The 521,763-nt window shown below is 42.9% G+C and overlaps 1 protein-coding gene and 1 long non-coding RNA gene across 2 annotated transcripts; both read left to right on the top strand.

Annotated features, from left to right (window-relative positions):
* Positions 1–75,620: 75,620 nt before the first annotated feature.
* On the top strand, positions 75,621–371,776 carry EBF2 (EBF transcription factor 2). Its single transcript, XM_030201831.1, has 16 exons — positions 75,621–75,836; positions 78,567–78,723; positions 79,914–79,977; positions 80,355–80,410; positions 80,776–80,849; positions 89,504–89,572; positions 310,924–311,005; positions 337,163–337,280; positions 341,736–341,866; positions 343,289–343,415; positions 351,833–351,921; positions 354,751–354,816; positions 355,870–356,047; positions 357,719–357,904; positions 361,033–361,200; positions 367,956–371,776. Exons 1-16 carry the CDS (start codon positions 75,706–75,708, stop codon positions 367,985–367,987), a joined length of 1,728 nt encoding a protein of 575 aa, XP_030057691.1. The 5' UTR covers positions 75,621–75,705; the 3' UTR covers positions 367,988–371,776.
* Positions 371,777–493,946: 122,170 nt separating this feature from the next.
* On the top strand, positions 493,947–516,505 carry LOC115468095. Its single transcript, XR_003941822.1, has 3 exons — positions 493,947–493,957; positions 502,944–502,953; positions 516,394–516,505. It is a non-coding gene; the product is annotated as an uncharacterized LOC115468095 (long non-coding RNA).
* Positions 516,506–521,763: the final 5,258 nt, after the last annotated feature.

Here is a 521,763-nt window from a genome sequence, read left to right as displayed (position 1 = left end):
TCAGCAATCCGCCCCGGGTGCCGTCGAGGGTAGGAACGCCACTGGTAGGCAGGCACTGATGGTTCTTCGAGTCTGTGTGGCTTTCAGGACTTATTGTTTTACTTTGCAGCTAGTCTTGCCTAATGGTTGGCCCAGCCCTGCTTTGCTTAAGTGCTTGGCTTTGACATTTCTAAGTCTATCACTCAGGGCCGGTCTTAGCAAGTGTGGGGCCCTGTGCAGACCAATTTGGTGGGGCCCCATCCTAGCCCCGCCCTGCCTTAGCCCTGCCCCACCCTAGCTCCGCCCTGCCCTAGCCCCACCCCATTGATACGATTATTCAATTTTTAGAAAAAGTTTTTATTTATGAAATTTCAAATAAAGACAAATAAAGCAAATTCCTTCCTAAGTTAATATCGAACTTTCACTTTAAGCAATCAATCATCCTCCCAACATTCCTTTCCCGGGACACGTGTGCAAAAAATTGAACAAGCCTTACACAGTGTAGTCTGCAAAATTGCTTCAGTCTTCTGCCTGGAGCAGACTAGAGCCCTTGAATGTCCACCCGGGTTCTTGTTTCTTTTAAACCTAGAATACTTGGAATTATCATAACTAAATGCATACTAATTGTTAGCATGCTGCATCCCTTTCTGTTATTCCCAGGCCTGCCTGACTCTGGAGAACAGGACAAGGTTCACTGTATGTGGTATATCAAATCAAAATGAACATGGACATGAATACAGTGCCAGAGCTGTGGCATTGGTGACCCACCTGAGATCAACCTCCCATAGGCGTCGCTATGGGGTGGCAAGTGCCATCCCTACCAGAGCCAGCACCGATAAGTTGCAGAGAAACACAATCCAGCGTATTCCCCTCTGTCTCAGCACCCCTTCTCCCCCAGCCTCAATCTGGCATCACCATCTCTCTTTCAAAAACCCCCATCCTCGATCCAGCGTCTCCTTTATGTGGCAAGGAATCCAGAATTTTGTATCCTGAAACAGAAAATGACAGTTGAAAAATACCATTTGCCCATCCGCAGCTCAGCTGTACAATCCCATCCTCTTCCTCAGCAATAATCAACAAGAAGACCACTTCATTTAAAAAGGTTCCTCTTATAAGAAAAAAAGCTATCATACATTACCTTGCCTTAATGGCACAAACTGTAGCCCTCCCTGTCTCTGTTGTTGCTCCACTGCACGCACTCCACAGCGATGGCTCACCTCGGACCAGGCTCCAGCTTTTCCCACTCAGTGACTCCCACCCGGCGCCTTCGCGGAAACAGGAAACACCTCATCAGAAGGTGGAGCATTGAGCGGGAAGTGAAAAGCTGGAGAGGTGAGCCGTCGGCGTCGCTGCAACTGTCTGTCGCTGCCGTCGCTGGTTCGGAATTGCTGCAAATGTTGTCAGGGTCCGGTCCGGGGAGCTCAGCTGACGGCGGGCCCAAGCGGGGGGTGGGCGCCGGTGGCGGGAGCGGAGCGGCCGACTGGACATGCGGAGCGGGATCATGATGATGTGCATTTGCAGCGGTCGTCCGAGTGGAGGTCGGAGACAGAGTTGAGGCGCGCCACGCGGGGCCTCCTTAGGTGCGAGGCCCTATGCGGCTGCCTCGGTCGCTTCTGCCTAAGACCGGCCCTGCTATCACTTGAACGTGTATTGTGCAGTTCCTAAAAACCACACCTGATTATAATATTCAAGGACTGGATTTTGCCATTCTTGGTACAGAAGAAAGTGAAGGGGCTCATTTTCAAAAGAGAAAGTCTAAAAAAAAAGGCATAAAGTGGTATCACAACTTTCAAAACTCAGATTTCAACTGCTTTCTCTGCAGTGGATGCAAATCACAAGGGGGCATGTTGGGAGCAGTATTTGGGTGTTCCCCAAACTTAAAGTTTTTCTGTCATAATGGAACAAAGCAAAAATGCCCGGAGCTAAAAGTTAGACTGTTTGGTCAAGGCCAGTTTCAATCACACCTAAGTCACATAAAGATGCCCTAAATGACCAGATGACCATTGGAGGGAATAAGGCATGACCCTCCCCCATAATCCCCCAGTGGTCACTGACCTCCTCCCATCCCCCAAAGATGTGAAACAAACAGTACATACCAGCCTCTATGACAGCTTCAGATGTTTTGGCCAGTCCTATTAGAGCAGCAAGCAGGTCCCTGGAGTAGTCTAGTAGTTAATGCAGTGCACTAAAAAAGAAGGAGACCCAGGCCCACATCCTACTCTAACTGGTACACTTGTGGTAGAATGGGTGAGCCCTCCAAAACCCATCCAAAACCTACTTTACACCACTACAGCAGGCCTTATGCCTACAGGTGTCACCTATATGTAGGTACAATAGGTTTTGGGTGGGTGTTGGAGGGTTCACCTTTTTCCACTGGATTCTATATAGTGCGCCTAGCATTCTGTGCTGAAATCCAAGCATATTCTGTAACAGCACGTGTAACTTAATTGGCTTAACAAGCCAGTGTTCTTAACAGCACTTAACAAGCAATAATGAGCACTACTTGGCAATAATTAGAATTTACACACATAACTTGCTAAGCGTATTCTGTAATGCACTGTGCCTAAATTCTAATATGTGCAGGCAAAAGGGGCATGGTTATGGGTGGGGAAATGGGTGTTTCATGAGTGTTCTAAAATGTATGCATGTTGTTATAGAATATGGCCCAAAGCACTGGGATTTTCGCCACATTTTCATTGGTGTAAATTAAGGCATGTAGGCAGTGGTGTGCTGGAGCCGGCTCGCACCGGCTCAGAAGAGCCGTTTGTTACATTTTTTAAGATCTTGCGAGCTGGTTGTTCTACAGGGTGAGTCAGCTCCGGTAAACGAGGTAAGCATGGCAGGAGGGCGCCACAAGCCATGCTTACCCCATTTACCTCACCTCCCACCACTGCCCTCGTTTGCCTGCACCGCCCTGGGGGGGGGGGGGGGAGTTAAATCATTTTTATTACCTCCGTCAAAGTAGCCATGTCATTGAAAGCCCTGCCCATCTCTAGCCTTCCCTTCGTGAGTTCATTCCCTCAGAGTCCCGCCTTCTGACGGCATTTCCTCTTTCCGCGAGGGCGGGATTCTGAGGGAACGAACTCGAAGGGAAGGCTAGAGACAGGCAGGGCTTTTAATGATGCGGCTGCTTCGACAGAGGTAATAAAAAAGATTTAAACCAACTGTGGCAGGAAGTAAAAGGGGGATGTTGGGGGGAGAAGAGGGCAGGTAGGTGGATATGAATGGGAGGGAGGATGGGTGCGAAGGAGAATCGCTGGACATGGATGGGAGTGGGAGGAGAGGGCATAGGAGAGAGGAGAATTGCTGGGTACGGCTGGATGGGGGGGGCAGGGGAGAGAAGAGAATCACTGTGTATGGATGGATGGAGGGGGGTAGGGGAGAGAAGAGAATCGCTGAGTATGGATGGCTGGGGGGGCAGGGGGAGAGAAGAGAATCACTGGGTATGGATGGCTGGAGGGGGGGCAGGGGAGAGAAGAGAATCGCTGGGTATGTCTGGCTGAGGGGGTTAGGGGAGAGAAGAGAATTGCTGGGTATGGATGGATAGAGGGGACAGGGGAGAGAAAAGAATTGCTGGATATGGATGGATGGAGGGGGGCAGGGGAGAGGAGAGTTGCTGGACATGGGTGGATGGAGGGGAGGACAGGAGAGAGGAGAGTTGCTGGACATGGGTGGATGGAGGGGAGGGCAGGGGAGAGGAGAGTTGCTGGACATGGGTGGATGGAGGGTAGGGCAGGGGAGAGGAAGGTTGCTGGACATGGGTGGATGGAGGGAAGGGCAGGGGAGAGGAGGGTTGCTGGACATGGATGGAGGAGAGGGAAGGGAGAGAGAAGAAATGCTGGACATGGATGGAGGGGAGGGAAGAGTAAGGAAGGAGATGAGATGAGGGAAAAGGAAGAGAGGAGAAAAACTGCATATGGATGAAGAAAATAGGCAGAAGCTGGATCCACTGGACAGTCAAGCCTGCAGAGGACCCAGCTTTTACTTACGGATGTAGGGCAAAAAATGAAGAAGAAAGGCGGAAAGTAAAGAAATAAATAGAAAGGAAGCCCTGGAAATGGAGTTAAGAGGATAGATAGCAGCAGAATCAGATACTGGGCCAGCATGATCAGAAAAACAAAGTCACCAGACAACAAAGGTAGAAAAAATAATTTTATTTTCATTATAGTGTTTGAAATATGCCACTTTGAGAATCAGGTGCTCATCATTAAAAGTTTATATTTATTTACTTATTTCTGGCATTTTATCCCACATTAAACATGAATTAGATTGGAACCTGGGATCATTTGTTTTTTTTTTCCTGGAGGGAGTAATGCATTGCCCCCCCCCCCAGGCTCTCTCCCCGGCTATAGCCAGCTCTGCAAGTTGGGGGGGGGGGCGCAGAGGTGGACGGGTGGGCGCAGAGGTGGACAGGGGATGCAGAGGTGAATGAGGGAGGCGCAGAGGTGGACCGGGGAGAGAGCCTGTTGTTAAACATTTACCAGCACACCACTGGCTAGATTCAACTTGGAACCTTACAGAACTGCATCTTTGACCCAGAAAGGCATATGTTATGATCAGAAAATAACCAAGCCTCGCATTATAAAAGACTCATCAGGCAGCAAAAATTCAAACCTTGTTACACATTAAAAACTGAGCTTGTCGTTGAATTAGCAACAGATAATGAGTCTGATAAACGATATGTAAAAAAAAAATGCTAAAAGGAGCTAAAATGAAAAAAGTGCATGGCATATTCATTCAATATACACGTATTGTTGTCTAGAACCACTTTTTGTAAGATTTATACATTTATGGTTATTTATTTGTTTGTATTAATATTCAATTGATTTTGGTATGTGATTGCCATTCCTTATTTTTATTTTTGTTGGATACAACAGCCTACTTTATTTATTTATTTATTTATCTATTTAATATTTTTTTTTATCATGTCTTACTAGATTTAGGTGATTATATATATATTTTTTTTATACATTATTAATATGTATATATGTTGTGCTATCATTGCAGAATTTTCTTGACTCCTGAGGCAGGTGCTTGTGGTGCCGAAATGCAGGAGTACATCGAGTCATTTTACTGTATAAAGTTGATTGACTGTTAATAAATATCTTGTGTTGGAGCAACAGCGGTGTACTCCCATCTTTTTTTAAACCTTTGTCTTCATTGCTTGTTTGGGAGACACTTCTGCTTGGTTGTGCTCTACCATGCCGCTGGCCATGACCCCTTTTGAGGTATGCACTATGGGGGTCTTTTACTAAGCTGCGGTAGAAATCAGCTGGTGGTAAACGCTTAGACAGCCATAGGAATATAGTGAGTGTGTCAGCGCTTACTGCTTACCACGGCTTAGTAAAAGACCCCCTATGGGATTTAGGCATGCAGAGTTATAGAATAGTGTGCAGAAAGATGCACATGCAAAATCTAATTGCTGTTAATTAATTGCATTGATTGTTGACATCAATTTAGCCTGGTATAGGGGAAAGTGGAATGCCTGCCTACCAAGAAAACATTCCATTCAAAATTCAGCCCATGGCGGTCAGTCTTTTTTAAAATACTAGCAGCCACAGGCTGATTTACGCTTGGATATTCAAGTGGTGGGTCATATCCAGCTACTGACACTGAATGTGAGGGTCATCTGTGGCTCCCAGAAGTTATCTGGGTACAGGGCCGCCGAGAGACTGAGTTGGGCCTGGGGCAGGGCTGCTACCGCTGCCTCCCCCCGTTCTCCGCCCCACAATCGCCACCGCCCCCCCCCCCCAGATCGTCGCCGCTCCTGCCCCCCAGGATCGCTGCAACTGAGGTATCTTGGGGCTGGTGGAGATCCCATGGCCCCGCCAGCGGAAGAATTCAGCGCTGCTCTTCACTCCATGCCTGCCCTGCCCCTGCAACTGCTTTTTTCTCTCATCATGCATGCTCGGTTTCAAAACCAAGCATGCGTCTGAGGGGGAAAAGCAGCCACTCAGCACGGTGGTAGAGGCGAGCGAAGAGCAGCGCTGGAAGGGGGCCTGGCACCGGAGGTTTCTCTCTCCTACTCCTGTTGGGACCCGATCACTCGGGGTCTGTCAGGAGCAGGAGAGAGAGAGAGACCCCAGTGCCGGGTCCCCTTTGGAGGCCGGGCTGGGGGAATTTTGCCCCCTCCGCCCCCCTCTCTGCGACCCTGTCTGGATACCAACAATATTCAGTGCCAGTGCAATCAGTATCCAGATAGCTATCCAGACAGATTAGGATTGCTATTTATGTAGTTCAACTTGCTCGATCAAATAGTTACAGAAACCTGGCACTGAATACTACTACTACTACTTAACATTTCTAGAGCGCTACTAGGGTTACGCAGCGCTGTACAATTTAACAAAGAGAGACAGTCCCTGCTCAAAGAGCTTACAATCTAATAGACAAGTGAACGGTCGGTCCGATAGGGGCAGTCAAATAGTGGCAGTGCCTAGGTAACTCCCCACTCCACCTATGCTTCACCCCTGGACCACCCTCATATTTATTTGGATTTTGCACACACCTTTTTCAGTAGTAGCTCAAGGTGAGTTACATTCAGGTACACTGGGCATTTCTCTGTCCCTGGAGGGCTCACAATCTAAGTTTGTACCTGAGGCAATGGTCAAGTAAAGTGCTGCTCTCTTGCATTTCAGGTACATTAAGTTCAGTAGGGGTTTTACAGTGAGAAAGCTTATATTGCAACTGCTGTCCGAAAAACTCCTAGCTGGACTCTTAACCTGGGTAATACACAATTCATCCCACCTGAGGTGAGAAGCAGTATGTCCATCCCACTGACTTGAAACCCTTTTCCAATGTGACCCCATTTTAGCACCTGAATGTTCATGTGAGGCCAGATGGTAATGAAAGCAAATTATTACTCAAACAACATAACAACAAGCAAAGTATCCATTATAGTCTTCAAGATCCAGTAACATATAAATATGCAAATCTAGGCCTTTTAAAGTAGTTATTATCTGATGTACTTACCATGCCTGAGACAGAGGCTTGCAAGTTGTAACACAGATTCTTAAACTGGGTCACTTGTCAGATCTGGGTGCAGCTTGTGTATATGTCATTGTGATTGTATGCAAGGCCTGGCACTTGCTGTCCTCAGGCTTAACCACTTTTCTCTCCCCCAGCCCACCTCCCCTATTCTCTTTTTTTCTAGGTTTAGTTCCTCTGACATCTCAGACTTACCTCACTGTCCACACTCACACTCACCCTCCTTTCTCTTCCTGCCCCCAGACTTGCTCTCAAAGCTGAATTCCCCTTCTCCATACAGTCAATTCCTGTCACCTTCCACCTCCTCTCCTACCAGCTCTTTTCAATATTGTCAGTCGAATCAACCGCTTAGTTGTATTTTTCAATGAGCGGTATATCAAGTATTAAATAAACCTGAAACTTGAGGGAAAGGAATCAGAACAGGACTTATTTCCCTACTGGTGCCAAAACAAACAGGATGCTGGGAATTATTAGGAAAGAGATTGTGAATAAGACCGAAAATACTATAATGCCTTTGTGTCGCTCCATGGTGCATCCACACCTTGAGTATTGCGTTCAGTTCTGGTTGCCGTATCTCAAAAAAGATATAGCAGAATTAGAAAAGGTTCAAAGAAGAGCAACCAAATTGATAAAGGGGATGGAACGCCTCTCGTATGAGGAAAGACTAAAGAGGTTAGGGCTCTTCAGCTTGGAAAAGAGACGGATGAGGGGAATATGATTGAGGTCTACAAAATCCTGAATGGTGTAAAACAAGTAGAAGTAAATCGATTTTTTTACTTGTTCCAAAAGTACAAAGACTAGGGGACATTCAAGGAAGTTACATGGAAATACTTGTAAAACAAATAGAAGGAAATATTTTTTCACTCAATGAATAATTAAGCTGTGGAACTCTTTGTCGGAGGATGTGGTAAGCGGTTAGCGTATCTGGGTTTAAAAAAGATTTGGACAAATTCCTGGAGGAAAAGTCCATAGTCTGCTATTGAGAAAGACATAGGAAGCAACTTCTTGCCCTGTGATTTGTAGTATGGAGTGTTGCCACAATTTGGGTTTCTGCCAGGTACTTGTGACCTGACTTGACCACTGTTTGGAAAACAGGATAGTGGGCTAGATGGACCACTGGTCTGACCCAGTATCCCAGTATGGCTACTCTTATGTTCTTATAGTGGTGATGGTGATATGTGTTTTGGAAGGAGGAGGGAACAGTGGTAATTGGCAGCAAAGCTGGTCTAGGGTTGTGATGAAAACAAGGTCAGGGTTTGAAGCTACAGTAAGCAGAAATAGTCCAGGGTGGTGGCTGTAAACAGAGAAGGCTTGGAGGTGGCAGCTGTGAGGTCATTAACAGCTGGTACCCCTTTTTCTTCTTCTTCTTCAAATAATGGTAGTTTTACAGTGCAAACATTTTTAAATGTGTGAAAATCTCAGGGTGATTACTCTAAAAAGTGTGTAACTTCACCAAGTTTACAGATAATCTCATTCCACTCAGCACATAAATGTAGATATTAACAACAAATTAAGCTGTAAAAGTTTATGTTTAAATTTCAAGCGGTTGCTGAGAAAACAGCAAAAAACTCTGGGGATTACTTTTTGTTGTCTCACCTTGTATATGTTATCTTTCATTCATCTATCCATGGGCAGAAATTTTCAGTCTTCTTGCAATCAACTGTTCCTTCATTTCCCAACTGCTAAAAAGGTCAGGTCATATAAGGAACTGATCTATTCTATAGTTCCGTTTTCTTGTGGTTCCTCTCTCTTCTATTCTGTATCAAGCTCCCTCTGTGTGGAATAACTTACCCATTTCTATTAGATGTGAGAGGAACTACCTGCAATTAGAAAATCTTTAAAAACCTTGCTTTTTCAGAAGTTTATTTAAACCTAATCTTAGCAGCTGTGTCACTGTTTCTGTTGGCTCTGTGCATTTCTAATGTTGACGTTTTCCTGGGAATTGTCCCAGTTATTGATTTTTGTAATCCACATTGAACTGTGCAGGTAAAGACGGAATTTAAGCTTTTAATGTAATGGTGAATGAAGGACAAGATTTTCAATTTAATTCTTCATATAATAGGGAGACAGCGTGAGACCAATAAGCCTGATGTTTCATGAAAAAATAGTAAAGATAAAATAGTCTTGTATCCCACTGGTTCCTCAAACAGTTCTAAGTGGGTAACACTATATTAAGAAATCAGAGACAAACCCTTGGGAATAAACAGAATATAATAAGAATCAAATCAAGATATAGACATTCTGCATTTTGAACCAACTAAGTAATTAGGCAATTCTATATATAGACTTCAATCAAGATAAATCCAGGGCCTGTAACAGTGATCTGAAATCTATTGGAGAAATATACAGGGCCAGTATTAAACATGCTGGGGCCTAGGGCAGAAATTGGAAAGAAGACCCCAAAGCCCACTAGCAGGCTGTATCTTCTTTAGGCAGGCTTGGGGTCATAGCATGGGGGCCCAGGGCAACTGCTCTTTCTGCATGCCCCTAATGTTGGCCCTGGAAATATACATAAGAATAGCCATACTGGGTTAGACTGATGGTCCATTTAGCCCAGTATCCTGTTTCCAACAGTGGCCAAGCCAGGTCAAAAGTACCTGGCAGAAACCCAAATAGTGGCAACATTCCATGTTATCAATCCCAGGGCAAGCAGTAGCTTCCTCCTGTCTGCAAAAGGCAAAATTTGAAGAAGGATCTCTATACCACCTCATTTATTTTGGGTTTCATAGATCAAGCATAATATAGAATCACACCTAGATTGTGTCACTCTAATGATAATTATATGCACTGTGAATCTAATTTTATCCTAGTCGGGAAACTAAAACTCTGTGAACAGCTTGGTTTCTAGATCTAGGCCTTAGGTGGTGTTGCATAAGGACATACTGGGATTTAGTAATAGTTCTGTCCTGTGGCCTACAGGCCTTGGTTACAGCTACAGAGGGAGGGGATTCATGAAATGGGTTGGGAGAGTCCTAGGATAAATATGTATCACAAAAAAAAGCCTTTCCTCTATTCAAAATATTTAAAATGCATTTATACAGGTGTAGTTCACAAAACTGACACTTCATCCACATTTTCATTCAGCCTGACACAAGGTAGGCAAGACCTGTTTAAACTTAACTGGCTATCTCCAAATATTAACTTACCCCCCCCCCCCCCCCCAAACACACCCGTTTTACAAAGCTGCGCTAGTAATGCTAACATAGCCCATTCACTTTGAATGGGCTGTGTTGGCAATGGCATTATCACACCGGGAACCGCTAATGCGGCTTTGTAAAAGGCGGGGGGTGGGGGGGGGGGGGGGAAGGTAGCTGGTTGTTTAAACTGGTCAAAAATAAACCAGATATTTAATTCCAGTCACCGGAAATGGCCCAGCTTTGAATATCCGGGCTGACCGCCGACCGCGGGAGTTAGTCTGAATATCGACCCCTAAAATTTCACAAGAGCTTTTACAATCAGTGCTTTTTACTGAATGCATTCAGGATCACAAAAGAAATAGTAGCTTGGATTAAATTTGGAAGCACAGACTAAGCCTGCAAAGCTCATGCCCCCTCGTACTATAACTTGGAGCTTTTAGAGCTTACTGTTAGATGTCAAGTATGCTCATAGTTTACAGATTGCTAGCATTTACAGAGGCACCAATAATTGGCACTATTCTATAAAGTATGTGCCAAAATCACTTACCTTCTTATTCTATATAGTGTGCCAAAGCATGAGTGCTGATTCGGTGTGTAACTTCTTCGCTAAATTGGTAGTTATGTGCCAAAATGGGGCTGAAACAGCAGGTATGTGTGTAAGTGAAATTAGGTGCTATTCTGTAATTTGATGCCTAAGTGTTCTAGCACATAACTACAAGAGGGGTGTTGATGTGGGAAGGGCGTGGACGGGTCATGGGCCTGTCTTCAAGGAATGTGCACAACTTATAGAATACTATCAATGGCATGTGCAGGATGACACATTTAGGCATGCACATTTACACATGCCTAGTGACACGGAGCAAGTGGATGCTTCTAAATGTTGGTGGTAATGGATTTGGCATGCAAGTTTGCCTTTATAGAATGCTAGCTTAGCACACAGATTTTGTCACCTAACTTTCAGCTATCTTTACAGAATTGGCTCCTCAGTGCATAACTGCAAGTAGGGCATAATATGGACAGATAATCAAACACGGCAAAGATGACAATTAAATCGTAATAAAGTCAGCAATGGTGCTGTGACAAATTTTATCCAAAACAAGGCACGACTTGACATGAGCCTGTGTTTCGGCCAACGGACCTGCATCAGGAGTCTAATGCCACTAGAGTTGTGGGATTCTATATCCTTGTGCAGTAATGGCGATCTCACTAAAAGCACACTCTCTGGACATCAGGCAGGTGGACCCAGGTCCATCCCCCCCTACCTGTTACGTTTGTGGAGGAAACAGTGAGCCCTCCAAAACCCACCAGAAACCCACTGTACCCACATCTAGGTGCCCCCTTCACCTGTAAGGACTATGGTAATGGTGTACAGTTGTGGGTAGTGGGTTTTAGGAGGGGTTTGGGGGGCTCAGCAAACAAGGTAAGGGAGCTATGTACCTGGGAGCAATTTATGAAGTCCACTGCAGTGCCCCCTAGGTTGCCCGGTTGGTGTCCTGGCATGTCAGGGGGACCAGTGCACTACAAATTCTGGCTCCTCCCATGATTTCTGAGATGGACGTCATTGGTTTCGATTATCGCCGAAAATCAAAAACGACCAAGTCTAGGGACGACCATCTCTAAGGACGACCAAATTTCAGGATTTGGGCGTCCCTGACCGTATTACCGAAATGAAAGATGGACGTCCATCTTGTTTCAAAAATACGGGTTTCCCCGCCCCTGGATGGGGATGTTTTGTGAGGACGTCCTCATCAAAACTTGGACGCCCTTTTCGAAAATGCCCCTCTGTAATGGCTTAGGCACATCCAAGTTCCATCCATTGTGGTGCCTACAGTATATCTTTGTGCCATGTTATAGTACCATAGCACAGTAACAAAGTAAATGTTGGTAGATAAAGACCTTTTTTTGTTGGGTAGATAAAGACCTGCAGGGTCCATCCAATTTGTCCAACAAGGTGACTAGAGTTGAATCTGGCACTCTACACAGGTTCCACTTCTTCATTAATCTCTTCTCTCCCTGCCAATTTTGGGGTACTGACCATTGACATCTGCCCAGCATTGGTCCCACTTCCTAACTAATGGAGCTGTTGTCGAAGCCCACTCCACTCCACTCTTGATCCTGATCTGTTTTTGCCATTTATGGGACCCAGTCTGTAGAAGTCTGCTCGGCATTGGTCTAACTGCTCAACCTCTGAAGCTGCTGTAAAAGCTCACTCCAGTTATGAGGTCATTTAAGTTTTGCTTTAATTGGATTCCATCCTTTTTCTATATAGTGTTCCTCTGTGCTTTTCCCACGCATTCTTGAATTCCATCACTGTTTTTGTCTTCACATAACCTCCCGTTGGAGAGCATTCCATGCATCCACTATCCTTTCTGTGAAAAAGTATTTCCTGATATTGCTCCTACCCTGCAACTCAATTCATGACCTCTAGTTTTACTGTTTTCTCCATTTCTGAAAAAGATTAGTTTCTATATTAATACCTTTTAAGTATTTAAATGTCTGCATCATATCCCCTCATCCCTCCTTCCCTCTAGAGTATACATATTGAGATCTTCAAGACTCTCTTTATATGTCCTGTGGCACAAGCCCCCATATCATTTTTATTGCCTCTGTCTGAACCACCTCAGGTCTTTTGATGTCCTTAGCGAGATATGGCCTCCAAAACTGAACACAATACTTCAAAAATGGGGCCTCACTAACAACTTGTACAAAGGCACCCCTCCCAAACCCCAAAGATGTGACTGTGACAGTACAGACCAGGCTCTGTGACAGCTTCAGATATTATGGTCCTTCCTATTAGAGCAGCAAGCTTGCCCCAGGAGTAGGCTAGTGGTCAGTGCAGTGGACTGTAGAGAAAGGGACCCAGGTCCATATCCCACTTTAACTAGTACACTTGTGGTGGAAATTGTGAGCCCTACAAAACCCACAAAATACCAACTGTACATATAAATAGGAGACATCTGCAGACCTGAGGGCTTTTGTAGTGGTGTACAGTTAGGTATAGTAGATTTTTAGGTATTCCTGGAGGGCTCACAATACAAAATAAGGGTGTTAAGGTGGGATTTGTACCTGGGTCCCTTTATGTGAAGTCCACTGTACTGACCACTAGGCTGCTCTTCTGCTCTGCTTGGATGTCTATGTGGCCAGTTTACTAGGAATGGTGCCACACAGCCATTCCTATGGCTTCTTTTTGTGCGTTTTTCTATAGGACCTTTTTTTTTTTTTCTGAATGGTACTTAAAGAAATACATAATGAGCACCAAAAAAATCTGGAAATTTAAATAATTTTGAAACAAAAAAGTAGATGTCTTTTTAGTTTGAACATTGTTCAGGATGAGATTTTTAGATGTTTCATCACCAAAACAAAAATGCTCCTCCGTGTTTCCAGCTGAAAATTCATCTTAATGTATGAGTTATAAATATAGGCCTGCCATTCATTTGCCTAAATTTATGAGTCTAATTTATGAGCTTATCCTGCTTATAATCGAATGAGAAAAACGCCCAAGTTCCGACCTAAATCGGGAGATGGACGTTTATCTCACAAAACCGAATAAAGCGGTATAATCGAAAGCCGATTTTTGGACGTTTTCAACTGCAATCCATCGCGGATGCGGACAAAGTTGATGGGGGGCGTGTCAGAGGTGTGGCGAAGGCGGAACTGGGGCGTGGTTATCTGCCGAACAGAGATGGGCGCATTTCACCGATAATGGGAAAAAAGTATGCGTTTTTAGCTAGAATTTAGGACACTTTTCCTGGACCCTGTTTTTTCACGAATAAGGCCCCAAAAAGTGCCCTAAATGACCAGATGACCACTGGAGGGAATCGGGGATGACCTCCCCTGACTCCCCCAGTGGTCACTAACCCCCTCCCACCACAAAAAATGAAGTTTCTCAACTTTTTATTTTCACCCTCAAATGTCATACCCAGCTCCCTGGCAGCAGTATGCAGGTCACTGGAGGAGTTGTTAGGGGGTGCAGTGGACTTCAGGCAGGTGGACCCAGGCCCATCCCCCCTACCTGTTACAATTGTGCTGCTTAATGCTTATTAGTCGTCCAACCCCCCCAAACCCACTGTACCCACATGTAGGTGCCCCCCTTCACCCCTTAAGGCTATAGTAATGGTGTAGACTTGTGGGCAGTGGGTTTTGAGGGGGATTTGGGGGGCTCAACACCCAAGGGAAGGGTGCTATGCACCTGGGAGCTCTTTTACCTTTTTGTTTGGTTTTGTAAAAGTGCCCCCTAGGGTGCCCGGTTGATGTTCTGGCATGTGAGGGGGACCAGTGCACTACGAATCCTGGCCCCTCCCACGAACAAAATGCCTTGGATTTATTCGTTTTTGAGCTGGGCGCTTTCATTTTCTATTATCGCTGAAAAACAAAAACGCCCAGCTCACACATTGTTGAATAAAACATGGGCGTCTATTTTTTCCCAAAATACGGTTCGGTCCGCCCCTTCACGGACCCGTTCTTGGAGATAAACGCCCATGGAGATAGGCGTTTTCGTTCAATTATGCCCCTCCATGGGTTCTTTTACTAAGGTGCGCTAGCATTTTTAGCTCATTCTAAAAATCATCTGGTGCTAAATGCTGAGATGCCCATAGGAATGCAATGGATGTCTTCGCGTTTAACACCAATATTGTTGCCACCCAGTTTTTACACTCCTAAATTAAAAAGTTTAATAAAATTATTGGGTCAATATTCATCAAGTGGCAGTGAATCATTTATATAAATGCTGACCACTGCCAGCTAGATAGGCCTGGATATTCAGTGTCAGGTCATATCCGAGCACTGGCACTGAATTTTCAGGTTATCATTGGTACCTGGAAGTTGCAGTATGTGAGCACAGCTGACATTCACAGTGCTCTATCTGCATAGCTAACCAGGCAAAGTTAGGTCTATTATTTAAGCCATCCTACTTGCCCAATTATCTACGCAGGCACCAGAACTGAATATCACCAGTGCTTACATAACTTCTGAGTCCACTCCAACTCCACCCTTGGACTACCCTGGCACTGCCTGGCTTCTGCCAGGGCAGTCAGAATAGATATTCAGTGGCACTGCTTAGATTGTGCCAGGGTAGTCAGTATAGATATTCAATGGCACTACCTGGGTTGTTTATTTTTGGCCGGTTTAAACCTAACCGGCCAAGTCAATATTCAGTGCTGGCCAGTTAAGTTTATACTGGCCGAGGATAGGTCTTCTACTTCGGCAGCTCGATTTGGCTGCCAAACTTAGCCGGAGCCAATTAAGCACTATTTAACCGGCCAGGAGCCGTTCCTGGCCGGTTAAATAGTGCTGAATATCAGGGGCTTTGAGTTTAAATGTAGGCATTCAGCCCTACTAAATTTTCTAAGAAACCAACATAACTCGCAACACTAGGAGCATAAATCCTTTGAATATTGGACCCTCTATTGCTTGTGGGGTGAATTGATAAATTGCTTTTGAATTATGTGATTGAATGTTTATTCTGCTACTGTGTATTGTATTTTTGATAGTTTGTAAGCCATCCTTAGTTGTTCTTTGGTAGATGAGAAAGGTAGAGTATAAAGAGAAAACTAATCACAACTAAGGATGGTCTGTGCTTATCCTGGGCCTTCCCGAATGTCACTGTAACAATAACATTTTGGTAGAATGACTCATAAGAAAAAAATAACCACACCTGAAAAAAACATAGTGAACTGCATTGGGGATGGTTTGTCATTTTAAAAAATATTTATTTATTTATTAGGATTTATTTACTGCCTTTTTGAAGGAATTCACTAAAGGCAGTATACAGTATACAGTAAGCCATAGACAATTACAGCAGTAAAAATATTCCAACAACAATACAAAGTATGGCATAGGATGCTACATTACAATGTCAGCACAATACACAATAAAACATTTTAATAGCATAGGGTGTAAGTAAAGATGGAATGTATAGATAGATAAGGTAGAGTAACAGGAGTAAGAAAATAAGGTACTAATTTAAAGAAAGTTACAAAAGAGGTCAGAAAAGTGCTTGAACATTATCTTAGCTAGGGTAGGAGTGGATAAACATGTACTGCTACAGAATATGTAGCCGGTGTCATACTTCTATTAATGGCCTGGTTGAAGAGCCAAAATTTCACCTGCCTCCTGAAGTAGAGAATGTCTTGTGTTAAGCGAAGTCTTTCAGGTAGTGCATTCCAGAGTGTGGGGGCTACTGCAGAGAAGGCTCGCTTGCGGGTATCACATCGTGTGCTGCCCTTTGGAGAGGGTATGGTTAGGGCAGTGGTGTGCTGGAGCCGGCTCGCACCGGCTCGCAAGAGCCGCTTGTTAAATTTTGACAGCTCTTGCGAGCCGGTTGTTGTTGGGGGCGAGCCGGCTCCATTGCGGGCGGTAAGCATGGCAGGAGGGCGCCATCACTGGCCATGCTTACCTCCCCTGCCGCTCCGAAGCATGTCCAACGATGTCCTTCGCCCCCACCCTCCCCTCTCGCTCCCCTCCGTCTTTTTTTAATTACCTCCGTCGAAGCGCCGCCATTTAAAGCCCTGCTGCATGCTGGCTGGCCGTCTCCAGGCTTCCCCTGCTTGCTTTGGATGATGTTCGTGCCTTAGTCCCGCCTTCATTCTGACGTCATTTCCTTTTTTCGCGAAGGCGGGACTAAGGCACGAACATCATCCAAAGCAAGCAGGGGAAGCCTGGAGACGGCCAGCCAGCATGCAGCAGGGCTTTAAATGGCTGCGCTTCGACGGAGGTAATTAAAAAAAGACGGAGGGGAGCGAGAGGGGAGGGTGGGGGCGAAGGCAAGGGAGAGAATTGCTGGCCATGGGTGGGCAGGGGAGAGAATTGCTGGGCACGGATGGGCAGGGGAGAGAACTGCTGGGCATGGATGGGCAGAGGGGGGCAGGGGAGAAAACTGCTGAGCATGGATGGGCAGAGGGAGGCAGGGGAGAGAATTGCTGACCATGGATGGGCAGGGGAGAGAATTGTTGGGCATGGATGGGCAGAGGGGGGCAGGGGAGAAAACTGCTGGGCATGGATGGGCAGAGGGGGGCAGAGGAGAGAACTTCTGGGCATGGATGGGCAGAGGGAGGCAGGGGAGAGAATTGCTGGGCATGGATGGGCAGAGGGGGGCAGGGGAGAGAATTGCTGGGCATGGATGGGCAGAGGGGGGCAGGGGAGAAAACTGCTGGGCATGGATGGGCAGAGGGAGGCAAGGGAGGAGAACAGCTGGGCATGGATGGGCAGAGGGAGGCAGGGGAGAGAATTGCTGGGCATGGATGGGCAGAGGGGGGCAGGGGAGAGAATTGCTGGGCACGGATGGGCAGGGGAGAGAACTGCTGGGCATGGATGGGCAGAGGGAGGCAGGGGAGAGAATTGCTGGGTATGGATGGGCAGATGAGAGAATTGCTGGGCAGAGGGGGCAGGGGAGAGAAGAGAATTGCTGGGTATGGATGGATAGAGAGGGGCAGGGGAGAGAGGAGAGTTTCAGGACATGAATGGCAGGGAGAGCAAGAGAAATTCTGGACATGGATGGAGGGGAGGGAAGGGAGAGAGAAGAAATGCTGGACATGGAGGGAAGATAGAGGAAGGAGATTAGATGAGGGAAAAGGAAGTGAGGAGAGAAACTGCACATGGATGGAGAAAATAGGCAGAAGCTGGATCCACTGTACAGTCAAGTATGCGGAGGACCAGAAATGAAGAAGAAAGGAGGAAAGAAAAGAAATAAATGGAAAGGAAGCCCTGGAAACGGAGTCAAGGGAACAGATAGAGAGCAGCAGAATCAGATACTGGACCAGCATGATCAGAGAAACAAAGTCACCAGACAACAAAGGTAGAAAAAAAATAATTTTATTTTCATTATAGTGTTTGGAATATGTCCACTTTGAGAATCAGGTGCTGAACGTTAAAAGTTTATGTTTATTTACTTATTTATGGCATTTTATCCCATATTAAACATGAATTAGATTGGAACCTGGGATCATTTAATTTTTTTTTTCCTGGAGAGAGTAATGTGTTGGCCGCTGCCACCCCCCCCCCCCGGGTATAGCCAGCTCTGCAATTTTTTTTGGGGGGGGGGGCGCAGAGGTGGACGGGGGGCGCAGAGGTGGATGGGGGGGCGCCGAGGTGGACCGGGGAGAGAGCCTGTTGTTAAAAATTTACCAGCACACCACTGGGTTAGGGATACTCCTCAGGAGGACCTTAGTGACCTTGGAGGTGTGTAGAGGGAGATCCTGTTCTTCAAGTACTCTGGGCCATTTCCTTTAAGGGCCTTGAAGGTTAAACATAGAATTTTAAATTTGGTCCTGTATTGTACTGGTAGCCAGTGAAGTTTGTGCAGAAATGGTGTGATGTGGTCATGCCATTTACAACCTTCTATGAGTCTTGCTGCAGTATTCTGAATCAAATGGAGCTGGTGCAGACCCTTTGTAGTCAGACCAGTGTAGAGTGCATTACAGTAATCCAGTCTTGATGTTTTCATGGCATACATAACTAAGACAAGGCTTGCTTTCTCAGTATAAGGAGACAGGCAGCATAGTTGTCGCAAGTGATAGAAGCTGCTTTTGAAGGTTGCTTGGATTTGGGGGATCAGAGTAAGTATTGAATTGAGCTGTATTCCAAGGTTCCTGACTTGTGATTTGAGGGGGAGTTCATATTTCCCCAAAAGAGATTTGATGTTAGGTATGTGCCTACTGGTGTTAGGGACCCATAGAAGCTTGGTTTTACTTAGATTCAGGTAAATTTTGTTGTTTTTAGCCCATCTTGAATTGATGTTAGACAGGTAGTCAGTTTATTCAGGGATGTGGGTAAGTCAGGTTCAATGGGTATGAGTAGCTGCACATCATTTGCATAGATGTAGAACTACGTGTCTATTGACCAAATCAGCTTGGCTAGTGGCTTGAAATAGATATTGAACAGAATAGGTAACAGTATTGATCCTTGTAGTATCCCACAGGTCAGTGCTCATGGTGGCTATAAGGTGCTGCTGAACACTATGGACTGTTGCCTGTCTGATAGATAGGATCTGAACCAGGCAAGTACTATTCCACTGACACCTATTTCTGCCAGTTGTGCTAACATAATATCATGGTCCACAGAGTCAAAAGCTGTTCTGAAATCTAGCAGTGCTAACACCGAGACAAATTCCCTGTCTTGGTTTCTGTGACTATCATCTAGTAGAGATACAAGGACTGTTTCTGTGGAATATGAGGGAAATCACAGTAGCATTTTTGTTTTTATGCCAATTTGCTTCTGAAACGGCAAAAAAAAAAAAAAAAAGGCAGAAATAAAACTAAACAAAAAACAAAACGGAATGAAAGTTTTTCTTATGCATAATACTAAGTTACATTGGTGGGAAGTGACACATCATGTTGGAATCCTCTGAGTGTGTTAGGCTTTTCTTCTGGAGGACGTAAATAAAATCTGTGGTTGTTACAGAGTACAACAGGTAAAGGAGAAGTGTCGACTAAGAGTTAAGTTTTGTAAGGATTGTGATGGGACTTTGGCCAGTCGCAGGGCTCTGTCATCTTGTGTGCAATTGTCCCTTTATTTTCACATAAAGTCTTCATGGACTTGGACAACAACTAGTGCGGCTTAGAAACTTCATATGCCTTCATTAAACCACAACAGTAGTTTAGTGGGTGCTCTGTAGGGGCTGTATGAATACTGCCTTTTATTTGGGGACTTTTGGAGGGTTGTGCTTTGTACTAGGGAAGTTTTGAATATGTGTGCTTTGTCTTGAGGAATGGGATTGGGGCAGTGAGTAAGGGAGAGATCAGGGTTGAGGAGCTGTGATTTGTGTCAAGGGGGTTTGTGTGAGTCTTGTAACAGACATTTTCCCCTCTAAGAGGTTTGCTGAGAGCATCAGGCCATAAACTACTGGCCTGATATTTGCGGGGAGGAAAGAAAGTGCTAGCTCAAAGTCATTATTATCATTCTACCTATAACACAGCTTACAAAGTCAAATGCAAGCTGCATTATTTAATTTACATGATGAGGTGCTTTGCATGGATTTGCATCCTTTACATCTCATTATTATTTACATGTTCAGAAGGAATGGATCCTCAGAAGCTTAGCGGAGATTGGGTGGCAGAGCCGGTGGTGGGGGGCGGGGCTGGTGGTTGGGGCTTCTACGGTCTGTGCCGTGAAAATGGCAGATACTAATCAAGCGCAGGCACAAAAGGGGTTCGAAGTTTCCACAAAAAGTACAACAAAAAAGAAGAAAGTAGTGGAAACACACAACTTCAAGAGATCAATCCGAGACAGGGGGTGAGATGCTCCAGGAAAACTTTATTAGGGACCCTACACGGTCCGTGTTTCGGCTTTTAAAAAAGCCTTCATCAGGGGTCGATCAGTAGTTGCACAGAATATACTGACAGACAAAGGAGCTCATAAAATCTTGTCTCAGAGTAAAATGAAATAGCACCATAGCCACGTACCAATGGTCCCTGGAACAGTTTTAGTGGGTGCAGTGCACTTCAGGCAGGCGGACCCAGACCCATCCCCCCCTACCTGTTACAATTCTGGTGGTAAATGTGAGCCCTTGAAAACCTGCCAGAAACCCACTGTACCCACATGTAGGTGCCCCCCTTCACCCCTTAGGGCTATGGTAGTGGTGTACAGTTGTGGGGAGTGGGTTTTGGAAGGGGGGGGTTGGGGGGGCTCAGCACACAAGGTAAGGGAGCTATGTACCTGGGAGCAATTTCTGAAGTCCACTGCAGTGCCCCCTAGATTGCCCGATTGGTGTCCTGGCATGTCAGGGGGTCCAGTGCACTACGAATGCTGGCTCCTCCCATGACCAAATGGCTTGCATTTGGTCGTTTCTGAGATGGGTGTCCTCGGTTTCCATTATCGCCGAAAATCATGGACGACCATCTCTAAGGACGACCTTCTCTAACGTCAACCTAAATTTTGTGATTTGGGCGTCCCCGACTGTATTATCGAAACAAAAGATGGACACCCATCTTATTTTGATAATACGGGTTTCCCCGCCCCTTTGCCGGGACGTCCTGCGAGGACGTCCTCAGGAAAACTTGGGCGCCCCTTTCGATTATGCCCCATTATGTTACATAATTTGACCATTTAGGACTAGATTTAGTAAATGGTGCTGAAAAATCGGTGCCTCAAAGATGAGCACTCAATATAGAATAGCATTCAGCACCAATTTCGGCACCCCAATTTTGGCACCAGGCTTTTGCCTGCTAGAACCAGGTGTAATTCCCAATTTGAGCATACATCCCTGGTATTCTATAATACTGTGTGCAAATTTTAGGAACACAACTGGCCCACTCTTGCACCTCCCATGGCCACACTCCTTTTTGGGTTGTGCGCTATAAATTTGGCTGCATATTGTTATAGAGTAGCGCATAGCAAGATGTGCACGCAAATTTAAATTGGTGCCAATTAGCACCCAATTATTGGCACTAATTGGATCACTAGCTGATTTAGATGGGTGTATATCTTGGATCAGCACCCAATATATAGAATTAGGAGGTTAATGTGTGTTATTTAGCAAAAAATCATGTGTTATTCCCTTAGGGATCAATTCTATAAATAGTGACTAAAAATCAGTGCTGAACCCCCCCCCCCCCCCCCCCACACACTTAAGCAGTGTTCTATAAGCCGTGCCTAAAATTCAGTGTGATTTATAGAATAACACTTGTGGAGAGGTTGTGTGCCTAAATTAACGCATGGAGCACCCATATTCTATAATTCTGTGTATAACTCAAAGCCACACCCCCAATCCACCCTGAAATGCCCATTACCCTGCCATTTCCATGCCTCTTTTTCCAGCCCGCACGTAAATTCCAATTAAAAAGCAAATTATTAGCACTGATGGGCTTGTTATTCTATTAAATTGTTTGCACGAATTGGGCACACACCTAAATTTGCGTGTACAATTTTGTCAACTTTTAGAGAATCAGGGAGTTAATGCACATCAGTAACTGGTCCTCTTAATTTAGTTTCAGTAATATCATGAAACATCATAAGCCATTTCTGCTGACCCCCATGAGGAGGAAGGGGGATTGTAATATTTACCACCTCAATAACTGTGTATGATGTTGACGCTGACTTTGGTAAGGCTCCATATAGGTGTAGGATGATTTGAGGCCTGCAGTGATGTCTTTCAGCATTATACCTAAAAGGAAGAAAACAAAATTGTTCTTTGGAAGAACAAATAAGGAACCATGTCATAGCTGCTTTTTGTATATATACATAAATAGTCTGTAGACAAAGAAAAAAAAATAAATGCTGAACTATCTTCAAAGAAATGTCTAAGATGAAGATTTTTTAAAAAGGCAGTTGGAGGCAGGACTGTGTCAGTGCTACTCAGAGAAACAGAAATATAGAAAAATGAAGGCTGATAACAACCATATGGCCTATCCAGTCTGCCAATCCATACCATCTACTATCCTTTCCTCTCCCTTACAAATCCTGTATACTTGCCCCAGGCTTTTTTTTTTAATTTAGATTCAGTTTTCGTCTCTACCACCTCCACTGGGAGGCCATTCCACGAATTCACCACCTTTTCCAAGAAATATTTCCTCAGGTTACTCCTTAGTCTGTACCCTTCCACCTTCATCCTATGCCCTCTCTCACTCCAGAGCTTCCTTTCAATTGAGATTCACCTCCTGTGCATTTATGCCACAAAAATATTTGAACATCTCTATCACATTATATCTCCCTTGTTTTTCTTCCATAGCATACATATTGAGGTCTTTTAAGTCTGTCCCCATACATTTTAATGTGAAGATCACTGATCATTTTAGTAGCCATCCTCTGGACCAAGTCTATCCTGTTTATTTTTGATTGAAGGTGCAGTCTCCAGTTACATACAGCACTCTACATAAACTCTCATCAGAGAATTATACAGAGGCATTATCATCTCCTTTATCCTGCTGGCCATTCCTCTCCTTAGGAAAGGGAATGACAACAGATCATAAGAATAAAGAAACAAATGGAGTGTCAAATAGGATTGCAATATAATGAGGGAGTTAAATAACAGAGCCTGAAGTGGCCACGTTTCACCCAAATAGGCTGCCTCAGGGGCAAATTGTTGATTAAACATAGAAATCACAATCGACAAATAAAACTCAGAATATAAAAATGTGCTGTTACTTCCAGAAGGAAGAGCTGTGCGGCTATTTCCTTCTGAGTGTGTGCCAGTGTAACTCTTTATGCACACTGATGTCACTTTTACTTGTTATTCTGTTTTCATCCTGACACAGTTTGAATCACCACAGCTCGATGTCTCTCATGTGGCTTATGTTAGCTTTTAATTTGCATGTAATTTTCATTCGTACCATTCTTATGACATTATTTTCACACTCAGTTTTATGGTGTGATGTTAATTATGTTGTTTATTTCGGATTGTGGTTCTGACACTACCACAGTTAGATGCCTTTGATTTGCTTATGATTTTCCAATATCAGTCTGTATAAATATAATATGTAATGTCAGTCTGCATGAATATTTGATTTGAATTTTACTGATATTATTTTTATATATTTGATTTTTATATTCTGAGTTTTGTTGATTATTTTTTTGGTTATTTTTATAATCTATGCCCCTGACACAACCTATTTGGGCAAAACATGGCCACGTCAGGCTGTGTTATTTAACTCTCTCATTATGTTACAATAATAAAATCCTATTTGACATTCCATATGTTTCTTCATTCTTGTGATCCGCTGTGATTCCCCTTCCACTGGAGTTTTGCAGATCTCAGTCTTTTGTACTTGCATCACTCTCCTTATGCACCCAAGCTCCTTTTTGCTTTCACTGGCACCTTTTCTACCTGTCTGGCCACCTTAAGATCATCACATATGATCACACCAAAGTCCCACTCCTCATGTACAAAAGTACTTCACCCCTAAACTGTTCTGCTTCCTCAGGTTGTTGCAGTCCAAATGCACAACCCTACAGTTTTTAGCATTAATTCTCAGCTGAAAAATTCTAGACTCTTATTTTGTGGATCAGGCACTTTTGCAAATCTACTAAGCAGGCATAGGCGGTCGGTGGCCCAACTGTTTGGGGAGGCTAAAGGGGGCGGGGTTAGGGGTGGGGCCAGGGGTGGAGCTTAAATCCATAGTTGTCTGATAACACGCAGAAAAAATAAATAAATAAAAATAAAAGTCACAATTAATATCTTTTATTAAATTTAGTTATTAGATATGTATCATATGTCAAAGAATAAAGTGGTTGCTCAAAGCATATTCTAACCACAATCACTCAACTGCAAAACACTATGCACAACTTTGTCCAAAAACACACTCAGAACCTTACTGTACCATAAATATTACACTGGGCAGACCTAATACACCAATATACCACCCATACGGAAAATGCAGACTGTCAACAATATGAAACAAGGGATCATATCATCACAGTTCTCATGTAGAGCCACAAAACACCCTAATTCATGTTTAATGTGGGGTAAAATGCCATAAATAAGTAAATAAATATAAACTTTTAATGTTGAGCACCTGATTCTCAAAGTGGACATATTCCAAACACTATAAAAGTCTGGTGACTTTTTCTGATCATGCTGGCCCAGTATCCATTCTGCTGCTATCTGTCCTCAGTGCAGGTCAGGAAGTCATCCTCCTTAAATATCTCCCTGGCAACCCAGGACACCTCCAGCTAACCCCCCCTGCTTTCCCAGCAGTAAGGTAAACAAACCATAAACCAATTTCTACAACTGCTAGAGGGCTTTCACTGCAGCTCCTGCTGTGAGGATGGAGGTAAATCAACAATTTAATCCCCTCAGAGCAGCTGGACTCCACAGTTGATCCATTCTGCTGCAGCAGGGGGGAGGCTTAGCCTCTCCAAGCCTCTTATACCAGGTGCCTATGTAAGCAGGTGAATTCATTTTGATATCAAAACCCACTCTTTTTCTGGAATACTCTCAATTTTGCCCCCAGAAATGTCTGAGACATTTCACTCTCTACTAGCAATAATGTTTGGCTACTCAATCCCTTTTATCATCTTCTGATCAAAAGCTAGAATATGCAAAAGGTGCAGAGAAAGTCAGGACATATGCTATCAGCCCTGGATTAACCATTAACAAAATAAGCACCTGCTTAGGGCACCAAAGGAAGGAGGGCATCACAGAGTATTTTTCCTCTAGCTATCATGCCCTTTACCCATTTACTGCTCTCTGCCACACCCATTATCTAACATAAATTTCAGTGTTTTTTTCTAATCATTATGAATATATATGATGTTTTATTTCATACAATAATGATGTTTTGTAGCACTTATTGAGTTTTAATGTCTTCTCAGTTAAGCAGTGGAAGGATTGAGGGGCACCTTTGTTATGCTGTGCTTAGGGCATCAGTTGGCCTTAATCCAGTCCCGTATGCTATAATTCTCATTAATAGCACCTTGCTTGCATACTTGCACAGTAACGTTCAGTGTAGTTTGTCTGATCCACTTCCAAACTTTGAGGTTTAATGGCGTCATTGTGCTCATTATATTCTGAATCATTGTGCTCGTCCATTCAGGGTTCTGCTGTCATCTGTGCCAGCATTTGAAATGCATGTGCTGTCTTTAGACTTAAAACATAAACACACAGAATGGCTGAAATTTCCTGGCTGTGAGGCCATGGGACAAACGTGACACTCGACTGGATGACCTCACTTTTGAAACCTCATGAGGCCTTCCCTAGTCAGGGATACTGCACCAAAGCCAACCCATATGAGTGTTAGTTCCTGAGCACATAGATCTCATGTACCCTGTGAATCTTATGGATTTGAGACTACACTGAGATTTGATTTATTTCATGGGCAATAAAGAAGGAACCCAAAGCAAAGTAAGGAAAACCCAGCATCAGTCTTACAGTAGCCGGCTAACGTCTTTTTTGAAATGGAGTGACCAGAATTGCACGCAGGACTCAAACTGAAATTGAAAAAGGGATTTACAGTGGTATTATGAGATCTTCACCTTTATTCTTTGCTGCTTTGAGTACGTTCTAACATTCTATTTGTTTTTTATTTTTCCCAACCCAATGGAATGTTTGAAAGAAATGACATATAATGGGTCAAAAAATTATATATAATGGCACAATAACTATCAAAAAATTTAAAGGGACCAAATTTGGTATGGGGTAAAGCCATGAAAAAACACTAGTTAAAAAATGGGTGAGGGTTACTGAGAAATATGGTCCCTGCCCCCCCCCCCCCCCCCACACACACACACAAATGGCCCACTGCATTTCTGTGCAAAAAGGAATTCCAAGACCTGCAGCATAGAAACACTGATACATTGAAATACAGTGATTAGGGAATTCCTTTTTTCAAACTGCATCTCCCTTCTCTCCAATCGCAAACAGACACAAAGACAACACAGACACACAAAAACACACATACAATAGAGCATACACACACACACACACACATGTATGTATGCACACATGAAACAGTGCACACTGTAAGGTGGCCCTAGATCAGAGCCCTTTTCCCTCCAGGAAAAGTTCTGAAGGGGAGGGATCACACTTCCCAGGCATAGAACTGTCCGTCACAGGTAGGGTTATCATATGGCTCCAGAAAAAGGAGGACGGATTGAGCCAGCCGGGTTTTACTTCCATTGCTAGGAAGGAGGGCACTTGGAGCTAGGAGCAGTCCTTAGGCTAACTAGAGAGGAGGAAGTAGAGGGGAGGGATAAATATCGGGGGGAGGGACTGGGGGAGGAAGAGGCAGAGCTCATAGAGTTGGAGCTTACAAACCTTCAGGTTGAGGAGGGCCCAGCAGAGATGAAGGAGGAAGGAACCAGTCAGAGTGAATTGGGAGGATTGGTTCCCACACTCTATTTTGACTTAAAGATTTTTGTAGAAGTTTTTTTAAAGTGGTTATGGCAGCGGTGGGCGGCCCAGTGTGAGAAAGTAAACATTGACAGGGAGGTGGCTGCCCAGCCCCAGTTAAGGCAGGACAGTGCTAGGGCTGTATTTGTCGATTTTGGACTGTGATGTTATTTAAGCTATTATGGCTCCTAGAACCAGATTTTGGAGTTAATCAAGACTAGTTAAGAAGGACCTTGAAGTACAGATCAAGGAAGCTGGGAGTGAAAGCTTTTTGATTGGGCAAAGGGGAAGGGGGAGGGGGGGGAGAGATTTGCACAGACTACAGGGGACTTGTGAAAGGGAAAGGACCCTGACTTCCCCCTGATTGTGAAATGGGAGAGAAGAAAGAGGGAAGGGCTCCCAACACACTCCTGTGGGAGGGTGCACAAAACTTTGAGGAGAGTACTGCAGTGAGAACAAACTTTCCTGGGACCAAGCTGTGTTTGCTGCTGAACTTACTCTCGTTTAGACTACTGCAATCTGCTTCTTGCTGGCCTCCCACTTAGTCACCTCTCCCCTCTCCAGTCGGTTCAAAACTCTGCTGCCCGTCTCATCTTCCGCCAGGGTCGCTTTACTCATACTACCCCTCTCCTCAAGACCCTTCACTGGCTCCCTATTCGTTTTCGCATCCTGTTCAAACTTCTTCTACTAACCTATAAATGTATTCACTCTGCTGCTCCCCAGTATCTCTCCACACTCGTCCTTCCCTACACCCCTTCCCGTGCACTCCGCTCCATGGATAAATCCTTCTTATCTGTTCCCTTCTCTACTACTGCCAACTCCAGACTTCGCGCCTTCTGTCTCGCTGCACTGTAATCCGGACCCCCTGCTCCGGGAAGCTTGATCTTCAGCTTTTAGGTGACAGAGTTCCCCTTTTTCCTGTAGTCGTGCCAGGAGAATGTCACCCACCCTGGAGCAAAGGGACAGGACACAGTTCACTATCCTCGTCCCAAGTCTATGCTAGAGATGGGAGGAAAAAAACTAATTTGTTAGGCTCGGTCAGATTTGAAAGAAGCAAGCCTTGGTGTTTACAATAAATTGGTTTTATTCAAGTTAAAAGTTAAACAAAACAGTGAAATATAACTCTTTCAAACCCTAAATTAAGACCCCTTATTTATGCTACAATATTCAATTGTTATGCTACAGCAATGTCAGTTTAACTTGTGTTTTTGTTGTCAATAGGTTAACCCTTCACCTCCCAGCTACAAGATATCAGATAAGTCTTTTCAGATTAACTAATACTTTTCAAAAGAAACGTGAAATAATGTTCTCTCAAATTCCCCAAGCTTTCAAGAATTGATACTTTGTGTTGACTTCCTTTATTTTTCAGAATCACCCGTCCCTCCCGTCAGATCCAGGTAAGTACCTCTCTTTTCTACCCTCTTTCTTTCCTTTTTGACAGTCACTTTCCTTTCAGTGCGTCGCTCAGTCTCACTTCTTGCTTCACACCAAAGGTCTTTCTTGCGTGGGGGCCCGTTGTTTTTTTCTTAGATGATGCAGCGTCCTCTGTATCTTCCTCCTAAACCTCTCTTAAATAACTTAAATAGGAGAAAAACCCTACCTCCTTACATATATTTTAGGATTTCTTTTTCTTACTAAAGGGATCTCTTTATTTAGAAAGACTGGGCCAACTAGCTTTAAAATCAAAATAATTAAATTTTCCTATGCTAGATCTCCTATGCTATGTTTTTCTTTATGTCCTATACTACTGAAGGAGTGACGCAAGATTTCAGGAACATAGATTCTTTTTCCAAACACACTTCAATGCAGTCAATCACTTCTTAATTTATAAACTTATCAGATAACACATAACCTATATCATATCATTCAAAACATTCAAAATATAAATTCCAACACTTTAAATCACACATTCAATTAATTCCCAATAATCTACACCCCAACAATTATATTTCCAATTCTAACTTAAATCCTAACTTTCCTAAAAATTCCCCTAAACTATTAGATGATAATACAATCACTCCTTTGCTTAATATAATCTTCCACTGAACTCCCTTTTTATTAATCACCACCCTTCCCAAATCCAATTTAATCTAACTATCTTTCCTCTACCTCACACAAAATCCACTCCACCAACACACATCTGCTCTCCTCGCTGTCCCAACTCCTTCTGCCAACCGCCAATGACTCCGTAACCAGGGATACGGAGCTTTCAGTCACATTCCAAGCCCTTCCCAACCAATCAGCCATCTCCCTCAACATTCCGAGCTTCACTGCTGACCGGCGGAATCTTGGCCAGCAGTGCTAAATCTCCATTTTAATTACTGATTTCCCATAGAAAATAATGGGAAATCAATAATTAAAATAAAAACCCAATTAAACATTTTCCAATCTACCCCAAAATTCCCATATTCACTAACCCTTTCATTCCCTATCTAGCTGTAATTTCAAAATTTAAATTTAACCCTTTTTAACCCATACCTCACTATTTTCCCCCAAAACCCCTTTTAAAAATCCCCAAAAAAATTCAAAAAATATCCCAAAAATTCAAACTCCCCCCTATAAACCTATCCTGTCGAATAAAAAAAATTAACTCTTTCAGAACCCCTTTAAACAGCACCCTACCAAAAACTCCCACTAAAAATATTCAAATTCAAAATCTAACCCGCCACAAAAATCCCCAAAAATTCCCCGACCCCAAAACTGAAAACCAAATTTAAAAAACTCAAAACCCCGAATTTTTAAAAATAAAAAACGCAATTTACACAAATTTAAAATCAACCAATTAACATTTTGGGTCAAGTGACCCCTTACCTGATCCAGGATTTTCTCCTTACCAAACGCCTGCCATCAGTTCCGGTCCCGGACGTCCTGGGGCGAAAACGGAGCTTAAAATAAAAAAGCACCGAAGCCGGCCCAAAATTTAGGCCCCGGCTTCGGCCTAGTCGCGAAGACGCGCGTTCGCGATTCGTGCATGAGGCGAACCGCCTCATGCACACTCTCACGTTACTCTCCCGACGTCCTCTCCACCGGCAGCCCTCTTCTCGGCACTTCCTTGCACTGCACGGGCCCGAAAAAAAATCTTCACTCCTGGGGATGCGCTCCATCGGCCCCCGGGAGTTTAAAAAAACGCCACTTCGCTTTCCTGTTCCCCTCCTCCGTACCGGAGCGCTCATCCAGCGCTCCGACTCAATTCTGCAGGCCCGGAGATGTGCCCAACATCCCCGGACCCCGAAAAACGCGACGCTGTACCGGGAGCACTGTTTCCCTTCCTCTGTGCTCCCGGTTTCCAAAACTCCGCCGCCAAACCCCTCAAGACCCAAAACGGACCCCAGCCACCAATGACCCCAGAAGCCTCCCAAAACTTTGCTGCCTGCTCCTGCAGCCATCGGAGACCCTCCAAAAACCTCCCAGGTAAGTATTTTTTTATTTTATTAATTTCTTTAACCCCAGGTTACATTACCCTGCACCTGGAATAAACTTCCTGAGCCCCTACGTCTTGCCCCATCCTTGGCCACCTTTAAATCTAGACTGAAAGCCCACCTCTTTAACATTGCTTTTGACTCGTAACCACTTGTAACCACTCGCCTCCACCTACCCTCCTCTCTTCCTTCCCGTTCACATTAATTGATTTGATTTGCTTACTTTATTTATTTTTTGTCTATTAGATTGTAAGCTCTCTGAGCAGAGACTGTCTTTCTTCTATGTTTGTGCAGCGCTGCGTATGCCTTGTAGCGCTATAGAAATGCTAAATAGTAGTAGTAGTAGTAGTATTTATACTGGAATCCTATCAGAGGCTCCTGTGAAGGGAGGTGGATTCTAAAATTATCCCAAAGAGGCCCTTTCTTCTCCTTATTTACTGACTTGTTTTAGTGGAAAGGCACTGTTTATTTGTAGAGCCCCAACCAGGACGAGCAAAGCGGGAGGATCAAACCTAGCACATGCTGCTCCCACTTCACTGTTCTTGCTGGACTGGTTCTTAGTGATTCAGATGTGTATTTCAATTTCTTAGGTGTAATTTCTACTGAGAAATCCAATGAATGAACCATAAATCTATCTTAATAGTTATGTACAGTGACGTCTAGTGACTGAACTGTGTTGCTACTGGTTGCTGTGTGTACTGTTTCCTCATGGTGAAGAGGCATGGCAATGCCTGCTGCCTTGTTATAGGGAACCTTGTGGTTTAAATGTAAAATGCATCCTTTCTTTCCAAACCAACAGAATGTTTTGGAGCTGCTCCATTCAAACTGCCTCTTCACTTCAGGTCTGAAACACACACACACACCAGGGGCGTAGCCAGACTTCAGCAGGAGGGGGGGACCAGAGCCCAAGGTGAGGGGGCACATTTCCCCCCCCCCCCCCGCGCCACCATCTTTGACCCCTCTCCCGGCGTCGCTAACCCTTCACCGTCGCCATCGCCATGGAGTACCTATGCTGGCGGGGGTCCCCAATCCCCGCCAGCCGAAGTTCTGTGTCTTCACTGAAGACTCTTCAGCCTGTCGCTGGGTAGGCGGGTTGCTGCAGCCTGCAGCAGCTGGTTTGATTCTGCAAGCGGGAAGCCGATTCTCTTTGCGTGGTATGAATCGTCCTGACGTCACGTCACGTCACGTCAGGACGATTCATACCACGCAAAGAGAATCGGCTTCCCGCTTGCAGAATCAAATCAGCTGCTGCAGGCTGCAGCAACACGCTGGCCCAGAGACGGGCTGAAGAGACAGAACTTTGGCTGGCGGGGATTGGGGACCCCCGCCAGCCCAGGTACTCGATGGCGATGGCGACGGGGGAGGGTTGGCGACGCCAAGGGAGGGGTCTAGGGCCAAATCTGATGGGGCCCAGGCCCCTCAGGCCCCACATAGCTACGCCACTGACACACACACACATAGACAACACTATATCATCATTTATCATTTATCATCATTTATTTATTTTATATACCATTTCTTATTGCTGTTGCAAAACAGAGCGATTTACATAAAAAAAAAAAAAAAAAAAAAATATATATATATATATATAACTCATACAAACAAACAATTAGGAACTCCAATCATTGATAGATAATACACTGAAACCTTCTGCTCAGTGTGCTGCTGCGGATAGGAAAGCGAATAGAATGCTGGGTATCATTAGGAAAGGTATGGAAAACAGGTGTGAGGATGTTCCAGAGTTTAATTACATGTTGAGTGAAGAAATATTTTCTCCGATTCGTTTTAAATTTACTACATTGTAGCTTCATCGCATGCCCCCTAGTCCTAGTATTTTTGGAAAGCGTAAACAGACGCTTCACATCTACCCATTCAACTCTACTCATTATTTTATAGACCTCTATCATATCTCCCCTCAGCCGCCTTTTCTCCAAGCTGAAGAGCCCTAGCCGCTTTAGCCTTTCCTCATAGAGAAGTCGTCCCATTCCCTTTATCATTTTCATCGCCCTTCTCTGTACCTTTTCTAATTCCACTATATCTTTTCTGAGATGTGGCGACCAGAATTGAACACAATATTCGAGGTGCGGTCGTACCATGGAGCGGTACAAAGGTATTATAACGTCCTTATTTTTGTTTTCCATTCCTTTCCTAATAATACCTAACATTCTATTTGCTTTCTTAGCCGCAGCAGCACACTGAGCAGAAGATTTCAACGTATCATCGACGACGACACCTAGAGATCCCTTTCTTGGTCTGTGACTTCTAATATAGAACCTTGCATTACATAACTATAATTCGGGTTCCTCTTTCCCACATGCATCACTTTGCACTTGCTCACATTAAACGTCATCTGCCATTTAGATGCCCAGTCTCCCAGTCTCGTAAGGTCCTCTTGTAAATTTTCACAATCCTCCAGTGATTTAACGACTTTGAATAACTTTGTGTAATCAGCAAATTTAATTACCTCACTAGTTACTCCCATCTCTAGGTCATTTATAAATATGTTAAAAAGCAACAGTCCCAGCACAGACCCCTGGGGAACCCCACTAACTACCCTTCTCCATTGAGAATACTGACCATTTAACCCTACTCTCTTTTCTATCTTTTAACCAGTTTTTAATCCACAATAGAACACTACGTCCTATCCCATGACTCTCCAATTTCCTATGGAGTCTTTTATGATGTACTTTGTCAAACGCCTTCTGAAAATCCAGATGCACAATATCAACCGGCTCACCTTTATCCACATGTTTGTTCACCCCTTCAAAGAAATGTAATAGATGCAAACATATATGCACATATATGGACATACACACAGGATTCCATTAGCCATGATTTTCATGCTTTCCCATTTTTTTTTTTTTACTATTGCTGGAAAATGAGCTTAAGATATCAATGTACTGTCCATGATGATTCCAATGTCCTTTTCCTCAGAAGTAACTCCTAATATTGAGTTCAGTATTGTGTGGACATATTTAGGATTATTTTTTCCTATGTGCATTTGCCCACCTTAAATTTTATGTGCCATTTGGATACCCAGGTCCTCCTTCAATTCCTCACATTTGGTTAGTATTTAAGTACTTTGAATGATATTGTGTTATCTGCATATTTGATCACCTCCCTTCATTCAGTGGAAAGGGAGAAAGCTTTCTGCATGGACATGTCTCTCTTTAAATTTGGATTTGTTTGACCAAACACCCCAGCTCAGCTTGGAAACACCTTGGAGTTTGTACTAGAGGGTTTTTTGCATTCCTGCATATGGATGAAGCAGAGTAGAGGGAGACCTTCCTTAAGACATTGATCCCAGAAGAATCTGTTCACTTCACAGAGACATTAGAAAGGATCTGTTCTACAGCTCAAATGTGAAATGTGACAGCGCTGCCACCTACTGAACGTCTGGGAGCACTACAGTGATAGTAAGAAACTTTTCATTAAGACTACTTTCATTCTCCTGAAGAAAATGACATGGAGACCTTTGTCCTGGTTCCCATGGGCTCTGTCCCTGTAACTTCCCCATCCAGCACTGTCTCCGTCCATGCCCCTTTCCCACAGGCTTTGTCCTTATCTGCAGAAGCCTATATAATCTAGAGATGGGAATAACTAGTATGGTAATTACATTTGCTGACAACACAAAGTTATCCAAAGTTGTTAAAATGCAAGAGGACCTTATGAGACTGGGAGACTGGGCATCCAAATTGCAGATGATATTTAATGTGAGCAAGTGCAAAGTGATGCATGTGGGAAAGGGGAACCCGAACTATAGCTACGTAATGCAAGGTTCCACATTAGGAGTCACTGACTAGGAAAGGGATCTAGGTGTCATCGTTGATGATATGTTGAAACCCTCTGCTCAGTGTGCAGCAGTGGCTGATCAAGCAAATAGAATGTTAGGTATTATTAGGAAAGAAATGGAAAAGAAAAACGAGGATGTTATGGTGCCTTTGTATTGCTCCATGGTGCGACTGCTCCTTGAATATTGTGTGCAATTCTGATCATTGAATCTCAAAAAAGATATAGGGGAATTAGAAAAGATACAGAGAAGAGCGATGAAAATGATGAAGGGGATGAAACGACTTCCCTATGAGAAAAGGCTAAAGCGGCTAGGGCTCTTCAGATTGGAGAAAAGACGGCTGAGGGGAGATATGATAGAGGTCTATAAAATAATGAATGGAATGGAACAGGTAGATGTGAATCGCTTGTTTACTTTTTCTAAAAATTGGACTGGGGGCTCGCAATTAAGCTATGAAGTAGTAAATTTAAAAGAAATCACAGAAATATTTCTTCACTCAATGTGTAATTAAACTCTGGAATTCATTGCCAGAAAATGTGGTAAAAGCAGTTAGCTTAGCAGGGTTTAAGAAAGGTTTGGCTAATTTCCTAAAAGAAAAGTCCATAAGTCATTATTAAGATGGACTTGGGGAAAATCCACTGCTTATTTCTAGAATGAGCAGCATAGCATGCATTGTACTGTTTTGGGATCTTGTCAGGTACTTGTAACCTGGATTGGCCACTGTTGGAAACAGGATACTGGACTTGATGGACCTTCGGTCTGTCCCAGTATGACAACACTTATGTACCTCTCGTCCTAGAGCCAATATCTTTCTCCCCTTGCCCCCTCCCTGCAGTCCAGCATCTCTCTTTGTATCTCCAACTCTTCCCCCACAAACCCACCATCCAGTCTCTCTCTTCTCCTTCTGCTCAACCCTTACCATCCCAAAATCTCTTTCTCTTTCATCCTTCCCTCAGTGGCACCAGCATATCTCTGCTGTCTTCCCCACCCCTTCATCTGATCTCTTGGTTCTCTCCACTCCACTTACCACATCCAGCATCTCTTCCGCAACCCCACCCTACCCCTGTGATCAGACATCTCTGTTTACCCCCCCCCCCCCCGCCGCCTGCAAGTTTGGCATCTCTCTCTCTCCTCCCTGTATAGCTGGCACCTTCTCTCTATTCCCTTTGTCTTCCCCTAGCAGTTTTCTAATCATTTGTACCTGAGGCAATGGAGGGTTAAGTGACTTGCCCAAGATCACAAGGAGCAGCAGTGGGATTTGAACCGGCCACCTCTGGATTGCAACACCGGTGCTCTAACCACTAGGCCACTCCTCCACTGTTATGCGCATTGGTATAGGAAGCTGAGTAAGTTTTTGATGTTGGGATCATATTGTTTTTCTAGGTGCAGGTTGATATCTCCCAGTAGCAGAATGTCAGAGAAGTTGGTGCATGTGTTTGCTATGAAATCTTTGAAATCATCTTGGGCGTTAGTCCAGTTTCCTAGAGGATGGTAGAATAGTGCAACATAGTGTGCCAGTTAGTGTTGCATCAGTTAGTTTGCATGCTAGGATTTCTATTTTGGGGGAGTAATGTTCATCTATCAGTTCCACTGTGAGGGAGGATTTGTAAATTACAGCTATTCCTCCGCCTTTCTTTTTAGTTCTAGTGATATATAATATCTTATTATCTGGTGGGCATAAGTCATTTAGTGCTGGGTCCTCCTTGAGACGCAACCACATTTCTGTTATAAATAGCAGGTCTAGTTGTTCATTTCAAGCCAGTCCCTTATAATCGTTGTTTTGTTTACTGCTGATCTAGCATTTATGTATCCTAAGTGAATAGAGGTGTATGTGTTGTTTTTTAATGTTATGGTGTTGTATTTTTTGTAACCATCTATGTGTTCTTGTCACGTGCACGAGGACCTTGGCACACTGTCAGGCTTCTTCCCCGGGAGCACTGGTTTCGTGAGTCCTTGGGCCACTACCGTGGAGCGGCAGTGGCAGGCAAGATCACCTACAAGGTAGAGATGAAACAAGACTAGACAGGAACCCCGGACTGGAGTTCTACACAGGAATACTCAGAACTGGAACGCACCGGACGGGTGCGCACTGGAGTGGGGACCGCTGCACTGGACACACTGGAGTGGCCCCACCGGACTGGAACATACAGGAGAGAAACCCGCTGGACTGGAACACACTGGAGCGGAACCCGCGGAACTGGAACACCCTGGACCTAGGCTTCACCTACACATGACTGCCCTCCCCCTCGGGTTGAGCCCTCAGGTTCTGGCAGCCGGTAGGACTTACAGGAACAGCAGGAATGAAGATCCAGGAGTGCCCCCTGGCACCTAGGCGATGGCAAGGCAGAGAATGTCTGGGTTCCGGCAGCAAGCAGATTCAAAGCAATGGTAAGGCAAGGAACAAAACTACGGCTGGAGCCTCAGGATCAAGGAGAATTGGCAACAGATAGAACAAGGGCAGAAGCTCCAGAAGCAAAAGAAACACACACGGAAAACCAGCAGGCTAAACACAAGAAGACTAGTCAACTGTACAAGCTAGAAGGAAAGCTATGCCCAAGCAAACCAGTCATACACACGAAACATACATAAAACAAAACACAGGAAAGCTGTACACAGGCTGACAATGCAAAGCAGTGCCCAAGCTACCAAGTCATACACTAGGAACAAACACAGAGAACTAGCAGAGCAAAGCACAGGCAACAAGCCAGACGGTGCCTAAGCTAGCTAGTCAAACAAAGAAACTCACACAGAGCAAACACTGAAACTGTGTACAGAGCACTAAACACAGAAGGGCTGGAAACCCACAAGCGATAAACACAGAAGGGCAGAAAACCCACAGCGCAATAAATACAGAAGGGCTGGAAACCCACAAAGCGATAAACACAGAAGGGCTGAAAACCCACAGCGCAATAAATACAGAAGGGCTGGAAACCCACAAAGCGATAAACACAGAAGGGCTGAAAACCCACAAAGCGATAAACACAGAAGGGCTGAAAACCCACAGAAGGGTAGGAGACCCACAGAACAAATAAATACAGAAGGGCTGGAAACCCACAAAGCGATAAACACAGAAGGGCTGAAAACCCACAGAAGGGTAGGAGACCCACAGAACAAAAAACTACAGAAGGGTAAGAAGCCCACAGAGCAAAAGACAAGGAAAGCAAAACGGTGCTAACAGCACACTAACCTCGGGACCTAAGGCACTGCGGAAGGAATGGCAATGCAAAGGCCAGGACTGTAGTTTCCAAGTCACTAATAAAGCCCTTCAACACCAGAGCCACAGGTGCAGCAATCACCTTGCAACCAAACAGAGGCTTGACACACAGAGCAGTCATCCCATAGGAAGGAACAGCGGGAGCCATCTTGGATACTGGCAAGGAGGAGGAAGCGGCAGCCATCTTGGAAGAGGCAAAGCCCACACAGGTGAGATTCAGTAGGGCAATCAGCACACAGAGCCAGAGAGAAACTAAGACAGAGACAGACACAGAGACAAGCAAAAGCCAGCACAGCCACTGACTCCCAGAAACAGGGTAAGTATGAGGGTGGTCACGGCCACAGACGTGACAGTTCTGTCTGTTTTTGATTTATGTTCATTTTGGTTATTGTTTGTTGTCGTCCTTCTGCTCTTGGTCATTATATTATTCTCTAGTTTGGTTTCCTGTTTAGTTAGGTGTTCCTCTAGTTGGCAATGTGATCATCGTCTGTTGTGTATTAGTGTAGGGATTTTATTCCATTCTTTTTGAGTTGTCGTATGGAGTCCCGTTATCCATAGTGTTATCAGATAGTAGGAGAACCAAGCTTTAAGTTGGCCATTTCAGGCATATAGGGTTTTTTTTTTTTTAGATAAATGAGCCCTGTGGTGAGGGTAACTGTTTTCCTTTTTGGTGTCTTCTTTAGAAGGGTTAAATTTGTCTGGAATTAGAGTTAGTTAAGTATTAGCACCTGTTTAGGCTTCAAGATTCTCTCTGTTTATCTTCTGGGTTATCTGGTGTGCTTGTTTGGACACCTAAGGATCGCACTGTGATGCTGAAGGGCTTCGGTGTCAACCCCTGGCTACTGAAGAACAGGTCATTCTGTGGTAGATTTTATTCTCCTGCTTGGGCTCCAGCTGCCCGCATGGCCCGGTTCTCTGTGGGTCCATTTCTTTTGTTCCAATGGTCCTCTTCTGTATGATAGTCTTGGTGTCCCGATTCCTTTACTCTGGATGCTTCTGCATTTGGGTTTCTCAGCCATTCTTTGCTCTCGTTGACTCCACGTGGGTGTCTGTTCTGGAGTGGTGCCTGGATCCGGGTTGTGGTATTCTACCCAATTCCAGGGCCGGGATCCCAAAGTGGTGTGGGATTTGTAGTGCTTGATCTTGCCCATTGAAATTAGTGTTGCAAGTCCCATTATAATCCAGGATGGGGATGGTCAGAAATCCAGGACTTTCTCAACCTCAACAGCCTGGAACTGGGCAACTTGTTTTTTCTGAGTGTAAATTGCATCAAGGTATGTAGTTGTACATCATCAAGTTTTGTGTGTGAAGATGATGTCCAGACTGGTGCATAATACTCGTCGACAGAGTAACAAATTGCCAGGGCTGACATAAGCTGCCAAGTTACTCATTTCCAGGAGTGAGACTTTTTGGTCAGTTCTGGTATTTATTTATTTTATTTAAAATATTTATATTCCGCTTAGTGCATTATTATTATTGGCATTTGTATAGCGCTACCAGATGCACACAGCGCTGAACACCTGATATGTGGTTGTTATAATCCCTGATTCTATCCATTGCAACCAGTGCTGCACATTCCATGATGCATCAAGTTGAGGTTGACAGAAATCCAGGACTGGTATAAAATCTCCCTCCTGGAACTGGATAACTTGGAAGTTCTGGTAAAGAGGCTGCACTGGCACCGCAAGAGGCGCCAGCCAGTATAGACAAACAATTATTGCAATTTTTCAAATTTCTCCATATCCTTTAAAATGTGTTCATGGTACATCAATGTTCAAAAAGAGGAACTTGATCCAGAAAGCACATGAAATACAAACCAGTGATATTTGGGAGGTGAGCGTTTCATTTTCTGCTGGTTTGGAAATGGTGGTCCTGCTAAGCTTCTGAGAGGCTAGGATGGTCACTTTCCCCTCTCTCCCTACCCTGATCAGTGGACAGATGCCCTTGGCTTCAGTTAAGGACAGGTACTATCTGCTCTTCCAAGCACCTTTCTTTCCTAAATAGCAGACTTCCCATCTCATGTCTCAACAGATACAGAATCACTGTGCACTCTAGAGGGAGGGTGAGGGAATTCTTGGTCATGTAATACCAAAAATAAAAAATCTATCTGCAGACGAGATTGGAAACTCAACACTGTTTCATGCTAGCAATTCAAAGCTGAATGATGGTTTCAACTCTGGGTAAATCTATAAAGAAATCCAATGCTGTTGTAATTTTATAATTTATTCTCACATTTCTTATAACATTAAACTCTTAGAGGTAAATATTCAGTGAGTGGGGTTGAGCCACTGCTGGCTTTATGATTGGATATTCAAATCCAGGCCATATCCTGGCACAAGAATTAAATATTCGAGTATATGCAGCAGGCCAGTACTTATCTGGTTAAGTTTCCAGCTCTTAACTGGATAAGTGAAACTGGACAAAGGATTGTGTTTTATGCGGTTTGATTTGTCTGGTTACCTTATGTAGGTAAGTGCAAAATATTGGTACTTAGCATAAGTGCAGAGTCCGCCCTGACTCTTCCCCTGGGCTGCCCACAACATAGCTGGTTTTGGCTTGGGGGGTAGAAGGGATAGTCAGTGACACTATCCATTAGGTGTGTGTGTGTGGGGGGGGGGGGGTAGAGGGGATAGTCAGTGACACTATCCATTAGGTGTTGCTGAATGTCCCTGGTTAGCCCCACACAGGCGATATAACTGTGCAGGAGAAAATCACTTTGAATATCAACCCTTTAACTGTTTGTTTTTGGCTGTTTGCTGAAAGTATGAACAGTTGCTTTCATTCTATGTCACTGAGGTTGCAGACTGCAGGCACTGAGGTATGCCTGTGTGTCTCTGGGAAATATGTGTGCAACACACCAAGAGCCTGACTTTCTGTGCTTTGCTTCTATGGACAGAGAATGGGAAAAAGCCTTATGAAGCTCAGCTGATAGTCTCTATTTAAACTAAAGCTGCCAACTGGATCCAGATTCGCAGGACAGGGTTAATCCAGTTCTGGGTTTACCCCATTGCATGCAGGGACTTGTAGTTCTGATTTCTCTTTTGCATTCCTTAAGAAAACAAGAATACAAGTCCCAGCATGCACTGGGGTAAACATAGGACTGGATCAACCCTGTGGAAGCCTTAATTTAAACAGAACTAAAAAAAAAGTCATGTAAGATGTACTTTAAAAAGAAAAAGATTCTGCCTGTTCCTCTTTACCCTCACCTCCCAAAAACTCTGCGCTGGGCTGTGCTATCTTCAAAAACACAAAACAATATCAACTAGCACAGGGCATCCTGTTTAAGTAATGCAATTAACAAAAAATGTTATTGAAGTCCATCCAGTGAATTACAAAGGACAGCCACTAGGTGGCAACCTTGGCCTGGTAAAGATGGTATTCTAATACTTGGATTGTAGCTTCCTCTCCTGAGGTGACACAGAGAGGTAGAATACGTATATTTTTTCCGGGGGAAGGGAAAAGCTCAGATTCCCGCTGCTTCTTTGGGTTTCAACTCGCTCAGGACTGGCCTCTGCCTGGGCATGGGGCTATGATGAGCCTTCATTTGCAACAACCCAGGGTTTTTTCCTGTCTAGGTACAATACTTAAAATGTGAGCCCACTAGGGACTGAAAAAGTACCTGCATATATAATAATTGTAAACTGCTTTAATTATACCACAGAAAGGCGGTTATATCAAATTCCCTTACCATTACCATGTCCTTCCCCCAAAGCTCCTAGCTCAGGCCCAGATGCATCAACCATACGTAAAAAAATTACAAACGTTAAAGTCCGAACCGAATTTAAAAAAACGAACAATGCTCAAAAAAAACAATTTGCACAAGTTCGGTGCGGATTTAAAAAGTACAATGTATCAATGCTGTTCGGTAATCGGCCCTTAAATCATGCGCAGAGCAGCCAAGCGTTATGCTGGTTGCTCTGCGCATGCCAGAACCGTCAGAACAACAACAACAACAACAAAACCCCCACAAACACGTGGCTCCCCGCTCCCCGCTGCATCCCTGAAAAATAAACATATCTTAAAAAAGGATCGGGAGGGGGCAAAGGCGCTCTTAAGAAGCGTCCTGTATGGACGGCCTTGCCCCCCCCCAGATCGCCGCTGTTCCATGCTTCCGCCCTTCACTAAATTAAAAACTGAAAATAAAAAGTTAAACTTTAGCAGCGCCGGGCCCCCCTCCCTTCCTGTGTTCATCTTCTTCTTTTCCCAACACTGCTCCGCCTCCCGCCATCCTCCGCCCCTTGCTCGGCCCCCCCCCCGAGTTCGTCGCCGCCGTTCCCCCCCTCCAAAGGACCCCCCTCCGCCTTACCGGCCGTGCAGCGCCTTTCACCTTTGTGTGAAGGCGCTGCACGAGATGAAACAACGGATCGTCGCTCCCTTCTGCCTCCACCGACGTCTCTCTCCTTCTTCCTCATGTGCACGCCCTCCTCTGATGTAAGTTTCCTATGTCAGAGGAGTACGTGCACAGGAAGAAGGAGAGAGACGTCGGTGGAGGCAGAAGGGAGCGACGATCCGTTGTTTCATCTCGTGCAGCACCTTCACACAAAGGTGACAGGCGCTGCACAGCCGGTAAGGCGGAGGGGGGTCCTTTGGAGGGGGGGAACGGCGGCGACGAACTCGGGGGGGGGGGCGGAGCAAGGGCGGAGGATGGCGGGAGGTGGAGCAGTGTTGGGAAAAGAAGAAGATGAACACAGGAAGGGAGGGGGGCCCGGCGCTGCTAAAGTTTAACTTTTTATTTTCAGTTTTTAATTTAGTGAAGGGCGGAAGCGTGGAACAGCGGCGATCTGGGGGGGGGGGCAAGGCCGTCCATACAGGACGCTTCTGAAGAGCGCCTTTGCCCCCTCCTGATCATTTTTTAAGGTATGTTAATTTTTCTAGTAATGCAGGGGAAAGCGGGGAGCCAGTGTTTGTGGTGTGTTTATTTTTTTTCTCACTTTTCATGTTTAAACATGCCAGCTTTGATTTTTCTGGTACAGGAGGCAGCGGGGAGATGACAGCTCAGGCCTTTATGACTGGTCTGACCACACGTTAAATATGTTGCGGAAAATGATTCGGTGTAATCGTCGGTATTTTTAGGGCATCCCGAATCGCCCACATTACAATGGTAGTTACTCCGTTTTCGTTAGCTGCTTGCTTTGTTGGAAAAAGACCTTTAATGCAAGCAATGGTTGGGAATTTCGTTCCTTAAAGGGTTGTTAGAGGGTCGTTAAGGTTTAGTGCATCTAGCCCTCAGTCTATTATGGTAACAGCTGTTGGAAGAGGCACAAGTCTCTGGAATCTGGCCACTAGGGCTTACTGTTGAGCAATGGCCAAAGCTTCCGTTCTCCCTGGGGGCTGTGAACACTGCCTCTGTTTTATCTTTAGCCGACTCAAGGAACAGTCCTTCTCTGGGAATCAAATTCAGAGTCTTCTGCATAGCAGCCTGCAGCATAAGTACATAAGTATTGCCATACTGCGAAAGACCAAAGGTCCATCGAGCCCAGCATCCTGTTTCCAATAGTGGCCAATCCAGGTCACAAATACCCGGCAAGATCCCCAAAATGTACAAAACATTTTATACTGCTTATCCCAGAAATAGTGGATTTTCCCCATGTCCATTTAATAACGGTCTATGGACTTTTCCTTTAGGAAGCCGTCCAAACCTTTTTAAAACTCCGCTAAGCTAACGAATTCCAGAGTTTAATTGCACGTTGAGTGAAGAAACATTTTCTCCGTTTTAAATTTACTACATTGTAGCTTCATCACATGCCCCCTAGTCCTAGTATTTTTGGAAAGCGTGAATAGACGCTTCACATCTACCCGTTCAACTCCACTCATTATTTTACAGACCTCTATCATATCTCCCCTTAGCCGCCTTTTCTCCAAGCTGAAAAGCCCTAGCTGCTTTAGCCTTTTCTCATAGGGAAGTTGCCCCATCCCCTTTATCATTTTCGTTGCCCTTCCCTGCACCTTTTCTAATTCCACTATATCTTTTTTGAGATGCGGCGACCAGAATTGAACACAATATTCGAGATGCGGTTGCACCATGGAGCGATACAAAGGCATTATAACATCCTCATTTTTGTTTTCCATTCCTTTCCTAATAATACCTAACATTCTATTTGCTTTTTTAGCCGCAGCAGCACACTGAGCAGAAGGTTTCAACGTATCATCAACGACGACACCTAGATCCCTTTCTTGGTCTGTGACTCCTAACGTAGAAGCTTGCATGATGTAGCTATAATTCGGGTTCCTCTTTCCCACATGCATCACTTTGCACTTGCTCACACTAAACGTCATCTGCCATTTAGACGCCCAGTCTCCCAGTCTCATAAGGTCCGCTTGTAATTTTTCACAATTCTCCCGCGATTTAACGACTTTGAATAACTTTGTGTCATCAGCAAATTTAATTACCTCACAGCACTAACAGTGACATTGACTGGAAGAGAGATATGATAGATACTTTTTAGCTGGGGTCCACATAGAACCAGGAGTGGTTGGGGAGATGCATTTTGAGAGGTGGGGGTCCCCCTAACTCAGCGGGGTTCAAGAGATAAGTAATGGATCCCATGTCAGTGGGGGGAGGGGTGTTAAGTTCAAACTTTTTATTCAAAGTTTTGAAAATTTACAAACTAAAACATCAATGAAAGATATCATCAAACTAAAATACCAGATGGTGTTAATTCACACAAACAAAACAAAGGTAACAACTTAAACAGTGAAGGTGAAAGATGTAATATTCCATACCATTGTTAATTTTATTTGATAATGGAGCTTAGCACCTACTGGTCAGTGTTGTATAGTAACTAAGTAAATGTAACTAGTTACTGTACTTCAGTAAAAGTTTTTTGTTACTTTTTACTTGTAAAGAAGTACAGGATAACATGATACTTTTACTTTTAGTGAAATAATAATTTCAATAATTTTTACTGCTTTTACTCAGTTATATATGATGCTTGCAGTTAAAAGTAAAAGTAGTGAGATGTAAATGAAGATTCCATAGTAAACCAAACAAAACAGCAAAACTGGGAACAGGATTTTGCTATTGCAAATCTCATCATACAGACAGTGGATCATCTTATCTTAAATATTGCTGTTCAGTGAATATATCCTATAAGAACAGTGGAGTTGCTTACTGATCTCCAGCCAAACAGAACAGTGATGAGTTGAGTCACTTTAAAGCAGGGGCGTAGCTACGTGGGGCCACGGGGGCATGGGCCCCCACAGATTACGCCCTGGCCCCCTCTACATTTGACCCCCCCCCCCCCCGCCGCTGCCACCCGGCCTGCCGGGGCTACATGCACGGTGCAGGACGTAAGGCATCAGAAACAGATGATCACACCACGAAGGTGCCGGAGTCGATCGGTGCTGAAGAAGACTCTTCAGCTGGCGGGGATTGGGGACCCCCACCAGCAAAGAAGGTACCTGATGTGGTGGTGGGGCAGGGGGCGGGCAGGTGGCGTTGGCGGTGGTGGCGGCAGGGGGGTTTGCAGTTGCGGTGGCAGGGGGGGTTGTGGTTGCGGCGGTGGGGGGAGTCAAAAGTGGCGGAGGGGGCGGCTAAACAGTGCCCCCCACCTCGGGCTCTGACCCCCTTCCCACGGAGGTCTGGCTATGCCCCTGCTTTAAAGTAAAGATGAAACTGATGTTTTTAGCAATTCTTGGTGAACAGACATATATCTTTACCACAACAGACTGCTGGTCACCCCATGGAAAATTTTACATTGGGGTGACTGTCCATTGGATTGATAGAGTCTATAGAGAGGATGTCTGCTTGCATCAGTTCTTGAAGATATTCAAATAGACTTTGCCATCAGAAGAAAAATTATTTAAAAACTTTGTGAAAGTTGTAGTTGGACAGCATGGCAATGATAGAGAAGATGAGGGTGAAGATGCAAGTGATGAATTATATAGCAGTATTTCTAATGCAGAAGATAATGACAATAGTGATGATAAAGTATTCTTTGTTACATGGAAGTCTAGTGTTTCAGAGATTCTCTCAATTAAAGACTGCACACCCCGTCAGAAGACATGGGCTGTCTCTTGAGGCAAGAGTTAAGTTCAAAGTGTTAATGCTGATTCACAGAAGTTGAAGAAGTATATCCTGCTATACTTACTACATTTAAGCCAGAAAGGGCAATTGATGATTCTGACAGTGGCTTAGGTTCCATTGGTGACAATCAGGAAAAAAGTCTTTTCTGTGATGGCCCCTTCATTGTGGAATCACTTGCCAGATGAGTTGGGAGGGCTGGAGGATTATCTGAAGTTTAGGCATGGGGTGAAGAACCTGGTTTATTTGGCAAGTGTTTGAAGGTTATGAGAAATGAGATGAGATAAGTCTTTGGTCACTGGAGACTGTGAGTAGTTGGGATGAGAAGACAAGACGGTTTGTAATAGAGACTTGTAGGAAGTTTTAAATGAGAGATGCAAGGGTTAGGGGTGAATGATTTTATTGTATATGTGATATTATTGTAAATCACCTTGGGTTGTTTTATAAATGAGGTGATGTTTAAATAAATAAATACACAAATAATACACCCATTGACATACACTTACACAGAGATGCTTAAAGATAGACATACACTAACCAAACAGACACATAAAAACAAACACCTTCAGAGATACAAAAAACATATACACACAGATACATAAGTAATACACACAAACAGACAGACATACAAATGGGGAACAACATTGCATCCTAGTGTAAAGATGAGGTTTGCATACTCTGTCTTCCTGTCAAAAGTTTGCCATCAGCGCTTTCTTTTACCTTTTTGGTAGCATCCACTGCTGATGTCTGGAGGACTCTTGGTTCAGCAGACGAATATTCCAGAGCTCTTTCATCATATGTCTTTGAACTCACAGAAGGAAGAACTGCTATAAAGGGGAGGGTGGAAGACCTGTCCACCTTGTGCTTGGAAACATTTCTCAGTTCCTGTGGGCATTATTTCTTCTCACTGCAGCTTGTGTCCATGCAATCCAAAGTGCTTGACTTGCAGCTCCATTGAAGTGTTGAGGAGTTTGTGTTGGCTGGTGGTGAAATGCCCAGTGCTGATACTATTTGACCAGAAAATTCAACACCACAGAGGGTAATGGAGCCTTCTGCTAAGGGAGCAGTGAGCATTGGAAGTCAAGAACATCAGATAGTGACTTCTCAAACCCTTGAATTGCAGTGTTCTGTCATGTTAATGACAGACAAACTTCCACTGGTGAGACTCCCTTAATGTCTGTTGCTTCTGTGGATACAATCATGTTCTTTGTTGCTGCTAGGGCTGCATGTTAATCGCAGTTAACTCTGTGATTAATGCATTATTAATCACGATGAAAAAATTTAAACACATCTTGTCTTCTCCAAACATCTGTTCTCTTCCCCTCCCAACCTCTGTCATCAGCGTGATCCAACATCTTTTCTCCCATCCATGATTCAACATCAAGCCCCTACCCCATGCCGGTCTATATTAAAGATGCTCTTCTGTTGGTCCCCAGCAGTGGCAGTGTTCAACATATGCTGCCTGTGGCCTGGTCTGAAGCTTTCCTTCTGACCCATCCTGCCCCTGCAGAAACAGGAAGTGATGCCAGAGGAGGTGGGATTGGCCAAAGGGAAAGCTTTGGAGCAAGCCACAGGCAGTGTATATGCAACAATGCTGCTGCTGCTGCTGGGGACCAACAGAAGGCCATCTGTAAGATAGACTGGTGAGGAGAGAGGCAGATGCAGGACAAGAGGTGGGGGAGGGGAGTAGCTGAAGACCCACAACCTGAACTGGAGGGGCCACCAGTGGAACCTATGGCCAAGGTGGTGAGCTCCAGCAGCCATGAGAAAAGCTTGGTGCTGCTCACCACCAAGTTTGACTCGCTGCTCAAGGGGGTGGAAGAGAGGGAGGGAGAGGTGCTGGACAATGGGAGGGAGAAAGGGAAGAAGGGGAGAGAGAGAATGGACCCCAGGAAAGGAAGAGAGATAATGGACCTGGGATTAGAGGAGAGGGAGGGAGGGAGGGAGGGAAGAAAGAGAAAGAGACAGATGTTGGACCTTGGGGTGGGAGGGAGGAAGATTATCAGTCTTTTAGGGAAGGGAAAGGGGATAGGATTTGATATACTAGCTTTCAGTGGTTACAATCAAAGTGGTTTACATATTATATACAGGTACTTATTTTATACCTGGGATTATGGACAGTCAAGTGACTTGCCTAGAGTCAAAAGAAGCTGAAGTGGGAAATAAATGAATGAATAAATAAAATACCATTAATTGTGTGATTAATCACAATTAAATTTTTTTAATCAAAATGCATCCCTAGTTGCTACTATTACCTTAGACATTCATGCAAGAGTAAAGGCTAAATAAGGTGAATAGTATGCCCTCTCCCACAGGGTCAGTACTTTGTAGGAGGGCACTGGGAGACTTAAAGCTACTCAAGCCTGCTGGTGCAGGAAAAGGGGGCTACTGTAAGGAAGACATAGAACCTAGAAAATCAATTAGAGACACAGCTTTCCCAAGACACACCTATTGTCTCCTACTGCTATCCGCTAGAAATGAATAGAAATAAAACAAAGTAAAACATGGAAAAGAAAATAAGATGATACCTTTTTTATTGGACATAACTTAATACATTTCTTGATTAGCTTTCGAAGGTTGAAATGTATTAAGTTATGTCCAATAAAAAAGGTATCATCTTATTTTCTTTTCCATGTTTTATTTTGTTTTATTTCTATTGATTACCTTTAAAAGTGGACTAACATGGCTACCACACCTCTCTACGCTAGAAATGAATAAAGGGTGTTCTCAAAATACCAACGCATGCTCTTCTTCTGTTTAGTAAAGTGTATTATTTGCCATCTAGGAATCAAAGGGAAAGAAGAGGAGAGGGTGTGATGGCATAGGAGCCACCTTTTCAAAATGATTGCGGGTGCTGAAAAGTTTTTTACAGGTGCTGCATTCCCCCCTCCCTCCCCGTCCCCCTCCTTCTCCACCTCCCCTGTCCCCCCGTCCCCCTCCCTCTCCCCCTCCCCTGTCCCTCTCCCTCATCCCCTCTCCCTCCCCTCTCTCTCTTCTTTCCCTCCCTCTCCCTCCGAGTTCCAGGGCCCCCCTGCCCCTGAGTTTCAGGGTCCCCCCTCCCTCCCTCCCTCCCTCTGAGTTCCAGGGTCCCCCTCCCTCCGAGTTCCAGGGTCGTCCCCCCTCCCTCCCGCCCTCTGAGTTCTAGGGTCGTCCCCCCTCCGAGTTCCAGGGTCGTCGCCCCTCCTTTCCTCCCTCTCTCCCTTCGAGTTCCAGGCCCCCTCATTCCGAATTTTAAAAGTCATCTTGACTTATCTCGTCGGGGTTATGGCGGCAGCAGCGGTAAAAAGCATGCAGGCTCGGCACTTAGTTCAGTTTTCTCTTCTCTCTCTCTCAGCTCTAGTCCTGTCCTTGCTGAAACAGGAAATGAGGGTGGGACCAAAGCTGAGAGAGAGAGAAGGGAAAACTGAACTAAGCACCGAGCCTGCATGCTTTTACCGCTGCTGCCGCTGTAACCCCGATGAGGTAAGTCAAGATGACTTTTAAAATTCGGAGGGATGGGGCCTGGAACTCGAAGGGAGGAGGGAGGGAGGGAGAGAACGAACTTCCGGTGGGTGAAATATTGGGGATGCTCGAGCACCCACAGGACCCACGGAGTCATTGCCTATGTGTGATGGGATTTGTTGTGGATCAGACTGTGGACAATTTGGATTTGTGTGCATTTTGAGAAAGATCAGAGGTGGAAGGTTCATTTTCTTTAAGGATCGAGACTGTCTCTTTTGCCTGTTCTTTAGCTATAAGGGTGTTCATTTTATGGAGGCAAAGTTTGGATTTATCTGGACCTTTGCAAAGCTACCCAGGATTGAAGGAAGAAATTTTTGGTTATGTGCCCTGATGCTGCAGCTCTTAGGGTTTCTTTTGTTTCACTTGACCCCTATAAATGTTTGCTCAGAATGAATGATGCTAAATATATTTTCTTTGTGCCCTCCCAATTGAAATGTTTTATTGATGCTAAGAAACTGCATGTCCAGACACCTACTTCTGTGACCTAAGGACATTTGAAAGAACTTTATGCCATTGGCCAAGTCACTTTTTGTTACTATTCTTGTTTTCCTGGGACTGAATGTCTCCACCTCCCTATCCCAGACATTAGGGTTTGACACAGTGATGTAATAATTGCCTATTGTTTTTGTTTGGTTGTAATGATTTGCCTGTATGTGCTTTTCTTCGTGAAGTGTTGTGATTGAGTGACATTTTAAACTTAATAAATAGAAAGTAAAAAAGCAGACAAACAAACACAGACATAAACAAACACATAACAGACACAAACAAAAACAAAACTCAAGACATATGCACACAAACATGAACACTTAGAAGCTCATTTTCAAAGTACATAGACTTACAAAGTTTTGTGAAGGCATATTTTCAAAGCACTTAGACTTACAAATTTACATAATTTAATCTATGGAACTTTGTAAGTCTATGTGCTTTGAAAATGAGCCTCATAGACACATATATGCATTAGAAAAAAATACCATGAGCGATGCTCCACCCACTTTCCCCACCAAGAACCCTACCACTGATGCTACACCAGTATTTCTGCTGGATGGGGACTTAGTGTAATTCATTTTCATTTTCTTTGTCATAAATCTTACTGTGAAACCTAGTGACTGAACTGTATAAACTTTCTTAATGTATAAAGCAATTAAGTACAATGACATCTAGGGGGTAATTCTATAAGGAGATGCCTAGATTTATGCCAGAACTCTAGTTATTTACATGTGTAAGTGGCCTCCTAGATGTGTAAATGACAATATTCTGTCTATACACTATTCTGTAAATGTGTACCAATCTTTGATGGTGTGCACCTTTTAAGAAGGGTGCTCACATGGGTTGGTTTTGGTCAGAGCATGGGTGGAAAACTACTACTATTACTTATCATTTCTATAGCGCTACTAGATGTACGGAGTGCTGTACACTTGAACATGAAGAGACAGTCCCTGCTCGACAGAGCTTACAATCTAATTAGGACAGACAAACAGGACAAACAAGAGATAAGGGAATATTAAAGTGAGGATGATAAAATAAGGGTTCTGAACAAGTGAATAATGGTTAGGAGTTAAAAGCAGCATCAAAAAGGTAGGCTTTTAGCTTAGATTTGAAGACGGCAAAAGATGGAGCTTGACGTACTGGCTCAGGAAGTCTATTCCAGGCATAAGGTGCAGCAAGATAAAAGAAACAGAGTCTGGGGTTAGCGGTGGAGGAGAAGGGTGCAGATAAGAGAGATTTACCCAGTGAATGGAGTTCCTGGGGAGGAATGTAGGGAGAGATGAGAGTGGAGAGGTACTGAGGAGCTGCAGAGTGAATGCACTTATAGATCAATAAGAGGAGTTTGAACTGTATGCGGAAATGGATAGGAAGCCAGTGAAGTGACTTGAGGGGAGGGCTAATATGAGCATAATGACACTGGCGGAATATTAGTCGTGCAGCAGAATTTTGAACAGATTGAAGAGGAGAGAGATGGCTAAGTGGGAGACCTGTGAGAAGCAAGTTGCAATAGTCTAAGCGAGAGGTGATAAGAGTGTGGATGAGGTTTCTGATAGTGTGCTCAGAAAGGAAAGGGCGAATTTTGGTGATAATATAGAGAAAGAAACGACAGGTTTTAGCAGTCTACTGAATATGTGCAGAGAAGGAGAGGGAGGAGTCGAAGATGACCCCAAGGTTATGAGCTGATGAGACAGGAAGGATGAGAGTGTTATCCACAGAAATAGAGAATGGGGGAGGAGGAGAGGTTGGTTTAGGGGGAAAGATAAGAAGCTCAGTCTTGGTCATGTTTAGTTTCAGATGGCGCTGAGACATCCAGGCAGCAATGTCAGACAGGCAGGCTGATACTTTGGCCTGGATTTCAGCTGAGATTTCTAGTGTGGAGAGGTAGATCTGGGAGTCATCAGCGTAAAGATGATACTGAAAACCATGGGATGAGGTCAGAGTACCAAGGGAAGAAGTATAGATGGAGAAAAGAAGAGGTCCCAGGACAGATCCCTGAGGTACACCAACTGACAGTGGGATAGAAGTAGAGGAGGATCCACTAGAGTATACACTAAAGGTATGCTGGAAGAGATAAGAAGAAAACCAGGAAAGAACAGAGCTCTGAAATCCAAGTGAGGACAGCGTATCAAGGAGTAGGCTGTGATCAACAGTGTCAAAAGCAGCAGATAGATCGAGAAGGATGAGGATAGAATATAATTTAGAGAATATTATAATTTACACTGTGAAAGTGATTTGCTTGGATAAAACAAAACATTTAATTCTTGCTGATTAACTAAATGTCTGCTTGTCCATTCCACAGCATTGGTACTTGGAGCTGAGTGATACACATGGGGAAAAAAATTCAGTTCATTTTTTGGTAATTTTCAAACTTTTTTCTTGATTCAAGTTTTATGGGTTTTACATATTAATTTTATTTTTAAAATATTGTAACGTGCATTAGAACTTTGTGATGCATGTTAATTCATAGGTTAATGTATGTTAAATGGATTTAACAGGCATTACATTTTTAAGTCTTGCTAATAAACAGAATACTAGCTAATGAACGCACATTCCTATTTTCGCCATATTTAGGGGAGGAAAATACAATAAATAGGTGACATTTTCAAATTTATGCTCACCTGTTTTTAAATAAAAACCTGCAAAACAAACAAACAAACAAAAACCCCAAACAGCTGCAAGTGCTGTGGGAAGTTTCAGAGCAAAACCTACAGGTAAAAAGAATGCACAGTCTTTGTCCCAAAATTGCTCTTATTATAAATAGTATAGTCAGTGGCGTTCCTAGGGTGGCTGACACCCGGGGCGGATCACCGATGCGCCCCTTCCCCAGGTGCAGCGCGACCCCACCCCCACCCCTGGCGAAAGGACACCTCCCCCCGGTGAAAGGACACCCCCCCCCGGGTGCATTTTTATCTGTTGGGGGTTGCCGCGCGTCTGTCGGCTTCGCTCGTTCCCTGCTCCCTCTGCCCCGGAACAGGAACCTGTTCCGGGGCAGAGGGAGCAAGGAATGAGCGAAGCCAACAGGCGCGTGGCACCCCCCAGCGGCGTGCACCTGGAGCGGACCGCCCCCACCTCCGCCCCCCCTTGGTACGCCACTGACTATAGTCTAGGGCTATCCCCAAACAGTCTGGTTTTGAGGGTATCTACAATGACTATGCGTGAGATGTATTTGCATACAATGAAAGCAGTACATGTAGACATATTGCATAGAGGTTCATTTTAGAGAGCTTGAAAACTAGGCTAATCCAGGGGTCCTCATAGAGAGGGCTGAGGACCATCAGCTGGGGTAGGGCTTCCTAATTTGTCCTGGTGACTCCACAGCCAGCCTGGTTGTCAGGATGTCTGCAATGGGTATGCAGGAGATCAACTTACATAAATGTAAATAGTCTCAGGTATATGTGTCATGGATATGCTGAAAACCAGATTGTCTGGGATTGGTTTAGGTAGATTTGGTCTTCCTCATCGGCATTCACTGAGTAACCTTGTGCAGGTCACTTAACTTTCCTTTGCTCAGACTTACCCTTTGGTTAAGGGATTTTCAAGCATTTTTATACAGCACTGGGAAAATATTGTACAAATATTATCTCCATGCCATTAAATAAGTCTGCTTTATTTATCAATCTGACTTTTTTTTGGTTAAATGCCAAACCCTTCCAAAAATATATTTTTGCTGTTAATTATGGAAAATAAAGAGTTTCTAAAAGGAGTCCAGTGGTACAAAAGCATCCCCTCACAGCTGGTGCAAGGGTGGAAAGTTCCCTAGGTGAACCTTCAGCTTTTTACCCCCTCTCACAATTAACTTTCAGGCTCATAGCCTGCAGTCCATCTCCCACATTTTGATAATGAAACTCACTAATACCAATACCAACATTCAATTATATTCTGCAAAAGCCATTCAAGTTCAATGCGGATTACAAGATAAGAAGACCAGACCGTCTCTGGAGAAAAAACAAACAATATCATCATATAAAACCTATAAAATGCAGGTTACACTGTGTTTTGGTATTTTTTAATGAACCAGAGCAATTGCGGGGTTTTGTACAGAGTCAGTCATCAAGCACACCAGTATGTAGGTTTGCTGGTAGTATGTAAGGAATTATAAGTTTAGGCTTGAGGTTAATCAATATTCATTCTTTTTGGACTAATAGTGCCTTGATACAGTTTTCTGACTTTTCTTATTCTTGGATCTTATGATAGAACAGTGTGTTTTAAGCCTGCGATAATTATTTTGATATTTTCCAGCAATGTATTTCTCTAGTTTGGCCAGCAGGTGGTGCAAGATTATGATTAAAGCAGTTACAGAGGACTGACCCTTCCTTCTTCAGGGCCCTTTTATTAAGCCATGGCAAAATGTAGCCTGCGGCAGTGTGAGCACGTCTTTTGGGCGCACGCTAGTCCAGTTTTTACCGCATCCTGGAAAAGGGCTTTTTTTTAAAGGGGCTGGAAAATGGATGTGCGGCAAAATAAAAACCAGTACACATGCATTTTCAGTCTGAGACCTTACTGCCACCCATTGACTTAGAGGTAAGGTCTCATGCGCTATGAAGGCAGTAGGCATGCAGTGTGTGCCTACTGCTGTTTACCTCTGTGTAAGCGCCACGTGGTAGAAAATAAAAATGATTTTCTACTGCGTGTTTTCAGTGCGTGCCAAATTCAGAATTATCACCCGGGGCACATGGTAGCTGGGCAGTAATGCCGATTTGCATGCTGGGCTCACTTAGGCCTTATGTGCCTTTGTAAAAGGGCTCCATAGTTAACACAGAGAAAGAGGAAATGTCTGCAGTGATGTAGCAGCTATTTTCAAATATTGTTATGGGCTCTGAATGGCATGGAGTTTGAAGTTACCCAGGAGCTACTGGCTTTTGCTCCAGTTTCAGCCCGGGAGAAGAGAGAGAGAGAGCGAGAGAGAGCATTTTGCTGAAGCCATTTAAAAACAGTTATATTTGATAACTGATGAGCAGCTATATGTCCTGATCTCCCCAGGTACTACTTAGATAATAAACAAATATTTAGTTAGTGTTATAATTGACCATATTTCAGTTACCTGTTATTGTTTTGCTGATTGCACTTTTTCTGTTTCACTGTTCAATTTTTCAAACAATAAACACTATTAGTTTATTGCCCCTGTTTGTCTGGAATGATTAAGAATTCTGGTGGTTTGTGTGTTGGGTCTGTGAGTGCTTTCTAGAAACTGTGGGGGTACTGGGAGTGTGGCCTCCAGTACCTAGAAATCACTGGGGATAATTTGAGAGTGGGAGACTCGCCCAGAGGTGGTTGCGACCCAGTCGATGGGAGGAGGGTGTTAGTGTAGAGCACAAGTGGCAGGTGCAGGCAGACCTGAGCTGTGCTGGGGATAGACCCTCTAAGTGGCCGCGAGGTAGCCCCAGTCGGATGGCTAGGCGTGTCGTGACAATTTTCCCACCTTTTTGCAGGCTCAATGTGGCTTACATATAACCATTAACGGCGTTAGCCGATTCTGGTCTGAACAAATACATGGTATGAATGAATACAAAGTGATATTGTGGTAGAATGAGGTTCATGTATGGTAGGTACAATTGGGGGGAACTTAGGGAGAGAAAGGGGGAAGAAGAGTCAGGTAATGTCCATTATGGTCTTTGGTTACGTGGTGTCGCAAGTGTTCAGGTATTTTTATGTTGGGTCGGTGGGGTATGCTCTTCTGAACAGGTCTGTCTTTAGTGCTTTCTGAAAATTTAGGTGGTCTAGCGTAGTTTTTACTGCATTTGGTAATGTGTTCCATAGTTGTGCGCTTAGGTAGGAAAAGCTGAATGCATAGGTGGATTTGTATTTGAGTCCTTTGCTGCTTGGGTAGTGGAGGTTTAGGTATGATCGTGCAGATTTTGTGGTGTTTCTGGTTGGCAGGTCGATAAGGTCTGTCATGTATCCCGGTGCTTCGCCGTAGATAATTTTATGGACAGTTGTGCAGATTTTGAAAGTGATACGTTCTGTGATTGGTAACCAATACAGTTTTTCTCGGAGTGGTTTGGCGCTGTCAAAACGTGTTTTTCCAAATACAAGCCTGGCTGTTGTGTTTTGGGTGGTCTGAAGTTTCTTTATGATTTGATCCTTGCATCCCGCATAGATTCCATTACAGTAATCTGTGTGGCTTAGTACCATTGACTGTACCATGTTACAAAATATTTCCCTCGGGAAGAATGGTTTCACGCGTTTGAGTTTCCACATTGAGAAAAACATTTTCTTTGTGGTGGAATTTGCTTGGGTCTCTAGTGATAGGTTACGGTCGATTGTTACTCCGAGAAATTTCAGACTGTCTGAGATAGGGAGGGTGTATCCTGGGGTGTTAATGTTTGTGGGTTTGTATGTATTGTACTGGGATGAGATGATGAGACAGTGTGTTTTTTCAGTATTGAGTTTTAGTTGGAATGCATTTGCCCATGAGTTCATGATGTTTAATCTTAGCTTGATTTCATTGGTGATTTCCGCCAGATCATGTTTGAAGGGGATGTATAATGTGATGTCATCAGCGTAGATAAATGGGTTAAGGCCTTGGGTGGATAAGGTTCTTGGCTAGTGAAGTCATCATGAGGTTGAAAAGGATCGGTGATAGTGGTGATCCTTGCTGTACTCCGCAGCCTGGTTTCCACGGTGACGATATGTTTGTTTTTGATTTCACTTGATATGTTCTTGTGGTTAGGAAACCCTTAATCCAATTGAGAGTGCCACCACTGATTCTGAAGTATACTAGGAGTCTTTGCAATATGTTATGGTTAACCATGTCAAATTGGAGGAGGGGAATGCTCTTACCTATTGCTATTTCCTGCTTGAATGTGTTTAGGAGAGTGAGTAGTACTGTTTCGGTGCTGTATAGGGGTCGAAATCCTGATTGTGACTCATGTAGTATAGTGAATTTGTTACTTCTTTTGATTCAAACTTCATGTCAAGATTTGTAAAGTCTTGAATATGTTACAAAGCCAATAAATATAAAGTTTTAAAAATACCTATGTGTTGGTGGTCCTTTGAGTTTGTGTGTCTGTCAAAACCTATTGTTTTGATTTGTCTGCAGCTCCTTTTGCTGCCCCCAAGAAGCTGCTGCCCTAGGTGGCAGCCTAGTCTTGTCTGATGGTTGAGCTGGTCCTACCTTCTCTTCTCCATTGCTCAGTGCTTCATTGTTCATGAGTATAATTGTGTGCTAGGGTTCACCTGTGCCATGAAACGCAGATTAGTGGTCATTCCTAGAGTTATGCACAGGAATGGGAACAACAGGAAACCCACAGAAATCCACGGGGATTTGGACAGAAAAAGTAATCACTACCGTGGGGACAGATCAAAAGTGAACCGGGACAGGAGGGGATGGATTGGAGGAGGATGGGGACCAGGTTATGTCCCTGTACACACCTCCACTCAGAAACATGACACTGACACCTCAGCTAATAGAGAATATTTATTGATTTGTTTTGAGCATTTTGGCAGAGTATAATCGCCACCAAGCTAGTCTCATCTATGAGACTGATAATGCAGCTAACATGAAAGCAGCATTTTGTGATGATGTCTGAATAGGTTATGCAGGTCAGAATCTCAGTCTTGTGCTATCTCATGGACTCCAGCCATCAAAAACTGAAGTTGATCCAAATGATCTCCCCAGTGAGGTAAGTGAGCTTATAACATTGTGCAAGGAGGTGGTTACACTCACTAAGGTGCTCATTTTTGAAACAGAAAAACATCCAAAATGGGATAAAAGTGGCAGATGGGCGTTTTTTGCAAAAACGTCTAAATTGTTATTTTCAAAATTCATTTTAAAGATGTTTTTCTATGCAGTGCATCTAAATCTCAAGGGGGTATGTTGTAGGTGTGTTTTGGGTGGGACTAGGGTGGGCTTATAATTTGGACTTTTTTCTGTGATTATGGAATTTGTAAAAAATACAATGTTTTTAGCTAGGCCTGTTTCAATAATGACTACGTGCCAAAAAGGTGCCCAAACTGACCAGATGACTACTGGAGAAATAAAGGCATGACCCCTCCCTTAATCCTCCAGTGGTCATTGATCCCTCCCACCCCTCTGTGAAAGTAACAGGCTCTATGACAGCTGCAGATATAATGGCCATTCCTCTTAGAGCAACAAGCGGGTTCCAAGAGTAACCTAGTGGTTGGCGTAATGGACTGTAGAGAAGGGGACCCCCCAGCCCATATCCCACTCTAACTGGTTCATTTGTGATAGAAAGTGTGAGCACACCTAAAACCACAAAATACCTACTGAACCCACATATAAGTACATAAGTAATGCCATACTGGGAAAAGACCAAGGGTCCATCGAGCCCAGCAGCCTGTCCACGACAGCGGCCAATCCAGGCCAAGGGTGATACCTGAATACATAAGAACTTTTGTAGTTGGGTACAGTGTACTTATATTACTATTCCTGGAGGGCTCACCATTCAATACAAGGAGGATATGATGTAAGGTAAGTGCAGTGCCCCCTAGGCTGCCCCACTGCTCTGCTGGGATGTCTGTGTGGCAAGTCTAGTAAGACTGTTGGCCCCCAGACATCCCAAAGGCTTGTTTTTCTGTATTTTTCCTTGGACGTTTTTTGTTTGAAAAAAGATGCACTGAGCACAAAAAACATCTAAAACAGGGTGATTTCTGAACAAAAAAGAGAAATGTTTTTCTGATTCATAAATGATCATGTTTGGCACTGGATTTTTGGACATTTTTTTTGCAAATTGTCCAAAATCAGATTTAGACGTCATATTGAAAATGCCCCTGTAAGCAAACAAAAGTCAACTGTTTACTGAAGACAATGCTTGAGCAGTGCATGTCAACTTGGTGGAACAGTGTTTTGCATTGAAATTGTGGTAGAGAATGGAGGAGCTGCATGCAATTGCCACTGAACCAGGTGCAAACAAGCAGTTCCTGACCAAATTGTATACAATTGATGACTCCTTGCTGGCAGAAGTTGATATGGTGTTGGAACCATTTGATAGGGCTGCAAACGAACTGTCAACAGATTCTAAGCCTACACTACATCTGATGGCCCCAACAAAATATCAGCTGAAATGGCATCTGACAATTGCAAGCTCAGACAGCCATGTGATAGCATCCTTAAAGTATCATGTTGTAGATCACTTGGAATGCTATTTTACAGTTACAGAGACAAACTTGGCAGCAGCGTTGCTGGATCCAAGGCTGAAGAGTCATTTAGATCTATGGTTCGAAACAGAGAAACAGAAAAATGAAGGCAGATAAAGACTATATGGCTATTCAGTCTGCCCATACATGTCATCTATAATCCCTTCCTCTTCATTAGAGATCCTATGTACTGGTCCCAAGCTCTCTTGAATTCAGATACAGTTTTTATCTCCACTCCACCAGGAGGTTGTTTCTCAAATTCACCACGCTTTTCGTGAAGAAGTATTTCCTCAAGTTACTTCTGAGTCTCTCCATTTCAACTTCATCCTTTACCCCCTCATTCCAGAGTCTCCTTTAATTTGAGAGAAACTCACTTCCTGTGCATTTATGCCAGGTATTTATTTATTTATTTTAGATTTTGCTCACACCTTTTTCAGTAGTAGCTCAAGGTGAGTTGCATTCAGGTACTCTAGATATTTCTCTGTCCCAGGAGGGCTCGGTAGGTATTTAAGCATTTCTATCATGGACTTCCCGAGCCTGTACGTCTAGCCCCGTCTTTAGCCGTTTTCAAGTCCAAACTCAAAACCCACCTCTTTACCACTGCTTTTGACTCCTAACTCACTTACCCTGTCCTTTGTCCTCACCTCTTTATTCCCTTACCCTTAATTGTTCTGTCTGTTTACCTGTCTTATCTAGATTGTAAGCTCTTTGAGCAGGGACTGTCTTCTGTGTATGGTGTGCAGCGCTGTGCTGCGTATGCCCTGTAGCGCTATAGAAATGATAAGTAGATAGATAGATCTCCCTTTTCCTGTCTTTCTTCCAAAGTATACATAGTGAGATCTTTGTTTGTCCCTATGTGCTTTATGATGAAGACCACTGACCATTTCACTAGACACCCTCTGGACCAACTTCATCCTGTTTATGTCTTTTTGAAGGTGCAATCTCCAGAATTATACACAGTATTCTAAATGAGGTTGCACCAGAGTCTTCTATAGAGGCATAATCACCTCCTTTTTCCTACTGGCCATTCCTTTCCTTATGCACCCAAGCATCCTTCTAGCTTTCACCATTGCCTTTTCTACCTGTTTGGTCACCTTAAGATTATCACATATAATCATTCCCAAGTATCGCTCCTCTTTTGTGCACAAAAGTTCTTCATCCCCTAAATTGTATCTTCCCCTTGGACTTTTGCAACCCAAATGCATGACCCTGCATTTTTAGCATTAAAACTTAGCTGCCAAACTCTAGACCACTCTTCAAGCATTGCTAGGTCCTTCCTCATGTTATCCACACCACCAGAGATGTCTACCCTATTAGTGATTTTGGTATCATCTACCATGAGGCAAATCTTACCAGACAGTCCTTCAGCAATATTGATAAAAATGTTAAAAAGAAGGGTGGAATAATGCCATAAATAGACCACAAACACTGACAGCAGATTGAGATGCAGTCAAGGTGCAGCCAATTGCTGAACCACCAACAAAACATCCAAAATGAGAAGAATCAGAGGCAGATTTTTTTTTGGAGACTTATGCAAGAGCCAGGAGATAAGTACATAAGTAATGCCATACTGGGAAAAGACCAAGGGTCCATCGAGCCCAGCATCTTGTCCACGACAGCGGCCAATCCAGGCCAAGGGCACCTGGCAAGCTTCCCAAATGTACAAACATTCTATACATGTTATTCCTGGGATTTTAGATTTTTCCAAGTCCGTTTAGTAGCGGTTTATGGACTTGTCCTTTAGGAAACCGTCCAACCCCTTTTTAAACTCTGCTAAGCTAACTGCCTTCACCACATTTTCTGGCAATGAATTCCAGAGTTTAATTACACGTTGGGTGAAGAAACATTTTCTCCAATTTGTTTTAAAGTTACTACACTGTAGTTTAATCGCATGCCCCCTAGTCCTAGTATTTTTGGAAAGCGTGAACAGTTGCTTCACATCCACCTGTTCCACTCCACTCATTATTTTATATACCTCTATCATGTCTCCCCTCAGCCGTCTCTTCTCCAAGCTGAATAGCCCTAGCCTCCTTAGTCTTTCTTCATAGGGAAGTCGTCCCATCCCCGCTATCATTTTAGTCACCCTTCGCTGCACCTTTTCCAATTCTACTATATCTTTCTTGAGATGCGGCGACCAGAATTGAACACAATACTCAAGGTGCGGTCGCACCATGGAGCGATACAACGGCATTATAACATCCTCACACCTGTTTTCCATACCTTTCCTAATAATACTCAACATTCTATTCGCTTTCCTAGCCGCAGCAGCACACTGAGCAGAAGGTTTCAGCGTGTTATCGACGACGACACCCAGATCCCTTTCTTGGTCCGTAACTCCTAATGTGGAACCTTGCATGACGTAGCTATAATTTGGGTTCTTTTTTCCCACATGCATCACCTTGCACTTGCTCACATTAAACGTCATCTGCCATTTAGCCGCCCAGTCTCCCAGTCTCGTAAGGTCCTCTTGTAATTTTTCACAATCCTGTCGCGAGTTAACGATGGCTTCAGTGATTGACAATGTGGATATATACATATATATTAAGCTCAGACAAGGAATTCTGCTCATCTCTTACTAGTAACAGAGGTCCCATGTGTGGCTGAAACTGACACGTTGCCTGCTCCATGCTTGGAACTCCTGCCACCAGCACATCATCAGAACGTTCTTGCAGGATGAACAATCGAGGAAAGTAGAATTAAACTGAGCGTTGGCCCTGTAGTTAGTTTATTAATTTTACATAGTTTGAAATTATTGTTTTCTTGCGGTCCATTTTAATAAATATTTTTCTTGCATATTCAACAAAGTTATGCCTATTGTTTTGTGTTAAATTTTAACAAGTTACAGGCAGTGTTGTTTAAAGTACTAGGTCAAAGTACTTAAGTAAAAGTAAAATAAATGTATATTTTAATGCTTAAGTAAATGTACAGTGAAGAGCACATTAAAAAATTTACTTAAGTGAAAGTAAAAAAAGTTATTGCCTAATATTGTACTTTTTGAGTAAAATGTAAAAGCACCGCAACTACACTGAATGCAACAAATAATATTTTTATCCAAACAACTATATTGCTCTACAATTCAATCCACTTTGCTTTTAGTAAAGCTACATTTTTGAAAATGACTGTCACTCATGCAAGTGTGCTTGTGAGTCATTAATCCAGCACAGCTAAAAAGGTGTTTAACAACCACACTAGCAGAAAGTAGATTGCTAAGTCTGATAAAACCTTTTTCAGATCAGGCCAGGTTGAAATATTGCTGATGTCTTCTGACTGGGTCTGCAGGTTTTGATCAAAGGAATCTCTGAAACACTTGACTTCAGTATAGCTAAGAATACTTTACCATCATTATTATCATCTGCATTAGCAATAGTGTTGTCTAATTCATCACTTGCATCCATTATCATACTAGCCATTTGCAAAGGTTTTAACAAAGTTTTTTTTTTTTTTTTTTAAATTGTGTTTTATTGATGATATAAACTTTACAATAAATCCGTACATTCAAAATGATTAATAACAGTAGCTTACCATGTGTCTTGATGCTATAGTCTTAACAGATTCTAAATATCATCATTACAGTTTCTTTTTTGTGTTCCCCCCCCCATACCCCCCCCTTTCCCCCCCCCCCCATTTCCCCTTCGCCAGGTTACTATATGTTGGTACAGTATTTATCCATTAAGTACTCTGCTACGCGCTTGTGGTGTCAAAGTATCTAGGAATGGTAACCAACATTGGAGATACTTCTCGCCCTTTGGAGTGGCTAAGTCTTGTACTGCCCTGCGTTCTAGGGCACTCAACGATATCATATATGCCCTCCATCCGTGGGCAGTGGGTTTTTCTTCTTGGATCCAAAGTTTTAGAATCGTTTTCTTCCCCATCAGTACAGCTCGGCGTTGGAAATAGCGGAGTCCTGCTTTAGGTGGTCCTTGGACCGTGAAGATATTAAATAAAAGCCCTGGGTGTCTGACCCATTGAACCTTCCACATCATAGAAACCTGTCTACAGACCATGGCCCAGAATCCTAGTATTGGGGGACAGTGCCAAAACATATGGCCTAGATGTGCTCCTCCCCCTGTGCATTTCAGGCAATCATCTGCTGGTCTTAAAGTAGCCCTGAATGCCCTATGAGGAGAAATAAATAGTCTCATCACAAATTTATACTGGGTTTCTTGTAATTCTGCACTCCCACTCTCTCTATAGCATGTTTGCAGGCATGTTTGTATCACATCTTCACCAATTGTCAACCCCAGGTCCCTCGCCCACGCCTGTGCCAGTTCCCGATATGGTGCTAGAGGCATAGCAGCTCGAATCTGCGCATGATAATACTTTAAGGGCACCGCCCGCTTTGCTTCCAAGTCAAAAATTTCTACCAACTTTACCTTCACTTCATCGTTAAGCGCTGCCCCGGGGAGAGCTTGTATATAATGCTGTATTTGTGCATAAGCTAAGAAATCTTTGATCTCTAACCCCTGGCGTCTCTGCAAAACCTCTCTTGGTTGTAATGTTCCATCTCTTTTAATAATCTGGAATAAGAAGAAAATCCCCACCGCTCCCCATTGTGCAAAAGTATGCGATGACCCGCCCACCGGGAAATCCACATTTCCTCTAATTGGCAGAAATGGGGAGACCTCTGCATCTAGCCCATACAGTCTGCAGACCCACTGCCACGCCCTCTTTAATGGTGTAAACAAGAACTTGATATGGTTTGGCGTTCTTATTTTACCTGGTCCCGCATGCAGCCAAGAGCTGAAATGTACATTCCCGAGCATCCGGCATTCTGCCTCTGGGTACGTGAAATGTCCTGTTCCTCTAAACCAGTCTCCTATGTGTCGCATGCAACCTGCGACAGATAGCCATTTGACACTCAGCACCCCCAGCCCTCCCTTATCTTTAGGTAGATATGTTTGTTTTAAGGATACCCGGGCCCTTTTCCCATTCCATAAAAATTGTTTTACTATCCTATGTAATGCTAATTCATCCCTACGGGTCAAGAGAAGTGACAGTACCTGTGTTATGTATGTCCACTTAGGAACAATTATCATATTATACACTGCTATTCTGCCCCACAGTGATAAGGTCAGCTTCCGCCACATTTGTAACGTTTCTTTTGTGGATTCCCAAAGCGGTGCCAAATTAGTTTGATGTAGTTGATCTAAGTTGATAGGGAGATATATTCCCAGGTATTTTATTTTTTCTTCTTTCCACTGCAGAGGGAATGGCCCTTGCCACTGTGACTTGATCCTTGATGTGGTTGGCAGGGCCACTGATTTGTGTCTATTTAAAGTGAACCCTGAATGATAGCCAAATTCATCTATCAACTCTAATAGACTTTGCAGTGAGTGTTGTGGTTGTGTTAATGTGAGTAAGATATCATCTGCGAAGGCCAGCACCTTCGTGGGAAGACTAGGGATGGCAACTCCTACTATTTCCGCGTTGTTCTCTACCGTTCGTAGGAACGGTTCTATGTATAGTAAGAATAAGAGTGGTGACAGTGGGCACCCTTGTCTCGTCCCCCTCTGCACCTGGAACGCTTGTGATGCCATTTTGTTTACTAATATACAAGCTTGTGGCTCCGTATATAGAGCTGTAACAGCACGCAAGTACCAGCCCCCCAGACCTACATATTTTAGTACTTCAAAAAGGTACCCCCATCTCACTTTGTCGAAGGCTTTTTCGGCATCCAGGCCTACAAGTAAAAGAGGGTCTCCGGCTTCCCGGCTGTGCGCTAAGGCTAGCAAAGCTCGCCGAACATTAAGACCTGGATGCCGGCCTCGTACAAACCCCACTTGGTGTGCCCCAACTACATGGGGGAGATGCTTTGCCAATCGGTCTGCTAGTATTCTTGCTAAAATTTTGAGGTCGACATTGAGGAGGGAAATTGGTCTGTATGCCTCTAGGCTTTCTGGGTCTTTCCCGGGCTTTGGTATCAAGGTTATGAGTGCCTCATTCACTCCTAGGGGAAATCGTTCCTGCTCTACCACTTCGTCAAAGTATTTAGCCAGAGGCACACATACTCTATGAGTCAACATCTTATAGTATTCTGTGGAAAATCCATCAGTTCCGGGGCTTGTGCCTCCCGAGAGCGATCCTATCACTTTTTGTATTTCCTGTGCATCTAGTGGGGCGTTAAGTTGTTCTCTCATTTCTAGTGTTAGACTTGGGATTCCTGAGTCTTCCAAATAATCCCGTATTGCTGTACTCTCAGACTCCGGCTCTGCCCTATACACCCCGGAAAAATAATCTCTGAATAGGTTCAACAGATCTAGGGGTCTATGCTTTCTGATTCCCGCCGGAGTCTTCAGCACAGAGATGTAGGAATTCCCTGTCCACACTCTAACTACCCGCGCCAGCAATTTCCCCGTGCGGTTTCCAAATTTAAAATATTGAAACCGTCTACTAAATAGGTATTTTCGTGTTTTTTCATGGATTAATGTGTTAAGTCCTGCTAGATTTGCCATCATTTGATCATAGTGAGCTGGAGATGGCCGGTGCTGGTGCTTCTGTTTTGATATTCTATACTGGCGTTCTAGTTGCACTATACCCTGTGTTAGCCTTTTATTTCTCGCCGCTACATAGCTATTGATTTCTCCCCGCAACACTGCCTTTGATGTTTCCCAAAATAGCCCAGGCGTGTCTTGATGTTGATCATTCATCTCTGCATAATATTCCCATTTTTGTTCTAAGTAAGCACGAAAATCTGGGTCTCCTGCTAGGTATGTAGGGAATCTCCAGCGCATATGATATTCCTCTGCTAGTCCCAATTCCATATCTACCCAGATTAGGGCATGATCGGATATTGCCATTGATCCTATCTCTGCTGTGTGTACAACTTCAAACAGAGTTTTTGTCACTAGTATATAGTCTATGCGGGACCACGTGTGATGTGCTTTAGATAAATGCGTGTATTCCCGGTGTGTTGGGTGCAGGAGGCGCCAGGGGTCTACCAATTCCAACATTTTGCAGAGATAATCTAACCCTGCACCTCTCCTGAGCGCTCCCCAGGCTGTATTGGATGACCTATCTAAATCCGGGTCTAGTACCTGATTAAAGTCTCCCAACAATATCCAGGGGGCCGTGTCATATTTTGTCCCTAGTTGTATTAATGATTGTAAAAATTGTGGGTCTCGCGTATTGGGCCCATATATCCCACAAATATAGTATTCCTTCCCTTGGTAACTTAAATGTATCAGCACAAATCGTCCGGCTGTATCTGTTTCTACCATGCGTGTTCGGCCCGCCAGGCCCTTTTTTATGAGAATGGCCACCCCTCCCCTGCGACCCTCCACCGAGGAAGAGGAGTAGCACTCTCCCACCCATTGCTGTTTTAGTTTCTGGTGCTCCTCCTCAGTGAGCTTTGTTTCTTGCAAACATGCTATAGATACCAGATTTCGTTTCAGATGGGCTAGTATCTTGGTCCGTTTAATTGGGGATGTTATCCCGGATACATTCCAAGATGCCATGCGCAATGGTAGTGGTTTAGCCATTGCTTCTCATATCATAGCTAAATTCAAAATTCTGATCTACTTTAGGGTTCTGGGTCTCCCAGCCTCGACCCGTCTCCCCCAAGAGTGGTATAAGTATGTTCATGGTGTCATCTATCTTGTTCATTGTGTAAATAACTTGAAAACCTGGCATAGGGTTAACCCCCCTCCCAGTCTCCCTCCCCCCTCCCCCCTGCCCCCTTCCACTCCCTCTGCTCCCTCTTTCCCGCTCCAGCTCGCTCTTTGCGGCAAGCGGGTCCGTTAAACACATCCAGAGCCCGCCTCCAACCCCCTTAAATATTATGTGAATCATTTCTTGCTCCCTTCAACAAAACACACTATATAACCTTTTAACAGTGCAAACTTACAGCCATTAACTTATAGAAATTTGTCCGTCATCATGTATCTTTGGCAATGTTGCTTGTCTCCGCCTTATCCCTGTTGTAAAGGCCATTATACTCCGCACTTACTTTCACCCCGGTGAGGAGGTTATCCATTCTTGGGCTAAGGCTGGAGTTGAAAAGTTCTTCCATCCAGTACTTGTTTGTATCCTTAAAGTGGCCGGGTATTGCAAGACAAATCTTTGTTTCTTTTCTGCCAGCTGGGTACAGATTGGTGTAAAGGCCCTTCTCCTTACTGATAGTGACGCTGAATAATCTTGGAATATTTTTATGGGCCTTCCTTCAAACTTGGCTTCTTCTTTATTAGCTTTATAAAGTCTGAGGACTGCTGCTTTCTGAGTATATCGGTGAAACTTTGCTATGATCACTCTGGGCCGATTTTCTCGAGGCGCTTTTTGGCCTATCCGATGTGCCCTGTCCAAGTGTATTTCACCTCCCTCACAGACTTCTGGGAATTGCGCTACCAGCCATGTTTCAAGGGTAGCCTTGATATTATTCTCTGCCAGCGTTTCTGGAAATCCCACAAACCTTAGATTTTCCCTCCGCGCACGGTTCTCGAGGTCATCCAGCTTTTCTTGGTATTCTTTTGTCAGCTGTTCCAGCCGTTCCATATTTGTTCCCTGCTCCGTTTGGATATCTTCCACTTCGGAGACTCTTGCTTCCAATTCACCGGTTCTTCGGCCCAACTCCGTTGTGACCGCCGTGATCCCGATAATTTGCTCTGATAGCTGTGTAAAGCGCGAATCAAGCGCTCGCACCACCGCGTCAGTGATTTCTGATACCAACAATTCACTTGGTTCTTGCACTCGCGGAGCCGGCGGTGTAGCGGGCGCCATTTTGTTTTCGGCTCCACGGAGCCTTTCGTCCTTTCTTTTTGCTGGCTTTACTGCTGCTGCCATGGCGTGCTGGATTACAAATTTGTCCATACACGCCTATCAGGTGAGTGAAACATCTCCCGTGGTGTTTCGCCTTCTGGGCTGAGTAAAATTCGGGTTTTAAAGCGGGCTCTGGAGCAGACGATGTATCACACGTCCACCGTCGCTCACTGCGTCACGTGACCCGTCAGGTTTTAACAAAGTTAAAATTATTGCTTATTGTGGCATTCATTTTTTATCTGATGGTTGAGATGATATGCTGTCTAACTTGAAGATGTAGACCAAATTTGTAGTCTGTTTGTATTCACCACCTACCCAAAAGCATTGGTCAATTCAGCAGTCCTTCTATTGTGTCTGATCAATACTCCAAGATAACTAACCTATAAAAACCTTTTGATAATAAGAACCCCCAAATTCAACATACCTTTCAACTCTCAAGTAGAAAATCACCAGCCTATAGGTTCCTTGGGTGGCATTGCTTCTGGGTCCTCTTAGTAGGTCCTCTTCTCTCTCAGGCTGAAATTCTTCAACTTCCAGGACACCCTTCCACTACACCTCAATTAAGTCTGAGGGGTTTCAGTCCTCTTCTCTAGACCCCGAGGGCCACTTGGTGTAGTTTTGCTTCTCCTAAGGCTTAAAATAAGTCCAGACTCCCAGATGTTCAGTGTAGGCAAATGAGTATGCTGATTAGTGTTCAAGTCACTTTCCCTTGTCCTCAGTTTCCCTAAAGATGCTGAAATGCTCGCCACTGCCTTTCTGGAATGGGTAAGCCCTTCCTTGCCACTCCCACATAGTCTTCACCACAGTACTGCCACCACCCCAAGTAGGGTCCCAGGGGGTTACCCTAAGTATGGTAGTATGGACTAAACCCAAATGGTCTTTTTATACTCAGCTACCATACTTGCTTTATTCTGGCAGATCTATTTTCTACTGGTAGGGTGTATGCTATGTTATTAAGATAAGTACTGTAAGAACATCAGCTATATGAAATCGCAAGGCAGTGGACAGTCACTTCAATGTAAGTTTTGCCATAGGATAACCACTAGGAGGCTGTGGCAGAGTTATATGTGTGTTTACCAAGAATTGCTTCAACAAACAGGCAACTCTAATGTTCTTATAGGCCATGTTCACTGAATAGCAAAATTTAAGATGAAGTCACTGTGTGGCCAGTTTGGCATAGCAAAATCCTGTTCCTAGTTTTGATGTTTCATTTACTTTACTGAGGAATTGTCATTTACATGTCACTTCCCTTTTTACTTTTAACTGCAAGCATCAGATGCAACTGAATAAAAGTAGTAAAAAAATTGGTGAAATTATTATTTCAGTAAGAGTAAAAGTAACAAATGTTATCCTGTATTACTTTACAAGTAGTGTCAAAACTTTTACTTAAGTACAATAACTAGTTGCATTTACTCAGTTACTGTACAACTTTGGTTATAGGATGCATTTTAATTTTTGCTGAATTTACAAGATCTTTTAAATGCAAGTTGTATATGGGGATGGGAAATAAAACTGTGGGGATGGTGAGGGGATGTAGCAACATAGGGTGGGAACAGAATAGAATTGACTGGGGATGGGTTGGGATGGGGATCAGATTATGTCCCCATGCACACCTCTAGTCCCTCCTGTTAGTGACCCATTTAATCCGCCATTGATCTCACAGGTTTATCCAAAAGTTCCACCAGCACATGCATCCAGTCCCTAGAAAACTGTACCTGAAGGTCTCACGCCCCAGCCCTCGCACACAATTGCAGAGCTAGCAAGGGAAATCTGAAGGCACTGGCTGGCAGAGATGAAATAATAATTGTCTAAAAGGAAGTCTTTAGCAACCACAGAGAAAGAGACACAGGAGCAACTCCTTATAGATAGTGAAGCAAACAGAAGAGACAGTGGATGTTTGAAATAAAAAATAGATACAGTAAATAGAAAGATAGGTGAAGGTAGACTAGAGAGATGGTCAATGAAGAGATGAATAGAAAAATACTCCCATAAATTACTACTACTACTACTACTATTTAGCATTTCTATAGCGCTACAAGGCATACGCAGCGCTGCACAAACATAGAAGAAAGACAGTCCCTGCTCAAAGAGCTTACAATCTAATAGACAAAAAATAAATAAAGTAAGCAAATCAAATCAATTAATGTGATTGGGAAGGAAGAGAGGAGGGTAGGTGGAGGCGAGTGGTTACGAGTCAAAAGCAATGTTAAAGAGGTGGGCTTTCAGTCTAGATTTAAAGGTGGCCAAGGATGGGGCAAGACGTAGGGGCTCAGGAAGTTTATTCCAGGCGTAGGGTGCAGCGAGACAGAAGGCGCGAAGTCTGGAGTTGGCAGTAGTGGAGAGTTGCTTTGGGGGTGAATCTCCACAGGGAGTCCTTATCTTCTATTTACAAGAGTTTTCCCCTTAACTCCCCTTAATCCAATAGAGACAAAATGAATTCTAATAGTATAACATTCGGAATCTGCCTGATGCAACATATGAAATACAAAAGCATTGAAATTAAGTATGTCGTGTAGTCTCATGTGATTAAAAAAAATGAATACAGTGTGGTCTCACAAGAGGTGGAAAAGCATCGTCCAGCATTATGCAAAACACTTTTTTAATAGGACAATGTATTCAAATTATCTAAGTAAAAAGAGGAGCGTCGTCCATAGATATCTCTTCTAAATGACCAAGAGTTTGTTATGGGGCAATAAGTCCATCAAGAGAGTCTGATCCCCCCCCCCCCCCCCACCTCCTCCGATGAGGGGTTAGGGCAGGTTCCCAAGGGTAGGGAACTATAAACCTTCCGCTTTGGAGTTATTAACCTGCAGTTTTCCTCATCACTTATTTAGTGACCTTTAGTATATAGCAAGCATCAATCTGAAATCTGTGAACCGGAGCGCCAGTTGTTAGGGATAAGACTACAACCCTTGCCGGGACTATTCATGCGTCGTTCATCCTTTACCTGTTAAAAAAAAACAACAACATATTACAGTAACTCATCTCTTGCTTTACAGCAGGGGTTTGGGCTGATAAAAAGGGGGTAGATTTGGTCCTTGAAAAGCTAAACTAAGACATTGAAGTGTGCAAGGGAAGGTGATCCAGAGGAGAAGTATGGGTGAGGGGTTGGAAGTGTAGGGCAAAAAGGCGCCAGTTGTCAGGGCTTCAACCCTAGCCATGATCATTCCATACGTCATTCATCCTTTCATTCAATCGGTCAATGCAACTGGTTTTCCTTTTTAAAAAGATGGTTCTGTTGTAAATGTATATGAAAGATGGAATGGCCAATAGCTAGGGTGAAGACTTGACTACTGGTGATAGTGTTCACAAAGTTTAAAATTTGGGCTAATGGAACCAGTTTTTTGTATATAATTTGAAACTCCGAGGAAACCAACAACTCTCTTTTTACTGCTTATTCATCCCACAAAACCAGAAAGCTTTCCAGGACTGCGACCAAGAGATCTGTAGTAGTATGATGTGATAACCAGTAGGGGACCCAATGGCAGTATCTGTTGCGTCATTATTAGCTGGATTGATAGAACAATCCCAAATTAGCCAATCAGATTACTCCATGATGAAGGCTTTTCCCCGGCAATTTCCCCCCGCCCCCTACTAAACAAAACAAAACCCCAAAACAGCGCAGAGTAGACCGCCTGGTACTGTTCAGATAAATGGTCTGAATCCACAGTACAGAGTAAGTGTGCATAGGAATGAGATAAAGCCCTATTTTTTCTCTAGCGTCTGTAAAATAGTCTATTTAGTCATTCATCACCACTTTCACTGTATTTCGTGCATTGCTTTTCTGCATCTCATTTTTGTTCCCAAAAATATGAAAAACTTTTATGCTTGCCTCATCTGCATCCTGACTTTTATAATATGTACTTCTTTATTTGCATGGTGCATCCACCCTGCTATTTTTCTGAGCGGGCTTTTAGGAATTTGGATACCTGGAATTATATACTTCTCAGAAGTGTACCAAGATACAGTTTAAGAAATATCATGTTCTTCATACCAAAATGAATAATACCCACACACACTTCTTTCTTTTTAATTTGAGAATGGTGTAACAAAGCCGAGTCTAAATTCATTTTCTCAGTTTTCCACGACTCCAGCTGGTCCTTACAGGTCTCATTCAATGGGTTTGCTATATAGATCCCCCGGTTCCACTTCACGGCATTATCTATCTATCTATCTATCTTTAAAAAAATCTGTATCGGTTGCAAGTTTTGGGCTTAGCTGGGATTCCCCAGATCCTCGATTTGTATCAATTTGCATGAACTACCACATAAAAAAGCAGATCTTCATAAAGTCAATTGATAGATAATTTGCCCGGTGGGGGTTTCAGCATTTTTTTTTTGTTTAGAATATTTAGTGGGACTCTACAATAGAAAAGGGAGGATCTTGCACTTCAATCCTAATTCATTAATTAGATGGAAAAAAAATAGTGATCGGGGATTATCACTCCTCACTCATTGTTGCTCTGTCCTTAAAATATACTTATCTATCACATTTCAGTACCAGTAATCAAAACCAAATGTATTTGCTTTTGTCTTATAAAACTCCTGACAATCTCCTATTCTAGTTTTTGTTTTCTTCAAAGTTACTCTGCTTTGCCTTCTTTGGAAATACGATAAATGTCTATAATTTTGAAGATTCTCTCGAAATATATTTGCCATTTTTATTAAAGTAGATAACAAGCCACATTGAACAATGATGTACATAAGTATGCATATACCCGTCTATCTATATATCTAGCTGTCGGTAGATAGGCAGATACAGAGGTAGATATTGCAGCTTCGCTTTATAGCTTAACATGAAAGTTGATACGAAGAGCTTTTTTGTAGCAATGGAAGACTGGTGAAGAAACAAGCATTCACTTCAACTCACAAGCTCTTAGCAAGTTTTGAAACAGCCAAATTAAGATATCATGTAATGTCGTTCTAGAAGTCTAAGATTCACCAGGTAATGTCTGAGCCGAAGACCGGAAGAACGACCTAAAGAGATTTTTCTAAGCGTCACAAGTTGAAAACGATGTATTTTTGAACCATATAAGCAGTTCTATGCGTCGCTTTTATGTTTAGATTAAAGAATGCTGATGTTGGTAACAAGATAACATCTGGCACTAAAGTAGCCCTATCAATCAATGGTTGATAAAATCCTTTAGCTCAGGCTGTGATCTCTCTGTGTGTAGCACATCATCTCCTCAAGTTCAATGAGTCCACTAGCATATTCATAAATTACCCTAAGCAGAGGCTTCTTAACTCTCCCGCTGCAGCTGAATAAAGGAGCCACAGAGTTACAGCATTCTGGAATGGGTTTTATTAATCAGGAGGACCTCAAGAATGGGTTTCATCGTTATTACTTCAGGTAATAGTAATGTGAGACGCTGCAATATGTGTGTGTCGCGGGGGGGGGGGGGGGGGGGCAAAAGCGTGTTAAAATTTTAGGTTATTAACGTTCAAATCCGAACCTACAAAAATATTCACAACTCAACTGAACTGCCAGCCGGTTGCATGAGATGGTTGGGAAAATACAGAGAAAACAGTAATAAAGAGAGGAAAAAAAAAAAAGTGCATCGTCCAGGCCCCTTTTTCGTAGAAACCTGTAGTCCATTATATCAAGGTGTTCCTGAAATGTCCATCTCAAGGCCTATACTTCCTGCCTGATAACAATGGTAATTTCACATTGTTTGTTTCTGGATTTCCATTGTAAAGCAGTGGATAAGTTAGTCCTTCAGTTTTCTGACAACTTTTTTATTTCAAGGGAAATTTGCTGCTACAATCTGGAAGAAAAAAGTTTCAATAAAACGCAATCAAGTGTGTGTGCTTTGGAGTTAGAGGGTTCGTAAGTGCTAAATTTTGGTAGCAGCTGTGGGGAGTAAGGGGGAGGGGACGGTGATGATGCCCCTGGCCTGAGGCATTACCCTCTGACCCCCCTTTCAATCCATAAAAGCCAGCCTCCCCGGGGACCGTGGCACACGATCCCGCTTTGTCCTAAGAGCTGGTACATTTACCCGTGCGCCCCCTGCTTGCCAAGCAAGCACTTAAGCCGTTCAAATTCCCCCAGATTTGCAACCTACTAGAGACTTATTCAGTCAGCAGTGGATTCATTTTTTAATGTATAACAATGACAAGAGCAAGTCAAACCCCTCTTTCATGAGACATTCAAGCAGGTTGTGGGATAATTCCCTTGTTCAGAAGATCTTCAGAGATCCAGAATCCTTGTTGCGTTATATTGTACATGAAGAGTTGTTCTACAGAATACACATTTTTTTTCTAAATCCGTCCAATAAGCCTATTATTTTTATGCACAATCTAGTTTCCAAAAAGTGGAAGCAGTGTACATAGCTAGAATTTATGGGCATTGTCTTGTGAAGCAAATGCAGGCCAGCCCTATTAATTGTTTTACTTCATAAGGAAGGAAAAGCAGTGATTTCCAAAGGGACAAATTTCACCACAGTGGCTGATTTTTCTTTTTTTGTTACATTTTTTAAAACAAAATGGGGGTCCTTTTACTATAAGCTGTGTTAGAAAATGGCCAGTGATAGTTAAAACAGTTGGGTTTCTCTGAACTCTGGCAACTTTTTAGCATGGCTCGAAAATGGCTGAATTTCATTTTTTTCTATTAATGACCATGTGCTAATTTCCAAATTACCATCTCCTAGAGGGAAACGGCAAGGGGCACAACCAAAACTATACCAGGATGCCTGGGCATACCGGATGGTAGACTGCTGTTTTTCTTTTTTTTTACCACAGGTCACCCCACGGGCCCCACTATGAATAATAACTGAAGTGCCCAATAATAAATATTGCCCAGAACTAATTATGATGATCCTAGGAGGCTAGGACCAGGACAGAATACAGAACACCGTCCTTTTTTAAGAGTCTTAACATAAGCACCACAAACGTTTTGGAAAGAAAATGTTATTATGTTCATGTCTGCTGAAAGAGAAAAAACCCCCGTTAAAAACCATCAGTTCGATCACTTTGAAATTAAGAAGGAAAAGTCTTGAGACAAAAGGGGTTTTGCGGATGCAAGATGGGTTTTATTTTGTTCTGTTTTCAGGGTTAAAGAACGCTATCAATAACATGGGAGGGGGAATCCCTCTTTCCCTTTAACCAAAGACCAGCTGATTCTCTTCAATGGCAGATGGTCTCAGAGTCCAGATTTGCATTCATTTGTCTTCAAATCTGCTTTCGCGTTCATGTTATAGGTTTCAGCAGCAGATCTATGCCTGGAATACAAAGGAACAAGAAAGGGACTAGAATGAATGCACCAGTGTGGTTTAACATACACCACTTTCTCCAGTTACTTTTCATTGTTGACAGATTAGTAAGGCGTCCTTTCTATTCTTACCGGTTTTCAGGGATACTATCATTTTATTGATTAAGAAACATTCTAGATGAGAAGTGAGATTAAAAAACAAACTGTAAACGAAATAGACAAATAGGGAATACTACACAACCCCCCTCCAAAAAAAAGTTCCATCTTAAAATCTTGTTCAATGTGTTTCATATATTGTGCACACCTGTATAAGGTTGGGAGTATTCCCCAAAGCTCTCTTTATCATACTCTACCTTCAGTTCTAATAAGCCTCCTACTGTCGCCTCTGACGGCGTCTTCCAAGTGAAAAAATGCTGGGTAAAAATTAGGTGTGTGTCTAAAGAGGAACAATATATTCAAGATTTCATTGATTAAAAAACAAAACAAAACTGGAAGACAGCACTTTTAATCTATAATTCTGCTAAAAGTTGTGTCTTCTTATTAATCCCCAAAGACTATAATTTGGGGATTGGGGGCGTGTTTGCGTGAGAGGTAGCTTTGGTTAACAAATTAAAAGACTGTTTTTTGTGACTTGCAGTGAAATAATTCGCTTTGCATACTCTCCTTGCCACTATTCTTCGCGCACCAGCCCCTTTTTTGGGTAATAACTCCTCCAGCAGCCTGCAATACAGTGGAAACAAATTCTCTGCCTGTACATAAACCGCCCGCAGTCAACCGATGGGCTGCGCCATGCAAATGAGCGCTCCTTGTATGGGTCCGGCCCCGCCTCTCGGCGTGTTTCTCCCCGCGCAGTAACTCATTCATGGAGAGTAGAATGCAGCGGGTGCCTCAGAGCTCTGCTCGTACTCTGTAGCTCGGATTTTTGAATTATTATTTTTTTTCTTTCTTCTTTTTTTTTTTCCTGTTCATGCTATCCGTCCTCCGATTTATAGGGCCCTGGCAGTTCCTTCGTCCTGTCCTACCATACAGACACACAGATACATACAGGGGATCCTTTCTGGGGGATCTGCTTTCTCTTTTGCTCCGGGATTCAAGGATGAGAGCTCAGGAGGAGGAGGAGGAGAAGAACAAATCAGCATAACTTAAAGGAGGAGAAAGGAGGTGGGGGGAAAAAACTTGGAAGGCAGAAATTACAACGTGCATTTACAGCAAAAAGAACTTTGGCTTTGTATCCGGCTGAGTCTGGCCGGTTTATTTGGGAATCGCCTGCATTTTCCAAGGACGTGGCTTACAAGTATTAATAGCACCTTTTTATTCTTTCTAAAGAGTACTCTTGATAGCGGATCATAGACCTTTTTAAATGTTTGGGATTCAAGATACTTTAGGAAGGGGACCCGTTCTGAAGGACAAATCTCTGAGCATCGAAATGGATTCAGTCAGGTCCTGGGTTAGAAATGTTGGGGTTGTGGACGCAAACGTGGCGGCGCAAAGGTAAGGGGCAATAAAATGGCCTTCATTCACAAAATCTGTCTGCTCTTCTCTTCCTTGTGGTGTGCCTGGATCCTGTGGTGTGATTGCATTAGGCTGGGCTTGCCTCAGTAGTGACAGTGATGCACAAGAAAGGAGGTGTCACTAGGGCTAATGCAGGGCTCACCTGTAGGGGATTAACTTTATTTTATAAAACAACCTCCGACCCCCTTCCTCCCAAAACAAACACAAACAAAACAGAAGTTACTAAGTTCTAGATGCTCTGTCACACTGTTTGGACTCAATTTAGGATATGTTTTGGAAGGCTGGGAATAGCATAGTCCCTCCTGCAGCATAACTGTGATTGAGTATCACCCAGCAAAGCGGGATAACTAACAGTACATATATGATATCGTAGTGTGCAAGGTACTGCGTGTTGTTAGGACTTGCTTTTCCTCAAGACTATTTACTAGCCTGGGTCAAGCAGACCAGAAGTGTAGCAATCAAGTTCGAAATCTTATTTAGGAAGCTCAGACTGCCTGCTTTAGAATGCAGAGGCAGATGTAATAATGCCCCTCCCCCATGTTTGTGTGTAGGATAAAAATACTTAATACGCCAGGCCCGTATAGATGCTAAAGTTTACTTCTAGCCACAAACGTCACGAAAAGTCAGAAAATTGCACCTTGCCCCAGTACTCAGGGACTCTAGACAGAAGGATATATAGAGTCCTGCAGGAAAGAGAGGGTCTCAAAACATTACATTAACTTAATGAGCGTTAAACGTTGAACTGTGGAGCCAGACTATACACAGAAAGTTGTTTTGATCTGGTGTAGGTTATTCTGAGGGTTGTTAAAATAACATTTCTTAGTCGTCCAGAATTCTTCTTGATTCTTTCTGCTCTTTTGATAAGAACATGCAAGTTTTCTAGGTGTTTCATTCTATTGCCATTAAAATCGTCAAGTTCTGGGTAAACCCCATCTTCCCGCAGGTGAATCACTGTTGCAGTTCCTACCAAAGCAATGGACAGTAGTCCCCAGTAAAACAACTAAGAAGAAACAAGGCATGTATCGTGTTGGCTCAGTCGACACAAAAAAAGAGAAAACAGAGGATAGCAGCAAGGTTAAAGAAAAACAAAATAAGCGATATGGCACACGCAAGTAGTACTTGGGAACACTTAAAGGTCGAAAATAGCCAAAAATGGCCCCAGAACAGCAGAGTTTCTGTTACGTGCTGGAAAATGAGTTCAGGTGTATTGACATTTGAAGTTAAGTTGTTCTGTTTCTTTCCTTCCTTCTACGTTATTGTCATTATGGTGATTTGTACAGTTCAATAAATATTTTAAAAGCCCCCGTACCTTCAGTGTCAAATTTACAACACAAGGGAGTAAATCTTCAGGCAAACACTGTTTCATGGTTTCCAAATGATCATAATTCGAAATGTGATGTGTGCTATAAACGGACTGGATGTAAATGAACATTTACAGCATATATGTGTAATTATGTTAGTGTCTTGTCCATGTGCGTTTGTGAAAGTTTAACACTTCATGATGCCCAAATAGGCGTTTTAGTTTTAGACATGTTTGATATAAAAAAAAAAAAAAACCAGAGCCCTTATCCAAGTACTGGTCAGAACTCCTTAAATAATAATAGGGTTCTAAACTGGAAAATGCATGCTAATGTTTTGGCAAAAAGTAAAGTTATCCGTCTTAGACATGACTTGATTAAATAAAGTGGTTTAAAATGTAAAATTTTAATTCAAAGTAATCTAAAAATTTGTTGGGATTTTAAAAAGTATGATCTTACATGGGCGAATGATTTGCTGTTAATTCATTTATTAATTCTGTATGAGAACTTTGTTACATATTGTTTGGATTTGTTCACACCTTTAAGTAGTAGCTCACCATTGCCACAATAATATATCCTCTAACTATCTATATATATCTCTGGCACAGTAATGAGAAGCTCTTAAAAGTAACTCTCTCTGTAGAACATGTGGAAGGACAGATATTGTTGGGCAAATTTGTAATTCATGTGATCTAAAAAATAAATCAGCCCTTGTCTGGCATTTTAAAGAAAGGGTTTAGCTGTTATGCAAATTATAACAATTAAAAAAAATCGATGTATACTTGCGCTAGATTATTTAGAGCTGAAAATAGACAGGTACAGATAAGTTTTATGGTTGTGCAGATGGACTGGACAGATGTATTGCCCCAAGTAAACCACTTGCCTTAAACAGAAAATTAACGCCCAGCGCACACAAATTACTTTAAAGAATGCTCTTAACGATTGCACTTTAGCGCTCCAAGATTGTAATTTTTAAAAAAAGCAGATGCAATGTCACACATTTATAACTTTATTGATTTTGATAACTCAAATGTGTGACCCAAATATGAAACTAAAAGAAAAAATCCGCGAAAAATATGGAGGCATCTAAGATGTTATATTATATAATATTCCTCATTGCAGACCCACTTTTTGTTGTGTTAGATCAATCTTCACAAACTCACGGATCACTTCAGGGAAAAATGTTTAAAACCTGTAACAATAAGATAAATGTTCTAACCCTTTGATATTGTTGACTATCTGACATGCCAATCTTAAAGTATATTTATCGTATTGATCTCATTGTAAGATTTAATCGAATGTTTCCTTTTTCTGGATAAATGCTCGCCTGAAGTGTTTTTTTGTTTGTTTTTAAAGATGACTAACTATGAAAAAGTATTCAGTAAGATCTCTCTGTGTTATGTTTTCACAGCGGAGTAGCTTTGTCCAGGGCTCACTTCGAAAAACAGCCTCCATCCAACCTGAGAAAATCCAATTTCTTTCACTTTGTCCTGGCTCTGTACGACAGACAGGGGCAGCCGGTGGAGATTGAACGCACTGTCTTTGCGGACTTTGTAGAGAATGACAAAGTAAGGTGGTTTTATTTGGTTTGCATTAAGTTTTTTTTTTTAATCTCCTAATTCTCTATTTCCAATGCAACTCCAGCCACTTATCTTCCACAGTTGGAACCTCGGGAAGGGTGCTCTGAAGGAGATTTTATTTTTCAGCCCACCTGTTCCAGGTATTTCATAGCCACCGCTTTCCCCTGACAAGCTTTTTCCCCCCTCGACTCAAACTACTTGCGCTCATTATTTTGCCCAAGGCTCTTCCAGCTGAAAGAATGGACGGAACTAAGGGAAGCATCCAAAACCATACCGGTTTCAAACAAATATTATTCCACACCAGCCAGACCTGTCAGTTTTTGTTAGGGTTACAAAATAATTCCGGACCGAAATGCAACATTTATTCCATCCTTTTCGCTGCCTCTTCCCTAAGAAAAATAATAATAATAATGTCAGTAGTTGGGGGAGACTGCGCCCGGGTTTCTTAGGAAGGGAAAGCTGCTTGCCGGATTTTAATTCCAAATCCAGCTGCTGAGCGGGTGGAAGAGTTTCTAAAATGTCCCCTATACACTGTATTTCCAGGATTATTGTGTGGGCTGAGGAAGAGGTGAAATATTCTTGCTATGATGGATTCAAATACCTGGCAATCGATGACTTGTCTTTGGTTAACAATTCAAACTAATCCTCAGCTAATGCCAGGAAAGTGGCAAATAGGTTAACTAGAATAGCATTCTGGCTGCTTTTCTTTGTAAAAATATAGATACAGATAGACAGAGACAAATATTTATGCATTGCTTTAGTACTTCACCTATCTGTGGGCGCGAACGCAGGTGTGTTGTATGTTAGAAAAGTGTTTTGAGTACATCGCAAGAATTCGTGTTTGTCACATTTTTTTCCACATTTTGTTTCACCTGTCAGGATTAATATTTTGACTATGTTAGAGGTGTGAATAAAGGCACCTAGAGGGAAATTCCTGGAAAAACAGGGGAGCGATCTGGCGGTGGTGGCGGCGAACTCTAGAAATATTACACTGCGTTTAACAAGTGTCCGTTCACTTAGGGTTGTCAGGGTCTGGGGTTCCCACTGGAGCACGTGAGAAGTTTTCATAAATACTTAAAAGTTACATCTTTGCAAAACTTGAAAGAAAACCCCGCCAACTTAAAATAATTAGTGCAAACCAAAAACAAATGTCCTTTATTTTTTTTTCTTTTCTTCAGGAACAGAGCAATGAAAAAACCAACAATGGCACACATTACAAGCTCCAACTTCTATACAGCAACGGTGAGTAACCGCAGCAAAGGCCACAACTGAAAGGCTGGTGAGGAGGTCAGCCCGGCTGGCCCTTTAACTGTATCCCTGTCGTTTCGCAGGGATGATTAATTGATAAATACAGACAGATTCGTTTCGGAAACACATTTAATGCTGACTTCTTGCAACTTCGGCTTTCCTGGAGGGGAGGGTGAGAATTTTATTTGGGATCCAGTATTTGTGGATCTACAGTCATTTAAATGACTGAGAAGGCATTGAACTGAAGATTAATAAGGCAAACGAGTTGCGGCTCTTTTACTTCGTCCCTATATCTAGATCTGTAGCTCTTTCTCTCTTTTCCCTAAATACTATTCAAAATTTAAAATCTTCTTTAAAATCGTCTCTTCTAGGTGTCCGAACAGAGCAGGACCTGTTTGTTAGACTTATCGATTCAGTTACGAAACAGGTAAGAAGGATCTGGGCTAGGCTAGATTTTCAGGGGACTTTGTCTCAGTCTACGTAAACAACCTGTATCCACCCAATGAAATAGTAATATCAGAAATTAAAGTAACACGTTGTAATTTACTTTGCACGTCACGTTAACGAAAACACGGAAAATTTATACATATTTTTTTTTAATTTTTAGCAGAAACTATTTAATTTTCCTACAGTAATCGTATAGTACTAATTCCATACTGTGAAAAAAAAGTGATTTTTTTCCCCCCCTAAGTGTAGTCTATTACTATTTGCTCCATATGCCTTGATTCTGCGGCTAGGACAATTTGACGAAAAATAGGCCACTAAATGCATGTTGAACCGTTCTCTTTGCAGCCCATTGCCTACGAGGGACAGAATAAGAATCCAGAAATGTGCCGAGTTCTATTGACTCACGAAATTATGTGCAGGTAAGATGATGGCTATCGCTGGGGATACAGTTTGCCCAGTCAAAATGTCATTTAACTGGTCTAGAGTTTTTAGCAAGTTTTCCCGGTGGCAGGTCTGAGAAAACAAAGTTTTCCAAGTGACACAAAAGTCCTACCCATGAAAAAACAAATTGCACTCTCCCTTCATTGGCATCGGAAAATTTCAAATCGAAGAGAAGAAACCCTTGAAAACTGAGTTTGGAAAATAGTCTAAACCTCTTAAAATGGAGATGTGAGGTTACTTTGCCTTCTTAATAGCCTTGTTGAGTCACTTATGGCAACGCTGAAAAAACTTACCCGTCCGCATTATTTCCAAAAAGGCATCTGATACTCATGCACACATGAATGAAGCTTAACAGTTAATAGTAACTTACAAGCGAGTCCTCGCTGCTTAGGCAGGCATATCAGATTGTGTGCGTTTCATTTAGACATAACCTTCCCCTCTCCATCTGCCTGTAATTAAAATGTTTAGGAGCAAATAAAAGTTAATTTGGACGGACAATGTTCTGACATTAAAACAAACACTTAATAAATTTCCGGCTTGCAAGGTGTACTACAGGCGCCTTCAGAACCACAAAGTCAGCACCAACTTTGGCTTTTTATTCCGTATAAAGTAGGGGATAGAAATGCTATTTTCTGGATTATGGTATCACAGTATTTCCAATCGCCTATAGCAAGTTGTTTAACGGTTATGAGAAATGATTTAATTAGATCTAGGCATCTGAATGAAAGGTATATTTGCAGTTTTCCAAAGGTTATTTACGCAGCTACCTGTAGTATAATTGAAATCTTATTACAAAAATAAAGTAGTTTTTTTTTTCTCAAGCAATGCATTACCGTTAGACTTCTCCCCCCTGCCTTTGGGGAACCAGTTGGAGTTTTGGGAGTTTTAATTGCGTTGCTTGCTTGTGATTGACTTCGGTCTCTGGATATGCATATATTATTACACACAGTCTCTAAGCTTCTCTGCAATGTTTATCCAAACATCCGGCTCAAGGCTTGCAGTGACAAAATGGCAGCTGAAACGCTAGCCAACATGTTTTCACCCCTTTCCCGTCAGAATGTGACTCTTAAGAAAACATAAACCAGTATCAAGAGTGTTTTCAACTTCATCTACCTATCGCTTAACAGGATAGGGCAATATCTATCTATCTATCTATCTATCTATCTATCTATCTATCTATCTATCGTGTGTGTTATAAATTACATAGGCCATAGGTTTAATTATGAAAGTATATAGTATACAAATGAAATACTACACCCGTTATACATATATATGAAATATTTAACGCAGAATAAATAAACCAATGTACAATAGCATTTACTGGTACCCAAGGGCCCTGGAGGAAGTGCTGGATGCACGAGGTAAACCTCTAACCCGAGACTTGCCCCTTCCTTATTACTCACTGGAGATCCGTACAGTCTCACCACCTGGGCTGGCGAAAGGAATTCAATCCGAGTGCCAACCAGTCAGATCGCTGGAAATGAAACCAAGTTTCTTTGAGAATCTTATTGCCAAGTACAGCAGACCCGCGTCTGCAAGTGCATTGAGAACCCAGACAGGACACTTCACAAAAATGTAATACAATCTGATTAATTTTCAAAAACATTTTTTTTAGATTTATTGGGAGTGATCACCAATATAAATGCAACTGTACACTTTACTTTCGGTAGCCATCATACACAAAACAAGCAAATAGTTGTAAAGTCCTTATGCAAACTACGTCCTGTTAAATGTGGAAGTACCAGAACATTGCACACCCCCACCCGGCGCACGTCGAGAAATCTGGTAAAAGATAACAGCACGGCAATACAAAATCTGCAATTATTAGTCTAGCCCAACTATTCTATTGCCCTGTAGGTTGGTAGATGGGGATCACTTTTTATAAGACAAGTTACCGAGCTCCTTTGGCAATGAAGCATTTTGACATGGAGATTAAATTAATTTCACACGCACCCCAAGTGCATCAAAAGCAAGGTGAGGCGACTTCCTGCTTTGCATCTTGCTTTCCCAATTACCCTGTAAGGCACATGGTTGTTAAGCTGCTGCCAGCAGCCTTCCCTGTGCCCCGAATGCTCAGAGGGTTAGGAGATATTACAATTTGAACAGAAGTAGTCTCAGGGCCTACAGCTGGCTAATAACAGAGTTGTATTGAGCGCAAGCGAGTCCCACAGCTGTGACTTTCGCCACAAGGCTCAGGCTAGACAGGAGTTCTAATCAGTTGGGCCAGCCGGCCACTGGGGCCTGGGCCTTTATCGGCCAGATGGTGTGAATTTAGACACTTTTGTTATGCAATCACCAGGAGGAGCCGGGAGGGAAAAAAAAATCAAAACAAAAGTTACCATGCTGTGCATTTATTTGAGTTTGAAATTAGAGACAGATTTTGGAAAGTTGAGGGGCTGCATTTTAAAAGGATTTTAGTGTGTGGAGGGGAGGAGGGGGTGGGGGAGAAGAGTGCGAGGGGAAAGGGAGAGGACATTAGCCTGGTGCCTTCTTTACGGAACATCCCCGTTGTGTAAATAAAGCTACCGGTAAACTTCGGGAGTTGCTAAGGAAATGTAGATTCTGCTCGAATGAATTTCTCTCTTGACTTCTTTTCTGCTTGCACTTCATATTTCTCTTTTATAGTTATTCTAGAGTAGGTTTTTTTCTTTCAAAAATAGGATGGTTACAGTGGGTTCCTTTAAGAACTCCTGTTTGGGGAAGCACTGATCATTTAAGATATTAAATACCAACATAAATTCCTACTTTTATAAAATAGTTTGGTCTTATTTATTTATTATATTCATAAAACTATTCAGCCACTGGCTTTTGGTTATTTTCCAACAGAAAAAAAAACTTGTGCTTATATATTGAACACAAGGTAACAAATGCAAAGTGGGAGTAGGGGTGGTGGGTGCATGGGTGGGAGGGTGGGTGGACGAATTGGTGCTAACACTCACAAGTTTCAAACTTGCCCTTACTAGGTCTTGAGGGCTGACATTAATGTTATAGTTTCATACTTGGGCAAACTGAATCTCGTTTTCACCAAAGAAAACAGCCCTATTTGCATACTATAGTGTCTTCCAACCTTCTAAGCAAGCAGTGGAGACAGGCCCCCACATGGTCTGGAACAGGGCCGCCGAGAGACTAAGCCGGGCACGCCCCTCCCCGATGCCACTGCAGTCCCTGGTCTCACCTGCCTGCTCTCAGCTCCGTCTGCCACCAGGCCCCCTGCATTAAAATCGACAGCGCCTCAGCTCCGTTTGGAAAGGCAGATTGCCTCCCTTCGGGCCTTCCCTCACCAATGTAACTTCTGGTTTCCGCGGGGGCGGGACACATGGAGGGCCCGAAGGGAGGTGATCTGCCTTTCCAAATGGAGCTGAGGCACTGCCAATTTTAACGCAAGGGGCCTGGTGGTGGACGGAGCTGAGAGCAGGCAGGTGAGACCGGGGACTGCAGCTCTGGCAGCCTGACCCTGGTGCCAGGCCCCCCTTGGAGGCCTGGGCCCGGGGAATTTTCTCCCCCCTGCCCCTCCTCTCAGCGGCCCTGATCTGGAAAACTCATGTACAACTTCTTTGAATATTGATTGCGTCAATGAAAATATCACTATAAACTTTCTAATTCAAGATCAAATGATTCTTTGCTATTCCAGCTACATTGTTTTTGCAAAATTGCAGATGAGAAACTTATGCAATAAGTCATAAAAAAGATAAGAATTTATCTCCCCCTCCCCAAGCCATAAGCAAGTAAACCCCATTTTATACTTTTTTTTTGCCCAAGGGAATTTTTATAACAAGCTGCAGGTATGCATATTAGTTATACCAGTTTTTAAAAGAAAAATATGCACATACTTTCCCTTTGAAATGGCCCTATGGAAAGTAAACACCCATATCTCTATACCTTCTGTTTAGCATGTATAACTTTCCTGGATTATGATATCTGCTGACAAGCATTTAGGGCTAGATTCTATATATGGTGCCTGAAAATTCCACACAGAAAATATATGCCTAGGCGTATTCTGTAAAGTATGCCTAGATTTTATAGAATACGCTTAGATTTCCATGTGGTATATAGAATAATGCCGAGTACTTTTCCATGCAACCAACTGTAGTCACGATCATTTATGCCATGTTTTATTTGGCATAAATCTCGATGCCTAAATTAGGAGCAGAGTGGGTGTATTATATAACAATACACATAGATTGTAGAAACACCCATGCCCCCTTTTCAACTATGCATCTTAGAATTTAGGCACACCACGTTACAGAATATGCTTAGCGAGCTGTGCGTATAAATCTTAATGTCAATTAGTGTTGCTAATTGCTCATTAACATCCAATTAACAGTACTGATTAACTAGTTAACCATTGTTATAGAATATGCTTCGATTTCTACACGGAAATTAAGGTGCCATATATAGAATCCCGGGGATAACCTTTGGACCTGGAACTGGTCTTGTGTGTCCTTTGACTCCCCTCCTCTCCTCCTCATCTTTTCTTCTACTCGTCCCTTAACTCATTAGCCTCTTACTTAACTTGTGTTATACAAAATCATTAGTGACACAGATTAGAAGTAAATAAGCCACAGCTTTGTTTATTAAAGCTAATAATTATAACTATAATAATAACCATACACAAGTTCTTCACCTCTGATAAAGTTACTTTCTTTGCACTGCCCCGCCATGACAGTTAGGGCATAAGGATATTGCATGGACCTCCATGCCTCTCCTTTCTGGGTCATGTGACCCACCTGCCAGTCTGGTCTTAGAGCCTTAAATTAATAGCTTATACCCCAATGAGCTAAAACCCCATAGCTCAGGTGTCCGCCTGCTGCAACACATCATTCACCCATATCCCCTTTCCACATATCCTACCTATCCTTCCCTCCCTACCAAAGGGGAGGAAGGGTGGGTAAGCTGCCTCCAAGGAGCAGGATGAAAGTCCTGCTACTCCAAGATGGCCTGCTTAAGTAACCTTGCCCCTGGGTCCACCTCCCTGGCCAACCACCCAATCCCTTTAGGGAATCCTGCCAGGAAAGTGTAAATTGAATCATTACTAGCCTATCCCCTGCCAGGGTCTTTTTCTCCTACCATCCCCTGTCCTCGCTGTAGCCCCTCACTCTCACCCCTCCCGCTGACCCTACTGGGGCTGCACATGCCCATCCATGTCAAATTTAAACGTCCCCATTGAGATGAGCTCTCAGACTCAAACTTTTATAAAGTATACAGATAGACTTTAACCCCATTCCAACCCCACCCTCTGGAATGCCTCTGCTGAGATTGGAGAAAGGTATGTGCATATTACGTACATTTTATAAAGAGCTATTTCTGTGCATAAAACACCATTTTATCGGCAGAACACCTTTCAAAATGCTCCTCAGAGGGGCATGAACTGTACTGAAGACAACCCCCCTCCACCAAAAAAACCTAGAAATTCTGAGACTTACTAAAACCTTATGACTCATGACATCAGCATTAAATAAACCCATAAAACACACACGACATCAAAGTATTAACGACTGAAATCTTTAAATCTTATCTGCCGCTTGCTGGTGTGATTTTGTTGAACTTGACGAATTCCATTAGTACCATATAATAAGTGAGAATGCAGAAGGTCACTGCTGAGGACTGTGTGAACACACTTGTGCCAACGTTCATTCTGTCTATGGTCTCTGTTTAAAAAATGCAGTTGGATATAGAGAAAGCGTCAGGTACCATGGGGCCTTCTTAAGGTATATAGTGGAGGAAGTGGTGGAGAAAGCATTCCACTGGCAAACTTACTTCATCAGGAGATAGTCATTTCTCCCTTAGACTGACTGTGCATAAATGAGATAGAAAAGACAGGGGAGAGAGATGCTGTATGGCACCAATGGAGGCGGAACATGCAAATCTCTTCATGAATATTCATTGTGATTAGCCTGAGAATCTGCTGCTGTTGTGTAAAATATACACAGCCCAGTGGAGGAGTAGCCTAGTGCAGTGGTTCCCAAACCTGGTCCTGGAGGCACCCCAGCCAGTCAGGTCTTCAGTATATCCACAATAAATATTCATGAGATAGAGTTGCATGCAGTGGAGGACAGTACATGCAAATCTCTCTCACGAATATTCATTGTGTGTATCCTGAAAACCTGACTGGCTGGGGTGCCTCCAGGACCAGGTTTGGGAACCACTGGCCTAGTGGTCAGAGCAGTGGACTGACTCTCAGGGAAAGCAGGATTAAAATTCCACTGCTGCTCCTTGTGATATTGGGCAAGTCACTTAGGGGGTTAACATGTAGAAACAGGCTACTCATGTGACTGTGATATGGGGCTTTGCAGTAATTTGCCTGTTGCTGTGCATAACTGAATTTTTTAGTTGGGGCAGGGGCATGGCACAGACAGACAGAGAGTGGGTTTGGAAGTGTTAGATAGCTAGAACGTTATAGGGAAATGGTAAGGAATTTGATATACTGCCTTTTTGTGGTACAACCAAAGTGGTTTACATATTACAAAAAGGTACTTTCTCTGTCCCTAGCAGGGGCGTAGCTAGGTGGGCCCCCGCAGATTTAGCCCTGGCCCCCCTGCTTTCACCCCCCCCGCCACTGACCCTCCCCAACCACATTTGACCCCCTCTCCCCCGCTGCCACTGCTAGGTACCTTTGCTGGCGGGGGTCCCCAACCCTCACCAGCCGAAGTCCTCTTCAGTGGCGCGTTGCTGATCTGGATTCTGTTTCTGTGAAACTTAAGATCCTGTTAGATACTGTACATAGACTGAAAGCCAATTCTAATCACCCAACATTGTTCCCTTGACCTAACTCAGTTTCCATAGTCACCCACATTTTAATGGGACAGTTCAGATGCTTCTCAAAGACCTTTGAAAACTGGCTCTTATTGACTGTTTAAAAAGCTCATGTTTATAGTGATTTTCTCCTTTAAACTATGATGTGATTTCTGGTAGTGCAGATTTATAGCAGCCATATTGGTTCTGAAGTCTTTGAAGGATGTTATGTACTGTGTTTTATTAGAACATGGGATCTCAAACCCAGTCCTCGGGACACACCAAACCAGTCTGGTTTTCAAGATATCCACAATGAATTTGCATGAAATAAATTTGCATGCACTGCCTCCAATGTATGCAAATCTATCTCATGCATATTCATTGTGAGTATCCTGAAAATCTGGGTGTGTCCCGAGGACTGGGTTGAGAACCCCTGTGTTAGACTGATATAAGAATTACCCAAGAGCTTGTAACATGAGTTGTTCCCTTCGTCAGATAAGTCAATCGATGATTATTTATGATAACTGGAGCTGCTTCACAATTTGGAGGATTTGTTTTCTACCAACACATGTCAAGGAAATGTTCCATTGTATCAGGAAGTTCACTGTAACACTATGCTGGTTAACTGAGCTGTACTGTACTGTACAGAGAAACAATAGGATGATGTGGGGTTTTTTTTTCCACTGAAAGAAATGCATCAATTGGAAATAGATGTTTTAAATCACTGGCATCTAACGTTAAGTAGAATGTGGCTTAACTCAAATCATCTGTTAAGTTGCACTTGTCAGGAAATATTCTTTCAGTGTTCCTGCATCATTGAAAGAAATCCCAGTGGAAATGAGCTGAACCCAGAATAACCAGGAGTTTTCAAAACATACAACCCTTATAAAGCCACTGCAAGTGAAATTAAACAGACCCTCTTGGAGAGACTATCACTGGGTATACATTTCTTATTTCAAAGCACTTTTGTATACATACTTCGAGTTGTGGAGTTCACATAGTGGGTAGGTTACAAATGTTTGTTTGCAATTATGACCACTTAAGCAAATATTTAGTGTAATCCCAGTAAGTTACTTTTGATAATGTGGATCATGCATGGAAATAATTTGAATATTACAGCCAATAATTATACAGTTTATTGGAGGCATGCTAACTTTAAAATGACTTGCAATTGGCCAGCCTGGTGGCTGAAAGGCAGTGGTGGGTATGGCCAGGGTGGAGGTCTGGGTTTGATTCCCATGTCCATTTCTATGACTAGTGATTAATGGAGTGTTCACAGCCCTGAAGGGAGGATTTTAGGACGTACACCTGCTGGGTTCTAGAAGGAGCTGCAGTCTGTGGTTCCTGTCACTGTGATGGCACAGCTGGATGGGGGTAGTAGTGAATGAAGTCTCATGACATCACAGCCCAAGAAATATCGGTTCTAGCTGAGATGGAAGCTCCGAGGAGCAGAAGGAAACTTTTTCAGGTTTCTCCCTTCTAAAAGTAGTATATTAAAACTTAGTAATGCCTAAGTCTTATTTGCCACTAAGCCCTGGGTAAGATAGTGAAATTAAAATTTCTGTTTCAGATTTATACAGTAGGCAAAAAAAAAAGTTGAACAAGTCATGCATGCAGGTGTCTGTAGATTGCAAAGTGATGTCAGCTCTTGAAAGATTTGACAGAATACACCGTGAAAGGAAGAATTTATACAAAACAGCAGGGTATGACAAATTCCTAGGAAGCACAGCAAAGTATCAGATGTGGCAGTGTGGTATTATGGGTGTCTGCTCCCTTTTTGTACGTGGGTGGAGAGAGGACACATGATCTGTATGTATGTGCCATGTTCTATAGTGCTTTATGTTTAGGTACATCTTCATAAACTGATTGTGTTATTTTGTTCTTGATTTTTCCACTTTAGCCGATGCTGTGAAAAGAAAAGTTGTGGGAACAGAAATGAGACCCCTTCAGATCCGGTCATCATCGACAGGTAGGAAATAGAGCACCTTTTCTCTCTCTAAGAAAACTTGGGGGCTCTTTTACTAAAGTGCAGTAAAGTTTTGCACCTGCCACACCGTGAGACCCTAAATTATTATCCAGTAAGTGCAAAATCTGTGTGGTAACTGTTGTTCCCAGCATCTTCCCCATACAGTCACCACATAGAAAAAATCCTTTACCTTGGGGTAAATTAATTGGTGGTTGAGGTGGTAAGTGCATCCAGGGCTGCTGAGAGGGAGGGTGAGGGGGTGGGGAAGATTTCCCCCGAGCCTGGCCTCCAAGGGGGACCCGGAACTGGGGTCTGTCTGTCTCCTGCTCCTGATGGGACCTGGGTGATTGCATTCTGACAGGAGCAAGCGAGAGAAAACTCCATTGCCAGGCCCCTCAGAGGCTGGGGAGGAGCAGACACAGGGCTTTGGGGCCTCTGGTTTGGCTGGTGGGGGTCCTTAAACCCTGCCAGTAGAAGTCTTCCTCCAGCACTGTTCGTCGCATGCGAAAGGCTTCTGTTGGAGGGGCTTGGGGAGTTGTGGCAAGGGCAGGGAGTTGTGGCAAAATGTCCCCCCCACACTTTGGGCTCCGGCCCCCTCAATTTTATAGTCTGGCTATGTGGCAGTCCGGGGGGGGGGGGGGGGGGGGTGGCAGCAGCAGCAGCGGTGGCCCTGCCCCAGGCCCAGCTCAGTCTCTCTTGGTGGCCCTGAGTGCATCCAGGTGATCTGCAACAGTGATGATGCACACTACAGTTTCCTGCCCATTTCCTGCCCCATAACAGGGTATGCACCTAATGTATGAATTAGTGCATGCTGTCATGCCAGTTCCGTGATGATTTCTGCAGCCATGTGATAACAGTTACCGTGCACTAATTCATATGCTAACTGCTTAGTGCACGTTTTTTAAAGGGTCCCCATAGTTTTTTTGCAGTCTCCCCTTCTGTTTCTTGGTGGCCCATGTGATGTATATTCGGTGCAATTCTATAAACTAAGTGCTAGCATTTACGAGGGCAGATTTGCTCAGGGGCAGAGCTTGGGCAGGGCTCCTACTTACACGCGTAAGTTACAGTCACTATAAGTTATGCTGGTGCTAACACTTACACCAGCTCTCTGGCCGATATAAGTGCTCATTCCTAAAGGTTAAGGGGAGGGATTCCATAAATGGTACCCAAAGTTAGGTACTAGGAAGATCCACTCTGCACGGAGCTGTGCCTAATTCGGACATGGCATTTATCACGTGCTGAAACCTGGTATAAATGCGGCACAGAACTAATGGCAGTTGGGCACTTACATGACCCTGTTCTATAACACGGTGCCTAATTTCTGTGAACATCCGTGACCTGCATATGCCCCTCCCATGGCCACACCCCCTTTTGAGTTATGTGCTATAAAATTTGGGCACACATTTTATAGGATAGAGAGCAGGGCAGATCTGCATGTAAACCCAAATGACTGCCAATAAACACCAATGATCGATTGCTGACGGCTCATTAATTAGCTTTCAAGCAGATTAGAGATCCATGCTCAAATTTGCGCACCCAACTTTGGGCAACCTATATAGAATCCAGGGGAAGGGTGAATATACTCAATTAGGCTAGCATTCTATAAAGGAAAATAGGCACTTATGTTCCTTTATGGAATACGCGTATACCGTGTGCCGTGCCCTATTAGAGAATTGCCCTAGCTGTGTCACTGCACTTTGCTTTCCTGTTCAGGGACAACACCTGAAATCTCTTTATAATTTTCTTTTTTCTTTTCTGTTTTTAAAGTCCTAAGTGCATTGTTATTGTACCAGCCTTGGTGTTATTCCTCGACTGCAACAGTCACTCACCCAATAGACCAGTGCTTCTCAACTCAGCCAGTTAGCCAGTCAGAATATCCACAATGAATGTGCATGAGAGAGATCTGCATATCAAGGAGACAGTGCATGCAAATCTATCAATGCATATTCATTGTGGATATCCTGAAAATCCAACTGGCTGGGTAGGCCCCAGGGCTGCTGAGAGGGGGGGGGGCAGGGGAGGCAAAATTCAGGGGGCCCGGCACCGGGGTCTTTGTCTCTCTCCTGCTCCTGATGGGACCTGAGTGATCACATCCCAACAGGAACAGGAGAGAGAAAACTCCGGCGCCAGGCCCCCCTTGGAGGCTGGGGAGGATCCAGAGCTTCCTCCACCGCTGCTCTTCTGCCGATTGCTGAACAGCTGCTTTTCCTCTCAGGCGTGCATGCTCCATTTTGAAAACGAGCATGCTCTGAGAGGAAAAGCAGCCGCAGAGGCAGGCAGTCAGCGCTGGAGGAAGATGTCTTTTGCTGTTGGGGCCTTGGGATCCCCGCCAGCCAAGGTATTTTAATCCTGTTGCAGGGGTGGCAGTGGCAGCAATCAGGGGCAGCAGCGGCAGCGATGGGGGGGGGGGGGGGGGGGGCAGCAGCAGCCCTACCCCGGGCCCGTTGGTGGCGGCCCTGCCCCGGGCCTGGTTCAGTCTCTCGGCAGCCCAGGTATGCCCTGATGACTGGGTTGAGAAGTACTGCAATAGATTGTCAGGGTACAATTCTGTAGAAAAATCAAATGCCTGGAAAAGTCACTGAGGGGAAAAAAAGGCTGAAATACCTCCCTGTTTGAAGTTCCTCCCATATTGCCCTGGACTGTTGCCTTGTCTGCAGCTCACGTGTTTACGGTCCTCCTTTATTAGAGGCTTTTTCCCATTCTGTGTCTATGGGAAAACATGAATGTGAACCAAGCCCTATGTTTTTGGATCTGTTTTCTCTCTCAGAGAGTCTCATAGGGTGTTGGTTGGATCAGAGTCCCTTTCCTTTGTCCTCACTGAAGAGTGAATGGGGAATTGAGGAGTTCAGATGTTCAGAGACAAGGCCAGCCCTTAAAACATACACGTTCCAGAAAAATGTTTCTCTGACCTGATGAATAGGAGTAAAACTTCGCAAAAGCAAGTTCAAAACATGTAAAGTTGGTCCAATAACCACAGCTCTTTTGATTACATTTATTTCAGAGAACCTGCGAATCTCTTGTGGTTGTTATGTAGTTCATAGGACAGCTTTCTGCGGGTTCCAGGTGGTTCAGGAAGGGTTCAGTTTTCTGAATAACCACACCATGGACACAGAATAGGAAAAGCCAGCCCTAGAATCCAAGTGAAAACTCAGAAATCCCAGATGCAACATGTTCTGGAGTATTCTTCCAGGGACGTGTTATGAACAGTACTGCAATTTTGAGCCTGTCCTTTCTAACTTGCAGGCCCATAGGTACCTCATATCTGCAGGCCCATGGGTTACTTTCTAAAGGGAGCAGCCCCCGATGCTGCAAAAATATGTTGACTGGATGGTGCATTGGGGATCTTTTAACCCACGTGCTTAGCAGGAGGAAAATTTGCAGGGTTAAGACTGCATCAAACTGAGATCCCGGCACATATTTCAGCTAGCCTGCCCTAGCCCTGATTCCAGCACTGCCTCCCCCCTCCCCCCCCCCCCGAAGAACCCATCACAATTTTCAAAGGGGCCTTTTCCATGGCTAAATACCTGTTTACCTGCAGAGAATCCTTTTAACAATCCCCCCTATATGTATTGTATATACTTGTTGGATTTATTCCAAATACTTACATTTCTGTTGTATCTTTTTTAAAATTGTGCTTTATTTAATATACTGTATATTTCTCTCTCTTTATATATCTAGATTGAGATCTATAGAGAGAGAGAGGATACCAGTGCAGCTCTCAAGATATTAAAACTGAAGTACATTACCTCTGACTGTTGCAATGTTAGAAATAGATTTTGAAGGCTTTATGTGTTCTAATAAGTTTTTGAAAAGCAGCTTGTTGCAACCCTTGTGGGGTTAATAGTACCCTCATCCGGTATTATAATGTTTATACTGATCCTGTGGGACCAAAACGTTTTTGCCTGGGGAACACTCATATCCTCTTTCAAGTGAAAAAAGGTTCACTGTGGGGGTTTTTTTGGAGGGGGTGGGGTGGAGGGGACAGCACTTTGAGCTGTGTTTGTAGGGGTTGATGCTCAGCTGGTTGGCTTTGGGTGATGAACATTATGGACAGCCTGATCGTCCTTTAGATTTGGTCCTGTTGAGTTCACGAGAGGAATAAATACATCAGGATGGGTGATTTTTCTTGGCTGAGGACAGCGTTCTCAAAAAGTTATGATTTCTGGAGTCTCAAGGAATGCAGTGATGCCTTCAGGAGAAATAATGGGTTTCATAGGGTGCATAGTAATCTGATAAAAATAAGCACTAATTGGTGCACATAAATGATTACAACACTGGCATACTCATGCTGATTCCAGTGTGTATCTCTGATTTTCATTACCCAACATGTCCAGAACTAGGGGTTAACACCAGCGTTAGCGACACCTGGGTTTCACAAGTACTGTATTTTAAGAGAAAAATGTGGCTTTGTTAAATGAAATGAATGAAAGTTTAATTTTCCCCAGTTGGTAATACTGGAGTTGGCAGAACTATTGCTGCGTATTTATTTCACTTCTTTTTTCTTTTGGATTCTAGCATTTATTAAAAATGATACAGATATTCAGATGTAGATATTACATTTTTAGCAGGTGTGGGGCATAGGATGTGTACGAGGTTACTAGGTTGTTTTGACTGTCTCTACACTCTGCCAAAATAAATAAAAATGCTATGTAAAAAAGGGATCTTTTCACATTCACATCTCCTTGATTGAGGGGTTGGGGAAATCAGTCATTGTGAAATGGTGACACTTAGGGGGGAATTCAGAAGAAATCATCAGGATGAGGCAGGTTAAGTGCGAATTCTATAACAGCAGTTCAACGCTGACCTGCCCTTAGGGGTCCTTTTACTAAGCTGCAGTAGGGCTTATGCATGGGTAGCATGCACCGAAACTGCACTACTGCCAGGGTAGCACAGGTTCATAAAATCATCTTTGGTGAAGCCCAGGGATACATAACAGACCTCATAGACCTCCCAACCAGAAACACAATAAGATCAGCACGATCATACCTAAACCTTCACTACCAAGCAGCAAAGGACTCAAATACAAATCAATGTATGCATCCAACTTTTCCTATTTAAATGCACAACTATGGAATGCACTGCCAAAAATATTAAAAACAACGTATGACTACCTAAATTTCCGGAAAGCACGAAAAACAAACCTGTTCAGAAAGGCATATCCAACTGACCCAACATAAAAGCCTGAACACATACAACTCAACTAAACCAAAGATCTGAATGGACACACCCTACTTCCCTCGTACTTCCTAAATACCCTATCATACCTACCTTACATGAACCTTATTCCACCAGAATAACACCTTGTATTTGTTCATACCGGAAATGGCGAATGCCACTATGGTAAAATGTAAGCCACATTGAGCCTGCAAATAGGTGGGAAAATGTGGGATACAAATGCAACAAATAAATAAAATAAATAAAATAATTCTGAATTTGGCGCACACTGTTTCCTGTGGTAGAAAATAATTTTCTATTTTCTACCGCGGGGGTGTTCTTGGCGGTAATCAGTAATGCGGTCACATTACCGCATAGTATCTGATTACCGCACGAGTAGCATGTGAGCCCTTACTGCCAAGTACGATAAGGGCTCAGGCAGTAAATAGCCACATGCTACTTTTAATTTTAGCGCATGATCATTTACTGCCCCATTAAAAAAAAGGCCCTTTTTACCCACCATGGTAAAAAATGGTCCAGCGCTCGCCAATTTCATACACCCACACTAGCACAGGCTACTTTTTACTGCAGCTTAGTAAAAGGGCCCCTTTATAGAATACTAGCTTAAGTCTGCATTTGTACACCTAACTTTAGGCCAGTGTCAATGTTGGTGTCAAAGTCCCAGTAGTTAGGTGCAGTAATGATAGTATTCTATAACCCTGCACCTAATTTCCAGGAATTCCCCTCCCATAGTAATGCCCATTGTGGATTTGAACACGATGGAAATTTGATGCTGGAGTTATAGAATAGGGCATAAGGCATTTCCACATGTAACATCTAATTGGATCCAATTTAACATTTGTTAAGGTGAATTGATCCTCAGCGCCAATTAAGAACCAATTAACCTATTTAGGGCCCTTTTTACCAAGCTGTGGCAAAAGAGGGCCTGCGTTGGCATTGGTGAATGTTTTTGACATGCATTGAGGCCCCCTTTTACCATAGTGGGTAAGGGAAAGGGAAATGGGACTTGATATACAGCCTTTCTGAGGTTTTTGCAACTACATTCAAAGTGGTTTACATATATTCAGGTACTTATTTTGTACCAGGGTCAATGGAGGGTTAAGTGACTTGCCCAGAGTCACAAGGAGCTACAGTGGGAATTGAACTCAGTTCCCCAGGATCAAAGTCCACTGCACTAACCACTAGGCTACGTCTTTCTTTTTTTCAGGAAATGGCCATGCATCAAGTGAAGCACTTGCTGTAGAGCCATTTCCATGGCGGTAAGGGCTTCCATGCTAACCCAGTGGTACCCAGGCAGTGCGCGGCACTGCCCAATTATCGCTGGGTACACACTGGTGCTACAAAAATAAAAATATTTTTCTAGCGCCAGATATGATGGCGAGCTGGGGGTGGGAACTACTGCCAGGCTGCTGCGGTAGCCCAGCGGTACTTCCTTTTTAGCGAGCGGTAAGCCCGCATTGGGCTTACTGCTGCTTTGTAAAAGGGGCCCTAAGTTACATGTGGAAATAGAACAGAATTCTGCATTATGTTTCTAACTTTGAGCACCATATGTACAGAACCTGGGGGTTAATGGCCAGATTTTTGAACCATGATGCATGAACCCCTGTTGAAGAATATCAGAGCTATAACCATTACAAAGACCGATACTTGTAGAAATAATATTGAGCGTCGATATACATGGTGTTTCTACTACTACTACTACTACTTAACATTTCTAGAGTGCTACTAGGGTTATGCAGCGCTGTACAAATTAACAATTAAGGACGGTCCCTGCTCGGAAGAGCTTACAATCTAAAGGACAAAATGTCAAATTGGGGTAGATAAGTTTTCTGAGAAGAGGTGTAGTGATTAGGAGCCGAAGGCGACATTGAAGAGGTGGGCTTTGAGCATTGATTTGAAGACGGGTAGGGAGGGGGCACGGCGTATGGGCTCAGGGAGTTTGTTCCAGGCATGGGGTTTCTCCTGATGAAGCAATTGTGAGACATGGTCCATGTTGGGGCTTGTGTTCAGTGACTTGGAAAGATATTTCTATGAAAGGAGTGCAAGTTTCACATTATATTTATTATAGTTAAAAATTCACTGCTGGTTGTACCTTTAAGAAAATTGGACTTATAAACATCGCACAAATATATTCATACTGAATTGATTCATTTTCAACCATTATGAGCACAAACACATTTTTTTATTAAGTAGTATCACCATTGGGTGTATTTTGGTGAGAGCTATAACTAGGTCAAGTGAATTGGGTGGGAATATGAAATTGCCGGGGGGAGGGGGAGGAGGATAGGGCAAGAGGGAAATCCAAGTTAATATGAGCTTTGCTGGGTGATGTGTACCATTTAATAGCAATGCTATTACAGAATTTAAAAAAAATAACCCGTGTAACACCTATTGGGCAGGATGTACAAAATCATTGTTCCCACTGGGGAAATGCTTAATACGGTTGGCACAATGTTTTCTGGTAAATCATCTGTAAATTTAGTATTTGTAGGTAGTTTATACAAAGGGAATGTTTTCCACTAATCTGCTCTGATAGTTCTCCCCACCACCATCTTGGTTCTGATGTTGAATGATCCAGCTCATGTTTGGTTTGACTAGTAGATTGTTATGCAGTGCTGTAGAATACCCATAAGAGAAAAACAAGAAAAGTTATTCCTTCTGAGACCAGCATTTTAATGGATTCTCACCACACTTCTGCTTGACCTTGAGGTGGAATTCCATTGTTTTTCCACACCCATCTAACTCTGGACCACTCAAAGTCGACTCATGTTGCTCTAAGCACCCCCTCCAACCCTCTATAAAAAGATATTGCCATAACCTTCATTCCATCTGAGGACCTACTTACTTTCTGTGAAGTTCAGAAAGATTTCTAGCAATTCCAACCTCTTTTTAAAGAAAGCCAAATAGATTTCTTTGAATTTTTGATTTTCCTTTAGCCAGCCACTATCATTTATTACCCCAACTTATGAATTTCCACAAGGGGACCCCTTATCTGCTGTCTCATCCTTTCTGGAGCCTCTAAACCTTTATGGTAGAGTTCTATTACAGGAACGAACTTTTCCTAAAAGCCTTGTCATCTTCCAGTCATCTGTCCTCAGAGTCCCTGGCTCCAAAGTACTCTGAATACTCAGACTTGAGTCTGACGATTACATCTTAAGAAAGGAGGGTGCAATTTTTAAAATACATGCACAGACTTATTAACAGCCTCATCTAGAGGATAAGGACCCTCACTTTAAGAAAGAAACCACACTTTCAACCCTGCATTATTTGTCTTTTTAGGGGCAGCCAATTGACTCACTCTCCAGCATGGACTCCTCCCCTTTTTGTTCTAGCTACCCTATGATTATTTTATCTTCTGCAAATCTCAAACAAGCAATGCAATAAAACCAAAGCCGTATCAGTTTGTTTTAAAAATAAACCAGGACCGGTGCAAGGATATTAAAACGCCCTAAGTGAAACTTCTGCATTGTGTCCCTCATTCACATTCAGGTCTATAGTAGAGAATGACATGGGGACAAAGTTTGTCTCCATTCCCGCAGGTTCTGTCCCCATCTCCACGGGCCCTATCTCCTGTCCCCACCCCACCCCTGCGGGCTCTGTCCTCATCTGTAGAAGCCTCAAACATAATTTTATATTTAAATCTTTTTATTAAAGTATCAAAAGGAAGAATATTCTGTGCAGACGTTGTTTATAAATCACAAATAGAAAACAAAAATAACAATGAGCAACTATAATACACCCCCACCCCCACCCCCACCCTCTACCCTTCCAACCCCAACAATAGCTGACTTCTACTACTCCATTGAACCCTAATCCACCCTGTTAAAATTCCAGGGGTACAAAATGCAAACTGGGCTGTATGCCCTAGCAGGGAAGAAATAAGCTCTACAAAGCACTGCTATGATTTTTTAATCTGTGGATGAATAATAAGTCATCAACAGTCTCAGGATTGTGTCTAGCTCTCTTGTCTTCCACAGTCCTTTCTGAATTAGAAAGTATCTCTCTTTTCACAAGATGTGCTGAGAGAGCATCCATGGCAGTGAACCAGAAGGGTTTAAACTTTCACAGGGGTAGCAGGGGGAGATGGAAGGGACCTGGATGCAAGTCAACCAGTCAAGTTTTCTTTTCTTTGTGCTTTTCATTTCGGTTTCTTTTTGTTATTTATTTATGCTTTTCAAATAAGTGATAAAAACAACAAATGAAAAAACAAACAAACCACAAAGCAAAAAAGAAATGGAATTAAAAAAAAAACACAATGAAAAAATGTTCAATGCAATGACTTACTAATGGGAGAGCCAGCATTCTGGTAACCTTTGTTTTTGGTTCTGTTTGACTGTCAAAATTATAAGCTTCCATGGGTATGGACTGTCCATAATCCCCTTCATTCTATACTCTTAGTGTTTCAATGTAAGCACCATTTGTGTGCTAAGATTATAGAATACTAGCATGTATGCGGGAAGTGCCAGTTGGGTGCTAAGATGGCATTCTACATGCTTACCCCTGGATTCTATATACATCACCCAGATTTGGGCACAGGTCTCAGATCTTAGCATAAATGAACCAGATAATGGTGCTAATTGGCACTCATTTGTGTTCACATGCAGATCTGCCCTGTGTCCTATTCTATAAAGCAGTGGTTCCTGGAGGCACCCCAGCCAGTCAGGCTTTCAGGAAATCCACAATGAATAGTCATGAGAGAGATTTGCATGCATTGCCTCTACTGCATGCAAATCTATATCATGAATACCTTTGCAGAATACCAGTTTACAGATCTTCCTGGCATCGAATTTTAGGGGACATTTCTAGACTTCTCCCCTTACCCCCGGATGGCATGGATGGGAAGACCGGAAAGGCCACATGGTCTTTATCTGCCTTCTTTTTTCTGTGTTTCTATAACTGAATCAATATCATCAGGAAGTCATAGAACAGGAAGCTGGAACTCAGTTTTTGGATTTTACGACCTGACTTTTAGCAGTGTAGAGAAACTTTAAAAACCCATGCGTTGGTGAAGAAACACACGGCTCTTTATATAGTGGATTGATTGTCGTGGTTTGACATCTATTCTCACTACGTAGCGTGGAAGCTCTCAGACTCAATCTCAATATTGCTAAATTTGGAGATGAGTAAAAATATCTTACACTGGAGTAATTTTCAACAAGACAGTGTCCCACAACCCTTCCTGAGTCGGCCCCAAATGCTGTTTTGCAGCATGAGAAGATGATGCTGTTGCTTGTATGCCTACAGGAATTTAGATATTTGACCAACTTTTAGAGAACTGAGGTCACTGTGGAGTGATCTGGTTGTCTTTGATGAAATGAAAAACTTTCTCAGTCACCTGACCATGGTGCTATCAGAGTAGGCCAATAAGGATGTGTATTCTTTCTGAAGTGAAAGTAAAAGGTGTGACGAAACAGGTTTTCTTTGTTGTAAAACAAAACTAAATTGGTTTTTGTTTTGTTTTCCAGTTCAGCACATGCTCTCTGCAAAGAATGAGCAATAAGTCAGAAAACAAAACGAATCCAAATAGAAAAGAAATCTATTAAAAGAAGCAACCTCACCCCCCCACCCCCACCCCAAATGCTGAAATGAGGCAAAGTCCCCTGGGGTGCACACCCTTGTAGGACAGAAAGAAGCGCCTTAAAAAGAATACAAATTTGGTAGATAAAGAGCATGATTGGCACTGTGTTTACTGCACCAGTAACACTACTTTGCCTCATGAGTTGTGAGTTTACTCTAACCCCCTTGATCTCCTGTAGTGAAGTTCTGTCTTACCACCTGGCAATCTATGAATTTTTTAGTGGCCTGGGATGTTCCAGGCATATGTGTAACCTCTTATCCAGAATCAGCAGCCACTGACAAGTATTTGCCTTGAAGTCTCTGAAAAGCTACCGTACTTTCATAACCTTGGTAATTTAAAGAAATAGAATGCGAAGAATAGAAAAAAAAGGGTAATCATCATTTGGGCTTTTAAGAAATATGAACATTTTGCTGCTGGATTTGTCATCTTGGCTATGAAGGAATTATGTGATTAGCAAATAGACTTGGCAGTGAACTGGGGAATCTGATGTTTGTTTCACCATAGGCGTTCTTCTTAAAGCTCTGCGCTGCTGGCATCTTATGCTTCAAGTCTAGTCTATTGTGCTTGTAAATTGTGCTGGATCACTGAGCCTCTAATGAGTCCTTAAAGTCCAAACAGTGCAAGTCAAGGAGGATTTCCTTCTTCATAAAGCAGCGTCCTCGGGGAGAGAGAGATGTTAGACATGCACTCTATTTAATATTTTCTCATGGCAGAAGGCAATCATTTTCAGATGCTTTAAACCATGATTTTTGGAATGTTTTTACATTTTGCAAAACTGTTTGCAGAGCAGATTGATTACAATTTCAGGGGCTGCAAGCAACCGGGCTCAGGTGAAGCTTGGCTTCGGTACATTGTAGGTAGCTGTCTTCTCACATGAGGCCTGAGTCACAGTAAAGGTGGAAGCACAGTCATTGTGGTCATGCTTTCCCTTCGCTTATGCATCTTTCTAGAAAAATAAATAACAGCAGTTGGGTTTGGGTTTTGCTCATACCTTTTCAGTCATATCTCAAGACTAGTTCTGTTTAAGTATGCTAAATATTTCCCTGGTAGTATTTTTGTTTATGTATTTTTTTAGGATATTATTATGATGAGATTCACCCAAGATAGTGTACTGGACATAGACAATTTAGTGTAGATTATAGAAACAGTCTAAGAATAACAAAATGATCTAATGTCAGCACCTAAACACCACTTTAATTCCTGAAGATTTTTACTATGGGTGCCACAATGGGGGTGCTGAGCGTCAATTCTATAATGGCATCTGTGTGAACAATATCGGTGTTACAAGAAATTATTTATTTTGGGGAAAATAGCTCTAGAGCAACTCGCCACTGCTTATAATTTAAGAGCAGGTGCTGTATTTATATTGATTTCTCCACCAATCACCAAAGGTGATAATTGCAATAAATTAAATAAATTAAGTATACTCAGAACACAAAGAGACCGTATTTTTAGCTTCAAAAAGATTGATTTAATATACAATTGCACACGAGAGGTAGGTTTTAAGAGATCTTTACAGGTAATCTGTACATAAAATAGAACAAAGTAGCAGGTAGGTTAACTTACAAGTCCTTGTTACAAGCATGCTGTGGTCCAGCTGATTGATGAGCACATGTTGAGGACAGGAGGGCTTCTGCAGCTGAAGAGAATCTGAGTTGCTTGCAGTGAAGAGAATCTTGCTTGCAGTTGAAGAGAATCTGAGTCTTGGGGAAACAGCTTTTGCTTTTATATCTTGCAAGCTGCAGGAGGATATGCCATGTGGATCTTTGTCCTGATTTCCTGGTTTCCACACGACCCCTGAGCATTTGCAAAGCATTGTGGTATCTTGGTCTCATGTCTGCACACGACCCCTGAGTCCTGGTATGATATCACGAGACTTACAGTCTGGATTTTCTTTTGATGTCCTGTTCAGTCTCTGGGGCAGATACACATTACAAGTCCTTCCTTTCTGCACATGTCTGGAAGCTGATGGGAGGGGCAGGTATACCTTTGACAAGCAAATGTTCTGTTTATGCTTCTCCTGAGTTCTTTGTTTTATTCAGGTGTCCACCTTAGTCCATCTTTTGTTAGGTGGGAGGGCAGAGGAAGCTCTTTTGTGTTTGTTAAGTGTTTGTGATTCCCTGCTCTCAGAAGTTCCCAGAAAAAGGAATGGAGAGAGAGGGGCTTGAAATGAAACTATTCTCTCTGCTGCACAAATATATATTTTTAAAAGATACACAAATATATTGGTGTATATATAATCCAGCAAATATGCTACATATTTCAGTAATAAACTGATACCATTACATCGGCTTAAGCTCAAAATGAGCGTACAATGGGGCCCTTTTACCAAGCTGTGGGGAAAAGGGCCCTGCGTTAGCAGCGGGGGACCATTTCTCCTTCGCGCAAGGGCCCTTTTTACTGCAGTGGGTAAAAAAGCCCCCAGCACACATGGCCATGTGGTAAGAGAACTCTTACCACATGGCCATGTGATGGGGAGCCCTTACTGTCACCCATTGAGGTGGCAATAAGGGCTCCCATGTTAACCCAGTGGTAACCAGACAGCCGAGTTAGCACAGCGCAAGTCATTTCCGGGGGGTTTCTTTTTCCCCAGTAATGGTGCACGCTCGGGGTGAGACTACCACCGGCAGCTGTGTTGGGCTGGCAACTGTCCCAAAAGAGCGAACGGTAAGCCTGCATTGGGCTTACCAGCACTCTGGAAAAGGGCCCCAATGTTAGGTGAACTCACACCAGGTCAGTGACAGTAGCAAAGTGCTATAGATCATGGACTAAATTCTATATAACAGCACCTAAAAAATCAGCACAGAAAAAGCATTTAGCGCTATTCTATGAATGGCGCTTAAAGCTAGGCGACATTTTAAGAATATCACTTAGCATCGGTGTAAATCTTTGCACCTAAATTAGGCATGAATCCCTGTTATTCTATAATAACGTGCATAAATTGTGGGAATGCCCCTGATCTGCCCATGACCCTAGTGCCCCCTTTTTGGACTTGCGCGTAAATTTTAATTAAATCCAATTAGCACCAAAAATTGCTTCTTAAGAAGCCAATTATTGGCACTAATTGGCTTCCTATTCAATTAAATTACATGTGCGCTCAAATTTGTGTGCACAATTTTTAGCAACTTTTATAGAATTTGGAGGCATGTGTGTAACTTAAAGTATTCTAGAACTTATGCACATGTATGGGATGCATGCCCTCCTACCCATGCAGTACCCATGTACGTGCCCTCTTACAGTTATGCATTAATGCACCTACACAATATTTTAAGCGCCAGTTATTTCAGCACTTACAGACATGTACGGATTCTATATATGATGCCCAAATTTATGTACTTGCCCAAGATGCACATGTAAATTAGTTGACAAACGAGTCAATTAACATCAATAATTGGGTGCTAACAACCAATTATTAATGCTAATTGGTATTCATGAAAATTTGCGCTCGCATCTGGCTGTGTGCTGTTCTATAAGGCTTAGCACTGAACTCTACTAGCGCGTAACTCAAAACAGGCCGTGGCCATAGGCATGTCAGGGGTGTTCCTAAAAGTTGCTTGCGGAACTATAGAATATGGTCTCAGTGCACCTAACTTAGGCACCTGCATTTACACTAGGTTTCAGCAGGCATAAGTCTGCTGTGTAAAGTTAGGTGTGGGAATTGGCGCTAAGTACAATTCTATAAAGGGTGACACAGAGGGGCATTTTCGAAAGAAACGTCTAAGTTAGAATTTGGATGTCTTTATAAAACATCCAAATTCAGAGGCGGGGAAAAGGTCATTTTTGAAAAAGATGGATGTCCATCTTTTGTGTTCAGAAATACCATGGACGTCCTAGAATTTGGATGTTTTGCAATTTGGATGACTTTGATTTTCAGCCATTTTCGAACACAAAGACGTCCAAGTCTAAAATGTCCAAAGTCGTCATTTGGACATGGGAGGAGCCAGCATTTGTAGTAGACTGGTCCCCCTGACATGCCAGGATAGCAATCGGGCACCCTAGGGGCACTGCAATGGACTTCATAAAATGCTCCCAGGAACACAGCTCCTTTACCTTGTGTACTGAGCCCTCCAAAACCCACTACCCCCAACTGTACACCACTACCATAGCCCTTACAGGTGAAGGGGGGCACCTATATGTGGGTACAGAGGGTTTCTGGTGGGTTTTGGAGGGCTCACTGTTTCCTCCACAAGTGTAACAAGGAGGGGGGATTGGGCCTGGGTCCACCTGTCTGAAGTGCACTGCACCTACTACTAAACTAGTGCAGGGACCTGCATTCGCTGTAATGGACCTGAGTATGATAACTGAGGCTGACATAGAGGCTGGGAGGGGGTTAGTGACCACTGGGGGAGTAAGGGGAGGTCATCCCCGATTCCTTCCAATGGTCATCTGGTCATTTCAGGCACCTTTTTGTGCCTTATTCGTAATAAAAACAGGTCTAGCTGAAAACGTCCAAGTTTTAGTCCTGGATGTCTTTGCTTTGTTCCATTATGGCTCAGACGTCCAAGTCTTAGGAACGCCCAAGTCCCACCTCAAACATGCCTCCAATACGCCCCCTTGAGATATGGACATCCTTGCAACGGACTTCTGATAAAGATGTCGAAAATGTGGTTTCGATTATATCGATTTGGACGTCTCTGTGAGAAGGACGTCCAAGTGCCGATTTATGTCACTTTTTGGACATCCATCTCTTTCGAAAATGAGCCTGATAGTAACATAGTATATGATGGAAGATAAAGACCTTTACGGTCTATCCAGTCTGCTCAACAAGATAAATTCATAGCATGAGGTACGATGTGATACTTTATACGTATACTTGATCTTGATTTGTCCTTACCATTTTCAGAGCACAGACCGTACAAGTCTGCCCGATCTTGTTCTCCAGCTTCTAAGTTGTCATCAAAACCGCACTCCAGCCCATCCAAATCTCTCCAGCTACGATCAGACTGTAGAAGCACTATTCCCTCTAAGTTGAGTGGGAGTCCTCCACCTATAGTCCTGCCAGTAGGGGGTGCTGCTTCACTATTACATTTTCAATAGTGAGGGACTAGCAAGCTGTGCAGGACTCCAGGGAATCTGCCTGTTTCTTTCAATTGAATACACAATATTGAAGCACCACCCCCTACTGGCAGCAATGCAATTGGAGGACTCCCACTCAGCTTAGAGTGAACAGTGCATAGAAGTCTGCTGGTACTGGCTTTGTTTTCCAGCGCCCTTTATAGAATTGTGCATAGCACCTATGTTTTATTTTTTTTTGGCACTGAATTTTGAGTGCCCTGTATTGAATCAAACCCATGATGTGCATAATTACGCATGTGTAGTTATAGAATTGCCCTTTATGAAAATAAGAGGTGCCATGCTGAGACAAATCAGTGGTCCATTGAACCCAGCATTCTGTCTCTGACAGTGACTATCTGATCTTAATGGACATTATTAAAAAAGAACATGTTGTGTTGTCTGTACATACAGCATTATACCCTGTGAACTCCAGAAGGAAACTCCTCTTGGTATAATGCAGGTTTTAAGATGAACTCCAGCAATACATGTGAGAGACTGAAGCATGCTCAAAACACTTTTGCAAAACACCAAAGGGCACTGATAAAATCCACACAGTCACACAAATCAAAACCAAAGAAGTGGAAGAAGCCAACCAAAATGTCCAGGATGAACAAAGAAAATGTCAGATTTTCAGGGTATCCCCAATGAATATGCATGATCTTGATTTGCATACACTGCCTCTATTATATGCAGATCTCTTTCATGCATACTGCATTTTGGATATCCTGAAATCCTGACTGGCAAGGGATACCAGTGACATAACGTAACCAAAGACCGTAACTGGACATATCTTAATCCTTCCTCTCCCTCTCTAAGTTCCCCCCAATGGTCTTTACCATACATGTACCTCAATATCACCTTGTTCATACCGGAATCGCCTAACACCGTTTACAGTACTATGTAAGCCACATTGAGCCTGCAAAAAGGTGGGAAAATGTGGGATACAAATGTAACAAATAAATAAATAAAGTTTATTCTTAACAAAAAAAAATGCTGATAGAACAACCCAACACGGGCCATGTTTTGACAAAGTCTTTGTCAGGGGAATCTTAATAAAAACAAGTAAACATAAATAAATAAAACAAATAAATACAAATAGAGTAATAATCCAACAGACATAAATTGAAATCATGATCCATGAAAAATCCCTAAAACACATACACAAGCAAAAACAGAACAAGTTTCTAAGTTATATAATACAGCATATACCTGTCAAATCAGTAAGCAGTATGTTGTCATATTGGAATTGCCATAACAGCATTCTCCTATAAAAAACAATTAACAAACATATTGTAAAAATGATAATGAGGCTCCAAAGATTACTGAATTTTCCATGAACTTAAAACAGGGCTGTCAAACCCTTACACCAATAGGTACTGTCATAACCACAAACATTGTAATTAGTGATAACTCCATATTTCAGCACTTACACAGTCGATGCTAAACATAAAACCCATAAAGGCTTTGTGAAAATATTCACAGTGGTGACAATGTTTAAAAAGGCTGTAATGAACAAAACTCATATAAACAGAAAACAAAAACCTAAATTCTAAAGCACAGACTCAAAATGGACAATAAAAAGAATGCATGTCAGTGAGGTTCATTACTGTCATGGAATGCGCAAAGCAATTCAATTTTGGAGATACTTCCACTTTAAGTCCTTTCCTCTGTGCTCACTCCCAGGCAGAGCCGTAGCGAGGGGAGCTGACACCCGGGGCGGGTCGCCGCTGCGCACCCCCCCACCCGGGTGCAGCACGGCGCACCCCCCCTGGAGCGCATACCTTCGGCGAGGGACGGGCGGGAGGGCCGATCCGCCCCGACTGCACGTTGCTGGGGTGTGTCGGCTCCGCGCTGATTCACTGCTCTCTCTGTCCCGGAACAGGAAGTAACCTGTTTCGGGGCAGAGAGGGCAGTGCACCAGCGTGGAGCCAACACCCCCCCAGCGGCGTGCACCCGGGGCGGACTGCCCCCCGCCCCCTTCCTACGCCACTGCTCCCAGGCATATGAAGCAGAGACACCCGTTTATATGATAAATGATGATTCTTTATGAGTCTGTCCTCCAAAAACTTATCCAGACATACTGTAACCCCAGTTATATCACTAGTTTTGACAAATTTTCTCTGGCAATAAAAATCCAATGTTTCAATATTCAGTAGCTGAAAAAAAATGCTTAAAGGCTTGATTTAAATCTGCTACTAGTTAGTTTCATGGATTAGTTCTGGTACTGTTTGCAAAAGTAAATAATTGTTCCCTATTAATTTGTTCTGTACTACTCATGATTTTGTAAACCTCTACCATGTCTTTTCCATGCTGAAGAGTGCTAGCTCATTGTCTTGCCTTGTAAGGAGGATGCTCTGTCCTCTTTATCATTTTGGGTGCTTTTCTCTGTACCTTTTCTAGGTCTGCTATATCTTTTTTGAGATTTTGTGACCAGAACCACTAGGGGTGGACTGACAGTGATCTTGACCCCTGGGCAGAAGGGGTTAGTGGGCCCTTGCCACTGCCCCCACTTTTGTTTCTAGCACCCCTCCTGCACACTACAGACCCCCCCCCCCCCCCGGGCCTACCTTGAAGAGCCCTGGTGGTCTAGTGGTCTCTTCATGGAGCAGGAAAGAACTCCACTCTTTCCTGCCCACTGCAGCTGCTCTACCCAGTGCCACTGCTTCTTCTTAATGGCTGTCACGACTTCCTGCAGCAGTGTCGGCAGTAATTTTGAAGATGCAGCGGTGCTGGAGAAAGCAGCGCAGCAGGCCTAGGAGGCAATTTTTCAAAACTAGTAAAAGAGGCCCGTTTCTGAGCAAATGAAACGGGCGCTAGCAAGAATTTCGTTGCCGACACCCCCCCTCCCTCCCTCCCTGGCCAACCCCTTTGTTGTTCTGCCATTGCTCCGCCCCCAACGTCATGACATTTGATGCGAGGGCGGGGCCCGGAGCGATTTCCCCCCCCCGCCTCCCTGCCTCCCTCCCTGCCAACCCCTTCGTTGTTCTGCCATAGCTCTGCCCTCAAGGGCGGGGCCCGGAGCGATTTTGGTGGCTTCACCACCACGAACCTTTGAACCTTTTTGAAGGAAGTCAGGGCTTGGCTTCACTGACGTCAGTGTCCTCAGAACGTTGAGGGTGAGTTTTATTATAGTAGATGATTAGGGTTGCTAAAATCAACAGAAATTACCTTAATATTGGGGGTTATCGAGCACCCACAGAGCTGGCTTCTATGGCAGCAGACAGGAAAAAGTGGGGTTCTTTCCTGCCCCCGAAGAGGCCAATAGACCACCAGGGCCCTTCAAACAAGGCTCGGGGGGGGGGGGGGGGGGGGCTGTACTGCGGGGGGGGGGGGGGGGGGGGAGGGAGGTGCTGTACTGCACAGAAACTGCTAGTGAGGCTTCATAAAAGAGGCCCCATATGTTCCATCTTTGCTTATACCCTATGCTGACTATTAAAAGGTTTTATTACGTATTGTGTTCACATTGCAAGTAGTATACCATGCCATACTTTGCATTGTTATTTGAATATTTTTACTGCTGTAATTGTCTACTGCTTATATGTGTCTTATTTTCGCAATACATCACCTTGAGTGAATTCCTTCAAAAAGGCGGTAAATAAATCCTAATAAATAAATAATGATCCCTAACATTCTATTTGCTTTTTTGGCCACTTCTGCGTATTGAGCTGATGATTTCAATGTGTTTTCCACAAGGACTGCATGATCTTTTTGTTGACTGGTAATTCCTAATATGGAATGCAAGATGTATTCATATAGTTAGAATTTTTTTCCTATGTGTATCCATTTGCACGTACCCACATTAAATTTCATCTGACATTTAGATGCTCAGTCATCCAGTCTCGTAAGAGCTTCCTGTAGTTCCTTGAATTTTTTTTCTACTTTGAATAATTTTGTGTCATCTGGAAATTTGATCGCTTTGGGCCTCTCTTATCAAGCCGCACTGGCGGTTCCCATGCGTCAATGCCGACGGAGCCCATTCAAAGTGAATGGGCTTTGTCAGCATTAGCGCACCGGGAGCTGCTAGCATGGCTTGATAAAAGAGGCCTTTAATGCATTGTTCCCTTTCCCAAGTTTGAATTTAGCTCTCTCTTTTCTCAGTATTTCAAAGTGAGTTACATTCAGGTACACTAGGTATTTTGCTGTCTCTTGAGGGCTCACAGTTTAAGGAGCCCTTTTAGTTTAGTTGCTAGCATGTGTCTAACACATGCACAAATGGCCTATTGCATGGGGTATTTATTTTCTCATTTTTTTGGAGAGGGCATGTCGAGGGTAGAAAGTATCACTCACAAAAGTAGGCAATATCAACTTGGCTTACGTGGGAGACTCCAACTATATATCTATATATCTCACTCACTTGACTCCCACTGTACATAATTACTTCCGCAATCTTATATGAGTGATTCACAAAAAATATTGTTTTATTAAATAGATCTCACTAATCTTGGTAACCTCAGCAGTGCCTCTTGCCTGTGAACTCCATTGGTTCACGCAAAAAAAAAAAAAAAAAATTATATATATAATGTTGCTTTCATTTGAAGTAAGAAAACTTATTAGATACTCATCTTAATATTGTCGGACTGGGGGCACTCTGTCCGACATGCACGTTTCGCCCTCCCAGGCTTTCTCAAGGACTGTCCCCTAAAAGAAACTATATTACTACTCCCAAAACAGATAAAACAGATATCATTCTAACTCTTCCCCTTCGCCGTCTCTAGCGCCAGCTTAGCTTATGGGATAAACCCTCACTAAGATGGCAACTGCGTCTTACTGCAAACTTTAAATCCCTCTTCCTGAACATGATGTCACTTCGCCTCCCACCAATGAAGAGGTATTTATTTATTGGGATTTATTAACCGCCTTTATGAAGAGATTCACCCAAAGCGGTATACAGCAGGTACAGTTTAACATAAAACTTACAATTTTGTGAACATAAGTACATAAGTACATAAGTAGTGCCATACTGGGAAAGACCAAAGGTCCATCTAGCCCAGCATCCTGTCACCGACAGTGGCCAATCCAGGTCAAGGGCACCTGGCACGCTCCCCAAACGTAAAAACATTCCAGACAAGTTATACCTAAAAATGCGGAATTTTTCCAAGTCCATTTAATAGCGGTCTATGGACTTGTCCTTTAGGAATCTATCTAACCCCTTTTTAAACTCCGTCAAGCTAACCGCCCGTACCACGTTCTCCGGCAACGAATTCCAGAGTCTAATTACACGTTGGGTGAAGAAAAATTTTCTCCGATTCGTTTTAAATTTACCACACTGTAGCTTCAACTCATGCCCTCTAGTCCTAGTATTTTTGGATAGCGTGAACAGTCGCTTCACATCCACCCGATCCATTCCACTCATTATTTTATACACTTCTATCATATCTCCCCTCAGCCGTCTCTTCTCCAAGCTGAAAAGCCCTAGCCTTCTCAGCCTCTCTTCATAGGAAAGTCGTCCCATCCCCACTATCATTTTCGTCGCCCTTCGCTGTACCTTTTCCAATTCTACTATATCTTTTTTGAGATACGGAGACCAGTACTGAACACAATACTCCAGGTGCGGTCGCACCATGGAGCGATACAACGGCATTATAACATCCGCACACCTGGACTCCATACCCTTCCTAATAACACCCAACATTCTATTCGCTTTCCTAGCAGCAGCAGCACACTGAGCAGAAGGTTTCAGCGTATCATCGACGACGACACCCAGATCCCTTTCTTGATCCGTAACTCCTAACGCGGAACCTTGCAAGACGTAGCTATAATTCGGGTTCCTCTTACCCACATGCATCACTTTGCACTTGTCAACATTGAACTTCATCTGCCACTTGCACGCCCATTCTCCCAGTCTCGCAAGGTCCTCCTGTAATCGTTCACATTCCTCCTGCGACTTGACGACCCTGAATAATTTTGTGTCATCGGCGAATTTAATTACCTCACTAGTTATTCACATCTCTAGGTCATTTATAAATACATTAAAAAGCAACGGACCCAGCACAGACCCCTGCGGGACCCCACTAACTACCCTCCTCCACTGAGAATACTGGCCACGCAATCCTACTCTCTGCTTCCTATCTTTCAACCAGTTCTTAATCCATAATAATACCCTACCTCCGATTCCATGACTCTGCAATTTCTTCAGGAGTCTTTCGTGCGGCACTTTGTCAAACGCCTTCTGAAAATCCAGTTATACAATATCAACCGGCTCCCCATTGTCCACATGTTTGCTTACCCCCTCAAAAAAATGCATTAGATTGGTGAGGCAAGACTTCCCTTCACTAAATCCGTGCTGACTTTGTCTCATCAGTCCATGTTTTTGTATATGCTCTGCAATTTTATTCTTAATAATAGCCTCCACCATCTTGCCCAGCACCGACGTCAGACTCACCGGTCTATAATTTCCCGGATCTCCTCTGGAACCCTTCTTAAAAATCGGAGTAACATTGGCTACCCTCCAGTCTTCCGGTACTACACTCGATTTTAGGGACAGATTGCATATTTCTAACAGTAGCTCCGCAAGTTCATTTTTTAGTTCTATTAATACTCTGGGATGAATACCATCAGGTCCCGGTGATTTACTACTCTTCAGCTTGCTGAACTGACCCATTACATCCTCCAAGGTTACAGAGAATTTGTTTAGTTTCTCCGACTCCCCCGCTTCAAATATTCTTTCCGGCACCGGTGTCCCCCCCAATAGTAAAAAAAAAAACCAAGAATAAACATAAATATAATAAAATAGGTAAACTTGAAAAAAGTAAACTGAAACCTAATAATAGAACTACCGTAAAACAGTATAAAAAATATGCACATTTAACAGCACTGGAATTCAAATACCAGAGACATAATGCAATGTTAGCATAATACTGATATAGATATGATGCTAAAGATTGTCTACATTTGTGATGAGGAGATTTCCCTGGTGCTGTATGTGCTGAGTATCTTGCTATTGTGAGTTCACAGGCAAGAGGCACTGCTGAGGTTACCAAGATTAGTGAGATCTATTTAATAAAACTGAATATTTGTTGTGAATCACTCATATAAGATTGCAGAGGGTAGAAAGTAGGCATGGATGCGCTAATCAGCTAGCATGCTGACGTTACCGCCATGCTAACTTGTTAGTGACATTTTTTGTGTGTTATCAAGGGTTGTTCTTCACTGTTTCTGTAGTGTTTGGAATATTTACAAATCGAAAAATCTCTAACAGATGGGAACCCTTACATAAGAGAATAGCTACAGCTTTATCCTGAGTGTGAGCAGGCTGGGTACATATTCAATGACTTCTTGCACTAAAAAACAGTAGGCTAATCAGTGAAAACATCTAGAACTGGAGACATCACGTGTGGTGATATGCAATCAGAAAACCCCCATTGCACCATACTGACCTCTTAATTGTGAGTCCTATCTATCTTGACTAGATTGTGTGCTCCCAGGAGGAGGAACTAGTTAGTGATTGTACAAATCAAGACAATAATAATTATATTCAATTCCATTGCCATGTCATAGAGTTCAGGATACCCCCTCCTGTGTGGAACTGCAGCACCCTCTACCAGGCCTTTCATTCGTCTCTGTACCCCCCACCCCCGGCTGGGGAATGGGTGACCAGAGCATGCCATTCTCTGATGAAATGTTTGGATTTATACTAAGCATTTCTGAGAGAAAGATGTTTGTTGTCTTCAGCAAATATAAAAAGTAAAATTGTGTGTTTATAAAAAGCACAGTTCAAATATGCATTTGGGGAAAAAAGTAAATGTGAAGGCTCATTTTGGATACAGGGGTCTCCTTTTACTAAGGTGTGCTGAAAAATGGGCTGCGCTAGTGTAGGCGCGTGTTTTGAGCACATGCATATCCATTTTTCAGCGCACCTGTAAAAAAGGCCTTTTAAAAATTGTTGCCGAAAATGGACGTGCGGCAAAATAAAAATTGGCACTCGTCCATTTTGGGTCTGAGACCTTACCGCCACCCATTGACTTAGCGGTAAGTTCTCACGCGGTAACCGTGCAGTAATTGTCTATGCATGTAGAATGACAATTGCCGCCTGGTTTCCGCCATGCGCAGGAATATACAAAATTATTTTCCGGTGTGCGTAGCGGACATGCGTAAAAAATGAAATTACTGCCCGGGTCCAGTTAAATGGCCGCATTTGCTGTATCCCCTATTAATGGCTACGTGCTAATTTCCCAATTAGCACATGGCAATTAGCATGGGCGCCCTTATCGCTACCTATTTATTTGGCGTTAAGGGCTCCTATCCTACTCCTGCAGTAATTGGGTAGCACCTGGCAATGTACCCACACTATGTGATTAACACAGGGCACGCTTACTGTCCACCCATGGGCATGCCTCCCATGCTGAAAATAAAAAATAGTGGCACACTACCACGGGATGCCTCAGCGCATCCTGTGGTAGCACTTTTTAGCATATGGTAGCCAGTGCTAGTTCTAATGTGGCTTAGTGAAAGGGCCCCATAGAAAGAAAGAAATACATCATGAACACAAATGTGTATGTCTGCAGTTTTTATTTTTACAGAATTCCAGGACCTATTTGCACAAAACTAGCTGTATGTCTTATTAACATCAAGCTAAATGAAAGAAAGCATAGGTGAGGCTGCTTGTTCATGAGCAGGGGCAGCTTTATGAATGAGCAGATAGGCAGTGCCTATGGGCAGCTGGAGGGAGTTATCTCTCTTACGTGATCAGCTGTGGCGCCATCTATCTGAAGAAGGTGTGGGGGCAGGTAGCTGTCTGAATGCCTAAGGGCAGCAGGGGGTATAAACTTGCCACCATTAGTGACCTCTCACCACGATCACAGAAGAAAAGTTAAATCATATAACTTCCCCCTGATGTTACATGGTAGCTAGCAATTAAGAGCTTGAGTTACCTCAGCAATGCAACGTAAGAAAAAAAGATTTTTTTTTTAGACAAAATCCACTGTTATAGTAAATAGATCTCACCTAGCTTGCAAAGCTGTTGATTCCCCAAAATGCTGAAAATACTTTGGGACAGCTAACTGGGGGTGTGGGGGTGGGGGAGATTGGAGAAATGAGTGCTTAATAAAAAAAAATCTCCATCCACCTTTGGGGTCTCCTTACAGAATCAAGAGCTACATTACCATTCTTTGGCAAGTATTGAGTAAGATACACTAAACTCCTTGTTCATTGGTCTTGGAAAGCCCCCGAATTCCTTTTGACATGCTTTCTTTGACTCTTTTTGCTTTATTTGGTGCTTCTCAGCCAATATTGAAAACATTCTAGCAAACACTCAGGCTGTCCATATGGCAATATCCTATCCCAAATGTAGGGATTCTTTTACTAAACTGCGGTAAAAAGGGTCCTGCACTAGCAGTGGGGGTCATTTTTGCTGCACGCTGAGGCCCTTTTTACTGCAGTGGGTAAAAAGGCTGAAAATAACCATGGCCATGTGGTCAGATTGCTCTTACTGTGTGGCCATGTGGGGAAGCACCTAGCGCCACCCATTGAGGTGGCAGTAAGCACTCCCGCACTAACCTGGCTGTAACCGGGTAGCACATGGCGCTGCCCGATTACTGTCGGGTTAGTGCCGCACTAAAAAATACGGGCTGATTTTCTCTAGCACAGGAAATGGCGTGTGCCGGGGGCTAGACCTACCGCTGATGCCCACATTGGACCGGTATTAGCTCCAGATTAGCATGTGATAAGCCCAGGTTGGGCTTACCGCCGCTTCGTAAAAGGGTCCTTTTAGGTCTTACTGAAGACACATTTGTTTACTGAATCTTGCTTCCTCCATATAATTCTCCCCCCGCCTCATGTATCTGCTTCCTGATTGCTTTTATATTGTAAACCGCATAGTCGCTGTATGGACAATTTGTGGAATATCATGCGCTGGAAATAAATAAAATAAGTAAATAAATAAATACCCCATCTTATATGCTAGCAATACTTGGTTTTCCAACCCTAGAGACAATAGAAACCCTTTACTTTTGCAATTTCTCACCCCTAGGGGGTTGCACTCTACAACAGCATTTTCAGCTAGCTTCACATATTTGGCAGCTCAGGATTGGGATGCTGTTCCTTCCCAGATTAGGACTCTTTAAAGGGGTACGTTTACTTCTAATGCGCCTTTAAATTTAAGACGTGTTAAACGCTAACGCGCCTATACATTTCTAGGGGGCATTAGCGTTTAATGCCCACAAACCATTTACGCGCATTACAAATGCTAACGCACCTATACCGCACCTTAGTAAACATAGGCGTTACTGGCTCTATCATATTTAGAAAGCATTTGAAAGCTTATTTTTTTGAGAAAATATTTTTAATATTAGTTTTAACTATAATTGTTTAGCAAATGTTAGTATTTCAGGGATTGCCGGAACTTCTTGAAGATTTTGTTATCCATATAGAACTTAAAGATAGCTGCGGAATATAAGAGAATATCAATATTGGTATTGGTCTATCTACCTATCTGAGCACATGAAAATTTCTTAGTTGGTGGTATAATCAGAACCAAATTGGGGAGTGGGGGAAGGGAGAGCATTGTTGTGGCACCTATCATTAAAAATAATCTTGTTCCGATCAGGGTGAAGTCCGTTCATCCCATTCAAGGCTGGAAAATTCCCGGAATGCATCCATAGCCATGGTTTTTCCTCACTGGTTTTCACATCAGAATACAACTTATTGGCAGAAAGAAAACACCAGTCCTTGGATGGCCTGCTATGTTCCAAATTCCCAGGGCTTAGGGAGAGAGGCTCAATTCCTCATAAAAAGGGAGAGCGTAAAAAAGTTATAGACTGCTACCCTTCTCTTCCCACTGCAAACTTCAGTCACTGGAGGAGAATGCATCTAACACACTGTCGCACTTTCTCCTAAGTTTCCTCTTTTTACTCTAATACACATATTTTTTTTCCCCCTGCAGTCACAAATTTCAGGCGTAAAGGGTTGTGCTGATTTTGAAAGGCAGAGCTGTTCTTTTTCTTTTTCCATTTTTTTTGACAACACAGCTGAACCCTTGGGGATATGAAGCCTCCAGAGGAGAGGCTGCTGTTTTCCCTCAGCTCAGCTCTCCTCTGCCTGAAGGAGAGAGGGTGAGATACTGCTATAAAGGCTGTTACACTTGGAAACTGATATCAAAACACATCAACATATATCAATTTGCTTTATTTATTACACTGGCAATCAAACAAATGTAATGGTAATGTGCATATGAAATGTTTAACTAGATTCTGATTTATGTAAACTCCAAAGCACTTATGTGCTTATAGGGTTATTGAGTTTGCTACACTATGTTTTATAACCAATAAAACTTATAACAAAAAAAAAAGAAATAAATAAAAAGCCAGAGGGCTATGGAGTAGAGCTGGCTGAATGACTGGGAGTGAGGAGGGACAGCAGAGAGGGTTTTATTTGTAGACAAAAATGAAGTGAACTGGGATGGAGGGCAAGATGAAGGGTGGAAGTGGAACTAGGGAGGGCAAGAACTGTCTCTTCCAAACCACCTACACACTTTCTCACCCTTTTGGAGCATTGGTAAGTGATGGCTGTCTGGGGGCTGTTAGGGTTAAATCACACCAATTTTTAATAATGACATATTTAAGGAAGCTATTCAGAGATATGGAGCTGTTTAGAATACATTGAGGGGCATAATCGAAAGGGGCGTCCAGGTTTTCCTGAGGATGTCCTTGCAGGACGTCCCGGCGAAGGGGCGGGGAAACCCATACAATCAAAACAAGATGGGTGTCCATCTTTCGTTTTGATAATACAGTCGGGGATGCCCAAATCGTCAAATTTAGGTCGACCTTAGAGATGGTCGTCCCCGATTTTCGGTGATAATGGAAACCGAGGACACCCATCTCAGAAATGACCAAATGCAAGCCATATGGTCATGGGAGGAGCCAGCATTCATAGTGCACTAGTCCCCCTGACATGCCAAGACACCAACTGGACACCCTAGGGGACACTGCAGTGGACTTTATAAATTGCTCCCAGGTGCATACCTCCCTTACCTTGGGTGCTGAGCCCCCCAAAGCCCCCCAAAACCCACTCCCCACAACTGTACACCACTACCATAGCCCTTATGGGTGAAGGGGGGCACCTACATGTGGGTACAGTGGGTTTCGGGTGGGTTTTGAAGGGCTCACATTTACCACCACAAGTGGGGGGATGAGCCTGGGTCCGCCTGCCTGAAGTGCACTGCACCCACTAAAACTGTTCCAGGGACCTGCATACTGCTGTCATGGAGCTGGGTATGACATTTCAGGCTGGCATAGAGGCTGACAAAAGAATGTTTTTAATTTTTCTTTTAGGGTGGGAGGGGGGTGGTGACCACTGGGGGAGTACGGGGAGGTCATCTTTTTAAGGCTAGGTCCTGAAAATAAATAGATCAAGTAAAGTCGGCCAAATGCTCGTCAGGGCCGCCCTTCTTTTTTCATTATCGGCCGAGGGTGCCCATGTGTTAACCATGCCCCCGCCCTGCGTTCGCTATGCCTCCGACACGCCCCCTTAAACTTTTGCCGCTCCTGCGACGGACTGAAGTTGAGGGCGGCCAAAATCGGCTTTCGACTATGTTGATTTGGCCGCACCTGAGAGAAGGGCGCCCATCTCCCGATTTGTGTCGGAAGATGAGCGCCCTTCTCCTTCGAAAATAATCAGGATAGTCTGTACTATCTAAACAAAATTAGTGTCTGATCTTAATTACCTTAGATTGAAAAAACCTTTGCCAGATTTTCTGCAGATGGTTTCAAATTTTTAGGAACTGACAATACATTATCAATTTTAACCAAACTATTAAAATTTTTAAACAATTGCTTAAGAGTTTTCAGCTTCCTGTGTGTTCCACTCATAATACCCTATCCCCCTTTCCTCCCCTCCCCTCTCCTCCGTGTCCAATATATCTTTCCTTCCCTATCTCCCCTCCCCGAGCTGTTCAGCTTCTCTTCCTTTCAGGTTCACTGTCTTCTGTTCTCTTCCCTTATCTAACTGAGGTGCTCAGCATTTCACTCCCACCGCTCCCCTTCAGGTGTTCAACGCTTTCCTTCCAATTCTACTCTCTTTCTGGGGCAGAGGTGACACTAGCGCAGTCAGTATGTCTATAGAAGACTTATTGCAATCGGCACAGGGTCTTGAGCATCTGTTGTAGACACCACGACTGTCAGGTTGGTCTTGTCCCTCAAATTTTACCACCCTAGGCAGAGGCCTAGTCTGCCAAAGGAGCCTTTAGTGTGTGCAAAATTGATTTAAGGGGAAAGGGAAATGGGACTTGATATACAGCCTTTCTCAGGTTTTTGCAACTACATTCAAAGCGGTTTACATATATTCAGGTACAGGGGCAATGGAGGGTGCTAACCTATGATTTAATGTACATACAATCAATCTACACATATTAAAAGTTCTAACACATGCAACCCCCCCTTTTTTTATTAAAATGAATGTGTGAAATGAACCAACCCCTTCCTCACTCCCAAAATTGGGCAGAAATCTGACAATGAACCAAACGTTTTTGCCTTTGCATATCACTAAACTTTATTGATACAGTGGGATGATATGGAGCAATGCTACACCTCACTTTCCTGATCCATTGAATGCACAGAAATAAAGTTAGTCCAGTAGAAAAGATATCATCTTATCAGTTTTTGTTTGTTCCCATTTATTTTCGGATTCCTGCTAAATGTGAAAGCAGCATCGGGCATCTCTGTAGTAGAGGCAGCCTCTGTGCATGCTTTGTTTCACCCTGCATGTCCCTGTGGCGGGACTTTCAGGTTTCATATCCATAGAAGTGAGAAGAGGATCTATTGCCTTTCTAGGATTTCCTGATGTAGCACATTTCATTTTTAAATGAAAGCACATGAGTTTCCACCATGAAGCAGGAAAGCAGGGACAGTGATATATCAGGGTAATACTAGTGAACTTTATGGCCAGGACACAGAGCTAGGCAAATGACATTCAAAATCAGCAAACAATGCACGTAATTAGCATTCTATCGCTGAGTTCATGTGGTATTTGCTTTAGGGTGGCAAAAATCAGGTGCAATGTCAGTCCAAATAACGAATTACATTGAGAAGGCAAATCTTATCCAATTGTTCTTCAAGGCCCTTAAAGGAAATGGCCCCGAGTACTTGAAGAACAGGATGACCCTCTACACACTTCCAAGGACAATAGGGCCAGATGCACTAAACCTTAATGACCCTCTAACAACCCTTTAATGAAGGAAATTCCTAACCGTTGCATGCATTAAAGGCCTTTTTCCGACGAAGCAAGCAGCTAACGAAAACGGAATACAAAAGAGTAACTACCATTGTAATGTGGACGATTCGGGATGCACTAACCATACCGACGATTGCACCGAATCATTTACCGCGATATATTTTATGTGTAGTCAGAGCTGTCCTTAAGGCCTGAGCTGTCAGACACGCCGCTACTTCCCCTGAGGTCATCGCCGCCGCTCTCCCCTCCACCGGGACCCCCATCTGCATTACCGGGCCCGTGCAGCGCCTCTCACCTCTGTCTGAAGGCGCTGCACGGGCAGGAAGAAGATCTGTTCATCGCCAAGTCTTCATGACGTCTCTCCTTTTCTGGCCTAGGCTCGCCCCCTTCTGACGTAAGTAACCTACGTAGTTACTTACGTCAGAAGGGAGTGGGCCTAGGCCAGAGAAGGAGAGACGTCATGAAGACTCGGCGATGAACAGATCTTCTTCCTGCCCGTGCAGCGCCTTCAGACAGAGGTGAGAGGCGCTGTGCGGGCCTGGTAATGCGGAGGGGGGTCCAGGTGGAGGGGGGGAGCGTCGGCGACAACCTCAGGGGGGTGGAGGGGGTGGGGCATGGGGGTGGAGGATGACGGGAGGCGGAGCTTTGGCAGAGAAAAGAGAGAAAGGAACAGGAAGGGAGGGGGACCGGGGCTGCTAAAATTAAGATTTTGGGGCTGCTAAAATTAAGATTTTTCGTGCAGGGGGAGCGGGGAGCAGCGGGGGAGGGCAAGGCCATCCATGCAGGATGCTCCTGACAAGCGCCCTAGCCCCCTCCCGATCTATTTCGATTTTTGTTTTACTTTCTTCTAGTACAGGGGGAAGCGGGGAGCCACGTGTTTGTGTTGTGGGTTTTTTTTTTGTTTTGACGTTTGTGGCATGCGAGAGCAGCCAGCATAACGCTTGGCTGCTCTGCGCATGCTTTTGGGGCCGATTACCGACGGGGATTACGAATGTTTAATACATTGTGCTTTTCAATACCGCACCGAATGTGTGCGACTTGTTTTTTTGGTGCATTTTACATTTTTTCAAATTCATTAGGACTTTTACGTATTAGTTTTTTTTAGCGTTTGATTGATGCATCTGGGCCTAAGTTCCTCCCAAGGGGTATCCCTAACTACACCCTCTCCAAAAGACATTACAGGATGTGATACCCATAAGTGAGCCTTCTCTGGAGTAGCCCCCCACACTCTGGAATGCACTCCCTGAAAGGCTTTGCTAACACAAAACTATCTCTACTTCAGAAAGCAGGTGAAAGCTTGGCTCTTCAACCAGGCCTTTAATGGAAGAAGTAACTAACTTCTTAGTCTCCCTCACATACACAAGGAGTGACACGGGCTGCACATACTGCAGCAGGACATGTTTATTCATTTCTAGCTGAGATAACATTTTATCATCTCTCTGATCTCATGAGCAACTTTCTTTAAATTAGTCCCCTTATTTTCTAAATCCTCTTACTCTTTTACTTATCTATATGCTCCATCTTTGCTTATACCCTACGCTGTCTATTAAAATGTTCTATTATATTGTGTTGACATTGTAAGTAGTATTCTATGCCGTATTTTGTATTGTTATTTGAATATTTTTACTGCTGTAATTGTCTATTGCTCATGTTTGATTTAGTCTTACTGTACACCGCCTTGAGTGAATTCTTTCAAAAAGGCAGTAAATAAAGCCTAATAAACAAATAAAAATAATATGTAAAGACATACAGATCAGCTCATTATGCAAAAGGATTAACACAACTGCACTAACCTTTCTAAGCTGTGTTATTCCAACTTTCCCCCTATAGTATTGGAACATTAACTTGCAAAGATTTAAAGGTGCCAACCTGCTCTTTTTGGTTTAAAAACCCCCTCCCCTTATAAAAATCCCTGATGAGGATAAAGAAATATTGGGGTCAACTGGTGCCTTTTTGGAAAATGACAGCAGAGGGTCAGGATAAATTGGTGATCACTACTTCTCCCACTATACCTCAGGGATGCCCTGGTAGGTATGGAAAAGGTTCAGAGGGTAGGGCTGGGTACCGATGGGGAGGGGGCAATTCTGGCTTATAAAAGGGAATGGCTTATGGGGGGGACTTTTAAAAAATCGACCCATCAGGACGGATCCAGGAAGGTGGGAGTGGATTGCAACTCTCAATACTATCCCACCAGATAGTGGTCCTAGAGTAGGGGAATTGCAATTTACTTTATTTTATTGGGATTTGTTAACCACCTTTACGAAGAGATTCACCCAAGACGATGTACAGGAGGTACAGTTTAACATCCAACTTACAATTTTGTTAACAACATAACAATAGTAAAATGAACAAGTATAGACATAGATAGAATGACAGCAGCAAAATGAGACCTATTAATAGGACTACCATGAAATAGGATCAAAAATATATGCATTTAATAGCACTGACATTCAAATAATACAATGTAAGCATAATAACAATGGAATATCTAATAAGCACACAATTAGAACATTCAAATAACATTGCTATGATATTAATGCTTTTCTACCATACAGCTTACCTTATAGCTGAGGGGCCAAGTGCAGATATATAGATGGGGACAAGATGCGTGGTATAGAGTCAGTTGGGATAAATAAATGGGTGACTAAACTAAATTTAATTGCAATTTAATGAATCCCATGGTAATTTTCCCATGGTAAAATGGTGTAGTAGCATAATGTTTTTCCACAGTTTAGTAAATAGGACTCAAAGTGCTTATTATCTATCAGCTACATACCAGAGTCTGAATTAAAATAGGTTGGGATCATGGTATCCAGCACCTTGTTTATTATTCTGTTTACACTGGGCTCCTTGCTAGTACAGTAGTTACGTCCCACCTTTCCTTAACTAAACACATGACTGCAGCTGAAGTTTCCTAAAGCATGTGATGGTACAAGCTAAAAATACCCAGGCTGGTGTGGGTTGTAGGCATGATTCAGCATAGTGCATTAAAAGCAGGGGGGGGGGGGTCATTTAAGCAGTAGAAAGCACCAAACTCTGGAGTCTAAAGCGGTCTTTTTATCAAAGTGGCCCACAGATCCCCCACCCTTCCTAATTAGTACTAATGGTAAGAGGTTACCTAAATATCACTGGAACTAGTGGGATTATGATGGGAGAGGTGGGGGGGGGGGGGGGGGGAGAGAGATTTTGAGCTGGACTGTAGCTAATCAAAGTTCTTAAGAAACAATAGTAAATAACAACATTGAGTGGCCTAGTGGTTAGCACACCAGTCTTGCAATCCAGAGGTGGCCAGTTCAAATCCTATTGCTGCTCCTTGTGATCTTGGGCAAGTCACTTAACCCTTCATTGCCTCAGGTACAAACTTAGATTGTGAGCCCTCCTGGGACAGAGAAATATCCAGTGTACCTGAATGTAACTCATCTTGAGCTACTACTGAAAAAGGTGTGAGCAAAATCTAAATAAATAAATGCACCATTTTAACTGCAAGGCTCAAAACATTTTACACTTAAGGGAAATTTTATGTATGGTGCCAAAAAAATGAGCGCTAAGCGCTATTCTATAAATGGTGCTTCAAGTTGGGTGCCATTTACAGCACCAGGATCCATACCTAACTTTTAGGCATGAGGATCTATACCAACTGAAACCTGGTGTAAATCCCGGTGCCTAAATTAGGTGCAGATCAGCACAAATTCTTGGAATGCCCATGACCCACCCATGCCCCTCCTATGGCCACGCCCATTTTCAGATCCACACTTCTTTATAGCATTGCGTCTAGGAAGATGTGCATGTAAATTCTAATTATTGCTAATTGATTATAGGTGATAATTGGTTAATTACTCAATTAAATTGTGCACGCACCCAAATTTGCACGCACAATTTTGTGCACCGTATCCAGAATTCAGGAGAATAAATGGAATAAAATAACACAATAGCTTTGCTCAGTACAAACTATATAAAAATTAACCGCAGTGAAGATTAATGTAGATATTTCACAAATAGCCAGGTTTTCAAACCTTTCTTAAATTTCAAATAATCATTTAGATTAACAGAGTTAGAAAAAAAATAAAGACTACGATCTATGTTTCAGTGAGTTCCTACTAGAAGGGAAATTTGGCAGTTTACATTTTGAGGAATAGTTCTTCTGAAGTGCCACCCAGGACTGAAGTTAGGCATAAACAACACAGGCAACTTGCCTGGGGCCAGATTTTAAAAACAACAAAAGAGAAGGTATTGGGCTAGAAGGCTATTGGTTAAAAAACCTCCCAACAATGCTTAGTCAAAAACCCTTTCAGGGGCAAATTGATATTTATTTTTTTATTTTTATTTATTTATTGCATTTGTATCCCACATTTTCCCACCTCTTTGCAGGCTCAATGTGGCTTACAATACATCATGTATGTAAATCAAAAACACTTATCTGGACTGCTCCCAGACCCAACAAGGCCTGTACTGGTGGAACCCTTGAGTCAGGGGTCATCACTATTGGCTAAAAGAAAATCTTTCAATAAGTGAAAGACGGATCCCACTGAAAATGATAAGAAACAGCATAAGGAATGGCATGTCAAATGCAAAATGCTGATAAGGAAGGCAAAGAGGGACTTTGAAAAAAAGATTGCGTTGGAGACAAAAATACATAGTAAAGATTTTTTTTAGGTATATTAAAAGCAGGAAGCCGGCAAAAGAATCAGTTGGACCACTAGATGACCAAGGCGTAAAAGGTCACAAATCAGAGTAATTAAAGTAATCAAAGAGGTATATGGGTAGAAAGATCTTATATACTAAAAGAATAATACAAAATTAAGAAAAATAATTTATAATGTGAAAGAGAGATTCTCAGAGTTGTAACTCACCCAAACAGAACAGTACCCAAAGGTAAAAACCTGTTCCTAAGGGTGGATAAGTCTCTCGATCGTTGAAAATTGCCAAATGAAATGTGAGCAAAACCTGTGCTCCCATTCCAAACCGTGACAAAATAATCACAAATGAAAAAGAATGAAGAATAATTTCTCCTAAATCTATCTATCCATATCCTCAATGAAAACAGCACTCACTCAAATTCTTTCACATAGACATACTAACACTTATAGATTTCCAGTCAAAATTATTTGACTCATACTACAAGCTCTGCTAATCTAGTTCATGAACACGCTATACTAAAAGCATTTGATGACATATATATATTCTAAACCTGAATATAACATGTCAAAAGATCCCAAGAGGGATATAAACTAAAGTAGTACTTCAAAGTATTATAAACAATACACTGCTATGATGTATCATTATTACATAGTGCTATACCCTCTATCATACTCATGCACTATATTCCTATAAAAATTGTTTTCAAAAATACAAAATAGAGCTTGTATGTTAAATCATTTCTTATAGTTAAATAAAGGGACACTTATTTCAGTGCCATTGGGTATGTGCACTACACCCAAAAGCAGCCACTTCTTTTGGTGTTAATCAGCTCTCTCCAAATTAGTCGGCAAACAAAGCACTCTCATGTAGCTGAACCCATCATGAGTTTGACTCTGCAGGGTTTCGAAAAATCTTCATCAGGAACTCGGATTCAAGGCTGCAATTATCTGAAAAGAAATAAAGTAGTGCCACAAATCTAATAATCAAATAATTGCAGCCTTGAATCCGAGTTCCTGACGAAGATTTACATAATTGATTTCTGCATGCCATAATAGTTTCCTTTCTGACCTACTATCCAAGATTACTTTCCCTTAACAACCAAAAACCACCCAGTCTCAACCCATTCCCTTGACATTCAGGAGGACAATTTGTGTAAGTTGTGCTAGGGAAGCTCAGAAATATTACCCAAACATTAGAGGACACCTGCGAGTCAATAGTTAGTTGGTGTGGCTGCAGCATTAAAAAAAAAAACAGATACAGGAAATTCAGGGGCCCTTTTACTAAGCTACGTAGGCGCCTATGAGTGCCCAATGCATGCCAGTTCAGAACTACTGCTCGGCTACCGCTTGGCCCGGGTGGTAATTTCATTTTTTACATATGTCCACTACACACGCTGGAAAATATATTTTATTTTCCGGTGCATGGCACTAACTGGGCAGTAATCGGCATTGTATGTGCACTGATGATTACTGCCCAGTTAACGTGTGAGACCTTACTGCTAAATGAACGGGTGGTGGTAAGATCTCAGGCCCAATTATCATTTTTGGGCTAAAAAAATGTCTTTTTTGCAGATGCCCTGAAAAATGGACCTGCGCACGCCCAATACACCAGCGCAGGCCACTTTTTGACGCACCTTAGTAAAAACACCCCTCAATGGCACTATCTAGTCAGAAGCTCTGAATATATGCGGAGACCAGTGCTGGCCACTACCAGCTCTGCGATGGCGCTCCTGAGGTTTTCCAGGCTGCCACAATACGACATCTAGCAGTGGGTTAGGTTCTTACCATGTAGGTTTCCAAAATGGCACACATGCATGTCTGTGTGTCGCCACTTCTATTTGTATGTTGCCATGTTGACCCTGTTGATACTTTAGATATTGACACTTGTAAAATGAATGTCCATTCCTGCATGTATTTTAGAAAAGATTCTATATCAATAGATCCTTATCTAAAATACTAGCGGATACTGACTTGTTCTGACCTGGACGCCTCAGTTCCTATCTAAAATTGAGTTCAAATGAATACGTCCTTTTGAATATCCAGTCAACAGTATCTACTCTTTAGCATCCTGCCAGGTACTTGTGATCTCGATTGGCTTAGTTGATCAATTCAGTATGGCTGTTGTTATGATAGCAAACGATCAATTAAACTATCCAGTCTGTCCAGGAATCCAAAAAATGTTTATGGATTTAAGCTTGGGGTGAAAGGCCTAGAAAGGGGCATTTTCAATATGACGTCTAAGTCCAACTTTGGACATTTTGCTAAAAACGTCCAAAATTCAAGTGGGGAATATAGCCATTTTCAAAACAGAAAAGCGCCTATCTTTTTTTTTTTTTTTTCAGAAAATGGCTATTTGCTAGATGTTTTTGTGCTCTGTGCATTTATTTTTTTGGTCCATTTTCAAAAGAAAAACTGTCCAAGAGAAAGACGCACAAAATCAAGCCAGCATTCTTAGTAGACTGGCTACACAGACATCCCAGGAGAGCAATGGGGCACTGGAGTGGATTTCAAATAAATACTCCCAGGTACACATCTCACTGTTGCTCCTTTATCTTGTCTGCTGAGCCCCCCAAAACCCACCCAAAACCCACTACCCCCAACTGTACACCACTACAATAGTCCTTATGGCCAAAGGGGGCACCTATATGTGGGTACAGTAGATTTCTGGTGAGTTTTGGAGGACTCACAGTTTCCACCACTAGTGTAAGAGGTAGGGAGAGGTATGGGCCTGGGTCCACCTGTCTGCAGCGCACTGCACCCACCACTACAGTACTCTAGGTACCTGCATGCTACTCCAGTGGACCTGAGTATAACATCTGAGGCTGGCATAGAGGCTGGTGAATAATGTTGTTAATCACATTTTGGGGTGGGAGGGGGTTAGAGATCACAGGGGGAGACAATCCCTGATCCTCTCCAGTGGTCAACTGGTCATTTAGGGTACTTTTTTATGGCTTATTTGGTAATGAAACAGGTCTTGAAAATGAGCCCTAGTGTTATTGAGACGACTTCTGGGAGAAAAATTGCTTTTACATCAGATTTATGCTACAAATACAGTAGAACTGGGCAAGAAAATGAATGGGTAGCTGGTTTTCAAGATGGATTTTCCAGGCACAAAACATGGATGAGTTGTTCACACATGGATGAGTTGGGGGTAAGGAGAGGTTGTTTTAGGGGGAAATAGTTTTGACCAAAGCCCTTGAATTTGAACCTAAATGTTTTACTGCAAAAAAATGTTTTAATCTGTAGCAGCTTTGGGGGTCAATATTCAAAGGGGTTTAACCGGGCAGGAGAGGTTACTGCCTGGTTAAACTCCGTTGTGTGTTCTCATCCGCACTTAACGAGATAGTGCTGATGAATATCTCTGCTAACCAGCCATTCCCTAACCAACTCAGGGGTCCTTTTACTAAGGTGCGCTGAAAATGGCCTGCGGTAGTGTAGGTGCGGGTTTGGGGCAGGCGCAGATCCATTTTTCAGCGCTCCTGTAAAAATGCATTTTTAAAATTTTTGCCGAAAATGGACATGTGGCAAAATAAAAACTGGTACCCGGCCATTTTGGGTCTGAGACCTTACCGCCAGCCATTGACTTAGCGGTAAGGTCTCTCGCATTAACCATGCGGTAATCACCTACGCATGTTGATTTGGAGTTACCGCCCGATTTTCACCGCACACCAGACAATAAAATATATTTTCTAGCACTTGTAGTGGACGTGCATAAAAAATGAAATTACCACACAGGCCACGTGGTAGCCGGGCAGTAACTCTGAATTGGCACCCGTTGGGTGTGCATAGTGCCTATGCGGCTTAGTAAAAGCACCTCTAGGTTAGGGGCAGTCTAGGGGTGGAGCTTGGGCAGAGCCACAAGTTAGCTGTGTAGTGGTAATAGTCAGTCTATTAACTGTCTATATAAGCGCATAAAGCTCGGAGAACAAAAAGACTGCTAACTTGTACACTGAGTTAAGCAGACACTGGTGTGAAATATTGTCTGGCGCCTGGTTAACTTCCGAGTCAGCACACTTACCCAGATATTCAGTGTCGGGAGCTACGCATGCCCTGATGGTGGATGCTTGGAATGCCCTCCCACAGGAGGTGGTGGAGAGGAAAACGGTAACGGAATTCAAACATGCGTGGGATAAACATAAAGGAATCTTGTTCTGAGGGAATGGATCCTCAGAAGCTTAGCTGAGATTGGGTGGCATAGCCAGTGGTGGGAGGCGGGGCTGCTGGTTGGGAGGCGGGGATAGTGCTGGGCAGACTTATACAGTCTGTGCCAGAGCCGGTGGTGGGAGTTCAGGGCTGGTGGTTGGGAGGCGGGGATAGTGCTGGGCAGACTTACACGGTCTGTGCCCTGAAAAGGACAGGTACAAATCAAGGTAAGGTATACACAAAAAGCAGAACATATGAGTTTATCTTGTTGGGCAGACTGGATGGACCATGCAGGTCTTTTTCTGCCGTCATCTACTATGTTACTATGTATTTTCCACTTCAGGCTGAAATTACCGCTTTTGACGAGTTATATAACTGCTTGTATTTGTGTAGACTCTGCTCGACTTCCAAAGGGGAAAGTATGCTTGGATGCGCACTTTCAAAAACTGCTCCTAGAAAACAATATGCTCAGATTTACATTTGTTGCTGGTGATGTATTGGAAAAAATACATGCATACCTCTGAAAGTTCAACACTGTGTTCATATGTCTCTGTTTGCTGTAGTTTTATGCCTAGCTTTACTTGAATGGGGGGGGGGGGGGGCAGTTTTATAAAAATGCCCATTTCTATGGGTAAAACACTGCTTTAGCTTTACCTATGGAAATAGCTTTGAAAATTACACTGGAAATGAAATCACCCTACTTGGTTTGTCCAGTTTGGTCACTTGCAAAAGAATCAATGCAGAAGAAATCCAGGCGAGAAATGTCTTCCGTGGTTGGGTCATTTCAAACTTCATCCTATTTTTTTTTTCAGTTAAAAAACTGAGATACAGTGTTGTGTCAGCATCATTTGTTGACAGTGGGCCTCATAGTTATCCTCTGAGACATCACTTGCTTAACCCCCCCCCCCTTTCCCTTCCCTTTATCCTAAGTATTTCCCAGCATTCGCTGTAAACATCTGGTTCTTCCATTTTCTTTCTGACTTCTGTGCCTTCACACAGGAAAAGAAAAAAGATCCTTCTGTCAGTTTTTTACCACTTAGCTAAGGAACTTGAGTTGAGTGATGGCCCTGGTGATAACTTGTCTGTAGAATAGCTGACCCTCAAATCTGCAGGGCCTTAACTGTTTCACTGCTTTACTGTTTTGATTCTGCTTTTTTACACGTGTCTGTGCTAACTTAAGTTTGGCTTTGGTGGCATAAGAGAATTAGTGAAGAAATATTTGTACTGGTATTGCTATAAATCCCTTAATTACTACCTTCCCAGTCCTGTCAGTGCCACGGCCTCCATAACTGGTGCTCCATTCACCTTACATTTGAAACAAGAGTTACGCATTTATAGACAACAAAAAGATACCTCTGAGATGCTAGATTGAGCAGGTGAACCCTCTAGAAATTGCTTGTTTGGGTCTCTGAGAGCTTTGAGGGTTCACCTTTATCTGTGACTGTGGGACATATTGGGTTATTCTGAGGAGGGTAGACCAGTGCCAAAATGGGCTAGGTGACTACCAGATTATTTGGGGGAAGAGAAATTGCCACTCTGGTAATCTCCAAGAATTATCTGGCTGTGAACATGAGAGATCCAAGATGGCGGATTGAACCTGTCGTGATACTCTGCGTTCCTCATACTTGTTTGCAATGCCGAAGCATAGGGGGAAGTCGGCAGCCATTGCGACCCCTGGCCGGTCACCCACCTTGACGGTTGGTCCTCTTGATCCATTTTTGTGGAGGTCCGGAATGTCAGTTGGTTCGGAAGGCGACACGTTTGCGGTGCCCAGAGGGAATGGAGACTCTGGAATGCCGCTGGTGTTGGAGGTTACTCTAAGCCCCAGAGTGCTAGCTCTCCAAAGTCAGCGTCGCTCTCTCTGCAATCAGGAAGTGAAGCTGGAAGGGAACGACGGGAGGTCCAGGAACAACTACTGGAGAGAGCGAGGAAGAATGAGCTCTGGAGGGGACAACTAATTCTGCGGAGTTTCACTTGACTACAAGAGAGGAGATTGAAGGTGTTAAAACATCACCCGACAAGGTACAAGCTTTGAATTTTCTGACTTTTTTTAGAGGAAAAGCCAGCTGAAGTAAATCTTGACAATCTTTGGGCTTTAATTGTTAACTTGGGTAAGGTATTATGCCCTCAAACCCAGACTTTAGAGGCCCGATTGAGAAAACTAGAAGAGGAAGTGAAAATGGCAGATTCTGATATGAAAAAAACTTTGGCAAAATTAGGAACCCAGGAGGAAGAACTTGTAAAGACTCAAACAATTCAAACAACTATTATAAAAGCTACAACTAATATGCAACAAAAAATTGAATCTTTGGAAAATTCTCTGAGAACAAATAATTTAAGATTTGTGAATTTTCCCAACGTGATATTGGTAAAACCCAGGGAGATGATGAATAGATATATTAAGGAAATATTTGCGGTTACGGATGAAGCTCTTCCCCCTTTCTCTCAAGTATACTATATACCAAGTAAGCCAACAGAAGGCCAATTGACTGCACAACAAGCTGAACCTTCTTTGAATGTGTCAGCAATTTTGGAAGCTTCAGATACAGATTTGGTTTCTTCATCTACGTTATTGGCAACTGTGGCTTTAACTTTGGATAAAGTGTGGTTTATGAAAATGTTCTTTAAGAACAAAGATAAGGAATTTTTAGGTCTTAAAACACGTGTATTTCCAGACGTATGTAAAGAAACTCAGAAAAGATGATGGCAATTTTTGTTACTAAAGTTAGGAGTCCTTCAGATTGGTGCAACCTTTTACCTGCGTTACCCATGTAAATGCATAGTTTGTTACCAGTCGGTTAAATATGTATTTTATGAACCATCATATCTTATGGAATTCCTTGTGGCTAAAAGATCATTGGAGTAGAATGTAAATGATTTAATTATATTTACTTTTGAGCTCTGTTAATGAAAGACATTCAATTGTTAGACAGGTTCTATTATTTCCTGAAAAAACATTTCTTCTAAAATAGACATATATATGTAATCTTGGATCAATATTAGGGGACTTGAGTGTATCTATTGTGTTTTTTTTCCTATATATTTGTATGTTGAATACCTTTCTGTAGAAGTTTATCGCTTGAAAAATGTGAAATGATTAAAGATAAAACAAAGAATTATCTGGCTGCACCTACTGAATAAAGATAATTGAGCACTGAGAGCAAAGAGAGAATTCAGAATTGGAGGCTCAATAATAGTGCTATGTGCCACCATATGTGTATAGAGGAGGGAGGGGAACTGGATATGGGTTCAATTCCCAACTCCATGGGTCGGCTGGGGCTGTAGATGGTGTAGAGCAGTGCTTCTCAACACAGTCCTTGGGACACAATAAGCCAGTCTGGTTTAAAAAATATCCATAATGACTGCTTGAGAGAGATGATCTCAGTGGAGGCAGTGCATGCAAATTTATCTCATGCATTTTCATTATGAGTATCCTGATATCCTGACTGCCTGGGTGTGTCCCAAGGATTGAGTTGAGAATTCCTGGTGTAGAGGCAGCACTCACAGACCCTGGCAAGGAGGGTGTTCAAATCATCACATAATGATGATGGCAGGTGGGGAATTCAGGGCCTATGATTGCAGTGCAGGAGCATCACAAGCCTCAAATGCATTCTGTATGACAACCCCCCCCCCCCAAATGCTTCTGCCCCACCCACTAGCGATGTACCAGAAGGGAAGCCAATGGACAGGGTGCAAGTTAAGCACCCCGACTTCCCTTGTGCCCCAGGCCCTCTACTTATCTCAAAAGATTTAATTTAATTTAGTGCCCAGGCTTCCCTTGTGTCCCAGGGCCCTGTGTAACATGCCCCCAAATGCTTCCACTCCACCCACTAGCGACATACCAGCAAGGGAAGTCAATGTACAGGGTGCGAGTTTAGTGCCCCAGCTAGCAATGTACCAGCCCCTCCACATAGCTAGCTACAGCCCTGTTGAAGAATGCTGGAAGGATCCTTGTTGCCTGTTCCCTGGCTGAGATTCTCACTGCAATGAGGGCCTTTAAAAGAGGAAGAAATCCCTTAGACATTGTCAATGAGAGTTCATAGTGGCAGATCCTATCCCCAATTGTGATTGAACTGGAAGCAAAAGAAATAGGAGAAACCTGCCCCCCCCCCCCCCCGAAAAAAAAAAACTTTCGAGAGACCGGTTGGTGCAGCAGATTTATGTGTTGACCTTTCACCTGAAGAAATAAGTCTGTAGGTAGAGGAATTAATGTGTCGCTCTTGGTCCCCTACGGATAGTGGTCCACATCGTTAAAGCTAAATATAAACCAGAAAGAGGGAAGAATGATTGGCAGCCAGTGAGCTTAAGGAGGTCCCAAACTGACAGATAATGTATGAGCCACCATGTCCCCTGAGAGGGCAGAGGGAGGACCTGCATATTGGCAGCATAGAGTAGGAATTGTCCGGTAGTAACTGGGCAGACATTCTGCTGTACCAGCCCCACTTTACTCCAGATTCAAGGAAGCACCCCTACCTGATCTTCATAAATCTTTCCAGTCCCCAGGCTACAGAAATTAGAACCTTACATTAGCCCTGAAAACCAAATTTCAGAAAGTACCTTTAGGAAATGCTTTATTTATTTTAGAAATTTTTTTGTCATAGATAAACTCTTTGGTCAGGGCACATGGTGGGAATTTTGTTGTGGTTAGATATCATTTCTTAAGACTGGCTCACGTCTTCCTCTGCCACCTGCTTCAGTACTTTAACTGTGCCTGGTCAGTGGGCTTATTATAGGTTTGAGATAAAGAGAGAAAAGAATGAGACAATTGTAGGGAAAAAAGTGAGCTACAAAAATAAGACCCCCTAAGTAAAGAATTCCTAGAAAAAACAAAGAGGTGGACGGAATCAGAAGCAGAAAAATAAGGAATTTGTGAACAGAAAGCAAAGTATCACTAGCTAAATTTAACTGTTGGCATAACTATGTTTATTTGCAATATTAACATAGCTTGATGTGATTATTCCTCAATAATACAACTTCATTGGGCTTTGCAACACGTCCAAAAGACAAAGATGTCAGTGTTTCACACCTACCGAGTCTGGCATCACAATTGTTTCACTGTGGTTACTGTTTTTGTTAAATAGCTTTTTTTCTAGCCAAGGGGTGGGGGTCACCATTGTTTTCTTAGCCCACCCACCGCAAAACAGAGGTCACGTCAACGTGACCTTTTACTGGTGGCACAGCCGGCTAAATAATTCACGTGACCCGCTTGATATCGGGGGGTCCACATTTGTTTTCTGTGCTCCGGCAATCAGGAGGCTCATTTAATTCCATTCCAGCACCTGTTCAGCAATTAACACCCTACGATTTGCATCCTACCCTGACATTTGCTATTTTTCCAATTAGTTTATTTTTATCGGTATAATTAGGCAGGGTTATTGCAGTGCATCAGGCGAGGGTGTGCGGGTATTCCCCAGGCTTTAAGCTCCTTCCCAGATTTGTTTAGGATAAATGGTTGATTAGGATCAGTGTTTTTCTTCCTCATTCAGATCAGGAGAAAACTGTTTCCCCATGCGACTCATCAAAGCTAGGAGATGTCAGGCTGTAGGAAGGAACACTGCCTTTTCCATTGCTTGCTGGTACCTAGAGAGAGGATTTTCAGTAGTGTGTACCCCACTTCCAGTGGGTGGCATACAGTAAGCTCTGTAAGATGGGTTAAGCTTTTAATTATGACTTCTGTGAACAATGAGCTTTGGAAGTTATAAAGATATTTAATCCATGGAAGGCAGGGCAGAATGAATTCAGTTTCTCGCATGTGCAATCAGAGCTTCAGTTCATTTTTATTTCAGAGATTTATTGCTCCGCAGAAAAAGGAAGCAAAGCCTTCCAAATGTACATAAGTGGAATTGATAACACTATGTTTTGGAGTGGAGGAGTAGCCTAGTGGTTAGTGCAGTGGACTTTGATCCTGAGGACCTAGGTTCAATTCCCCCCACAGCTTCTTAAGACTCTGGACAAGTCACCGAACCCTCCACAGTCCCAGGTACAAATAAGTACCTGTATATAATATGTAAACCAATTTAAATGTAGTTGTAAAAACCACAGACAGGCTGTATATCAAGTCCCATCCCTTCTCTTTACAAAGAGAAGGCCCTGCAATCCTTTCCACTTAAAAAGCATTTCCATATTTGTATGCATGATTAACAAAAACTTAAGGGTTCATTTTACTAAGCTGTGGTGAGAAATAGCCATAAAGTCCTTTTACAAGGGTGCGCTAGTGTTTTTAGTGTGCACCAGGGGCGTAGCCAGACTTCGGCGGGAAGGGGGTCCAGAGCCCAAGGTGAGGGGGCACATTTTAGCCCCCCCCCCGGCGCCACTGACCCCCCCCCCGCCATTGCCGCCGACACCGCCCGCCAGTCATTGTCGACCGCGCCACCACCAACTTTGCCCCCCCTCCTGCCCGCCGCCAACCCGACGTCACCTACCTTTGGTGGCGGGGGACCCCAACCCCCCACCAGTCGAAGTCCTCCTCGCAAAAGGCTTCCTTCTGCTTCTGACGTCCTGCACATTGTACAAGGACCTCGGCGACGGTGGGTTGGCGGCAGGCGGAGGGGGGGGGGTCGAGCGGGTCATTGGCATGGGGGTCCAGGGCCAAATCTACGGGAGCCCAAGCCCCCCCAGGCCCCACATAGCTACGCCACTGGTGTGCACTAAATGCTGGAGACTCCCATATATTCCTATGAGCGTCTCTAGTGTTTAGCACATGCTAAAAACGCTAGCGCACCTTTGTAAAAGACCCCCTTAGTGCTCCCTTATGTTGGTCTTTCCAGTGCACATAGGTCATTTTTCCACAGCCATGAAAAAGTGCTATTTTCCACTGTATCAATAAGAGGCCAAGTGCTAAGGTTAGCATTAGCATGCAGCCATTTACAAAAATTACTCCGGGAGCACTTACAGCTGCCTGTTTTGGAGGTGGTAAGGGCTGCCTCATTAACCATGTGCTAAGCAGTTAGCCTGTGGTAATGTAAATGTGCTAACTTGTTAATGCAGGAGTACTCACTCTCTGCCCCTGACATTGCCCCCTCATATAATAAAAGAAAAAAAATAACTACCACATGCTTAGCGCAAGCAAATGACAAAACTAACGTGGATCGCTTTAGCACATCCCACTTTACACCCTTTTTGTTGCATTAGGTGCTGGTTAGTGCTTAATGCAGCTTACTAAAAAGACCCCCTAAGGGGTCCTTTTATTAAGGTGTGATAACAGACATAGTACACGCTAAATGATAAGGCGCCCATAGGAATATAATGGGCAACTTATTTAGTGCATGCTAATCATTAGCATGCGTTAACCCCCAGATTCTACATACCGTGCCTAGAGATCAATACCAAAATCCAGGTGTATTCTATAACAACATACATAACTTAATTGGCTGAGGGGTTCTTTTACTAACGCATGCTAGCGTGTTTAGCGCGTGCTAAAAATAGGTATGCGCTAAATGCTAGAGATGCCCATAGGAATACATTGGTGTCTCTAGCATTTAGCATGCACCTATTTTTGGCGTGCGCTAAAAACGCTAGCACATCTTAGTAAAAGACCCCCTAAACAAGCTAATCAGCATTCACAACAACACTTAACAATCAATAATGAGCACTAATTGGCAATAATTAGAATTTATGCGCACAACTCGCTAAGCTCATTTAGTAATGATCTACATCTAAATTCTAATGTGCATAGTTCAAAAGGAGCATGGCTATGGGCGGGGAAATAGGCATTTCATGGGCGTTCAAAAATTTACATAGAATATGACTCAGTGAGTGAAAATCTATGCCAAAGGGATTTACACCACATTTTGTTGGTGTAAATGCAGGCACCTAGTTTTAGACGCTGGGATATCAACTAATGCCTACGTTTACTAAGGTGCGGAATGGGTGCGTTAAGAGTTTTTAACGCACGTAAATGGCTTACGCGCATTAAACGCTAACACGCCCATAGAAATGTATAGGCATGTTAGCATTAACACGCCTTAAATTTAAAGGTGTGTTAGAAACATACCCCTTAGCATATTCTATATACCGCGCCATAGAATACGCTTAGGCGAAAATGTGTATGGTGCAGATTTTTTAGGCACCTTAGGTAGAATCTGGCCCTAAATCCATTAGTTCACCTTAGTAAAATCCAAAAGTAAAAATTTAGCTGATCCCCAGGGTTCTTATGATTTGCTGTCAGATGCCTGTAGCTGTTGTTTTTAAGGATGGCGGGCCTCATTCCAAAAGGACTTTTTCCCATTCAGTGCCTATGGGAAATAATCTTTCTGCATGAGACCCTCTGCTTTCTTTGTACAACCTAGAAGATCATGCTGTAATTCCTTGGAACAATCAAGCTTTTCTAGTAATGCAGATCTTTCGCTTCTAACGTTATGATCCTGACTTACTCGCGGCTTTCTCTGCTCCGCTTGGATATTGTTTCCCGAGCACTTAGAATGCAAAAATCCTAGGGCCTCAGAAGAAATGTTGACTGCCTAGGGAAAATGAACGAAAGGATTTTACTTTTGAAAAAAGGTGGCAGTTAACATAGCTGAAAATAGTTTGCCTTTGCCACATAGATCCACTGTAATTTTTTTTTTTGTTTTTAAATGATGATAAAAGAAGTTAAATGAATTGCAGCTTGAAAACAAAATGTCCATTCGTATATGTTGTGTGGATCTTTTTCTTCATAATATGTATTATGAGATTAAATGTTTGTACCTACACGCCACCGTGAGTGCATACCTCCTTTTGGGGGAAAAGACAGGTTACAAATGGCTTAAATCAAATTAAATCTTCTGAGATAAGCAAAAGGATCCTTGGATGTGAAGAAGTGAGTGGAAAGTCAGGGATCCACTACAGTCTTGGCACGGCACCAGGACTGAACCTGGGCAGACTAGTTAGACTGTCCTGTCCTTATCTATTAGTGCTACTATTAAACAATAATATAGTTCTACATAGCTCCTGCAGTGCTTTACAGACACCTAGGACAGTCCTTGCTCAGTGGGGCTTAATGTCTAGATGACAGGGGGAAAGTGAGTTGAAAAACAGTGAAAAGGAAACCTGGATCCTGACACGTACTCAGGGTTTTAGGTCTGGATTTTCCTCCTCTTCTGTCAGATTTTATGTTTCTATGGTTAACGATCTTTTCCGTGAGTGCTGAAAATTGATCAGACACTGGAAACACAGGGCCCTGTAAGTTGAGTGCCACGGGGGGGGGGGTTGTGGTGGCTAATATGTGAAATTATATTTTAGCCGTGATGTCATGATATGCTCACTAGATCACAAAGCGGAGGCACAGTTTATTACCTGATTTTGTACGGAGAAGAGGAACAAGTGCTCAAAGCACTTACATGTCATGTGAGCTCTTGTCGAATCTGGCATGATGTGGAATCCGATCTGTAACCTGTGATTTCCAAATACATAGGGGAGATATGATAGAGGTCTATAAAATAATGAGTGGAGTTGAACAGGTAGTTGTGAAGCGTCTGTTCACGCTTTCCAAAAATACTAGGACTAGGGGGCATGCGATGAAGCTACAATGTAGTAAATTTAAAACGAGTCGGAGAAAACGTTTCTTCACTCAACGTGTAATTAAACTCTGGAATTCATTGCCAGAGAATGTGGTAAAGGCAGTTAGCTTAGCGGAGTTTTAAAAAAGTTTGGACGACTTCGTAAAGGAAAAGTCAATAGACCATTATTAAATGGACTTGGGGAAAATCCACTATTTCTGGGATAAGCAGTATAAGATGTTTTGTACATTTTTGAGACCTTGCTGGGTATTTGTGACCTGGATTGGCCACTGTTGGAAACAGGATGCTGGGCTCGATGGACCTTTGGTCTTTCCCAGTATGGCAAGACTTATGTACTCTTACTAAACCGCACTAGCAATTTCCGGTGCGGCAATGTCGACAAAGCCCATTCACTTTGAATGGACTTCGTCAGCATTGCCGTGCGGGAATCACTAGCACAGTTTGGTAAAAGAGGCCCAGAATGAATTGTCAGGATCCACTACATCCCATGTGATGGAGGATATGTATGTGGGTTAGCACATGAAATATATATGACATACATAATGCACCTCATTTACAGGGACTTGTATGCTATATGCCATGATGGCTGCTGCACATACATGCATACGGGTTTAGCCATGCAGTTTGAACTGAGGCTTGTATCGTCTTAAATTTGGGTGTAAAAGTTTTAAGTCTCCCGCAGTTAATTTTATAAAGGGTTTTTTTTCACATGTATGTGCACGCACAATGCTATTTATAAACTTATCTCATGTGCACGACTGTGCATGATAACAACGATGAACACACTGGTGCACAGTTCAGGAGTTGGGGAGGATTGCAGAGTCACTATTAAATGCATTTTGTATAAAATATGTGCGATCAATTATACTGCACACTCTACTTTTGCACCAGCTCCCGTGCGATCGTAATCGCACGGGAGCTGGTGCAAAAGTAGAGTGTGCAGTATAATTGATTGCACATATTTTATACAAAATGCATTTAATAGTGACTCTGCAATCCTCCCCAACTCCTGAACTGTGCACCAGTGTGTTCATCGTTGTTATCATGCACAGTCGTAATGTAATGTTATCATGCACAGTCGTAATGTAATGTAATCGTAATGTTAAGCCACAGTTTGAACACTTTTGCAAAAACATATAGAAGCTCATTTTCAAAGCACTTAGACTTACTAAGTTACATGGAGGAGCATTTTTGATAGTGCATCTAAGTTGGAGTTTGGATGTTTTGCGCTAAACATACCAAATCTGAATAGGAAATATACCCATTTTTGAAAAAAGAAAAACATCTATTTTTTTTTTTTGAAAATACCATTTTGAACAAGGTTTGTGCTTTGTGCATTTATCTTTTTAGGCCATTAAAAAAAACCCCTGCACAAGTTAAAAATGCACAAAATCAAGCCATTGGGATGTAGGAGGGGCCAACATTTTTAGCAGACTGGTTCCCCAGACATCCCAGAGAACCCTAGGGGGCACTACTGTGGACTTCATAGAAATTCTCCCAGGTACACATCTCACTGTTGCTCCCTTATCTTGTCTGCTGAGCCCTCCAACCCCCCCCCCCAAAAAAAAATAAATTACTACCCCCAACTGTACACCACTACAATAGCCCTTATGGGTGAAGGAGGTATCTATATGTGGATACAATGGGTTTCTGGTGAGTTTTGGAGAGCTCACAGTTTCCAACACAAGTGTAATAGGTAGGAGGATGTATGTGATTGAGTCCACCTGTGTCTACAGAGGAGCAGCTGTGAAGGTCACAAATTTATATCAGGTGTGGATGCAGTTCAAAAATAACATTATGGAAGCCCAGGACAAATATATTCCATGTATTAAAAAAGGAGAAAGGAAAACCAAACGACAGCCAGCACGATTAAAAAGTGAGATGAAGGAAGCTATTAGAGCTAAAAGAAAATCCTTCAAAAAATGGAAGAAGGATCTGAGCGAAAATAATAAGAAATAGTTTTAGGTATATTAAAAGCAAGAAGCCGGCAAAAGAATTGGTTGGACCGCTAAATGATTGAGGGGTAAAAGGGGCACTCAGGGAAGACAAAGCCATAGCAGAGAGATTAAATGAATTCTTTGCTTCGGTCTTCACCGATGAAGATTTGGGAGAGATACTGGTGCCAGAAATGATATTCAAAGTTGACGAGTCAGAGAAACTGACTGAAATCTCTATAAATCTGGAAGATGTAATGGTGTAATTTGACAAATGAGTAGCAAATCACATGGACTGGATGGTATTTATCCCAGAGTACTGATAGGCTTGAAAAATGAACTTGCAAAACTATTGTTAGTAATACTTAATTTATCTTTAAAATCAAGCATGGTACCGGAAGATTGGAGGGTGACCAATGTAACGCCGATTTTTAAAAAAGGATCCAGAGGTGATCCAGGAAATTATAGACTTGTGACCCTGACGTCTGTGTCGGGCAGAATGGTAGAGACTATTATAAAGAACAAAATTGCAGAGCACATTCAAAAGCATGGATTAATGAAACAAAGCCAACATGGATTTAGTGAAGGGAAATCTTGCCTTATCATTTCTTTGAAGGGGTGAACAAACATATGGATAAAGGTGAGCTGGACGGATTTTCAAAAGGCATTTGACAAAGTACCTCATCAAAGACTCCAGAGGAAATTGAAGAGTCATGGGATAAGAGATAGTGTACTATTGTGGATTCAAAACTGGTTAAAAGATAGAAAACAGAAAGTAAGGTTAAATGATCAGTATTCTCAATGGAGAAGGATAAATAATGGGGTTCCTCAGGGGTCTGTTCTGGGACCGTTGCTTTTTAGCATATTTATAAATGATCTAAAGATGGGAGGTAATTAAATTTGCTGACAACACAAAGTTATTCAAAGTAGTTAAATCGCAAGAGGATTGTGAAAAATTGCAAGAGGACCTTACGAGACTGTGAGACTGGGCATCCAAATGGCAGATGACGTTTAATGTGAGCAAGTGCAAAGTGATGCAGGTGGGAAAGAGGAACCCAAACTATAGCTACGTAATGCAAGGTTGCAGCTTAGGAGACACCGACCAGGAAAAGGATCCAGGTGTCATCGTTGATGATATGTTGGAACCCTCTGCTCAGTGTGCGGCGGCGGCTAAGAAAGCAAATAAAATGTTAGGTATTATTAGGAAAGGAATGGAAAACAACATTGAGGACCGCACCTCAAATACAGAGAAGGGTGACAAAAATGAGAAAGGGGATGGGATGACTTCCCTAAGAGGAAAGGCTAAAGCAGCTGGGGCTCTTCAGCTTGGAGAAAATATGGCTGAGGAGAGATATGATAGAGGTCTATAAAATAATGTGTGGAGTGGAACGGGTAGACGTGAATTGCTTGTTTACTCTTTTCAAAAATAGTAGGACTAGGGGGCACTCAATGAAGCTACAAAGTAGTAAATTTAAAAAGAATCAGAGAAAATGATTCTTTACTCAACATATAATTAAACTCTGAAATTTGTTGCCAGAGAATGTAGTAAAAGCAGTTAGCTTCACGGGGTTTTAAAAAGGTTTGGATAGCTTCCTATAAGAAAGTCCATAAGTGATTATTAAAATGGACTTGGGGAAAATCCACTGCTAATTTCTAGGAAAACCAGCATAAAATGTATTGTACTGTTTTGGGATCTTGCCAGGTACTTGTAACTTGGACTGGCCACCGTTGGAAACAGGATTCTGGGCTTGATGGACCTTCGGTCTGTCCCAGTATGGCAACACTTATGTTCTTATATTCACTACACTACTCTGAGGATCTGCATGCTAGCCGGTTATCTTTAAACTGGCTAAAGATATTCCACGTTTTCACAAGGCCAAATATGGCTGCCAAACAGGCTTTAAAAATTGGTGGATAGACGGTTATATCAGGCAATATAACCAGTTATCTGCTAACGATGTATTATTTGGCGTTGCGGTTCCTGGCTGGTTAAATAGTTTTGAATCTTGGGGGGCATATATTTATGTATATCAAACAGAAATACAGTCAGATTTTAGTCATTATGATTTTTTATCTGGTCTTGAAGTATGAATCATATATCCATGGGGTTATGGCTCTAGAAGAAAGAAAAAGTTGTTTCCTTTGAAGTATGTTCTCCCAGTCTCCCTTCAGAGTCTGCACACTGGTGAGGGGCTTTAGAGGACTACATTATAGCTAAAAAAAATACCTTAGTAGAGGACCTAGAGGTTTTTACAGCTATTCACTCTTTCTACAGTACTAGGATAGGGGACATTCCATGAGCAGATATTTTTTTGGACAATGCACAATTAAGCTGTGGAATTTGATGCCAGAGGATGTGATCAAGGTTAATAGTAAACATGGGTTTGGACAAGTTCCTGGAAAAAAGGTCCTTCATAAAGTCAACCAGAGGTGGGCACTTCCACCTGTTACTTCTGGGAGTGAGCAACAGTAAATGGCTCTCACCCTTAGGATCATTTCAATACTTGCAAGTGACCTGGACAGGAGTCAGGAAGCTAGGCTCGATATCTGTAATTATTTTCATTCTTATGTTTAGTAAATGAAATGTATCATGGTCCACAAAAAATTCAATTAAAAAGAAAGAAATGTCAGGTCAGTGGGCCTTGTAAGGTAAGAGTTTTCAGCTTGTGTGTGTCTAGTCCTACTGATGAGCCCTGAAAGACATACGTGTTGGCTCAGCTAAAGTTCTTTCTGCAGGTGCTTATGTAGGAAAACCCATGAAGGATAATTCTATAATGTTAGACACCAATAATACACACATATTTATGGAGTAATAGTAGTTGCATGTGATTGGTGCCAGTAATTGGCAGTCGCGTGCATAAGCACGGGGCGCTTTTCTATACAATGTGCTCTTGAGTCTCTTGGAGGGAATTCTATCAATGGTGCTCAAAATTGGTACTAAGCACTACTCTATAAAGGACACACTTAGAGCAATTCCTGTACCCAACGCTGGGCACCAGCGTTATGCCAGCTGAAACTTGATGTAAATCCTGGCGCGCAAGTTGGGTACGGATCCCCCCATATTCTATAACACTGCGCCAAACTTTTCAGAACATCCATGACCTGCCCATGCCTCTCCCATGGCCACACCCTATTTTGGGTTGCATGCTATGAGATTTGGGCACCCAGTGTTATAGAATAGCACACAGCCAGATACACACACATATCCGAATTGCTGCAGATTAAAGTCAATAATTGGTTGTTAGCCTCCAATTATTACTTGCTAATGGCTCATTATCCAATAGTTGCATGCACATCTTGGATCAGTGCCCAAATTTGGGCACCATATATGGAATCCAGGAGGTAGTGCATGGGGAGGGGGTGTTAATGTGAGTGAAGCATAGGCATGTCATGGGCATTTGACCTAATACCGTGTGCAATTTATAGAATAATATTTACATTGTGCAGGTGGCATGGCTCACTTAGGAGTGTCCACTTACACCTGCCATTGAGTTGACATAAGTGGCTGTGCACCAATGCCAACTTACTACTGTATTTAATTCTCTCATCTGCTGACCTTGGATTGACATAACTCCTTCAATTGTATTAACATGATCTTCAAGTCTTCTTAAGGAAGCCTCCAAATTGTTAACTCTTCTACTCACAACATTCTCCAAAGCTGCCAAAGCAATCCAAATCGAGTCCAGATTAATAACATAACATAACATAACATAACAAAAGAAAACAAAACATAACAATACAATTTCTATTCCACATTCAAATTTCTGGTTCTACACAGATAACCAAAACACAAGAGACTAGATAATCACCAGGAAGTACAAAAGAAAATAACTAACAACAAAGCCTAAAATTGTCTATAGTTGGAATACATAGATTAGTCAGATCTTACTAGACTATTATCCTCTAGAATTCAACACATATTTCCTAAAGAAAGATGTTTATAAATTGTTTTCTAAAAGACATAATTAGTAGTAGACAGTAATAAAGTAAGTACCTCTTTATTTAATCTTGCAGCTTGAAATGACAATTAAGTCCCCTTAATTTTTAACCTCTAATTTTTTAAAGATGGGTAGATAAATGGATGAACTTTTCTGGTAGGTTTAGCAAGTTCCCCCTAAGCTGTATCTTCTGGGGGTCATGCTGGGCTAGAATGTCATGTTTGCCCAGTTTCTCCTTCATGCACCGCTAACAGGCTAACTCTACTCTCGTATTGATGCACACCTACATTGGAACTATAGCAGCTTCCGAGGTCAGGTAAAAGGGCCACCGAAGAGGCAAAGCCATTTTAGGCAGGAACACATCTACCTTGCTTGATACCAACTGCACTCTCAAGCTTCCTAGCTGTTAAGATAGAAACTCCTGCTTGAGGTGGAGGTTTTTGGTTTTCATGACTCATTGAAGCCTGAAGCTGGGATGACGCTCTTTCACTGTTCCTGGCAGCAAGAATCGCACCTGAAGTCAATGCTGGCAACGGAGTTCTCATTATCTGTAGCAAAGTTGGTTAAGCCATTGGAGGGGGCAGGGGGCACTGGATCTCAGCTTGGAGCCACCCTTCCTCTTCACCATTGTGAAGCAAGTTCCAACAAGAAAAGGGAAGAAACAATGACAGCTTCTGCCAGTGGGGTTCACTCTGCCACTGGCATCTTAGATCTCCCTGCACAAAGACAAATCTGACAATCACTGCACCACAAATCCTCCAGAGTCTCCCCAAACCAAGTTGGAAGGAGGAAATCCCTTATGTCCTCCTGCCTTGATGTCTGTGATTACCGTGACAGCCATGAACTCCAAATTGGGAGGAGTTAAGGGCAGCTCCTTCTTCCAAGTAAGCTTGAAGAGGGTTTGGGGGGGGGGGGGGGCCTAATGGAGCATGGAAAAATGGGGAGGGGGGGATTCTGCCAAGGGGCTAGTAATGGCTATTGGATTCTCTCCTTTGCTGCTCTTTCTTGAATGCAGGAGGCTGGGGGATAAGAGGCTTTTTGATCCCTCCACTCTACTCTACTTTTATTTTCATTGAGATGGAGGGGGAATCTGACCAACCACAGTTAGGCCTGCTTTTGGCTAGTGCTGAGAATCACTGCTAGGCATGACACCTAATTTCTCCCCATCTTACCTCACCACTGGACCCACTTAGAATTTGACCATCTAACTCTAGCCACTTAGTGAAATTTGGCTGTTTAAAGTTAGTGAGATGGCCTGAAATTTTCAAAGGGTTTGATCTACTTTTTGGGTTCAGCTGTGTGCCTGTGACCTGGACTGGCCATTGTTGGGGACAGGATGCTGGGCTCCACTGACCTTGGTCTGACTCATCTTTTTCTTATGATCTAGTTGCCAAGTCTTTTTTTGGTATCTTGATCCCCAAAGTAAGTAAATACTGTTGTATGCAAGGAAAGAGAAAACGGGTAGGGGTGTGCAGCTCAAACATTTTCCTCTTGTGTTTATGGGAATTTGTTTTGGGGGGGGGGGAGTTTTTTGGCACTTTTTTTTGTTATTTATTTATTTTATTTATGGTTCATTTGTATCCCACATTTTCCCACACATGCAGGCACAATGTGGCTTACAGAAAAATTAGGAAAAATTACAAATTGAGAAAATACAGTTAAAGTTGACAAAGGATAGACAAGGGGAGAAGTAGCTAACAATGGGGAACTAAGCAGGATGGGGGAGTGCGGTGGAAATATTAATCATTAGAGGAACTAGGGGAGTACGTTTTAACAAAGAAGTAAGTTTTTAGAAACTCATGTGAGAGATTCATATCTTGAAGAGTGCACACTAGCTGCAAAGAGGGTGCATTCTTTCCCTACAGTGCACACATATATACTCTATTCACACATGAATGATGGTTTGTGAATGCGCACACTGTTGGGAAAAACTGTGCACTCTTTGCAAATACTGCATGCTCTGCAAAAGTGCACACTTTCAGAACAGTGCACATTCCTTCAGAAGAGTGAGCACTATTAAGGACACACAAAAAACTCCCTTGAAATTTCATGCTTTTTCTTACTGTTTCATTTGAAAAAGACATATTTAAATTTATCATGTCCTTTCAAACGAATGCATGTCCCTAAAAAAGGCTGATATGGGAACGAGAAAGAGAGTGCAAGAGAGAGCCTCTTTGTATACTGTGTGAGTGGAGTGGAGGAATAGCCTAATGATTCATGCAGAGGCCTAAGAAACAGAGGAACTAGGTTCAAATCCCACTGCATCTCTTTGTGATTCTGGGCAAGTCACTTAACCCTCCATTGCCCCCAGGTACAAAATAAGTACCTGTGCATAATATGTAAATCACTTTGATTGTAAGCACAGAAAAGCAGTATATCAGCTCCCCTTTGTTTCTAAACCTTTTAATTTTTAACTGAAATATTCAAAATGTTGGAGGGCTTTTATTAAAACTGAATTCTACTGGCCATAGTAGCTGTTGTAGTAGGGACTCTTGGCAATCCATCCTCTTCCTCCTCTTCCCACTGACACTGCTGGAGAGTTTTCTGCTGGTTGATGGGCAGCCCTCTCTTGCAAGCTGCTATTAGCCGCTGCTGGTTTTGTTGAAGGCTGGCCTCTGCATGGCTGCATTTTAACACCTTTTCTGCTAAGTAGGAGGCCAGCGCAGGGTGCTAAATTCCTGTCTGTGAAATAAATCTGCCTGCAGCCCAGTTCCAGCCTGTCAGGCAGGGTTTGCACTGATGGGTTCTGAGCCGGTTTCCTCTCTGTGTGTGAAGCAGCTAGTAGCCACTAGGGAGCCGTCTTCAGCTCAAATTTCAGAGTTAGCTCATTAGGCTACTAACGGCAGACAGCTTAAACTTATCCACCAAGTTATGCAGTGAAAAGCCGCAAGTACTTCTAATATTCTACTTTTCCCAAACCTCCTGTACTGGCCCTGCAGTTGAAACAGGCCCTTTCCCAGTGAGGCCTCTGTTTGGCCTAGACAAGGATAGCTGTGTTTGGTATAGCAGGTCTTTCTGTTTTGCTACCATACTTGGAATAGAGCTTCTTACACCTCTCTCTGCCTTCTGTCATCACAGGATCTGGTCAATCAAATGCTTTATACTTCATATATAGGGTGGCTGTATTGCTCCAGGAAAAGGGGAGATCAACATAGCTAGTCCTGAATTTTTTTTTTATCTCATTCCATGAATGAAGATTAGAATTCCTGCTTGTATTACAGAGTTTGATAGGGAAATCAGCAGGCCCGCTGAGAGACAGAGCCAGGTCTGGGGCAGGGCTGCTGCAGCTGCTCCCCCCAACTCGGGACTCAGCCACCACCCCTTGTTTGCTTGGGCCACCACCCCTTGTTTGCTTGGGCCCCCCCCCCCCCCCCCCCCGCCACTCCCTACCTTCCTGTGTCAGTGCATCTGCTCTTCCCTGGGTCCGGTGCTGGGGTCTGTCTCTCTTCTACTCCTGTGTGCCGGGACCAGGTTATTGTGCAGGAGAGAGACAAACACTGGCGCAGGGCCCCCCCTTGGAGGCCCTGGCCTGTGGAATTTTGCCCCTCCCAACCCCCCCCCCCCCTCTCTGTGGCTCTGGAAATCAGAACTGTATCTTTCTACACGCGGTGGATGAAACCAGGACCAATTTGGCTTGACACAGTGCTATGTACTTATGTATTTATATGTATAATCCTATTCACAAGCTTCCATTACTTGCTTACAAATGTTGGTCAGACTCAGATCAGATAGCTCCATGGGTAAGAACTAGGCTGAAGCAATACTAGGCAGCTTCTTCAACAGAGACTTGATCTTCAGGAAGTGACATCACTGTCTGTTGGCTAGGCCCTCACACTTTTTTTTTCTGGCCTCTTATTTTTGAGTAGAGAGTCAGGGCAGAGGACAGTCATATAATTGAGTTTCTGTTGCCACTCTTTCTCTCTCTTTGCCTGAAGTCAATCTCTCTTCCTGAGTATATGAGTGTGCTTCTATAAGCTCAATGCAGAAAATGGCAACACAATTCTGTCGCGTTGACCTTTACCCAACTAGATATATTTTTTGCTCATTTGGCTTATTGACAGTTTCATTTTTAGGATAAATATATATTTATTACTTAAATCAGAGTAAGAAATATTACATTACAGTCTGGATCTGTTAAATATCCTCCCAATCCCAGGAATAGCTGTAAAATTCATGCCCCTAGGTTTCACTCACACCTATTTCTGGGTGTGCATTTTCCTGATGGTTATCTTTTCTGTATATTTAAGCTGTCCACCCTGGACAATGCCCAGTGCTCTGTAATTTTACAGGAACTGCAGAACTACAAGCCCAGACATGCAATGGGGTAAATGCCCAGCAGAATGACAACAGCCCAAGGAAGCTAATTAGTGGGACAACAATGCAACACATAAATAACATATTTATTGCCTTAAGGAGAAAAAGGAGATAGACAGGAGGAGTCCTGCCGATATTGAATGGACAGAGATATGAGGGGGAATAAGCATTGAGAGAAATGCAATTAGTATTCTTGTAGGGAACTATTGAATTTTATGATGGTGATACACAAGAGAGAGATGCAGATGGTATACTAACATTATTAAAGATCTGAAGCACAAATTACTCAACAGTGGGGTTTTTAAGATGTTCATTTAGTGAATGCCTTACTGTGCCATTTTTGAGACTGAGGCGTTGCGTGATTTTAGGATGTGAGGACTGTTTCTTTTTCTACCTACTGCAAATTCACTAATTCGGTTCTGGAATTGATATTGAAAATGTTCCCTTACACTGTATTACAGTAACATGGACCTACTCACTGCCCCTGTACTCCTTTTTATTTATTTATTTATTTATTATTTTCATTTAATAATTCACACAGCAATGTGATAATACAACTCACATTTGAAATTACAAAAGAAATTCTTTTCAAAAAGAGATGAGGAAACAAAAAACATTTTTTTTTCCGTCCACTACTAAGGAAAAACAATTCCAAGAAAAGGAAAAAAGAAAATTAAAAGAAACATCAGATTATTAATGCACACAAGCTATCTCTAAATTCAGACTCCAGCCTGCAATGTAGGAGGGCATATAACAGTCACTTCAACTCTAGCATCTAGGAAATCTTTAAGCTGTTTAGGGTCTACAAATTGAAATTGTTTACCCTCAAGCATAACAGTACATATACAAGGAAAACGTAAAACAAAATTAGCTTTCAAGGCTTCTACCCTGGGACGGAGTTCCAAAAAGGCCCTACGTCTCATTTGTGTCGGCCTAGAAAGGTCAGGAAAAATCCTAATTTTGGAACCCATAAACAGATCGTCTAAATGTCTCAGGGAAAGTCTTAACACAGCATTCCGATCAGGTTCTAGCACAAAAGTGACTAACATTGTAGTCCTGTAGGTAATCACATCCAGTGAACTTTCCAGGAAGGAAGTAAGGTTCATTTCTTCACCCATTTCTCGTCTAGGGGGATCTCCCAATGTCCCCTTAATATTCCAGATGTAATAGGCTCGGGTTATGGGAGGCAATGATTCTTTATCCATTCCCAGAATGTCAATCATATATTTTTTCACCATCTCCGTTGAGGAAATTAAAGGAGATTTGGGGAAATTAAGAAACCGAAGGTTAAGTCTCCGAGACTGATTTTCGAGGTATTCCAAACGTTTGTGTAAGAAATTATTGTCCTTAACCAAAACGGATTCCAAAGACCCCATTTCTTGAATCTTAGTGTCTAATTTTTCAATCTTAGAGGACTGCTGTGCTGTCACCTGTGCCTGGATCAGAACTGCTTCTGAAAGAGTTTTTATATCTTTAGTATTTTCTTTTAACATAGCTTGCATGGAGGAGTGAGTATTATGTACCATATCCCACAGTGACTCTAATGTCACAATAGAGGGTTTACTTATTCCACTCGTTGGCAAAAGGGAGTGTGGTGGGGTCTCGGTGGAAGTAAGTCTATTAACAATAGCTTGTGGTAATACCTTTAAGGCCAAATCGGCCGAAAACGTAGAATCCGGGTCCCACTCAGTTTTGCCGCTGTCCTCCCCTCTGGCAGCTCCGAATTCACCCCTTCGGTTTCGGGTACTGCCTGGTCTGCGGCAAATTGAACACTTCCTGGCTGTGGAGGTTCCCTGCGGTCTTCGGGGCTCAAGGAAACCCCGTCTCCGCTATCCATCGACGTCGTCACGTCGACAATGGCAGAGGGAGTCGATGAACATAGAGGTCCCGGCGGCGTCCTGGGAAACTGTAAGGTAGTTTGCCTCAACATCATCGAAGGTCCAGGAACTGAGGGAGGCTCCCTAACCTTCCCCCTCCGTTTCCCCATCGCTAACGACGGGGCGAGGGAGTCAAAAGAGGAAATAATTCACAGCGTCCTCCAGGAGCTCAAACAGGTGCGTGTGTGCGAAGCGCCATCTTGGAATCACCCCGCCCCTGTACTCCTAGTAGGGACTGTTTGGCGTTAACCCGTTTGGAGCTCAGGATTTCTGCTCCCCTTCTTTTCCTTCCCCCACAGTCATTGTAAAATCCACAGAATTCTCACCAACACCTGCTGCAAATATTTTGGCAAAAAATGCAAATTTGTCAGATTGCTCGGCAATGAGGATTCAATTTTTCACACATCCTTCTACATATTGTCCCTGTGATTGCTTTTTTTAAAAATTTTTTTAAAGTTTTCTCAGAAGCAGGACTCTTATTGTTAATTAACTTGGTACCAACTGGCCCAATCCAGTTGGTGCCAGCAGTTGGAGAAACCTTTGACTTACTTTTCCAGCTCTGGCTGGATAATGCAGGTGGGATATCCATTCAGAAGCAATAGGCAGAATCCCAGGATCAGACCAGCTACTAGGTGGACTAGGCAAATGCCTAGGGCAACAGCATGGGGGGGGGGGGGGGGGAAACAAGAGAGTAGATTCCTCTCCCCTTCCCCTTAGCATCTCCCCCTTCCCTGCCCCCGCCACTCTTCCTGGACCCAAGCACAGCTGCATCCTGCCTACCTCTGACAGAAACTCCTGTGTTGGGATTGGGGGGGGAGGTTTGGGACATTGCAGTTCTTGAGTGTGGATCTGTGTTTAAAGGGCTCATGATAGAGCTGAGTCTGCTTTAAACTTCTGCCTCAGTCCAGGAAGAGGTAGGGCAGCAGCAGGGGTGAGGAAGTGGGGGAGGTGCTGGACACAGGACAAGGGGGCATTGGGAAGGAGAGAGGAGATGGATGGTGATAGGCAGTTGAAATGTGGATGCTGGCCACTTGGGTGAAGGGTAAAGAGAGGAATGGGAGATGCTGAATTATGGGGTAAGGGAAGGGTGATGCTGAACTATGGAAAGGGAAAGGAAAGGGAGGTGCTGGACCATAAGGAGGTAGGGCCTTGAGCCATCCCATGGGATCGGGAGGAGCATGTCTGAAGATTTACCTAGGGCATCAGATGGGCCAGTCCTAGGGAGCCTATTTCTTTACAGGGAAGAGCTCCTTTCCACATATGTCATAGGGAGTATGAAAACAGCCCATGCCCATGTCCTAAAGGAGTCAGAGCACCTACATTCTGTAGAGGAGGAGGGTTGGTTGGTACCTCCATTCTGAAGGTGCTAATGGAGAGGGAAATTAATTATTTCCATTCTCATGCTCACCTCCTTTGAAAAGATGGGAAAGGCTGGAGGCTCTGCTTAAAGAGGAACCTTTACTGCATCTGTGTCCTGGAGGAAAGGGGAGGAGCCTGGGAGTCTCTCTCCCACAGATGTTTTCAGTTTCCTGCATTTTCTCCAGCTCTCGCATGAGTAGGGATTTTGATTCTAAATGATTGATTGCTGGTGCTTAGCAGAAGCGAGAGCAGAAGCTCAGAGGTTTTGGGGTCAGAGCTCTCTGCCACCTGATCATCTGTTCTCCTAAAGGGGCTCAGGCTCAGGAACAAACAGGAAACTGAGTGTCTAGGTCAGATTGGATGCTCACAGAGTGAGAGGGACAGTGGGTGTGATGCATGTGTGTCAAGGTAACAAAGAATATAGAGATCCTGTCCAGAGAACAAGCAGGGAAGATAGGAGTGTGAATTTACCAAAAAGAGATCACAAACAGAGGAGCCTATTTACTAAGCCACAATAAAACTGGACATTAACCAAGACTGTAGAATATTCAGTTTCATCTTTTTCCTCAGCCACTAACATGTGTGTAGGAGGAAAGAGAGCACTGGATCAGCTGATGCCATTTTGAGCATTGGCACAAGTGGGGCAGAAGTATGTGGGTATCACTCCTGCCTCAAAATCCCTTTCCATGACATTGGATTGGTAGACAAAGATGGAGGGACCTGGTTGGAAGGAAGGATGTGGGATTGGGTAGGAGGGAGGATTTTGGGGATGGAGCCTTTTAAGTCATTTGGGACGGACATAGGAAGTGATCTTGAGGCAGGTAGCTCTTTCTCAGCTTTTGGTACTTGGGAAGAGAGATGTGGTAGCTGTGTTAGTCCACTTTTAAAGGTAATCAATAGAAATACAAGAAAAGAAAACATAGAAAAGAAAATAAGATGATACCCTTTTTATTGGACTAACAATACATTTTTTTCATTAGCTTTCGAAGGTAACCCTTCCGATCTGATGAAGAAGGGTTACCTTCGAAAGCTAATCATAAAATGTATTTAGTTAGTCCAATAAAAAGGTATGTGGGAAGGGAAGGGAAAGAGGGCAGAACCAGCCAGAGGTAGATGTCTTGGAATGCAGAAGGTGGGGGGAAATGACAGCGAGGTCCTGATGGACTAGCTTAGCCTCTGAGTGCTGGATGTATGTGAATTAGTCACAGATTTCACGATGCTACATGTGGGAGACCCCACTGTAATAATAAAACTTAACAAGTAATAAGAGAACAAGAAGCTGTGTTTTTCCTTCTGAAAACATTCTAAACATGATGAAGTTGGCAGAAGTTTGGCTTGAAAGCTGGTAAGTAAATAGTATGATATTTCAACATGGCAGCAGAGGGAAAGACTAGCACAGCACAGCCTGAGCTTGTGGAACAGAATTTTACCACAAAAGCACATTGTAAATAGTGTAATCTCAGATAAACATGTGGCACCCAGTAACATACAGTAGTAGGTAGCAGCAAAGATCAACTCGCCATCCACTTTACCCAGTTATACCGTTTTATGCTGCTAAGAGTATATCCAGCAACGTAGACCAGAAAGGATGATCTTTATCTGCTATCATCTCCTATGTCACTGTATGCCACAATAATCCAGTGAAAGGACAGCTGGAGAGACACTGATTCTGTGGTCAGGTCTTGCACAATGGTGACACCTACATATTTCGGTGCCACTTACATATTTGAATGTACATAATACCTGCATGCTCACAGGTAACTGGCAGTAAAACAGTTAATCGCTATTCTGTAAGGGCACGGGTAAGTGGCACAGTGCATAAATCCAAGGGGGTATTCACATGGGCAGGGCATAGGTGGTGGTACTGCAACTTACATGTGCCACTTACAGAATAGCGTGAGTTACGAGTGCCCTTGCTGCACTTAGGAGTCTGCAGTTATACTGGGTCTATGGCTGCTGTAACTACGCATGCCTAGATTTTAGGCATCCTGATACTAGTATCCTACAATGGAATCTAGGCACCCAGGTGTTGATATATAATAAGCTGTCACTGCACAGCATTATGGGGCCTACTCATAAAATAACCTCCCTAGTGACTAGCTTCAGGGACTGCAATTGCAGAGTCCCAGAACCAGATCTGGTTCATGGCCTTTGGTTAAGGACTGTTGCAGAGATAACTGGCCAGATGAGTTGGGAGGAGATATAAAAAGAGAGAATAAATCCCTAGCAAATTGTGAATGGCGCTGTAGCTCAACATAAGCCAACTGAGCAGGGAGACCAAAAGAGCAGGAGGGAAACAAATGCACATAAATTAGGGTCAGTGGTTGAACAAGGCATACCACAAAGACCAACAAATGTGAACTCCTCTACACATATCCAGAATTGTCTTATAATATTTGACTGTTATACTAATATCTTGCTTTATCATTATCATGCTACCCAAGATCTTTCTGTAATACTAAATGTCTATTTCTTATACATCTCCACCATTCGTGATGTATTGTAAGCCACATTGAGCCTGCAAAGAGGTGGGAAAATGTGGGATACAAATGCAATAAATAAATAAACAAACAAATGGATATAATGATAGATATGGGCAGATACAGGCAGTGAACAGGTGGATGCGGTGAATGGATGAACAGATATAGTCACATATAGAGAGGTCATTTTTGTAGATGGGGCCTACACATGTGAAAACATGCAAAACATCCCAAATGTGCAAAAACACCAGTATTTGGGATTTTGTGCATAGTCTACTTGAAAAACATTTGCCCTATTGTCCCTTTGCAAACAGTAGATTTCACATGTGGTCTGTTATATGTAAAAATTTACTGAACATGCAAAACAGAATTGAGTGAAAACTGGTGCATAGAGATATCTTCTTGGGCTACTTTTCATAGAAGTTTGCTACAAGGCTCATTGATATCTATTTGCTGAAGTGGGTCACTAACCTGCGGGAATGGAAATATTGCAGCTTAGCATATTAGCCTCATGAACTGAACAAGGGAATGGCCTTAACACACCACAGTTTTCTTTCTGTTTTAATTGCCCAGCTGAAAGAATAATAATGCTAACAATCAGAGTAATTGTAATCACCATAAGTGTCGGATGTTCCTGTAAATTCCTTCTCTCTGGTTCTCAGTCAATCTCAGGGGAGGAGATGGTATAATAGTTGGGAAGAAGGAGAACTCGTCATGTCTTTGTTCTGAGAAAACCTTAGCATTTGAGAATTAGGTTCTGATCTTAAAGAACTGTTAGGTGTGAGAAGCAGTATAGTGTCTCATGGTTTGATGCTATTAAGCTCTTTCGTTAGTGAAAGGATCCTAATGTCACAGTTGCTGATGGCAGCTGTGGTGTCATTAAAGAATGGAGCAGGCATAGAATCGCTCAGACCTGGGCATTTGCTTGAAAGCTACAGCTGCCACAGTTTACACACCTTACATAATTCACAGCACATGTCTCAGCTACAAAAGGCGTTTGGTAGACAGGCCGCTGCCTGCCTCTCAGTAGGCCTGCTGTGAGTGTGTCAGCAGCACTGTTAACCATGATAAAGTGCGTCATTGATAATTTTGACAGTAATATTGAAGCGGCAATAGAATCTTGCATGCTCTTGAACACCTATGTTTTAAAACAATGCATGAAAGAAAAGAATGGGACTCAATCTGTAGGGTCTATAGACTCCATACCATTCATTTCACTCTGCATACCCTCCAACTAGGCCTGTTTTCAGTTACCCTATCTGTGGTGTCTTGCCTTACATCTAATCATTGGCCACTGTGTACTAGTGTTGGACAATCTAGAGATGGCACAAGTTAAGTACATAAGTACATAAGTAATGCCATACTGGGAAAAGACCAAGGGTCCATCGAGCCCAGCATCTTGTCCATGACAGCGGCCAATCCAGGCCAAGGGCACCTGGCAAGCTTCCCAAACGTACAAACATTCTATACATGTTATTCCTGGGATTTTGGATTTTTCCAAGTCCGTTTAGTAGCGGTTTATGGACTTGTCCTTTAGGAAGCCGTCCAACCCCTTTTTAAACTCTGCTAAGCTAACCGCCTTCACCACATTTTCCAGCAATGAATTCCAGAGTTTAATTACACGTTGGGTGAAGAAAAATTTTCTCCGATTTGTTTTAAATTTACTACACTGTAGTTTAATCGCATGCCCCCTAGTCCTAGTATTTTTGGGAAAGCGTGAACAGACGCTTCACATCCACCTGTTCCACTCCACTCATTATTTTATATACCTCTATCATGTCTCCCCTCAGCCGTCTCTTCTCCAAGCTGAATAGCCCTAGCCTCCTTAGTCTTTCTTCATAGGGAAGTCGTCCCATCCCCGCTATCATTTTAGTTGCCATTCGCTGCACCTTTTCCAATTCTACTATATCTTTCTTGAGATGCGGCGACCAGAATTGAACACAATACTCAAGGTGCGGTCGCACCATGGAGCGATACAACGGCATTATAACATCCTCACACCTGTTTTCCATACCTTTCCTAATAATACCCAACATTCTATTCGCTTTCCTAGCCGCAGCAGCACACTGAGCAGAAGGTTTCAGTGTATTATCAACGACGACACCTAGATCCCTTTCTTGGTCCGTAACTCCTAACATGGAACCTTGCATGACGTAGCTATAATTTGGGTTCTTTTTTCCCACATGCATTACCTTGAACTTGCTCACATTAAACGTCATCTGCCATTTAGCCGCCCAGTCTCCCAGTCTCGTAAGGTCCTCTTGTAATTTTTCACAATCTTGTCGCGAGTTAACGACTTTGAATAACTTTGTGTCATCAGCAAATTTAATTACCTCACTAGTTACTCCCATCTCTAAATCATTTATAAATATATTAAAAAGCAGCGGTCCTAGCACAGACCCCTGAGGAACCCCACTAACTACCCTTCTCCATTGTGAATACTGCCCATTTAACCCCACTCTCTGTTTTCTATAACTCTGGGAGTTATGTCTTTCATCAGAGACTGCCTCCCAAATGTGGAAGAATAGCTTAGTGGTTAGAGTAACAACAGTTTGAGAACCTGGGAAGCTGGATACAAATCCCACTGCTGCTCATTGTGATCTTGGGCAAGTTACTCCACCATCCACTGCCTTAGGTAAAAACCTAGGTGTAGATTTTCAAAGGGGTTTAAGTGGGCGGAGGAGGCTCCTGCATGCATAAACCCTGATCAGTGGGCCATCCCTGGATAGTCAGTGGCATTTAATTTCACAAAGTCATTGAATATGCCCTCTAACTGCTGTGGCACTATGGAGTCAGGGAGGAGCCATGCAAAAACTGGTGAAATCTGCAGGGCAGAAGTGTCTGTATTTCCTGTCTGTAAAATTAGTAAGATCTTCAACAATATGAGAGCATATGTTTGCAATTGCTGGGATGGTCAAGTGGAATACCTTGCCAAGTGAACTATGTATTATGCAAACATTATCCTTGTGATATTCAAATACATTTAACTGACCAGGATCGGCACCTGTCCAGTTAAATGCTCAATAACCAGCTATCCGCCCATTGTCAGCTAAATTTGGAACTGGGTAACTTGGCATTTCTGTACAATGAATATTCATGAGATTGATTTGCATGCATGGCTCTTTGGTATGCAAATCTATCTCATACGTATTCATTGTGGATATTCTAAAAACCTGATTGGCTGTGGTTCTCCCAGAGCAGGTTTAGGAATCATTGGTTTAAGCAGGCATTTTCTATTGATTCTTTCTGGTTATAGAACCATTGACTGAACCGGTTTATTAAAAAAAGGTTTAGGGCCCCACTTCAGGCCAACTGAACAAGATGATCCAGTTTTGGTTTTGTCCCATTGCATGCATTGATCTGTAGGTCATTGGGAACTCAATAGAAGAATCAGGAGTACAAAATCAGGCCTGCATCTCGCTCTTCAGCAGGATATGCTTTTCTGAGACCATGTTAGCCCATTCCTTTGATGTTTCTTTTTTATGTGGCCTGGAACACTCATGTACAGTGATTGAAGGTCCTTTCTGTGATGGTCATCTCGGTAGGGAAGAGCACAGATCTGGAACCTGAAAACTGTGCTGATTATCCCAGTGGAGATATTTGGAACATCAAATATTTCAGCTGTTGTTCTTATAACAAGCCAAATCAATCTGTGGTGCAATGTCAGGTAGGAGAACTTTTAATTGCCCTCTTGAAATGTATTAGCCAGGTGATAATAGTTTGAGTTATCTCTCTCTTAACCTTTACACGGCCAATAACAAATTAAACATCATTACTGGAGTTTAAAATAGATTGTAAATCTCCAGACCCAGTAATACTCATACTAACAGCCAGACGGTTGTGGAATGACATTTAATGACACTAGAATCACAACCCAGAATGTTGCTTTAAGTAAAAGGGAAGATAACAGGGCAATTATGAATTCTACCTATAGACCTACAGTTTGTGTTAAGCTCTTTTAATGGGGCTGAGTTTTTGTATGGTCTCGTCCTGAGAATTCTTTGTTTGCAGACAAATTTCAGAGCAGAAAGTTTGGGCTGATACTTGAATTGTTGACCCTAAGCCCAGCTTTAAGTGAGTTCCTTTATGCACTTTTCTTCCCACCTCGTATTAAGTAATCTACCCGGTTGCACTTGGCTTTTTTGATGATTACCTCATTATTTTATTTTCGTTTATAAAATTTATATAGTACCCTATCTGAATCAGTTATCATTCAAAGCGCTCTACAATGATATCAGGAAAATACAATATAAACTATCATAAATTAAATAACAACTAAAACAGACATACCCTAATTTGTCAGCAGAACCCTTAGAAGTAGTATCGGACACTACTGCTTGGGGTTCACTGGTGCCATTTTGAACCTGGGCACAGGAGCAATGGGATCGCTCCTGCTTGAGCACTAGACACCAGGGAAGCTGTCAGTAGGTGTTGTAGAGTGGAGGGGGGACTTAGATTGTGAGCCCTCCAGGGACAGGGAATACCCAGTGTACCTGAATGTAACTCACATTGAGCTGCTATTGAAAAAGGTGTGAGCAAAATACAAATAAATAAATAAATAAATTTAGGGCACTAACCTGGGTTATTTGCCCCTTAATGCATGTTAAAGGGTTCTAACACTGGTTATGGACTAATGCAGTGATAGTTAAGTCACCCTGCATTAATAATAATCAGATGTAAAGCAGCTTCATTACTATGTAAATACTATAACATGGCTTGTAGTTGTGTTGAGCATCAGATGCACACACAAGCTGCTGTATAGCTGATAGAATAACCCCAGCTACAGTCCTGGGCTATTTTACTGTCTCGGAGCATTGAGCCATCAAGCCACAGGCTGATGCTCCCAGTCTACATGTTAAAAGGGCCAGCACCCTTAAGCAATCATAGTGTCCAGAGTGCTCCTCCATAGTGCTTCCCCAACCATAGCGCCTTCCCCCCCAATCTGAAGAGCCACCGCATCCCCCACATGGAAGTGTCCCACTTCCTACTAGAAGATTTTCCCCAAGGCATTAACTCCCTTCCAAGGTCCCTTCACTCACCTGAAGGCCCCCCCAGGGCCTTAGTCAAATCCCTAGTGTCTAGTGGTCCAGGTAGGACTGATCCCTAGTCACTCTTGCCCTTGCCAGCATCTTTGTCCAAAATGGTGTGGGTGATCTGTATATGGGTCATGGTTTGATGGTCCAATGTTCCTGAGCCAATGGAATAATGCTAAATGAATTTACCACAAGAGTCAGCATGGTAACTTTTGTTGTGGTAAATCAAGATGCGATAAAAGCCTACCTTTTACCACACCTTGATACCCTCTCCCCTTTAGGGAGGTATCCTCTGTGTGTTTTACAGTAAACTTTAGAAAGAATGTACAAATCTGAATTGGAATATCTAGGTTGGGACGTGTCAGTTTTTGTTAGTATTTTAGAAAGGATCTGTCGACACAGAGCCTTTTCTACAATACATACAGGAATGGGCATGTACAGGAGCATTCATTCAACAACTGTCAACATCAAAAATATCAATGGGGGTCAACCCTGAAACAGAGAGATATAAGTGCTGGTATAGATGTGTATGTCTGCCATTTTAGAACCCTACATGTCTATGATTCCCCAAGCTGTCACAGAGCCCAATATCGTTATCCAATAGAATGCTTCAAACACGAGCACCTTTACATAACCTAGGTGTCCCCAACAGCAGGTATAAATCTCAGCCTTGATCTCAGGGGACATAAATGTGCATGCATATATGTATGTGTGTGTGTGTATATATATATATATATATATATATATATATATATATATATATATATATATATATATATTAGTCCCACCCTAGTCCCCTGCAATATGCATGTATTCACAATTTGGATGTGTATATCCTAGCTTTCTGAAATTGGGATTTAAATGTGTATGCAATAGACATTTTTATATGGAGTGGAATAGTCTAATGGTTAGTGCAGCAGCCTAAGAACCAGGGGGACTGGGTTGGATTCCCACTGCAGGTCTTTGTGACTTTGGGTAAGTCACTTAACTCTCAACATTGCCCCAAGTACAAAATAAATACCTGTATATAATATGTAAACCACTTTGATTATAACCACAGAAACGCGGTATATCAAATCCCATCCCCTATACCTATTCCTAAATGACTGTTTACATATGTCCAGATAACTAATAGGGCTTCTAAAACAACCACCTACTGTAAATGCGCAAATCCATTCCCTGATTTTATTAACAAAATGATCTTTATTTTATTTGTTGCATTTGTATCCCACATTTTCCCACCTATTTGCAGGCTCAATGTGGCTTACATAGTACCGTATCGGCTTTCGCCAATTCCGGTATGAACAAATACAAGGTAATGTTGTGGTAGAATAAGGTTCATGTGTGACAGATACATTAGGGGATCTTAGAGAGGAAGAGTTAAGTTAACATTAATTCAGCTTTCAGAGCTTCATTATTCATCTCTCCATTCTCCTTCCTTACTTCCAGCAGGGTTTAGCTACCTTAACCATTTCCCTGGCTTATTGGTTGCTGCATCCCAGGAAACAATTTTTCTATGTATCTCTTAATAACATAGGATGGCTGCTCAGTCCTTTCCTTATTACAAAGCGATATCATAACGTGTTGACCTTTTGTGCAGAACACCCTTGTGTGTTCCACGAAACCAGCACAGCCTCGGTGCTCTCTGCCGTAGGCTGCAGTGGGAGATGCTTTTTGTGTGGAAGGCAGATAAGGGCAAAACACTTTCATTCCATAACATCTTGACTGTTTTTTTAAAAAAATTGAAAACAGAAGGGAGTAATTGTAAATGTGGCATTAACGGTGAAGTCTGCCACAATGCTTTTGTTTCTGATAAAAGATGTTCTTGTTATTTTCTATGCTGAAACAATATGGAGAAGTAGATTTAATTTTGTGAATATTTTTTGCAAAGGCAAGATACCACAAATAGTTTCACGTGACTAAGGTCCTGATGGATTAAAACTTGTTCTTCATAGATACAGTACATTGGTCTCTATGTCACTAGTCTTGATCATGGGTTCTCAGTCCAGACCTTGGGACACACCTACCCGGTCAGATTTTCAGGATACCCACAATGAATATGATGGTCAGATTTTCAGGATACCCTCAATGAATATGCATGAGATAGATTTGCAAGTCCTACCTCCATTGTTTACAAATTTATCTCATGCATATTCATTGTGGGTATCCTGAAAACTACTACTACTAGTTATCATTTCTAAAGCACTACTAGACGTACGCAGTGCTGTACACTTGAACATGAAGAGACAGTCCCTGCTGGACAGAGCTTACAATCTAATTAGGACAGCCAAACAGGACAAACAAGAGATAAGGGAATATTAAAGTGAGGATGATAAAATAAGGGTTCTGCCTGACTGCCTAGGTGTGTCCCAAGGACTGGGTTGAAATCCCTGGTCTAGAGTGATGTTAGGGTTCTATTAGCACATCACTTAATTTCAGAGTGAATGTATTGATAATGTGTTGTCACTATTGTGCTAATACAGTCTTAGCAAGATATATATAAACATCTCTGAGTGGGTGTGACTATCTGTCTTGCTATATACTGTAGCTAGAGGTAGACAGCATTACTTCGTTGCAATGTTAATTTTAAGGCTACATACAGTATTTTGGCGCTGATGCAGTGTAATTTATTGCATCCTGAGATATACAAACTAGGGGGTCCTTTTACTAACATGTGCTAATGAACTTAGCATGTGCTAATGATTAGTGCGCGCTAAATACTAAGAAGCCCATTTTATACCTGTGGGCTTCTTAGCCTTTAGTGTATGCTAAATCCGTTAACGCAGCTAAGTAAAAGGACCCCTCATTTTGTAAGTCAGCTTACCTGGAATTAATAGTGAAAATGATAACCTTTCCACTCTGGTAGTACATACTCCAGTCTCATAGGCTGTTCTAGTATCTATCGTTGCACTGTGCACACTCACGCTGCTTCACAGATGTTTTTCCTATTGTACAAAGATGTGCTCATGTGTAGGAGTGAGTAATCTGCTGCTGTACTCATGCTCCTTACCTCAAAATGACTGGCACTGTCACCCAAGCATAATTATCAGACACCACATACTCCCAGTCAGTCCTACAGCAGAATGATTTTACATGATGGAAAACAAGCAAACAACCTTAATCATTTTTTCCTTGTGTTGGAGGCGGTGTTCAGTTATTCAATTGCTTAGTTACCTCAAAACTTGAAGAGGTTAAGGTTGTGTGAGTTCGCTGCTTTGCTGTTTCTGCTGTGTCTCTTTTGGAAATTAAATGTTTGCATCCATTTCTCTGACAGAATGTTAATAGCACCGAGAAACCATAGGCAGGAGAAATGACTTGCTAAAACTTTAGTTTGAATGGTTTATTAAAAACATGTTTCCCTGTAAATGTGTAGCACAATTTAATTCTGAAAAGTTTGTGTTTTTTAAAAATTTCTTCTCAACTGTATGCATTTTTACCCATTAAGAGGATTTCCAGTGAGGCGTCTCGGGATGTTGTAGTTAGAGACATGGATTAAATAGTTCTTTTTATGAAATGACTGGGGCTGCACAGATTTCATTTTGTCTTGTCTTTTTCTTTAATTATGTTTTTTTATTCTCTTCAGTAACCTTGAAACCCTCAAACTATGGCTTATATTGAGTAATGAGAGTATATATAATTTTCCTTTATTAGTTGTAATGTTTACGAGTTTAATTACGTTCTCTCATTCCTATTTCTGTGCGTTTCAATTGCTTGATTTGTTAAAACAGAATTTGCATGAATAAAAGTTTCTCCAATGGTTGGGTCCAATTCATTAAGGAAGTTTTCAATGTCGGTGTTGTTCTGAGGTAGCATGTTGCGTAGGTTTACAATTTTTTCATTGAAATACTTCGCAAGTTTATCTGCAGATGGGATGTCTGTATTCGTGGTAGTGACCAAGTTGGTATCTAGGAGTTTGTTCACAAGTTGGTATAATTTCTTCATGTCTTTGTAATCTGTCCCTATTTTGGTTTTATAGTATGCTCTTTTGGCCTGTCTTATTGCGTATTTGTATTTTCATTGTATTTGTTTCCATGTGTTGAGTGTATGTTCATCTTTTGTTTTATTCCATGCTCATTCGAGTTTCCTGGTTTGTGTTTTTAACTTTTTCAGTTCATCGTTGAACCATGGTGTTGAGTTATGCTTGCATGAGGTTCTTGTTCGTAAAGGTGCAATTTCATCTAGTATGCTTTTGCATTTTTTGTCCCATTCTATGAGGTAGTATATGGAGTCTGTTTGTGTTGCCCATTTGTTATTGTATATTAGTTGCCAGAATGTTTTCGTGTCTACTTGACCTCTTGTGCTGTAGGATGTGTGTTCTAGTATTCATTGTATACCCTTCTTCCGCCAATGTAGGCATAAGTTTAGTTTGTAGTGGTCGGTCCAGGGTGTCTCTGTCCATTTTGTATTTGTTATTGTTAGATTCTAGTCTGTTGAGAGTTTGTGTGAGATGAGATCAGGTGTGTGCCCTTTGATGTGGGTTGCTTGCATTTGTGGCCATTTGAGCTCGCATAAATGGAGAAATTCCTTACATTCTTGTGCGTTGATAGAGTTTGGGTTTTCTAAGTGAAGGCTAATGTCTCCTAGTACTAGTGTATTGGAGTTGGTTACACATGTGTTTGAAATGAAGTCCATGAAGTGGTCTGGCCTTCGTTCCAATTACCTGGAGGTTCTGAAAAACAAGACACAATTCAAATGATCGCGTAGGTTTTGTTGTGGATTCTGATTGAGGCAATTTCAACTTGAGATGTTAAGAACTCGGCAGTGGTTTCGGTGGTTAAAGTGGGACCGATAGATTAGTGCTATGCCTCCGCCTCTCTTTCTTTTCTGGTCCAGTGTGTGATTTTGTATCCTGGAGGGCACAGGTCTAGGATTATACGGTCCTTTTGGTCATGGATCCAAGTTGCAGTGAGGAAGAGGTTGAGGTTTTCTGACATGATCCAGTCTGTTAGTATTGCTGTTTTATTTACAGCAGACCTGGCACTGACGTAGCCCACTTGGATTGTTTGGAATGGGTCTTCTGTATTTGGTGTTAAGTGGACTTTTGTTAGTTGTCATTTCTTTGTTGAGGTGAGTTTGTTTGGGCCCTTCTTTCCCTTCTATTGTGGTTGTTCGCATGTAAATGTTCTTCCTTTGTTTAGGTTATCAGTTTGGTGAGGTGTGGTGTATTTGATCAATCTATGATGATTGTGTAGTATGGGTATGATGTTGTTTTCTGCAAGTGGGATGGTTAGTGTTAAGTGAATCAGTGTTAAGGAGTAGATTATTAGGAGTAGTTTGAGGGTATTCATTATGGTATATATTTCCTGTGGTTACTATTAAGACCGTGTTGCCCCAATCTGCTCTCTTCAGAAGCCTGCCTTCTCCGGTTGATCAAATGCAGTGCAAAAGGCTCCTTCTCAAGCACGCCCATCCTGCTGCAGGTGTCTTCACTTCACTAGCAATTATTCAGTTTTTACTTTGGTTTTTACTGTCAGGCCTTTCAAGCCTTGTCAGTTGTAAAGTCTCAATATCTTGAAATATAATAGGCACTTTACTCATGGTCTGGTGATCGGACGCGGTGCCCAGGGCACAGAGACTCTGCAACCCTGGGAGCTGTGTCTATGTTGGAGGTAGACACCAGAGGGGGAGCAGCAGCCTCAGGCTGCTGCTACTGCTTTGCTCTGAGCCCCTTGGAGTCTGTCTCCGGGGCCTCCGCCGCATTGCCCCTTCTCCTCTTGTCACTGCTGCTGCTGCTCTGGTCTTGGTGCTGTCGACTGAGCCCTCGGCGGTTCCCTCTGAGAGCGTCCTCACGCCTCCATAACTCCCATGCTCCTGGGGCAGCTCCACCGGACAGTGCTCCTCTTTCCTGCTGCCGTCTGAGGAACCGACGGGCGGGCGAGGAGGCAGAGCCGAGTTCACGACCACTTCCACATAGCCCGTGCGGTCCCCCGTGGGAGAGGCTCGATCATCTCTCCCTGCTCTGTGTGGGCGGGTGGGTGAGGAGGCAGAGTCGGGCGCGCAGTCGCTGTCTCGTGAGCCTCGTGCAGTCCACCGTGGGGAGAGGTTCGGATGCCTCTTCCTGCTCCGAGGGCGACAGTGGTGCCGTTCGCCGGACCCGCACGGGCTCCCCGAGCGCCATCTGCTGTCTCATGCGGTCCCCCGTGGGGGGGAAATTCAGACTGGTGCCCGATTAACTCAGCACAGTTAGGGCAGCTGTTTTGCTTAACTTTATGCAATGCACATTTTTTGTGTCAGAAATTAGGCAAAATTTCACTGGATGGCACTGCTGTCCACTCTGTGGAGTTCACAGTCTTACTAGTTGGCAAATGCAGGCTAAGGCTTTAAGTATTCTGAAAGAAGCAGACCTTTTTAAAGTTGTAAATTCAGATCAGGGGTGTGAGATCAAAGGCTTCTAGCAGCAGAGGAAAGCAAATGGCTGCACACATAGCCAGTGGCGTTTCTAGGCTGGCTGACACCCAGCGCAGCCCCCCCCGGCGAAAGTACGCGACCCCCCCGGCAAAATTACACCCCCCCCCCGGGTGCAGAGCAACCCCCCCAGGTGCATTTTTACCTGCTGGGGGGGGGGGTGCCGCACACCTGTCAGCTCCGAGTCCGCTCGTTCCCTGCTGCTCCCTCTGACCCGGAACAGGAAGTAACCTGTTCTGCGCAGAGGGAGCAGCAGGGAGGGAACGAGCGGACTCGGCCAACATGCCACACGGCACCCCCCCTAGCGACGTGCACCCGGGGCGGACCGCCCCCACCGACCCCCTTGGTACGCCACTGCACTTAGCACTTCTATGTCTATGTGAATTGCTTTGTAGAGGGGATTGATGATATTTGCCTTTAATTTTAAGGAATAGTTTTAGAAATACAGTTAAAATAAAGTTTTGACTCATGGATTGAAGGTATGAATTTTAGAGTTTCTGGTTCTGATATCCCTGGATAGTCCAATTGATGGTCCAATTGATGCAGATTGCTGTCGGCTTTTTCTTTGTTGTCCAGGAGGGTTATATGTAAATAAGGATCCAGCTCCGATCACAGGGCATGAGGAGAGTTATTTTAAATGTGAAGGGAAGATAACATTTCCTTTCTCCATCCAAAATAAATGGAAGAAGTTCAAAGTAATATTGACGACTGGTTCCTGAAGACAGACTGAGTAGCAGTCGATAAAAGTTTGGGTTGTAAATAGGCAGAAAATGTCATTATTTAATCTAAGTTGCAGTGCCTGATGTGAACCCAGCCAGCCAGCCAACTAGCCAGCATATCCAATGAGTGCCCTTGGTATGGGTCCTGAAATGACTGACCAGGTTAGAAACGGGTTAATTGTGAGGTGACAAAGGGTAATGGTAAATGGAGTTCACTTTGAGGATAAGGGTGATGCTGGTGGTGTGCTGTAGGGTTTAGTCCTCAGTCCCATTCTTTTTGTGAGTAATATTGCAGACAGGTTATTGGATAAGGTTTGTCTCTTTGCAGATGGTGTCAAGCTCTACACCCTAGAAGATGTGGATAACATGAGGAGGGATCTAGCAAAACTAGGATGGTCTAGAACAGTGCTGCTCAACCCAGTCCTCAGGGCACATCTAGCCAATTCAGTTTTCAGGATTACCATAATGAATATGCATGAAATAGATTTACATGCACTCCCTCTGTCTTATCAATATGCAAGAGATAGCTTTGCATTATGGATGTCCTGAAAACCTGATTGGTTGAGTGTGTCCCAAGGACTGAGTTGAGAACCACAGGTCTAGAATTTGGCAGCTAAAATTTAATGCTAAAATTTTAGGGTTATTAATTTTGGCTGCACAAATCCAAGTGAGTGGTATAGTATTTATTTATTTGTTACATTTGTATGGCACATTTTCCCACCTATTTGCAGGCTCAATGTGACTTACATAGTATCGTAAGGCGTTCGCCATGCCGGTAAAGAACAAATACAAAGTGGTATTATGGTAGAATAAGGTTCATGTGTTACAGACACATTTGGGAAATCATAGAGAGGAAGAGTTGCGTTATGTCCATTACTAGCTTAAGTTTCCTTGTGTAGCAGGTTTCAGGCATTTAAGTTGGGTCAGTAGGGTATGCCTTCTTGAATAAGTACTTCTCTGCATGAAAGAAGAGCGGGACAAAGGGGTGATTGCATCAGGTAGAAAAGGCGACAGTAAAAGTCAGAAGGATGCATGGTTGTATAGGGAAAGGAATGGCCAAGAGGAAAAGAAGGTGAGCGTGCCTCTGTATAAGTTTCTGGTGAGATGGGGGGGGGGGGGGTGTACTGTGTACATATTTGGAGACCACACCTTCAGAAAGATGGAGTCAGTCTAGTGGGTGGCTTCTACAATGGTCAGTGGTCTTTATCATAAAGTGATTAGAGACATACTTAAAGCTCTCAATATGTATACTTTGGAAGAAATATGGGAGAGGGGAGATATGATAGAGACGTTTAAATACCTTCATAAATGCACAGGAGGTGAGTCTCTTTCAACTGAAGGAAGTGCTGGAATAAGGGTGCATAAGATGATGGGTGAAAGAGGACAGAATCAGGAATAACCTAAGGAAATACTTCTTTTATGGAAAGGGTGGTGGATTTATTTATTTTCAGCACTTGATATATTGCAAGTGATCCCTGAAGCGACTATTGGGCTCATTTTTGAAAGAGAAGGGAGCCCATCTTTCGACACAAATCGGGAGATGGCTTGCATGGTGGTAATCCAGAGGTAATCGGGCATCGTTGTGTGCTGACCAGTTACCGCTGGGTTAGCACGGGTGCCCTTACTGCCACCTCAGTGCATGGCAGTAAGGGCTCCCCATCACATGGCCATGCGGTAAGAGTTCTCTTACCGCATGGTCATGTGTGCCTGGGGTCTTTTTATTTGCTGTGGTAAAAAGGGCCCTGGCATGTGGGAAAAATGGCCCCTGCCACTAGTGCAGGGCCCTTTTTCCCGCAGCTTGGTAAAATGACCCCTGAGATTGCAAGCCCAGTAGAGATAGAGAATACCTATATATAATAGATAAACTGCTTTGGTTCTACCACAAAAAAGCAGTATGTCAAATGTATGATCCATATATGGGCCACATGTTTGCAGGTTGCTTAATTACATTAGCCTATTACAGCCTGATTTTACTCATCAAAATATGTGAGTCTTTTTTCAAATTGTGATTTCATATCCGAAGGTCAGGCAGGCCACACTTGGCCCCTGGTCCACACACAGGACATCGCTGATCTAGATACTAAAATATTACTACGTAATTATCCCTATTGTTTTTTTTTTAAATACCAATCTTCAGCAGACATAATATTTATGTCTGATTTGGAAACAATACAATTGTATGTTTCAGTTTCTGACAAAACGTCGCTATGTTGGCTTCAAATGATGCTTAGAATCAAAACCAACAGTCTGTGGAAGAGCAGCAGTTTCCCAGGAATATATTAAATGCAGATGAATGCCTTCCCTGCAAATGTTTGGAAGTGCCTAGACCTCTTCTAGCCTATGGTCTCATTATCTTGTAAGCCTGCTATAGACCAGGCACAGGGCTAGCTTGACATCTGCCACATTCGTAGGCTCAAAATCTTCCGTGCCTTTGTCCCCACTATGAGGTGAGAGAGGGAAAAAGATTGTGTTTGGTGGAGGGGGGAGCGAAGGTATGAGGAATGTGCCACTGTGATGTACAGTGCGGTTAGGCATGGACTTTCTGTGCCAAATAGGAAATCCGGCCCTGATTGAGTAAGATCTAGAAAATTCAGGCAGTCTTTAAAGGAAAAAATCTCATGCAAGCAGGCTTTTAAAATATCAACGTAACTAGACCTTTCTATTTATTTATTTAGATTTTGCTCACACCTTTTTCAGTAGTAGCTCAAGGTGAGTTACATTCAGGTACTCTAGATCTATTCTAGATCTGCACACTATAAAAAATATATCTATTTAAGAAAAGTATGATACTATCCCACCTGTAAAATATGTGTAAACTTGCACACATGTACCCTGTTACATCCTATTGGATCAGTCATGCAAACTTTTTTACTCCAGCTGACAGTCCATATTTTGCTCTTGCACTTTAACTTACTTGGTTATATTTTCCCCCAGAAACATCTAATGTATTTACTTCATTCTGTACTTTTGTCATGTGTGTGTAGTTATGCCGAGGTGCTGCTCCTCCTGATGTCGGTGAACCGGTCAGAGGTCAGTGATCTTGAAAGTGACACAGTTGACCCATTCCCTGGCCTTCTCGGCTATGGAGTCTGGAGCGAGTTCCCCTCCTCCTCCTCTTTCCAACTCTGAGGGGTAGAGGGTGGGGGCACATTACAGGGTGGAAGCTAAACCCTCAACCCTTTTTTCCCTTGAGGTGTATAACTCGATATTTACAGCCTCTTTCTCCAACAAGGTCTACAGCACCTCAGGGACCCATTCTGGAAAGAATGCTGATTCTCTTTATGAATTTTTGATGGTGTGGGAGGAGTGTTAGAGGTCACCGGGTGGTGCTGGGAGTGAGGGGGGGGGGGGGGAGAAGGCTTGTGATATGTTAGCAGTGTTTCTGGCTTTTCTAACAACTGACCTCTCTCACTGCATTTTTACAAGAAGATGTTGCTCCACTGGCATTTCTTATACTTAAGAGAACATGCATGTGTGTGCCACTGAGCAAAGGAAAGGGAAAACTGCTTGCCATTCTCCTGCACCAATTGTGATGGTCTGAGAAAGAGGGATACAAGGGAATTTGGGGAGCAAGGAAGACTGGGGACACTGCCAATAGATGGGTGAATCAGCAGGTTCCTTCTACCAAGCCCAGGAACTGCTTCTCCAGCCTGTGTACTCTGTGGAGCTAAGTGCTTGTTTTCATTTCCGAAAGAGAAAATTTCACCAGACCATCAGAAAACTCAACCACAGTTTCCTTCCTGAGGATTCCTCGTTTCATAGGGACTGGAACATGTTGCAGTCCATGGGAGAATTGTCTTTCAGGCATCCCATGCCTGCAGTGAGAATTCCACCCTGTCTTTAGTTTTTTTCTTAGCATATGGCACATCAGATCATAAAAAAGATATGAACTGTTTAGATTTAATGGACGTGACAGGGACCATCAGTGTTTTGAAAGGACAGATGTGTCTGTGGCTTTCTTTCTTAAGGATGGGGCAGGGTGGAAAGGTGACTTTTGGATTTTTAAATTTTGCGGAGGTGATGGGGCGTGTTTGCGCTGGCACAACATAAAGGAAGAGGACTTTAAGCAGAAGAGATGTCATATAAGAGAAATGTCAATTGTAAAGCTACAGCATACTGCCTATTCACATGTGTTAGTGGAAAGGCTCCGTTGAATATTATGGAAGTCCCAGTAAATAACATGTGTTATCAGGTGGTAATGCAGTAGCATACTTTAATGAATATGGCTATATTTAAAAATACTACTCCCCTAACAAGGCTCATATATGATTTTAACCTCCACCTTAACCATATATCATATAGAGATCATTCATATGTTTTTTATGTTTTTTATCGCCTCAGCAGTGCACATGGCCAACTTCACTCTTTTATTGGACATTCAACAGCACCCAAATCCTCACTGGCGATAATATTTTATTAAACTGTTTCTTCATTTACTTATTTAACTGTTCATTTTACTTTTTAATTTTTAATCTCTAAGTTACTTACAAGCAATACTTAACTTGCACTGAACGGTCAGACCAGGGGTTCAACAATGCCCGACATGCATTTTTCGCCCTAAAAGGCTGTGTCAAGGGCTCCCCCTTAGCCGTTCTTAGTACCAGCCTCGCAATGTTTTCTTTCTGGATTTCCTCCTGCTATATTTAAAAATAAACATTTTTATTCTGATTATCAAAAAATGTCCGCCCTAAAATTGCAAAGCATTTGGATTAGTTTCTATATCTCATTTTATATTTTATTTTATTTGTTTGAGAAAACAATGAGCATGTAGTCCTTGCGGAAAAGCCACGCTGGGCATCATTGAGGCCTGGCGAAAAAATAAAGCAAAAACAAAGAGATACATTCTTATTTACCTAGCTGAGAGACAAACTCCTTATTTACCATCTGGAAAAAGATTCAATATATAGATATTTTATTTTATGTCATATGTTTCAGCACTGTTGCTGCAATGATTGGACTAGATGGGAGAGGGGGATTGTTGCGAACTCTGTGTTTGTGTGTGTGTGTGGGGGGGGGGGGGGGGGGGGACCCCTGAGTAATTGGAAATGAAGGCTTGTGGTGCCATAGTCCAGGATGTACTGTTTCTGATTGAACTGGAAATTGAAAGGATCAGAAAGAAACACCCTTCTCACCAATCACTGAAAAAGACTTGAGTCTTTAAAAATGGATGCCTTCCACATTGTTTGCCTCTTTCCCAATTAACCAAGGTAAACTCGAACAGGCTGTATGATTCCTGATTCTCAGAAACAACAAAGGTGACAACAAGAGTCCCAAAACAATGATGTGGTGCATAATTTTATTGATTGATGTAGATGACTCAACACGAGTCATCTTTCGGCTGTAAGGCCTGCCTCAGGAGTCTACGAAAAATGATAAAAACATATTTATGTATGCAAGCAATAGATAAACAAGTAGTACATGAAAAAAGAAAATATATATATATATGTATACAATAATAAAAAATTGTATATTTGATATAAATATAATATCAAATGAAATAAATAATGAAATAATACTACTCTTAATCACAAAAACCAAGGAAAAAAATCAATACATACCAGTACCAGCAAATGCACAAAGGTTATAATCGTGTAATGCAAAGAAACACACTGCATTACATGACTATAACATTTGTGTATTTGCTGGTACTGGTATGTATTGATTTTTTTTCCTTGGTTTTTGTGATTAAGAATAGTATTATTTCATTTATATTGTATTTATATATTTTTTAATTATGTATTTTTGGATGTTCTACAATTTTTTATTATATATAATGTACTACTTGATTATCTATTGCTTGAATACTTATATGTTTTTATTATTTTTCATAGACTCCTGAGGCAGGCCTTACTGCTGAAACATGGCTTGTGTTGAATCATTTATACCAATCAATTCTGCACCACACCATTTTTTTGGGACTCATGTTGTCACCTTTGCTGTTTGTGTGTTTGTCCTGCTTTGTGCAAAGGTTGTTTTTCCCCCGTTTTTCATTTCTTCAACTCATTCCTGACTCAGCCACTTCAGGCATGAAAATGTAGTCAGACCTTTCTTATGGAAATCAGAACTACAAGTTCCTGTTTGCACTAGCTGAGAATCTGGACAAGATCAGCCTGTGTAGGTTGACTTGTTTGAGGTGTGAAGTCAACTGTCACCACCAGGTAGGAGTTCACAGACCTGTACTGGTGATCCTATCGTCATTTTGGGTTTTCCTGATAGCAATAATAAATATAAATCTGTATAAAATGGACATGCTGAAGAACTGAATGGCTGCAGGATCATTTGGCAGGTTTGGGAAGCTCTGACCTAGGTGGTCTCAAAATGCTTCTGCTGCCAAATCGCAAAACAGCTGGAGAAGATCATGGGTAGGGCTCCTCAGCAGAATAGGAGGCAGCTGCAAGGAGATTATTACCCATGGTCAGGGATAGGTAATTTCCATCCTCAAATTCTACAAGCCAGACTAGTTTTCAGGATATCCACAATGAATATGCATAAGATGTCTCTGTATACACAATGGAGACAGTGCACGCAAATGCATCTCATGTACATTCAGGACCTGACATTTTGGGTGGGCCCAGAGCTAATATGGGTGGGCACTAGGTGTGAGTAGTGTTTCTTGGGATACTCCTTAATAATGCCTTAGAGTGCACTGGATGATGGATTTCTAAGTAAACAGTCTGTGCAACAGCTCTCCTGCATTAACACAAACCACATACCTGGTTCATGGAACACCAACATTTTTAAATATAGTGATTTTATCCCATATCTTAAACTTGACCAAATATGACTGCTATAAGGCAAACATGTCAATGGCACATATCCTTCAAACTTTGCTTTGTAACAAATGCAAATGCCTGATTAAGCTGTATTCATAAAACAGGTAAATTCTGAAACTGACATTCCCAATTAAAAAGCCAGAGAAGTTAGACTCATATAGATCCCCACAAAGAACCTTTTAATCGGTCACAGGCAGAACACAGACCACCCCTTACCAACTGCAGAATAAAAGACAAAAAATTAGAAATCGCAGCGATGCCAAGAACACAGACCACCCCTTACAAATTGCAGAATAAAACACAAAAAATTAGAAATCAGAGAGATGGCAAATTACCCAGTTCCAGGCTTGAGATTTTGTGCAGTCCTGGTTTAAACTTTATAATGTACAATACCACCGTACTCATTTTTTATTCTTATCACAATGACGTTTTAATCATCATTATAACATATACATACATGCATCTAAATCAATCCTGATATCTAAGGAACTCACTCATTCAAGCTTTTCATATCACTATCAAGCCCCCCCGCACCCTATTTCCAATATGTAATCCAGTATATCTAAACAAATGTGATCATATACTGCAATTGCTTCCACTTTAGTCCATTTGGCAAGCTCAGGACAGTTTCTCAAAATCAAAAATAGTCCTTTTAGAATGTCATATCCCCTGTGCTGTTTCGCCTCTGTATAGCAATGGTTTCAAAAAGCAATTTTTCCACAATTTTTCCTCTGTTGTAAAGGGTCAAAGTGGGATAGCTCAATAGCAAAGCACAGCTTGAAGAGAGCTTCCGTAGAATATCACCACGCTCTCAGCAGCTGATTTCACTTTAGCTCCTCAATGCGAGACCGCATTTCGTGTTGCCCTTCATCAGGAGGAGCAACTCCCGAGATCTTCGGGACCAAATGTCCACAGTGGGAACCTCTGCTGACCTGCTTGTCATGTCGGCCCTTCCTTCACTGTGTCCCGCCCTCTGATGTAACTTCCTATTTCTGCGAGGGCGGGACACAGTGAAGGAAGGGCTGACGCGACAAGGCGATTTGCTTGCTTTACAGCTGCAGCAGAGCAGAGCAGACGCGAGGCACTTCACCAAATTTTTTTTTTTAAGGCTGGGAGCTGGGTGGCAGGAGAATCGTCTGTCCGTTGACGGAGGTGGTAAGCAGGTGGGGACTGCGGCACCAGCGGAGCACCCCCCACCTGCTGACACCCAGGGCAGGGCGGGGCAGGGCGGACCGCCCCGCCCTTGGTACGAGAATGTTGGCTGGGTGGGCCTGGAGGGAAAGTGGCTGGGCCTCGGCCCGTCCAGGCCCGCCCGTGGCTACGCCCCTGGGACATATCTTGAAAACTTGGTTTGTGAAACTTGAGGACTTGAATTGGCTACTTCTACTCTAAGTAAAAAAAAAGTTTTAAAAGACTGGCCAAAAGACATAGTAGGAGTGCAGAACATGGCGATTCAGAATCTCCTTCATTTGATCTCTGAGTTGGATTTGCTGGTCTCCAGGTCATCTGGAGCTAGGGATGGGGATACTGCAGAGACAGTGACCACATTCCTTGGGGGGGGAGGAGGAAAGAGGGACTTATGGCCACTTAAACTAAGTGGCTGGCCTAGTGGTGTAAATTCTGACCATGCACCTCCACACTGCAGGGGAGGGGGGTCCCAGTGAAGAAGGGGTCCAGTGACCCCACAATGAGGCAGTGAAGGCAGAGCAAAGCAAACATAATAACTTCTTTTCAAAAAGTTGACCTGCTTCCCTCAACGACAGCATTCACTGTTCTGTTCCAGGGCTATCATTGCAATGATTTTCACTAGGTATACTGTAGGGGAGAACATCCCTTGGTAGGTTCAAATGGAGGCTGATGGTACAAGATTCCAGCTGTGGTTCTGACTGAGCTGGAAGTACATTGGAAGAGGAAGAAACTATTATTTCCTCTTTCTTATTGACTTAACAAAGAGTGAACAGTTAGGGCCATTAATGTCATGCTACATGATTGCCAAAATAATGAGCTGCTTTACATGTATTTACATCTGATGCAGCTCATTGTTTTTAATCTGAATTGTACCTGATTTATTTGCTGTTAAATCCCTAAATAACGCCCATCATCAGCAAATCATGCATATGAATTAGGAAATAACTTGCAGTTTAGTAAGTGGATCACCAAGTGAGTTCCAAGATTTAATGGAGGAACTCAACTTTCCACCCAGCTCTCAGTCTGGCCTTTCTGCTTACCCCAGAAGCAAAATGCAGTTCAGGCCCGAGGATACTGTCTACTTCTCAGGATCAACCATCCCTATTGATAGTGGTGAAGGGCCACGTTTAGCTCCCTATTAATATTTTAGTTGTATTTGTTGTATGTTGTATTATATATTTTAATTAATTTTTGTATACCTCTTTGGGTTGTTCTTCAGTTCAAGGCAGATTAAATAGATATCTACAGATTGTATAGATATGTAAATAAAGAGCCCTTATGGAACCAACACTATAGTTTCAGTCTGATCTTTTTTGGGTAAGAGTCATTCTTCCCTGAAGGATAAGAGACTAATAGCCCTCTGAGTAACCTATTGAATCTGAGCAGAGCTTGACCAATCTTCAGAGGGGTCTAGTCATCTCTAACCAGTGAGTGTTTTATCTTGGGTGGTCTATTACACCATCTGTTCAGCGAAAACTACAGAATCCAGTAACCCAGGTGAAGATTGGAACCCACATACTGCATAAGGGACACAATTATATGTAGGCCAATGATTGCATATTTTTGGTAGGTGCTAAGTCTGTACCTAATGCATCAGTGCAGGCCAGGCAGGACTCATAAAAACATAAGAATAGCCATAGTGGGTCAGACCAATGGTCCATCTAACCTAGTATCCTGCTTCCAACAGTGGCCAATCCAGGTCACAAGTACCTCAAATAGTAGCAACATTCCATGCTACCAATCTCAGTGCAAAACGTGGCTTCCCCATATTTATCTCAATAGCAGACTAAGGACTTTTTCTCCAGAAAATTGTCCAAACCTTTTTTAAAACCAGATATGCTAACCACTATTGCCACATTCTCTGGCAATGAGTTCCAGAGCTTAACTATTCTTTGAGTGAAAAAAATATTTCCTCCTATTTGTTTTAAAAGTATTTCTATGTCACTTCAATGAGTGTCCCCTAGACTTTGTACTTTTTGAAAGAGTAAAAAATAGATTCACGTGTACCCGTTCTACATCATTCAGGATTTTGTAGACCTCAATCATATTCCCCCTTGGCTGTGTCTTTTCCAAGCTGAAAAGCCCTAAACTCTTTAGCTTTTCCTTATATGGGTGACTGGCAGGATATGTTTTCACATCATAAGCACAGGGCAGACACCAGTTATTGCAGTAAGTCTACTGGAGAATTTCACAGCTAGTAATGAGTAGAATTGGCAAGAGAGATACAATTTTTTTCATCCTGGGGAGAGCTCAGGGGCAGTCTCCTCTTGTTCATTCTTTCTGTAGGGTCTGCCAGAGCCAGTGTGAAACAAAAAAATCCCCAGGCTCCAAGCACTGCAGAGTGAAAAATCACCATTCAAGATCCTCCCCATTTTTTGAAAGCTGTTTCTGTCCCTTTTTTTTTTAATAAAAATTCTTTTTATTCCAAATTAACAAATTTCCAAATCCTAACCTTTTATTGGAAATATTGGCTGAATTTCATGAGTCTGACAAGTAGTCCAGTAAATTGTTCATTCATGCAAAGCTGCTTCTAGTAATATTACTATTGACTCATAATATTCAACTGGATTTTGAAAAAGGATCATCAGTGGGAAAGTATGGGAGATGTGTTCATTTCTATGTCTCCTTCTTCCCTTGACTCACATGCATGCACACGCACACGCACACGCACACACATACCCACCCATCATGAGGCTCTTTTACTAAACTGCAGTAAGTTTTGCACTTACCACCAAGGATTTATTTATTTATTGCATTTGTATCCCACATTTTCCCACTTTTTTGCAGGCTCAATGTGGCTTACAATGTATCGTTCTTAGTAGATAATAGATTGGAAGATAACAATTAGTGTTACACAAAGGCCGTGAATGACATAGTAGAAAATTGAACAAGCAGATATAAGAAAAAAAACCAGTTCTGATTATAGGTAAGGTGGAGATGTGTTATATTTACAATTGCTGATCTTTGTGGTATGCCTTGTTGAAGAGGTGGGTCTTCAGAGATTTGCGAAAGTTAGTTCATAAATAGCTTTTAAGTTGTGTGGCAATGCGTTCCATAATTGTGTACTCAGGTAAGAAAAGCTTGACACATGCGTTAGTTTGTATTTTAAACCTTTACAACTGGGGAAGTGAAGATTGAGGAATGTGCGGGATGATCTTTTAGCGTTCCTGGGTGGCAAGTCTACCAGGTCTGACATGTAGGCTGGGGCATCTCCGTGAATGATTTTATGAACTACAGAACATACCTTGAACATGATACGTTCTTTGAGAGGAAGCCAGTGTAACTTTTCCCTTAGGGGTTTAGCACTTTCATGTAACCAGTAGTCCATTTTTTTGGGCAGGGGCAAACATTTCCTCTCCTCCCCTCCCCCCGCTGTGTTAAAAATAATACCTTTGCTGGCAGAGATGCAGAAGCCCCACCAGCCAAAGAGCCGCCCCTCCCACTCATGCTGCTTCAGGAGCGAGAAAGTCGGTGGCATGCCTCGTGAATACTTCCAAGTCCTTCCTCCCCATGGCTATGCCACTGCTTACTGCATACTTAAAGCAAAAAAATAACATACAGTAAGTGTAAAACCTGTGCAGTAAATGTAGGGGATGTGCCCTGCATCTGCACTACATTTACTGCACAACCCAGACAGTTATTGTGTGGCCACTGTGTTACACGCAGTGCCTGATAGTGCGGGTGCTCCCACGCTATCAGGCACTGCATATAATGCTGTGTAGGTCTGCTGACAATAAATAAGAGCCATTGCAGCAGCATAAGTACATAAGTGCATAACTATTGCCACACTGGGACAGACCGAAGGTCCATCAAGCCCAGTATCTTGTTTCCAACAGTGGCAAGATGCCAAAAAATTCAGTACATTTTATGCTGTTTATCCCAGAAATACCAGTGGATTTTCCCCAAGTCAATTTAATAATGGTCTATGGACTTTTCCTTTAGGAAGCCGTCCAGACCTTTTTAAAACCCCGCTAAGCTAACCACCTTTACTACATTCTCTGGCAACGAATTCCAGAGTTTAATTACATGTTGAGTGAAGAAACATTTTCTACAATTAGTTTTAAATTTACTACTTTGTAGCTTCATCGCATGGCCCCTAGTCCTAGTATTTTTGGAAAGAATAAACAAATGATTCACGTCTATCCGTTCCACTCCACTCATTATTTTATAGACCTCTATCATATCTCCCCTCACCCTTCCGCATCTCATGATTTAATTCCTCCGGTCACACCCCCACAGAACCTGATCATACCTCTGAATGCCCCCACCCATAGTGACAGCTCCTAATCTCCCCCACAGAAGGTGTCAGCCTCCAATCCCCCACACACAGCAACAACCCCTACTCATCCCCCACTCACATAATAGCAAGATCCCCTGTTCCTGTCCTTTCAACACACCAAGTCAAAACCCTACCTCTATAGTTCTATCCTCTTCCACCCCGATCCCTCCCAGGTCTTATCTGGGGACTTCTTCAGTTGTTAAGGGGGTCCCAAGTGGAAGTGGTGATTCTGCTGCTGCCTGGATTAGCACCGTCATCCAAAATGGCAGACCTACTGCTAGGGGTCATCCTTTCATATAATGTTGAGGGGCAGGGTTTATTGCAGGGTGTGGGTTTGGTGTGATGGGGGGATTGGTACTTCAAGGGGGGCTGTCAGAGGGGCCAGACTATGTAGGGGATTGGAAGTTGTTGTTATGCATGTATGTATGAGGGGAGGGATCGAGGGTTGTCACCAATATGTGGGGTGGGGGGAGTGGGGTCTGTTGCCTTATATGTGGGGGGAAGGAGATTGGGGGCTATTGCCGTGTGGGGGTGGGAATCAGAGGCTGTTGGGGGAAGCACTACTAAACCTACATTTCCAGTGTGCTGTGTTACCGGACAGTCTTGTGAGTTGGCAGTAAGTTCAGCTGCAGTATCAGCAGTCATGGCAACTGCTGTACAGTGCCAGCCTGTGATCTAGCTGTCACAGCTAGCCAATCCTTCACCCGCCCACATCATGCCATCTTCCATCTCCTCCCATGTTCCGCTAGCGTGGGATTTTTGGTACACAGGACACAATAGCAGGGGCTCACACTACTGTCTACCAGAGTGGTTAGTGGTTAGAGCACCGGTCTTGCAATCCAGAGGTGGCCAGTTTAAATCCCACTGCTGCTCTTTGTGATCTTGGGAAAGTCACTTAACCCTCCATTGCCTCAGGTACAAACTTAGATTGTGAGCCCTCCTGGGACAGAAAAAAATCCAGTGTACCTGAATGTAACTCACCTTGAGCTACTACTGAAAAAGGTGTGAGCAAAATTGAAATAAATAAATATGGTAAAACCTATAGCTTAGTAAAAGAGTCCCTATATAACAACAAAAGGTTAACAAATAATATCTATAAATATAGGCTCTTCCTCCCCCCTCTAGATAACATTTCTTTGTAGCCCATGCTTATTTTTCCTCAAAATTTCTCTCAACTACTTATGAACTCAAACTTCCAGGCATAGGGGTTCTGTTAAACTTTAATATATGGAAGGCCACAGAATTCCATGTATTCAATAGGCAATTTCATGCTTTTGAAAGCCAACATAACAATAATAGTAACAGCATGAGGCATGATACTGTCCCAGTTTCAAAAGAGGAATTACAATATTTGGAAGTAAGTTATTTCCATTGTTGTATTTTTCATTCCAGGTTGTTGCATGGATCGAGCCCTCTGGGTAAGAAGTCAATTGAAGTCTTTCCTCAGCCTCAATATACTGAAAGCCTGAAATTTTAGACAACCGTAATTGCCTCTGCTGTCTGCCCCATCCTCCCCCCCTTGTCCCCTCTAGTGAATGCGTGCCTGTTGTTGTGCCCATGAGCACAGCAGGAAGTTGCCAGTGAGTGGATTTGTGTGAGTTGGCTCAGCAAGGGTTCCTGGTTGAGGGGGTGGGATGGAGGCTTGGAAATAAGCTGCCCTGTGCTCCCTAATCAGATCCCAGTCAGATAAGAGTTCAGATCTGAGAACTGGAGATTTTAATGTGAAGTGAATTAGAGCCCTGAGACTGAAGCCTGTCACCATGCCTCATCTGGAATCACTTAGCAAGGGAGGACCTTCCCTCCATGTGGCAGACTTAGTCCTGTATTGTTTTTGAAAGGAGACACACCGTGAAATCCTCCTAATATCCAAACACCCTGATGAAGGCAAATTCCCTGCAGCCAAATGTAGTCTAGTTTAAAAAAATAACAACACAAAAACTTCCATTAATGACACTGTTAGACAAAGCTTTTACTATTAAGGTCATTTTTTTCAGGACCCTGAGGTTGCCTGAGAAAAGAAACCTTTATATTCCTGAAAGCCTGAATTATTATACACATGTCAAAAAGACATGTTCAGGTAGTTAAATCCACTTGAAGTAATTAGATAATGAGAGATAACTGCATAATCAGAACCCTCTTAATGGTAAAAAAAAAATATGCCTAACATATACTGTATAATGAACTGACAGCAATAATGCTAAAATGTTCTAAATAAGGTGGACATTTTGGTTGGGAATTTGAGTAGGATATTGTTTCTGCCCTCAGATGTCTATCAGTCTTGAAGTAAAGTATAGACTTATGCCCTTTCTCTTCTCACCCCCACTGTCATATGATTTAAGATTTACAACAAATCTTCTTCTGCAATTTACTGATGTAGATGGGTGTTTCATTGTATAGGATTACATAATAATTCATAATTGATTGCAAGAAACTAATTTGTTAACAGGGAAGTTGCTCATTCAGGCCTTTAGGATTGCCAGACAAAGTAGTATGCTCCCAGCCCACTGTGGGATGCAGCCATCTTTGAGTAGCAGAGAAGTCTGGGTAGTTTAGAGAGGAGTAAGAGGAGAATGTGAGGCTGCTCAGAGAGTCCCCTTCTCAGGCCCTTGTCATTGCTGATTATATCCTGATGAGAACAATTGGAGACTGAGCCAGATATATTTGTGGACTCCTGATGTCTTCTATGAAATCATATGTGGACTTTGTTGGGGTCATGAGATGACACCACCTAGGTGTTTCACTCACAATTTTAAAAAGTGACTGGGGAGTACTTCTGATGTACAGGATCAGAGCAAGGAAATTGGATAACATAAGCCAGCCATCAGCCCTGTACCTCCTCCCCCCATTAACCTTTAGACTATTTGGCTTCCCCAACAATCACAATCACCTCAAAATCACCCTCCCAAAATTGTGTGACCAAATAGGCTATTTGAAAACCACCTAAGCTCCTAGTGGTAAAAGTACCTCCTGTTGTTTCTTTGAGTCCTGACCTATTGTTTTGCTTTGATTATAGCTGCTGTTTGGTGCCCTCCCCACCTTCCCCCAAGAAGTTGCTGCCCTAGTCCTGTCTAATGGTTGGGTCAGCCTAATGGTGACTGCCAAGCCTTGCCTAATGATCAGGCTGGTCTAATAGTGACTGTTTAGTCTGGCCTAATGGTTGGATCAGCCTAATGGTGACTGCCAAGCCTTGCCTAATGATCAGGCTGGTCTAATAGTGACTGTTTAGTCTGGCCTAATGGTTGGATCAGCCTAATGGTGACTGCTTAGCCTTGCCTAATGATCAGGCTGATCTAATGGTGACTGCTTAGTCTGGTCTAATGGTTGGGATTGTCTAATAGAGACTGCCTAGTCTTGTGTAATGGTTGGGTTGGCCCTGTTGATGTGGCAATCCATGTAAAACATAGAAAAACCTGTTCCTAGATATTACCATTGTTTTCTTTCTGACAGACCCCAGTCATCTCCATGTCCTTTTCCTAAAACTTAACCCAAAATGTTATGAAAGTTGCTTAAATTGTTGAACAGTAATCCAGCCTCTGGAGTACCAAATAGCACATTTTAGGAAACAGAAAACTTCATGAGCGAGAGAGAGAGAGAGAGAGAGAGAGAGAGAGAGAGAGAGCGCACTGCAGTTTGTCAAACCAGATCTATCAAGGGCCTGTCTGCAGTGTGAAAGAATGTGGAAATGCTTCCTCCTTATATCCAATAATGATTTATTATTCTCATTATTTGGATAGTACATACCAAATGTATGCAGTGCTGCATATAGACACATGAAGTAATTTTATAACTACCAGCATTAGTGAAAATTAACCCAAGGTGCATATTTGTACCTGCTATTTGCCATGCATATATCCTTGACCTTTTATTTCCATGCTTTCAAGAGATGAGATATCCAGATATTCCCTAATCAGATCATCTGACTTTCAGGACTGAAATTCTAACTAGGATTAACCATATTCTGTCAGTTCAGAAAACCCCTATTTGAGGGAACATAGAGGTGAGAGACTTTGTTTCTAGTTAGAAAACAAGCATTGACAGTGGAAAGAGGAGGACCACTGGGGCCAAGGCCCGACCAAAAGTTTGCTCAACACAGCATCAGCAATTAGAGGGCTTGGGATAGGGCCAGAGATTGATTTGTTTGGCCCCTCCAGCCAAAAAAGGTGTTCCACTAACCCTGAAAACAGGTCAAGAAATAACCAGCCTCACAGATCCCATGGATATGGTGGGGCTGTGGAAGTCTTCTCTGAAGACTGTCTTAGAGTTTGGTGACTCTAATCAGACATTGAGATCAATTGCATGGTTTTCATATGAACGATTTCAAAGGGAAAGGAAAGGGAAAAGGGAGGGGATTTGAAATACTACCTTTCTGTGGTTACAATCAAAACAGTTTTACATATAGGTACTTATTTTGTACCTAGGGCAGTGGAGGGTTAAGTAACTTGCCCAGAGTCATAAGGAGCTGCAGTGGGAATTGAACCTAGTCCCTCCGGTTCGTACACTGCTGCACTAACCATTAGGTTATTCAAGCTGAGAGAAAAGTGAGAAAAGCAGAGCAATGGTGGAAAAAAAATCCTTTGCTAAATAATAATCTTTAGTGACTTATCATCTTCTAAGGCTAAATTTAAGGAATAAAAAGTGCACTTTGTTTACCATTAAGATTCAGAATTCTATAAATCATCCCAAAGAATTGTTTACTTTGGTTAAAAAGTTGACAAGTCATTCAGACAAGAATACAGAATTGGATACACCCACTCCTGCCAAGTTAGCTACCTTTTTTTCTGGATAAGGTCAAAGAGTTTTGTCTAACTCTAGTGGTATCATTATTATATATCTTAATGAGGGAGTTTGAAGAGTCACAGGCAGTGGCGTCGCGAGGGCAGCTGACACCTGGGGCGGGTCGCCGCTGCGCACCCCCCCGGGTGCAGCGTGACGCACCCTCCCCCCTCTGTAGCGCAACCCCCCCCCGAGAGAACATACTTGGAAGGCGGTGAGGGGCGGGCGGGAGAGCCAATCCGCTGAGTGCACGCCGCTGGGGGGTGTCGGCGCCTCGCTGGTTCCTTGCTCTCTCTGCCCCAGAACAGGAAGTAACCTGTTCCGGGGCAGAGAGAGCAAGGAACCAGCGAGGCGCCGACACCCCCCAGCGGCGTGCACCCGGGGTGGACCGCCCCCCTTTCCTACGCCACTGGTCACAGGTTAGGATGGGTGAAGCGACACGTGTTTAGTGAGATCTCTGTGGACATCTTGTTTATGACATTGTCACAAGTGATGAACCACGGTTATACTCTTGATTCCTGTCTGATTTTATTAATACATATAGCATCTGATATTATTGGTCCATCAGTTTCTAAAATGGTGAATGTCTTGTCTTCTTGTGAAGTGCCCATAGTAATGAAACAGTTGATAATAATCCTACATCAAAACATCCTTCTTTAAATCCAAAGAATCCGATCAAGTATTGACCCATTTTTCAATTGAAAATGCATTTTACATAGAGTGGAAGAACTTTTGGATGAGCATTATCTGCCATGATAGCGGTAATGACTTGCGCAGTAACTACAAAACGCAGTCCTCACTCATTCCATCTCCGTTCCATGCTCTCCAATTATAATTTTCCACTTTAGGGGGTAATTCTATGGGATAGATGGCCACATAAACCTGGATATTCAGTGATAGTGCCCAGATATCTAGGCACTGGATATTCAGGCATAACAGTGATGGTGGCCAAAAACATGCTGGCTACCACTGGCTGAATAGTTACCCCTTAGATTGTAAGCTCTTTGACACAGGGGGAATGTTATCAACATGGGCTTCCATTAAGATATGTTATTTTGATGTTGAGAAAGTTTCTAAGGTTTTAGGAGTCTACTTGGATACTTCATTGTCTTTTTTGTGGTCAAGTGAGTTTTCTTTAAACTTCATCAGTTGAGAATTGTCCATTTTTTATTGTCACAAAAGCATTTTGTAATCTTGGTCCAGCCATTAATCTTGTCATATTTAGATTATTGTAAAAGTTTAAATTGTTTCTCATCGTCTACTGTATTGTCTCGGATACAAGTTTTATAGAATACTGCAGCCAAATTAAATTTTGGTAAGAAATGAAACTCCTTGTCTTAAGAACTTGTACTGGCTTCCAGTAACTACTTGGGTCTCTTTTAAGTTGGCATGTCTGATTTATAAAATATTTGAAGGTTTTTGTCCAGAGTATTTGGTAAAACTGTTTGCATTTCCATTGCCACCCTCTTCTTCTAGATCAGGAATGTCTCGACTTCTCTATTTTCCATCGTTAGTGGATATCAGATATAAGAAGTCTTTAGAACCATCTTTTCCTTATCAGGCAGTTAAGCTGTGGTGTTCCTTACTTTTTTCTCTTAGAACAATGACAACATATTTAACTTTTCGCAAGAATTTGAAGACTTATCTGTTCCAAAAATATTATTGTTAGTTTCATGTTTTTCATTTCTGTTTATCTTTTAATAGTGTAATCCGCTTTGAACCATAATTTTGGGAGTTGGTTGGTTATAAGAACCATGTCATATCATATCACATTATTCACTAGGCCTCATTGCGTAAAATGGGACCGGTGCTAAAACAGCGCCAGTTAGTGGTAAAATAACACGTCTTAACAGCAGCCCATGTAGATAACTACAGCCCCTGATTGTCCCTGACAGATGTTTTAAACTACCTTGAGCTAAATTGGAAAGACAATCTAGAACTACAAAATTATTATTTGCAAAGAATTTCCAAAGCTGTCTTTCTTAAATCCCAGATGACATTTTAACAAAGAGGAAAAAAAACATTCAGCTTGTAGAGGAAAGGTAGGGAAAATATCTTTATTTTCCAATTTTATGGGATCGTTCTGTGCACTGGTGTCAGGCCTGGTAACAAGGGGGAGAGGGAGGAGTGCAGGCAGGAGCTGACTGTTCTGGATGAACTAGCCGGGTTCCCCCGGGGAGTACTGGTACCCTGACCTCTATGACCTTCAAAGTGCTGAGTGTTGGAAACGGGAAGTCTCCATGGACCACCTTCTATATGCATGTGATTTCAAAAAAAAATGCAGTTGTCAGAGGCCTATGCCACTTCTTTTAAAGGTCACATTGCTTGGTCAACATTACAGTAGATTGTCAACCTTTTTTTAAAAGTTTGGGTTTCATGCCTTACCTACTTTACTTCCTCCCTCCCCTCTCCCTGACTTTTTCTTTTGCATCTACCCTAGAACTACAAGAACGAGTTTATATGAGGGGTCATTTTCACAGCAAAACCTTTGTACCCTTTGACTTGCAGTATAGCTTTAATCATACTCAGAATTCACTTGTGCCTGCTTTATTAAATGTTTGCTTATAAATGACTGTTGGACTATAATTCAGGAAAATGAGTTTTGAGTCAGGTGTCTCTATACATAATAGAAGAAGGGATTTGTCCTGTCTTTACAGGTGGGCCATGCATATGTACATTAGTGAACATATTTACCCTGCCCAGTGCATTTTTTCTATCGAAAAAGGTGCCGGTACTCAAATGCCAGGCCACTATTCAGGGGTGGGGTGATCACTGAGGGACCCATCCCACAATAGCCAGGCCCCCTGCAACCAGTCACAGAATCTATGACAAGGCAGTATTGGTGTGTAGAGCCTGAGCTCTGTCATTAAAACTTGGGGTCCATGGGTCAATTTTAGCAGACAATGGAAAAGGTGCTGGTACTCAGTACCCCAGAGTACCCCCTCAAAAAAAGCCCTGACCCTGCCACACTCGAACTCTAAGTCATGGCTGAAGAAGGTGCAAGTGGCAGAACCTAACCAGCCTTTCGGGGGGGGGGGGGGGGGGCACAGCTGACTAACCCCAGAGTGAAAAATTACAGTAGATATATCTCCAAGTCACTGACAGCACATCATGTGTGGGGATAAGGGCTCCTGTGCTAACCCAATGGTAATCAGGCAATGGTGCACGCTGCCCGGTTACCACTGGGTACACACTGGTGCCACAAAAATATTTTTGTAGTGCCAGATATGATGTGCGCTGGGGGTGGGAACTACCGCTGGGCTGCTGCGGTAGTCCGGCGGTACTCCGCTTTTAGCGAGCGGTAAGCCCGCGTTGAGCTTACCGCTGCTTTGTAAAAGGGGCCCTAAATGATGCTTCTGAATCTTAATCACAGTTGTTCTTTTTTGTATTTATGAATATCTGTACCTGAATTAAGATCCATCCTCATATTCAAATATGTAAGGAGTAGGGGCAGCTGACCACTGGGACAATAGGGTAGTGAACGGGGGCCCATTCTCCTGTAGCCTCTAATCAATTTTTTTTGATAGGTGGTTAGGGGCCTATGATCCTTAATGTCCGGGGGCCCAGATCACTGTCAGTCCACCCCTGGTAGGCAGGGCCGCCGAGAGCCGGGACAGGGCCCGGGACAAGACCGCCCCCGGGCCCCCACACCCGAGATTGCGTCGCGCCCCCCCCCCCCCACCCGAAGTCGCCGGGTCCCCCCTCCACCCGCTGCTGGGCCCTCTCTGAACTAACCTGAAGCACTTTCACCTTCGGAGCAACCAGCAGCAGCAGCGCAGACCTCTCCTTCCTTCCGTGCCCCACCCTCGCGGACGTTACGTCAGGCAAGGGCGGGACACGGAAGGAAGGAGAGGTCTTCCCTGCTGCTGCTGGTTGCTCCGAAGGTGAAAGCGCTTCAGGTTAGTTCCGGGAGCGACGGTGGGCTGGCCAGACTGCAGTGGCGCCGGGCACCCCCCCCCCCCCCCGGAAGCCCAGGCACAGGGACTTTTGTCCCCCCCTCTCGGCGGCCCTGCTGGTAGGTGACCATGAATTACCTAATCAGGAGTCAGAATTCCTTTTGTCTTCTCACTCTGTCACTGAGTATTACTTTAGTCTTTAAAAATATTGCGTTTAATTCCGGGCTAAGAAAGAAAGTAATGATACAGCCTAATACTTCATAAGATCCCACATACATGTGACACATTGTTCACTAAGCTATAAATATGAGTGAGTGATTTGCAAATCCAGCCTACATGTGTATCCAATAATTTTTAGTTGTAAACTACTTTCTTTAGATTTTCCCAGACCGGCAGAGTTCAGGGCAGATAAATCAGGATACACTGTGGCTCAGAGCTAGGCAGTGCTGGAATGGATTCACCATCTCTTGCACAGCAAAGCCTAAAAGACAGAAGAAGGGGGAGGTGAGGGTGAGGAAGAGAGAGAAAGCAGGACAGCAAGAAAGAAGATGAAGAGAGGAAGAGAAATGAAAGTGGGTGAAAGGGACAGAGAAAGAGTCTGGGAGGAAAGAAGCAAGAAAAGAGTGAAGGAGGGGTGAGAGCAAGGGCAGGAGGAGGGTCAGAAGGAGGAGAGAAGAGGGGAGGAGGGAAAGGATGAGAGCAGAAGGGACCTACCTATTTGAGGCTACTTTTAAATCTTAAATAGTCTAATTATGGCCTTATTGATTTCAATATATTTTTCAAAAATTAATCAGAGTCCCTGGAGTGTTTTGTTTGCTGTGTCTTCTTGCCCTGACTAGACTGTAAGCTCCACAGAGCTGGGACTGTCTCTTATTTGTATCTTACAATAAGGATAAAAGCTGGGGAACAAAAGAAACAGACCTTTTGGGGGAATTACAGTTGGGTAGGGACTGGAATGCTCGGTGTCATTGTCTGACATCATTAGCTGTGCTGCTGCTGGAAGATCCTTTCAAAGAATACCAAACCTGCTGAGACCTGAGGCTGGAGAGGAGAAGGTACCTGCCGGGGCCATCTGGAGGAGCTACCTATGTTGCGTGGGGACCGAAATGCTGGACTGTGGTGTCTGATGTCATCAGCTGTGCCACCAGCAGAAGATCCTCAACAGAATGGCATACGGCTGCAGGCTTGGTACTTCCCCCCTTGTATGTATGATACTTGTGCTGGGAACATGGGTAAGCACAAGAGAAAATCTAAGTTTAGGACTTCTAGCTCCCCCAGGGTTATTGGCCCCATTGATAGATATTTTGTGGAAGCTCATCCCTCCTCCCTACTGAGTGGTTCTTCCATCCCAGGAGCTTCTCTGATTTCAGAGTGTTGTCCCACCTTATCTCTTCCTAAATCATTTCTTCATACTGAAATGGTTGGACTGTCTCCAGTGGTATCTTCTGTTAAGACTTTCATTTGAATCAGTTAAGTCTCCACCTATACCTCTGCATATTCCAGTTTCCTGTATGAATGTTTTAAAGTACAGACAATGAGCCTAAGCAAGAGGTTTCTTCACAATGTTTTGGAGAGTGGTCTCTAGAACTGAGGAATGACTCATCTTTGATTCCTCAACTATATACTTTCTCCAAGCAGATGATGGACAAATTTGCAGATTAGTTCCTTTGACACAAGACTGTCATATTATGAGTCTCAGAATGTTAAATATCAGGTAGTTACTTGTTCTTCAATAAAGGGCAGTTAGCACCCGTGCTAATTTAAAGAAACTCCAAGTAATCCAGAAGGCGTTTGACAAAGTACCTCATGAAAGACTCCAGAGGAAATTGGAGAGTCATGGGATAGGAGGTAGTGTTCTATTGTGGATTAAAAACTGGTTAAAAGATAGAAAACAGAGAGTAGGGTTAAATGGTCAGTATTCTCAATGGAGAAGGGTAGTTAGTGGGGTTTCCCAGGTGTCTGTGCTGGGACCGCTGCTTTTTAACATATTTATAAATGACCTAGAGATGGGAGTAACTAGTAAGGTAATTAAATTTGCTGATGACACAAAATTATTCAACATCGTTAAATCGCGGGAGGATTGTGAAAAATTACAAGAGGACCTTACGAGACTGGGAGACTGGGCGTCTAAATGGCAGATGACGTTTAATGTGAGCAAGTGCAATGTGATGCATGTGGGAAAGAGGAACCTGAATTATAGCTATGTCATGCAAGGTTCCACGTTAGGAGTCACAGACCAAGAAAGGGATCTAGGTGTCGTCATTGATGATACGTTGAAACCTTCTGCTCAGTGTGCTTCGGCTAAGAAAGCAAATAGAATGTTAGGTATTATTAGGAAAGAAATGGAAAACAAAAATGAGGATGTTATAATGCCTTTTTATCGCACCATGGTGCGACCGCACCTCGAATATTGTGTTCAATTCTGGTTGCCATATCTCAAAAAAGATAGTGGAATTAGAAAAGGTGCAGAGAAGGGCGACGAAAATGATAAAGGGGATGGCACGACTTCCCTATGAGGAAAGGCTAAAGTGGCTAGGGATCTTCAGCTTGGAGAAAAGGCGGCTGAGGGGAGATATGATAGAGGTCTATAAAATAATGAGTGGAGTGGAGTAGATTTGAAGCGTCTGTTTACGCTTTCCAAAAATACTAGGATTAGGGGGCATGCAATGAAGCTACAATGTAGTATATTTAAAACAAATCGGAGAAGAGTTTTCTTCACTCAACGTGTAACTAAACTCTGGAATTCGTTTCCAGAGAATGTGGTAAAGGCGGTTAGCTTAGCGGAGCTTAAAAAAAGGTTTGGACGGCTTCCTAGAGAAAAAGTCCATAAACATTATTAAATGGACTTGGGGAAAATCCACTATTTCTGGGATAAGCAGTATAGAATGTTTTGTACTTTTTTGGGATCTTGCCAGGTATTTGTGACCTGGATTGGCCACTGTTGGAAACAGGATGCTGGGCTTGATGGACCTTTGGTCCTTCCCAGTATGGCAATACTTATGTACTTATGTAACACCGCTATTAAATTGATCTGTCACTGAAAGACGTACAATCATGTCACTCCCCTTCTACAAAAATTCCATTGGCTTCCCTTAGACCAGCGAATTGTCTATAAACTTTTTATACTTACTTTCATAGCCTTTAGACTCAGTCTGCCTGACTACTTAGCCTCTTTAACTATTCCCTATTCTCCTATCAATAATTTCCACCTGATCCATCCAGGCCCAAAAGTTGCCCAACTCGAATCCACTCATCACTGTGCTTTTTTAATTTGCTGATCCTTTCTCATTGAACTCCCTCCACATTTTGGTCAGGGCTGCGTCACCTTTCAAAAAATTCAAGACTGCAATAAACACTTGGCTTTTTCATCAGGCCTACAATATGAGTTCCTGAGTTTTGGTGCTCTCATTGGGTTATCATTGTTTTCCTTACCCTCCCCCTCCCTTTCCCCTTTGTATCCCTTACTCTTTTGTCCCTATTTGTTTATCTGTTTTATGCTACTCCTATACAGTATGATTGTTGAGTTCCCTTTGCTCATATGGAATGAATGTAGATTATATTTTCTATTTTGCAATGGAGTTCCTTTCCATCCTTTTTGATTTTATTTCATTATTGTACACCACTCAGGTCTCCCAGTTAGTATGAGCAGTATATTAAATGTTAATAAACATAAACATCTTGAAAATAGTAACAGATCAAAAACTTTACGCTTGTTAAATTTTCCCATTTGTCAGCTTTTGTCTGCTGAAATTTTGTTTCAAAGATACTTGGAGGAAGAATTGCTTCTTGATATTGCTGATTCACATTAAGAAATCTCTAATGAATACCGATAGGCAGGGTCAGCTTAAACTATGGACCAGGTGAGGCTCTGGCCCCGGGTGCCAGAGAAAAAGGGCACCAAACACCTGAGCCTGTGATGTCACTGGCCCTATAGGTTAAGCTGGTCCAGAGCTTACCTGGTGGCACTGAGTGTGCAGGAAAAAAAGAAGAGCCGGCAACCCCCTTCCTCTCTCTGTCTCAGGCCACCATCCCCCATCTACCTTTAAAGGCAAGTTTCACCTAACGCTACCTGCATCAACCCCAGTATCTTCCATCTGCCTCACCCTGGCCCCTCCTTTGACATAACTTCCTGTTTCCTCAGGGGCACGGCAGAAGGAAAAGGCAGGGTCTGATGCGAGTAGTGTTAGGTGAAATGCTATTGGTGTTCAGGAGGGGAAAACTGCCTTTAAAGGTAAGCTGGGGGTGGGGAGAAGATGGCCTGGGGGGGCATGCCGATGGGAGAATGCCAAACTAAAATTAGCTCAGGGCACCACAGTCCCTTGAGCCGGCCCTGCTGATGGGGTCCATGGTGAAGTGCAGAGGGTTAGCAGAGTCATTCCTCAGGGAGGAGTGAGAGAAGTTGCTGAGACTGAGTTGCTGAGTTGCTGAGTTGCTGAGACTGAGGAGAGGGGGAAGACTGGAGGGGTTCTTTTTCAGGAGAATGGGGGCAAACCACCCCCCCCAAAGATATGCGGATCCTTGCTGATATTCAGTGCTGGAGTCCACATAGCTAAGCAGATGAAGTTAGGTCCCATATAACCCCTGACTCCTCCTTAGCGCCAACCCCTGTATTGCCCCCGACCGTCCCAATTTTCTGGAGTTGGGTAAAGGCAATATTCAGCAGAATTGCCTGCTGCAGTGCTGCTAAATATCGGGGTTCGGCTTAAATTGCTTGGGATATTGGCCTGACAATTTATTTAAATTAATAAAAGAGCATAATTATTCTGGGTCAAAGAATATATATCTTGATCCTAAGTTATTTATCAAATATTTGCAGGGATGACTCAAGAAAAAAAATGTAGCAGTGAGATATATTTATTTTGAACAGTTTTTTGGTTGTGAAAGAAACTGTAGAAGGAGAGGAATATGGGATATTGGGCAGGTTGATTGTGGATTTTGTTTATCCTGATTCTTGTTGATAGAATTCCTTTTTTGTTTTTCCTTAGGTTTCTTGATGTGGACTTTGTTTATTTCTATTGTGAAAACAAACAATACCCCCCCCCCAGAAAAACAAACAAATAAAAAACCAATAGGGTTGTGCATTCATTAGTATCCATTTGGTTTGTTAGCACACCTTAAAATATATGGAGGCTCACTTTCAAAGCACATAGACTTACAAAGTTACATACTCTGTTTCCCCGAAAATAAGACATCCCCTGAAAATAAGACCTAGTAGAGGTTTTGCTGAATTGCTAAATATAAGGCCTCCCCCCGAAAGTAAGACCTAGCAAAGTTTTTGTTTGGCCCCGATGGGCAGGGCTGTGCCAACATGGTAAGCGGGGTAAGCACCGCAGGGGGGCACCGACCTCTGGAGGCCGCCGCCCGCCATGCTTACCCTCACCGCTTACCTGGACAAAAACGGCGCCTATTTTTGCTACGGACCCACTCCCTTCTCTGGCCTGTCTTCCTCCTTCATCTTTTACAGCTTTCAAGTTCGGCGGAAGAACAGGCCCGCCCGCCCACCCAACATCCCTCGGTGTTGGTGCTCCTGCCATGACGGTTCTGTTCCGGCGTCCCTCCAACTACTGTGCGATCACTGCGATGTATCGCTTTCCCTCCTCGCCGCCCGCCCGCTCTGCAGGCCTTTAAACTTCCAGACCTCCAGCAGCGTGCATCAGTGACATAAGCGCTGCTTTTGGCCAGCCCCGGAAGTCTCCTCTGTACAACGTCCCGCCTACGCGGGAAGCTGTACAGAGAAAGCTTCTGGGGCAGGCTAAAGGCAGCTCTTACATACCGTAGCTGATGCTGCGTGTCAGTGGAGCTGGAAAGCTTGGAGGCCTGCAGAGCTGGGTAGGGGTGGAGAGAGCTGAACAACCCCCCCCCCCCCCCCCGCATTATCCAGAGCCAAGTCAGTGCACAGAGACCCTCCCTCCCAAAAGAAAAGACGAAAAACGAGCACAACCCTTCCTCACCGCTTCCCGCCAAAGGGGTATGATTGTCATTGAATAAATCTTGCTTTGTGTTCATAAATATCGGGATCGGTAAATGTACCATAGATTGTTGTACATGGAAATAATGGTAGTAACAAGAAATTCTTGATAGGATTCACAGTTTGTCTGGTTATGCTGGTTTGTGATGACACTTACTGTACAGTATATAGTAAATGTTCATTTTTTTGTTCAACAATAAATGTGAATTCTTCTTCTTGAAAAAATAAGACATCTTCTGAAAATAAGACCTAGCGCATCTTTGGGAGCAAAAATTAATATAAGACACTGTCGTATTTTCGGGGAAACAGGGTAGTTTACTCACGGGGCTCATTTTCGAAAAAGAAAAACATCCAAAAAGTGTCAAAAAGCACCATTTGGACAGATTTCTTCTCAAAACATCCAAACTGGTATTTTTGAAACCTGTTTTATAGATGTTTACCTATGCACTTTGTCTGCAATGTCTCCAAACCACAAGGAGGTGTGTTGGGGGGCATTGCAAAGGTGGGATTAGGGCAGGCTTAGGGCATGCCTAACACTTGGATGTTTTACAGCCATAATGGGACAAAACGAAAACATCTAGGGTGAAAACGTCAATGTTTTGATCTAGACCTGTTTTCAGAACGAAGGCACAAAATTGTGCCCTAAATGATCAGATGACCACTGGAATCAGGAATGACCCCCCTCACTCCCCCAGTGGTCACTGACCCCTTCACTTCCCTCAAAAATGTGACTATAGTACTTACCAGCCTCTGTGACAGCCTCAGATGTTATAATAGCCAGGTCCATTAGAGCAGCATGCAGGTCCCCAGAGTAGTGTAGTGGTGGACTCTAGTGTACCAAGGGTGGGGTGGTGGGGGCAGCAAGGGGGTGCATGGAGTAGTCGCATGGCTGTCAGCTCTGCTAGTTCCCTTCCCCTCTGATGTTACTTCCTGTTCCGGGGCAGGGGACCAGTAGAGCTGACTGCTCTGTGCATCCCCAGGTGGTGAGGATGATGTACTTCAAGGGGGAGGTGGGTGATGTGCCGAGGGGGGTGATGCTCTTGGGGAGGGGTAGGCGTAGTGGTGATCCACCCTGGGTGGCAGCCAACCTAGGTACACCACTGTTGATGGATGCAGTGCACTGTAGACCGGTGGACCCAGACCCATACCTCCCCCTACATATTACACTTGTGGTGGAAACTGTGAGCCCTCCAAAACTCACTAAAAACACACTATACCCACATATAGGTATATAGGTGCCCCCTTCACCCATAAGGACTATTATAGTGGTGTACAGTTGGGAGTAGTGGGTTTTGAGTGGGGTTTGGAGGGCTTAGCAGACAAGATAACATGACAAGGTGAGATGTGTATCTTGGAGCATTTATAAGAAATCCATAGCAGTGCCCTCTAGGGTACCCCACTGTTCTCCTGGGATGTTTGAGGGACCAGTCTGCTAATAATGCTGGCCCCTCCTACATCACAATGGCTTGATTTTCTATGTTTTTCACTTTTTTTCAAAAATGGCCTGGAAAGATAAATGCACAGAGCACAAAACCTTGTTACAAATGATATTTTCAGAAAAAAAAAAAGATTGACATTTTGTTTTTTCGAAAATGGTTAATTTCCTATTCGGATTTTGGAGGTTTAGAGCAAAACATCCAAAGTCTGACTTAGACGTCATATCAAAAATGTCCCTCTATGTAACTTTGTATGTCTATTTGCTTAGTTCACACTAAATCACAAATAGATGTGTGAAATTGATTGAGTAAAACATTCTCAAATCAGGGGAAAAGCCTAAATGAGTCAAACAAGAACTACAATCTGCTACCTTGTACACATCCCTATAGCACAATAGAAGTAATTAGTAGTAGTTGTAGGGAAGGTAAGAGAGGGAAAGCAGGATCATGGCACCCCATATGACCAGCAGGGTGGCCCCCTCCAATGTTGAGGCTGCCTGGGGGAGGGACACTCCCATGAAAGTTGTAGCCAATCCAGAGAAGGTCTTCCATGCTTGAGCTTATTTCTGCTAAAGTAATGGCAGCAGTAGCATAGAGCAGTTGTCCTCTGCCCTGTGGGGATCCACCTTGCCAGCCTTTTGTAATGGTTCTGAGTACAGAGGAAGGCAAGAGTGGGAGACAGTGAGTGAGTGGGGGGGAGGGGGGGGAGGAAAGCTTGTTTGGTACTTTTGGCACTCCAGTAGAATCCAAGGACATTTTCACATGCATAGTATTGTACTGGGGCAGTGAAAGTCTGTTGGCAGAGAGCCTGGAAGTGCCATTGTTAATCTGTGGTCAGTAGCTGCTCCTGGTTTAAGACTAGTATCAGTGGCTCACTGCATGCCACTGTGGATTTGTGGATACCATGAGGATGTTTTCAGCCTTCTGTGGGCTATTTCAGTCAAACCAATGGTATCCCATCTTTGGTCACCTGCCACTTATTGGACTCAGTACCCCAAATTATTTTTCCATTTTTCCCCAATAGATTTTGGCATCCTATGGAGCAATTTATGTCCATGAGTTCTTTTGCATTCTTTGACTTCTCAGAGACTTGAAGAGTGATGTTCTTCTCTTGCACTGGTGCTCCTGATGCACCCAACTCCTTGTCTCTGTAGGCAGCCTTAAAAGCCCCCTCCAAAACAAAAACAAACTACTGTTCTGTCTCTAGGTTTTATTCTCCTACAGATCAAATAGCAAGTCTGAATTCCCCTCTTCCCACCCCCCACCCCCGACACTAAAACTATGCCCAACCTCCTCGTCTTCACTGCAAAATCATTTCCCAGCTCTAACATCCTCCTCCCCCGACTGCGGAACCTCATTCCCACACCCACACACAGAGCAAACATTTTAGGATTACTTTGGTCTTGTAAATCCACAGATAACACATTTGCTGTTTCACAGGAAATTAATGGAGATCACATATGAGGAGATGGGAGGGGAGTCACCTAATAGCTCTCCAGTTATTAATATGATGTTTGTGGTATTGCTGTTACCTTGCTGGAGTGGGAACCACTGTCCGAACGACTGAGATCTGGTGTTTCGTGATAGCTGCAGGATGAAATATGTCAGCGAGAGCTTTAATGTTGCTGAGCAAAATATGTTACACTGGATCTTTCCAGACCTTGCAAGTATGTTGCATTCCAACAGAAGAAACCAAAGTAAATGTTTCTCTTAAGGGAAATAAAATTCCATGTGGTTAGGGCAGAAGTATGATTAATTCAGCGGCAGCAAAAACACCATGAGAAATATAGTAAAGTTATTGAGTGCGTCTGGTGAAACAATTTAATGTCCGGAAAAAAAAAAGAGGTTTAATGCTGGGGAGAAAATCTAGAAGCCAATTGTATGATCTTCAGTTGGAAACCGATTCATGGTTGTTTTGCTGTCAAAAAGGCATGGATTATTAAGCGCAGAATATTCTACAAAATCCTGAGTGGTGTAGAAAAAGTATAAGTAAATCGATTTTTTACTCATTCCAAAAGTACAAAGACTAGGGGACACTCGAGGAAGTTACATGGAAATATTTTTTCACTCAACAAATAATTAAGCTCTGGAACTCTTTGTCAGAGGATGTAGTAACAGTGCGGTTACTGTATCTGGGTTTAAAAAAGGGTTGGACAAATTCCTGGAAGAAAAGTCCATAGTCTGCTATCGAGGCAGACATGGGAAGCAACTGCTTGCCCTGGGATTTGTAGTATGGAGTGATGCCATGATTTGGGTTTCTGCCAGGTACTTGTGACCTGTCTTGGCCACTGTTTGGAAAACAGGATACTGGGCTAGATGGACCATTGGTCTGAACCAGTATGGCTAATCTTATGTTCTTATGCAGTTGTAGGTTAGATGCAGGGTAATTAATGTAGCTCAGTGTGGTTCAGTTTTATTCCTGGTATTGGCAGTGATGGAGTGATGAAATCCAGGTAAATCAGGTGTGCTGCTATTCTGATCACCTGCTGAATTCCACCAGGCAAGTGTCCTGAGGATACATAGCATAAACGGCTAAACAGTGATCCAAGATTTTTTGAAAAAGAAAACATGTAGGAAGAATACAAGACTTTGTTTCTTTGAACTTCCAGGAAGGAAATCATGAAAGCGTAATTTAGACAGGATTTGTCTTTATTGCTGTATTATATTTTTGGTTCTAGGTCAGTTCCCACCTGTACAGTTCCTACTGGACAGTTTTCACTCATCAATTCCCATCTGGAAAATTGCCACCTAGGACAAATCACCTAACCAATTCTCACCGCTCCAAGGAGGACAAATCCCACCCTTAACAATCAAGAAGCATTACAGTCCGAAATTGATCTCCTTCACTTTCCCCTTCCAGATCATTGTGGGGGGGGGGGGGGGCAATGCCCCCCACACCCCAAACATTACCTTTAACATGCCACACCAAAACAAAATAAACCAAAATCCAAATTAATAAATAGCATAAAATATTATATATAAATATATATATAAACTTACGCAAAATATTACCAACACATCCACACAACACAACAACACTTCTAATAAAAAATATGATACATAAGAACCCCCCCCCCCCAACAGAACACCAACACAAGAAAAAACAACAAAAATTACATGCCAGTAAGAAATAGCCAGGGGGGAACAGTCTTAGGAGGGAATTGCTTGGTGGGAACTGTCTGGGTGGCAACTAGCATGCTACAATATTTTTATGTTCTCTTAAATCCATTTTGGGCTAGGTTCAGTAAATGGTGCTCAAAAATCAGCACCTCAAAAAATCAGCGCTGAATGCTATTCAAAGTTGCTCAAATTTGGATGCCAAGTTGAAATCAGGTGTCATTTGACTGGCACCCAATTTCTCTACACATTCCCTGTATTCTATAATACTGTGTGCAAATTTTAGGAACTCCCCTATGCACCTCTCATGGCTGTGTGCTATAAGGAAAATGGGACTTGATATACTGCCTTTCTGAGGTTTTTTTTATTTTTTTGCAACTACATTCAAAGTGGTTTATATATATTCAGGTACTTATTTTGTACCAGGGGCAATGGAGGGTTAAGTGACTTTTCTCAGAGTCATAGGGAGCTGCAGTGGAAATTGAACTCAGGTACCCAGAATCAAAGTCCACGGCACTAACCACTAGGCTACTCCTCCACTATAAGAGTTGGGCCCACATTGTTATAGATTAGCGTGTAGCAAGATGTGTGTGCAAATTTAAATTGGTACCAATTAGTGCCAATTATCTCCAAATTATTGGCACTAATTGGCTCAATAGGTGATTTAGGGGCCCTTTTACAAAACGGCAGTAAGCCCAATGTGGGCTTACCACATGCTATACTGGAACTACCGCTGGCCCAGCGCAGCTGCCGGAAGTAGTTCTGGTTTTAGCGTGTGCCATTTCCGGTGCTCCAGGAAATTTTTTTTTGTAGCTCGGCACTAACCCGGCGGTAATCGACATCGCCGCACGCTGCCTGCTTACTTCCAGGTTACTGCGGGAGCGCTTACCACCACCTCAATGGGTAGTGGTAAGAGTTATCTTACTACATGGCCATTTTTTTTTTGGGGGGGGGGGCATTTTATCCACTGTGGTAAAAAGGGCCCTGGTGCACAGGAAAAATGGCCCCCACTGCTACCGCAGGGCCCTTTTTCCCATTAGTTGGCTACATATCTTAGATTCATGCCCAAATATCAGCACCCAATTTTGAGTGCCATATATAAAATCTGTGGGAGGGGTTTATGCTTATTGTGATTGTGTCTTACCTTATGTAGGATTGTTTCTTGAAAAGGCAGACAGTAAATTGATCGATTAAATTAAACATGAGAAATAACAAAAGGAGACTTGGGAGTAAGACCAGAAAGATCAACCTGATCCTGTGTTTGGGAAAATTCAGGTGGTACCATTTCTTTAACAAAATGAGACAGTTGGACGAAAGCCTGGTGTGAAATTGCTTGTTCATTTTCAACTTTAAATGCTTTTTAATGTCCTGCATATGGTTTTATGGTCTCGAGCCTCCTTGCTGTCTGTGAATGAACAAGGGCTTTCTATTGTGATGACCTGTGGACCATGGCCAGGACACCCACTTACTTCCCTATGTATCAAACAAGGGGCACTCCTATGAAATATGTAAACCCTCTCCAGGGATTCCAATTGTTCTGGCTAATCCAGGCCTGTTTCCTTCCATCAGATCAGGATTGAGTAGGCTGCATTGTTCCCATACATTCTTCTTTTAATTAAATGCAGCACATGTGTAATATCAGTGAAATACACCAGGATATATATATATATATTTTTTTACATCTGTGTTCGCTATTCTGTTCCCACTGCACTGCTCTTGTTTTTTTTTTTTTAAGACTATCAGTGTAAAATGCTGTATTGGGGTCTTGGCCTAATACACTGAGGCTGATGCAGAAAACCATATGGTGGGAGTTATGTGTGGATGTCTAAGCGCATGGCTTCTACCATGAACACAACATCATGCCATGCAGAAAGCTAAGTATATCCAAATTTTATGCATGCAGAGATTGCGTGCTAATCGGGGGAAGCCTGCCAAATGCATGTGTTCGTATCAGAAGAAGAACATTGGTGCCTGTTCTTCTGCGTACAAATATCAAGCCTTGCAAAAATTTCTAGCACATAAAGCAGAAAAAAAGGTGCCGACTTGCAAATTGGGGGAAAGGACATAAGACATAAGCATCACCATGCTGGCACAGACCAAGGGTCCATCGAGCCCAGCACCCTGTCTCCGACAGCGGCTAAAAGAACAAGCATTTCTTCCCACCTATCCCAGAAATAGTGGATTATTCCTACGTCCATTCAATAACATTCTATGTCCTTTTCCTCCAGGATGCCGTCTAACTTTTTTTTAAACTCCGCTAAGCCAACCGCCCCAACCACCTTATCCGGCAATGAATTCCAGAGTCTAACCAAGCGTTGAGTGAAGAAAAACTTCCTCTGATTCATTTTAAATTTACAACACTGCAGCTTCATCGCATGCCTCCTTGTCCTAGTATTTTTGGAAAGCGTAAACAGACGCTCCACATCAACCCGTTCCATTCCACTCATTATCTTATAGACCTCTATCATATCTCCCCTCAGCCGCCTTTTCTCCAAGCTGAAGAGCCCCAGCCTCTTCAGCCATTTCTCATAGGGAAGTCGTTCCATCCCCTGAATCATTTTTGTCACCCTTCTCTGCATCTTTTCCAATTCCACTATATCTTTTTTAAGGTGCGACGACCAGAATTGAACTCAATACTCGAGGTGTGGTTGCACCATGGAGCGATACAATGGCATAATAATATCCTCATTTTTGTTTTCCATCCCTTTCCTAATAATACCCAACATTCTATTTGCTTTCCTAGCCGCAGCAGCACATTGAGCAGAATATTTCAATGTAACATCTCGGTCCGTGACTCCCAACACGGAACCTTGCATGGGTTCCTCTTTCCCACATGCATCACTTTGCTCTTGCTCACATTAAACATCATCTGCCATCTAGATGCCCAGTCTCCCAGTCTCGTAAGGTCCTCTTGTAATTTTTCACAATTCTCCTGTGATTTAACAACGTTGAATAACTTTGTGTCATCAGCAAATTTAATTTTCTTACTAGTTACTCCCATCTCTAGGTCATTTATAAATATGTTAAAAAGCAGCGGTCCCAGCACAGACCCATGGGGAACCCCACTAACTACCCTTCTCCATTGAGAATACTGACCATTTAACCCTACTCTCTGTTTTCTATCTGTTAACCAATTTTTAATCCACAATAGAACCCTACCTCCTATCCCATGACTCTCCAATTTCCTCTGGAGTCTTTCATGAGGTACTTTGTCAAACGCCTTCTGAAAATCCAGATACACAATATCAACCAGAGAGCTCTGAATTTAAAGTAATATATTTGTGGGGTGGGGAAGGGAGAGGGGCCGTCATATGGTTCTTGCTTAAACTTGCTAATTGCCCTCTTAGCCTGTCTCTAAATATATATTTATTACAATATATTACATTATAAATATTATTAACATTTTTACTTTTCACAGATGTGGGGATGTGGGGATGTTGGGGCCCTTAAGATTGCCCTGGGCCCAACTTTGTTTCTCAGCGGCCTTGGTGCTGACCCTTTTTTGTTTTTCTTCCAACATGCGCGCAAACTCTGGGCCCTGTTTACTAAGACACACTAGCGTTTTTAGTGTGCTTAGTAAACAGGGCCCTCTGTTATTTCCTGTCAGTCTTTTCAACTTGGAAGCATTTCATTCTGGTTGCAGAAGAAGACAAAGCCGCAATTAAATCTTAAAAACTCTCTACTAACCCTTCTACACCGCCTTGGATCTGGCAAAAAAATCTCTTGCATTGTCTGTGCATCAGAAGTCACTGCTTCCTTCTCTGCATTGCCGTGGAATATGTGGAGGGGCATAATCGAAAGGGACACCCAAGTTTTGTTGAGGAAGTCCTCGCAAAACGTCCTGATGGAGGGGCTGGGAAACCTGTATTATCGATTATACCGATTTGGATGACCCTGGGAGAAGGATGCCCATCTTCTGATTTGTGTCAAAAGATGGGCGTCCTTCTCTTTCGAAAATGAGCCTGTTAATGGCCTTACTACCATACATTTTAACGCAATGTGTTTTCAGCCATGTTTTCAGCCATGTGCAGCCATGTTTTCAGCGCAAGTTAACACCCATGCTGAACCATTAATGTGTGCGTACAACCCTTGATAACCCTGCGGTTAGGCTTGTGGTAGCTTTCTCCACTGACCTCAGGGTTAGCATACATTGCCAAAAGAATTAATGGTCAGAATCTCCTAACTTTCTGGAGCCTGTGCAAGGAAGCCCTGGTGTTACCATCTCTTGTTGGGAGCTTTTGCTCAGATATCTCTAAGGCAGGTTTATGCTGTGCCCTCTAGGAGGAGGATGAATAACAAAGGTGGTTAATAAATCTTCATAAAGGCGGTTAATAAATCCCAATAAATAAACAACCTTTAAGAACATCCTTTCCTATGGAGTTCTTCCTGTCTCCCTGTATTTAGTGACTGTGATTAGTTCATTTTTCTGACTTGAGGAAAGACCCTGAGTGCTGGAGTTCCTTAGTCATTACTGGGATTTTTGTCTACTTTTAGTGCTACTAGTCAGCTCATGGCGATAGGCACTCTAGTGACCTGGGGAGAGCTTCTGAGTCTGGATCACCAGTCCCAGAAAGCAATGCATCATGGGATGCCTGTTCCTATTTTTGATGTAACTCAAGAAATAAGTATATCTGCCTCTGAATACCTATGGATAGGACTGTTGTGAATAATTCACTTTCCACTAAATAAATTGACTTGTATTTGGATCCATGTGAGCTGAAGTGGTCTAAACTCATTGGGCCCGATATTCAGCCAGCAGCAGGCAGCACTTTTGCTGTCCACTGCTGGCATTAAACCTTGATATTCAATGTTGGGCTGTTTCCGGTGATCGGCATTGAATATCTGGGGGGGGGGGGGGGGGGGGGGGGTTAACCACCAAAACGTTAACCGGTTATGCTGATACTCAGAGCTAACCAGTTAACTTTTTAGTGTTCAAAGACAGGATGGCTATTTATGCGGTTGCTAAACTAATTTGGTTAGGCACTGAATATCGGCGCCTAACCGGCTAAGTTGTGCAATATATCAGGTTAGCAGTTAGCCATTAACACAACAAAACTAAAGTACGGAATGGACATAACACAACTCTTCTGCTGTACGATTCCCTAATGTGGCTGTGCCCAATGAACTTTATCTTACCACAACATCACTTTGTATTTGTTCACATTGGAGTCAGCAAACGCCTCTCCGGTACTATGTAAGCCACATTGAGCCTACAAATAGGTGGGGAAATGTGGGATACAAATGTAACAAATAAATAAAATTAATTAATTAATTAACCACGAATATTCAGTGGAGATCTCCGATTATCCACGGTTAGGTGCTAAAACGTTATTTAACTGGCCTGTTAAATCATTTTGAATATTGGCCAGAATGTGTTTGCTTTCAACCTGCCTGAAGGAATATTATAGATATGTGGGGAAAGGGTCCAAGTTCCAATCCCACAGCAGCTCTTTGTAGGCTGGGCAAGTCACTTAGGGGTCCTTTTACTAAGGTGCACCGAAAAATGGCCTGCGCTGGTGTAGATGCATGTATTGGACACATGCAGGTCCATTTTTCAGTGCGTCTGCAAAAAAGGCCTCTTTTTTTTGGCCGAAAATGGACGTGCAGCAAAATAAAAATTGGCATGTGTCCATTTTGGGCCTGAGACCTTACCGCCACCCGTTTATTTTTTTATTTATTTGTTACATTTGTATCCCACATTTTCCCACCTAGCAGTAAGGTCTCACACGTTAACCAGGCGGTAATGGTCTACGTGCCTACAATGCCGATTACCGCTTGGTTAGCACTGCATGCTGGAAATTTTCTGGCGCGCTTAGTGGACGCACATAAAAAATGAAATTACTGCCCAGGCCACATGGTAGCTGGTCAGTAGTTTAAAATTGACACAAGTAGTGCTTACGCGCCTATGCGGCTTAGTAAAAGGGCCCCTTAACTTTCCATGCCTCAAGAGAAAGCAATGGCAAACCACTTCTATATTATGCCAAAAAATCCAGAAAGAAGGTACCTCATTATGTGCTCACCAGGAGTCAGTTTGACTTGAAACCACATCTGGATCTGGTGGAAAAATTGATTGGTGAGGGATTTTTTGTGTGTGTGTTATTTCATTTCAGTTAGGCTTTGTTTGTTTTAGTGTGTACTATTTTCCAATAGCGTTCCCTAAGATGTGGTCATCATTCCTATACAAATTGAAGCCAATATATCCACCCAATGTCTTACCCTACCCCTGGGGTCTGGAGAGGGCAGGAGTGATCTAAAGAGGCATCAGCAGGACAGGAGCAGGTGAGGATCACTGCTACCCCCCTTTGGATCCATAGATAGGGTAACATGTGGGGAAGATGTTCAGGAGGGGTTTCGTTCATCTGGTGGCAGAGAATGATGGTCTTGTTTGTAAACAAAGTTAAAATGAGCAACATTTTGTTTGGCTTTTTAAAAATTTTGTTTTGTTTGTCAGTTATTATTTCGTTTGGCACAGAAGCTTAGCTCTAGTGAATATGGAAGTGGTGTTCAAAATCCAGAAGTTCAAACCACCCAAATATCCCCAGAAGATGTAGGTATAATTTGAGGGCATAAGGTGAAGAAGTCATAGTGGCTGTGAGAAAAGTACTACTACTACTTATCATTTCTATAGCGCTACCGGACATACACAGTGCTTCACACTTGAACATGGAGAGACAGCCCCTGCTCAATAGAGCTTACAATCTAATTATGACAGACATACAGGACAAGTAAGGGATAAGGGTTAGGACAGACAGGACATATCAGGGATAGGGGACAGTTGAAGGTTTAGGTTCCCGGGGAGGAGTGTAGGGAGAGATGAGAGTGGAGAGGTATTGAGGAGCTGCAGAGTGAATGCATTTATAAGTCAGTAAGAGGAGTTTGAACTGAATGCGGAAACGGATAGGGAGCCAATGAAGTAACTTGAGGAGAGGGCTAATATGAGCATAACGACACTGGCGGAATATTAGTCGTGCAGCAGAATTTTGAACAGATTGAAGAGGAGAGAGATGGATCAGTGGGAGACCTGTGAGAAGCAAGTTGCAGTAGTCTAAGCGGGAGGTGATAAGAGTGTGGATGAGGGTTCTGGTTGCATACTCAGAAAGGAAAGGGCGAATTTTGGTGATGTTATAGAGGAAGAAACGATAGGTTTTAGCAGTCTGTTGAATATGTGTAGGATAATTAAACATTTGGAGGAGAATGAATGGTCCTCTCAGTGGGGGAGGAGGGGTTTGATGCAGTTCCATGCCCACCCCACTCTATATCCATGCCAGAATGGTTTGGTCAGACCCCAGCACATTGCTTCACTTTACTAGTCCATTACCATCTGGTTTCCCATGACTTTTTAGGATCCCCAAAAGCCCCTGTGTATGGATTGTATCATAAGCAGGGATTATATTAAGTCAGAGATCTTTTGTCTTTCTTCTAAATTACCAGTGCTTTATATATTCTTAACAGTAGAAATTTGCCTGTTTTCTTTGATCTGTTGGCCTTCCTCCTGATTCACCACTCTCGTTTTAGACTAGGTTCTTTCTGTCACTAGACCAACACAAAAATGATCCAAAGTAGCCCATGTGCATGCGTTTTCTGCAAAACATTGGTCATGTCTTGAAATGGCTTCTTTGTTGTCCAAATTAATTTTCATTATTATACTTTGACATTTTTGGAAGTAACATACATATTCTTTTCAAAAGCCATGCTTTCTATGTTTAAATATCTCTTCCCTTTGAAGTCTTGTGCAGCTTCTCATGCTGTCTTAGGTTTTCAATATATTTATTTAATTATTAGGATTTATTTACCACCTCTTTGAAGGAGTTCAAGTAAGACATTTTGCAGCAAGAATAAGTCAAACATAAACAATAGACAATTACAACAGTAAAAATATTCAAATAGCAATACAAAGTATAGCACAGTATTCTACATTACAACATCCCTTCAATTTATATGCTGGGATCAGCAAATTAGGAATAGCTGCTAAAGATATCAAACATTTATTTCATCTCTGAACAAAATCAAAACTGAAAAGGAATCTTGAGCTGACCCAGTAGCTTTAGTTCACACTGCTGTAAGGGAAACCTAGATTGGGTTCTTGGACCTGTCTCCTGCTGCCTATTCTGGAGCTGCTCTGGGATGCAGGGCAGTCCAATCATGGATTAATAGTGACACCTACTGGCTGGTTCAAGATTGCATTGGTAGGAAGTTCCATGGTCTGTGTTGCTCATTCCTGTAACTGTGGCTAGGATAACTGGGCTAGATAGAAAAAGGGGAGTGAGATTAAATATAGGGGATGGGAGTCCCCTAGGCAATTGTGAATGAAGCTTCATAGTAGCCTAGCTGCTGCTGGAGCAGATTCTGATAGGACTGGAAACCCAAAGGAGCAGGAAAAAATTAAGAGGGATAATTTGATTTTAAGTATTAAACTTAATAACCCGTTTTCTGTTAAAGCATTAAGCTAATTTACATAATCAAATGCAACAGTAAAAATTATACATAATAATTTTTTTAAAAAATTTGTTTACCTGTAGGAAACCCCCCTTTGAAAATGTCCTGGTCCTTTGTGTGGAAAGTAAAACTATTTACCTCTAGCAGGCGCTCTTTCAGGACAGGAGAATATGAAACCTCACAGATGAGTGATGTCATCAGACAGAGCCTGGTCAAAGAGACAAAGTGCTCCAATCTTACAGAGATTCCAGAGTGGCCAACCAGATGTGTGTTGGCATTGCATGGGGTCACCTCAATTTGTATTTAGCTAAAAAGTTGGAAGAAGCCAGATTCACATGGAACTGGGTGGATATTGTAAGGACCCCTAACTTGCTGTCCTTGGAGAACACCTACTACAGGTAAGTAAATTTGCATTCTCTAAGGACAAGCATGATACTTTGCCCTGACAGATGGGAATCCCTGAGATTCTTCATTTATCTCCACAAGATATATCCTCCATGTATACTATTTGCCAGGAAAAATGGCATAGTCTATCCAGGGAGGAAGAAGATCTTATGGTAGATTCATTGGAATCATCTCAAAATATTGAACCTGGCTCTGAAATATTTAGAGCAACTTTGGTGGTAATTTTTAATAATACCAAATAATAGTTTAGGAATAGAGGAAGGCCCTTTTTGGTTTCTAACAATGGTATTTCCTGATGTGAGTCGTGAGACACAGAGAAGATGAAAGCAATTTCTTTTGCTTCATCCTGGGGTTATTCAACTAGGAGCTCCCCTCTATTTGAAATTCCCATGCAAATGTATAATAAAGTTCCAGTCTGTTAAAAATGTTTCTTGCAATCCCTCTCACCTGACCTCACTTCTAGCCACCAGGTGAATTTCTGGATTAGAAAACCTAGGGTAATTTGAGGGATAACACCCTTTCTTCAGTATGCCTCAGTCAGGTATGTCTGGTGGATGTGGATGGCATGCCTGAAGAGGCTGCTGAGAGGGTCTGAAGTGTTGCCCAGTGTTGCTTTTTTATTTGATCCACTGCTTCCTTGACGATCTGAAGAGAGTATCTACCTTGTTGGGGAATCTGCAGGCCTTTCATGAATGTCATATCTCTGGTCTGAGGCCTGGAGTCCTGCAAGTTTGCAGGAACCAAAACCCATTTCAAAGGCTCTTGGTGCTGATTCAGGAAGATCATAGGTCAACTTGACCAGATTTTTAAAAAACATTTCCTACCCCTTTTTGCAGCTTGCTCTGAGTTTGTCTTGTTTCTCTTGAGTGAGAGAATCTCACATCTGTTAACTTGCCCAAAATGGCTTCCATGTTTTGACCATGAAGAGCTGATATGCAGCATGGCATTTGGAAAAACCTGTTTCCCAGGAAGATCCAATCATTTATCATTTCTTCAACTTGATATACCGCACACCTTGTTAACAAATTGAGGTGGTTTGCTCAGCTTTCTGTTGCTAGTTATTTTTTCCCACTGTCTATCCTCCGTCTCCTCTGCACTGTATTTCTGCTTGGTTGTATATTTGCCTAATTTTTGTAAGCCACATTTTGCCTGCATGAGTGGGAAAATGTGAGATATAAATGAACAATAAATAAATAAATAAAATCAAAAATTTAAAAGAAAGAAAGGAGTGCCAATAAAAACTTATAGGAAAGATACACCAACCACACCATACAAAAGATAGACAAGGTTAAGTAGACCAACCAATCACAAAATTACACTCACAAGAAACATCCAAATTCGCCTGAAAAGATTGATCCAGTCCTGGATTTACTCTACTACTACTACTACTACTACTACTTAACAGTTCTGATTTTCCCATAACATTCCCTAAGAAAAGCAAGACTACAAGTCCCTGCATGCAATGGGGTAAACCCAGGACTAGGTCAACCCTGTCAGGTGAATCTGAATCCAGTTGGCAACCTTAGTCTTAGAAAAGGAGCACAGCTTTTGATTTTATGGTAGGCTTACTCTTGGAAGATTTAGGTAATGATTGAGAAATTTAAAACATAATGCCAGAGGTGCCAAAGCACACAGTGACTCACTTTCTTGTACAGGCTGTCCCACCATAGCCAGGAGACCACACAGATGCTGTTCTTGCATCACTGTCCATCTCTTCTGTTCTTACTTTAGCTATCAGCAGTCCTTAGCACCCAGAGCCTGATACCAAAGCAAGTTCAGGTCAAAACCATTTACTGATACTATCAGGTCACTTAGGCAGTTGCATTTCCTCCTATCAGACACAGTTTGGCCATGATCTCTATTGCCTCTACTAGAAGCTGCAAGAGATTTCCAGGTCAAATGTTCACATATATCACACTAGTCTAGTGTGATGTCTGTGAACTTTTGATCTGGAAAGCTCTTGCAGTTTCTAGAAACCAGGGCCAATCCTTCTGCCTAGCAGCAGTGGAGAACCCCTGTGGAGGGAAACTAAGGGCCTATAAATGCCAAGCCCATGGGAGTGGCCTTGTCTTTGGCTTCTGCTCCCCGACCACTGCACCATTATGGATGGGGGAGCTTATGACTGACAGCCAGTGCAGAAGTGAGGGAAGTAGTGAAGGAAACAGGGACAGAACATACCGCTGCACTGATTTCAAGATGTTTTTGGAATGAGGACCAGATCACCACACTACTTTCAGAGGAGGAAATAAGGAAATGAGCAGCTGAAAAATAGCCACAATGAAATCAAATGATGCAATGGTAAAATGAAATTGATACTCTTCGATGCATCAATATCTGCGCAGATCATGGTCGTAGCATAAAAAGAGAGAAAACTTTGAAATGAAAAATCTAACTAAAGGAATTCTAGAAGGGGAAAATAGCAAGGGTTTGAGGTGTCATTCCGGCATAAAGGGAAAACAGCTGTTACAAAGTTTACCTCAGTGGAGAATTGCAAGAAAAATGCGTCACTCAGACTCCCCGGAGAAATAGAGCCAAGCAATGTCCCATGTGATGCCACATATGCATGGGGGGGGGGGGGGGGGGGGGGGGTGGACATTCTGAAAATCTCTGTAAAGCTAGAGAGCTTTATTTGCCCCTTTCCACAGAGGGATCCATCTGATAAAGTCTGAGGATGAAGTATCCTGCTTGCTCTTATTGAAAAGTATGTGCACTGCCAGCACCAAGCATATGTCTTCCCATAGGAGAAAGGAGTGAAGCTGGGTGAGACTGGGGCAGGTTGGTAGAAGTACACATGAGGATTTATTTTTGAAATTCCTATACCTGCTTCTTCTACCGTTCCCTGTACCATTTCTGTGGCACTGGCTGGATAGACAGCCAATTTGAGCTTGAAAGGTCTCAACATAGCTGTTTCTATAAATATTTTTGTTCTAATGGATCCAAGACCAACCTAAGCAGCCGCAGCTCCATTGCCGTAATGGAGTTAGCAACCAAAATTCTCATACTTAAGTCATTCCTACCACTGTAAATCTGTTGATCTGGAACACCAGAATTCCTCCTTCCCATCTCTTCTCTGCTCCCTGCCCACCACCACCATTGCCATCACACCACATGCACCCACACATATAAATAAGGCATGAGCATCTGAAGAGTGAAATAATGATAGTTGGAGATGGAAGGGAGGATTAAGCAGGAGGAAATGCTAAGAAGAATAAGGACACATATAAAGTGAGGTATACTAGGACAAAAGCCAGACTCATGAACAGAACAATGTCTCTTTCTCCACATCTGCAAACTAGCATTGTTGCTTTTGCTCCAAACGCGCTTTTGGTCCAAACGCACTTTTGCTGAAGGGCATGGACTTTTTAATTGCGTGAATGATTTTACCCTCGATTGTGTCGTCATTACGTGAGATTGCCCAGGAATAGCTTCATGCAGTGCAGGTTCATCAGTTCAGGAAACTGATATGCCTTGAAGAGCCCTATTCACCAATTATTGTTTAAAATTGCTAGACTAACTGTCTGGCAAACCACAAGAGGTTAACGCAGAGCCCTATTATAGGGCTACTACAAGTAAACATTATTAATTACAAACAATTCCCTAAATTAGATTTTTTTTCACACCTGCTTCTTCCTTAATTAGCTTCCAGCCCACATACTTGAAGCAGTGGAAACTCTTCAGCATTTATTCAAGCTGGCTTGGTATGAACACACTATTTGATGTTTAATATCCACATTTTTTTTTTCAAATTGAACCACATGACAGCAAATGCTGTTCTCTGAAAAAATCAGAGGGTCGGCTGCCTGTGCCAGGCTGAATTCATAGCAATGAACTGGTGGCAGATTTAAAGGGGGGGGGGGGGGGTTGGAAGAGTAGAAGGCAGGGACTTATCTGTCAAGGAGGTAATCTGGGGCTCTTTAGAATACTTGTAATGACCTGGCAGTAGGCAGCTCCTACGAGACACACACTGAGAGCTTTGCAATATGGTTAGAGAGGGGGACCAATCCAAGGGCTCCAGAAAGAAATTACTCTAGTACATACATGCCATTTTTAATATCGAGGAGGGCAGTTCTATAACAGGGCACCCCGATAACATGGGAGAGGAGCTTATTCCAGGTAACCCAGTATTGACACACCTACACCAGCCATAGACTTGGCATAACCATGGGCACCTAAATGCAGCAGAGTCTTGCTAACTTACAATATTCAATAGGACAGCTTATTCTTGAGCGGGAGCTACTTTGTATCAATATTCTCTATATCCCATTGCTCAAATTTAATACCATATGGAGGCTCCAACATATAATATATATAAATTGTATTACCTACCTCAGAAGCGAATCATTTCACACAAGGTACTCTGCCTCATGGCTTGCTTTAATCTCCATCATTCTCACCTTGTTTTCTTCTAAATCTCATCTTACTATTCTTAGTTTTTAATTATTATTTTGAAGATATTTTAAGAACTTATCTGCATAAGACCCAGGCTGACATGGGCCATGTTTCGCTCTGCTGCGTTAGGGCTGGTTCTTACTATTCTTTGAATGGTAATGTGGTGGAGCCTCTATATGGTATTAACTTACAGTATTCAGCAAGTTATGCACAGAGGGCTCGTTTTACTAAGTCATTGGCCTATTTTTTAATTTAGGATTTTGCTCACACCTTTTTTAGTAGTACATTCAGGTAACACTGGTTATTTCTCTGTCACTGCAGGGCTCACAATTAATTTTGTACCTGAGGCAATGGAGGGTTAAGTGAATTGCCCAAGATCACAAGGAGCAGCAGTGGGATTTGAACTGGCCACCTCTGGATGTCAAGACTGGTGCTCTAACCACTAGGCTACTGCTCCACTCTTATGGTAGTGTAGGCGTGTGTATTGGGTGTGCACTGGGCCAGTTTTTACAGTGTCTGCAAAAAAATGGCTTTTTTTAATGGGACGGGAAAAGGGCATACTGTAAAACTAAAACTGGTGCATGTCCAAAACCGGCCTGAGCCCTTCATGCTACCCATTAATCTAGTGGTAAGGGCTCACATGCTACACACACAGCATACAGCATGTACCAAAATCAGAATTACCGCTGGGCACATGAGCTACCCCAGTGGTAGTGCCGATTCAGCACACGCTACCTGTGCATTAGCTCTCCTGTGCCTTTGTAAAAGGGCCCCTTAGTGACCTTGAGGGTCACGTACCTTTTCATCTTTGTTGTTCTGACTACTTTCCCAGCTTCTCATACACTTGCCAGATATTGTTGGCTGTTTTTCTCTTTCTTTGATTGCATGTAGAATATAAAAACTAACCTTTTTTCCCCTTACCCTTTTCACCTATTTCCACAGAGTCAGTGGCTCACATATTTGGATAGGCTGAGGCAAAGAGGTTGGATGGGGCAGTGCAAGGCAGGCATAGACAGCGTCTTCCAATGATGTGACTATGGTGGGCAATATTAAAAGGGATAAAACTTTGCCATATACTCATGTTCTTTTACCACTGTCCCACCTATGACTATTAATTCACAAAACTTTACAGAAAAGAAATAAACCAATCAGTACAGAATTCAGCTCTACAACACAACTGATTTTTTAAACTTCATTTGCACTGATTTATAATCGATGTACAAAAGCAGAAATGCACAAATATACCTTCATGAGGGGAGTACAATGTATAAAATATACAAATTCCTGTGTCACTTCTGTTAACAGCAACTCATTTTCCACTAGAAAGTAGTTTGAAGTAACCAAACCCTGCAACCCCCCACCCAAAAAACAAACAAACGAAAAACAGAACAACCCCCTCCACACACACACACATACACACACACACACACACACACATTTCAGATCTATATAACTTTGAAGTCAGAATGATTAAATATTTTGACACCCACCAGACAGGACTTAACAAAGATCTGGGTTTTCTAGCCCATCATAAAATTGTACTGCTTTGTCACCCTCTTATCACCATGCATATCTCCCTGTCCCTCATCCACCTGGCCCTCCCTGTCGCTCACCTAACCCACCCTCACCCTGTTAGACTGTCACAGAAATGCTTTGATGTTTCACTTATATATACTGTCATCTATCAACATTTGCTTGTTTCTGATCTGAATAAGGGCTACCTTCGAAAGTCAATCAAAAAATGTATTAATTTAGTCCAATAAAAAAGGTATCACCTTATTTTCTTTTCCATATTTTATTTTATTCTATTTCTATTGATTACCTTTAACAGTGGACTAACACGGCTACCACATCTCTCTACTCAGATCTATATAGAAAACCAGTCATAATGAAACAGCACTAATGTCCAGGACTCAAATAGCAACAACCCTACCTATAAAAAGCAGCACCTTAGAACACCAATATACTTCCTGCTGGAAAAGCAGAACAATTCAGACAGCCACAAATTGCTACAGAGAAATTAAAATTAGCAGAATACATCACATCTGTTAGTCCTACAGAATACAGAAAGAGCCTTAAGCACAGAAGCCAATCACAAACTAGAAACAGGAAGTCTGCATGTAGTGTAACACTGGAGAAACAGAAATGCTTCTCCTTCTGTACTGTGCAAAATATGAACTTATCAGGGTTGCACATTTCAAGAGCTGATAAATATCGCTCACATAACTGAAAATAAAACATGTTCCACCTTTGTCTGAGCATTTTACTGTCCTAATTGAGTTGGTCTCAGTCTTTCTTTTCCACTTTTCTCATGTCAGTCTTCATCCAATTTATTTTTTAGAATCTTATTTTCAGTTCTTTCTTCTCCTATCTTCCCTTTCTCTCCACATCTGTCCCTCACATGGTTTTTCTCCCATCTGGGCATCTACACTGACAGCTAGATTTTAACCTTCATTCTCCCCTTCTCTCACTCTGAAGTTCTCAAACTCCCTCTTTTCACAACTCACCTACCTACAGTCTTTCCATTTTCTACTCTCGCCCCCTCCCCAGCCATCGTTTATTTTCCTCACTAGCCCCAGCTCCTCATCTCTTACTGGATCCCTGTGACATACAGCTCTTTTCTTCTTTCTCTTACCTGCTACCCAGTTTCCCCATTGCCTTCTCTCACCCCCTTTAAAGATCTGTCCTTTTCATCTATGTTATTTTCATTAGGATTTTCTGTACTGCTTGGTTTCTGCAGGTCACACTGGTTTACAATTGTATAAAATTACATTAAAAAAAATCATATAAAGAAACTACAATAAAAATAGAAAAGACCTACACATTTGTTCTAAACATAATGAAGAGAGAGAAATGAAGAAAAAAGGTTGCAGCAAACTAATTACAGACAGGAGCCAACTTTAAACACCAGGATTCCCAAATGCTAAATAAAAATCATAGGTTTGTAATAAACTCTTAGATTTAGTTCAAGAAGATTCACCTTTTATGGGAGCAGGGAGTCAGTTCTAAAGGCTAGGCAGAAGCCAAAAGAATACACTTTCTCTTATCTCCCAATGGCCCTCTCAACCTTTATCCAGCTCCTTCAGGTCCTTCACACTATCTCTCCTCACTCCCACCAGACACTCTTCCCTTTTCTCACCCTTTGCCTCTTTCTCTCCCTGCCTCCAATCTTCCCTCTTCTTACCCATCCCTCCTTCCACACGCTCACTTTTTCCACTTCACATCCCTATTTTTTCCAATCTGAATCCTTCTCACCATCACCCTCCAAACACTCTGATCCCTTTCCTCCACTCTAACACTTCTCTCTTTCATTCCATTCTATTCCCTTCTCATCTTTTCCCTCTTGTCCACTCTACTCTATCTCCCTTCCTTTCTTCTTGCAATCTCAGCCCCTTGTTACCCTTTGCCTCATCCCATCACCCATCTCAGACTCAGCATCAGCCCTCAGCTCCTTCTTCCAAGTCCCAGCCCCCTTATTTCACATGCCCCCTTGTCATGCCCCTTCTCTCAGGCCCAGCATTAGACCCTCCTCCCATTGTCATTCCTTACCATCTGCTCTTTTGCCCAGCCCCAGCCACTGTGTTGGCTCTGATCCACCTCCTTCCAGGTCCAGCATCAGACCCTTCTCCCAGCCTTAGCATCAGCTTCTTCTTGCCACCCCCATCATCTGCCAACATCAGCCTACATCTGCCATCCCCAGCTTTCATGTCATCCCCCAGCTCCCTTCTTTCACCCCCAGCCCTATGTAATACCTCTGCCCCAGCATCAGATCCTTCTCCATGACCTATCACCAGCATCCTTCTCCACTGGTCCAGTACCTTTAAATCAGAGCAGTTATTTTGCTCCTGCTGCTGTCTGTTCTCTGCTGATTCTGGCCACTGGTATCATGTGGGAGTTGAAATCCTGCATGCATAGAGGAAGTACTTGCTTTCTGATTTCAGTGGCTACCGTAACTATCACTGCAGCTGGTCTCTGTAAGAACAGGTCAGGGGGGGGGGGGGGGGGAAAGAATCAGGAAAGGGGAATTCTTTTGCAATCAGGAAGTTGTCATATGACAGAAATCTGATACAGTCAGTTTTTTGGTCATACTGGCTGCTAGCCTGCCTTGAAGAAAACCATCTAGGTTGGCAGCGTAGGTGCCTACGTGCACCCAATGCGCACCAATTCATAACTACCACCTGGCTACTGCATGACCTGGGCAGTAATTTCATTTTTTACGCTTGCCCACTACGTGAGCCGGAAAATTTTCGGCATGCCGCACTAACTGGGCGGTAATTGTCATTGTATGCACGCAGATGATTACCACCCAGTTAATGCGTGAGACCTTACCACTAAGTCAATGGGTGGCAGTAAGGTCTCAGGCCCAAAATGGATGCACACCAATTTTCATTTTGCCGCACATCCATTTTTGGCCCCAAAATCCCCCACCTTTTTTGCAGGTGCACTGAAAAATAAACCTGTGCACGTCCAATACACACGTCTACACCAGCGCAGGTCACTTTTCGGCGTACCTTAGTAAAAGGACCCTGGAGTTTGTAAGTACCCTTTCTGAGAGAAGCTTTCACATATATCACAGATGTACTGGTACAGATTCATAATCACAGACAATCATATTCTAGCTATCAGAACAGATATTCTGCTATTTGAAAAATTTCATATGGTGGGGGTTGATGGATATTGCTGTACCACCCAGCAGCAAGGTGCAAAGAATGCAAATGGAAAGGATACACAAATATATGTGAAACCATCAGAAGGACTGAAGTCTATCAACGTCAGCTCCATCAGTCATTTGGTGAGTGAAGTAGGCCTTTACACACTTGTCAAACATCTTAAGAGGCTGGAAATTCATTATAAGTTGGCATCAACGCAGAAAGCAGTGTTGCTGGATATTGGTCACATAACTAGAAAAATCATATTCCAGTAATAGGCAGCTGTGATATATTTGGCTTATGCCCATATGCTTTTAATTTTGTATCAGAGTTGATCTGAGAATTACATTAAAAAAATGAATACATGATAATAATAGTTCAAGCATATAGCATTTTCTTCCAGCTACCTTTAAATACTTGGGAAACATACAGTGGGGGAAATAAGTATTTGATCCCTTGCTGATTTTGTAAGTTTGCCCACTGACAAAGACATGAGCAGCCCATAATTGAAGGGTAGGTTATTGGTAACAGTGAGAGATAGCACATCACAAATTAAATCCGGAAAATCACATTGTGGAAAGTATATGAATTTATTTGCATTCTGCAGAGGGAAATAAGTATTTGATCCCTCTGGCAAACAAGACCTAATACTTGGTGGCAAAACCCTTGTTGGCAAGCACAGCGGTCAGACGTCTTCTGTAGTTGATGATGAGGTTTGCACACATGTCAGGAGGAATTTTGGTCCACTCCTCTTTGCAGATCATCTCTAAATCATTAAGAGTTCTGGGCTGTCGCTTGGCAACTCGCAGCTTCAGCTCCCTCCATAAGTTTTCAATGGGATTAAGGTCTGGTGACTGGCTAGGCCACTCCATGACCCTAATGTGCTTCTTCCTGAGCCACTCCTTTGTTGCCTTGGCTGTATGTTTTGGGTCATTGTCATGCTGGAAGACCCAGCCACGACCCATTTTTAAGGCCCTGGCGGAGGGAAGGAGGTTGTCACTCAGAATTGTACGGTACATGGCCCCATCCATTCTCCCATTGATGCGGTGAAGTAGTCCTGTGCCCTTAGCAGAGAAACACCCCCAAAACATAACATTTCCACCTCCATGCTTGACAGTGGGGACGGTGTTCTTTGGGTCATAGGCAGCATTTCTCTTCCTCCAAACACGGCGAGTTGAGTTCATGCCAAAGAGCTCAATTTTTGTCTCATCTGACCACAGCACCTTCTCCCAATCACTCTCGGCATCATCCAGGTGTTCACTGGCAAACTTCAGACGGGCCGTCACATGTGCCTTCCGGAGCAGGGGGACCTTGCGGGCACTGCAGGATTGCAATCCGTTATGTCGTAATGTGTTACCAATGGTTTTCGTGGTGACAGTGGTCCCAGCTGCCTTGAGATCATTGACAAGTTCCCCCCTTGTAGTTGTAGGCTGATTTCTAACCTTCCTCATGATCAAGGATACCCCACGAGGTGAGATTTTGCGTGGAGCCCCAGATCTTTGTCGATTGACAGTCATTTTGTACTTCTTCCATTTTCTTACTATGGCACCAACAGTTGTCTCCTTCTCGCCCAGCGTCTTACTGATGGTTTTGTAGCCCATTCCAGCCTTGTGCAGGTGTATGATCTTGTCCCTGACATCCTTAGACAGCTCCTTGCTCTTGGCCATTTTGTAGAGGTTAGAGTCTGACTGATTCACTGAGTCTGTGGACAGGTGTCTTTCATACAGGTGACCATTGCCGACAGCTGTCTGTCATGCAGGTAACGAGTTGATTTGGAGCATCTACCTGGTCTGTAGGGGCCAGATCTCTTACTGGTTGGTGGGGGATCAAATACTTATTTCCCTCTGCAGAATGCAAATAAATTCATATACTTTCCACAATGTGATTTTCCGGATTTAATTTGTGATGTGCTATCTCTCACTGTTACCAATAACCTACCCTTCAATTATGGGCTGCTCATGTCTTTGTCAGTGGGCAAACTTACAAAATCAGCAAGGGATCAAATACTTATTTCCCCCACTGTACATACTTGAAGTGACGTCTAGAAGGAGCAGCCTAGATGCATTCTGTCTGCCTGCAAGATTCTAATGGGGACCGGGAAAGAGGAACCAAGTTATTAGAATTTCCCATGGGCCAATGCTCAGAACTCCTGCGATAAAGCCAACAGCGCAGAACCCATACCACTAGAACAGTGCAGAAAACTAGCTCACCAATGCTCAAAGGAAATGGTATTCAAATTATATGTACACTGTAAAAGCGAAAGCAAAGGAAGGAGGAATGTGCTTGGTTTCATGGCAAGCTCAGCTCTTGTGCACATGCACTGGGCAAATTAGAAAGTGAATTAAACATTAGCGCCTCTTTTCTGTGCCTTTGGGTGCTTTCCCTTTTGAGTTTGCTCTGACTCGCACACATTCGTCTCTCACTACCAGCATTTAGGGGCTTGCATTGAGCTTCATTCTCCTTCAAACATCCTAACGCCTACTCTGAGCTGGCGTTAGATTTTCAGTGGTAAGTGCACCATTCTCTGAGCATTGGGAGGGAATAGGAAATGACCTCATTAAGATCCATTTGACTACATTAGCATGCTATTTGCGCTCATCTTTGATGTGCACATTATCTCCCACACTAGAGCCCTCTGAGCATTTTACACTCACTAATGCCAGCGCTAATTGTTTCTAGCGCCGGCGTTACCTTTTGATCATCGGCCTGCTAGTTAGGTGAAGTAAGGCACTGGGATATTTATAAGTCATTTACAAAGGCCTTTATGTGGATAAAAGTCTATTTACCTGTGAAGATGAGTGTTTTCATTATTGCTAACCCTCTAGAAGAGTAAAAGTATATGTGTACATAAACAACATTAGAGTTTTTACTATGGAGCCCCCAGCCTTGCATTCCCCATCACTTTCACCTTTGTCAGCCTCTTATTTCCCAGTCTTTCACTAACTCTCTCCCCTCTCACTCTCCCCCATCCAGCTTCTCCCCTTTCTCTTCTCTCATCCCATCTCTCCCTTCACTTGCCCCATCCAGCATATCCACATTCTCTCTGCCTTTATCCCCCTGTCCAGCATTCTCCAGCCCCCCTCTTTATCCTCCATCCAATATCTTCCCTCTTCTATCCTTCCATCCTGCATAACCCCATTCTTTCTCTTCACCTCCACCTAGTATCTCTTCCCTCTCTTCTTCCTCCTCAGTTTAGTCCAGCATCTTCCCTTTCTCTTTACCTCTCCTTCTGCAGTTCAGCATCTTTCCCACTGTCTTCTCTTCTCCTCCCCTTTTTTTTTTTTTTTTGTTACATTTGTACCCCGCGCTTTCCCACTCATGGCAGGCTCAATGCGGCTTACATGGGGCAATGGAGGGTTAAGTGACTTGCCCAGAGTCACAAGGAGCTGCCTGTGCCTGAAGTGGGAATTGAACTCAGTTCCTCAGTTCCCCAGGACCAAAGTCAACCACCCTAACCACTAGGCTACTCCTCCACTCCCCCTCCTTTCCCAATCCAGCATCTCTCTCTTCCCCTTCTCCCTTGCTGCCACTACAGCATCTTTCCTGGCCTACAGCACAAACTCTATGAAAAGGAAGCTGGTCCTTTGAACCTATGTGCCTGCTTTTGTCCCTCCGTCTTCTGGCACAGGCTTCCTGTTAAACAAGGGGTGAGGATGGAGCAGGTCCATGAGCATGCGCATGGGCTCAGAGGCCACCTGCTTTATTTTGTTTATGATGCCACTTCTTTGCTCAGCTCCAGCTATTCCTTCATCACCCCCCCCTCAACTGGTGCCAGGGCCCATGGTTCCCTCATTACACCACTAGACAGGATATTGAATTTAATGTTGGCCTATTGCCCTATCATGTCTTAACTACTGTAATTCTTTGTTTCATGGTTAACCACAGTCCCAACACAGGTTTCAGCTTATTCAAAATACTTCTAGTAGGTTATATTTTGGTAAGATGATTAATGGCGGTGATAATAGTGTACATCAGTTGTATTCAATTGTGAATGCCCTTTCTGGCAGAAAGTCCGTTATATTATCTAAGCAGGCTCCTAGCCTAGAGGCTATTGGAAATTATTTTCAAACTAAGATAAATGATCTTTGTTTAAATGCCCTCCATGCAGTATCAGTTGATAGTGATTTGGTTGAAGTAATCCCAGAGAGAATATTGAAGACAAGATTCAGTAATTTTGAACCATGTACTTTAATTTCTTTATCTCAAGTGGTTGGTAAAATAAGGAACATTAAGGGCCTCTTTACAAAGCCGCGCTACCGATTCTCGGTGCGGCAAATGAGAGGAAGACTTATTCAATTCCTATGGGCTTCCTTTCATTGGCCACGCGGGAATCACTAGTGTGGCTTTGTAAAAGAAGCCCTGTCTACTCTATCCAGTTCCACTTAAATGGATCAAGATGGATAGACATGGTTTGGTTCCTTTGTTGTTACAAATGGTCAATGAGAGTCTTTCAATGAGATTGGTTCTCCCTAAGTAGTATTTTTCTTATATATGTCCAATTTTGAAATCTCAGAAATTAGATCCTGCAGATGTAAAACATTATAGACCTATTTCTTGAATTTGTGCTTTCTGGCAAAAGAATTAGAGCAGATTGTTTTGAGGCAATTACAAGATTTTATTGTAAAAACTAATGTCCTGCATCTTAGACTAGCAGGATTTTGTGCTGGTAATAGCACTGAAACAATTATCACATTTCCTTAGTGAAACTTACGAGATACTGGATGGTGGAGATGTTGCCATGGCCGTTGCTTTAGCTTTGGTATTGGCTTTTGATTTGATAGATTATAGGCTGTTGATTAAAAGGTTGTAAGAGATTGGTTTAACATCCACTGTTTTGTCCTGATTTGTTTGTTTTTTTAGCTGATAGAAGGTATAGATTGTCAGACGGATGCCTTACCTGCAAAATCTTTAATACTTCATGTGGCATGCCCCAGAGCTCTGCTCTGTTGCCTGTGTTGTTTAAATATTTGTATTGTCCCTTTACTGACTATTGTACAGGAATAGGGTGTACAGGTTTATTGTTATGCTGATGATTTGCTGCTGGTGGCTAAAGTGAATCCACTTTGTCCAGATCTTTACCATATTACAAAATTATTTATCTGCTATGGCTAGCTGATTAGATGAGAATGGACTGTTCGTAATTATCGACAAAACACAAACTTGTTGGATTAGTGGGCAAGCGGATAGTGCAAATTTAACACCTAATCTGTTGGGAAATTGATTCCACCAATAGACAATGTTAGGTATTTAGGGGTCATTATTGATTCACATTTATCATTTGATAAGCAGATCTCCTTAGTTTTACAGAACGGTTTTTATACCTTATGGTTGTTACGATCAATTAAATATTGTTTGGATGAAAAGACCGTACATATCCTGCTGCATGCTCTTTTTATAACATTTAGAGCTGGTGGGGGGAGGCGGGGCTGGTGGTTGGGAGGCGAGGATATTGCTGGGCAGACTTATACGGTCTGTGCCCTGAAAATGACAGATACAAATCAAGGTAAGGTATACACAAAAAGTAGCACATATGAGTTTATCTTGTTGGACAGACTGGATGGACCATGCAGGTCTTTTTCTGCCGTCTTCTACTACTACTACTACTATGTAGATTATGGTAATGTGACGTATTCTGGTATATCTATTTGTAATCTAAAAAGACTGCAGACAATGCAAGATGTAGTTATAAGGCTTTTAGGAAATTTAAGAAAGTTTGATCATGTAACTCTTGTTTTTGAAATTTCATTGGTCACCAATAGCATTTAGGATACAGTTGAAATTGATATTAACGCATAGAGTGTATTATGATCATTTACCGAGGGGTCCTTTTTCAAATGCATGCTAGTGTTTTTAGCAAGCACTATTGATTAACACATACTAAATGGTAGAGATGCTCATAGGAATATTGGGGTGTCTCTAGCATTTAATATGTGCTTATTTTTAGCATGCGCTAAAAATGCTAGCGTGCGCCCTTGTAAAAGGACCCCCTAATTATTTGCTTTCTTTTGTAATTCCATATACACCTACTAGTGTGCTAAGATCTTTACAGGATTATAGATTAGTCTTGCCACCTCTGGTATGAGGTAAATGGGAATCAACTTGTTCAAGATATTTTTATTGGTTGGCACCAACGTTGTGTAATCTTCCAAAGAATTAAGAGCAGAAGCAAGTTTTAAAAAATTTAAGATATTATTAAAAACTTATTTTTTTAGACAAACATTTAGGGTTCATCTGGTTATTGAGGAGGGATGCACTAGAAAATCTGAAAAATATATTTTTGTGTATGCTAAGATTTAGACTCTGTAATATAGGTTTTGGATTGATTGAGTCTTGGATGTGTGACGTATCTTTCCTAACTGAACTTTAGTTATTTTTATTATTGATTATTTTTAATTGTTAACCACTATGTACTATAAAGATTTAGTAGTATATCAAGTTTTAATAAAACATAAACATACTATATGGAGCAAAAAATACAATGGGGTTTCACCCCTTCTCTCTAGTGAACACTGGCTTCTCATAGTGTTTCATATTCCATTCAAGATTCTTATTTTTGCCCATAGGGCTTTCTACTCTATGTTCCTCCATTTCTATATAATACTCTTGTACCCTACACCCTTTTTTGCTGTCTCCGATCCTCTTAGCATCATTTATCAGTGGTCCCTGCTCATTTGCAGATCTGTCTTGAAATTGTTCATCACTCTTGTTTTCAAGCTATGGCACCTGTACTATGGAGTGGACTCCCACTGTATATTTGTTCTCTTTGGTTTGATTGAAATCAGATTTTAAAACTTTTTACCTTTTCTGTGCATTTTTCCATTGAAGAGATGGGGTGGAGTGAAGGGTTTTGCAGTTCAGTGGGAGAATTTCCTGCCTGCTTCTTTTTCTGGTTTCTTTTCTCATATATAGTCAATGATGTTATTTTACATTGCTGTTATTTGTAACTGCTTTGATGCAATGTGAATGGAGGTTATGCATTTTATTATACTTCTATCATTTCTTACTTCCCTTCTTTTGTATGTGTTTCAATACCCTATAATTATAGATTTTTAATTTTCTTGATTGCTTTGACTGTACATTTATATTTATTGAACTATAGCATGCCCTATGTATTTCCCTAGTTGGTATGCCTAGCCACTTTCTTTTAAGTTAAATTTTATTGGAAACCACTTGCATATTTGTGCTGATTTTTTCAATATATCAAATAAATATGATGATAATGATGATGACGACCACTACAATAAAAGTTTCTGGGCAAGCATGGGACTGATAGAGAGGACAACGATTGGAAAAGCCATGGGGTTGAGGATCTGGTGTAAGGTTTGTTCATCTATCCAAACTGGAGGAACTAGAGCTGGGCAGACTGTATGGGCAATTTAGTTCTCTTCTGCTGCTATTTACTCTGCTATTATGCAAGTTGTCTTGTTACTTTCTACTACTACTACAACAACTAGTATTAAACATTTTATAGTGCTACAGTACTCTACAGACACATTGAAGACAGAGTTACCACTCAGTGGAGCATACAGTCTAATCAACAGGTAAACAGTGAGGACAGATGGGCAGTAAGGAGCAGAATGCATCATGGAGTGTAGTCAGGATGTTGTGTAATAAATACAATGCAGTTTCTTTATTCTATTGGAGTACTTTTTAATATGTTCCATATATCATTGCTATTCCTGTTGACCCATCTGAAAACAAGGCTGTTGTCTGAAGTTGAATCTTTTAGGTAACAAGATTGAAATGAACATTTAAAGAATGATATAATAGTTGAAGAGAATTTGGTCATGGCTTTGTAAACTTTCCACCTACAGAACCCTGCCAGCTGTAGACTTGTAGGCAATAATTTAAAATACCATCTACCCTGTGTTTCACACCAGGTTTCAAGTTATGGGTGTTGTGGAACCCCCTTGTTTTCAGAACTGGGTAGAATGTCAAAATAACATCCACCAGAACTTCCACTTTTATTCCTTTCTCTAATTACTCCTGTGATGATAATTAATAAACTGTTGGTGGTACTGTATTTACCTAAAGCAGAATACACCTTGGCCTGTACTTACATTTTACATGCATGCCCATCACTATTACACTAGTGAATCCAATCTAATGCATATTTGAAATGAGGACAGAAATGAAAAGCAGAAGTTGATCTATCCTGTTGATTTTGGCTGACGGCCTTACTAGCTGATGAGTTCAGTCACACAGCTGTCACCCTTTTTTTTTTCCTGGAGAACATCATTTACAATATGAGTTTGATCAAAAACTGTCTATAAATTATTTTGATGAGAACTGGTCACAGCCTGTGCACGGGATTCAAGCCATATTATAAATCTATTGGATTAATATCATGCAGATCTAAGTGATCTTATCCTTGTCACTTTTGATGTTTGAATCCCTGTATACTAATATTCCTCAAAATGTGGCACTGAACATCCTTAGCAAGAGGAGTAACAATCTTAGGATGCCTACCTCCTTAATGACTCAATTAGGCACTCTGGCCCTTAAGGAAAATTCTTTAAAAATATCAAGGGGACAGCAATGGGGGCCATCATGGCACCCGAGGTTGCTATTTTATATTTGGCTAATTTTGAAGCTCAGTTCTTGGAGACACATCTTTCTCAAGTGAAATTAAATTCTGGTGTCGATATATTGATGATATATTGATGTTGTGGAAAGGTAGTGTCAACTGTTTACAAGAATTTTACAGTTGGCTCAATATGCAAAACTAATTTCATATTCAATCTTCTTCCTCATATTATTCTTTTTGTAAGAATTAAAAAACTTATTTATTCAAAAAGTGTGTGGTCTGATTGTTTTTGGAACTGTTTTCATTTCTTTTGTTCTTTTTTATTATCAGTCTTTTATTATCTGCTTTGAGCCACGGTTTTTTTTTAGGAGTTACCAGGCTACAAGAACCATATTACATTACATTACATAATTTGAAATTCACTATGCATTATAATTTTCAGAAAATTGCATTTTTGGATATTTTAATTATAAATGGTAAATATGGTTTTGAAACCATTATATATAGAAAACCAATAGAAAAGAAATAGTTTTTGCACTTTGAAATTTTCCATATAAGAAAATTGAAAGAGAATTTACCTTATTCACAATTCCTGAGACAAAGATGTAGTAACTTTCGTGATTTTTGACCATCATTCAGTCCCTATGGCACATAGATTTTTAGAGAGAGGGGCTTTCCAGTAGAATGCATGACTACTAGGCTAAATAGGGAGAAGGCAGCAAACAGAGATAACCTTCTCAAACCATGTCAAAAGAAAATTCTAATCTATCTAGAGACATACAGAAAATTTTGAGACGACACTGGCGTATATTGAAAAACCACATAGGTTTCAAATTAAAAAAAAAAAGATATTTGCTCACTCAAGTACTTATTGCACCCTCTGCCCTACCTGAACCTTTCACACAAAATATTGCCAATCATGGTCATTTTCCTTGTGGTTCATGTTCTGTCTGTTCTTCTTCATTATCAGCTACTGAGTTTGTCCATTTCTGCACTGGCAGGGTTTATCCTTTATAACATCATTTCGATTGTAATACACAAAATGTAAACATAGAAACAGAGAAAACGGTAGGCAGATAAAGACCATATGGCCTTTCCAGTCTGCTCATCCATGCTATCTATTCTCCCTATCAGTCCCTTAGAGATCCTATGTACTTGTCCCAAGCTCTCTTGAATGCAGATACTGTTTTCTTCTCTACCACTTCCACCAGGAGGTTGTTCCATGAATTCACCACCCTGTCCATGAAGAGTATTTCCTGAGGTTACTTCTGAGTCTATCCCCTTTCACCTTCATCCTATGCCCCCTCATTCCAGAGCTTCCTTTCAATTGAAAGATACTTGCCTCCTGTGCATTTCTGACACATAGGTATTTAAATGTCTCTATCTTATCCTCCCTCTCCTACCTTTTTTCCAAAGTATATATATTGTGATCTTTAAGTCTGTCCCCAAAGCAGAATGATAGAACACAGAAGGCAAAATATGAATGCCCCCTTGGCTCAACATTGCTTATCTTTTAAACATACATTTGAAGATCTAAAATTTGTGGTCTTCAAGGTCATCAGTGTTTCATAGTGTGGAGGTAATTGTGGTTCTTTATTACTTCAAGAAGAGCAAAGACTGATTTTTGAATTTGACACAGTTACACCAGCAGGATTAAATAATGAAATAGACTTTTCTGTATTCCTGTGAAACATTTCATTATGTTAATCTTAATTCTAGTATTATATTGTTAAGAGTTTTCTAAACCGTATTGTTATAATTTGTATTTTTAGACATGCAGTTTTGTATGAGCTGCTCTGATTGTGGACACTGAGGACCCTGTGGACACTTCTCTCCCCATCTATCACCCTCCCCCACTCCCTGTTTCTGCAGTCTCCCTTTCCCAGGGCATGTCTAGTAGTGTTGGCACCACAGCACCTGTCAGCCTTGCATATAAGGAAATGAGCACATTTTTTTACAGAGTGGAGACAGACCTTCATGTGCAAGCAAATCTAAACATTATATTTATAACAATAAAACACTCTAAACTATATACAGTAGCGATGGTCCATTGGCATCATTGTATCTGCTCCTCATGGAGCATCCTTAGCTTTGCCACAATCTGGCTCAGTATTTCTCATTGGGCCACAGCTCCTGCTGCAAGTCTCTGTGCATGGCTGAGATTTGCAGCAGGAGCTAGACTAGGGTGTCTGGTTGGATGGGCCCACCAGCAGGTGTGGTAGATGTTACATGGTGGGGCTCAGCTGCTGTACCCTCCAGCATAGCTGCTGGGGGGGGGGGGCTCTGTTCCAGAGCCCCTGCTTCACCCGCCAATGGTGGCAGATCTCTCCAGGGGTTCTCCCCATCATTGGCCTCCAGATGTTCGGGGGAAGTGGCACTTCTCGGGGCCCAAGTTCCATTACAACATCCTCCCATACTCTCTCAGGGAGCCCTGATTTGAGGTGACCTGATATGGGGTATCCTGGTCTTGGGCGGCTTGATCTGTGGCATGCTGGTCCTGGGTGGCCCGATCTGGGGCGTGCTGGTCCTGAGCAGCCTGATCCAGGGCAGCCTGGCCCTGGACAGGCTGTTCAGCAGCTGGAGGGTGCACTGTTTGTGTAAAAGGTTTGCAAATGAGATCAACACATCCAATATAGCTTGCATAGTGGTGCAGCTGGCTATTGGGAGGCAGGAACAGGGATAACTGGGGCAGTTGTTGTTACCTGGGAGCCATATCTGAGGTGTGGCACCAACGAGATGACATAGGAGAGAACCTTGGAGGCAATCATATTAGAGCTGTTTGTCCCCTGAGACGGTTCTCTGGCTATGGGTTCTGGCTCTGCTGGAAGGTCCTGGGTAAGCAGGCTGTGGCTGCGAAGTATTATGGCACTGTGCTGTTGCATGGATGGGATCGTTGTTACCATTTTTGCCAGGGTTGTGGGTGTGAATGCGTCCGTATGCCTATGTGTCCTACAGCTGTTTGGGAAATGGCAGGGGACCGTGTCGGAGCTGCCCATTCTTCTGGCCACCTCTGCTGGGATCCTCAGGAGAAAGACAGTTTGCAGACATCAAGGTGGGAAACCTAGGATTGGGAGCATCTATCTATGGAGTACTCATGCTAGCTGTTTTAGGGCCCTCACTAATGACAGTGGCTGAACCTCCATGCTTTGGAAGTGCCCAGGGAGAAGGCAAAGTGTATACATAGGTGGGAGTTTCTGTAAGGGGGTTGGGGGGCCACTATAATGTGGAGATTTCAGGGCCCCCAGCTTGGATCTTGAGTGATGTCTCACAGGGAAACATACTGAACTTTGGAGTCAACAATGGTATATCTAATGAGCGTGGATTAGGGCATTGGAGCCGACTCTGTGGGTGCTGTGGGTGCTTGAGCACCCCCAATATTGAGAAAATTCCTTGTATGTGTCCAGGGAGGGATTATTTCCATTGGGCTTAGCACCCCCAATAATTTTGAAAAGTTGGCTCCTATGGATTAGGGGACATGACAGCTAGACAGGTGTGTGTGACATGCTGGGCACTTTTGTACTGGTCGTTGGAGGATGTTGTCCAAAGGGCTTCCCCCTCCCCCCTTCCTTTCCATGTAACCTCATAGATTTGGGGTTGGCTGTAACATATTCTACTAGATATGGGGGTTGTGGGCACACTGTTACAAGGGGTAGCTGCGTACTTAGGCCTTGATTGGGGACAGAGCTGTTACAGGGGTGCTATGTCTGTGGTACTTGTGTCAGACCCTGAGGCGCTCCCTCATGCACTGGGGCAGGGGTTTTTGCGGATCTGCTTGTACTGGCACTGGAGCGACTCAAGGGCCTGGTGGATCCTGAAGCATCTGCAAAACACAAGTTGGTGGAAACAGGGTTCAGGTGATGGGCCTTCTTGGCGTCACATGCATATTATTATTTTTTACCACATATTGTGCACTGCTCCTCACATAGACTAGACAGATGGCAACAATCAGATTTTTTTGGGAGGGTCTAAGGGGGTGGGTATGCATTACACAGGCACAGGTACAGTGTGAGGCGAGGTAAACATGGGGACAGAGGATGATATGGTGGCCTTTCTGTGGAGCATGTGTACTGTAGCTGGAAGGTAAGAATGGGCAGTGGGGTAAAGCAGGTATGCCTTTGGGTGGCTCAATGTACTTTGGTGAGCTGCTGCCAATGTTCCAATCAGTATGTAGGCATGAGACAGGATGTTGGGGGGGGGGGGGGGGGGGGGAACGGGGGTCCAGATATGTGCAGTCCCTCATTTTAGCATTTAATGTTTAGTGGAGGGGGATCTATAATTACTTGGCATTTGATATTCTGTACATTCTGATTTCAGCAGTGTTTTGTTATTCTTTCTTTTGAAAAATCAGTAACATGTATTGCAACAACAAAGGGACCTCACTGTATATGACCCTGCCTATGTATGCTGTTTGCATATGAGCAGTGCAGTGATCCTAGGGGGCAATGCTTCACACTCACCTTACCAAGGTGCCTCTGATGAATCTCCATGCCCTCCTGGAGTTGTTGTGGGGGGAGGCAAAGGAGGACCAGAAGCTCTGTCTCTGGCAGCGTGAAATTTGACTTCCTTCGCCAGAGACATGTGCACACTGAGGAACGTATATATGCACATTTTGCACTTGGAGGGAACATCCTGCTGTCGCTGCAAACGTTTTCTTCATTCGGGGACCAGTACCACCATTGCACATTTTGCACAGTGTATTTTCTATTGGCGGAAACGTTTATCTCCAAATGTCTATGACGTATGCAGTACATTCTTTTTCTAACGTTTTTTTTCTATAATTTTGAATATTGGAAAACATATAGTTCTTTCTTCCATTATGGACTTGTGCTTTTAGAAGTTTTCCGATAAACATTTATTTCGCCATTTGAATGTCATATCGAAAATGCCCCTCCACATCTATTAATCGTATGTAGTTTTATTTATGAATAGTTCTTAATGCAACACTTTGTTAATGTTTAAGCTGTCCTAGCACCATAAATCATATTGTGTATATGAATTACACCAATTAGTGATAATGATGAAATTCATCATTATAAGTCCATCTACATATTTAGCAACAAATCATATATTCATATTTCATTGATAGTATTTATATATACATATGTTTTATTTAAAACATTTAATCATTTTTTTGGATACAACAACTTAATTGATTTCATTGACTATCAGGCTTATTTTCGAAAGAGAAGGGTGGCCATCTTTCGACACAAAACTGGATATGGGCGTCCTTCTCTCAGGGTCGCCCAATTCGGCATGATCGAAACCCAGTTTTGGGCATCCTCAACTGCTTCCTGTCATGGGGACGACCACAGTTCCCAGGGGCGTGTCGGAGGCGTAGCGAAGGTGGGACTGGGGCGTGCCTAATAGATGGGCGTCCTCGAGCGATAATGTAAAAAAGTAGGGCGTCCCTGACGAGCACTTGGCCGACTTTACTTGGTCCATTTTTTCTTATGACCAAGCAGTGAAAAGGTGCCCGAACTGACCAGATGACCACGGGAGAGAATTGGGGATGACCTCCCCTGACTCCCCCAGTGGTGATTAACCCCCTCCCACCCTGAAAAAAACAACTTTAAAAACTTTTTTTGCCAGCCTCAAATATCATACTCAGGTCCATCGCAGCAGTATGCTGGGGGGGGGGGGGGGGGGAGGTGTGTGTGTGTCAGCGGAGGCATAGCAAAGGCATGGACATCCTTCTTTCAAACATTTTGGATGTCCTGAACTGCCCCCCCCCCCACAGGGATGGCCAAATTTCAAGGGAGTGGAGTGGAGGAGTGGCCTAGTGGTTAGAGTACTGGTCTTACAATCCAGAGGTGGCCAGTTCAAATCCCACTGCTGTTAGTGATCCAAAATCCAAATAAATAAATAAAGGGGATGTCAGAGGCATAGCCAAGGGCCAGATGCCCTTCTCACAGAAACATCCACATTTTGGACATCCTCAACTACCCAACGCAGGGACAGAGGCATAGCAAAGGCGCCTAACACTCGGACGTCCTTCACCCATACTAAAAAAAGACATCCCTGACAAGCACTTGGACATTTTCACCTGCACTTGTGTTTTTTAAAGTTTGTAGACAGCAATTTATTTAAGGTTGTAGACGGCTATTATACACGCAGCTTGTCTGCATGTATGAAGCCGTCTTTGGCATGCGCAGAGCAGCCACGCATAACGCATGGCTGCTCTGCACTGGCGTCCCCTCCTTAGGAAGGAAATCATGTGCAAATGAGCTAACAGCAAGCAGCTCATTTGCATGTGATTTCCTTCATGCATGCCCATTCCTTTCCGAATCGCTAAGGGATCGGTAAAAGAAGGGTTTTTTTTTCCGTTCAATTAGTGCATCAGTCCACTGGGACCAGTGCACTACGAATGCTGGCTCCTCCCACACCCAAATGAGTTGGATTTGGTCATTTTTGAGATGGGCGTCCTCGGTTTCCATTATCGCCGAAAACCGGGGACGACCATCTCTAAGGTCGACCATCTCAACCTAAATGTTGAGATTTGGCCATCCTCGACCGTATTATTGAAACAAAAGATGGATGCCCATCTTGTTTCGATAATATGGGTTTCTCCGCCCCTTTATGGAGCTGTCCTGCCAGGACGGCCCCAGGAAAACTTGGGCGCCCCGTTCGATTATGCCCCTCCACATATTTTTTATTACTGGCAAGATGTCTCAGCATTTTAAGAACATTCACTCTTTCGATCTGATAAATCACTTTTATTTATTCTATTTTGCCAAGTTTCTAACACTGTCATTTTCATTTATAGTTCAATATCTTTGCACTCACTAATTTTAACTTTAGTGTAGCGGTTCACAGGTGATGTCAAATACTATCGTATTTTAAACACATACTTTATTTTTACCAGTTCTTTCTTTTTAGCTCACTTGCAATGTTTACCTTCTTTCACATTCACTCTCTAGCATTTATTCACTTTGATTCTCGAGGCTTTCAAGTTATGTCAGTTGTTACATCATAATTATTCTTACATGCACACTTAAATTGGCACTCTGCATGCACATGCAGTGTTTTTTTCACTGGTTAAGTATTTGCTTTTGATGACTGAACGTCAGTTCATCAGCTCGGTTAAGTTCTAATTTTATCATTTTTTCTTTTCTGTTCTTATAGTATCATGTATTTTTTTTTTTTTTTAAGTTCTATTCTATTAAGCACTTATTTGAAATTATTTCTTCGGCACATATTACCAGTGATTTGGTTTAGCCTAGTGGCTCATTTTTTCACAGTTATATTGATAGCACATTTTTTTGCTCTGCACTTCTGATCAAATCTGCTTTAGGTTTTCTGTTTATCTTGAAAACACTTTCAGCTTTTTTTACTTGCGACACTTCGTGCATAGTTTCACTTTTTAAATAACATCCAGTGGGCTCTTAATTCTTCATTAGTGCATGTCATTTGCAACATTTTTTCATGCCATTTTCTTTTCAAACATGTTTTTGTTTAAAAACCTTTAGTATATTTCACTGATACGATCACTCTGAAATCTAACATGGCTATAAGCTTTCACAACTACTCATTTGTTTATTACATTTTACTTCAATGACAAAGTTTGTTTTCTAATAGATTATTGACTGAATGTAGTGATCCATTCACTGAATTACTGTTTACTGGTAAGGTTTTATCCATCTTATTGATCGGTTGTTCTCAAATATATAAACCTTTATTTTATTGATTTGTAGTCGTATCTTCTAAGGTTCTTCATTTGTTAATTCTATATAACAAATAGATTCATTTATCTGCAGTTTTGTGGTTGTTAGCTTTCATTTTTAGTTTATTCAATTCTTTGATGCTTACTAGATTAATTCATTTCTGTTTTTATGATTGTCAATTGTTAACTTTAATTTTTAATTTCTAATTTATTGATATATGCCTTTTTGTGATTTTCTGTTTGTTCTTATGTTCAATGTTTTCATTCAAAAGCATTTATATTTGCTGTTGATTACTGAGGAGATAGACCAGCTTATAATCGAAAGTAATCGCCGGCTATTTCCCGACACAAATCGGGATATGGCTGGTGATTTCGCAAAAGCGGCGAAAAGCGTATAATCAAAAGCTACATTTGTGATAGCTTCGCCGCTTTCCCTTCGCCTCGCCGGCGAAAGTTCAAAGGGGCGTGTTGGCGGCGAAGCAAAGGCGGGACATGGGCAGGCTTGGGCGTGGCTACCAGATGGCCGGCTTTCGCAGATAATGGAAAAATAAAACCCGGCGATAAGCAGTATTTTGCCGGGTTTACTTGGGCCTTTTATTTTCACGACCAAGCCTCAAAAAGGTGCCCCAACTGACCAGATGACCACCGGAGGGAATGGGGGATGACCTCCCCTTACTCCCCCAGTGGTCGCCAACCCCCTCCCACACTAAAATTATTAAAATACAAACCTTTTTTGCCAGCCTCAAATGTCATACCCAGCACCCTGACAGCAGTATGCAGGTCCCTGGAACAGTTGTTGGTTTCAGTGGACTGCAGAAAGGCAGAGCCAGGCCCATCCCCACCCCTACCTGTACCACTTGTGGTGGGTAATGTTGAGCCCTCCCAAACTCCCCAAAACCCACTGTACCCACATGTAGGTGCCCCCCTTCAGCCCTTAGGGCTAGGGTAATGGTGCACACTTGTGGGCAGTGGGTTTGGGGGGTGGATTTGGGGGACTCAGCACACAAGGGAAGGGTGCTATGCACCTGGAAGCTAATTTGGTTGTTTATAAAAGATGTTTGAAGTGCCTCCTAGGGTGCCCAGTTGGTGTCCTGGCATGTGAGGGGGACCATTGCACTACAAATGCTGGCTCCTCCCACGGCCAAATACCTTGGATTTCGCCGGGTTTGAGATCGCCGGCAGTTTTTTCCATTATCACGGAAAAAGAAAACTGGCGATCTCAAACCCGGTGAAATCCAAGGCATTTCGCCGGCCCACACCGTATTATCGAAAAAAAAATGGCTGGCCATCTTTTTTGAAAATATGGTTCCGGCCAGCTGTTGCGCCGCCGCCAAAATAGATCGTCGGCGACCTATTTCGCCGGCGACGTTCTATTATTCCCCTGAGTCTCTCTCATACAGTATGCATGGTACTTTACATGCTGCTTTATTTAATTCACAGTTGACACCACCTTTTATGTATAAACACAATGTCTGAAATTTTTTTGAATGTTTTAATTTTTATTTATATTTGTTTGTAATTTATTTATATGTTTTTATTAGACTCCTGATGCAGGCATTTGCCAAAATACAGCCTGTGTCAGGTCCTTCAATAAACTTGTGACGCGTCCCAATCTTTGGCGTAGCTATGTGGGACCTGAGGGGCCTGGGCCCCCGTAGATTTGGCCCTGGCCCCCTGCTGACGATCCCCTTGAATCCCCCTTCCACCACCAACCCTCCCCCACTGTCACCACCCGCCCCGCCGCCGCATCAGATAACTTGTTTGCTGGCGGGGGTCCCCGAACTCTGCCAACCGAAGAGAGTCTTCTTCAGCGCTGGAGTAGCGCCTTCGTTCAATGAAGTTCCTGGTGCGATCAGCTGTTTTGACGCCTTAAGTCCTGCACCATGCATGTAGCCCCGTACAGGACGTAAGGCGTCGAAACAGCTGATCGCACCAGAAACTTCGTTGAATGAAGGCACTACTCCGGCGCTGAAGAAGACTTTCTTCGGCTGGCGGGGTTCGGGGACCCCCGCCAGCAAACAAGGTATCTGATGCGGCAGCGGGGCGGGCGGCAACGGCGGGGGAGGGTTGGTGGCGGGAGGGGGGGGTTCAAGGGGGTCGTTGGTAGGCTGGCAGGGGGGTCCAATATGGCGGGGCGGCTCGGGGGGGTGGCGGGGGAGGGGGGCTAAACAGTGCCCCCCACCTCGGGCTTTGGCCCCCCTCCCGGTGAGGGCTGGCTACGCCCCTGGTCCCAATCCTGAAGGCTCTTCATGCTTTTTGTATACATTGCCATTATGCCATGATCACTAAGGGTCCTGTTTACTAAGGTAAGCTAGCATTTTTAGTGTATGCTAAAAATTAGAATGTGCTGTGTAGATGCCTATAGGAATATTATGGGCATCTATATGGTTAGCACGTGCTAAAGACGCTAATGCGCCTCTAGCACAGCTTAGTAAACAGCGCCCTAAGTCTTTCAGTCTGATGGTAGTGCTTCCTCTTTGTCTGAAACCACAAAATCCATGGTTTTCAACAAAATCAAATTTTTTTCAGTGTTCCTCCTCTTGGATTCTTTCAAAACTATGGAAATGTGGACTGGCTTATTATGTCAATGCATAATAGTGTGGAAACATATGTGCCAGATGTACTAAAAATGTTTTCCAATTTTGTGCCAATGGGAAAAATGTTGAGGCTCTTCCTCTTCCCTTCCCAAAATATATCATTTTTGAAAGTATTATAAATAAGGGCTGGTCTTAAAGTGTTTTGGGAGATTTGAATCAAATTAATGCTTGACTGTGCCATATTTTCAAGGTACCACTAATGAATATTCATGAGCTATGTGCAGATCTATCCAATATATATATATATATTCATTAGGGATATCCTCAAAACCTAACTGGCTAGGAGAAACTCAAGGAGCTATTTGGCATCACTGATCCATGCAAACTGCAATAAAGGGGAATCTACTATTAGTAACTACTACTAATCATTTTTATAACACTACAAGATGTACGCATCGCTGTACATGATATATATGCAGGTACTTTCTCTGTCCCTAGAGGGCTCACAATCTACGTTTTTTGTACTTGGGGCAATGGAGGATTAAGAGACTTGCCCAAGGTCACAAGGAGCTGCAGTGGGAATTGGATCCAGGTTGCCAGGATCAAAGTCCGCAGCACTAACCATTACGCTAGTCCTCCAGAAAAACCATGTGTTAGGTCAGGCTAAGACTGTCTAAGCCAGCACATTGTCTCCTGTTGTGGCAAGTAGCAGATTCCTAGAAGAAGAAATGTAATTGTAACTCCTTTTTCCTGGGCTCTCAGAATTTAGCAGTACATTTAGGACTGGTGGTTCAAGAAGACCCCCTATGCTTCTTGGGTTCCTTGTGATTGGGGAGAAAGAAAATCTTTCAAGACCTTAATGTCTTTGGAGTCATCATTGTGCAAAATCCCAATTGAACAATACACCTCATGGTAAGAAGCAGGGAAACCAGGGTTCAAATCCTGCTTCTCCCACTGACACTTCTTGTGAACTCAAGGAAGTCACTTATCTCCTCATTGCCTCAGGCACAAAACATTGGGTCCGATATTCAGCCAGCGGCAATCAATGTTTTGCTGACCGCCACCGGTGTTACATCCAAAAATTTAATGCTGGGCCATGCCTGGACACTGACATTGCATTTCTGAGTTTCCAGAGCCAGCTAACAGCTAGCACTTAACTGGCTTTGGGCTACTGCGTAAGGATAGGTCTGACTTTTATATGGTCCTATTTATATTTCAATATTTTTATTATACATTACATGTATACACCAAGAACACCTCTTGTACAACTTAGGAGAACAGTACACACACTTTTATACTAAACACAACCCCCGATTCAAAATCCCGCCTCCTACTTTAGTCCCCATCAAGGCTGACCAAACCACATTCCTGGGAAAAGAATAATGAAAAAACCCCCTTACGAAAAAGGGAGACAAAAATAAACCCGACTCTGAAGGGAGATGCGGGAGATTATTATACTTGAGGTGCTGATCTCATCTCAGCTCCAGGTGATGGAGGAGGAGCCCCCTCGCCCCCCCTGGAGTCCAGGAACGCTTTCAACTGCATAGGTTCAAAAAACACATATTTTACAGCCTCCATCTTTACTACACATTTACAGGGATAATTGAGCCAAAACAGGCCCCCCAACTGAAACACAGTAGGCCGCAGCTTCAGAAAAGCTTGCCGCCTCTTCTGTGTTACCTTGGTCACATCAGGATACATCCTAACTTGAACATTCAAAAACTTTTCCTTCCGACTTTTAAAGAACAACTTCAAAATCCGGTCTCTATCAAAATGAGAAACAAATGTCACAATAAGAGTGGCTCGCTCCTGCCGCCCCTCTTCGCCCTCCAGCTCCCTGATAAAGTCCAAGGTGTCAAACCGCACAGCAGACTCACCAACACCAGCCTGCTCGCCATGCGCCACCCGCCTAAAAGGCTGCAAGTAATATATCTGCGAGATTGGTGGGCATGCCAGTTCCGGCACCTTTAACACTTCCAAGAGATATTTTTTAAAAGTCAGAATCGGTGCAGTCAGTTGTTGTTTAGGAAAATTGATCACTCGCAGAGTATTAGCCCTCTGCCGATTTTCAAGAGCCTCAATCTTCCCATGCAACCATTTATTTTCTTTAATCATGGAAGCTTGCACCGATTGCACTGACTTAATGGCCACCTCATGGGCCTCAGATCTTTCTCCAACCACCTTCAATTGCTGTCCCATATTTGAAACAGTCTCAATTGGGAGCTGAGAGGCTTGTGACAAAAGCAACATTTTCTTAGAAAGAGAAGTTTCCAATGTCAGCAACGCCTCCCATATAGTTTCCAAAGTAAAGTTCGGCGGTTTAGGCAAGAGTGAAGACTTACACAATGCTTCAGCACTCCTCTCAGATCCCAGGGAGAAACTGGCTTCCTCCTCCAGCCGTCTGCCCTCCGGAGCTCCGCCTCCCTGCACACCGAACCTTCTCCCGTCCGGAATATGCTGCTCTCTCCTAGCTGTTCCAGGTCCTGTCCCAGGGCCCTCCGCCCCCTCCTCGGAGGCCAGGAGACCCTGTCCGTTTGCCGCTCGCACCGACGCCGGCATGGGAGGCGGTTCCCTCACCTCCGGGCTGAGCTCCGTCTCTAGCGGCAGGGACGCTTCGCCTCTCTCCGCCCCTCCCGACAACAAGGCTCCCGAGCTCAGCTGACTTCCTCCCACTGTAACGAAGCGGTCCATCGCGCCTGAAGCGGGTCCCGCGGGCGCCACCGAACCAGGCACCCGCTTGCCTTTTCGCTTCGGCATTCCTCCAGGTAAATTTTAAGGCAAACAAAAAACGCCTCTGAGCTGCCTCGCTACTCTCCCTTCAGGCCGCCATCTTGGTCCCCAGCACATGGCCATTTAAAAAAAGTTAGCCTATATGGTCCTATTTATGTGGTTAACCTGACCCGTTCCTGTATTAAGATGCTGTTTAGACCCATCATGGAGATAACCTTTGCTTTGGCTATCTGTGAAACTTTGACAAGAAAGAAATATTATTTATTGAATCACTGAAAGATTGCCAAACTTTATCCCAAACTGATAGAAGCAAACCAATGCCCAGATTGTTTTATCTACTGCAAGCATCTTTTTTAAAGAGGCTACTTCAGATTCTGCAGAAATAATGAAAACAGACCCAATGGGTCAGCATATGTGGAGGGAAGTTCTCATGGGCCCTAGAATACACACTTAAATAGTGAAACAAAGCAAAGGAAAAATGCTGTAATACGGTAACTGTTGTTAGGGTGCATCAACAATGGCCAGCCATTGGCGTTGAACAGAAGATCAAGTTGCAATAGCACTCAACAGGGAACCTTCCTTAAAGAATTAAAAGAAGCTGGGCTGGAGCTAGTCCATGCTGAGAACAGCACAAGAAGCAAAAACAAGAGTAAATGAATGGAAATTAAGCAGCAGGAAATGGGGATTTGGCAGAGGGCTGGAATTTGAAACTGTGGAGAGGTGTTAGTGATAAGGTTGGATAGAGTTTCTGGCCAAAAAGGGAGAAAGAATGCAGATGTGTTCATTGAATAGAGTACAGATGTAGAAAAAAAAGTAAAACAAATCCCCCCCCCCCCCAAAGGGGGAAATATTAAGAGTAAGAATGAGCGTATGTGGGTTGTATTATTTCCCACACCGCCTTTATATCTGATAAAAAAATTCAAGGTTTGGGTATATTACCGACTGCTTTTCTAGGGCTAACCCAGTAGCTTAGAAGCAGAATTGAGCACTGCTATACCATGTGGAGGATCTAGTGTTAACTTCCAAGGCAGGGCTTTAATTTTTCTCTCTAGACCTTATAAAAGGATAAGAGTTCCACAGTGACACCTAGTGGATGGATAGAGATTCATATAATCCAGGTTCAAGAGGAAGCTGGGCTCTGTGGCCCTGGCTGAGGGCTGTTACTAAGATTTCTGTTTTTTGTTTGGAGAAGAATATATAAAACTAGGGAACATCCCATGGATAGTTGTGAGTGAAGACTCTTGCTGCCATAGTCAGTAGAGACTGGGTCTAATTCTAATGACTTATGACTTACAGCCATGCACTGAAACTCAGCCCATGGTTTCCTAGTGCATGTATAACAAACATTTTCTGCCAGAATCTCTATAGTGCGCCTAGAGTTCCACGCAGTTCTGCATGTAAATCTAGGCGTATTCTATAACTACACATGAGGATTAATTGTTTTATCAAGCTGTTAAGCATTGTTAACAGCTCTTATCAAGCAATAACGAGCACTAATTGGCACAAATTAGAATTTATGCGCGTACATTGCTAAGTGAATTCTGAAATGTACTGCGCCTAAATTCTAACGTGTGCAGGCAAAAAAGGGGCGTGCTTAGGGGTGTGGAAATGGGCATTTCATGGGCATTCCAAAATCTATGTGCGTTGTTATAAAATATGGGCCAGTGTGTGTAAATCTATGCACAGGGATTTACAACAGCTTTTTGTTGGTGTAAATGGATGCGTTTAGATTTAGTCGCAAGAACTACACCTAAGCATATTCTAAATACTGCATGTAGACTTACATTCAGTATTTAGAATATGCTTAGGCATAATTGCCTAAAGCGTGTTAATTTTAGGCGCCATATAGAATTGGGCTCTTTGTGTCCAAATCATCTGCAAATAATTTGCATGTAAAAAATGCATATGCAAAAACAGGAGAGCATGCTGGTCACCATGGAAACATGCACACATAGAGGTACGTAACCGCTTAGACTCTGTATTGATATTAGCAGGATGTAAATACCTTGAATAGAATAGAATCAATATTTTGCATGATTGTGTCAGCACATGGAAAAGTTGCATGTACATCAACTCAAGAGAGGCAGTCGTGATCCACAGGATGTAGTTGCGAAGAACAACAATAGATCAAAGAGGTTAAAATAAAGCACACTTTTATAAAAATTGCCCAACTCGCTCCTGTCCATGCTGGTTTCAATCACAAAATGGCTGCCTCTGCTCCTGCTCCATCACAATAGTGCCGAGACTTTCTGCGGCAGCCTCGCATGACTGCTGCAGGAAGTCTCGGCAGCCATTGCGAGTGGTGTTTGTTCTTGCCCCTGAAGATGTCACTAGACCACCAGGCCTTCCTCAGGTAGACCCAAGGAGGACCTACAAGTGGGGGGGGGGGGGGGATGGAGGGGGGAAGTGATTGCAGTAGGGGGTGTGAGCCTGCAAAGAGGTGTGAGCCTGCAAAGAGGTGGGATAATGTGGGATACAAATGCAATAAATAAATAAAATAAATTGTGAGCAGGGATGGGTGCATTTTCAGCTGAAACCTGAATATGGATTGCAGTCTGGTTTCTGTGCAAAAACCGAAATGTGGTCAGCTTCTACACAGAAGGACTGTAAAAGAAATCCTGATGTTGTTTCCTATTGCTTTTCAACACACACTATCAAGATGTCATGAAAAAAGTATAATTTAGAGGCAGGCAGTAAATGGACTGGATTTGTGTGGATAATTTTCACTTTTGCCCCAATTTTTGGAAACCTACCTCATGCTGAGCTTCTAAGAACTAGTAATAAGAAATTGGCACCTAAAATTAACGTATTTCTACTGTTTCCCATGAAAGAGTCCTATAGACATGGTACTAGTAGATATAATTATTTGTTTTGTTTTCGGCAGTGTGCAGTCTCCAGTGTAGTCCCAGCTCTTTTCTGCCTCCCTTTTTGTGGTCTCTAAATACAGCAGTACCCTTCTGTTGCCAATAGAGAACACAGAGCCCCTTTTACTAAGGCGCGCTCATGTTTTTAGCGTGAACTAAAATTGGGCACGCGCTAAATGTTAGAGATGCCAATGCATTCCTATGGGCATCTCTAACGTTTAGCGCGTGCCCAATTTTAGTGCGCGCCTTAGTTGTTAAACTTGTGCAGCGCTGCGTAACCCTAGTAGCACTATAGAAATGCTAAGTAGTAGTAGTAGTAGTAAAAGACCCCCACAGTACTCCTGGGAGCTGCATCCAGTGCTGTTCTTTGGTTTGCCACCAGGGGTCACTGTAAGAACTGTACCTGGCTTTCACCAGAATGGTAAAAAATAGCTCTTGAGACGTAGTATTACTAACTTAAAAAGGGACCATAGCAAATTTAGAGACTCAGTTGACCTCTTAATTCCCACCACACTGCTGTTGATTAAAACCCAGTGGTTATTTTGATTTTTATGGCCTCCATCAGTTAAAGGATTCCTGCCACGGTATCTCTGAAGCTTGGAGGTCATATGGCCACATACTAAATAAAATACATCCAACCCACTTCCAACAGAGCAGCAGGAACCTGGCAGAGAATTCCACTCCTACGCTTGCTCCAATGAAGAGTTGATTTTTTAACCATCAAGGTTACTTTAATATCAGGTCTCAGTTGTTAGCGTTCCAGTTCTTGTTTGCAAGCAGACACCCAGGTTACAGTGTATAAAACAATACTATGGAGGTTTCAGAAACAGGTGCGCTAACATAGTGCCTGAGGGTTACACATGTCTGTGAGATTGAGTTGCAGGGGCTGAAGCCAAGAGCTGAGCGCATTAATGCTCAATTAAGATGACTTTTTGGGATCCAAACAATGTGATTTTTCCCTTCTCTCACTCTCTAGAAACTTCCTGTCTTGCCAGAAAGATAGATACAATAACATAACTTCAGAATTTTTCTCATGCACTAAGTTGCTACATTAAAAAAGGTATAACCTTACATTATTTTTTTGTTTTCTGATTTTTTATTTCCTTATATACACAAAGGGCCAGGTTCTATATATGGCGGCTAAAACATCCACACGGTAAAGATTTCTGGCTAAGCATATTCTATAAGCAGCACCTAGATTTAGGCACGGTGTATATAGAATACATTTAGGTGGAAATCCTAGTGCCTAAAACTACACACATCCATTTAGGCCAATGAAAATGTGGCCTAAATCCCTGCATGTAGATTTACACGCACTGGGCCATATTCTATAACTGCACGTGTAAATTTTGGAAAGCCCACAAAATGGCCATTTCCCTGCCTATAGCTACGTACCTTTTGAACTGCGAGCATTAGAATTTAGGAGCAGGTCATTACAGAATACACTTAGGGGCCGTTTTACTTAGGCGTGCCCAAAAGTGGCCTGCGCTGGAAAAAAGGCATTTTTTTCTGTGCCGGACAATGGACGTGCGACAAAATGAAAACAAGCATGTGTCCATTTTCAGCCTGAGATCTTACTGCCACCCATTAACTTAGTGGTAAAGTCTCATGTGCAAATCGGGTGGTAAGCGTCCAGCATGTGTCAACTGCCAATTACCACTGGGTAAGCCCCACGTGGTGGACAATAGAAAATATTTTTTACCACGTGTTTTGGTTGTGCACCAAAAATAGAATTACCACCCGGGACATGCAGTAGCCAAGCAGTAATGCCAATTTGAAGTGCGTTGGACACACATAGGTGCCTACGCGCCTTTGTAAAAGGGCCCCTTAGCGAGTAAATTCTAATTATTGCCAATTAGTGCTCATAATTGCTTGTTAAGTGCTGCTATCAATGCTGATTAGCTTGTTAAGCCTATTAAATTATGTGCATTGTTATAGAATATGCATAGATTTTGGTGCGGATCTCTAGATGCCCTATAGATAAACCAGGGGAAAGGGAGCAATTCTATAACCTAAGTGTTCAAATTTGCCTGAGTGTTAGGCACATAGATGTTTACAGCTCCACTGTAGACAGGTCATAGAAATTGGAATTGAGATGTGAAGGTCAGTGTGTCTCAAGTTTCATCAGTAAGGGGTCTTAATCAATCTCAGGTGTAGCAGTGTAAAGAAATACACCGATGAGAATTTATGCTCAATTATTAAGCAATACAATGCCTCCTTCAATCTCTTCTCCGTGGAAAAACTACACCTGAGATTGATTAAGACCCCTGAGGCAGGCCTTTGGGCCAAAACACGCCTGTGTCGGGTCGTTTCTTGAAAATCCTTAATAAAGTTTTGGTATTCCTCCTTGGTTTATCCTCACTTTTTTTCTATATCTCACGGTGCGTGAGGTCTTTTACCTCCTTTTTTGTTGATTCTAACTCGCTAGAGGTATATTTTCAAAGCACTTAGCCTTCCAAAGTTCCATAGGTTTCTATGGAACTTTGGAATGCTAAGTGCTTTGAAAATATGCCTCAACATATGTCCATACTTGCTACACAAGTTACATAGTAACATAGTAGATGACAGCAGAAAAAGACCTGCATGGTCCATTTAGTCTGCCCAACAAGATAAACTCATATGTGTATACCTTACCTTGATTTGTACCTGCCTTTTTCAGGGCACAGACCATACAAGTCTGCCCAGCAGTATTTCCCGCCTCCCAACCACCAGTCCCGCCTCCCATCACTGGCTCTGCCCCAGACCGTATAAGTCTGCCCTCCACTATCCTCGCCTCCCAACCACCAACCTCTCTTCCCCCACCTGCTCCGCCACCCAATTTTGGCTAAGCTTCTGAGGATTCATTCCTACTGCACAGGATTCCTTTATGCATATCCCACGCATGTTTGAATTCCGTTACCGTTTTCATCTCCACCACCTCCTGCGGGAGGGCATTCCAAGCATCCACCACCCTTTCCGTGAAAAAAATACTTCCTGACATCTTTTTTGAGTCTGCCCCCCTTCAATCTCATTTCATGTCCTCTCGTTCTACCGTCTTCCCATCTCCGGAAAAGATTTGTTTGCGGATTAATACCTTCCAAATATTTGAACGTCTGTATCATATCACCCCAGTTCCTCCTTTCCTCCAGGGTATAGATGTTCAGGTCAGCAAGTCTCTCCTCATATGTCTTGGAACGCAAATCCCATACCATTCTCGTAGCTTTTCTTTGCACCGCTTCCATTTTTTTTACATCCTGCAAACCCTGTTGCTGTGTCTTTAAAAGTGATGGTTCCAGTACTCCAACAGCCATTGTGATCTTCCCTCCTCCTTCCCCAGACTTTTTGCTAGCTCTGAATCTTTAACATTTCCAGCAACACTTCTGGATAGGCATAATTCCCTGTGGATCATTTGGACTTTAAATGTATCTGCTGCCTGCTATTACCTGTTTTACATCTAGTAACAGAACTGCCAATATACATTGCACAGGCAGGATTCAGGTTGGACTGTCACCGGTACTTTACTCAAAGTAGCGCTCTGACTTATACACCAGAAAGATAGAGTTTTAAGTGCCACAGATTTTTAAAGCTTAGTTAATTTCTATTTTAGAACAAGAGAAACCTTAAGATGTTCAGAAATCAAGATTAATAACAACAAAAAAAGCAAAAATGTTGAGGTGATTAGCTTTTTATTGGACTAACGTAATGCATTTCTTGACTATCTTTTGGAGTTAACAATTTGGAAAACTAGTTAAGAAATGTATTAAGCTAGCTTTTTATTGGACAATCACCATCTTTTGGGCCTGATATTCAAAACCATTTATTTGGATAGCAGGTGCTGATCAGGGTTGGTGTTAGATAGGCAGGGGCCCAGGGCAGAAACTGGGAATGAACTCTAAAGTTCATCTTCACCACTTCAGTAGCTATCAGGCTTGTAGGCAGTTTAATAATAATAATGGGCCAATATTCAAAGCAATTTAGCCAGCTGCTGACCAGTTAAATCACTTGGTCTAGGTCACATATTGACTCATGACTATTGGAGATATATGCTATTGTAGATTCTCAGTCTGAGGATCAACTTGCTGTATTTCCTAAGAATGTGGCCTGATTTCCCATTAGCAGAGACATTTTGAAGGGTTTCCAAGTATGCTGGAAAGCTACACATTTACATAAGTCGCTTGTCCTGGCTGTTTGCTGCTATCCGTTCTATCACCATTAATAATAGATATTGCTCAGAGTTTTATCTGGAGATAACCATAATGCAGTTTTTGGCTATGAGCAAGCTGTTCTGAATGGAAAAGGCTTAATATTTATTTATGTTCATGAGATTGGATGTTTGGTCAAAGATGTAGAGCATTAGGGATATGGGGTTATTTGGCATCTTATTGAGGCACTGAACAACCTGGCTCCAAAAATTAGAACGCATTGAAGAGGACCAGACATGGTGCAAATAAATGTCATTTAGCACAAGATTCAGTGTTGCTAATAAATACTTAATTTAAACGCCTTTGCTAGGTGAATGCAAAACTGTTGTAGCATTTTATTCTGGAATGATCACAACAGAATATTACTTGTGATTATTTGGGATTTCTCTAGATCAGTGGTTCTTGATGCAGTTTTAGGGGAACACCCAGCCAATCAGGATATCCACAAGAAATATGAAAGAGCTAGATTTGCATGCACCGCCTCTTTTGTATAATGAAGGCAGTGTAAGCAAATCTAGCTCTTTCATATTATATGAAGACATCCTGTAAACCAGACTGGCTAGGTGTATCCAGAGCACTGAGTTGAGAACCCCTGCTCTAGTGGGTTGCGGATTTATAGGAAGGTCACCAAGGACATTTTGAGCAAAGAATGCACCATAGTGAGATCCCCCTCCCCCCACTTTTTACTGCAGCTTTTGGCGTTGAGAAGATCCAGAACTAGTGATTTTTTCTGAATTCCTGGTGGCCCGTATCTCCCCATTCTAGGAAATAATTGCCCGGCAGCAAGAGGCCAGTAACAGAAATGTCACCTTTTAGGAAGTTCCTGAAGCCCATTGATAGGATGAATTTCAGTGTAAGAAGCTCTGCTTATACCCCTCTCATGCTCTGACCCTGTGTACTGCCTTGCAAACAGGCACTATGCAAGTTAAGTGGGTATATTCAGAATAGCACTTAGGGCTCCCTTTACTAGGCGGCAGTAAGCCCAACGTGAGCTTATCGCTCACTATAAAGGAAGTACCGCCTTCCCACCCTTAACACACTGTCATTTCTGGTGCTACAAAAATTTATTTTTCTAGCGCCTGCTGGTACTTGGCGGTAATTGGAAGTGCTGTGCGCTGCCCGGTTACCACTGGGCTAATGGAGGAGCCCTTACCGCATTATGCCCTTACCTCAATGGGTACTGGTAAGGGCTCCGCCCCCCCCAAAATGGCCACGCAGCAAGTGCTTTATTTGCCACACAGCCATTTCCTGCAGGAAGGGGAAACTTCCCTTTTACCAGCTGCAGTAAAAGGGGGCCTTGGCACGCATGTAAAACACGCACTGATGCCAGCGCCGACCCCCTTTTGCCGCAGCTTGATAAAAGGGGCCCTAGGAGAGCACGCTTGTGTGTATTTGAGCTTAGTTTAGAGAATTACCTCACCAGTGGATAGTGTTGCTGGAGGTTCTTACATAGGGTTACTATATGTCTGGATTTACCCTGACATGTCCTCTTTTTGAGGACATGTCCGGGCAACTGGGTGGGTTTTGCCAATCTGCCCATTTGTCCGGATTTCTGGACAAACGGGCAGGCTGGTGGGCGGGCTGTCCTAGGACGGCCCGCCCACCAGCCTGCCCGTTTGTCCAGAAATCCGGACAAACGGGCCAATGGCTAGCCTCCCCTCCCCTTACTTACTACTGCCCTGGTGGTCTAGTGACCTCTTCCGCCTTCGCGGCAGGAAAGAGCCCCCTCTTTCCTGCCTGGAGTGCTGCCCTGCATGCATCCTTCCTGTTCGTGAGCTCGGCGCTGATTCAAAATGGCCGCCGAGAGTTGAAGTGACCCCGCAAGACTTCAGCTCTCGGCCGCCATTTTGAATCGGTGCCGAGATCACGAACAGGAAGGATGCATGCAGGGCAGCGTTCTGGGCAGGAAAGAGGGGGCTCTCTCCTGCCCCGAAGAGGTCACTAGAGGACCAGGGCAGTAGTAAGGTAAGGGGAGGGGGGGTGACAGGGAGGGGAAGTGATGGGGTGTGTGACAGGGGGCGGAGCGAGGGCATCAAAGGGGGCGGTGGGGTGTGAAAGGGGGTGGGGCATGTGTCCTACTTTTGGGGGGGACAAAATATGGTAACCCTATTCTTACAGAACATCCTTTCATTAACTGGACAGTGCCAGGGCAGACTTAGGGTGAAACACAGGTGGTGTAGGGATTTTGGGCACCCTACTTCCTTTCTGTGGTTACAATCAAAGCAATTTGCATATTATATACATGTATTCATTTTGTACCTGGGGTAATAGAGGGTTAAGTGATTTGTCTGGAGTCACAATGAGCTGCAGTGGGAATCAAACCCAGTTCACCTGGTTCTGAGGCCTCTGCACTAACATTAGGCTACTCCTGCACCCTAGATCAACCTGTTGACCTTATACCCCTCCCCCTTAACTTTCTGGCTCAAAATCTGCTCCCCTCCCCCTAAGACATCATGCTTTTGAATAGTAAAGTGTGTGTGTGTAAATATATTGCCACTGCACATAGGGATTGATTATATGTATAGTGGCACTGAATACAGGTATTTTTTTTTAAATGCTACAGTCAGCATTTTAAAATAATGTGGTGGTCCACTGAGGTACTGCCCATTTGAGATTTGTTTAGCAAATACATTGTTTACCTAATTAACTAGTACACATGATTTTTAAGACTTACACAGCTATTGAACAGAAATGAAGTCACAATATTAGAAGAGATTTTCAGAGTTTGCTGAGTATGTATCATGCTATAACAGGATAAAAAATTAATGTGGTCTGCATACATATGGATTACTGATCATGTGGCCAACTATAAAAAATTAATATGGTGTTCAACCATTTGGATTTTGAATCATGTGACTGAGTTTTGAAAGAATTTGGACACTCCAGAGTATATATATAATATATGGGAAGGTAGAAAGAGATGGTGTTTATTTATTTCAATGTAATTAAAGTGAATCATAAAAATACCAATTACATAAAGAAATACTAAGAGCACTGGAGAATTACTGGGAGACAAAAATAGTACCTCAAGATGTACTGAAATATTTTAGGGAATTAGGGAATTCTGATCTCCTGCACATAAAGAGAAAATGAAGAAAAAAAAAAGAAAAAAGAAAATTAATATTAAAGACAAGCTGTGAGTTTCCATCTGGTCTTGCCGCTTTCCACTCCCGCTTCCATGACGGAACGCATCTGTCTGTCAACTGTCAAAAAATCTCCCATCATGAAATCCCAGGGCACCCCCTCGGCAGCCCATGCCGCTCACAGATATTCCAAGCTATAGATTATTCCAAATTCTGAGCTAGTTCAGATCTCAGCAGTAGGGGATACAAATCCTGGAGAGGGGGGCGGGGGAGAGAAGTTGGGGTGGGTAGTGGAGGGCAAAGAGTTGGTTTACAAGGAGTTGGTTTTGGTTTACAATCTGTATGGTGGAGAGAGAGAGAGGACATTTTTGGAGAATATTGGAGCATTCCAAGTTATCTGGAGATATGTACCCATCAAAATCTTGCTCATATCCAATGCTGGCTCCTTCCATCCCCCCTCACCCCACCCCACTTCTTTTATTGCTGTCTAAGAACAGACAGCCCACATCTGTTAAAAAAAAAACACCAAGCAATTCTGAAGTGTGAGCTCTCTACCGTTTAATATAACTACATGACTATTTAATGTACACAGCGATGGGATCACCTCAGAATGCCAAAGTGCTGCAGCGTGCCTGATGGACATAAATAAACACAGTATATTGTGATTTATAGTAACAGAGCACATCTACCACCACAGGCCATGCACAGGACAGCTACATGTCCAAGGTGGCAGTCAGCCAAAAGGTAAAAACTTGCACTCATTTCTGTCTTTTTATGCAAACATGAGAGCACAGCAGAATGTGCTAACCTTCCCTCGCCCCCCTCCCACCTGCACAAGTAAAAACATAGAACAAAATGCAGTGATTCTATAAAAACAGAATCACCATGGACAATAGCAGGCACATGTACAGGACAATTTTTAAATACATTAACCAGGCTAGAGTGCCCAGGTTGAAAATTGTGTATGCTGGGCTTTCACAACACGCATACTTTAAACTGGATTAAAATGAAGGGCTCCCAGGGGTCTGTTTAGGTCTGGGGAAGAAAAGGCATGCTTAGATCTGAGTTTCAGATGTATGCACACTGCTTTACCGCCAGTTGGCTTTGCAGCTTGTAGCCAGTTTTCAAAGGGAAAGGACCTATGTAGCTTTCTTTCTATCTTTTTCTTAAGCGTGTGGATACCCTGCAATGGTGCAGGTGAAGGAACTTCCTCTCACGGACTGTAAAAGAAGAGATTATTGGGCCCCTGCCGCTGTCCCCACCTTTGTTTTCAGCACCTCCCCTGCACACTACGGCCCTCAGGGTCTACCTTGAAGGGCCCTGATGGTCTAATGGCCTCTTTGGGGGGGGGGGGGGGGGGGGGGGGGGGAGGGGCAGGAAACATGCATGATGCTGAACAAACAAAACCTTATGCACACAAAAGAGACATAAAACTGTCCCACAAGTTCTGCATGGTTCACTTTGTCTCCATGTCTCCATCTTTACTGTACCTTGTTCTTCAGGAAAGCCTTTAATACAGTTGGGTCCTCAAAAGATTTGCTAATATTGTTTAGGGTGACATGTATCCTCACCAGGAAGAACGGGCCATATTTCGCTTTTGCTGTCTTCAAAAGTGGCTTTATTACTAGGAGTTGTTTCCTGCATTGTGTATTTTTATTGATGTCCAGGACAAATAGAAATTTCTGTCTAGTACATTTCACAGGGCCTCGAGTTCTTACTGTCTCTAGTATTGTAAGAGCCTTTTGGTAACACAAGACGTTGATGACCATTGGTCTTAAATAATGTGCAGTTACCACTTAATGAGAGGTCCCATTCTACCTCAAATAGGTGGTCAGAGCTCAGATCTAGACATTTCAGGAGCAGCTCCTCCGAGAATCTAATTGGGTCTGGCCCATCTGCTCCTACCAAGTCAAAAATCTGGAAGTTGTTTGTGTGGCAGTGAAGATTTAATTCTTTGTAATTGGACTCCTAACTTTACATATGGCCCAGTGAAAGTAACTGAGTGTCATATGCCTTCAAGCCAGTCTGCTATCTGTGGTTATATAGCTTGACAAACCTGACAACTTGATGTTTCATCATAATGACCTCTTCCTTAAGTTCTGATAAGTTCCGCAGTTGTTTTTTAACAGGTTTTTGACCTGTAATAGTTCTTGCATCAGTGATTGCAGAGTAACATCAGAGTCCTTCCCTACCTCTGGTTTACAGGGGGAGGGAGGTTCATGTTTGTTACATTTGATCCCTTGTATTTGTGTACTTCCAAAATCCAATTTAGTTGGCTTTGTCCCTGCCATTATGTCCAACAGTTGGGAGCACAAAAAGTTTAGAAAACAAATGTTTTGATCTATTTAAATTTAGGTTCAGCAGGAGAAAGTTTCCTAAGCTACCATGGTCTCCTTTTCTGATATCTCTTCCACCTTCCTATCTTCCCCATCTCCACCTTTCCTCACATTTTGGCCACTCATCACTTGTCCGTCCTTCCTTAGCCCTGAATACGTCCTTCACATATAGGATCCTCTGTTCCCTCCTCGTCTTTTTTCTCATAGCCTCCCTACCCCTCATGCCATGTTCAGTCTTCCCTGTCCTCATGGCCTAGAAAACTCTTCCCCAGAGTCCTTGTCTCCTCATCTTCAGAAGTCCCTCCATCCATCCTCTTCCCTCCCCGCCTCATTTTCCTTATTCCTAAAGTATCCCACCCCAACACTCTTACCATTATAGCCAGCCTTTGTACTCTCTCCCCAGGAGACTGATAGGAGGAGCATTACTTCATAGCCTAAGCTTCTTGAGCAGTGAGGCATCATGGGATTTGCTGTAAGATCAACAGGAGCCCATGGGCTTATACTGCAAAACTAGCCACAGATGGCTTAGGAAGCTTAGTCTGTACCAAAGACTGCCATTCTTGTTGGATGAGTTGGAGAAGAAAAAGATTTCCTGAGATGTGTGATGATTGTATGTCTTGACAGTCACTCTTTTGCTCGCTCTGGGGGTGGAAGAACCTGACTGCATACCTGCTATCATGGAGCAATTTAGCACCAAACTGGAGGGCTTAACCCACTCTCCCCCCGCTCTCTCCAATCTCCACCTGTGCTAAAGCTGATAATTTAGGAGGTGTTTCTGTCCCTCCCACCCCTCCAAATTCCATCTATACTGAAGATGGAAGGAGATATAGATGGGTATTTTCAATGTGACATCTAAATCCAATTTTGGATGTTTTGTGAAAAATATCCAGAAATCCAGTAGTGAACATGGCCATTTTCAAACCAGTAAAACGTCTAACTTTTTGTTTTGAAAATGGCCATTTGCTAGACATTTTTGTACTCAGTGCACTTATTGGTTAGGACCATTTTCAAAGAAAAAAAGTCTAAGGGAAAAATTCACAAAAACAAGCCAGTGAGATGTATGGAGGGCCAGCATTCTTAGTAGACCACACAGACATCCCAGTAGAGCAGTGGGGCACCCTAGGGGGCACTGTAGTGAACTTCAAATAAAAGGTCCCACATCTCACCATTACCCTCTTATAATGTATGGAGAGTCCTCCAAAACCCACCAAAAACGTAGTGTACCCAACTGTACAACACTACAATAGCCCTTAGATATCACCTATATGTGGGTACAGTATGTTTTTGGTGGGGTTTGGAGGGCTCACACTTTCCACCCCAAGTGTACCAGTTAGAGTGAGATATAGGCCTGGGTCCTCTTCTCTACAGTCCACTACACCAACCACTAGGCTACTCCAAGGACCTGCTTGCTGATCTAATAGGACTAGCCATAATATCTGAAGCTGTCATAGAGGCTGGTGTGTAATGTTCCTTTTACATCTTTGGGGGGATGGGAGGGGGTCAGTGACCACTGAGGGAGTAATGACCTACAGTGGTCATTTCATTATTCAGGTCATCTTTTTGACTTAGGCATGATTGAAACAGGTCTAGACCAAAACATTTAACTTTTAGCTCGGGACATTTATGCATTGTTCCATTATGGCAGAAAAACGTCCAAGTTTTGTGAACACCCAGATCCTACCCCCAACATGCCCCCTTATGATTTGGATACACTGCAGAAAAAAATGTCTGAAATCCAAGTTTCAAAAATTGCAAGTTGGATGTGTTTTGGAGAAAAACATCCAAAGGCTACTCTATACCATTTTTGAAATGTTTTTCTCTTTTGAAAATGAGCCCCATAGTGCATTTGAGATCTGAGCAGAGTTATTTTGGTTTTACAGCTCCATCAGCTCTGTGGTATGATCACCATGATTCATAGCCATTCTACCCTCCTTTCAGTACCCTTCTCCACCACCGCCAACTCCAGGCTCGGCCCTTTCTGCCTCGCCTCACCCCACGCATGGAACAAACTCCCCGAGCCCATACGCCAGGCCCCCTCCCTGCCCATCTTCAAATCTCTGCTTAAAGCCCACCTCTTCAAGGTCGCCTTTGGCACCTAACCTCTACACCTCTACCCAAGAAATCTAGACTGCCCCAACTTGACATTTCGTTCTTTAGATTGTAAGCTCCTTTGAGCAGGGACCGTCCTTTTTGTTTATGTTTGTACAGCGCTGCGTAACCCTAGTAGCGCTCTAGAAATGTTAAGTAGTAGTAGTAGTACCTACCCCTTCCAAAAAAACCCACACATATTATTTTCATTCATCTTCACAGTATTAGTTGGACAACTGCAAAACATTTCAGTCTTTACTACCCTACGTACATCTTTGTCACATTTATTATAATATTGTTCTAGATTGGAATTTTCTAGCAAAATTATTCCCTACAGCCACTGATGATCAATCTGATTGAAGGATTTTACCTTTGACTGTGAATTGGATCCAGTTATAACCCTGTATAATCCTTGATCCAAGAACAGACTGTACATGTGAGGAATGTGTGGGAATAAAAGTAGTTCATAGGGACCAGACATGGCACAGGGGTCACCTCAGGACTCACAAGTACAACATTCATTATCACAGTTTGCAGGGAAAAATCACCTCAGGCTTTACAGACACAGCAGTCACCATATGGTCCACAGGCACATGTTATTGATTGGAAGAGCAAAAGTGTTGCCCTACTGAGTCAGATGAAGGATCCAGTAACCCAGTATTCTGTTCCAATAGTGGCCCAACCAGGTCACAAGTACCTGATAAAAAGTAGCAAGATTTCATGCTACTTAACCCCAGGATTAAGAAGTGGCTTTCCCCAGGTTGGCCTTAAGTTTATTGACATTTCATCCATAGGAGCCAACTTTTCAAAATTATTGGGGGTGCTAAGCCCAGTGGAAATAACCCTTCCTTGGACACATACAAGGAATTTTCTCAATATTGGGGGTGCTCAAGCACCCAGAGTCGGCGCCCTATGGTTTCATCCAGGAATGTATCTAAACCTTTTTTAAATCCAGCTACATTAACTGTTTTTACCACTTGGCAGCAATGAGTTTCAGAGCTTAACTATACGTTGGGTGAAAAACTATTTTCTCCTATTTATTTTAAATGTGCTACTAGGTAACTTCATGGAGTGTCCCTTAGTCTTTGTACAGTCTGAAAACAGTAAAAATTGATTCACGTTTACCTGTTCCACTTCATTTAGAATTTTATAGACCTCTGGTATATCTCCCCTCTGCCATCTCTCTTTCCTTTGCTTATGTATTAAAAAAGGATGGCTGCAGAGGGAAATGGGGGGGGGGGGGGGGGGGGGGGTGGAGGGGGAACAAGACTTGCAAAAATGCTTCTGTCACTGTCAGATCCCAGCTTTTACTGCAGCTGCTGATACTGGTACACTCTCATGCCTTAAGACTGTTTCCTCTCCCAGGGGCCAGAGTATTAAGCAATGCTATCCTTTAGCACAGTGGTTTGCTTTTGATTTCCCACTTTAAACTTTCTCCCTATGTAGTAAGAGTTTTAGGGCCTCTTTTATCAAGCTGCGCTAGCGGTTCCCACGTGGCAATGCCGACGGAGCCCATAGGCTTTGTCAGCATTACCGCACTGGGAGCCACTAGCTCAGCTTGTTAAAAGACGCCCTTGGTGAGGAAAATCTGCAGTTACACCATTTTGCTAAAGGACAGTAGGGTGTGCATGTAAATTACATGCAAACCTGCTGAACTGGAAGTCCTGCACTAGATGTAAAAAAAAACCACACACACTAAATTTTGGAAGGTTTTTTTCCCTTTCCCTTTAGTAAAGATCCCATGAGGGAGCAGCAAGGACATCTGAGGTAAAGTATGACACTTTATCTCTGAATGTTTTGGCATGAGTAGGCTGGTAGCCACCCTATGCCTGAGATTATCTGACCCAGAGCACCACTAGCTCAGGAACCCTTTACCAGGGCATCCCTGAACCAGGCACCCTTGGATAGACACTCAGCATAGGAAATCCCTCAGCCAGAGTGCCTCTATGCTGCTGGACCTCCTTGGACCAAGAATACCCTTGCCTGGTCTGAGGAGACATCTAGCAGTGGCCTCCTCTTTCTGATGCCATCTTGGAAAATGGCGGCGCCTGACCCCTAGCGGTGCATCAGGATGCCCCATTAGGGGTCAGTGTCAAATATGGCAATTCTTTCCAATAAAAAAGGCAATCTTATATTTGCCAGACTGACACCTAGAGGTACTACTCAAGCCACCACTAGGAGCTAGGTACTGCTATGTTCCAATACGGCAGTGGGGAAGAGAAGGACAGCACTGGGTGCTTCCTCAGAGCAGGTATTATTGATTTGGAAAGGATAGGGGGAGGGAGTGTTTAATCCAGCAATATGATGGCTTTCTAGTTGAAGGCCTCCCAGTGCTGGATCAACAGTCCAGGGATATCATTATCTGGGGTGCCCTGGACCAGAAGTCCTGTGGGAGTCAGGGTCCGCTGGATCACCAATAAACTTTTGCAGGGTAAACGATGGGGCTTGGGCCTCACTAGGTCACGGGGGAATTTTTAAGGGATTGGGGGCAGAGATTGAAGTTTAGGGAGCCTGGTCTTTTCTTTTTATATCTCCTGTGGATTACAGTGATTTTTTTTTTGTTACATTTGTACCCCGTGCTTTCCCACTCATGGCAGGCTCAATGCGGCTTACATGAGGCAATGGAGGGTTAACTGACTTGCCCAGAGTCACAAGGAGCTGCCTGTGCCTGAAGTGGGAATTGAGCTCAGTTCCTCAGGACCAAAGTCCACCACCCTAACCACTAGGGCACTCCTCCACAGTGATGGTGTGCACTGTTTTATTTTTAACACTGTGATAATGTTCATGTCATTAGTTTACTACCAGGGTTCTTAACCTTTTTTGGTTCCCGCATCCCTTTAACTGATCAATGAGAAGTCCTCACACCCCCTTCTTAAACCACATGTCCACAGAAGCATAGCCACAGGGGACCTTGAGGGCCTGGCTCCCCCCCCCCCCACCTTGGGCTCAGACCCCCTCCAAACCAGCAGCACCTGTTAAATGACTGACAGGGCTGTCGAAGACCCACTAGCCAGAGAGATTCACTGCCCATGATTCTTTTGCGAACTGGTATCAGTAGCTGGAGGCATGCCACTGACTTTCTCTTTACTGCAGCAGCACGAAGCAGAGGGGAGCAGCTGGGTAGTGAATTTCTTTGTTTGGCAGGGCTTCGGCAGTCCCAATGAGCAAAGGTAATATTTGTAATGCATGAGGGTGGGGAGGGGGGGGGGGGGGGTGGAAGAAATGCATTGCCCCCAGATCACCCCTGGGATCCCCCCCCCCAAAATGGAGGATTGGCTACGCCCTAGGTGACCACTGACAACTACATTTGTCACTAACTGTTAGCCGCTAACAGTGCTGCTAACATGTCACTAAAATTACAGTAGTACACTGTTATACTACCAATAACTGTCCTAATAACTGTATTCACTCTGTCTAGAAAGTTTCAATAAATTGCCTCTGATTTCAAAACCCTCCATACCCTGTTTGACCTTTTCCTGCACTCCTTGGGGATGTGGGCACCACTGGTTAAGAACCCCTGATTTACTGTATCAGAAGTAAAAGATTTTTTCAGCTCGTGTGTCAGAACGTTGGGTGCTGAAACTTAACACACCATTTTAACACATGGCTTACAACATCATCCTCTAGGCTGGAATGCTAGATAGGCCCCCTGTAAGAGCATGCTTTCAAATTGTACAGGGCTTCTGGCAATGAAGCAGTTTCTCAACCGTGTCATTTTTGTTCCATCCTCATATTTTTGGCATATCTAGAAGAGAAAGTTAGAAATCAAGCTTCAAGTGTGCATTCCATCTCACTGTTTTCATCCAGAGCTGGCAACTTGTGGCTTCTGACACTTTATCACTCAGCGGACCTGAATCCAGTATCTTGCATTTGTCTGCGATAATGACAATTAGCTTTCACTAATGAAATATTAAGCAAAAAAACTCCTCAGAACAGGTGCCTCTTCAGAAACCTAAAGGAAAACAATCCACCCAGTGCTGTAATAAAGAAAGAATTCCAAGATAAAGTTTTCAGCATGTCCTGGATGGGAACACCCTTCATGGAGTTAGAAAAATATGTGTTGGAGAGGAACATATCCAGAAAACCCAAAGGTTATATGCGTTCAGTGCAGTCCCAGCACCATCTCAAGCACATATTTTTAAATCTCTTTGGCAGAAAGCAAAACGATTTCCTGCCAGAATTCAGTATTTCTGTTTCCCAGAAAATAAATCATTTTGAGGAACAAATCTGCAACAGGAGTCCAAAAAAAATTCCTCATCTTCAGAAAGTCCTACTAGGTAGATTTACTTTTTCGTAATCTTAAAACTTTTTTTTATATTTTATTACTCTTCTGAGAGTCTGTTCCCTCTAAAGAACCAGAGTTAAGCATCAAGCAAAATGAAAGCAAGAAAGAGAGGGGGGAAAGCTGATGTGTTTCAAAACAGCTACTTTTCTACCCAGGGATTTTAATTCCTGGGAGGAAAAATCCACAGAAAAAATCCACATGCAAAAACCTGTAAAAAAGGCATGCATGACTTTAACATATGATGGTTAAATTCACCGAAACAGCCAAGTTTTCCACAGTGCTTTCCGGAGTTGTTTTCTTTTGTTTGTAAAATTTTTACCTGTAAAATAATTTTCCCTTCCAGAAGGAAAAGGATATGAAAGATCTGGGCAAAAGGCCCCAAAATGCACATTTTATTAACCCACACTTCCTTTGCCTCTATTAATGTACTATTAACGGTGAACGAGTCTAGTACCTTGGGTAGCATTATTTATGACCAGGATTTTGTGACTGTGCACGCAAACTAGAATTCTTGCCTACTTGCCAGCATTTCAGAAGTCTCATGTGGCAGATTACATGGAATGAGGACAGGTCTTATTTTCACACTGAAATGTAATGAATGCGTCATGGGCTATTTAGGAAGAAGATGAGAAAATCTACAATATGTCTTTCCAGAGAAGAGGACGTCTCTCAGTTCTTTTTAAGCAGGAAAAGTTTTAAACCATCTGCTGAAGCTCAGTCCTGCAGTAAATATCAGGATCTAATTAATGTTGATTCTTTTGAGAACCCTATACGTTGGTATATGGACAACCAGATCTCATGCTGTATTTTATAGAATGCTCTTTGGAGAAATGGAAGTAAGCATACAAGTTCATATTTCAAATCTAAGACAAGGTGGAACGAATGATGCATTAATGGAGTACTAGAGTCTGAGGATAGAGGTGCAGGGGAAAGATGGCCACTCACAGTCTTTGCCTAGAACAGTGGTTCCCTAAATTAGTCCTGGAGACACCCCAGCCAGTCAGGTTTTCAGGATGCCCAGAATGAATATTCGTGAGAGAGATTTGCATGCACTACCTCCACTGCATGCAAATCTATGTCATGAATATTCATTCTGGGTATCCTGAAAACCTGACTGGCTGGGGTGCCTCCAGGATCAGGTTTGGGAATCACTGGCCTAGAAGGATGGCTGATAGAAAAGTCACTACCAGGATTCTAACTCGACTGCTGCTCACCTGAATATTTGGATCCCATTTCCTGACTAGGATGAGTAAAGTAGAGTTCAGAAAGAAGAGCACACAGTCTGGCACTTTTCTCTTGGGCAAGAACTGCTGGTTGACCATCAGAGAAACACATTACAGTGGTGAAGGAAGAGGAAGAAGTATGGCTCGGCAAATTAAAAACAAACAAACATTTTCATTCTAGGTAGCAAAGATTTGGTGCATGCCTAGCAATGATTCCTGGGGCTGCTGCATCCTCTTTCCTTCTCTAAACATAGCTGCAGAGTCCAGAGGTGCAGAGGAGGCTCAGCCTTTTCCATATGACACAGGGCTCTTTCAGCACTTCAGGTGTGGTATTGATGGTGATGAGGGAGTTTAGAATGGTCTCCTTATAGAGAAAAAAAAACAGAGGTTTGGTGTAGATGAATTAAGATGACTGATGAAAACAATGGTTAAAAGGATAAGGTGATACTTTCTTATTGGACTAGCTTCCTATATTTCTTAGCTAGCTTTTGGGAATTGATGCTAAACCTTGGAGCTGGGACCCGTTCAACCCACCTTCCCCCCCTTCCCCCTTCCCTCTCCAAGCCCCACCAGAATAATTTTCTTGAAACCAAAATTGGGTAACCATAGGCCACAGCTTGCTTTATTAACAATTTATCTTTTAATTAACTTATGTTACATGTGTACCCCGCGCTTTCCCACTCATGGCAGGCTCAATGCGGCTTACATATTGTATGCAGGTACTTATTTGTACCTGGGGTAATGGAGGGTTAAGTGACTTGCCCAGAGTCACAAGGAGCTGCCTGTGCCTGAAGTGGAAATCGAACTCAGTTCCTCAGGACCAAAGTCCACCACCCTAACCACTAGGCCACTCCTCCACTACCTTTGATGCCCTGGCTCAGCCCCCATGAGCCAGAGCTCCTGTAGCTTGGGGTTTGGTTGTTTGTTTTTGCCACAGAGGGGAGGCCTATGCATCTGCGCAGGCCCCCCTCCCCCCCAAGCATGCTGCAGCCTACCTAGACCCGGTCCCCCAACATTGCTCTAAACAGTCCTTAATATCCAGCAAAAACAAGTCCAAGCCCACTTCGGACAAATGTACCCGATCCCTTGCAAATAGACCCGCACAGCTTGTGTCCACCCAGTCATGCTTAATTTGGAACCCCCCCCCCCCCCCCCCGGCCCTGACCCACACGCCAACCTGCCGGTTCACCTTACTCAAACCCCAGTGCCACTTATGGGCCTGGAGGCAAGCCGGCCGAGGGATAATATCTGACCACACTACTTGGGTAGAAGGGAACCAGTCCATTACCAAGCACAAGTCCTCTTTCACCATGTCGATGAGCTGCTTGCCCGTCCACCTATCGACATCGTTGCCCCCCCAGGTGCAGCAAGAATAGCTGAGGGTGCCGACGTCTGTCCCGCAGCTGATGCATCAGTGGCATGAGATGGGTCCATTGCATTCCGCGCTCGCCCAGCCAGGAAATTTGGATCCCTCGCCACGCCAATCCCAAGTGGATCCCTCCTGGACGCTTCGTCGCTCTAGCACTGGCCCAGTGGACAAAGGAATGGCCGATCCACCAGCATCTACAACAGGGGAAGGCCGACCAAGAATTGACAAGCATGACCTCCCAGCCAAACCAGAGCCCCCCCCCCCCAGTGACCGCCAGGCAAACAGCCGCTGCACACAGATAAGCATCCACAAGCGAAGACATTACACATCTAATCTCCCCACCCTTCAAGAAGGCTTGGTATAACTCCGATAAGCCCCAGACGCCCACCTGCCAATATTTCTGATGGCCACTGCCCCTAGGCCTGTGTGACTTGCACTAGTCGCTGCCCCAATTCTGAACGAGTGAGTACCGAAATGACTCGGATTTTCACCCACACAAACGAGACACCGGCGAAGCACCGCTGCAAACTGATATCTCGTTAACATCTGCATGCACAAATAGGGGTAAGGGGTCCAACGGCCGAACCGTGAAATAGTCTTCCAACAAAGACACCGGACAGTAGGCCATGCCTGGAACCCCTGACAAGACTCTCGTGCGCCCTACCCATCTCTGATCCATTTTTGACCATAACAGCTTGACATGCAGCACCCCGCGCTGTATGCAGACATGCTCGCGCAACAGGCCAGAAAAAACCTCCACTGACCAGCGCCACTCCACCAACTCCCCTACCTGAAAAGCTCTGTAGAAGGCCAAAACAAAGGCTGCTCGAAAGAGCTGCACTTCGAAACCCGACCGAGTCACCCGCTCCAAAACCTCCAGCAGGCGCACTAGCAAGCCATGAGTAATAGTCCGGTGCCCGTACCCCACCGCCAGGACCGACCTGCCCCATCCCTATAAGGCACTACCCACTAAGAAACGGGAACTCAGTGGGCCCCATCCAAAGGCCTTACTGAAAAACGCAAATCCCGCCAAATGCCGCTGAACCATACTGCGTGAACACCCTTGTTCTTTTGCTGCGGCGATATACACCGCTAGCAGCTCGTCAGAAGCCCGATCCTCCAACCAACCCTCGCCCCTAAGGAAGCCAGTCACCCTTTCATAACCGCAGACATAGGCTGACCACGTAGCCGGTGCTACCAAGGCCTCAGCATCTTCCACACCTCTGGTCTCCGAGTCGCCAAAGCTGCTCCAGCATCTGCTGTCCGACCTGATCCGCCTCTGGCACTAGTGCCCTGAAGGTCTGAAATTGAAAGCAAGAGAGCACATCAGCAACTCGATTTTCCATTCCTGGTATATGCTGAGCCCGAAAATCCACATTCAAACGCAAACAACGCAGCACCAACTCCCGAATCAAGGAGTGAACCATCAAACAACGCGCTGTCTGTTTATTCACCACCGCCACCACTCCTTGGTTATTACACCACACCAATATACTCTTGTTCCGCAGCCGGCCCAACCATAGCTCCTCCCCCAATTTCCTGCGCACCACCTCTCCTAATCTTGAAACCAACACTGAATTCCGAACCCAATTAGAAACCACCCGTCCCTGGTATGGAATCAGAAACCCCTCGGTAAAACCCCTCCCCAGCATCTCTGCCACCCTACGCGCCGGCACCCCCTGCTCCTATTTTTGGACATTTGACTGTGGCATGCCCCTGCCCGCACGCGGAACAGGTGTGCCGAAACTTGCTGTCTGGGAACAAACATGCAGCTCTGTTAAACCGCCAACAGACGTCCGCAGGTGAGTGGGGCCTGCCCCCCGCTGCCCCGCTCTCCCCCCTACCCACGGCTTGAAAGGGCTGCACCCTCGCCGCCGGAAGAAGCCCCCCATGTCCCATCCCCCCAGCCGCCACGGGGCAAGGGGCCATATGAACCAGCCACAGGTTAATATCCTGTGTCCCCCAAGTCATATGCAGGTTCTCCTCCATCTTATCTCGAAAGGCTTCATCGTAGTTCAACCAAGCCCAACCGCCAAAGCGCTGAAATGCGTCAAAACGGAATCCACATATGCTAGCAACAGGCCATACTGACCCGGGTCCCCCCGGCCCCAGACACTAGCCAGGCGCAAAAAGGAACGCATCCAGTTGACTACTGTCTTGGCGACCTTGCGCTCCTTCGCACTCTCGGCCCCCGTCTTGTCGTGCTTCTTACTCTTTCGCCGCCTCCTACCCTCCAATAAACGAAATATGTCTATACACTTCCGCTGCCTAATCCTCCTTTGCAACAAGCGCGGGACCTGCTCCCACAGCTCAGAAAACGCCACCAAAGCCGGTGGCCCTCTTGAACTCTCCTCTGCCGACGTTGCCGAATCCACCCGCAATGCCTCCACCCCCCTACAAGAAGAAGAGGAGGAGGAAGTGGATGCAGAAGAGGAGGAGACAGATGACGAGGAAGAGTCCCTACCTCGCTTGCCCCTCCCTCTCCGCTTGCGCCGCGTGCCCCTGCCATGCCCCCAGAAGAGCCCCCTATATTACCCGCTCCCGTCTCGCCAGCACCGGGCACCAACATCAATACTGCCGCTGGGCCATGTCCCATCACTCCGTCCAGTTGCGTTGCAGCCACCGTGCTCAGCAAGGTCTGCTCCTGACCCGCCATTCTCCTGCTCGCATAGTCTTCCGCCGCTGACGTCGAGGGGTGCTCCAAATTCTGCTCCACCCGGTCTGTCCTCCGGGATCCACCGCCATCCACCGCACTGCGCACCTGCAACGACAAAGGGGGGGGGGAAGCAGCAGGACCAGCCCATCTGGTGCCCCACCCTGTCTCACGTGCGACCACGCCCCCTCCCCCTGGGGACTCCCACCTTGGATCACCCGCAGCAGGGGGTCCCGACCATGGGGCCGCCCACGTGTAAGCGGCCTGGGCAGCCCATGGGGGCCACCCGAAAGAAGGCCACACTCCCCACTGATAAGGACCCCACCCTGTACTGGCCCCCGCTGCACCGAGGGGAACCCCTCACTGAAAACTCCTGGCACCGAAACCGCGGACGTGGGGAGGCCGACACCCGCGGCCCCACTTACCAGGCTGACTCCCCCCACCGCTTGCGCACTCACTTGCTGCCCTAACGTTCCCTCCAGTCCCGCATCTCTCTGTCTGTCAACTCTCTCCGCCTGTAAAAGCCCCCCTCCACCTAACCCTCAACGCCTACTGAACACGCTCGCGGCACCCCTGTCTCCACCTGAGCCGAATCAGTACCTCTCCGCGACTCCCCCTTTCCAGGCTTCCCTGCTCTGTGCCTGCCCGGGCTAAGATGCTGTGTTTTTTTGAGCCGTTTTTTTCCCATTGTCCCCCGCATCTTCTGCTGCTATAGCAGTCCGTGCAATTTCCTTTGATCGCCTAGGGCCCACTAGTGCCCCCCCCCCATACTCACTTGCTCGGGGCTCCCCTCTAATGAATCGCTGGCATAAAAAGACAGCTCTGCCCCCCCAACCTCCTCTCCCATTTCTCTCTCTCCTGCCATGATGCAAACGCCTCCGAGGATCAGCAGGAACGCCCTGAATACTTCACCCTCCTTCAGCCTTATCCTCACCTCACTCCACCCCCTAACCACCCTCTCCTCCAATGGCCAGTCCCCCAGCCACCCTGAACCGCCTCTCCCTTCAAATCAGCCAATTACCTAGGGTAACGCCTTCCCCCACGCTACGTGGACGCTGCTCATGCTACCCCCCCTCCTGCTGCCCAGCCCCTAGAGCTTTCTCAAACAGGCCCAGCCCTCGTTTAATTGGGTCCTTCGAGACAAGCTCTCGGACCCCTGTTCCTTAGGTCAGAACAGAACCAGCGAAAGATAGCATTTACCAGAAAATATAAGTGAATTACAAAGAGTATTCCAGTGATAGTCTGAAGTGGAAAAGTGAGGGCAGGGAAGTTGAAGGGTGAACAGAAGGTGACTGGCAGTAACATTTTATGGCTCATAATGAGTTCAGAAGCCCAGATCTTTCATGATTCCTTTTCTTCTTTTGAGGTGTCTGATTGAGTGGACGAGCAAATTTCTCCATTTATTGATAGGGAAGTACTTATCCAGGGTGGCAAAGACACAAGATAGAGAATTCCATCTTGGGCCACCATGAAAGTGCACTTGTCTGATCTCTGCCTTACTTCTTTCCAACATCCTGTATCCAGCGCTTGTGAACTACCTCAGTACAAAATACTATCATTACTAATCTCCTATTCTTTTTATTGGAATTTACTTTGAGACAAATTTTTTTTTTAATATTGCAGCTTAGCAAACCACCCTGGATTTTACAGACCTGTTCCCCCTCCCAATAAGGAATACATAACATTCAAGATCCTGTCATCCGTTAAAGCTCATCAATCGGGATTTTAATTAAAATGCAGGACAACAACATCTCTACTTTAGTCCTCAAAGTGCATAATGAAATTGTTCGTCGGGAGACTCTCTGGCTTTCAGCATTCTTCAGTGTATGCTCCCTAAGACGGGGACGGGAGGGGGATGGGGAGATTAAAAAGTGTACTGCATATGCAAATACCAAACAAATAAGACCTCTGATAGGCCTGGCTTGACATGTGTCAACCCCTGTCATCGCGGGGACAAGAGAGGCAATGTGCCCAGACAATGAGAAGGGCGTACCCCGTACACGCGGGCACTGCCTGACCCACGCGACCGAGCTTTGTCGAGCAGATGCTGCCTGGCATTGTCCCTGCTTCTCCCCCTGCACCGTCCCCCCTTCCCCCAACAGCCCCTGACAACAGCCACTGCCGCTGGCATTCCACCCTGACATCTGTTCAGCTTTACTGATGCAGTCCTGGAGGAATTCCCAGTGTAAACAAGGAATCCTCCAAGGGAAAGCCCCTGTCGGGCGGAGAGCAGGCAAAGACTTAACCGCCATTTAAAGGTGTGGAACTTTATTTTCTGATTTATTCAAAAGGCTTTATACATTCTGACACCTGGGTAGTCCCCAAAGAAGAAAGCAGGCAATTTGCTGTAGAAATGGCAAAAGACCGTTAGGGACAACAGCGCCCCATTCAGCCCAGCAACACTCTTGCTAGGAGCAGGGTTGAAGGGAACTCTGCACTCTCCCCCCCCCCCCCATGCGACCCCCCTTGGCTAATATTTCAACTGGAGTCAATTTCTCCGTTCCGCCTCCTCCTTTATGTGTGAGAAACAGTGAATTATATTGAGCAGCGCTTCCTACTGAGGCGGGCCGTTGACTCTCTGTAGACAGATTTGAAGTGAATAGCTGCAGCAGGGGGAATTGTGCTTTTGTAAATTAAGAGTGTCCCAGAGAGGAAGCAGTGCCTTCCACTGCACAAAACCGGTTCTTGCCAAGTCAAATTTGTATTTCTTAGGAGTTCACTAAACTAAATTAACAGCGCCTCTCACATTCTGAATTTTCTAAGTCTCACATGAAACGGACAAAGGAGATTCAGTCTTGAACTATGTGGAATAGTCTCAGAGATCTTGCTATAGATGCATATTAGGCTCTCCTTGGGCGCCTTTCTGAAGTTGTTCAGGGCTTTATCTCCCTGGCACTTTGGCTGTAGAATGGACTGGTGGTTCGTCTTTGTTACTGTTTTTCACAGTTCTTACGGCCAATTGTTAAACTATTACTATTTATTAAAACTGAACACTGCATATAAAAAGCAACTTCTAAAGCAAAAATAAAATCAAGGCTCCAGTCTGGAAACATTTTCATTATTTGTTCTCATGGGGGGGGGGGGGGTAGGGGGAGTGATGAATGTCTTAGAATATTTTGCAGAAAAGCAATGAGGGAGGAGTGCAGAATCCTACAGGGTTTAACTGGCTGGGTAGCACAAAGACATCTTTAGGGACAGGGGATGGGGGAAAGAATGGAATGTGAATCTTAATAAAATGTAAAGCACTGTAAATGTTGTAAGATGTGACTATTTGTTGACTGAGAGCCTGACGTAGGAGAAAAATGCTTTGTACACCTGGACCTGGCTTCAGAGCTGTGAAGAAGAGACCTCATAAACCTTTTCAAGTCATTTAAAATAATAATAATAATAATAATAAAGTTTATTATAGACCTGAACATGTGTGGTCAGCTAATGATTATTACCCATAATTATTTCGCCGAAAAATCTAAATCTTTGTGGCTGACGGACGGGAACAGAAGAATGTTCAGTTTGCAGAGGTTTTTCTAGTTTCATGCTTGCTGCATTAGGTTTGAGTATGATGTCCCTTCTCAGAAATGGAATAATTATTTATAGCCATGGAATCTGGCAGATATGGGACCCAAGGTGTATTGAGACTGCCCAGTATCAATTCTGGTACAATAAACTCTAGTTGGTCTCTGGGTCTCTCCTCACTTCTTTGCAATTAAGAATCTTCTGTGTTTATTCCAGGTCTTCTTGTATTCCTTTAGGTTTTAAAATTGTTCAAAATAAATTTACTGAATTCATTTATATGTATGTGATATAGCAAGCGTTATTATAAGTTTGACTTTTATTTTCAATTTGCTAGTGGAGTCAGGCAATAAAAAAAACAGCAGCCCTGCATCTGATCTTTTCTCCCCCCTTAATCGGTGCTCTCATTTTGCTAATATTCTAACGACTGTCAATTTAGTTCCGTGCTGCCATTTGCAGAATTTTCCAATTAGCAGCAAACCTGTTCCACCTTCTCCCGTAATTACAGGGGACGCGCTTCTCGTCAGCTGTGGCCAGGCAGCATCTGATGCACTTGCCAAAATTTGAGCACTCTGTGTGGGATTTTTTTTTAACCTTTGCATGGCCCAACACAACTTGAATCAACCTGGTTTTTTTTAGTGCATCCGAGTGGGAAAATAATCTGAAACCAGCAGATGATTGCAAAAATTGCACGTGTCGGCCTCTGCAATCCATCTGCTTAAAAATCTCTCCCTCCTACTTCCAGCCTTTTCTCTCAGCATCTGTAACATCTGGTAGATTGAGTGAATGGGTAATATTCCTACCATACTTTGGGACCCTTTTACAAAGGCGCGGTAGGGCGAGCCAAATCAGCCTTACCACCGGGGTACGCAGGAGCCCAGCAGTAGGTCAGAAGTTGGCATGCGCGGTTTCCTGCAGTAGAAAATGATTTTCTACTTTCTAGCACGTGGAACATTCCCAGCAGTAATTGGCAGTGCGGCAACATTGCCACATGCTGCCTGATTACCGTGAGGTTAGCACATGAGCCCTTATAACCAAGTCAATAGGAGGTGGTAAGGGCTCACACGGTAAATGGCCAGTTGATAATTTGGTGCTTAGCGCCTGGCCATTATTGCCGAAAACAGAAATTCAGCTTTTTGGCAGATGCGCTAAGAGGTGGCTTGAGCATGCGGGGAAATCACCCGCTAAAAGTAGTGCAGGACACTTTTTAGGGTGCCTTTGTAAAAGGGCCTCTATGAGGGTAATTCCATGAGGAAGTGCCTAGATTTAGGTGCTGGGAAAGTGTTTGTTTGAGGCCTATTCCAGTGGCGTAGCTACATGGGGCCAGGGGGGACCTGGGCCCTTGTAGATTTGGCCCTGGATCCCCTGCTGACTACCCGCCCAACCTCCCCTCCCACCGTCGCCGTCCTTTGCTGGCGGGGGACTCCAACCCCCGTCAGCCAAGGTCCTCTTCTTCTCGCAAAAGGCTTCCTTCTGTTTCTGACGTCAGAAACAGAAGGAAGCCTTTTGCGAGAAGAAAAGGACCTCGTCTAGCAGGGTTGAGGTCCCCCATCAGCAAAGGTAGGCGACGGCGGGTTGGCAGCAGGAGGGGGGTTCAGAAGGTCGGCGGCAGGGGGGGCAAAGTCGGTAATGGCGGGGTGGGGGGGGCTAAAATGTGTCCCCTCACCTCAGGCTCTGGACCTCCCCTCCCACCGAAGTCTGGCTACGCCCCTGGCCTATTCTACAAAGAAACGTTGGCACCTGTTTTTCTGTATAGAATATTAGTGTAAGCGGCTGAAAATGTTCCTATATTGAAGGTGTGAACACTTACTTCAGCTGTAGACCTGGTATAAATGCTTGTGTCTAGTTTACAAAACATCACATGTAGATAACGTTTTAGAATTTACATGTATAATTATGGGGCCCTTTTACAAAGGCACGGTAGGTCTACGTGCGTGCAGCATGCACCAAAACGAGACTACGGCCAGGCTAGCACACCCCCTGGTGGTAATTTCGAATTTGGTGTGCACCTATAATGCCAGGGCAAATTATTTTTTTATTTCCTACAGCTTGTGGCATTTCTGCCATTAATCGGCAGTTGGCGTGTGCTGACCAGTCACAGTGCATGTAGCATGTGAGCCCTTGCTGCCAGGTCAATGGGTGGCGGTCATGGACACGTGTTGGTTTCTATTTTAGTGCACATCCATTTTCCGGCCCCTGAAAAAAGGCCCTTTTTCCTAGACGCGCTAGCACTACCTCAGGCCACTTTTTCATGGCTTAGTAAATGGACCTTTGCCCAAACTCCACTTTTCAAACAGTATTCAAATGCTACAAGTCTTAAATACCTTTTAGAATTCCAACTCTTCTCCAGCTGTCAACATACAGGTCTTGATACTTCTCAGGCTTTCTCTCCATACTCTCATCTTGGCAGGATTTTTCTCTTAGGACTTCTCTGCATATCCTTCTTCTAGATCTGGGTTTGGGCTTCCTTACAATCCTCCCCCTATTCCTCCCTTTGTTACTCATCTAAGGGAAGTATAAATAATCCTCAGGGAATTAATCTCTCTCCATCCCCTTTCTTGGGATTGGCCATTTCCTTCAACATTCATGGAGATAAGATTTGTCATCAATAAGCTTGAGTAACCCAGCCCTGTAGCTCTCACCAGTTTCTTCCTTTAGCTTTCCTTTTCTTCTGTCACCTACCACCCTGGATTATCTTTAGGGCATTCCAACACTAGAGAGCAGTATGCACTTCTTTAGTTTGTCCTAACCTCCCTCTTAAGGGATTCTGACCCTGTGATAGGCACCTTAGAGTCTCTTGGGTCTGTTGCAAGTCATAATCCTAACTGAACCTTAAGTAGCCAGAAAATGCGATGACACTCATATAGGTTGCTGTCTCCCTGGGGTATAGTATACCATCTCCTGTTCCTTCCTCCCAGTCTTGTGGTCCCCTCTTCCTAACTTTTGGGGTTGAGCATCTCATCTTTTGTTTCCTCCCCAGGTCCCTTGACCAGCATCTTCTCTCCATCCCTTCTCCATGTAGCCTCTGTCAGTCTACCTCTTCCAGTGCTGCTCCAAAAGGACTTTGTGCTAACATGGGGTCTTCCTCTGACAGGAAATGTATCACAAGAGCTCTCATGATGCATTTCCTGTTGGGGTGAGGGCAGAAAGTAGTAGTGCATGAGCGCTGGCCTCAGTGGCATTCCTAGGAGCACTGACACCCGGGGCAGATCGCCGATGTGCCCCACCCCCCGGGTGCAGCGCCCCCCCCCCCCCCCCCCGTGCAGCACGACCCTTCCCCGGCAAAAGGACACCCCCCCACCCCGGTGAAAGAACCCCTCCCCCCTGGGTGCATGCCGCTGGGGGGGTGCCGCGCGCCGCATTCATTTCCATGCTCCCTCTGCCCCGGAACAGGTCCTGTTCCGGGGCAGAGGGAGCATGGAAACAAACGACGCTGACCGGCGTGCGGCACCCCCCCCCAGTGGCGTGCACCCGGGGCGGACCTCCCCCACCGCCCACCCTTGGTACGCCACTGGCTGGCCTCTACTGGAAGGCCCCACATAGGCACAGAGCACCTTTCCAACCATTCTGGAAGAAGTAGAGTGACAGTGACTGTATGGTGAAGGGAAGGGGGAGAAGATGCTGGCCATGGGACCAGGGGACAGAATGGGAGATGAGACACAAGACTTCCAGGAGAAACAGGGAGGGGAAGGGGAGATGCTGAACCCATGTGTATAGGTTGCCTCTCTGACTTCTACTTTTCAAACAAGTCATAAATTTTGCAATCTATACATGAGTATCTATGGTAGTTAGGGGCATTTAGGCATTTATATTTCCAAAATGGCAACATACATGTCTATGTGTCAGCACTTACACATCTGTGTTCCTGAAATACCAATTAGACCTGTAAATGCCAACACTTAAATGTGACAACTCTGCAGCAAAAACGTTGGTAGGTGATAATCATGAACTATATATAAACCAAAAAGATCACCCACAAATCAATATATATTCAAAAAGCTATACAAAAGTTCTTGAATTTTTTTTTTTTTTACCTCAGCAATGCAACTCAATGATCTCATCTTTCAACATTGAGCATTATACATTTTGTCTTCACTGGTCGATTTTTAACTTTATATTTCCATTTATATTTAAAAAGATTTTCAAAATTTTATACTCATCTGATTTCAGAAAAAGGAGTCGGCTAGGGGATCTTATTCCGATATAACATGTTTCGCTGTTGCTGTATCAAGGAAACCCCTTTATCAGCCAGACCGAGCCATCTTCGCTATATTCTGCAGTCAAATCAAATGGAACATTGCCAAGCTGCTTCCATTGTTGTTTTAGACATTATCATATTTAAATTTGTTGCTCCTGCTGCACATAGCTCATATGTACACATGCATTCCTATATGTATTTTTGAAAAGGCTTTACATCAGCAGATTAAATACGTCTGGAATTGCAAACGTCCCAACCTGGATGTCTGAATTCCGATCTCTACATTCTTAACCCAGGGGATTTAGGTGCTTACCTTCATCCCTGCTCTCTTCCATGTGTTGTTTGATTTGCATATTTTTATAAACATGTCCATCAATACAAACCCTGACCCAATCCCTTCCCCTGGAATGTCTTCAGACTTTGGGTAAAGTTACAGTTCTACAGACTGTACATGTACAACTTGATTTGTATATCAGGTGTGCAATTTTATAAAAGCACATTTCTGCACATAAAGCGCTGCTTTACCTGTGAAAATGCTTTTGAAAATCAGTCTTATCTCTTTGTATGTGTGTATTTCTATCTATATAGCTATAATATATAATAAAATTAGCAATAAGCTTATTGATTTTTTTCCTGCGTCTCTCTACTACCTAAAATGATGTGAAGTTGTATGTTTGAGTTGCTGGTGGGGGTTATGAATTAAATATGGTGGCTTCTCCTTGAGGGATGCATGTCAATGCAAGAAGGATTGAAGATCCATGCACTTCTCCCTCTCCCCAACTAGCAGCTTCCCCTAGCACAGGCATTGGCAGGTCCAAGATCCAGACCAAAAATAAATCCCATCCATCACTGTTTATTAAGTGTTGCTACTTGAAGGTAAACGAGGTAGTGAACAGTTTATAAATTTTAAGGAATGTAGTTAGACATGGCACTGATGGTAATATTAGGCCTCTGATAAATTTCCTTCCTTCTTCAGCATTTATCAAAGTTGTGGTCTGGAGAGATTTATACTCAACACTCTTCAAACCGATTTTTCATTTTTTTTAATGCTTGTTTATTAAGGATCATCTGGTAATAAACATGTATCCTTCTGGTTAATGCTTTCAGGTTGTGCCGCAGAGGGCTTTTATTTCTTTCCCAACTGTGGCATTTGTCTCTGATCGAAAGACTGTATTATAGACACGGATGTAACTCATTCATTTTTATTAGGAGGGATTAGCAATCTTTTTATTGTGGAAGTCTGTTGTGACACCAATGCTGTCAAAGACAACACATTTTTTAAACTTTTATTTTTGAGTTTAATTGCATATTTGAACTGAAATGGGCAGAATCATTTGCTGACAGTAACAATAACTAGTTCACACAGGCCATATTTAAGGATAAAGGCAAAAATAAAGGATCTAAAAAAAACCCCATAAAAAAACTTGTCAACTTGTTCGTGGAACGTTCAAACAGAATATTCTTTTGCTAAGACTTAAATGTTTGGCCATGTCTAGGAACAGAAAAATTCTCCAGCAAAAACTGTGCAAAAGAAAAGCCTTATACAAAAGGGGCTGAGGAACTCTTCTTCCTGATCTTTAAATTTATCCCGCAGGAGTAAATTTGTAAAATAGATTCTGCCAGGAGAATCTGTCCTGGGAAATATCACCAACTGAAGACTTTTTTATTGATATCGCCATGGTTCTTAGGAAGTTTTACTGAAAGAGAAGCTGCTCCACTGATGTGTGCTTGCTGAGGTAGAGAGAATTAGAAGGGGAGATAATAAGATCAGTAAGAGGCAAATGGATTTCACCAGGAAATTTTTATAAAACTATATTCAGCAGTATAAATACAGAGAGTAATTTTCAAAGGGTCTGATATTCAAAGGATTTATGCTCCTAACTTTGGGCCCTTTTACTAAAACTTAGTGCATGGTAATGGACATTTCTATACACAGCGACTAAAGTTCTGCACGCAAATCAGCATGCATAGCTGATTTGTGCGTGGAACTTAATTGGGTAACAAGCCAATCAGCGTTGATAATTGGATGTTAAAAAGCAATTATTGGTACTAATTGGCACTAATTAGAATTTACGCTCATGCGTAAAACAGACCATGTGGATCTCAAAAGGGGGTATGGCCATGGGAGGGGCATGGGCGGGTCATGGACATTCCTTAAATTGATGCACAGTGTTATAGAACATGCCCGATCCATGCCTAAATTAGTCATATTCTTATATACCAGGTTTTAGTTGGCGTAAATGGCCATGACTAAATTTAGCCATAGGAATGGGTGCTACACGTATTCTAGTGTATTTTTCATTGGCGCCAATTTTTTAAGTGCCATATATAGAATGAAGTCCTAAATGCTGTGCATCCTATTTTATATCTATGGGCCACGTAGCACTTAGTACACATCAATGTCTTTTAGCACGTGCTAAGCTTTAGTAAAAGAGCCCCTTTGAGAGTTCTGCTCATAAGTTGGCCTCTTTGAAAATTTACCATGGCTGAGTGCATACATTTTTAATCAAAATTTCACTAAACTCTTTACATTTGGGAGCATTAATATTGAATCGCAACAGGGGTCGATTTAGGGTATGGAAAAGAAGGTACAAGCATTTGGTGATCATGGTGTGGTAGGGGCACAGATCAGTTGGTTGATGACCCCTTCTAACTACAAAGTTGTTCTGCCACCCTTAGAACATGACATGTACCTTACTTTCTGTAGAATGATTGCTAGCAGGCACATTTTTAAATATTTCATTGCCCTTCTTGTTGCAATCTGGTCCTGTTTGGTCTTTTTATTTACATTTATTGGGGGTAATTCTATAAAAGGTACTAAAAGTTCTGCACCCAAAATCTAGGCGATAAGCTAATATTGTATAATAGCAAATTTGTACGTCTAATGTGGTGTAGGATACTAACATTAAGCTACCAATTAAATTTAGGCATCACCTCTTACGCTTGCACTATGTCAAGTGTAAATGGACACATCTAAATGCAGCAGGTTGTAGGCTCTAACTGACAGTATTCAATAAATTGTGCGCTTAAATAGTTGGAACACCACATGAGTTGCCCATGCCCCTAGCATGTGAACACCCCCTTTGTAGTTACTTGCTAGGTGGCCCTTTTACTAAGGCATGCCGAAAAGTGGCCTGTGGTGGTGTAGGTTTGTGTTTTGGACACGTGCAGGTTAATGTTTCAGCGCGCCTGGAAAAAAGGCATTTTTTTTGTGGCCAAAAATGGACATGCAGCAAAATTAAAACCAGCTTGCATCCATTTTCAGGATGAGACCTTACCGCCACCCGTTGACTTAGTGGTAAGGTCTCATGCGAGAACCGGGCGGTAAGCAGCCAGCGTGTATACACTGCCGATTACCACCAGGTAAGCGCCACGAAGTAGAAAATAGAAAATATTTCTATAGAGTGTGTTGGACACGCATCAAAAATGGAATTACCGCCCGTGGCATGCGGTAGCTGGGTGGTAGTTCCAATTTGGTGCATGTTGGACATGCGCAGGACCCTGCACGCCTTAGTAGAATAGTTCCTCAGTGCATAAGGAGCCTAACTACTCTTTCACCCCCATTTTGGCACTTAATTTCTCTTTGGGTGCCAAACGTTAGAGGCCTACTTTGTATCTAACTTGTGGTGCACCATATAAAATTAGGGGGTTGTGTTTAATTTCTTATAGTTTATCCTTATAATTCCACAACACAGGAATCTGCAGTGATTATTTTTGTGGTAGGTTATTCTCAGCAAAGTCATTTCTAGATAGTCAGCAGGAGAGGCTGACTCAGAGGATCTTCTGAAACTCTAAAGCTGGAATTTGAACTGTATTCCTCCATGATAACAACTTAGGACTGAGCCAATGACTCAGTGGTAGTGCTGCACATCTGTATAGGGGACCTAGGTACAATTCACAAGCTTAGGGCTCCTTTTACTAAGTGGTGATAAGCCCAACCAACTGCTCATTATATAGGCGGTACCACCGGGCTATCGCAGCAGCCCAGCGGTACTTCCCACCCCTAGTGCGCCATCATTTCTGGCGCTACAGAGTGTACCCGGTGGTAATTGGGCAGCGCCATGTGCTGCCCGGTTACTGCCAGGTTAATGCGGGAGCCCTTACCACCACCTCAATGGGTGGCGGTAAGGGCTCCCCTTGAAATGGCGGTCGCCATTTCCTGCAGGAAGGCGAGACTTCCCTTTTTCCAGCTGCAGTAAAAGGGGGCTTTGGCAACACCAGCACGGCTCCCTTTTGCCGCAACTTGGCAAAAGAGACCCTTAGAATCCATTCCCTGAGATGCCCAAGGTCAGGGAATACTGTGGAGGCAGCATTCATCACACTCCTTTTACTTTCCTTTACTTTACCAGGTGCTTATATTCTGCTAACACCTTGAGAGGTTCGGAGCGGATTACAGAGTAAAGAGAATCAGCAAGATTACATTGGGAAGACAAGTTTCATAGCAGATTACAGAGCGGAATAGCAAGTAGATAAGTCAGACTAATGCATAGATGCAGAGAAAGGGACTTCAGTTTGATGTTAGATGTATTAAAAATGTCATGTTGGGGAACCAGATTTACAAGGGGTTTGGTAAAATGTATTTCTTGAATAGAACAGATTAGTCTATGCTATTTACATACTGTCTTCTGGAGGTGGCCAGGTTCACTGATGCCTAACTGAGGATTGTCATTGCCATGGCAAGACTAGAAGGGATAGGGTGAAAGGGTTAAAGATGGCAAAATCTAGCTTCGGATAGTTGTGAATGAAGGCTTAAGCCACTGTAGTCCCAGTAGAGAACGACTCCAACTGAGGTGGAAGCTCAAAGGATTAAGATGAAACTGCAAGGCTCTAAAATAAATGAATGTGATTGCTTCTTGGCTCTGATGCACCCTATTTTCCTTTTCTTCCTAAATCTCCTTTCTTCTTATGCTGTTTTATTTCTTATGAACTTCTACATATTTGGGGGATACAATTTCTTCTTTTTTTTTTTTTGTTATGGCCTGCAGCAGTCGGCGCCTTTTGCCAGCCACCAGCGTCCTGCCAAGTGACATTTTGCGCATTTAGGTTACTACCCCCCGGTTACCATGTGATACTTTACTGCTAGGTCAATGGCTGGTGGTAAGGTCTCAGACTCAGAATGGACACACAGCAATTTCGATTTTGCCACACATCCATTTTCGGCAAAAATTAAAAAGGGCTTTTTTTTATAGGTGCGCTGAAAAATGGATTGGCACACGCCCAAAACCCGCGCCTACACTACTGCAAACCCCTGACTGAACTACAATAAATTAGAAGGAGTTATAGAACAAGCAAAGAAATTCCTGAGTAGCTGCAAACAAAAGCTTAAGACACCAGAACCCAGCTGCCATAGAGAAAATCAGAAAAGCACTGAGGAACTCATTAGTTTTCTCTGTTTTGTCTGCCAGTATTGAATTCTGTTTAGCTAAATCTGCTGCCCTCGAATATATATTTTACCTCAGAAATTGGAAAATAAGGACCATATGGGAAAAAGAAGAGAAACACACATAGTTTTTTTTTCTGTTGAATCCAACCTTTGGCTACTACTTCTTCTTTAAATAGTAGCCTTAGACTTATTTACCATTCCCGTTTTAAACCTAGACCGGAGACTGGTCCATTCTCACAGTGACCACTACACAGTTCAGAAAATGCCTAAGAAATTGAACACGAGAGATGTGTTTGTCTTTTGCTAGATCAAACACAGCATGGAAAAATAAATAAATACAGCTGGATATGTACATAAACACACTCAAACATATGCAACCATCTAATTACAAGGAATGCTACCCAATAAGTTATGTAAAGCAGCTATTTAAGTGCTTAGGTGGCATCATTTACTCCCCCTCCCCTAATCCGTTGGGTCAAGAATACATTTGAATGCCTTAATTAGGCTAAAGGTAGGTGGTTTTGCATGTCTCAAGTACTGCTCTGTGGGTTCATCATTTTCGGGGATATTTCCTGTGTTCCAAAGCTAAATTGCTGATAACATAGGGCTAGATTCAGTAAATAGCACTCAAAAAAACTGGCGCGAAGAAATCAGTGCTCATTGCTTTTCTGTAATGGGTACTCAAAGATGAGCATTAATAGCATTGAGTGCAGATTTTGGCACACAAATGTGGGCACCAGGACTTACACCTGCTGAAACCAGGTGTAATTCCCAGTACCCAATTTGGGCGCAGATTCCCAGTATTCTATGACACTGTAAGCAAATTTTAGGAATGTCCCAGACTTGCCCATGCACCTTGCATGGCCACACCCCCTTTTGGGTTCTACACTATCGCTAGATTCTGTATACAGCGCCTGAAAAATCCACGCAGAAAACATTTACCCCTAGGCGTATTCTCTAAAGCACGCCTACATTTTCTAGAATAGACTTACATTTTCACACGGTATATAGAATTCGCCGAGTGGCTTTCAAACGTGACTAAATTTGGTCATGTCCATTTAGGCCACATCTTACTTGGTGTAAAACCCAGCGCCTAAATTAGGTGCAGATCGGGTGTATTCTATAATAATGCGCATAGATTTTAGAAATGCCCATGCCCTGCCTATGGCCACACCCCCTTTTCAACTATGTGACTTAGAATTGAGGCAGACCACATTATAGAATACACTTAGCGAATTGTGTGCGTAGATCTCAATGCCAGTTAGTGCTGATTAGCTAATTAACCAATTAAGTTATGTGCATTGTTATAGAATATGTCTCAGTATCCGAGCGGATTTTCAGGCACCATATATAGAATCCGGGGGTATGCACCCAGATTGAAATTAGTGCCAACTCAATTGACACTAATTAGCCAATTTAGTTGGGCGCACATCTTAGACCCGCACCCAAATATTGGCGTCCAATTTTGCGCACCATATATAGAATCTGGGGATATGGTCTGCCTCCTCATAAAACAAGATTTATGCAACAACCCGTGTGACCACACAGGGCACCTCCATTTTCTCCCATATGAAATAAATGCCAGGCTCCTTGTGTGACCCAGCGATACAGGCCCAAGAAATGAAAGAGCTTCTTGTTTGAGTTAACTGCTGAGCCATCCTTAGCATGTCTTCTGGATAAGCAGGAGATGAAAACATATACAGTAAGAATTAAAAAGAAAAACAAAACAAGATAAAAAAAAAACATTTTCAGAACAGCAGTAAAATGCATTTTAACTGAGCCATTTGCTTTCCTCAGGTTACCCCAAACTTTCGGCATAGGTAGTTTATACTGTTGCAACACTACCATCACTGGTAGCCTCTAATGACAATCCCATCTGAAAATACACATGTTTCCCCTCAAGATTTAACTGTCAAGCCATAATGAATTGCAGATGTCCCATTTGTGCTATGGTTAAGTTTTAAAGGAACACACTTGAGACAAAAAAGGAAGTGTGCAGAAAGGTGACAGTCCAATGGAAGCTGGTAGCATCAGGCCACAGTATTTAGTGTGGTTGAAGGTTTTTGGGGGTTTTTTTTTTTTTTAGTTTAAAATTGATTAGTTTCTAATGAAAAGTTATGTAAAACATTTTCCCATGACAAGACTTCTCAAATCTGTCCTGGGGATCCTATAAGGTATAAAAGAAAACAACCCTTCACAGCATACCCAATATGACCATGTTTTGCTTAGTTGCCCAAATCAGGGGTCCATAAAACTCATGTTCACCAAGCAGTTCTCCCCATAGACAGAAAAACATATTAAGATTATATCATATCATACTATAACCACTAACTTGCCCAGTGGTTTAGTTTAAGTAAATTTAAATAGATGTAGAGAGGTGAGGCCTGGGACCAGCTTGAGCCGGGAGACTCATGGCACAATAATCTACTCACTCAGCACATGCAGTCCAGACCATAATTTAAATTCTGAACAAAGGGTTTACTTAAACTTGCATTTTTCAGGCAGCATAAACTATATGTAGGTAGAGGTAATTAGAAAACATATTTCAGTCACTTACAGTAGGTCTCTTTTATGCACTATCTTTAAAAGAGGTACCTGGTAAAAGACCTTTACAGCATTTTTCATGTTCAAGTGTACAGCGCTGCGTACGTCCAGTAGCACTACAGAAACAATAAGTAGAAAGTAGTACTTTCTCTGGAAGCCCCTCTCCCCAGAGGGAAAACTTCTCTGTAAATTCTTTATGAGTTAGGTAGGGGTGTCTGAGCCTTTAAGTATAAGTCCTTAGGTGGGAATTCAGCAACTGGGGTTCTTTATCTTTGTGGATCTTCAGGGATTCTGCTCTGTGCCTTTCCTGTTCTTTAAGGCCTGATCTTTCATCCCTTCTCCCTTTGTAAGTTTGTGAGGGTGGGCCATTTCCCCATTCCAGCTATCCATTGTGACCAATGCAGCAGTTTTTCTGCTCTTCACTCTTTCTCTCTCCAGGTGCAGTGGCTGTGATAGCCACAGACCCTCTTTCCTTAAAAATAACGGTGCAGTGACCAGGAAATCAGGAGCCAAAGACACTGGATTCAAACTGTGCTGAGGTTTTTATATAGTAGCAGTTTCCCTCCAAGTGGTTCCTCTTCCTACCATTGTCAGTTACTGGCAGGATAGCCAGCCTTGTTCCAGAAGCTGTGAGGGTATTTACAAGTCAAACACAATTGCAATAGTAGAGCCATTAGTGGTCTCTGCAGTTCCTTAAGGAGCAGCACCTTAAGGTCTCTGGAATATATTTATTTATTTTTTACATTTGTATCCCACATTTTCGCACCTATTTGCAGGCTCAATGTGGCTTACAATAGTACCGTAGAGGCGTTCGCCAATTCCGGTATAAACAGTTACACAGTGATGTTATGGTAGAATAGGGTTCATGTGGAACAAACAAACATATTAGGGAATCATATAGAGGAAGAGTTACGTTATGTCTATTACATTCTTTGGTTTCGTCGTGTTGCTGGGTTCAGGTATTTAAGTAGGCTCGGTATATTCAGCAAAACCTCCATGATTGAAACAGCTCCATCATTGAAAAGAAACACATGCATATACTGTAAATTGGAAGAGCCCACAATAATAAAGGATAAGTGAATAACAAATTTAAAAAAATATGCGTATATGTTTTAACAAAAAATGTTTATGCAAATTCATCCATGTATGCAGGGCACTGTGCCAGATAGAGAAGTGTTAAACAAATATTTGAACTCTGGGATTTGAAGGTCAATTTAAGCTAATTGCTAATAAAATTGTGAGCCATTTAGCAATGCGATTGTTGAAAGGAAAAGACTGAAATATGTGGAGCACTTTCAGAAAATAGATTTCAGCCTAAGGTTAGCTGCATTCAACAGATCTGTCAGTGGACTGCAGTGTCACAAGGCATACTCATAGTCATGAACCATCCATTCATTTAAGTAGGCCAGTCTCACATGGGGTATGTTATCCACAAATTCTGGAACTGGAAACATTTCTAGCTGGATGTTTTTCTTGGACTTCAGTTGGGTAGGGATCCTCAGGTGGACGGACCCCTTATGGTGGCAGTCTCTGGGGCTACACAAACAAAGAAAAAGGAGATGGGTCCCAATTGAGTTATCCTGCAAATAACCTTTTGCAGCTTGGATAAAATAAAATAAGTCCACTGCACACCAGGACAGGTAATTTTAACTCAATTTAATACTGACCCAATGACATGACAGTCTTAACAGTTCAAATGGGAAAACCAGGATATGTTCCTGCTGAAATTCCCTCTAGTAGTCTCTCTTTCTCCTCTCCTTACTGTCAGGAGTTCTCCCTTGCAAGACCCTGTCTACCTTTTTTTTCTCTTTGTCTCCCATACCTTTGAGTGCAGAGACTCAACTGGATGGGCTATATCATCCTCCAGACTAGACTGGTAGAAAAAAAGATACCCTTCCAAAATGGCTGTTTCTACAGTGCCTGTGATTCCTGTGGTATAACTGAGCTTAGTCAGTATCCTAAACAGCTTGCGGAATTCATTTATCTGTTTTCCCAGCATCTCTGCTTCTTTGGAGAAAGTGGGCTTCCCTTCCAGTATCTGTCACCTTATTCAAGCAAGCAGAGCGTATAGCTTTCTGCTTCAGGGAAAAGCTAGGTTCACTCCCCAGGTTCTGGAAAAAGATATTTTCTCCTCCCAAACCAGAAGAATTTATACAATATCCACAATGAATATTCATGAGAGAGATTTGCATGTGGTTTATCCTGAAAACCTGACTGGCTGAGGTGCGTCCAGGACTAGGTTTGTGAACCACTGTCCCAGAGGATAACTTCCCAGTGCCTCCCATGTGTTTTGTCTACATTTCTCCTTTCATATAAATGTATCATCTATGGATGCATGCTGTTGATAGAGAATACCTTCTCTGCCCCTCTCGCAGCATACTTTTTATACAAGGGAACACCAGACTTAGTGACACCTGGAAGATGGCCCCTCTCACCCATGTTTAGAAGCCCAACATGTCTTGGACTTGTCATCTAGCTGTTTGCTAAATAAAGACTGCTCTTGAGAACAAATTAGTGTACAAGTGTCTAGTGTTGGAAGATCTATTCCTCTGGTACTTCCATTACTTACATTGTCCACTAGTCATCTATCACCTCCTGCATGATACCTGCTCCCTGTTCACCTTCTATTTCCCTTCATGTCCAAGCAAGGGGCATTAGAGAAGTGTGAGAACTCTGCCACTACTGGTATTGCCAGAAAAGTTGAGGAAGGATGCAAAGCTTTCTCAGGCCTCTGATGAGAGAAGGATTCACTGCAACAGCCTACACTGCAACTTCTCTTCCCGCGTCTCCTGTTTCTCCCAAGAGGAAAGGTGGGCCAAAAGATCCTATACAACAGTCATATCTGGAGTATAATCTAAAGCGATTATTGGATTCTGAGGGGAAGTGTGTGGAATGACAGTAAGCTTACCAGGGTATGTACTTTTCTCATAACTCAGGTGAATCAGTGGGCTCAGCTTGTAGCTTTGCTATATGTAGTCATGATCTGCAAGAGACTACCCTGTGGTCTGTACATCATACCTGTGGGGTACATTTGTCAGCCTTGAAGGCAGTGATAACGTCCTTTAAAAAATAAACATACCAGGTCACACTCCAGTTGCAAAGAGGATATGGAAGCAAGTTCATAAAGGTTCTAGGTCAGCAACTTGGCATGACCTGACTAAAAAGCCACAGAGCATTAGAAAATGAATGAGCACAAGTTTGAAATTTGTGAGCAAATATCATCAAGGCTTCAACCTCTGTCTTCCTTAAGTACCCTGAGTAAATGACTTCTCCAGACCCTTGCTCAGAAATCTTTTTATTGTGTCCCCCAAAATGCCACTGATCTTTGTATCTGCTCATTTTCGGCTTTGCCTGGATCCTTGTAGCTTGCCCAGGACTGGTCAACTACTTGAAACAAGAATACGTCAACTGAAATTGTTATTTCATAACAACAAAAGAGTCAAACATAATATTCTCATCACAAATAATAATTAATAGAACAAGTGGAAAAATGTATATGGAGCATAAGGCATGTGGACAATAACTTTGATAATAATTATTATAGGGAGCATCAGAAGCATAGTAAATAAAGGTCACAGGGCATAACACAGGGAAAACCTTTAAATGGTGCCCAGACCTTTTATTATATATATATACCATACATGCCCCCATGCTCACCATTAAATGCTGACACACGGTTTGCACCTTGATGCAGCCTGTTTGGCGAAACTTTGACCACGGTGGGTGCCTGTTACAAGTGGAAGCAGGGTCGCATGAGTGCTAAATTTAAGCTTGATTTTCTACATTGCCATGTTTTTTTTGACCCATTAAAGCTGGTTTCACTGGATTTATAGTAAATCGTTTCTCAACGGTTTTTGTTTTACCCTCATCAATCCTACCATACGTTTTCTAATATATAGAAGTGGAAGGAAGGGTTCTGAGGCTTTTCCCCCTTTGAGTTTTTGCACTCCAGTGACAGTTTGATATTTGAAAATATTGCAGGCTATTTTAGAAAGAATTGAGTCAATATTGTCTGTAGTGTCTCTTTCTTCCTCTGTCATTATCGAATATTTTAGCATACTAAAAATCACTTGCAACATTCTCTAAAAATCATTCATAAAAAATAAAAACATGCATTGTAAAAATAACAATAATAATAATAAACTAACATATACACAAGATAAATGATAGAGATGGGTAAACTAAATGAAATAAATGGAACAAAATTATTTTTTTATGCATACCTTTAGCAAGAGATAGACCAAGCAGTAATTGATATCAGTCCACAATCTTTCTTCACCTTCCAGGTCCATATCTATCTACTGCATTGCATATCCCTGCCCCCTAGCTCTAAGATCCAGGGGATTTGACAGAGGTTTACTTATTTTCTGGAATTTGCTTACACGCTCATTCAGAGGAACCCAGAACAATATAACAGTACAAATTACATACAATAATAAAAACAAATGAGTAATTTAACATTTTAAAAACCTGTTCAACTCTATTCCCTAGATGTAACACTATAGTGCTCATTTTCGAAGCAGATGGATGTCTCAAAATGGCCAAAAAAGGTCCACCTGCCGAAAATGTCCTGATTGTGATTTTTTATAATGTATAATTTGGACCTTCTATGCTGCAGTTCATCCAAATAGCAAAGGGAGGGGGTTGGAGATGTGTTTTGGGTGAAACTAGGGCGGGCTAGGATTTTTTTTAGTGATAATGGAACGGGAAGAAATGTCTAAGGCAAAAAAGAAGGATGTTTTTATCTAGATCAGTTTCAATCACATCTAGGGTACAAAAAAGCAGCCCTGATTGAGCAGCTGACCACTGGAGGGATGAAGGCATGACCCCTCCTTAATCTCCCAGTGGTTACTCCCTTCAGAAGTGAAAGAAACTGTGGATGCCAGGCTTTATGACAGCTTTGGGCATCATGGCCATTCCTAACAGAGCAGCAAGCAAGTGTAATGAGTAGCCTAGTGGTCAGTCCAGTGGACTTTGAACAACAGGATCCAGGTGTTCCCATTTTAACTCTTTTATTTCTATTTATTTTATTTTTAACTCCCACTTAACTCTTTATTTCTGTACAAATATGTGAGCCTTCCTGGAATATAGAAATACTAACTGAACCTGAATTTATAAGACACCTGCAAGCATGATGGCTACTGTAGTGGTGCACCTTTAGGAACAGTAGGTTTTTATCTGTTCTTGGAGGGTTCACAATAATACATAAATAAATTAAGGTGCGATTTCTACTTGGGTCCCATTGTTTAAAGTCCACTGCATAGACTACTAGGCTGCCCTTCCTACTTCTCTGCAGAGGATACTCTCTCTGGGTTTAAAACTATGTTGAAGACCCATTTATTTTGTTCAGCTTTTACTACATGATTTAGGTCTATTTAGGTAATCAAAAGAGTAGTGTAGTCAACAGGACACATCCAAAAACACAAGGGAGATAATTGCAAACTTGGAAACTTGGAATTCTGACATGGACTTTCTTTCAAAAATGCCCCTCCACGTATACCCACTAAAACTATGTATGGTAAAAGGTTTGTAGGATTAGTGATTGGAAAGAGGGGCAGGGCCTTTTTTCCCTTTTTCCCTATGCTATTTTACTTCATCTTGTACCCCCTCCCACTCCGCTTACTTTTATTTAATTTACATCCTGGTTCTCTAATGTTTCTTTCTTTCTTTTTGGAGGCTCTTATAGAAACATGGAAGCATAAAAAATGATGCCAAATAAGGACCTTATGGCCAATAAGGGGGGAAGTTATCAGCATGGGCTACCTTTAAGATATGTTATTTTACTGTTAATCCCAGTTATTAGTAACTAGGTCTCATTTCATAAAAAGAGGCTTGTGCTAAAATAACACATTAGTGGTAAAATAACACATCTTAATGTTAGCCCATGCTGATAACTATTCTGCTAAGTCTCTGTTACTTCCTTTCCTGTCACTTTTTCACAGCTAGGGATCCTATGCATTACTGTTTTCTTCTCTACTATATCTCCTTATCCTCTTTACCGTCAGAGACTATCTTGCACTGGTCCCTGCTATAGAGAACAAGCAAATTACCGACTGCCCTGTTTGCGATACCAGGGCTTAATCATGAAGGACTGTAGCCTGCATGTTGTGGCAGATGCGGCTCTGACCACCTTGTTGGGCAGACTAAGACTGTGCAGATAATTTTATACACCCTGTCAACCTAAAAAAAACTCAGGATGGTTTACAGTTCAACCTAATCAATTAACCCAATACAAAGTTAAATTCTAATCCATAGGGAGGAAGTTATCAATGTGGACTTTTCTTAGTAACTAGACTTCATTGCATTAATGGGGCCTGTGCTAAAACAGCATGAGTTACTGGTAAAATAACGTCTTAATGGCAGCCCACTTTGATACCTGTGGCCCTTAGTAACCCTTCCTGTGTCTGCTCCTCCCTCAGTCTGTCATCTCCTGCTCTTATGTGCCGGGACCTGGGTTATCGCATTAACGCAATCATCTGGATCCTGGCAGCAGAAGCGTAGCCAGGTTAAGGGCGCAGGAGGAGCAGAAAGTGGACTGCTGATGGCGCTGGTGTATATTTTAAATGCGACAGATCGTGTGAAAAATAGGTGCTGGCACCATCGGAAATCTGCTTGCGGGATTGGCCGCTCCCCTGGTGAGCCCCCTAGTTATGCCTTTGCCTGGCACACAGGAGCAGGAGAAAGAAAGACCGGGAATCAGGCAAGCAGGAAGGAAGTAGCTTCTGCTCCCTTGAAACCTTACCAGCGCCGCTGCCCCCCCCCCCCCCCCCCCCCCCCCGTTAGAGGCTGGACCAGGGGAATCTTCCCCCCTACCCCCCTCCTTGGCGGCCCTGATTACCAATAGATGTGGCATTTGTAAAAAAATAAAAAAAACAGTGCAGTACAACCACAAAAATCAAAATAGCTGTATTAAATGTGCAGCAAAAAAACTGAAAGGGAATTCAGTTCATACTGTTTGCAAAGCGCATGCTTGGAGAATTGTAAAGGGCCTCATCATTAAGCTGTGTTAACTGTTAATAAGGCAGATAATGTCACCTCAGTAAGGGGCCCTTTTACTAAAATATGGCAAGCCCCACCGTAGGCTTGCTGTGCAGCAATCTGGCGCTACTGGCGGGTTACCGGAGGAGCCTGGCAGTAGTGCTTGCCCCCACCGTGCACCATTTCCAGTGCTTCAAAAATATTTTAAAAAAGTTTAGCTCCAGGAGCTTACCCAGTGGTAATCAGGCAGCTTCACACTGCCTTGTTACTGTTGGGTTAGCGCAGGAGCCTTTACCACCTCCTAAATAGATGGCAGTAAGGGATCTCCCTGGAAATGGCTGCATGGCAATTGTTTAACTTACTTACATAAGTACATAAGTAATGCCACACTGGGAAAAGACCAAGGGTCCATCGAGCCCAGCATCCTGTCCACGACAGCGGCCAATCCAGGCCAAGGGCACCTGGTGAGCTTCCCAAATGTACAAACATTCTATACATGTTATTCCTGGAATTGTGGATTTTTCCCAAGTCCATTTAGTAGTGGTTTACGGACTTGTCCTTTAGGAAACCGTCTAACCCCTTTTTAAACTCTGCTAAGCTAACCGCCTTCACCATGTTCTCCGGCAAAGAATTCCAGAGTTTAATTATGCGTTGGGTGAAGAAAGATTTTCTCCGATTTGTTTTAAATTTACTACACTGTAGTTTCATCGCATGCCCCCTAGTCCTAGTATTTTTGGAAAGCGTGAACAGATGCTTCACATCCACCTGTTCCACTCCACTCATTATTTTATATGCCTCTATCATGTCTCCCCTCAGCCATCTCTTCTCCAAACTTCATGGCCATTTTCATTTTTTTAAAGTCTTTTACCCGCTGCGGTAGAAGGGTGCCTTGGTGCGCAGCAAATCCATGCGCTAATGCCACTGCATGGCCCTTTTTACCACAGCTTGCTAAAAGGAACTCTAGGTATGGCCAACAGCACTGCATCACCTGCCAGTCAGTTAAAATGCAGTAAAGGACTTTTCTCTGTGTTAACTGAATGGCAAAATATTGGGAGCACCTCCATGGAGGAGGCTTGGCATTTACCACTTGTTAATTTTGGCCACAATAACTGTAAACTCAATCTTACTGCACTGTAGTAATTAGACCCCTAAGAGTTAAAAATGTTTCCTTAACATGTAATGTGAGTTTCATGGATCTGGCCTCACTCATGCCAGACCTGCACCACCTGCAGCAGGATCCTATATAATAATTCTCACCTCCAACAGGATGTGCTTGGGACCAGTGCCTGCCGGAAGTGGTCTGCTAGGCAGGCACGCAGACAATTGTCAGTGACAGACAATTTGGCAAAGCAAAACAATTTGAGTGCTGGCCATTAGGACACAGGGTTGATAGGAGAGTTTTAAAAGACTGAAGGAATCCTATATAATAATTCTCACCTCCAACAGGATGTGCTTGTGCCTGCTGGAAGTGGTCTGCTAGGCAGGCACGCACTGACCTCAGTGACAGACAATTTGGCAAAGCAAAACAATCTGAGTGCTGGCCATTAGGACACAGGGTTGATAGGAGAGTTTTAAAAGACTGAAGGAACTGAAAGTGTTAAATGGGGGGAGGGGGGAGTTGTGAATGACTGAAAGACATGCAAATTTGGGACAGGAAAACAATCTCAATGCTGGCCATTAGCACACAGGGTACATAGGACAGTTTTAAAAGACTGAAGGAACCAAAAGTGTTCGGGGGGGGGGGGGGGGGGGGAGTTCTGAATGAATGAAAGAAATGAAAATTTACGAGACGAACACAATCTGAATGCCGGGCATTTGTACACAGGGTAGATAGGACACTTTTTTTTTTAAATGGAGGACATGAAAGTATTACATCTTGGGGGAGGGGTGAGGAGGAAAGCGGTGGGGTATCCGGATACTGGGCGTTAGGGCCACTGGGGTACATAGACTTTTGAAAGCCTTAAGGAACCCAAAGTGTGGGAAGAAGGAGGAAAAGGAGGGGAGGGAACGGGGTGAGAGGCATTAGGAACAGGTGAGGGGGCCCTGTCACACACTCTCATTCTCACACACACACTGTCACACAGACAGTCTCACTCTGTCACACACCCGCACATTCACTCTGGCTCTCTCTCTCAAACATACACACTCCCAGGAAAACCTTGCTAGCGCCCGTTTCATTCGTTCCAGGAACGGGCCTTTTTTACTAGTATTATATATTTGTGCCTGAGGTTTGCAGACAGCGAATAAGAAACATACATGAATGGGTATTTGTGGGCATGTCTGTGGGTGGAGTGGAGAGCAGTAATGAAGAACCTATTGTAGCTTTCTTCTCCTCCTACACACTCCATATAAATGGCCATTTCATTCCCATATTTCCACATATCTACTGAATATTTGTTTGTATGGCAGTAACTGTTCAGGACTTTTGAGGGTGTAGAGGGTGAGGGTGTCTGAGTGTTCCAGATATTCCCTTTCCAGAAGGCTGATGAAAGAATTTAGACAAATTCAGCCTATGATGTTGTGCTTCAAAGGCCAGGAGAGCAGTTTTAGCCGCACTCCAAGCTCCAAAAGACGTCCAGTGAAAAGGCTTAAAACCTAGGGAAACATACCGGAAAATGTGGAGCAGATGCTGTTCATTACTGCTGTACTGAAGCATGAAACATCTGGAGCCATGGCACAGCCTTATCCCAATGACAATAAAAGGAACTCAAGGACTCTACTTGCCTTCTTTAATGACCTGATGTGAATTGCCCTCCCCCACCACCATGTCACTTGGGCATGAGACATTCTGCAAAATGTTTTCTTCAGGCCACAGAAAGGTGATTAGAGCTGAAGCAATTGCAATGTTGGATGCAAATGACCATTGGTATAAACAATGAAGCTTTTCTAGGATAATCTGAATGATAAAAAAGGGACTTTCAAACAGATAACGAAACTACATGTGGCATGTTGTCCACCAGCTAAAGCAACCCATTTATTTCATCTGATTACTGTCTGCACTATTTATTTTAAAAACGAAAAATTTTTAACACGTGTACAAAATGTAGTAAAAAAAAATCTGATGATTCTGGTTGTCTTTACCCCCCCCCCCCCCCACCTCCCCCCTCAGGTCTAATTTGTAAAAATATATAGCATGATACATGCTTGTCATGCTGGAAATACAAACTCTCTATACCTCTGTGATCAAAAAGCAATCGAAAATGAAAGAAGTCATGCACAGTAAATAGATATAACTTAACAACACTGTACCTTCACCTACCTATACAGCTAAGTCCTATATCCCATACCATAGCAAAGTCCCCTGTCCCCTCTCCATCCCCCTATACTTATAATCACAAGAACATAAGCAGTGCCATACTTGGACAGATCAAAAGTCCATCGTGCCCAGTATCCTGTTACCAACAGTGATCCGGGTCACAAGTACTTGGCAGGATCCCAAAAGAGTAGAACAGATTTTATGCTGCTTATCCTAGAAATAAGCAGTGGATTTTCCCAAGTTCACCTTAATAATGGCTTATGAACTTCTTTTAGGAAATTAGCCAAATGTTTTTTAAACCCTGCTAAGCTAGCTGCTTTTACCACATTCTCTGGCAACAATTCCAGAGTTTAATTATATGTTGAGTGAAGAAATATTTTCTCTGGTTTGTTTTGAATTTATTACTTACTAGCTTCATTGCATGCCCCCTTAGTCCTAGTATTTTTGGAAAGAGTAAACAAGCAATTCATGTCTACTCACTCCACTCCACTCAGTATTTTATAGATATCTATCATATCTCCCCTCACCCATCTCTTCTCCAAGCTGAAGCGCCCTAGCTGCTTTAGCTTTTCCTCATAGGGAAATCATCCTATCCCCTTTATTATTTTTGTTGCCCTTCGTTGTACCTTTCTAATACTGCTATATTCTTTTGGAGATGCGGTGACCAGAATTGCACACAGTATTCAAGGTATGGTGACTCCTAATGTGGAATCTTGCATCACACATTTATAGTTTGGGGTCCGCTTTCCCACATGCATCATTTTGCACTCACTTACATTAAACATCATCCGCCATTGGGATGCCCAGTCTCTTGGTCTCATAAGGTCCTCTTGCAATTTTTCACAAGCCTCTTCTGATTTAACAACTTTGAATAACTTTGTGTCATCAGCAAATTTAATTACCTCACTAGTTATTCCCATCTCTAGATCATTTATAAATATGTTAAAAAGCAGTGGTCCTAGCACAGACCCCTGGGAAACTCCACTATCTACCCTTCTCCGTTGAGAATACTGACCATTTAACCTTACTCTCTGTGTTCTGTCTTTTAACCCATTTGTAATCCACAATAGGACATTATCTCCTATCCCATGACATTCTAATTTCCTCTGGAGTCTTTCATGAGGTACTTTGTCAAATGCCTTTTGAAAATCTAGATACACGATATTGACCAGTTCACCTTTATCCACATGTTTATTCACTCCTTCAAAGAAATGCAGTAGATCGGTGAGGCAAAATTTCCCTTGACTAAATCCATGTTGGCTTTGTCTCATTAATCCATGCTTATATATATGCTCTGCAATTTTGTTCTTTATAATAGTCTCTACCATTTTGCTCAGCACTGACATCAAGCTCACTGGTCTATAATCTCCCAGATCCCCTCTGGACCCCCTTTTAAAAATTGGTGTTACATTGGTCACCCTCCAATCTTCCAGTACCATACTTGATTTTAAAGATAAATTATATATTACTAACAATACACCTTATTCTGAACCAGGCACTTTTGAGCGATTGTCTGCCTTCCCCCAGTTTCTAGTTTAAAAGCTGCTCTCTTTTTAAAATGTTGATGCCAGCAGCTTGGCTCCACCCATCTTTCTGGAATAGGCTCTCCCTTCCCCAGAATGTTGCCCAGTTCCTAACAAATCTAAAACCTTCATCCCTGCACTATCACCTCATCCACACATTGAGACTTCGGAGCTCTGCTTGTCTCTTTGGTCCTGCATGTGGAACAGGGAGCACTTCTGAAAATGCCACCCTGGAAGTTCTGGATTTCAGCTTTCTACCTAAGAGCCTAAGTTTGGCTTCCAGAACCTCCCTCCCTCCCACATTTTCCTATGTGATTGGTACCCATATATATCAAGACAGCAGGCTCCTCCCAAGTACTGTCTAAAATCTTATCTAGGTGATGTGTGAGGTCCGCCACCTATGCACCAGGCAGGCAAGTGACCAAGCAATCCTCCTGTCCACCAGCCACCCAGCTATCTATATGCCTAATGATCATATCTTCTACTACAATGACCGTCCTAACCCTTCCCTCTTGGGCAGACGCTCCTGGATACACATCCTCAGTGTGAGAGGATATTTCATCCCCTAGAGGGCAGGTCCTGGCTACAGGATTGCTTCCTGCATCTCCACAGTGATGCTCTCCCTTCAGGAAACCTTTCTCCTCCATGGCAGCACAGAGGTTGCCAGACTAGAGGTGGGATTTCTCTACTATGTTCTTGTAGGCCTCCTCTATAAACCTCTCTGTCTGCCTCAGCTCCTCCAAATCTGCAAGTCTAGCCTCCAGAGATCGGACCAGTTCCCTGAGTGCTAGGAGCTCTTTGCACCGAGTCCACACATATGACTTCTCACCAACTGGGAGATAACCAACATGTGACACTCAGTGCAAAAGACTATATAATGCAGGTCTGATGAGGTCCACACCTGTAAGATGCATTTCCTTCCCAATAAGGTCAGATTATGAGCTAACAGTATGAATCACTTTCCTACCACATTCAATTGCCCCTGAAAGTAAGGCCTCTGGGGTATTATTAACTTGTTGTCCCAACAGTTGAAACAGATATTCTCTCACTTCTTGCCAGAAAACCTGAAACAGACATGGAAAGCAACTGCTTGCCCTGGGATTTGTAGTATGGAGTGTTGCCACGATTTGGGTTTCTGCCAGGTATTTGTGACCTGGCTTGGCCACTGTTTGGAAAACAGGATACTGGGCTAGATGAACCATTGGTCTGACCCAGTATGGCTACTCTTATGTTCGTATGTAATCTTCCAGCAGCTCTAAAAGGAATGTTAAAAACTACTTCTGGACACACTACATTTTATGCAAGTATCAGTATGCAACTGTCTTGCTTTATAAAGTTGTGCTTGAATATAATAAGCTGTATACAGTGTCTTCACTATGTACTAATTGTAGGATGTCTCTGATACCAGTCCCCACATTCCAAGTTTCTAAGGTGACCCCCATCTCCCCTTCTTATCTCTGTTTTAAAGCAGAGAAATCTTTGGGTCTTTCATACTGGCTGCATTATATTAGAGAACAATATATTTAAATGCAAGATCAAAACACCTCTTTTCTCTCATCAGGTCTCACTTGTAACCTCATTCAGATATTGCTTAGCATGCCAATGCTATGACTGCCTCTCAAAGCAGTTCCACCATTGTTCTTTATATTATGAGACAAAATGGTAAATGAATATGGATTAAATTTGTTGGGCAAGAAAGCTAAATTAGGACAAATGACATGTTTTCAAATGGGTCTCAGAAACACAGGGGGATTTTATAAAGATCACAAAGATAGTCAGTGGTAGGCAGATAGACATCTTGAACTCCAATGATATCTCCAATATTCAGATCTGTTCTTTCCAGATCAGATAACTCTTCGATACTATGCTGATCATGTTGATGGTTTTCTTTACCCACCACTTAAAAGTTCAGATGCACCATGTTGAACTTGTACATCTGCCATGCATAAGCCCCTGCAGTTCTTCTGATTTCTGAAGCGACATACCACGATTACCTAGGGGGTTCAAATTCTGACCCTATTCCTTAAGGGGTCCTTTTACTAAGTGTGCTGAAAAATGGCTTGCGGTAATGTAGGTGCGGGTTTTCGGCGCGTGCCGATCCATTTTTCAGCTCGCCTGTAAAAAAGGCCTTTTTAAATTTTTGCCAAAAATGTATATGTAGCAAAATGAAAATTGCTGCATGTCCATTTTGACCTAGTGGTAAAGACTGATGTGGCACCAAATGCCATTCGCCCGAAAATAAAAAATATTTTTCAGACGTGCGTATCGGACACGCACCAAAAATGAAACTACCGCAAGAGCCACGCAGTAGTCGGGCAGTACATGTTGGGCTCGCGTAGACGTTTACGTGGCTTAGTAAAAGAGCCCCTAAGTGTATAATATCTGCACAATATTATTGAGCCATCTTGGGGACATTTGGATTTAATCATTTGCATTTTTTGTACAGTCTTAAATTGTGTAGAATACATTAAAAATCATTTAAATAACCCTCTTCTTTAAAAAAAAAAAATAGTAGCTTCCAAGTGAACTCCTGATTTACTAAACAGACATTCTATTGCACAGACAAAATAATGGAATATGTGAGTTTTGTACCAAATGGAGGACTAGTTCATAAGTACAATATGAATTATATGTGATAGGAAAATACAAGTGTGAACATTTCCAACTCAGACAAAACCTGTATAAAGAAAGTAAGCATAGTGTCCAGGAGAACAGGGTGAGCCAGTTCAGCTTTTTGCTTCATTGCATGCAGGAAGATGTATTTTCCTTTCTTAAACAGATCAGTTGAGAAATAAGAACTACATCCCCCTGCATGCAATAGAACAATAACAGGAACTGGCCTTCCTTGTCCTCCTTGACATGGAGCTATTTGGTTGCCCTACCTATAATGCTCTTTTGCTGGTTTTTAGACCCATAGACGCCTATGTGTTTTTATAAATTACTAGCCTAAGCAGCGTAAGTTGCACCTACCTCACAGATTTGGACATTTACACTTGCTCTTGGGCAGGTGTAAATGTCCATTCTGTTTATTCACCACCCACACTCTGCTCAACCTCCGCCCTATAAATGGCCACTGGCAAAGTACGCATCATTATATCAAAGCAGTTAGACCAGTTAATATTTATAAAAGGCCAATTTATATGACATCATAAAATTATCCCCATTAAGTTTAGAAGGTATGATAATTATTTTAAATATATTTTTTTTAGATTTCAAAAATCTATAACATCTTAAAAGTTCTCATCACATGATCCAGGGTTAACCTAAAACAAAAATAAACAGGAGGAATTTGCAGCCCATATTACAGAAAACAATATATTGTAGTTGCCAAATGGAATGGGAAAAAAAAGAGTAGGGACTGTTTCCAGACCTGCTGGTGCTCAAATTCCTCAGCTAGAGAGCATAAGAACATAAGTGTTGCCATACTAGGACAGACCGAAGGTCCATGAAGCCCAGTATCCTGTTTCCAACATTGGCCAATCCAGTTCACAAGTACCTGGCAAGATCCCAAAACACTACAATACATTTTATGCTGCTTATCCTAGAAATAACCATTGGATTTTCCCAAGTCCATCTTAATAAAGGCTAAAAAATCTACTTGGAAAACATTTACGCCTAAGCGTATTCTATAAGTGGCACCTAGATGTAGGTACGGGATATAGAATACACTTATTTGATATCGCAGAACCTAAAACTACATGCATCCATTTAGACAATGAAACTATGGCATAAATCCTGGCATGTAGATTTAGGTGCAGAGGGCCATATTCTATAACTACACGTGTAAATTTCAGACTACCTATGAAATGATCATTTTGCCACCCATAACCATGCCCCTTTTTGTCTGCATGCATTAGAAGCTAGGTGCAGTGCATTACAGAATACACTTAGCGAGTTGTGCGTGTACATTCTAATTTTTGCCAATTAGTGCTCATTATTGCTTGTTAAGAGCTGTTAAGCAAATGAACTTGTTACGCCAATTAAATTATGCACGTTGTTATAGAATCCGCCTGGATTTCGGTGCGTATCTGTAGGCGTGCTATATAGAATCCGGGGGAAAGTGTGTGTCACAGAAAAGCCATCCTTAGAGTCAATTCTATAATGGTGCTTAGGCATGCCTAAGCTATTTCTAGAATATAGGCATACGGTGGCATTGTTGCCCAAAATTTAGATAAAGGGTAAAGGGTCATGAACTTGATATACTGCCTTTCTGTGGAGTAACCAAAGCAGTTTACATATTCTTTGCAGGCACTTTCTCTGTCCCTTCCGGGCTCACAATCAGCCACTTATGTCAACCTAATGACAGGTGTAAGTGGGCATGCCTAAGTATGTCATAAGTTGTGCGCATCATTAGGTGAAACACTCATGCAGTGGTGTACCAAGGGAGGGGCGGTGGGGGCGGTCTGCCCAGGTGCACACTGCAAGGGGGTGCAGGGATCGGCAGCGCAGCTGCTCCCTGCACCCCCCAGGAGGTGATGCGCCAGGGGATGGAGCTGCCTGGAGGTGATGTGCTGGGGGAGGGGGTGATGCACCAGGGGGGGTGCACAGTGGTGATCCACCCTGGGTGGCTACCAACCTAGGAATGCCACTGCACTCATGCCATGCCTATGCTCTGCTGACATTAACAACCCCATGCAGTTGTGTCCTAAGAGACTTAAGTGTACATTTTATAGAATAGCACCCTGAACTTATTGCGTAAACTGCACGTGCATACATGCTATTATTCTATAAATATGTGTGCATTATTGGCACCTAAATTTAGGCTCACCTTATGGAATTTGCTGTTTACATTTTTGTGACAATACATGTTCATGCATGTTTTTGAGAGACTCGTTCCTGCAGCATTACAAAGAGACCCTTCACTGTGATCATTACCAAATGGATCTCATACTGATGGTGCCTAATTGTTTCAGAGGAAGATTTCAACTGTGTTTGGGAGCCAAGGCAAATTATGCTTCCAAAGAGCACCAGCGGACCTTCCAGACAGAAAGTGAATTCAGAAGGGGGGACTCAGTGCAGAGAGGAGCTTTAATACAATCTTATCTCTTAATAAAACATACGGTCGCCTAATCATTCGCTGTTTCTGTGATCTCTTAAAATCCTTAGGGTAAAAGGAAACAAGAGAATACAGTATGTATCAGATATATTGAAACAGAGGACAGCTTTAGCCCTCATGCCTGAAATAGCATTAAATATAACAGATCTGAGGGTTTGCTTGCAACATATAATAGAGGGAACACATTCTTTTCTTGAAAAGCTATTTGCTAGTTTGACTTTTTCTTTTCTGTATTTTTTTTTTATTTTAAGCGACATTAAACATACCTTTTTGCATATGTTCCTTCCAGATTTTTTTAACACTTACTTAGCAGTTTATAGAGGCGAGTGAATGATCGCATGAAGCAGCTTTACAAATTAAAAAAAAAAAGCAAAACCTGTGCTTATTAATTATGCAGGATTAGTCTAATTATAATTCAGCAAATTAATTAGCGACAGAAGGTGTTCTGAAACATTGGAGTACATTTGCATGTTAAATGGAGAGGGTAGTCTGTAATGTATGCAAATGTATGCGCGGTTTCATACTTTAATTTAAAAATTTGCAGCTGCATATGGTATGGTGGCAGGTGAAAAGTCAGTTTTAGTTTAATGATGGTAACAAACATTGGATGGTGTCCTGTCTCAGGGACAACTGTAACTGTATGCCATATCTGCCAGTCTGTCAGCTAGCAGAGGAATATAAGATTATACCAGTGCTTGGGTTCAAGGGCATTACTGAGTCACCTCATAGGTGTAAGAAGGGCTGACCCGACATAGTTTTTGTGGGAATCCAAAACATTGAGTTCTATCCATTTGTACTGTAGAACTAGATTTAGACCAGCACTAGACAAAAATCAGTCGTAGCCTATTAAACATAAGACAAGGATGCTACTTGGGTTCAATGCACCCATATGTCAACCTCTACATCAGTGTTTCCTCAGAGGTGCATAGGAGACTATTGACAGCCTTTCCTCTGCTAGATGGGCTCCAGCCATGCAATGGCTTAAATTTTGGAAGGCTGGCAGCTCCTGCAAGAACTACAGGTCTCCCTCCTTCCATGGTTTAAATGATGAGATGGCTGGGCTAGAGCAAGCTGATGCACAGAATGTTGTTGCAATCTTCTGGCATAGTAGAAGGACTCTGTACATATCCCATGTTTTTATTGTACTTGCTGCTTACCATTCTGGTACCAGAGGCTGGATGCTGGGTCAGGGAGACTATTCATCTCTCCCAGAATGGCATTTCTTAAGTTTGGACTTTTTTTTTTTTTAATTACTGAATGCATTCACATTTATACTGTCACAAAATGGGAGAGAGACCCCCTTCTGACCCGCATATGCACCATCAGGTTTAAATTAGGGATTCAGCCTCAGTTCTGCTTCCAAATACTAACCCAGGCTCTTCATTTCCATTACCTTTGGGTGGTGATGTGGGGACAATGGTGGGGAGGGGATTGGAGGCTGGAGGTATCATTACATTTTGCACTGATCTGAGTCAGGGGGTGGGAAATGGGTATGAAGCAATAGGGGTTTTGCACATGCTGGCCTCTGCCATCTGGTAAAAGAGTAAACCCAGAGAACCAGTCATTAGCAGCCAGTTGTTGGTTGAAGGGGTGATTAACCCAGAGAGGATCAATTTTCAGGAAAATTCCAGAGGTAAATGGGAATTGTTTGACAGACAGCTGACAAACAGAAGTGATTTTTCTTGCTTTCAGAGTATTAGCCGGTGCACTGGGTTTATGTTTAAATGATTGAGATGATAGTACTGTACCTTAACGGCTATGCACAGTTCATTTTGAAAATAACTCTCTTTGATGAAGAGGAGGGGTGAGGCACAAGCACAGAAGGGTGGGGGGAGGAGAAAGTGATCATTTGCCCATGATGAGCTCTCAAAAATTGCTTTCAATTTTGCTCATGACTTTAAATTTTATTTTTTATTAATCTAATTTAATTTAATATGGATGCTTATATCTTGCTAACTGCCAAATAGCTCAAAGCAGGTAACAAAAGAGGAAAATCAGTCAGAATGAAGAAGTTCACAGTCAGAAAAATGTAACCAAAACTTATAGCTTACATAAATGCTGTTCCTAAAAATATATAAAATAAGAACGCTTTTACTGCAAAAAAGATCATTCCCTATAAATCTATACTCTACTAGTAAGTTATTCCACTCAAAGGATGATGTATAAGGAAAAGATCTTTCAAATAATTTCTTTCATTGAATACTTTTTTTCTTTTTTTGGGGGGGGGGGGGGTTATCAGGCTGTGTTAGGGTACTAAGATATGTTATTTGTCTCTTAATATATATTAAATGTGCAGTAATTATTAGATAGATTACTGTAATCTATGAGTTTATGTTGTTGGGCACACTGGATAGGCCATGCTGGACTTTATCTGCCATCATCTGCTATGCTACTGTGTAATGCAATGCTATTTAAGTCACCATGGGGTACATAGTAAGGAGATGCAAAACATGTAAATGCACAAAAAGCAGCTAATTACTATGTAATTTTTGGCACCATGGCTTTGGTGTGCACTGGGTGAACACTGCAATTCACAATATTGCCAGTAAAATAACTCCAGCTAAAAACTGTGACTGCCTGGGCTATCTGTTAAAGGGGCCAGCTGCAGAAGTGGTGGGCGTAGGGCCCCCGCTCCCACTAAGCTGAAGCTCCCTCTAGTGACCCCCCCATCAAAGTGCCCCCCCACCCAGACCCCCTCTAATGTCAAAAGCTCCCAGAGCAGTCAACTTCCACAGAAGGAGGTCATCCCCAATGAAAGCCCCCTGACATGACACCCCCTCCCCAAGGCCCTCCCCCATGTGTACCTTATGCAAAAATCTCTGGTGTCTACTGGTTGAGCCGGAGCAATGCCAAGCCACTCCTGCCATTGCCATTGCTGTCATCCAAAATGGGTGACTACCACTAGGGGTTGCCAGTAACATTTTGAATGATGACACCAGCAAGGGCAGGAGTGACTGCACATTATTCCTGTTCAACTACTAGACTTTTGCATAAGGCAGGCCCTGTGTGAGCTCTGCATTTTATTTGGAGGAACATATCACACACACAATTTCGGAAATCATCATCCTTTTGAAATTAGTCTGTTGAAGCCTCCTTTGTCATTGGTGTGACCCCTGACGCAGGTGCGGTAGCGCCAAAACACGGCCCGTGTCGGGTCTTCCTTCAATCAAAGTTCACTACTAAAAAGGTTTTTTTTTTTTTATGAAAGAACATTGTTCCCTTTCATTTTTAAAGGCCCTTTGTGCTGTTTTTTTTTGCTGGGACTTTTTCTGTACTTGGTTCCCTCTCTCTGTTACTCAACTTATCCCCAACATGCCCCCTTGTGATTTGGACATTCTACAGACGAATTGCATTGATAAACATCTGCAAAATAGGTTTCTAAAATACCAATTTGTCAATTTTGAGAAGAAATATGTCTAAATGCTGCTATATGACACTGGATATTTTTCTCTTTCGAAAATGAGCCCCGTAGTGACTTTTTGAAACTGATTTTTATGTATAAAAAGAGAAGCCAGTGCTGAGGCATACCAGTGCAATCCCCTCTCATTATCTTCCAAACTTAATGTTCTGAATAGAAAACAATTGGATACTTGCTGCAAGTGAGAGGTTTAATACCCTTATACGGGTGTCTGAATTAATCCAAAGGGGTCAATATTCAAAGTGATTTAACTGGGCAGGAGAGGGTCCTGCCTGGTTAAATTGCTTGTGAGGGGCTATCTACTGATATTCAGTGGCATTTAACTGGGTAGTGCCATTGAATATCAACACTAACCATCTAACCCAAAACTCGGGATGGAGTCAGCACTTAACTGAAAATTCAGCCCTTAAACTGTTAAATTAGCTGTCCAAATAGGACTGCATAAATAGCTGTTTCTGTCTTTAGCTGGTTTAACTTAACCAGTTAAGGATGAATATAAGCCATCCACACATACCTGGATATCCAATGCTGCTGTCCGGACATGGCCTGGCATTGAATAATTGGGCATAAAGTTGGCAGCAGTGAAAAAAATCGCTGACTGCCACTGGCTGAATATTAACCCCAAAGGCAGCAGGTAGACAATCTCTTCTGAGAAAACAGTGCATATTCTAGATTACGCAGCATAAAATCTGTTTTACTGTTCTGGGATTGGCCACTATTAGAAACAGGATACTGGGCTTGATGGACCTTCGGTCTATCCCAGAATGGCAATGCTTATGTTCTTATCCCATTTATATTGAAACTAAAGGGATCTCAATATTCAATGGTTTGCAGACACCTACATTGCATAGTCTGGTACAAGTCCAAAGACTGGAGTGGCTTATAGAGCAGTGGGATAGGGTGAACCGCCCAAGAGCTCAATGGCACAGACCCACCTGGAAAGCTATTCTAGCAAAAATTCTTGATTATCTTCCTACAACAGGTTCTGTTGACCAAATGGACTCTGAAAAGTGAAATGAGACATCATTCCTACACTGTGAGGCCAGCGTCAGCCTTGCTATGCATCCATAACTGTTTCTATTTATTTTTAAATAAATTAAGAGCAGATTTTTTATGAACTGCTATAGATGAATAGTATCCCTATTTGTCAGCCTGCCAGAACTCACCCCTCCCCTGTGACCTTTAGCCTCCCGTACATTGCTAAATATTTGGATTCCACATGACCTATGACATTCAGGGTCATATCACCTTCATTTTCTGCTTCAAAATCTTTTTCTGTGCTCTGTTCTCAGCCTCCTAATTCCCCGCACTCCCCTCTTCCTGCTCATGACATCACCAGGCCTCCATTATTAACCTTGTGGCATGTAAACAAGGAGCACACCTATGCAGCCTGAGCTTTAGAAAATACTTTCACTGAACAACAACAAAGCCAGCAGAAAAAGGACAAAAAAAAATTTCAGCTAAGAAATGAGCATATATGACTAAGAAGTGATCATCAGGCAGACACATGGGAGACATATGTTACATTTTTACAAAGGGTCATTTACTAGTGTAGTGTTAAAAATCATTGAGATATTATGAACATGCTATATGTTCATAATATCTCAATGATATTATAACAACACTATTTAAAGAAATGAGGAATAAGCAGTCTCTCTACAACCTGTTCTACAAGTCTATTCTTTATCATTCTTATTAATGTGTATAGTGCTGTTAATTGAAAGTCTTTATAGTTGGATCAATGAGAGAAACACTTAGTAGAATGAGAAAAAGATTTTTCTAAGCCTAATTTAGTTCCTTGTACAGGATGAATTTTGGGAGGCCCAAATGTACAACCTAGCTGGAATTTATCCATGACCCCATTGGTATTAACATGTCGACATCTGGAAAACATGCTCTGAGATCTTTAATGTGCAGGAAGCAGGTCTCTAGTTTAATGTCTGCTCTGATAGACAGCACCCTTGGAAGCCTAATGTGATGTCTCCTAGTAGAGTGCTGGGGTATTTGTTCAGTTGTGGTTCAGAGGGAGGAGCACACCCTATGGAGCCACCATGCCTCACAGCAGCCATTGTTCCCTGAAGGTCTTCAATCAAATTACAGAACAGCACCAACCCAGCTTCTTCACTTTTACCAAACCCTGGGAATGAACAACTAAGTTTTAGGACGATGGAAATGACTTCTCTTATGTCTGTTTTCTGTTGATGAATAGTTTACTTAACATCCATACTTTTTTGGTGGCTAACACATACAAACATAATGTTGGAACTGGTAGATTTTGTGGCCAGCATGGGTTTTTCTGTAGTCATCCATCTGATACTAAGAGGAATAGAGTGATAATGAAACCAACCACACAGCCTCAGTTTTTAGACTGGACATAGATGTCAAGATGTGCTGAAAAAATACTAGTTTCATTTTTCAAAATAAGGGGACTTTTTACTAAACTGCATTAAGACTAAGGCCCTGATGCTCAAAACTCTAGAGATGTACTCAACAGTGCCAGAGAAATACCGCCAGAACAGCACCCCAGAACAACTTCCTAAAGTTCTACACTAATGAGATGCAAATTTAGGTGTGCTCATAGCAGAATGAGGGAAGGAATCCTAGTCCCTACTCCTTCTTCACAGTACAAAGAGGTTGGGTTGGGGGGGCCACTGCTAGACCACCAGGGCTTGTCTATGGGGGAGTCCTGCCAGGGGTCCCACTGGACCACCAGAGTTTTATTTATCTTCGGGGGGGGGGGGTCTAGGCTACCAGGCCCTAATATCTTTGAGGAGGGTTCTGGGGTCCACCACACCACCAGGCCCATACATATTTGGGGGTTCTGGGGTCCATTGGGCCACTAGGTATTTTCATTGCCAGCAGCACCAGTCTCCCTATTCCTCCCATGCATGGCACAACCCTAACGGCAACTCCGAGCTGGTATAAGATTTGCTGCGGGAAGAGCACTCTTGTTTGGTGCGCTGCCCACTGAGTATTGAGGAGGAATGCAGGAGGCGCTCTTTTGCATGCATCTGCATTCTCATTGCACCCAGAGTCAGTGAGCTCATTGTTTGACGCACTTGTCAGTTCTGAGCATTCGGCAGGATCAAATACAGGTGCTAGTCTGGTGCTAATGGCCTCTAGAGCCTGTATTTGCTTCTGACATTGGGGCCAAGCACAGTTTACTGCATTGTAATATCTAACAAACAATCACATAAATGGTCTTTGCAATATTTTTGCAGTCGCCGAGCAACAAACTGCACATTATCCCCAGGATTCTATATATGGCATATATAGGTATGTTCCTCAGATGTGTGTGCAACTTAATTGGCTAATGAGCCCTAAACCATCAATATTTGGATGCTAACAGCCAATTATTGATGTTAATTGGCATTGATTAGGATAAGAAGCATAAAATGTATTGTACTTTTTTGGGATCTTGCCAGGTACTTCTGACCTGGATTGGCCACTGTTGGAAACAGGATGCGAGCTTGATGGACCTTCGGTCTGTCACAGTATGGCAACACTTATGTACTTATCTGGCCTCGTGCTATTCTATAATGCTGTGTGCCTAAATCCCATAGCGCACAACCCTAAACAGGGCATGGCCATGGGTGGGGCACGGGCAGGTCGGGGTGTTCCATAAAGTTACGCACAGTACTATAGAATAATGAGTCAGTGCACTCAACTTGGGAGCCAGGATTTACACCAGGTTCAGCAGGCATAAGCCTGGCATCCACAGAACTGATGCTAAGCACTTTTTTTTTTAAATAAAGGGCATATGCCCCTTATAGAACAACACTTAGCACTGATCATTTCCAGTGCCCATTTTTGAGCGCTATTTATAGAATCCCTCTTTAAGTGTTTTTTGTGTTAGGGGTGTGTGTCATGGGTGGAGAATGGGCATGGAAGGTGTTTTGTAGTTACTGCGCTGCAAATACCACATGATAATCAGCACTTTTGCAATTAGCATGGTACCACTTACTGCCACCTAAATACTGCGTGTTCTGTGCCATTTTAACATGGGGAAAGCCCACAATAGTTGCCATATTGAATTTGCAGTTACCGCGTGGTAAAGTCTCATGTTAAGCAGCAGTAACTGCAAATTTTACAGTGGTTTAGTAAAAGTGCTCGAAGGGACCCATTTACCAAAGAGCAGTAAAAAGTGCCTTTAGTGTGCCCTTTCGCGGGTCATTACTGCCGAAGTTAAATGGCCGATTTTCCAATTTTTCATATTAATGGCTATGTTCTAATTTTCCCATTAGCATGTGAACCCCTACTGACACCTGTTTTGTAGGTGGTAGGGACTCACACGCTAAACCTGCGCTAATTGGTTAACGCTTGGCGCTGCCCATATACTAACCGATTAGCACAAAACACACCACTATCTGCCCCCAGCGCTAACAAATATATTTTATTTTTTTAGTACATGAGTAACACGCACACATCCCAAACTTAATGCAGGATGCCTCAGCACAAGCCACGGTAAGCATGTTAGTGCTTACCACAGCTATGTAAAAGGACCCCTAAGATTGCAAACATTTCACAATATTTCCAAATTTGTAACACATTTGCCATAGTTTCTAGTAGGGGAATTTCCAATTACAAGGCAAAAAAAAAAAAAAAGACCTGGAAAGTAATATAAAAGGGCACCTAGTTTTAGGCACCAAGAACACATCTATGTGAAACCAATTTTATAAAGAAAATGGAGGTGTCTACTTTTCGTTATAGAATATTAGTGTAACAGGTTAAATACATGTGTATATTGGAGGTGTGAGCAGTTACACAAGCCATAGAGCTGGTGTGAATGCTGGCACTTAGCTTGGGAAAGAAGGTGCACAGATTATATCTTATTATAATCTGTATGCATAAATGTGCACTCTATCCAAACCCCGCCTATGTGAATGCTCACCTTTTAAAATATGCACCATTGAATATTGGTGCATACTTACAGAACATCGGGCAGCCAGAAACTGCACATTTATGCACACATATGTATTTCCATATGTGTGTAAATGATGAGGATATCAGCATTTACATGCATTCTGGCCACCTAAATCTAGGTGGCTCCTTATAGAATTACACACCAAATCATTCATTGTAGCATCACGTGAGCTAGTTGCTTGTGGCTGCAATAGTGGGTATCATGAATCCAGGCTCTAGGTAACCTCCGGTCCAAGAGACTACTCTAGGCTTCCTTCTTTGGCCAATGATCTCAGTGGCACTTGCTCTAAAACCGCTGTCCTTGGCCACAAGCCATAAAAGTTGAGTCATTTTTTTCTCCACTATTTGACTCGAGATTGAACAGAGTTCACACAGATCGCTAACTGTTCTACTCTGTTCCCCACAGCACTTTCGAGCTTCACAATAGCTTGGCATAAGGGTTTCTCTAACCTCTGAACTCTTCAACTGTCATGATCTTCCTGCTAATGATTCTGTGTTGGTAATCCTCCCATCTTCTGTTCCACTAAGGAAACAATGCTTTCACTGGAGTAGGGTATCAGGTCCGACTAATAGCCTTGCTGTGGGAAATCTCTTCTAGCATTCACACCAGTTTCTCTCTGCAACATCGACTCACATGTCTCTTCTGGCCTCAAATTATGGGATTATAGCATCATTCTCCAGCTCCTGCACTGCAGCTGCTCCCATTATTGAGGAGTTTGTAGCTGGAGCTAGCAGAGGAAACCAACATTAGGGTTCAACAATAGATCTTCCAGATAGGGCAGGCTTCCTTTCTCTGATCCACCAAGGAGGAATGTTTCAGCTGTTCCAGTCACACCAGATAGCATTATGAAGTGCCAAATAGAAGGCTGACCAGAAGAAGAGGTAACTGGGTACTTTTCCCTTCCTCTTGCCCATACTCAGAAATAGTTTCTTAAAAGAAATCACATTATTTCATGGAGTCAGCTGAAGAGAGCCTCTTCATACATCTGATGCTGACACCATATTGTCTTTTCAAAACATGGAACTGAATGTACATGGAAAAGGTGCTCATGTATTTTGTATTCCGGGGCTAGTACTCATTCTCCCTTAGCTGTTGCAAGTTGTATACTGGGCTAGATGGACCATTGGTCTGACCCAAGATGGCTATTCTTATGTTCCTATGTACAAAGTTCCATAGTAACGTATGGAACTTTGTAAGTCTAAGGGGGTCTTTTACTAAGGTTTGCTAGCATTTTTAGCGTGCATTGTAAATTAGAGTGCTCTAAATGCTAAGATGCCCATTATATTCCTATAGGAGTCTTGGTGTTTAGTGCACACTAATTTTTAATGCACGCTAAAACGCTAGCGCACCTAAGTGCTTTGAAAATTAGTCCCATTGTATCTTAACTTTTAGTTTTATGATATTCTAAAATATATGCACATATTTGACTTGTTACATGAAATCGTTCCTCTCAGCAAGCAAGATTAAATGTAAGCAAGGCTCCTTTTACTAAGTAGCATTAAGCCCAGCACAGGCTAACCACTCGCTAAACATGAAGTACTGCCGGGCTACTGCAGCAGTCCTGCGGTACTTCCTACCCCTACTGCATCATCATATCTGACGCTACAAAAACACTGGAGCAGAGAGGACTGGTTACCATGGCATGCAGCATATTGCGCTCCAGTGTTTTAATGGTTATTACCATTTACATTCTCTGTGAAGCTGATTTATCTGAACCATCTCGACCCCTGAGGAAGGCATTGCGCCGAAACACGGCCCATGTAGGGTCTTTTGGGTCAGTTTACTTTGGCAAATAAACTTTTGGATGCTCTTACTCCTTGTTTGCCATGATCATTTGGAATTTTCCTCACTTTCACCCCTGTTGTTTTTGCATTTTTTTTTAGTAGTTAGTGCTCACATGGTAATTTTTTTAATGGCCACTCACTAATGGCAACATTAGCACATGGCCATTAATACGACAAAAAATAGAAAAATCAGTTATTTTATGGCTTCATTAAAATGGCCTTAGCTCATGGGAAAAACCCACACAAGGGCACACTAAGGCCACTTTTACTGCAGCTTAGTAAAAGGACCCCAAAATTAAGTGCATACTTCCTTTGAATATTGGATCTCTAATGACTTGCAAGATAGTCAGATTTTGATGTGCTTCCAATCACTACTTCGATTCAAATTCTGAAGTTTGCAAGTCAGAGACAACAAGTCTGTTCTTTCAGGTTTGGATGACAGTCTCATGTTCAAAAGTTGAACCAATAATAGCACCTCATTTATTAACATATAAATAAAGATTTTGGAAATCAATTAGTTCTTACCTTTTAAGTTTATTTAAGACTAGCGGAGGGTACCTGTCATTGTACAGGAGATCTGATATTGTATCCAATTGCATTTTGAGGCACATGGTCCACTGAGCACCCTCGAGAACACCTAGATACATGTTTTGGGCTTGTTGACAACATGTTGCTAAATAGCTCTGTGATACCTTCGAAAGCCGCAGTCTCATTGGTCAGATAAATAGGTGGCTGTTGCAGGCTGGAGCCAATGTTTTTCAACCAAAAGTAGTCCTCCTGGATGAGAGGATAGTTCCTGCAAAGTTTCATTGTCTTTGTTTGTACCATGAAGAACAAATAAACAAGATAACTTTCTTCATTATGTATATAGATAACCTTTGTACTAGTGCCTGGCACTAGCTGAAGCTTCCTTTGAAGCAAGCTGCTATCAGAAATACAGTATATGAGTTCAGAAGCTCATTGGTGGCACTGCTGTGTGGCAGGAATCAGGTTCAATTCTCAATCCAGTTCTTCCAGCCCTTGTGTTGACTGGAGTTGGGGATATAGAGGCAATGTTCACAGCTCCTGGGGTGGGGATGGAAGTCACAGCCATTGCACAAAAGCAACACCTAGTGGCCAGAGTTAGGGCCTATGATTGCCGGGTTTCATAAAGAGCACTGTGGCATGTACCCAAGAGATAGTTACTGTGATAACTGGGTCAAGTGACCTGGAAGACAGGGTTGGCTTCTAGGGTGTGCATCATTATGTCATTCTACAGCATGTGATTTGGGTAAAGAGGGGGTGGATAGTGCTGGGGAAGAGAGAAGGGCATGTTAGGTGAAAGAAGAGAGGAAGGGGAATTTTGTGTTGGAGCCATTATTACACAGTGCCAGAGATAACACCTCCAGAGGGGAGGGGGGTCTACCAATTTCACACAGGCTACCAGTTGGCCTACAATTAGCAAGTACAGAGAGAGCGGGTATAAAATGGTACCATCTTCTCCTCATTCCCCCCAGAAAAGAGGGCATCACAAATACAAATCCTAAATGTAAGGACTTGAGAACTGATAAAAACACATATAAATAAGGAACTTTACAGGCAGAGTAAAGAACTTCCATAATGAAAGACAAATCCGAAACATAAATTAGGATAAAATATTGTTCCAGCTGAGGAAAGTCGAAAAAAGACAACGTGCAACAGAAAAGCAAAAAAGCGCATGCATTGTGTGAACTGCGATTACAACATGCTCTTAATAAAATGCAGCTCCACTACTATGGTGAAACGCACCATGGATTTTTGTGCATTTATGCTGAGGAAGTAGATTCTTATTGTGAATGTGCCTAGTGGTACAGGATTGGTACTGAGCTGCACATTGACATTAAGGGCCCTGTTTACTAAGGTGCACTAACGTTTTTAGTGTGCGCTAATGCTAGAGACACCCATAGGAATATATGAGTGTCTCTAGCATTAGTGTGCACTAATTTTTAGCGCACACTAAAAACGCTAGCATGCCTACAGCATGGCTTAGTAAACAGGGCCCTAAGCATTTGATTCGTTACACCTGTGTGAATTCATAATACAAATTTACAATACAAATAAACTTTATTAGTGTTCTGAAGATAACATGGAACAAAAAAAAGTGAGGGATGGAAGAAAGAGAAAGAAGATGAAGGGGAGGGAGAGACATTGAAGAAAGAGAGAAAGAGAGTGAATGAATAAAAAGAGGTGAAGAGGGAGAGATAGAAATAGAGTGAGAGTGTAGATGAGACATTCTGAACATTATTATTTTCTACAAAGATACAGAGAGCCTAGAAGTACTTCTGTAGAAATATGAGCGGAAGAGAGAGAGAGAGAGATGTGACAGAGAAAGAGCAGAAGAGAGATGATGGGGAGAGAGAAGTGGGGAGGAAAGACAGAGGTGAGGAGGAAGAGAGAGGAAGAGAAAGTAAGCGAGAGAGAAGAAAGGGGAAGAAAACGGTAGAGAGAGAAAGATAGTGACCAAGGGACAATTTTTTAAATAAACCTTTCACTTACTTGAACAGTTTTCAACATATACTTACTAGCACTGTATATATTGGGACTTATGCTTTCCTTGATAAGTTTAAAATAAAGAAGAGGCATATTTAGCACTACTGGACATAGCTAAAACACTTTTTCATTGATGCTCGCCTTCTCATCATGTATTTTCCTGAGTCTAAATCAGCACAGTTCAAGATTATTTGCATACACATGTAATATATTTTAACAGAATATGGTGTTAAATGATATTTTTGGTTAGTGGTTGAAAATTCTTTTTTTGTTGTTGTTTGTCTTGTTAGTGAATCTCGGAAAACATCTTTTCCTTTAAAGTTCTAATTCAAGGCATGAATGTGTGAGTTCTGAAGGGACTTTGGGACTGCGGTAAAATTTGGTTGTCATAGTAACAGAAAGGGAACTAGGCCCGAGCTCACCTGGGACTTCTAACTTACTGCAAAAGCTGTTTTTCTTTTTTTCTTTTTTGAAGAAAGCACTCGGCGAGTAAAACAGATAAATTTAAAAATAACTCCACTTCATTTTATTGTATGCCCAGCTCTTCCATCACGTGCTGCAAAATTTAAATTTGTAAGGAAATGCACAGGTTTTGTTTCAGTGAAAACAATTTATTTCATTTTATTCTTATTTTTCTGTTTTGTTTTTAAATTAAAGTGGACACTGCCACAACTGGGAATGTTTATCAAATATTTATTAGTGATGAACTTTCTTTGCAGCAACTCATCATGTTGCTCGAGCGTGAACGGGTTTCACAAAAATTGGAAGGGATGACTCCATACGCACTGCTGCCTATACTTACACAGCATTGTGTGCCACATGGTGATTGCTGAAATTCACCTTTTTAGATGTACAGGGTGATAAAACTGATGGGATACATTTGAGAAGTTATTATCCTTTGCCACAGCTTTTCCACAGAGGCTGCATCCTAAAAGTGCCAAGAATGTTTATTTAACATTTTTTAAAGTGCAAACATTTCTTGATTTTATAAAAGCAGAGAAGCTACACGGTTCTTTGTGCAATAAGCCTCTAAAAGGGATGAATTTTATTTTTCATGCGGTATGGCAAAAAGAAAACAACGACCTAGTTAAAGATTTATTTCTGAACCTAGTCAAAGATTTTTTTAAAAAAAGAACTTGTATGGTACCAGATGTTGATATACTGATCATAAAGGAATATATTGATGAAAATGAACAATGCTTCAAACCAGGGCACACAGTGGTTTGTAGTATAGCTGAATTGTATTAATGTAATGCCTCTTTAGGGGAAAGCCTGATAAGAGACTTGTATTTGTTTTTTTCAATTCGATAAAGGCGATAAAACTAACAAAAATCTACTGACTGAGAAATGCAAACCAATGCATCCAATAATGCTAATCATTCACTATTAGCTTAATAACCATCAAAATGCCTTCATAACTTCCTTCATAAACAGAGGGCTACATTTTCAGCTACATAGTCACCAGGTTAAGTGCTGATACTGCACTTTGGGGTCCTTTTACTAAGCTGCACTAAAAAGTGGCCGGTGCTGCTGTCAGCATGTGAATTTCTTGGGCGCTGCGGCCACTTTTAGCGCAGCAATGCAAGGGTCATGTTCAGTTTTTTTGTAATAGCTGCGGGGACAAGTCACAAAGGAGTCCTTTTACTAAAGCACGGCAAAAGTGGCCTGCGGTAGTATGGGCCTGTGTTTCTGGTGCTCGACGGGCCAGTTTTTACCGCATCTTGGGAAAAATGGCTTTTTTTTCAGTGGGCTGGAAAAAGGGCCTGCGGTAAAATTGAAACCATCTCACACCTATTTACAGTCTGAGCCCTTAATGCCACCCATTGATCTAGTGATAAGGGCTCTCACGTGGTGATGGGTCAGCACATGCCAACTGCCGATTAACGCTGGAAATGTCACGCCCGGTATAAAATAAAAAAATAATTTGTCCCGGTGGTATGGGCACAATCCAAATCTGAAATTACTGCCATGTCTGACGGTAGTCGTGGCGCACGCTACATGCACGTAGAGCCTACCAAGCCTTTGTAAAAAGCCCCTTAACCCTCTATTGCTTCAGCTACAAACTTAGGGAGTCTTTTACTAAAGATTATCATATATTGTCTGCCATAGGACCATTTGATTCCTATGGACCCTGATGCAGATAACATGCAATAATCTTTAGTTAGAGACCCCTTACCTCTAGGGACAGGGAAATACCTACTGTAAGTTATTTTCAGCTACAATCTGAAAAGGTATGAGTCAAATCCAAATAAGTAGCTATTCAGTGCCATAATCCCTAAAGGCAGCAGTGCTGAGTATACAGATTTACTAGTGACCACAAAAGCACTTAATTTAGGGGCCCTTTTACTAATCTGTGGTAAGAAACGGGCTTAGAGTGCCCTTAAGCGGTTCTTTCCCACATGCTAAGTACCTTTCTAGTGCAGCCATAAAATCAATGCTTTTCTCTTCTGCTTTTTTGGGAGCTATGGGGGAGATTCTATATATGGCGCCTACAAAATTGGCGCTGAAATCAGTGCTCACTAAGCGTATTCTATAATCGGCGCCTAGATTTATGTGCCGATTATAGAATAAGCTTAGTTGATATCTCAGTGCCTAAAATTATGCGCATCCATTTACACCAATGAAAATGTGGTGTAAATCCCAGCATGTAGATTTACGTGCACTGGGCCGTATTCTATAACTACGCACATAAATTTCAGAATGCCCACGAAACGCCCATTTCCCCCCCTACAACCATGCTCCTTTTTGCCTGCACGTGTTAGAAGTTCAGTGCACTTCATTAAAGAATATGCTTAGCGAGCTGTGCGCATAAATTCTAATCATTGCCAATTAGTGCTCATTAATCAGCGCTCATTATTTATTTATTTATTTGTGCATTCTTGTATCCCATTGTTATCCAAAAACAGATTTCGGTTCAAAGTGGCTTACAGTTCCCATTTATGTGAAATTACATTACTGTTTTACATTTAGGGCTCCTTTTACTAAACAGCGGTAAGCCCAACATGGGCTGGAAATGGCGCACACTCAAGGCAGAACTACTGCCAGCAGCAGCGTAGGGCAGGTGGTAGTTCCAGGTTAGGTGTACAGTCTGTGGAAATGACTGATTATAAAGAAATGGGCTGAAGTGGCTTCTCATAGTCCAGTAGAGCGACATCATAGATAGCTTGGGGGCAAGTCTTCAAAGAAGAGGGCCTGTTCTAATGGTTTGACACTTGAGTTGGGAGACAGCAGACCACAGCTCAAATTCTGTTTTATCCTTCTGAAGCAGGGAAAAAACAGGGTTTGCTGTTAAACATATTAAAAATAGAAAAAAGTTACCCTAAGAATGCTGGTGAAATTCAATGTGAAAATTAATAAAATATACGAAAAACTAACAACTAATTAATTTAGGGATGGGAGCCCTCAGAATCCCTACCACCTCCATCTTAAAAGGAGGAAAACCAGAGAAGATTACACAATATGGGGGAGATTCTGCGCGCCGAAATCCAGGTGCATTCTAAAACTACATGCGTAACTTAATTGGCTCAGCAAGCCAATCAGCGTTTTTAATAGCACTTAACAAGCAACTCGGTAAACGCATTCTATAATGAACTGTACCTAAATGGTGAAGTGCACATTTCAAAATAAATGCACGCAGTTCAAAAGGGGCACGCTTATGGGTGTGTTTATGGGTATTTTGTGGGCGTTCCAAAATGTATGCGTCTAGTTATAGAATACGGCCGAGTCCACCTAAATCTACGCAATGGGATTTACGGCAGGTTTTCGTTGGTGTAAATGGCACGTGCAGATTTAGGCGTGATGATATCAACTAAATGTATTTTATATACCGCGTGTAAATCTTATAGAATATGCTTAGACAAAACTAAGTTCCATGTGCATTTTTTAAGCGCCATATATAGAATCTGACCCTATAAGTCTAAACCTATCAATCAGTGGGAAACAATGTAACCCTTAACAAAGGCAGGTAACCCCCTGTGTATATCAATTTTTACACCATCATAGGTATTCCCAATGTGTTCTATTGAAATCAATTAAGTGCAAAAATACACATACACACATTAAATCTCATCAACACTCATAAAAAATCGCTCAAAACAGAAGCAAAATCTGAATGGACTGAAATCTTCTAAGAATCACATATCATGAAAAGTCCAACAAACACACTTATCTTGTGTAGATAAAGTGTTCAATTTATAATTCAAACTGCTGCCATTACAGCTGGGCTCATGTTAAAGCATTTTGCGGTAATTTGCCTGTCGTTGTGCGCTATTTTTTTTTTAATTTTCAGGAGAAGGTATATCAAGGGCAGGGAATGGGTGTGGAAGCATTATCCAGTTAGCATGTTCGCATTAATGTGTGCTATCTCAATAATGCTGACTTAACGGGGAAGCACTTACCACCTCCTAAATAGGAGGTGGTAAGTGTTCTCTAATATTTTTGTGATTCTCGCACGCTATTGGAAAACTTAGCATGAGACCTGCAAAAAGAAAAAAAGCCCTATTTTAGGGACGGGCTGGAAATGGGCTTAGCGCATGGGAAAGTCCGGCGTTAAAACATACAAAGCCCATTTCTTAGTGCATCTTAGTAAAAGGGCTCCTTTGTTTACTAAGGCACCCATTTATACTGTAAGCCCTTTGGGACAGGGTTTCATTCACACCCAGGTTTAGGACACTGGGCGGGAAGGTCCTTTTCCAAAGGCGTTCTACTGTTTTTAGTGCGCGCTAATGATTAGCACATTCTTAACGCTAGAGATGCCCATAGAAATATATGGTCGTCTAACGTTTAGCACGTACTTATTTTTAGCGTGCGCTAAAAACGCTAGTGCGCCTTTGTAAAAGGATCCCTGGGTAAATGCACAAGTATCCATTTTGAAAATATTTCTGACCAGAATACAACATGAAGAGGAATAAATATTTATTACTTTGACCTGAGAAATCCACAGTAGCATGTTAAAACACTCAGGTGCATCAATGCAGTAAGCAGCAGTAGTAACAGAAATTAGGAACAGAAAATGCATTAAATAACAGTAGATATTTCAACACAAGTATCACATTGCCTTCTGCCTTAAATCCATATAAAGCAAGAACCTAATTGAAGGTTGATTTCTTTTTCCTTTGCAGATTCTTTTTGAAGTTCTTCCTAAAATGTAATCAAAACTGTTTGAAGACGGCAGGAAACCCACGAGATATGCGACGATTCCAGGTAAGAGTTGGGGGCTTATCATCTATGTCATTTGGGCCTGCCTGGTGGCTCAGTGGCAGGGTTACCAACTGCCTCCAGATTCGCCTGATAGGAATGATTCAATCCAGGTTTTACCCCACTACATGCAGATTTTCAAATTGGATTCCCTAAGAAAAGCAAGACTAGAAGTCTCTGCATGCAATAGGGTAAAACTTGAACTGGATCAATACTGTCAGGCAAATCCAGAGCCAGTTGGCAACCCTACTTCAGTGACTGCTGTGTACTGTCATGCAGAGAGAATCCAGTTTGATCCCCAAGTCGAATCTTCTGGTCTTTGGGGGGGGGGGGGGGGGTCTTTTACTAAAGCTTAGCTCGTGTTATCTGCAGCAGGGCCCATAGGAATAACATGGGCCCTGCTGCAGATAACTCAAGCTAAGCTTTAGTAATAGTCCCCCTGGGTTTGCTGGGATGAGGAGGAGGCCATGATTAGCACTCAGGGTATCCACCTACTGGTTAAACTCAGGGCCCATATTTATAGGGTATTGGAAGGAGCCCTAGTGCATGGCCACCAGACCAGGAACATCAAGGAAATGCCCAAATTGGGTAAGCCTGGGAAGACAGGGTTTATGAAACAGGAGAAAAATCCCCAGGTAATTGCAAATGAACACTTATTGCACCAGATCCCAGCCAAAGGAGCATAAGGAAACTACTGGGTCAAAGCCAGAATTTAAAATGCTATCATTCCTTTGCCTTGCACCACTCATTCTACTTTACTACATTTCTAAAATACAAAGAGATTTTGTTAAATGTCTTTTCAGTTTGTAGCATTTATCCTAAGCTCTCAGGAGAGCAGAGGTTGGGGGTGGAAGGGAAGATGTGCAAGCGACATGCTAGATGTTTGATTTGAGTCCCTCAGGCAAGAATTTGCACGTACAGCTGCCCGCAGCAGGAATCATGCTCTCAATACATAACTGTCTTGGGATTTTGCAAAGTACGTGCATGTATATTACACAAGCAAGTCCCCCTCCCCCACCCTCTCTGCTTCATTTTCTTAACCACTTTACATTTGCTTCCACACATTAAATAAAGTAAGCCAGTGCCATAGTTTGGCTGTGTTCTGTTTTGCCATATGAGTGATTCTGTCCATTTTTTTACCCTAAGCTCGGTATTCTGCTTTTGACAGCAGCAAGCGGCGGGTGTTTGCAGGAAGTGTTGCATAAGTTGTCCATCCATTTTCATATTCTCACATTTTCCAGCAGTCATGGTTCAGGGGTGCAAGAAACCTAAGGTGACAACCCCAGCTATTATGAGTAATACGCAGATGATCTATGTTCCATAAATATTTTGAACCCACATATTATTTGCCTTTAGATGAAGAGCTCCACAGGCTAACTCTACAATGTGTGAAGAAATTTTTCTCTTTGACATTTTCCTTTCTCCACCTCAGTCAAAACCAGTGCTTGGATCCTGGTGCTATAAGCCCCCCTTTGCAACCATGTAGGGACTTTTAATAGACTCAAGATTCTCACTGTTCCTTCTCTTGATGCTGCAACGGAGGTTCTGAGGTCAGGCATCATGCACTGAAGCTCCTTCTGGGTCCCTGTATAATAGGCTTTGCATAAGAATATAAGAACATAAGAATAGCATACTGGTTCAGACCAGTGGTCCATCTAGTCCAGTATCCTGCTTCCAACAGTGGCCAGTTCAGGTCACAAGTACCTTACAGAATCCCAAATAGTAGCAAGATTCATGCTACTGATCCCAGCAGTGACTTTTTCCATGTCTATCTCAATAACAGCCTTTGAACTTTTCCTCCAGGAACTTGTCCAAATCTTTTTTGAACCCAGATACACTAACCACTGATACCACATCCTCTGGCAATGAGTTCTAGAGGTTAACTATTAGTTGAGTGAAAAAATATTTGCTCCTGTTCGTGTTAAAACTAGTACCGTATAAAGTCCTTGAATGTCCCCTAGTCTTTGTACTTTTAGAAAGTGTAAACAATTGATTTACTTTTACCCATTCTACACCACTCAGTATCTTGTAGACCTCTATCATATCCCCCTCAACCATCTCTTTTACAAGCTGAAGAGTCCTAAGCTCTTAAGCCTTTCCTCGTATGGATCATTTTGGGCAGCTATGGTTGGGAGAGAAGAAATATCTGGACTGCTAAAGATACCGTACTGCTTGTTGCATACCGAAACTGTATGAACAGATAATTCTTACGATCAACAGGACTGGATTTTAATATCCACAATGAAATGCGACTTTCAGAACACATAACAGAAAACATGTTTTGGCAGTAAACTTTCAACTGATAAGCACACCCACTAGGTATTGCCCTAATAGGTCATCACAATTCCTCTCCCCCACAGGGTCTCTGAATGCTGCCTTCACAGTAGACCCAGTCCCATTCGACATCAGATCCAGGAACTGCACCCACCTCCCCCCAGTGAGCCACCAGGTGGCATCCTTCATTTTCTTTGTTTTAAATTCTGTACCTGATGGTTTTATGAGTTATCATTTCTCTAGCACTACTAGATGTAAGCTGTGACATATAAGAGCATTAGATGTGACATGCTGAGTCAGAACAAGGTCCATTGAGCCCAGCATCCTGTCTCTGACAGTAGCCCGTCCAGATCACAAATATCAAGCAGATCCCAAAAAGTAGATCTATGTCTTCTAGCTTATATTCAACGATAAATGATTAATTTTCTTAGCATATATTTTAAGAGGCAGTCCCTGCTCTGTACAGCTATCAATGTATTCAAGACAGACAAGCAGGAAAACTAAGAGTTAAGGGGTTTCATTTTTATGGGAAATGATTAAAAACAATATGAGTACAAACAGAAAAATAAGGGGTTAAAATTTAAAAGCAGCCTAAAAAAAGTGTGCTTTTCAGCTGAATTTGAATAAGACCAGAGAGGGAGCATGATATCCTGACTCAGGAAATCTATTACAGGTGTACAGCGCAGCAAGCTTCAAAGAACAGAGTCCCCAGTCCCGTGCCATTAACAAACAAAAACTAGCAGAAAAAAATACATTTTGGAGGGAATTTACCCCCTGCTTTCTAAGCCACACTAGCGGTTGCTGTGCGCAAATGCCAACATAGCCCATTCACTTTGAATGGGCTGTGTCGGCATTGCCGGGCGGCTTAGTAAACAGGGGGGTTAATAAATGACACCCAGTGTTGCATCCCAAAAGAATTGAGCGCTAAGTGCTATTCTATAAAGGGAGCACGCCCTTTATAGAATAGATTTTGGTGCAGATCCGCTGCCTAACTTTTGGGTGCCATGCTTTGCCTGCAAAAACAGGTGTAAATGCCAGTTCCCAACTTAGACATGCTCCAGGTGAAATCTATAATTCTGCACGCAGTTTTTTGAAAATCTCCAACACGCCCCCTAGCCATGCCTCCTTTTCAGATGTCAGGGCAGCACATCCTTGTTTCACTGTGGTTTGATGCTTTATGGTTATCCTCATATTGGTTTGATATCTTTCAATCTTCTACATCCAACACAATAGTAGACGCCTGAAGAAGGCTTGTTCGGCCAAAGCATGGTCCGTGTTGGGTCTCGCCTATTTTTGTTCTTGAGGTTTAACCATGCTGTATGAATAAATATGATGGATTTTTAAAACTAATAGTCTTCAAAAGACTTCTTTCATCTTGATCATCATATTTTTTTGTGACTTTCACTTTTTTTAATTTTCTTGTGCATTTTCTGTGGAAGACTTTTTTGTTTTCCTCCTTTTCTGGTGGGGTCCTTTTCAGATATGCCTTATAAGAGTTAGGTGCCAAGCCTTATAGAATAGCGCATAGCCAGTTGTGCATGCAACTTCTAGTTAATGCCAATTAACTGCAATACGTAATTGGTTGTTAGTGCCCAGTTATTGCTAGTTAAGGATTTGTTGAATTAAATTTAACACACAACTTGGGCATGTGCCCAAATTTGGCATGCTATTTTGAGCGTCATATATAGAATTCATGGGTTTGTGTTTTTCCATTTGCCGTTAATAGGTTCCTTTTTTGCAAACATTGCACCCTCTTAACAACATTGTTCCCGTAATGATAAAATGGCCAAGATTGAGTTTAGTTAAACTAGAATTATGAATAATATTTTTTTCCTTTATACTTCCTCTCGGGTTATGGCGTATTGGTCAGTCCTCCCTCTTTCTTTTGTGGACTAATGCCTGTACTGCTTTGTATAAAGGGAATTTTTCCCTAACTTTTTCTGATGTATTTCTTGGCAATTTACTTGACAAAGTTATCTTTGATGAATATTGTAATTTCTATAAATAAATATTTTTCTAAATGGCCAAGAAAATCTGAATAAAATGAACATTCCTAGAAACCAAAACGACACAAAACAAAGATTTTCCAGTTGCAATGGGAGAAAAGCTTTAGCAAATAATAGTGTAGCCCAGGTTTCACGTTACACCCTGCTTGGGCTAGCTCAAGGTTCCACCTGGGCCCACAAAGCAACAGCAAAATAGTTCAAACCACACTCTCACTAACTCTGATGCTTAATTTCCCCTTCCAGTCTCCAGTTCAACTCTTCTTCATCATTTGCTCCTTGTCGGGCATCTGTTTTGTGTAACCCGGGTCTCGTCTTTTCTCGGTCCCCTCAGTCTGGTTCTGGGGTACCAAGATGATCTAGGTTACACTTACCAGGGCTCTATTCAACCTTTGCCCCTCACATGACTCATATAATCACAACTTCCAAACAGCGAGCTTAGGAGGGGTTCAGTGGTCCGGAATAGTGATCCAGGGTGTTGGGAATCTATGGGGAACACCAGGGAGTCTCTTCTCTCTAAGTCCAGGCACTCTTTGTTCCTTGCTCTCCAAAGACCACTCAGTGCTTCAAAGTTTTATTAAAATGCAACTCTAAATTTACTGTAGCTTTTGTAATCACGTAGTAACATGCCAACTCTTGAATATTTAGAGTTCCATTCGCCCACTGGTGGAATAAAACAATCTACTTCACCTCACTTTCTAATTTGCTTCACACTGTACATATTTACTGAACCTCATGTCCATCACCCATCTTTTCATAACAGGAATAAATTCCAGGCTATATCTTATACTCCTCATCCCATTCACTCCTTTACAGGCACAGTTCCTTTTGGCTGTCCTCTCCTCCAGCAATGCACATCTCTGGGCTACTCTCTGGCCACCCGGGCAGGCTCCCTCTTGTCCCTGTCCTGCTCCCAGGCTGGGCTCCCTTTGTCCACCTGAAGCTTAACTCCTTTACAAGTTGCCACTTATAGGGGCAGCAACCACTCCTGTAGCCAGTCTATATTTTTGCTTCCTTCACTCCAGGACCCCCAATACTCCCAAGGGTCCCGGCAGGGGTACAGGCAAACAAAGATCTCTTGTACCTCCTAATAACTTCTTTTATCAAACCCAAACTTCACCCCCTGCTGTCACTCTCCACAGGGGAACTACATTCTGTCTGCATTTTATTCCAATACACTTCCCTTCGACTGGACTTCCTCCCACCCTGGGACATGGGAGCCAACTTTTCAAAATTATTGGGGGTGCTAAGCCCAATGGAAATAACCCCTCCCTAGACACATACAAGCAATTTTCTCAATATTGGGGGTGCTCAAGCACCCACAGCACCCACAGAGTCAGCTCCTATGCCCTGGGACATCCCAACAGTCCAGCCCACTAGCAGGGACCTCCCTCCCCCCAGAGCTTTGGAAAAATCTATCAACTCTAGTAATACCCATTCCATGGGATATTACACTAGCATCTGTCTCTTGCTATTCCATTGCCCCCAGCATCTCCCTTTGGCCTCCATTCCACTGGTGTCACCACACTCACCTGTCCCCCATGCTCTCCCTGCTTGCTCCTTACTTGTTTAGTGGCACAGACAATACTGCTACTTCTCCTGTTCAAAACTCAAGGGCCTCCACTTCCTGCATGCTAATGTCATGAAGCAAGAAATCAGCATACAGGAAGTGCCAGCCTGTGAGTTTTAAACATGCTGGCACAGACGGGGATGAGTGTCAATAGTAAAAGAATGAGCTAACATAGTTCCTCCCACTGTGCCACTGAGGCCAGGCTGATTAAGGGGCCTTGATCAGCTGTACATGTGTATACCTCAGGGAACACTGGTGGTGCTGAATCTGGCTAGTAGTGCCCCTCGCTGCATGGTGCTCCAGGCTACTCCCTTGGTAGCCTTACCAGAAAGCTGGCACTACAACTAAGAACTGATCCTTCAGGGCAGAAATTCAGATCATTTAAGATTGAACAGCTCACACAAACACATTTTTAAAAAATACATTTTAAATCTCTTTGCTAGAAACAATAATCACATGAGGAAGTTTTAAAAATACAGTGGGTTACAAGTACAAACCAGGGCAGGGTATCCCTTTCCAAAATAAAAAGCAAACCAAAAGATTAAAACCAAAATAATAAAACTGAAAAAAAACCCCCCAAATAACATTGATCTGTAAAAACCCCAGCTGTAATTGTTGTGAGCACTTTGAGATTCTGCTTAGCAACAGGTCTCCTGGGACAGTGACCCAGCTGCTCTGCACGTAAATCTGGTTTCATCAGACTTCTCACTTCTGTATGGAGAATTATGAGATAATAATAAAGACAGGGAATACAATTTTCCCTCCCCCCAGCCCTGAGAGTGCTGATGTTGTATAGTTAAATCTCTCCACCACCCCCTTCCATTTCCTAATGAAACTCTCAGCACACCTGAATGATCCCACCTTCCAGGGCTTCAGGCAGCCTTCCCTCAGAAGCAAGTACATTTTATTTAAACTGATCCCACAAAAGAAATATGGAAAATTCTTTAAACATAGCCTCAGAAAGTGGAACAAGATGATGGTTGAAGTTTATTATTTTTCCCCTCACTGGAGATGTCTTTTTCTTTATTTTGGCTCATGAATTTTCTTGAAATTTTAATAATTATACTTAATACAACACCTCAGTATCTCCAACTATTTGATCTCAGAATAGGAGGTGATCCTCAGGAAGCGGGTCCCAGCTGTGTATTCCGTGTAATGCCTGGTGTTTAAAGTAGGATACAGTTTTATTTGAAGCAGTGTCATACCTCATGGAATACAAATGACAAAAACACAAAATATGAAACAGAAACTTCAAGGACTATCCAGCTTGTCCATGTTCACTGCCTGCTCTAGAACTACAGAATCTGTTTGGTATTAGGCTTTCCTCAGACTTCTTTACCACCAATAACAAGATGGCTAATTTTGGGTGGGCTTGAGCCCAGAGTTGGTGGGCACAACATTTTCTCACTGTCCCCGCCTTTCCCTTAGCAAAAATTTAAATACCTGAGCTGGTGGGGATCCCCAAGCCCCATCAGTTGAAGACCTCAACGAACAACACCACAACATTTTACAAGCATGGTAGCTGGCAGCAGTATTCACAAGCTGCCACCGTTGCTGGCTCTGGCCCCTCTGCACATGCTCAGTTTGCACACATGTACAAAAACTAAGCATGCACCAAGGGGGGTGGGGGAAGCTAGCAGCGGTGGCTCCTAAGCATAGAAAAATTGTGGCTGCTATTGAAGAAGGTCTTCAGCTGGCAGGGCTTGGGGATCTCTGCCAGCTACAGAAAAGGTTCTTCAATTTTGGGTGAGCCAGAGTCCAAGTGGGTGGGCCCCTGCCTACCTGGGCCCACTCATGGCTATGCCACTACCCACCACTAAATTTCCTTTGTTGTGGTCCCAGGCCTTCTTAAATTATCTTAAACATTTTTTCCCTACCACCACCACCACCACCACCACCACCACCATTGGGAGCCTATTCCATATATCCATTACATATCTAGTAAAGAAATGCTTCCTGGCCAAAACCTGGCTCAATGCACCTTTAAGGACCTCTTTCCCTAGTAACCCTGCCTCCAAGGTTTTCAGCATCTCCCCTTATCCTCTAACCCCCCCCCCCCCATTTGTTTAGCATCTCATCTCCCTTCCTCTACCACCATCTAATGTCTGTCTCTCCCCCCTCCATGCCACTATCAATGCCCCCTGCCTCCTGCCACACTGAGCCTGAGCTTAAAAAGATAGAGCACTGCACAGGCCTGCTCTGTAGCACAAAATTATCCTGCCCTCCTCTGACAGAGTCTGCCTTGCAGGGGGGGGGGGCAGGATAAGTAATGCTACAGTGTGGGTTTGTGCTTACAAGGCCCACACAGTGCTCTATTGCCTCTGGACTGGTGAAGGAGGAGGTGGGTGGTGGCAGTGGTAGGCCCAATATGGGGAAGTCTTTTGCACACACTGGAGCTGCACCACCACCACCCCCAAATTCTGCTAAACCAGGCAGTTACCTAGTCTACCCAGTGGGAGGACCAGCCCTGCCTCCACTGGGAAACTGTCCTTGCATTCACCATGCTTTCTGTAAAGAAGTATAGTCTTAGATTACTCCTGAGTCAATCCCCTTTTATTCTCATCCAAAGACTCCTCATTCTACATCTTTCTTTCAATTTAAAAAAGCCCACTTCCTGTACATTTATAGCATGGAGGCATTTAAGTGTCTATCATATCTCCTCTTTCTTGCCAGAGCTACAAATTGTGCTAGGAGATTTCAAAATGAAATCTCCACACATACAGTATTTTCACTCCTTCTCAAATTGTCCCTATGCACTTTTTATATGAGTAAAAGTACTTGTGTGGGTGGCATACATAGTAGGTGCAATAAACCATTGGCCTGAGATTCAGAGCAATTTAAGCAAGCAGGAAAAGCACCTGCCCCCTTAAATCCTACTCAGTAGGCTAGCCACCTATATTCAGCAGCACTTAACTGGCAGTGCCACTGAATACTGGCACTAACCAGCCATTTTGAAAGTGGGCAGGAGAGGGTTGTTCCGAAGGTTGAGTCAGGAGGCACTGGAAGCTATGTGGGTGCCAGAAATATTCAGTGCCAGTGCGCACATAGCTAAGCAACGAAATAGAATCACATAAAAAGCAGACCTAACTTTGGTTGCTTAGCTATGTGGATGCTGGCACGGAATATCAGCCGGCACCCATATAAGTACTGGGTAGTGGCCTGTAGCAGAGCCCCCCGCTCTCCCCTGATATCACTCCAATCCCTCCACTTGCCCCCAACCACTTCAATACCTCTCCCACCACTTGCAAATCACAGCAGGCCCCCCAGGCCTACTTGAAGAGGCCTGGTGGTCTAGTGGTTGTTGAGGCAGGTGCAAACCCCACTTGCTCCTTCCCCTTGTGGCTTCTGATAGAAAATGGCCTCCATAACCTCTAGTAGTAGTCTTGGGATATTATTTCTAGGGGATCAGCCTCGAGAAGCAAGAGTAAGTGGGGTTCACTCCTGCCTCGACAACTAATAGACCATCAGCACTCTTCAGGTAGAACCGGGGGGGGGGGGGGGGGCGCTACTGTGAATTGGGGGAGAGGGGGATCAGATTAATATTAGAGGGGTGGGGAGGGGGATTGGAGTGATGTTAGGGGGTAGAGGGGGACTGCAGTAATGTTGGGGGAGGCAGAAGGGAGGGCATATGGATTCCTCATCCAGGTCCCAGTCAATATTCAGGCAGGGCCCACATAACTCCTCATGGCCAGCACATGTCCAGTGAGAGCCAGATATTCAATTCCAGTGCCTGGACTTGGCTCTTCATTGAGTATTCAGAGCTAATTTAGAAAAAATATTGACCACTATTGGCTGAATATTGACCGGCACATTTTTACTCAGGTAAACATTATTACTGCCCCATTTATCACTTACTTTTGACAGAAAACCTGAAACCTCATTGGTTTAAGTCAATTATAAACAGGGCTTCTGATTGTAGGTTTTCAGTCAGTAAGCACTGATAAAACACCCCCCTAAAAAAAGATGCATAATAATAAGAGTAAAGTTGGTGTTTCTTTAAACACTGGAAAAACATAACTTTCCCCTAGCACTATTCCTGTGGCTCCACTCCATTTGTGTGCCTATTCTGCATTGATGACTCCTAAATGACATGAAAGGTGTACAGCAATTGTACCTGAGGCATGAAACACCAATAAATACAATTTTTTGTACCCCCCCCCCCCGAAAAAAAAATAACCAGCCCTCAATTTTTCAGAAAATAAGCACTTGAATATAGAAATACCTGAGAATAGAAGCCCTCATCATAAGATACTTCTGTCTCCTTGACTGAGGGCTGAATCATAAAGCTAGCACAGAGAGCATGATGTCTGCACACAATTTTCTGAGAACATGATGCAGAACAGGGTTTTGCGCAGAAGCTAAACCTGCACAAATCTTTACATTAGTGACAAGTGCACAGCATATTAAAATCAAGGGTAATGAGACTATTAGCTATTCCGCTCTGATGCAGAGAACTGAGCAGAAGACTTTAAGGTGAGCACAACACAGGAACTTAGACACCAGGTCTGAGGAGGTCTAGAAAAGTTAGCTTATTCTTCTGCAGTAGCATCTGTTTTAATGCCTGTTTTTTCTTTTTACTGTGAGCATATCAGTACTGCCAACTTTTTTGTGGCCTCCATGAAGAACGTGGGTTAAAAAAACAAAACAGGAGATGCGGCAGCTCTGCACACAGATCTGAGCAGATAAAAACTGCATCTGTGCATCTGCTGGAATGTTGTTAGAGCCGTACTGGGGCAGACCGATGGTCCATCTAACCCATTGTCCTGCTTCCAACAGTGGCCAATCCAAGTCACAAGTACCTGGCAGAATCCCAAATAGCAGAAAGATTCCATGCTACAAATCCCAGGGCAAGCAGTGGCTTCCCCCATTTCTATCTCAATAGCAGACTATGGACAAGTTCCTCCTCCAGGAACTTGTACAAACCTTTTTTAAACCCAAATATGCTGTTACCACATCCTTTGGTAATAAATTCCAGAGCTTAAGTATCACCATGTAACTTCATTGAGTGTCCCCTAGCCTTATTACTTTTTGAATACTTAAACAATTGATTCACATTTACCCATTCTGCTCCACTCAGAATTCTGTAGCTTTCTATCATATCCCCTTGCCCCGTGAGCTGTCTCTTTTCCAAGTTGCAGAGCCCTAACCTCAGGCTTTTCCTGATATGAGAAGAATTTCATCCCTTTTATCATTTTGGTGAACCTTTCCTAATTCTGCTATACCTTTTTTGAGATACACACAATACTCAAGGTGAGGTCGCATAAATATTGGCATCACAATAATTTTGTGTGTGTTGATAGCTTCTTTTTGCTCGAAGACGCACACAGTACTAGCTGCTCTTACTGCAAAACCCTGTGTGCACGCATCTGGCGTGCTCACCCTGATTAGGGCACATGGTCTGTGTGCATCAGATTTGCCTATAATTTGCTTAGTCCATCTGTGAGCAAAAATTGAGTGTTATGTTTGCATTAGAAGCCATGTACTTAGCCATCAGCACCTGGCTCTAATGCAGACTTTCTGAATGCCTTAAGCTTATGTCAAACTCAAAGGAGAAACTAGAGCTGGCTCTATTCCTTCCTGCAATCTCTACCACTAAATATAATAAATAATGGCTCTATTCCAGAATGATTAACAGCAGTGTTCAACCTCAGTTGCAAGCTTAGTAGCCTCTGTATTAGACCAACAGCATTTCCAGATGTGCAACCACAGTGACTGAAATAATCCTTGAGCAGTTTTTAGCTGTTTAGAAGGGTAAAGGTGTCAATCTGCTCACTTTTCATGCAGTGCAGCCAAAGCTTTTGTTGATGGGGCAGTTTAGGCCAGGTTTGGAAGCATCTTTGGTCAGTCTTGTTGAGCAAACATTGCCTGTTTCTATTCAGAGAGAATCTGTTCAGCTCATCCGCAGCTGGATTCTGCAAGAAGGGAAACAGATGGCCTTGTTCAACAGATGCACCTTTTTCAAATACCACCAGAGACCAAAATCCACAGGACCTTTTCTTTTTGTGGGAAAATAAAAATAACAAGCAATTTTACAGGTATCAGGACATCCAGATTTCAATGTTATTTCCAGATGTGTGATGCTGACCAAACTTTTCCCATACTGGGTTAGCAGGAATTGAATTCTATGCAGATGTTTGAGTATTTATAATATCAGTCTGTAATATCTCAATATCCTCTCACACTGAGCATGTGTCTCCAGGGGCTTCTGCCCAAGAGGGAAGGGCTAGGATGGCTGTTGTAGTTGGATTTGATCATTAGGCATGTAGATAACTGGGTGGCTGGTGGACATGAGGATCTCTTGATCACTTGCCTGCCTGGTACAAAGGTGGCAAACCTCACACAGCACCTAAATAAGATTTTAGACAGTACTGGGGAGGAGCCTGCTATCTTGATACATGTGGGTACCAATGACATGGGAAAATGTGGGAGGGATGTTCTGGAAGCCAAATTTAGGCTGTTAACATGTTCAGAAGTGCTCCCTGTTCCACACGTAGGACCCAAGAGATAAGCAGAGCTCTGGAGTCTCAATGCATAGATGAGGCAATGGCACAGGGATGAGGATTGTAGATTTGTTAAGAACTGGGCAACATTCTGAGGAAGAGGGAGCCTATTCTGGAAAGATGGGCTCCACCTTAACCAGGGTGGAATCAGGTGGCTGGCATCAACATTTAAAAAGGAGATAGAGCAGCTTTTAAACTAGAAACTGGGGAAGGCCGACAGTCGCTCAAAAGTGCATGTTCGGAACAAGGTATCTTTAAAGATATCACCAAAACGGGGAAGACAGGACATCCTGATAGCAAGGTTGCAATAGAGACCATAGTAGACCAGGTGTCTTTAAATACAGAGCAGATAGATTTTAAAGATTGCAAATTATCACTGTCAACTGCTGAGCAAGATGTAAATAGGAACAACAAACATTGTTTGAAATGTCTGTATGCAAATGCCAGAAGCCTAAGAAATAAGATGCGGGGGTTAGAATATATTGTAGTAAGGGCCTCTTTAATCAAGCTGCACGGCAATGCTGACGAAGTCCATTCAAAGTAAATGAGCTTTGTTGGCATTACCGCACTGGGACCGCTAACGTGGTTTGATAAAAGAGGCCCTAAATGAAAAGATAGAAATAATAGGCATTTCTGAGTCCTGGTGGAAAGAAGATAACCAATGGGACATGACACTGTAATACCAGAGTACAAATTATATTGCAGTGATAGGGTGGACCAAATTGGTGGAGGGGTAGCATTGTATGTTAAGGAGGGCCTTGAATCGAATAGACTAAAATTTCTGCAGAACACGAAACACATCTTGAAATCCCATTGGATAGAAATTCCATGTGTAAAGGGGAAAAGGATAGTGATAGGAGTGTACTACCATCCACCCGGCCAGGATGAACAGACAGATACAGCCATGTTATCAGAAATTAGGGAGGCTAACAAACTGGGGAATACAATAGCAATGGATGATTTCAATTACCTCAATATTGACTGGGTAAACGTAACATCAGGGCATGCTAGGGAGGTAAAATTCCTTGATGAGTCTTCAGGCCACACATTCACTTCCTGGACCTCACTGACCAGGAATGCCTGACTAGATTCTGTTTTGACAGGGCTGCCATACAGCACCTCTGTGACCAGCTACAACCCCTCCTCCAGCCCAGGACACACAGGAATAATCCTGTACCAGATTACCTGATGGTCACTGCCTCCCTTGTCTTTCTGGCCACTAGCACCTTCCAAACAGTGTTAGTAGTCAATGCAGGCCACTATCTCCAACTGCTTTGCCCACACCTCACATTATATTACCTTCCCCACTATCGCCCAGGCACTTCAGAACAACATGGCTCAGTTCTTCGCCATAGACCACTTCCCTCAGTCATAGGCGTCATCGACTGCATACACATTGCACTCAGACCCTCCGGGCACACAAGGACAGGGCCGTGCCAACACGGTAAGCGGGGTAAGCACCGCAGGGGGGCGCCGACCTCTGGAGGGCGCCCGCGCTATGCTTACCTTCGTCGCTTACTCCCTGTCAGTGTTTTCACTCTCATGCACAGGGATCTCTCAGCCCGGTGCCCAGTGGAGCCCTTCGTGGTGCAGGGTGACCTGCCATACACCCCCTCCTTTCCCGGGGAGCGAAATATCTGACCCTTCTGCCCACTCACCCGCCGCTCATCACAGTCGCCACTTTCTGAGCGCCGCCATTTTGCCTGCAGTGATGTAATCGGTCCGTTCTGATTAGTGGTTACTTACCGCACTTCTCGAGTTTTGCGGCACAAAGGTTCCAGCAGGGGGCGGTCCTTGGTACAGACTTTGCCTGTCGTGCCCGCCCCCTACCTTTCCTATCCACTGATTGGATACCATATGGGAGGAGGCGGGGAAAGCGGTGTCCTTACAGGGTCTTAGGCCCGCCCATCCTTCACCCTATAAGTCTTATCAAATCCTTCTTGCTGTTGACTCCAGTCCTTTCCCATGCAATGATTGGATATCATAGGGGAGGAGGCGGGGCAAGCAGCGCCCTTGTTCTCCCAGGCCTGCCCCTTCACTGTATAGTATGAATGCACCCTGTATCTCCACCCCTCTCCCTCTCCTGTGCTCTATTGGTTATGGAGGAAAAAAGAGGAGGGGCATAGCACACCCGAAGACTCTCGGGTTCACCAGCGTGGCGGGGGGGGGGGGGGGGTTCTTCATGATCAGGATGAATCAGCCACACGAACCCAACCACTTTCCCCTGCAAGAAGGGCCCTTTTCAAGCTTTGCAGAGCTAATCGATTCAGGGCACCATTGAATTACTCACTTATCATGCTGTGTAGAGAGAACCTCCATTATAGGTAAGTAAACTCACAATTTCAGTCTAAAACAGCTAACCTGGGTGAGGGAGGGGGACCTTCAGAGGACCACAGCACATAATACCTCTTTGTTTAGTCCATCCCCAGTGCCCCAGAGTTTGCCCCCAGCATTACTCCCTGCCACCAGTCAATCCAGGCACAGCCAGTCTAATCACAGATACAGTGCTTAAAGGCTGTTTTTAAAACATATTTAAGAGGGACATGGATGGGAGGGCAGGGCCCAGGGAGAGGACAAATTGCTGGAAATGGAGGGGAGGGGAGAGAGGAGAATTGCTGGATATGGATGGAGGAGGGAAGGGCAGAGAGGGACAAGGATGATGGGAGGGCAGGGCCCAGGGAAAGGAGAAATTGCTTGAAATGGAGGGGAGGGGAGAGAGGAGAATTGCTGAACATGTATGGAGGGGAGGGAAGGGAAAACAGAGGAAGGAGATGCACATGGATGGAGGGGAAGGGAGAGAGAAGAAATGCTGGGCATAGATGGAGGGGAAGGAAGAGAGAGGAAGGAGATGAGATGAGGGGAAAGGAAGAGAGGAGAAAAACTGCACATGGAGAAAATACAGTCAAGTCTGCGGAGGACCCAGCTTTTACTTATGGATATAGAGCAAGAAATGAAGAAGAAAGGAGGAAAGTAAAGAAATAAATAAATGGAAAGGAAGCCCTGGAAAGGGAGTTAAGAGGACAGATAGCAGCAGAATCAGATACTGGGCCAGCATGATCAGAAAAAGAAAGTCACCAGACAACAAAGGTAGAAAAAAAATCATTTTATTTTCATTTTAGTGTTTGGAATATGTCCACTTTGAGAATTTACATCTGCTATCTTATTTTGCAATGTATAGCAATTTGTTTCTAAGAATATTGCTGACAATTCCTGTTTCCTTTGCATCTCGTGTCACACGGGGGGGGGGGGGGGGGGGGGGGGGGGGGGTGCCAACTGATGGTCTGCAGGGGGGCACCAGAGACCCTAGGCACGGCCCTGCACAAGGAGACCTATAGAAATAGAAAATCATTTCACTCTATGAACATGCAGGTCATGTGTGTTGCCCATGGGAGATTGTGGATATGTGTGCCTGCTACCCAGGCTCCATACACGATGCCTATATCCGTCAGCATTCAGGAATCTACAGTAGATTTGACCAAGGGGAGATAACCAGCATCTGGCTCCTAAGTAAGCAGTATAGAGATTGCAAAACTCCATACTCCCTCCCCCCCCTAACCTTCAATATCCTCCCTCTAGATGCCCCTACAAATCCTAACCATTACCCCACCTCCACAAGGTCACCATACCAGCCAGTACACACCCATGTCTGTGATTCTGCTTCCTTCCACTGGTGACTGAGGCTACCCCCAGCATATCTGGCTCATGGCTTCCATAGTCCACCCCCAAAATGAGGCAGAGGAGAAGGCATAAGAGCACCTGACCCTTATAGAATGCACCTTTGGTCAGTTCCAGAATAGAATCTGATGTCTGGACCATTCTGGAGGGGAGCTTCTCTACAGCCCTGAAAAGATGGCCAAAATTTTGATTTTGCTCACATCTTTTTCAGTAGTAGCTCAAGATGAGTTACATTCAGGTACACTGGATATTTCTCTGTCCCAGGAGGGCTCACAATCTAAGTTTGTACCTGAGGCAATGGAGGGTTAAGTGACTTGCCCAAGATCACAAAGAGCAGCAGTGGGATTTGAACCAGCTACCTCTGCATTTCAAGACCAGTGTTCTAACCACTAGGCCACTCCTCCACTATAGGCACACAGGATGGGTTCTGAGACTGCTGGAGGGCCTTGGGTGAGCAGGTACTGGCTGGGAGGTAGTATGGCACTGTGCTGTTTCACAAAATGGGCCATTGTTAGCATTTTTGTCAGGGATGTGAGTGTGTGTATGTCCCCATGCCTATGTGTCCTACAGCTGGGTGGGAGATGGCAGGGGACCCTGTCAGAGCCATCGATCCTTTTGGCCACCTCTGCTGGGGCTCCCAGAAGAAAGGCAGTTTCCAGATGTCAAGGTGGGAAACCTAGGTTTGGGGGCATCTATCTGTGGTGTACTGATGCTAGCTGTTTTAGGGCCCTTGCTGATGGCAGTGGCTGCACATCACCCCCATGACTCATGCCCATACTTTAGGAGTTTCCACACCAGGGTTCAGGGGACCCTAGCTTGGGCCTTGAGGGATGTCTCACAGGTCAGCATACTGACCTTTGGAGTAGACAATGGCATATCCAATGAGTGTGGGTTAGGGGGCATGAGAGAAAATCCATTTTGGGGGGCAACTTATACTGTGAAAACTCTCTCTGGTTAGTGTACTGTCCTCCTTGAACACTCCTTTGTCAGATGCTTGGTTGACATAGGGGTTAGAGCTGTGTTCCCCCAATCCATGGGATGAGGTTTAGTTCCCACTGTGGGTGTTTGGGGTTACTGTTTTATTTCCCCTGCCATGGCAGCTGCAATGTGCTAGGTAGGTGTGTGTGACACGGTGGCCACTTTTCTATTGGTTGCTGGAGAATGGTGTCCAAAGGGCTTCCCCTCTCCTCCTTTCCTTTCCATGTCATCTCATAGGTTGGGGATTGGCTGCAACACATTCTAGTAGATATGAAGGTTGTGGGCACACTGTAAGGAGGGTAGCTGCATACTCAGGCCTTGATCGGGGACAGATGGCAATAGGCAGATTGGGGGGGGGGGGAGGTTGAGGGGGGTGGATATGCATTACACAGGCACAGGTGCTGTGTGAGCTGAGGTGGTCATGGGGACAGAGGGTGGCATGGTGGCCTTTCTCTGGAGCATGTGTACTGTTGCTGGGAGGTGGGGATAGGCAGTGGTGTAAAGCAGGTGTGCCTTTGGGCAGCTCAATATACTGTAGTGAGCTGCTGACAACATTCCCATCACTATGTAGGCATGGACCAGGATGGGGGGCGGGGAGGGTTAGGGGGTCCAGATATGTGCAGTCCCTCATTTAAGCATTGAATGATGAGTGAAGGGGGCCCCATAATTAGTTGTCATTGGATAATCTGTGCATTCTGATTTCAACAATGTTTTATTTTTCTTTCTTATAAAAAAAGCAATAACATGTATTGCAACAACAAAGAGACCTCAGTGCATCTGATTCTGCCTATGTATGGTGCTTGCACATGAGCAGTGCTGTGATCCTGGGGGGAAATGCTTCACACTCACCTTTCTAGGCTGCTCCTTATAGATCTCCATGCCCTCATGGAGACTTTGTGTGGGGGTGGTGTTTCATTATTTGTCTCCAGGAGGAGCAGTAGCTCTATCCCCAACACAGAGAAATTTGGTTCCCTTCTCAGAGACATAGCTGGGCATTCTGATGAACATTCCTTCGCATGCAGAGGTATACACGCATGTTTTGCATGTGGAGGGAACGTCTTGCCACTGCTGTTGATATTTTATCGATGCGAGGACCAGTACTGTCATTGCACGTTTTGCATAGTGTATTTTTGATTGGCAGAAACATTTATCTCCAAATATCTAGGAAGTTTTCTTTGTGTCCTCTCAAAACGTTTTTTTTTTGTGTGTGTATTTTTGAATATCGGAAAATATTTATTTACTTCTACCATTATGGAAATGGTTTTTAAATGCTTGCTAATAAACGTTTATTTCGCCATTTGGACGTCATATCGAAAATGCCCTTCCTTATCAGTTTAGTCAGAGAGAGAGAGAGAGAGAGAGAGAGAGAAATCTATCAGCCATGGATCTGGTAAAGTTTGGTACAAATTTCCAGCCTGGAAGATCCATATCAGATCTCCTTGGGAAGAAGTTACTGGCTTTTTTTTTTTCTCTGGGAGTAGAGGAGTGTGGTAGCCATGTTAGTCCACTCTTAAGGTTATCAATAGAAATCAAACAAAATAAAAACATGGAAAAGAAAATAAGATGATACCTTTTTTATTGGACATAACTTAATACATTTCTTGATTAGCTTTCGAAGGTTGCCCTTCGTCAGATCGGAAATAAGCAAATGTGCTAGCTGACAGTGTAGCACATTTGCTTATTTCCGATCTGACGAAGAAGGGCAACCTTCGAAAGCTAATCAAGAAATGTATTAAGTTATGTCCAATAAAAAAGGTATCATCTTATTTTCTTTTCCATGTTTTTATTTTGTTTGATTTCTATTGATAACCTTTTTCTCTGGGGAAATCCACAGAATTTTCCATACTCAGTCCAGGCTAAAATCCTCTTGGTTCGAGTTTGACATGGCAAATTTTGTGGAATCCTATTGATGCAAGAATAAGTTGCATTAATTCCCCTTTCCATCCCACACATATTTGATAACTGTCCTGAGCAATGCCTCAATTTCAGGGTCTTTGAAAAACAAGTGATATGGATTGATATTTAGTACGTTCAGAACATTGGCAAAAATGCATGCAAATAGTTAACAAGTTAAAGGTAAGCAGTATTGACCTTGATTTGTTTGGCTAAGATGTAAAGATTTTTGAAGGTCAAAGGTGCCCTTGTGTAGTGTTTCAGAGTCTAACTGTGCCTGACCCACTAACATGAAGCTGCTGTGGCCTGCAGTTTTGAAGAGAGAAACAAACCAGGGGGGAAGGGGGAAAGGGAAAAGGGGAGAGAACAGGAAATGGAATGAGGTGTTTCAGGAAGTTGTCAGGAGTTGACTGATTGATTCCAGACGGTGAGGGTCAGCCTCCATGACCCAGGAAATACTCACTGGGGAAAGCTGTTGGCTTGTGCAAAGGGGGAGGGTCCAGGGAGTTAGAGACTGTGGTGAGATTCACATTCCACTTCCTTTCTCCCAGTAATATTCATTTTTAACTCTTACATATAAACAGAATTTCATGGTTGCCACAGTTTGCTCAAAGTGACATGAATTTCAGAGCACCAAACAAGAAGATATATCAAGAAGAAGAAGAAGCTATTTATTTCTGCATGTCACTTATTCAGTTATGCTAAAAAAAAAATCTATTAAAACAATGCATTCTAAAAATGTATTCTATTCTTTGCCCACTGTAGTGTGGAGTTTAAATTTCCATTCAGAACTCTTTGTCATAAATATTAAGGTTACTAGATTTATGGTGGGCATGTCTAAGATACTTGCAGGTGCATTTTTGAAAGAGAAGGGCGCCCATCTTCCGACGCAAATCGGGAGATGGGCGTCCTTCTCGCAAGGTCGCCCAAATCGGCATAATCGAAAGCCGATTTTGGGTGCCCTCAAATGCTTTCCGTTGTGGGGACGACCAAAGTTCACGGGGGGGGGGGGGGGGGGGGGGGGGGGGGGGGGTGTCGGCAGTGTAGCGAAGGCGGAAGGCGGGACTGGGGCGTGCTTAGGAGATGGGCATCCTCGGTCGATAATGGAAAAAAGAAGGGTGTCCCTGATGAACACTTGGCCGACTTTACTTGGTCCATTTTTTTTCACGACCAAGCATCAAAAAGATACCCGAACTGACCAGATGACCATCAGAGGAAATCAGGGATCACTTCCCCTTACTCCCCCAGTGGTCACTAACCCCCTCCCACTCTAAAAAAATCTTTAAAAATATTTTTTTGCCAGCCTCAAATGCCATACTCAGGTCCATCACAGCAGTAGGCAGGTACCTGGAGCAGTTGTAGTGGGTGCAGTGTACTTCAGGCAGGCAGGCAGACCCAGGCCCATCCCCCCTACCTGTTACACTTGTGGTAAATGTGAGCCACCCAAACCTCACCAGAAACCCACTGTACTCACATGTAAGTGCCCCCCTTCATCCCTAAGGGCTATGGTAGTGGTGTACAGTTTTGGGTTTTGGGGGCGGGGTTGGGGGGCTCAGCACCCAAGGTAAAGGAACTATGCACCTAGGACCTTTTTCTGAAGTCCACCAGTGCCCCCTAGGGTGCCCGGTTGGTGTCCTGGCATGTCAGGGGGACTAGGGCCCTACGAATTCTGGCTCCTTCCATGACAAAATGGCTTGTATTTGGTTGTTTTTGAGATGGGCATCCTCGGTTTCCATTATCGCCGAAAACCAGGGATGACCATCTCAAAAACAACCTAAGAATGACCATCTCTAAGGTTGACCTAAATTTCATGATTTGGGCGTCCCTGACCGTATTATCGAAACGAAAGATGGACGCCCATCTTGTTTCGATAATACGGGTTGTCCCGCCCCTTTAAGGGGCTGTCCTGCGAGGACACCCTCATGAAAACTTGGGCGCCCCTTTCAATTATGCCCCTCTTGTTCTCCCAATGGGAGGAAGATCATCTTCTGAGATCCCAGAATGAGAAGCAGGGGGTAGGGGGCCATTCCAGCCCTGAGCAGAACTATTACTTCCAGGTGGACATTCAGAACAGTGATTATCATCATAAGACAGGTGGAGGCAACCTGCAGGCCATAGTTATAAGAGATCCAAGGAAGTTTCTCTTTTGATCATCAAATGTCAATGTATAGAATTTTCTGACACAAATATGTTAACAATCCAATTTAGCTATCTGGGCTATGTCCTGTGTAGAAGGGAAATCAACACCAGAAAGAATCAAATCAGCCAATCATATTCAGCTTTGTTTAGAACATAAACATTCTTTTTCCATGGGACATAAATTTTTTATTACATTTGTACCCTGTGTTTTCCCACTCATGGCAGGCTCAATGCAGCTTACATGGGGCAATGGAGGATTAAGTGACTTGCCCAGAGTCACAAGGAGCTGTCTGTGCCTGAAGTGGGAATTGAACTCAGTTCCCCAGGACCAAAGTCCACCACCCTAACCACTAGGCCACTCCTCCACTTTAGGGGGGGGGGGGGGGGGGCAATTCTAGAACCTACAAGTTTGGTGCCTCAATGCTGTGTGCTGAGCTCCAATTCTATAATGGCATCTTGGCACCAAGATTCTGTTATGGAATAGTAGTGTAAGTTAGAATCGATGCGCCTACATTTAGCTGTGCTCACTTATGACAGACAGGTCTATGACTGTCATAAGCTAGTGTGCCTAAGTGCGCCATGCAGTGTACGCAAAATATAGTACTCTATAAGGGACACATATAAGTAGAAGACATACCCATGTCCCACCTATGCACCACCCACAGGTACGCGCCACCTGCAGTTACGGGTTATAGACTTATGCACTTTATTATAGAATAGTGCTTAGTGTACTTAACTGCATAAGTGCCAATTAAGGTGCCACTTCTATGCACAACTTACATCTAACTGCACAGTTGGATTCTTTGGATACAGTCCCAAGATTCCTTATATTGCTCACTTTATTTATTTAGACTTATGACTTGCATCTTCTATATGTTTAATGCAATGTACAGAATTATGGGGGTGATACAGAAAAGTACGTAAATGGTCAGCATGAGGTGCTAAGTGTATAAGTATTTTTCTTTGAATTTTTCAGGCCATGAAAATGACAACAGGAGACATATTCATTTGAAAAATCAATTTATATGTTCTCTCCAAAAAATAGTTTTACAGTCAAGCTCAGTATCTTGCTTCTCGTTTTTGTTACTCACCTCCATCTGGTGTCCTTCCTTTTTCTGTTCTATTTCATTTCTCTCTGCCTTTTGTTTCTTTCTTTCAGAATGGATATTTTAATATTTTTCTGCTCTCTTCTGCTTCCCAGTTCTTCCTTCTTTTCTCATCTATTATTCTACTTTTTCTTCAGATTCCTTCCCCCCCTCCTCCATCCTTCTCTACAATCCAGGGCCATATCTCTCACCTCTCATCTCCATTTCTATCTATCTCCATCATTTCTGGTCCTCCTTTCTTCTTCTCTAGTTATCTTCTCGATCACAAGTTTTTCTTTCCTCTCATTCTCCTCCATTCTTCTCCATGTCCAGGGTTCTTTCTCTCAATTAATTCTTAGTCCTCCTTCTCTCTCCTTCCTGTCCTTATCCATCCTCTCTCCTTCCTGATCTCTAGTAATCTACCTGATGTCGCCTCCTCTCTTCCCTCTCTCTTCTTCATGGGTCCTTTCTTTCTCTGATCAAAACATGAGCCTCTTGACTTTTCCATTGTTATGTCTCTTCTCTATGCTCTTCCTGCCCCTTCCCCCATCCTGGCTCTTCATACATTCAGTCTTTTGTTCTGCTTTCCTTCTGTCCCCCATTTCCAGTCACATGACTCTCTCTCTCTCCTTCCATCATAGGTCCCTATCTCTTCTTTCTCCATCCAACATTCATATCTGTAATCCTCTCTGTCTACCCAGAATTCTCTCTCTCTTTGAATGCTACCCGACACCTACATTAATAAAATCTTTCCGTCCTCTCTCCCTTTGTTCTCAGTCCTTTCTCCCAAGGTCCTCTGCCCCTTTGTCCTCAGTTCTTTCTTACTGTCTCTTTCTGGTATCTCAGGTCCTGTCTTCCAAATGTCCTTCTATCTCCCTCCCTCACATACCATATTTTTCCATCCAAGGAATATTCTCTCCACATCCTCCCACCAGCTCTGTTCTTCGGTTAGGCAATCCTCACATCTTCATGTTACAACAGCCATCACCATTACAAGGCTAATTGCAGTCACCCATTCCTAATACCCTCTGTTCCTATCCCTCCTATGTCCTCAGTGTGACTTGGCTTCCCCATGGTGAGATCCTCTCTTCCCAACATTCCCTATTACAACCTGCCATGTTTGTCACTCATCTCTTGTTTACTTTCAGGAAAGTAGTGAAATGGCACTTAACATAGCATCAACTTCCTGTGTTGGTGTGGGGTCACCTTCTGCAGGGGGGGTGGAGCTTCCATAAACATACAAACTCAGAAAACCATCAATGCTTTCTCTTAGCTGTTTAATATTAAAATGCATGATCTTCAATTATACATTTTTACAGGATCCTTCAGGGATGAATGGCATTGGGATAATTATGATAATTGAGTTTTAATTATTAAAATCTTGTGTTTGTGTTGGGAGGGGGCTAGAAATCTGAAAAACAATTAAAAGGGGGGGGGGGTTCAAGGATGAAGTTTTGCCAGGGGTACTTAATTCCGTAGTACCAACGTTGTTCTATTTGTAGTCTTCTTGATAACTTGCTCAAGCGACTTTCCTCTATGACACAGTTCTATACCATTTAGACTAAGCAAATGTGGTCTATGCTGGTCTTCCATCCTATCTCCTTAAGTGTCTTCAAGCAGTTCGAAATACAGCTATTTGCATTCTATCTATCTCCTGCCAGCAAACTTGATCATATAAGTCCCTAATTCATACAACATCATTGGCTAAAAGTTTCATACCACATTCAGTTCAAAGTTAGTTTGTAAGTTCACAAAGCTCTTTATTGTAACTGTCTTCCCTGTTTAGCCACTCTTTTGTTTCCTTTTGTGACTCCTAACGTTCTTTGAACATCTAATGGGCATCAGTTAGTTCATCCCGCCCCCCCCCCCCCCCCCCCCCCCCGTTTACTCAGCTCATTTAGAATCTATTAGAAATCGAGCCTTTGTTTCTTAGGTCCCCTCTTCTGGAACTCCTTGTCTCCTGAAATTCTACATGGCTCCTTTTTCCCTAAGTGCAAGACGGCTTTAAAACTCATTTTTTCAATTTGGCATATGGAGATGGGGTATGGGTCTGTCCTTCAGTGCACGTTAATCTCTTGCTACCCTTCTTTTCTCTGTCCTGTCAAAATTATAGTATTCTTTTCTGATTAATATCCTATGTTTTTAATTTTGATTGTACACCACCTTGTTTTTATAAGAAAGACAGTTTATAAAATTGTGAGAAACCATAAACCATAAGTGCATGTGTAGATTTGGTTTTCAAAACTATGCCCATTTTTAAAAAAAATTTTTTCAGCCAATACAACAGGCAGGTAGAAATCTGCACAAACTGGACATGGGAGGGAGGGTGGTGCCCCTAAATGTTGTGGGTGCTAATGCTAAATTGGTCCTTCTCTTTCCTCCTTCCGTTGCCGATAAGACTCCCCCCAGAGTGAGCAGGCAAACTACACTGATGCTTTTAAGCCTAAATAATTCATAGGCAGTTCTCTTTTAAACCTGTACCCAGGTAAGTTTGCATTCAAAATGACCCCCTATCTCTTCAAAATGCATGTTGGTAGGAGATTTGTTGAAAATTGTCAGCTTGCCAACTTTCTCTGTATGTCTGGTCTCTCTTAACTAACACAGTTGGAATATTCTGATATCAAGGAAATGAAATGACAACTTCAAACATTCTTTTTTGTTGTTGTTACTCTGTGAGATTTTTAAGAATGTGGATGTTTTCATTTGGTTTTATCCACAATTTTACCTTACCTAGAAGTAAGAGTAGATGGTCCATTGGAAACAGTTCCACATGTTTAAGCTCCTATGGGCCACGTGAGCCACTGTACACTGAGCAGAAGGAAGATCCTTGCACTGAAAGCTTGCAGGACAGTAGTAAATTGGCATTCTTGGTCAAAGAGAGCTGAGACTAATACGCCTGATATTTAAAACCATGTAGGACCCTGTTTACTAAGGCACGTTAGCATTTTTAACATGCCTACAATTAGCGCATGCGCTAACCGTGTAGGTGCCTATAGAGATATTGAAGACACGTACACGGTTAACACATGTACATGGTTAATGCAAGTTAAAGACGCTAACGCGCCTATAACACGGCTTAGTAAACAGGGCCCTTAACCAGTTATCTGGCAATATTCAGCAGGGGATTGCTGGCTATCTCCCTCTGAATGTTGCCAGTTAGCACTTTGCAGATAACTAGTTATATTGCACAATATAACTGGCTATCTGCTAATATTCAACACATCACTGGCTAAGTTTGGTGACCAAATTAGGCCGCTGAAATAGCAGCTTATCTTTGGCTGGTTTAAACTTAACTGGCCAGCACTGAATATTGACTTGGCTGGTTAAGTTGAAACCAGCCAAAAATAAACCAGATATTCAATGCCGGTCACAGTAAACGACACGGCATTGAATATCCTGGCTCAGCGCCAATTGCGGGAGGCAGGCCGGCTACCTCTCATGGTCTGAATATTGGCCCCAATATGTTCCAAATGGATAGCTCCAAAGGTAGAACCTCAAAGAACTCAGTTATCCTAAAATGTCTTCAACCAGCTGCACCACAAAAAAGGCAATGAATTAATTCTTGCTTCCTGGTCCTCACCTGAATTTAACAAACCCTTTTAAAATTGTTGGCTATGCACAAATTTGGGGCTTTAATGTAGTTTTATTGTTCTGTGATGTGTGTGTATTGATTTTTTTTATTTATTTTTATTAATCAACCAGCAATACAGACTGAATTGTTTATATTTTATAATTGGTATTTTTATTGTAATCCTTGCTATTGTAAATGGTCCACAGCATATTTGATTGGCTAGAGATAATTTGAATAAATAAATTGATGAGTCATTATCAAAAATACTACTACTACTACTTATCATTTCTATAGCACTACTAGATGTACACAACGCTGTACACTTGCACATGAAGAGATAGTCTCTGCTCAACAGGCAAAAGTATGAATACTGTAGCATTTCATGTTAAAATAATTTATTCATGTGACTGTCTTCTGCACCAAGTTGGGTATTGAAAAAAGAATTAAGATCCTTTCTATATGTGTTCTTTTTCAGGTTGTGTTATCGACGACAGTGAATGTTGATGGACATGTGCTGGCAGTATCTGACAACATGTTTGTTCACAATAATTCCAAACATGGACGGAGGGCAAGACGACTTGACCCCTCTGAAGGTATGGCCCCTCATCTAGAGTATGGGATCCAAATGAATGTAAAAATTCGCTGTAGGCGTTCCTGCTTTCCTTTTTAATCCTTTTCTGGAAAGCAGTGGCAGACTGACCAGTCTATTACAGGGCTGCCATGAGACTGAACCGGGCCCGGGGCAGGGCCGCTGCCACTCCCCCCCCCCCCCCCCCCCCCCCGATTGCTGCCACTACTGAAATACCTTGGCTGGCAGGGATCTCAGGCCCTGCCAGCAGAAGATGTCTTCTTCCTCCAGCGCTGACTGCCTGCTTCTGCGGCTGCTTTTCCTCTCAGGGCATGCTCGGTTTCAAAACCGAACATGCGCACCTGAGAGGAGCGCTCAGCAATAGGCAGAAGAGCAGTGCTGGAGGAAGCTCCGGGTCTTCCCCAGCCTCCAAGGGAGGGCCCGGTGCCGGAGTTTTCTCTTCCCTGCTCCTGGCAGGATGTGATCACTTGGGTCCCTTCAGGAGCAGTAGAGAGAGAGAGAAAGAGAGAGAGAGAGACCCTGGCACTGGGCACCCCTTGGAGTCCTCGACCCAGGGAATTTTGCGCCCCCCCCCCCCCCCGCCGCCCCCTTTCGGCGGTCCTGGTCTGTCAATAGGGCAGTGCCTAAGGACCCACAGCAGTAGGGGGCCCACTTTACCCCACCCAGTAACAGACAGTAATATATGTCAGATGGATGGTTAAGTGTCTAAGGTTCTTATTGCCTGGGAGTCCAGAGCACTGTAAAGACTCTCTTTATCTTCCTTACCATTCATCATTACTAATGTAAATTAAGTGTAACACAAGGTGTATGACATGGGCAATATATGCATCCATAGCGGTAAGAGTATGGTCTTTAGTACCAATGGAATCTTCTTTAAGAAATGATTTACATCAAAGCAATGGCGGTCCTAGGGGGGCGGACACCCGGGACGGCGCCCCGCCCACCCGGGTGCAGCACCCCCCCCCCCCCCCCGATGCAGCGCGGACCCCCCCGGGTGCATTACCACCCCCCCGGGTGCACGCCGCTGGGGGGGGTACCGCAGCGCGCGCCTGCTCAGAGTTCCCTGACTTCACGCATTCACTGGAGCTCCCTCTGACCCGGAACAGGAAGTAACCTGTTCCAGGGCAGAGGGAGCTGCAGCGAACGTGCGAAGTCAGCGAACTCAGAGCAGGCGCGTGCCTCAGCATCCCCCAGCGGCGTGCACCCGGGGCGGACCGCCCCCACCGCCCCCCTTGGTACGCCACTGCATCAAAGAGCTCATTGTTATTTATAGTATGCCCATTGCACATTTAAGGGACCCTAATTATTCAGTGGTAGATGTTCCAACCCCATTCAGTAAGCTATCCTCAGATATACAACAACATTTAGCCACACAATGCTGCTGAATATCCCCTCTGACCACAGTGGCACTGTGTGGTTAGTGCCACTGTGTGGTTAGTGCCAGGGAGGTATGTGGGTGGAGTCACAGAGAAACTAGCAGTTATGCCAGTACTGGCCATATTCCTATCTTTGCCTGCTTGGCTGTGTAGGTGCCACCCATGAAGTTGGTCCAGCACCCACATAAATTCCTGGTTGGCAGCTGACCTGGATATTCAGTGCAGGTGCCCATACATGTTTCCAGCATTGAGTATCTGTTAAATTCAGCCTGTGATTAGGAGCTTTAAAAAAGCTGACCATCATAGACTGAATATCAGAGAGTAAGCATTTTTCCCCATAGACATCCAATGAGAGAAAACCTTTAGTAAAAAGGCCTCTTAGTTGCTCATAAAGGCACTTCCTACATTAGAAGCTACATAAGACAAAGGCCTTGTCATGCTTCTCAGGTTGATGAGGTTGGATATCCTGCAGAAAGTATCCGAGCCTCTGGGGAAAGAGTGTTCCAGCAGTCACTCAAGAGAGACAACTGCTGGCCTTCTTCTAGACACACGTGTTCTAGGTTCCAGAGTGAAGCATGTTTTCTAGAGCCTTGCCAAGACTTGTCACTACAATGGCTGTATTGTAAGGGAGAGTTCAAAAACTGAAGGAACAATCCCAAGTGGTTTGTAAATGAAGGATCCTGGCACCATAGCCCTAGTAGGGGCTAGCTCTGATTGAGCTGGAAGCCTAGAGGAATCAATGCAAAGTGCTAGATTCAATGAAACAGAATGTAATAGGATCTTCCTCCAAAGTCCCCTCACTTCGGTCTCAGAAGTTTATTACCAATTGCCTACTAATTGTACTCCAGCTGCCTTGTATAAGCAAAGCAATGTAAGGGTGAGCAGTGCAATGCTGTTCTCGCTGGGGCACTGACTTCAGATCATTTGTATGGACATCCCCATTTTAGAAAGGACGTATAAGCTGGAATGGAGACGTCCAGGTCAGGATGTCTCGGGCTTCACAAGTATTTTAGAACAGAGTCTGCTGATGTAGAGGCTATTCTAAAATACAGTAGAAATGAATGTTAATGCACTGAATGCACACAGTATAAACATTCATTTTCGAAAAGAAATATAGAAAACTTCAACAGGTTGAATCCAGCACATACATGGTTATGTTGTAGAATTGCAATGTAATACATATGTGTCAGCACACACATGGTTATCTTAGCCAGCTTGTAAATATAAACATGTATGTTCCTGATGCTGTCAAGAGACCAGTATCCGTTACTTATTTGGCTTTTTGGGGGCACAAAAACCACCAGGGATTAAGGAGGCAACCTCCCCTAATCCCTCCAATGCAGTGCTGCTCAATCGTAGCAGTTTGCCAAAACCTAAACATGCTTGGTAGCAGGTATAAATCCTGATGTCGATCTTATGGGACATAGACATTTGTTCCCCTTCTGGAGAATACATGTGTATTTTCTGGACACACCTTAATCCCACCCAAAACATGCTCAGACCATGCCCCCTCATTTGCATGCTTGTAGATTTTTGACTTGCATAGTCCTGGTTTGTAAAATAGGAATGTTGTTTATGCAAGATAAAATTTTAAGTACTGGTTTATGCACAGCTCAAACACAAATAGCCTTTCTAAAATGACCACCCTAGTGTCCTATAGTCCTAGAAGACATTTAAACAAAAATCTTTCCGTACCTCAAATCTAACATTTCAAAGCCCATATGAGTAAAACATGGTGGTGATGGGATTAAAAATAGAGAGGTCTGATGCCAATTAAAATACTTTAGTGTGAGAAATGGTTCTGAAGAAAAGGTAGAAAATGGTACCTTTATTGACCTGCTAGAAAGGGAGTCTCCGTCCTGAGCAGCCAGAACTGGAAACTTGCTTTGAGGGTTGCTTAATGAAACAGCCGTGACACGTACAAGAAATGTAAGGATAAGCAGGTCAGTGTTTCTTAAACATAACTACTGCAAGAAATAACACAGCAGTCAGACTGAAGCTGACACTAATTGATTATGTTTGTTTGGTCAAGTCAGAATCACAGCCCGCTCTGAACCCTCCCTAGGACAGGACTGCAACTTAGCAATTACATGCTTTGTATTGTTGAACAGCCACAGGAAAAGAAAAGAAATACCTTGCATAATCCATTCTCCGTCCCCCTCCCCTCTGCAAGTGAGAAGACCTTCTGATGTTAGCAGAGTAGGCAAAATAAGTTATTTTGCTATATTTTGTTGCCCCTTTTAAAATCTGGCCTATATCAACCAAAAAAAAAATATAGAGAGAGAGAATTAATGAACTGGAAGAAAATGATTGAATCAGTAAAGAATTTGCGGTGGTGTTAATTTCCCCCAGCGGGCAGTGAAATGGTAGAAGAAAGTCCCAGGATTCTGAGCTAGGAAGCTGTCCAGTTTTTCCTTGACTGATTGGATGTGATTGACTGACTGTTCAAAGTAGGCTCATGTTTTTGGAGTCCTGCCAAAATTCTCCTGCACCTTTGACCTTGTCAACATTGAGAATAGAGTGATGGATTGACTTTGCTTATGGCCTGGAAACCATATTGGGTTCTTGATGATATATAGTGCAGAGGCCTACACATGTGGAAGAGGAAAATAAATCTCATACAGTTAACCAAATTGTTAGAAGATTCTTGATAGTGAGAAAAGCAATCTGTTAATACCCTCTTTAATTTGGGATTACTTAAAGAGTTCACTGATGCTGGAGAATGGAACAGATCCATGCAACCTTTTCTTGGCGATCATCTTACAAAATATAATAATGGCACAGGATTTTTAAAAACATCTTCAACATGTCCATTAAATAGACACATTTCTACTCAACATTATATTTTGGGCTTGCTCACAATATAACGAGACTACATTAAGTGCTAGCAATGAACTGTCAGCTAATTAATTGAAGCAAATTCAAATCCCCCATATTTTTACTTCCTCAGACTAGGGTGATAGATTTGGAAAGTTTTGCTCAGCCTCTTCCCTCCCCGTATCCCTTGCAACTGTATGACTAAACACAGAATATTTACAAAGCCAAAGTGAAGCTCTAATGTAACAAAAAATTATTTTGTTTAGCCACTCCTTGTATCAAAGCTATTAGCCCAAGTGAAGGCTGGACTACTGGAGGCGCCATGGTCATTATTATAGGAGACAACTTTTTCGACGGTCTGCAAGTTGTGTTCGGGACAATGCTGGTATGGAGTGAGGTAAGCCGATGTAAAATGCTAACACTGCAACTCATCCTCTTCCAAGATGATTACATCAATGAGTCTTCTAAATGGTGAAATAACATACCTAGATAGCAGTACTTCTCAACTGTCTCCTGGAGGCATACCTAACCAATTGGGTTTTCAAGATTACCACACTGACTGCCTGAGGTTAATCAACATATATTGGAAACTGTTTTGCAAATACTTGCTTAACCTACATAGTGCTGTTCTTGCAAGGGGGAATACAAGGGGCAGAACATAGACAGGACTCCCAATTAGACACATAGGGGGAGATTCTATATATATGGTGCCTGGAAAATCCACGTGGAAATCATCTTCACCTAAGCATGTTCGATAAGAGTTAGGCATGGTATATATAAAGTGGTATTATTTTATTTTCTATATTTGTTTTATTTCTATTTGTTAATTTGTAAAGTGGTGATTGGTATTTGTTAGTTTTTTTCAAATTTACATCTGCTGTCTTTATATTTTGCACAGCACTAGGGGACATTTTCTGTTTCTATGGTGTTGCATTGTATGCAGAGTCTGGCATCTTGGGGGTTCAGTTTAATTTTTGTCTAAATAGAAAGTTTATGATTACTTATTCTATAGTGGATTAGGGTGTATCTGTGTTTGTGAAAAAGACATGGCTTTCAGTTGGCATTGACTGTGCAGGATCGACGATCTGTACTAGTCTGTCTGGTTTCATTTTACAATAGGTGAATTAATGTTCTAGTGCTCACTGTAGTGTTTAAGATGCTTTCCATTTCCTTGTGTGACTCGTAGAAATGACTGCTTATGGTATGGTATGGTATGGTATGGTATGGTATGGTATGGTATGGTATGGTATGGTATGGTATGGTACAGTAGAATTGCTCTATAGGTCCTGAGTGTTTTGTGTTCTTGGTAAGCCTAGTACTGTATTTTGGAGGGGGGTGTTAAAAAATGGCCAGCCCCGGGTATCAACTACCCTAGGTATGCCACTGCTTCCAGGTGTGTTAAAACACATTCCTAATGTAAAAAAAAAACATGTCCATGTTGCATATCTTTGTGTTTAAGCCTATGGATCCATCATGGGACTCATTGGACTAATGGGAGCAAGAGAAATAGATGATATTACAACCATATCACAGTATTGTTGATCAAGTATCTCGGTGGGAAAATTACAGTTTATAAACAAGGTTCAGTTTTGCAAATGCTGATGCAGTGTTGCTAATCTAAAGTGCATGAAATACTGCGATATTTTTAGTATATTTCACTGCACTCTGGGTCTGTTGCTTCTGCTGAAGTCTGAACTGGAGTGAAGTCAGAATGCTAGAGCTCATGACAACATAAAGTTAGACTGACCACAGTTCTAACATTTGAATGAGAAAGCATTACCATCGAGCCCCTTGATTTTTTTTTCTTATTTTTCTTCAGCTGATAACGCCTCATGCCATTCGAGTCCAGACTCCTCCACGTCACATCCCCGGTGTGGTAGAGGTAACATTATCGTACAAATCCAAACAGTTTTGCAAAGGAGCCCCTGGTCGCTTTATTTATACAGGTGAGTAAAGAGTATTAAAATGGTCTGGCCTTGGTTGCCATTGTTATTCATAAATGCATGTGTGCCCAATGCACAGAGCATGGAGGGCTCCTCAAACCTGCTATACACATATTGTTCACATATGGCATACAGGAGGGGTGATCATGGGGGTCATTACAAATACTGGTGAAGTGAAGGGCAGCTGTCACAATGAAGTTATTGGAATTCCAATTAACTATCAGGCAGGTATTCAAAAGGGCATATTTGGTGAGTAGAACCTGATGTCTGGATAAGTCTCTGTGAGCACAGTATTCAGTGGCACAATCTGGATAGTGCGCTGAATATTTCTTCTAATCACCAAGGCACTATCTGGATAGTGGTCCATAGGTGGAGCTAGGGAGGAGCTGGAATTTATCTGGATAGCTGTGAATTTCAGGCTGTTTTCTGAGTAACTAGCCACGTAACTTAGGACAGAAAAAAAGCTGCCTAAATGTATGCGGATTGGCTATCTGAATAACGGTTTAATATCATCACTCTTTGGATAGCCACAAACACCAGATATTCAGTGGTAGCCCACTGTGTGGGCAGTTCTATAACTTGGATTCTCCATTTAAGTGCCCTGAGGGTGGGTGGGAGGAGCCAGATTTATAACAGAAACTAGGCTCATACATTCTGTTACCTAGCTTTACCCAGTTGAGTGGAGGAGTAGACTAATGGCTAGAGCAGTGGACTGAGAACCAGGAGAAACTGGGTTCTCAGTCCACTGCAATTCATTGTGACCCTGGCCAAGTCACTTAACCCTCCATTGCCCTGTTTATAATATAAAAACTGCTTTGATTGTAACCCCAGAAGGGTGGTATACCTACCTGGTGTAACTGCCGGTAGTTAGGGAATGGGAAAGGAAATGGAACTTGATATACCACCTTTCTGTGGTTTTTGCAACTACATTCAATGCAGTTTACATAGCATATACTGATACTTATTTGTACCTGGGACAGTGGAGGGTTAAGTGACTTGCCCAGAGTCACAAAGAGCTATAAGAGTGCTGTTTCTGTTCCTTGGTGTGATATTTGGCCTCTTTTCTTTTTGGACTTCTGTTAGTTTAAATGGTCAGTATCTTTTGCCTAGAGCATGTATACAGGGGTGCACAATCAAGCAGAATGCTTGAACATGTTTTGGAGTTGCCTGTTTCTCCTGCACTAACCATGCGGTAGGGCTTAATGCCCTTTAGTGAAAGGGCCCCTTAGAAAGCTGCTATTCAAAGATGTACATCCGCAGCATGAACAGTTTCCAAGGGTGTGTTTTTTAGGTGTTATTTGGGCAGATCAGAGAAGTATGTTTGTATTTCCAGTTTTACAACAGCAATACACAGAAAAACACCTGGATGTCAGCATTTGCATCTGCTCCGAGCAGACATAAATGTTAGTTAAGCGCTCGCTCGTTTGGAGTAAAGAGAATAAAGCTGTTGTGTATACTACAGTACATATGTAAAAGAAACCATAATGACCTTTTGCTGCTATTCATCTTGATTGGTGACTGTTCTTGAACTTTGACCTCATTGGGTTACTGTTACTTGACTCTGTGTGGAGTGAACTTATTTCTGGGAGCATCCCTATTGAGAAGGTCAAGACACAGTAACCAGGAATCACAAGATCAATAAGAGTCCCTAACACTTGGACGTTTTTCTGCCATAATGGAACAAAACAAAAACATCCAGGCTTTAAGTTGCACATTTTGGTCTAGATCTGTTTTATTAATGAATAAACATTTTAGAAGCTCTTATTTCTAGTTTGCCTGTGTCTTTCGGAACTTTTCTTTTCTTCCACCCTTGTTCTGTACTTTGTTTTTTTGTGGAAGCTGTGCAGTCCCCCCTTTTTTTGCCTTTATTAATGAATAAGCCACAAAAAAGTGCCCTTAATGACAAGATGACCATTGCAGGAATAAAGGAATGACACCCCCTTACTCTTCAGTAGTCACTGACCCCCTCCCACCCTGCAAAGATGTAAATGAAACAGTACATACCAGCCTCTATGACAGCTTCAGATGTTATGGCCAGTCCTATTAGAGCAGCAAGCAGGTTCCTGCAGTAGCCTAGTGGTCAATGCAGTGCACTCTAGAGAAGGTGACCCAGGCCTATAATCCACTATTACACTTGTGGTGAAAAGTGTCAGTCCCCCCCCCCCCCAAAAGCCCCTAAAACCTACTGTACCCACATACAGGTGACACCTGCAGTCATAATGGCTATTGTAATGGTGTATAGGTGGGTGCAGAAGGTTTCTTGTGCGTTTTGAGGGGCTCACCATACTATATATATATATATATATATATATATATATATATATATATATATATATATATATATATATATAATATACACAGAGAGAGAGAGACAGGACAAGATAAGATGGGTAGAACAAAGTCAATTGGGATAAATAAAATAGGAAGGCAGATTATATGTACAGTTCCATAGTGTAGGCGCTACTTCTGAAAAGGCTTGTTGGTTGGTATCAAATCATATAATTTCTTTTGACGAGGGTACAGATAGTGAAGCTTGTGAGATACCTCGATGGTGCTTGCCCTGGGATTTGTAGTATGGAGTGCTGCTACATTTTGGGTTTCTGCCAGGTACTTGTGACCTGGCTTGGCCACTGTTTGGAAAACAAGATACTGGGCTAGATGGACCATTGGTCTGACCCAGTATGGCTACTCTTATGTTCTTATGTTATGTTCTAATTTGTTCTTTCAGTATTCTGGACCATTTTTTCTGAGGATTTTGAAAATCAAAGTTAGAGTTCTAAATTTGGCCCTATAAGACACTGGTAACCAGTGTAGTTTTTGCAGGAAGGATGTGATGTGCTTACTTTTACCCACACAAAAATAGTCAACGTTAGCTCAGGAGAGTGAAAGTATACACAGAGGCTTAGGGGTAGATATTCAGCCATGACGTTGAATGATTATTTTTAATTGCCAATTGATATTATCCCCAGATATTCAATGCTGGGCTCTGTATGGACATGAATACCCAGGTTTATGCAGCAGGTTGTCTCTTTTGCAGCTAAGTACAATATTCAGCACAACTCCTAAGCAACACTGCATAAAGAGAGTGGCACTAACCAATTAAGTGCACCTGAATATCAGTGGATAGCCCTGCACAGGTGATTTAAGTGGCCATGGGCCTCTCCTGGCCTCTTAAATCGCTTTGAATATCGACCCCTTAATTTTTAAATCTCCACGCATGGCGTTTCCCCTTGCTGAATCAGCACCATGCGAAACAAGGCCCATGTCGAGGAAGAGAATTGAGATTGGGATGCTTAATTTCGTGGTGTTTTGTATCTACACTAGTAAGTGAGAGGGGATGGTGGATTCAAAGCTGTGCTGCAAATGACGCATTGGATTCGCTATGAAGTCGTCTTGCAGAGAACGTATGTGAATCATCTTGAAGCTAAGTAACTCTGCGAGTCTTTTTACTAGTAGTGTGAGAAGATAAGCTTGAAAATAATATTTTGTTGCATTTAATTTTGATTATTTGATTTGTATTTTGGGACCATTTAGTATTGATTTTTGATCGTGCATGGCAAATATATAAATTTGATATTGTTAATACCTGAATATCGAGAGTTTTTTTTCAGTCAGTGAGTTTTTTCTTGAAAAATATTTTTGCAAGGTTTTTTCTCACTGGCTGGGTTTCCTCCTGGTTAATGCTCAGGGAACCTAAGATAGGAGTGGACTCCACTGCAGGCGTTAGTCAAAAGTAGGATGACCTGAGAAATTCAAGGCTCACTGTTATTTAATTACTTTTATTATCAGTGTATGATGGCAGTGTACAATCAATATTTGCCAAAGTACCTTGACCTATAGCTGTTTTCTGGTAAATAACATTTCTGAATATTCCCATTAGAATCTTTACTTAAATATATTTACAAAAAATGTGTTTTACACCAATTTGCAGGGAAGAAACCATGAATTAGAATGAAAGTCACAAAGCAATCAGACACATAGTGGCAATGGACCTCAGGAGGACTGGCAGAAATTCTCAAGATGCAATAAAACCTTTTACCAAAGCAGCCCCGAATGGTATTTAGATTCACTGGCAGTTGAGTCCTGCACATTACTGAGCTCCTTCAGCAAGTCCTGGTCTAGTTCCCAACGGAGAGTTAATATCTTCTAAGTATAGCCAAGACTAAATTCTCAGATCTGGTCCTTCTCTGCCAAAGTCCCCTGTGGCTTGCTTCTCTAATACTCAGTTTCATGCCAGGCTCTAATTATTTAATACAAAGTAAACAGAAAAATGCATTTCGGCAGGGGATGTGACCTCTTCCATTAATTCTATTTTGCTGAAAGAAGACATACATAAATGTAATAATTCTGTTTCACTCTTTGTTTTATCTGTGACACTCTCTGTTATGCTGACAAAAGGAAACAGGTGAAAATGGGATTTTGACACAGTCAGTTGGATTGTGATTGTTCCAAGCATTACTGAGTCTTTCCTAGTTTAAGACTAGCAGGAGGAAAGCTGTGGTCTGCTAGGTGGAATTTTGATCCCAAAGTGAAGAATTCTAGGATTCTTACTGACCCAGTGTTCACAGAACATGAACTTAGATAGGCACATATTTTCTACATGCCTCAGTTTACCCAACTGTAGTGATAATGATATTGTAACTGCTCTAATACACAAGTCCTAGCCTGGTTTTTTTTTTCAGTTTTGTGAAAATTCAAGCACTGGGCCCGATATTTAGCTGGTGGTGGCCAGCGTATTTGCTGTCTGCCACCAGCATGAAACCCAGATATTCAATACTGGCTGTTTCCAGTGACCAGCACTGAATATCCAGGTTTATTTTGGCCACTAAAAAGTTAGCCTTCTATACCGATATTCAGCGCTAACTGGCTAACTTTTTAGTGGTCAAAGATAGGTCTGCTATTTAAGTGGCCTATTTTTACTACTCAACATAGCCATTTTGGCGCTGAATGTCCATGCCTAACTGGCTATGTCGTGTGATATAGCTGGTTATCTCCCACTGAATATCCACGGTTAGGCACTTAAACACTAATTAACCAGCCAGGAACCATTCCTTGCCAGTTAAATAGTTTTTGAATATTGAGGGGATTGATATCAAAACCTGGCTAATATACACATTGTGGGGGATAATTTTCTAACTCTCCATGTTAATGAAAAGTATACTTTTTTTTTCACTGTGTGGCCTCTGCTTGCTTTCAAATCAAAAGTGCAGGTGTACGTTTATTTCAAAAATTACCCCAAAGAAACTATACACATACATTTTCATTTACTATTTGGCATGCATAGGTTTTCTGGGTTAAAATATATATAAAGTATATTTTTGAATTTTCAGAAGTTTATGTTTAAGTACAAACTTCATCCCAACTCCACCTTTAGCAACACATCCACAAACTGCTGATAAAGTTGAACACATATAGTTTGTATACAATAACGTGTAGGGAATTAATTCCGTAAAAAGCCCATTTTTTTTACCAACCTGCCAGACTAGTTCACACATGTGGGTTATGCTGCCCCCTGCCAGCAGATGGAGACAAAGAACCACTTGTTTCCCCCAATGTTCTTGTCACTGATATAGCAGATGGTGTAGCTGAGAGAAACAGCCAGTGTTCTCTATCTTCTGCAGATAGTTGATATGTCTTGGACTAGTGGAGCAGGACATCTTCTTTTCACTGTCAGGGCAGTAACTTCTGAGTTCACTTCCGTAGCAGGGTAAAGGGAGGTAGAAGGGCCAGCTGGAGGGCAGATCTGTTATCCTTTGAGCCACCAAACATCTGATTCTGAGTAAGCTACCCAGTGCTGGTATCACTGATTTTCCATCCTGCACCTGACTGCCTCTAACCATCCTCTTCTTTCCAATGACCAGGAGTTTCAGGCAAGCCAGTAAAGCTTAAAGTTGTAAAGTAAATGAGGCTGGGCTTTTTCCTTGTGGCTTTACATTATTAGCATGTGGAGATACTGTTGGACTCAGCATGGTTGAACATGGGAGGCAATGACAGGGGTGGGGTGGGGTGGCTGCAGGAGCCAACACTTGTCTAGCAAAACAGACTCCTTTTGCTCAAAATGCAACAGTGCCATCAGAGTAGGCTCTTGGGGAGCCACAGTGGTGATAGTTCTAGTTCCAGCCCTGCAGATGGACAATTGCCGGTAATCCATTTACTTTGTGTTCCATAAGAAGGAAGGGAAGTTTCATCTGATCCTCAGTGAATGTCTTCAGATCCACATCCCAGATGGTGATGTCACATCACCATAGTAACCATGAGCAAAGGGGAGTTTCTCACCTCTCTGGCTGTCTAAGATGAACTTGCATATTCCCATCAAGGAGGATCATCAGAAGTTTCAGTGCTTCACAGATAACATTATAGGTTCATGGCTTTCCTTTTTTGGGCTGGCCATAGACCCAGAACCTTTGGCGTTTTCTGCCTTTTTGCACAGAGAAGGAATCATGGTTCTCTCATATCTAACTGGCTCATCCAAGGCAATTCCAAAGTGGAAGAAAAAAGTCTAAAGATATGAGGCCCTTGTGTCCAGGTGGTTTCCTACCTCTCAGAACTATGTGAGGCCTCTCCCTATTCCATAGGAAATCAGGGGAGGCCTGAGGTAGTGGTTGAATCTAGACAACTTGTTCAAGGGTATGGACTTAACCTCTTGCTTAAGTCACACTCATTTCAAATTTAGATATTTCAGCTTCTGGAGGAGCACACAGGAACCCTGGACACAGGAAGAAGTGCTTTGGTTAGTAAACAGGCTCATGTCTAGAACTACTTGTCTGTCTCTGATAACCTTTCTACTCTGGATTTGGGGAGCAGATGACCAAGTGTTATGTGACAATGTGACAGCTGTAGCATAGGTCAACAAGCAGGATGGCACCAGAAACTCACAGGTTGTCTAGAAGTGGCAAGGCTGCTCATCTAGGACAGAAAACAAAAGGAAATTAGCAAGTGCATAACATTTCACCTTTTATGGGTAAAGAACTGCTTTACCCACAGAAATAGCATTAGAAATTACCCTCTTTATGTTGTAAATTTTGCTGTACTAAGAGTATGTGCATTTAATTACTTATATGGCTCTGCATCTAAAATGCCTTAAAGTGGTATAGTAGACTGCAGCTGACTTCAATAGTCTAGGTGGCCTGTACTCAAGGTATAGATGGATAGATAACGTTTATTAAAGGACAGTGTTAGGCATTCTAATTTGAAGAGAGGTTGTTCAGTTTGGGCCAGTGTGATGATTCTTGATTTGTGATTGATGATTTGTGGGCTATGACTGTACTTCCAGTGCCATCGAAGGTTGCAGATTTTGTGGAGTGGGTGTTCATTTTACCTGCTGTCCCTAAATGGTGATACCTAGAAACTAGGCTTGGAGATAATGTTATAACTGTGCAGATGAATAAGTAATACAGTGTACTTTCCTCTGTGCTTACTTCTGCTTTGAAAATTATCCCCGGGAACTTATGTGCATATATTCACATCTGCTCTTTTGCAAGCAAGATTTTCCTGGGTTAATTTAAGGGCATATTTTGGAAAGTCTGTGCCTCTCTAACCCTGCCATTGGGAATGTCTGTGCTCAATCCAGGTAAACTTATGTGCACAAGTTTACACACATACTGGGAAATCATTTTAGAGACAAGCCTATCTCTGCACATGGTAAACCACTCTACCTGCAGAAATGTCTTGTAAAATTTCCCTCTTAGGGTCTATGTTGATCTAATTCTGCAGGGAAATGAAGTTTGTGACCCCAAGCAATGGACTGTCACTGCAATGGCTGGTTTGAGTTTAGAGGGGGAATTTAAAACTAGGGTGAGAATACCCCAGGCCCTGTAGCTCAACAGAGGCTGGCTCCAATTGAGCTGGAAGCCCACAACAGCAGAAGAAACCATTGGGGTAAAAAGTGTTTTCTGCTGAGGGCAGTGGTAAGCCTGTATTAGGCATAGGCAACATAGACAACTGCTTGGAGTGCCGAATTTTAAAGGCACCAAATATCAGGGTTAAACAGGTGTTTGATCCTACTTGCTTTAGGGTCTTGCTCTATGAACTATGGGGGGAAGCTTCCATCCTCACACTGTTGCCTCTAAGCTGAGCGGGAGTCCTCCACCTATAGTCCTGCCAGTTGGGGGTGCTGTTTCACTAGCACATTTTCAATAATGAGGAACAGGTAAGCTCTGCAGGACTGCAGGAAACCTGCCTGTTCCTAGTGATTGAAAACACTGTATTGAAGCAACACCCCCCCCCCCCCCAACTGGCAGCAGTGCAGTTGGATGACTCCCACTCAGCTTAGAAGGAATAATGCATCCTCACCACTCTTGTGTCCTTCTTATGACCACTAGCATTTTAAATCTGTCCCTGGACAATGGAAGGCATCATTCTCTACTTGCCTTTTATCCAGCTGTTTAATATGATTGACCCTAGATTAACATGTTTTTCAGCCTTGAATGAGCCCACCATAGATTACGGATTCCAAAGGCTTCAGAAAGTCATCCCAAGACATCCAGGGGATCCAGAAAGATTAGCCAAGGTGCGTATACCTTTCAGTAGAAGCAAGTATAGATCCCACTTGTGCTTACATCATTTCTGATGATTTTTATAATATAGTATATATGGTACATATAGAAAACATCTTGTCCATCTTTATAAACATGCTGATACATATAGTATTTTTTATTTTTCTTACATTTGTACCCCGCACTTTCCCACTCATAGCAGGTTCAATGCGGCTTACATATTATATACAGGTACTTATTTGTACCTGGCAATGGAGGGTTGTGACTTGCCCAGAGTCACAAGGAGCTGCCTGTGCCTGCAGTGGTACATCAGTAATAAAGCATATTGTTTTCTGCATTCAAGTGGACTCTTCGCCCAGGGGTATCCATGTATCTATTTTATGCCTGTTTAGAAAGGCAACATAGGCATCAAATTGCCTTTCTAAAATAGGTTTTACAATGATTCCCAGCAGCGCACAAATCCTCTCACACAAATTTATACCCACTCCAAAGATGCATATATGTACATGCACATTTTTTTATAAAGTATATGTGTGCATTGCAGTAACAACCCAGCTCCACCCAGACTACACCCCCAGGAAAACAGTCACTGTCTTGTGGTGTGCAAGCTCATCAGCAAAGTATATGTGTACATTCATTTGCAATTTAAAAAATGAGCAGTTTTTGCATGGAAAATGCTTAATAAAATATTCCCATATCATATATTTTTATATGGTATGGACTAGAGTCAGTAAATGACACCTAAATTTGGGCGCTGATAAAAATCCGTACGGACTGCTGTTCTATAAATGGTGCTCCGAGTTGCGTGTCATGTATAGAATAGCACTGAGAGCCAATTTCTTTGCCAAAGTTTCTGCACGAGGATTTACACTAACTGAAACCTGATGTAAATCCTGGAGTGTAAGTTAAGTGCGGATCTCCGGTGTTCAATAATACTGTGCCCATCTTTAGTGAATGTCCCTGACCCACCCATGCTTCTCCCATGGCCACACCCCCTTTTCAATTGCACGCTAAAAGATCTGTGCATGCATCTTTATAGAATGGCGTTTAGCAAGATGGGCATGCAAATTCTAATTGGATCCAATTAACTGCAATACTTGATTGGTAGTGCCCAATTATTGCTAGTTATTGGTTCATTACACAATTAAGATGCTTGTGCAACTTGGGCACACATCCAAATTTTGGGGAGCACAAATAAAATCTGAAGGTATATGCATAGGATATCCCAGGGGTGGAGGATTAGAAATTATGCAGATAGTTTATAAAATAGACACTTTCTGACACATGATTACATCTGTCTGAGTGCAAGTAAAAATATGTGTTCCTACTTTCCCTGGGGTAATTGCATGAAGCCATTAGACACATATCTGGCTGATACTCAGTCTGCAGGAGGCAGCCTGCCTAAGTGCAGTGATTGGTGCTGACCCTGGATATTCAATGGCAGGTCATTTCCAGTGACTGGCATTAAATATCCATTTTCCTTTGATTGGCTCAAACTTAACTGGCTATGTCAGTATTCAGCACTGGCTAGTTAACTTTATAGTGGCCAAAGATAGGACTGCTATTTAGGTGGTCCTATTTGGTCACTAAACTTAGCTGGTGAAGTGCTAAATATTTACAGCTAGCCAGTAAGCCGCTATGCACTAAGCATTGATATTTAGTGGAGATAACTGGCTATCTTATGCCAAATATTAGTGCTTAGCTGGCTAAGTACCAGCCAGGAGCCATTCCTGGCTGGTTAAGTAGCACTGAATATTGGCCAGATATGTTTCTGTGTTGAACATGTGGGAAATAGCTGTAATAAAAAATGCATGATGCTATACAATGGGGGTCCTGAAATCCAGTCCTTGAGGTCCACAGCACAGCCAGGTTTTTAGGATTTCCACAATGAATATGGTTATCAATAGAAATCAAACAAAATAAAACATGGAAAAGAAAATAAGATGATACCTTTTTTATTGGACATAACTTAATACATTTCTTGATTAGCTTTCGAAGGTTGCCCTTCTTGAAAGCTAATCAAGAAATGTATTAAGTTATGTCCAATAAAAAAGGTATCATCTTATTTTCTTTTCCATGTTTTATTTTGTTTGCTTTCTATTGATAACCTTAAGAATGGACTAACACGGCTACCACACTCCTCCACAATGAATATGTATGAGATCTGTTTGCATTCACTACTTCCATTGTATGCAAATAGATCTCACACATACTCATTATGGAAATCCTGGGTTGTGGACCTCAAGGACTGGATTTTGAAGACCCCTGTTCTACAAGCATAAAACTATTCATGGTAACAATATTGCACATATTTTTATGCAGACCATGTGCAGATATTCCTGGGGATGATATTTGGGTGGTGTTCTGAGGTATGCATGTACTTTGTTAAATGTGTGTTTCTATGCATAGAGTACATATATCTTGTAGCTGATATAAATTTGTGTCGGGCTTATTGTAGGAGCCTAATTTATAAACCCACAAAGGTGGGTTTATAAATTTTGTAGGTTTCCAATTATAAAATTACTACCTTAAAGGCTTTTGGTATCCTGAATAGAAGTCAAATGGTTTCAGGACTATGGACAGCTCTCTATGAGCAGGATTAAGTGCAATTTAAGATTCAGATAACTTTATTGAGATGACAATCATTCAAGCCTTCTGTCTACAGATAAGGACCACCTGTTTTCGTATTTGCTCTTAACCAGTATTTCTAAAGACTGTACCTGATTAGGGTTAGTCTCCTCTCACATGTATGCATTGCTTTACTTTTCTTTCATCCTTCAGTGAAAAATGACAATGTCTCATAAAATGGATTTAAATTGAATAATAATATTTTTTTTAAATAGGAAATGTTATTGAAAAGAGCTGCTGACCTTGTTGAAGCACTTTATGGAACACCACATAATAATCAGGTGACTATCTAACGAGTGTGGAATGGGGAGGGAAGGATGAATGAGGCAGGTGGATGGATGGGGAGGGGGGAGTGAATCATGACAGTGAAATAATATGTCTTCAGTGTGTCACATGTGAGTTCAGATCAACGATGTGGTCAAATGGTATTGTGAAAACCTGATACACAAGCATTTCTAGCTTCTTTAGAATGAAAATAATGTGATTATCATTAGAAAAGGCATCTCTTCCATCTTTCAGGGGTCGATGCAGAAAGCCATGCAGTAGAGCTGCGCACAGATGGTTGAGCACGCAGCTTCTACCATGAGTAGAAGCTGTGCCATACAGAAAGCTAATTCTATGCAAATTTTATGCACACAGAACTTGCACACTAATCAAGGATGCCTGCCAGATGCATGCGCACAAAGATTCAGCAGTAAATGTGGTTTCTTATGCGCATGTCCAAAGAAAGTGAAAGTGCTAGCACACATCTGCAGATGCTCTTCCACACATATATATTAGCCTCATAAAAATTTCTTGCACATGGAAAGTTTTTTAAGGCTAATGTTTATACAAAGAACAGTCACAGATGTCTGCTAACACTTCCATTTTTGTTTAGACACACATACATTATTGCTGTTACTTCCTATCTGGGATTTAAAGTTGCAGATACTATTCTGGCTGGAGAAAAAAAAAAAAGAAAAATAGAGCCTTTTAAATTGCAAAAAGGGCATAAAATTCACTTTTCCAAACCTTCTACACTGCTCTGGTCCTGGCAAAACATTTCTTGCGTTGTTCACATGTCAAAAGCCATTGCAGCAGAATATTTGATGTCCTCATTACCATTCGGTTTAATATAGTGTGCACTCATGTCTTCCACACAAGTTAATACTCACACTCAATCCGTCTCTGCATTTCTCGGCCAGTAATGTGCACTGTGGTAACGCATTTAGGCTCACGGCTGCTTTCTGCATCTGCCTGAGTTGTTTTTTGTTGAAGAGGTTTCTTCCTTCTAAACAGTGACTAGGTAGTATGATACAGAGTGAAATTCTAAGTGCCTTTCTGTGTTATGGTAGGATATTATTCTGAAGCGAGCAGCAGACATTGCAGAAGCGCTGTATAGTGTCCCAAGGAACCCCGGCCAGATCCCAACACTGTCCAGCTCCCCCGCTCACAGCACAATGATGGGAATCAATTCATATGGCAGCCAACTAGGGGTCAGCATCTCAGACACTGCACAGGGGAACAACCAAGGTAAATAGTCACATGAAAATTTAAAAAGAAAGAGAAGAATGATATGAACCATGAAAGTGCCTTTGCTAAAATTTTTATCCTATGGTACACAAAGAGAGAAGTGCTATTGAAACATATTAAGACTATTCATTATTAGCAAACACATCAATGCATTTCTAGTATTATTACTATGTTATCACCCATATTAGACCTTCTGATTGCATTATCCATTCCCATACAAGCTTATCCTAAAGAAGAAGTAACCTGCTGTGAGTCACAACTTGAGCCTACCCAGAGCCTGCACTGCTAGTTCTGACTTTCGTGAATTAGTGTCAGACTGGACTAACCCAATCCAGTAGATACATGCACCTTACTGGTCTATATAGTGCTCATCCCTAGCTCTGGGTTAAAATAGCTTTCCCAGAGGAATGAAGTCAGAGACTAGGTCTGTCTAATAAGGGTTTACAGTTTGCCAGTAGGGGAACAGGGAGAAAATCTTTTTACTATTTGGAGAACTCTGTATAGGTTATTAGAATATTGATTATCATGTAGCTTTTGTGTTTATGTAGATGGCTACAAAACCCAGTATAACCCTAAAGTAGGTAATTTGATAAAGTATTTTCTTCATGTAAATTATGTTTTAGGTGCAGAAAATGTTCTTATTAAATTTCACAGGTGCATATGCGCATTCAAGGATACAGGTTTACAAGAGCATGTGTATTTTAACAGGGACGGTACATAAACATTCCCAGGAGCATAGTCTGGGTGAAGCTAGGATAGAGTTGTGATGTATGTGCATACTTTATGAAGGTGTACTTTATGCACACCTTTACACCTATGTGGGGAGCATTTGTGCTGTATGTGGAGTTATTCTATGAGCTTGTTTTATAAAGGCACATATTATATGTATGTTACATTTACAAAATAAGCATAAAGGCCTAGATTCTGTATATGGGGCTAGATTCTATATACGGCGCCTTGCAGGCCATGTTTCACTTGGCGTAAATCCCGATGCCTATGTTAGGTGCAGAGCGGGTGTATTCTATAATAATGCACACAGATTTTAGAAATGCTCATGCCATGCCCGTAACCATGCACCCTTTTTAACTGTGTGACTTGGAATTTACATGCACCACGTTACAGAATACGCTTAGCGAGTTGTGCGCATAAATCATAATTAATGCTAACTAGTGCTGATACTTGCTTGTTAACATCCAATTGACAGCACTGGTTAGCTAGTTAACCAATTAAGTTATGCACATTGTTATAGAATACACTTCAATTTCCACGCAGAAATTAAGGTGCAATATATAGAATTTGGGGAAAAGTAGATAGCTTGTTTAAAAATGTTATATGCAGTCTCTTATCAAATTACCCCAAAATGGAGTGTATATTTAACTCTATTGTTTTATTGAGAGGTGGTATCCAAGCAGTTTTCCCTGCCTTCTATGATGGCTGAGGACATATCAAGGACAGTTCTAAAATGGGGCACTTACATTTGCCCATGTGTAAATACTGTGTGCCTGCTGAATTTAGTTATCCCACCTCTATGGCTGGTGTAATCTGGGTATGTAAATGTTAGATGTGCCGATACCAGGTTAGCTTAGTATTTTATAATGAAACCTGAGGATCATGCCATGTGTATGTTCAGTTATATAGAGAAGTGATCAAAAGTTGCCTTGTTCTAATCAGGATACATTCGGAATACAAGCAGCATCTCTCCTCGAGGATATTCTTCCAGTTCAACACCTCAACAGTCAAACTACAGCACCCCAAGCAACAGCATGAATGGCTACAGCAACGTGCCTATGTCAAACCTGGGCGTCCCGGGATCACCAGGATTCATCAATGGCTCTCCAACAAGTTCTCCCTATGGAAGTAAGTAGGGCTTTCTCTAGTACATAGAGTTAAGGCTGGGAGACTAGCTTGCAGGAAAAGTCACATCTACATTCACCTAACACTATAGGTAATGTAGCTCCTGGTGGCTTACTACTTAGTATTGCCTAAGTTGAAAAAAAAAAAACCAGACCATGCATGTCCTCAATCTCAAAGTTGAGAAATGGCAATGAATTATTTTTTTTAAACTTGTGCTGAAAAATTTGTATGCGTGCTAAAATTGCAATTTATGTCTCATTCACTAAACTTTAGCTAACACACACAAACATACTTGACTCAGCGTGATCACATGTTATTTGCATACATGGCAACAAAAAAGAGTTTAGCTGGCAGGCAAAACATCATGAAATTCACTGTGCTGATCATATTAAAATTTCAGGATCAATTATCATGGGTGACTTTATCCTATCCCTTATTGAGTGCACCCGTCAAACCAAAGGTCTCATTCATACATCACAGCAGCTCTTAGCTCACACCATTTTAGTGGTAGAGTTACATTCAGGTACAGTAAGTATTGCACTTTTCCAGTCAGGTATAATATGTATTTTCCTGTTCCCAGCAGGCTTATATTCTAACTGGGCAGTATTCAGCTGGCATGGTCAGTGGATCCTTGATTTGGATATTCCCATCACAGACAATTTGTCATGCCAGTTTGATCCCCCCTCCCCCAAATGCTGATCCTTCCTCCACCTGATCCCCCTTGTCATCAGCTGCATCAAAAACCGTTGCTGCTGATCCTCCCTCTCCTCCAATCTGGATTCTGATTCCACCCCCACCCCTTGTATCCTCAACCTTACCCTCTTCCCACTCCCTTGTATCCCCACCACTACCCCTTGGACTTACCGGGAGATGATCCCTGGTGATTAACGGGCCAGGGGAGGAGCAACCTCTCCACTTCTATCCCATCTGGCTCTAGATTCAAATTAGACTTCAGCTATGGGTCAGCTCCACCATTTTTGAACCTGGAGCCAGATGGGCTGTGAAAGGAGGGAGACCACTCCTGGCATGGCTCGCTAGACATCAGCGATCATGTCTGGATAATACCTCACTATAACTGCATGTCCACCAATACCACACTAGTACTGCGTGCACACTAATACCACACTATTATTGTATGCCTTCTTACACCACACTGTCACTGCAGGCCCACCACTTCCTTTGCATGCGATGTTTCCTCACATACATGCAGCTATGCACTGATTTTAGCATATAACTTACCCTGATTTCATGGACTCACTGGAGCTTTAGAAGGCAATTTCTAAACTGCCCACATTACTATAAGGTCCATGGAAACTTTTTACTCAGCCTTTGCATTAATTTTGTAAATGAAAGTGTGTGTGCACTTTTACTGTAACTTAAATGCTCATATTTGCATTCTCGTTATCCCCCTGATTCTACATATGATGCCAAGATTTGGGCATGATCTCGAGATGCATGCGAACCTTAATTGGCTAATGAGCCATTAATGAGCAATAATTGGCTGCAAACAACCAATTATTTGATGTTAATTGACACCAATTAGGATTTGTGCATGCATCTGGCTATGTGCTATTCTGTAACATTTGGTTCCATACCCCATAGCGTGCAACTCAAAAGGGGGTGTGGCCATGGGAGGGGCATGGGCATGTCAGGGGAGTTCTGAAAAGTGACAGCCTGGGCTGTGTGTATTTACCCTTACCTGGGGGGGGGGAGGACACGAAAGGAGCGGGAGGACATCTGACCAATAAGGTTTGGCACTGCTTCTATCTTCTTAACCTTAATGCCAGCTCTGAGCTGGCATAGAGTTAAGGCGGTAGGAGTGCCAGATATCAGACAGCAGTTCTCCGAGCATGAGGGGGAATATGAAATTGGCTCATTTAAATATCATTTAAATAAGCTCTGCGGTATTCCTTGGTGCACTCATTGTCAGCTGTGCTAGAGCCTGCTGAGCATTTTGTGCAGGTAAATGCGGGTGCTAGTCCAGCGATAGTGGCCTCTTGCACCTGCATTTACCTTTGATCATCTTCCCTTGGGCTTGTCTGGCTCTTAGATTCTATTTTGCTTTGACTGCAACCAGTGGCGTACCAAGGGGGGGGGGGTGGGGGGGGGTCCGCCCCGGGTGCACGCCGCTGGGGGGGTGCCATGCGCCAGCCAGTGTTGTTCGTTTCCATGCTCCCTCTGCCCCGGAACAGGTTACAGCGGAGTGCACCCAGGGGGAAGGGGGTTCTTTCGCCGGGGTGGGGGTGTCCTTTCGCCAGGGGGGGGGTCGCGCTGCACGGGGGGGGCACTGCACCCGGGGGGGGTGGGGCGCATCAGCGATCCACCCTGGGTGTCAGCGCCCCTAGGAACGCCACTGACTTCAACTGCTCTGATGCCCTCCCCCCCCCCAGTAGGTGTCACTCTAGGTGATTGCCTAGTTGCATACTGATTAAGCCAGCCCTTCAGATAGCACTAGAAAGGGTAAAAGTATGATCAGGTTTCTTTACCAAGATCCAATTCTTTTCAAATGATTTTGATTTTTACTTGAAAGTCAAACAAAATTCTCTGGAATGCATACTATACTCATAAACATTTGAGACATTAATTATGGGGAGGACGATTTTCAACAACCATTTATGTAGGTAAAAAGCTACTTACCCGTGCATTTTGGCTTCAGAAAATTGACTACCTTCCCCATGGGTAAAAGTATGTGCACTGATTTACAAAGCATATACCTTTACGTGTATTCAAGAGAGGAATTTTACGAAACCGAGTTCATTGTTTCAAAGGGGTAAAGTATCTGCAGCTCTCAAAGGGAAAGTACCCACAGACTTTACAAGTGCCTACATCATTCTAGAATTGCCCCAAAACTCTAAATGAGTTTTAGTTGTTTTCTCGTGTTTGTACATTCAGCAGTACTATTTTATGTTTTTTTGAGTGAAACCCTATAATGTCTTAAAAAATGTAAATCATTTGTGAACTTTTAAGGAACAGTGGAGTTGTTGTCACCCCTTAGCAGTGCTCCTAATCAATAATAAAGATGAATTTTAATTGTCCTCAGTCTTTGCAAGCCAGATGAAGATAGCATGCATCAATCACTAGTCTCAAACATGCACTCTTATTCTGAAGACACACTTGCTTTCTCGTTTTAGTAATGCCTTCAAGCCCAACAGTTGGTTCTTCTGGCACTTCATCCATCCTCCCATTCTCCTCCTCTGTCTTTCCTTCTGTGAAACAGAAGAGTGCCTTCGCTCCTGTCATCAGACCACAAGGATCACCGTCCCCTGCCTGCTCCAGTGGCAATGGTAATGGATTCCGAGGTGAGAGAATGCAGATATGGCTCTTAGAAATGTAGGAGTAATCAAATGTGATACAAAAATCAGTTGCATCTACTGTCTCATTTTAGATTTATATGGTATGCTACAGTATAAAATTGCACATTAGAGTAGGATAAGAGACATGAAGGTAGATTCAAGAAAGAGTGCCAAAAGTTAGGGGTGTGAAAAATATGGGCACTAAGAGCTGGATTCAGTAAATGGCGTCTAAAATGTATGCGTGTTGGAATAATGTGTGTAGCACTATTCTATAAACCACATCTACAGTAAGACATAGTTTATAGAATAGCGCATGGGCCGGGTGAACATGCCTACATTTAGGCGTGGCCATTTATGGCACTGAAAACCTGGTGTAAATACTCATGCCTAAATGTAGGTGCATTCCCTGAAATTCTATAACAACGCACGTAAATTTCAGTAATGCCCCAAACACACCTACACTCCTCCCGTGGCCACACCCCCTTTTAAGCTATGCGCATTGAAATTTACATGCACCTCTTTTTGGAATGCGCCTAAAAAGAAGCGCACGTAAATTCCAATTTTTGCCAATTAGTGATGATAATTGGTTGTTATCGGCCAATTATCATCACTGATTGGCTCTTTACTCAATTGAGTACTGCACATAAATTGGCTACGTGCACAATTTAATATATGCTACTCACTGTGCCTTATATAGAATCTGGGGGTAAACGTCAATTCTAGAATGGCAATTGTGCACAAATTTGCCATTACAGAATAGAGCATAAGTTAGCATTCACACACCAACTATAGATGTGAGCATTTACACCATGTCAATGTCAATGGTTGCACCTCGAGTTGGCAGTTGCATGTGTAAATAATAGTTTTCTATAACTGAAATGCACAACCTCAAGACACACCCTTGACCTGCTTATGTGCACATTTCCTTTGTAGTTGCATGCTATAGCACTTAGGCATTAAGGGATTGATAGTCAAAGCAATTTAACCTGCCCAAAATGGCTCCTAGCTGGTTAAATTACTTGTTCTGGGCTAACTGGTCATTTTTAATAGCATTTTACTGGTTAGCACTGCTAGGAATAACCAGTTAGTACCTAACCCAAAACCGGCTATTTTGGGGGCATTCCGGGGTAAAGTCAACACTTGTTATGTGCCGATATTCAGCACTTAACCAGACAAGGTCACCGCATAAATAGGACCACATAAAAGTCAGTCTCGTCTTTATGCAGTGCCCCATAACCAGTTATGTGCTGAATATCACACTTAACCGGCTATGGTGTAGCTGGCACCGTAAACCTGGAAATTCAGTGCTGGAGTCCGGACATGGCTCAGAACTGAATTTCCAGGCAAAACGCCAGTGACGGTCAGCAAAACACTGAGCACCGCAGGCTGAATATCAACCCCCTAAGTTTGTAGAATAGTGCCTAAGTTTAGTTATGCACATAACTGCAAATTAGTTCCAAATAGCACCATTTCATGCCACATTTTTAACCCCTTAGTACTACTTTGTCCTGCCCTCCATCCTAGTTACTCCCTCTTCCCACCCCACTTTGTTGGTTTCCCTTAGACTTTAGTCTCTTTGTTGACTTCTTGGTTTCTTTCCTATTGAATTGCAATTCCTTTCTTCTTTTTAAGTTTACATTTTTAAATTTATAAACCGCCCAGATCTGCCAGTCAACTAGGGAGGTATAGAAAGTTTTAATAAACATAAACATCAGTAATACTTAAGGCCAATAGGCACCTAATTTAACAATTAACCCCCCCCCCCCCCCTGTTTACTAAGCATGGCAGCACGGCTTAGTAAACAGGGTGGTAAGTTAGGTGCACAACTAGCACTGTGCACACCCAAATGTGTGCACTAGTCAGAAGTTTGGATGCACAAGTTTCTAGAATCCAGGGGATGGTTGCATGTCATTGATGAGAATTTAGATTTTAAGCTGGGTCAAGGCGAGGGCTTCTTTCTCCAAAAGAAAATCAGCACTGACCCTTTAAAATTGACTTTTGCATGGGGGAATTTATCCAGTGTTTAAAAATAGGAAGCTCTTTCAAATATTTTTTAGGGTTACATAATGGTTGCCGTGAGTAAAGGGAGATATTTATGGAAGCCCCCTGAAACTTTCATCTAATGGGCAACTCTTATATATTTTGCTTTTTTAAAATGGCATCAAGTTGACTCCTAAAGTTGTCACTTCAACACACTGGAACATGCCCTCTACAGAAATGAGAGCAGGTGTTTAATCTGAAACAGAGTTACAATCCATTGCATTTGTCATGTGTCCCATCACACTGGCTCCTATGTGGTGCCGTGTAACACGATGTGACAGGGAGTCACACGACATGATGGCTACAAGAGCATCTTAATCAGGGGATGGAAAGTGGTGTTTGTAGAAGAGCAACATTAAAAAAGGGACAGTAAGTCTCCTCGCTTTTCTTATTCTCTGATTCAGCCGACAACAACTAGGGACCTTCTTAGTGTGAAAGAACAAGTGGTCTCTGCTTTGGAGAGTACACCATATATTGTGACAAAGGATGCATATAATTATTAGCATTATTGATAATATTGATTTATAGAGCTCCTTGCATCCACACTGAATCTCGGTGTATAATATGGATGCGCTGTCAATTTAGCATGAGATGGAAGTTTCCCTTGATATGCAATATAATGTCCTAGACATTTATCACAACACATTTCTTATGCCCAGATTATATAAACCTTAATGCACGGTTTTCATCGTTCTCGTAGTTTGAGACTAGTCTTGTGTAAAAGAATATATATGTGACCCGCTGAGGGAAAAGGTACCAAAAATGGGGTTAGGAACCAAATGGTGGAACTCCTTATTACCCAAAATAAGAAATATAGAGGAATATACTAGATTCTGCAAAATCCTCAAATCGTTCCTATTAAAACAAACCCTCACAAAGAATGATCATATCTCTAACAATTAATTATTACCTGAATTGGTTATTACTCTATTTACCATTAACTTTCTCTTTGTTTCACGTACAATTTCTCATTCATAATAGATTTTCTAAGTGTTAAACATCCATAGCTATCCCAGTATGTTTATGATATTGTATTGTAAAATTGGATTCTTATGACAAATTACTTTCTTATGCATTATTCTTTGTTATGTATCCTATACTGTTTATTGTAAGCCACATTGAACTCAAACTTGTTTGGGATAATGTGGGATATAAATGTCACAAATAAATAAATAAATATTTGTACCACAAGATAGAGGGATATCAACTGTATAATCCCACAAAATTTCAGCCTCAAGGAATAGCAGTGTAGAACATGAAAAACATAAAAATTGTGAGAAAAATATTGCATAGTCCCTTTCTATTCCTCCACACTTGAATACCCTTTATCTCTGTTTTTATAACCCTACTATTGGTACCTTTTCGCTCAGCGGGTTGCATATAATTTTGCATATAGTATAGGTGCAGTGACAGAGGTCTACTACAGGGTTGGGACACAAATAAGCAGTGGATTTTCCCCAAGTCCATTTTAATAATGGTCTATGGCCTTTTCCTTTAGGAAGCCATCCAAACCTTTTTTAAACCCTGCTACGCTAACTGTTTTTACTACTTCTCTCTCTCTCTCTCTCTCTCTCTCTCTCTCTCTCTCTCTCTCTCTCTCTCTCTCTCTCTCTCTCTCTCTCTCTCTCTCTCTCTATATATATATATATATATATATAAAGTAAATTTGTCTTTTATGGTATTATTAAATGTATCTGAAGAATTTCTTTTGTTCTTTTGCTTTTGGTGGTGACATAGGTTCTTCTGCACCCCCATTTATGAACCAGATATACAGTATCTTTTCTCCAGGTTTCCCCCCTGCCAAATTAGATCCCATTCTGTTCTGTTGCATTTTGGAAACTTATTTTGCATGGACAGATACCTAAGGAATCCTTTTACTAAGGTGCACCAAAAAGTGGCCTGCGCTGGTGTAGACGCATGTATTGGATGGGCGCAGGTCCATTTTTCAGCACACCTGCAAAAAAGGCTTTTTTTGGGCCGAAAATAGACATGTGGCAAAATAAAAATTGGCACGCATCCATTTTGGGCCTGAGACCTTACTACCACCCATTGACTTTGCGGTAAGATCTCACACGTTAACCGGGCGGTAATCGTCAGTGCATATACACTGCTGATTACCACCTGGTTAACGCCACGTGGTAGAAAACAAAAAAATATTTTCTGCCACACAAATTGGATGAATTACCACCCAGGGCTCGTGGTACCGGGTGGTATTTCCAAATTGACGTGCATTGCATGTGTGTATGCGCCTATGCGCCTTAGAAAAAGGGCCCCTAAGAAAGTGGAATATAATGGAGTAAGATGGCAAACACTGGTGGTCATGCCATATGACTTGATAGTTGGGATGTTTCCTTGGCAATGTAGACTGGAATAATCAGGTTATTGTATAGGGTTGTTGATTCTTCTGTGCCATCATGTACTATATTACTATGATCTGTATTATTGCCCAGGCCTCTTTTAAGATAGTAATTCAGTGGTTCTCAACTTGATTCTCATGGTCTCCTGGACAGTTTGGTTATCAGTATATGTACAATGAATAAGCATGAGCTACATTTACTAATAGCTTATATTATATATATACTGTTTATTGAAAGCTGAACTGGCTGGGTGGGTCTAAAAGACTGGGTTGAGAATCACAGATTTAAATCAAACCAGCTTTACATAACAATAGTTTCAATATTGCTTTATTCTCAAGAAAGACTGGGTGCTGTGGGAATGCCTTGCCATCCATTAGAAGAAGCTGGAGGCGCTCAAGCTATAATTCTTTTATTGGACCAGCCTATAGATCTTTTTCATACATCTGGTTTCAAGACTGCAAATGCCTCTTCCTTCAGATGTCAGACTCAGTTGCCTTAACATTTTAAGAGGAATATTTGCAGTCTCCCCCCTCCACTAGTCCAATAATAATTCAGAGTGGTGTGAAAAGTGAAAGACTTTACTCTCCTTCCTTCATACCCCTTCATCCCTACCTTTTACACCACTCACATTCCAGTATCAAAAGGAAAAAACCCAAGGCTTCCCTAGATGACACTAAGATATAAGAGGGTTGAAGGTGTAATGTATTTAGAGATGTGGAAAAGAAGGAGGAAACCTGAGAATTTGGAGACCTTGGGCCCTGCTGTATCTTGTTAGTATATCCTATAAGCCTTTCAACAAGTTCCTCCTGTGACTCCTGTGGGTCTCAGAAGAATCTGGCTCAAGCATCAGGAAACACTATGCTCTTTTTTTAAATTTCAACAATAAAATTTAAATAAAAAAGAAATGCTTACTGAAATGCCAAGAAAGATTTTAATCATGCTTTTTTTGATAGTTGGCTGCATGTTCTGCAGTATTTTTCACTGTCTCTATGTATACCCTCGTCTCTCCAAGAGGCATTGCTAATAATTATTGTGGGATATCTATTCACTGATCATTGTGGAATGTCTTTTGACCGAAAAATGTAGTTATGGCAACAGACAAAAAATTATTGGTTAATTGCAGCCCTCTGTGGCTATTCTACAAACCAACAGTGATTGTACTCTGTACGGAAACACATTTTAACTTCATTATAATGAAGTAAGTTAGACATAGGAGTTGTTTTACTGAGCTGCGGAACAATCTGGGCTTAACATGGGACTTTCTTAGATGCTAAGTCCAGATTGATCACAGCATTTTTAGGGCTTTTCCTGTTTTAATTGCAGGTCATGCACTGATGTTTCCATTAGTATGTGGAGCCTGCAAATAATTAATGCGGAAATACTTACTACCTCCTATTTGCGAGGTGCTAATGCCCTGATGCTGGAAAGCAAATGCGGGCGCTAGAGGGCAATCTACGCACCGGGGTTTACACCAGCTTTTCATTGGCGTAAATGGATGCGTGTAGATTCAGTTGCATAAACTATGCCTAAGCATATTCTAAATACCATGTGTAGTTTTACATGCGGTATATAGAGTATGCTTAGGCATGATTGCCTACCCGCATTCTTTTAGGCGCCATATATAGAGTCGGGTCCCAAATATGTTAGGAGGAGATGGTTTCTGATGCAACTAATTTTAAAGATTTATCCCACCTGGAAGTCTTTCTTTACATGAAAACATTTCTCTAGTTACCAGATGTGAGCAGCAACACATTGTTCTCTAGTCTTTTTATTTAATTTGTTTTACTTATTTATTTATTGTGTTTATTTTATGTCTTGTTTCAGGCTGTGCTATGATTTGCCATCTTTGGCCTCCATAATGATTTTGTTGTACTAGATAGAATACTCTATGATGTTTAATAAGACCATGCAGCAGTGGCGTAGCTATGGGAGGCCATGGGGTCCTGCCTCCCCCCAATTAGCTCTGGGGCCCCCAGTTTGGCTGGAAGGGGTCCCCAACCCCCGCCAGCCAAGGTTCCTTTGCAGTGGTAGTGCGGGGGGGAGCGGCGGCAGGAGGGCGGCGGCGGGGAGGCGATAGCGGCTGCGGGGGTGGTGGAAGTGGCAGCAGGAGGGCAGCGCCAGGGAGGCAGTGGCAGCAGTGGAGGGGCGGAAGTGGTGGCGGGAGGGTGGTGGTGGGGAGGCAGGCCAAAATGTGCCCCCCTCACCTTGGGTTCTAGCCCCCACTCCTGTCGAGATCTGGCTACGCCCCTGCCATGCAGCAGAATGTTTTTCAGTGCATAGCAAACTCTCCTTTCACCCACTTCCCAAAATGAACTATTCCAACTATATAACAGTGCTATTTCTTTTGCTTTGTTTCTGTTACAGCCATGACTGGTCTGGTGGTTCCCCCGATGTAAGTAGACAAATCTCCACTTCCATACAGGACAGAACTAATTATTCTGAAGGATCACTTGAGAAAAGTACATCAGCTTTTTCGGAAAGGAACAATTTGTATGGACAATGGCAAGAAAACTGAAGTCCTTTCTGTTTCCAGTTTTGTTGGATGTGGCTACCATTGCTCCATTAAAAAAAAAAAACAAAGCAAAACAATATAGACATGAAACCCTCAAGGAATGGAAAGGAACTGCCATCCTTGGACAGTGCAGGGGGCAGGAGGTCCATTCTTTCCTTATGGATGTCACAACACAACACAACATTAAAAAAAAAAAATCCTTCTTATCTTTGTAAAATACAAAATTTGCAAAACAGTTTGGCCTGATATTTTGGATATGCTTTGTTTCTTTGTAGAAGAAAAAATAACAAATGATGAAGTTTCTATTTTCTATGAAGCCTTTCAAAATACCAGTTTCGTTTACAGAAACGAAAAACAACAAAAACAAACAAAAAAAAACAAAACAGGGTACCAGCAAGCAGAAATTCCTAACACAAACTGAAAATCGCGTGGTGTATGTCTGTGCTTATTGTTTAACCTTTAAAAAGAAATTAAAATGTTTTACATTATTTAAATGAATAAACTTGTAACTTATTGTATTTAGACATAGTAAAGAATAAAAAAAAATCTTCGGGGGTGGAGGGGGTTGTTTTTCTTTCTTATGTACAATGTAATGCATTGCTAATACTTTGTGTTTCTATTGTCTGGCTCCTGATTTCACTCCCACTCATATGTCTTCTCCTTCCCACAAGCATTACCAACCAACTCCCTGGGATACAAATGTCTACTTTGGCTTTCTGGAACTCCACAACAAGCATGCATGAGATAGGTTTGCATGAACTGCTTCCATCGTATGCAGATCCATCTCATGAATATTCATTGTGGATATTCTGAAAACTCATCTGTCCTTGTGTATCCTAAGCTCTGGTTTTAGAACCACTGACTTGAAGCTGGGCAATGAAAGTGTACATTATCCCTCAGGTTTAAAAAAAATGTGCACACATCCAGAACTGCACACAGTCAGAACATGTTGACAGAACATAAACCTGCATTAGGCAATCTATGTCAAGATTTATGGGTCATATCCAATAAAGATTAGGGAAAGAATGTGAAAGGGGAGTCCTTTTTTGAATAAAGCTCTCAGAGACTGTGGTTACAGGGTTATGTAGACCCAGAAATGAATTTGGACTCATGAATAAGAGAGATATACTTAATCTTTAATTGATGCTAAATAAGGGCGCAAGTTCATAGTTCTGCTAGTTTTGTAGCTACATAGGGGTTGATATTCAGCCAGTGGCCATCAGCATTTTTATGACTGCCACTGACTTTATTTCCAGATATTCTGTTCCAGGCCATGTCCAGGCACTGGCATTGAGTATCTGGGATTAATGCGACCGGCTGAAACATAGCCGGTGAAGAGCGATATTCAGCATTTAACCGGATACAATGTGTGGTTATCCTAGCCAGTTAAGTGCTGACTCCGCCCACAAATTAGCTGGTTTCAGCTTAGATGCTAGCTAGGCATTTTCAACGGCACTATCCGGTTAACCTTGGACATGCGATTTAAATGGCCATTTCTGGCCATTTAAATCATTTTGAATGTCGACCCCATAGTGTCAAAATGAGACTGAATGCTCATAGCCAGCAGGTTTTGTGTACTTTAACAAAGTAGTTGTACTTTTGACCAAGATAAAATGTGAAGGCTGATCTTGAAGGAGAAGGGAGTGGTTAATGTGGGGAAGAAATAGTCTGACCTGAAAAATGTATGCATAGCATAGTATATGCATGCATGCATGCATGCATCCAAACTACATAAAGTGGAATTTTGCATTTTTATAGGATTTTTTTCAATTTCAGTTTATAAACTGGGGCCCTGACTCTGAGCACAGTTCCTTTTGATCCAAATGTCAGTCACTGCAGATTATCATGGATTGCATAACAATAGTTCCCTTAGTTATAGGTCTCTAGCCTGCAAGATAGTATATGTCCCCTCAGTCAGAACTATGTGCATTTTCTGAAATCTTGTTTGCTTCTCACTCCCACCAGTTATCCTTTCATTGTCAGCATAAATTGGATAGAGTGCCTCTTCTATGGCCATCTTCTCTTTCTAGATTTGTGTGAACTTCCTGGGGACTTTATGTACGAGAAAAGGCCTGCTGACCTTCTGTAGTATGTAAGTTCTCCCTTTCTGCAGAAGTCATGTGGTTCTAGGCAGCACATGTGAATTTCTCTCCCCCAGCTGGTTTGTCTTACCATAGTTTTATCCACCACACTAAACTTCGCAGAAAAGCAACAGCTCATTAGCAGTCTGAGTTAGACAAACCGTCAAAGAGAACTCTGGTTTGAAACAGCTTCCTAGATTGTACAGCCCTTTCTGTGGTATGGCCTTAAGTGATGTCTTTCAACTGTGCTATTAAAATTCTTAAGTGATAGGAAAGGTGGCTTGCATTAGTCGCCGTCACATAGACTGTAATGGCCCTCTTGGATGGGAGTCTGTGCCTCTGTCTATTGAGGCTTTATCTAGAGTCAAACCAGACCAGCAATGCAGTTTAATAATGGGATCAATTTATCATTAATAAGTAGAAACCTTGACACAAACTCAAATTTGGCACACAGGATATAAACAGGTAAAAAATGGAGCTCACTTTTATCCCATAGTTCTCTACACTTTCTGAGGAGAAGCAACTGGGACTGAAGGAGCTGAAAAATAAAGATTACAAATATAAATGTTATCTGAGGACCAAGCTAAATGAAAGAACAGTCTAGAATAGATTCTTGAATTCAGTCACCTGCACATCCAAGTGCTTACAGATTGTCCTGCACCTCCACTGTATGGCCTGGGTCTACCACAAAATCCAAGATTCGGGAGAGGCAGGGCATAGATTTCTGGAGAGGGCCTTGCCAGCACATGGCAAGACTACAGTGGCCAAAGAAATTAGAAGTAGGGACAAGTAACTTTTTTTTGCGGATGAATTGCAAACGGTGTGGAAAAGCAGAGTTGGCACCATCTGAGAGAAATAACCAGCAAAGAAGGGTGCTAGGCTTAGAATATCTCAACCATGACTAAAGGAAACAAATGCAACTTGAACTGGCAGTGATTGTTTATTTTTTTTTTTTATAATTACTCGTGCATGGAACTCAGTACTATTTTCAAAATGACTGGAGACTACTTAATTTGTCTTGCACACACACTAAAGCTCTCTGTACATACTCAGCAACCCTTAGCCTGCAGAGCTGTATCTGCAGCCAGAGTACATAATATTTCAATGTACAAACTTTTGTAAGGAGTTTATGTAACTAATGAAAAGCATTCTTAGTAACATAGTAAATGACGGCAGACAAACACCAGCATGCCCCTTCCTATTCTCATTTGGTTTTATTCTTGTCATTTACTTGATCTCCACCAGTTTGTAATCCCTCTTTTGCTCATCAGAATTATTTGTGCTTTCTGGAATATAGGTTTTTCAACAGGTAAGTACCTTTCTTTTGTGACCCTGAATATTTTTAATTGGTTTTGTTTGAAAAGGGACTGTATTATTTCATTGCTGATTTCGCAATTGTAAAACTCCTTTCCTCTCTTTTCTGTTGTACAGTTTGAAATGCATGGTTTTACAGGTGTAATAAACCATCCTCCTTTTTGTAAAATCAGGTCTCCCTTCTGGAAATCTTTGGTCCATCTTTTCGACTTGCTATGGTAGAAAGTTGTTATGCACAGAACATTTTTTTTTATTGTAAAGATAACGGCTTTTAATGGTCATACTTATAGAAGAACAAAATTCTCATGTTTGTAAAATGAATCTGTCTCCTTTGGTTTCAAATTTTAAGTTATGCTAAGAAATGAAACAAAACAAATCATAATAAAAATTTTGTACTGTAGAAGTTTATTGTCCAAGAAAAATGTGAAGTAGGAAATATATGAACTGCTTCCAGCTAAAATAGCTTTAATTATATGGTTTGTCATTCTTTTTCTAACTCTGGTATTCGTGGTAACTGTTTTCCATTCTTGAGGGGGTGGAAAGGGTTCATGTTTATTTCATATTTTTGAAAGAAGTGGAATTCTCTAAATCAGTTTGAAAGATGTGTGTGTTGCCACATGCCTATTTTGATTTGTGTAAATGACTGCAGTGATGCACAGAGAATTCAAGGGCCCAGTCTATTAAATCTGGAGTTTGCTGTTATGGTTTAGAAAGGGAACTACCCCAGTAAAGATGTGTGACATAAAAAGCATTCACAAACCAATTCATGGAAACCCTAAGGAATAAGCAGTATTCATTGAATTAGTTCACTAAAGTTTAAAAACAAAGAGATCGATATTCAAAGTGATTTAACTGGCCAGTGACGGCTCCTGGCTGGTTAACTTGCCTGTTTGGGGCTAACTACTAACATTCAGTGGCTATTAAACAGTTAATGGCGCTGAAAATAATAGATTAGCTCCAAACTGAAAACCGGCTATTTTGGGGGTATTGTCAGCAATTGGCCAGTTGAGCGCCAATATTCAGCACTTAACCAGCTAGGTTAACTGTATAAATAAGACTGCATAAAAGTCAGTCCTATCTCTATGCAGTAACATAAGGGCCCTTTTACTAAGCCGTGTAAGCGTCTACGCGCCCCCAACACGCGCCAAAATGGAGTTACCACACGGCTACCACATGGCTCTTCTAGTAATTTCATTTTTGCCACATGACCAATATGCACGGCTGAATTTTTTTATTTTGGCCACGCATATCGGATGCGCGCCAAGTGGCATTTGGTGCGTATAGGTCATTACTGCCCAGTTACCGCATGAGACTTTACCGCTAGGTCAATGGCTTGCAGTAAGGTCGCAGACACAAAATTGACGCGCAACAATTTTGATTTTGCCGCACGTCCATTTTCAGCAAAAATAAAGAAAGGGCTTTTTTTACCGGCGCGCTGAAAAATGGATTGGCGCGTGCCCAAAAATCTGCTCCTACACTACCGCAAGGCATTTTTCAGCACACCTTAGTAGAAGGGCCCCATAGCTGGTTAAGTACTACATATCACACTTAGGGGTCCTTTTATGAAGGCACGCTAGTGTTTTTACTGTGTGCTAATGATTAGCGTGCGCTAAATGCTAGAGATGCCCATAGAAATATATGGGCGTCTGTAACGTTTAGCATTTGCTTATTTTTAGTGCATGTTAAAAAGGTTAGCATGCCTTTGTACAAGGACCCCTCAACTGTCTATGCATTATCCAGCTCCGTATACCTGTAAATTCAATGCTGGTGCCCAGACATGGCCCAGCATTGAATTTCTGGGTTTAATGTCGGCAGCAGTCAGCAAGATGCTGATCACCGCTGGTTGAATATTGGGCCAAAAAATAACATATTCCTATTAGGGTAACTTTTGAACAGGCTGACTAACACCCCCCCCCCCCCCCCTTTTACAAAGCCGTGCTCGTAGATGTTGGTGCAGTAATGCCGACACAGCCCATTCAAAGTAAATGGGCTGTGTCGGCTTTGCTGTGTGGCTTTATAAAGGGAGGGGGGAGTTGGAGAGTAAGCAGACATCCAGTTTTAGCCTAATATATGAAAACACATAGGGCCCCTTGTACTAAAGTGTAAAGTGACTTAGCAAAAGTGGACTTTGCATAGGAAATAGCACAAAACATCTGGAAACACACACAAAGAAAAGGCCAAAGTGCAAGGGGTTTGTGTTATTTTTTATATAACATGCAATTTTGCAAAATGAATTCTTAAAATTACATCTGCAACTGTAAATTTTTATACAAAAATTTATCTAACTATCACATTTATCTAAATTTCACATTAATATACTGCTCAGAAGTCAGATCCTGCAAAGCAACTCATTAATGCAAAAAAGAAAGTGAAAAAGTGTGCATAAAAGGCTTCACAGGCCTGTTTTCACAGAAAAAAATAGCTACAGCTCAAGAGCATGATCCTCGTCTGACCCCCCAGCTGTAATACTGTGAGTTTATTGCTAGGGGTCAGCAGCAATTTTGATGGGGCTGGAGAGATTGAGATTTGCATTGCTCCTGCCCCCATCACCCCTTGGATCCCTTAGGCAGAGTTAGAGTCCTAGAAGGGTATCCCACAGTACTAGTGGTCTAAAAGCAGTCTTCTAACATACCTGTTGTAGGATATGTTTGGCGAGTAGACACACACAAACCCAAAACTGAAATCTGGGATGCCGGGGTTACCCCAAGACCTAGATTCTATACTCAACTTTCTTTTCTTTCTTGTCAGTTATGTAAGTTTGCTTCCTTTCCCCATCTCTCCTTTTCTTTCCTACTAATTTACATTTTTTAGATTTATTTTATTGTAAACAATTGAGATGGTACTCTAATTAGTGATATATCATAAGTACATAAGTAATGCCACACTGGGAAAGACCAAGGGTCCATCGAGCCCAGCATTCTGTCCATGACAGCAGCCAATCCAGGCCAAGGGCACCTGGCAAGCTTCTCAAACGTACAAACATTCTATACATGTTATTCCTGGAATTGTGGATTTTTCCCAAGTCCATTTAGTAGTGGTTTATGGACTTGTCCTTTAGGAAACCGTCTAACCCCTTTTTAAACCCTGCTAAGCTAACCGCCTTCACCATGTTCTCCGGCAACGAATTCCAGAGTTTAATTATGCATTGGGTGAAGAAATATTTTCTCCGATTTGTTTTAAATTTACTACACTGTGGTTTCGTCGCATGCCCCCTATTTCCAGTATTTTTGGAAAGCATGAACAGACACTTCACATCCACCTGTTCCATTCCACTCATTATTTTATATACCTCTATCATGTCTCCCCTCAGCCGTCTCTTCTCCAAGCTGAAAGAAGAGACGGCTGAGGGGAGACATGATAGAGGTATATAAAATATCAAATTTTAATAAACCTGAAGGGGCAAGGTTTCAAGGAGGGATGGGGCTTTTATAAATTTTTATCTTATGTTGGGACTATGGTATCAGGCCTACTGGGTTCAGAGGTCACCCTCAGGGAAGAGAACCGGGGCCATCCATTTGGACTGGTAGGCCCTTTCATTTTGGGCAGGCTGATGTCATGTGAATGTTATCTTTTTTTTTCACCTGTTGCCACAGCCTAGAACACACAAAGTTCCTGGCTGTGGCAACACATGAAAAAGTCCTTGTGAAATTTAGCTAGGGATGCAAATGAGCTAAGATCTCATTTGAATCTCTTAGCTGAATTTTGCAGAAATGAATACTAACCTGTAAAGTCAGAAATGTCGTCATATTAACCCCTGGATTCTATATAAGATGTGGTGAGTTGCGTGTCTTAAATTGGGCATGCTTCTGATCGGTGGTAATTGGGCACAAGCCAATCAGTGATAATTGGCTGATAGCCAATTATCAGCACTAATTGGCAATAACTGGAATTTAGACGTGCATCTTTTTAGGCGTATTCTAAAAGAAGGTGCACATAAATACTAACATGCTGGGAGGAGTGTGGGCATGTTGGGGACATTCCACAAATTTACGCGCATGGTTATAGAATTCAAGGGAACATGCCTACATTTAGGCGCAGGTATTTACATCAGGTTTTCAGTGGCATGTGGCATAAATGGCCACACCTTAATGCAGGTGCATTCCACAGCCCTATGCGTTATTCTATAAACCAAACATAACTTTAAGTGTGTTGTATAGCACTAAGCGCTATTTCTGGACGCGCCTGTTCAATCTGGCCCTAGGAGTGTGACACATGCATCTGGCCCATTTCTGCAGTTCACATGCCAAAGCACACTCCTCTCATGCATTGGCTCCCTGGCCCTGCCCACCCCCTTGCAATCTTGCATTTCTGTCTTTCTCTTTCTCACTCTATTCCCCCCTCCCTATGGTCCAGCATCACTCTTTCTGTCTGCCTCCCCCCCCCCCCCCCCCCCCCGCAGCTCTATAAACTTGCTGTAGGTCAGCAGCAGTGGCAGTGCTGCCTCGGGCTGGCCAAAGGGGCCTTCCCTTTACTGTGTCCCAGCCCCTCTAAAGCAATTTCCTGTTTCGGGCAAAGGAAAATTTCTGCAGGGAAGCCACCACAGGCAGCCTGTCTGGAGCGATGGCACTGCTGGCAATCTACAGCAAGTTAAAGGAAATGATGTCAGAGGTGGGAAGGAAATGAGGCCGGGACTGCAGAGGCAACAGTAAGAGGGAAAGATATTAGACTTGTGGGGAGTGGGGGAGGGTAACAGGAGAGAGTTGACAAGGGGACACTTGTTGGAGTACCTTGGGTGGGGCGGGGGGTAGGAGGAAGGAAAGGGATAGGGAGAAATACTAAACCCTAGGGAGGGCCATTCTGAAACATCTCTGAGCTTTGAAAATGAGCCCCACAGGGATTTTTCCCCCAAGAATGCTGTCACTGAGCTGGTAACCTTCACTGAGCTGGTAACCCTAAGCTCCAAAGAACTAAATTCTTCATCCTTTTCATTAACTCAGAACTCACAGATTTGTAGCCTATGACTAATACAAAATTTAGAGAAATATTTACTAAAGATTAGCACGCACTAACGTAATAGTATGCACTATTACCACCGTACCTATAGGAACAGCATAGGCACAGCAGTAGATAGCTCATGCTAATAGGAAAAATGCTCTTTAGTTCATTATTTGTTTTATTATAATCTGATTAACTACTAATCTAAAGGAAAAACAAAGCAGTTCACAGTAAATTAATTATTGTTATTTTCTATTAAAATGCATATTTCTCAAAGCTAAGAAAATAAACCCCTTACTTTTGGTGGATTATATTACAACTTGAAAGTGTAAATATATATAAACACTCTGGGCATCATTTAAAGCAATACTTTGGTATTCTGGACATGTGCTGTCTAAGTAGCAATAATAATCAGTAATGTTTGTAGTGTACCCTAACCACAACAGTCTTAGGGGCAGGGGCGTAGCCAGACTTCAGCGGGAGGGGGGTCCAGAGCCCAAGGTGAGGGGGCACATTTTAGCCCCCCCCCCCAACGCCGCCACCCCCCCCCCCCGCAATTGCCGATTTTGCCCCTCCTGCCGCCGACCCTCTCGATCCCCCCCCACCGTCAACCCGCCGTCGCCTACCTTTGCTAGCAGGGGACTCCAACCCCCGCCAGCCGAGGTCCTCTTCTTCTCGCAAAAGGCTTCCTTCTGTTTCTGGCGTCCTGCACGTTGTACAGCCTTTTGCGAGAAGAAGAGGACCTCGGCTGGCGGGGGTTGGGGACCCCCGCCAGCAAAGGCAGGCGACGGTGACGGCAGATTGGCGGCGGGAGGGGGGTTGGGCGGGTCATCGGCAGGGGGGTCCAGGGCCAAATCTACGGGGGCCCAGGCCCCATGTAGTAACGCCACTGCTTAAGGGACCTTAGTAAAAGTGTGATAGAGTTTTGCACTTACCACACAAAAATTAACAAGCAGTAAATGCAACGCCTGCGAGGAAGATGAAAGGAGCGTGCCCTACATTTACTGCACAGGGCAGACAGTGCACAGGCGCCATGTTACATGCAGTGGCAGATAACACTGATGCTCCCACACTAGCTGCTGCATATAATGTGGTGTTGCCCCCCTGAAAAATAAATAATGAAAAATCAAAGAACTGCTGCAGTGCCCCCCCGACATCTCTTTCCCAATCTGATCCTCTCAAAGTCATATTTCCCATTCCTCCTCCCCCATATGATCCCCCCTAAATCCTGCCTGTAGTCAAAAACTTCACACCCTGGGTATAATCATCTCCCCTAAAACTCGGCTCTCCTTCCAACCCTTCCCCCCAACACCACTGGGACTTACACAGAGATCACCATAGGTGGTTCCAGTAGGCCCAGGCAGCAGTCTCCGCTCCCATCCGGGACTGCACCAGGATCCAAAATGGCACCGATGACCCCTAATGGTAGTCTCATGATACCACCGCTAAGGGAATCCTTCCACATAAGGAGCTTTTTCTTGGCAAAAGATGCTCAGTGTATGGCATTAGTGCACCTAAATGGAGACACCAAGTTAAAGAGTTGCCCCCTTAATCCTTATTTTCCATTATTTATCATGTTAATATATCTTTTGTTGAGTGCGATTGTTCCAAGAAAAAATGTTTCAAGCAATCCCTGCAGTGCACAAGATAATGGGGCTTTCTTGGTGATTAAAATTTGGAAGATCCTTGTGGTGTGGATTCATCTGTACAGTGCTGAGTACACTGTGAGCATTATGTAAAATTAACTAAACTACTTAATGAGAAACACACGGGGTTCTGACAGTCCTGATATCCCTATATTCTCTTTCCCATCCTCTGGTGTAAAGATTATTGCCTGGAAGAAATAATCTATTGTGCAGCCCAGTATTCTGGTTCCAGCATCCCCGTTAAGCACCTCTGTTGACTGTTCTCTACCTGAAAATAAGTAATTGCTTTTCCCGTCTCACTATAACACTTAAACTGGAGCATTGTTTCTTTTTTTATTGTTATCTTCATATTATTGCTTTTGTTTTTCTTCATTTTCCCTACCGCTAGTCTTAGATTTGTGGTCCTACAGCCCATCATCCTTATTCTGGTCTTTTCCCATGTGAGTCTATGGCTGCCCCACTCTTTAAATAGTGTTTTTCACACTAATGTCCCCAGGTGTCCTATTCACCCTCTTCTCACAGCTGACATATGTGTGACAGATAGTGTAAATGGCCTGTTGCACCATATGCCTGCTTTGTTCAGTGCAGAAATAATAATAATAAAAACTGTATCCAGACTGGTGATGTTGTTTTATTGGTCATGCATGATGTTTTTGCAATGCTTGCTTATAGATACTGACTTACGGTGACTTAAAGTCCAGGGTTCACTCTGTACCCTGTTTTTTCTCGCTCCATTCCTTGTTTTCTCTCTTTTGCCTGTCACTATCTGTGTGAGACACATTAAAATTCCATTGTAGCCCAGTGGCGTTCCTAGGGGGGGCGGACACCCGGGGCGGTGCCCCGCCCCCCCCCCCGGGTGCAGCACCCCCCCCCCCCGATGCAGCGCGGAACCCCCCCGGGTGCAGCACACCCCCCCCAATGCAGCGCGGACCCCCGCCCGGGTGCACGCCACTGGGGGGGTGTGCCGCAGTGCGCGCCTGCTCAGAGTTCCCTGACTTTGCGTATTCGCTGCAGCTCCCTCTGACCCGGAACAGGAAGTAACCTGTTCCAGGGCAGAGGGAGCTGCAGCGAACGCGCGAAGTCAATGAACTCAGAGCAGGCACGCGCTGCGGCACCCCTCAGCGGCGTGCACCCGGGGCGGACCACCCCCCCTTGGTACGCCACTGTTCTAGCCTTCTCCTTCCCGGTTCACATTCATGTCATGGTCCTCTTCACTGACTTAAACTTGGGGCATTATAATCAAGCTAGTGGACCTACTGCTACTACTATTACTGGAGCTGTCGTCTGGAATGAATGTTGCCCACCAATAAAAAGGTGCACTATGGGAACATAGGAGGGGTGTAGCCAGAACTCAATTTTGGGGGTTTCCAGGGGTGGAATGGGGAGCCCAGGTATTTCCTGTCATTTCTCCCCCTCCCCCGTCTCCCCATATCATACCTTTGCTGGCAGGAATGCTCAAGCCCCACCAGCAGAAGAGATTCTCTGCCAGAACCACGCCCATTGAAGCAGTGAGGAAGCCAGCAGGCCGCTGTATCTTCTGACACCAGTGCTTCTGCACATGATCAGTTCAATGTGTAAGTTGAGCTCGCATGGAAGTGCCAGCACTGGCAGCTGGAGCACCCTGCCGGCTTCCTCACTGCTTCAGCAGTACAGGCACAGCTCTGGCAGAGAATCTATTTGACTGGGGGGGCTTGGCCATTCCCACCAGCCATGCATCCAGTGCCACAATTTTGAAGAGGACCTTAGCCCAAAATGGGGGGGGGGGGGGGGGGGCGGATCCCCAAGGCCATGCCATTGGCACATAATGCACGCTCTCCTTAAAGAGTACATGCTATTTACAAGTAGTATGTGCTCTTTCCCAATAGAATATACAAGTGCAATGGCTCATACAGGTGCATCTGTTGGGAAAGAGCATGCAATACATGTACTCTCCAAAGAAAGTGTGCACTATTCCCCAAATTCTATAAATGGTTCTCAGAGGAGCCCTTTTACTAAAGGGTTGCCAGATGGCAACACAGAACCATTGCCAGCCCAATGTGGCTGCCGGCAGTAGTTCCTCCTTGAGCGTGTGCCATTTCTGGCACTACGGAAAATAATCCCGTAATTTCTAGCTAACCTGGTGGTAATCAAGCACTAACTTGATATCACGCATGTAACAGACTTACACCCCTATTCTGTAAACAGCACACCTAAAATTTCTCACACACAAATGCAAAGAGGGCATTAATGTGGGAGGGGCATGGGTGTGTCAGGGGCATCCCAACTATTTTTGCACACACTGTATAGGATAGTTGCATTTACGTGCCCAACTGCCACATTTAGGTGCCACCCATTATGCCAGTCAAAAACAGAGTGTAAGTGGTCACGCCTAAAGTTTGGTGTGTAACTGTGTACTTACGCTAAACTTCTATAACCAATTTGGCGTGCATCTCTGCCATTATAGAATACAAGTTTACTGCCCAGTTTTTTGGCACTTAACTTTTAGTGACCTTACATTAAATTTCATGCTCTTAACGACATTCATTTCCACACAATAAAACCATATAAACATGAAGCAAAATCTTTCTGGGTCCTCGTCCCTAACTATTACTTCGGTTATTACTGTGACCATTTAACAGTTCTGTAACATATAGGCCTGGATTCAGAACATGGTGCTGGAGAATTCTAGGTTGAGTGAGCTTTAAGAATAGCTCTTAGAGCCGATTCCCCAACCCAAATTTGGGCACTGGCATTTATGCCAACTGAAACATGGTGTAAATGCCAGCATCTAACACTTTCATAATTGTCCCAGGCATATATATCCTTATACATAGTGCAGCAACACAATTCACATTTCAAAATCCCTTCATTTGCTTCTCCAACTGTTTTACAAAATTTTATAGCAACTTTTCAACATATTTAATATTGTTCTTATAAGGATCATCACAGTTCACAGAATCAACATTGCTTTAACCGGACTTTCCAGAACAACGATGTGCAAATCTTCATCGATCCATCATATTTACTTTTCACTTCAACCTTCAACTTAGTAATTCACCCTTCACCTTGATAACTGGCTTTTTGTTAAATGTTATCAAATTTTGTAGATTTTACTTTAAAAACAGTCCAAAAACTTTCAGCACTTATTTAAAAATATAATAGTGCCACTGAAGGGATTTTGAAATGTCAATAATTCTGTTGCTGCATTGTGTTTAAGGATATATATGCCTGGTACAATTATCAAGGTATTTTATATGTCCCTGCATAGTAATTAATTTGGTCCTACTTATTGGAGGCACCCAATTCTTGGCATTTGGGTGCAGGAATAGCGGTAATCCATAACTCCATGCACAAATTTTTAGGAATGCCCCTACCATACCCCTGGCCATGCCCCCTTTTCAAGTTGCGCACTAGGGGATTTAGGTACACAGGGTTATAGAACAGTGCACAGGAAGATGTGTGCACAAAATCTAATTAATGCCAATTAACTGCAATAATTGATTATTAACATCAATTTATTGCTAGTTAATGGCTTGTTAGCTAATTAATTTGCACGCACATCTTTGATTCACGTGCAAATTTTGGCACCCAAATTTGGGTGCCATATATAGAATCTGGGGGATACAGTGCTGTACAAATACTCTGTAATTTATTTTTATGTTAATTGAATTTAAGAGATTTGTACGCTGCTCTGCCACATTTCTGGGCAGTATACCACCAACATTCAGAAGTAGTACAGACATACCTTAGCATCAAATGATTAACCAACAAATCTTTTCTTTCGATCCTGCTATCTTACAATTGCACTATGGTGGCAATTCTATAAATTGGCATTAGGAGTTAGGTGCCCCAGTGCCATGCATAGTGCCAATTCTATAGCAGAATCGTGGCTGCACGATGCCACTATAGAATACTCCTGTAAGTTGGTTTTGGTGCACCTAAAGTTAGGCACAGTTACACCAGTCAATGACTGTCGTATGTGTAACCTATAGTATCTATAAGGTATGCACCTATCTCAGAGACAAACTTGTAACCTGCCCGTACTTGTCATGTGTTAATGGAGAGGAGGAGTAGCCTAGTGGTTAGTGCAGTGGACTTTGATCCTGGGGAACTGAGTTCAATTCCCATTGCAGCTCCTTGTGACTCTGGAAAGTCACTTAACCCTCCATTGCCCCTGGTACAAAATAAGTACCTGAATATATGTAAACCACTTTGAATGTAGTTGCAAAAACCTCAGAAAGGTGGTATATCAAGTCCCATTTCCCTTTCCCCCTTTCCCCTCACACGTAAACACTAAGCAGTTTTGGCACATATATTATAAAATAGCACCTAGTACTTTGGTGCATAAATTCCAATCAATGGTGCCAATCATGATGCCTAAGTGCTAGTTTTCCATAACTCATGCACACAGGCCCCGATGCTCAGAAGCAAATGTGGACACTAGAGGCCAGTAATGCCAGACTATCGCCCATATTTGCTAGCGCTGAATGTTCTGAGGGCTCTAGCGCAGGGATTAACAAAAAGCATGATAATCGCATTTACCTTAGGTCACTTGCGATTCACACCGATGCTCAAAGAAGAACGCCTTGAACAAGGGTGCCCTTATCGCTGGGAACCTAATACCAGCTTGGAGCTGGCATTAGGGTTGTTGAAGAGAGGATTCTCTGCTTCTGAGGGATGTGCGACTGTCACACCTGCATAAACACTTACCAGACAGCCAGAAAAACAATCAGGAGATTTCAACCCAGGAGCGCCTCCTGTGACTATACTCCGGGCTGCCTCCAGTGTAGGAACTGGTTATGCAGACTCCATGCTGCTGCTATAACAACACTGCGTAGGGGCATGCAGACTGCACACAGCTCCCAGCACTTACACTGTACAAGAAGCAAGCACAAATTCCTGTGCCCTACTCTAATACAGAGCCATGTATTGGAAGAATGGAAGAGGGGAACAGTAAGTGGTACAACAGCTGTATCCAGAAAGAATACCGCTGACGTAGAAGCAAGATGACTTCCTTACTGAGGAGCTCCCAGGTGCATAAAGGAATTTCACTAACCGGCAACCGGCACCTCTTCCTTCTCCTTTCCTTCCCCCCTCTGGCATTCTCAGCATGTGCAGAAGAACTGTGCTTAATGCACAACTCTTGAGTGCATGCGCCAGGCACCTAACTTCCAAACAACTCCCTAATGCTCAACACTATGAGGGTGCCTATATTTGCATCTCATTAGCGTTGAGAATTAGGGAGTCATTCAGATGCACTGTTTTCGTGATATTTCTCCAGCGCTGCTCAGTACAGCGCCGGAGTTTTGAGCATCGGGGCCACAGTTGCCTGTACAATAGATTACCTGCCACACCACTATCTCCAGTTAAAATCAGCTGTTCTCCCAAGGATATAAAAGACTTCCGTAATTTATTAAGGCAAGGGTAAAGTCACTGAGACTGTGAGTAGAACAGATAGGGTTCAAAGTTAAATCAGACTCAAAAAGGTAACTCCCCGATATCCAGCATGTAGCAGTCAATGATTTTTTTAAAAATGCCAACCACCATGACCTTTTTATACCTGGATCTTCAGTGCTGGTATCTGAATACCAGCCTGCTCTCAATATCCAGAAGGAGATTGGCAGCGCTACCCATCTGTATACAAATGATATACAGACCAGTACCTGGAAACGTAACCAGATAAAGATAGGCCAGCATTTTATGAGGGAAATTACCCAGCTAGTGGACCCCTGGATCCACCCAAGCTCCATCCCCAGACCACCCTGGCACTATCCAGATAGTGCCAAATCATTCTGAATGAATATTCAGTGGTATTATGTGGATAATGCTGCTGAAAGTCTGAATACGGGCCCAGTCTGTGGGAATTATCTGAGTAGCAGTCATTCCTACCCAAGTAAGTCCCACTGAATATTAGACCCTATGTTTTTAGACTGAATTTTAATAAGGCAAGAGAAGGGGCATGATGCACTAACTCAGGAAGTCTATTTCATGCAAGCAGTGGGCAGAATTAGGCCCCAATATTCAATGCCAGGCCATATCCAGGCCCCTGCCGATAGAAGAGGAGAAAGGCCACCTCACTCCTTCAACGAAGGTAGAGGGTGGGGAAGGGCCACTAGACCACCAGGTGGGGGGGAGGGGATTGATCCGCGGACCACCATTGACATCTGAGGGGATGCTAGGAGGGGTTAGGGGGGCTGGAGACCCACCGGATATCCAGCCCCCTCTGAACCTGTGTCGGGAGGTCAGGGGGACTGAAGGTCCACCGGACCTCCAGCCCCCGTGTCACTGGGGGGAGTCGGGTTGGGGTTCCTGCGGGAGGCTGATGCTCCATTGGGGGAATGGGGGGCCTGCTAGCATGCAAATGCCTGCTGGACAGGGCTCACTTTTACTCCCCAATGGCCTGCAAACCCTCATGCCAGCTCCAAGCTGGCATAGGGTTTGCCACAGACAGCACGCCAAAGTTTGGCATGCTGCAAGCTGATCATTGGGGAGGAATACATTTAGCATGCATTTGCATGCTACTTGTGCTAACAGCCCTGTTTTGTATGCATTTACATGCTAGTTGCATTCAGAGCCCACAAGCGCGTTGTTTCACATGCTCAGGGGCTCTGATCATAGGGTAGTAGCAAACACGGGCGCTAGTATGGTGTTAACAGCCTCTAGCACCTGCGTTTGCTTCTGATCATCAGTCCTTGAATAGTGGAGGAAAGACCAAGTCACTGAATCTGAATACCGGAGCCCAAGCGTGACTGTGATGCCAGAGGTCATATAATGAAATAATACTTGTTTTAAAAAAGGTTAACTGTCATTATATTTGGTTTATTATATTTGCTAAAGAAAGCCCAGAGCAATACTACTACTACTGCTACTACTACTACTAATCATTTCTATAGCGCTACTAGATGTACGCAGCGCTGTACACATTATATGCAGGTACTTTCTCTGTCCCTAGAGGGCTCACAATCTAAGTCTTTGGACCTGGGGCAATGGAGGGTTGAGTGACTTGCCCAAGGTCACAAGGAGTTGTAGTGGGAATTGAACAGAGGTTGCTAGGATTAAAGCCCGCTGCACTACTGAATAATGGTATATGTGCATAGATTTGTGTAAATAGTTAAATAAAACGTATTTAATTTATTAGCCAGCCCTGTTCACAGCATTTTTTATTATTGTTCCTCGGGTGGGGGAAGGGTGGAGAAGAGGGTAATCCCTACCTATCAACACTTTTCTTCCCTAGGTGGAGGCACCAAGCGCCAAATATGGGATCAGCGAAGAATGCCTTCCGGAGGCTCTTCCTGGTCAGACCCCAAATCCAGGAGTGCCCAGTAAGGGGGTATTATACCCATAAAACCCTTCTCCTGCTTGGATTTCCTGTGGTCAGACCCCAGATTTTGAGTGGACTTACCCAGTGTTTTTTTTGTAGGAAAAAAGGTGCCGGTACTCATGCAGAGCCAACTTTTATGGTAGTACAGTAAACAGGGCTTTTTTTTTTTTTCAGTTGGATAGGTTGTATGCAGCCATGTGACCCGGAATAGTTCTACCTGGCTGCCTCTGACTCTGCAGGTCACACTCCATACCGGTGTGTACCAGCTGACAAAATCCCCCAGGCTTACCACTAAAATGGGTGGGCACAGTGACCACTGACTCTTTTACTGCTCACTCAGTCTTGTGTACTTCCTCCTCCTACCCTCTGAACTGTGGAGTCCCCCAGGGATCTACCTTCACATCTCTTAATATTTTTATTAGTCCTTTGGCTACACTAATCCAGCCCCACAATATTAAATTATTTATTTATACAGATGACATTTTACTGTTTTTTCCTGTCTCTCCTCTTAACATCAATCTCCAGCCTCTCCAGGATTGCTTATCAGCCCTTGCCTCATGGCTTTCTTCTAGTAAATTAATTTTAAATCCTGATGTGTTGCCTGCTGGGTTACGGAATCTTTACCCCAACCTCCTCAGGTTTCTATTGTTTTTGGACTTACTATTTCTCCTGTAAACAGTTTTTGTTACTTAGGGATCTGGTTTGACTCACATCTCACTTTCACAAAGCAGATCTCAGGGGTTCTTAATTCTGGCTTTGCTGCTTTACACAGGCTCCATTACTTGATTTCACATCTTTTTATACTGCTCTACACACGTTTTTCTAGTGCCCTGGCTCAACTATTATAATCCTGTTTATGCCAGTCTTCCCTCTTCACAAATAAAGCATCTTCAGATCCTTCAGAATTACGCTGCTAGGCTCCTTTATAGAACCAAAATATATGGTCATGTCTTTCCTGTTCCTTTGCCTGCACCGGCTTCCTATTCAGTTCCGAATTCTCTTTAAGGTGTTGACGCTTACTCATACAGCCTATCATTTGGGTACCCCCATCAAACTATCCCTTACACACTCTCTCATAACTTTCATTCTCTACACTCTAACCAGATGATTTTTTCCCATCCTAAACAGGCCCATCTTGATTCCACCAGGTGTTCAGCAGTCTAGTTTTTTATCTCCTAAATTGTGAAATCACCTTCCCACTTACATGTGTAATGAACAGTCTTTCTCTAAATTCAAGTCTCTGCTTAAGACTCGTTTTTTCCAATTAGCCTTCAAGGAATGTCAAGTCAAATGCACAGCGCTGATAAGGAAGGCTAAGAGGGACTTCAAAAAAAAGATTGCGTTGGAGGCAAAAACACATAGTAAAATTTTTTTAAATTATATTAAAAGCAGGAAGCCGGCAAAAGAATCGGTTGGACTGCTAGATGACCGAGGAGTAAAAGGGGCAATCAGGGAAGACAAAGCCGTAGCAGAGAGATTAAATGAATTCTTTGCTTCAGTCTTCACCGAGGAAGATTTGGGAGTGATACTGGTGTCGGAAATGGTTTTCGAAGCTGACGAGTCGGAGAAAGTTAATGAATTCTCTGTAAACCTGGAGGATGTAATGGGGTAGTTCTACAAACTGAAGAGTAGCAAATCTCCCGGACCGGATGGTATTCATCCCAGAGTACTGATAGAACTGAAAAATGAGCTTGCAGAGCTATTATTAGAAATATGTAATTTATCCTTAAAATCGAGTGTGGTACCGGAAGACTGGAGGGTGGCCAATGTAACACCGATTTCTAAAAAACAGTTCCAGAGGAGATCCGGGAAATTATAGTCCGGTGAGTCTGACGTTGATGCTGGGCAAAATGGTAGACACTATTATTAAGAACAAAATTACAGAGCATATTCAAAAGCATGGATTAATGAGACAAAGTCAACATGGATTTAGTGAAGGGAAATCTTGCCTCAACAATCTACTACATTTCTTTGAAGGGGTGAACAAACATGTGGATAAAGGGGAGCCGGTTGATATTGTGTATCTGGATTTTCAGAAGGCGTTTGACAAAGTACCTCATGAAAGACTCCAGAGGAAATTGGAGTCATGGGATAGGAGGTAGTGTTCTATTGTGGATTAAAAACTGATTAAAAGGTAGAAAACAGAGAGTAGGATTAAATAGTCATTATTCTCAATGGAGAAGGGTAGTTAGTGGGGTACCCCAGGGGTCTGTGCCGGGACCGCTGCTTTTTAACATATTTATAAATGACCTAGAGATGGGAGTAACTAGTGAGGTAATTAAATTTGCTGATGACACAAAGTTATTCAAAGTCATTAAATCGCGGGAGGATTGTGAAAAATTACAAGAGGACCTTACGAGACTGGGAGACTGGGCGTCTAAATGGCAGATGACGTTTAATGTGAGCAAGTGCAATGTGATGCATGTGGGAAAGAGGAACCCGAATTATAGCTATGTCATGCAAGGTTCCACATTAGGAGTCACGGACCAAGAAAGGGATCTAGGTGTCGTCGTTGATGATACGTTGAAATCTTTTGCTCAGTGTGCTGCTGCGGCTAAGAAAGCAAATAGAATGTTAGGTATTATTAGGAAAGGAATGGAAAACAAAAATGAGGATGCTATAATGCCTTTGTATTACTCCATGGTGCGACCGCACCTCGAATATTGTGTTCAATTCTGGTCGCCGTATCTCAAAAAACATATAGTGGAATTAGAAAAGGTGCAGAGAAGGGCGACGAAAATGATAAAGGGGATGGGACGACTTCCCTATGAGGAAAGGCTAAAGGGGCTAGGGCTCTTCAGCTTGGAGAAAAGGCGGCTGAGGGGAGATATGATAGAGGTCTATAAAATAATGAGTGGAGTTGAATGGGTAGATGTGAAGCGTCTGTTCACGCTTTCCAAGAATACTAGGACTAGGGGGCATGCGATGAAGCTACAATGTAGTAAATTTAAAACGAATCGGAGAAAATCTTTCTTCACTCAACGTGTAATTAAACTCTGGAATTTGTTGCCAGAGAATGTGGTAAAGGCAGTTAGCTTTGCGGAGTTTAAAAAAGGTTTGGACGGCTTCCTAAAGGAAAAGTCCATAGACCGTTATTAAATGGACTTGGGGAAAATCTACTATTTCTGGGATAAGCAGTATAAAATGTTTTGTTCTTTTTGGGATCTTGCCAGGTATTTGTGATCTGGATTGGCCACTGTTGGAAACAGGATGCTGGACTTGATGGACCTTTGGTCTTTCCCAGTGTGACAATACTTATGTACTTATGTGAGGAATGGTCACTTCTGGACAATCAGGTTGACCTGTGACACTATGAATGGCCTGTATGTCTGTTCTTGTTTGATTGTAGTTCTGTCCTATTTACACATTGGCGTTCTTTTCTTTTAATGTTTCATTATTTCACTTTTAATTTTAGAGATTGTGCACCGCTTAGATCCACGTATTTGGTATATGCAGTATAATATTTTTAAATAAACTATAAACCAGAATGCTCTCTCTGCTCTCCATGCTCCCACCCCAACTCAAATATTAACTACCTTTGTACAAGCTGAAAAAAGCTCTGGCCTTACCACCATGGGTAGGCATAGTAACTACAATACCCCGTCTGATCTCCACACTCCCACCCCAACTCAAATATCAAATACCTGAACTGGTAAGGATTCCCAAGCCCTCCCTCCAGCCAAAAATGGCTGCAAAGGAATGCTGAACTCCATCCAGTGCACTTCAGTCAATGGCAGCTTTAGTAAGCTGCCCCCAATTCCGGCATCCTGCTCACTAAAGCTGCTGCCAACTGAGGTGCACAGGAAGGAGTTCAGTGTGCCTTTTCTAACGTCTTTAGCTGACAGGGCTTGGGGATCCCTACCAATTACAACAAGGGTTCACCACTGCTTGGTGGGCCTGAGCGCCCAAGTGGGTGGGCCCAGGCTCACCCGGACCCACCTGTGACTACGCCACTGCAGCACTACCAGCTTAAGTGCCACTGAATACTGGACTCTATTTTTTGAAAAAATAAGTCATTGATTTGCATTTACCCATTTTTCTCCACTCTAGATTCTTAATAATTTCTAACATTCTATTTGCTTTTTTGGCCACCACCACACACAGAGCAGAAGATTTCAACTTATTGTCCGTGGAGGGGCATAATCGAACAAATACGTCTATCTCCATGGGCGTTTATCTCCGAGAACGGGTCCGTGAAGGGGCGGACCGAACCGTATTTTCGCAAAAAATAGACGTCCATGTTTTATTCGACAATTTGTGAGCTGGGCGTTTTTGTTTTTCAGCGATAATGGAAAATGAAAGCGCCCAGCTCAAAAACGAATAAATCCAAGGCATTTGTTCATGGGAGGGGCCAGGATTCGTAGTGCACTGGTCTCCCTCACATGCCAGGACACCAACCGGGCACCCTAGGGGGCACTTTTACAAAAACAAAAAAAAAGGTAAAAGAGCTCCCAGGTGCATAGCACCCTTCCCTTGTACGTTGAGCCCCCCCAAATCCCCCTCAAAACCCACTGCCCACAAGTCTACACCATTACTATAGCCCTAAGGGGTGAAGGGGGGCACCTACATGTGGGTACAGTGGGTTTGGGGGGGGGTTGGACGACTAAGCATTAAGCAGCACAATTGTAACAGGTAGGGGGGGGATGGGCCTGGGTCCACCTGCCTGAAGTCCACTGCACCCCCTAACAACTGCTCCAGGGACCTGCATACTGCTGCCAGGGAGGTGGGTATGACATTTGAGGGTGAAAATAAAAAGTTGTGAAACATCATTTTTTGTGGTGGGAGGGGTTAGTCACCACTGGGGGAGTCAGGGGAGGTCATCCCCGGTTCTCTCTGGTGGTAATCTGGTCATTTAGGGCACTTTTTGGGGCCTTATTCGTGAAAAAACAGGGTCCAGGAAAAGTGCCCTAATTTCTAGCTACAAACTCATACTTTTTTTCCATTATCGGCGAAAGGCGCCCATCTCTGTTCGGATGCTAACTATGCCCCAGTCCCGCCTTCACCACGCCTCCGACATGCCCCCGTCAACTTTGTACGCTTCCACGATGGAGTGCAGTTGAAAACGTCCAAGTTTGGCTTTCGATTATACCGCGTTATTCGTTTTTGTGAGATAAACGTCCATCTCCCGATTTAGGCCGGAACTTGGGCATTTTTCTCGTTTGATTATAAGGCGGATAGTGATGCCTAGATTCTTCTCTTGGGTGGTGGCTCCTAATGTGAAGTGTTTTGAGCACTTCAGGTCTGGAGTCCTTATGTAAGAATTTCACATTTTTGACTCCTTATTCTTCTTTTTGGCATTTTTTGAAGACATGTTTACTTAAAACATTTTTACAGTGAATTTTTTTTTATTATTAGTTTTCCTTAATATATGGGTCAATATTCAGCCTGCAGTGATAAGCGGCTTACAAGCTGCTTCCAGCCACAGGCTGACAACCACATTGGACAATGCGTGGTTCCCAGTATTGAAAATCCGGGCATGACCACTGACCTGGAAGTAAACTGGTCACTGGTTGATATTCAGACCAGTGCCCGGTTAACCCGCTGCATAAATTTAGGACAGCTGGTTTACATATAATAAATGTAAGCTGCTTTGGTAGCCAACAGAAAGGCGGTATATCACATCCACGACCCTTTATCCTTTGCTGTCTTAACTTTATGCAGCTATGTAGCTGGTTAGCAGACTGAAAATCACAGCTAACCAGCTAAGTTTCCAATCCATCCTAACTTCACCCCTGGACCACTCACAAAGTGGCTGGTTTCAACATATGCAGTTAGAGGGGATATTCAGTGGCACAATCAAGATAGCCCAGCACAAGCAATTTAAATAGAAATAAAGAAAAATAAAGGCAGATAAAGACCACATGACCTATCCAGTCTGCCCATCCATGACACTTATTCTCCCTTTCATTCCATCTCCTGGCCATTTATATCACTTTGAATATCGACTCCATAATGTTTAGAACTATTTTCTGTGTTCTCAGGAAACTATCCTGGTCTTTTCCTTGTTATAAGTTTGTGATCTGTTTATGCCTATATCGGAGTTGGTGGCATATAAATGAAGGATTAGATTGGATTTGATGAAAGAGGTAAGAAGAGAAAGTAGACAGAGCAGAGTCTCAAAATCCAAGTGAGAACAGAGTATCAAGGACTAGATTATGATCAATGGTGTCAAAAGCAGTGGACTGAGGATGAGGATGGAGTAAAGGCCCTTGTTTTAGCTAGGTCACTGGAGATTTTGGCAAGGGCTGCTCCTGTGGAATGTAGAGGACAAAATCAAATATGAGTGTATGGAGAATGGCCTGAGATGGAAGTTAAGGAAGCGAAGGTGGACAGCATGAAAAGAAAGGAAGATATGGGATGATAGTTAAAATTTAATGCAAAGACGTGCAGTGATGCACTTGGGGTGCAGAAATCCAAAGGAGATGTACGAAATAGGAGGAAAAAGATTGATAAGCACAGCTCAGGAGAGGGACCTTGGGGTGACGGTGTTTGAGTATCTCTTTGTCTAATTCACTCTGCCATTAAATTCTGCCATTGTATGCTTGTTTGCTTTTCTTTTATTGGGTAAGGATTCAGCTCTTGTGTAAGAGGAGGCTGGAGGTGCTGGAAAGAATTGGAGGTAAGAATTGGTTTGGAGGAAGAAATTGGCTATGCTGGGACTTGGTTGCAATTGCTTCTCTCTTCACTGACTTACAGAGGAGATCTGCCTTTCAGGCTGCCAAGACCAATACTGGATCAAATTTCACTAGTACCAGAAGGCAGAGGAGGTGGGAGGGTAGAGGATGGCTCTGAGTAAGGGACCCTCCCAGTGCAGTTTGTTTCTTGGTAACTAATTGTTCGAATAGGAGGGAGGGGCATCAAATCAATAGTTTATTAAGCAGACCTGACTCTGCGAAACCGCCTGCGTCAAGGGTTTTATGCTGAAACAATGAACTAGTGTATCAGAAACAATCTGACTATAAAAACCAGATGCCAAAGATTGACGCAGAGCACTAAGTGTCAGTGAAAGCGCTTTTGCAGAATGTAAAACTTCCATCTAACAATGAGAATGCACTTAAGTAGCTTTATTTAAGTCACAAAAGTTTGCTTTAATTGGCTCTTTAGTTCATTTACTGATTCAATGCTGACTTCCACACAGTCTTACTGAATTTCACAATTACTCAGCACATTTGTTTGATTCTGGTCTAATAGCCTCTCACTGCAGAAACAGACTTCTTTGAGAACCCTTTAATAATTATTTGCCTTTTTACAGATCCTGGACCTCTTAAAGCAAACATATGCTATATCCAGGCAGTAAAACCTTAGCACATCAGCACACATAAGAAGCCTCCATTCTTTTCTGAAATGTATTTTATTGAATAAAGGTAGCTAATTTACTCACAGTTTGTAGATTTTCAGAAGCTTGTTGCCCTAAGGCTGAATGCTGCAGCAGTGGGTGAAGGTGGAGTTTTAAAGAGAAAAAGCCTTATGGTAGGAATTGGAGAATTGGAAGGTAGATGAAGGTAGTTTCAGAGGTGAGATGCTGAGTTGTACAGTATTGACAAAAAGGCAAGTCCACTCCAGGGGAGCAGAGATGTACGTGTGCCCCCCCCCCCCCCCCTCCCGAGGCAAAATGGAAGTGTTTGAGCTCGCATGGACGGAGGACCAATGAGAACACCCACAAGACCAGAAGGCAAAGGAAAGGAACCAATAGGGACAGGGCCTGAGATCAGGCTACAGAGGAGGTCATATAGGATAGTCCTTGATTAGAAAGAGAGTTCATACCCTTGCTGACCCATCAGACCAAAGCTAGTAGAGATAATCAGGAAATAACAGCAGGTAGACAAAAGAGTCAGACTTGGCTTGGAAAAAGAAAAGTCCTTTGCAGGAGAAAGTAGTAAAGTTTATACAGATAAGGAGGGGTGGTTGCAGTACACGTGAGGCTACATTACACATAATGCATTGCTCACATACCACAGCAGGAAGTGACCGCAGCACTAAAAATCCTAGGAAGTAAGAATAGCATTAAACACATTTTAGAGTTACATTAAAAAAGACCAGTATAAGGCCACTGGGGCAGAACGCCATCATCTAATCCTTGCTTCTCTTCTCCCTGTGTCAAGCATCTCCCTTTTGTTCCACAACCCTCACCATCACCACCACCACCAGAGTTCAACATTTCCTCTTGGTTCCTTTCTCCCCTGGCACCAAAAAAGTGTAGCAATGACTCAAAGTCTGCCATACCTTACCCTCTTCACACAGACTTCCTGTTTTTGAGGGGGTGAGGCTCAGCAGGCCAGGAGCATATACAAGAACTCAAAATCTGCATTTTAGTTGTCTACTCAGTGGCGTACCAAGGGAGGGGCGGTGGGGGCGGTCCGCCCCGGGTGCACGCCGCTGGGGGTGTGCCGTGCGCCTGTCGGCTCTTCGTTTTCATGCTCCCTTTGCCCCGGAACAGGTTACTTTCTGTTCCGGGGCAGAGGGAGCATGAAAACGAAGAGCTGGCAGGCGCGCGGCACCCCCCTCCCAGCAGCGTGCACCCGGGGGGGGGTTCATTCGCCAGAGGATCGGGGGGGGTTCTTTCACCAGGGGGGGGCGTCACGCTGTTCCGGGGGAGCGCTGCACCCGGGGGGCAGGCCGCATCGGCGATCCGCCCCGGGTGTCAGCCCCCCTAGGAACGCCACTGTGTCTACTGCCATCCCCCCTTGCACCCCCCCCAAAAAAAGAACACCTCTACCTGAGATAGCTGCCCCTGTGACTGAAGGCAAGTTTTTTTTAAGTGCACTTTCCATACTGACACCCAGGGACTACGGCCTCACCCACCCCTACTTAGCACACCATTGGCCATTACAAAGACATGCACAATCAAATGAAGGGTTCTCCAGAGAAACTGTGAACATACTAATTGTTAAAGGAGGAAAAGCCTCAAGAAGCTCCTATACTTTTAAGGTTGTCTTCAAGGAGCAGGACTTCCTCATCATCGGCAAAAACCTCCGTGTAGCGTCGTGCTTACTACACTGGTAGTCTCAATCATGGGCTTAGTATAATATACTTAGTATAGTAAACTTAGCTTGTTCAAATGGACTTCACTTCAGTCTGTCGATCTCTGTGTGATCTCTGAATCTTGACCGTGATTAACATTGGCTAGCGTTTCAAATCTCTGCTTCTGCTTCAGGATCACGGGCCATAAAGATCTGCAACTGGAGGAGAGACACAGAAATTCATTTCATCATACCGGCTCAGCTTGCTGTTTACTTGCTCGCTTTTGTGTGCTTACTTTCGTTCAACAAAGCCAACGGCAACACCAGAGACACCCGCCCCAGAAAATGGCGACTCTATTAAGAACTTACTGATGTCACACGCTGTTACCATCGCAACCAATCCCCGCTCTTCCAGGGATGGGTACCATATGTCTTCTAAGAGACAGTGACTCGTGGCCATGCATTGAGTTTTATAACAAATGGATCCACTCAATTTTAGAATTGAGCCCAGCAGGGATGGAGGCATTTAATTTCAAGATCCATCTCTGCTCGTTTTGTAAAAGAATGTGGCGCCTTTCTACCACTCTTGGCCCTGAGACTGTGATCTGTTGTAATACAAGACAACGAAGGGATCTAAACTCAGGCTTGAAATCATTGGAGCTGACTCTGTGGGTGCTGTGGGTGCTTGAGCACCCCCAATTTTGAGAAAATTCCTTGTATGTGTCCAGGGAGGGGTCATTTTCATTGGGCTTAGCACCCCCAATAATTTTGGAAAGGTGGCTCCTATGCCATTAGATCACACATTGCACAATTGTTACATTTCTTGTGACCCTCGTGCATTACAATATCCCGTTCTCACAATTCCTGAGGTACAGGAGAATATGCTCCGATGAGAGAGACTTTCGAAGTCAAGCAAAGGCACTGCATAAATGCTTGCTAGAGAGAGGGTATCCGGAATTGGCCATTAAGACAGCGTACAAGAGAGCTAAATATAACAACAGAGAACTACTGCTACAACGTCGAAATCAGAAGACCTGACACATGTGCATACGTGTGTGTTGAAGTATATTCAGCAATCCAGAAAGGTAGCTCGGATTTTAAGGGACCACTGGCAAATAATTCAGACGATCCCCATTTTTTTCTGAATCTAGAATACGGTTTGCATACAGCAGAGGGAAGAACCTAAAAGAATTACTCTGCCCGTCAATTCTCCCAGATGAATACTCCACCCCCTTACGCACGATGGTCACAAGAAACATAACGATTGTGCAATGTGTGATCTAATGATAGAGACCACAGTCTTTAGGCACCCTAGCACCGAGAAAGAATTTAAATTGCACATCAACACCACGTGCAAGTCAGATTATGTGATTTATTGCATCATCTGCCCCTGTAAAAAGATTTACATAGGGCAAACGTCATGGACTTTATATATCAGATTAGTGGAGCACAAGAGTGCAATTAAGACTGTCAAAAGTACTTCCCTCCTAGCTCTCCACTGTAACTATTTCAAGCACGAGTTTAGATCCCTTCGTTGTCTTGTGTTACAACTGATCACAGTGTCAGGGCCAAGAGGGGTAGACAGGCGCCGCATTCTTTTACAAAACGAGCAGAGATGGATCTTTAAATTAAATGCTTCCATCCCTGCTGGGCTCAATTCTAAAATTGAGTGGATCCATTTCTTATAAAACTAATGCATAGCCACGAGTCACTGTCTCTTAGAAGACATATGGTACCCATCCCTGAAAGAATGGGGATTGGTTGCGACGGTAACAGCATGTGACATCAGTAAGTTCTTAAAAGAGTCGCCATTTTCTGGGGCGGGTGTCTCTGATGCTGCCGTCGGCTTTGTTGAACGGAAGTAAGCATACAAAAGCAAGTAAACAGCAAGGTGGGCCGGTATGATGAAATTAATTTCTGTGTCTCTCCTCCAGTTGCAGATTTTTATGGCCCGTGATCCTGAAGCAGAAGCACAGATTCGAAATGCTGTCCAACGTTGATCACGGTCAAGATTCAGAGATCACACAGAGATCGACAGACTGAAGTGAAATCCATTAGAACAAGCTAAGTTTACTAAACTAAGTATATTATACAAGCCCCTAATTGTGACTACCAGTGTAGTAAGCACGAAGCTACACAGAGATTTTTGCCGATGATGAGGAAGTCCTGCTCCTTGAAGACAACCTTAAAAGTCTAGGAGCTTCTCAAGGCTTTTCCTCCTTTAACAATTAGTGTGTTCACAGTTTCTCTAGAGAGCCCTTCATTTTATTGTGCATGTTGGCAGAATAGGGAGTTCTCACCCCCCACAGTGACTATTTAGTTCATTACAAAGGCATGCCAAAATGTTAATTAGTAGTACCACTATTCAGTGGTGTCTGATTAACCTTATGCAGTTGAAACTGTGACAAAATGTAAACATGCCTGGGACAGATATAGAGGGTAGTGGTAAGAGTAATGTGGAAAGACTGAATGCTGGACTATATGCACAATCACAACATTGGGGAGGGGGAATCACAGTCATTGCATAATGGTGACACCTAGTGGCCAGATTATAGGTTCATGATATCAGAGTTCCAAAATCAGCTCTAAGGTATGGTCCATGGCTAAGGACCATCACTGCATTACTCAGTCTAAAGTAAGATTGGAAGGGATTTAACATGGGAGAAAATGCCTGGGTAGTTGTGAATGAAAGCTCATGATTCCAGATTGCAGAGAAGGGCGACAAAAACGATAAAGGGGATGGGACGACTTCCCTATGAGGAAAGGCTAAAGCGGCTAGGGCTCTTCAGTTTGGAGAAAAGGCGGCTGAGGGGAGATATGATAGAGGTCTATAAAATAATGAGTGGAGTGGAATGGGTGGACGTGAAGCATCTGTTTACACTTTCCAAAAATACTAGGACTAGGGGGCATGCGATGAAGCTACAAAGTAGTACATTTTAAACGAATTGGAGAAAATCTTTCTTCACTCAACATGTAGTTAAACTCTGGAATTCGTTGCCAGAGAATGTGGTAAAGGCAGTTAGCTTAGCAGACTTTAAAAAAGATTTGGATGGCTTCCTAAAGGAAAAGTCCATAGATCATTATTAAATTGGACTTGGGGAAAATCCACTATTTCTGGGATAAGCAGTATAAAATGTTTTGTACTTTTTGGGGATCTTGCCAGGTATTTGTGACCTGTATTGGTCACTGTTGGAAACAGGATGCTGGGCTTGATGGACCTTTGGTCTGTCCCAGTATGGCAATACTTATGTACCTATGTAGTCCTGGTTCCAACTGAGTTGGAATCAGACAGAAGCCTTGAAAAACAAAGGGAAAAAGGAAAAGAAAATTCAGACGTGATGGATATTCTTGAGGACCAGATGTGAAAACCACTGCTGTTAGTGCAAAATGGGTGCATGCGTGTGGTGGACACTTTAATTCTGTCTCCACTTATAGTCCCCTCTGCACTGGCTTCAGCAGTTAATGGATGTTTTGGCCTCTGACTATTAGAGGTGGCTTTGTCCATCAGGCTCACAGTTAAGCACTAATAAAGACAAAATTAACAATGATCAGATGGACAGAAAAACCTTAGTTGAATATTTCATTTGGGCCCCTCAATGCCTTTCCTCCACTCCAGCTTTTTGATAAACGAAGAGTTTTCAAACAGACCACACGCCGCAGTGCACCCTTGGAGACTTGCTTCAGATGCCTGATATTCAGGTTAATAGGGCTATCTCTGCTCCATAAGCCCTGATTCTCCTGTGCCCTTCAGCTCCTCGTGAGCAACATGCAGGAAATTCCAAATTCTCCAATAACAATGACAACATCAGCTTGCAATGTCTATTTTTCAAAGCAATATCTAATTTGTTCCCTATTTTTCATGCAGTTGATTTTTGAGTACCTGTGAATAACTTTTGGTGCTACTAGGAATTAAGAACAATAATCTCCATTCTACAAATGTTTAAACTGCAGAAACTGCAAATAACCCAGCAGCACTTGATCTGTTGTGTTTTTTCCCTATACTTCAATATTTAAAAAAAAAATATCCATCCATTAACAGATCAGACGGAAACATTAGCCCTTAGAGACAGGCCAAAGACCATTGAACTGACCAAGGGTGCAAGTTCTGATGTCTTTATGTTCTTAACTGTGCTCTGCCTCACTCAAGCTCTCAGGAAATGCACTTTTCCGCAGGCTAGAACACCTGTTCTCTTCTGAGGTGGCTGGATCTGTGCTCTTGTTAAGGTAGCGTGCATGCCATCCTGATATGCCGTATTCATAATAAAAATTGAAGGCCACCTATGCCCCTGGTGATGTCTTCCCAGATTTGCAAAAACAAAAACACATATTCCCTGGAAATTTAATCATGGTTCTTTCTCTGTATAATCAAGTGCTCTACCTCTGGGAGTTGCAGGGCACAAAACATAGACAAAAGCCTTCAACCTTCCTGAAATAAGGGCTCCACATCCCACAAATATTAGAAAATGAAGACAGACTAACAAAAAAGCAGAGAAAATTCACTTAAAAATGAGAGCCCGATATTCAAAGCTAGTGTGCCACACCCCCTCAGCTTTGGGTATGCTGTAATAAGTAAAGGGTGTCTCAACAGCCGGATGATTGTAGTCATGACAGCTTAGTTGAAACCCCAATCACCCAGGCTGGAAAGTGGGTACAACAACTAACCTTGTCTCTTAGTCTCTAAGACCAAGAGAGGAAAATAAACTAAAATTTTAGGATTCTTTCCTGCCCAAGCTCCCAAAATCAGATAGCAATCAGGTGTTTTTTTTCATGTAATTAAATAACATTTATTCAAAACTTTTCAATGAAACAGTAACCGCAGTTAAATAAAAACAAGTAATATTTCTTAAACCCCCAAATTTACCATACATTCATTTTCTTCTCTTACAGATTGAATTTCATCGCTACACCAGATTAAATATCAGATAAGTTTTTCATTTTTTTCTCTCTTATTTTTTATCCTTACTAATGTTTTTAAGTATTCCCTTAATAGGTGTTTCTCTAGAATGTGATTCTTTGTGTTCACTTTTATGTTTTACAGGAGACATCTCCACCCAACCCTTCCAGGTACAGGTAAGTATTTGTTTGGTTTGTTCTCTTTTCTCTTTCAGGTTACACAACTAACCCCACCGTTTTCCCTTTATCCCCAGTTCCAGAATCCCCTTTACAGTCACTTAGCTATAGGCTGTTCTTCTCTCTCCGGTATGCCGGTAAACCTTTCTTGCGTTGGGGCCCTTGTAATTGTTGCGTCAGCTGTTCCGGAATTCCTGGCAGGCGACAGCTCTTCTGCCTAAACCTCACTCTTTAATAAAATAAATGGAAGCAAGACCCTCCCTTCGCTGATCAGGTAACCAGGATACCTAGTGTCAGTAACAGTTTTATACTGTGGCCGTCTGACTAATAAAATCAAAATAATTAAACAATTCTCTATCCTACAGGCTTACTCTCGCTAATTAAACTTTTATTTTACCTAACTTCCCTATTAAATGTGCTTGGCAATCTTTATTCACTCATACCTCTCATTCAAATCCCATACTCTTAGTTATACTTTTAACATTCCATTCTATAACCCGTATACCTATCCTCTCTCTATTAACTTAGCCTTTAAAACCAATTGTCCCACCCAGATTCTAATATTAAACCAAACCCTGCACTATACCCCAACTTCCCATACACTCCATTCACTTTTCCAAGCCCCCCTTAAAACTACCCCAAATTCCCAAATCCGAATAAAAATGAATATCAGCTCTATCAAACAGCGTATACCCTAACCAATATCCTATATTCCAATACTTCCCCAAGATTTCCTCAAACCTCTACCCTTTTTACTCTGAAACCACTCTCACACACTCCCAACGCACACCGCACCTCCTCTCACCTTGACTCCCAAACATATTCTGACCAACTGCCCAACCACCATTGCCAAGGAGACCAGCGCTGGCTTGCCATTCAAAGTCAGCTCAGCCAATCACTATCCCCTTAAAAAATTCTAAACTGGCCAAGCTGACCTGCGGAATGTTGACCAGCGCTGCTCCAGCTCCATTTTAAACAGAAAAATCCCATAGATTTCAATGGAAAAATGTTTCTAAAAATCCTAGCCACCCTACAGTTTACCCAAAACACTTAACATTTGGCCCAAAAATTAAATCCCCCATTCTCTATCCATCCCTGTTTTTCAATTTTAAAAATCCCAAATTCCAATGTCCGCCCTCAAATAAACTATTCTAGACCCCTCCAAAATCCCTAGATCCGACCAAAAACCATCCCATAAATTTCCAACTCCCCTTCCGGACCTACCCTATCAAATTAAAAAAATTAACCCTTAATTAACCCCTTAAAAACAGACCCCTCCCAAAAGACCCCCTTAAAATATTAAAATTCAAAATGTAACCCACTGGAAAAATCAGGAAAAATCCCCTGAACCCGAAACCGAAAACCAAATTTAAATTGAACAAATCCCTGATTTTTAAAAAATAAAAAACCGAATTTACACATTTTAAAAATACATAAATTAAAATTCCGGGTCAAAGACCCCTTACCTGAACCAGGATTTTCTGTGCACATGACGCCTGCCACTGGTTCCATTCCTCGACGTCCTGGGGCCAAAACGGAGTTAAAAATAAAAAAGCTCCGAAACTGGGCCCAAAATTTAGGCCCCAGCTTCGGCCTAAACGGGAAACCGCGCAATCCTGATCTGTGCATGAGGCGCGCCGCCTCATGCACACGCCTCACGCTACGCGACGTCCTCTTCTTGCCGGCCATCTTCTTCAGCGTGATCCAGGCCCTCTCCCCCATCGCTGCCTTCTGCAGCGCTATTCTGGCCATTTCAGCTGGCCCAAAAATTACCGCCCGACTCTCCTCTTCACTCCCGGGGACCCACTCGTCCCCGGGAGCCAAAAATCATGGCGCTGCCTGGCCCAAAGCATCGCCGGCTCGCTGACACGGCCACCAGCCCAAACGGGGCCGAACTCTATCGGGAGCGCCTCCGGCAGCGCTCCCCTCACCCGCACGGGCCCACCAAACGCCCCGAGAAAAAAACTCGCCGCTGCTTTCCCCATCCGGCGATCTCCTCAATCTAGGGCCCCACTCCCCAACAGCCGGACGCCCCAAGAAATCGCCACCAGCCCCTACCCTGTTCAAGAACCCTCCAAAAACCCAGGTAAGTTTTCCAGCATCTTCTTTCTCCCTTTTCCCTCTTTATTTTTAACCCTATGTTACACTAGCACTCACTGAGTCAACTTACCAGCTTATTTTCGAAAGAGATCACCTGCCATCTTCCGACACAAATCGGGAGATAGCCAGCCATCTCCTGAACCCGGACAAATTGGTATAATCGAAAGCCGATTTTGGCCGGCACCAACTGCGTTCCGTCGCGGAGCCGGCCAAATTTCAAGGGGGCGTTTCGGCAGGGTAGCGAAGGCAGGACGGGGGCGGGAAGGGGTGTGGTTACCAGATGGCGAACTTCGCCTGATAATGGAAAAAAGATGGCCGGCTCTGACGAGCATTTTGCCGGCTTCACTTGAGCCATTTATTTTTAGGACCAAGTCTTTAAAAAGCGCCCCAATTGACCAGATGACCACCAGAGGAAATCGGGGATCACCTCCCCTTACTCCCCCAGTGGTCACCAACCCCCGCCCACCCAAAAAAAAAATATATTTTTGCCAGCCTGTATGCCAGCCTCAAATGTCATACCCAGCACCCTGACAGCAGTATGCAGGTCCCTGGAGCAGTATTTAGTGGGTGCAGTGCACTTCAGGCAGGTGAACCCAGGCCCATCTCCCCCTACCTGTTACACTTGTGGTGGTAAATGTTGAGTCCTCAAAATAACCCCAAAACCCACTGCACCCACATATAGGTGCCCCCCTTCACCCCTTAGGGCTATGGTAGTGGTGTAGAGTTGAGGGGAGTGGATTTGGGGGGGATTTGGGGGGGCTCAGCACCCAAGGTAAGAGAGGTATGCACCTGGGAGCAATTTTTGAAGTGCACTGCAGTGCCCTCTAGGGTGCCCGGTTGGTGTCCTGGCATGTCAGGGGGACCAGTGCACTACAAATGCTGGCTCCTCCCACGACCAAATGCCTTGCATTTGGCCGGGTTTGAGATCGCCAGCATTAGTTTCCATTATCGCCGGAAACCGATGCCGGCCATCTCTAAAGCCGGCCCAAATGCTGACATTTGGCCATCTCTAACCGTATTATCAAAACAAAAGATAGCCGGCTATCTTTTTCGATAATACGGTTCGGCCGCCGCTTTACAGCACCGGCCATATAGATGGCCGGCCATCAATTTGGCCGGCACTGTTCAATTATGCCCCTCCACGTGATTTTCAGTTGCATTATCTGACTGACCTATTCTATAACAGAATTCAGGTGCCTAGGTTCTATTATAGAACACTAGCATAACCAACTGTAACACCCCTTTGCCTGGGTGCTTTCTGGGTCCGGGGTCCGAGTGGGCTGGAGCCTCTGCGAAGGGCAGACTCTGTCAGACCCTTGTTCATTCACTTACTTGGCACGTGGTGCCTCCACCTTGGGAAAGAAGTGTTAGTGGGTGGGATAACCCTCTTCTCCCCCAGGAACTCAATTTCAGAGTCAAACTCCCTATGGGATCAACTGGCAGTTAGGTATAGGCTGGCTTGATGGGATAACCATATACTGGTCACTCCAAAAAGAGCACTCCACAGTCAGTAGCTTATAACAAAATAACTTGAACTCTTTATTTGAATTCTGCGACCGGCAGCTCCAGTCAATTTACTAGGAAACAGTCCATTACCAGATTAGTATCAAGCCTTTCTTTCTTTCCTCCATGGTTCCTCAAGGGAATCCTGCCTCCAGGTATATATATAGTGACAATCTGGGCTATAAAAATATATATAGTTATATACAGTTCCCCTGCGCAGTTTGCGCTGAGTAATCTTGGTCTCAATATCTACTTCCTCTCTAATCCTCGGAAGCACTGCCTTGATGGGATGAAACCCTCTTGGTTTGACCCTTTCCAGCAGTGTTCACTCTCCTGGAATCACTCTGGTCACTGGGATAGGCTCTCTGTAGCCCCCAGTCTACAATAATACAAGCAAATGCATACAATCAGAACAACATATAATTCATTTCTGTGTACAGAAAACATATCTTCTCAAGAAACCCAATGACTATTCCATAGGCACTAATAGTTATCTTACCAACCACTGTAAAAACAGCATCATACGACCTTGTAAATGTAATTGAATCAATGTAATCTCTAACAACTGTTAAATGTAAGCCACATTGAACCGAAACTCATTTTTGGATAATTGTGGGATACATACACACTAACAGAAATGCATCAATATACTTTCTTCTAAATTCTCTTACCCCGAATACTCCACCCATATATAAAATTACTTTACCCTAAGGTTTTCGTGCTATTGTTCTATCGCCCTATCTTTTCCCCATTGTAACATTCCATAGTTTCTACGCTCTAAATGTTGTTTTGACTTGACTTTGTCTTCCCACAACTCCTCATAATGTAACCCATAATTGTACTGTAACACGTGGTATTTCCATCATTCACAATGTATTGTAAGCCACACTGAGCCTGCAAATAGGTGGGAAAATGTGGGATACAAACGCAATAAAATAAATAAATAAATAAAATACAAGTATAAATTAAATAAAATTAAAATAAGCTCTTCGTTTTTTTTTTTAATGAAGGAGAATACTGCTATAGAAAATACCTAGAGGCTCATCATCAGTTTTTAACATGCATTTTCTGCACTTAAATGACAGCATAAAATGAAAGAACAGTCAAAGGAGTAGTGCAGGAGAATGACACTTCCAGAAACAAGAGGGAGCCAAAGTAATCATACACAGAATTCATTCAACTCATACACATCAGCATAAAATACCACCACCCCCCCTTTCACCCTGTAACTAGGAAATTTCTTTGCCTTATAGAGTCCATCTGTTTTGCAGAAATGAAAAAAACTGTGGTATCAAGTAACAAGGTTCTCTCCATGTCATGTTTACTCAGTTAACTAGTCAGAAGAAGCACATTTTTGCTCTTTGTAGATACTGCAGAGCCAACCTGGCTACACTGAGCAGCAGCTGTTTTGCTTCTCCTCTCAAGGTCATTATACCAGAGAAAAACAAAATTCCAGTTTCAGGGTGTTTACAGATGCTGTTGGTGCTGCTTGCTGATATGTACAGGAGAATGAACACAGCTAGTTAGTCACTATGGGGGTCTTTTACTAAGGTGAGCAAGCATTTTTAGCTCGCAATGGAAATCAGCTGGTGCTTAATGCCGAGACACCCATAGGAATGTAATGGGCGTCTCAACGCTTAGCGCCAGCTGATTTCTAGCGTGAGCTAAAAAAAAGCTAGTGCACCTTAGTAAAAGACCCCCTATAGTAAGTAAGGCTTAAAAAAAATCCTTATGAGCTTGGTTCATCCAAATTTGCGACATAGTAGGAACAGCAGCTAGCCAAGGAGTCCCAAAAGGCACCAAGAATTCCTTCCCCCCCTCCTCCTTCCAACAATGGAAGCAGGACAGAACTCAGATATACCCTATTAGAGAGAGCTTCTCAAACTGTGGGTGGTGACCCCCAAATTAGGTCAGAAAACATGCATTTGGGGTCACAGTCTGGACAGACTCTCCATAGGACGTCTTTATCTTGCACTGCATGGGGATGGATCATGTGCTTTCTACTGCTGCCCTATTGGAGTCGTGTCTGCAAAAAGATTGGCGAGCACTGCTATGAGAGTAATTTTATAAACAGAATATCATGTGTTTATAAAATTGGATTGGATGCATGGAATACTCTCCCACGGGAGGTGGTAGAGATGAAAACAGTAATAGAAATCAAACATGCTTGGGATAAACACAAAGGAATCCTGCTGGGCAGATAACTACGGTCTACACCCTGATCCTGACGGAATAGATAGGGATGGGCTTGAGTGTAAATTTTAAGGGGCTTCGATGTTAGCTTCAGAACTTTTAGTACAAGAAGAGTGCTGGGCAGACTGGGCCCTGAGAATGGCAAGGACAAATCAAACTCGGGTATACATATAAAGTATCACATATCAAGTAAAATGAGTTTATCTTGTTGGGCAGACTGGATGAACTGTACAGGTCGTTATCTGTCATCATTTACTATGTTACTATCAGGCTTATTTGCGAAAGAGAAGGGCACCCATCTTTCGACACAAATCGGGAGATGGGCGTCCTTCTCCCAGGGTCGACCAAATTGGCATAATCGAAAGCCGATTTTGGGCGTCATCAACTGCTTTCCGTCATGGGGACTGTCAGGATTGCAGGAGGTCAAAATTATTGCTGGACATACTTATATTAATATGAAATCAGTGCAATAATTTTGACCTCCTGCAATCCTGACAGGGACGACCAAAGTTCACGAGGGCGTGTCGGAAGCATAGTGAAGGTGGGAATGGGGTGTGCCTAACACATGGGCATCTTTGACCGATAATGGAAAAAAGAAGGGCGTCCCTGACGAGCACTTGGGCTACTTTACTTGGTCCTTTTTTTCTTATGACCAAGCCTCAAAAAGGTGCCCGAACTGACCAGATGACCACCAGAGGGAATCGGGGACGACCTCCCCTTACTACCCTAGTGGTCACTAACCCCCTCCCACCCTAAAAAAAAAACTTTAAAATTTTTTTTGACAGCCTCTATGCCAGCCTCAAATGTCATACCCAGCTCCCTGACAGCAGTATGCAGGCCCCTGGAGCAGTTTTAGTGGGTGCAGTGCACTTCAGGCAGGCGGCCCAGGCCCATCCCCCCCCCTTACCTGTTACATTTGTGGTGGTAAATATGAGCCCTTCAAAACCCACCAGAAACCCACTGTACCCACATGTAGGTGCCCCGCTTCACCCCTTAGGGCTATGGTAGTGTTGTACAGTTGTGGGTAGTTGGGTTTGGGAGTCCCCAACCGTATTATCGAAACGAAAGATGGACGCCCATCTTGCATCAATAATACGGGTTTCCCCGCCCCTTCACTGGGACGTCCTGCGAGGACATCCTCAGGAAAACTTGGGCACCCCTTTTGATTATGCCCCTCCATGTTACTTTGTAAACACTGTTTTATGCACATAAAAGGCCTCTTATGAAATTACCCCACAGGTAACATGCGTAAAAATATGTGTGGAGAAAATAATACACATACTTTTTTTCTATTCTATTCTATTCTATTGCCCACTCCCTAATAAAAGATTCTGGATGACTTGCATTTCAAATAAAAACAGGTACATGCACCAGCATAATGAAAATAGCAGGACAAAGATTTACTCATTGGGGTAATAGCAATGGGCCTGATATTCAAAGGGTCTATGCTTCTAACTTTCTCCCTATTTACTAAGCTGCGCAAAGTGAATGGGCTGTGTCAGAATTAGCACACCAAGACACTAGCGCAGCTTAGTAAACAAGGGGTTATACTCATAAATCAGCCTTTTTTTCTACCCAAAATTTCACTAAACTCTTAAATTTAGGAGTATAAAAAGTAGGTGGCAACAGGGGCAGATTTAGGGCGGGGAAAGGAAGCCAGGAATTTGGTACAGATTTTTAGTACCAGGCTCGAAAATCTAGGCAAACAAATGACTTTTAAGCTCCTAAATTAAGATGATTTTTCAGCTGAAGAGTTATGTTCCTAAGTTTGGCTGAAAATAGGGTACAAATTTAGGAGGCTAATTTAAGGGCATACATTTGGGAGCTTAGCATTTTCTGAATATTGGGCCCAATGGTTTTAACATGGCGAAAATCTAAATATGACACAGTGGAGTCAATATTCTAAGCGATTTAACTGGCCAGAAATGACTCCTAGCCAGTTAAACCACCTGATCGGGGTTAACCACTAATTTTCAGCTGCACTTAACTGGTCAGTGCTCCTGAAAATAACCGGTTAGTGCCAAAATGGAAACTGGCTATTTTGGGGGCATTCCAGGGGTGAATTCAGACCTTTGCCGGTTAGGTGCTGATATTCAGCACTTAACCAGTCAGGTTAACCACTTAAATAGGACTGCATAAAAGTCAGTCCTAACTTTATACAGTAATCTATAGCTGATTAAATGTTGAATATCACACTTAGGGGTCCTTTTACTAAGCCACAGTAAAAAGTGGCCTGCCATAGTGCAAGTGCATCTTTAGGGCACGTGCTGGGCCATTTTTTTTACTGCGTCTAGGAAAAAAGGGCCTTTTTAAAGGGACTGGAAAATGGACTAAAATTGAAACCAGCACTCATCCATTTTTGGCCTGAGACCTTACCGTCACCCATTAACCTAGCAGTAAGCTCTCACATATTACCCATGCCCATACCAAATCCCGCAGTAGAAAATAATTTTATATTTTCTACCACGAGTAAGGGACCCGTGGTAGAAAATATAAAATTATTTTCTACTGCAGGATTTGGCACTCACCAAATTCGGAATTACCACCTGGCTCACTTGCTAGCTGATTTGGCGCTTGCTGTACATGCGTAGGCCCTCCAGCACCTTTGCAAAAAGGCCCCTAAACCAGCTATGGATTGGCTGATTCCAGAAACCTGGTTATTCAGTGCCAGCGCCCAGATATGGCCCAACATTGAATTTCCATGTTTAGTGCCAGCAGCAGTCAGCAAAATGCTGATCACCAATGGCTGAATATCAGGCCCAGCCTGTTTAATTTTCAAAGAAAGCTATTTCAAAATTTGCTTGCCTGAAAGAGAACTCAAGAACAGACTTATACCTGGTCCCTCTGATCAAAGGGAATTTCAGTATACAGCCAAGCAAACCCCTTACCCTCTTTTTAGAAGATAAAATGTTTGAAGGAGCTCTGTAAATATTCTGGTGAAAGACCTTGCACTGGCGTTCTTATGTCAGCTGCCACCCAGGGCGGACCACCACTGTGCACCCCCGGTGCATCACCCCTCGGCGCATCACTCTCCGGAGCATCAACTCTCCCCCCCCCCCCCCCCCCCCCAGAAAATCATCTCCACTCCCCCGGCACATCAACTCAGAGGTAGCATGGAACCAGCAGAGCGGACAACCGTGTAGCTGCTCCCTGCATCCCCTTGCAGTGTGCATCTGGAGCAGACTGCCCCTACCGTCCCACCCTTGGTACGCCACTGTACTGGCAACCAATGTAACTGGGTCATAAGAGGAATGACTGTCATATTTACAAGTGCCAAAGATCAATCTAGCAGTATTTATGTTATTTATTAATTGGAATTTATTAACCACCTTTATGAAGAGATTCACCCAAGACGGTGTACAGCAGATACAGTTTAACACAAAACTTACTATTTTGTTAACAGCATACCACTAACAAAGTAACCAAATAATAAACATAAATACAATAAATGAGGTAAACTTGAAAACAGTAAATTGAAAGCTAATAATAGAACCGCTGTGAAACAGTATCAAAAATATACACATGTGACACCACTGGAATTCAAATATCAGAGTTATAATACAATGTTAGCATAATACTAATGAAACCCACAATAAGTATGCATTAGAACATCCAACTAACATATATATGATGCTAAAGATTTTCTACAATATGGTTTACCATATAGATGAGGGACCAAGAGCAGATATATGATAGGAACAAGAAGTGTGGTACAGAGTCAGTTGGGATAATTTGATGGTTAGCTAAACTCAAGGCAAGTTCTTTGTATCGTTAAGCAAGAGATAAGGAACTGATCTAAGTTAGTGTGTGTAGCAAGCTAGTCCAGGTGCAGAATGAGTGTATAGTCAGTCACCCTATGTATTAAAGGCTTAGGAGAAGAACCAGACTTTCACCTACATCCTGAAGTAGAGGTAGTCTCAAGTTACATGTAGACCCTCTGATAGTAAATTCCAGAGCATGGGGGCTACTCCTGAGAAGGCTCACTGGTGAGTATTAAATCATACAATTTTTTTTGACGAGGGTACAGATAGTGATGATCTTTGAGAGGACCTTAGAGGTCTGAAAGATGTGTAAAGGGTTAACTTATTCTTTAAGTACCGTAGTCCATTTTGTCTGAGGACGTTGAAAATCAAACATAGAGTTTTAAATTTAGCCCTGTAAGTTACTGGTAGCCAGTGTAGCTTTTGCAGGAAGGATGTGATGTGGTCACGCCACTTGCAGCCTTCTATCAGTCGTGCTGCAGCATTCTGAACTAGTTGAAGCTGATACAAACTCTTTTTGGTTTGGCCAGTGTACAGGGCATTACAGTAGTCTAGTCATGATGTTATCATGGCATGGACCACTGTGGCCAGACTCGTCCTCTCAATATATGGAGAGAGATTTCGTAGCTGCCGAAGGTGATAGAGACAATTTGTGAAGGTTGTTTGAATTTGTGGGATCAGAGTACATGATGAGTCTAGCAGTATCCCAAGATTCCTGACCTGTGATTTTAGGGGGAGTTCATACTTCCCAAAAGCAGTAGTATTCTATAAAATCTGTAATCTATTCAATTAGCTCAAGGAAATCCCTGGGTATAATGAATTGCTGATTCAGGTGTTTGAGGGTGGAGGTTGGGCAGAACATGGGCGCAGTCAGGATTCATGCACATTCTGGCCAATATTCAAAACCGTTTAACTGGCCAGGAACAGCATCTGACCAGTTAAGTGGTACTTAGCTGGGTATCCGGTGATATTCAGCAAGAGATAGCCAGCTGTCTCCTGTTGAATATTGCCGGTAAGCGCCTAGCGAAACTAGAAATTTTGAGTTGTATATAATCCAAGGAAGAGGAGTGAGTGATAGTACAGAAATGAACAAATGTAATAGTGCTCCTAACCCTGTGAATAGACCAGGGGTTCTAAATCCAGTTCTTGTGACACACCTAGCCAAATCTATCTCATGCATATTCCTTGTGAATATCCTGAAAATCTGACAGACTAGATATGTCCCAAGGACTGGGTTCAGATCCACTGAAGAAAACAATGTGAGTGAGTTATGCTTACTGATGTATCTGATCAAAATTTTGTCCCATCTCTGGACAATATTACAACCTTTGTCTTAATATCCCCAGCTGGACCCCTGGCTGCTGCAGTGTCCAGATCACTCACTTTATTTGTAATTTTGCTTTTGAGTGTAATGGATAGGTTTCCTCCCGAAGGGAGCCTGCCCGAGATGCAAGGCCACCAGTAACACTGGTCTCTCTGTTCCTCTCCATGGCTTGGTACAATCCTAATGCCAGCTCTAGGGTTGAGGGTGAAAGAGCGCCCTTGTTTGGTGCGCTCTCCACTGAGCATTGAGGAGGAATAGGGAGTGACCTAATCAGCATGTATTTGCATGCTCATTGCACTGAGAGCCGGTGAGCTCATTGTTTCATGCACACACCGGCTCTCAGCATTCTGCACTAGGAAATGCTGACGTTAATGGCCTCTAGTGCCTGCATTTGCTTCTGAGCATGAGGTAAAAGAATTCCTCCCTCCCCCCCCCCCAGCAACAGAAACAACCAAGGAAGCTAGTCAGAACCTAGCTAAGCGCTATGGAGGTAATTTTACAAACATGTTTTTTTACATATAAATCTGTTCTATGTACATATAAGACCTCTTATACAACTATCCCGCAGGTAATGCACATAAAAGGATATGTAATGACAAGAACCCATGTGCTTTTATGTGACTTGGGTGTTAAGCATATTTAAAGGCAGAATATGTTTGGAATATGTATGTAATTTTGTAATCCGCTGTAAATTTCTTGATCCAGCAGGCTATACATAATATAAAAATAAATAATCTTAATAACACATGATTAAGAAGAACTAGATCAGGTGGGCTATGGGTGGGTAAAAGTCCAACAATAAGTTCCCCATTTACTAAACAATCTATATAAGAAAGCAGCAGGACTGAGGGTGATGGAACTTTCTGCCTTTTCCCAGATAATGCTAGAAAAGCATGAAACAATAGCCATAAAAAAAAAAGATTAAAAGCAAAAAAATCCATACCATGAACTGTGCTTGTTTATCATAAAATTTATCATGAACTGTGCTTGTTTATCATAAAATTATGTTTTCCTACAACACCTCTGAGACTTTCCATTACGTGTTATCACTGATGCATGTTGGCACAGTTGCTATGGTGTAGAAATTGCGGGACAATCCCTTGAGAAAGGGAAAGTTGCAGGAGGAGACCCAGAGAGACAGAAAGGGGAAAAGTCTGAAAGCCAATCGGTTGTTCTGGACAGGTGAAAAATGAATGAGAGGAGCGAGAGATGTTCAGGCAGAAAGACATCTTCCTTTTTCTTGAGATTTTGATGCAACAGAAATAGATTCAGAATCTAATTAATAATACCCAGGGTCTGCTACTGTCATGATTTCATTCTGTAATGAATCTCTGGCAGGGAACAGTTCTAAAAGCATAAGAAAACAATGAAAAACTCCTTTTTGGGGGTAGAAGCATCACATTTCTGCAGGAGAAGGTGCATTCCAGTGAAATACCAGAGATAACCCTACTTTCATTGTTATTACATGATAATGCTTGCAGGAAATTTCATTTTTTTTAAATTTAGTTCACACCTCTTTCAGCAGTCAGTCAAGGTGAGTCACATTCAAGTAAATTAGCTCCCAGATTCTATATATGGGGCCCATATTTGGGTGTGCTTCCGAGATGCGTGCGCAAATTAATTGAATAGTAAGCTCTGAACCATCAATAACTGGGAGCTAACAACCAATTATTGAGGTTAATTGGCACCCATTAGAATTTGTGTATGCATCTGGCTGCACGCTATTCTATAAGGCAGGGCACCTAAATCCCATAGTGCATACCTCAAAAGGGGGCATGGCCATGGGAAGTGCATGGGCGTGTCATGCACTTCCCATGGCCAACCGGGCGGAGCCAACCGTATTTTCGAAAAAGATGGCCGGCCATCTTTTTCTTTGCTAATACGGTTGGGTCCGGCCAAATGTCAGAGATGGCCAGTTTTGAGATGGCTGGCATCGATTTTCGGAGATAATGGAAACTAATGCCGGCAATCTCAAACCCAGCCAAATCCAAGGCATTTGGTCGTGGGAGGAGCCAGCATTTGTAGTGCACTGACCCCCTCACATGCCAGGACACCAACCGGGCACCCTAAGGTGCACTTCTAAAAATTAAAAAAATAAAATAAAAATAGCTCCCAGGTATATAGCTCCCTTACCTTGTGTGCTGAGCCCCCCAAATCCCCCCCAAAACTCACTACCCACAACTGTAGACCACTACCATAGCCCTTAGGGATGAAGGGGGGCACCTACATTTGGGTACAGTGGGTTTTGGGGGGGTTGGAGGGCTCCCATTTACCACCACAAGTGTAACAGGTAGGGGGGTTGGGCCTGGGTCCGCCTGCCTGAAGTGCACTGCATCCACTAAAAACTACTACTACTACTACTACTTATCATTTCTATAGCTCCAGCGACTTGCATACTGCTGTCAGGGAGCTGGGTATGATATTTGAGGCTGGCATACAGGCTGGCAAAAAAGGGTTTTTTTTTTGTTTTTTTTGGGTGGGAGGGGATTGATGACCACTGGAGGAGTAAGGGGAGGTGATCCCCGATTCTCTCCGGTGGTCATTTGGTCAGTTGGGGCTCCTTTTTGAAGTTTGGTCGTGAAAAAAAAGGGACCAAGTAAAGCCGGTGAAATGCTCGTCAAGCCTGGCTTTTTTTTCCATTATCGGGCGAAGCCGGACATCTCGTGAGCACGCCCCCGTCCCGCCACCGTCCTGCCTTCACTACCCTACCGACACGCCCCCTTGAACTTTCGTTGGCTCTGCGACGGAAAGCAGTTGAACCCGGCAAAAATTGGCTTTCGATTATACTGATTTGGCCGGTTTCAGAAGATTGCCGGCCATCTCCCGATTTGTGTCGGAAGATGGCCGGGGATCTCTTTCGAAAATGAGCTGGATAGTTATAGAATATGAGGTCAGCACACTCAACTTGGGTGTCAGCATTTATACCAGGTTTCAGCAGGTGTAAGTCTGGCACCTAAAGCTTGAGCTCAGGAATGAGTGCTAAGTTCTATTCTATGGGGCTGATATTTAGACCGCAGGAGTTAGACTGGGTAACTCCCGCAGTCGGCATTGAGCCAGGATATTCAATGTCAGGCCAATTCCGGTGACCAGCATTGAATATCTGATTTATTTTTGGCTGGTTTAAAGTTGATATTCAGACTTAGCCGGTTATCTTTAAACCTGCCAAAGATATCCCACGTTTTCATGCGGCCCAATATGGCCTCTAAACCGACTTTAAAAATTGTCGGACAGCCGGTTATATCAGCCGATATAACTGGCTATATGCTAGCCGCTAACCAGGGATATTCAGCAGGGGATAGCCGGTTATCCGCCTCTAAATATTGGCGGATAGCCGGTTAAGCGCTATTTAGTCAGCAGCCATTCTGGTCAGTTAAATAACACTGAATATGGGGGGGGGGATCTTTTACGGTGCCCATTTTTGAGAGCAATTTATACAATCTGGCCCTAAGTGTTTCCCTGATGCATGTCTTGCATGCGTAAATGCCAAGAAAATCAGCAATCATGCTCATAAGTGCACTACACACTATTCTATACGGTAACACGTAAGTGTCTTGCAGTATAACTGCAAGAGGGCATACATATGGCAGAGCATGGGATGGGCATGAGTGTGTCTCCAACTTACACGCATTACATGGCATACTTAGGTGATATAATAAAATACTTCTTCCCCTGAAGCAGGATCGAAACAGGGAATCTCCCTGTCGGGGTTATTGAAAAGGAATGGCCATTGATGAGGACTACAATTAAGGATAATGAACCACATTGGACTAAAAGGGTGTAACCTGTGGTTCCAAGTCTGAAGCTAAGTTGTTGGTCATACTCATTCATTATCAAATAGAAAGGTCCCAGGTTGTACTGTAGTTTCTATAGGTAGACGTTGTCCACGTCTTATGATATACCCTCCGTTTTTTAGCCACAGCGATTTTTCTCCTTATAGGAGTTTTTTTACGCTGTGGTTGCTATCAGAGGATGGTAGGAGAACCTGTGATATGAAATCCATTAAAAGTGAGACCAGTTTCTAAATGTCACTTGGATATCTGAGGTTTCAATTATTAAATTTCATTAAGTTGAGGTGGACACTTTACCTATTTGAAATATATATGAGAGCCTTTATTCCTTTATTGAGTTTCTATTATACGAGCTCTCTAACGCTCATTATATTTATATAGTTTGAATACTTGGGTGCACCCATTTATGCCGGCCATTCACCTGCAGTAAATGGTGATGCCTAAATGTAGGCCCATCAGTTCAGGTTTACACTAGTATTGTACAACAACATTTTGGCACACAATCAGGGGCATTTTTGAAAGAGAAGGGTGCCCATCTTCCGACACAAATCGGGAGATGGGCGTCCTTCTCGCAAGGTCAGCCAAATCAGCATAATCGAAAGCCGATTTTGGGCATCCTCAACTACTTTCCGTCGCGGGGACGACCAAAGTTCACGGGGGCATGTCGGCAGTGTAGCAAAGGCGGGACTGGGGCATGCTTAGGAGATGGGCGTCCTCTGCCGATAATGGAAAAAAGAAGGGCGTTCCTGACAAACACTTGGGCGACTTTACTTGGTCCATTTTTTTTCACGACCAAGCATTAAAAAGATGCCTGAACTGACCAGATGACCACCAGAGGGAATTGGGGATCACCTCCCCTTACTCAGTGGTCACTAACCCCCTTCCACCCTCAAAAAAAATCTTTAAAATACTTTTTTGCCAGTATCTATGCCAGCCTCAAATGCCATACTCAGGTCCATCGCAGCAGCATGCAGGTACCTGGAGCAGTTGTAGTGGGTGCAGTGTACTTCAGGCAGGCAGACCCAGGCCCATCCCCCCCTACCTGTTATACTTGTGGTAAATGTGAGCCCTCCAAAAGCCACCAGAAACCCACTGTACCCACATGTAGGTGCCTCCTTCATCCCTATGGGCTATGGTAGTGGTGTACAGTTGTGGGGAGTGGGTTTTGGTGGGGGTTGGGTGGCTCAGCACCCAAGGTAAGGGAGCTATGCACTTGGGACCTTTTTCTAAAGTCCACTGCAGTGCCCCCTAGGGTGCCCGGTTGGTGTCCTGGCATGTGAGGGGGACCAGTGCACTATGAATGCTGGCTCCTCCCATGATCAAATGGCTTGGATTTGGTCGTTTTTGAGATGGGCGTCCTCGGTTTCCATTATCGCCGAAAACCGGGGACGACCATTCTCAAGCCACTAGCCGCTGCTAATACCTCTACACTGAGCTATTTACCCAGTAGGGTCGTTCAAAGCCAAATCTGTGAATTTGCCATGGCTGGCTGAGGAGTTCGCTCAGGCAAGCTCAAAGTGACATCCTACTCAAGGCTGGAGAGACCTCCTTCTCCAACCATGGCAGCAACGAGTCCTCCCACAGCTCTCGGGTCCTCCAGTAAGACATTCTTAACTTTTTCTCTTCTCTTGCCCATTGTTGAAGAGGAAAAAAAAATGAGCAGCCAGAGCTTGCCAGTTCCATATCATACTGCGATAGCCATCTTGCCCCACATGATTTATGTTTATTAGTCAAGCAATTAACAGCCAAATCTGTTTCATCTACAAGTGAAGATTAGTTCTCAGAAGTCATAGATAAAGTGTTTTCATTAGAATGTGTTTTGTTGGACAACTTGAAGAAAGAAACTGTATTTCAACCGATTTTAGTGGATTGCCTATGGTATACTTTTCATAAGGCCTCATTGATAGAGGCTTCAAAATTAGTTAAGAAATTTGGCAAAGACCAGTGTTTATTAGATCATTGTCTAAGAATACTGTACAAGGACTTAATAAAAAATATTTTTTTGGATGACCATATTGATTAATTTTTATTTCAAGATGGTCAGTATCCCGAAGAGTTTGCTAACATCCTGGTGACACCTTTGTTGAAGCCTGCATACAACAATCCAGAAAATAGATCAGTAGTATGGATTGGGGGGGGGGGGGGGGGGGGGGGGGGGGGGGGGAGACTGGCCTGATAGGAGCACCTGGGCCCAGCTCTGCCCTCCCCCATATGCATGTATTTAACACCTGGTGCTTCTACCTGAGGTAAAAGGGTATTAATGGGCAAGATTTCCCTCCTTTTCTCTCAGGAAATCACTACAAAACCTATGTTAATTAAACTCTCTCAAAAATCTCTCACATCTCTCTCATCTGTGTTGTGCCCTCACTGACAGTTTCCACAGAACTCCCCCCTGAGTAGAGAAAGCACTCACTGATATTTTCCCTCCTCGGAAAATTCCTCCCCTTTCTCCATAACACTGGTTGTCATAGAGAAGGGGAAATGATACATTTTCTGACAGCCTGTTCTAGTCACACACATATATCATCATCAGAAACTGACAGAAAAAAATCTCACTGATCAATATGCCGGTCTGATTAAAATACAAATTATATTCTAGCAAAACCCAGTTTATAAATGAGTTACAAGTACAAATTCCTATTGTAGTGAAACTATCAAAAACAATTGTTGTTGACAGAATACAACAACACTTTGAAGAATGTGCTTTACTGGATGGGGCTCAATCTGGCATTAGGAGCTGTTAAAGTACAGAAACATTACTTGCCCGTCTATTACAGTGAAAGTCCAATCAGATAGGTTTTGTGATGCAAGTGGATCGAACAAAAGGATTTGATCTAGTTAATCATGATATACGTTGACCGAATTGAACTCTCTAGGAGTATCAGATAAAGTTTTGGATTGATTTGAGGGTTTTCTGAAGATTTCTGGAATGAGAGTAGTATGGAATGGTGAAATTTCTTCCACATAGCATTTACATTGTGGACTACCTCAAGGTTCACCAGTTTAACCTATCTTATTTAATGTATATCTCTGGTCCATGAGGCAAATATATCAAATATATGACATCTTATACTACTCTTACACACATCATATAGTGTTGTTCTTTCCACTTAGAGATGCTCTTGAATTGACATATCAGACTATGGATAAGGAATTCTGCATTGTCCATGACTAGATATGCCTAAAAAGGGTTGACAGTAATTCCCCATTATACTGGGGATTACGAAACTGATGAGAGCTCCTCCCTCAGAGTTACTGGGGGGAGGGAACTGGTTGGAAAGGGAGAGTGGGAAGCCTAGCCCCAAGGGGAGTGTTTATGGGAAAGTCCTGAGGGAAAATTTCTGGTTATTGAATGTCAAGGGGTGGTGGTGTTTGAGGTTATTAAAAACTGACATTGTGCAGAGCACATGGTCTTTGGTTGCCTCTACCCCTGCCAGGACCCGTGAGGAGAGGGGGTGTCCTTGATAGGCCCAGTAACCTAACACTGGATTAAGAGGGGGTTTTGCCAATAAAAGCATTAACTCTGTAGTGTGAGCAGAGCTCCGGGTTGGTATAAGGGTTAACCCAGCCAAGGAGCAGAACACGAAAGAGCATGTTTAGTACCAGAGGCAGCAGCTCAAAGTGGTGCACCTTTGGAGAGAAGGACAGACAGGGAGGTTTGGTCATAAGTGGAGACAGCTTGTTGCAAAAGTGCTGCAAGCACAGCCTCAGATTATTCTGGGAATGGGACTGGTAGAAGTGTAAATAATGTACATACCTTAGTATTTACAAATAGACTGACAAATTTACACCAAAAGTCTTGAACTGGCACTTAAAACCTATTTCAGTTATAAGCCAATGTGGGTACAATTTTGAACTGCTGATTAGGGAGTGAACTGTTTGCCTCCAGAGTATATGAAGTTTGGATAAACTGCCTGTTGCAGCATTTCAAGTAAAGTTTGAGTTTGTTTCATAAACCCTGGAATGGAGTATTTCTTTGAGTGAGAGTGAAGTTCATTTGATCCCAGACTCCAGTAGTACCGGAGTAAGTCCCGCCCCAGCCTGTGCTCAACTCAGTAAGGGGGTCTTTTACTAAAGCTTAGCTTGTGTTATCTGCAGCAGGACCCACAGAAATAAAATGGGCCCTGCTACAAATAACATGAGCTAAGCTTTAGTAAAAGACCTCCACAAACATTTGCTGTGACCCTGGTTTCAGGTGCTGAGCTAAAGAGCTAGCTGATGCCCATGACTGTGTGGTGGAGCCAGGGTTACGTCTGGAAAAGACTAAAATTTTGTAGATTGGAGATAAAAAGTATATTAAACTGACAGCTTTCCCAACTATTGCTAGGAAGAAAATCCCCCCTTTTTTGGGAAATTAAATTATTGGAAGTCTATTTAGATTCTCATTTGAGTTTGGATTCACATATAAACCTTCTGGTAAAGAAATTCTTTAGACAATTATGACAGATCAGGCATACAAAATGACTAGATGACCAACATTTGCAATTAGTAATATAGGCAGTATTTTTAACAAAAGTAGATTATTATAATAGTGTTCTGATTGGACTTCCAGATTATCAACTTTCAAGGTTGCAAGTGTTGCAGAATGCGGCAGTGAAATGATCCTGGAGGGGTTTAGATGGGACAGAACAGCAGTGGCGTAGGAAGGGGGGCGGTGGGGCGGTCCGCCTCGGGTGCACGCCGCTGGGGGGGGGGGTGTCGACTCCGCTGGTTCACTGCTTTCTCTGCCTCAGAACAGGTTACTTCCTGTTCCGGGGCGGAGAGAGCAGGGAACCAGCGGAGCCAATGCAGCTCCCAGCGACGTGCACTCAGGGCGGAGCGGCCCTCCCGCCTGCCCTCCTTGGTAAGAATGCACTCCGGGGGGGGGGGGTGCACCATGCTGCACCCTGGGGGGGGGGTGCACAGCGGCGAACCGCCCCGGGTGACAGCCGCCCTCGCTACGGCACTACAGAACAGCCTCTTACTTGATTGCCCTCTATTGATTACTGATTAAGGCTACACTTGAGTTTAAACATTTATTTTTTATTTTTAAGATCATATACTATGTTGCACCTATCTGTATGGCAACTTGGTTGGTATAATATGTTCCAGTCCAGTCTATGATTTGAAGATCAATTTAAACTAAGTTTAACCCGGTCAAAAAATTTACATTGACCTCCTGGAAGAAAAGATTTACTGATGACATAGGGCTAGACTCGTGGAATTCCCTCCCCTTGAATTTATGCCAAAATAGCAGGCTTACATGAAATGCCATCATTTTTTAGAAATATTACAATTTAATATTATGATTGATTGATTTATTGGAGATTTATATTATTTCAAAGAGTAATGTTAGTTGAATGTTTTCTTCCTCTTTTGCTTCTTTGAGAATTTGTCATCTTCATTGAGCTATGCAAATTGTTAAGTGGGTTATAAATGTCAAATTAAATTAAACATAAACCAGAGATTTCATCTGTGAATTTAGGGTTTTCTTATATGTCAGCTGCTGGGAATTGGAAGGGTATGAGAACCACTGTACATATTCCATATCTTTTAGACCTTTCCTTTAAAACCTGCTTATCCTCACTTTATTTTACCCTATCAGATACAGGAGGCTTCTGGAACTGATAGAGTTTTAATCTGACTCATTATTTCAGCTCTTTTCAAATACAGTCTTTGCCTTGACTCGTGTTTTCTTCTTCTATTTTCTTCTTTACCCATCTCTCTGCCCCCCCCCCCCCCCACAGTCCTCACTGTCAGTGTAAAAATTCCCTGAGTGACTTGATGTGCACTAGTAACTCTGAAATAATTAAATCTAATCATTGACATACATTACATTTACCAACAATAAACTTTTCTGTTTATGATGACAGTGACATATTCCAAAGACTCTTTGTTCTATGACAGGATAGACATAAATTAACTAAATTATCTGTATGAAAGTATTATATAATAAGCCTCAATAAAGAAAAAATACCCATATGAAAAGTACAGAGCAGCTGCCTGTGTACTGAAGTACAGCAGCTTGGATTCTATCGCCATTTTAGCTGGTGTTTGCCTTGTTCTTTAATTGTTTTTTACTGATTTTTTAAATTTAGCTATTGATTTCATATCATGTCAGTTCTAGTGGCTGGGTCGGTTGTCTCTACATTTGTAGTAAATCTCAGTAGGAGTACATCATACTGTACAGATTGGGGGCCAGGGGCCTATCATTATGTAGGATTGTGAACACAAAAACTGGACCTTGGAATGACTGAGGAGACCACAATGAAATAACAGACTCGTTTCCAGAAAGATATTATAAATGAGAGCTCTGTAACTCTCTCCTTGCAAGCCTTCCTCTCTAAGTTAAACTAATCTATAGTGTCAAAAAATATGACCATTGCTAGTTGAACAACACTAGTTGCCCAGCCATTGTAGGATACAGTTCAAAATTCTCCTACAAACTCATGATGCCTGTTATATTTCCACTCTATTTATCCTCTATGCCAGGGGTTCTTGATCCAATTCTTGGGACACACCCAGCCAAGTCAGGTTTTTAGGATACCCAAAATGAATATGCATACAATGGAGGCAGTGCATGCAAATGTATCTCATGCATATTCATTGTGGATATCTTGAAAATCAGACCGGCTTGGTGTGTCCTGTGGACTGGGTTGAGAAACCCTGTCTAAGCTCATCACCTATCAGCCTTCCTGTATGTGCTATTCCTCAAATATTAATCTACTGTCTGGCCCCGTCCCCTCGCATGCAGCTAAGATTGGATTCTTCCTGTTCCACAGCCTTTAGTTGCCTTGCCCCTTCTCTCTGAAACCTGCTTCCCACATTCAAATCTGCACTTAAAACATATATTTTTAATTTGTCAGCAGTCATGGTGGGGGATCTGCTCCAGTCCCATGCCTTCTATTTTGTCTCCTGTTGTGCACTGTATATGTTACAGGGTCTTTCTAGATACTGATGTTGTGTTATTCAACTCCCCTCCATGTCTTTCTACTGCTACAAAATGTCTGATTATTCTAAATATGTTTTATGTTACTGTTACTTACATATGCTATGTATACTGCCATGATGTACTTATGATTGAGCAGACTATCAAATAAATAAATACATAAATAAAGGTGAGAAATGCAGCTGAGGAATAACAACAGATCTACTGCTTGTCCAATAGAAGGCATCCCTTACAGATGAGTGGTGGAACTACTGCTTCAGATGAGAAAGTTCTAACCCAAAATGTTTCACTCAGCTATCTTCTGCATGCTTACCTCTGTTCTCTGTAAGCCACATAGGACATTTGGTCTGTATCTGCTCTCATTATCTATGTTTCTATGATGAGGAAGAGGAAGAAACTGTAAACTTTAGAAGTTGGTGTAGATGGGCAGAGCAGATAGGCCATATTCAAAATGATTTAACCAGGCAGGAGAGGCTCCTGCCTGGTTAAATCGTGCTATATGGGTCAGCTGCTGATAGTCAGCAGCATTTAATAGGGCAGTGCAGCTGAATATCGGCTTATACAAAGCATGTCCGAGCAGTAGACAGGAGTTGGGGAGGAGCAGGGTGATATGCAGGTACCTGTAATATTCAGTTCTGGTGCCCACATAACTAAGGGGCCCTTTTACAACATGGGCTTACCGCTCGCTCTTCCGAGACTACTGCTGGCCCAACGCTGCCGCCACCTGTAGTCCACCCAGAGTGTGTGCCATTTCTGGGGGAAAAAGAAAGCCCCTGGAAATGGCTTGCACAGCAATAACCCAGCGGAAGTTGGGCATCACTGAACGCTGCCCAGTTACCGCTGGGTTAGCATGGGATTCCTTATCGCCACCTCAATGGGTGGTGGTAAGGGCTCCCTGCCACATGGCCATGCAGTAAGGGTTCTCTCACCGCATGGCCATGTGTGCTTGTGGCTTTTTACCCACTGCAATAAAAAGGGCCCTAGTGCGCTGGAAAAATGGCCCCGCCGCTAGTGCAGGGCCCTTTTTCCTGCAGCTTGGTGAAAGGACTCCTAAGTGATCAAAAAGGACTGAACAAAATGCTGTCCTAACTTTGGTGGCTTAGCTATGTGGGTGCTAACCCTGAATATTGGCCAGCATCCGCAAAATTTCTGAGTAGTAGCCTGATTTCTCCTCTGGCCTCCGCTCTTCTCCCCAATGAACAGGACTGAACCCCCTCCTGACCCTCCACCTCAAAGAGCAAGTGCCCCTTTCTGAGCACCCCCAACAGCATTCTCCCCCCTCAAAAGTAGTCCCCACTTGTCATGCCTCCTCCTTCCTGAAGGCTTCCACCCACCTACCTACCCATCTATAGGCCCCCAGGTGCACTAAGGTGCATTGAGTGGTTAGCATGGGTTTTAGTGCACGTTAACTGTAAGCACTAGCAACTAATGGCTAGTGAACATTAAAACTGCCTATGTGGTAAAAGTCTAGCACTAACTGCTTAGCAAGAGATGGGACAGGAACTAGGCAGGGTATGTGTGGAGACTGAGTGGGGGGACTCCATATTGCTAGGTAGTGTGTGCTAATTGTCAAATGTACAGATAATGTGGAACCACCCCCTCAGTAAGTAGCATTAGTTGCCCCCATGCTCATAGTGCCTGAAAATAAAGTGTGTTAGGGAACTAGACTGTGCAGAACTGCAGAGAGAATGCTGAATATGCCCCCCACAGTTCCCACACAGCTTTTACACTTAAGGAATGTTGATTTTGACCATTAACCCGTTTTAAGTGCCAAAACCTACTGCACTGTAGTAAATATGGCTCTTAGTATCCCTGGTTTTCTAGAGAGTAGACAGTGCAGGAGTGAACCCCATCACTTTTGCGGGGTCAGTGAGGGGCTTGAAAGAGGAGATGAAGATTTTTAATAGTGACAACGCACAGTTGTTATTTTATTGTAAACCACTTTGATGGATACGAAAGGTGGTATATCAAGTCTTCTTAAACTATTAAACTATTAGAAAGCTCATCCTAATCATGCCAGTTATCATCACTATAAATTTCTCATTTTGTCCACCTGTGGGACTGGATTAACCATGCAGCTGGTAGTAGCTTTATAATAGGAAGCAGACAGGCATGCTATGAAGATCAGAGAAGGCCTACTGGAGACATCTACACAATGCAAAAGAAAGCAGGGTAAATGTGATGCCCCTAACTACTACTACTACTACTACTATTTAGCATTTCTATAGCGCTACAAGGCATACGCAGCGCTGTACAAACATATGCATAATGGAAAACGGCAGCAGGCCTGTAAGCTCCCTGGTTTAGGTAGGGTTGGAAATACTGTGAAAGCAGCATTCACAATCCCCAAGGGAGACAGGGGAGAAGTCACAGTCATTGCATAAGGGTAAAACACACAATAAGACAATAAATGATGACAGATAAAGACTCACATGGTCCATCCAATCTGCCAGAGCTCCACCCACCATTCTGTGCATGTTACACTCCTTCATGAATGACATTATAACCAGGACAGCTGGCAATTTGTTACCATGCCTATCATATATAGGCAGTTCTATATTGTAAGCTCTTTGAGCAGGGCCTGTCCTTTTATGTTAAATTGTACAGCACTGCGTAACCCTAGTAGCGCTTTAGAAATGTTAAGTAGTAGTAGTATATGATATCACAATAACATAATAATATGCCAGTAGTCTGAAGAGAGGTTTTATTATTATGGTCTCAGCATTGTGACATTCAGTATATGATTAAACCAAGAATCCAACCATATTTCTAGTTAACAATTTCAACCTTAAGATATCTTCTCCTCCCCCACAGAGATATCTAGCACTCCACCTCATAGCATATGATATAAATGTGATATAAAATATGCATACTTAATCCAGACCTATCTTTGCCATTTTTGGAACAGACCGTAGAAGTCTGCCTGGCATTGGCCTTACTTTTCAACTACTAAAGTTGCCATCAAAGAGCATTACAACCTACCCTGATCTGTCTTTATTTATTTATTTATTCCATACTCACCATACCACTGGCAAGCAGGGCAAAGCGGTTTACACTTCTAAAAACCATAGACAATAAAATAAGAAGAAAGAAAATGAACTACAATGTGTAATTAGAAAGAACACATGCCAATCATAATAAAAACAACAGAAATACAGAGCACATACTTCCAGGATAAATGGGTTCCAAACTGGTCATTCCAGCACTCAGGAGTTTGTAATTGAGTATGTTTCTTCAAACAGCCAGGTCTTCAGTAAAGATTTAAACTTTCTCAAAGATGTCTAGCTGCGCAAAGACAGAGGTGCAGAATTCCATTGTGTTGAGACGGACATAGAAAAAAAGCACTATGACAAGTGCTCTCCATCTGAGCTTTCCAAGGGCCTGGAAATACCAGGCAAAGGTCATTTAATGATCTCAAAACTTGTGCAGGAGAGTAAGGAATAGTCAAGCTGGACAGATATGGTGGAGACCCTTGACAAAAAGTTAGAAAAACACTAGCAACAAAATTTTGAACTGAACACAAAATTTAATTAGAACTGGAAGCCAATGACGATCCTTTAAGTATTCTGTCACCTGATCTGATTTTGAAAAATGACATAAAAGATGAATGGCCATATTTTGAAGAGTTTGAAGATGCTGAAGCACAAATTTTGGAATCCCTTGATAAACACAGTTACAATAATCAAGTCCTGGTCATGAAAGGAGCTAGAACCAACTAATGTGTAAAGAAAGATTGTACTGTATGTAATTGTCTCAAGAGAAAAAAGAAAACAGCCTTACATACTGAAGAAATCTGGGGTTCAAAAGAAAGGTGAGAATCTAAATTAATGCCCAAACTGCAGAAACTAGAGACAGGGGTAATTAATGTTCCTAGCAAATAAAGAGGCACAGAAGGCAGTGGCAAGTGACCCATCAGCCAACATGCACTGTTTTCTCTCGATTCAATACAAGTCAATGGTTAGACAACCGTTGGGCAATGGCTTCTAAGCAGCATTGAAGAGAAGGCATGTTAAAAGATTGAAGATCAGTTCAGTGAAGTAATAAAATATCATCTGCATAGATGTGAAAAGAAATGCTATAACTCTGAATGATAGTGGCTAAAGGACTAATGAAGAGTTAAAGAGGAGAGGAGAAAGGATAGAAACTTGAGGTACTCCGCATATTAGAAATCTTTTTGAGGATGACTGATGATCTAGATACATGTGAAAAGAACTGTCTGACAAGAAAGATTTGAACCAATTTAACACTGTATGTGAAATTCCTAAAGTTTGCAACTGAGCCAAAAGCAGTGCATGATTGATCAGATCAAATGCAGCTGATAAATCAAGAGAAACAGCTAGGGTAACATAATGATTATCAAGAAAAGAGTATACATCACTAAGAACAGAAGCCAAAATGGTTTCCATGCTACAGGCCATCTTAAAAACAGATTGACATGGATGTAGAGCAAGAACCATTTCTATAAATTGATTAAGTTGAAGATAGACTACTTTCTCGACTACTTTGGACACAAAACAAAGATTTGAGACAGGATATTAATGGAGAGGGATCAAGAGAAGGCTTCTTCAAAATAGGACGCATAGAAGCTTCTTTCCGGGCATTCGGAACCAACCCCAGTAATAAACTAGCATTGACCAGTAAGAGAAGAGAAGAAAAAGTTGTAAATTAGATAATTTAATCCAAGAGGATGGCAGAGAGTTACAAACTGTAGAAGCCTGCTGGCATGGATCTTACTTCCCAAATTCTAGAGTTACCATCTAAGCATCACTTCTGCCTGGTGTATGTGTTTCCCCCCCCCCCCCCCCCCCAGTCTAGGATCATCAGTGCAATAATCAAACTAGGTATGCTGGGGGGAGGGGAATATAAACTTGGGGGGAAATCCTAGGAAATTGTAAATAACGTCTCATGATGCCAGATCTCAGTCTTGGTTCTGACTGAGCTGGAAGTACAAAGAAGCAAGATGAAGCTGCATGAGCAAGATTGTGGCTTCAGAGCCTCAAGACACAGCAACTCAGAGAGGTGAAAGTAAACAAAACACTTTGGGGCTGTTTTAGTACACCACATACATATTCTTAGTAAAACGTTTTGGAAAAAATAACACCAATAATTATTCCCTGAAGTCTCATTCTCTTCCTTTGTCTTTCAGCACTGAGATGATCCTGCTACTTCACTTATGGTCTCTTTCCATCCATGGAGTATCTGGTTCATATTTTACTCATGTTTTCACCACTGAATAAGAGAAATTGATTTCTTCTGACAGGCTGTGGTGGTATTGGACCTGCCATCACTGGGCCTTCATGAACCTTATCAGAAGATGAGGCTACATATGAACTTTCAAGGTCACATGGGTCCATTCTTTTCAGATGGGTGCTATGAATAATCTGCAACTTTTCAGTCTCTTAGAAACTAAATTCAGATATGGAAAATCAATGTTTCAAAGCACACAGTTAACTTCTATTCCATTCTCAGGAAAAGAGATGGACTGTGCATGTAATGGCGTGAAGTCAGTTCATCTGATTTGGCCTCCTCCCTAGAGCGCTTAGTAATCTATCCCTGCATAAAGCTAAAATAAGTCCGTCTGCTTTGACAGACATCTGTAGGCAGATCATTTAAAGAACCATTTCAGCCACTGTCTTTAAAATGACTTCAGTATGTGGGAAGTTTGTCATTAAATAAGTGGCTGAGAATAGAGTCTATGCAGTCCAGTATGTTTATTTGGGAGGGCACTGAAAAAGTTAGTAGGACATACCATATTCAGAGTTTTTTTTAATTGCTTATACATTTTTATATGTAATAATTTCTAAAAAAAATCAATGTCATTTAGAAAAAAACATACAATAAAATAAAAAATAATAACATTAAACAAAGACAATAAAAAGGAATTATACCCCTTAAACTAAAATAAAGTAGAGAGACACTGGTTTTCTGTCCCGGGAAGAGAAACACTTTTAACTTCCTTTGAAATTGGCTCATTCCTTAGATCCTCTGGTGGGAACTTACTCCACAAAACCAGAATTACCACAGAAAAAGTTTGAGATCTTCAGTGAGATGGAATTTCTAGCAAATATCTTTGACTAGATCCAAGAGGACCAAGTTGTTGGTACCAATTCAATCAGACCTCTCAGTTATTTCAGATCTTCTTTTGTCAACATTCTTTTAAGGTATGATTTATAATATATTTTTATGGTTCTCACCGTTCATCATAATTGAACTGGATTTCTTTTATTCAGTATGCAAAACCTAGGAAGCCTGCATGCTAACTTGCAAATGTTTGTCTCAACTGGGCCTCATACAACAAATATTCAATAACACTCCGAAATGTGCAAAATTCCAAAATCTTGAATCATGTAAAGACCCATTTGCAAAAATGTTCACAAGTTTGCCACTTTTCAGATAATATCATTTCAAGTTTAGTCCACTTCAGGCAAAATATTACTTAAACTTATCATTAATAAACTGCTGTGATGCGAGATCGTGCAAAGCAGATTGTTTGGAAAATTGGTGCATGAAAAAGGCTCCAGTGGCCAGTTTTTGAAATGAAAACTACATTTCAGTAAGATATAATAACCTTTTAAGACAGCTTTCCTATAGCTGATATTCTCAAGATAGTTTGTTGTAGAGTGTGGTTACATCCCTAGCAAACTCTTGCAGAAACTTTTGCAGAAACAGAAATCCTGCTGTTCTGATATTCTAATAGGAGATAGGCTCGCCCCATGTTTAATTAAAGAAGGAGAAATATGTCATTAATGTAAATCATATCTAAGTTTAATCTTCTTTCTCAACTCTTTCAGAAACTAGATTCCCAAAATCAATGTGGTAGTAATAGAATGTGGGAGATTCTAGAAAGAATAACTGGACATGGTCAACTTTAGATCTATATAAGACCAAGCAGGTAACTCTCTTCTTTAACAAACCTCTGGGCCTCTTTCAAGTTGAAAAGTATTCGCCCCATTGTGTTCTGTACCATCTACAAAATATTACAGTGGGAAAGAGCTGCCTTGGAGGGTAGCAGACTGCATAGGTAGTGGAATGGGGTGGTCCATTGGGACAATGTCCCTATTAACATTTTGTTGAACACAGAATCAGCTACTAGAGATCTTTGAGATGGAAGCCAGAGATTGGTTTATTTGACCTTTCCAACCAAAAAGGTGTTCTGCTGCCCCTTTCAGGCTCTGGCCTTCAATAATCCCAGACAGGTCAGATTTTCATCACAAGGAGTCATTTCTAATGATCTTTGCCAGGATGCCCTTTCTTCTTACTTTGTTAATGAAAACATATCAGTTCAACTCAATAGTGAACTTCCATCCTGTTCCTGAGTCTCTAGTATTACTACAGCTACAGTGCCATGAGCCTTTCATTGTAATCAGGGCCAAAAGTAAGGGGGCACAGATAGTGACAGGGCACAGGGCACATTTCTGAAGAGGGAACAGACTGAGCTATCAAAGACCAAATTGGTCTAGTGCTTAGAGCAATAGACTTCATTTTCTAAAAGAACCAGGGAAATTTAAAGGTCCCAAGTAACTTTTTAATTCAAAAGACTTGTTGATGATACATTGAAACCCTCTGCTTAGTGTGCAGTGGTGGCTAAGAAAGCAAATGGAATGTTAGGTATTATTAGGAAGAAATGGAAAACAAAACTGAGAATGTTATAATGCCTTTGTATCGCTCCATGGTGCAGCCACACCTCGAATACTGTGTGCAATTCTGGTTACCGAATCTCAAAAAAGATACAGTAGACTTAGAAAAGGTAGAGGGAAGGGCGATGAAAATGAAAAAGGGGATGAGACGACTTCCCTATGAGAAAAGGCTAAAGCGGAAAGGGTTCTTCAGCTTGGAGAAGAGACAGCTGAGGGGCGACATGATAGAGGTCTATAAAATAATGAATGGCATGGAATGAGTGGACATGAATTGCTTGTTTACTCTTGCCAAAAATACTAGGACAAAGGGGCATGCATTGAAGCCATTAAGTGGTAAATATAAAACAAATCAGAGAAAATATTTCTTCACTCAATGTGTAATTAAAATCTGGAATTTGTTGCCAGAGAATGTGGTAAAAGCAGTTAGCTTAGCAGAGTTTAAAAAAGGTTTAGATAACTTCCTAAAAGTCCATAAGCCATTATTAAGATGGACTTGTGTATGGCAACACTTATGCTCTTATGTTCTACTTGCTATTAATTTAGCATGGGAATTCCTTGCTCAGGAAGTCACGTTTGCTTTAAATACTCTTTTAGATTATAAGCCCTTTGGGGCATGAACCTATGACTCCTGAGTTCTAATAATTTTGTAAGCCACCATAAGCATCAATGAGAAGACAAGTTACAAGACTCCACTGTATTTAATTAGCCAATAAAAGACTAGTCAGAAATGAGAGACTAAGATGGCTGCCTTATCTCCACTTCCACACTCTCTTACTTCCATCGTTGCATTTCTATGCTTGCCCATGTGAACCATTCCCAGCTAAAATTGGTGTTCATATGACAGCACCTATGGCTGTTTTCTGCCCCACTGCCCTGGTGCTGAGGCAGAGGCTGAGGGCATGTGCTTCAGACAACAGGGCCTGGACTCCCCACTGGCCATGTTGATCAGCAGGGGAAATACTGCTCATTTCCTGGCTAACTGGTCTAGGAGGGGAAAGTAGGTAGTGCTGGCCTAAGTGCAGTCTACACATGCATAGGCTTTGTAGGCAAATTATTTTGATTCTAAGGGTTAGAATTAGGTTCTTCTAGAAGGCTTTGTGGAACCAGTCATTGAGGTATAGAAATACTAATTTTCTTTGCCTGTGTAAATGAGCAGCCATCGCCATAAGGCATTTGATGAAATGAAGATACTTCCTGTAGCATGAATGGATGGCAACATATGTAAACATGTTTGAGATCTAGCATGCACAGCCAGGCTCCTTTCTTCAAAGAGGAGAGAATGGAGGAAAGAGTGTTCATCTGAAACTTTTCTTTGTAGAGGTAAAAGTTCAGATCTCTGAATCTAATTTAGGGCACAAGCCTCCTGTATTCTTGGTGGCTTGATGTGGTTTTGTAAGAATCATTTTTATACCTGGAATAGAAACCTTGGTTGCTTTCATGGGACTCTATTGCACTTGACTGCTGGACGAAGCTGACAACTTCCTAACAGAACTGAGACAGCTGAGAGCACAACAGAGGTTGTTCTTATGGCAGAGTGAAGAACCTCAAGTGGTAGCACATCTTTATAATGAAGAGATCCAGGAATCCTTGGTGATCTGCTCTCAGTGCTGAAGAAAGAAGTGTACCTCATCCTCCACAGATACAGCATTAACTGCAACTACAGGGGACAGTCAAAAAGTTGATACTTACTTCAGCTGTGTACACTTGGCCTGCTTTGTTTGACCTGTTGGTCACTGGTGAGGCTTAGCGAAAGTACGATGTTAAATCTGTAGAAGCTCACAAAAAAGGAGAAAACCAGCACATCCACAACCAAACAACCAGGAATGCACAAGGGTGGAGGTGAAAAAAGTCACTATAAATGTGTTCTTTATTTATAGCTTGTTTAGGTACACTGTCCTGAGCAGAACTGGGTATCAATCCAAAGTCCCAGACAAAACTGGACTCAACACGGACCATGTTTCAGCTTCCCTGTCTTCCTTAGGAGTCCAAAGACGTAAAAAAGAAACAGTGAGGAAAATCCAAGGAGGATAACAAAGAAGTCTTTATTGAAGATATTTAAAAAATGACCCTTTTTTTTTTTTAAGAAGTCACAGCCTGGAGTCAGTGATTCTAGCCTAACACGGTGAGAAAGAACTGGCCAACTGTATCTGCTGTCGCAGGAGTTTATAGGTGAAAATAGGTTTAAACTGACATTGAAGGACCTTATGCATCTAGCCCACCTTGTTGCTGAGCTCCCATTACCCCAGTTCCAGGAGGGAGATTTTAAGACAGTCCTGGATTTCTGATGCATTATGGAACCTGCAGCACAGATTAGAATGGGTAGAATCAGGGATTACAATAGATGTCATTACTTTCTAGTTTGTAAACTGCTCTGCTTGTCTTGTCAGAAGGGTTGTATATCAGATACCTAATAATAATAATAATAATACCACGTTGCTGTCGGGATGCAAGTCTAAAATAAGCACTGGCCAATAATTTGGCACCTCTGTTGATAATATTTTAACTGACAACAGAATTGTTTGATTGTTTTGTCTAGTATGCAGTTACTGAAATATATTCTCTTACTTTCTGCATCTCGAAATATTCCATGCCAATCATCTGCCCCCACCCTCATCCCTTCCATGTGAGGAATGCCATCCTCGTCCATAGCAATGATCCTTTAGCAGGTATTATACAACCAGTAAAATGGTTGTATAATACCTGCCTTCTCACATCATTGAAACATTAGGGGCTCCACTGAATCTCAGCAGGTGGGTACCTGTGGCACTGCAACTGGAGCCTGGGTTCCTTTGTCTTCAAAATGCAGGATAATTGCTAATGTAATTAGTGGTGTATGCAGAGGGGGGCTGGTGCAATTAAAGAGTCCTAGGATCGAGTAATTAATGCTCTGTCAACAACACAGCAACTGTTTCATTAACAACTGCTCAGTCCCTGGAAAAGAGGCAGGCTGAGGCACACCACATGATATGCCTTAATATCAACACTGATGATTCTGCTTATCCCCTGTCAGTTATTTAAAATGTTTGAAAAAGGATGCCACTGTACTAATATCCCATATTTCCAGGTCCTGTATCCTATTGCTAAGTGGTAGGAAGATCTGATGCACATCACAGAAGAAGAGAAGTTACCCTTTTGAGTCCTAAGAACTACCTCCCTAACCTGTTAAGAGAAAATAAAGATGTAGGGTAGGGCATGCTATCAAAATAGGGGGAATTAATTCTGTTATTGTTTAATGGCAGTGAAATTAATCTTTTGAGGGGCTCTACTAGACCAGACGACGTGTCTTTTCACCCTTAAGTCTATTGTGAACAAAGTTCTTTTTCAAAAATTTTACTTATGAATTTCAAATAATACAGTCAAGATAAACTCTTGTACAGCACAGCCAAAAGGAAAGAAAATATAATTTTAAAACAAATGAACATCATTTAAGACATATAAAGGCTCTAGTCCACAAAAAACAAAATCCAATATATACGCTGGACTAAAAAAAAAAAAGAGGGAAAAGACATACTCAAATTACAGTATATCAAAAAGGAAAGGATAAACCCTGCTGACTATTCCTAGAGATCAACATATTCAAATATTCACCAAAAGAATTAGATAGGTGGTAGTAGGGAGGACTGCAGTCAACACCCTTCTAGATGCTAGAAATGAGGTAAGGTTCTTGGGTTCCCAAAACACAAACATATTAGACTGAAAATGAATAATACAGGGATAGTTCAGAAAGAAGCAAGCACCTAATTGAAGGACAACTGGTCTTAACAGCAAAAAATGACTTTGTTTCTTTTGAGTGTCAGGTGACACATCTTGAAAAAAGCAACAGATTTTGTACGTCTAGTAGCGCTTTAGAAATGATAAGTAGTAGTAGTATTTCCTTTGAAAAGGCGCTTCTTAGATCTGTAATAGTAGGAAAGCAAAAAGTCTTTATCCATACTCAAAGTCAAAGTCACTATAATAGTTTGCTTAGAATTATGTACTCCAGAGTCTCTGAGTTCTAAAGAGTCCATTGTTAGTAGATCTTTCTCATTTTTGAATAAGCAGATATGCTTTTAATATAATTGACATTTCTTCCTGTGGAATTTGCAAATTTTCTAATAAGAACATATGAAACAGTTCCAAAGCTGTAGTAGTAGGAATATGTGGCATATTTAATATTCTAAGGTTAACACATGGTAATATAGATGATGCCAGATAAAGATCTGTACGGTCCATCCAGTCTGCCCGAAGAGATAAACTCATTACATAAGGTATGAGGTGATACAAGGTGATACAACATATGTATACCTGAACTTGATTTGTCTATGCTATTTTCAGTGCAAAGACCGTAGAAGTCTGCCTGGCACTGTCCTTGTTCAAAAACGTTTGAAGTTGTTATTGAAGCAATTGATAAGTGCCATTCCAGCCCATCCAAATCTATCCAGCCATGATCAAGGCACAGACTGTAGATGTCCACCTCATTCTGGCTTTGCGTCTCCATTACCAGTGTTACCACCTAGTCTCTGCTAAGCTTCTTTGGATAAATTCCTTCTAAACAGGATTCCTACGTGTTTATCACAAAACATTTTTGAATCCCGTTACGGTTTTCATCTTCACTACCTGACATGGTAGGGAATTCCAAGTATCCATCACCCTCTTGGTGGAAAAATACTTTCTGACATTATTCCTGAGTCTTCCTCCCTTCAACATCAAATCATGTCCTCTTCCCGTTTCTGGAAAAGTTTTGTTTGTGGATTAATACCTGTCAAATATTTGAATATCTGTATCATATCACCCCTGATTCTCCTTTCCTCCAGGATATACATGTTTAGGTCATCACGTCTTGTATATCTAGCTACACAAAATGCATACCATTTTCGTTTCTTTTCTTTGAACCACTTCCAGTCTTTGTGCATCCTTAGGAAGATGTGGCCTCCAAAACTGAACACAATACTCCAAGTGGGGCCTCATCAATGACTTGTACAGGGGAATGAACACCTCCTTTCTTCTACTGGTTATACCCCTCTCTATGCAGCCTAGCATCCTTCTGGCCATGGCCACTGCCTTGTCGCATTGTTTTGTCACCTTGAGATCCTCAGACACCATTACTCCAAGGTCATCAGATCAATTGTCATTCTCTTGGATCTCAGCACATAGGAGTTGATGGGCCCAAGGATAGCAGCAGCCAGGGCAGGAGGCTGAACTGCACTCTGTTCCTGGTCAATCTTTCATTTCCCAATGGAGACAGAGTCAGCAGTACTGCAGAGACACCGATGGCAGTCTGCAGGACACTGCCATTTTGGATCCCTTGTCCGTGAACAAAGTTCTTGATACTAGAGATGAGCTGTCCTATTAAAACTACAAGAAAACATTGACAATATTTGTTATCTTGCTTGCTGTTCTTTCCTATGACACGGAAAACTAATGGAATGACATGTCATTTACGTAGCATGTGTTCATGTATTTTGGCAAGTACAATTCACAAAGGGGTCCTTTTATTGTGGTAAAAATTAGCCTCAGTGTGCCCTTAGAGAGGTCTTTCCTGTGACCTAAGGCAAGTTTTACCATGGCCAGAAAAACCCTGATTTTCCATTTTTTCCAGGTAATAAATAGAAATAAAACAAAGTAGAGAAAAGAAAATAAGATGATACCTTTTTTATTGGTTTAATTAGCTTTTGAAATTCAGAAATGAGCAAATGATGACATATATCAGAATACATAAAAGTATTCCAATGACAGTCTCATGAGGAAAGATAAAAGTGTGGGGGGGGGGGGAGGGGAGGAACAGGGCGAGATGGATGGGTGATCAGAGGATGACAAACAGCAATATAATTTTATGGTTTCTAATATGATAGGTAGTAAAAACAACCACATGAAGTGCAGGAACACCAATCCCTATGAACGTAGTGAGTAGAGAACCAAGGAATAGGGCAAAGAAATGAAATCTATCAAAAATATGATAGGAAATCCTGATCTTTGTTTAGTCCTGTCTGGTGGGTGTCAAAATATTTCATCATTTTAACTTCAAAGGTCTTATGTTCCTGGATTGTTGTAAAATGTCCTTTTCATATTCTCACCATAAAATCATCAGTGCAGTGTCCTGGTCTTGCAAAGTGCTCTCCCACAGAGCTGTTGTCATTAGCGTATGGTCATTTAAAAAAAATTACTGCGGTAGCACTTACTGACATCTACCTCCAGATTCTATATATGGCACGCCAAGTAGCATGCATTAATTTGTGCATGCGGTCAATTTATGTGCGCTACTAAATTAAGTAATGAGCCAATTAGGTTTAGGGTTAGGCTTAGTGCAGATCTCACGACTAATGTTGGCTGCTGGATTTATTTTATTTATTTGTTACATTTGTATCCCACATTTTCCTACCTATTTGCAGGCTCAATGTGGCTTATATAGTGCTGGAGATGTGATTGCAGACTCCGTTGTAAACAAATACAGAGTGATGTAGAGATAAGATAAGGTTCATGTGGTATAGCCACATACACCTGCTGAAGCCAGATCTAATGCCTGTGAGTAGATGACATGGATGGGCAGACTGGATAGGACATGTGGTCTTTATCTGCCTGCATTTTTCTCTGTTTCTATGCAACTTAGGATATGACAATGTTCTATAACATCATGCCTAACGTCTGGAAATGCCCCCTGATCTGTCCATACTCCTCTCGTAGCTATGTCCCTTTTGAGTTGCAGGCTATGAAATTTAGGAGTGGATGTTATAGAACAGTGACTAGAGCAGATGTGCACACAAATCCAAATTGTTGCTAATTAACTCCAATGGATGCCTTGTTAACTCATTAATTTGCATTCATATCTAACCTGGGCACCCAGATTTGGGTGGGCTATGTAGAATCCAGAGGTATGTGTATGATTTAGGGAAAGGGAATGGGACTTGATATACCGCCTTTCTGTGGTTACAAAGCTGTTTACTTTTTTTTTTTTTTTTATTGTTACATTTGTACCCCGCGCTTTCCCACTCATGGCAGGCTCAATGCAGCTTACATGGGGCAATGTAGGGTTAAGTGACTTGCCCAGAGTCGCAAGGAGCTGCCTGTGCCTGAAGTGGGAATTGAACTCAGTTCCTCAGGACCAAAGTCCACCACCCTAACCACTAGGCCACTCCTCCACACGTATTATACACAGGCACTCATTTTGTATGTGGAGCAATGGAGGGTTAAGTGATTTGCCCAGAGTCACAAGAAGCTGCAGTGGGAATCAAACCTGGTTCCCCATCTTATTTATTTATTTATTTATTTATTTATTTATTTATTTGTTTGTTTGTTTGTAACATTTATACCCCACACTTTCCCACTCATTAGCAGGTTCAATTCAGGCTGCTGCACTAATCACTAGAGTACTCCTCCACTCCTGCTAGTGCAGCTACTGCATGATAAAAACAGGCAGCATGCAAAATCTCATCCTGTTTAGCATGGTATGGCATGGAAACTGGGTAGGTTATGGGCAGAGATAGAGCATAGGGTATGGGGAAGTTACTGTGTGCTGTCACTACTGCAGATAGCACAGGTACACTTATGCATCCTCAAAAGGAGGTGTTAAGTCAACCTGCACCCCCACCCACAGTGCTAAAAACTAGAACCGAGATCATCCATGGCATAACCACATGATTTCCTTGAGCTTCCTAAGCTTAACCTCCTCCCCACACGATCACCTCTCAATAGCACCTCCCATCCCTCGACACTTACTAGATGTGTCCCTGATGGAATAGTGACAGGGCAGGAGTGATCCTTGGACACTTCTGCCCTGTTACCACTAAGGTTCTGACCTACATTTTGAACTCAAGGCCATCTTGAGCCTGTGGACACTCCTGCTCTGCCACTATCCCACCAGGGACACCCTAGTAAGTGCAATGAATGAGATCAGGGAGGGGGTTGGTTATGAAGAGTGTGATCAGGGGATGGGGGGGGGGGGTAAAGCATCAGAGGGTTGGTTATGAAGAGGAGGGGATTGGATCAGGGACGGGGTTGGTTATGAAGAGTGTGATCAGAGGATTGGGGAGATAAGGTGTTTATGCAATGAATAGTAGAGTGAGGGGGGTTACGTACAGATGATATGGGTTTTCTTTAGCTCAGTTCATCACATGAAATCTTTCAATAGGTAGTGCAGATGCACTTACTATGCTTTCTGTTGATGCATTTACTGTGTGGCAAGCTCCCCAATATTTAAATGCAAAAACGTACTGCACTTCAATAAGCAGGCCCTAACTAAACATTCTACCGTGCTTATTTTACACAAGATTTGACTGCTGTGATTATTTTACCTTGCAAAAATTATTTACTGTGTATTTCCAGAAATTCCAGGAAATAAAGATACATGCTTTCTAAACCTTACAAAAACCACATGTGCAAAAGAAAGTGTGCCATGCACCACCCATCAGGATCATCTGTGCCTTGTAGACTGGTTCCCGCTTGCCGCAGGCACACTGGCACTGGCACTGGCACAGTGTTTACTCTCCTGGGAGACGGAACCACATGAGCTGGGAGCCCAACACTGATCACATCACCAATACATGTTATTAAGCCTACTGTGCCCCTCCACTCTCTGGTGCAGCCTTCGCTGGCATTATCACTGCTGTCACTTTCTGCAGCCACTTCCTTCACTGGTACTTCTGCAGCCTTTGCTGCCAACACCACAATCACTTAGCATTGGTTCTCCTGCAGCCTTTGTTGCCACACAAATGCCAACTGCTGCTGTGGCCTTCATAGCCACTGTTATAATCACCAGCAGCACAGCTGCACCATGCCACAGCTTCGAGCCACTGGTGTGATGGAGATTGTGAGCCTGAGCCCTACTGTGTTGCAGTGCTGCTGCCACTCACTTGGGAAACTTCACTGCCACCACTGTTGACAATGCTGATAAGGGCTTCGGCTGCTACAAGGTAAATACTGTTAGCCTGGGGAGGTGGGGAGTGAGAAAAAGGGGTATCATCATGCTGACCCAAAGGGTGGGGATGGGAATAGGGGTAGAAGGGGATTGTGAGGGTGCTGGCCTGAGGAGGGGCAATGGGAGCAGGGGATACTGAGGGTGCTAACCTGGAAAGTGGGATGGGAGAGGGGATACTTAGTATGCTGACCTGGGGGAGGGGAATAGGAGAAAGGGATACTGAGAGTGCTGACCTGGAGAGGGGGATGGCAGAAGGGGATACTGAGGGTGCTGACCTGGAGAGGGGGATGGGAGAAGGAGATACTGAGGGTGCAGACATGGGGGAGGGGTATAGGAGAAGGGTTACTGAGGGTGCTGACCTGGAGAGGGGGATGGGAAAAGGGGATACTGAGGGTGCTGACCTGGAGAGGGGGATGGGAAAAGGGGATACTGAGGGTGCTGACCTGGAGAGGGGGATGGGAGGAGATACTGAGGGTGCTGACCTGGGGGAGGGAAATAGGAGAAGGGGATACTGAGGGTGCTGGCTCAGAGAGGGGGATGGGAGAAGGGGATTATGAGGGTGTTGGCTAGGGTTACCATATGTCTCCAGAGGATAGATTGAGCCAGTCTGGGTTTTACTTCCATTGCTTTCAATGGAAGCAAAACCCGGACTGCATTGATGTGTCCTCCTTTTTCAGGAGCCATATGGTAACCCTGGTGTTGGCCTGGGGTCATAGCTAGAAAAAGATTGATAAGCACTGCCTCAGACTGTTCTAACAATGTGAGCAGTCCGAGAGGAATAGATAACACAGTTTGTGTTTTATTTTCACTATTATGTAGACAGGTCACTGTCACATCCTGCTTATATGAATTTCAGAGTTTTTTCTTTATTTCCTTCTGTTTCACATGTACATTTCACATTTCACCTTTACTTAATATATCGCACATTACAACAATAGCTGAGCAGTTTACAGTGGAAATAATATGGAATGTAGAGGGTATGAAGAGAATGACACATAAGGGACCTAAGTTATAATCCATGAAGCAAATCAGTTGGCTGGTAGCTTGATGGTGCCCAGCTTTCCTACTATATGTTGCTATTTCAATGCACAGTCTTTCCACAGTAACATGTTTACTAAAGAAGTAATAAATGAGGAAATAAAGAGCTGGTATTGTGGATCCATGGCAGTGCTGTGCCATGTAGTGATTCCCCAAGTCAGGTCTTGCCCCAGGTCTACAGAGGCTGGCAATGCTTTAGAGTTAGGACAGAGAGCAATGTTGTCATTGCTCAACGGTGACACCTAGTGATCAGAGTCAGGGTCATTACTCCAGGATTATGAAGGGAGACCTGATGCGAGGTCCATGACCCAGGACCATCATTGTAATGGACAGACTAGGAACATACTGGAGGGACAGAAAATCTAGAAAAATCCCCAGGTACTTACAAACATATGTCATGAGGGCCAAGATCCCAGACCTGCTTTTCACTGAGCTGGAAATGAAAAGGAGCAGGAAAAGCTATGGGGTCCAAAAGAAGGGAGGGGGGAGGAAGCAGTGGATGTTTAATTGTATCTGAAAAGCATCTCTTTTGAACTTATCCGTTACCTTTTCATCCTACTAAGTCATATGTTGGATATATCAGGACGAGATAACAGAGAAAGCCTTACGAGACTTGACTCAGGGTTTCAACAGTCCATCATCATCAGCCAAAAACGTAAGCTTCCTTAAATTGAAGCGCTACAACTTTTCTTCTTTTTTTTCTGTTCTTTGTCAGCACCATGTCTGGCCCGTTCATTTTAATAGGTAATAATGGTATGTTCTCAGTTGGAAAAGACATTCAAACATTTGGAAGCATCAGCTTACCCTCAAGAATGAAATGGAATCAAAAATTTAAGAAGGGACTCTTAGAGACTGATATGCTGAACAGTGCTGAAGTATACAGAATTTCACATAAAAGTAACAATTTTCCACTCATAAGTTTTCTACCAGGACTTACATGCAAATGAGATGAATTGAAAACTTTGTAAAAAATAATGATGCCTCACTGAAGTGTGCTTACCTTTTTTACAAAATTAGTTTTTAAAAAAAAATATATATATATAATTTATCTTAATATAAACAGTAAACCAAACAGAATAGTAACTCCAGAAACTCCCACATTCACCCCAAGCCCCCTTCTTTCCCCCTTGCAAAGAATGTGGAAAAAAGACCTCAGATGCCCAGAGACCTCCACTCAATTTTATTTTTATGTATGTCCATAGGCTACCATTAAGATGTGTTATTTTACTGTTAACCCAGGTTATTAGTAACTAGGTCTGATTGCATAAAATGGGATCTGTACTAAAATAGTATATGTTTGTGGTAAAATAACACATTTTACCAGTATCCCCCATTGATACCTATGTCTCCAAATAATGGGCAGTCTTGCATGCTTTTCCAACACAGCAGCTCATTATTAATGAATATTTTTTTTTTTTTTTTTACAAATATTTACTGCTTCCATTATACAAACCCAAATTTTGCATACAAGGATTGTGCAAATTGGTAGAAGAATCTCACAAACTGGTCTTCCATACATAAGCTCAAACACTGTTGGTTTTGCACATATCTGGCCATTTGCCATTTGCCATTTTTATATATGTGGGCCTCTACCTGCAAAATTTGGTATACTTCAGTACCCTGACTTTCCTAATAACTTTGTTGGTCTTAGGTTCAAATCCTCTCTCAATAGGTAAGATACTAAAAATAAAGGTGCTCTGGTGGACAAGTGGGGTGACGGGGGGAGGTAGATGCCACAAGACTAAAATCTCCAAATGAATTCTAATCAACATCAGGGAAGTATTTCTGTGGTTTTTGCAACTACATTCAAGGTGGTTTACATGGTATATACAGGTACTTATTTGTACCTGAGGCAATGGAAGGTTAAATGACTTACCCAGAGTCACAAGGAGCTGCAGTGGGAATTGAACCCAGTTTCCCAGGATCAAAGCGGGGGCGTATCTGGAATCCGGCGGTAGGGGGGGCCAGAGCCAGAGAGAGGGGGCACATTTTTGCCTCCCTCCCCCCACCGCCACCTCTCTCCACCCCACCCCCCACTGTCAACCCTCCCCCGCTGCTTACCTTTGCTGGCTGGGGGCCCCAACCCCCGCCATCCGAGGTCCGACCCAAAGTCTTCATATTTCATCTTCCTCCGACTCCTCCGTGGCCATGCTGCAAGTAATGCTGCTGATTCGTTGAATCCAGTTCGGAGTCTGACGTCGCAGCATGTTGTATGCGCGTACAAAGTGCTGCGACATCAGACTCCGAACTGGATTCAACAAATCAGCAGCGTTACTTGCAGCATGGCCACGGAGGAGTCGGAGGAAGACGAAATATGAAGACTTCGGGTCGGACCTCGGCTGGCGGGGGTTGGGGCCCCCCGCCAGCAAAGGTAAGCAGCGGGGGAGGGTTGACGGCGGGGAGGGGGGCCAGGGCGAAATCTGCGGAGGCCCAGGCCCCTGTGGCCCCACGCAGATACGCCCCTGGATCAAAGTCTGCTGCACTAACCAGTAGGCTACTCCTCCACTCCTTAGGTTGTTGTTAAATATGGTAGTGGTGGGAGAACTTACCAAGTCGCAAACAGCAACAGACGCACAAAGGGGATGGCATGCAACTGAGATGCATGGAAATCCTTTTGTGCATCAGTCACTGTTTGCGACTTGGGCGTCAAGCACATGAGCAGAACAGGATTGTTTTGCTGATGAACTTGTGTCTTTGTGTATCGGCCAGTGCATAAACAGAACTGTCCATTCCTGGTGGTCGGGTGGTTCGGTGGTCCACTAGACCTTCCAATCCCCCACCTCCTTGTAATGACATTGCTGGTAGTCCAATGGACCTCCCCCCCCCCCCCAAAAAAAAGAAATCTCCATGGTGGGCCGGTGCAAACACCCGACAAGACCCAACCTGCCCTGGTGAGCTCCAGGTCCCCGGTTCAGGCCGGACCCCCTGGTGGCCACCAATAGCCCTAGTGGTCTAGCAGTCCACTCCAAAAGACCCTTTCTCCTACCTTGACCTAGAAGGACCGCCTTTTCCCATCCTGCCTTAGGCCTGCCCACTTCCAAAGACTCCATTGTTATGGTGCATGCAAAATCCGTAGAGCGCAACTGCAAGGAACCATGAACAAGGAAGGGGCATGGGTGAGTCATGGTTGTGCATTATGAATTTTGTGTGCACAGTTTATAGAATACCAGCTAAGGTCATTTGTGCATCTGTTAATTGGTGTCAAGGATCTGTGTGCACGTTTTAGAATATATATAGTTAAGCGCCTGTCTACAGTTAGTCACGAGCAATTAGATCAGCCTTTAAGCTGAATTAAGTACTCATGTCTGAATTCAGGTGCATAAATGTGGATTTATTCTAGTATTATACAATGACAGTTCTGAGTGAAACCGCCAATATAGAATTAGCACTTAGGGCTAGATTCTAGATTCAGTACAGAAAAAAAAGTGGTATTCCGTAAGCCATACTTAAAGTTAGGTACAGTTTATAGAATAGCTCTTACGCCTGGGAATTGTGCCTAACTTTAGTCAGCCATTTGCACCAAATCAAAAAAACATGGTGCAATTGTACACACCTATATTAGGTGCATATCCCTGTTATTCTATAACAATGTGTGTTAATTTTAGGAATTCCTCTGTTCCGCCCATGACCCAACCATTTCCATGTCCCCTTTTTCAGATCATGCATCCCCGCCAGCCATGAAAGCAGAGGTGGCCTGAGCTGAAGGGGAGCGGGAGGGGCAAGGCCCCTCCCCCAGCAACACCACTAAGAGGGTCAGAACATTAGCAGCAACTTGCATAGGCCATCTTCTGCCAACCCCAGAGCCTGCTCTCTGCTGCACCCCACCCCCTTCTGACATAACTTCCTGCTTCTGCCAAAGGTAGGATGTAGCAGAGAGCAGGCTCTGGGGTTGACAGTAGATGGCCTATGAAAATTGGTGCCATAGCCCTAAGCCCTCTATGGAAAAATACTGTTGTAAGGTGGGAGGAGGTTCGGAGACAGGGGAACTTGCTGGGGCAGGGCCCCTAGGAGTGCAAGGCCCTGTGCAGCCATCCCTGTCACCCCTGCTTAAGACCAGACCTGTACTAACAGAATATACTAGGAGCAGGAACTACAGAATTTTCCTTATTTAAAATATAGAGGGATAATTCTTGGGGTCCTGTTACATAAGTACATACATGTATATATGGCTTCTGTTTTAATGGTTCAACACATTGCCATTGAGACTACAATTGTTGTCCCTGCTGTCACAATAGTCAGTGTTTGATTTAAACGCCAGTCGCCACAATGTTTTATACTTGGTTATTCAGTGCTGGTATCTGCATGCCCAGGTGGCACTAAATATCTGGCTATAACCTGACTGCCGGCTGTTGTCCAGATATCTGGAGACCAGTATGCAAATAACCTGCTAAAGGTATGACAATGCTGCGAATATCGCTGATAACTAATGGGCTGATTCTCAGAGCTCCAGCACTGTAGTGAACCATTAGCGCCCGAACAGCCCTGAAGAACAGCACAAAAAACAGCTCCCCAATGCACAGCTGTAATGCTATGCAAACCATATGCACACCGCTTAAGGGGGAGGAATGTGCATGGCGGTAACCACAGCTCTTGGGAGTATGTGCTGAGCGTTGTGAGATTGTACACTATTTTATTATCACTGCGCATTGAAATTCTCTCCCTCCCCTGCAAAGATCCTGTGAATATTCCTAGCAGCAGGATTTTAATTGTTGCCCAGACAAGCTTCACGCTTTGTCCCCCTGGCTCATCTGGCTCAGTTCCGGCGCTTAGAGGCTTCTACAGACAAAAAATGGAGGATTTTAGAGAGAAAACCCTCCCTTCAACTCGGACATGGCAGTAGATTTCCAGCATTAGGGGCAGCGTTATTTTCTGCACTGTTCTCTGACCATGAGAGGGAATGCGTCTTTAATATCTATTTGCATACATTTAAATATCATTTGCACTAATTTTTGGCAGGCGGGTTCTTTCTGGCATTAGATCCCTCTGAGTATTGTGTGTAGCATAACACCAGCGCTAATCACCTCTAGTGTCGGCGTTAGGTTCTGAGCATCAGCCTGTAGGTAACTTGAGACTCTACCCAGGTTCTGCCCTCGGACTGCCCCTGCAGTACCCAGATAGTGCCAGGGAAGTCAGAAAGTATTTTCAACAGCAATAGACAGATACTGCCACTGAAAATCTTGGTATGACCCCGATGGGCAGGTCTTATCCAGGTAGGAACTGCTCCTGTTAAGAGAGGTCCTGGTGAATATTGACCCCGCTATATTTAATGTACCCTAAGCTGGGGTAACATTTATTTTTTATTTTTGTTTGGAATTTTACAGTCCAGCAATCCAAAACAGTTGGTCATAGTAGATTAGAAAAATATAAAAACACAAACACATATCATATACCATAAATAAAAAAAGAAACTCAATGTTAAACCATTATTTATTTATTTATGACATTTATATCCCACAAGTTTGAGTTCAATGTGGCTTACAATAAACAGCATTGGATACATAACAAAGAATAATGCATAAGAAAGTAATTTGTTGTAAGAATCCAATTTTACAAGACAGTATCATAAACATACTGGGATAGCTATGGATGTTTAACATTTAGAAAATCTATTATGAATGAGAAATTGTACGCAAAGCAAAGAGAAAGTTAATGGTAAATAGAATAATAACTAATTCAGGTAATAATTAGCAACCCCACAGTACTGAGTCACTCACTCTGTGTGATAAAAACATGTAACTTTTCCAGTTTTGCAGTCTTTCAAGATTTGGCTCAGTGGGGTGATAACGTATTTCTTGAATTACAAAATCTGAGAGAAAGGACTTTTGGCTGGTACGCTAATGCTTTCAGGCATCTATCAGCACTGCAAGATTTCTATGAGATAGCTGCTAATTCATTCTCATGGAATACGTCTGTAAATCCCAAGCTTGTATACCTGAACTATGGGCCAGATGCACTAAACTTAACGAGCCAGCAACGTGGTTTTTAAACTAGTTCTAGCTGGTTTAGCGTGCAAGTAGTAAACAGGACATGCACAAAAGGGTTCTCTGAGCCATTTTCCTGTCACAGTAGCAGCTAACGAAAACAGAATGCAAAGCTATTATAATGAGCTAATTACTATTATAATGTGCATGCAATGCGATGCACTACCGTTTCCGACCCCATGCACAAAAGCAGTCCCTACCTTTACCGTGGACATTTTAACAGGAGGTCTGGACCTGCCGGTTCTTCATTATCACAAATAGAAGAAGGGGAGAAACAAGGCAGGGAAACTGGAGCACAAAAAAAAAGTACACCTGCTTACACGCAGCTTTTTTGCGTGTATGAAAGCCATGCCATGATTCTTTTCTCAATCGACATTTTACTGGCAAGAAATTGGGGGGGGGGGGGGGGCAGTAAATGTAAAAGCATAAAAGTAATGTTGACTTACCAAAAATGCAAGGAAGACAAGGGTCAAACAACCTCTACTGGGAAACCGCATCCCCCATGCTTAGAAGCACAAGTCTGTCGAGCAGGGACTGTCTCTTCATGTTCAATTGTACAGTGCTGCGTACATTTAGTAGCGCTATAGAAATGATAAGTTGTCGTAGAAGCACAACAGAGAGGGGCTAAACCAGTTGGACAGTGTCAGCCTGGGATGTCCCGCCCACTCACTACTAGAGAGAAGAACACCAGAAAGTTCAGATCCAATCAGCTCACAGCTCTAGAGTGATGTCATTAGGGAAGCCCTGCAGGGAGGAGGAGTTGGGACAGCAACCAGCCAATGAGAGTCCATCTTCAGGGAGATGGGCATTCCAGGATGTCAGCCGGCCAATAGAAGGAAGCAGCAGGAACAGCTGGGGGTGGAACCAAGCCCTGATGCTGATTCCTCAGAGCCCAGCCAAGATCAGCACAGCAGCCAGCATATTCCCAGCAGGGGGGAGAGGCAGGGAGCCCCAACACAGGTCTGTCCACCCCCCCCCCCAAAAAAAATGTGCTTTTGTGCGTGCAAATTAAAAAAAAAGGCTTCATCTAGGTATATGAGATGTAGCATGTGGAGAGCAGCACACATAGTGATTGACTGTTCTGCGCATGCTCAGCTCACCGACTGGCTTCCTCCATATCGCATGCAAATGAGCTGGGTCGCAAAAGCAACGAGCAGCTCATTTGCATGTGATTCTCTTTGTGAATCCCTCTGTGTTTCTAAATCGGTAAATTTTTACCGATTTGGAAACGCAGACGGATTCTTAACGGGACCTTTGAGCATCTGGCTATATGATACAATCTAAATACCAATGTACTTTTGAAATATTACAAGAACGTGTATTGATACTGTGCTTTTCATGCAAACAGGATTCCAGGGTGCTTTAAACATAAGTGGTCTTGGATTTATTATCCTTCTTTGCCTAATCTAAACTGAAGGTGAGTTAAATTCAGGAATGTGAACTATTACCCTGTTCAAGTAGACTTACAATCTAAGTTGTGTACATGAGGCAGTGGAGTAGAATGGGTAGACGTGAAATGCATGTGTACTCTTTCCAAAACTAGTAGGAATAGGGGGCACACAATGAAACTACTAAGTTGTAAATTTACAAACCGGAGAAAATATTTCTTCACTCAACACGCAATTAAACTCTGGAATTCTTTGCCAGAGAATATGGCAAAAAAAAAAAAAAACAGTTAGCTTAGCAGGGTTTAAAAACGGCTTGGATAATTTCCTGAAAGAAAAGTCCACAAACCATTATTAAGATGGACTTGGAAAAATCCACTGCTTATTTCTAGAATAAGCAGCATCAAATCTGATTTACTGTTCTGGGATCTTGTCAGGTACTTGCGAACTGGAATGCCCTCTATTAGAAACAGGATACTGGGCTTAATGGGCCTTCAGTCTGTCCCAGTAGGGCAACATTTATGTTCTTATAAGGATGAAGTGATTTGCCTAAGGTCATAAAGAATGTCAGTGGAGAAGAAGGATTTGAACCCTGGCTTCTCAATCTGCTTTTCCAACCACTAAAGCTACTCTTCATGGGTGCCATGCAATCATGACATTTTGCTTCTTTTTATTGGTACCTAGGTTTGGATTTAATTCATACATTTTTAGAAGCAGCTCAAGATGAGTTAAGTTCAGGTGCAGTACACACTTCCCTGTCCCCAGAGGGCTTACAACCATAAAAGGCAATTCTAAAAGCTGGTGCGCCAAGGAGGGAATTCTATAAATGATGCTTAAAATGTAGCGCTATAAAAAATCAGCACTAAGTGTGATTTTATAAATGGTGCACACCCTTTATACAATCGTTCTTAGCACCGATTCTCATGCCTAACTTTAGGTGCCTGCTGAAACCTGGTGTAAATGCTACTATGCGACTTAGGCACACTGAGGCCATTTTCTGTAGTTCTGCGTTGCAACTTTTTGGAATGCCACTGACACGCCCAAGGCCACGCCCCTTTTGAGTTTTGCGGTATGTGAGTTAGGCACCATTTATTATAGAATAGCACACAGCCAGATGTGTGCGTAAATTTTAATGAGTGCCAATTAACGTCAGTGATTGGTTGTTAACACCCAATTATTAATGGTTTAATTTAATTTAATTTGGCATTTATAACCCACTTTACCGACAAGTTCTAAGTGGTTTACATTTAACAGTATGTTATCTAAAGATTAGCTAACATTAATTAGTAATAACTTACAGTGGAACTGTTCAGTCTACAGTAAACAATATTACATTACATCTTATTAACCAGCTAGACATGGTTGAGCATAATTGTTTATATAAGATCATATTTAATATGAAACTTGATAGTCTTTGGAACTCATAGTCTATAATGAAGATCCTTTGCCATTTTTATCAGGACAAGTTTAGTTTCCGTATGAGTGTTCTGGGCTTGTTACTCAATTAAGTTGTGTGGCCAAATTTCATCATACAATTCTAGCTGCCATATATAGAATCTGCAGGTAACATTGCACCTATGTGCGTGATTGGTGCCAATAATTGGCCGTTACAGTACGTGTGAAACTATTCTATAAATAAAAATTCAGCCTGCAGCGGGCAGCACATTTGCATTCCACCATATTTAATGCCAGGCCAGTATTGAATATTTGGGTTTATTTTGGCTGCTAAAAAGTTAACTGGTAAAAACGTAGTCGATATTCAGTGCTAAACGGTTAACTTTTTAGCAGTCAAAAATAGGCCTGCTATTTAAGTGGCCTACTTTGACCGCCCAACATAGCCGGTTTGACACTAAATATCTGCGCCTAACCGGCTATGTCAAGTGATATAGCCAGTTAGCAGCTAGCTACTATTCAGCGGGAGATAACTGGTTATCTCCCGCTGAATATGCAGTTAGGCGATTAAATACTATTTAACTGGCCAGCAGCCATTCCTGGCCTGTTAAATAGTTTTGAATATTGAGGGGAGTGTGCCTAAATCACTTAGCGCTCTACTGTCAGGGGGAGTACATGTGGGTGGAACATGGAAATGTTATGGGTGTGTCACCAACTGATGCACACAACTTATAGAATACTATAAGTCATGCATACACTTAGATAGACCCACTTATACCAGCCATTGACCTGTTGTAAGTAGGAGCACCTAACCTTTGGTTCACCAATCTGGCTTTGTGCTAATATTCAATAACAGCTTAGGCACACCCTCAAGCTGTCATAGAATTGGTGCTAAAGCATGTCCCTTCATGATGTCCAAAATAGAATTACCTAAGTTTATACCTAAGGCAATGGAGGTTACGTAGCTTGGCATCCTTGGGTGTTAGCCTGCTGCACTAACCATTAGGCTACTCCTACATTGATAAAGTCTTCCACCCTATAATTTAGGGGCTGGGGGGAGGGGGAGAGAAAGAGGGAAAGGAGATTAGAAAGAGTGAAAGACAAGAGAAGTAGTAACTATAGCAGGAGAATAAGGAAGGCAGGACTGTCACATTGAGTTGGCATGCAAGACAACTGTCCTTGGTGCCAATCTGTGGTAGTCACCATTCTGCCCTTTTGAGTCAACCTCTGAGTCTGCAAACAGGTGAGCTCAAAAGGGAAAGGGATCACCTTATGTTACATGCCATTTTGTCCAGTGTCCACCTTGAAGGGAAGTAATCATAAATTGAAAATATAATCCAGGTAGTGATCTTCAGAGCTGGGCATCACCTGTCTTTATTTAATTCAGTAATGGGTATGTGAAGAATCCACCTAACCTGAAGGATTATTTTCAAAATCTGATGTAGATAACAACCAATTTTACTTGTAAAAGACTTTCAGGTTCTGTTGCATCTAACCCCTTCCGATTGCCCTGGGTGGGCGTTATGAAGGAATAATGCCCACCTACTTAAGTTCATAAATTCACAGTTTGATAGGTGCCTAGAAAGCAGTAGAGTGGCTGCCAAAACTTCTTGAGCTCAGGCTTCATAATAAGAAATATGCTATCACCCCAGTGAGCCAAACCCCTGAAAATCAATAGTGCTTGAGTGTTGCCTGTATTGATTTTGAAAGCCTGTGCTGCTATTGAAATATTCATGAGAAACAAGAAGGGGGGGGGGGGGGTAGACCAGGAAGGATGTGGATGAGGAGGAGGGAGGGAGGGAGGGGCAGAGGTGAATTTTCAATGTAACTGAAAGCCATTCTCATTTTCATTTACAACAGCTTAATTCTATTAAGTGACTATAAAAAAAAACCCCGTTGAATTAATTTGATTTCCCAATGAGCAGGTTCTGATGAAGACAACATGTCTTTCCTCTTCTCTTTCTCTCTTTATTTATTTTATTTTCTGTGTTCCCCTGAAAATGTTAAATTGTTTTGAAGCACAGAAGAGATCTGATAAAATTAGCACAGTGTTCTCAAGGGCCCTTCCTCCCCTCTCCCGAAGCCTGGCTCTGTTTGTAAAGTCAATTTGGGCACCACCTCTTTGATCTCTGCTTTCACCAGCTGAGCAGACCCGTTAGTATCACTCATTTCACCAGAGATTTGGGGATTCAAGTTTCTTCAACAATCTAAAAAGCAGTACATTAGTAGAAGGGCTTGTCTGCCAGTAGTCTTAAACTCTCAATACCCCTGACACTAATTTGATGTGATGCATTTCACCAGATGTGTCTACCTGAATGGTTCTGTATCCTCAAGGGGGCTTGCAGTGCTGCTGTTTAGCGATGGATTTGTTTTTTCAAAAGCAATTGGTTGAGAATCTTCCATAATTGTAACCTGCATATTGACGTGGCATATGTTAGAAATATTTGTGAAAAAATCATGGAACAAGTTTAGCAACACAACATATTGAAAGCCATCCATCCTTCTCTTCCCTCACCCCCTCCTCTGAACCAACTTATTAAGCACAACAGAAATGTGGGGTAATGGTAACAGGTTGAGAGACTTTGTGGAAGAAAATGACATCTGTGAAAATTTCAAGTCTCCAGACTCATGGGGCAGAAAATGTGATAACTATGTGGAGTAGGGTCTGTGATTATATTGCTACTGGCTACCGATAGATCTGTCCTCTAGCAGTGGCCTGAAGCCAGAGAACCCACGTGCTAGCAAAACATTTGAAAGCTCATGCAATAAAGGGGGGGGGGGGGGGAGATTTAGCTCATGGATCGTATTTCCCTGTCTCCAGAGGGCTTACAATTTAAGGGCCCTGTTTACTAAGGTGCATTAGTGATTTTAGCACGCTTACACTTAGTGTGCACGCTAACCATGTAGGCGCCTATAGGGAGATTGTAGGTACGTACATGGTTAACGCGCATACATGGTTAACGTGCATTAAAAACATTAACGCACCTATAACGCTGCTTAGTAAACAGGGCCCTAAATGTGTACCTGAAATAATGGAGAATTAAAGGGGTAATTCTATAACTGTGTGCCTATAACTAGGCACTCCCAGGGGGCCTGATAGGAACCTATTTTGGAACATAAGTGCCTACGTTTCTTTATAGAATACTAGTGTAACAGCAAAACTATGTGCCTTTTATACATGAGCACGCTTACGCTAGCCATAGAGATGGTGTGAGGCACCTAAGTTCCAGTAATAGGTGCAAACTTTAATTTAAATTTAAAAAGTACATGTATTCCGCGTGATCTATACAATTCTCAGTGGCTAACAAATGTAAACCTTACAATATTCTATAGGTTACACATGTGTGAGTCCTGCCCATGCTTTACACACCTGTAAAATACACACCATGAGGCTGATGCAGAAAAAAAAGTGCAGACGGAAGCACACGATTAGCGTAACATCTGCACGCAATTTTCTGGGTTCATGATGCAGAAAAGGGCTTTGCACAGAAGCTAACCCCGCACAAACCTCTAAATTAGACACCAGCACACATTCTATCAAAACTGAGGGTAATGGGGCAATAACGTAGGCAGGAGGCACGCTCATCTGGCACATCACTCATTTCCCATACTGCACAAATTTTGCAAATCAACACATATAGCACAAGTATGTGGAGTCATATACAGGCCACAGCTTTATTATTAGCCAGCAATCCTCAAAGATAACATCCAGGAAGCACCCTAGCCACTTCTTACTGTCACTTTCATATACTCCACCTGCCATTCCTTTCCAGCTGGGTGGTTGCAACTTCTGAAGATGTGCACTGACTCACCTTGCCATTATTCCAGCTAGGTCACGTGGGAAGTTAGCTCTTTTAACAGGGGACACCTGTAAGGTACACCATGGAGGGATGGGGTTCAGAGACAGGAAGGCGCATGCCAGGATGTATGTAGTGGAGAAGAGAGGGGAGAGAGCAGTGTGGTGCCAGCACTGGGTAGGCGCGAGGCAAGAATTGGTGGGCCTGTGGACTACAGGGGCAGGGGGCAAGGGAACAGAGAGGGGAGCTAATAGACCACGGTGAGTGGGGTAAGGGAGAGAGGAGGGATACTAGACCACAGGGGGAGGGGAGAGAGAAAGAGACACCCAACGAGTATAACAAGCTTTGGAACATGTCTGTACAATATGTTTTGGAAAAATAAAGGGCTAACATCAAAGGAGTGAAATTTGTGAGGAGAAAAAGTGGAAACTGCATAAAAACACATCCTGTACACTTCACTGGAACCGGATGGGCTGCAACTGACAGCTGAGAAGGGTGAAACTGAGTTAGAGATATTAAGTACTGGAGAGAAAGAAAACCAAAATAAAACATGAACAAGCAAAAAGATAGACAATAAAAGTACACCAGTGATTCCCAACCCTGGGGGAACCCCAGTCACTTAGGTTTTCAGGATATCCACAATGAATATGCAGGAGACAGTGTATGCAGACTGATCTCATGAATATTCATTATGGATATCCTGAAAACCTGACAGGCTGGGGTTCCCCCAGGACAAGTTTGGGAATCACTGAAATACACCATTCTCTTAAAAATGACGGGTCAATCAATTTAATTTCTTTTAGGCTTTTTGCCTGTTTATCCTTAATTTCAGTGCAAAAAGAGCTCCACACCCCCACATGTGATAAAAGACTGGGTCACCTGCAAAAAGCTTGATAATGTTCTGAAGAATCTATTAAATAAGCCCTATCCCACTCTTAATTCACAATGGAACATCTCAGAAAACACACGTACCGGCCAAATGAATAATAAATTCATATCATTAGGAAGCAGAATATCATACTGAGTGAGAGATGTGACACAACAGAGACTCATTATCTAATCAGCTTGAATCTATAATCATTTGTTGTTTCTTGGTATTCATTATCTGATAGCAGAGATGGGCCAGCCATAGAAGGCAAAAGTAGCCACCTGCCATTTGTTTATTCTGGGGCTCAACATGTGGATTTGGTAGACCTGTAGGGAGCATGTGTTTCATTGTCTGAAAAAGGCTAAATAATTCTCATACTTTCTTGTATTTTATTTTTAAGTGTGTCTGCTACAGTTTAAACCATCAGTATGAGGCTTTAGCCTGAGCCAGGATTCATTATACTCAGTTTAGTGGATAAATATGCCAACTACTCTGACTGAATCAATAGTGTAGGATGGTATTAAAGGGAACAGACCCCCGGATTTTATATAGGTCACCCAAACAGGGGCATAGCTACTGGGGGCCATGGGGGCCTGGGCCCCCGGAAATTCTTTCTGGGCCCCTGGTTTGGCTAGCTCCTCCTGTGCATGCTGCTAATGCTCCTCAGTTTCACGTAAAGGAGCGTCAGAGTGCACAGGAGGAACAAGAAGAAAGAAGAGCAGGGCAGCGAACGCAGCTGCACCGGAGACTGGCGCTGAAGAAGGCTTCGGCTGGTGGGGGTTGGGGACCCCCACCAGCAAAGGTATTTGTTTTTGTGGGGGGAGCGATGAGGCGGTGAGGGGAAGCGGCAAGGAAGTGAGGGGAAGCGGCAAGGAAGTGAGGCAGTGGGAGGGGCGAGAGGTGGGGGGAGAGGAGGCGAGGTGTGGCAGTGGAGGGGGCGGCGGGGCGGCACTCAAAATGTGCCCCCAACCTCGGGCTATGGCCCCCTCCCACTGTGAGGTCTGGCTATGCCACTACACCCAAAGCTGGGCATGGAATTTACATGAGGATTTGAGATCTGTGCACAACTCGATTAATGGACAGTAAGAAGCGCCAATTAGGCACTTAATTGGTGTTAACAAGCACTTAATTGGAGTAGCATGTGGATCTCCAATGCACACTATTCTATATCATGGTGCCTAACTTTCCAACATGCAACCCCAAAGAGGGCATGGCCATGGGAGGAACCTGTATATATAAAAACATTAAATGTTTATATATATACATTTAATTCATTTATGCGTTTGATATTTACATGTATGTTCGTCCTTACAAATTTTTAGAAACATAAGTTTGTTTACTTACGTCGTGTATTTTTATTTTAAATAATTCTTTTAGACTCCTGAGGCAGGCGTGTGGCTGAAACACAGCACTGTGTCGAGTCTACAATAAAATTTGCTCCTTTATATATCACCATAGCCTCTACGTCTTGAAGTCATTGGTCCACTTCCCACTTTGTTCTGTGTATCTTTTACCTCGTGGGATTTAATGTTCATCCACCCAGTGGAGAGCCTAACATTCAGTGCCATACATAGAATCCATATACAGAATCCAGCCCAGTGTTGTGACATCACAATGGGAATAAATGAATAGCTAATAACACTGTACTGAGCTTGATTGGGTTGGGTATTAGTTTTGTAATGGTTATGGATGAAGAGCCTCCACCCACCTAACACAATCCTTCAGCACTAGTTCTATAGGAGGCAATTCTATAATAGGGCACTACCATTTAGGCACCAAACTAAAGGGGTGGAGGAGTAGCCTAGTGGTTAGCGCAGCGGACCTTGATCCTGGGGAACTGGTTTCAATCCCCACTGCAGCTTCTAGTGACTCTGAGTAAGTCATTTAACCCTCCACTGCCCCAAGTACAAATAAGTATCTGTATATACAAGTAAACCACTTTGAATATAGTTGCAAAAACAACAGAAAGGTGGTATATCAAGTCCCATTCCCTTCCTATCAGCATGTGTAATTGCCATTATAGAATACTAGCATAAGATGGCAACAGAGCACCTACATTTAGGCACTAATATTTACAACACATCTATGGCTGATGTAATTGTTATGTGTGTAAATGTCAGCCTCGCCTATGCCTGCCCATGGCCTTCTCCTCTGAACACCTCCCTGACAATTGTGGGCTAAGCCATTTTGACACTTAATTATGGATACCAGTTTGGTGCGCTACTGTCATTTACATGCATAAGTGCACATAAGCACCGCCACGCTGGGAAAAGACCCAAGGTCCATCAAGCCCAGCACTCCATCTCCGACAGTGGCCAATCGAGGCCCCAAGAACCTGGCAAAAACCCAAAATTTAATAACGATCAATGGACTTTTCCTTAAGGATTCTATCCAGACCCCCTTTAAACTCATAAATCTGGAAAAAATGTCCCTTTACACAATCCCTGTGTTTTGGTCTTACAGTGACTCTGGATGAAGTGCTCCCTATCACTATACCAGATTATTGGTAATAGCTTTTCACTCTTCAAAATGGTAGAAGCTATTCTTAGGAACAAAATTACTGGGCTATATGGATGAACATGCCTTTAACAGGAAAGAGGCAACATGATTTTGGTGAAAGGGTGTTGTGACTTGCTAATCTATTAGAATTTCTTGACGGTGTAAATAATCATGTGGCCAAGAATATGCTGGTCAATATAGGACAATGTCTTGTAAATATTTTAACACTCATGTACACAGTGGCGTAGCCACAGGTGGGCCGGGGTGGGCCGGGGCCCACCCATTTAGGGCTCAGGCCCACCCATCAGTAGCACATGTTTAGCCGTAGCTGGTGGGGATCCTAAGCTCCGCCGGCTGTCCCCCTGATGATAATGAAAACGCTACTCTCTATGATACTGGCACCTGCACATGCTCAGTTTTCAGTGTATGCCTGCTACAAATGGCCAAGGTGGAAAGAAGTGTTTTCCCACCAGCTGAGATATTTTTTCGCGGTGGTGGGGGAGGGAGAACACTTGGTGTCCACCCACTTCTTGCCCAGGCCCACCCAAAATCTGTTGTCTGGCTACGCCTCTGCATGTACAGTTTCCAAATGATGCTGTCTAAATGCAATTCTTTTAAAATATATATTAATTTTTAAAGATAAGAACATAAGCGTTGCCATACTGGGGCAGACCAAAGGTCCTTCAAGCCCGGCATCCTGTTTCCAACAGTGGCCAATTCAGGTTACAAGTACCTGGTAAGATCCCAAAAGAGTACAATACATTTTTTGCTGCTTTTCCTAGTAATAAGCCATGGATTTTCCCCAAGTCCATCTTAATAATGGCTTATGGACTTTTCTTTTAGGAAACCATACAAACCTTTTTTAAACCCTGCTAAACTAACTGCATTTACCACATTCTCTGGCAACAAATTCCAGAGTTTAATTACACATTGAGTGAAGAAATATTTTCTCTGAGTTGTTTTAAATTTACTATTTTGTAGCTTCATTGCTTGCCCCCTAGTCCTAGTATTTTTGGAAAGAGTAAACAAGCAATTCACGTCTACCTGTTCCACTCCACTCATTATTTTATAGACCTCTATCGTATCTCCCTTCAGACATCTCCAGTAGAGGTAACCTTAGTAACGCATGAACAGCAGTGAATGCAGAACAAGAAAGATCATCCTCTTCTGTCGCTCATTTCTTCCTCTGTAAACCCTCAGTCCACCTTGATTTTTTTTCCTCTTTTTATCCCCCTCCTCCATCCACCTCTCCATAACTCTTTCCCCCACCCTCTCTCCCCTGGCATACCCCATCAGTTCAGAAGTCCCGTTCCTCCAACTGTTGCTGTTGTTGAAGCTCTATTAAAAAAAACATTTAAACTTCTCTGCAGCAATATATTCCTCCAGCACCTCTCTATCAGTGTATCTTACATCCAGTTGCTCTAAGTCCATGACATTTTTCATCCCTTCTAACCACAGTTCCATGATAGAGGGCTCAGCATCAACCCATTTGACCAATATACATTTCCTCGCCACCCACTACCCCTGATTCACAAATGTTTACACCCCTTTCAGATGCTGCCCCCACTTGACTCCACTTAGTAGAAGCACCTCCTCCTGCTTTGGAACCTTCATTCCCACTTGTCTCTCCAGAATCTCCTTCACCCCCTTCCAAATTTAGGCATGGGCAAGGCAATGAAGAAAAGTACAAAGAAAGATGTCCGCTGTTTGGTTACATTTCATGCATAAGGCCAAATCTATGTACCCCATCTTGTTCTGCTTTTGTTGATCCATGTAACAATGATGTATGATATTAAATTGCATTTCCTTAAGTTTAGCATCCACAGTTTCCCTCTGTGCTTCTTGAAAATAGAATTGACCTCTTTATCTGAAATTTTCTACCCCAATCTCTTGCCAATACTTGGCTAATTTCTGAATGACTACCTGTTTGTTGGCTGTCCCTACTGACACTGTACCACTGTGTAATTGAATCCCCCACCTTTGGGCCACATCTCATTAATTACCACTCATCCTCTCATTGATCCCCTCCCCACTTCAATGTGTTAGCATAATGCCTGGCTTGCATAGAAATGTTCAATAATAAAGAGGATGAAAGAGTTGAATATAATACTAATCCTCAAAATACTAATCCTCAAAATACTCTCCCATACTTTCCAAACTTCAATACTACTCGTGAAGTATAAAAAATCTTGAAAGGGAAAACTCCTCAGTACCCTCACCTCCATCCATTGTACAAGCTTAAAGGGTGAAAAGGATTTTACCAGGGTAACCTCTCATCACAGGCATAAAAAACCTGATCTTTGCACATTTTGTTCTCTAGCTCACTTTATGGGGATTTTTTTAACACTCACATTTTTATAAATGTGTTATTTTCATTTCAGAAGTTTGGTCATGCCTTGAGACAGCTTTATAGCAAAACGTTGGCCACAGTCGGTGTGAATTATGAAAGTGGATACGCACTTTGTTTTTTTGAAAGCTAAGTCATCAGACCCTTTCTTGTTTTTTGTCACGTTTAAATACTGATCCAGAAATTGTATGCCAGTGGAGTTTTAACAATTGTTTTGAAAGGGTTTTTTTATGCCTGTGATGAGAGGTTACCCTGGTAAAGTCCTTTTCACCCTATAAGCTTGTGCAATGGGTGGAGGCGAGGGTACTAAGGCTTTTCCCTTTCAAGATTTTTTTGTACTCCATGAGTAGTATTTTAAGTTTGGAAAGTACTTTAGGCTTATTTTATGGGAGAGTATTTTGAGGATTAGAGTTGCATAGAAATGTGTCCATGGAAGGGCATATTTTCCCAACAATCATTCAAAGGTGAACAATGAACCCAGCCCTATATCATAAAGGTCCCCAATAACTCACAGTCCTTTCCTGGTCTATTCCTGGAACACTTTCTTCCAACCATGACAAGAGTCCCCCATTTCTAAATATAGGGGTCCTTTTACTAGGCAGTGGTAAAAAGTGGCCTGTGGTAGTTTGAACGCGTGAAATTGGTGCGCACTGGGCCATATTTTACCAAAGCTGGGAAAAAGGGCTTTTTAAAATGGGAGCAGTAAATAGCTGTGTGCTAAAATTAAGAGTAGTGCATGGCTATTTACTGCCTGAGCATTTACTGCCACCTATTGACCTAGTGTTAAGGGCTCACACGCTACTCTTGCGGTAATCAGGCTGTGCAAGCCAATGTGGCTGCGCTGCCAATTACTGCCAGAAATGCCTCTGTGGTAGAAAATAGAAAAATATTTTCTACCAGGGGAAACAGTGCACGCCAACTTCAAAACTACCAAACGGCACCCATGCTACCCCTGCGGTAGGGTTGATTTGGCATGTGCTACCCGCACATTAGTTCTACTGTGGTTTAGTAAAATGGCCCCATAGGTAACAAATCTAATTTCCCATCCTTCCATTTCTCTTTATGAAAGTACCACCAGGGGTACACTATAGACGCACCATTGGGTGAGCCCTGACCCCTCTTGAGAATGCCTCACTACAAACTACTAACTGTACAAAGCAGGGGTGTAGCTACAGGGGGGCCACAGGGTGTCTGGGCCCCCGCAAATTTCATCCGGGCCCCTGGTTTAGCTGGTGGGGGTCCCCAACCCCCATCAGCCGAAGCCTTCTTCAGCGCCGGTCTCCGGCGCAGCCGCGTTCGCTGCCCTGCTCTTCTTTCTACTTACTCCTCCTGTGCACGCTGACGTTTGTGAGGGGAAGCGGCAAAGAGGCGAGGTGAGGCGGTGGGGTGGGCAAGGAGGCGTGGAGGTGGGGGGGCGGGCGACGAGGTGAGGCGAGGCAAAGCGTGGCAGTGGTGGGGGTGTCAGGGCAGCACTCAAAATGTGCCCCAACCTCGGGCTCTGGCCCCCTCCCACCGTGAGGTCTGGCTACGCCCCTGGTACAAAGAACTTGCCTTTAGTTTAGCCACCCATCTATTTATCCCAACTGACTTTACCACTCATCTTGTCCACATCTATATATCTGCACTTGGCCCCTCAGCTAAATGATAAGCTGTATTGTAGAAAAGCATTAGCATCATATGTTACTTGAATGTTCTAATGCATGCTTATTAGACGTTTCATTAGTATTATGCTGCATCATATTATATCTCTGTTATTTGAATTTCAGTGCTATTTAATGTGCATATTTGTGATACTGTTTCATGGTAGCCCTATTATTGGGTTTTAATTTGCTGCTCTCATGTTTACCTTATTTAGGGGGTTGTTTACTAAAGCTTAGCTCGAGTTATCTGCAGCAGGGCCCATAGGAATAAAATGGGCCCTGTTACAGATAACTTGAGCTAAGCTTTAGTAAACAGGGGGTTATTGTATTCATGTTTATATTTGGCAATTTTTACTATTGTTATGCAGTTAACAAAATTGTATTTTTTATGTAAAACTGTACTTGCTGTACACTGCCTTGGGTGAATCTCTTCATAAAGGCGGTTAATAAATCCCAATAAATAAACATTCAAAACATACAACAGTAAGTAGGGTGCTAGGATGCCAAACCCTCCGAGCAACATTTATATTACTCAGTAAGCCACTCCCACACGTACCTCATCTGACAGGCAACATTTTACAACTGCAGATTTGGAATCCCCAAACCAGCAAAGTCTTTGGACTGTTGAATGTTTTCCCAACTGATTCAGGCACATCAATCCGTCCATATAAATCTACTCATTGCAGTTTGCAGAGTGGCCAAATCCTTTTGTAATAGCCAGCAAGGCAGCACTTGTAGGACATACAATATTTTAGGTAAGAGCACCAATCAATGCACACCTACCAAGAAGTGTCAAAGGAAGGTCTTCCACAAATGAAGTTGCTTCACTGCTTTCCCTGCCACCTCCTTCTCATTCAAACTATATAAATTTGATAGCATTCAAGGGATCCACACTCCTAGATATTTAATTTTCTCTATTACCTACCATAAAAGGAAAGATCCTCACCACCACTCCACAATTAGGAATCCACAGGAATAGCCACCAATTTCTCAAAGTTTACCTTTGACCCTGCAAACTGCTCAAAATATACAACACTACCATTTTGTGCCCCTTGCAGGATTACCAACCATATCCACTTTGGCCCAACACTTTCTCAAGGACGTCTTCTGATTGCACAGCTTATCTGTGTCCATCAGGGTGTACAATTCACCTCCAAGTTCTAGTAAAGCCTCAATCGCTCCCTACAGGTGAAACTGAAATTCTCAGGATACCATCCACAGACTAACAGCCAAACTGAGAGAATGAATCATAGTCTGAAGGCTTTCTTGCAAGTCTATGTCTTTGTCCTATAGGACAACTGGTCTCAGTTGTTACTGTGGGCAGAGTTCTATCATAATAATCATGTGAGTGTGTCCATCGGGGCCTCTCCTTTTTGGATTGTTTTTGTCCAATACCCCCGGGTGCCTATGCCTATACCCCTGGCCCCAGAAGTCCCTGCAGTTATAAAGATTATCACCTCGCTTTCTCAGATCTGGCAGACCACCTGGGACCTCCTACTTCAGACGACCCAGAGATTCAAGGAAAAGGCCAACAAAAAAGAGACGCCCCGTGCCCCGCTTCCAGATAGGGAAACTTAAAACAGTGGTTCCCAAACCTGATCCTAGAGGCACCCCAGCCAGTCAGGTTTTCAGGAAACCCAAAATGAATACTCATGAGAGAGATTTGCATGCACTGCCTCCACTGCATGCAACTCTATCTCATGAGTATTCATTGTGGGTATCCTGAAAACCTGACTGGCTGGGGTGCCTCAATGACTAAGGCTTTCCCTACACTGCTACCGGTTGATGCGGACTCCGACAAGGAGTACGAAGTACAGGGTATACTAGACTCATGAAGGATACAAGGTCGATTGCAGTATCTCATTGCTTGGAAGGACTTTGGCCCCGAAGACAATTCTTGGGAACCGGTGGCTCAAGTCCATATTCCAGTCCTCATTTGCCAGTTTCACTGCTTGTTCCCTCACAAACCCAAACCCAGGCCTGGTTAAAGGGGGGGGGGTTATTGAGGAGGAGGTACTGTCACGGTGCTGCCGTGACCCTGGCCTTGACCCCACAGCACTTACCTTCAGAGCAGCTTGTGGATGGCGTCCTTCCACGCCTGCTGTCACACATGCCCACCTAGGATGCACACATTTGCCACAGCCCAATTGTCATTGGGCTAGTGGCAGGATGATGGAGGGGCATGGTGGAGTGAAATCATGGGCCAGGACGCTTTTAGGCAAGCACAGCCCAACCTCGAATGCCTTTGCAACTGGTTCATGCTGCTAAGTCCGCCTGTTTCCTGGTTCCTGCTGCCAAGTCCGCTTGTCTCCTGGTTTCTGCTGGCCAAGTCCATTCGTCTCCTGGTTCCTGTTGCCAAGTCCGCTTGTCTTCTGGTTCCTGCTAGCTAAGTCCACTTGTCTCCTAGTTCCTGCTTGTCAAGTCCGCTTGCCTCCTGGTTCCTGCTGCCAAGGTCGCTTGTCTTCTGGCTCCTGATGCCAAGTACATTTATCACCTGGTTCCTGCTGGCCAAGTCCACTTATCTCCTGGTTTCTGCAGGCCAAGTCCATTTGCCTCCTGGTTCCTGCTGCCAAGCCTGCTTCTCTCCTGGTTCCTGCTGGCCAAGTCCGCTTGTCTCCTGCTTCCACCTGGCCAAGTCTGCTTGTCTCCTGGTTCCTGCTTGCCAAGTCCAGCTTGTCTCTTGGTTCCTGCTTGCTAGTCCTGTTTGGCCCCTGGTCCCTGCCTTGCCAAGCTTCAGCCTTGTCTCCTAGCTTCCTGCTGTGCCAAGTTCGTGTCTTGCCTCCTCTCCTTTTACTCTGGAAGTGACCTGTCTGCCAGGGTCGGCTAACTGGCTATGGTCCTAGAGCTCACCACCAAGGATCAAAACACTGTCGTAACCACTATATAGACTCCTAGACTCTGAATAATAGACTGTCCTAGTGTGCTTATACCCCTAGGGCATAAGGCTGAGGAGCACTCCCTTGTGATGTGAGTCCAAGCTTGGGGGCAAAAACCAACAAACAAGGATATAGTCCTGAGTAGTACCCTCCAAGAATATTCTCCACCCCTTAAAATAACAATGGGGAACAAAAATCCTCCTTCCTTTACAGATTCACCCTCTATGCGTCTAGAATTTGTTCTGCCCAGCACCTCATTATGTCACTAGTATACTCCTTACACTACTTCCTAATTGGACCTAAGAGATGTAATGCATAATTTCTTAAGGTCTCTCCCTAAACAATTATATGACCCTGCATGATTGCCTTCTCAGCCTCCCAAAGTAATGGGGGGGGGGGGGGGTGGAAGACCACTGGATATTCCACAAACTCTGTGCTCAAAAACTGCTTAAATGCTGTGTCATGAATTAACCCTGGGCACACTGTCCAGCAGAAAGCACTGCATTCCCAGCTGCCCCATTCCATGTGGCCTGAGATAGTTGCTACCCCTATAGCTGTTGTTTGTAGGGTCAGGAATAGGGCCTCTGAGATCAGCATGTAATTAGTCCTAGAATAACTCTGATGGGGTGAATGTAAAAAGTGAAGTCACTTTCATCTGGGTGTAGGATCCTCCAGCTATCCAACAATTCCAGATTTAACTCTCTACCCTCTTCTCTCCAGCTTAGGTGGTTTACAGTCTTTACTGCGGTAAGCCACAATATTAAAATTCCCACCTAAAATCAACTGATAACCCAAATAACAAAGCACCACCACTATTACTTTTGAAAAAAAATCCATCAGAATAGCAATTAGGGGATATGTTTCCTAACAGGACCTTCCCGCGCACGAGGACTCCCAGCTATAAACATGTGGAGGGGCATTTTCAATATGACATCCAATTCCAATTTTGGACGTTTTTCAAAAAAAACATCCAAAAATACAGTGCCAAACATGGTCATTTTTGAACCAGGAAAACACTTAACTTTTTGGTTCAAAAATCACCCTATTTTAGATATTTTTGTGCTCAGTGTGTCTTTCTTTAAGGGCCATTTTCAAATAAAAAATGTCTAAGGGAAAAATGCACAAAAACAAGCTTACTAGAGTGGCCTCACAGACATCCCAGCAGAGCAGTGGGGCAGACTAGGGGGCACTGCAGTGAACATCACATAAAAGGTCCCAGTGCAACAAGAACAATCATAACATCATACTCCCCTTATATTGGTGAGCCCTCCAGGAACAGCAAAAAAATGTTCTGTATCCAAGTATACACCACTACAACAGCCCTTATGCCTGCAGGTGTCACCTATATGAGGGTTCAGTAGATATTCTGTGTTTTTTTGGGCGTTCACACTTTTCACCACATGGGTACCAGTTAGAGTTGGACATGGGCCTGGGTCTCCTTCTCTATAGTCCACTGCACCGACCACTAGGCTACTCCAGGGACCTGCTTGTTGCTCTAAGAGGAATGGCCATTATATCTGCAGCTGTCAGATCCTGGTATATACTGTCACTTTCACATCTTGGGGGTGGGGGGGTGGGAGGGGATCGGTGACCACTGGGAGATTAAGGAGGGGTCATACCTTTATCTCTCTAGTGGTACCTGGCCAGTTTGGGCACCTTTTTGGCACTTAGTCGTTACTGAAACAGGTCTAGCCAAAACATCCTATTTTTTGCACTGTACATTTTTACAATGTTCTATTATTACTGACAAAAGTCCAAATTGTAAGCCCACCCTAGTTCCACCCAAAACACACCAACACACCCCCTTGAGATTTTGACGAACTACATAGAAAAACATCTTAAAACTGAATTTCAAAAGTAACACTTTGGACATTTTTATGAAAAAAATGTCCATCTGCCACTTTTTTAAAAATTATTGTTTTTATTACAATTTTTTTTTTTAATTATTGCTTTTAGGTACAATTTTTTTAAATTATTGTTTTTATGTTTAATATAGACCCCTGACGCAGGCACTGTACGCCAAAACACGGACCGTGTCGGGTCCATTCAAGTAGTGTTTCATCAACATATATGATTAAAGACTTCAATTCTCCTTTCTTGAAGGCCCTTGGTGCTTTTTGTTTTGTTTCATCTGCCACTTTGTGCCATTTTTTGGATGTTTTTCTGTTTTGAAAATGTGCCCCATAATGTCCCTCATAGGGCAAATGTCTATGAATCAATGTAGCCACCCTACACTTTTTATTATTATAGGAAGAATACCTGCATTGACTTACCCATTTCCTCTTCCACTTTTTATGTTCCTGATCCATGAGTTGTGTTTCCTGCCAGAATATCCATTTTCAACTTCTTGCAATGTCTTCTTTTTGCTGGGGAGTATATGAGATTACAGCGATGCCAAGTCTCACTCATTAGGTGTGTGTCACATTCATTTGAAAGCTTTCTCACGCTTTTTGAGCCCTATTTCTCACTCATCTGAGCTTCAGTACCACTAACGCACTGATCTTGATTGCTGCTTTCATGAGAAGGAAGCCTTAGAGAAGTAAACCAAGTGATCCAACCAGTAGGAAGAAATCTGAGCATACCTTCCTGTCTACTACTTCTTCTTCACCTGCCCCTTTCCCCTTTACTACAAGTACATATGGTCTGAAACCAAAGTACATACTTTTAACTACTGAGTGGAAGACAATTTTCAGCTCAAAAAATTTACCCAAATTGCTCCCCACTTTGACTGTATTCTTTAAGAAGCTCCATTTTGCCTTGATTCATTTGCAAATCAATACTACACTTAAATTATTCTAGATTTATACCCTAGTTGTACCGTCTGAAAAATCTCACTCTTTGGTCTTCAATCTCACTCCTTGGTATGAGAAATTACACTCTTTGGGGATGGTTCACCCTTGGCATCTCTGAGATTAATCTATACCATCTTTCAACTCTATGCAGTTCCTATAACTCCTAACTCCTCCCCTACTGTCATTCAACAACCAGGAACATTTTCCTCTGCAACTTACCCAGGAACCCACCCCCTTGGGCTGGATCCTTTACCACCCACAACCTCAGAACCCTCCCCTCAGTAACTCTGAAGAGTTCTATCATGCTCTTTAATAATCCCCAGGAATAATGTGAAGAAATCAGATCATCTTACTTCATTGTTTAAAAAAACATCATTGGCTGCCTGTTATGCAAATAATTACTTATAAAATTGCATTTTTGACCTTCAAAGCATTTAAAAAGGGTTGTCCAGATTACTAAGCTGTTTTCACTATTCACTATACTCCGACACGGGTTCTTCGATCTATCGATGACTACCGATTGGTCCTTCCAGGCCCAAAACAAGGTAGATTGGTATGTACAAGGAACTCGGCTTTTTATTTCTTGGCCCCTTCGACATGAAACAATTTGCCCTTGACTCTCTGTGGTATTTTGTCACTAAAAGATTTTAAAACTGCGCTAAAGACGTGGCTTTTTGGCCAGGCTTTTGGCATTGAGGAATGAGATGGGCGAAGGCTTTTCCCTCTGTGTTGCAGCTTTCCCCGTAAGACCTCAGTTGCTTAAGATTTTTTCTTTAACTGTATGTCTTCTGTCCTATCATATATTGTAGTTCTTTTCCTATTTTCTTTTTAAATTTAGTTTTTAATATTGTACACCGCTCAGCTCTAATTGTTAGTATGGGCGGTATAGAAAGTTTAAATAAACCATAAACCAACCAAAGCAATGGGGGATTACATTGGGCATTGACTCTAGAAGGGCTCTGGATGGAGCACTTTTTGATAAACTGCACTGTAAAGAAATTGATTTATCCCTACTTCATCACTTTACTTTATCTCAGGAGCAATAGAGCACAGCAGGAAAATGTAATAACTATGGAAATCATTTGTCTGGGGCTAACCACCGATATTCAGTGGAACTTAATCAGAGAGTGCTACAGAATATACTCAGTTAGTATCTAAGTCAGTGATTCCCAAACCTGGTCCTGGAGTCACCCCAGCCAATCAGGTTTTCAGGATATAACAATATGAATATTCATGAGAGAAATCTGCATGCACTGCCCCCAGTGCTTGCAAATCTCTCTCATGAATATTCATTGTGGATATCCTGGAAGCCTGACTGGCTGGGGTGCCTCCAAGACCAGGTTCGGGAACCACTGACCCAAGCCATAACCTGCTATTTTGTCAGAGGTCTGGGGGTGGAGTCAGCACTTAACCAGGGGCTCCATTTACTAAGCAGTGGTAAGCCCAACGTGGGCTTACCACTCGCTATACAGGAAGTACCGCCGGGCTATAGCAGCCGCCCGGCATTACTTCCTACCCATAGCGTGCCGTCATTTCCTGCACTACAAAAATTTATTTTTGTAGTGTCAGAGTGTACCCAGCGGTAATCGGGCAGTAAGGGCTCCCCCTCAAAATGGCCGCAAGGAAAGTGCTTTACTTGCCACCCAGCCATTTCCTGTAGGAAAGTGAGACTTCTCTTTTACCAGCTGTGGTAAAAGGGGGGGGGCCTCGGCGCGCGTGTAAAATACGTGCCGACGCCAACAACAGCCCCCTTTTGCCGCAGCTTGGTAAAGGGGCCCCAGATAAGGTAGCTGTGTAAATAGAGCCAGTTCTATCTTTATGCAGTTCATCTTAATCATTTAAGCGCTGAAACTTGCACTTAACCAGATAAAACTTATCTGGCCATGTATACCCGGAAATTCAATGCTGGTGCCCAGACATGGCCTGGCATTAAATATTCAGAGATAAAGCTGATGCCGACTGAATATCTATCCCTGTAAGGTATATTGTATAATATTTAAAATATGAGCTTACTGGAGTCTTTACAAGAAGCCTGTTTCTAAACTGCATTTCAAAAAAACCCCACAGAAGTCAGGCACTGAAGGCTGTTTATCTTGTTAGCTGCATGAAAAGCTTTGAAACTCACAAGTTTCTCCTTTGGCTCAATTAAACTTGTGTTCAATAAAACATCACCAGAGACGGAAATCTTGGGAGCAGTACATATTGATTGAAATTCTTTCACGCCTGGAGAGTGTTTTCGGTTTTGTAACACAACTAAAAATTATTTCTCAACCTAAATTTTCACAGCGTCTCATTGTTTTTTTTAAAGTGTGAAGTGGTCTGAGGGTTGCCGCTGAGATTCCAGCAATATGCTGTCTTCAAAGAGAACAAGCTGCCGTTGGAGGTTAGTCGAGGTGATGAGAGGACTCCTGGGCAAAAATTCAGCTAGGAGATTGCTTTATGAGAAAAACATCACTCTGGAGGATGTACCTCCCAACAATATTCCTGATCGTTGCTTCCATAGCAGACTTGGTATGGAAATCTTGCTGGACCTTTCTGACAGATATTTCTGATCTGACAATAAGGAGAATGATTTAGATACCACATGGATGCAGAGCGCCGGTAAGGGCAATGAAAATTCTCAAAGCAAAAGCAACAAATCTGAAAAGCAGAATTTTCATGGCTGTTGAATTAGCCACACAAAAAAAATAATAATGCCATTTTCGCCTTATTCTTTCGCTCAAAACTCACAGAAGTGCATCAGAAATGACTCATTGAATTGACATTATTGTACAGAAGGGTCTGCCATAATTATTAGTCTTCCCATTCCTCTCTGACGCTAAGGAGTTTTTTTTTCTTTTCATTAAAATTACCACAGATTTTGATAGCCTGCACAAAAGAGTTTGCAAGAACTCTTATAGCAATAAGTTAACCACCAATAACACAAAATACTATATTACAGTGAAAGAATTTAGGGGGTGTTCTACTAAAGATTAGCTCGAGTTATCTGCAGCAGGGTCTATTTTATTCCTTTGGGCCCCTACTGCAGATAACTCAAGATAATCTTTAGTAAAAGACCCCCTTATTGTGCAAGAGATGCTTTTTTAGATCCTTACTGTTGGTTGCAGTTCTAATCTCTGTGAGGGTCTTTTACAAAGGAACAATAAGCCCAATGCAGGTTTACCACATGCTAAATATGAACTGCCGCCGGCCCAGCGCAGTTGTCTGCAGTAGTTCTGGGTCAAGCGCATGCCATTTCCGGTGCTCTGGAAATTTTTTAAATTTTTTCTAACACGGCGGTAATCGGGCATCACTGCCTACTGCCCGGTTACCACCCTACAATATGGCCATGAGGTAAGAGTAATGTTACTGAATGGCCATTTTTTGGGGAGGGGGGGGGGGGCTTTTTACCAAATACGGTAAAAAGGGCCCTGGCATGCAAGGAAAAATGGCCCCCACCAATATCGCAGGGGGCCCTTTTTTCCCCACAGGTTAGTAAAATGATCTCTACGCCAGGAGACTTGCTTCAAGTCTTTTCCTTACCAATCACTCAGAGGGCGAATGTGGGCAAGTTTCATTATCACCTATCTTTCCTATTGATGTTCTGAGTCTGTATATAAAAATGGAACCTGTGCATTTTACCTCAAAACATGAGTTACTGTGCACCTGTTTTAGACAAAGTTTCTATAAGTGTGCAAAAACTATATTGACAACAAGGCAATAACAATACACACTACCAAACCCTAAAGCTGTTGTCACATACCTTATAAAATACAAGATTCAAACATTTGAACAAAACAACAGTTTCCAGTGTCCATTTAGGCAAAAGTGTATGTTACCTTTTTCGATTAGTAACAAACATGTGTAACGTAACATAGTAGATGACAGCAGAAAAAGACCCGCACGGTCCATCCAGTCTGCCCAACAAGATAAACTCATATGTGCTACTTTTTGTGTATACCTTACCTTGATTTATATCTGCCATTTTCAGGGCACAGACCGTAGAAGTCTGCCCAGCATTAGCCCCGCCTCCCAAACATCAGCCCCGCCTCCCAACACCAGCTCTGCCACCCAATCTCGGCTAAGCTTCTGAGGATCCATTTCTTCTGAACAAGATTCCTTTATGTTTATCCCACGCATGTTTGAATTCTGTTACGGATTTCATCTTCACCATCTCCTGCGGAAGGGCATTCCAAGCATCCACCACTCTCTCCATGAAAAAATACTTCCTGACATTTTTCTTGAGTCTGCCCCCCTTCAATCTCATTTCATGTCCTCTAATAAGTCATTTTGCACTGTAACGTTTAGTTTGTCATTAAAACATCTTCTTCACTAACCACCACTTTACACAGTTAAACAACAAATTTAGATGACAAAATCTAGGGGTTCCCTTTTTTTCCAATCAATATGTATGTCTATATGCATATAAATATAGAGAGAAAGAGAGGTGGAAAGAAAGAAACAGAGAGTCAAAAATAAATATATTTATAGCATCTCAAAGAAATACAAAAAGGAATAATACAATTTTGATTCCCCTTTAGGTCTGTCACATCACCTAGGTCCCCATAAACAGGCTGGTCCAGTACTGGTTTTGCTCTATTGCATATAGGGGTGAACTCTATAAATCACGCCTAAAAAATCAGCACGGAAAAATACATTTAAGCGCTATTCTATAAGCCGCAGCTAAGGTTAGGAGTAATGCAGGGGTCACATGTAAATGTAGTCATGTCCATTTGCACCAACGAAAACATGGTGCAAATACCCCTGCCTAAAATTACACATGGACCCCCCCTTAATCTATAATTGCATGTGTAACTGGAATCCAAGCTCCACCTCAAAATGCCCATCACCCTCTCATTTCCATGCCCCCTTTTCTAGGATGCACATAAAATGTAGGCTCAGATCACATGCCTACATTTATGTGCATACATGTTAATTGATTTCAATTAGCACCAATAATTGCTTGTTATAAAGTCAGTTATTGGCATTAATTGGCTCGTTATTCAATTAAATAGTGCATGCAAATTGGGCGTGTGCCCAAATTTGCATGCACAATTTTTGGCGACTTCTATAGAATTAGAGGGTTAAGTGAGATGCAGTTCTGATTCTTGGGAGGAAAGTAGGACTACATTTCCCTGCATGTAACAGGGAGAATAAACAAGCAGATCAAAGTGACATCCAAAGGATTTTATTAGAGAGTAAAAGAAGAAAGCTTCAGTAACGGAGTACTGCTTTGTGATTGTAAGCTCTTTGAGCAGGGACTGTCTCTCTTTGTTAAATTGTACAGCGCTGCGTAACCCTAGTAGCGCTCTAGAAATGTTAAGTAGTAGTAGTAGTAGTAGTAGTAGTAGTAGTAGTAGTGATTTGAGCACATAATAGGACTTGCCGTCTGTGCTGGTTTTTTCTTCTTTTACTCTTTCTTGTCCTTATATGAGCATTGCAATTGTTCCTTTAGGGAGGATACATTTTAGTTGTTCTTTTCAGGAGGATACATTTTAGCCCCTGACACAGCCCTCTGTGGGCGAAACATGGCCTGTGTCAGGCAACTTTCTTATATATGATATCTCTAATAAAATCCTTTGGATGTCACTTTGATCTGCTTGTTTATTCTCCACGTTGGATCTTGCAGATCGCTTGCCTTGTTGTTTTTTGGGGCCTTGCATGTAACAGGGAAGAACACAGCTATATCAATCTGTTTGGGTAGACTTTGGTGAGGTAGAAACCCAATTCCCTCCCCTCTCCCCATATATATATGCAGTTAGACCTTGGCACCATGCAAAATGTATGTGACTTTTTATTTACAAAAAAATTGGGGACATTATCCATATAGAATGATGGAGGTTAATTTTATAACAGGGTATCTAGGTTAAGTGAGCAGGAAGACTCCTGTTTTTGAGTTATTTGATAAAGACACAGAAGTGCTTGTGTGACATTATTGGCACTAATTGGCAATAATTAAAATTGATGTGTGCATCTTTTTAGGTGTGTTTTATAAAGAGGTGCGTATAAATGGATCCAAAAATGGAGCATGGCCATGGGAGGGGTATGTGCGGATCGGGGGCATTCCCAAAATTTATGAGTGTTATAGAATTAGCGGGATAGGTGCCTAATTTATGTGTGAGGATTTACACCAGGTTTTCATTGGTATAAATGGTCACACCCAGGGCCGCAGAGAGACTGGGCTGAGCCCGGGGCAAGGCCATCCCTGGGGCCCCACCACCGCCGCCCCCCCCCCCCCCCCGGAGGTCGTCATCGTCGCCACCCCCTCTCCACCAGCCCCCCCTCCATCCACCACCGGGCCGGGCCCCCCTGAATTCAAATCATAGCGCCTCACCTCGACCTCGCTCCTTGTGAAAGAAGCGCAGCAGCAGCAGTCTGCAGATCGCCTCCCTTCGGGCCTTCCCTCTCTGTGTCCCACCCTGAAGGCCCGAAGGGAGGTGATCTGCAGACTGCTTCTGCTGCACTTCTTTCACATGGAGTGAGGTCGAGGTAAGGCGCTATGATTTGAATTCAGGGGGGCGCAGCCCGATGGTGGACGGAGGGGGGCGGGTGGAGGGGACTGTGGTGCCGAGCCCCCCTTGGAGGCCCAGGGAATTTTGTCCCCCCTACCCCCCCCCCCCCGGTGGCCCTGGTCACACCTAGATGCAGTCATGGTTCCCAGCGCTAGGTACTATTCTATAAACCACACCTAACTTTAAGTGTGGTTTAGAGAATAGTGCTAAGTGCCACTGGTTTGTTTTAAGCCCTATTTACAGAATCTACGGTAGTCCTAAGCTTGAATGGCTGTTCCATGTAGAACTGCCGCTGTAGAATACTAGTGTATGTCTGCAGTTTCACGCCTAATTTTAGGCACCTTGTCAAATGCTGGTGTTCATGCTAATTGGTGGCAGTTAGGCGCATAACTCCTTGTATTATATAACCTGCGTGCAGGGGGGGGCAAGGTAATCTGCCGCCTGAGGCAGGAATGAGATGCTGCCCTGCCTGTGCCCATGCCCCCACTTCCAATATATCATCTCCCCCTTCCCTCCCTCAACCCTCTTCCCCACGTTTACCTTCTTTTTTTTTCCAAAAGGTAGCAGTGGCAGTGATTTCCATAGCAGCACCGGCCTCTTCAGTACTGCATCCTGCCTCTGAGGAAATAGGAAGTTACATCAAGAGGCGGGCCACAGTGAGAGAAGAGGCCATTGGCAGCGGCAGGGCAACCTATGGCAATTGCTGCTGCTGCCACCTTATGGAGAAAAGAAAAAAAATAAAGGGTTGCGGAGGGAAGGGGAGAGTGCCACTCCTGGAGTGTGCGACCTGAGGCTTCTGTCTTACTCTGTTATTATAGCCAATTCTTAACATAATCTAACATAATATAACAATGTGGCTTGTATTCCTGTTCAAAGCGGATTCCAGTAAAAAAAAGTTGGTCATTTATAAGAATTACTACGGGTTACAAATATACACATTTCATTCTTTAAAAAAGAAGTAAATAAGCAACATTCACAGATCAGAAATAGCAGAACATCTGCACCCTTCACCTCAATCTCTATATGGGGGCGAGGCAAAAAAGTTGGTCAGACCATTGCCTTGGTGGCCCACCACATTCCACACTCCAGTTAGGACAGTGGCTTTCTTGGTGAAAGATGACACTGGATAAATTCATGTTTTATCCTCTCCTTATTAGTGCCATAATACAATCAGGATGCTTAAGCTTCCCAATGAAACCATGGAAAGTGCTCTGGGAATTGTTTTCTCAAACCAGGAAGCACAGGAATTTTTCGTACTTCAAACAGCACCTGCGGGAAAGTGGCAAACAACAGCTGAGATGATGAAAGATCAAATCAGCTCTTAGCTTTGAAGTATGAGACACAATAACTGTGGGAGTATGACTCTCTTCTAGAGCTCACTGCCTTGCTTACCACCTCTTCACACCCCCTCCCCCATCTCTGCAGAACAGGGATCAAAAAGGATGCTCATTCTAGATGTATTAGCAATGTACGTAGTAAACCCCATTACAATATGAAGAGCTTTAAGTACCATGTAAAGCTGAAGAAGATCTGCTGTTGAGGACCATACAATGAAAACAAAGTAGTGCACCAAACAGCAGAAGATCTTTCTCCTCATCTGGACTAGCTTGATGTACACCTTGGACCAAATTCTATAAATAGAGCTGAAAGTTAGGCGCCGTTTATAGAATACACTTGGTGCCAGAATTGGCACCTAACTTTAGATGTGAGTGCATATCCTCTAGGTGCAAATCCCCCTTATTCTATAAATAACAGCATGTATAAATTCTAGGAATGCCCCTGATCTGCCCATGACCCTCCCATGGCCACACCCACTTTTATGAGCCAAGCGTAAAATTTACACGTGGATCCCCACAACTAAAAATATGTGCGTAAATTTCAATTATGGCCAATTAGTGCTGGTAATTGATTATTAGCACCCACTTATTGGCATTAATTGGCTCATTATTCAATTAAATTGCACACACAAATTGGGTACATGGCCAAATTTGCTCATGCAATTAGTAAGTGTCATTTATAGAATTTTGGGGCTTGTAACTAAGTCTACCTTGTAGCGCTATAGAAATGATAAATAGTAGTAGTAGTAGTAGTAGTAGTACTTCCACATGCCTTATTTATGTATTCCAGTGACTTTCTCCTACCCATGTTGTCTGTCTATATGTCTGAACACTTCTTTCCCTCTTGGCTGCCTGTTAAGATGTTTCATTGTATTATTTCAATGTTCTCTTGTGTTCCTGTTAAGTTGTTTTTATTTGTATTGTGCTGACATTGTATCTTTTCATATCTAGGTTATACATGTTCTTTTATGTTGTTTATTACAGTTATAATTTGTATTCTGCTGATATATTTTTGTTATATGAATGTTCTACTGTAGTTTTAATGTATATATTTCAGATACTATACTGTTTTAATGTATATATTTCAGATACTGTTGCATTTACTAGGATTTAATTTGCTATCTTCAAGTTTACCTCATGGATTGTATTTAATGCTTACATTTGGTCATTGTAAGCATTGTTATGATTACAATGAAAGTTGTTTATCTGAAGCAAAATCTGTTGTACACAGCTGTGGGTGAATCTCTTCATAAGGGTGGTTAATAAATCCCGGTAATTAAATAAATAAATTTGCTATCCTCCCTTCCCCATCAGGAGCTAAAGAGAAAACTTCCCAGGTTGGAAATGAAGTTTCATTTCCTAGTCAGTAAAATTTATCTTGCAGGCAGAAGATCCTGTGCGGCTGCTACCACCACACATTCCAGACGCGAGAGAAAGATCCCTTTAGTGAATAAAACATGATGCATCTTGAGGCTGACCTACTTTTTCTGTGCTTAGAGGTCATTAAGTTGAAAAGTGGCAACCCAGAAGATAAATTAATAAAACTTTTTAAAAATTAGGGATAGTTACTGTTGGCTGGAGAGTGAATTAATGAGCTGGCTCATCCCCAGACATGCCAAGTGGCTTCTTCACGCTTGCATATGCCCAGTCTACAAAACTGAATTGTGGCTTGGTGTGACATCATTGTAAAGTGACATCACATCAGCAATAGCAGAAGAAATTCAGGGCAAATATAATAACATGTTTTTCCATTGAAAATAGAATGGATATTGATTATTTCATATGTAAGTTGTAAAGCTGGGTACAAAGCAGTTTAGAAAATAACTCGGAGAGGAGGCAGGTCTGTGATCTTGAATGCTCACATATGTCTCCATCTTTGGATATTATTCCTCTTGACACAATGAAAAGTATCATAGCAGTATATGAAAAATCAGTACCAATACAGATACTACAGCTCTGTTCAGCATTACCGTGCTAGAATCTCAGTGCATTGTTTTGTTACCTTGTATTTGACTGTCTCAGCTGTTCCACCTCCCTCAGGGGTCCTTTTACTAAGCTGCGCTGAAAAATGGCTTGCACTAGTGTAGTGTAGTGGACATGTGTGGATCCATTTTTCAACACACCTGTAAAAATGCCTTATTTTATTTTGACCGAAAATGGATGTACGGCAAAATGAAAATTGGTGCGCGTCCATTTTGGGTCTGAGACTTACCGCCACCCATTGACTTAGCAGTAAGGTCTCACACATTAACCGGGCAGTAGTGGGCTGAGTGGGTAGAATGCATTTTACCACTCAGTAACGCCTAACACCAGAAAAGTACCAAAAAGTATTTTCTGGTGCACATAGGGGACCCGCGTAAAAAATAAAATTACTGCCCGAGCCATTTGGTAGTCGGGTGGTAATTCCAAATTGACATGTGTTGAGTCGCCTCAGGGTGTTGGAGCTTGCTCCACCCTGTGTGCTGACTTCAGATGTTATGCTTTACTAAGTTATTCATCTTCTATGGATATTCTTGTTATCTATAACACGTTGGCTTTATTCTTTCATTTTATGTTATGTCATTTTGTCATATTTTTAGTTGTATAGGAACTGGGCTGGAAATGCATTTCGGCTGGTATCATTGGGGATTTTAACAATTGAAGTGTAAAGTGATTACTGTGGTAAATTAAGGTATAGTTAAAAGCCCCCATTTTCCTGAGACTTAATATGCATGTGGTACTTTTGCATATGTTGGATCTCAGATCCATGTTGCAGTATGCAAGTATTATGTACATATTCACCATAGATAGCCCATAAGCTGGCATGGAACTCCTAAGGATTGGTTTGGGAGCCATTGCTATAAAACAAGGAATTCCAAACCTGTTCTGGTGATCACAAGTAAACCTGTCCTGGTGACACCCACAATAAATATAGATGAGATAAATTAGCATATCTTAGAGACCCAGTACATGTCAAATTTACTTCAGTTTTTGTGAATATCTAGAGAACACAGCTGTAGCATCATATGAACAGGTGTAAGAAGCTCTGTTGTAGACTGTCATAGCTCATTACCAAGTTTCATCCCAAAATCTGTCCTTCTTAAACTTTGGTTTCTGAATTTGGTTTACTACTCAGCACACTGTTCCACTGTACCATCGTTGGGTTGTCCCTTAATAATCTCACATCACCATTTTAACTGGTGCTAGGGGTGCAGCAGCAGTTCCATGCCAGTGTCTGCAAATTAATTAATTAGACCTAATAAAAGAACAAGTGGGTTCACAATGGTGTTTTATTAAACAGCTTTCAAGTGGTAATTGAGGAAAAAAAAACACAAATCACTTGATCTTAAATTTTCTCCCAGATGTGTTAATTTTGACAGTTCTTGAGTCAGAGAGAGACAGAGATGAAAACATGAATTCAACCATGGTAGTGGAACTTCACAAGTACTAGCATTGAGTGAACAATGATCCCAAAAGACCCACTATTCTTTTCCTCAGGCTATCAGATTCAGCATGAAATTTGAGACAATAAATATGAAATAAAAGAGGCAACTTTTATTCTATTCTACTCTAGTTCCACTATATGTTAGATCTTAACACCAAGAGGGGCATAATTGAACAGAAATGCCTATCTCCATGGGCGTTTATCTCCGAGAACGGGTCCGAGAAGGGGCGGGCCGAACCGTATTTTCAAAAAAATGGACGTTTTTGAGCTGGGCATTTGTTTTTTTTAGTGATAATGGAAACTAAAAACGCCCAGCTCAAAAACGTCCTAATCCGAGCCATTTGGTCGTGGGAGGGGCCAGGATTCGTAGTACACTGGCCCCCCTGATATGCCAGTACACCAACTGGGCACCCTAGGTCAGTGCGGTGGACTTCAGAAAAAGCTCCCACATGCATAGCTCCCTTACCACGGGTGCTGAGCTCCCAACCCCCCTCCCCCAAAACCCACTACCCACAAATGGACAACACTACCATAGCTCTTAGGGGTGAAGGGGGCACCTACATGTGGGTACAGTGGGTTTTGGAGGCCTCCCATTTACCAGCACAAGTGTTACAGGTGGGGGGGGGATGGGCCTGGGGCCACCTGGCTGAAGTGCACTGCGGTACCCACTAAAAGTGCTCCAGGGACCTGCATACACGCAGGCCTCTAGGACTGGTTGCTGCTATATAACATTGGCACACCAGTTGACACCTGAAGACTAATCTCTCCGAAAATGTCCTATATTGGAATAACCGCTTTTACTCACAGTTAACTGCAGATCAAAGGTTGTGCCCCACTAGCAACGAGTCTCCCTGGTTCTGAGATGAGCAGTAGGTCAGAGCTGGCAGAATGCTGTACAATGCCCTCTTTCAGCCACATTCAAGGGAAGAACTAAGATGTCTAACGTGGCTAACACAGGAAAGGGAACTAAAACTGGCTTTCAAAAATGGCCACTACCGCATGGACTACAACAGGAAACACAACAGGGCACACTCTGACCCAGAAGGCAGGGGGAAAAGCACCATGGGAGAAGAGCCTACCAACTACCAACATCGTGAGACTGTAACACAAGCTAATGAAATCACAGAGCCCAATACCCTACACCCACCACAATACAATGCTGATGTGACCCTGTAGTGCACCCGAGAGCCACATCTGACCCAGGGAAAGGCTGTGACAGGATCAAACACATTCTGCTGTCATGGAGGTGGGTACGGCATTTGAGACTGGCATACAGGCTGGAAAAAAAGTTTTTTAAGTGGGGGTTTTTTGGTGGGAGGGAGTTAGTGACCACTGGGGGAGTCCGGGGAGGTCATCCCCGATTCCCTCCAGTGGTCATCTGGGCAGTTGGAGCACTTTTTTGGGACTTGTTCGTGAAAAAAAAGGGTCCAAAAAAAGTGACCCCAAATCGCGGTAAAAACGCCTTTTTTTCGATTATCAGCTAAAGACGCCCATCTCTCCTCGGCTGATAACCACGCCCCAGTTCCGCCTCCACCATGCCTCCAACATGCCCCCATCAACTTTATTCGTTTCCGCGACAGAGTGCAGTTGGAAACGCCCAAAATCGGCTTTTGATTATATCGATTTGGGCGCCTTTGCGAGACAAATGTCTATCTCCCGATTTAGGTCGCACTATAGGCGTTTTTCTCTTTCGAAAATAAGCTGGCAAGTCTACTTGAACAGCAGAAACTCTAAGCTCTCTATGTATGTCCAGCATGTCAAAAGACCTTGTAGAAGGCATGTATTAGCCTATTATTTCATGCATAAATCTTACAATGATTTCACCATCCTCTGGCTCTCTTTTAACTTATCTGGATACATTTTGTACCAAGCCTGAGCTAAGTTCTACTGTGCAGTATCACAACATCTAACGGTAATGTTAAAATAGGGCTTCTGACAATACTTTTCTTTGTTCCCTCTGAACCTGTTTATATCTGGACATTTGCAAATTTCACCAATCCCTGAGAGTATCCAACTTCTTTTAATTCTTAAGGGAAGTGGAAGAGGGACATTGATTTGTGACTACAGCCACATCTTTGAAAGTTATTTCAAATGTATTCGCCGTACAGCAGATTTATCCACCAGGTAAACTGAAGCAATTACAGATGTAGATATGACATCATTCAGGTGCATGAGATTTTCATGAAAAAATTTGTGTCTGTGAGAGAGACAGGAAGAAAGAGATGAGCTGACAAGAGAAATGGGAGAGAGAGTGAAAAAGAAAGAATAGAGGAAAAGAATAGAAACAGAGGCAGCAAGGAAGACATGAAGAGGGATGATGAAAGATTATTTTTGACCTCCCACACTTTAAAAAACTTAGGGTGTAAAAAGGACAAGCCCATACAGGGCAGACCCTTACCATATGGAGCACATGTTCCACCTACCATGCTACTTGCCAATGCATGGAACACAGGACCTGGCACAAAAAACAAAAAATATTTTTAAAAAGCTGTTGCTGCAGTAACGCAGGCTAACTTCCCCTGAATAGTATCCGCCAAGTCCTCTCCCTGATCCAATCCCCGCCCCCCAGATAGCACCCCACACACACAGAATTCCATCCCCCACCCCACTAGGAATTAACTTGCCATATAAGAAGCAGTTGCCCTTACATTGCAGGTTGACCCCTAGCAGCAGTACTGAGGGATTACTGCTAGGAGCCATTTTGAACCTCAGTGGATCTGGGGTAGGAGCAGAGGGGAACAGCTTCCACCCTGGTCCAGTAGACTATTATGGAAACCCATGGGTAAGTCCCAGAGAGCGCAGGAAAGTGTCAGAGTATGGACTTTTTTGGAGGGCTTCTGTTTGAGGGGGCTGGTCTGGAGGGATCCTGTAGGAAGGTGTTCCTGTTGAAGGAGGGCTGATCCTGGAGTGGGACTGATCTTAGGGTAGGTCTTGATTGGGGGGTGATGGGGTCTTTCTGTTGGGGGCTGATCCTGTAGCAGGTCCTGTCTTAGGGGGGCTTGATTGGGGCATGTTACTGTCCAGAGGGTGCTAAACAGGGGGGAGGGGGGGGGTTGATCAGGGGGTGTTGGGTGGGATGCAGTTTGGAGGGGGGATTTACTGCCCATGATGTGTTCTTTTTTTGGGCCAGTTCTTTTTAACATTTTTGTAAGCAATATTGCTGAAGGGCTGTCTGGTAAGGTTTGGCTCTTTGTGGATGATACTGAAATCTGCAATAGGGTAGACATCTCTGATAGTGTGGATAACATGAGAAAGGACTTAATGAAGCTAGAAGAATGGTCAGGAATTTGGCAGCTAAGATTTAAAGCTAAAAAAATGCAGGTTTGTGCATTTGGACTGCAAAATCCCGAGGGAACAGTAAAGTTTAGGGGGTGAAGAACTTTTGTGCATGAAAGAGGAGCGGGACTTGTGTGTGATCATATGTGCTGATCTTAATGTGGCCAAACAGGTAGAAAAGGTGATGGCAAAAGCTAGAAAGATGTTTGAGTGCATAGGGAGAGGAATGGCCAGTAGGAAAAAGGAGGTGATGATGCCCCTGTATAAGACTCTGGTGAGACCTCATGTAGAATATTGTATACAATTCTGGAGACCGCACCTTCAAAAACATATAAACAGGATGGAGTCAGTCCAGAGGCCAGCTACCAAAGTAGTCAGTGGTCTTCGTCATAAAGTGTATGGGGACAGACTTTAAATACCTACGTGGTATAAGTGCACAGGAGGTGAGTCTATTTCAATTGAAAGGAATCTCTGGAATGAGGGGACATAGGATGAAGACTGTCAAGACTCAAAAGACTACCTTAGGAAGTCTCAGCAGTCAGTTTGAAAACATGGTGACGCCAGACAAAGCAGTGGCAGTGGGGAGGAAAGAGAGGGTTTCTTTCTTGCCCCCGAAGAGGCCACTAGAACAACATGGCCCTTCAAGGTAGGACCAGGGATGGTGCATTAGTGTGTCGGGGGAGGGGCAGAAGTGCAGATGGAGGGTACGGCCAGCGCCCGGGGGTCCAGAGCACTGTCAGTCTTCCTGTCAGCTCCTCACCCATAACTAAACCACTTATAATAGGCCGCATAAATAGCACTCCTATCTTTAAGCAGTTTGGCTTATGTGGGCAAGGTCTGAATACTGACTTAGCCGGCTATGTGTAAGCAAGCTTAAAAAAAAAAACAGATATTCAATATACATAAGTACACAACCCTACTCTCTGTTTTCTATCTTTTAACCAGTTTTTAATCCACAATAGAACACTACCTCCTATCCAATGACTCTCCTAGTCTTTCATGAGGTACTTTGTCAAAAGCCTTCTGAAAATCCAGATACACAATATCAACCGGCTCCCCTTTATCCACATGTTTGTTCACCCCTTCAAAGACATGCCAAAGCTAGGACAGGGCCCACCATTGAATATCTGGGAATAATGCCGGTGGCAGGCAGCAAAACTCCCACCACCACTGGCTGAATATTGGAGAATAGTTTTCATACCCCGGTGGATTAGCACCCCTATAAAATGATGGAGGAGAGGTACTTAGAAGAAAAGAAGAGAATGGGATGGGATGGGAGTGAGATCAAAACAGAGAAAAATCATGCCTCCAAAATCATCATGTTTTTCAAATGCAGGTACTCTTTCATTAAGTGGAATAGTCCGTTAAGAGTGCATAAAAATGTTCTTTCAGCATGTTTACTTTCAGTAACGAATCAGAGAGGTTAACAACAGAATGTAAGAGTGCCCATGAATATCTCTTTCTGGCCTACAACTGAAATCAAAATCTTGTTAATAAATATAAGGCAAGCTGCAGTAGCTTAAGTAACTGAATATTCCCACAAAATGTACTTACAACCCGAATGAACTGAACATCTATCTCAAGCTTTCATTGGGAAGCACTAGGGACCAAAGTGGCACTTCAGGCAAAAGAAAAGAAGCTTGCATCAGTATAAAACATTGCCTGCTCCTAATTTATATCCACTCTTTATTGACAGTGAGCACAATATATTACTTGAGCAGTTGGCCAACATTTGCACTTATCTCAGTACTTTGTGCATTTTTGTTTGGATATATGCACAATTTGCAGAGTCAGTCACACACAATCCCTACTGAAATCAAGCAGTTAATAAACACAGTAAAAAAGGGTATGCCTTAGCTCCAAATGTTTAAGCAAACTTGCTAGGATTTTAATAGTGGTTGATTCAAGCAATCCATGGAAATGTTATGTTATGTTATGTTATCTGGTTTATCTTTGCTCTGATCATTAAATAGGATCCTGCCTGGAAAATACCTTGAGGCTTTAGCAGTTCTACCACCTAACTTATGAATATGCCACCAAACAGCAGCTTTTCAGCAAATTGAAAAGGCATGTGGTAGGACTTCCTGCATGGCCGCGCTTAACATGGCATTGGCTACACACAGAATCGGGCCTGCATCACACCCTCCTTGGCTAGAAATGAGTCAGGCAAGGCTTTGGAGGACTCCCTCCTGATGTCGAGGATGATTTCACCGGTGACATCTAGGGAAGCCATTGGAGGCTGGCTTGCTGGAGGGTAGAGCTCCTCTGCACAAGGCTGCAGATTGGTCTTAAAGAGACTGCTTCCATCTGAGGAACTCTGCTTCAGAATAGCTTTGCAGATCTTCGCTGGCAGTCCGAGAAGCAGAAAAGGGCTATGAATCTGTGGTGTATTTGCCCAGGAGGCAGCGCAGACCTCCAGAGCTCTACATTAACTCGGTGGACCTTCCACTCCCATACTCAGCCTTGCTCCCAGTAGTGGCAGTGTACCTTGGAGCACCATCAACCCCAACAATGGCAGACCCAACTGCGCCCTCTGAATGAGAGGCATCATCAGCCCAGAAGGTCCTGGTGTGGAGGAGTTATGTGCTGCTGAACTGCCTGATGATCCAGGTCCACAATCTGAGCCTCCCTTGGAAGGTTTGTCCCCCAGAGGCCACCTTGGGCCTCCTCTTGGCACCAGCAGTAGTGGTACTACAGAATTCAGTGCACAGCCCAGTCCATCATGGCCCCAACCCAGGAAGCTCATACTGCAGCTCACCGAAGCCCAGCCAGAATCAGGGCTCTTGGCTCCTAGATGAATCCTACACCAATCCCAATACAGATCTTCAAAAACGGTGCAGGATTCATCTAGGAGCCAGTGCAGCATATCTAGATCATTACGGAGAAGGAGGTCCTCCAGGTATAGGTGAAGGAAGAACTCCCATCGGTGACATTCCAGCAGCTCCTCTTCCAGACATGCCAGGAGGAGCGGTAACTGGCAATGCAGGACCAGGTCCTGCTCCCACTCCAGAATTAGGAGAGGCAATCACAAGAGGAGCAGCAGGCATCTGCACTCATATGAACACTCACATCGGAGATCATGACACAGGGGGGAGCCATCATCATTCACAGCACAGTCAGTCAAGCAGCTCTGACCAACAACCCCGGAGAGCCAGCACGAGGTAATGTACCCACACACGCAAGGCAGTAACGCCCAAGATAGCGACGAGAGGACCAGAGCAAGTGGCTATCACCGAGTCCAGTAAGTCAGCAGAAGATTGTGTCAGCCAGGTGGCACCAGCACCATCACCATCCAGAATCTCTGAGGCAGACACACAGCAGCAATGGTGCAGATGCTAGTGAATGGGGATGACAGTGGCAAAGCAACCTCAACCTCATAATCGAAAGCCGATTTTGAGTGCCCTCAACTGCTTTCCATCGCGGGGATGACCAAAGTTCACGGGGGCGTGTCATCAGCGTAGCGAAGGCGGGACTGGGGCGTGCTTAAGAGATGAGCGTCCTCGGCCGATAATGGAAAAAAGAAGGGCGTCTCTGACGAGCACTTAGCCGACTTTACTTACTCCATTTTTTCTTGCGACCAAGCCTCAAAATTGTGTCCGAACTGACCAGATGATCACCGGAGGGAATCGGGGATGACCTCCCCATACTCCCCCAGTGGTCACCAACCCTTTCCCACCCTAAAAAAAAAAACTCAAAAAATTTATTTTTGCCAGCCTCAAATGTCATACCCAGCTCCATGACAGCAGTATGCAGGTACCTGGAGCAGTTTTAGTGGGTGCAGTGCACTTCAGGCAGGCGGACCCAGGCCCATCCCCCCCTACCTGTTTCACTTGTGGTAAATGTGAGCCCTTCAAAACCCACCAGAAACCCACAGTACCCACATGTAGGTGCCCCCTTCACTCCTTAGGGCTATGGTAGTGGTATACAGTTGTGTGGAGTGGGTTTGCGGGGGGTTTGCGGGCTCAGCACACAAGGTAAAGGAGCTATACACCTGGGAGCAATTTGTGAAGTCCACTGCAGTGCCCATTAGGGTGCCCGGTTGGTGTCCTGGCATGTGAGGGGGACCAGTGCACTATGACTGCTGGCTCCTCCCACGACCAAATGGCTTGGATTTGGTCGTTTCTGAGATGGGCGCCCTCAGTTTCCATTATCGCCGAAAACCGGGGATGACCATCTCTAAGGATGACCTAAGGACAACCATCTCTAAGGTCGACCTAAATGTTAAGATTTGGGCATCTCCGACCGTATTATCGAAACAAAAGATGGACGCCCATCTTGTTTCGATAATATGGGTTTCCCCGCCCCTTCACAGAGCCGTCCTGCAAGGACGGCCCCAGGAAAACTTGAGCACCCCATTCGATTATGCCCCTCCACGTTTCACCTACATGCTTGGGCCCTGAGGGAGCAGTGTGCCACCTGCTAATGTGAAGCCAGTACTCAATGTGATGGGCTAAGTCTAGAAAGCAATTCAAAGCTGAGATGGAATTGGCTCATTTTGGTGAGCTGAGTCAAACCTTAATAGATGCAGTAGATCAAAATCAACTGTGGCCCATGAATCCTGAACTATATCAAGCCTCCCAGTTTGGAGGTGGCTCCAGTTGAAGATTAGGATAGAAGAGAATTCACACGAGCGAGACAAAATGGAAAGGAAGTGTGGAAACTGTAGGGAGAACCAAAAAAGGTGAACTACAGGACTTTGTTCTCCATATTCATCTTCCAGTCATGGAAGTCATCCAATCATATACAAGCGTGAGACAAGAAGATAGAAGAGAAGAGAAAATGAAATGGGATTTTCAATTTGGATTTGGCCCATTCCTACCTATAATAAAATACAAACCAAGTTTTTCCATCCTGTGTACGTTTGTTGACTGAAATTGTATATAACGGGGCAATATTGGAGGAAATTGTCTATCCAATTATGCTAATTTATGGCCTCCACTCTTTCCAACACTTCCCTCACCAAGTGGACCAGGAAAAGAAAAAAAAAGAATTTTAAAAAAGTGCATTGGAGACCAAATTCTAAACATGATCCAGGAAATATAAAGCCAACACTTTCTAAAGCTAAATATATGCTAAGCCCCCTCCCCTTTCCGCCCCCAATTCCCCCTTCATAAAATATGTGGCAGGAGGGTTTTTTTTAATGAATCAAACCCTTAGGCTGTTAGTCCCTGTATACAGTGAGCGGGAGAAAGGTACACCTTGCCCTTCTGCCAAATGGGAATCCATACAGGCTGGAAAGAAAAGAAAATTCCAGTACTGCTCATCAGTAGTACCTGCGGAGTCTACCCTGTGGGTTTCATGTCTGCTGACAGCCTAAGGGAAACTACATTTCTGTAAACAATTAATTATGAAACAGTACCAAAACTACAATTAACAACTTTAGGTAAAATATTTTACTTTGTGCTCTGGAAAGACTGGATAGCAGGATCTTGGAGAAGCAGCTGTTTTGGAAATGTCACCTTTTCTTTGTTCCTACTGTTATTTAAACATTGGCAGGGGGCCTCATTAAAGATGAATCACTGAATTAGTAAGTGGTGTTATCGCTAGAAGAGACAGCATGCGCTCCTGTGGTGGAAACAGCTTGGCACAAAGGAAAAAGGAGAGTAAGAAACAAAAATACCAGAGAGGAGGAACCAATGAATAGAAATAAAGAGTGATTCAGAGAGTTTCTGTAGAAAACAGGAAGAGAACAGTATCAGTGGAGAGGTGCAGAGAGACTGACTGGAGATAAACTTAGCAGCCACACAGAAGCTACAGCGAGCATAGAAATAAGAGAAACAGACATGTTTACTAAGGTGCATTAGCGTTTTTTAACATGTCTGTAAACTTAAGGCACATTGAACACTAATGTACCTATACATTTCTATGGGCACGTTAGCGTTTAATGTGCGCAAACCATTTACGCGTGTTAAAAATGCTAACGCACCCTTAGCGCCGCTTTTTAAACATAGGCGTTTATTATTTATTGTCAGATAATGTAGAAATGTAATATACTCTGTATTGGAAGGGAGTGGAGAGTGGAGAATGCAAATGTTCCTCTAGCCAGCTGAGTCCAGAGGCCATATTAACTGGTATTTCTATTATAATTCTGTCTTAAGAATACATTTATAATATTGGTGTCCATAGTTTATTGTTGTGTTTTCTCTATCTGATTATGTTTATTTGTTGTTTGCTGTCATTGGGGTCATTTTAAAAAGGGACACTGAAAAATGGCTTGCAGTAGTGTAGGCGTGGGTTTTGGCCTTGCGCCGATCCATTTTTAGCACACCTGTAAAAAAGGCCTTTTTTTTTAATTTTTGCCGAAAATGAACATGCGGCCGAATGAAAATTGTTGCATGACCATTTTGGGTCTGAGACCTTACCGCCAGCCATTGACCTAGTGGTAAAGACTCACACGGTAATTGGGCGGTAATGACCTATGTGTGCCAAATGCCATTTGGGCGTGCGTCCATTACGCGTGCCCGAAAATAAAAAATATTTTTCAGATGCGCATATCGGACGCATACCAAAAATGAAATTACCGCAAGAGCCACACAGTAGTCGGGCAGTAACTCCATTTTGGTGCATGGTGGGCGCGTGTAGACGCTTACGCAGCTTAATAAAAAGGCCCCATTATTTTGTAGTCATTATGAGTTGTTTTAACTACCTATAACTCCCGGCTTTGAGTAATTTGGTAGCAAAGTCAAAAATTTCCAAATATTAGAAATGAAAAACTATCTATACTACTTTAGCCAAGGTGAAATTGTTTCCATTTGTCAAGGGAGAAGGTATTGAAGGATTCAGGGGTCCTTTTACTAGTGTGCACGAATGATTAGCATGCACTAAGGGGCCCTTTTACTAAGCTGCAGTAGGGCTACCATGTGGGTAGCGTGCGCAAATTGACCCTACCATCAGGGTAGGGTGGGCGCCCAGTGGTATTTCCGAAGTTGGCACACGCAGTTGCCCACAGTAGAAAGGTGTGGTAGCCGTGTTAGTCCACTTTTAAAGGTAATCAATAGACATAAAACAAAATAAAACATGGAAAAGAAAATAAGATGATACCTTTTTTATTGGACATAACTGAATACATTTCTTGATGCGCTTTCGAAGGTTGCCCTTTGACTTGTTTCCTAATCTATACCAGAACCAACCAATATTGATCCCTTCTGATTTGATTATTTTATCATATTATCATTATTGAACATTACATTTTTTCCTACTCTCACTTGTATGTTATGTATTATCATTTTATTTACCATACCTACCTGTTATTCTTGTACCTTAATTGTAACAATATGCTGAACCTCTTACTCTGTTAATGGTGATGCCATTGCTATATAATGTAAGCCACATTGAGCCTGCAAATAGGTGGGAAAATGTGGGATACAAATGCAGCAAATAAATAAATAAATAAATATAAGTGAAACATCAAAGCATTCCAGTGACAGTGTAACATCACAAAAACAATGCATGACCTAACAAACTTCCAGAAATCATTAAAGACCAACTTGTTCAAAAAGGCATACCAAAATGATCCAACGTAAACACCAGAAACGTGCAACACAACAAAACCTATAATGGAACTGGACAAAACTCAACTCCTCTACTTAATTTACTATACCACTCTTGAACTCTAACGCAATACCACTCTGTATTTCTCATACTGGAATTGGCAATCGCCATCATGGTACTATGTAAGCCACATTGAGCCTGCAAATAGGTGGGAAAATGTGGGATACAAATGTAACAAATAAATAAATAAATAACAGGATGGGTCCAGACAGGACTTAACAAAGATCTGTGTTTTCTAGCCCATTATAAACCGTAAAATTGTACTACTTTGTCACCCTCCTGTCTCCATGGATATCTCCCTGTCCCTCATCCACCCGACTCTTCCTGTCTCACCTATCCACCCCCATCCTGTTAGACTGTCACTGGAATGCTTTGATGTTTCACTTATATATACACTGTCATCTACCAACATTTGCTTATTTCCAATCTGACGAAGAAGGGCAACCTTCGAAAGCTAATCAAGAAATGTATTAAGTTATGTCCAATAAAAAAGGTATCTTATTTTCTTTTCCATGTTTTATTTTGTTTTATTTCTATTGATTACCACGGTAGAAATTTTTTTTCTATTTTCTACCACAGGGCATTGTTGGCGGTAATTAGAAGCATAACCATAGTGCTGTGCACGGCCTGATTAGCGTGAGTAGCATGTGAGCCCTTACCGCCATGTAAATAGGTGGCGGTAAGGGCTCAGACAGTAAATAGCCACATGCTACTTTTAATATTAGTGCACGGCCATTTACTGCCCCATTTTTAAAAAGGCCTTTTTACCCGCCACAGTAAAAAATGACCCAGCATGCACTAATTTCATATGCCCAAACTAGCGCAGGTCACTTTTTACCGCAGCTTAGTAAAAGGTCCCTAAATGATAAGACGCCCATAAGACTATAATGGGTGTCTTATCGTTTAGCACAAGCTAATCATTAGCACGCACTAAGGAGCCATTTTACTAAGGCGCATTGAGCGGCATAATCGAACGGGGCCGGCCATCTATATGGACGGCCATCTCTAAGGCCGGCCCAGCAAAACGGCATGCCCGACCGTATTATCGAAACAAGATGGCCGGTCATCTTTTGTTTCGATAATACGGTGGGGGTAGGCCAAATCTCAACATTTGGGCCGGCGTTAGAGATAGCCGCCATTGGTTTCCCGCCAATTGTCATGGTGGTGCCCAGGTTCCTTGCTCTCAGTCACCTCGCCCCCCGGTGGTTAGACCTGGTGGCTGCTTGGAACTGATGGCTTACCGCTTCCCATGTTCCAGAAGATATGCTGATCCAGTCCGGATCTTCCAGTACCCGTACCTGGTGAACTCCCTTGTATGCTGCCTTTATTAACCACCTGGGAAGGTCTCTAGTTTGCCTTGCAACAGAGGTCCTCAGAGGAGTTTCCTTTGGTGAGAGTTTGTTGCAGTGTTGCTGTGCTATTTCCTGATTGTGGCTTTCACCCTGCTTGTCTCCTGGTTTATTCTTCTGTCTGCTGCCCACCCAGACCCGGCTTGTTTTCTGGTTTTGTCTGCTGCTTGCTGCCTGCCTGGAACCCCGGTGTGTTTTCTGGAAGTACCTGCTGTTTGCCAGCCGGCTGCTGTTCCTGCAGTTCTGCCTTCTTGCCCTATCTGGTAAGTCCTGTCGGCCGCCTGCACCCAGGGGCTCAACCCCTGAGGAACGGCGGTTAAGTGCAGGTGAAGTTTGGGCTGAATTCCTGTCCTGCTTGCTCCAGCTTGCGTTGCCTCGGCTGCAGTCCTCGCCTGGTAGTTCCTCTCCTGAAGTTGCTGGTACGTCTGTTCTGCCTTGTCTGTGTTTGGGTGATTCCTCCTGCCGCCCTTCGGCAGTGGCCCAAGGGCTTACTAACCCCGAGGTTCCATGAGAAGCATGACACCGAAAATGGAAACTAATGGCGGCCATCTCAAACACGGCCAAATCCAAGCCATTTGGTCGTGGAAGGAGCCAGCATTTATAGTGCAGTAGTCCCCCTCGCATGCCAGGACACCAACCGGGCACCCTAGGGGGCACTGCAGTGGACTTCAAAAATTGCTCCCAGGTGCATAGCTCCCTTACCTTTTTTTGTTTGTTGTTACATTTGTACCCCACGCTTTCCCACTCATGGCAGGCTCAATGTGGCTTATATGGGGCAATGGAGGGTTAAGTGACTTGCCCAGAGTCACAAGGAGCTGCCTGTGCCTGAAGTGGGAATCGAACTCAGTTCCTCAGTTCCCCAGGACCAAAGTCCACCACCCTAACCACTAGGCCACTCCTCCAACCCCCCAAACCCACTCCCCACAACTGTACACCACTACCATAGCCCTTGTGGGTGAAGGGGGGCACCTACATATGGGTACAGTGGGTTTCGGGTGGGTTTTGGAGGGCTCACATTTATCACCACAAGTGTAACAGGTAGGGGGGATGGGCCTGGGTCCGCCTGCCTGAAGTCCACTGCAGTACCCACTAAAAACTGCTCCAGGTACCTGCATAGTGCTGTGATGGAGCTGGGTATGACATTTGAGGCTGGCATAGAGGCTGGCAAAAAATGTTTATAATTTTTTTTTTGGGTGGGAGGGGGTTGGTGACCACTGGGGGAGTAAGGGGAGGTGATCCCCAATTCCCTCCAGTGGTCATCTGCTCAGTTGGGGCACTTTTTTGAGGCTTGGTCCTAAAAATAAATGGACCAAGTAAAGCCGGCCAAGTGCTCATCAGAGCCAGCCTTCTTTTTTCCATTATCGGCCGAAGCCGGCCATCTCATAACCACGCCCCCATCCTGCCTTCGGTACACTGCTGACACGCCCCCTTGAACTTTCGCCGGCTCCACAACGGAAAGCAGTTGAAGCCGGCCAAAATCGGCTTTCGATTATACCGATTTGGCCGGGTTTATGAGATGGCCGGCCATTTCCCGATTTGTGTCGGAAGATGGCCGGCCTTCTCGTTCGAAAATAAGCAGGATAGGCACCTACACGCATCCAATGTGCATCAGTTCGGAACTACCACTTGGTACCACTTGGTACCGCATACCCCGGGCAGTAATTCCATTTCTTTACGCTTGTCCAATATGCATAGCAGAAAATATTTTTGTATTTTCTACCGCATGGCACTAACTGGGCGGTAATCCAATACACACGCCTACAACAGCTCAGGCCATTTTTCGGCGCACCTTAGTAAAAGGACCCCTAAATCTACTAGTGCACCTTAGTAAAAGGACCCCTAAATTTGCCACACCTTAGAATAAAGAGGTGGTTGTCACATTAGTCCACTTGACTATGCAGGAACATAAAACCCAGAAAACGTAGTTGAGAGTTTAATTTAATACATTTGTGGCCAGCTTGGGGAGAGTCATGCCCCCTTCTTCAGTTTTTGCACTGACTTAACAATGGAGTCGTAGCTCTCCAAAGCTGAATGAAAACACGTAACAACTGCCAAATAGAAAGTATCCACCTAAAACCTATTCGCTCACTTGTATTTCTATTTCTTTTCTTTTTTTTTAATGTACACAAAATCTTCCCCCTTTCTCTCAGGTCTTGCTACTTTTTTGATGCATCTGGATGATTTTTAATTACTTGGGAAGCAGCGATTCTTTCTGGCCTCAAATCCATCAGTTGTTTCTATTTGACCCCAGATTTTGCTCGTGGCTTCACGAATGAATGTAAGGCTGAAAGCTATGCCAAATAAATCTGTCCTTTGCATGGTCTTTATTTCCTATTTCATTTTAGATAGCTCACCAAGGAGTACGGGGGAGAGGCCGAGCAAGTGTGGGTAGCAGGGTGGTCAATATGTTTTCATCCTCTCTCTTTAACCACAGCAGGATTAGTTCCAGCTGTTACCTGCTTCCCTTTGTCAGCTCCGCTAATTCAGTATGTGCCCATATTGTCAGAGGTGTTTTTTATATTTATCACTCATTGTATTCTGGGTTTTGGGAGGGGGAGTGGTTACATTTTTATGCACAAAATCTGCTGAATTGCGGTTTGCAAAATCCAGCTAGCACCACTTACCAGCTGTTAAAAAACATATCAGACTGTAGTTGCCTGCTGTTATCCCCATGAACCCTCTATCAAAATGTTAATTGCATTGACTTTATGGCTCATATACTCACACTTACCAGAAGAAAAAGCTTGCTGGTAGTGGACAGTGGAGAATAACTGAAACAATGAAATTTGCTTGGAGTCAGATCTAAATCCGGAAGGAAAATGTAGTCATATGACACTCCAACCTGTACTGGCATTTTACATTGGGTCACATTTGTCTTGTGCAGTTTATCTTTTGACACGAAAAGATTGATTCTGTAAGTATACATATAATTTAAATCTGACACATGCTTAAATAAATTTTGTTGTAGGAAAGATTTTTTGTTTTTAGAGCATTGTTTTTAGTATTCTGCTTTTCTGTTCTATTCTTTTTCCTTCTTCTACTGTTTGTTTTTAATGGTTTTGTAAACCATTGTGAAAGACCTTTTAGCCAGGAAAATGGTATATAAATGTAAGTAAATAAATATATTAAAATTAAAAAATAATGAAGGGGTCTGTCTTTAAATCATGAATGATCATGGCTCTTTCACTTTGACTGGCAGGGTAACATTTATATACAGGGTGAGGCAAAACAAAAAAGTAAACCCTAGAGTTTTTTTTTACCGTTTTCTCAGCAACTGCTTTTAATTTCAATGAGAAATTTTATTTTCTGATTTACTCATCATACATACAGTAGTATTATTAAACAAAATGTAATTATCTTAAGCTATGTTGATGTTACTGACATTTTAACATTACTACCTAGCGATTTTTGTGCGTTAAAAATGTTTGAGCTAAAACAAGTAAAATGACATCATCGAAATGATACAATTAACAATGTGTCAGAATTTCACAGTCACTGTGAATGCTCAAAGTGTCCACCCCCAGCTTTAACAATCAGTCCCTTTGGAAAGTTCTTCTCCCGAGGTCCCTGTGACAGGCTGTCCCAGATCATCTGTAGTGCTTTGGGTGGAGCTTGTGATAGGTCTCAACATTGCTCCCCAGAAAAAAGTCTGCATCACCGTGACATCATTAAAAGAAAGCTGGCATCCCATGTTTTTTTTTTTTTTTTTTAAATAATGGTAATTTTACAGTGCAAACATTTTTGAATGTGCAAGAATTGCTGGGTGGTCACATCAAAAAGTCTTTATTTTTGCCATAATTAAAGTTAATCTCATTCCAGTCCACATAAACATAAAATAAAACTAAAATTTCACAGCAAAAATCTCTAGGGGGTTACTGTTTTTGTTTTGGTTTTTTTTGCCTTACCCTGTACAGTTGGTGGATTTTTCTATCCTGTGCCCAGGTGACAGTCAATATCGCTGCCACTAACAGTACTTCTCATTTTTATACTGTTACCGGACATGTCATGCCATACAATGCAGCTGAATACTCAGGTATGATAAATGTCTTCCCCCAAGGAGTTTAGGGGCTGATGCAGTAGCTGCATTAAATGACAGTGCAGCAGTTTACGCTTGGTTTTCCGGCTGCTCTTACTCTCGATGCAGGAAGAAAGATTAGTGTGGGGAAATCAGCTTAAAACCACTCCATGAAAGGGTAGTGCAGTGGGCATGCAAAACACATGTGCATATTAAATGCAAATGTGCATATTAAATTGTTCCCAGAGTAAAAAAAACTGCACTTGTACCTAGCACAGTTTTTTTTATTTATCTTGTAGTGCTGAATCATTATCCAGCTCATTTTCGAAAGTGATCGCCGGCCATCTTCCGACACAAATCGGGAGATGGCCGGCGATCTCGCAAAAGCTGCCAAATCGGTATAATCGAAAGCCGCTATTTTGACACCATCATCGCTTTCCTGTCGCAGAGCCGGCAAAAGTTCAAGGGGCGTGTTGGCAGTGACGCGAAGGCGGGACATGGGCGGGCATGGGCGGGGTTACGAAATGGCCGGCTTTAGCCCATAATGGGGAAAAAAACCTGGCGATGAAGAGCATTTGGCCGCTTTTACTTGGTCCCTTTTTTTCAGGTCCAAGTTTCAAAAAGGTGGCCGAACTGACCACATGACCACCGGAAGGAATCGGGAATGACCTCTCCGTACTCCTCCAGTGGTCACAACCCAGCATAAAAAACAGGTTACAGTTTGCCAGCCTCTATGCCAGCCTCAAATGCCGTACCCACCTCCATGACAGCAGAATGTGTTCTGTCCTCCGACAGCCTTTGCCTGCTTGTGATGTGGCTCTGGGGTGAGTGTGGCACCTTTTCTGTTATTTGCACTGCAGAATCATATCAGCAATGCATTGTGGTGGGTATAGGTATTGGTAGTTGGTAGGCTCTGCTTCTCCCCCTGCTAACTGGGTCAGCGTGTGCCCTGTTTTGTTTCCTGTTGTAGTCCATGCGGTAGTGGCCATTTTTGTAAGACAGTTTTAGAACCCTTTCCTGTGTTACCTACGTCAGAGAACGTAGTTCTAACCTTGAATGGTGCTGAAAGAGAGCATTGTACACCATTGTGCCAGCTCTGACCTACTGCTAATCATAGTACCAGGGGACTCTTTGCCAGTGGGGCACAACCTCTGATCTGCAGTTAACTGTGAGTAAACGTGGTTATTTCAAGAAAGGACTTTTTCAGAGAGATTAGTCTTCAGGTGTGAACTGGTGTGCCAAAGTTATACAGCAGCAATAAGTCCTAGAGGCTGTATGCAGGTCCCTGGAGCAGTTTTAGTGAGTGCAATACATTTGTGGGTAGTGGGTTTTGGGGGGGGGATTGGGGGCTCAGCTCCCAAAGTAAGGGAGCTATGCATGTGGGAGCTTTTCTGAAGTCCACCGCAGTGACCCCTAGGGAGCCCGGTTGGTGTCCTGGCATGTCAGGGGGGTCAGTGCACTAAAAATGCTGGCTCCTCCCATGGCCAAATGCCTTGAATTTGGCCGCGATTTGAGTTGGCCGACATAACTTTCCATTATCGCTAAAAAACGAAGCCGGCCACCTCAAACCCCGGCCAAATCCATTGCATTTGGCTGGCCGGAACCGTATTATCAAAACAAAAGATGGCCGGCCATCTTTTTTGAAAATATGGGTCTGGCCAGCTGTTTGCGGCGCCGCCAAAATACATCGCCGGCCATGTATTTCGCCAGCGCCGTTCGATTATTCCCCTCTATGCTAGCTTGGCACTTCACCTCAAATCATCAAACATCACAAAGGCCCCTGGGAACACCCCCACACTCCAACCCCAAAAAACGACCCTGGGGGGCTCAAGTAGGCCTCTTGGATTCCTGATCCCTTACCCCCAAAATGTCCCTAGTGACCTGTGGGTGCCCAAAGATCCCACACACCCTGACCCCCTAAATGATCCTGTTGGCCCATGTAAGCCCCCTTCTTGATCCCTCCAGACATGCCATGCCCTGACTCCCTTTCCCTGCTCACGTCTAAGTTGAGAGACAGGAGTAATGGCCATTCTCTCCTACCTCTGTGCCATCTTGAAAAATGGCAGTGCCTAACCCTGTGCAGTGTATCCCAGGAGTCACCGTGTGGGATCAGTCTGCCAAATAAGGCAAATAAGGCAGGTGAGCAGTGACGGAGATCTGGGAGGTGGGCCTACTTGTACTACCAGGAACATTTTTTGGGATAAGGGTGGGGGGTCAGAGGGGTTTGCTTGAGGCCCATTATATTTGGAGGGAGAGGAGATGCAAAGACCATCAGGGAAATTATTTGAGATGGCGTGTGAGGTGTTAGGAGTCCAAGGGCTATAGGCGACTATGGATGCTATAAGGGTTAGGGAGTTCGAAGAATTGTGGGTGTCGGGAGTGTCTAGGGTGGTGTGGATCGAGGAGTTGAAGTGAAGTTCATTGATGAATGTCAGATTTGTGCTACTGTCAACTGGAGATCTTCCACAAGACATCCACTTGACACTAGTGCAGACCTGTATGTACATATGTCTGGTGTGTTCTCCCATGTTAATGCAAATTTTTTGCTCAGGCCTTATTTCATAATTTTGTAGTCACATGGTAGCTATATTTTTCCATTTGGCTTGCATTAGGAAGCATGCGCTAAATGTTAGTACTAGGCTCTAACATAAGCATACTGCATCATCCTCTAATCGGGTACCTGAGACAACAGAAGGTGAAAAGACCCTTTTACTTACGTGCAATAAAAAATTGCAGTTATTGCAAAAATGAACATACAGTAACTGTAAAACTCCTGTGGCAACTACTTTGCATATACCCAGCAACTTCCTATACAGTAACCACAGAGAAGGAAAAAACAAATTCTGTAATCTTAGCACCTAAATGTAAGTGTGATTACAAAATACTAGCGCATATGAGAATGAAAGTCACATTAGTGTGGGTAAGTGATATGTGTGCGCAGAGCGGTATTCTAAAATGTGAGCGCTCAAGTCGCATGGGGGAAATTCCATATTTGGGGGCCCTTTTACTAAAGGGTTGGCATTCAGCAAGTTGGAACTACCGTCAGGTTACCACAGGAGCCCGGTGGTAGTTCCCACCCCCCAGCATGCGCCATTTCTCACACTACAAAAATATTTTCTATTTTTGTAGCACTGGTGCTTATCTAGCAGTAATCGGGCAGCGCTGCATGCTGCCCAGTTACGACCAGGTTAGTGCGGGAGCCCTTTCCACCACCTCAATGGGTGGCGGTAAGTGCTTCCCCCCAAAATGGCCGTGTGGCAAGTGATTCACTTACTGCACGAATTGCCCAAACAACAATGAACTGTTCCACAAAGTTTAGTGAGACTAAAAATCGGGAAACCGTACACATCCAATTAACAATTTAATCAAGTGACAACAGAAACTGTTCTTCAAACAGGAAACACTTTTTGTCAAGAACTTTTTTTATATTTAAGGAACTTTTTTATTGGTTTAAAAAGAAGAGGAAAAAAGCCTCAGCAGCCAAAGGTAATTGTTATTGGCTGGGCATAACCCACTTGATTTTTCAAAAGCCACGGCTCCTTCTGACTAAGACTAATCCTCAGATAAAAAACTTCCAAAATATTTTCAGTTCAATTTTGCTTATTTAATTCAGTCACAAACTTTTCTCTAACTTGCCAAATACTGTCACACCGCATGAATGAGAGAAACACTTGACTTCAGCTTCCAATCGTCAACTTCAAGGTTGGGCCGGCGGTAGTCCAGGATAGTGTATGGTAAGCCCACATTGAGCTTACCATCACTTTGTAAAAGGGCACCTTAATGTGCAACGTAGTCTACTAAAGGGCACTGGGAAATAGGCTAGCGCATGCAAATGCAGGACTTTACCATGCGCTGAAGGCTTTATTCTATAAAGGTACATAAGTACATAAATATTTCCATACTGGGACAGACCAAAAGTCCATCAAGCCCAGCATCCTGTTTCCAACAGTGGCCAATCCAGGTCACAAATACCTGGCAATATCCCCAAAAAAGCACAAAATATTTTATGCTGCTTATTCCAGAAATATTTTCCCCAAGTCCAATTTAATAACGGTCTATGGACTTTTCCTTTAGGAAGCCGTCCAAAACTTTTTAAAACTCTGCTAAGCTAAACGCCTTTACCACATTTTCTGGCAACAAATTCCAGAGTTGAATTACACGTTGAGTGAAGAAACTTTTTCTCTGATTTGTTTTAAATTTACTACTTTGCAGCTTCATCACATGCCACCTAGTCCTAGTATTTTTGGAAAGCATAAACAGATGCTTCACGCCCACCTGTTCCACTCCACTCATTATTTTATAGACCTCTATCATATCTCCCCTCAGCCGTCTTTTCTCCAAGCTGAAGAGCCCCAGCCACTTTAACCTTTCCTCATAGGGAAGTCGTCCCATTCCCTTTATCATTTTAGTCGCCCTTCTCTGCACCTTTTCTAATTTGACTATATCCTTTTTGAGATGCGGGGACCAGAATTGAACACAATATTTGAGGTGCGGTCGCACCATGGAGTGATACAGAGGCATTATAACATCCTCATTTTTGTTTTCCATTCCTTTCCTAATAATACCTAACATTCTATTTGCTTTCTTAGCCACAGCAGCACACTGAGCAGAAGGTTTCAACGTATCATCGATGACGACACCTAGATCCCTTTCTTGATCGGTGACTTCTAACATTGAACCTTGCATGACGTAGCTATAATTCGGGTTCCTCTTTCCCACATGCATCACTTTGCACTTGCTCACATTAAACGTCATCTGCCATTTAGACGCCCAGTCTCCCAGTCTCGTAAGGTCCTCTTGTATTTTTTCACAATCCTTATGAGCATAATCTATGCACCTACATTTATACTCCTAATTTAGGGCCTATTATGCTCATAGATTTAACATACATTTAGGAGCATACATTTATGAGTGTAAATTTAGGAGCATAAATTGTGCTCATAAATTTAGGAGTGTAAATTTAGGAACATAACCTTTATAGAATAAGGTCCTAAACCATTTCCAGCACACCCAGGAAATAGGGCTGTGACCTAATATATATATATATCTATATATAAATAACTCACACTTAGCATGTACAGAAATGTTTCCAAAAAACACTTTAACACGTTTTGTGGTAAGTGTTTTCTTGCACTGTAAACGCATTCCCCTGGATTCTGTACAGTGTACCTAGAGATCAGTACCAAAATCGGCACGGATTCTATAACAATGCACGTAATTTAACAAGCTTAACAAGCTATTGAGCACTGATAACAGCATTTAACAAGGAATAATGAGCACTAATTGGCACTAATTAGAATTTAGGCACACAACTCACTATTCGTATTCTGTAATAACGTGCACCAAACTTCTAACGTGCACAGGCAAAAAGGGGTGTGGTTATGGGCGGGGAAATGGGCATTTCGTGGACATTCTGAAACTTACGTGCCTAGTTATAAAATATGGCCCAGTGTGCCTAAATCCACGTGCTGGGATTTACACCATGTTTTGATTGGTATAAATGGATCCGCGTAGATTTAGGCACTGAAATATCAACTAAGCTTATTCTATAATCGGTGCCTAAATCTAGGCACCGATTATAGAATACGCTTAGTCAGCACTGATTTCAGCGCTGATATTTTTAGGTGTCATATATAGAATCTCCCCCATTAGGGCTTAATGCTCTTTAGTAGACACATCCTTTAGTGTCCATTAAATGTTAAGCAATGGTGGTATGGGTCACTGTAGTTGTGCACTAACAGTTCACACTAATTGGTGCATTTAATGTGCCTAACCATTTTAACAAAAGGTACACAAATTGGTTTGGCCAAATATACAAGTACCAGTGGAAGAAGTACAGTAAGATCATAAGAACATAAACATTGCCAAACTGGGGCAGACAGAAGGTCCTTCAAGCCCAGTATTCTATTTCCAACAGTATCCAATCCAGGTAATAAGTGCTCGGCAGGATTCCAGAACAGTAAAACAGATTTTATGCTGCTTATCCTAGAAACAAGCAGAGGATTTAACCAAGTCCATCTTAATAATGGCTTCTTTTAGGAAACTATTCAAACCTTTTTTTAAACCCTGCTAAGCTAACTGCTTTTACCACATTCTCTGGCAACGAATAACAGAGTTTAATTACACATTGAGTAAAGAAATATTTTCTCTTGTTTGTTTTACATTTACAACTTAGTAGCTTCATTGCATGCCCCCTAGTCCTTGTATTTTTGGAATGAGTTCAATAAAGATTCACGTCTACCAATTCCACTCCACTCAGTGTTTTATAGACCTCTATCATATCTCCCCACAGCCATCTCTTCTCCAAGCTGAAGAGCCCTAGCCACTTTAGCCTTTCCTCGTCCTCTTTATCATTTTTGTCACCCTTCTCTGCACCTTTCTGATTTGAACCTTGGTGTTCCAATGCACGATCTAAACACATTTTTTATTCACCCAGACATCTTTGCTAGATGAACATTTATCAGAGGGCTGCATTATTAGAGTAAGAGGCAACACATTCTCTGATCTTTTCAGAATCCTTCTTTCCTTCTCAGTTGAAAATGGCCAGGAGCACTTTAAATCTTAGATTAAAAGGCATTCCCAAATCTGGAAAGAAAAGGTAGCCTGTTCTGACAATCCAGCCTGTAATGAGATTTTAAAATGGCTCTAGAATTTATTCCTCCATTCAGTTCATTCTGTGCTGCTTTAATCTGACTTGCACAGGTTAACCTTTTGGCGTAGAAAGAGCCATCATGTTGAAATAGCTTAAAAAATAAAATCCATGCAAAAGAAGCTGGCTGAATAATCTGATGCATCCTTTAAGAATATGTAGTAATGATGTGGAGGGTTTACTGTACCTTGTGACAACTCTCGTAAATGTTTAACTGTGTCTTAGGATGCATGGAAAGAGAAGTGGGGTCAAAAAGAAGCAGAGAAAAAAAAGGAGGGGGGAGGAAAGGGAAAGGGAAGGAGAGAAAGCATTCCATGAAGATCGTGTTACACTTCATTAGCTCAAAATAAAAAATTATCTAAGTGGCATTGTACAGGAGCTTCTCAACCCACATAGACCCCTTTTTCAGATGTGTCAAGAAGGATCAACGCAATGGAGCTTAATAGAGGTAGAAATTCCTAATAAATTCCTAATAAAAATGCACAAGAATATGGAGAATGGCAATAATCAAGGCCCTTTCTTTTGGTAAAAGTACATTTTACCCAACCTGTCTTGATAATTTTATCCATGGGCCCTGGTGCTGATATTAAAGGCAGAGAAAGGAAGAAAATGTGAAGGTTTGATTATTTAATGCTAGGTGTATTGTTTCCAATCAAAACAATTACCCACAGAGAAAGCAGGTGCAGTCTCTGATGGTAATTGCTTTGATTATTGCTGCAAACTCCGCAGGGTAAAAGGACCTGCAGAGTGTGCACCAACATGGGCGCTTTCAATTATTGCCCCCGGAATGTTGGGCAAAACATGAAATTCCAGGTTAGGTTACACTAGTATGCCAGATCAATTTGTTACCTATAATAATGATGAACTTCTAGGAACTTCAGTAGATTTCTTTCTGTTTTTTTGATTCCCCACATTATTCCTCTGTGCCTGCACTGGATAGGTAAATCAAACGCATCATGGAAGCAATTCTGTGATGGGGCATTTACATTTCTGTGCAAATGTAGAGAATACTGACACCGACAAAAGCTCCAAAAGAACAAAGACTAGGGGACACTTCCTCAAGTTACATGGAAATACTTTTAAAACAAATAGGAGGAAATATTTTTTCACTCAACAAATAGTTAAGCTCTGGAACTCTTTGCCAGAGGAGGTGGTAACAGCGGTTAGCATATCTGGGTTTAAAAAAGGTTTGGACAAATTCCTGGAGGAAAAGTCCATAGTCTGCTATTGAGACAGACATGGGAAGCAACTGCTTACCCTGGGATTTCTAGTATGGAGTATTGCCACAATTTGGGTTTCTGCCAGGTACTTGTGACCTGGCTTGGTCACTGTTTGGAAAACAGGATACTGGGCTAGATGAGCCATTGGTCTGAGCCAGTATGGCTACTCCTTATATTCTTATGTTCTTATGATATGCATGTAAATGTCAATGTTTCCCCTAAGTGCTATTTTGTAAGGGTTGTGTCTAAGTAGCATGACATCTAAAAGCAAAGGGTGGAGTATGTGCAGGGCTGCCACTTACACACACATTTTACAGTAAATAATGTGTACTTTTGCCACATTTGGGCACTTGCAGTCTATAGTTGGTGTAATTGTGAGCACCTGGATTTTAGATGCCCAGATGGCATCATAGAACAGGCTCTCACCCCATGGCATTAGGATGTCCACACAGAGGTGCCCACTTAAGAATCCTTTTCTCATATCAGCAGTGTACATAGAATACAGGAAGGACTGGGATATACCTTTGCATGGCTGATACAGAGATGCTTTGTATAACTTTTCCTAAGCTGTATGTCCTGCTGTGTTTAACACTATTTTTTTTTTTTTAATTTAATGCTTGTCTTGCTGTGGACTAGAACTCATTACATTACAGATTGACAAGGCTTCTGTTCAAAATGTTGCTTTTTCTACTGCTCAGCTAACCCTTAGATTTCCTGTACTTTTTTTTCAGGCTGGGGGTCATATCAAATATTGTACCTTTAAAAAAAATTGTACTTGAAACTATTGATTTCTGCTGTGCTGAAGCCCCTGACATTCTGGAGCAATGAATATATTGCTTTGGAACCTGTCTGCCTTCCCAGGCTTCTCCTCCACGCAGGAGAGTCTCTAAGGATGACATTAAAGATATTGTAGTTCCCACTTTTCGACTCTGGGATATCAGTGAGAACCTCTTGTGTAAAGGATAATTATCAGCGCCGCTGTTACCTCTACTATGTGTGTAATTACATGCTCGATTTTGTGGGCTCTAGGCTGTGCAATTTTAAATTATACAATAACATCAGATTCTCCTCTCTTCTCCTTTTTCTGACCACCTTCATGTTTGAATGAAATATAAAAAAAAGAGTTTTTTTTCCTTATGTCCCTATGACCAGGATTAGAGATTTACTGTGTAAGCTTAACAAACACTCGAAAACTAGAATGTCCACCAAAGGCATAGGAATTACTTTTGAATAGATGAATATTTGGTTTATTTAAATCTTTGTGTGAAAGACACTAATATTAGGAGATTTTTCTACTATTTTATGGGGTCCTTTTACCAAGCTGCACTAAAAAGTGGACGGTGCTGATGTTAGTACATGGGTTTTCGGCATGCTGTGATCACTTTTAGTCCCCCTTTTACAAAGCCGCGCTAAAGGTTGCCAGTGCAGTAATGTTGACACATCCCATTCACTTTGAATGGACTGTATCAGCATTGCCACGTGGCAGCTGCTAGTGTGGCTTTGTAAAAGGGGGTCTTAGCGCAGTGATAAAATGGCCATCTCACCATGGGGGTCTTTTACTAAAGATTAGCTCGAGTTATCTGCAGCAGGGCCCATTTTATTCCTATGGGCCCTGCTGCAAATAACTCAAGTTAATCTTTAGTAAAAAAAACCTCCCATATTTTTTTGTAATGGCCGTGCACTAATTTCCCCATTAATACGTGGCCATTACCACGGAAGCCCTTACCGCCACCTATTTAGAAGGTGGTAAGGACTTCAGTGCTACTCCTACGCTAATCGGGTAGTGTGCAGTAATGCGCCCACACTACCTGATTAGCGCAGGCGTGCCTACTTTCTGCCCATGGGCATGCCTCCTGCACTGGAAAATAAAAAACATTTTCCAGCAGGGGGATTAGCATACGCTGAGTGGGAAACTACTCAGCACATCCCGCAGCAGTGACCTTTTAGTGTGTGTTAAACCTACCGTGCCTTAGTAAAAGGGCCCCTATGTAAGGCTTGAGGCCCTTTCCGCAAATATACCTCACTGAAATATCCAACATCAACACTTTTTGCTGATAATCATTTTGATAACTCAATATTTATTCATGTTTTTTCCAGAAATCATAAAAGGCATACAACTCAAAAATGAGCTCAACCTGACAAGAAATGGAGCAATCACATGAAACATAACACCCATCAGCTCCAAAATTCAGTAATGACCTGTGATTCTACTGGGTTGTGCACTTATGGAAATAATCCTTGTGAGGTGCTCCAGAGAAGGAAGCTATGGGAAAAAGGCCAAGGAATACAATGAACAGCAGAATGGATCACAACACAGAAAGAGCATTGTGATTTTATTATGGGAGAGTAAATCCACTTGCAACATTTGATCATGATGAGGCCCTTTTACTAAGCTGCTTTAGGTGCTAACATGCACCATGTCCTGCGGTAAGTGCCAATTTAGCAAACACTAATCCATGCACTAAAAAAATTCTGGTTTTTTTGGGAGGGGAAGTGTCAGGGGGGCGTTCCTGCACTATTCAGTTGTTTTTTTTAACCAAGAAGCATTCGGGCTTTTGGTCCAGATGATGATATTCCTGCAACCGGACTATTATAACATTTTAAATCCAGGATTACCTTCTAAATATTTGAGGAAACTTCAACTCATTCAAAATTCTGCAGTCAGATTCATTTTAAGACTACATAACCTTTCCAGAGTTTCGGGATATATTACGAAATTACATTGGCTCCCGGTTAATGATCGTATATCATTTAAAGCAATTTGTTTCCTATTTGAGATAGTTTACGGTTCTACTTCTCAGCTTCTGATAATTATGGTCTCCAAGACATTGTTTGACTTTTCTTCTCGCTTGCGCAATCAGGGGGTCTTTAGCATTTTTAGTGCACATTAATGATTAGTACGTGCTAAATGCTAGAGACGCCCATAGAAATATATGGATGTCTCTAACATTTAGCATATGCTTATTTTTAGTGCACTTTTGTAAAAGGACCCCTCAGTTAATTTTTTGTCCTTCTGCTTTTAGAAAAATGCGCTTCTCAAAAACAGTTAATACTATATTTTCAGCTGCTGTAGTTCCATTATGGAACTCCTTTCCCTTACAGGTTAGGATTGAACTAAATTATTTAAAGTTTTGTAAAAAATTGAAAACACATTTGTTTGATCTGCTATAATATTTATAATACTGATTTGGTGCAATGTTGAGCTCATTTGCTGCCATTTTGTTTTCTGCATGTAAATGATTCACTATTGCTGGGTTGTTTTTTTTTTTTGAGGGGGTCTTTTACTAAGGCTTAGCTCAAGTTATCTGCAGCAGGGCCCATTTTATTCCGATGGGCCCTGCTGCAACTAATATGAGCTAAGCTTTAGTAAAAGACCCCCTGAATGTTTTAACCTTGTATAGCATGTTGAACTCTATATAGGGGAAATAGCAGTTAAGAAGAATCACACTGACATTGACAAAACACAGTAAATATTGTGATTAGGAACTATGATGTATTAGTGAAATACTGCAGAAAAATTGTTGAAGAAAATGATCCTATTCACAAATTCCACTACTACTGCTAACCATTTCTATAGCGCTACTAGATGTATGCAGTGATGTACACATTATATGCAGGTGCTTTTGTGCCTGGGGAAATGGAGAATTGGGTGACATGCCCAGGGTCACAAGGAAATGTAGTGGGAATTGAGCCCAGGTTGCCAGGATCAAGGCCCACTGCACTGGCCATTGGGCTACTCCCCCCCCCCCCCCCCCCCAGCTTCGCAGATAGCTTGGGGAGGTAAAAAAAAAAAAAAGCCCTACTCTTTTTCAACTGTTGGGCTATTTTCGGCACTCACTCGAAAAAATTTTTTGCATACAGCAGGTCGCTCCTTAGAGGGAACACTTCCCATGCCTCTCCCATTCCCCTCCCATTGCCACACCCCCTTTTGAGATCCATATGGTCCGATTTACGAGTATTGCTTTATAGAATATGCTTAGTGAGCTATGCACATAAATCCTAATTAGTGCGAATTAGTATCGATAATTGCTTGTTAGCATCCAATTATTGGTGCTGATTGGCTTTTTACCCAATTAAGTTCCACGCACAAATTGACTATGCATGCTGATTTGCACGCAGAACTCTAGTTACTATATACAGAGTCTGGGGCTAGTGCATTAGGATTATCGCACACTAATTGGATAACACTGGGTTAACACGGGAGCACGTAGCACCACCTTAATAGAAGATGGTAAGTACTTCCATGTTATTGTTTTGCAGGTGCTGCACACTAATGGGCTACAAAAAGAAAAAAAAGAAAAAGCCCAACTTTAATGCCGCAGTAAACCTGGACTTAGTGTGTGGGAAAGATCGGTGTTAGAACTCACGAAGACCAAATTTCACTGCACCTTAGTAAAAGGGTCCCTTAGTGCAGTGTTTCCCAAGTCGGTCCTGGAGTAACCCCTTGCCAGTCAGGTTTTCAGGATATCCGCAATGAATATGCATGAAATTTATTTGCATATACTGCCTCCATTCTAAGCAAATCTATTTCATGCATATTCATTGTGGATATCCTAAAAACCTGACTAACAAGGGGGTACTCCAGGGCCGACTTGGGAAACACTGCCTTAGTGTGCAACCCACATACAGCTGGATTCTATATAGGGCGTGCAAATTTCTATGCACAAAATTGTGTGCTATGTTTTGGGTGCTAAGAATCAATTATTGGCATTAATTGGCAACAACTTGGATTTGCACATGCATCTTGCTTGCCCTATTCTATATAGATCTGCATGCAAATCTTATAGTGTGCAATTTAAAAGGGGGCATGGCCATAAGAGGAGCCGGGGTGGGTCAGAGGCATTCACTAAAGATGCTCGCAGTATAGCTGAAAACCGGGGATCCCCGCTTAACTTACGTGCCGAGATTTACACTAGGTTTCTTTTTTTTTATCATTTTACTTAATTACATTCATATTTATCACATAAATGTAAGGGAAAACAGAAATTGATATTAAAAAAGAAAACATTTTCTCCCACCAATATATGTTATATAATCGTCCACAACTGGGAGATCCAAGATCAGGAAAACAATCTCAAAGAAAATAAGAAAAACTCAAAATGGTTAATCTTACAATTCACTTTTTTTGAGGGAGGAAGGTTAATCGGTAATTGCAGCCGGTACAGTGGTAACTAAAAGAAGTTGATGTAAATTCTTGCAGCCAAAGTTGGATGCAGATCCTGGCACAATGTGCTATTCTATAAAATGTCCTGATCCTGGAATGTCCATTATAGAATACCATTCAGCACAGATTCTTTTTGCGCACCAGTTACTGAATTCAGTCCATAGAACACATCTGCAAGGGGGTATGGAAGTGGGTGGAGAATCGGCAGGTCCCATATTGATGTAACTTATAGAATACTAAAAGTTACATGTTAAGTGCAACATTTCCTCACTCACATTTTTTTTTATTTTGTTAGATTTGTACCCTGCGCTTTCCCACTCATGGCAGGCTCAATGCGGCTTACATGGGGCAATGGAGGGTTAAGTGACTTGCCCAGAGTCACAAGGAGCTGCCTGTGCCTGAAATGGGAATTGAACTCAGTTCCTCAGTTCCCCAGGACCAAAGTCCACCACCCTAACCACTAGGCCACTCCATCAGTCTTACCTGTTAAACAAAGTGTTAATGCCTAAATTTTGGCATGCAAATGCAGACTTATCTTATTCTATAATGGAATCTGGGTACTCAGATGCCATTATAGAATTCACACTCTGCATTTTGGCACTGAAATTTGGGTGGTCTTTATAGAATTGCCACCATAGGGCTAGATTCTATATATGGCACCTGAAATATCTGCGTGGAAAAGAAATACTCCTAGATGTATTCTCTAAAGTGCACCTAAATTTTATAGAATTAGCATAAAGTTCTGCACGGTGTATAGAATACGCCGAGCAGCTCTCTACGCGATCAAATTTAGTTGTATCCATTTAGGCCACGTTTTACTTGGTGTAAATCCCACCGTCTAATTTAGACACAGAGCGGATGTATTCTGTAATAACGCCCACACCCCGCCCATGCCCACAGCCCTTTTACAATTATGTGATTTAGAATTTAGGCGCTCCACATTACAAAATACACTTAGTGAGTTTCGCGCATAAACCTCAATTAATACCAATTGGTGCTGATAATCGTTTGTTAACATCCAATTAACAATGCTGATTAACTTGTTAATTAATTAAGTTATGCACATTGTTATGGAATACGCTTTGATTTCTGCAAGGAAATCTCAGTGCGATATATAAAATCCGGGGGGGGGGATAGTGTTTTTAAATATTGTGCAGAGAATTTATTTTCTTGCAGAATTTTCCTAGGAATAATAATTGCCTTTGCAGCAATAATTGAAACCCAGGAAGACAGCTCTACACTAAAACTGCAGTACTTTTCCAGAAGTTCTTGCTTTCGTACAGAACATTTCAAAATCCTGGTGTATTCTCTCCTGAGGAAGTAACTACTCTTCTGAGACCATCTTGCATAAGCAGATATTTGAAGGAGAATAGCTGTTAATTCCGTCTGTATTCATGTGGGTTATGAAAAGCAATAATGCCAGAACAGCACAATCAAATTAAAGCCCTTGTCCATTGCCATGATTTTATACAGCTCTGATAGGCAAACTAGCCCATGTGGAGGGAACCATTTTGTATGGGACTGATATCATTACTACTACTAATAATTTCTATAGTGCTACTAAACATTATCACCCCACTCCTTGCTTTTCACTCATGTTGCTCTATTTTCCTGTATATGCTACAGACCCACACAAAGGGGAAGAAAATATTCAAGAGAAGAATACTGGCTGAAATGCATCGAGGGGTGCTTCCCCCAAATGTTGTAGGTGCTAATGCTGAATTGGTCCCCCTATCTCCACTGCCAATATTCCTTCCTTCCTTCCCTTCTCCCCCCCCCCCCCCACCTGTAACCAAGCTGATGCAGAGATGTCCTGCGAGTCACACAACTGACATCATTGCTCGACAAAATGGCTCTTTGAAACTTCTATGGACACCTACTCCTAGATACCTTTTTTCTTCTGAGGTGAGCTTGAACAACTCAATACGACTCTGCCCCATCCTTTCTCACTACCCCTTGCTGTCCTACCAAGATTGTAGTTCTACCCTTCTTACACTATTTTTTGTTTTAGAGTCTCTACCTCCTTTTTTCCTCTCTATTTAGACTGTAAGCTGCCTAGATGCTTTTTGGTGATGGGTGGGATAGTAAATCTATAATCTATAATAACAATAAACTTGAAACCTGAAAATTCACTGGGGTGTATGTTAGTTTTGCATGAGGTCTTGAAATTGGGAAACAGTTTTAATGTGATTGGATACTTACCTTGCTCTCACCCTTCATAACTAAAGCAAATCTAAAGTGATTACAGACACTTCAGAATACTGTAGCTCACATTATTTGCCGAGCTTCTAAATACGATAGGGCCACTCTCTCGTTCAGCTCTTACATTGGCTTCCTATAGAATATAGATTTAAATTCAAGGTTCTCACTCTGACACACAAGGCTCTTCATACTCCTTTTGGCGTCTTTGACTATTCTATATACACCAGCTCGTACTCTTCAGTCACTTACTGATAATAGATTGGTCTTACCACCCCCTTCTAGGGCTCGTTGGGAATCCACACGTGCATGAGCTTTTTTTCTCCAGCTTTGTGAAATTCACTGCCTCAACCTATTCAATTAGAAAGATCTTGCTCTCTCTTTCTCACTGCTTTAAAAGTCTACTTCTTTCAATTAGGGGAACGTTAGAATATGTCTTTTATGATATATTTTGGGTTATGTTGCTTGATTTTATTTTGAGTGAATGATCTATGTTTCTCGTATGAATGGAATGTTTGTTTTCTTTCCTATAATTTTATGGAGTTCTTCTAGATAGTATTTTTTTTATATTACACATTGTATATTGTAAACCAATCTGGCTTGCTTTGCAAATAGAGACGGTTTAGGAAAAATAATCTAATATAATAAAACGCACCCTCAACGTTCTGAGGACAACGTTCTGTGAAGCCTTGAAGCCTGAAGCCTGAAGCCTTGAAGCCTGAAGCCTGAAGCCTTGAAGCCATCTGACGTCACTCCCAGGCTGAGGCTGAAGGGTTCGTGGATTCGTGGTGTGAAGCCTTCAAGCCAGCCAGCCGTCTCTGCCCCGCCCTCGCGACAAAACAAACAAATCCGGAAGCGAAACGTCAGGGAAGGAGGCGGCGCTCCCGACGTCTAGCCTTCCCTTCGCTGTGTTCCACCTTCAAAACAAGGCGGAACACAGCGAAGGGAAAGCTAGACGTCGGGAGCGCCGCCTCCTTCCCTGACGCTTCGCTGCACGAACCGCCACGGAGGTAAAGTTAAAAAGAATATAAAAAAAAAAAAGGATGCATGGATGCGAAGGGGTGGGGGGGCATGGATGCGAGGGGGGGGCATGGATGCGAGGCATGGATGCGAAGGGGGGGGGGAGATGAGGGCGGGCCAGGCTGGGACATGGGAGAGAGCGTAGCATGGATGCGAGGGGGGGGGGTCATGGAAGGGCGAGAGGGGACTTGCTGGAAAAGGATGAATGGAGGCGGCAGGGGACAGAGGAGCATGGATGGGTATGGATTAGGAGGGCAGAGCACAGGGAGAGAGGGGAATTACTGGAAATGGATGAATGGAGGGGGCAGGGGACAGAGGAGCATGGATGGGCATGGATTGGGAGGGCAGGACTCAGGGAGAGAGGGAAATTGCTGGATAGGGAAAAATGGAGGGGCCAGGTGACAGATGAGCATGGATGGGCATGGATTGGAAGGGCAGGACTCAGGGAGAGGGGAATTGCTGGATAGGGATGAATGGAGGGGACAGATGGGCATGGATGGATATGGATTGCAGAGCAGGCCTTAGGCAGAGAGGGGAAATGCTGGATAGGGAAAAATGGAGGGGCCAGGTGACAGAGGAGCATGGATGGGCATGGATTGGAAGGGCAGGACTCAGGGAGAGGGGAATTGCTGGATAGGGATGAATGGAGGGGACAGATGGGCATGGATGGATATGGATTGCAGAGCAGGCCTCAGGCAGAGAGGGGACATGCTGGATAGGGAAAAATGGAGGGGCCAGGTGACAGATGAGCATGGATGGGCATGGATTGGAAGGGCAGGACTCAGGGAGAGGGTAATTGCTGGATAGGGATGAATGGAGGGGACAGATGGGCATGGATGGATATGGATTGCAGAGCAGGCCTCAGGCAGAGAGGGGAAATGCTGGATAGGGATGAATGGAGGGGGCAGGTGACAGACAAACATGGATGGCCATGGATTGGGAGGGCAGGGCTCAGGGACAGAGGGGAATTGCTGGAAAAGGATGAATGGAGGGGGCAGGGGACAGATGGCCATGGATTGGGAGGGCACGGCTCACACTCTCTCTCTCATATACAATGTCTTTCTGACTCTCACTCTCACACACTCTGTCTCACACTGTATCACATTCACTCTCTATGTGCCACACAGTCACTCACACACTCGCTTGGTCTCATACACTCACTCAAACAGAGAATCTGTGTCTCACACACACTCTCTCTCTCGCCCACACACAGACACTCTCACTCACACTGTGTCTCACATACACACTTGCACACACTCTCATTCTCACACACACACTCTCTCACAAACACACTCACACCCAGACTCACGCTCTCTCTCACACAATCACACTTTCACTCTGACTCTCAAACAGTCACTCTCACATACACTCTCCCAAACATACACACTCCGAGGAAAACCTTGCTAGCGCCCGTTTCATTTGTGTCAGAAACGGGCCTTTTTTACTAGTTAACAATAAATCTGATCTGTGATGGCAGTTTTTCCATGTCATAGGCTCATATGACAGCTGTAATTTACTACAGGTCCCCTTAGTACTATAAAACATGTAGTTATAAGAGTGAATTAATTCTAGCAAACCTACTATAGTCACAGTAAGGGCCATTCTCTAACCACGTGCGAGTGGTTAGGTGCCACATGCATTTGAAAATGGCACGTTAGTTGCCACTTATGTGTACACTTGCCCTAAGCACTAATTTATTTATTTATTGTTTGTTTGTTTGTTGTATCCCACTGTTATCCAAAAAACAGGTTTCGGTTCAAAGTGGCTTACAAATTTACAATTAGGTTGATAATTACAATACCGGTTTGCAGTTAGGAAGTGGAAAGGACATCGATAGTTCATTTAGGACCCTGTTTGCTACGGTGCGCTAGTGTTTTTAGCGTGCCTACACATAGCATGTGCACTAACCATGCAGGCGCCTATAGGGATACTACAGGCACGTAAATGGTTAGCACGCATACATGGTTATCGTGTGTTAAAAACGTTAACATGCCTACAACGCTGCTTAGTAAACAGGGCCCTTAGTTAGCTATAGAATTTTTTTGAAGAGGTATTCGCATGAACTATCTAAGTCTTAACCCATAACGTTATCCCCCCTTTTTTTCAGGGGTGGTTTTATTCAACTTAACCTTTTGATTTTACATTGCCCAAAACACAAAATTTATTTTTAGGTATTGTACACTGCCTTGATTGTTTGTGATGACACATTCATTTACAGTTTTATAATAAGTTCACACAATATATTACTCATAATTTGGTACCGCTGTTTGTCATATATACAGGGAATATACTTCATTTAAATTATATTCTCCTTATGCTCACATTTCTTTAGCCTTCAGCAACAGGTCTATTTCATTTGGTTTCCATATAACATCCTTGATGCCAGGGCTGACCACTTACAGGGTCACTTCAGTACTCTTGTGGTTTAAGCATATACGTGTTTCACAGTCCACTCTCTCCAGCATGACTTCTTATCTTGTCATATGCTTGTGATACCTAGTCACATAGTGTAATGTGTAGCAGTTACACAACCTCACCTTTATTGGTTCCATTTTGTTTTTAAATATTGCCGCAAAGGGAGGGGGGATCAGTGCTCTGGGGGGAATCGAGACCTTATCTTATTCTACAAGCTAACTGCAAGGAGATATATGCTCATTTGAGGGGCGCGTTAGGGATCGCTCTTTGATTAATCAATGGTATCTCCATGATGGTTGGCCGAACAGGAGATTGAGGGGTACTAAGAAAAAAAAAAGCCCCTCATCTGGACTTTGCTGCTGTCAACACTAAAATTGCCACATAGTGGAATGACATATATACTAAGGCAAAACGCTCTTATAATTGGTTGAAAGAACACCTACCCTGGTGGCAGGGGGGTGGATGGGGTAGGGTAGGGCGGGGAGGGGAATGTTAAATGTTGGTATTGGGGGAGAAATACTGCTGTATTACTACTATATTGTTTGAATATATTAGGGGGGGGGAGATAACAGAGAAAGTTTGATGACTGACATTAATGTTCTGTTTTGGGGGATCAAATTTTGATGTTTGACTTTATGCACATTTCACTTGTAGGAGATGTTTGTCTGTTTTGTCATCAATAAAAAATTGTTGAAACATAAATATTGCCGCAGTAGAGTGATTGATGCTCACATATTTTTGGAATATATATTATGTAAAAAAATAATAATTTTTGGTGCCAAATTGCCCCTTTAAATTTATGCACGCAAGCGCATTTTCATCTTTTCTAACACAGAAACACTGTTCACCTCCTTGGAAAGTTACATTGTGTACTGTTTGGGTAACCAAAGTTCTTAAATTCTAGGCTGTAATGCTCTTAGGGGTCCTTTTACAAAGGCGTGCTGAAAAATGGCTTGTGGTAGTGTAGGCGCGGGTTTTGGGTGTGCGCCAATCTATTTTTCAGCGTTCCTGTGAAAAGGCCCCTTTTTTGCCGAAAATGGACATGCGGCAAAATCAAAATTGCCGTGCGTCCATTTTGGGTCTAAGATCTTACCGCCAGCTATTGACCTAGTGGTAAAGAATCTGGGTGGTAATGATCCACCATAGTCAAATGCCACTTGGCGTGCATCTGTTACACACATCCAAAAATTAAAATATTTTTCAGATGAGTGTATCGGACGCGCACCAAAAATGAAATTACTGCAAGAGCCATGCAGTAGTTGGGCGGTAACTCCATTTTGGCATGTGTTGGACACGCGTAGACACTTACGGGGCTTAGTAAAAGGGCCCCTTAATACTTAGTTTCACCATTTTTACAGCAAACATTACACCTTATCTCATTGCACTTACAGTGCCGATGCTTTTTTAGTGACTTTTTGGCTCCTTTGGTTTTATAATTCACTAATCTATAAGGGTGCACATGAGTGGCATTGCACACCTCTGTAAGGGGGGTGTATAATTGGGTATAACATGGATGGGACATAAGCGTGCCTCCCACTGATACACACCTTATAGAATACTATAAGGTGTGCATGTAGCTTTCCACTTTTATGCATGTCCAGCCATTGACCTGCCATAAGTGAGCATGGACCCGTGCCAGATGCTTTAGTAATCTGTAATAGAATCTGGCATCCAGATGTTATCATAGAATTGTGACAAACTGCACTGCATTTTAGCATCCAAAGAGGTTGTTTACTAAAGCTTAGCTTGAGTTATCTGCAGCACGGCCCATAGGAATAAAATGGGTCCTGCTGCAGATAACGCATGATAAGTTTTAGTAAACAGGAGGGCAAGTTTGTAGAATTGCCACCCATTTATTGCACAGTAAACAGTAGCTTCCAAAAATATTCCTATATTAAAGCAATGCACTGTAGCAAAAAAGAAAAAAAATCTATAGTTTATTTGTTTTCCTGTAGAAGTATCTTTAGCTGACAGAATAAGATGGCTCATTTTCAGAACCCAAGTTTTTCAATAAATCCACAGTGTTTGATTTTTCCCATATAAGGGAACAGGCACTGCACTAAGGAAATTAGTCTGACTGTGATAAACAACACGGAGTGCAAAGTGCATGCAATCAGTTCAGGGGATCAGATGTCGAAATGCTCCCAAGCAAGTCCCTTGATCATCGCAACAATTAGCGCTTAAACAATGAAGGAACTGCCGAACGTGCATTGATATGTCTAGTGTCTATTGTGTATAGGTTCTTCTAAGACGTGGGGGCAAGAACTCCGACATTCCTCCCCCACAGGTCACCACAGCAATAACTACCATGGGCTTAAGATAGAACTGTTGAGCCAGACTATTCATTTCTTAAGCCTTTCCTTCTTCAGGGGGGGATGAAAGCAAAGGTTTTGTAATTGGTGTGAAGTGAATTTTGCACTAATATGAAAAGTAAGCAACCGTGTGTTTGGTGAAACCTTTCACTGTTTCTTCCTTGAGAGAGATTTGCATGCAGTGGAGTTAGTGCATGCAAATTTCTCTCATGAATATTCATTGTAGATATCCTGAAAACCTGACTGGCTGGGGTGCCTCCAGGACCAGGTTTGGGAATCGCTGCCCTATGTATAATCCAAAGCAAAAAAAAAAAAAAAAACAGGAGTAGGGGTGGACCAAATGACTCCAGCAACCAAATAAGTAAAAAAAAAAGTCTTTATTGGAAAAGCACCATGTATAAAGGACCCGGCACAGGACTGTATTTCAGTAGAACAGACCGCCTACCTTAGGGGTCACATGCGCTATATATCACAAAGAATGAACAATAAAAAACAAACTGTGAAGACAGCTGCAATAAGGGTACTGCACCAAAGGATATCATACCAAATCTCCAACAAACAAAACTCCATGTAGTGCTCCTGGACTGTTCCACTGAAACACGGTCCTGTGTCAGGTCCTTTATATATGGTACTTTTCCAATAAAGACTTTTTTGGTTGCTGGAGGTCATTTGGTCCACCCCTACAAGAGGTGAAAGATGCCACAGGGCCCATCAGCATGTGAGGAGATGCTGCTGCCGAAGTGAGAGGAAGGGAAATAAGATGATATGGGCAACGGCAATCCTGGGCAGCGGATCACTTTCCAATCACTAATTGGGGGCTTTCCCTCTCCCACTTGCCTCTTAATGTAGTATATCATGACATTAAGGCCAAATGGACTAATGGTATCGCCTACTGAAATTCTAGCATAAAGATGCAGACCTAAAGAACCCCAGTACCTACCACCTTCTGTATAATTTATTGTGTGACCTTCATCAAGCCACTTAACCTCTTCATGTCCAAACTCTCATTGTAAGATCTGTCACAGCCAGCACCATGCCTTGGCCCTCCCCCCACTTTCCCATCAGCAGAAAGCACGGGCAGACCATGTGGCCACTCCAGAACATGGTCAGGCTCTCTGTTCTGCATGTCACATGGTAGCATTCAGGTGTGCATTCGGGTTTCCCATATGGCGAGGAGCCATCTTGGCAGCCAGTCCCTAGGTGCATGCGTGCATCTCCACATGCCTTTTCTAGGGTCCAGCAGCTCCCGGCACATACTGATGACATCAGTACTTCTACTATTTAAGGCAGCTAGCCCATCCCCTTGTTGCCTTCACAATTTTTGCCAGCCGTGTCTAGCCGTGTGTTGCCTGGCCTCCCTGAGTCTTGTCTTCAGTTCCTGCTCCAGTCCCAGCCAGGTCTGCTTGTCTTCAGTTCCTGCTCTAGTTCCATCTAAGTCCACTTGTCTTCAGTACCTGACTTCTGTCCCTGCCTAGTCCGTCTGCCCTCCTGTACTGGTCTTCAGCTCAGCCTTCGACACTTCTCCCAAATGACTCGTCTGCCATCGTTCAGGGCCCTGACTCTGGGTTGGGGACCTGATGGTGAGCCAAGGGCTCACCCTCCAGTCCCTTAACAAGATCATTGCAAACATGCGATTAACAATTAGCAGAACAACTCTGGGTAATGAAAAGCTTCTCAGATGACATCAAGATGGCTTTTGGTTTGAACAAATGTTTAAGGCGACTTCCTTAGAGGAAAACTGAGCACAACTGAAAACATCTCTCTGACTGACAACTGCTAAACAAAGGAACTTGAACAGGAAGGTGTATATAACTATCTAGGAGTGGAGGAAAGAGCAACAATCAAGCACAAGTCACTGAAATGATCAGTAAAGAATACTAAAGGAGACCACAATTAATACTGAAGAGTGCATTAGAATCCTGGAATAAAATACAAGCCATTAATCGACTGGAATTTCTCACATTCTCATACAGCATTAAAATTGTAGAGTGCCTCCTAAAGATCCAGAACAACTGGATGTATGAACAAGAAAATTCCAAGCCCACCATGTTATTCAGAAGAATCAGCGTATGCCAAGACAGGACATTCCCCGAAATAAAGGAGAATTGGGCCTCACAGAAATAGATAATACTAACAGAGCTACAACCATAGGCCTCCAAGCTGACTTAACAGCATCATCAGATTCAAATACACAAAAGATGTTGAAATACAAATATAAATGTTCCAAATACATCTCCATTATTAAAGTTGGATAAGCATTCTAACAAGTAGAAGGATTAACTAGGGATCCACCAGTGTACATAGGGAAGGAAGTAACAGAATTTGCAAAAGAGAAAAGCTATTCAAAGAAATTAGATCAGAAAATGGAGACAAACAAATGCCAAATGCAAGAGTTGCTCCAGGAACCATTTGTTGATCAAAATCAGATGCACAAATAGTTAAGGAGAGGTAAATAGAAGCCAAAGGATGAGCAATTGATGGTCGGAATGGGTTGTCATTTGGCAAAGACAAAGGAAATGGTAATGCTGCATGCTGTTACTAAACAAAAAAAAACAAAACACATTAGAGCATACCCTATGACATCTAGGAGTGGAAAACACCACTGATACACAGTTCTACAGGTCAGTTTGTCATTTAGGGCCCTGTTTACTAACGTGCGCTGGTATTTTTAGAGTGCACTAATGCTAGAGACACCCATAGGAATATATGGGTGTCTTTAGCGTTAGCATGCACTAATTTTTAGTGTGTGTTAAAAACGCTAGCGTGCCTACAGCATGGCTTAGTGAACAGGGTTCTTAGTAATTAATCATTAAACCAGTACAAAGGACTTATTTGTTAAACACCTGGATGCTTTTCCCTCCTTTTTTCTCTTCTTTCCTTTTTCTTTTTTTTTTCCTTTCTCACCTGTTGTGTTTCTTGCTTCCTATGTTTTTCCATCATTGTTTTCCTGTTATTTGTATTCTTTGAAAATTAATAAAATATTTGGAGGGAAAAAAAAGTAATTAATCATATATAAATATGTTATATGTAAACACTATTATTATTATTATTATTATTATTATTATTATTGCAGATATTTTTGCAGCTGTCTTTTCCAAAGCTGCAGACAGTAGTAGTTTCTTTTCAGTTAATTTTTCAACCTTTATAGGGGGTTTTTCCAAGACATTTTGTTCCTATGTAATGGACCTTCCATAAGTGGTTTTTTTCCAGGTGTTTCTTTTTTCCTTCAATCCTGTATTATTAAGAACCTATGATAATACTTTGTTCCCGTTGTAGAGTAGTGGACTTGCCAGTGCCTTTTGGTACTTTCCCTACTAGGAAGTTTGAGCTTCTGTGTGTAAACATTCTTGTGCTATTTTCAATTTGAAAGTAGTGGACATTTTTGGGAAATCCATTACATGGTATATTAGATTCAAACTGTTTTTTGAATAGGATATGTAAACACTAGACACATTCCATACAGTCCAGGCAAATCTTCTACAGGGGTCAACATCAAGATTTTTATTTTATAGCTCTCCCTTCTCAAAAAATATAAAACCACTAATTTTACCGAATGATGAAAATACACTCTGAAACTTGATATTTATAAAATGTGCATTAGTGAAGAAGCAAGAAAATATCCCAGACACAAAAACTGAGTGCAAAAAAAAAGAGAGAAAAAACCTAAATAGACCAATGGGAAGAAATGGCTCCCTTAGGAAAAATAGGAATGTACAATCACTTGAAATGACATTTCCTGCATTGCTACATCTCAGTTTTGAAATATGTTTTGTTTTTTGACATTCTTCTGTATTATATGAACTAAAAAACCATACAGGGCCAGTGTGAAGAAACTGTGTATTTTAAGCATGTAAAAGGTATTGGATATTTTCCTGCATTATGTTCTGAAGTGTATTTCTCCTGTTTGGCCAGCAGATGGTGCATGTTTATGCTTAAAGCTGTTACAGAGGACTGACTTGTCTTTCTTTATTTGTTGATGTAACCAGTTTTTATTTGAAACGTGACTGTTTTGGGCTCTGATTGGCCTGGAGGTTTGATAAATTACCCAGCAGATGCTGACTGCTGCTTCAGTCCTAGCCATGAAGGAAAGAGACAAATCTCTTTGCTGAGGCTCTGTGAATAGTTAAATGTCCTGACCTTCCCAGGTACTGTTAGACAGATCCATATTTCAGTTACCTGTTATTGTTTGTTAATTGCACATTTTTTGTTCAGTGTTCAATTTTTCTGAGAATAAACAACATTATTTGCTCTGCTTGTCTGGACTGATGAAGAATCCTGGTGGTTTGTGTGTTGAGTCTGTGAGTGCTTTCTGGGATCTATGGGACCACTGGGAGTGTGACCCCAGTAACCTAGAAATCACTGGGGATAATTTGGGAGCGGGAGACTCGCCCAGAAGCGGTTGTGACCCAGTCGGTGGGGAGAGAGTGCTAGTGTAGAGCATGAGCAGCAGGTGCAGGTGGACCTGAGCTGTTCTGGGGATAGGCCCTCTAAGTGGCTGCGGGATAACCCTAGGCAGGTGGCTAGGTGTTTTGTGACAGCCAGATTCTATATTTGGCACCCAAAAACTCCACAAGGAATAAATTCCCACCTGAGTATTCTGTAGTGGGGCCTATATTTAGGTGCAGTATATAGAATATGCTTAGTTGATATCACAGCACTTAAAACTATGTGCATCCATTTACACCAATGGAAATGTGGCGTAAATGAGGGCATGTAGATTTAGGTGCCCAGGGGCATATTTATAACAGCATGTGTAAATTTTGGAATGCCCCTTAAACACCCATTTCCCCACTCGTAACCACTCCTCTTTTTGACTGTGTGCATTAGAATTTAGGCGCAATGCATTACAGAATATGCTTAGCAAGTTGTACGTGTAAATTCTAATTATTGCCAATTAGAACTCATTATTGGTCATTAAGACTTGTTATCAATGCTGATTAGCTTGTTAAGCCAATTAAGCTACATGCGTTGTTATAGAATACGCTTGGATTTTGGCACGGAACACTAGACACACTATATACAATCTGGATGACAGTGATTTTTATCTTTCTTTTACTTTATAATGGAGGAAAAGACCTAAAAAAAATCTGTGGTGCTTTTTAGAACTGACACGTGGCGGGGCATAATTGAAAGGGATGCCCAAGTTTTGCTGAGGACGTCCTCACAAAACATCCCAGTAGAGGGGCGGGGAAACCCTTATTATCAAAACAAGATGGACGTCCATCTTTTGTTTCAATAATACAGTCGGGGACGCCCAAATCTTGACATTTAGGTCGTCCTTAGAGATGGTTGTCCCTAGACTTGGTCATTTCTGATGTTCGGCGATAATGGAAACTAAGGACGCCCATCTCAGAAATGACCAAATGCAAGCCCTTTGGTCATGGGAGGAGCCAGCATTCGTAGTGCACTGGTCCCCCTGACATGCCAGAACACCAACCGGGCACCCTAGGGGGCCCTGCAGTGGACTTCATAAATTGCTCCCAGGTACATAGCTCCCTTACCTTGTGTGCTGAGCCCCCCAAAACCCACTACCCACCACTGTACACCACTACCATAGCCCTAAGGGGTGAAGGGGGCACCTACATGTGGGTATAGTAGATTTCTGGTGGGTTTTGGAGGGCTCACATTTACCACCACAAGTTTAACAGTTAGAGGGGGTGGGCCTGGGTCCACCTGCCTGAAGTGCACTGCACCCACTAAAACTGCTCCAGAAACTTGCATACTGCTGTCAGGGAGCTGGGTATGACATTTGAGGCTAGCATAGAGGCTGGCACAAAAGATTTTTAAAGATGATTTTTTGAGGGTGAGAGGGGGTTGGTGGCCACTGGGGGAGTAAGGGGAGGTCATCCCCGATTCCAGTGGTCATCTGGTCAGTTCGGGCACCTTTTTGTGCCTTGGTTGTAAGTAAAACAGGACCAGGTAAAGTTGTCCAAGTGCTCGACAGGGACACCCTTTTTTTTCCATTATGGGTCAAGGACGCCGATGTGTTAGGCACGCCCAAATCCCACCTTTGCTATGCCTCCAACATGCCCCCGTGAACTTTGGTTGTCCCCGCGATGGAAAGCAGTTGGGGTCGCCCAAAATTGGCTTTCGATTATGCCGATTTGGGCGACTCTGTGAGAAGGACGCCCATCTTCCGATTTGTGTCGAAAGATGGGCGTCCTTCTGTTTCAAAAATAAGCCAGATAGTATCCAGAGGATAACTACTTATCTTTGGCCAAAAACCTCCAATTTTTCATCACTTAATATTTTTATTGCATATAGAGGCCCTTTTACTAAGCTGCAGTAAAAAGTGGCCTGCGGCAGTGTAGGTGCGTGTATTAAGCGCACGCCGGGACAGTTTTTACCACGTCTGCAAAAAAGGGTTTTTTAAAAATGTGACAGGAAAAGGGCATGTGGTAAAACTGAAACCAGCACATGTCTAAAACCGGCCTGAGCCCTTACTGCCACCCATTGACGTGACCGGTCGGCGCGTACCAACTGTCAATCACTGCTGGAAACGGCACGCATGGGAGGAAATAAAAAATAATTCATCCAGGCATTATGGGTGCGTTTCAAATTTGAAATTACTGCCAGGGGGGAACACTGGCCTGGTGGTAGTCTCATTTGGGTGTGCATTGCACGCGTGTGGGGCCTACTGCAGCTTAGTAAAAGGGCTCCATAATTTTCAAATTTTCTTAATCAGTGTCCATAAAACTGTCACAATGCGGAAAGCAGGAGCATAAAAGAATAATTGGAAGCACACTTATCTTTCTAATCCTGACAGGGTTCCATTTTGCCCATTGCTTTTTCAAGGGAAAGGGAAGGGAAATGGGACTTGATATACTGCCTTTCTGAGGTTTTTGCAACTACATTCAAAGTGGTTTACATATATTCAGATACTTATTTTGTACCAGAGGCAATGGGGGGGGGGGGGGGGGGGGGGGGTTAGGTGACTTGCCCAGAGTCACAAGGAGCTGCAGTGGGAACTGAACTCAGGTCCCCAGGATCAAAGTCCACTGCACTAACCACTAGGCTACTCCTCCACTCTGCTATGTAAACAACTCTCCACTATATCTGTGCTCTGCTATCATTTGTATGTATATTGCAGATCATTAAAAAAAAAAGCTATAAAATAAAGAAAAAGAAAAGAAAATTAATTGAAAAAAAATAAAAACATTTTATTGAATGCACACTGCTAGTGAAGTAAAGCTAAACAGAATAAGGCTCCTACAGAGCTGGCAAGTTAGTTTTAGGTAGGAAAAGGGGGTGGGATTTGATATAGTGCCTTTCTGCAACTAGAATCAAAGTGGTTTGCATATCGGCTATGCAGGGTTAAATGACTTGCTCAAAGTCACAAGGAGCTGCAGTGGGACTTCAACCCAGTTCCCCAGGTTCTTAAGCGTTGGAAGACAAAGCCAGCTGCGGAGAGGAGGTGATGGGAACCCCTCTAATAATGTAGTTGGTCCACTGGAGTCCCACTGGCCACCGAATAGGTGCAGGGCCGCAGAGAGACTGAGCCAGGCCTGGGGCAAAATCATCATCGCCACCCCCCCCCCCCCCCCCCAGATCGTCATTGATGCTGATGCCCCCCCTCCCTTCCACCCGCCTAACCGCCCGAAGTACCTTGGCTGGCCCCGCCAGCTGCAGGCAGCGCAGCGCCTTCCTCTGCCCAGCATTGCCTGCCCCTGTGGCTGCTTTCCTCAGGTCGCACATGCTCAGTCTCAAAACTGAGCATGTGCGGCCTGAGGGCCCAGCAGCTGCTAGGCAGGCAATGCAAGGGGGACCCAGCATCGGAGTTTTCTTTCTCATGCTCCTGTCGCCACGCGATCACCCAGGTCCTGTCAAGGGCAGGAGAGAGAGAGAGACCCCTGCACCGGGACCCTTCTGGAGGCCCGGGCCCAGGGAATTTCCCCCCCACCTCTCGGCGGTTTCGATGAGGTGCATTGCACCTGTCACCTGGATAGTCGTCCTCCTTGCCTGCAGAGATAGTGGGGCTCATTTTCACCTCTCAGGTTACCTAGTTCCAGGCTGGAGATTTTGAGACAGCCCTGGATTTCTGGACCACCCCATCCTGGTGTACAATGGTACTTACTGCACTGATTTTAATGGGCAGGATCAAGCACTGCAAATCCCACACTGCTTTGGCATGTGAGTTCAAAACCAAGACTGGCCAAAAAGTCTCCAGCCTGGAACTGGGTAGCTTGGCATCTCTGTATCTGCTCCTTCCAACGACCCTGGATTGAGGTTTATAAAATCATGAATGCAACAAGTTATGATTAGGGTACATGCCTTGAAATTAATTGGTTGCAGATCTAGAACAAATATAAAAAAATGTATTTTCAAATACAGTACTCAATTAATCAGTAGGATTTGTTGCCAAAGTATGTGGTTGAAATAAATAGTGTAGCTAAGTTTATTAGCCAAACAGACTTGGAAATTGCCGTCTCTTGCTTCTGGTAGTGAGCATAAGGAAATGACTTGCCCATTAGGATATGCTAGGTATTTGCTATTGAACACAACTGGTCACTGTCAGAATGTATTAATGTACATATCATCAATATCATCAATAGTGCACACTATTGCAGAATAGTATGTATTATTGCACAATCTTGTGTCCAATTACTCTAGTAGTGTGTACTATTGTGCGATAATGCATTTATTGATAATTTTGTGCATTATTGAACATCAAGGTGTACTATTTAAGCATTAGTTCACACTTATTGATGACATGGAAAATACCCCAATTCTTAATTGTCATTCCAGGTTAAACATGACATGAAATAAATGCACATCACTATTGTTTTCTTTTAGGCTTGTGAATTCACAAGGATGGATACTTAGAGCGAATGATGAGGTCTTGAGCCATGCACTATGATATATCATACTGTCTTCTGCTCTTTCCTTTTTTTTTGGAGTGGTGAATCTGGATTTGAACACTTCTTTCCTTGTGAGTTTAATGGGGAATGAACAGCTGCTTTTCCAGGGGAAGGTATGGTGCTGAAGGTACATGATCGCAGCAGTGCCCTGGTAATAAATCACTGTGGTCCAGGTGACAGTTCGTAGTGTGAATGCAGTGTTCAATAAAGAAACATACTCCACCTTTCGGCTTCAAGCAGACCCCAGCTAATTGACCCCAACGTAGTACAGCAATTAATCATTCTGGCATGAGGGGGCAAGAGGCAGCTTCATTGTATAGCCTTGAGAGGCAAAT

This window comes from Microcaecilia unicolor, chromosome 4, assembly GCF_901765095.1.
Source record: "Microcaecilia unicolor chromosome 4, aMicUni1.1, whole genome shotgun sequence".
NCBI classification, from domain to species: domain Eukaryota; kingdom Metazoa; phylum Chordata; class Amphibia; order Gymnophiona; family Siphonopidae; genus Microcaecilia; species Microcaecilia unicolor.
This window is presented reverse-complemented; position numbering and strand designations above follow the sequence as displayed.

Coding starts and splice junctions, on each gene's coding strand:
- EBF2 (XM_030201831.1), top strand. CDS start 75,706: ATGTTTGGGATTCAAGATACTTTAGGAAGGGGACCCGTTCTGAAGGAC. Junction 337,281..341,735: donor ACGACTTGACCCCTCTGAAG/GTATGGCCCCTC, acceptor TATTTTGTTTAG/CCACTCCTTGTATCAAAGCT. Junction 351,922..354,750: donor ATCCAGAAAGATTAGCCAAG/GTGCGTATACCT, acceptor TTTTTTAAATAG/GAAATGTTATTGAAAAGAGC.